General features: G+C 41.1%; 4 protein-coding genes across 11 annotated transcripts; 1 reads left to right on the top strand and 3 right to left on the bottom strand.

Moving 5' to 3' along the window:
* Positions 1-19,720: 19,720 nt before the first annotated feature.
* LOC140739796 (receptor expression-enhancing protein 6-like) lies at positions 19,721-59,780 on the bottom strand. Of its 3 annotated transcripts, none has more exons than XM_073068326.1 (7): positions 58,827-59,780; positions 46,389-46,482; positions 39,905-40,043; positions 39,502-39,670; positions 36,103-36,176; positions 31,012-31,059; positions 19,721-21,895 (listed from the first exon to the last, which is right to left on the bottom strand). In XM_073068326.1, exons 1-6 carry the CDS (start codon positions 58,939-58,941, stop codon positions 31,039-31,041), a joined length of 612 nt encoding a protein of 203 aa, XP_072924427.1. In that variant the 5' UTR covers positions 58,942-59,780; the 3' UTR covers positions 19,721-21,895; positions 31,012-31,038. The 3 variants fall into 3 exon arrangements, with proteins under 3 accessions (XP_072924427.1, XP_072924428.1, XP_072924429.1); XM_073068327.1 differs by having other exon boundaries at positions 36,119-36,176; XM_073068328.1 differs by lacking the exons at positions 31,012-31,059; positions 36,103-36,176 and having other exon boundaries at positions 58,827-59,762.
* A 1,270-nt stretch (positions 59,781-61,050) lies between these two features.
* LOC140739795 (proprotein convertase subtilisin/kexin type 4-like) lies at positions 61,051-97,972 on the top strand. 3 transcript variants are annotated; one of them, XM_073068323.1, is made up of 15 exons: positions 61,051-61,572; positions 63,134-63,238; positions 64,996-65,088; positions 69,936-70,064; positions 70,434-70,510; positions 72,214-72,299; positions 75,597-75,769; positions 76,518-76,730; positions 80,184-80,284; positions 84,651-84,754; positions 88,466-88,583; positions 90,279-90,458; positions 91,008-91,132; positions 93,600-93,719; positions 97,411-97,972. In XM_073068323.1, exons 1-15 carry the CDS (start codon positions 61,408-61,410, stop codon positions 97,950-97,952), a joined length of 2,331 nt encoding a protein of 776 aa, XP_072924424.1. In that variant the 5' UTR covers positions 61,051-61,407; the 3' UTR covers positions 97,953-97,972. The 3 variants fall into 3 exon arrangements, with proteins under 3 accessions (XP_072924424.1, XP_072924425.1, XP_072924426.1); XM_073068324.1 differs by having other exon boundaries at positions 61,052-61,258; XM_073068325.1 differs by lacking the exon at positions 61,051-61,572 and adding an exon at positions 61,592-62,521.
* A 7,544-nt stretch (positions 97,973-105,516) lies between these two features.
* On the bottom strand, positions 105,517-231,877 carry LOC140739794 (uncharacterized). 4 transcript variants are annotated; one of them, XM_073068319.1, is made up of 5 exons: positions 231,465-231,877; positions 145,125-145,267; positions 143,624-144,546; positions 113,617-113,830; positions 105,517-108,603 (listed from the first exon to the last, which is right to left on the bottom strand). In XM_073068319.1, the coding sequence occupies exons 3-5, from the start codon at positions 144,528-144,530 to the stop codon at positions 108,396-108,398; spliced, it is 1,329 nt and encodes a 442-aa protein (XP_072924420.1). In that variant the 5' UTR covers positions 144,531-144,546; positions 145,125-145,267; positions 231,465-231,877; the 3' UTR covers positions 105,517-108,395. The 4 variants fall into 4 exon arrangements, with proteins under 4 accessions (XP_072924420.1, XP_072924422.1, XP_072924423.1 ...); XM_073068321.1 differs by lacking the exon at positions 145,125-145,267; XM_073068322.1 differs by lacking the exons at positions 145,125-145,267; positions 231,465-231,877 and adding an exon at positions 192,438-192,448.
* A 7,721-nt stretch (positions 231,878-239,598) lies between these two features.
* On the bottom strand, positions 239,599-408,422 carry adamtsl5 (ADAMTS like 5). The gene is made up of 14 exons (XM_073068317.1): positions 407,899-408,422; positions 376,115-376,436; positions 375,691-375,763; positions 288,740-288,894; positions 281,288-281,348; positions 275,887-275,995; positions 273,006-273,133; positions 269,668-269,791; positions 266,554-266,637; positions 260,430-260,593; positions 255,673-255,892; positions 254,851-254,955; positions 249,040-249,111; positions 239,599-246,125 (listed from the first exon to the last, which is right to left on the bottom strand). Exons 2-14 carry the CDS (start codon positions 376,144-376,146, stop codon positions 245,818-245,820), a joined length of 1,635 nt encoding a protein of 544 aa, XP_072924418.1. The 5' UTR covers positions 376,147-376,436; positions 407,899-408,422; the 3' UTR covers positions 239,599-245,817.
* Between the last annotated feature and the right edge of the window lie 160,957 nt (positions 408,423-569,379).

The following is a 569,379-nucleotide window of genomic DNA, read 5'->3' as shown; positions in this document are numbered from 1 at the left end:
AAATATTGTGGCTTCAAGAGGCAGAACTTCCAATGTATATCCTCATATTTTGTTATGACATAGAAGGAGTCCATTCACCCATTACCTGCAATCTGGCCCAATGTGCACCCTTATTAATTTTCCATGAAGTGTATTCTCCCTGCAATCTCATTGACTCCACCCAGTTTCTGTCACCTGCATACCCCCAAGGGGAAATTCAGAATGATCAATTATCCTTCAAAATCTTTGGAACGTGCGAGAAACTCATGCTCTCCTCTCACTACCACCATCGGACAGGAGGTACAGGAGCCTTCGATCCCGCACCACCAGGATCAGTAACAGTTATTACCCTACAACTATCAGGCTCCTGAACCAACATGGATAACTTCACTCAATGCAACTCTGAACTGATTCCACAACCTATGGACTCCTTTCAAGGAGCTCGTCAACTCACATTCTCAGTATTACTTACATTTTTTATTTGCACAATTTGTCTTCTTTTGCACATTGGTTATTTGTCCGTCTTTGTTTATGTTTAGTTTTTCATAAATCCTATTTATAGAAACTTAGAAACCTACAGCACATTACAGGCCCTTCGGCCCACAATGTTGTACCGGCCATGTAACCTACTATAGAAACTGCCTTGAATTACCCTACCACTTAGCCCTCTATTTTGCTAAGCTCCATGTACCTATCTAAGATTCTTTTAAAATATCTTTTTTTAAATCTGCCTCTACCACCTTTTCTGTCAGTGCACTCCATACACCCACCAATCTCTGTGTGGAAAAACTCACCTCTGACATCCCCCTTGTACCTACTTCCAAGCACCTTAAAACTATGCTCTCTCGTGTTAGCCATTTCAGCCCTGGGGAAAAGGCCTCTGGCTATCCACACAATCAAATCCTCTCATCATCTTATACACCTATATCTTATATTTCTTTATTTTTCTGTAAAAACCCACAAGAAAATTAATCTCAAGGTATGATATGGTAACATATAAATACGTTGATAATCAATTTAATTTGACTTTGAACTAGAGCAGGTGATAGGAACTGATGAATCACTGGTGCTAAGAAGCCACAGCTCTACTCTTTGTGCCACTGGGCCTCCCAGTTGCGTTTAGAAGTGATACACATATTTATTTAGTAAGACTTAAGTACTTGGACTTTTTGCCTTTTAATTCGCTTTAAAGTTTTACCAGAACCCCCGGGGCCTTGTTCTAAAGGCTAAGCATTAACTTTAACCTAAGCCTTCTCACTGACATACACTCCCACAGAATGAGCCCATTGGCTCACCACGTCATTAAATAACGATTCATACTAATTGCCTTTTCCAATACTTAGCCTTCGATGAACGGATGCATTAAGTGGTATGTTGCCTCACTAGGTGGTAAGGTTAGAGACATTCTGACTAGGTCCGTAATATTACATATGAACGTAAGAAATAGGAGCAGGAGTCGGCCATCCGGCCTGTCGAGCCTAATCCACCATTCAATAAGATCATGGCTGATCTGGCCATGGACTCATCTTTACCTACCTGCCTTTTCCCCATAACCCTTAATTCCCCTACTATGCAAAAATCTATCCAACCTTGTCTTAAATATATTTACTGAGGTAGCCTCCACTGTTTCACTGGGCAGAGAATTCCACAGATTCACCATTCTCTGGGAAAAGCAGTTCCTCCTCATCTCCATCCTAAATCTACTCCCTGATGCACCATCAATAACTCACTCAGAGACATAAAAGCGAGGTATCGGCTTTTATTGACTGGAAGAAGGAACGAGCAGTGATTGACCACCATACTACATCCTGGAGACTGAGAGGCCGGGCTCAGACCTCCATCACCTTTATACAGGGGTCTGTGGGAGGGGCCACAGGAGCAGTCAGCAGGGAGCGTGTCCAGACAGGTATATGTAGTTCACCACACTCCCCCGAATCTTAAGGCTATGTTCCCTACTTCTATTCTCACCTACCAGTGGAAACAACTTTCCTGCCTCTATCTTATCTACCCCTTTCATAATTTTATATGTTTCTATAAGAACTCCTCATATTCTTAAGCCTGAGGTCATGGTCCTCAGTAGTTACAATGACATAGGTAGGAAGGAAGATGAGGTCCTGCAAAGTGAGTTCAGTGAGTTAGGTGCTAAATTAAAGGACAGGGTCTCCAGGGTGGTAATCTCAGGAATGCTACCAGTGCCACATGCTGGTCTGGCCGATAAAAGGAAGATAATGCAGCTTAACACATGGCTAAAGAGATGGTGAAAGAGAGGATTTCAGATTTCTGGTTCACTGTTCTCTCTTCCAGAGAAGGTGGGACAGTTTGCACCTGAACAATAGGGGGACAAATATCCTTGCAGGAAAGTTTGCTGGTGAAACTCCATGGTGTTTGAATTGAGGTGCATGTTGGTGGGAATCAGAGTGGCAGATCAGTTTACAGACAGACAGACAGACAGACATACTTTATTGATCCCGAGGGAAAATGGGTTTCCTTACAGCTGCACCAACCAAGATTAGTGAAGAAATATAGCAATATAAAACCATAAATAATTAAATAATAATAAGTTAATCATGCCAAGTGGAAATAAGTCCAGGACCAGCCTATTGGCTCAGGGTGTCTGACACTCTGAGGGAGGAGTTGTAAAGTTTGATGGCCACAGGTAGGAATGAATTCCTATGATGCTTTGTGTTACATCTCGGTGGAATGAGTCTCTGGCTGAATGTACTCCTGTGCCTAACCAGCACATTATGGAGTGGATGGGAGTCACTGTCCAAGATGGCATGCAACTTGGACAGCATCCTTTTTTCAGACACCACCGTCAGAGTGGCTGTGGGGAAAGTAGGTAATCCTGCACGCAGAGTCAGAAACCAGAGGCTGAGCATGGTGGGACTTAAATTCTGAGTTGCATATACTTCAATGCAAAGAATATTGTAGGTAAAGCAAATGGACTTAGAGGATGTTTAAGCATGGGTAATTACAACATTGTTTCCATTAGTGAGACCTGGTTGAGGGAGGTGCAGGACTGGCAGCTCAACGTTCTGGGGTTCCCTTGTTTTAGACATGATGGAGGGTACTAAAGGGTGGCATTAATCATCAGGGAAAATGTCACGGCAGAGGTCATACTAGAGGGTTCATCTACAGAGGCAATATGGGTATGACTGAAGAATAAGAAAAGTATGACCACCCTTAATGGGGGTATATTATAGACCTCCCAATAGTGGGCAGGTTTTAGAGCAGAAAATTTGTTGAGATACAGCAGACAACTGCAAGAAAAATAAGGCTGTTATAGTTATTGATCTTAATTTTCTGCATATCGACTGGACTCCCATACTGTAAACAGACTGAATGGGATAGCTAAATGTGTTCAGGAAAGTTTACTTAATCAACACATAGAGGTCCCAACTAAAGAGGGCATGATTACTGGAACTCCTCTTAGAAAATGAGACAGGGGAGAGAACAGAGATGTGTGTTTTGGAACAGTTTGGATCTAGTGATCATAATTTCATGAGTTTCAAGATAGCTATAGAGGAGGATAGGACTGATCTTCAGGTTGGGGTTCTAAATTGGAGAAAGACCAATTTTGATGATATCAGAAGAGATCTGGCGGGTATGGATTGGGATAGGTTTTTTTCTCAGGCAATAGGGATGCTTATTAAGCAGAAGGCTTTCAAAAGTGAAATACTGTGAGTACAGAATTATAGGTTCCTGTTAGAATAAAAGGTAAGGCTAACAGGTTTACGGAGCTTTGGGGTACAGGAGTCCCAATGAAAGACCTCGGACCAAAACAACAATTCTTTGTTCCCCTCCATAGATGTTACTTGACTTGCTGAGTTCCTCCAGCATTTTTTTAAGGATATATAGGTATTTGGATTGACATTAGGAATATTCAAAATGGTTTTGTGTGTGGTAGGTCATGTCTAACCAATCTTGTAGAGTATTTTGAGGAGGTTACGAGGAAGGTTGATGAAGGAAAGGCTGTGGATATTGTCTACATGGACTTCGATAAGGCCTTTGACAAAGACTCACATGGGAGGCTAGTCCAGTAGGTTGAGTTGCTTGGCAGTCCTGGATGAAGTAGTAAATCAGATTCAGCAATACAAACAGGAGAAAATCTGTAGGTGCTGGAAATTTGAGCAACACATACAGAATGCTGGAGGAACTCAGCAGGCCAGGCACTGTCTATGGAAAAAAAGTACAGTTGATGTTTCGGGCCAAAGCCCTACAGTAGGACTGGAGAAAAAAAGCTGAGGAGTAGATTTAAAAGGTGGAAGGGGAGGGGAGAACATTTACTTAGTGGGAGAATACAGAGAGTGGCAGTAGATGGTTGTCTCATTGACTGGAAGCCTGTGACCATTGTTGTGCCACAGGTTTCACTGCTGGTCGATTGTTGCTTGTCATCTATATTAATGACTTAGATGATAATGTGGTAAACTGGATCAGCAAATTTGCAGATGACACCAAGATTGCAGGCATAGTGGACAGTGAGGAAGGCTAACAAAGCTTGCAGAATTTCTTCAATCATTTGGCAAAATAGGTTAAACATGGCAGGTGAAATTTAATGTAGACAAGTGTGAAGTGTTGCACTTTGGCAGGAAAACCAGAGTGGGACTTAAACAGTGAGTGGAAGGGTGCTGAGGTGCGCAGTAGATATGGAGTACAGTGCCATAACAAGAAAATGGTGGCCCAGCCATAAAGAGAGCTTTTGGAACTCTGAGATGGAGGAAGACTAGAAGTAGAGGTTGTGGTTTAGGGTAAATAGTAATATATTTAAGGAGAACATGAGGGGAAAGTTTTTCATTTAGAGGGTGGTGCAAGTGGAAGTTGTGAACGTGGTTCCAATGCAACATTTAAGAAAAGTTTGAATCGGTATGGAAGGCTATGGTCCTGGTACAGGTAGATGGGACTAGGCAGAAAAACAAGGTGGTATGGATTAGATGGGCCAAAGTGCCTGTTTCTGTGCTGTAGTCGACTGTGACTATAAGTACTTGTCTAGATACTTCGTAAATTTTTGTTCTCTAATACTTAGTCCAACACTGATTTTACCCTCTGGCTTCACATCATCATCATCTGTGGCTTCGGAAGATTTTCTGCTGATTTCCTCCACTGTGGGTTTCGGCATGTAGACAAAGGGACGGATGACCTTCATGTAAGTAATATAAGAACCATTCCAGTCAACGGGTGCCATGCACCACAGCAGAAAGAGAGTCTGCAGAGTGAAATAACAAGACTTTTACATACACAGCAAGCCTTCAGGCATGAGCAGGACAATAGATTGAATGCATTCCACTTGGGTTTGACTTCCAGTCTAACTGAGCTCAATACAAAGTGCTGCAGTGTCCAGTAAGTCTGGGTAAGTTAAAACAGGATCGTTATCTCATCTGTATTTATAGGAAGGACCTGAGGGTGTGGTTCATACCGTCAGGAGGTGTGGTAGATTGATCTTTCACCATTTTAGTTTTAGCGTATCAAAGGGGATCTGCTGCTTGAACCCCATAAGGAAACCTTGTTGGCTTTGATCCAACTTAAAACAGCAAAGGGAAATATGCCATCTTTGTCCACTCCTAATATTCTAATACTAATGTAATATTAAAAAGAACTTCAACAGTGCACCGTGTGACTTAGTGAATGGAATAGTATAAAATAAGGGATTTTGACATAATTATTTTGTTAACTAACATAACCAGGATATCTGTGTTTGTAGCTCAATGTTAAATAGTGATCCAGTGACTTTTCAAAGGCTTCATCAGGTAAAACCCTTTCCAAGCAGTCAAGGGAAATCACTTGAATCAACATAATCTGTGACCTAAGTGCAGAATTATATCATTTGGACCTTCAACCTGGTCCACCATTCAATAACAGCTTGGCTTCATTATCTCTCTGATTATTCCTTATGACCTTCTCCACTATAGTCCAAATATTTATTTGTCTTTAAGTGTATATTAATATGCATTGAAAGAAGCTAAGGCACTGATCCCTGTACCTTCCTAATTACAACTTCCTAACCTAAAAATGACTTAACTCATTTTTCAGAAAGTTAGTTAACATTCTATCTCTGTAAATTTATATTATTACTAATTCCATGAGCTTCTATCTTGCGGAATAATGACCTGCCACTACATCCAGTGCTTGTTGGAAATCTAAATAGATTACATCGACTGACTCCCTTTATCCTCATGGCACCCAAGCATTAAGGGGAGTTGAGTTCCAAGAAAACAGTCCATATCACTATTGTATGTATAACACAAAGCTGCATTATCAGTGCCTTTTTCAAGAAATAGGAGATAAAAATAAACTCTGTGTTAATGTATTTACATTTTCCACATTGTTTTTGTATCTATATTTCAAATTCTTGGGTCATGAGTTGTGAATTCCACCAGGACAGACTTCCATTACCTAAGTGGCCATGGCATGGAGATTGGCTGTGTACTTTATGATGTAGGGCAAGGTCCCAACCTTTTTATGTTAATTCCCCTATCACTGAATGAGGGGTCTGTGGACCCCAGGATGGGAACCCCTGATGTAGAGAATATTGGCTTTTAAATAGCACAGTAAATCCTAAAAAAAAGGAATAACGAGGTATAGTTCATGGGATTATGGACCCTTCAGAAATCTGATGGCAGAGGGGAAGAATATAGGTCTTCAGGCACTTGTACCCTCCTCCCTGATGGTAGTAACGAGAAGAGAGCATGTCCCGGATGGTGACAGTCGTTAATGATTGGTGCCGCTTTCTTGAGGCACTAACTCTTAAGGATGCCCTCGGTGGTAGTGAGTGTTGTGGCTGTTACGGAGCTGGCTGAATCTATAACCCTCCGCAACCTCTTGTGATCCTGTACGTTGCATACCAGGCTGTGATGCCACCAAGCAGAATACTCTCCACTGTATGTCTACAGAATCTATCGAATTTGTGTCTAACATACATCGCAAAAAATACAGATCAACTTCCTTTAAAAAAAATTACGACTTTTAGCATCACGTTGTTCTGATCTTTATTTACACAATGAATAGTTTCATGAAAAGTTAACTAAACATTGCGCGTTTTGCTTCTGAATACAGTAGAATCAGAATCAGGTTTAATATCACCAGCATATGTTGTGAAATTTGTTAACTTAGCAGCAGCAGTTCAACGCAATGCATGATAATATAGGAAAAAAAAGAATTACAGTATCTATATCTATATGTATATTAAATGATTAAATTAAAAATAGTGCAAAAACAAAAAAAAAGAGAGATGGTGTTCATGGGATCAATGTCCATTTAGAAATCGGATGGCGGAGGGGAAGAAGCTGTTCCTGAATTGCTAAGTGTGTGCCTTCAGGCTTCTGTGCCCCTTTCCTGACAGTAACAATGAGAAGAGGGTTCTTTGATGTGATTGACTGTTCTGCCAGCTCACTGGACCCCAGCGTTGCTTTTAGATGATGACTGGCACATGCAGGCACCAACAAAGGAAAACCTTGCTACAGAACTCACTAGACTTATATCAACGTAGAACCTATGGACTCACTTACAAGGACTCTACAGCTCATGTTCTCTGTAATTATTTATTTGTTTGTTTCCATTTGGTTTTTTTTGTTCGTACTTGCACAACTTGTGTAGTTTCTCATTGATTCATTGATCTACTGTGAATGCCCACAAGAAAATGAATCTTAGGATAGTATATGTTGACATAAGGTATATGTAATTTGATAATGAATTTACTTTGAACTAAAGATGGTTGCAGGGAGATTGCTCCAAGTTCAAAGGGAGGAGCTGTTGTTTTACGGCTGACTACAACTTCCGATCTCTTGTGTGCACTATTTTATTCAGCTGAAATTAAATGAGGACCAGAAGACAGAGGTGAATGTTGTTACGTACCTTCAATTTATAAAAGGCTGGAAATGCATAGAGGAGGATGCCTGCCACACATTCAATGATAGCGAATGAGGCATAGATCACCCAATACATAAGCCACTTCAATTTTTCCTTTTTATTGGCACTTTCGATAGCTATAACTCTGAGAATAATCAAAAATCAAAGGCAGTTACAGCAATTTTGCATTTGATTATTATTTGCATAAACAATCCAGTCATAATTTAGAAAAGCTTTTTATTTTCTTCCATCACCTTTCTACTAAGGGTGCTACCTTAACAGCATGGACATGAGATAGCCATTTAGCCTCTTGCAGCATTCAATAAGATCAAGAATATCGCCAACTCCATTAGAATATATTTTCCCATAATGTAAATATTCCGGTAACAGAATCAAATTATTAAAAAATAATCTAAGGACCAGGAACTATGATGGTATTATTCTTCTCTATTGCCCTAAGTGGTGGGTAATGGTGAACTGTTATCTCAAATCACTATTTTTGCCTTGAACAACTTGTCCTTCATGCTGTTGGGTAAGGGGTTCCAGAATATAGACGAAGTAACAAACCTATGATCTAAAACATCCCCGAATTATCATTAACAGTTGAAAGTATCAATTGTGAATTTTACGAAAACTTTCAAGATGCTCACCACACTCCAAATTTTTTACCATCTGCAAACTTACCCTTCATGAGCCTGATCAATGTTATCAGATGCTTAGACCATGAGGAAGGTCATAGCAAAATTTGATTTTTCTCATTTGATACATTTATTCACATCAATATAAGATTCAGAGCTTAATCTGCATGCACAATATCTTCATGTCATCTCCAGCCCAGGCAATGTCTAGAGGACTGGCGAGTAGCTAATGTTGTTCCATTATTCAAGAAGGCAACCAAGAATAATCCAGGAAACTTTAGACTGGTGAGTTTCACGTTAGTGGTGGAAAAGTGGTACAAGAGAGAATTCTTAGGGATAGGATTTATGAACACTTGGAAAACCATGGTCTAACAAGGAGAACAGCATAGACAAGTCATGCATAAACATGCAGGACATGTTGTGTCTTACTAACTTGACTGAGTTTTCTGACGACATTACGAGATTGATTGAAGAAGGTAGAACTGTGGATATTGTCTACATGGATTTTAGTAAGGCATTTGACAAAGTCCCTCATAGGAGGCTCATCCAGAAGATTGAGATGCAAAGGTGAATTGGCTGTTTGGATTCAGAAGTGGCTTGTCAATAGAAAACAGAGGGTAGTGGTCAATGGGACTTATTCTAGCTGGAGGTCTGCGATTAGTGGTGTTCCGCAGGGGTCTGTACTGAGATCTCTTCAGTTTATGAAGTATATCAATGATCTAGATAAAAATGTAGTTAGATGGGTTAGTAAGTTTGAAAATGATATAAAGATTGGTGGTGCTGTAGATAGTGCAAAAAACTGGCAAAGATAAAAGCGGGATATAGATCAGTTGTAGATACAGGCAGAGAAATGGCAGATGGAGTTTAGCCCAGCCAAATGTGAAGTGTTGCACCCTGGGAGCATCCAAATTTAAAGAGACAGTACACTATTAAAGGCAAAACCATTAACAGTGGTGTTGAGTTCCAAGCTCATAGCTCCCTGAAAGTGGTCACACAGGTTGATAGAATAGTTCAAAAGACATACGGCATGCTTGCCTTTATTAGTCGAGGCATTTAGTTCAAAAGTCCAGGAAGTTGCAGCTTTATAAAGTTCCAGCTAGGGTGCATCTGGACTATTGCATACAGTTCTGGTCACCCCATTGTAAGAAGGACGTCGAGGCTTCACAGTGAGCACAGAAGAGGTTTACCTGGATCCTGCCTGGGTTAGAGGGCATGTGCTGTAACGGGAAGCTGGACAAATTTGGGTTACAAATAAACTGATCCCGGACTTCCAGCCAGGTAGAGGTACAGAAAACTTGTGTTGTTTTCTCTGGAGCAGCAGAGGCTGAGGGAATATCTGATAGAGGTTTATAAGATAGGCAGGATACTTGGAAGAGTGAAGGAGCAGAGGGATCTGGGGGTACATGTCCACAGATCCCTGAAAGTTGCCTCACAGGTAGATAGGGTAGTTAAGAAAGTTTATGGGGTGTTAGCTTTCATAAGTCGAGGGATAGAGTTTAAGAGACACGATGTAATGATGCAGCTCTGTAAAACTCTAGTTAGGCCACACTTGGAGTACTCCATCCAGTTCTGGTCGCCTCACTATAGGAAGGATGTGGAAGCATTGGAAAGGGTACAGAGGAGATTTACCAGGATGCTGCCTGGTTTAGAGAGTATGGATTATGATCAGAGATTAAGGGAGCTAGGGCTTTACTCTTTGGAGAGAAGGAGGATGAGAGGAGACATGATAGAGGTGTACAAGATATTAAGAGGAATAGACAGAGTGGACAGCCAGCGCCTCTTCCCCAGGGCACCACTGCTCAGTACAAGAGGACATGGCTTTAAGGTAAGGGGAGGGAAGTTCAGGGGAGATATTAGAGGAAGGTTTTTCACTCAGAGTGGTTGGTGCGTGGAATGCACTGCCTGAGTCGGTGGTGGAGGCAGATACACTAGTGAAATTTAAGAGACTACTAGACAGGTATATGGAGGAATTTAAGGTGGAGAGACAGGGTTTAAGGGTCGGCACAGTATTGTGGGCCGAATGGCCTGTACTGCGCTGTATTGTTCTATGTTCTAAGATTATGAGAGGCATAGATAGAGTAAACAGATAGCATCTTTTTTCCAGGATTGGAAGGTCTAATACCAAAGGGCATACATTTGAGGTTGGGGAAGGGTGTTAGTTTGAAGGAGATGTGAGGAGCAGGTTTCTTTTAAACGCAGAGAGTGGTCGGTGCCAGGAGTGTGCTGCCCAGGGTAGTGGTAGAGGCAGATATATTGGGGTCTTTTAAGAGTTGTTTAGATAGGCACATGAACGTGAGGGAAATGGAAGTATATAGACACCGTATAGGCATAAAGATTAATTTAGATATCCATTTGATTACTAATTTAATTGGTTTGGCATAATATTGTGGGCTGAAGGGCCTTTTCACGTGCTGTACAATTCTATGTTGTAAGTTTTATGAAAGAAAACTTCATTGGGTTTAAACTCCATGAAGTTCTATAGAACATTAAAGAAGAATACCAATGCATGCTTTGAAGCCCTAGTTATTTCATTAACAATGTGTTAGATCTTTATAATTTGTAGCATATCCAAAATATCTAGCAGGTAGGTTTGCTAGAGAGGCTCCAGTGGATTTAAACTAGATACGAGGGGGAAGGGGAACCAAAGTGTAGGAACAGATGTATGGGAGAAGGAAGAAAAAGACAGTAAAGTTCTTTGTACTGTTAGAGATAAACAGAGGAGGAGGTGGAGAATTTCTTAAATGTATTTATTTTAATGCTAGGAGCATTGTAAGAAATGTGGATGAGCTTAGAGCATGGTTTGATACCTGGAAATATGATGTTGTAGCTGTTTGTGAAACATGGTTGCAGGAGGGATGTGATTGACATCTAAATATTCCTGGATTTCGTTGCTTCAGGTGTGATAGAATTGGAGAGACAAGAGGGGGAGGTGTTGCGTTGCTTCTCAAAGAAAATATTACAGTGGTGCTCTGGCAGGATAGATTAGGGGGCTTGTCTAGGGAGGCTATTTGGGTGGAATTGAGGAATGGGAAAGGTGTAGTAACACTTATAGGGGTGTATTATAGACCACCTAATGGGGAGCGAGAATTGGAGGAACAAATTTGCAAGGAGGTAGCAGATATTTGTAGTAAGCACAGGGTTGTGATTGTGGAAGATTTTAATTTTCCACACATAGACTGGGAAGCCCATACTGTAAAAGGGCTGGATGGTTTGGAGTTTGTAAAATGTGTGCAGGATAGTTTTTTGCAGCAATACATAGAGGTACTGACTAGAGAAGGGGCAGTGTTGGATCTTCTGTTAGGGAATGAAATAGGTCAGGTGACGGAGGTATGTGTTGGGGAGCACTTTGGGTCCAGTGATCACAACGTCGTTAGTTTCAATATAATTATGGAGAAGATAGGACTGGACCCAGAGTTGGGATTTTTGATTGGAGAAAGGCTAACTTTGAGGAGATGTGAAAGGATTTAGAAGGAGTGGATTGGCACAATTTGTTTTATGGGAAGGATGTAATAGAGAAATGAAGGTAATTTAAAGGTGAAATTTTGAGGGTACAGAATCTTTATGTTCCTGTTAGGTTGAAAGGAAAGGTTAAAAGTTTGAGAGAGCCATGGTTTTCAAGGGATATTGGAAACTTTGTTAGGAAAAAGAGAGATATCTACAATAACAATAGGCAGCATGGAGTAAATGAGGTGCTCAAGGAATATAAAGAATGTAAGAAGAATCTTAAGAAAGAAATTAGAAAAGCTAAAAGAAGATATGAGGTTGCTTTGGCAAGTAAGGTGAAAATAAATATGAAGGGTTTCTACAGTTATATTAATAGCAAAAGGATAGTGAGGGATAAAATTGGTCCCTTAGAGAATCAGAGTGGACAACTATGTGTGGAGCCGAAAGAGATGGGGAGATTTTGAACAATTTCTTTTCTTCGGTATTCACTAAGGAGAAGGATATTGAATTGTGTAAGATAAGGGAAACAAGTAGGGAAGTTATGGAAACTATGACGATTAAAGAGGAGGAAGTACTGGCGCTTTTAAGGAATATAAAAGTGGATAAATCTCCGAGTCCTGACAGGATCTTCCCTAGGACCTTGAGGGAGGTTAGTGTAGAAATAGCAGGGGCTCTGACAGAAATATTTCAAATGTCATTAGAAATGGGGATGGTGCCGGAGGATTGGCATATTGCTCATGTGGTTCCATTGTTTAAAAAGGGTTCTAAGAGTAAACCTTTCAATTATAGGCCTGTCAGTTTGATGTCAGTGGTGGGAAAATTAATGGAAAGTATTCTTAGAGATGGTATATATAATTATCTGGATAGACAGGGTCTGATTAGGAACAGTCAGCATGGATTTGTGCGTGGAAGGTCATGTTTGACAAATCTTAAGTGAATTTTTTGAAGAGGTTACGAGGAAAGTTGACGAGGGTAAAGCAGTGGATGTTGTCTATATGGATTTCAGTAAGGCCTTTGACAAGGTTCCACATGGAAGGTTAGTTAGGAAGGTTCAATCGTTAGGTATGAATATTGAAGTAGTAAAATAGATTTAACAATGCCTGGATGGGAGATGCCAGAGAGTAGTGGTGGATAACTGTTTGTCAGGTTGGAGGCCAGTGACTAGTGGTGTGCCTCAGGGATCTGTACTGGGTCCAATGTTGTTTGTCATATACATTAATGATCTGGATGATGGAGTGGTAAATTGGATTAGTAAGTATGCAGATAACACTAAGGTAGGTGGCGTTGTGGATAATGAAGTAGGTTTTCAAAGCCTGCAGAGAGATTTAAGCCAGTTAGAAGAGTGGGCTGAATGATGGCAGATGGAGTTTAATGCTGATAAGTGTGAGGTGCTACATTTTGGTAGGAATAATCCAAATAGAACATACATGGTAAATGGTAGGGCTTTGAAGAATGCAGTAGAACAGAGTGATCTAGGAATAATGGTGCATAGTTCCCTGAAGGTGGAGTCTCATGTGGATAGGGTGGTGAAGAAAGCTTTTGGTATGCTGGTCTTTATAAATCAGAGCATTGAGTATAGGAGTTGGGATGTAATGTTAAAATTGTACAAGGCATTGGTAAGGCCGAATTTGGAGTATTGTGTACAGTTCTGGTCACCGAATTATAGGAAAGATGTCAACAAAATAGAGTACAGAGAAGATTTACTAGAATGTTACCTGGGTTTCAGCACCTAAGTTACAGGGAAAGGTTGAACAAGTTAGGTCTTTATTCTTTGGAGCGTAGAAGGTTGAGGGGGCACATGATAGAGGTACTTTAAAATTATGAGGGGGATAGATAGAGTTGACATGGATAGGGTTTTTCCATTGAGAGTAGGGGAGATTCAAACAAGAGGACATTAGTTGAGAGTTAGGGGGCAAAAGTTTAAGGGTAACACGAGGGGGAATTTCTTTACTCACAGAGTGGTACTGTGTGGAATGAGCTTCCAGTAGAAGTGGTAGAGGCAGGTTCGGTATTGTCATTTAAAGTAAAATTGGATAGGTATATGGACAGGAAAGGAATGGAGGGTTATGGGCTGAGTGTGGGTCAGTGGGACTAGGTGAGAGTAAGCGTTCAGCACGGACTAGAAGGGCCGAGATGGCCTGTTTCCATGCTGTAATTGTTATATTGTTATATATGAGTAAAAGTTAAAATATAGACAATCACAGCATTTTGAAAAATATTCAATGCAACCAAGGTCAATTTTATTTGACAAAAACACATTTTAGCTCTTTTCAAAAGTACAGAAAAGTATCAATCAGGATTGAAAATCAGTGGTGAATTTTATCATGCTTGTGCTGAGGTTAATTGAAACTCCACTCAGCAGTGAGCAGAAATCAAACATGAATCTATCCTGTTCAGCAACACAATAGGTGATGCATTTTAACTTAAAGGCCAAAAGCACGAAGTGACAGGATTAAATAGGGAGTTATTTGAACTTTCTATAGGCTCAGATGTGTTACCAGGAATGACTACTGATGGAAGTAAAGCTTATGGGTCACAATTGATATGAGAGATGCACTACTGACAATGGTGCAGTGATGTGAATCGCTGCCCTCTGCTGGTACTCTACAAGCAGTGTATTGTGTATGGCTGTGTGATGGGTTTGCCTGCAAGATAGGTCAGCATCGTATCTGCTTAGGAACACTCAGAAAATGCCGGAGGAACTCAGCATGTCAGGCAGCATTTATAGAAATGAACAAACAATTGACCTTTCAAGCCAAGACCCTTCTTCAGGACTGACAAAGGAGGGGAAAGAACACAGAAGCCAGAATACAAAGGTCAGTGGGCGAGGTGAAAGAGGCTAGCTGGAAGCTTATACAGTAGGTATTGACAGGTGGATGGGAAAGGTCAAGGGCTGGAGAAGAAAGAATCTGATAGGAATGAACCGTAGGAGAAAGGGAAGGAGGAGGGGACCCTGAGGGAAGTAATAGCTAGGTGAGAAGACATAAAAGGTCAGAGTGGGGAATAGAGGAAGGAGAGAGGGAATTTATTTCCCGAAAGGAGAAATCGATATCCTGTTTAGGGTTGCATAACTATTGCTTGTACCTGCTCTGTGTATTCGTTAAACCTATTGTAAATTACTGTCACTCTTATCACTTCCCACTAGGTATGAAAGAAACTGCTGTTTGCCCCTCTCCTTATTTCTATCTACCACTCTGCCTAGTTGGGTGGTAACAGGTGACCACCATTCAGTGTCTTACCACAGAGTGATCTCTGGGCTGAGAGGGGATGTGCAGCCATAGTAGTGATGGCAGCCTATGGATGTGAGTAGATAGTCCACATTTTGGGCCGAGACCCTTCTTAGGGAATGAGAAGGAAGGGGGAAGATGCCAGAATGAAAAGGTGTGGGGAGGGAGGGAAAAGAGGCTAGCTGGAAGGTGATAGGTGAAGCCAGGTGGGTTAAGAAGGAGGAATCTGATAGGACAGGAGAGTGGACCACAGAAGAAAGGGAAGGAGGAGGAGACCCAGTGGAAACAGTGAACAGGTGAGAAGAAGTAAAAGGTTAGAATGGGGAATTAAGGAATGGTGGGGAGGAATTTGAATATCAAAAGGAGAAATTGATATTCATGCCATCAGGTTGAAGGCTACCCAGGCAGAATACAAGGTGTTTCTCCTCCACCCTGAGGGTGGCCTCATCTTGGCACAAGAGAGGGCCATGGACTGGCATCTCAGAAAGGGGGTGGAAACTGGAATGAAAACGCTTGGCCACTGGTTAGTCCCATTTGTGGCGGTTAGAGTGGCGAAGCTCGATGGAGTAGTCCCCCGATGTAGAGGAGGTTTATCCTTTACATCGCTGGTGAATCTCAGTGGCCTCTGGCAGCTGGACGATGAAACAAGGGCAATAACGAAATACTTTGTCAATCATTCTTTTTCTGGTAAGTGATCATTGCAAATAGCCTGTGACTTTCCTTTAGACTTGGAGGTAATTCAATGTGGCAGAACCAAGACGAGATGAGGCAGTGGGGGGGGGGGGGGGGCATCGCCAGGTGTGTGGAAGACCAGAGGTTTGATTGATTAAAGCACTGGACCAACTTAGAAAGGTTGAGTACAGGCTGAATTGAGGCGGTGAGATCCAGGCCTCAGAGCGCACCCAAGTGACTGAACCTAATATTTGGACGATGATTCATGCACCTGACTAGAGGAAAAGGTCAGGGTGTCAGGGCCCCAAGGGCTGGGCAGGTTCACCTTTCTGCTCTGCACTGCACTGAACTAAGAGTCTGGGGCCAAACTCCCTGTGGACTTCAGTTCAGAGCACTGTTTGCTTACGTTTATCGTCTGAATGACTTGTGTTTTTTTCTTCTGCACAGTGGGTGTTTGGTCTTTCTAATGGGTTCTTTTGGGTTTCTTTGTTTTGTACCTGCCTGTTAGGGGACAAATCTCAAGGTTGTACATGTATACTTTGAAAATAAATATATTTTGAACTTGTTTCATCATTCAGTGAAATCAACACTAACTATGCTCAATTTTCTTCTCTTCTTCTTAAGCCCATCACCTATGCTGGGTCATAGGCCATCAACAGGAACTCAGTGTCCTCTATCCTGGGCTAGTCTTTCAAGTTTTCCCAGGTGTAGCCCATCTTTTTAGTGTATCCTACCTCTTGCAGGGATGAGGTCCTTGGAGCTTTCGTTGGCATTTCTGTAGTATTGTGTGTTTTTTTTAAAAAAATAGTCCCATGTCCAGCCCTCCTCTTTTCACAGTCAGGCTTGGGAGCATCCGTGGCAGAGTTATTTCTCTTCCCTGACTGGCATCTATTTCAGTGAACATTCATATTGCAATTCCTTTGTGTGAACAAGTGCTTCAAGTCTCTTCCAATGGTCTGCCTCAGATTTTTAGATTACCATTGTTTATCCTATATACTTCCACACAACACACACAAGGGGAAGTGTGGAGGAATGGATAACTACAGCTCTGTTCTTTTTATTCTTAAAAACCATAATCAGATAAGCCTTGTGCATTCCAGGACCAACATGGAGTAGCCAGAACTGTTGATAGCTCAAAGGAACTTTAATCAGAGTATTGTGTAATTGCAATTAAACTCCATCTGTATATTCCAGTCTTCTAGTTATGAATGTACAATACTGATTCTGCACACAGACTCTTAACTTCTTTGAATCAGCATTGTCCCTTGCCTTTCACCAACTAGATTGCCCTTTTGCTCTATAGTGGATGATCCCATATTTAAGTTTTTATGATATTATTCTGTATATAATACTTTTTCAGGACATTTGAGTGCATATGCTGCAAGACTAGGTAAATTGGGCACAAGCTCACACTAACCGATCTCACACTTCCTACTCTTCACCAATGATGTCAATTAATTCCTTAAATAACTTCACCATCCTAAACACCTGCCAATTAAGTAGTTCTTTCTGGTATTCTGTTACCATTTATAAAAAAGATCAGAAGCTCCTCTGGAAATTTACCATTGATAGATAGTTGACTGCCAGCTTCTAAAGTAACTTCATTCTACACCCTTGTGTATTTAAAGTACTGTGCCCACATCCACTATTGTTTCATCTAGCTCTCTGCAAGTTTTGAGGAGGTTGCAAGCACTTCACGTGAGCTGTTATACCATCTGCTCCGAGGATGAAAATTTTTAAAATCTTCATCAAAATGCAGATGTTCTTAATCACTGCGGTATCCAATAATAGTATTCAGGAAAAGAAAATTGATCTATTCCAGTTGGAAGCAAGATGGTTTCTTTGTAAGAGAACTTGTTCAATTATTTGTTTTAAATATATGACTTGGAAAACAAAGTGCAGGAGCTTACTATTCACTTCCTTGACCTTGCTCAGCCATTCAACAGGATCAAGGCTGTGCCAATCTTAACCTTACTTCCATCTTCCTACCCAATCCTCAGAAATCTGCAAACCACATAGAAGTCTTCTGTATCATTAAAATACAGAATTAATGAGCTGCTGTGGCAGAGAGTCAAAGCAAAACACAGAGCAAATGGCCTCCTTTACACTGTTATTGGTGGATTCTTCTGCTAACCCCCCAAAAGACTTGGAATCCAAAAGTTTGTCCTAGGCTTTAATACACTTAAGACTCCAACTCCAAACCTCCTTTGGTGTGATTTTCCAAATTTCTGCAACTCAGAAAAAAAATTCTCAGTTTACCCTTAATGTCCTCTAGATCCAGATTCTGTCTGCCAGTTAAAAAATCTAGGAGAAAGGAAAAATACCAGGAGAAAGCAGAGAATGGGATTGACAGGAATAAATCAGCCATTATAGAATGATGGAGCAGACTCAATGGACCAAGTGACCCATGCTCCTATGTCTTATGGTCTTCAAGAAAATTAACAAAATTAAATGCATGTATTCTTTCTTGTAAAGAAAAATTACAAGTTTTTGTTCCCTCATCCTTGTACTGTGCTGTACTATTCTATTTCTATCCTTGTAGCAAAGGCCAACATTCCATTGTCTCCAATTACGTTTTGTATCATTACAAAGTTCTCCAAGCATGCTTTTGATAGTCTGTCTGCATTTCAACAATATCTATTTTTCCTACCAGTGGATAATCTCACCATTATTCACATTCTAGTCAAATTGATGGTTTAATCCCCCCCCCCCCGATACAGTTTCCTTCTTTTCTCATCTAGTAAAATAACTTAAAAGCCCAAGCTTAGATCTTATTACATCCCTTGAGAGAAAACAAAACTAAATCCTAAAGGGATTTAATGAAATCTTGCCATTGTACTTCTTCCCCTCTTAACATATCAGATTTGCTTCTGATGGGTTAATTTACAGATTCATTATCAAGTCAAAACAATGCAATTTGTAGAGCAGTTAATCAGTAAACTTCAAATACTTATAAATATAAGTTATCAAGAAAGTGCAAAGGTTGACAACATATTTGAATAAATTAATCATTGGCATCCTTTCACAGGATTAAAATGTTAGTCCAAGTGACCCTTGGATATGCTAAAGACAATTCATCCATTTTAAGGCTCAATGTGGAAGGAAAACGCAACTGAATTTGAAGCAACAACTTATTGGTGACTTAATTTGGTGGGGGGAATAAAAACACACATCTCTCAAAAGCTGCAGACTTGGCTAGTGGGGAGGGTGGGGTGGGGGGGAGGGGTGGATGGACAGTGTGAGAGGAAGCTAGTTACTATCTTCATTTCTTAAAATGTACCTTTCCATCGAGGAAGGTAGTCCTATACTTACGAAAAGTAGGCTGGATAGAGGAAAACAATTATATTGAACAAAGGGAACAAGGATGGCCCAAATCCAAGTAGCGAACACAGGGTAAGCAAAGTGATCAAAGTGCGGACACATCGGGACACACTCAGAGGCATAGTTTTTCCTTTAGAATCCTCTGTTCAGCTCCAACTGTTACACCATCTCTTGGTGGTCAAGCATGTGTTACTAGGCTGCAGCAGGAATTAAGTGACATCACAGAAGGATTTGTGTGGTCAGAAACACGAGCCTAGCATGTGTAGGCATTCTGTGGTATCAGAAACTAGGAACTCAGAATACACAAATCAGATGAATGTTAGATGGGATAATTCTCAAGTCTGATGCAAGCAATCTGAAGCGCATCATCTTCCAAAATTTCCATTCTCTTATAATCAAGGGATTACAACTTTAAATTTAACATTACTCTTAACCCATCTTTTCTTTCTAATTTAGGACTATGGATCAGGGTTTCAGCTATATAAAGTTGCTGGTTTATCTTTTCTGCTCAACATGGATTACAGATACATCAACATCTGCAGTGTACCTCCCCCACCCTAGCACCATCAGATCAAAGTAAATGAATATATTCCAGAGTTTAAAAAAAATACTCATAATGCTTTTTTTATTGATCTTATCTTAACAAATAGTGCCTCTAACATGGAGTTATTATTCCAGTGCACATGAATTATTAAAAATTCAACCCTATATTCATCGATAGAGCAACAAAGCACTGCCTTCAAGCTCTTTCAGAAATTAGGTCTACAGAGTTCTTTGGAATCTATAATCATTAACAGCATGGAAAAAACTTAAGTGAATTGCACTTTACATTTATACATGTACATTTTTTTGCTACCCGAGGCCCACAGTTTTCTCTATTGATTCAATATCTGGAACTTAAATTTGACTGCCCTAAAATACAAAGTTGTGTTGACCAACTCGCCCCTCCCATTGTTTATCAAAAAAATGCTTTATTTATTTTAATATGACGAGAAAAATCACTGAATCAAATGCTTTTTCCAACAAATTACAGGAATGCTACAATAGTTTCCAGTCTCGGTGTGATATCAGTGCACTGTAATGATACATAGCTTGCACACACTCCCCAGTCACAAAATCATTTTGTCTGTTTCTCATCCCAGTGGAATACCAACTGGTGAGAACATTACAATAAAAATCTACATTTCCCCAATAACACAGCTTGAAGGCTCAGCAGTCTCATTAAGATTGCCTGCAAGTTAAGCAAATGCCCTGAAGAGGCACCCACTCTACAACTTCCCTTGAATTAAATGACAAACAAGAGAGAATCTACAGATGCTGGAAATCACTTGAAATAAATAACTAGTTTCTTTAAAAAAAAATATACAATATTATGACTTTAAAGTATTTTCTTATACCTCACACTCCCTGTAAAACATTATGAAGGAACTGTGTAGATACCAACACTCCTTCCAAATCACATTATTGTGGAGGCAATGCTTCTTCCAGCTACGACAGTTTGGGGTAACTGAACTTAGAGCTGATCCTAAAAGACAACTTCCATCGCCAACAAACCCACCCATCCTAGCACCAGTACTGAACAAAACCTCCCCTTGTGAAACAATGTTTTAAGTAACAATGGAGCCTAGGTTAAATGGTCTGAAGTTGGCTCAATGCATTTTCATGTTTTGTAATGGGGGGGGGGGGGGGGGAAGCAATGATGTTCATCAGCCGCTCACACTCAAACCCAAATGTTAATAAAAGGCCAGAATAAACACATAATGTCCATAACTATCCAGTCTATAAAATCCCATAACAAACAATTTTTCCAGAAATATCTATTTTTGGATCCATAGGCAAATTTTAAAAAGTAGGAACTATTTTGTTGAGTCAGTGTACAACGCAGGATATGACAGGTTTTTAAATTATCAGCATGAGTAAATACAATCACATGCAAGTTAGCTGCAGAACATCATTGAGAGTTCCTCATAATTAAATGGAGTTACTATGCACAGATTGGATGGCTAACAGTGAACCAATATCTTGGCATGTAGAACCGGATGGGAAATTACATTCAATATTTTGATCTTGGGTATTAGGTGGACCACAGGATGAATAAATCACTTGCAACACATCTACCCATTAGCTAACCAAAGTGAAACCAAGCCATTTCATCCTGTTCACTTCATATCCAATTAAAAAGGATATCTATTATCTATAGCCAGTGAAAGTGTTATTTCAAGGTACAACTCAACATTTTCAGGGTACCATGCAAAAATGAAACTATAACTATATCAGAAGTTCTTTTTCCTGACAATTGATGCTAAAATTGAGCTTGTGGAATGTTAACATTTGACAAATCTACTGCACCTCTGAGGTTAAACAAATCAACAGGCTTGTGGCAATTTTTACTGTATATTATAATGCAGTGTTTAAATCCAGTTTAGACCACAAGAGGGACCATTCTTCTCTCTATCGCTTCAAAAATATTTGAGTCTTTTGCTACAAGAATATTGTATAAAGCAAGTAGAAAATTTATTGAATTTGAAAAATAAAATGCTTGATAACGAGAGTGTCTGCTTCTGAAAGAAAAAAGTACGTTGTGTTAGATTTCAATGTCAAATCACACTTGGAAAATTTAAACATAATCTTTTCCTTTCAGACACTGTTGCTTCCATGCCAGATTTATAGCGAGTCTTCTTTTTTCTTGTGGGATTAGCTTCATCATGCAGGCAGTCAGTTTATTGTATGGTCCTCAGTTGTCCTCGTCTTTTGTCAAATGTAGCTTCAGTGCTGTAATACAAAAGAATTAATAAAATTAGAAATATCTTGAAATGTAATATGGCTGCTGTATTTGCATGTAGAGGTAGGAATAACTTGGGGGAGTTGGCTGCCATGTTATTAGTAGTTTTTTTAAAAAGGCACCAGGTGTATCTTTAATAATGGTCAACTTGTTCCATTAAAAATTGTTAAGTTGTCCCATTCCACCCAAAGTAAGTAATCAATGTATATGTCACCCTAAGATTCACTTCCTTGTAAGCATTTGCAGTGGAATAAATACAACAGAATAGATGAAAAACTACAAAGACTAACAATTAAAGAGACAAACTGAGTAAATACAAAAAATGATAAGTGGATAAATAATACTGAAAGCATGAGCTTTAGAGTACTTGAAAGCGAGCCCATAGGTTGTAAAATTTGTTCAGTGTTGAGGGGAGTGAAGTTTTCCACATTGGATCAGGAGCTTGATAGTTGAAGAGCAATAACAGTTCCTGAACCTGCTGGTGTGGAAACCAAGCAGGGCTTTGAAACAGTAACATATCTTTGTTGTGTTCTTTATACATACCGTGGGTTACTAAGAACAAACCATATTCTGCAAGAACATTTCTAGAACTTTTATTTAACAGCAAACAGCAACCACGTTTTTCACTAAACAAGCTTCTCGATCATTCCGTCAGTTCTGTGCATGCTCACAACTCAGTCCAATCACATTCTGCCATGTGACAGATGATATCACCACATCTTCCTTTCCTTAAAAAAAACAATTAGCAACATCAAAACTAATACTAATTTAACGTGTCTCTATCAGTCTCTCTGGGGGTTTATGAACACGAGTAGACCTTCTAAGTGGTTCACACAGTTCTTGTGTTTTGTTGTTATTTTCATGTTTTGTCTGGTCTGTATCAGTTAACTGAAACTCCAAAGTTGGCTCTTTCTTGAGATCTTTACGATTTCTTCTTAACAGTGCTCTTTCTTCGGTTTGGACCATGTATGATCTGGGTTGTACTTCTTCAAGTACTGTAGCTTTCTGTGTCCATGTGTTCATTTTGTCTTGTGTCCTCACTTCATCTTCTTGGTGGAGTTCAGGTAATGGACGAGAACATCTGTCAAAGTATATTTTCTGCTTTGCTTTGTGTTCATCTTTCCACTTGTTCACCTCCCTCTGTTCTTAGAAGGCTTGCATTTATTGGCAGTTCGGATCTCGAACAGCGTCCCATCAAGAGCTGAGCAGGTGAAAATCCACATTCAGGTGGAGTACTGCGATAGGCTAACAAAGCTGAATAAAAAATCACCTCCACTATCTTTTGCTTTGTGCATCAGTTTATTGATAATTCCTACCGACTTCTCAACTAATTCATTGTACTGAGGAAAAAATGGACTAGATGTTGTATGAACAAAGCCCCATTCATAAGCAAAATGTCTCATGCATTCACCATTGAATTGTGGACCATTGTCTGTGTAATCTTCATCAGGTACACCATGTCTGGAAAAAACTGATTTCATGCATATAATTACATTCTCTGCTGTTCTGCCCAAACCACACACTTCAGGATACAAGGAGTAGTAATATGTTATTAATAGATAATCTTTGTTTATCTGTTTGTAACTGACAATGCCTACCTTCTGATAAGGTCTCTGAGGACTAGAATGTGGATGCAGTGGCTCCTTAGGGTTGCTAGGTTGGTATTTAAAGCATAGTCGACAAGACACCAACTCTGCAATTTCTTGATTCATCCTGGGCCAAAACATCACTTCCTGCGCCCTTACTTTTCAATACCTAGGTGGGCTTCATGAATTTTCCCAAGCATTTCTTTTCGGAGACTTTTAGGAATTATAATTCTGCTACTTTTATACAATATCCCAGCCACAACAGAAAGTTCTGATCTGTGATTCTAATATTCTTGTACTTCTGAGGTACAGTCATGCTTATTATCTGACCATCCATCCATCATCATTTGTATTACCTGACTGAAAATTTTGTCCTTCTCAGTCTCAAGACGCAGCAGTTCCAACTTTTTAGGAGCAACAGGTACAATTTCTATGACCATCAATAAAAACCTGAGCATCAATAATGTTCCTGTGACTGTCTTTTGTTGTTGGATCCATAGCTCTGGAAAATGTGTCCGCTGTGTACATGAATTTTTCAGGTGTGTATGACACATTCAACACACATCTTTGCAATCTGATCATCATTTGCTGAATTTGCAAAGGACAGTTGCTTAAAGGCTTGTTAAACAATAATCAAAGGCTTATGATCGGTTTCAACATCAACAGATTGTCCTGACACAAACTGATGACATCTCTCACAAGCAAACACAGTACTGAGCAATTCTTTTGCAATTTGGGCATACGTTGTTTCTGGATCGGATAATCCACGGGATGCATATGCCACTGGTAGCCATTCCTGATCATGTTTTTGGAGTAATACTGCCCCTAAGCCTGCTTGAGATGCATCACATGAGATTTTGATGGGTCTCTCAGCATCATAGAATTTCAACACAGGTTCTTTGGTGAGAACTTTTCTTGAGACTTTGCCATGCCTTCTCCTGTTCACGATTCCAGCTCCATTCGTTTTTCTTTTCTGTTAGCTGCCTCAATGGAGCAAGGTGTTCCGAAAGATTGGGTATGAATTTTCCCATGTAGTTGACCATTCCCATGAACCTCTGAACATCCTTTTTACATTGTGGTCTTGGCATGTTCTCAATAGCAGAACCCTTCAATGGATCAGGATGCACACCCTCTTTGCTGATGATATCACCCACAGAGGTAAGTTCAGTCACTCCTAGCTGACATTTGTCTTTATTCAACTTCAGGTTTGCCTTGCTGTTGCCTGTAAGACTCGTCTAATATGATCCCCAAACAATAATATCATCCATGGAAGTACCTACGCCCTCAATGTGCTCATATAGCATGTGAATAGTTTTATGGTACACTTCAGGAGCTGATGCAATTCCAAACAGAAGCCTAAGAAAACGGTATCTGGCAAAAGGAGTGTTAAAGGTACACAACTTTGAACTCTGTTCATCTAGTTTAAGTTGCCAGAATCCAGAGGATGCATCTAATTTACTAGAGTACTTTGCATTAGCAAACTGTGACATAGTTTCCTCATGAGTGGGCAATTTGAAATGCTCTCTTTTAATGGCTCGATTCAAGGCTCTTGGATCTAAGCAAATCTTCAGTTATCCATTTTTCTTATCAACAATAAGCAAATTGACCCATTCAGACTGTTTATCAATTTTCGTATGACTCCTAACTGTTCCATTCTTTCAAGCTCTGTTTTCAGTTGTTCACATAATGCAAAAGTTACTTTTCCACATGGATGTACTACGGGTGGCACTGTGTCGTCAATTTTAATCGTGTGCTCACCTGGAAGACAACCTAGCCCTTTGAACAAGTCCTCATCTATGTTCCCTCTAAGCTGTGCGCGTACACACGTTTTTCAACCAGCGCACAAAGGAAATTAATGTGTGCACAAAAGGTTAGTTACCCAAAATAATGTAGTAGTTAATAATTATACTTATTGAAAATAATCTTTTAGCTAAATGTTTGTTAGCTAGTTAGTTGGTTTTTCCAAATACCACAATGCATGTCACTAATTTACGTCACCTCACTTTTCCTGTTCCGGTTTGTACAGCTACATCACAGCGGCAGCCATCAGTCAACAAGTTCGCTGTTGAGTTTTATAAATAGTCTTTGTGTTCATTTAGAAGAAAGGTTTCCTGAAGATGAGGTACAAGAATGGCCAGCTTTTGTTTTCTCCGCACTTGCAGATTGTAACTTCATATTTGGCGATGAACAAGTTAATACCTTATCGCTAAAATATCATGATTTTCTGGCTGAAAATATTGTAATAGTTAGACAGTTTAATGATTTCAAATTTTCCATGCAAGAAAAAAATCAAATCCAAACTGATTTCAAACTTTGCTCAAATGGAGGCATTTGCACTTCAGAATGAACAGTTTTGCGACCTTGAACAGTTGATGGACATTGGGGGAACCTTTCTTGCATCTAGTACTGACTGTGAGCGAGTGAATCAACTCAAAAACAAGCTGAGAAACCGTTTAGGTGAATGTTATTTGGATATGTTAATGAGAATCAAAAGCTATCAATTGGACAGAAGTTCTATTAGTCTAGACAGAGTTTACAAAGAATGGGCAAATGCCAAAGACAGGGGAGAGAGAAAATATGTTAATTTTGTTGTTATTCTGTGCAGTTTTATGCCAAATATTTTGTAAACCTACATAAACTGTGCCATGTGTGCATTCAGTGCACACATACTTTTGTCACAGGATTAAATTTTGCACATTAGATTTTTGCGCACACTGACTACTAAAAATCAAAGGGAACATTGGTCTTCATACTCTTTCATCAAGTCACTGTATTCTGACTGGGTCACTTTCCAGGAGTAAGACTCTTTTCACCAAATTGAGTCTCACAAGCAGATAAAGCCAATATTGACCGTACATTCTCAGGCATGACCACAAATGAAAGCACGTGAACCATATTTTTGTGTGATTCTTTTGCCACACATGTTCCTTTAACTGGAAAGTCTGCACCTGAATACCCAGTCACTTTTATATTTGTCTGATGTAACTTTTGTCTTGGCTTTAATGCATTAAACTCAGATTCTGCAAGAACATTTACTTGTGCTCCAGTATCCAGTTTTAACAGAATGTTTTGGTTCACTTGCAATGGCATAATCCAGTCATTCTTACTTTGTTTGTTTTCACAAAGCACATCGATATAAAACTCCTCACGCTTATTTTCAAGCCCAGCATTTACTAGTTTTATTTTGTTTTTACTTCTGCAACAGCGTGAAGAATGATTGCTCTTACCGCAGTGATTGCACTTCCCCCCCCGTATGCTGGACACATTTTAGGTCGGAGTTGCAACCCACAGCGATCACAAATTTTTTTTTTTCAGATGACATCTTGCTCTCTGTCAGTTCCATTGCCGTTTTATTGTTTTTTCCGATATGTTCACACTTTTCCACAACATCTACACAGTCGTTCTCAATAAAAAGTTCTTTAGCCTGGGACGTCATGGTTTCCGAAGCTTTTTTACATCTGGTTCTCTCAAGAGTCTCTCTCAGAGCATTATCCAGAATGCCACAAACATTTGTCTTTAATGAGAGCGTCTGTAAGCTCTGCAAACTCGCATGTTTTACTGTGGTGTCTCAACTTAGTAACAAATTGATCAATCATTTGACCAGCTCTCTGCCAACAGGTAAAGAATTGGTACTGTTCATACATCACATTGTGCTTAGGTATACAAAAGGCTTCTAACTTGTCGATTATTGCTTTTAGATTCAAATTATCTCCATTCTCAAAAGTAAAATGGTGATGTACTTCAGCTGCATCGTCCCCAGTCACGTGAAGTAGGATCGCTGCTTTTGTTTATACTGATTTATTTTCTGCTCCGATCGCTGATAAATTTCAAAACGCTGTTCAAATCTTTTCCAGTTTTCAGTTACATTTCCAGTCAGCTGAAGCATCGATGGGGTTTGCAAAACTTCCACTCTTAAAGCTGCTAGCAAACAAAGTTTGCATGTTTTTTCCCCCTCAATTATCTTCACTTCTCCCGAAACGAATTATTCTTCCAGACTGATTTCTGACACCATGCTGCGTTCTTTATACACACCATGTGTTACTAAGAACACCGTTTTTCACTAAACAAGCTTCTCAATCATTCTATCAGTTCTGCATATGCTCACAACTCGGTCCTATCACGTTCTGACATGTGACACATACCACCACAATCTTCCTTTTCTTGACCTCATTCTGCTATGGAAGTAAAGCTCCAAAGCCCATCAGTTCACATACCTACTACTGCAAAATTCAATCTCCATGTTCTGACACCAGTCGCGCTTGTAATTGTGCCAATCTTGTTGGACATCCACATCATCCCAAGCAAACTGACGCATATTTTATGGCATCCCATCAAAAGGCAATTAGATGCTTAAGTAATGAGATTATAACAACGTGGGTACTAGATATATGATCTCTACAAAATCCATACTCCAACTAAATAATTGTTGTCTCCCTTATGTATCATTGATTGGTAGATTCTCTTTCGAAGAAAGATGAGATTGTATCCACCGGAGTTTAGAAGAATTAGAAGAAAATAATTAAAAACACAAGAATCTGGAGGATTTTGCCAGAGCAGATGTGAATGTTTCTTCCTCGGGGGAACCTACAATTAGGGATTACTGTTTAAAAAATAAGTGCCAGTCTATTGAAGAAAGACAGGCAGAAGACAATTTTGTTTAAAAATAATTCTGGACTGCTGAAAATCTTTGGCACTCTGCTTCAAAAGGACAATGTGAATGTTTTTTCTTAAAAAAAACAGATATAGATCCTTAGTAAGCAAAAGGGTGAGACACGACTCTGGAGATGGGGACGCAAGGTTAAGGTCACACAAATACTAATCACAATTTTAGTAAATAGTGGAATATGTTCAAGAGGCTGAGTAGGTTATTATTGCTTCTAATTTATATGTTTATACAGATTTCATTAGAATACAGACAACTCAACGTGCCATAAATTAGCATATTTCACTGTGGGCAAGGAAACAAATCTCACACCAACACTTTTCTTTTCAGTGTTTAACCGCACCAGAGGCTGGAAATGATGAACAATAAGGAAATTATTTTTCTTTGCAGATGGGTCAACAGATTCAAGCAAATTGGAAGGAGGAATATAGACAATCCAAGGGGAAAGAGTTACTTACCATTGAAGAATGAAAATCTGGCACTCAATGCCTAAAGCTATGGAAGTGGAAACTGTCAAAGCATTTAAAATGTGTTTACCAGAGCCCTTTACTCCTATGCATTGTGGGAGCATCTTAATTGGTTGCAGTTTTTAAGCCAGCAGGACATAATTTTTCTTCAAAACCTGCATAATTGCTCACTCTACTATTGAAATGAAAGACTTAAGTTTTTCCAATATTTAATTGTTTTTTTTGCTGGTTTCTCGAGACAGAAAAGAATAATACAGCAACATGCTGGAGGAACTCAGCAGCTTGGGCAGCATCCATGGAAACGAACAGTCAACGTTTCAGGCCAAGACCCTTCATCAGGACTGGAGAGGGAGGGGGCAAGGGCCCTATAAAGAAGGTGGGGGGGGGGGGGGGGAGGGTGAGAAGAAGGTTGGTAGGTGCCAGGTGAAAACCCAGTAAGGGGAAAGATCAAGAGGTGGGGGAGGGGAAGCATGGAGGGGATAGGCAGGAAAGGTGAAGGAGGACTACAAGGGGAAAGCACTATGTGTAGTGGAAGAAGGCAGAATCATGAGAGAGGTGATAGGCAGCTGGAGGAGGAGGCAGAGTGAAACTGGGATGGGGGCAGGGAGAGGGAGGGAATTACCAGAAGTTGGAGAATTCGATGTTCATGCCAAGGGGCTGGAGTTTACCCAGACGGTAGATGAGGTGTTGCTCCTCCAGCCTGAGTTTGGCCTCATCATGGCAGTAGAGGAGGCCATGTATGGACATATCCGAATGGGAATGTGAAGCAGAGTTGAAGTGGATGGCAACCGGGAGACCCTGTCTGTTGTGGCGGACGGAGCAGAGGTGCTTGACGAAGCGGTCCAAGCACAAGTGCTACACTTGCCCCTACACCACCTCTCTTACCACCATTCAGGGGCCCCAAACAGTCCTTCCAGGTGAGGCAACACTTCACTTGAGCCTGTTGGGGTTAACTATTGCATCCGGTGCTCCTGGTGTGGCCTCTTCTACATTGGTGAGATCCAACGCAGATTGGAGGACCGCTTCGTCGAGCACCTCCGCTCCGTCCGTCAAAACACAGGATCTTCCAGTTGCCACCCACTTCAACTCTGCTTCACATTCCCATTCGGATATGTCCATACATGGCCTCCTTTACTGCGATGATGAGGCCAAACTCAGGTTGGAGGAGCAACACCTCATATACCGTCTGGGTAGTCTCCAGTCCCTTGGCATGAATATTGAATTCTCCAATTTCCGGTAATTCCCTCCCCCTCCCTTCCCCCATCCCAGTTTCACTCTGCCTCCTCCTCCAGCTGACCATCACCTCCCTCATGGTTCTGCCTCCTTCTACTATCCATAGTGCTTTCCCCTTGTATTCCTTCTTCACCTTTCCTGCCTGTCCCCTCCCCACCCCTTGATCTTTCCTCTTACTGGGTTTTCACCTGGCACCTATCGGCCTTCTCCTTCCCACCCTCCCCCCACCTTCTTTATAGGGCCCCTGCCCCCTCCCTCTTCAGACCTGATGAAAGGTCTCGGCCCGAAACATTGACTGTTCGTTTCCACGGATGCTGCCCAACCTACTGAATTCCTCCAGCGTGTTGTGCATGTTGCTTTGACCCCAGCATCTGCAGGGTATTTTGTGTTAAAGAATAATACAGGTCAAATCTCAACAAGGAATACGCCATTAAATTGTTTAAAAAAACCCCCTGGATAAATTTAAAAAAAGACAGGCGAGAGAGACCACAGATGCAGGAAGTCATGATCAACACATAAACTGGTGGAGGAAGCAGATCAGGCAGCATCTGTGGAGGAAAATGAACCATCGGCACTTTGGGCCAGGACTTGGGTCTTGGCCTGAAACGTCAGCTCTTCAGTTTCCTCCACATATTCTGCCTGATCTGCTGAGTTCCTTCAGCATTGTGCTTGGACAAGTAACAAGGCCAGAATAATGACAATCCACCTGTGGGGAAAAGTCTAGTCCTAATGTTGGATGACTTAGTATAGCAAGCACAATTGGAGTGCATGCAGAAGCAGCAAGAGCAGGCAGAACTGTGAAGTGGATTGATGAGTAAGTGTAAAAGCTTAAGGAGAATTGCACAAACACTCGCATCCAATTTCCACAATGTGCTTGGGCATATGGCCACAAGTGCAATTCATAAGGGTTAATCATTTACCAACAAACTTATGACCCATGAGGGCAAGGCTGACCAGAAACAAATGAGATGGCTAATTTGTAGAGCTTTGGAAGTCAAGCATGTTATTAACATATGAAGTTTACCAAAAAAAAACATGTTGGATAGATCGGGAAAACAATTTGAAAGCAAGTAAGTTAAAAAGTCTAAAAGTTAACAATTAAATGCTTGGCTGATACTGAACAGCAGGAAGTTTTTTTTAAGCCAAATGCAACTTACCCTCATATCAATATACCCTTCCTGCCATCAGTCTACGGACAGCTGAGTCTAATATATTAGGCAGCAGGAAGAAAGAAAAATAATTGACATTACAGATCAGAACACATGCACATCCCTTCCACTGAAGGTCCAAGAACAACTTTCGAGTAATCAAGCTAGTTAATCAGCTTTCATTTTAGCTTTTTTTGGAAAAGGCAATTATATAATGTTCAAGTGTTATACAACACAGATATCTAAACCATCACATCATTCAGCTGCTTTGCCACTTTGCGTGTTCCCTACAATTTATTTATCTACTGGATTTGCTTCAAGAGATCACAAACAAGGAAGCAGAGCTTGTCATTTCAAACAGGTGTGCAGGGTAGTGAATCTCTGAAATAGTCCGGAGAAGGAACCAGTTCATTAGATTAGTTTGTTATGTGCTGTGCTGTGTAACATGGGCAATCGTGGTCTTGGGGTGGTGGAGTAGAAAAAAACTCATCAAAATCCACAATGTGATTGAAGTACAACCTTATGGTCTCCAATTGCCCACTTCACATTACTACAATTTAAAACTTCCCTCAGCACATACACCATTCAATTAATACCAAGGCAGCTCTCAAGTTATTTCTGTGACCTGCTCTCTCACACCCATCAGATTTCGTTTTACCAAGCATCACTTGTATGTTGAAACACAGGGATGTGCGACATTTGCTACAATAGCCAGCACAACCTTGTGATGTACCTTCTTGCTGCCCACCTAAATGAGCAGCAATTTATAGCAGTCACATGATCTGCCAATCAGGAGACTTTGGGATATGCAAGTGAAAAGGTGGGCGGGGGGAGAGAAATCAAAATGACGTGAAAGAACCCCCATGAACATACAAGGACAATGTACAAACTTCATACAGAAAAGATCCATTGTCAGGATCAAATCTTGATCCCTGTAAGTTCAAAGCAGGAAAACTTAAGCAATTTTCCTTTCTTTTCCACCCCCATCATCCCCACCCACTTTGGACTGGGGTCCACTGAAACTCAGTATTTCATATATCATTTAGTGCAAGACCTCAAGAGCATAAGACACAGGAGTAGAATTAGACCATTCCGTCTGCTCCGCCATGCCATCATGGCCAATCCCAGATCCCACTCAACCACGTACACCTGCCTTTTCACCATATCCTTACCAATCAGTAACTGATCAACTTCCGCTTTAAATATACTCACGGACTTGGCCTCAACCGCAGTCTGTGGCAGAGCATTCCACAGCTTTACCACTCTCTGGCTAAAAAAATAAAAAAAATAAAAAATCCTCCTTACCTCTGTTCTAAAGGGTCACCCCCTCAATTCTGAGGCTGTGCTCTCTAGTTCTGGATACCCCCGCCATAGGATACATCCTCTTCACATCCACCCTATCTAGTCCTTTCAATGTTCGGTAGGTTTCAATGAGATATCCACGCATTCTTTAAAATTCCAAAGTACACCGAATGCTCCTCATATGTTAACCCCTTCATTCCTTGAATCATCCTCGTGAACCTCCTCTGGACTCTCTCCACTGAGAACACATCCTTTGAGATATGGACTCCGAAACTGTTGACAATACTCCCAAGTGCAGCCTGACTAGTGTCTAATAAATGCTGAGCTTTACCTCCTTTTTATATTCTATTCCCCTTGAAATAAATGCCAATATTGCATTTGCCTTCTCTACCACAGACTCAACCTGTAAATTAACCTTCTGGGAGTCTTGCATGAGGACTCCCAAGCCCCTCTGATGTTTTGAGCTTTCTCCTCATTTAGATTATGGCCCGCACCATTGTTCCTTTTACCAAAACACATTATCATACATTTCCCAACACTGTATTCCATCTGCCACTTTTTTGCCTATTCTTCCAATTTGTTCAAGTCCTGCTGCAATCTTATTGCTTCCTTCACCCATCTTCGTATCATCTGCAAACTTAGCCACAAAGCCATCAACTCCATTATCCAAACCAATGACAAACAAAGTGAAAAGTAGCGGTCCCAATACTGACCTAAGGATCACCACTAGTCACCGGCCGCCAACCAGAAAAGGCCCTGTCTCACTGTACATCAACCATTCCTCTACCCATGCCAGTATCTTCCCTGTAACACCATTTATCTTGTTAAGCAGTCTCATGTGTGGCACCTTATCAAATGCCTTCTGAAAATCCAAGTAAATGAGATCCACTGCCTCTCCTTTGTCCACCTGCTTGTTACGTCCTTGAAGAACTCCCAACAGATTTGTCAGGCAAGATTTCCTTTTACAGAAACCATGCTGACTTTGACTTATTTTATCATTAGTCTCCAAGTACCTTGAAACCACATCCTTAATGATAGACTCGAACACTTTCCCAGCCACTGAAGTTAAGCCAAATGGCCTATAATTTCCCTGCTTTTGCCTTCCTCATTTAAAAAAAAAGTGGAGTACATTTGCAATATTCCAGTCCTCTGGGACCATGCCAGAATCAAGTGATTCTTGAAAGATCATGACCAATGCATCCATTATCTCTTTAGCAACTAGTCTATCTTGCCCAGGTGACTTATCCATCTTCAGACCTTTGAGTTTGCCTAGCACTTTTTCCTTTGTAATAGCAATGGCACTCACTCCTGCTCCCTGACACTCTTGGACCTCCAGCACACTGCTAGTGTCTTCCACAGTGAAGATAGATGCAAAGTACCCATTAAATTCATCTGCCATTTCTGTTTCCTCCCCTCCCCCCATTACTACCTCACCAGAATCATTTTCCAGTGGTTCAATATCAACTCTCATCTCCCTTTTATTCCTTATATGACTGAAAAATCTTTCGGTATCCTGCTTTATATTATTGGCTAGTCTGCCCTCATATTTCATCTATTCCCTTCTTCTAGCTTTTTAGTTGCCTTTTGTTGGATTTGAAAAGCTTCCCAACCATCTAACTTCCCATTAACTTTTGCTGCCTTATTTGCCTTTTCCTTGGCTTTTATGCAGTCCTTAATTTCCCTCATCAGCCACGGTTGCTTAACCCTGCCATTTCAGAACTACTTCTGTGGGACATACCCATCTTGTGCTTTCCTTCTGGGAACAGTTCACTTCAGCCACCTCTGTTCTGCCAACATCCCCAGCTGCATCCTCCTCCAACCCACCTCAGCAAGCTGCTTTCTCATGCCTCTAAATTCCCTTATTTCCCCCATTGCGATTAAATACAATTGACTTGTGCTTCTCCCTCTCAAATTACAGTACGAATTCAATCACATCATGATCACTACCTCCCAAGTGTTCCATTACTTTAAGCTCCCTAATAAGATCTGGCTTATCAAACAACACCCAATCTAACATAGCCTTTCCCTGAGTAGGCTCAAGCACAATCTGCTCTAAAAAGGCCATCTCATAGGTACAAAACAAATTTCCCCTCTTGCGATCAGACACCGACCTGATTTTCCCAATCCCCTTACATATTGAAGTCCCCCATTACAATTGTGACATTGTCATTATTACATGCCTTTTCCAACTCCCTTTGCAGTCTCAACTGCACATCTTGGCTACTATTTGGAGGCCTATATATGATTCCTATAATGGCTTTTGTACCCTTGCAGTTTCTTAACTCTACCCACAAATATTCGACATTCTCTGACCCTGTTACCTCTTTCTAAAGATGCAACTCCAACTCTTACCAACAGAGCCACACTACCACCTATGCCTGTCTGCCCTTTCGATACAAAGTACATCCTTTGATGTTAAGCTCCCAACTATGGCCTTTTTTCAGCCATGAATCAGATGCCAATCCCTAACTGTGCCACAAGTCCGCCTACCTTATTCCAAATGCTACGTGCATTTAAATAAAGTAGCTTCAGTCCACATTCTTCACCTTTTGAATTTTGCCTGTGGTACAGTTTAACTCATTGTTCTGTATAGTAACTCTATCTTGCTGAACTTCAGCCTCAAGTAATTCTGTGCAGGTAAAATCAATAGTAATGAAAACAGGCAATACCAAACGCCTCCTAATTTTTCTTTTGAAGTTGGCTTGAAAGAAAACATTCAAAATTAAACTTTGATTATTTTTTTTAAAAAAGATCTGCAGGTTGAAGTGACATGATATTTAAAAGACAGACTTACTCAGTTTTAAAGAAATGAAATGGCATACCATGTAGTGCAAAATGGTAATCAAGTAATCTTGTAAATTTTGCTGGCAAGTGTGACTGCTCTAAAGTGACCTTTCACCTAGGAGCTAAAATCCCTCCCTCCCCCAAGTCAACATGAAAGAGCATGTCTAATGCAAGCCAAGAAATGTAAAAGATATTCAAACTAGAGTGGTGTTCTTTCCACAGGCAAATGCTAATGACCACAACACACATTACCCTTGCACATCTGGGAGTTTCATGCTCCTAACAGAAAGCTGTACACAAGGTGATGTTGTGTTCCTTTGTTTGCTGAAATCTAATTTTGTGGGACTCAGTTGATCAACACGTTATATATTAAGGACAGAGAACAAGGCAATATTCTAAAACTGCACAACATTCTCAAACAAAATCTTTGAAATACGTTTACCTATCCAAGGGGAATACAAAAATAGAGCACAAATTACAAAGAAGCTTTATAGACTGATGGCATACAGCACTAAATGAAATAGCATACTTAAAGTTTACAGTTGTGATTACAGTAAAGGGCAGGAGCTATGAAAATTCAATTTAAATTACTATTAGGGCTTGTTTGGACTAGCAGGACAGACTGGTTTATCATGACACTGTTTATTAGTGGAAGAATGAACAAGTCTCACCAGATGTAATAATTATGAGCCATAACAGAAACATTATCCCTATAATATTAGTTATAAATAGTCATCTTTGTATTAAGGGAAGAAACACTAATATGAAATTTTAAAAGGACAAAATTCAATTGCTCATTGAAGTCACCTTAAAATGAAGATTCAAGCTTTGTGAATCTTGAATCTCATTAATTTAAAGCCACCTTAAAATGAATAGGGAAAGAATTAAAATGTATACCCCAATATTTATCACAAACGTTAAAGTCCAATTCTGGTGTAATAGTTCCACTAAAAACAGATCATGATAAACCATGGATTCTGATCTAACAAGAAGCAGGCCTGCTTCATTACATACAGACACTTCAGCTAACTGTTTAGGTCTTGCATCTGGCCTTACGAGGCTCTTGCTGTTACTTAGAGTCTGCAAAACTAAAGCAAGAGAAAAATGAAAGAAACATTAATATAAACTGAAACGTATCTAAAAATCTCACGACAAACACAAGAGATTCTGCAGATACAGGGTCCTGATGAAGGGTTGTGGCCTAAAATGTCAACTGTTTATTTCCTGCTGACTTGAGTTCATCCAGTATTTTGTGCTGCTTAAATCTAATGATTTGTGCATCCTGTATATAAAGGGGTTTTTAGATCACTGCATCTCACATAGCATATAGGAGAGTTTGTTCACATGATAGGGTAAATTATATTACATGTAGATTTTTGACCTGCTGCCTGAAGGAGTTTGCTGAAGCACATGTGGAATAATTTGTCAATGATGCAAATTCCTTAAACTGCTCATTACTAGTCATTTACTTACAGCACGGAACTGGCCTTTCTGCCCTTTGAGCTGTGCACCCAGCAACACCCAATTTAACCCTAGCCTAATCATGAAACAATTTACAATGACCAATTAGCCTACCAATTGGTAGGTCTTTGGACTGTGGGAGGAAACCCATGTAGTCATGGGTGAACGTACAAGTTCCTTACGGGCAGCGGCTGGAATTGAACCCGCATCAGCTGTACTGTGAAGCATTGTGATAACCTCTACTGTGTTAATCTTCAATGCCCAACTTTTTGAAACCTTGAGCCATGATGACCAATCTGCCAGTCTCTGTACAAGGCAACATACGACACCAATGAACATGCAACAGTTCGCTTGAATTGGCAAATCATTTGTGTAACCCCAAGTAGTGATGTTGTGTGGTACAGAGACTGACAAGGTTTTTATAGGACGATAAGCATGTTACAGCTTTGACAAAGCACAACAGCTGAATCATTTCCTAGTGTTGTATCGCAGGGCCGCTTTTGAAATATTCCAGTTCATAATCTCTCGCCACTTCTAATCAGAATGCACTGGTGTGTGTGTTATCTGCACAGGCACAAGGATGCTTCTAGCCATTACTTGCAAGTAGGAATTTTAAAAATCTAAACCCGATTCAAATATTGTTAAAACAGTAGTCTTCATAATGCAGATATACAAATGTTGATAGATATATCTCAGTCCATATAGAAAACATTTCCACATCTCCCTCTTCTCTTTGAAGAAAGCTTTGAGCTGCACCTAATATCTACTTTGAGTCAGTGTCCATTATTTGACTACATAAACTGATATAATGTATTTCAGTACATCTAAATGCAAAACGTTATTGAACATTTTGAAATGGGCGTTAACTCAAGACCTTGTTTGTTTATATGTAGCAAGTTGTTGCAGCAAAGCAATAGATGCATGTCAAAACAAGCAACAAAATAGACCATATCAACTAATAGGTGAAGAAACACTAATTCACTTTTAATTCAGTATCTTTGTATACAATAGTTTATTCTACGTTGGCTGGCAATTCCCCATTTACTATTCTTTATCTAGTTTGTCCTATTGTGTGATTCATTCCAGTCAACAGCAGTATAATTTGCAATCCCAGGAAGTACAAAAGGGAACATGCCAAACTGTGCATTGCCAAATATGAAGACATTATTTTGTAATCCATTTTTAGGAAGGACTATGTCCTCACCTGCTATGTTGCAGGTTTTTTTTTTGGAAAAGCCAACTTAGAGTGTTAACTGTCAGAATAAGCACATCCATGCAAGGTGTACAGATTTGATTCCAAAAGTCACATTATCAATTTTCTTCGCGAGCATACAAAGCCTTGTATAAAATTTGTGACTGGCATTCTGTCTGTCATAAACTTGTTACTGAATTCACACTGACAGATTTCTTTTTAAATATACTGATAATATTGTGCCAAAACAAATCTCAATGTGTTGAAATTTTCAAAAATGACTCCAACTTACTGATTTAATTTTTAATAAACATTGAAAGAGTCAAGGTTGAGGTTCAAATTTGCAATATATTGGCCAATTCTCAAGCAACACACACAAAATGCTGGAAAAACTCAAGAGGTCAGGCAACATCTGTGGACAGAAATAAACTGTCAACCTTTCCGGCTGAGACTGGAAAGAGAGAAGAAACCAGGATATCCTGCCATCCCAGATTCTTGAAAGGAGAAAATTAGGAAGAGATTTGTACTTTTATATGTCCTTGGAAAGATAGGATCAAGATTTATTCAATTGTACTAAAAAATTTAATAGCCCAATGATACCAAACCGCTGTAAACACACAAATAAGATAGAGACATAGAACACCAGCTATTGGCATGTGTAATTGTATCCAAATTCAGCTGGTGCTTTAAACAAGAACTTACTGGCACAGGATACTGGGAGTAGTAGAAAGATCAATGCCATGGGTAGGCACTTAAATTATGAACAAAAGTACTCCCTGGGTTATGGACGCTCAACATGTGGACACTGGCACTTACGAAAAAGGTCTTAAAAATAAAGCTGTAATTCAAAAGTCCCCAGGACTACCTTTCCCCCACTCTCTACTTTCAGAGCCTGTTCTTTCTTAAAAGAGAACCAGTCTTGGCAAAAGATTACCTGTTGGCATATACCTAAAGTAATCAGACGCCACCATGTCTTAAGAACATAGGTTGCCAGTTTCATTGAAGGAGGTAGCTCAATAGAGTTGTTTTGGACACTGACAAGCAATTACTTCGACTAATAATTGTGTAACAATGGTCCCTTAAAGTAAAATCTACCGATACTTCAAGGCATCAAAACCACCCATTGAGTGAGAGATATTTTGATACTGTACTATTGTAACAAGGCAGGGGAAGACAAATGTTCATGTTAGTCGGCCCTCATCAAACCATTATAATTTGAGGTATAATTACTGTCAAGTTGTACATTTTCCAACTTATGGACATAACATATGGATGTCTGTAAAAACAATGCATCTGTAACCTGGAGAGGGCATGCATTTAAAACATTAAATTGCTTATTGGATTTTTTCCCCCTCTATATCAGTCAAGATACAAGTTGCATAACTTATTAGTAACTTTATTGTATATCCTACTTACATTGCATTTCAAGAGTCACCAATCAGGACAAGCCAAGATAAAGATGGGGAGTGAAGTAATAAGTAATTTTATCTGCCCATGTCAATCAGAAAATAATCAATGATTATTTGGAAATGAGCCATTAAATTTTGAAAGGATGTTTTCAAGAGATTAAGAATGGCAAAGACTATTGTTCACAGGTGTTAAAGATAAACAAATTTTTTTAAAATAGATTTTGTAACAGCAGAAGTTCTCTGCCTCATCCTAAATCCAAGTCACCTTATACACAACTTCCCTAGATATACACAAGCATGATTATGTATAATATTTGAAAGATCTTCACTTTCTGGTCAAGCTTCACTGACCTTCTCTTGTCACACATTCTGCAGCATCCAAAGCCTTGCCACCGAGGTCATTAACAACACTATCCACTCGGGCATGATGCTTGAGGAACAGAGGGCGGACAATTCGGTTATAGATGATCTGAGAACCGTTCCACATGACTGGTGCCATGCACCATAGCAGGAAAAGACACTGCAGGCAAAAAAATTCTCCAGCATTAGTTACTAACCAAAAGTTGCCTAAGTAATAGAACCAGAAAATCCATCAAATCAGAGCACGTTTTATGAAAAATACAAATCTCGAATACCAAAAATAATAGCATGTTAAAACACAAATTTCTGATGTTCCTTATGCTTAGCATAATGGTAAAGAATGCAATAGATTTGGAAGATTAAGATCAAAGATTAAAAAAATGTATATACAGACCTTGCCTACATAATAAAAAGGAAACCAATAGAGGAAGATATCCGAGAAGAATTCTACAACACTGAATATTCCATATACAACCCAATACGTCAACCACTTAGTGTCATCTTCTTTATTTACACTTTCAATAGCTTTGATTCTGAAAAAAATGTATATTTTATTAAGATTAAACAATGATTATGTTAAAATCACTATACTAATACAGTACCATCAAGTTATTTAAAAATCTAAGAGTATTTTGTTTTTCAAAATAGTAGGCATTCTATCAACTACCAAAACATCTGCCAATGGTGAAGAAAGAATAGATCATAAATTCCAATCTTTAGATGCAAAATGGATTCAGGATTGATTAACATCATTTCCAGTATACAAGTATAAAGGAGAATGGAATAATTGTTACTCCGTATCCAAAGCAGCATAGAAAAAAATGAAATAATAAATACACAATATAAATACACATAATAGCTAATGTAAATAGATTGATTGTGTGTCCATAAAGTGACACTAGGCACAGGAGTATCTGTACATAAGGTGACTCTGACAGGAAATTATAAAGTAGTGGTGGGGGGTGGATTAGTGGGTGGAAGTGTTGATCAACCTTACTGTTTGAGGACAGAAACAGATAGAGTCTGGTGGTCCTGGTGTGGATGCTATGTAGCCTCCTCCCTGATGGGAGTGGGACAAACAGTCCACAAGCATGGTGGGTAGGATCTCACACGATGTCGCTGGCTTGTTCTGGGCATCTTTCCATAAACACGCCCTTGATGCCAGGTAGTCTGGTGCTGGTGAAACCACAGTGCAGTTTCTGTACATTATTCCATATTTTGCATTATTCTTTTAAATTCTCTCTAGAACATCCAATATCTAAATTGTTTATAAAGGAACATAAACCAAAGTATCTGTTAGTCTATCCAATTTCAATGATTTTGAACATCCATTCAATTTTCAATTATGTTTCACCTCACAATGTTACCATAACCATCCTAGATAATTCATGACACATTATTAAAATTGGCAATAAAATAATTTAGCTTAGCCTATGTATAGATATTCAAAACTCTGTTTATTAATTTCATTGAACAAATAGTCAAAGGCTGATATTCAATAAAATTTACCCTTAATATTTAAATGGTACGATGTTGACTCACTACCAACATGACCTTCCTCTTTACAAGTTACATGTAACCATGTAGTGACAGCCTCAAGATGTACCATTGTCATTAACGCCCAATAAAAACAGACTGTTCCTGACTTGGAAAAATGGGAGCCACGGTCACGCTAAAGTTTGAAACATAGCTGAAATTTAGTTAGGTCTACTCAATCTGACTGAAGATCAAATTATCATACTAACTGAATGATATGCTCTGCTGAAGAGTTGCAACTAGCAATAAGAAAAAGTTTGTGACCTTGAGAGTTCGCCTCGCCATGCAACTTCTCTATTTGCAAAAATCATACTGGGCCAGATGATTAAAATGTCAGAAATTAGAATCACCTGCATTAACAGGTGGAGGTTATGCACATCAACTGTGTCAAGGTAAAATTCAACATCTAAAGTGATTACAAAAAAAGTCATGAAGTTTGTTGTTATGCAGCAGAGTTAAGTGCAATACAAAAAAAAAATCACTATAATTTACAATAATTTAAAAGAATAGTGCAAGAGAATAAAATAGTGGAAGTGTTCCTGGTTTCTTGGACCATTCTGAAATCTGATGTTGCAGAGGAAAAACTTGTTCCTAAAACACTGTGTGTGCATTTTCAGACTCCTATACCTCCTCCATGATGGTAATGCCGAGGAGAGGCACGGTGAGGGTCCCCAATGTTTTTCTTGAGACACCCCCCCTTTGAAGATGTCCTCAGTGGTGGGGAAATACAGCATGAGCCCTTGATAGAGTAGGCCAAGTCTACAACATTTTTCCTTCCTGTGCATTTGGAGCCATCATACCAGGTGGCTCCAAATACTTCAATAAGATTGAATGAGTACAGAGAATATTTCCAAGGATGCTTCCAGAACATAAAGCCCTGGGTTATAGGGAAAATTCAATAGGTTAGGATTTTATTCCCTGGAGCAAATGGGAGGTATACAAATTATGAAGGGTATAGATAGATTAAATGCTAGCATGCTCTTTCCACTGAGTTTGGGTGAGACAAGAAAAAGAGGTTGTAGATTAAGGGTGGAAGGCGAAATATTTAAAGGAAAAATGAGGGGAAACTTCTTCACTCAGAAGGTAGTGAGAGTGTGCAAAAAAAAAAACTGCTAGCAGTTTGATTTCAGCATTTAGCAGAAATTTGGATAAGTATATGGATGGGAGTGGTATGGAGGGCCATAATCCAAGTTTAGTTTAGATTGATGGGATTAGGTAGAATAATAGTTTTGCGTGGACTAGATGGGCTGAAGGGCCTGTTTCTGTGCTGTCGCACTCTGACTATGATGGAAGAACAAATGCTCCCCAGTTTTTCTATGCCGTTATTTGGTCACAGTTGGTGGTATTCAGTTGAAACGATTCATGGGGAATTGAGACCAACAGGATTAGTCTAGACTGTTTGCGTAGACTTAACAAACCAAGCAGCCACTTCATGCGCTGTAATTACTAGTTCTACAAATTAACCTATGGCTTCTAGAGGAAAAGGCAATAATAATCAGCTTGTTTCCCCATCAGCAATAAGTTGTATGTTTAAGATAAACTATAACAAGTAAAATTGAGTGAACAATTGAGAGACACTGAGAAACAACTTGTGGTTGCTAACATTGCAGCATATTACATTATGACAGAAAACTAGAGTTAAGCAAGTTTTAAAGCTTTAGATTTCCTCGTATTCTAGCAATTTACGTGATTTATTTTACATAATACCAAGTGGTCAAACTAAGGTTGACCTACTCAGTAAAGCAAGACACATCAACAGTATTTTGGCTTGTGTAGCTTCTACATGTCATAATTATTAAGGCAGGTAAAACAGGATAGAATTTGCAGCTCAAAAAAACCCTCCCTTTTTGATGGCTGTAAATAACCGTTGCAGTTGACAACATTCTAAAAGGCATATCACATAATATGAATAATTGTTAAAAATATATTGTGTGCGTATCTGTCATAAGCACAGTGTTCCAGGACATAGTTTTCTAGGGCATCCAATTCAAACTTTGGTGTGCCAAGACCCCGTTCACTAATCAGCTTATCACACTGAAGCAGAGGAATATGCCTGGCTCTACAAGATACATGAAGACACCATAGAACACTACAGCACAGTACAGGCCCTTCAGCCCTCCATGTTGTGCCGACCCATATAATCTTTAAAAAAGTACTAAACCCACACTACCCCATAACCCTCTATTTTTCTTTCATCCATGTGCCTGTCCAAGAGGCTCTCAAGTACCCCTAATGTTTTAGCCTCCACCACCATCCCTGGCAAGTCATTCCAGGCACTCACAACCCTCTGTGTAAAAAAAAACACTTACCCCTGATGTCTCCCCTAAACTTCCCTCCTTTAATTTTGTACATATGCCCTCTGGTGTTTGCACAAAGCAGAAACTCCCGTGAACCCCATATAAAAAGGGAGAAAATGAAAAAAGTGAGCCTGACATCAATAGTGGAAAGTTATTGTAAGGTATTCCAAGAGACTGGATATACGAATATTTGGATAGATAAGGACTGACGAGGGATAGTTAGGGTGGCTTTATGCATAGTAGGTTGTGTCTAATCAATCTTAAGAGTTTTTTTTGAGGAAGTTACCAGGGAAGTTGATGAAGGCAAGTGGATATTGTCTACAAGGACTTTTAGCAAGGCATTTGACAAGGTCCGCATGGGAGATTGGTCAAGGTTCAAGGTGCAGTCGCTCTGCATTCAAAACGAGGTAGTAAATTGGATTAGATATTGGCTTTGTGGGAGAAGCCAGAGAGTTGTAGTAGATGATCCACTCTGACTGGAAGCCTGTGACTAGTGGAGTGCCACAGGAATCAGTGCTGGATACATTATTGTTTGTCATTTACATCAGTGATCTGGATGATCACATGGTTAACTGGATCAGCAAATTTGCGGATGATCCCAAGATGGGGGGTGGGGTGCAGTGGACAGTGAGGAGACCATCAGAGCTTGCAATGGGATCAAGACCAGCTGGAGAAATGACAGATGAAATTTAATCCGGACAAGTGTGAGGTGTTGACTTTGGTAGGACGAACCTGGGTAGGTCTTACAGTTAAGAACGGGGCACTAAGGAATGTGCTGGAACAAAAGGATCTAGGAATACAGGCCCATAATTCATTGAAAGTATTAGCACAGCTAGAGGGTCATAAAGAAAGCTTTAGGCTCTTTGGCCTTAATAAATCAAAGTACTGTGAGCAGGAGAATGGATATTATACTGAAATTATACAAGACATTGGTGAGGCCATTGGAGTATCGTGTGCAGTTTTGGTCATTTACCTAAAGGGAAAAATGTAAACAAGATTGAAAGAGTACAGAGAAAATTTACAAGGATGTTGTTGGAACTGGAAGACCCGAGCTGTAATGAAGGATTGAACAGGTTAGGACATTATTCCTTGGAATGTAGACGATTGAGGGGGAACTTGATAGGATGTATACAAAATTATAAGGAGTAATAGACAGAGTAAGTGCAAGCAGACTTTTTCCACAAAGTTTGGGTGGGACTACAGCTAGAGGTCATGGGTTAAGGGTGAAAGGTGAAAAGTTTAGGGCAACAAGGGGGGAAAACTTCTTCACTCAGAGGGTCGTGACTGCTGAATAAGCTGCCAGTGCACACAGGCTCAATTTCAACTTTTAAGAGAAGGTTAGATAGGTACATGGATGGTAGGGGTATGAAGGATTATAGTCCTGGAGCAGCTGATTTAAATGGTTCAGTAGTGACTAGATGGGCTGAATGGCTTGTTTCTGCGCTGTATTTTTCCACGACATAGACTATCCCATTCGGCACCGCAACCTCGGAGATCCAATACAGTGGATTCTTATTAATTGAGTCATTGGTTAATCAGGACATCCACCTATTTGGAACAGCTCTTAAAGAACAAAAACAAATGGAGAAATTAGCAGGAATTCCCTTTGTGTATTTGGGACACAATACCGCTTAATTGGGACAGCAGACTGTTGCCCAAGCGTCAGTCACGTGCACTTGTGTGGCTGTTATATGTGTCTGGGTTCAAAAAGCAGTGATTGTTGTCACTGATAGTTAATGAGAAGTAAGCAGCAGGACAATTCTGAACTGTTTTGCTCACTGTGGTTTTAGGCATTCAGGCTTGGAGATACCAGAAATAATCAGGAGTGTAAATAAAATGATTTTACAACTTCAAGTTAGGAACTGCAAAAAAATCTAAAAGGTATTGGCAATTATCTTGAATGTTACAATGAAAGTGAAAATTTGGAGGATGCAATTGTCAAAAGAATTGTATGAAAATAGTCTATTATCTGCACTAGGTATTGGCACTAATTTTATTTATTTATTGGTTGTCTGTCATATCTAACAATGGCAGGGGGCCTGTGAGGGAGACTTTTTAAAGTGGAAAAGCCATTGCATTGGGGCAGTTTTACTCTTGACCTCAGAAGTCCAGGTCCAGTTGTCCAAGTAACTTTATTCATCAACAATCAAAAAGAACAGGACAGTGTACACTGAATGAATTCCTCTATCCACCACTATAAAATTGTGGCTTCTAATAGTTAGAAGGTGGTATTGTTAGTGTTATAGTATGCTTTATTTCATTTAAATGAATCATTTGTTATTCAGTTAAATGGCAGTTTGTCCTTCGTTTTAAAAAAAAATTGTTAACTATTTCTGTGAACCTTCAATTATTTGGGGCAGTTGCGTAATTGGGCCAAAATGTACTGGCCTGACGTGTCCCAATTAACTGGAATCCATTGTACCTACTTTGCTTACTCAGGGAGACAAGATACAACAGTGTTGTTAAAGGTTGCAAAATGCAGTCAGCGTGCACTTTCTACTAAGGAGATGAAGTGTCATTGAGAAGATGTTAAATATGTAAACTAGACATGGATATTACAATCCTGTATTCTTTTTAAAAAGTTCAATTTCTGTGATAATTAAAGTACAAGTCAAATTTAAGGATTTTGTTCACTTGTGAACAGGTTGCATTAAATTCCCAGTTTCAGAAATTATTTTTTGACATTTCAGTTTAATTCAGTTTAAGGTCTGGTTCAGATTTTGATGTGTTAGTAGCTTGAATAATCTTGCAAATTTTGTTTGCGACCAACAAGCTAGTTGTCTGCATTCAGAATTAGAGTCAACAATTCTGTTTGCAATTCATCAAATGTTCAACAATTGAGCTAAGAGGTACTATTGTGCAGACTAATAATGTAATGCTGCTAAAGGAAGCCTTCAACTTAAATTCTTGTATTGAAGGAAAGAATGGAATCAGGAACTACAAACCCAAGTTAATAAAAAAATACAGATTTGTATGAAGTCAAAGCATGCAGTATGTTATACAAAATGTCACAAGACAGATATTTTCCTCTAAATTCATACTCACGAAAAATAAGCTGGATACACAAAACCAATCAAATTACATATGAGAGATGCTCCATGTCCAAACACAAGATAAATTCCAAGGATCGATACTAAACCTGGAAAAGAGACATAAATATGAACAGTGAAATTACTACCAAAAGAAGCCTTCAACTAAGATTCTTTCATACTCAGTTTAGAACAGGGGCTTCAGCCCACAATACTGTACCAGTCTTTTAACCTACTCCACAATCATCTAGCACTTCCCTGTTTCATATCTCACAATCTTCCATTTTTCTTACATCCATGTGTTTATAGAAGAGCCTCTTAAGTATCCCCAAGGTATCTGACAATAAACACCACCCAGGCATTCCAGGCACTAACCCTCTGCACAAAAAAAACATACCTCAGACATCTCCCTTAAAATTCCTTCTACTCTACTCTGGTATTAGCCATTACAGCCCTAGGAAAAAGCCGCCAACTATCTGCTATGCCTCTCAATCTTATGGACACCTGGCAAGTCACCTCTCATCCTCCTTCAAAACCCTAGCAGGCTCATCTTTCCTCACAAGATGTGTACTCTAATCCAGGCAGCATCCTAGTAAATCTCCTCAGGACTTTCTTCAAAGCTTCCACATCCTTCCTATAATGAGGTGACCAGAACTGAACACAACTTTCCATGTGTGGTCTAACCAGAGTTTTACAGAGCTGTAACATTACCTCCTGGCTCTTGAACTTAATCACCTGAATAATGAAAGCCAACACACTGGATGCCTTCTTAACTACTCTGTCTAATATGGAAGTCATCTGAACTTCAGTTTAAAAAAAAATTAACCATAGCGTTAAAAAAAAATCCATTGTCAGTTCTCATGTGCATTTACGATCCCAATGATTAAGACTGTTCCGATTTCTTTCTCTTGACAAGGAAACCTCTATTGTAGTTGTCCACATCTAAGGTTACACAAGAAGTGTGCAGTTCTAAAGTCTGATTTGTCCATCACGTGCAAATCAAGCCCAAATCACATCTACCGCTGACGAAAAGGGACATTAGAATTATTTGGAACTCCTTTCACGTTAGGAGCTCAGAGATGTTTAAGCAAAATAAAATTCTGGTAAGTAGTCCCACTACTCATTTCCCAGATTATGGAATTTTATTTTAAAAAGACCATTGAGGTAGTATTAAAAAGGTGAAAAACAGAAAACAATATCGTGTTATAGTGACAGAGAAAGTGCAGTTTAGGCAGACAAGGGCCACGATGAGGTAGATCGAGAGCTCAAGAGATCATTTTTACTCATTATTTGAGAGCCTTATTACAGAGGGATGGAAGACATCCTTGAGCCTGGTCATATACTCGAGCTTTTGTGCCTTCTACTCAAAGGGAAGGGGAGAAGAGAGAATTACAGGGATAGGATGGGTCCTTAATTATGTTGGCTACTTTCCTGAGGCATTGGGGAGTACACACAACATCGATGGAGGAGGCTGGTTCTCATGACAGTCTGGGCTGTCATCACTTGTGTTCACAGCCTCACGTCGGTCAGGCAGTGCATGCAGTAAAGTGCAGGAGACAAATGAGAAAGTAAAGCCACGATTGCTTAAAAAGGTAGCAGGTGTTGGAAGATTGTTAAAGTAGTAATTAAAAAAGTGCTCCATCTATGGATACAGATGTGGGAAATGTGGAATGGTGAACCATCTCTACAAATAATGCACAACAAAGAGAACATCCCACATTCATGGGCTGACCTATACAAGGTGTGCAGGGATAGAGAGAAAGCCAGATTCAGGATGACAGTTCGAGACAATGTACTTCATGCCAAATAATAGCAATTCTATGAAATAAACACCCATCGGATGCATTTAAGCCAAGATGTTGGTGCAAGAGTAACCGAGACATTTAAACTTGACTTGGGAGCAACATAATGCTGAAGCAAGACATCAACCTTGAGAAGATACATTAAAACAATGGTCTTATAGTGTCAACTGTTGACAAACAACATGATCTTATGGTATTACAGGAAAAATATTAGCATGGATAGAAGGTTAGCTGACTGATAGGAGGCAAAGAGGGGGAATTAATGGAGCCCTTTCTGGTGGGTTGCCATTGACTAGTGGTGTTCCACAGGGTCGGTATTGCGACTGATACTTTTCATGTTATATGTGAATGACATGGATGAAGGAATTGATGGCTTTGTGCCAAGTTTGCAGATGATATGAAGGTGGAGGGGCAAGTAATGTGAGGAAGCAGGGAGTCTTGCAGAAGAACTTAGTTAGACTGTGAGAATGGGCAAAGAAGTGGCAGACGGAACGTTGTGTAGGGAAGTGCCTAGTTATGCACTTTGGTAGAAGAAATAAAAAGCGTAGACTATTTTCTAAATAGGGAGAATTTTTTTTTTTAAATATATTTTTTTAAAATCAGGAGGTATAAAGAGACTTGTCCAGGACTCCCCTAAAGGTCAACTTGCAGGTCGAGTCAATGGTAATGAAGGCAATGCAAATGTTAGCATCTATTTTGAGAGGATTAGAATACAAGAGAGAGGATGTAATACTGAGGCTTTAAGGTATTGGTCAGACTGCACTTGGAGTATTGTGAGCAGTTTTAAGCCCCTTATCTAAGACATTGTGTTAGCATTGAAGAGGGCCCAGAGGAAATTCACAAGAATGATTTCAAGAATTAAAGGGTTAACCTTCAGGGAACGTTTAATGTCTTTGGAACTGTACTCGCTGGAGTTCAGAAGAATGAGGAAGAAAATATTGAAAGGTCTGGATAGAGTGGATGTGGGGAGGATGTGTTCTTTTGGGGGTGGGGGGTGGGTAGGTGAACCTAGGACCAGAGGGCACAGCCTCAGACTAGAGGGATGTCCATGAGACGATGAGTAATTTCTTTAGCCAGAGGGTAGTGAATCTATGGTAGTTGTTGCTAGAGGTGGCTGTGGAGGTCAAATCATCAAGTATATTTAAAGTAGAGGTTGACAGGTTCTTAACTAGTCAGGGGGTCAAATGTTTTGAAGAGAAGGCAGGAAAACGGGGTTGAGGAGGATTATAAATCAGCCATGATGGAATGGCACAGCAGAGTTGATGGGCCAAATGGCCTAATTCTGCTCCCATGTCTTATGGTTTTATAAAAGGGTGGTGCGAATGTGAAACAAGCTGCCAGCAGGATTGGTGAACGTGGGTTTCATTGCAATATTTAAGAGAAATTTGGATAAATACATGGATGGGAGGGATTATGGAGGACTAAGGTTCAGATGTGAATCAATGGGACTAGGTGGAATAACAGTTCAGCATGGACTAGATGGGCCAAAGGGCCCGTTTCTGTGCTGCAGAGCTCTGAGTCTATGACTCTAAAAGGTGGTAGGAAACTATATCAGTAAGAAAGGAATAATGTGGATCACAAGACAAGCTGGTGACACTGCATCAGAAGATGGCCCAATGAACTTACAATTTCGAAAAAAGCCGCAGTGATTGATTCAAAGAGCCCAGCATTGCATGGCATGAGTGAATTACTCCACATTTCAAAAGGAGGAACTTGCAGGGTACTGTTCTCATTTTCTGAAACCACAGGGCAAAGGAGGGAAAAAAATGGGAGACATTTTCTTTTGGGGGGGGGGGGGGAAGGAGGGAGGACATTTCTATCCCTTGTGTTTTAGGATAATACTAGTCTAGATCACATTACATTAAAGAGGACTGAAGTGTTATGGAAACAAAACGGTTAGGTGTATAAATGTTCTCACAACAGCTGTGCAAGGTGTTGGTAAGGCCCCATTCAGAGTATTACACACTGTGCTGGCTGCCAAACCACAGGACATTAAACAGGAAAGGATGCAGAAAAGTTTTGTGGATGTTACCAGAGCTGGAGGGCTCAAGTTATAAGGAGAGGCTGGATAGGCTAGGACTTATTTTCCCTTGATCGTAGGAGGTTGAGGGGGTGACCTTACAGGGGTTTATAAAATTGCAAGGGTAGGAGTACCCAAAGCTAGAGGGTGGGTCAAAAGGGATGTGAGGGGCAAACCCCCCCCACAGAGGGCCAGACATTGAATAAGCTGTCACAGGCAGTGGTAGATTCAAGTTCAATTATGAAATTTCAGAGATGTTTTAAATAGTAAATGGATAGGCAAGGTTTGATTAGGGCTTCCCAGCCTGGGGCCCATAGGCCCCTCAGTGAATGCTAGGGGTCCATGACATAGAAAAGCTTGGGAGCTCCTGGTTTTGATGGATATGACCAAATACAGGGGGGAAAAAAGCCCTAGCTCAATTAGGCAACTTGGCTGACATGGTTAAGATGGGCTGAAGGACGCATTCTCCATGTTATATAGCTCAAACTCCATAATTTTAACATGACACTTCTTGATAGATAGATTTTCTAAAGGCTTCTAGTAATTTCTATAATGACAACCATTATTTACAGGCTTTTCTTATTGGAAGGCATGCAAATAAACCAGGAAATCTGGTTGATCTTAATAGGATACAGACCCTTCGAAGGAATTCATAATGGATTCTGGGCCACTGATACCAGCAGCTCTGAAATCAGGGGTTCCCAGCCTCTTTATGCCATGGGCCAATATCATTAAGGGGTCCCTGGACCCCAGGTTGGGAACCCCTGCCTTGTCATTGCCTTTAGTATAAGGGTAGGTAGAGCAATCTAACAATATGAAGAGCCACGTTTACTTCACAAGGAAGATGGTAGTTTGCTAATGGCCGGTGTACATTTTGTCCTCTCCAAAAAGGAAAGACAGCCTAGCAAGGCCTACCGCTTTCCCAATGCATGCCTAGCAGTCTAACAAGTGTAAGGTACAACAGAAAAATGAAGCTCCCAGTTGAAACAGAATTGTCCTCTAAGCACCTATAAACAGACCCAACTGAAATCTGAACCCTTGTTTAGATGGAATGTGTGGGGGACCTCAGCATTGCTGGGAGATGGACATGCGACTCAACTGAACAGCAGGAGCTGAGGTGTTGGACATTCAGGACTGGGCTAGCCACTTACAGACGGAAAAGGCCAGCACCGAACGGTCGCAAAATCAGCGGGGGTTCAGCACCTGCTTCGGAAGAGAAAACCTGAAAGCATGCTGCAAGAACGAGATGCAGTCTACACAATGGCACCAGCGAGTTCAGCAAACTTGCTTGCCTTCAGAAAATCTTCTCCACTTCTATTCAATGGCGATCTTGTTCAGAAATCAAAAGCAACTTAAAAAAATGGCAGAAGCATATGGAGCTGCTTTAGGAGTGAATTCTTGAGGGTAGGGCTTAGGCAGCTGAAGCCCGTCATAGTGAGAAAATTAAAAATTATCAATGTGGATAAGGCTGAGTTAAATACATGTAAATATCCTCCCAAGCAAGGTTGAGGGAGAGCAAGGCTAAAGCTCATGAGAGGAATGCATACATGATAAATTCAAAAGGCAATGACAAACCCTGAACTGAGTCATCCACAGAAACGTCCTCATGTTAAACACAGCAATACAATTCCACTTCATAGACCACAAGTAGTGTGTAAATATCTACAAAGCAACTTAACAGTAATAAGAAACTCACAAAAAGTCTAAAATTAGAGTCCACAGAACAACTCAGAGAATAATTTTCTTTCTCCATGTTTAAATAATTGATAAAGATGTGCATCATGCTGTACATCTGATGCACCATCAATAACTCACTCTGAGACGTAAGAAGCGAGATATCGGCTTTTATTGACCGGAAGAATGAACAACACAACATCCTGGAGAATGAGGGCCGGCCTCAGGCCTCATTCGCCTTTATACGGGGGTTTGTGGGAGGAGCCACAGGAGCAGTCAGCGGGGGTCAGTGGGAGGAGCCACAGGAGCAGTCAGCGGGGGTCAGTGGGAGGAGCCACAGGAGCAGTCAGCGGGGGTCTGTGGGAGGAGCCACAGGAGCAGTCAGCGGGGGTCTGTGGGAGGAGCCACAGGAGCAGTCAGCGGGGGTCTGTGGGAGGAGCCACAGGAGCAGTCAGCGGGGGTCTGTGGGAGGAGCCACAGGAGCAGTCAGCGGGGGTCTGTGGGAGGAGCCACAGGAGCAGTCAGCGGGGGTCTGTGGGAGGAGCCACAGGAGCAGTCAGCGGGGGTCTGTGGGAGGAGCCACAGGAGCAGTCAGCGGGGGTCTGTGGGAGGAGCCACAGGAGCAGTCAGCGGGGGTCTGTGGGAGGAGCCACAGGAGCAGTCAGCGGGGGTCTGTGGGAGGAGCCACAGGAGCAGTCAGCGGGGGTCTGTGGGAGGAGCCACAGGAGCAGTCAGCGGGGGTCTGTGGGAGGAGCCACAGGAGCAGTCAGCGGGGGTCTGTGGGAGGAGCCACAGGAGCAGTCAGCGGGGGTCTGTGGGAGGAGCCACAGGAGCAGTCAGCGGGGGTCTGTGGGAGGAGCCACAGGAGCAGTCAGCGGGGGTCTGTGGGAGGAGCCACAGGAGCAGTCAGCGGGGGTCTGTGGGAGGAGCCACAGGAGCAGTCAGCGGGGGTCAGTGGGAGGAGCCACAGGAGCAGTCAGCGGGGGTCTGTGGGAGGAGCCACAGGAGCAGTCAGTGGGGGGGGGTCTGTGGGAGGAGCCACAGGAGCAGTCAGCAGGGGTCTGTGGGAGGAGCCACAGGAGCAGTCAGCAGGGGTCTGTGGGAGGAGCCACAGGAGCAGTCAGCAGGGGTCTGTGGGAGGAGCCACAGGAGCAGTCAGCAGGGGTCTGTGGGAGGAGCCACAGGAGCAGTCAGCAGGGGTCTGTGGGAGGAGCCACAGGAGCAGTCAGCAGGGGTCTGTGGGAGGAGCCACAGGAGCAGTCAGCAGGGGTCTGTGGGAGGAGCCACAGGAGCAGTCAGCAGGGGTCTGTGGGAGGAGCCACAGGAGCTGTCAGCAGGGGTCTGTGGGAGGAGCCACAGGAGCTGTCAGCAGGGGTCTGTGGGAGGAGCCACAGGAGCAGTCAGCAGGGGTCTGTTGGGAGCAAACCACTCTGGTATATGTAGTTCACCACAACATCCTCCATCTTAGAATGGGAAAGTTTGCTTGCAATAACTGAAGATTATGCTATCAACAGTAAAATAAACAGGATTTATAACTCATTATTAGAACAAAATGTTAAGTTTCATAAATTTCTGGGGCGTTTACTTTAAAAGAGACCCATCAATAATTCTGTCAATAATTGGCAGTAGTTAGGAATTATGTCATTGTGCGAGTTATTCAGCAAAGACCTCATCTTTGTGTCAGCTTGTCTACTGCAACAGAAGACTTTGTAAGCTTGATATATTTGCCCGGTTTTGACCCATATCCTTCTAACCTCTCCTTATCGATGAACAGGTCCAAGTATCTCTTAAATGTAATTGTACCCACCTCTACCAATTTCTTTGGCAGCTTGTTCCATATATCCAACTATCCTCTGTGAAAAGCCTTCCTCTCAGATCCCATTTAAATCTTTTACCTCTCACCTTAAAATGCCATTAAACCATGCTAGTCCTTAGTTTAAATCTACACAAGGCAAAGTAGGAATATAATGCCATTAAATACAGATGTAGGACAAGTCAAGCTTCAAGCTAACATGCTTAAAACAATTACCTTCAGGAACTCTGGATTTAACAGTCCTTTGCTTTCCACCAGAAAAATATGTTGCCAAGTTAAAGTCTGTTCCCATATTTCCTTAAAAAGCTAAAAATGCACAAATTTGCAATTCCTACGCAGGTATTATCCTGAATTTCTAAAAACAGAATATTGTAGGCATATGACTGACAGTATTAACAATACCCTACAATAATTCTTTCAGCGTGAATGCTGAATATATTCAGTTGTGTTAGAGATCTTTTGCCCTTGCAAACACTATACAAGTTTAAAATGCAAATAATATACATGTCATTTTTAAACATTGTGTGAGGATGTATGGCTGAAAAAGCAAACAGGTGCTGTAGAGTTATAGTTGATAGCAAAGCAAATACTACAGGTCACAGGATCATCCTTGACTCAATTCCTTTTGAAAAAGAATGCAACCAAGAAGCAAAATAAGGTTCTTTAACTTTGAATTAACTTCTTTAACTTTGAATTAACTTCTTTAATTCTGGTTGCAGAAGCCTTTTGTTAAAGATAGAAGTTGTAAATTGTACAAATTACTTCCAAGACCCCAAATGAAAATAAAACTTTTATAGCTTTATTGGATCAGCTCTGAGGCAGTTGGGCCAAAGTGCAAGCAGTGATCCAACTACATTCATCATGGTTATCAAGTGAATAATTCAGTCAAAGAAAAGAGCAACCGCTTTTGCAAAACACCAACTTTTCCATATTTGTGTTTCAAGTTCAATGTGATATTAGCCAGGAACATTGCACTCGAGACATTGAATATTCCCTAGTAACATGCAAATGTTGCAAAGCACTAAAAGAACAAATTTGAAAATATTTACATATTTCTACTCATGGGATTATAGTTCATGTTATTACTTGATCATGCACAGAGAGAACACATAGATAAACCAGACACGACTCTTGAATCCGAATCAGGTTTAAAATCACTGACACGTTGTGGAATTTGTTGTTCTGTGGGAGCTGTACACAAAAAAACTAAATTACAATAATTACTATTAAATTAGTACAAAAATAGAGCAAAAACTGAGGTGGCCTGACCCAGTTTTCAGCTTCTCTTCCTCCGAAAAGCCTAGTGCTGGTCATATATAGGCAAATTGGCCTGTCCAACACATAGGAGCAAGTGTAAACTGGGCCTTTTTGCTGATTGTTTTTGCAGAGACCCTAACAACAGGTAGTTCTTCCTTTGAGAGAATTGGGGATTTTGCAGTCCCTTGTTTGCTGTGTTGGCTGTTAAATACGGTGGTGTAGTGGTTAGCATAACTCTTTACAGTACCAGCAGCCCAGGTTCGACTCCCACCAGTATCTATAAGTAGTTTGTACATTCTCCTCATGACTGTGTGGGTTTCCTCCAGGTGCTCCAGTTTCCTCCCATAGTCTAAAGACTATGTTAATTGCTAGGTTGCTAGGTTAATTGGTTGCTGTAAATTGTCTTGCAATTAGGCTAGGATTAAATCGGGGTTGCTGGGCAGCACAACTCGAAGAGACACAAGGGCCTAATCTGCATTGCATCTCAAGAAATAAAAAATACAACTGCCCCAGTCACTGCTGAATATATTAGAGTTATACAGCTTGGCAAAAGACCCTTCCAATCCCCAATGCCATTTTTGTTCTCACCATATTCCAATCAACCATGTATCCACCCTCCCCCAACCACCACCCATTCAACCCCATACTTAGGGTAACTTACAGTAGTTAATTAATCTTCCAACCTGCATATTTCTGAAGGATGAGAAGAAACCCAAATGATCACAGAGAGGTCAGGATTGAACTCAGATTGCTGGAGCTGAGGTAGTATTCAGTATCTACCGTAGATTATCTAGTCGTGTTACTATTGTTACAAATAGTCATTGTGAAATAAAAAGATAAGCAGACTACCAATCTGAGAGCAGTTAACTATCATTATCAGAACACAATGCTCCTAGTGTTGTGCAATACGCCAAACAGTCCATTGCTATCAGAAGTGAAACACCTATTTAAACACAGATTGAGCAGATGATGGAAATCTAGAGCAACACAGATAAAATGCGGGAGGAAGCGGGCAGATCATGCAGCATCTATAGAGGGGATGAGCCTTAATGAACTACCTCGGCCTGAAATGTCGACTGTTTATTCCTCCCCATTGATGTTGCTTGACCTGCTGAGTTATTCCAGCATTGTGTGTTTTATAACAATAGTATAGTTTATTATTTATGACTTTAAAAAAAACCTTGTATTTTGCTTATTCTTACAAGCACGTCAGTTGCCAAGAACTTGTTTCACTTTCAGCAATTTAAAGTTCAGAGATAGGTAAAGCAACCAATAAATTAATAAAGTTCCAGCTTTGAAGTTGATCTCTGGGTATGAAAAGAAAATTCCAATGTACAATTTACATTAAAACAGGAAAAGAGTTGTTAAATAAATCTCAATGGCTGAAACACTATCAAAATAAAGATTGGGTGTTTTTCATGTGGTAGATTGTCAACTTATTAATTGATCTCATTAAAATACAAACCTCTTCATTGATGCAGAATAGATAACACATCACAGATGGTTCTTACAAATTAAGGCAAGATTTTTCTTCACAGAATTGTAAGTGTTACCCATTTTCCAATTCAGCTGGTTACATCTCCAAAGTATGGAGCACACAGAAAATAAACAATTGTTCTACCACCTTCAAATCAACGTAAAATAGCAAGCCTAACCAGGAATTGCACATGGAAGCAATATCAGAAGATCTGCAAACTTCTGAGAGCAGAATTGCTGCATTGTTAAAGACTAAAAATAAGCAGATACTTGCACTGCAACAAATGAAAATTCATGGACTAAAGCATTAGCCTGAGTTACAAGGATGATTACTTTGGATTTGAAAGCGTTTTTTTTAAAGTTTGGCACAACAGAGCACTTTTCAGTCAAGGTATTAGAAATTGGTGAATTTACGGTGTGGTTAGATTGAGAAAGTTAGTGAAACATAGAAAAGGATTTTAAACAGATTGTTGAAGTGCAGACTTTTATAACAGCACTATAACAATCTTATTTTTAAAAGAAATCCCATTGAGTTCCTAGTACAATCAAATCTGATAGTAGACTCAAACAAATGTACAAAATAGTTTCATTGGCCTAAATAATCCATGTCAATTTTCATGCTCCATTGTAACTACTGAATTGGGGTGTAAAATTAACATGCAGTGAATTTTCCAGTAATTATGGCATACGTTTTGCTGCATTTCCCCCCTAGAATCTTCTTAGTTTCAGTAGCAGTGTCATGCTACTTGAATCTGCTACTTCATAGGATAAATTATTATCACGAGTTTTTAAATCATCTCTAGTCTGAGTATGAAACCACCTTGGCTGTTTTCTCCTTCGTCTTTTCTTCGTTCTGAAAACTCCTCTTTCTTTGTTCACTCTTTGCTCTTGTAACACTTAATAAAATTGCTCAACAATAACTTTTATGACTCTTTCTTGACTTCAAAAGAACACCTGGACCGCAAAAGCATTAGGATACAAAACAGAACCTTCCCCATTTTCACTTATCAATAGCCATTGATAAATTCTGCTGTTCTATTTCTGGCTTTCCCTCAAATACACCCACACATTTCTCTTCTTTAGCTTACAATGTTGGCAAATTGGGCAGTCTAATTTCTCTTTGGTTGTTTTTGCCTCTATTCCTGTATGCCTCTTAGTTTTGTTTTGCACCAAGTGAAAAATTTCCTGTATCCACTTTAAGAGCCTTATCTTAAAATCAAGTCACTCTAAAGATTCTTATGGGTTGGTGGAATGGAGACAAGTCTCTACTAAAGGAGGTGTAAGGTGCTCCTTCCATCCGTGAGCCTACAGGTCACCCTTGGGCAAGGTGAGCATCTGCTTAGCACCGCCCCCCCCCCCCCCCCCCCCCACCCACCGATCAAGGTCACTTGAAGCCATTGGAGCAGATGGTCATATGAACTTGAGCTTATCACAAGTCTTGGTTATGTGACTACAGATCAGGCTATCTCTGAAAAGCATTGATTATAGCTGGGGTTACCAGTCTTGTAAAGACACTGCCCAGGAGGAGGCAGTGGCGAACCATTTCTGTAGAAAAAAAACTTGCCAAGCATAAGCATGGTCATAAGACTATGACCATCAACATCACAGCGCAATGATTATGAAAGATTCTTATGTATTGAACCTTTTGAGGGGGCATTACCTTTGCAATATTTCCACTATACTTTTTCACTCCCCCCCATATACCCATCAATGTACTCCATACAGAGCTCCAAGCCAGAATAATGAGTTTTGCAGTCTTTTGCCAATTTTAACATAGCAGAACCTCTTTCAAATAGCAACCTAATCGGTCAGTTTGCAAGTTTCATCCTGAACAATTTGAGTCAACTTGTTCGTTCCCTAAATTAATAAAATTTGGAGACTACTCATTAAACAGTTATTGCTACAAACTAGTTAACGACCCCAGAGGAGGGACAATCCTTTCACTATTGGTCTTTTTGTAGCTTTTATCAAAAAAGTACTCGCGCACCTTATACCGATTTAAATTATTAGGTGACGATGTATTATAATTGAGAGTTAAACCATTAACACTATTCAATCTAGTGAACACTGCATTTGAAACCACAAGACCCGGTGATTTGAATGACAATTGCAGCTTCAATAAAATGCATTCTCAGTAGGCGAATCAAATTGTCCTGTTTATGGTCTCCACAAAGTACTCAAAACACAACTACTGTACCACTCTCGCGTGGACCCAACACCCAAATTATTTGAAAGGAACCGTGCTGAATCAATTATTACAACACCGTCACAGCCTCCCACTGATCTACAAAATTGTTGATAACATTGTAACAGTAGATAACTTTGTACAAAATATTTTTCTCAAGTCACATAATTATAAACACTCTTGCACTGAAGTGAAACAAAGACTATTAGCTCGCATCTGTTACCCACCTGTGACCAGGTGGTGTTTGCGCACACCCGTCGTCTTTTCAATCTTCTCTAGAATGTTGGTGAAGAAGTTCTTCTCGTCCAGAAACTTTTCCAAACGCTCACGCAAGGATGGCATTTTTTAAAAAATAAATTGGTTCAGTTTATTTTCAGCAGACCCTACGCTCCAAACAGAAATCGATTCCGTACAAAATTCCAGCCCGCTCCGCTGTTGGAAAAAACTCGTAATCCTATAGTTGCTGACTCTGGTTTTTATTTCCAATCCGTTTAACTTCAATCCGCTTCCGCCCCTATCCTCTGATTGACGTTGTAAGTACCCAATTGGAGCGACTATTCGTACCTCATCCTCTGTTTGTGTGCTAATTTATCCCCATCGCGACCGAGAAATCGAGACAGACTGCTCACTCAATAAATAGGAAGGACATTTCCTATTTTTATTTACCCCAATTTGTGCTACCATGAACAGTCTGATATCCGGTTTATTAAAATGGATTAGGGTTGCTGCGGGGGTGGGGGTGGGGGAATGAAACACTTGGACAGGTTGGAACATCTTTGTCTAGTGAGATGACCTTCCCGAGACCCTTGAAATTTATGACGGCATTTGATTGGCTGGTAGGTTAATTAAAAGCGCCTCTCCGCGCCCCTAGAAATTCATTTTGACTAGAATAGAAAATATCGAGAGAACAGGGGGTTTATGTAAAATTATGAGCGGTATGAATGGAGCAGATAGTCGGTATCTTTATTCCTAGGGTCAAAATGTTTAATGCCAGAGGACATGTATTTAAATGAGAGAGTTGAAATCGCTTTGTCAAGCACCTTCTGGCTACGTCCGGCTGAAAAAGCGACATCTCCCAGAGGTCACCCATTTTAGTTCCACTTCCCGTTCCCATTCTGACATGTCAGTCGCTGGCCTCCTCTACTGCCGCGATGAGGCCACACTCAGGTTGGAAGAGCACCACCTTGTATTCCGTCAGGGCAGCCTCCAACCTGAATGGCATAGGCCTCCTTCACCATCCCCCCATTCCCATTTCCTTCTCTCAGCTTATCACCTCCCTCTGGTGTTACCCCCCTTCCCTTTCTTTCAAGGCCTTCTGTCCTCTTACCAGATTCCCCCTTCTCCAGTCCTCTATCTCTGTCACCAGTTGACCTCCCAGCTCTTTACTTCACCCCTCTTGCTCTCCCGGTTTCACCTGTCATCTTGTACTTCTTCCTGCCCTTCCCCCCCCCAACCTTCTTACTCAGACTTCTCCTGTTTCTCGGCCCGAAACGTCGACTGTTGACTCTTTTCCATAGATGCTGCCTGGCCTGCTGAGCTCCTCCAGCATTTTTGTGTGTAAAACTTGTTTTCACACATAGTGGTTCAACAAGCGCGGTGGTGGAGGCCGGTACGATGTTTAAGAGGCTTTGGATCAATATGAGGAGAATGGAAGAAAATGAACAACAATTTTGACAGCTGAAAGCAAATTAGTTAGAAGTAGAACATACTCAGAACATTTTCTTCTCATTGTTACCTTCAGGATGGAGGTACAGAAGCATGAAGGCACACACTCAGCGATTCAGAAACTGCTTCCTTCCGTCTGTCATCCGATTCCTAAATGGACATTGAATCCATGAACACTACCTGAAAATTATTTCAGTTTTTGCACCATTTCCGCTTTAACTATTTAACATACACATATATACTTTAATTGTTTTACTTATTTCCCCCCCCAAAATGATCATGTATTGTGCTGTACTGCTGCCGCTAAGTTAACAAATTCCACATTATTAAACCTGGTATTGAACCGGATTCTGATTCTGAAACCGCCTTTCTCTCACCCTCGAATATCAGAAAATGTTATAAGTCTGGGGGGGGGGAGGTACAAAAGATGCTATGAACACTGACCAGCTGTAGAAAGAGAAACAACGTTAACGCTTCAGGTGTAGGCTCTTTGTCAGAAACAGGGCAACTGACAAAGTTATTAGGTTACTTATGTTAAAGGTGTTAGACCAATGTTATTGAAGTGCTGTGGCAGTCCCGTATCAGACATTTAAATGTGGAAAGGCTAGGGACCAATGTCAGTAAACGGAATTAGTATGGAGCCCTTGGCATGGGTCTGCAACTCTGTAACTCGTCAACCTCCAGCTCGAGTGTACCTGGCCGTGACGTCACTGACTGAGCTTCACCTGGCTGTGACGTCACATTCGCCGGGCGTGGCTGGTGACGTCACTGGCCGTCAACCGCCGAGCTGGCCCCGACTCGGGTGACCGTTGCAGCCGGTCCGGGTAGAGGTTGGGGGTCGGGCCGAAGGGCAGGTGGAACCATCGCCACTTCCCGAAGAGAAACCGCCGGGAGCGCAGTCCCCCCCTCCCCCGGGGGCGGAGTTCATTCTCTGTAACTCCTGAAACTTTATCGCGCCGGAGTGGGAAGGCGTGTTCCAGAGTATTTAATGAGTGTTAGTGTCCCTCCACCCCTCCCTCCCTTGTGCTGCCGGACACGGCCGAAGATAAAATGACGTAGTTGTCAGTAGTGAGGCGAGTGGTGGTCACAGCGGGCGGGGAATTCGCAGCCTCTTCCCCCCCTACAGCCTCTCTCCCCACCGGTATGACCCAAGGCGGCCGCCTGTTGCTGCTCGCGTTCCTCAGCCACTTCCTCGGCGGCGCCGGCGGCCGGGAGCTCTACACCAACACCTGGGCGGTGCGCATCTCCGGTGGAGCGGAGCACGCCCAGAGCATTGCCTCTAGGCACGGCTTCATTAACCTGGGACGGGTAAATGGCTCTCTAAACCGAATAGTCAGTGTGCCGGTGGTGGAGTGGCTCATCCTGCGCTCCCACCAACCCAGCAATTGTATCCTTTTATTTTGACGCCTTGCGTTTGGGTTCGACTCTTCGTCACAGAGCCAGGTTTCCAAGATGAAGGGTCTCGACCCGGACTGGTGACTGTCCATTTCCCTGCACAGATGCTGCCCGATTCGCTGAGTTCCTCTAACAACTTGAATGTTTTTTTCTCTCTCCCGCATCTTCCCCTCCCCAACTCTTCTCTGGAAAGGTTTGCACCCCAAAGTACTTTAAAAGCAAAGAAATTCACTCAAAGCTCCCGTCAACAGTGTGAAAGTCTGTGTTGATTATCTTGATTCAGGGATTCATGTTGACCAGGTCTCTAAAAATAATTTCCCTTGTTCAGAAATAGTGCCGCACATCCGACTCCACATCCCTGTCATTCGCAAAGTTACGAGCGCATCAGCCCCTGTAAATGTTTCTTTCAGAAGACAGTCCACGGGCTCCCAGCCACTGTTTTGCTTGCAGCTGTTATCTTTCAGAAACTGGATTATGTCCAGTAGTAGTTCCGTCGTTGTTAAACTATAATTTGACTTTCGGAACATCACTGTAACCTTTCTAGGGAAGAGAGACTTGGAAATTATTCATATAGTTTTTGTGTTGAATTATTTTTCAAAATGGTTTAATTATTTTGGACACTTTTTTGATGTACTATCATTGTTGCCTGGTTGGAAGTTTTCACATGTTAGCCTACTAACATCTGAAAACCGTTACTGTACTGCTGAAAGGAACACTGCTGCAGTTCTGTTTTACAACGGTGATAAATCAAAGCTAGTAAATGCAGCAAAATAATCAAGTCTTAAGTTTTTTCCAGGGTATTTGCGACAAGATATGTTGTTAGGAGCAAAGATCAAATGGCAAAGATAAAACAAACGCTATGGTAAAGTTTCCCTGGGGACGCTGTTTGCTCTTCATTTCAGTTTAGTCAAAATAAGGCTCTTGCTGGCTGGAAGGCTAAAAGTAAAATATGCTATTTCTGGATGTAATGTAAAACGATGGTGGTGTAAAATTAAGTGGAAATGTGAGCAGTGAATATGATGTGTAGTGGGGGAGTCTAGGACCAGAGGGCACAGCCTCAGAATAGAAGGACATCTCTTTAGAACAGAGATGAGGGATTTCTTTCGCCAGAGGGTGAGGTTTATTGCTACAGTTGGCTGTGAAGGCCAAGTCACCTGGTATATTTAAAGAGGACTTTGATAGGTTCTTGATTAGTAAGGACTTTAAAAGTTACTGGGTGAAGGAAGGAGAATGGGGTTAAGAGGGATAATAAATCAGCCACGGTGAAATGGTGGAGCAGACTTGATGGGCTGAATGGCGTGAATCGGCTCTTGAGTCTTAGTATGTAGGTCTGTTTCCAAAGAGTCTTGGATAATTTGATAGGAATTACAGGAATTATAACATTCGACCCAACCAGTGAGAGGAAGACCAGGTTTGATCAAGAAGTAAATGTCAGAAGTATCATTTCAACGTTGTTCTTTCTCTGATTCTAAAGATTTTTGAAGATGAGGATTATTACTACTTTAAACACAAAGCTGTGATGAAGCGATCACTCAGTCCGCACCAAATGCGACATAAGAGGCTAGAAATGGAGCCCAAGGTAAACTGCCTTGCAGTGTATATATGTAAATAGGTATAATGTACCTATTTTAGGCTTGTATCACTGAAAAATAATTGATTTCAATATTTTTTCTAGTTTTGTTATTTTATGTATATCACTCTTAATAATGTTGCTTTAAGATTCAGGGGTTAGAATGGTAACGTGTAAGTGTCGAACTTGCTCTCCCTGTGGTGTCCAGTCTCAAAACATTTCATAGCGTAGTAAAAGTTGACATGAATCCAAACTCGATGCTTTTGAGAGATGTAAAAATATTATATTTGAGTTTTATATGAATTAGAAGTCTGAAGAGAATTCCAGAGCTATGGGCCTAAGTCTGCTAATGTGGGGGATGAATACAACTAGAAATTAAGAAACAGAACCATATGAAAGTTGTACTGTAGAGAAGGTTTGAGAAAAGCAGAGGGAAAAGTTTCTTTTTAAATATTGGGTACTGAGGATAACAACTTCTAGTCTGAGGCAACAGGTTGGAAGTAGGGAAATAATTTTTGGTAAATTGTGCTTTTGGACTAGCTTGATTTTGAGGGATAGAAAGTTAGCTAAGAGGATTTTCATAGTTGAGGGATGACAACAAGGCATTTGACAGCTTTAGCAACAGTAAATAAAAACAGGCTCTATTATAGAAGTGGCACAGAGGATGAACAGTTCTATTTTATCCTGGGTTTGAGGCGAGGGTTAGGGTTGTTTGCTATCGATAAGGAGATGCTAGTTTCGGTTTTTGCAGTGTAAACGAAAGGAAACCTTTGGCTCAGCTGGGGCCCCATGTTAGACAAACAATCTTCTTGAAAAAGTATTATGAAGGCTTTTCAGTAAGAGTTTATGGTGAAGTACAGGCCCTTTGTCCCAGCTCACCCATGCTAACCAAGGTGTCTTCCTGAGCTATACCATTTTCCTGTATTTGGCTCATACCCCTCAAGCTTTCCTATCCAAATATCTGTCTAAATATCTTTCAAATGTTGTCATTGTACCCACGCTTAATACCACCACCACTTCCTTGGGCTGCTCACTGCACATACCCACTATCCTCTTGTGCAGCAAATCTTTCCCCTTGGGTCCACCTTCTTTCCTTTCTCATGTTAAACCTGTGCCCTCTAGTGTTGTACCCCTCCTTGGGAAAACACTACCAATCTGCCTTAGCAGTGTCCTTAGTGATTTTATAAACCTCCAAGGTTACCTTTTAACCTCTTTTGCTTCAGAGAAAACATTCCAACCTTATTCAGTCTCTCCTTTACAGCTCAAGCCCTCCAGTCTTGATTATACCCTCATGAATCTTCTCTGCACTCTCCAGCTTAATCACATCCTTCTTGTAGCACAGGACCAAAATTGCACACAACATGTACGATGGGATATCAAAAATGTTTTGTACAGCTGTAACATGATGTTCTGAGCCCTGTGCTCATTGTCCTTGTCGTTTGAAGGGACTGCCTTCACCATCTTGTCTATTATGTCACCACTTTCAGGGAGGTACAGTACAGACTTGTACTCCTAGGTTTCTGGTGTGCTTCTTAAATCCAGTATTGTGAAACATTGTATTTGCACACTTTGATAAAGCTTGACATCTTTATTTGTCTTTATGCTAGCCAATGTAAGTATAATTTATAGCCTGGCTTCTGTTATTTATTATTTACATTTTTTTTAATTGGAAAAGGACCTATTGAGCTATAATTCTGCTTTTCAACTATTTTGAGTATTAAGAACTTCAGTCTCTGACAGGAGAACCTTTACTACTGTCTGCTTAGGTAAAGTGGCTGCAACAGCAAGTGGTTAAAAGACGCCCGAAGCGCTCATTTTTTGTTCCATCAGATCCTTTGTATCGTAAGCAGTGGTACCTGGTAAGTTTGGGTACTTTTGGTGGGGGTGTAGAAATTAAGTGCATTTTAACTGCTCTGAATTGCTGCCCCAGTCAAAGATGCACTGAGATTAATATGAATGTGATAAAATAATTTAAGTTTATTGTGATATGACTATACATATATACAACCAAATGAAACAATGTTCCTTTGGACCACATGTGAAGTGTGCACCACGGGTAAACGGCACTATATACAGCTTGCTATCCTAATGATGAGACCTTGGTAGGGAATTCATTAGTTTCACAGACTTGGGGGAAGAAGATGTTACCCAGTCTGGTAGTCCCAGTCCTGATGCTTCTATACCACCTCCCTGATGGTGGGTCAAAGAGATTGTGGGATGGGTAGTAGGGATCCTCAGTGCCTTGGGCCCTTTATATAAAATGCTCTTGGTAAATGTCACAAATAGAGATGAAGGGAAACAACAGTGATCTTGTAGTTTTTACTATCCTCTGTAGGTCTTTGAAATCCAGTGCCTTGCAGCTTCTGTACCACACAATGATGCAGCCAGACAGGATCCCCTGGTTGGTGTTCCTGTAGAAAGTTGTTCGAATGGGGGCAGGGGCCTTGCACGCTTTCACGCTTATACTTTCAGTTTCCTCAGAAAGTAACTAATGAAGACGTGTTGTGGTTCCAGGTTAGATCATCTGTTATGCATACACCAAGAAACTTCGTGCTTTTCACTCTCCAAGACAAAGCCGTTGATCTGCAATGGAGAGTGGTTGACCTGTGCCTTACTGAAGACCACAATCATCTCTTCCGTCTTGTCCACGATGACACTCGGGTTGTTGTTCTCACACCATTTGACAAGCCTCTTTGCCTCTTGTCTGTATTCTGAATCATCGATGTTGCCAATGAGGTCAACCACTGTCATATCGTCAGAGATGATGCAGTTTGAGCTGGCTTCAGCAGCACATAAATGAGTCAGCAGCATGAACTTCAGCAGGCTAATCACACAGCCCCATGGTGTACCAGTGCTCAGCGTGATGGAGCTTGAGATATTGCTCCCAACTCGGACTGACTGGGGTCTTTTTGTCAAGAAGCCCAAGATCCAGTTACAGAGAGTGGTGTTGAGTCCCAACAACAATAGTTTACCCACCACCCTCTGAGGGATGATTGTATTAAACATAGAGCTTTAGTTGATGAACAACATTCTGGCATACAAGGCATCATTTTCTAGGTGAAATTGAATGGAGTGGAGTGCTGAGGCTTTGGCATCATCAGTGGACTGACTTGAGCGATAGAACTGGAAAAGGTCCATTGTAGCTGGAAAGTGGCAATTTTACAGGATCCATTGCCAGCCACTCAAAGGACTTTGTGATTGTTGAGGTCAGTGTCACTGAGTGTAACCATTTAGGCTAGTTACTGAGCCTCTCTTGGGCACCAGAATTATGGATGCCTTGAAGCCTTTGGAGACAATAGACTGTTGCAAAGAGATGTTACAGATCTCCATTAAGACCTCCGTACACTGGTCCCTGCAGCTTTACTTGGGTGTAGAGAGGCTAGGATCCTTCTTGCCTTGGCTGCGGTACAATACTGTTCCTTGTTTCTCAGGTTGAGAAGGAGCTTTGGTTTTTATTTATTTAGGTTTTGTATTTAAAATTGCTAGATGTACAAAGGGTTATTGTGTCCAAATGCAACTTTAATATGTGGATAAATCATGTGACTGTGATCCCAGATTTAGGAGCAGTTCTCAAAATTGGACTTGTGATTTTCTTTAATTTTAGGCCAACAGCTTCAAATGTCTTTTTCCCTTGTTCCATGCAAGTTTACCCTGCAGCATTGAAAGTTGCACTGTATGTTTTTATATATTAAGCATACATGATAGGCTTTCCAGTTCAATTTCTCACATATGGAATATTCTGAATTGTTCTTTGTATTTTAGCTTTACAGGAAGGGTGAGAGAGTAGAAGCAGCAAATTGAGAAATACAGTTTGAAAAATTCTAATGCAAACATTGATCATTGAAATACTTTGAAGACTATTTTGGTATGGGAATGTTTCTTCAATTTGCAACAACTGTTACTTTAAAGATTTCTGAGTAGCAAATGTGTGTAGTGGCATTTTGTATTATGATTTAAGCTTAATTAAACTTGGCTTCACAAGGAATTTTTTGGAATATTTCTTCTCTATTTAATGGTATTTGGATATCTGAATCTTCTTCTATTGAGTCCCGAAGGAAAAAGATGGTTTTCTACTCCCTTGATAATTCATTTTGTTGTATGTGCTGAACACACAGACATTAATACATATTGAACTTGCTTCTGAAATTCTATTCCATTATTGTCAATAGAAACAAATTTCCATTACTGCTTGGTAGGAAGAACTTTTACCAAGGTCTCAGACCTTAATTAGCTTGTTAGGGCTATGGCTTGTTCATAGTCATCATTAGGAAAGGCCAGGTGATGCAAATTTCAAAGCAATATATATACCCTGACTCCTCAAACCTTGTCCCAACAATCAGCAGCCATGGGTTCCTCTAAGCAGCTGCCTAGCACTCTGAAAATTAAAATAAATGATGTCCATAAAGCAGGAGAAGCTATTAGAAGATAGCAAAGCGTTTTCAGGTAGCCAGTTCCTCAGTTCGTAATGTAATTAAGAAATGGCAGTTAACAGGTATGTTGGAGGTCAAGTTGAGGTCTGGAAGACCAAGAAAACTTTCCGAGAGAACTGCTCGTAGGATTGCTAGAAAGGCAAATCAAAGCCCCTGTTTGACTGCAAAAGATTTAGCAGACTCTGGAGTGGTGGTGCAGTGTCCTACTGTGCAGCAACACCTGCACAAATATGACCTTCATGGAAGACTCATCAGAAGAAAACCTTTTCTGCGTCCTCACCACAAAATTCAGCATCAGAAGTTTGCAAAGGAACAGCTAAACAAGCCTGATGCATTTTGGAAACAAGTCCAATGGACTGATGAAGTTAAAATAGAACTTTTTGGCCACAATGAGCAAAGGTATGTTTGGAGAAAAAAGGGTGCAGAATTTCATGAAAAGAACACCTCTCCAACTGTTAAGCATGGGAGTGGATCGATCATGCTTTGGGCTTGTGTTGCAGCCAGTGGCACGGGGAACATTTCACTGGTAGAGGAAAGAATGTATTCAATTAAATACCAGCAAATTCTGGAAGCAAACATCACACTGTCTGGAAAAAAAAAGCTGAAGATGAAAAGGGGATGGCTTCTACAACAGGATAGTGATCCTAAACACACCTCAAAATCCACAATGGACTACCTCAAGAGGCGCAAGCTGAAGGTTTTGCCATGGCCCTCACAGTCCTCCGACCTAAACATCATTGAAAATCTGTGGATAGACCTCGAGCAGTGCATGCAAGATGGCCCAAGAATCTCACAGAACTAGAAGTCTTTTGCAAGGAAAAATGGGTGAAAATCTCCCAAATGAGAATTGAAAGACTCTTAGCTGGCTACAGAAAGCAATTACAAGCTGTGACACTTGCCAAAGGGGGTGTTACGAAGTACTGACCATGCAGGGTGCCCAAACTTTTGCTTCAGACCCTTTTCCTTTTTTGTTATTTTGAAAGTGTAAAAGATGGAAATAAAAAAGTAATCTTGCTTAAAATATTAAAGAAATGTGACATCTTTAACTATATGACTTTTGGAAATCAGGTCATCTTTTATTTGCTTAGCTATTCACAGTAACAGAAATTTTGACCGGGATGCCCAAACTTTTGCATGCCACTGTACATTTGATTACAAGTGTGCTTGGTTTTGGAGCACTTTGTGTTCCACAGGGCTGATAAGAGATGAATAGAGTTACTGAACATTTCCTATGCATCAATTTTTCTGCCTACGCCTCAAAGACAAGCTTGTATTTATTTTCTTCGCTGAAACTTCTGCTTTAAAATATCATGTGACACTATACCAAACACATTAATCATTAAAACGATCAATGGAAACTTGCCTTGTGCAACTCCAAACTAACTAACTGTAGTTCACAACAGGATTTCTGTTTGCTTTCATAAGCCATAGGAGGAAAAATAGTTTGTCACCTTCCTTGCAGACAATGAGTGAAGTGTGCTTCAAAGTTGAACATTTGCACTCAACCTGAAAGCATATTTCTTGCAGTTTAAGACTGTGGTTGCTATTTGACATAGTGCTTAGTTGATTGATAGGCTGGGCAAATCAAATGATATGCGGTTTTTGGAGACTGGTGCGATTAAAAATAATAGTTCCAGCAATATGCTTGTTCACAAAGTTGGGATATAATGATTCACTATCTTCATGTTTTTAGATGAAAAGTAATTCTTAAACAAATGAATAATGTATATTCTTGTAAGCTGAGCATCTGTTTAGCAAATTTTAATGACTTGTTATTGAAAATTAATTGACTAGAGTGAGGATATAAGGTAGTGGCCGTACTATGCAGAAGTACTGTGTTGGCTTTTAATCCTCAATGACTATAGTCAAATTTGATGAATCTATCAAAATATACAATCCCATTTGATTCTGCTGTCTCTAGCATTTGCAATATAAGAATAAAACACAATTTTGGGTGTGAAAAAATAATTTCTACACACAAACCCTTTCTGAAATGGCCACAGAGCTTTTAGGTGCGTCAGTGATATCAGTTTGATAATGATCAGGGCTTTTGAAGAAAGTGTCATATTAATGTATGTATTTGATGTGTTTTATGTGGTGATAGGTGCTTAACATTGAAAATGGAGCCTAGATTATAGTGGCCGTTAATTTTATGATGGTTTGACATTGTATATATCTTTTACATATTCAATTGATTTTAATAAATTGGTTTTTGCTTAGTTTGTATTATCTGTAGATCTTGCTTTACAGTAATCAGTTATTTATGTCTTATTTAGAACAATGAAATACCTAATGACCTAAATGTTCTGTCGGCCTGGAAGCGGGGTTATACAGGCAAGGGTGTTGTTATCACCATTCTGGATGATGGAATAGAGAAGGACCACCCGGATTTGGCTGCAAATTATGTAAGATCAAATAATAAACTTTTACAAAATCCATCTTTAGTTAATTGGACCTCTGTTAAAGGGGGGAAGGATAGTAATCACATTTTTTCATGGTATGTGACAATAATTGCAGTGCTATTGGGGGAGAAAACATTGTCCTGAAACATTTGTGTGAACAGTTTAGTGATAGCTTTGAATTTTACCTGATTTTCAGTGCTTAGGCAAAGCTAAGCTTGTTTATTCAATTACCCAGAAGGAATCACTTTAAGTTGCTTTCAAGACTGTAATAAAATGGGAGATAATCAATTGGATCATTGAAGTTGATATTTAACGTATTAGCAAAAGCAAAATTGATGTTGCCTTCTGCCATTCTCTTTGGTTTGATTGCAGGATCCTGATGCAAGCTTTGATGTAAATGACAATGACCCAGATCCTCAACCAAGATACAGCTATAATGATGAAAATCGGTGAGGTCCTTTGCATTTGTCTGCTTATTTAACTGAACTGGTAGTAAGTTCACATATAATCCAGTAGCTGCTCTGGGTTTATTATTAATTGACTGAGTGTTCATCAAATAAACAAAATCAATTGATTTTCAATGTATAGGTGTAATCATGCAGCAGGAAAACGCTATTTGGTTCTATCACATCACACTGGACATTCATCACATCTTTTAGTACTCGGCCTGAAGTTGCCTTTGCCTGGATGAATTAAAGTGCTCTTCTAAGCACTTAAATGTTGTTATCTGTTCTGCTTTCACAACACTCTCAGCAGTGAATTCCAGGGTCACTTCAGTTTAAGTGGAAAAAGGTCCCCTTGGATCCTCTCTAAATCTCATACCCCTTGCCCTAAATAGCAAACTGACCAAGATGCAGAAAGAACATGCTTTTAAATTGTATGTTATAATGTATCATGTTCACTTGAACTGATAATGAAAATTTTGTCTTAATTTAAAGATCAATCTTTAAAAGGTGGCATTTCTGCCTCTGTAGTATAAGTCCTGTAGCATGTTAGTCTAGACCAGTGGTTCCCAATTTGGGGTCCACAGATCCTTTGCTTAACCGTATTGGTCCATGCCATAAAAAAGGTTGCAAACCCTGGTCTAGACAATATCCATAAGGTGTAGCTGTTATTTGTGACAAATGGTATTTTATTAAAAGATTTGTTAACTTGAAATGCTAATCATAGAAGATACCTGAGAATATTATTTTAGTGACTATACTGAGAAACAATGATGTTGCATTAAATATGCACGGTGGAGTACAGTTTCAATTTATAATTTGTAAATCATAAATTGTTTTGCAGACAGCATCCACCAGATGGCACTAGCAGACAAATTTATCTCAATTATACAAAAAAAGTCCACTTTCCTTGAGATGTATAAAGTATTCAATAGCTTCATCTGTCGATGTTAGCAATACCTAATTACTGTTTTATGGATGCATAACAAGTAATGTTCACAAGTTGGACCTGGTAATATGGTTGTATCCCTAATGCAAAGATAGCTCTTATTTTTGGGTTGAGGAAAATACTTTTTGCGCATAAAGTCAGATCAATTAATAGTGATTTTCTGAAATATAGATAGATAGATACTTTATTCATCCCCATGAGGAAATTCAGCATTTTTTCCAATGTCCCATACACTTGTTGTAGCAAAACTAATTACATACAATACTTAACTCAGTAAAAATATGATATGCATCTAAATCACTCTCTCAAAAAGCATTAATAATAGCTTTTAAAAAGTTCTTAAGTAGTTATATATAATATATATATAATAAATGCAGAAACTTTTCTCTGTTGTTATGTCATTTGGATGGTATTCTTTCTTCAAGCTAAGTGCAATCTAAATTTATAAAATATGAGGCATTTTGTGAGAAGTTGTGAACCAAGGAACATTTTCCTAACATTGCTGCCACTGGGTAACTTCTGGGCTCCGTGGCAATCATTCTCAACTTGTCTGATGTTGTGAGCCATCTTTCTTCAGTTATGAACAGCAACTACACGTTTTCCACTATTTTTTAAAAAAAAAGTTTCAATACCATATGAGCTACAGAAGTTTGCTGATTCAGCTGCAGACAGACCACAGATTGAGAGTGATTGTACAGGTTAGATTTATGAGTTCAGGTTTATGTTACTATCACAAGTAATTATCCTATTTCTTTCACAGTCATGGGACTCGATGTGCTGGAGAAGTGGCTGCAGTAGCAAATAACATCTGTGGAGTTGGTGTAGCATTCAATGCCAAAATTGGTGGTAATATTTCCTTTCAATTAAAAACGTGACATTTTATACTGGCTCAGGCGTTCTTGTGGAATACCTGGCAATATGACTGTGTTGCTTATAAAGTTCCTGATTACCATTGAGAGTTTTGGGCCATTAATCCTGAGTCATAGGATCCTGTAAATCCTATCTTGACAATAAGGGAATTTTAAAATTAGTGATTAAATAAATCTGGAATTTGGTAATGGTAGCCGTGAAAGTTTTATTTAATAACCTGTTTATCCATTGATAGAGGAACCTGTCCTTGACCACTCTATCACATATGCAACTGAAGCTGCTTACTTTAGGGGCAGTTAGGTAATAATTGCTATAATTTCCACATCCTAAAACACCACAGTATTCTATGGAACATACACAAAATGCTGGAGGAACAGAGCAGGCCAGGCAGCATCTATGGAAAAAACTACAGTCAAAGTTTTGGGCCGAAACCCTTTGGCAGGACTGGAGAAAAAAAAGATGATTAGATTTAAAAGGTGGGGGTAGGGGAGAGAGAAACACAAGCTATTAGATGAAACCGGGTGGGGGAGGGATGGAGTAAAGAGCTGCGAAGTTAATTCGTGGAAGAGATACAGGGCTGGAAAAAGAGGAATCTAATAAGCGAAGACAGAAGGCCATGGAAAAAAGAAAAGGGAGGAGGAGCGCCAGAGAGAGGTGATGAGCAGGCAAGGAGATAAGGTGAGAGATGGGGAAAAAAGGAATGGTGAATTGGGAGGGGGCATTACTGGAAGTTCGATAAATTGATGTTCATGCCATCAAGTTGGAGGCTACCCAGACGGAATATAAGGTGTTGTGCCTCCAACGTGAGTGTGGCCTTATCATGACAGTAGAGGAGGCCATGAATTGACATATTGGAATCAGAATGAGAAGTAGAATTAAAATGGATGGCCGCTGGGAGATCCCGCTACTTTCAGGATGGGGCTTTTCATTCTAGAACGAAGATGACCTCCTTATTCAAAGAAAGGGGCTTCCCTCCCTCCACCATTAATGCAGCCCTCAACTGCATTTCTTCCATTTTACTAACTTCTGCTTTTACCCCATCCTCCCACCGCCTTACCAGGGGTAGAGTTCCCCTCGACCTCACCTACTACCCCACATCCAGCACGTAATTCTCCGGAACTTCTGCCATCTCCAACAGGTCTCACCACCAAGCACATCTTCTCCTCCCCGCTGCCCCCCCCCCCCAATTTTCTGCTTCGTGCAGGGATTGCTCCTTATGCGACTCCCTTGTCCATTCATCCTTTCCCACTGATCTCCTGGCACTTATCCTTGCAAGCAGAGCTAGTGCTACACCTGCCCCTACACAACCTCTCTTGCCACCATTCAGAGCCCTAAACAGAGTTTCCAGGTGAGGTGACAATTCACCTGCGAGTCTGTTGGGGTCATATCCAGTGTGGCCTCCTGTATACCAGTGAGATCTGAAGTAAATTGGGAGACGCCTCACCGAGCACCTGTGCTCCGTCTGCCAGAAGAAGCAGGATCTTCTAGTGGCCACTCTTTTTAATTGCACTTCCCATTCCGATATGTCAATCCATGGCCTCCTCTATAGTCACAATGATGCTACATTCAGATTGGAGGAACAATACCTTATATTCCATCTGGGTAGCCTCCAAACTGATGGCATGAACATTGATTTTGTGAACTTCCAGTAATGACCCCTCTCCCCCACACTTTACCATTCCCCATTTCCTTTTTCTTCTCTCAACTTCTTCCCTGCCCATTGCCTCCATCTGGTGCTCATCCCCCTTTCTTTCCTCTATGGCCTTCTGTCTTCTCCTATTAGGTTTCCCTTTCTCCAGCCCTGTATCTTTTTCACCAGCTCTTTACTTCATCCCTCCCCCTCCCGCTTTTCCCTATCACCTTGTTTTTCTCTGTCCCCTCCCGCCACCTTTTAAATTTACTCCACAACTTATTTCCTCTAGTCCTGCTGAAGGGTCTCGGCCAGAAACATCGACTGTACTTTTTCCCGTAGATGCAGCCTGGTCTGCTGAGTTCCTCCAGCATCTACTGATTTTCTCTTGTTACAGTATTCTATGGTCCTTTCAGCCCACACTAACTTGGTAAAAAGGAGTAAAGACTTGTAACAGGTTCAGCAAATTATGAAATTCACAGACCTTTTGTTATTTTTTTTAACAATGGAAATATTCTGATTGTTCTTAATTTTTTCGTAGTTTAGAGGTAGCAATCTGTTAATACAGTTGGCCCTCCTTATCCGCGGGGGATTGGTTCCGGGACCCCCCGCGGATACTGAAAAACACAGATGCTCAAATCCCTTTAATAAAATGGCGTAGTATTTGCATATAACCTACGCACATCCTCCTGTATACTTTAAATCATCTGTAGATTACTTATAATACCTAATACTATTTAAATGCTATGTAAATAGTTATTATGCTATTTGTTTAGGGAATAATGACAAGAAAAAAAGTCTGTCCGTGTTCAGTACAGACGCAACAATCGTGGCTCTTCTGAGAACGCTGATGCTGCCTTGGCATCGGCCGATGCTGATTCTCCCGTGATCTTTAAGTTCTTGAAGCTGTAGTGCTTTACATAGCTAGCCAGCCATCCCTAACTAGCCTTAAACTCCTTCCTCTCACTCACAACACAAATAGTGAATGAACAATGCTCAAACAATGGGTAGTACTTTTAATCATCTCTAGATTACTTATAATACCTAATACAATGGAAATGCTATGTAAGTAGTTGTTACACTGTATTGTTTAGGGAATAAGGGCGCTTTGGAGGAGGCTCAATAATAATAGGATCTGTGGAGGTTGAGGGCTGAGGACCACTTCAGCAAGCGACATGCCACTTTTCAAAAGATCTAAGATTTCTACTTTTTCGGCGAGAGGTAGCCCTTTACACTCCCTCTTAGCCTTTGAGGAATTGCTTTGACCACTTAATTGCTTTTTAGGAGCCATTTTTTCACAGAAACAAAGTAGCGACCGAATGAGACGCGAGGCGAACAATGCTCAAACAACGAGTGCTGGAGAGAGATCTTCCGGGTTTTCCCGATCCGCGGTTGGTTGAAACCGCGCATACAGAACCTGCGGATAAGGAGGGCTGACTATATTCTACTTGCCATTTGTATCAATATTGCCATCTCACTGTATCTGATAACCACCTCAACTTAGATTGATCTGTTATTTAGGAAAGACTAAATTTGCTTTAGACAGTGTGGATTTCCATATTTTGTGGTCACTGTGCCACATCCTTTTAGTTTCTCCAAATTTATATTTGTGCGTTTTATATTTTTTTGTTTTCTCTCTACAGGAGTGAGAATGCTTGATGGAGAGATCACTGATGTAGTGGAAGCCCGCTCTCTTAGCCTCAACCCTCAGCACATTCATATTTACAGTGCCAGCTGGGGCCCAGAGGACGATGGGCAGACTGTGGAAGGGCCAGCAGTATTAGCAAGTCAGGCATTCCTGAAGGGCATTACAAATGTATGTTAAATATTTTTTCAAGAAAAACGTTAATTTATTTTATTAGCACTAGTTTTGATACATGCTGTGTGGCCATTTTATTAGGTACAGGAGCGGAACCCAGTGTGGTCTTCTGCTGCTGTAGCCCATCCACCTTAAGGTTTGATGTGTGTTCAGAGATGTTCCTCTGCACATTTCTGTTGTAACAAGTGATTATTTAGGTTACTGTTGCCTTCCTGTCAGCTTGAAGCTGTCTGGCCATTCCCCTCTGACCTCCCTCATTAAAAAGGTGTTTTCGCACACAGTGCTGTCACTCATGGAATTTTCTTTAGTTTTTCTGTAAACTCTAGAAACCGTTGTGCTTGGAAATGACAGGAAACCAATTTCTGAGATACTCAGACCACCTGTACGGCACCAATAATCTTTCCACTAAGTCACTTAGATCACATTTCTCCCCTGTTCTGATGGTTGGTTTAAACAACTGAATCTCTTGATCTTGTTGGCAAGTTTTTTCATTGATTTGCTGCTACATGATTGGCTGGTTAGATATTTGCATTAAGAGTAGGTTTACTTAATAAAATGGTCACAGTTCATTTGGAAATGTGCTTATGTGAGCCAGGCAATAATGTTTTAGTGGTACAATAGTTCTGTCACTGTACTGCAAGAGTATGTTATGTGTATTAATTATTTAACTTTGCATTAAAAAGTAATTTGACCTTGCACGACTGATTAGCTGAATAACTTTGGCTGTTTATTTATTTAATCTTAGGGGCGAGGTGGTCTTGGTTCCATCTTTGTCTGGGCTTCTGGAAATGGAGGTTTCCAATATGATAACTGTAACTGTGATGGCTATACAAACAGCATCTACACATTGTCTGTGGGCAGCACGACTCAACTAGGGAATATCCCTTGGTACAGCGAGGTCTGTTCTTCAACGCTAACTACCACCTACAGCAGCGGGACCAGAAAAGAAAAGCAAATAGTAAGAAAATAAAATCATTTTACCAACTTGCTCTTATGTTTGCTGAGAACTTACTGACGTGGATCACTAGATGATAACTGATACTGTTTTGGTTCTGGGGAGTGGGGCTGTGTGTGGAAGGCAGGTCATGTGTTTTGTAGATGGAGGGTGAGTACTGAGTTGATGGAAGGATATTGGTTCAGGATGCTGAAGTTGCTGTGATTTTTTTTCCTCCAGTTTTTTTTCCCAACTTTTTTGTAGTCTTGTACTCACCCATACCATGAACTTAAATTATCCATTTTGCATTCAGCTTTTGGTAAATTGTGAAGATTGTATTCTTTACATCTGGCTTTTCATGGAGTTTTTCTTCGATCTGATGTTGAAATGCATGCGTATTAAACATTATAAAGAATGAGACTAACTTTCTTCTGTATTTGGAGAAACGTGTTTTTACTGTGCATTCTCACTCCCATTCAACAAACTCAATGATAATTCTTCCCTCTTGGATGAGGTTGTTATAACTAGGATTCAGTATACTGTGGTGCTCCGAGGGCGTGGTTGACAACTCTTCACAGCATTCTTAGTGGCCATTGCTACTTGTTGTTCTTGTTTTGGTGTACGTGTACTGTAGAATTATGGTGGGATGTTCAAGTTCTTTTATTCTAGCTCCGGATATGCAGTTTTTCATTTGTATGCTTCTGTGCCTCCTTGACTGTAACCAGGGTGTATAATAAGCACCTCCCCTTTCTGTATATGATTGAATTAGTTCTCATGAGCCATGGCACTCTTGTCTGTTATTGTGCTTGTTGCAATAAAAACGAGCTTTATTTGTCAGTCATCATGGACTGAGTGCTTGCCATGTTGGTGTAAGGAGTGAGATTAGAAATTGATGGCGAAATTGAAGAGCTACGACGTTGGAAGGAATGTCTTAAGACCTGGAAAATAAGTCGAGGGACTGAGTGATATGCTTTCCCTGCACCCCTGGGCCAGGATGCTGACCCGAAGAGGGAACCTGGGAATTGAGCATGGTGTCTTCCCAGGGCATCCTGATGGTGCGATCATACCCAGGCTCCCCAACATGGGGTACATGGCAGGATGCATCACCTACCTCCCTCACGGCCCATGCAGGGGATCTCAAATCATCGCAGACATGGGGAAGATGGGGAACGCAGTGGGCACCACCAACACTGCCAGAGAAAGAGGACCACTAATGGAGCCCTGCAATTAAGACCACAAGGTCCACCTGAAGCTCCCCAGATACAATGGCACTGGCTGTCTGGTGCCTTACCTGGCACAGTGGGTGGCGGCCCACTGAGATGGAGGTGCACCTTGTCCTGGCACTGGAGTGGAATGCCCTGTGGACCTTCCTCGACCTAACGCCGGCTGAGCATCATGACTACGTGGCTCTCGTAGTGGCGCTGGAGTGGCTTTTTGAGCAGCGGCCATTGAAGGAAGTAATGAGGGAAGAACTGGGCAGTAGGCAGTGCCGTGTGAGAGAAAGCCTGGGGGCATTCTTGGTAGATCTTCACCACTGTACTTGACGTGGCTACCCCTAGTTCCCTCCTGCAGCCCAGGAAGAGCTTGCTCTCTATGCCTTTGTAAAGGCACTGACGGTGGAGCATCTTCGGCAGCATGTTTGCCTGCCATCACCATCATCGCTGGCAGAGGTGCAGAGGGCAGAAGTAATTTTAACCCCCCAGGCATTCCGCCGCCCGAGACCTCAAGCAGCAACGGAGGACTCCTCCGTTTTCACCTCCCCAGAGAAAGAGCAAGTCCTATATGTAGACTACGTGGTGGAGGGCATCGGATGCTGTACGATTGTAGACATGGGGTCAACCATCGCCATCTGTCTGGGTGTCCTCCCCAACACAGACAAGCCATCCCTGCTTGGGTTGACAATGACGGCAGTCCAGCTGGTTATGGTCACCGGCAACTGTGCGGTGATGAGAAAGAAGAGATGGCTGCTCATTGCAGTGGGGGGTAAACACAGCAGAACACGAGGAGTGGCTAGCTGACATCTGGGACTCTTGCATCATTGGCCTGGATCTGCTGACCCAGTGCGGGGCTCGTGTGGATTTGCTAGCTAATAGAATGCATTGGTATCTGACCTCCACCTTTAGGAAACTTCCAGCAAAAGACTAGTATACTTAGAATTGTTGCTTGTGTAATGCCCTGTTAATATTTCTACTGCTAATTCTGTGGGGTATTTCATTTAGTAGTTTTCTGTGAAAACAGTGTGTCCTGCTGGTTGAATGTTTTGGTTTTGGCTGAAGATAAGTGGCTATGATGTTCACCTTGGGAATGTTGTGTCAACCAATCAGGATGGTGGAATTGGGAGAAGGTTCTAGAGAGAGATTTGTGATGGACTATGGTGGGGTTCATAGTCTTTTTGGTGGGGATGCCGAGAAGAGAAGATTGGGAGAGGTAGCTGGAGGATTTGATCCAATGAGAAGCTAGGAATCCTTCATGAGATGGAGATAAAGATGGGAAATTCTGCCAGTGACGATAATTCAGCCCCATGAGTAATGGGCATACCCAGCTTTTGAAAAATACAAGCTTCAATGTTATGTGCATATTTAGACTGGTGAACTGTAATGGCTTCTTTTATATTTTTTCTTTTCGATCTCCTAATAACTGATAAAGCTGAAGTTAGTAATATACTTTCTTTATAATTTTATGTGGTGTATGATCTGTTATTTCTTGCCGACTGATAGAGGTTTCCCCTGCTATCCGAAGGTAGAGCGTTCCTATGAAACCATTTGTAAGTTGAAATGTCGTAAAGCGAAGAAGCAATTACCATTAATTTATATGGGACAATTTTTGAGCGTTCCCAGACCCAAAAAATAACCTATCAAATCAAACCAAAGAACACACAAAGCCTAAAATAACACGAACATATAGTAAAAGCAGGGATGATATGATAAATATACAGCCTATATAAAGTAGAAATATTGTATGTATGGTGTAGTTTCACTTATCAAACTCGGGAAGGCAGCGAGCCAAAATCGATTTGGAGGAAAAAAATCGGCACATACACATATACGTACACAACTGCCCACACAAGGCTTCATGGTCAATGTAGTCTTTCTTGGGGTAAACACACGTATAAAGCGGGCGTCTTTTTTTTCCGTAAAAGCGAAAATCCTCTTTGGTTAGCAAAAACAGGTACTCATATAGATCTTTCGTAACAGTGAGCTGGCGTAAAGCGAACGTTCGAAAAATGGGGGCCACCTGTAATTGTGTATAGGTAGTATTTACACGTTCGTTCAAATTGAGGTTTCTTTAATCGGAACATCACAATGTTCCTGTTTGATCTCCAATCTTTCTTACTGCTGAGTCACATGGCTGTTAGAACCAGCTAACGAGCAGGTTTGCGTACGACCCCGTGAGGCAGCTACACCTGTAATATCTTTCCCCTTTTACATTTGTTCTCCTTTTTTCTCTCTTCCCTCACCAAATTCTCAATGGCTACAGGTTACAACAGATCTGCGGTTACGATGCACTGAAAAGCACACGGGAACGTCAGCGTCTGCGCCACTTGCTGCTGGGATCATCGCTCTTGCTCTGGAGGCGAAGTAATGTTTCTCTTTGAGTAAATACATTGACAGATTTCGTTAAGAGAATTGCTATCTTGTGTGAATAGATTTAAGCAATTTTGTTTTAATAGAGATGGTAATTAATTCATTAGAATTTACTTGTTTGTACAATTTAGCAATAGACTAATTTGCGATTTCAAAATTCAAGATTATTTAATGCCATTTCCTGAACACAACTGTAAGGAGAACAAAGTAATTTGCTGAAAAATATGCATTATTAGAAGCATTAGTTGTGTTTATTAATCTGGTTAGCTAGAAATAGTTTGGAATAATATTCCTTTTTTGAGCATCTGTGGCAGACAAATGGTATTGCTTTTGGTTTATGATGCCTGCAGCCGGGGAGTGGACTTCACTGTCAAGAGAAGCCTTTCTTGTTTATTGTTTATACAGAGGAATCTTTGCACAATGCATTAAGCTAGAATAAGGTAAAACAATAGCATTACAGAATGAAAGTGTAAAAACTACTGAAAGGGTGCAGTGCAGGTGAACAATAAAGTAAACAGTAACGAGGTAGATTGCGAGGCCAAGAATCCATCTTGTCTGTCCAAGAGTCGGATAACCGTGGAATAGAACGGCCCTCAAGCCTTGGTGGTACGTGCTTTCAGGCTTTTGAATCTTCTGCTCAGTGGAAGAGGCAAGAAAAGAGAATGTCCAGGGTTGGTGGGGTCTTTAGTTATGTTGGCTGCTTTACTGAGGCAGTGAGTAGTATGGTCCCTGGGTTGGGAACCCCTGCCATAGACTATTCTAAATGGTTTGTCAGTTTATCAGTATTGTGCTGATTTTCAAAGTTTGAAAGTGAAAATTTTTCATTGCCAGCTGTTTTGTTTCTCTGCTCCCACACTGGAAACAACTATTATTAGAATTCAGGTTATATATTGAACCTAATTTTTGGCATTTAACAAAATCTATCATATAAAACTTTGGGCTCCTATCTGCTTACTGTTTCCTTAATTCCTTCTGCACTGATAAACATCCAGTTTACCTCTGACCTCTGTGCTTCCTGAAAGTTTCCATTTCCAATTTGCGCCCCCCCCTCCCGTGATGCAGCTTTTTATTGATCTTGTTTATATGAGGAGAAATTCTTGTCTGAGCATGGCCTTCCTTCCTGATGCCTGTGCAACACCTTTTGATTACAACAGGACTTACCTGGCCAGTATCTTAATGTATGATGTGAGTTGATTTTTGTTGACTCTAGTTTTAAACAAACTGCAAAATCCTGCAACTGAACAGTGAGGACTGATATCATGGACTTTAATTATCCAGGTGCCCTAGGACAATCTGGACAATACAAACACCTATGTCAGGATGCTGTTCATCGACTATAGCTCAGCATTTAATACCATCATTCTCACAACCTTGATTGAGAAGTTACAGAATCTGGACCTCTGGACCTCCCTCTGCAGTTGGATCCTCGACTTTCTAACCAGAAGACCACAATTTATGCGGGTTGGAGATAATATCTCCTCCTCACTGACAATCAACACTGGTGCATCTTGAGGGTGTGTGCTTAGCCCACTGCTCTACTGTCTCTGTACCCACGACTGTGTGGCTAGGCATAACTCAAATACCATCTGTAAATCTGCTGATGATACAACCATTATTGGTGGAATCTCAGATGGAGATGAGAGGGTGTACAGGAGCCAGATAAACCAACTAGTGGAGTGGCGTCGCAGCAACAACCTGCCACTCAACGTCAGAAAGACGAAAGAGCTGATTGTGGACTTCAGGAAGGTTAAGCTGAAGGAACACATAACAGTTCTCATAGAGTGATCAGAGAGTGAGCAGTTTCAAGTTCCTGGATGTCAAGATCTCTGAGGACCTAACCTGGTCCCAACATATCAATGCAGCTATAAAGAGGGCAAGGCAGTGACTATACTTCATTAGGAGCTTGAAGAGATTTGGTATTTCAACAGAAACACTCAAAAACTTGTATAGATGTACTTTGGAGAGCATTCTGACAGCTACATCACGCCTGTCTGGTATTGGGTGGGGGGGGGGGGGGTTGGTGGTGTGAGGCTACTGCACAGACCAAAAGAGGCTGCGGAGGGTTGTAAATTTAATCAGCTCCATCTTGGGTACTAGCCTACAAAGTACCCATGACATCTTCAAGGAGCAGTGTCTCAGAAAGGCAGTGTCCATTATTAAGGACCTCCAGCACCCAGGGCGTGCTCTTTTCTCATTGTTACCATCAGATTGGAGGTACAGAAGCCTGAAGACACACACTCAGCGATTCAGGAACAGCTTCTGCCCCTCTGCCATCTGATTCCTAAATGGACATTGAACCATGAACAGCATCTCACTTTATAAACCTATATACTACTAAAACACTCATGCTCTGTTTGTGACCTCCAATTAGCGCAAACGGTGCATTACAATGGCACTATTTTTGGCTAAGTCAACTTAAAATGCACTAACTTACAGAATGCAGGCAAAGTTCATGGTTATATATTCGTATAAAATTGCTCACTTGCCAAAATCACAGCCCCGCTTTCACCCGAGAGCCGATGTCAGCCATGTGGAAACCGCGATGCGACATTATGACGCATGCTCATGGCCAGCCTCAGAAGCGACTCATGATACACAGAAGCGACACCAACCGGAGCAAAAGGGCAGGGCAGCTCTGTTTCTAATCACCCTCAGCATGTGCAGGATTGGGACAGATATAACTGCCACCCATTAATAAGAGATAATTAAATCTTATTGTAATGACGTACCTTGAAACACCCATCAAACCCTTTGCTGCAGTCAAAGGACAGCGGTGACTATATCATGGCCATTTAGGAGAGCGCCAACCACATCATCAAGAATAATCAGCATCCTGGAGGCTTTGGTGTTACTGCTTCGTATCTTCTCTCCAACATTAGGGTAAAAAAAATATGGTCAGCCTAATTATGCCGCGTGGAAAGAGAAGGGGGGCATTATGGTCAAGAGATGATGCCAAACGTCATTGGGAAGAGGCAAGGAGAGGGAGAGAACAAGAATCGGATGAGGCCAGGGTCGCATGACTCCAGGATCAAAGAGTCAGGACAAAAAAAGATGAGAGAAGAAGAGATAGAGGAGGAGAGACATGTATGTCTCCAGAATGACACCTGGCATAGAAGGAGGAGAGAGGAAGAGATAAAGGAACTGAGAAATTCACGTCTCCAGGATCAGAGACAAAGAACAAACAGCAGAAGAGATGAAGAGAAGGGGGTTGAAAGGGTGACGCTTCTCCAGAATGACAAAAACGGGTACAGAAGGAGGAGAGAGGAAGAGACAAAGGAGCTGAGAAATGCACGTCTCCAGGATCAGAGACAAAGACAAACAGCAGAAGAGATGAAGAGACGGGATAAAAGGGCTGGATGTCTCCAGAATGACGAGAGGCACACCCTTGTGCCTTGGCAAATCAGCCAGAAATGATGCCATCAAAAGTGTCCTTCGTTAAACGAGGAGGAGCTATATTTGCCTTGCTACGCGTCGTTCCTCTTCAATAAACTGAGGTTTTCTTCAATTTCCAAAGCAAAGCGATACCAATAGCACTTAGGGAAAATGTGACCAGAATGACTGCACTACCCTTCTCTCAAAGGGTGCCCCAACGGGTCACCCCGTTGTCTAGTATATATTTTTGTTTTTTGCATGATTTTTAATCTATTCAATGTACGTATGCTGTAATTGATTTACTTGTTATTATTTTTCTTCTATATTATGTATTGCTTTGAACTGCTGCTGCTAAGTTAACAAATTTCATGTCATGTGCAGGTGATAATAAATCTGGTTCTGATTCTAATTCATGCCACAAATCTATTTCCATTTGTTCTGTTTCCAGTCGCAATCTTGAGTTGAACCTCTTTGCTTAAGCCATTACAAGCTCTTAGCCATGATTTTTCAATGGTAATGCTAGTATCCTTCCAATTCTAGTCTATCTTGACCCTCTGCTGGAATTGTCCTTCCAGATTTATTTTTTCTGTCACTTCCCATTTTCACAATGCCAGTGGTGACCTTAAATTAAAATATATTCTTGCCTTCAACCCAAATCAAGATTAAAAAAAAATCCTTAATCACATCAGCATCAGCTCAAATGAGACTTGCTCTTGCAGGTAATGATAGATTTAGTGCTCTATCTTCTTCATGACAGCACATAAAAATCCTAAAAACTGCAGTTAATGGAAAAATCTGCAAACACTCTAGTGGCATCAGTGGGAAAAGAAACAGTTAATATTCCTAATCTGAGATCCTTTGTTACAATTGCAGTGTAAAGTACTTAATTCATTTTTCAATTTTTAAAAGCCCTGAATAAATGAAAATAGTTGCTAACATTTTGGTGTTCTAACTTTGCATAAAGTTTCTGCTTCCCTTTAACTTGTAGTCCTTCACTGACTTGGCGCGATATGCAGCATCTTGTTGTGAGGGCATCTAAACCCCTTCATTTAAAAGCAGAAGATTGGGCCAAAAATGGAGTGGGACGCAAAGGTAAGAAGGATTAGTTTGTGCTATGTATCTATAGTGGCAAAGTTGATCCACAATGAAAATAAGGTAATTGCTGCCAGCCTGTGACCCTACGGAGTTGTTATATTTGCATGACACACCCACTGCTTCAATGATTGCTTCAGAGTCAAATTCACTATTCCCTTCCTTTAAAAGCAATTAGAAAACATAGAATTAAACATTATTGAGTGTCACCTCAGTGATCAGCAAAGGTATGACCTCCGCAGTCGGAAGTTACAAACTGCTACGAAATTATCTTGAACACATGATTTATCCCCTTTGCTTTTACCCTGCCCCCACTGATGTGACTAGTTACCATATTACACATAATTAAACTCACAGTGATTGCATAGCTCCTCTGGTATCCTTAAATGGAATGAAACAAAACAAAGGAGTGTTTCTGAAAAGCAGAATGAAGCCTGTTTATAATTATGTTTTTGCAAAAAATGCTCGAGTTGATTCTCATCTTCAAGGAAGCTTCTTTGAAATGCAATATTATAAAACAAATTGCTTTGATGATAAAAGGGCTAGATTTTTTGGATTTTTCATGGTTCCAGAGGACTGGAAAATGGCAAAAGAAGGTGGCAGAAGAAAAGCAGAAATTATAGGCCAGGCAACACACAAAATGCTCAGACCAGGCAGCATCTATGGAGGAAAGAAGTTGACCGAAGGGTCTTGATCTGAAAGCTTGACTGCACTTTTTTCCATAGATGATGCCTGGTCTGCTGAGTTCCTTCAGCATTTTGTATGTGTGGCTTGGATTTCCAGCATCTGCAGATTTTCTCCTGTTTGTGGTTAAATTATAGGCCAGTTAGTCTGACCTCAGTGGTTGGGAAGATGTTGGAGTTGATAAGGATGTAGTTTTGGAGTACTTGGAAGCACATGATAAAATGGGCTGAAGTCAGCATGGTTTCGTTAAGAGCAAATCTTGCCTGGCAGATCTATTGGAATTCTTTGAAGAAACAACAAGCAGGATAGAGAAAGGAGAATTGCTGGATGTTGTGTACTATGATTTTCAGAAAGCTTTTAAGAAGGTGCCACACACAAGGCTGTTAACAAGAAAAGACCCCATGATATTACAGGAAAGATACCAGCATAGATAGAGCATTAGCAGATTGACAAGAAGCAAAGAGTGGGAATAAAGGGAGCCTTTCTGGTTGACTGCTTGTGACTAATGGTGTTCCACAGGGGTCTGTGTAGGGACCACTTCATTTTGCATTATATGTTAATGATTTGGATAATGGAATTGATGGCTTTGTGGTCAAGTTTGCGAATGACCTGAACATAGGTGGAGGGCAGAGAGACTACGGAAGGGCTTAAACAGTTTAGGAGAATGGGAAAAGAAGCGGCAGATGGAATATGGTGTTGGAAAGTGTATGGCCATGCACTTTGGTAAAAGAAGTAATACAGGTAGTCCCCGAGTTACGAACGTCCGACTTGCGGACAACTCGTACTTACGAACCGAGGAAGGAGAACGCTGTCCGCCATTTTAAGTCGGATCGCAATGCTGTCCACCATTTTAAGTCGGATCGCGACGCCGTCCACCATTTTAAGTCATTGCCGTTGACACTGTGTTGAGTGTGTAACTTTGTATTTGGCTTAAATTTTTCTTGGTAAGAATCCTCCCCCCCCCCCCGTTCTGATCGGCTAGTGGCGCAGTGAGATCAGTGCCAGGCTCGAGATTCGAGAACGGAGGTTCCCAAGTTCGATCCAGTGACTCCCGTACCATCCATGCTGGGTTGATGTCGAGCTTGCAACTCGACCTCGTTTAAAAAAAAAAAAACCCACTGCCATCTCCAGTTTAAATTCCCACGCACAGCCCCCAATTGTCGCATTTAACCTGTCTCAGTGCGGTGGACTTTCAGATCCGGGGAATTCAGTGCAGTGGTCCTTAGGACCCAGTGGAGCTCAGGACCCGCCGCCCGCAGTGTTTCTGTTCCATTGACGGGAAGCGATCGCGATTGAAAATAAAGTGGAAATAATAAAGCGTTTGGAAAGAGGTGAAACGCCATCGGTCATTGGAAAAGTGTTAGGCTACAGTCGGTCAATGATCGAAACAATTTTAAAGGATAAAGTGAGAATAATGGAGCATGTGAAAGGCCGTGCCCCGATTGAAAGCTACAATTATTACTGAGCAACGCAGTGGTTTAATTATTGGAATACATACGTTTCTTAAGTGTTTTAAATGCATAGAAAGGTAACATATATACTATATACTAAGACAAACGTTTGACTAACTGATGCTAAATAATACCACAAGTACTTGTTCCGACTTACGTACACATCCAGCTTAGATGGACTCAGGAACGGAACTCGTACGTAACTCAGGTACTGCCTGTAATGTAGACTAATTTTTTAAAAAAGAAATTAAAAATCAGTGGTGCACCGGGAGTCCTTGTGCAGGATTCCCTAAAGGTTAATTTACAGATTGAGTCGGTGTTGAAAAATGCAAATGCACTCACTTCAAGAGGACTGAAATATAAAGGCAAGGATGTAATGTGGAAGCTTTATAAGGTACTGCTGAGGCCTCACTTGGAGTATTTTGAGCAGATTTGGGCCCCTTATCTAAGAAAGGATGTCCTGAGGTTCACAAAAATAATTCTAGTATTGAAAGGCTTATCATATGAGAGGCATTTCAAAAGAATGATGTGGGATGTCATTGGAAACCCATCGAATGTTGAAAAGCCTTGATAGAGTGGATTTGGCAGAGGATGATTCCTATGGTGGGAGTGTCTAAGATCAGAGGGAACATCCTCAAAATAGAGAGATGTCCAATTAGAACCAAATGAGGAGGAATTTCTTTAGCCAGAGAGTGGTGAATGTGTGGAATTAACTGCCACAGTCGGCTGTGAGGCCAAGTCATTGGGTATATTTAAGGCAGTGATTGATAGATTTTTGATTTGTCAATGCATGAAGGGATACAAGGAGAAGGCAGGAGATTGGGGCTGAGAAGGGAATTGATTAGCCATGATGAAGTGGCCGAGCTGACTCGGTAGGGCAAATGGCCTGATTCTGCTCCTCTATCTTATGGTCTAAAGCCATGAAGTTCTTTTTGACTGTCCTGATAGAGTAATATCATTTGCAACACTTAAATGTCCAATTGCCTAAAATTCCAAGCTTGCCATCCATCCTAAAGAAATGGGCAATCTATTTTGGTATTAGCTTGAATTAGAAGTTGACATGGGTGGCAAGTTGCTTGGTTGGACTGCTGTTCTCTAGACATGCATTCAAAGCAAAAACCTCTAAAAGATATAATGAAAATGATAATGATTAGACAGTTTGGATTCATGAGCATGTTGTTTCTTGTAAAATTAACTTGTATTCTGACGTTAGCCAATTTGAGATTCCAAGATCTCACCAGGGTCAAGAATAAGATAGCTCTTGGATGTTAAGATAGACCAAAAAACCTGTGTTTCAAGGTAACTTGAGCTTTGAATTGATTCTGCTTTAGTGATCTAAAATGATTGCAACACTTTATATTTATCTTAGAAAATTTGACTTGTGAGTTTTCCTTTGACTATGTCAGTGTGATCTATTGAAAAATATTATTCTAATATAGTACAATATGTTGGGTTTATTAACTGTATTGAGGAAAACATTTTTATCACATTTTAAAATGTAAATGAAAGTAATCACATTACTTGATCTTATTACTGAACGATGTCTGATAATTTGAATTATCATAATTATTTTCAGTGAGCCACCATTATGGATATGGACTACTAGATGCTGGACTTCTGGTGGATTTAGCAACAAAATGGTTGACTGTTCATCCACAGAGGGAATGTTCCATAGAGATTATTAAATCCCCACAGTAAGCATGATAAATGAGATTGGAATTGTTGTTATATAGTATAGAATTACAGATGGCTCCGAATGTTTTACAAAGCTTGACTTCATTCTTAGATATTCATAAACTAACCAGAAATTGCCAAATAGCAATTTAAACGAATAAAATGACACAACCCGAAGTAGGTTTGTACTTTGATGGGAGAGCATCAGGCTTCACACAAAGGAACATACTATGTTGTAAGAATGAACAAGTTATTTTTAAAAAAGTACTTAATGGATTTTGAAAGTAATACATCCCCAAGTCTAAAATCCTTAACTTATAATGGACCAGTAACACAAAACCCAGTGATTATCCAAAATTGTTAAATTGGTATAAACAAGGTTTGAATAATAGTAGCATTAGGGGGGGAAAAAAACGATGTTTTTCTATTTTAAACTTTTTGAAGAGTTCCGCTTGTACTGCTGTTAATATTGTGTAGACACTCAACTGTCATTCCAGGTCATCATCTTGCAAGCAACCATTGGACAAATGACAAGTTAAATATACTTAATGTGGGGGAAAATGTTGAAGCCTTTGTATATATTATATGAAAAGGTAGCTGGCTGGGAGTGTGTTTAAAACTGTAATACAGTCTCATAGGTTTTGATTTATAGATCACAATATTGAATTATTAGAAACTTTTTGCCTCATCTTTTTGATTCTGTCTCTCTTTTTGCACCAACTAAAGCTACATTCTTAAGTCTGGGTAACATTTGACTAAAGAAATTGATTCAGTAGTGAAAAAATTTATGCATAATTATGCTTCTGGTTTAGTGGTATGGTGCTGCAGTAGTATCTACCTGGCTATATGAACCACTTGTAGCCTTACCTTGGCCACTTTAAGTAATACTTGAGTCTAATGCTCTAATTATTTCTGTTGCCACATGTAACACATCCTCAGCCATCTGTTATTTTATATAATCTATACACAACTCAAATTAAGAAAAATGAAGTGCTTGCATCTTGGAATAGCTCTAACCTCATGATGGTGTCTCAGGATTACACTGATTTTAGCCAAAAGGCCGAGAAGCGATATGGGATTACACTGAATCCCTGCTTAAGATCAATTCTCTAAAATAATTAAAAAAAAATTTCCACAAGCTTACAAATGTAGCATTTTATAGTTGGGTAAAGGGTTGATCTGCTTGCAAGGGCTAATGCGTAACATGTTCTGAATAATTGTTTGCTTCTCTCCTATGTTATTTTTAAAAGTAAATTGGTTTTAGTTTATAAATATTCAGATTACTGTATCTCCTCAATAACCATGAGATTTCCATTTGGAATTTACCTTTTCATCTTTGTATAATTAAGCTAAAAGTACTTCAGATTCACAAGTACATTAACAGTAAATCCAAGATTTGTGGAAATGGGAAGGTTTTCCTGATCCTCTTACCATGATTTGAGAAATGTTGCTAAAAATGTGCTTCCATCTTCTTAATGGGAATGAGTAGCTTAAGTAGTGGTGAATATGCACGTGCCTGTCTTCTGAATTTTTGTGGGGCATAGCATGCTTCTCCCCTATGTGTTTCCCATTTCTAATATATAATTGCCCAACAAAATTAATTTGTTTATTATACTCTTTCTCTACAAATGACAAAACACTAAAATGTGTATGTTCCGTGAAATGAAAATTTATGAGAATGTAACATGCTAATAATCCATTTTTAATCCCTCCAGGGTTATTTCTGACAAGCTTGTTATCAAGAAGTATATCAATGCATGCTTTGGAACTAAAAATTATATTCGATCTCTTGAGCATGTGGAAGCTCAAATGTCACTGAGCTACTCTAGAAGAGGTGATCTGAGGATTACTCTTATTAGTCCTAGTGGGACATCTTCCAGACTGGTTGATGTAAGGTATGTCAGTCTATGTGTTTGTTGATTTGATATTAGAACAGATGATCCAGAATGAATTGCTTAATCTTGTCACCAAGTGTTCTCTGGAAAACTTGCAATTGTCTTTTAACCTTTGGACCTTTCGTGAAATGTTTTTGCATAAATTTAGTTGAAACTTGTGCTTCAGCTTTTGTTCTGTATTAAGCATTGGGGAAGGATAGAGTCACATCAATGTCCTAACCTTGAATAGAATGTGTAGTTTGGAATCAGACTTCCAAATGCCTTGTGATCTTGGGTCCAATAATGGAAGAAATATTTCTGTTATCTGTTAATGTGCTTATTAAGTAGCAAACAGAGAGAAACAAATAGACAAAATAATTTCCCAAAGATCAACTGCCATATAGTGTTTAAAATATCAACAGAATAAGGACAACTGCATTTTACTAAGTACCTGTTGCAGAAAGTTGGGCTAATCTCTTGGCAATGATCTGTATTACTCTGAATTCCACGAGTGAGGTGGGCACATACTGAATTGGTTTTATGAATGAAGTCTTTATTTTTGCTCTGCAGACCATATGATACATCATCCAATGGGTATAGAGACTGGTCTTTCATGACTACACACTGCTGGGATGAAGATCCTAAAGGAGTTTGGACTCTTGAGATTGAAAACAAAGGAAATTCCAGAAACACTGGTAATAGTTAACTTGGTATTGTACTGAATTCTTTGAAACATATCATATTTCATGCATATTGCAATATGATTGGAAACATATTTTGAATTTACTAAGTGCTTTGACTTTAATTCTTTGTGTTGAATGAGCAGCAATTACAGCTTTCTATATTAAAAAAAAGGGGTGGGAGTGCAGGTTAAAGCAGAAAAGCCAATTTCAAAAGCATAGTAAGCCTACATTTTGAAAATGAAAATTAGTTTGTATTATGTAAATTTTTGTGTTGGTTGGGGTGGGGGTGGTGGTGCAGATCGGGCCTGTACCTGGAGTCCTTTGTAGTGCAGTTGCTTTGCTCCAGAAATGCAGTGAGGAAAGTGGACAGCTGATCTGTTTCTGATATTATTGCCCCAAACAGACATCACTGCAGTTTTCTTTTAGTACTGTTGGGATTTGGGAACTTTATTTAATGGCTGCAATGAAAAATTCTGCAACACCATTCTCAATTCAATACCAGTACAACAGCATAGATATTGTTCTTGACAATGCAGTTGGTCTTTATCCTACTAATGTTGGATTTAAATATTGAGCATTATGCTGGAGTCAGACTAATTGGGTGCGCTTTGTTACTGGTTCTCTGAAACCTGGGAGGCAAAGTCATAACTTTTCTATCTTAAGTATACACCATCCTGTGGAAAATGAGGTAAGATGGCCATTTTTGACATTTAACTACCTATTAAATTTTGTAAGATTCCTGTGAGGAGGTGAAAACTGTTACTAATTCCTTAGATTTGCAATGGTATTACAGTGACTGGCCGTTTGACTTATTGACCTATTGGAACACCTAGTAGAGTAACTGCCTTGCAGCACCAAAGACTTGGGTTCACTTTTGACCTTTGCTCTCTGGTGTTTGCATATTCTCATTGTGACCGTGTGGGCTTTCCCCTGGGTATTCTTCTTTCCTTCCACATCTGAAAGATGAGATCAGTAGATTAATTACCCACTACAATTGCCCCTAGCATGTAAAGGTTTAGTAGAATCTAGGGACAATTGAAGAAAATGTGGAGAAAATAAAAAAAAATACGTTAGTGTAAGTGGGTGGCTGATGGTCAGTGAGGGGGATATTGTCCTATTTCTGTACTGTATCTTTCTATAATTCTAAAATATTTTGAAAATTAATAGATTGTTAGGTAACTGAAAGGGGGAACTTGAATTATTTGAAACTAATGTTATCATGTAGGGTGGCTGTTGTAGTACCTGTTCTGCTATTGGAGTTATCTGAGGCAGACAAAGCCGTTTCAGTATTTCATGTATTTCTCCATATTTGTATTACCCAGATCAAAATTGTAATGCAATTATTTCAATGTGCCCAACTCTTTAAAAATCATACCTAATGAGTTAGGGTTAGTAAGTTGTGGGCATGCTGGGTTGGTGACACTTATAGAGTTACACCCAGCACATCTCGGGTTGTGTTAGTTGCTGATGCAAACAACACATTTCACTCTTCAACCAACCACAGATAGGGATCACAAAAAAACCAGAAGTTCTCTCTCTTTCTTCTTATTCCCTAAACAATACAGTGTAACAGCTATTTACGTAACATTTCCATTGTACAGGTTTCCCCCGCTATCTGAAAGTAGTGTTTTTGAGCGTTCCCAGACCCCAAAAAAATAACCTACCAAATCATACCAAATAACACATAAACCTAAAATAACACTAACATATAGTAAAAACAGGAATGATACGATAAATACACAGCCTATATAAAGTAGAAATAATGTATGTAGAATGTAGTTTCACTTATCAGCTTTCTATATAAAAAAGACAGCAAGCACACTGGAAAGTTCACGCATTTTTCTATCATACAGTTCTTTGTAAGCACTCAAAACATCCTGCAAACCTGCCCTAAACCTACGTGCCCTTTCAAAATTAAAGTCATTCTTTTGTGCAATCATGTAGCACTGTCAATCATAGCGAAGATCTCACGCAGTTCAAAGCTATGACGGCTTGATGCTGAGATGCTAAGTGTTTTGTTGAGAGCAAAGCAAACGCTGAACGCTATTTTCGCTTTTCACCACTCTCGCTGCTTGGGGTTCGTGGAAGAGCTACGATGGTTGTGTCTGTACTGAACGTGCACAGACTTTTTTCCTTTATTCCCTAAACAATACAGCAAAACAACTATTTACATAGCATTTACATTGTATTGGGTATTATAAATAATCTAGAGATGATTTAAAGTATATGGGAGGATGTGTGTAGGTTATATGCAAATACTATGCCATTTTATATAAGTGACTTGAGCATCCGCGTATTTTGGTATCCGCGGGGGGTCCCGGAACCTAACCCCCGTGGATGCGGAGGGCCGACTGTATATGTGACTGTATATGTATATGTATAAATCTTTCATTTAATTTGAGGCTTAACATTGCACTGTGAACCACAACTGTAAATTATAATGGCTGACTATAGATTATTTAAAATTTATCTTCTCCAGGATTTCTGTCTTATTTTGAGATGATTTTATATGGTACTGATGAAGACATGATGGCAAGACAAATGAAAGACACAGTAATAAGTGATTGCGTGCAATGGAATGAAGATGGACTCTGTCAAGGTAATCCAAATGTTTTACAAGTAACTTGGCATTGTTCTGAAAATGTGACAGTTGATATTAGATCTACTGCACATTTTTGGTAAAAAATTATGATAACTTTTAGTAGCAAACACATTAGGAATGCTTTTCAACCTATTTGTGTACAACTGATTCTCTTTCACTTAGCTAGGACTATTTTTAAATTGAGAGCTTGTTTAAAGGCAGTCGCTCATGAACATTCTTGTAGTTGTCCTTTTGTGAAGAGGAAATTAAGCTCTGCTGTCCAAGTTTGTTATTTGATAGCATGCCCCAGGGTTGTAACAATGCATCCCCTCATGAATTGATTACTGGCATTTTTGCAACCCACATTATTTTATCCAAAATGTCAAATGACCCTTAGTGAAATGAGGTTAAATGAGACTCTGTGAGGTAATCACTTCTGTAAGCCATTAAGGAATTTAAAATGTAGTAAATCTCAAATGTGTAATTCATTGACATGCAAAATTTGTAAAAATAAATGGCACACTACCCCTTTGTGATTAAGTGGTCTCTTCTCATTACTGAAGTTGCTTTGGTTCTGAACATAAGCTTAACCTAGATTTAGTACTTTATCTGTTTACCAGCCTTTCAATACAGCCTCAGACGACTTGTGTCCTTTGATTGCCTAGATCGGGGTGACCAACCTTTTACATTCCATGTGTCAATGTTTTCACGCACAAGTTCAGATGCGCCTTACAATTCTTGTACCCCCATTCAATTCTTGTAAAAATGTTAATACAGACATATTTAATATTTTACATGATATATTGATCTAATATAAAAACAAGATAAACATTACTTACCTTAATCAGACTTTTAACAAATACATTTTGTCTTCTTTTGATTTCTTCCTTTTTCTTAATCACATATTCTTTCCGTAACTCAGACCCAAGCACTAGCTTCAGTTTTCCTTCTATTTCAGTCTGATGTTGTGTTTTGTAGTGTCTATTAAGATCATGTCTTCTATTATGTGAGGAAGTGTTTTCATACACAATGCACAATGGTTTTCCTGACAGACCCACTATAAATAAGAGCTCAATTTCCCACTGTTCGTTAAATTCACGCTTACTATCACTTTCTGCTTTTCTTTTGCACTGTGATAGGTAACTGAATGTAAAAACAAGGCTTAATTTTCAAAAAGTGCAAAACTGCAAATGATCACAAAGGATGAACAAAGCACAACTCTGTAGCGCAGGAGTGTCAATTGTAAACTGACCGGCAAAAACCTGCGACACACCGCTGGTGCAGACGCCTGGTGCCTCAGGATCAAACATGTATTGAACAGTTATGGAACAACTGCAGAACAAAAGTCCTTCTTTCCTAGTTTGACTCATTGAACAATTTTTTTTGATTGAACACAGATTAATGTGAAAGAGATAACATTCACCAAAAGATGTGCATGAAATAATAAAATCACTAAAAATAATTGCTAAGTTTTAGATTTATTCTCAGTAAAACCCATTTCTAGCTCTAAGCTACTTGAATTCCTGTCCTCTCACAGCTACCGGACTATTCCTCTTCCCACCCCGTCTCTTGCAAAAATGCTATCCCCTTCTCACAATTCCTCCACCTCCGCCGCATCTGCTCTCAGGATGAGGCTTTTCATTCCAGGACAAAGGAGATGTCTTCCTTTTTTAAACAAAGGGGTTTCCCTTCTTCCACCATCAACTCTGCTCTCAAATGCATCTCCCATTTCCTGCACATCTGCCCGCCACCCCACTTGGGATAGGGTTCCCCTTGTCCTCACCTACCACCCCACCAGCCTCCGGGTCCAACATATAATTCTCTGTAAATTCTGCCACCTCCAACGGGATCCCACTACCAAGCACATCTTTCCCTCCCCCCCCCCCCCCCCCCCCCCCCCACTCTGCTTTCCGCAGGGTTCGCTCCCTATGCGACTCCCTTGTCCATTCGTCCTCCCATCCCTTCCCACCGATCTCCCTCCTGGCACTTATCCTTGTAAGCGGAACAATTGCTACACCTGCCCTTACACTTCCTCCCTCACCACCATTCAGGGCCCCAGTCAGTCCTTCCAGGTGAGGCGACACTTCACCTGTGAGTCAGCTGGTATGGTATACTGCATCCGGTGCTCCCGGTGTGGCCTTTTATATATTGGTGAGACCCAACGCAGACTGGGAGACCGTTTCGCTGAACACCTACGCTCTGTCCGCCAGAGAAAGCAGGATCTCCCAGTGGCCACATATTTTAATTCCAGGTCCCATTCCCATTCGGATATGTCTATGGCCTCCTCTACTGTCAAGATGAAGCCACACTCAGGTTGGAGGAACAACACCTTATATACTGGCTGGGTAGCCTCCAACCTGATGGCATGAACATTGACTTCTCTAACTTCTGTTAATGCTGCTCCTCCCCTCCTTACCTCAATCCTGATACATTTAGTTTTTTCCCCCCCTTCTTTTTTTCTCTCTTTCTGCCCATCACTCTGCCTGTTCTCCATTTCCCTCTGGTGCTCCCCTCCCCCTTTCTTTCTCCCTTGGCCTCCCGTCCAATGATCCTTTCCCTTCTCTAGCTCTGTATCCCTTTTGCCAATCACCTTTCTGGCTCTCAGCTTCACCCCACCCCCTCCGGTCTTCTCCTATCATTTCGCATTTCCCCCTCCCCCTGCTACTTTCAAATCTCATACTATCTTTCCTTTCAGTTAGTCCTGAAGAAGGGTCTCAGTCTGAAACGTCGACAGTGCTTCTCCTTATAGATGCTGCCTGGCCTGCTGTGTTCCACCAGCTTTTTGTGTGTGTTGCTTGAATTCCTGTTATAGGTTTTTTCCCCCTACAAATCGGGTTTTTGTTAACTTTTTACATGAGTAAGTTTACTTTTCTATTATTATCACTGGGGTGCAATGCGCTACTTCTAATTATCCATTGCGTCACTTTTGGCGCATGCGTCGTCCGTTGGCCATCCCTGACTTAGATGGATAGGAAAGCAAGAGCTTGATCATAACCCTGTTTCCATTTTATTCAGCCACTTCCCTCCTGGGTGAGTGTTCCCAGCAAAATTCCTTTGCTATCTCAGGATTAAATGGGATGATCCCAACCCAATGAATAATGTTAACAGAAGCACTTGAGTTACATTAAGTTGAAGTGTTACATAAGAGGAAGCTATAGCTTCATCTAGATCCTCGATGAAGCTGAGCTAAGATGTCTTTATTTTTTAAACAACACACAAATTCTCCCCATGAGAATTGTAGTTAGAGAGAGAATAGTTACAACTTTTTCTGTTTTTTTAAAATCCAATTAGTCCTACTTGATGCACAGATACAAGGTTATAGTCAGGTTTAAATATGAAAGCTTTGCAGTGATGAATAAATAGGTCCAATGTTCATGTAACTGAAACAACATCCTTTGGCTTCACAAACCAGTATTCTTTTAGAAGTATGGGAATAAGGTATCTGCAAGTATGAGGATGGCAGTTAAACAAAATGATTTATCTTGAGAACATTGTCTGTTTTTACAAGATTAAGAATAAAACTTTTAATATTCTTAACATAAAACATAATTATTTTGTTTAAGACCTAATAGTTCACAAAATAGCAGTGGGTGCTTTTAATTAATACTTGGCAATGCCATTTTTTTTTGAGTAAACCTATTGTTAAAGAAAATTTATAGGCACCTGAAAATGCAGAATATTTAACTTTCTATTACTTTTTTTTCCACAGAATGCCAGGGTACTTTTGCCATTTTTGGACACCTTTGCCTCAAGCATTGTCCACCACACTATTACAGTGTTTCAAGGACTTTAAATAAAACAGTGAATGGTGTTCACAAAAGTTTTACAGTGTTGGCCTGCGACCCTTGCAATTCATCTTGTTACTCTTGCAATGGCAGTTCTCTAAATGACTGTGTAATGTGCCCTCCGTTTTCTAATTATGATGAACATCAGCATTCTTGTTCACCTCCAAGTTATCCAAGGCGTTCTAATATGAAGGAAAGGAAAGAAAAGTATGGAATTTACAAAATGACTGTGATTGTTGTAGTCCTCATTGGTACACCCATTGCAGTGATGTGTTGTGTAATGACACTGTCGTGGTTGATGTGCCGTGTGCGTATTGGACAAGCATTTCTTGAAACAACATCAACAACTGGAGCCACAGAAACAACACAACTACAAGTATATTGTGACACTGCGGATGAGGGAACTGGAAGTAGTGAGACAGAATCCACTTATTTTCTTACACAGTTGGGTCATCAGACTCATTAAAAAAAATCTAAACATGCTGATTTGGTGGTTTTTATTTCACTAAATTGCAGAATTAGACAGCTGACCATTCACGCAGGATAATATACACAGTTCAAAAGTTAGCTTGGTCAAAGTATAGTTTCTAATGCAAATGCAGGAATGGTTACTTACACTGTGTCTGGACACCTCCATTTGCAGTATGTTTAAGTTCAAACTGGTGACTAGGGAGAAAAGCAAAATTATTAGCTAATGTACAGTTGTCCCTTGCGGCAAAGGATTCTTCTGAGTTATTTAAGCCGGTGGTGATACTGTAATGCATTATTTAGAAAGCTTCTCTGCATGGGAAAAACCAAACTGACTGCTTTGTGGTACACATCTGTTTAGTCTGCAGGAACAAACTTGAGTTACCTACTCCCTCCCACTTTAATTTCCCACCCACTTCTACTTTTGCCCATTGTGTGGCCTTCTGCAGAGTTAAGAATGGATAATGTAACCCAACTCTAACCCAATGTAAGTTTGAGAAATAGCAGACTTCCAGACTCTTACCAAATTTTAGTTAGCAATATCTTGCTTAATTGGAATTGGCCAGTTCTATTGCAGATCATATGGACTCAGTTTCTCTCTGCTTGCACAGTTTTGTTGATTAAGTATTTTGTTTAATTTAATGTACTCTAGGTTATGGAGAAGGGCAAGAGGCAAAGCCATCACCACAGGTGAGGTCATGGAGGACTGGCAAGTGCCTAATGTTTCCTTTAAGAAGGGGAATGAGGATAATCCTGCAAATTATAGGCTGGAGATTTATGTCAGTGTTCTACAGGGATCTCTACTGGAACCTCTGCTGTTTCTAATATATAGTAATCACTTGGATGAAAATATGGATGAGTGAGTTGACAAATTTCCTGATGAGACACGATTGGTGGCTTTGTGGATAATGTAGAATTCGCCAAAGGATACAATATAAATTGAATGAATGAATTGACTTTAATTCTTACATCCTTCACATATATGAGGAGTCAAAATCTTTGTTACATCTCCCTCTAAATGTGCAATCACAGTAATTTATAATAATTTATAATAAATAGAACAGTCAATGTAACATAGAAATACACTCAAATCAGTATAAGTTCATCAGTCTGATGGCCTGGTGGAAGAAGCTGTCCCGGAGCCTGTTGGTCCTGGCTTTTATGATGTGGTGCTGTTTCCTGGATTGTAGCAGCTGGAATAGATTGTGGTTGGGGTGACTCGGGTCCCCAAAGATCCTTCGGGCCCTTTTATCACACCTATCTTTGTATATGTCCTGAATCATGGGAAGTTCACAACTACAGATGCGCTGGGCTGTCCTCACCACTCTCTGCAGAATCCTGTGATTAAGGGAGGTACAGTTCCCATACCAGGCACTGATGTAGCTAGTCAAGATGCTCTCAATTGTGCCCCTGTAGAAAGTTCTTAGGATTTGGGGGCCCTTACCGACTTACTCGGGCATCTGAGGTGAAAGAGGTGCTGTTGTGTACAGACCATGTGAGGTCCTCAATGATGTGGATGCCGAGGAACTTAAAGCTGTTTACCCTCTCAATCCTCTCAATATATAAATCAGTTGCAGATGTGGCAGTTGAAGCTTAATATGTGCAAGTGTGGTTTGTTATATTTTGAGAGATTAAAGTAAAAGGAGATTGAACAGTTGACGGCAGCACCCATAAAACATTGATGTACAGAAAGATCTTGGAATACAAAGCCATAGCTCCCTGAAAGTAGCTACATAAGTTGGTAAGTTTGGTAAAGAAAGTATATGGAATGTTTATTTTTATTAGTGAAGGCATTGAGGTTAAGAGTCAGGAAGTTGTGTTCCAGCTCTATAAAACTCTGGTTATATCATGCTTGGAATATTGTGTTCAGTTCTGGTCACCCTATTCTAAGAAGGATGTGGGGGCTCAGAGGTTTGCCTGAATGCTTCCCAGATTTGGTGAGGCTGGACAAAATAAGGTTACTTTTTCTGTAGTGGCAGAGGCTGGGGTGGGGGGGTGGGGGAAGATCTGATAGATGTTTAAAGATAGGCGAGTATCTTTTCCCCGGTGCTGATGTGTATAAATACTAGAGTGCATGCATTTAAAGTGCGAGAGGGAATATGCAGCACAAGTTGATTTTTTTTAAACATAAAGAGTGGCGGAAGCCTGGAATCTGCTCCCAGTGCTGGTGGTGGAGGCAGTTTTGATAAAATAGGCCCTTGAATATGTTTTATAAACATGCAGAGATGGATATATGGACCACATACAGACAGTGGGTATTGGGTGACAGTAGCTTAATTAGTTTGGTATGACATCATGGGTGGAAACACCTCTTCCTGTGATGTTCTGTTCTCTGCATTTTGCAGCTCTTACATTATGCTTATTCCCTCCTTTAACTGCACTCATTGTTAGCTTTTTGTTTACTCTCTTGCTTAAGAACACAAAATCAGAGTACATTATGGGCAGCTATGGAAAAAAATTGCAGGACCCCTGGCAGAAATATTTGATCGTAATCAGCCATGGGTGAAGTACTGGAAGATGGTTCATGTTGTGCCTTTTATTTAAGGACTGTTGGGGGGGGGGGGGGGGGAAGATCATCGAACTGGTGAGACTAACGTCAATGGGTAGGATTCTAAGGAGGAAGATCTGCCCCCATTTGGAAAGGCAAGGACCAACGAGGAATGTCAGCATAGCTTTGTGAGTGGAAAATCGTGCCTCAAATATGATTGAGGAGGTAATCAAGAAGGTTGAAAGGGCAGTTGATGATGTCAGTGAACTTGTAGTAAGGCCTTTGACGAGGTTCTGCATGGTAGGCTAGTCTGGAATGTTGGATCACATGGGATCTAGGGTAAGCTAGCCAAATGGATACAAAATTGACTTGGTGGAAGGTGATAGTGTTGGGGGGGGGAGGGGGTGGAGAGATGGTACTGAAGAGTTGGTATCTAGATTGGAGACCTGTGACCATCAGTGGGCTACAGGGATTAGTTTTGGGCCCAATGTTGTTCGGGTCCACTTAGGAACCAGTACCTGACAACTGTTTTATTTGATGCTTTTGTTAAAAACGCTGAATTGAAATTGTTAAATAGTATTGGAATTGATTGTCTTAATACCATATCATAATTTTAAAGAGACATTGCTATCTGAACAAATGAAAAGCCTCCATCAGTAAACAGGTAGCAGAGTCAGGACTGAACTAGGGACATGAGCTGCAGATGCTGGAATCTGGAATGTAAAACGAGCAGCAAAAATCAGATGAAGGTTCTTGAGCTGAAATGTTAATTATCCATTTTTTTCCAGCATTTTTTTTTGCTTGTTCCCCCAGCAGAATCTTTCCCACTCCCAGCAGTGTTTCTGTGAGATATTAATTCCATTTTAGCAGAAATCATATTAAAATACTGCATTTTTCAATGCTAATAAAAATGCCATAAATAATTTGAAACCTTATTCATCAGGTGAAATACTTTGGAAGGATCATAATCTTGAGCAGCTACTTCCCTGTAGTTTACCCTATCATAAAAAACGGACAAAATATTGCAATTGTACACTCTTAATTAAAATCCATGGGGGAAATGGGCTTTTCTCTAGTGGTCCTCTGCAGCATTTCTGCTTTGGTAACAAATAATTGAGAAGATTTTCAAAGGCACTCTGCAATATTGGTGAATGGAATAAAAGGTTCCAAGTTATAAGTTCTATCTCACAGCTCTGTAAGAGTTAATTACAACAGACTGACAAGTTTAATAGATATCCTATTCTGCTAGTAGCACAAATAATTAATATTGGATCAGAATGAACTTGGGCAGTACATTGGTTATTGAATGTGCATGTTTTGTAGCAAACTTTCACTTGGGAGTAATGCATCAACTGTTCCATTCAAGAACAAGCAATAATAGTCCCAAAAGGTTGTTAGTGTCAGCCACAAAAACTGCAAGGTTATTTATAACTTGAGGAGCCAAAACATATTTGCATACCTCACTGACTTTACAAGGACAATAGATGGTTCATATTAAACAGAGACCACTACTCCTCATTCTTACTGTATCTCTGCTGGCAACCCACTTGTTTATTTTATTTCAAACTCAAAACTTTGTGATCAAATTACTGTAGTTGACCCGTGGTGTTCTTGTTCATTCATCATTATTTGCAATCAACCTTTGGATTTCCAGCATCTGCAGAATTTCTTGTGTTTTATCAATATGCTTGCTTTGCACTTTTGCATGGCACTTTTTGAAGACCGTTCAGTCATTGGTAGTTACAGATTAAATGGGAAATTGCAGATTAATTAATAGCAATAATTGTTGAACCTTCTAACATCACTATAGCTACTTTTATCTGTGTTGTTTTAAGCACTAAAGTTGCATTTACAGCCAAAAGCAAATGCAGAAAGAGTAGAGAAAATAAGACAGAAATGACAGATTTATGCTTAGGAGGTAGATGGCAATTTTTTTTTTCCAGATTTACCTTTGATCAAAGTGGTTATTTCATCGTTAAATTGAAGCCCATCTGGACAATTTTAAATCATACTCCTAGCAAAGATGTGCTAAAGGGTAAAATTTGACTGGGCTCTGGTGCTGTAAGTGGGACATGGTCAGCATATTATGAAACTGGCAGTCAATCTGGTGTGAACTTTGGCAGCATGAGGACCCATCAGCAGTGAGGGAGCAACTCTCAAGCAGTTGTTGTGAATATCTGAGAAAATATTCTTTCCATTTCTTTAGGTATTTAAATACAAAGCCAGATGCATTTATTTCCATTGAGTCAGGACCTGTTTGAGTATGATAAATTATTAAGATAAATACATCTTGAGACAGTATAAAAAGTATCCCTTTAACTTTGGAGGCTACGAACTGTAGCCATTAACTCTGGAGGAACAGCATTGCAGATGGCATTAGCTTTGAATTCTGTTTGTAAGGTTGCCTTCAAATCTAATATCATTTTTTAACAAAGACAAGTTTAGGCTGTTTAGCTGAGGCTTTGTAAGGCACTGGTGAGGCCTCACCTTGTGTATTGTGAACAGAAAAGATGTGCTGGCATTGGAGAGGGTCCAGAGGAGGTTCGCAAGGATGATTCCAGGAATGAAAAGGTTATCGTATGAGGAACGCTTGATGGCTCTAAGTCTGTACTCACTGGAATTCAGAAGGATGGGGGGGGGGGGGGGGGGGAGGATCTCTGAAACTTTTCAAATATTGAAAGGCCTAGACAGAGTAGATGTGGGAAGGATGTTTCACATGGTGGGAGAGTCTAGGACAAGAGGGCACAGCCTCAGGATAGAGGGGGTGTGATGCACCATCAATAACTCACGCTGAGACTTAGGAAACGAGATGTCGGCTTTTATTGACTGGAAGAATAAACAACACTACATCCTGGAGAATGAGGGAGAGCAGCAGCCCACAGTTGCCTTTATACAGGGGTCTGTGGGAGGAGCCACAGGAGCAGTCAGCAGGGTCTGTGGGAGGAGCCACAGGAGCAGTCAGACAGGTATATCTAGTTCACCACATTGTGCCCTTTTAAAACAGAGATGCGGATAAATTTCTTTAGCCAAAGGGTGGTGAATTTGTGGAATTTGTTACCACATGCAGCTGTGGAGGCCAGGTCGTCGGGTGTATTTAAGGCAGAGATTGATATGTTCTTGATTGGGCATGGCATCAAAGATTACGGGGAGAAGGCCAGGAACTGGGATTGAGGAGGGAAAAAGAAAAGGATCACCATGATTGAATGGTGGAGCAGGTTCGATGAGCCAGATGGCCTAATCCTGCTCCTATGTCTTATGGTCTTATGTGTGACTTCTGTAGGCTCTGCATCTGATGGGTTAAATGTCCTCCTTTATTGTTATACATATAGCAAGTTATACCTTGCCAAGTGATACACATTCATGTTGCAGACTGGCGTAATCTGGACTGCTTGTGTCTAAACATAGTTTCTGCAGCTAGCAACTGGAGTAACAACCTTGGAGCAAGGACATTTCTGTGAAAATGTCTTGCCATTAGACTTTTGGTGAATAATACTGTGGTGAAATAAAGCAGGAAGTACACATCAAAATTTGAAAGTGCAATTTCATTGGTACATACTCAAGTAATATGTTCATTATTATATATCTCAAATCTTACAGAACGGAAGGGCATGTGTTTCTTAGCATCTTGCAGCTCCAGCATATACTAAAATGTTTTGCAGCTAGTGAAGGAATTTTTTTAAAGAATGTCACTTTATAGTTGTGGGAAATGTGACTGCTGTCTCTTTTACAACTAGGCCCAGTTGACTGCAGTGAGCAGACAATCTGTTTTTTGATATTTGTTGAGGAATCAGTTTTACTCAGGATATCAGAAAAAAATCCTTCTTTCATTGTTACCATATAAAATCTTTTACATAACTCGAGGATGTAAATTTTATTGATTTCATTTCTTATCCACAGGACAACACCTCTTCACAATGATGATGATGAACTGCAATTTTCTCTCACAGTCCAGTGGAATATCAGATTAGATTTTCTCCAAGGCTGTAGAACATGAATTGAACGTGTAGCCTTCTGATCTAGAGGCAAGAGAGTTACCCAACAGGCCAACCAATATATCACAACACTCTGACTTCAGAAAAGCATCTGAATTTGCCAATCTCTTACTTGTCTGATAGCTAATGGCCGATCTTATTTATTTATGTTTTGGAGGATAATTTATTTTCTCCCTCAACCCCATCCCCCTGCCTTCTCCCTGTAACCTTTGATGACATTACCTATCAACTTCCACTTTAAATATACCCAATGACTGATCCTCCACAGCCATCTTTGGCAATGAATTCCACAGATTCACCATCTGGCTAAAGAAATTCTTGCTCATCACTTTTCTAAAGGGACATCTCTCTATTCAGATAATGTGCCCTCTGGTCCTGGAATCCCCTGTTATAGGAAATGTCCTTTCCACATCCACTCAATCCAGCCCTTTCAATATTCAACAGGTTGCAAAGTGACCCTCCCTCATTCTTCTAAACTCCTGTGAATATAGATTCTGAGCCATCAAATGCTCCTCATATGTTAATCCTTTCATTGCTGGGATCATTCTCATGAATCTCTTCTTGATCCTCTCCAATGCCAGCACATTCTTCCTTGGGTATGGGGCCCAAATCTGCTCACAACACACTACACTCCAAATGCGGTCTCATCAATGCCGTATAAAGCCACAACATTATATCCTTGCTTTTATGTTCTAGTCCTCTGGAAATGAATGCTAACTTTCTGACATCAGTGATTATTAAGATGTGTTAACCAATGAGTCTCACTTCATGTTTGCTCTGTCTACTGAAAGTCTCCAGTCAGAATTCAGGGAGTGCAAATTCAGCCCATGGAATGGCAGGAAATGCATTCTTCCAGCCCTGTGTCTGGTCTGGTGTCGGTTCAAGCTCAGCACCAGAAATGAAATGGTAGTGTGCAACTCCTCGTATTAAGTTCTCCGAAGAACCTGTGTGTATTCTCTCTTTCTTCCTCTAATTCTGACAAGTCTAGGCTTCGGAAACATCCCAGCACCAGGCCAGAGGCAAGAAAGAGAAACACAACGGAGAAACCCAAGTGGAGACAAATTACTTTTTCCAAGGGACCTTTGGGAGATTTAATGAACATTAATGGTTTGTCGGATATGTAGCACAATGGCATTTAAAATACATAGTGTGATTTTAGACAAAATTAAATGCAACAACTTTATTAGATATTTACAGTCCTGGAGGCTTTGGATTAGGATACATTACTAATTTACTAAATTCAGTTTATAGCTGAATCAAAGTCCCATGTAGGCAAAGATAACTAAATCCTTCATATAAAAATGGCTAATTCTATACTTATAAGTTCTAAAGTTTCTTAAGTTAAAACTAGAACTATAATAAATCACAAACAATTCACTTCTATACATACAAAAATCCTCCAAAGAAACGTAAGCCACATTTGTTATGCTACTGGCTTTATGCACATTTTATGCAAAATCAATAATTTTGGCAAACAGCCTTCTTCTTCACTTTAAAATTGAAATTTATTGCTTTGATACCCATTGTTTCATGAAGTCTTAACATTCATTTCTCCCCTGCTTTTCCTTCAGCAGCGCCTTCAGTCTTTGAAAATTCAGGTTTGGCATTCGCTAATCGCTGTCTCATATTTTTTGTTTCCCTTTCATATTTGGTGAAGTCCTATGCTCTTATTTTTGTCTCCATGTGTAAGTTTCAAGGTGAAGGTAGACCTCTGGGGACTTGGAGTGAATGAAATGTGGTGGCAACAGGAAGGTCGAAATCTGAGAAGGTTGTCTGTGTTTGACTTTGCCTGGAGGTACATGTGCTGTAAGTGACCTTATCCTCTGGAAAAGAGGCAGCTTCGTACTACAGTACATAGGAAATACTGATGAACAAACTGTTTCTGAATTCCACCATGAAACAGTTTCCTCATTATAACCAGTATGAATGCTAAATAGTGCTATGATGTCAATGTGCCTGGATTATATTATATTTGCGCATCCACCCAGCACAAAAAAAAACTTAAACCCTTGAAGTAATTGTCAAAATATTCCTTGGTAATGTGGCCGCTTGCCAAGCAGCTGAAAACTTCAGAAGCGATAGACTTACATCTTCCAAATTTATATCACTTATTCTTTATTTTAGTTTTTGTGCTAATCAGGTTCAGAGTTTAACCCCATGAGATAAACACTTAATAGGAGTAACCTTACTGATAATCAGTTAGTAGAGGGGTTCCCAACTTGGGGCCCACAGACCCCTAGCTTAATGATATTGTTACATGGCATCAAAAAAGTTTGGAAACCACTGAATTTATAACACCATCAGTCCACAGGGTAGAAATGTGACCAAGTTCAGAACATTGAGTGCTATTCTACACTAAGTGTTCCAATATTCATCAGAATAAAAACCTTCCCTTTATTAATTCAAGTATGATGGGCAATTATTTGTCGCTGTTGGAAAATCTTAATACTAGGTTATGTTGTTTTTAGTTAGAAGACAACATCTTGTCACAAATTCGGCATAGGTTCCAGATCACATTGGTTCTTTCTGGCATGCTAAACTGGAGGTTATTGAAATCATTGTATTCCTGTCAGCTAATACTTGAATTCTTATGGTGGTACATTCAATGCATTGTATTTTACAGCGATTAGAGCCCTGAGTTATCATAATCCAGTTAAGGGCTTCCTGAGTATATATGCAAAAGTAAATACTGAAAATCTCTGATGATAATCTGTGTTTAATTCTAGCCTTCCCTTTTATTGCAGTGCCCCGACCTAAACATTATAAGAATAGTGGAATTATAGAATGTCTTGATTGCTAAATCTCAACACTTTAGACTGCCATTTCACAAATCCTATATTTCATTAGGAGTTTGAGGAGATTTGGTGTGTCACCAAATATATTTGCAGATTTTTCCAGATAGAGCATTTAAACTGGGGGCATCACCACCTGGTATGGAGGGGTCACTGCACAGAAACAGAAAAAGCTGCCGTAAGTTGTAAACTCAAAGACACCTTCAAAAGGCGATGCCTGAAAAAGCCGGCATCCATCATTGAGGACCCTCGTAGCCCAGGATATGGGTGATGATCCTCTTCTCACTGGTGCCATTAAAGAGGTGACACCGGTGCCTGAAGACACACACTCAAAATTTCAGGACCAACTTCTACCCCTCTGCCATCAGATTTTTGAATGGATAATGAACTTATGAATGCTTCCTCAGTATCTTTAGCCCTCTGTTTGTACTATTTATTTAATTTTAATACATATTATTGTAATTTAATTATTTTTTGTTACTTTGTATTGCAATTTACTGCTTGTGTACAACGGCAAAGTTCAGGACATATGCCATTGCTATTAAACCTGATCCTGATTCTGAAATACTGCAGAAGATATATTTGTGGAGCTTCCTAAACAGTCCCTGAAGCAAGACTTTAGTAGTCAGAGCAGAGACTAGGAAGTTTACAAATCCCTAATTTGAAGAGAGACCTGATAATTCTGGATTAATGCAAAAGAATTGTGTGGCTAACTGTTAAGATTCATGGAACTGTCTCTTGAAGGCAATAGGAGTAACGTAATCTGGACAGCAACCCTGAATATAATCCTTAGCTTATTTGTCAGTCAGAAATATCTTTAAACAGTCAAGTGGCTCCAGCTGTCAGATGTGAAAGATGTTCAAGAAAACTGAACAAATGAGCTGTATTATACAAAAGGGGGCATTAGTGTTATGTCTAGACAGGCACAAAACTTGTAAGGACAAAGATTAATAATCTGTTCTCAGCTAAAAGTACACATCAAGAGTCCAAACTTCTGTAAGTTAAATTTTTGTTAAGATAGTCTCAAAACTGCAATCTATCTGATACTCATAATTTAAACTCCGACGAGCAATCACAAAAACTAATAGTGCTATCATTTCTCAGCACCCTTTGTAGGATTGTATTCATATAATATACTAATCTAATCTGCCATGATGTGGTGTGCATTTTCAGCCCCCGAAGCCCCACCACCTCAGTCTCGGTGGAGGAGCTCGTGTGGGTCCTCCCCTCTCAAGTGGGATGAAGTAGTGATCGAATCCCAGTTCATACAAACAGTAGCAATTGTAGGCCAGCATCGCTAAGGTTGGGAAAAATGTCAGCCCAAATCCAAATCCACGATAGGCGCTGCTCAATCCGGCCGTAATCCAATATAGCAGCCTGCAAGAAATTGCATCAGTTATAATCTACATGCAATCAGGAATTTTGACAAATTACTTGACAAGGTGTGTTTGCCAGTGCATGCGTATGGTTTTATTGCAAGGACATTGACCCCAACTTGTTATCTCGTTTGCTCCCAAGACCTTACAGACTTTCAGTATCTATGATATTTTCCTTTTGAATATGTCAGTTGCTTATGTCTGTGTACTGTATGTACGGACATGTGTGTACTCTGGGCAAATGCGTGTCAATCTGCACTTCTTTTAAGAATAATGTGCAGGCCAGTGTAGCTGATTCCTGCTCCTGGAACATTCTGAAAATTGTTACTCTCTTTAATACAACTTAGTCTGACTGGAATAAAACTGTAAGAATATAAGGCAACACAAACAAAATGCTGGAGGAACTCAGCAGGTCAGGCAGCATCTATGGAAAAGGGTAGACAGTTGACGTTTTGGGGTGAGAGCAGAACCCCTCGATGAAGGGTCTCAGCCAGAAACATAGACTGTGCTTTTTTTCCATAGATGCTGCCTGGCCTGCTGAGTTCCTCCAGAATTTTGTGTATGTTGCTTTGGCTTTTCAGCATCTGCAGATTTTCTTGGATCTGTAAGAATATAACCTGCTTTAATCTGGTGGTAGATTAGGAGGGAACAAACAGATATATTCAAAACCAAGTGACAAACAGAACATTTTTCTAACACTTGGTAAACTAGTAATTGTGTAATATAATATATTAAAGAAAATGATAATGGGAATATGGAGTGCATTACCCAGAACTTGTCAAATTTATGTCAACGATTTAGATGAAGGAATTGAGAATAGCATCAGCAAATTTGCTGATGATACTAAGCTGGGTGGCAGTGTGACATGTGATGAGGATGTTAGGAGAATTCGGGGTGACTTGGATAGGCTGGGTGAGTGGGCAGATACTTGGCAGATGACGTTTAATGTGAATAAGTGTGAGGTTATCCACTTTGGGAGTAAGAACAGGAAGGCAGATTATTATCTGAACGGTGTAGAGTTGGGTAAGGGAGAAATACAAAGAGATCTAGGAGTCCTTGTTCATCAGTCACTGAAGGTGAATGAGCAAGTGCAGCAGGCAGTGAAGAAGGCTAATGGAATGTTGGCCTTTATTACAAAGGGAATTGAGTACAAGAGCAAGGAAATCCTCTTGCATTTGTACAGGGCCCTGGTGAGACCACACCTAGAGTATTGTGTACAGTTTTGGTCTCCAGGGTTAAGGAAGGACATCCTGGCTGTAGAGGAAGTGCAGCGTAGATTCACGAGGTTAATTCCTGGGATGTCTGGACTGTCTTACGCAGAGAGGTTAGAGAGACTGGGCTTGTACACACTGGAATTAAGGAGATTGAGAGGGGATCTGATTGAAACATATAAGATTATTAAGGGATTGGGCAAGATAGAGGCAGGAAATATGTTCCAGATGCTGGGAGAGTCCAGTAGCAGAGGGCATGGTTTGAGAATAAGGGGTAGGTCATTTAGGACAGAGTTAAGGAAAAACTTCTTCTCCCAGAGAGTTGTGGGGGTCTGGAATGCACTGCCTCGGAAGGTAGTGGAGGCCAATTCTCTAGATGCTTTCAAGAAGGAGCTCAATAGTATCTTATGGATAGGGGAATCAAGGGATATGGGGACAAGGCAGGAACCGGGTATTGATAGTAGATGATCAGCCATGATCTCAAAATGGTGGTGCAGGCTCGAAGGGCCGAATGGTCTACTTCTGCATCTCTTGTCTATTGTCTAAATTCCCATCAATTAACAGCCCAGAATATTTCCACCACCTAATATGATGCAAATCACAAGTGTTATGTACTACATAACACATGTCTGGATTGGTGTAGATCCACACTAACCAGGGAAAGCAGCCTAATTGATCAGCACCTCAACCATGGTTCTGAACATTCAGGAACACAAAAAAAAAGAGGAGCAGAAATAGGTCATGTGACCTGCCATTCATTCAATACATCCGCAGCTAATCAATGCTGGCCCCAACTGCTCTTCTGTGCTATTTCTCCATTGCATTAAATCTTATAAACATTTATCTACCTCCACCTTAAGTCCTCCTGAAGATCTCGCCTTAATTCCAGAGATTCACCCCCTGTTTGAGTGAAATTGCTCTGCATCTGCAACTTACCTTGTGGTTATAACCCCTCATTTAAGACTGCCCCACTGTTAAAGCATCCCAACATTTACACTGTTGTGGCCCCTCAAGTTCTAGTATGTCTCAATACGTTCACCCCACATTCTTCTAAACTCGAATGTAGACTCAAACTTTTAGCCTTTGATAAAATTTTGATAAACTTTGATAAAATTGATAAAATTTTCCATGAGCAGAGCACCATGGTTGAAATGTTTGCCGTCTGCAATATGTACTGCAGCAACTCGAGTGAGGCTTCTTCAATAGCACCTCCAAAACTTATGACATCTACAGAATGAATGTTGCTTGTGTGTAGAAGTGCCACCACCCTCAGTTCTAATTGGATGTTTAATCACTGTTTCCTATCATTGTTCAGTCTAAGTCATGGTACTGGTCGGGACTGGTCCGTCACTGTGTAACATGGGTGTATTACTGATTGGGACAGATCCGTCACTGTGTAACGTGGGTGTATTACTGATTGGGACAGATCCGTCACTGTGTAACGCGGGTGTATGACTGATCGGAACTGGTCTGTCACTGTGCAACGCAGGTGTATTACTGATCAGGACAGTACTGTGTGAGCACCATAGCTGGTGGAATGAAATGGTTTTGTAAGGAAAATTCCCACTCCATCTCAAGGGCAATTAGAAATAGGCAATAAATGGTAGTCATTACCATGGATTTTTCATGCCTCAAATAAACAATTAAAGCAATACATAAAAGGCAAATGAATACATACTAATAAATATTTTAAAATATGGAGAATATAAGCTTGGAGTAGATAACTATTGGTTGGGTATAAGCTAAGAGGTATCCCTGTGTGGAGATTTCAAGGAATTAATTGAGAATGCACTACTATGAAAAATTCTGTCATGTTCCCTCATTGATTTTTGTGTATTTAAGAAGATTAGTAATGTGTTGGGTAAGTGTCTGTGTTTATTTCAGGTTCCCCATTAAATAGGTAGATGTGTGAGTGTTAATGCAAGGTGTCCATTAACAGGCATTATATGTGTCTGGGTGGGTTATAAAGTTCCCATTAGCAGAATCCAAATGTGCCATAATGTATTCCAGGTTCTTGCACAATGCATAAATCTGAGATTTACAGCTTGAGATAGGTAGATTTATCATAAAGCTGCAAACATTTGCAGCAATTCTAGTAAATTGATGCAGTAGAACTAAATCTATTTTGAAACTCCGTTATAGTTAATATAAAATGGTCTTATTAAGAGCAAGATTAAACAATTCAGAGTAAGAATCTGCTTGGGGATGAAATTAAAACCTGATCCAACTATAGCCAAATCCAATCTGACCCAAGTCTGCGGAAATATCTATACTTTTTTAACCTAACCCATCCCACATTGGTTCCGAAGAACTTGGGCTAGCCAGGCTCCAATGTAGTGTACTGAGCCTAAGTGCATTAGTTACAAAGAGTTGGCTCACCTGATCTGATTAGAACCCAGGAGCCTATAATTTTTTGGGAGGCATAACCTTATCTGCCTCTGATACATGGAGTCAAGTTCCATCAGTTTGGAGTCATGTTGCTAGAGCTGAATTCAGAGAATGGATGTAATCACTATCCCTAATTAATTCCAAGTGGCTCTTCTTTATGAGTGGATCAACAGAAGAGCCATATTACTATTTATAGATCTAGAGAATTGTAATGAAGCCGAAGAAATCCATTCAGCCCATTGAATCCATTAGCTCTACTGCCCCACTTTGTCCCTAAACTCTTACAAGCATATATACATTAAAACCACTCATCGATTCTGTTTCCATTTCACTTATAGGCAGCAAGTCTGAGGTCATTACAAATCTCATATCCCCATTTGTATCTCTTGCTCAGACTTTGAAATTATTCCCTGCACCATCCCTGCTGATAGAAGAGTTTCTTCTTTACTAATTGGAATGGATCCCCTCTAGTTAACTAATATTAAAGCAATCACAAACTTGTATATCTCAATGAGAAAGGAATGTCTTTAGACAGAGGGTGGTGAATCTGTGGAATTCATTGTCACAGACAGCTGTGGAAGCTGAGTCATTGGGTTCTTGATTAGTAAAGGCATTGCAGGTTACAAGGAAAAGGCTGAGAACTGGGTTGAGAGGGAAAATAATCAGTCATCGTCACAATTCCCAAGTTTCATGTAATATTATTGTGTAAGGCATTTCAGCAGAACCTATTGGATGGTGATTAGGACGGGGGTGGGGTGCGGTCTATGGCACAAGATCGAAAGAAGCTACAGAAAGTTGTAAAATTTGCTCCATCTTGGGTACCAGCCTCCATAGTATCCAAGACAGCTTCAAGGAGCAATGCCTTAAAAAGGCAGCACACATTATTAAGGACCCCCATCAAACAGGACATGCCATCTTCAGATTGTTACCATCAGAAAGGAGGTACAGAAGCTTGAAGGCACACTCTCAATGATTCAGGAACAGCTCTTCCCCTCTATCATCTGATTCCTAAATGGACATTGAACCCATGAACACTACCTCACTTTTTTTATATTATTTCTGTTTTTGCACTATTTTTAACTATTAATATATATATTTACTGTAATTGATTTATTTTTTTCTATATTATGAGATATTGCATTGTACTGCAAAGTTAACAAATTTCATGACATATGCCAATGATATTAATCCTGATTCTGATTCTAAAACCTGGTTAAAATTATTTGCACAATTCCTTGAACCTGATGGTACTTGTCTTGCTACTCTAGTTGAACTTGACTCAAAGCAAAGATAAACCCTTGAGTAAATCCTAGAATGTGTTCTCAATCACACTGGGCAGTCCACTGGGAGAACTTGGCCACCATTAACCTTAGAGAAACTCATAACGACACCAGCAGTATCATATTGGTCATCACCTTGCCACTGCAAAGAGCCCAGATAATATGGGAATGATTTTCAGGTGCTCCTGATGAAGATAGGTTGCCATAACAGCCATGTTGAGAAAGTAGATTACAAACTGTTCAATGGAATTGCCAACGTATCTCTGATGAATAAGAACAGCTCGGACATTAGTGTCCAAGGGATCGATGGCTGTAGAGCAAAGCCGGGACAGAGAACCGATGACAACACCTGGAAAAGATCAAATGAGATCAAAATCAGATAAGAAACAGCAGAAGCATGTCTGAAAATAGTTGACATTTTTGACTCAAGATACCATGCATTATAAAATGTAAGAAATCAATTAATAATCGATTTGATTGTGTCCATTGGTTGAAGATAAATTTTATTCAGATGAGGCAGAGCGATAACTTTTCAACATGGTGTGCCAATGTGAAGGGATTAAGCTAAGCTGACCATGTGTTCCAAGAAAGAAACTTGATTGACTCAGTTAACGTGGATATTATTAGCAAGGCAGCTAGTTTCATTGAGAAAGCGGCGATCAGACATCTATTACAAAGTTCAAAGTAAATGTATTATCTAAGTAAGTAGGTCACCATATACCGCCTTGAGATGAATTTTCTTGCAGTAAATTAACAGGAATTTCTTTAGCCAGGGAGTGGTGAATCTATGGAATTGGTTGCCAGAGGAGGCTGTGGAGGCCAAGTTATTGGTTGTATATAAGGCAGACATTGATAGATTCTAGATGAGCCGGGGCCAAGTCAGGAGACTGAGAGGAAACTGCAGAACCATGCTGAAATGGTGGAGCAGATTCAATGGGCTAATTCTGCTCCTATATCTTATGGTCTAAAACAAAGGAATACAATACAGCCAATGTACAAAGGAAACAAATTATGCAATCAATCAATCAATGAATAAATAAATAAATAAAGCAATTAATAAATCAATTCTGAGATCATGAGCTGTAGGTCCTTAAAAGTTAGTCCATAGGTTGCTGAATCAGTTTAGAGTTAAAGTGAGTGAGGTTATCCACACTGGTTCAGGAGCCAGAAGGTTAAAGGATAATGATTGTTCCTGAACCCATTATAGTGCATGAAGTGAAAGCACTCCCAAAATTGTGCTGGGAAGGATAAGCCTAAAATGTAATCCTGAAAGAGTGAATTATATCAGAATCAGAACGTGTGCACCTTGCAGAGGAATTTGTGTTCCACTGCTAGTGCTACCTTTGTCCCAAACAGTAGAGGCTGTGAGGTTTCTATTCTGCACATAGAAACACAAAAATACCCAGTCCTAGAAATGAAGGCGAAAATAGTATCAAGATAAATGGTTATTCTTAAGTTAACTTGCAACATGATTGGGAAAATCTATTTTTATTATAAACCTTGCCTGAGTTAGACGACAAGGGAGTCCGCTGATGTAATGTCATTTTGTAATTATTATCTTATTTTATAATTATTTCAAAGGCACCTCATTTAGCCAGTCCCAGCCTCACTGCCATTACATATATAGCAACCTAAAATCTTCATATGAGGTTAAAATATTAGTTAATTAAGCACAACAAGGATCCTGGGGCCAGATGGATTACACTGAACTCTTGAAAGGCATCTTAAATATCCATTGAGGGTCAAGGTTATCTACTACTGTCACTGTGGAATAGTTCTGATTTATTTTTGTTTTAACGGAGAAAACATTCAGAAGTTCAAGTCTTCTCAAAGTCCCGTGGGAGACGTACAGATGGTTCTCTGTTACTGAGGGAGTCAAAGTCATTGTATATTTTGTCTGAAATTATGGCTAAAGATTAGCTCTATTTGTCACATGTATTTCGAACCACACAGTGAAACTTGTCATTTTGCGTCAAATTGCTTCAGCGAGGATTGTGCTGGGGGTCGCCATGAGTGTCGCCCAGTTTCCTACACCAACATAAAATGTCCACAACTGACCAACCCTTACAAATCCGTACACCTATGGAATGTGGGAGGCAAATGGAGCACCTGGAGGAAATCCATGTGGTCACGGTGAGAATGTACAAACTCCCTACAGGCAGTGGTGGGTATCAAACCACAATCAGTGATCACCAGTTCTGTAAAGCAATTAAGCTAACCACTATGCTAGCGTGCCACCTGATGCAGTGGGTATGAAAGAGATTACTTCTGTAAGACAGTCCATTCTCAAGATTTGTGAAGGTATGTGCAATGGTAGAAAATTCTTCATAGGAACTAATGAAAGAATAGTTATTTGACCAGAAATTGGAAGTGGGAAGTCAGGAAATGGAGAAAATGTCCTGTTGTCTAGATGATTAACTTTAAATGTTAAATTAACTGTTGCGAGGTGTTTCCATAAAGTAGGAAATATGAAAAAAGGTGCTTGGAGGTAATAGGAATGAAATCTTTTCAGGAGGGAGGGACAATGAGATGGAGGGATTTCCATGTAAGGGTAAAAGGTATGTACAGAAAGAAAGGCAGTAAAAGGCAAATTAGAAAGTAAAAGATCACAGAGTGGGAGTAAAACAGAATTTCAATTATATGAAGAGAGGAATGTAGTAGGCTGAAATGGCATTACACAGTGATTTATTGGAGGAGTTAGTTAGAAATATGCAGATTAATACATGCTTTAAAGTAGCAATCATTATATGTATGTATAAAATATTTATATTACTATCTACAATTCCTGCTCAAGTACTTAAATGGAAAAATAAGTGATCATTTGCTGAAAGTGGGAGCAAAGTGGAACAGGATACATGGGGATAACATTAAGATGAAGGGAGTTGAATACATGGAAAAAAAAGAGAGGGTTTTAGAGATGAAGTAAGATGGGGGGCTCAAATGGATTATAAACATTGTCACAGGCTGGATGGAATGAATAAAGTACTTTTCTGCTATATTTTAGTTGTAAACTCTAAGTAATGCTTTGGAAAAGTGGAATTTTTTGGGAAAGATTAAGTTCTAACTCAGTTACTTCAAAACTTCATTCTGTTCATTGGAACCTGTTCCATTTCTATGTTCTTTTGTAACGATTGAAATTAATCTTTAGTTAAAATACGTACTTTTATATTCAATAAATAAATTCCTACATTGAGCCAGTGTGATTGTTCCTAATTTGGTGCATTGTGTCAAGTTTTGGCCACTACCTGCAGGAAAGATGCAAATAAGATTAAAAGAGTGCAGAGAAAATTTACAAGGACGTTGCTGGTACTTGAGGACCTGAGTTATAGGGAAAGGATGAATAGGTTAGGACAGCAGGGAGGTTTGACAGAGGTATACAAAATTATGCGGGGTATAGATAGTGTAAATTTAACCACTGAGGTTCAGTGAGACTACAACTAGAGGTCATGGATTAAGGGTGGAAGGTGAAATGTTTAAGGGGAGGATGAAGGGGAGTTTCGTCACTCAGAAAGTGGTGAGAGAGTGGAACTGGCAGCCAGTGCAGACATCGGATGTGGAGTCAATTTAAACATTTAACAGGAATTTGGATAGGTATGCGATGGGAGGGGTATGGAGGACTCTGGTTTGGGTGCAGGTCAAAGGTACTAGGCAGATTAATGGGTTGGCAGTGACTAGAAGGGCTAGTTCTGTGCTGTTGTGTTCTATGACTGATTAAGATTAAAGATCAGCTTTATTTGCCACATGCACATTGAAATGCACTATTTGCGTCAACGACCAACACAACCTGAGGATGTGCTGGAGACAGCCCGCAAGTGTAGCCATGTTTTGGCGCCAACATAGCATGCCCACAATTTGCTAATATGTACTTCTTTATTTAGAATGTGGGAGGAAACTGGAGCACCTAGAGGAAACCCACACAGTAACATGGAGAATGTCCAAACTCCTTACAGGCAGCAACAGGAATTGAACCCTGATCATTGGTGCTGTACCGTGACCGTGACACTATACACAGAAATACAGACTCAACCTGGAAGAAATTATACGGGTAGTTTTGCTGTAAAATGGTAGCTGCATTCCTAAGAAACCTTATGTTATATAAGGTTACATGAGAGCAGATCAGGCTTTGGTTGCCTTAAAGGTAATGATTTAAACAGTTTTTCCTAATTGCCATTGTGCTGTAACCTTGTTCGTTTATTAGAAGTAACGTAAAGCCTCAATGAATCAGATTGTTTCCTTTGTTAACAATTGTCATTAAAAGCAATACACGTTAGCCTTTCAACAATGTTGCTCTTCAAAAGTAATTATTTAGTCACAAGGTTAAAATTTGGATCATCTTGCACAAAGGGTAAGTTCAAAGAAAGAACATATACCACCATTTAGAAAGTCCTATTTATTGATCACCGTTGGCAAAATGATTATGAATTGAAGTTATTGCAGTTGGTTTCTCTTTCCAAACAGAAATCCCAAAAATTAACATTGGAGCCACATAAATCTTATGCTTGTTTCTAAATGTGTGTCTTCAGTGTTGTCAGATGAGCCACAGAACCTGGGGTATTTTAACCTGAAAGATGATTGAGTGTTTCCTTTAAATTTGTAGACAGAGCAACTTGATACAAGTACTTTAAACGTTATTGCAGATTGTAATTTAAACCCCCATGGGTTACTGATGGAACGATTAAAATACAATTTCAGTCTGCAATGTGTTTTTGGAATTTTCTTTCAGCATCAGTTACTGTGACAAGTCATTCTCCCTCTTAAAGATTTTCCATAGAGTTGGTGGTGGTATATTGGTCCTGGCTTCTTTCTTTTTGCCCCAGCAATAGTGGTCATGATTTCACCTGCCAAATCTCTTGTCTCTGGCATTCCCTTCTTGCCTTCTCTCAAACCACCTCTATTAGCTCCTCCCTTGACCAAGCACCCTAATATCTGTCAAAATATATTTGAATATTCTCCCATGAGGTTCCTTGTGATATTTAGCAAATTGTAGGTGCTGTTCAAATTCAGGATGTTGTTGCAATCCCTGCTTGTTCATCTCTTGGTGTTTACTTATCGAATGGAGCTTTCACATCTCAGAGATGTATCTTCAAAGTATCTGCTTGCACTGCCTTTTCTTTGAAACTGCAACACTCTAGTCCATATTTTGTATTCCTTTTACTATCTCAATATGCCGGCATATGGAAGGCCTACGTATCTGTCTGATGACATGCCCTCCAAAGCTTTTTATTGTATCTTGATACATGTAACAATAATAAACCCATACCCATTCCGAATTCAGGACCAGCTTCTTCTTCCCCTCTGCCATGTGATTTCTAAATGGACATTAAACCCATGAACACCAACTCACTTTTTAAAAAATTATTTTTGTTTTTGCACTACTGTTTTTAATTCAACTTTAATATACAGTACACGCTCTCGGAGCAGTGCTGCCAGGATAATCAAGGAGAGGACCCACCCAGCCAACACACTTTTGGTCCCACTTCCCTCCGGGAGAAGGTTCAGGAGCATGAAGATACGTCCAGCCGGATTTGGGAACAGCTTCTTTCCAACTGTGATAAGATGGCTGAACAGATCCTGACCCGGATCTGGGCCGTACCTTCCAAATATCCGGACCTGACTTGCACTACCTTACTTTCCCTTTTCTATTTTCTAATTATGATTTATAATTTAAATTTTTATTATATTTACTTTGATTTATACTTCACGGAGCGCGAAGCACAGAATCAAATATCGCTGTGATGATTGTACACTAGTATCAATTGTTTGGTGACAATAAGGTATAATAATAATAACAACAATAATATACTTATTGTGATTCTTCTTTTCCTATATTTATCATGTATTGCTTTATACTTCTGCTGCTAAGTTAACAAGTTTCATGACACCTGTCGATGATATTAAACCCGATTCTGACGTGAAGCACATTAAGTCCTTCAAGCCTATTCTGCCAGTCAATGAGATCATGGCCAATCCTTTCTCATGTAATCTAAATGTTCTACTATTTCATTACTGTTTTCAAAATTTATCAGTCTCAGTCTTGAAATTACACAAACTTGGCATCGTCCTTTGCAGGAGAGAACTTTGCATATTTGCGGGTGTCTGAGAGAAGAAATGCCAACCATGAACGGTGAACCCTCTATTCTGGGGCAATAACTCAAGTTCCAGCCTTTTGCAAGCAATGCCATCAATCCTCCTTCGAATAGTATTAGTTTCAATTAGATCACCTCATTTTCTTCTAAACTCCAATGAATATTTAGGAAAACCTTTCTTAATTTCTCCTCCGAGTAGTCCTTCCTTGTCCTATGGGTCTGTAAGACTGCTGCAAGGATAAGGAGGAAAAATGCAATGGTAAAGTTGTGAGAATTGTTTCTCCGAATCTGAAAATCATCTGTTAGTCTCTGTCAGATGAAGGGAATAACAACCTCAAACAAAAAGTGATCATGATGACTCTTGGAGGACAGAGAAAATTTACAAGGATGTTACCGGGCCTTGAGGACCTGAGTTATAGGGAAAGGTTGAATAAGTTAGGACTTTATTCACCCACAGTGTACGAGAATGAAGGCAGATTTGATAGAGGCATACAATATTCTGAGGGTTAGGGGAAATGCAAGCAAGGTTTTTTTTCCACTGACGTTGGGTGAGAATAGAACTAAAGGCCATAGGTTTTTGGGTGAAAGGTAATATATTTAAAGGGAACCTGTCATGTATTTAATATTTCGGTAATCTTGCATATATAGGTTGATTAAGCATTCTTGTTCGTTTAAATATTTCATTACGTGTTATATGTATAAATACCTGAATTGCATATGTCATCACACTACCACGTGGTACGTGTGCGCCTCGCTTAAAGTAAACTTGAAGTTAGGCTCACATTTCAAACTCCTGTGTGTTCCTTTCAGTTGGTTTAATATTTTGAAGTAACAAAGCATAACAGAACCCAAGTGGAAACTTCTTCACTCTGGGGGGTGGTGCGTGTGTGGAACGAGTTGTCAGCAGAGATGGTGGATGCAAGTTTGATTGCAACACTGAAGAGAAGTTTAGGTAAGTACATGGATGGCAGGGGTATGGAGAGCTACAGTCCAGGTGCGGGTTGATGGGACTAGGCAGAATAACAGTTCGGCTTGGATTAGATAGGCTGAAGGGCCTATTTCTGTGCTGTAGTGCTCTATGACAAGTTCTTACCTAGAAAATATGCCATACTCTGCAAAAGGCGTGCGTGTGTGTGTGTGTGTGTGTGTGTGTGTGTGTGTGTGTATATATATATATATATATATATATACATATACATATATATATATATATATACATATACATATATATATATATACATATACATATATATATATATATATATACATATATATATATATATATATGTGTGTGTGTAGCTAGAGTGTCTTAGACTTTAGCACAGTACTGGATAAAGTAACAATAAGGTTTAGGATATTTAAAAAACCACATGCTTAGAGCATTTGAATAGCTTGTGCAATGGATCTGTGATGTCATGGAACAAAAATAATGGCTTTGACTCTCTCCTTGAAATTCCTAAAACAATTAACAGATTACACCAGAGAACTAGTCTCCCACAGGGAAGAGGAAATACTGTATTTGCTGGCCTTCCATTTAGTGTCAGAAACAAGTGTAGCCTCTTATTAAATGTATTCTATTCTGTCTTTAATAGCATAGTCAGACCATACCCCTGCCATATTACTTCCTGTTTAAAGACAGCTTCAGGCAGTGTTTCAGAGCGCAGCCTCTTTTGTTAAACTGTTCCCTGTGGTTCTCCTTAAAACTGGAATCCTTCCTGCTAAATAATAGCACGAACATTTGGTAAGGTTTGTTCCCTTTCAGTTTAATGTGAAACCCAGGAAGCCTCTGTGAAATTCTTTGTTGTATCCCTTTATACCTGGACTTGCTATCATATGTATATGTCCAGTGTTCCATGATGGATGAACAGCTCGTTATTTAGATTGCCAGGCAGCATCTATGGAAAAGAGTGCAGTCGACGTTTCGGAGCGAGACCCTTCGGCAGGATGGGAGAAAAATCTGAGGAGTAGATGTAACAGGTGGGGGGAGGGAAGAGAGAAACACCAGGTGATAGGTGAAAATTGTGGTGGGAGGGATGAAGTGAAGAGCTGGGAAGTTGATTGGTGAAAGAGAGAGTGAAGGCCATGAAAGAAAGAAAAGGGGGGAGGAGCACCAGAGGAAGGCGATGGATGGGCAAGGAGATAAGGTGAGAGAGGGAAAAGGGGATGGGAAATATTGAAAGGGGGGGGGGATGGGGGGCATTACTGGAATTTCAAGAAATCGATGTTCATGCCAGCTGTTTTATTTTTCTTTTGACACTACTTTGATGTACTTCAATATGGAATAATTTAGCTGCTGGATGACACATAAAATCTTGTGAGGATTGTTGGGTTAACATGGGGTAGGATGGACGGGGGATTGGAGTGGTGAGCAGGGCAAAGGAGGTGTTGTGGAAGGGGAGCCACCAGGTAGATTAATTCACATGTGCCTCCCTAACACCCTGCTCCAGCATTGTCTTCCCAATTCCGGTTGTAACTTAAAGTAAGAAAAAAAAACTGTAAAATGCTCTGACCTCAACACGGATTGGTTGGCACCTGAAAGTAAAAATAGGTTTAAAAAGGAGTAACAAGTACACATAAAAATAAAACCAGAAAATGTTGCTTCACTCTCCACGGATGCAGGTTGACCTGCTGAATCATTTTGGCATCATTGAATAGAGTTGGAACAGAGTTATGTAGCACCAAAACAGGCCTTTCTGCCCATCTTGTCTGTGCCACCAAGTTACCGAACTAAACTAGACCAATTTGCCTATGTTTGGCTCATATTCCTCCAAACCTGATGTTCTCAGCCTTTTTTTAATGCCATGGACCTACACCATTCTACCCCTTTGACTTCAGATTTCCATTATTTGCATCGTTTTGTTCTGAATGTTTAAGTTCAAGTTTATTGTCATTCAACCATACACATATATGTAGCTAAACGAAACATCGTTCCTCTGGAGCCAAGGAACAAAATACAGTACATATAGTTACAATCCAGCACATACAATCACAAAGTAATACTAGCACAAGCCTCTGAGTGGTATGGTGTGAAGATGACATAAAGTATGAGGTGCATGTTTATTTACAGTGCTGTGCAAAAGTCTAAGGCTAGGGTACCTGAGAATTTTGCACTGTACTGCTGCCACAAAAACAGTCAAATTTCATGGCATATGGGAGTAATGACAAATAAGCCTGATTCTGCTATGGGTCTGAGAGTGGGAAGAGGGCAGGGAGAGGGGAATCATGGTTGGGAAAAAGGGGAAGGGAGAGGGGAGAGAGCAGGAAGCACCAGAAAGACATTCTGTAATGATCAATAACCTGATTGTTTGGAATCAAATGGCTTTGCCTGTTGCTTCAGGGCTGGGTGTGTCTGCACCCATGTCCGCTCCCCCACCTGGCACTCCTTCTTTGCCCTTTGTCCCACACCCCTCTCGTGCACTCCACCTCACCATCCCCAACATCCAGATTTACAACCTCGCTCTCTGCTCCATGCTGACAAATACAGGACTGCGCAAAAGACTTAGACACCCTAGTTATATATATCTGTGCCAAAGACTTTTGGACAGTACTGTACTGTAAGACAGTATAATGTTACAGGCAGTGTTATAAAAAAGCAAGCAGTTGTATAAATATGTGAAACAGCAGCAATAAAAGATGAAAAATGACCAGTGCAGGATTAGAGTGTGTCTGCGAAGGAAGGGGCAAGAGTTGGCCTTTCAAACCCTCAATCCTGCTCTGCCTTTCAGTGACGACGCAGCTGATTGGTTACCTCCAGTTTAGTCTTCTGCTTGATCCCCTTGGGCTTGGGGCCCCTAATATCCAAAATCCTACCAATGTTAATTTTGAATATGCTCAGCAACTTAGTCTCTGGACTAATCAATTATCTTCAATTTCCAATAAAATGAGTGAAGAAACTTCCTGCCAACTCAGTTCTAAATGGCAGACCCGATTACGTCCTTGTTCTAGATCCTTCACTCAAATGAAATGGCCCTTCAGCATTTTTAAAGTTTTTTTTAAAGTTCCAAAATTCTTTAAAGTTTTGTACTTTGTTCTGGTCAAGGTACATGGTCACTGGTGATGGGATGAACTTGTTCGCTTGAAAGTGTCTGAATGCTCGGTACCGTCTTTATTTACTCACAAACCCAAGAGACTCTACAGATGCTGGAAATCTTAAACGACAAACACAAAGTGGTGGGTGGAGGAACTCAGCAAGTCAGGCTGCTTCCAGGGAGAGGACTAAACAGCTGACCTTTTGGGCTGAGACCCTTCATCAGGACCGGAAAGGAGGGCAGAAGCCAGAATAAGATGGTGAGGAGAGGGGATGGGGAATAATCTAGCAGTGGATAAGTGAGACCAGGTAAGGGGGAAGGTGGTGCCCCCAGCCCCTTACCTTCCCCCTCACCTTGTCTTGCCTCTCACCTGCCAGCTTACTCAATGTTTTGTTTAGTTCAGTTACTCATAACGTTCTTAGTTGCAGTGAGCTGGTCAAAGCACCTCCCTACATCCCAATGCTAATCACTTCAAAAATTCCCCTAATTAAAGAGCAAAGTCAGCAGATTCCCTTGTCCAAACATTATAATGGTGGCTACTCAGACCACACAACCGGTGCAGAACATATTAACGATAAAGAATTTCACACATTCCACTTACTCCCAAATGTTTTTTTTTAAACTGCGATAGCTTTAAAATCAGTAAAGAAAACAGAAAATAATGAGCAGGTATCTGTAAGGAGAGAAATAAGGGGCCACTATCAGCATTCCAGTAAATGTGATTCTTTAAATCTCTGGAGTTAAGCAGTAAAGGAGAAGTCTGACTAATGTTGGTGCTACTGGAGGGTGAAGTTACGTGTCTATCCAGCTTTTCCAATCTGTTATGAAGAAACTTCAAGGTGCCATCCACAAGACCATAAGGAGCAAAATTCTATAAGTCAAAGGTTCAAAGATTGAAAGATTGATTCATTATTAAAGTGTACAACTCTAAAATTCTTCTTCTCCAGATAGCCTTGAAACCCAGAAAGAAAAAGGATGGCAGCATGATAACCAACCCCAAATCCCTCCTCCCGCACAAAACAACAAACAAAAATGGAACAGGCACATCGGCCTCCAAATCTCCCACCCTCCACACACAAAAATACGAGAAAGATCGGACGAAAAACACAGGATATAAAAGCTATAAGACTGAAAAAATATTTATAGGCCAAGTCCACATCCAAAATGCTGGAAATATTTATTTATTGAGAGACAGTGCAGAGAAGGCCCTACTGACCCTTCATGCTGTGCCAACCAGCAATCCCCTGATTTAATCCTAGCCTAATAATTTTACAATTTCTAACAGCCAAGTAACCTACCAACCATTACATCTTTGGAATGTGGGAGAAAACCAGAGCACACGGACGATCACGGGGAGAATGTATAAACTCCTTATGGGCAGTGGTGGGAATTGAACCTGGGTTGCTGTTTCTGTAAAGCTTTGTGCTAACCACTGTGCTACCATGCCATCCCAATTTCGAGGAATAAACATAAAGTGCTGGAGGAACTCAGGAGGTCAGGAAGCATCTGTGGAGAAGAATAAACAGTCAATGTTTCAGTCCAAGACCCTACACCCTTACTTTTCAGTCCTAATGAAGATGCCAGAATCAAAAGGTGGGGAAGGAAAGGGTTACAAGCTGGCAGGTGATAGGTGAAACCAGGTGAGGGGGAAGGTAGGTAGACGGGGGAGGGGGAATGAAGTAACAAGTTGGGAGGTGATAGGTGGAAGAGGTAATGGGCTGAAGAAATAAGAATTTGATAGGAGAGGAGATTAGAGTAGACCGTGGAAGGAAGGTAAGGGAGGGGCATCAGAGGTAGGTGATGGGCAAGTAAGGAGAAGAGAAGAAGAAAGAGGGGAGCCAGAATGCGAAGTGGAAAAAGAAAAAAGGGGGAGAAATTACTTTTTCAACCCATTGGGTCTGCTCTACAAATCGATTATGACTGATTTGGGGCATTGATCTTTTGGATAGTCAGAGGCTTTTTCCCAGGGCTGAAATGGCTAGCACGAGAGGACACAGTTTTAAGGTGCTTAGAAGCAGGTACAGAGGAGATGTCAGGGGTAATTCTTTTACGCAGAGAGTGGTGAGTGCGTGGAATGGGCTGCCAGTGACGGTGGTGGAGGAGGATATGATAGGGTCTTTTAAGAGACTCCTGGATAGGTACATGGAGCCTAGAATAGTAGAGGTCTATGGGTAACCCTAGGTAAAATTTCTAAGGTGAGGACATGTTCGGCACAGCTTTGTGGACCAAAGGGCCTGTATTGTGCTGTAGGGTTTCTATGTTTCTATGATTTATTTTCCCTCTCAACTCCATTTTCCTGCCTTCCCCCTATAACCTTTGATACCCTTACTATTCTGATTGCAATAGTTGGACTAAAAGCAACAGCTGAATGATGTGATGACACCACCTCACGTGTCCAGATCCTACAGCACTGAGGGTTACTGGTAGCATTTGATGTCCAGCAGAATGTGGATTCTGTGTATACTTTAGCTGTAGAGCTTGGAATGTAGATCAGCTGCCCAAATAAAGAGGCTGAAGTCTTTTGGCAGCACCCTTGCCCCTTCATAACCATCTAACCCAGCTACGACCAAGATCGTGACCAGATACTATGATGTCATCGAATGGTGGCGAGTGTTCAAGGGGGATGTTTGTTCCTCTGTTTCTGTGAGGGTTTGGCACTGACAACTGTCCCTATTTTCCTCCCTTTTGGGAGTGTCACTCCCCAGTGACCTACAGGCAAAGGAGAGAGAAGAAACAACTGCCCTGCAGTCCAGCTGTCTGCATTCCTCAGACAAGTGAATATGTACTGCTGCCTTTGTCCAGAACAAGCCTGAGTTATTGATGTGGATTGAAATACAAGCAACGCATTGTATAGAGCAGCCTGCCTGAGACTTGAGAGGAAGTGACTACCCAGCAGTGCAATAATTCTGTTTCCCTCTGTACTTTCAGTCATTCTTCACATGGACAATGAGATTGAGCAACAGTACAGGTAACCTCTGCTCTTGACTACAAATCTGCTAGTGTATAAAATTAAAAGCTGCGCCAAAACGTGACAAATCGAAACCCCAGTTTTATTTTTTTCAAAACCTTGTCGACTCATGAAGGGTCTCAGCCTGAAACGTCGACTGTTCACGCTTTTCCATAGAGACCTGTAGAGTTCCTCCAGCATTTTGTGTGTGTTGCTTGCCAGCCTGATTGAGTGTGAATTCATAAATAAAATGTACTGAATCTGAAAATCCAATTTTGTGAAAGTAACTTTCACACTTAGAAGAGTTTTCCTAACTTAGACTGAGCCTGTCTGCCACAGCAGAGCCTGACCCAACTTGAATCCAATCGTTTTATCAAACCTGCACCCACACATATAGTCAGCCGGGTGGGACTTGGGCCGAGCAAGCGGGCTCTGCACCAAACAATTGCCTCCTGGGAATCAAGTTAAAGCCATAACTCTGTCCTCTCATGTGCTTTCCAAAGTAAGTAATATCATGCCGGGTGATGAACCATTGACAGGTGCCAAAAGTGGACAAAGACCCTCTGTTAGGCTTGCTTGTAATAGGTCTAGGAAATGGCAACGCTGAATGAACTAACTCTAATAAGTGTAATTTTGGGAATCTCCAGCAAAGCCTCACTGATACCACCACCACCACCACTCAGGTTCCATATGGTCAGCTCGGGATGTGAGTGAGCAAGAAGTGACTTGGCTTCCCATGGCAAGCTATTTCTGTGGCTTTTCAAACGCCGGATCCTACTACTGGTTACAAGCTAGTTGCATCAGGTACTTTACACTCCGAAAATGAGTGCTGTCATGGCAGACTTTCTTGTGTTTATAAGTGCAACATTTCCCTGTTTTGTATGTGTTGGGGCTTAGGGCATGAGGAGGAAGGACAGAGCAGTGAATCACAATGCCTTTACAATCCTAGCATAGGGGACGTTTGATGGACCCGCTTCCCTTTTCCCACTTCCCACGGGCAGGTATTGTGTCCCTTCCTGACGTTCCTAATTTTCTGGCAACAGGTAAATAGGAGCAGGAGCACAGACGTCTGGAGTTACTCAAAAGGATTCTGACAAAGTATTTTTGCTCTATTTGAGTTTTTGGACTCAAATTGAATAAAAGAGATGTTTTAACATCTGCTCAGCAGTTCCTGAATATTTTAAATAAGTGTTTACATTCAATGCAACTAAATGAAAGAGCACCTTAAGATCTCTTAAATTTACTTTGGTTATTACTCGTAATTGGCACACAAGATGCCAGCTGGAAGTTTTTACTTGGACTGTGACTTTATTTGTCTTGAAGTTTTAATGAATTTAGTGAACTTAAATTTGATCATCCCATGTCTCCCACTCATTGTTGACATTGCTGAGATCAAAGCACTCAATTTCAGTAAAATTTTTAATATGGATCCGGGGAGGTAAAGTGAGAGCTGGCATCATCATGTCAGTAATTTATTACTAATCTGGGTGGTGGGGTGGAGATACCTCTCTACTTAAGGAGATGTAAGACGCTTCTTCCCTACACTAGCCTACAGGTCACCCTTGGGCAAGGTGTGGCACCTGCTTAGCCCCCCGATCAGGGTCATGTGAAGTCATGGTGGATGGTCGTATGAGCAGCTGGCGCATATCACAAGTTCTGGTTGTGTGACCACTGACGCCAGGCAAGCAATCTCTGAACAGCACTGATAATGGCTGGGATCAACCGTCTTGTAAAGGCACTGCCCAGAAGAAGGCAATGGCGAGCCACTTCTGTTGAAAAATTTGCCAAGAACATTCATGGTCAAAAGACCATGATTGCCCATGTCACATGACACGGCACATAGTAATGAGGATTACAAATCAGGATAATGTCAAGGGTGATCACAGCACAAATGAGGAGGCAAACCTTTCAAATGTCCCATAAAATTTGGGACATAACTGTTATTAAATAACACTGCCATTTTATAGCTGAGGGAAAGATTAGTACATCTGACAACACAGGCATATCAGACATAAAACAGTAGAGTATAACACAGGAACAGGCCTTTTGGCTCACAATGTTGTTACCAAACCAATTAAATTAGCATTAAAATTATAAGTTATTAATATTCAGCCAGTCACCTATCCTTTTAGTCATCCTGGATTTCACCTTTGCAATACTTTAAGAGAAGCATTATTGAGTGTCATTACTTCATTTGCTTACAGAAGATGCAACTTAGATTGCAGCCTGCTCCCTTTGAATGCACAACCTTCAATTTGCTTTTGAGTACAAGCATAGCTCAGAATGATCAGTTAAATTTCTTTTGCCGAGGTGAGCTGGGTAGATTTGGAAAATTTCCCTTTCCAGGTTTAAAATTGAGAATCTTTTTCAGGTCCAGACTAAGGGAAAATATTAACTTGAATTCTGTGGTCAGTGGTGAGCTGCCCCTGCTCACAGTTGATATCTGAATTAAGTTATTGCATTCCTTAAAATTCCCTGTTCAGAATTCGCTGTACAAAGCTGCCTCTCATTTCACCAGTGAGGTCTTGCCGCATGGCTGGGGCTGCTGTCTATAAATGGTATCACATGGGTGGACGAGTCACACCAAATCCAGGCCAGTGTATTGCTGAAAATCTTTCAACTGGTGTCCAAGCTAAGCACCCAGTCAAAACTGCCCAGACTCTTAATGTCAAGAATGCACAAATTATGTCAAAATATTTTTTAAATGAATTATTTTTAATATTTAAGAAAAAATTAAAATATGTAGGGGGAAAATATTAGAGGCCATGAGCTTAAGCTGGGAGCAAGAAAGCTTAAAGATAAATGGGGCATGTGGAGAGTTTTAGGTGCCTGGGCAGCTATTGATAGTGGTTGAAATAGTATTTAAGAGGCTGCTAGATAGGAACATGAATATGTAGGGATGGAGGGATATGGGTTATGCGCAGGCAGAAGGGACTTGGTTTAATTCAGCATCATGTTCTAAGTTCAAAGTACATTTATTATCAAAGTATGTGTCCATTATACAACCTTGAGATTCGACTCCTTGCAGGCAGCCACAAAACAAAGAACCCTCAAAAAAGCCCATCAAACAACCAACGCACAGAGAAAAAGAAACTTATTGTGCAAACAATAAAAGTGAGAAAATAGGTTCAGAACTACAGCCTCAGTTTAGCACGGGGCTGAGTAAACATTGCAACCTCGCCTCGCCTCTGGTTCCGTCACTCTTTTCAATCGTCCAAACATTGGGTCATTCTTCGCTCTCGGACCGCTCTGGGGCCTGAACAATGCCAGCACGATCCAGTCTGTACCCAACCTTTCCAAGTCAGCCCAGAGCCTAAATCGATCAGACATCAGGACTTTCCTCACTCGTGGGGACGCCACAACTCTGCCTCGACTCTGCTTCCACCCTGTCACTGCCTTTGCTTGCCTCGACCATGCCTTCCTGCATCTCTGCCTCCACTTTCCTCGACCATTTCTCATCTCCGCATTCACCACCACTCGCCTCTCTATTGTTAGCATTGACTGTTATTAATAAAGTATTATTGATAAGGTATTTAGTATTTTTCTTTGTTTTGAATTTTGCTGCTGGTAAGTAGTCACTGGGCATCACCAGCATCATCTTAAACCGAAGGGTCTGTTCCAGTGCTGTACTGGTTTGTTTTATGCGTAAATTTATTGAAAACAGCTTCAAACTTTGAAATCTTGACAGCATGAAGCCTGTAGCCATTCTCCTTCACTACAATTAACGAGGAACTCAGTGCTGTATCTAAATCTATAGAGGTCCTCCATGAGCTGTCAGATGGAGGACTGTGACCAGACTTCTCCACTGGTTCACACTTCCTCAAAAGTTCACTGACTTTTACATGGAAAGCAACCAACAGTTACACTTACACACTTACACACTTACACACTTTTACACACACACACACACACACACACACACACACACACACACACACACACACACACACACACACACACACACACACACACACACACACACACACACACACACACACACTCTCACTCACTCACTCACTCACTCACACTCTACTGGAGGAGATCAGCAGGTCAGGCAGCATCTACGAAAGGGAATAAACAGTTGATATTTCAGGCCGAGACACTTCATCAGGACTGGAAAGGAAGAAAGGAAAAGCCAGAATAAGGAGGAGGAGGAAGGTCATAGGGGAGAGGTAAGGTGGATGGGTGGGGAAAGTGGGGGATGAAATTAGAAGCTGAGAGGTGATGATGGGCGGAAGACTCAAAGGGCTGAGTAAGGAATCTGATAGGAGAGAACAGTGAACCATTGAAGAAAGGCCGTCTGAGGGAGGTGATGGGCAGGTGACGAGAAAGAGTAAGAAGGGAGTCAGAATGGGGAATGGAAAAAGGGGAGGGGGAAGAAATGACCAGAATTTAGAGAAATTGATGTTTATGCCATCAGCTTGGAGGCTACCCAGACCGATTATAAGGTATTGCTCCTCCATTTTGAGAGTGGCCACAAAAGCCAGTTTATCACTCTGTTGGTTGAAGAACTAGGACTGGAATTATTTTAAAAGTTTTAATGATTCATTAACTGTAAAAGCTCAATGTCAGTCATCTCTAACATAATCAAGATACAGGACATCAGACTTACCCAGGATATTATTCTGTTTGGCCTTATAAGGTGGAAGGAATGGGAGCTAAAAGGTGAAATGAGCAAGGGGATTTATCTAATGCTACTTGATGGTGCAGAGGCAGCGGATCAGGACAAAGGATGGGAGAAGAACGAACACTGTTAAACACCCCCCCAGTAAAATGTGACTCAAGTGTCACTGGCATCTTGCAGCTGTCAGTCAGAATGGCAGGAATTAAAATCCATACCATAAAATGTGCCAATCATTGACAGCAAAGTATTGAAAACCTACTCAACAAATGTGAAATACTGATTAGTTTAATGGATTTTTAAAGCATTTTCTTTCCCATTTTACAGTTTATAGCACACTGAAATTGATCAGTCATTGAGATTTATGCTTCTCTAAAGTAATAATGTTTTAGTTGTATGGAGGTGAAGGAATGAGATTTATAATCAGACCCAAGAGACACTGAACAGAAAATAAAAGAAAAGGGTGAAAATATTTGTCTCACTGTACCTGACCCTTTAGTGTCTTAACTGCCCTGTTATCTCTCTTTCCCTTGTTAGTGAGAGAGAGCGTGAGAGTGTGTGAGTGAGTGAGAGAGAGAGAGAGAGAGAGAGAGAGAGAGAGAGAGAGAGAGAGAGAAAATATGCACGTGGGATGTCAAACTATTGGGATGAACAGTAGTTCTTGATGAACTGTAGACCATGGTCTCTCTTTGCTGTTGCTTGCATGGTGGGTGCTGGGAATGCTGATGCTTTCTGCTGGAACTAGTAGGGCGAGGGTTGATGTTTTGCTGCTGCTTGTGCGTGGGAGTGGGGCAGGGAGGTTTGGGGTTCCTACGTTTTTCTCTGTCATTCATTCTTTGCGATTTTTCTTCATTTTCGAGGATGGCTGAGGAAAGTAAGAATTTCAGGTTGTCTATTGTATACATTCTCTGATATTAAATGGAACCACTGAACCAGTAGGCAGGGTATTCAGAGGTCTTTGAATACCTTGCAGTGGTTTATAATCTACTCAAGATGTTCTCATGGAACTGGAAGAGTTAAGCATATTCATGATGGATTTCTATGAAGCAGCAGCATGGTGAGACCTGATGTAAATTGGGGGACCGCTTCGTCAAGCACCTCAGCTTCATCAGCCAAAAGCGAAAATTTCTCCTTGCTAAATATTTTAACTCCGATTCTGACATGTCACTCCATGGCCTCCTCTTGTGCTAAGATGAGGCCACCCTTAGAGTGGAGGATTAACACCTTATATTCTGTCAGGGTAGCCTTCAACTTGATGGAATGAATATTGATTTCTCCTTCTGGTTAAAGAAAAAATTCCCTCACTCTCCCCTCTTCCTCGGTTCCCCACTTTGGCCTTTTACCTCTTCTCACCTGCCTGTCCCTTCCCCTTGGGCCCCCTCCTCCTTCCCTTTCTCCTATGATCCACTCTCCTCTCTGATCAGATTCCCTCTTCTCCAGCCCTTTACCTTTCCCACCCATTTGGCTTCACCTATCACCTTCCAGCTAGCCTCCTTCCCTTTCCTCCCACCTTTTCATTCTGGCATCTTCCCCCTTCCATTCCAATCCTGAAGAAAGGTCTTGGCCCTAAACGTCAACTGTTTATTCTTTTCCATCGATGCTTCCGGACCTACTGAATTCCTCCAACATTTTGTGCATGTTGCACAGAATATCATTCAGTCTGTATCTACGCAGGTTAAAAAAAATGTTAGTAAGATTAATCACCCTGGCCAGCTCTTAGAGTATAACATTATAGGTGGTATCATATCAACTGTTCTTCCAGAAACTTTACTTTTGAACACCAGGGAAACTTTATTTTTAAGGAGAGTAGAGGAAAGTACAGCTGGGGATGTCAGAGGTAGGTTTTTTTTTACATAAAGACTGATGGATACATGGAAACCCTGCCAGGGGTGGTGTTGAGTCCGGTATTTTAGGGGCATTTAAGAAACTCTTAGATAGGCATGTAGAAGATAGAAAAACAAAGGCCAATGTAGGAGAGAAGGATTAGATTGATATTAGAGTAGGTTAAAAGGTCGGCACAGCATTGTGGGCTGAAGGGCCTGCACTGAGCTGTAATGCTTTATGTTCTAATCCACTGATTCCCAACTTGGGGTCCATGGTTACCTTAGTTAATGGTAGGGGTCCATGGCATAAAAAAGGTTGGGAACCCCTGCTCTAACCAATTTGCTGGAGGGAGTCTGTGGGCTAAAGAGTATCTATGGGGAGTAATAGCAATTTTTTGAGTCACAAACCTGCATCAGGACAATTCCTTTCTACTCACGGATGCTGCTCGACTTAATGAGTTTTGCCAGTAGATTGTTTCTTGCTTCAGTACTGTGTCCAAGTCTGGTCGCCTCAATATAGGAAGGATGTGGAAGCATTGGAAAGGGTACAGAGGAGATTTACCAGGATGCTGCCTGGTTTAGAGAGTATGGATTATGATCAGAGATTAAGGGAGCTAGGGCTTTACTCTTTGGAGAGAAGGAGGATGAGAGGAGACATGATAGAGGTGTACAAGATATTAAGAGGAATAGACAGAGTGGACAGCCAGCGCCTCTTCCCCAGGGCACCACTGCTCAGTACAAGAGGACATGGCTTTAAGGTAAGGGGAGGGAAGTTCAAGGGGAATATTAGAGGAAGGTTTTTCACTCAGAGAGTGGTTGGTGCGTGGAATGCACTGCCTGAGTCAGTGGTGGAGGCAGATACACTAGTGAAGTTTAAGAGCCTACTAGACAGGTATATGGAGGAATTTAAGGTAGGGAGGCAGGGTTTGAGGATCGGCACAACATTGTGGGCCGAAGGGCCTGTACTGTGCTGTAATGTTCTATGTTTTATGTTCTATGTTCAGATTCCAGCACCTGCAGATTTTTGTGTCCACTGCCCTTCAGAGAATGAGCTTGAGATCTCTATTTCCTCTCTAAAAACCTGCTTGTGCAATACCTCTACCAAGTATCTTAAATCAAAGTCCTCCAGTTATTGACCTTGGTCATATTTTTATAGATTTCCCTTAAACCTGCCCTCATCCGCTTCTATTTCAGACAAGCCATCTCATCCAGCACTGCCAACGTCTGTCTAATGTATTGATGGAGAAACATGAAGACACTGAGATATTGCAAATGGCAAATCATGGCAACACCTTTTTTACCTCAGCCAGCTCAGCTTCAAATTCAGTCAGCTCAGTACCAAAGGAAAAACAGCGATCACTTTCAGTGTAACAATAGGAACCACTGTGATTCGCCAACTGTGATGTTCTGTCAGCCATTTAACTCAGTCAGGCTCCATCATGTATTCCCAATAAAGATGCACAATGGATTCTGGTTAATTGGGCTGTTGGTTAATTGGGGCAGCTACGTATTTGGATTAAAACTATTAAAGAATAAAAAATAATCAAGAATATAGCCAGGATTCCCTTTGTTTTTAGGGATACTGTGCCACTTAATTGGGACAGCACACTGTTACCAAACTGTTTGTAACTAGAGTCAGTCACGTCCACTTGTGCAGCCATTAGACACTACACTGTGCTTAAAGAGAAGTCCTGAAGAAGGATCTTGGTCTGAGATGTCGACTGCTGATTCATTTCCATAGATACTATCTGACCTAGTGATGGTAGTGTTCTAATTTGTTCTGTATTTCATTTAAATACAGTGCCTATAAGAAGTGTTCATCCCCCCCCCCCGAGGTTTTCGTGTTTTATTGTTTTACAACATTGAATCACAGTGGATTTAATTTGGCCTTTTTGACTCTGATCAACAGAAATAGACTCTTTTATGTCAAAGTGAAAACAGATCTCTACAAAGTGATCTAAATTTATTACAATTATTAAACACAAAATAAGTATTCACCCATTTTAAGTTAGTATTTAGTAGATGCACCTTGAGCAGCAATTACAGCCTTGAGTCTGTGTGGATAGGTCTCTATCAGCTTTGCATATCTGCAATTTTTCCCCATTCTTCTTTACAAAACTGCTCAAGCTCTGTCAGATTGCATGGGGATCATGAGTGAACAGCCCTTTTCAAGTCCAGCCACAAATTCTCAATTGGATTGAGGTCTGGACTCTGACTTGGCTACTCCAGGATATTAACTTTGTTGTTTTTAAGTGATTCCTGTGTAGTTTTGGCTTTATGCTTGGGGTCATTGTCTTCCTGGAAAACAAATCTTCTTCCAGGTTGCAGTTCACAGCATCAGGTTTTCCTCCAGGATTTCCCTGTATTTTGCTGCATTCATTTTACCCTCTACCTTCACAAGCCTTCCAGGACCTGCTGCAGTGAAGCATCCCCACAGCATGATGCAGCCACCACCACCATGCTTCACGGTAGGGATGGTGTGTTTTTGATGATGTATAGTGTTTAGTCTGATGGTCAAACATCTCAATTTTGGTTTCATCAGACCATAGAACCTTCTTCCAGCTGACTTCAGAGTCTCCCACATACCTTCTGGTAAACTCTAGCCAAGTTTCATGTGAGTTCTTTTCAACAGTGGCTTTTCTTTTGCTACTTTCCCACCTGGGCAACAGTTGTTTTATGTGCAGTCTCTCCCATCTCAGCCACTGAAGCTCGTTTCTCCTCCAGAATTGTCATAGGTTTCTCGGTGGCCTCCCTCACTAGTCCTCTTCTTGCACGGTCACTCAGTTTTTGAGGATTGCATGCTCTAGGCAGATTTCCAGTTGTGCCATGTTCTTCCCATTTCTTGAATATTTACTTAACTGTACTCCAAGGGATATTCAGTGACTTGGAAATTTTCTTATATCTATCTCCTGAATTTTGCTTTTCAATAACCTTTTCATGGAGTTGTCTTCAAGGTGTAGTTTTAGCCAGGATACTGACTCACCAGCAGCTGGACTTTCCAGATACAGGTTATAATTTAACTTAAATCAATTGAAACACCATGACTGCAGAGGGGACTCCAAAAACAGATCTGCATTTAACTAATTTTGTGACTTCTAAAACCAACAGGCTGCATCAGTGATGATCTGGTGTGTCATACTAAAGGGGGCGAATTCTTAAGCTATCAATAATTTTGTGTTTTGTATTTGTAATTAATTTAGATCACTTTGTAGAGATCTGTTTTCACTTTGACATGAAAGGGAATTATTTCTGTTGATCAATGTCAAAAAATGCCAAAATAAATCCACTGTGATTCAATGTTGTAAAACAATAAAACATGACAACTTCCGGTGGGGAGATGGTGAATACTTTTTATAGGCACCGTACAAAATTTGTTACTCAGTGACATACTAGTTTGTCTTTTTATTTACACCTTTTAAACTATTTTCATGAAACTTCAGCTAATTAGGGTAGCAGCTTAATTGGGTCAATTGTACTGGTCCCTATGTGCCCCAATTAACCAGAATGCATTGTATTCCATTGTGCAATTATATACCTTCAAGAAGAAAAATCAATCTGCAGCTCTTTATAGTTTGGGATGGTATCAAGTTGAAAGGAAAGCTATATAATTTGCAAAGATTAATGGATGGCCAGAAATGTTGTAAAGTTAAAGTTTGATTAAAACAAAAATGAAGAGGAAACAGACAAGAGTAAATTCGATGAACTTACAAAAACAATTCAGAACGTTCATAACTTCATGGAACAGAGAGCAGTTATGATGAATTGTCCCAAAAGGAATGAAACTAAGCAATTAATAATGGCAAAGATTTTTGAACAGAATGCTGGAAGAACTCAGTGGGTCAAGTGAAAGGTTTAGGTTCATATTTAGGGACAATCTCTGTATCAAGACTAAGAAGGTTGCCAGTGTATAGCAACAGGACAGGTTGGGATAGAGGCTGGTAGGTGATAGGATGATGGATGATGGGCATCACCACTAGGAAGGAGTATGAGGCTGGAGATGAGAGGCAAACCAAGGGAGAACTAGGTGGAAGGGTGAGTGTGTTTGGGAGAAGAACACCAAGGGTGTGGATTAGCTTAAAATAGAGAATTCAGTATTCATAGCAATGGGATGTAAGCTATCCAAGTGGAACATAATATGTTGCTCTTCTAGTCTGTCTTTATCCCAGACTGCTTTAGAGGCATTTGATATATTTAAGCTTGAGAGAGTCAGATCTTTGGATTATAAGGGAATCAAGGCGAACAGGAGATAGACAGGAAAGTGGAGTTCAGACTAACATCTAACCTTGGGTGACTTTACTGAATGGTAGAGCAGGCCCGTTTTAATTTTAAAATTTTATTTTAATTTAAAAAAAATTATTTAGTGATACAGCATGGTTACAGGTCATTCCAGCCCAGCAAACCTGCACCCGCCCAACTATACCCATGTGACCAATTAACTTACTAGCCCAAACGCCTTTGGAATGTGGGAGGAAACTGGAACACCCAGAGGAAACCTACATGGTAAGTGGAAGAAAGTACAAGCTCCTTATAGTCAGTAGTGGAATTGAACGTGGATCACTAGCATTGTAATAGTATTATGCTAGCCACTGTACTACCATGCTCTCCCACTTCTGTTCTTATATTCCTCTGTTCAGAGAGGTAAAAAGAAACTTGAAGCCAAAATACTGCTGCTCTGCTGATTGGGTAATAGAACACTGGAAAGTCTTGTATCTGTTTCCTAAGGTGGATGTCCAGAGACCAGTTGTAGAGCAGGAGCTGCCCTCAATGCCTTGCCATCAGAACTGCTGAAGTACATATCCTTGGTATGGTCACATTTGTGTTTGTGGGTTCTGCTGTGCGGTATTTGGCTGTCATGGTCCATACATTATGACTACCAATACCAGTCTTCAATAATGGGCTGTATTTGGGGTGTAGCTGAAGCCCACAGCTGAGCACTGAGTGAGTCCGCTACTTGCCCTGGCCCATTCCAGGCAGCTTCTCCACACCTAGCTGTGGGTGATCCTTTGCTGCAGAGAACAAAGGCCTGTGTTGGGATCCTGGTACAGCCACGGAGAGATCAGGGGTTTGAAATAGGTTCCTGTGACAGCGGAGCCTGATTAGATGTCCTCTTTTACAGGTTCAGATAGGTGTTTACCTTGTCAGTGCTTGGCCTGGAGGACTCATGAGGACTTGATATCAAAGTACATCATAAACACAAGAGATTGTAAATCCAGAGCAACACATAAAATGCTGGAGGAACTCAGCAGGTCAGACAGCATCTACGAAGGGGAATAAACAGAGAGCATTTTGGATCAAGACCCTTCATTAGGACTTTACTGGGGTGGGGGTATTGAATCACTTCCTTCCAGCTCCACTAGTTGTCTTGATGAAGTTCCTCCAGCATTTTGTGCATTGCTCACGGCACGTCATGTTGCCTAGGATTACAGTGGAGGACTCCTTAGTTGGCCTTGGGGTATTAGCTCAGACTGAGACCTCAGGGCACTGTTTCAAGATAGCTCAAGTTGGCATCTTGTTTGTAGGTTAACAGCGTTATATTCAGAACAGCCAATCAGTGATCCAAGTTCTGTTCTGAGAATCTTTCCAGGTGCAAATTTTCTGCTGTTTGTCGACTCTTGCCCAGAGTCTGGTGAATGTGGTTCAAACTCTAATCCAGAGTCTTAAACAGAGATTTACACCTCAGGGCAGTATTAAAGGAATTCTGAGGGAATAAGACACCAAACAGAGAAATTACTCTCTCAGGGGACATACAGTAAGAGATCCCATGACACTGCTCGTAGAATAAGAAATTCTCACTAAGAAATTCTTAGTAAATGTTTATCCTTCAAACAATATTTTTAGGGCAAATTACTTGCCTTTTATCACATTGTTATGTGTAGTGGATTACAAACTCCACCTTACAGGAACTTACTTTAAGAGGAATTCAATGGTTATAAAATGTTTTGGGATTTCCTGAGGTTACTAACAATGGTGTACTAAATAAGCCTTTCTTTTAAAACATCTACCTAAGGCATAACTCATTGGCTTTGAACCATTTAGAAGAGCAACACAAGTATTATAAATGCATTTTCTATTTTTAGCTTGACTACTATAGCACATTGTAAACATGAGAAAAATTTTGTTTAATTATGCAGGAGCCACGCATCTATTGACTGTCTGTATTGTGTTTTGTGTTATTCATCGCATGGGTTGCGGCATGGTAGAGGCGAAGAGTATAGTTCCGTATTCACATCTTCTCTTGGGTCAGTTTAGTCTGCTTAGAGCAGGGGGTGAGCTGGGGGAATGATACTTTTTGTTGACTGCTTAAGAACGCTAACACTTGAGAATGTTAATATTTCTAACATTCTTGAATAAGCTTAGACCACTTATTTCATTATATTGCTAGTTTTAGTTTCATTAGTTTTTAAAAAATCATTACAAGATTGTTCGTCCTTGCTGGTTTCTTAATAAAGGATTGAATGTACTTTCTTTGACTTAGAACGTCGTTATTTTGACATACTTCATAAAGCGACAACCTCCGTGCTTGGACTTCGAGCGGTTTTGGTTTGTTTTCAAGTAACTGCTACAAATTGTTTCAATCTCTGTTAATGGGTCCTTTAGTAAAGTATGTCTGGGATTGTGCAGGCATCTAAACCTTTTCCGTTAGCAGTTCATTTTTTTTGCAATGGATGAAATGGAAATCAAATTCTGAAAAAGCTCAGCAGTTGAAGACTAAAAGCCATCAGTTAATGGGAAGTTAATGGAAGCTATTGAAGATGGGGGGAAAAATATTGATGATCAGTTTCCATTCTGAGAACTCAGTTTCAGAGAAGTTGAAATCTTTGTACAGCCTCCATGTGGTTAGATACGAAGAAGAGATTGTAGAGAAGAATGAGCAGGATATGATAGATCTGAATTTGTGGCTATAAAATATGTAAAGAGCTATTGGTAGATATGCTTTATAGTGTCTGGTTATTTAAAAATGTTCATGGCAGTGATTATCAAGATGAGTGAAAATGACATGGAAACTGATCTTCAAGTTGTTGAAAGCTGCATTCAGACACAGAGAGACTCATATTGTTTTTTTCACACTTCTCACTTTTCCTAAACATGTTGACCTCTGCTGTCTTTAAGGAATTCCTCAGAGTCAAAGGTTTCTATTCCATTTCTATAGATTCTTGAGATGAGGCCTCTGAACTCTGCCAGTGTTGGGAGGCTTTTAAGAATATTTTTGAATTATTTCCACTATCTTGGTAATTTCTTGCTACAACAGGGGTATGATTAGAGTGCTTACTTTGGAAATTTTGTGATAGGCACATGTGTAATTGGTACCTTGATGCCAGGATATTAGTCTGGGAAAAAATGCTAACATTAATTTGTTTATGATTCCAGAATATTTAATAAACTCTGTGGTGGTATTGGTGCTACTGCTATAGTTTCTGTGGATAGCCCATGCTGGGTCTATACATTTCATCAGAATCCATTTTAGAGATGTTGATTGAGTGATAGATGTTACCAAGACACTGGGATAACCATACTTGCTCTTTTCAAATACAAACGTTTGTAGTACCCTGCAAATGTTTGCGTCCACTATTATTACCAGAGCTGTACTGAAATGTCAGACTGGATTATGTCTACTCAAGTTTCTCGAACAGGTCTTGAACCCACAACCTTCAACCCCAGCAACAAGAACACTATCTACTATGCCACAGTTGACATAAGACAAGACAGTGAATGTTTGATAGTCAATTAGACTCTCAATATAGGATTAAATTACACTAGACAGCTGAGTTAAGCCACATTTTAGAAACAATAGAGGTTTCTTATGTGCTTGTCAGGATGACTGAGAGTAGATGGACATCATCTGACTCCTTTTTTCTTATATTTGTGCAAGGAAAGATGCTGCTGCAATTTTGTTTTTGGTAAAATGACTGCTAACCCAAAAGAAACACACACAAACTGCTGGAGGAACTCAACAGGTCAGGCGGCATCTATAGAAAAGAACAAAGTAGCCACGGTTATAGTTAATGTTTCAGTGGTGAGACCATCGATGGCTTATTCCATTCCATAGATGCTGCTTGACCTGCTGAGTTCCTCCAGCATTTTGTATGTGTTTTTCTGGATTTCCAGCATCTGCAGAATCTTGTGCTTATGATTTACTGACCCAAGAGATCTCTATGCTCATTCACATGGGAATATTTGATGCAACAAGGTAGCATCAATTGGCTCCTTATCTTTGTTTGATGTCTGCTGTACACTCACGTCAGAAAGCTTGTAAGTACCCAGATAGCGATTCTTTAGCTTCACCACCCACCTCACACCCTCCCTCCAATGGACAGAAGATAGACAAAGAATTAAATTGTGAAATCCCTGTCACTCAGCTAATCCATGTGACATTACAATGGCAGAATAGGTCGATGTGTAGAGGTGGGAGGCCTGGAAATATTAAGCAGGGCTCTTAAAGTTTGCGGGGATCCTGGCGGGTATTTATCTCCACAAGCTGACAGGGCTTGGAGAACTCGACAGAGAAATGATGAATAGAGTTCCAGCTCTCCAAGATAAAAGGAAAATCCTACCTGACTAACCTACTGCAATTTTTTGAGGAAATTACAAACAGGGCAGACAAAGGAGATACAGTGGATGTGGTGTACTTGGATTTTCAGAAGGCCTTTGACAAGGTGCCGCACATGCGGCTGCTAAGCAGGATAAGAGTCCATGGAATTACAGGGTATTTACTAGCATAGGTGGAAAATTGGCTGGTTTGCAGAAAACAGAGAGTGGGAATAAAGGGATCCTACTCTGGAGATGGCTACCGTTTACCAGTGGAGTTCCACAGGGGTCAGTGTTGGGACTGATGCTTTTTACGATGTATATCAATGATTTGGACTATGGAATTAATGGATTTGTGGCTAAATTTGCCGATGATACGAAGATAGGTGGAGGAGGTGTGGTGTTGAGGAAACAGAGAGCCTGCAGAGAGACTTAGATAGTTTAGGGGAATAGGCAAAGAAGTGACAAATGAAATACGATGTTGGGATGTGTATAGTCATGCACTTTGGTGGAAGAAATAAATGGGCAGACTATTATTTAGATGGGGAGAGAATTCAAAATGCAGAGATGCAAATGGACTTGGGAGTCCTTGTGCAGGATACCCCAAAGGTTAACCTCCAGGTTGAGTCGGTGGTGAAGAAGGTGAATGCAATGTTGGCATTCATTTCTAGAGGTAAAGAATATAAGAGCAGGGATGTGATGTTGAGGCTCTATAAGGCACTCGTGAGACCACACTTGGAGTATTGTGTGCAGTTTTGGGCTCCTTATTTTAGAAAGGATATACTGACATTGGAGAGGCTTCAGAGAAGATTCATGAGAATGATTCCAGGAATGAAAGGGTTACTGTATGAGGAACATGTGGCAGCTCTTGGGCTGTATTCCCTGGAGTTCAGGAGAATGAGGGGGGATCTCACAGTAACATTTTGAATGTTAAAAGGCCTGAGCAAATTAGATATGGCAAAGTTATTTCCCATGGTAGGGGAGTCTAGGACAAGAGGACACAACTTCAGGATTGAAGGATGTTCATTTAGAACAGAGATGTGGAGAAATTACTTTAGTCAGAGGGTGGTAAATCTGTGGAATTTGTTGCCAAGAGTGGCTGTGGAGGCCAAGTTATTGGGTTGCATTTAAGGCAGAGATAGATTAGTTCCAGATTAGCTAGGGCATTAAAGGGTATAGGGAGAAGGCACGGGAGTGGGGATGACTGGAAGAATTGGATCAGCCTTGTTTGAATGGCAGAGCAGACTCAATGGGCTGAATGGCTGACTTCTGCTCCTATATCTTAGGGTCTTAGAATTGCTGCTTGTGGGCCTTAGAAACCAGATTGTTCCCACCACACTGGTGCTTCACCCTACCTAGGCAGACATCAAAGGTGGGCAATCATTATTCTGGTCTTTTGATAATCACCTCAAATTGAGGATATGCAGACACATAATGATCACAATAATTTTAATAACATCCACATAAAATAAATAAAATTGATTTCTTGCACATAAAATGGATTGCATCCCTCCACACAACAGAATGCTCAATGCACTGACGTTTTCTGTTGTCATGATCTCCATCATCCCTCCTCTTGGCACCAGTTCCTCTGATTTCCATCCTCTGTCCTCTCACCACCAGTCTACCTGATCTCCAACCTTCATCCCTTCCCCCTGATGTCCGGCCTCCTCTCCCTCATCATTCTGCTGCCCTGACATCAACTCCTCCCTTCCAGCCCCACCCGTCCCAGCTTCCCCCTCCAAGGCCTTTGGTAATCTTCCCAATGGGTGGAGTAGTCAGCTGCCAGCCAGGCGGTGAAGTTACAGGAGTCCAGCCAATACTAAAAGGCTCCCTACCTCTCCAAGCTGTGACAGATCATTAATGATTCCTTTTATCTTAGACATTTTCAGGATGAAGGATTTGCACTTCAGGATCCAAGGAAGAGGGATCAAACCACCTTTTTCAATCTGTCCCAAGACCCTCTGATGCAGGCTCCTCTAGAGTTAGAGCCAGCTTTATCTATACTCTGTGAAACCAGAGACATCATAGCCCAAAACAGAAGAAGGAGAAAGGTAGGCACAGGTAGACTGAATTAAACTAATATGTTTAAATAATAAGTAAGTCCTTACCGAGTAGGACCGGAATGATTGCAATTATGTTGCAGCGTAGTGTATATGTCATTCGGCTAGTTAGGTCTGGACAGGATGGGGAGTCAAAGGGCACAAATAAGTAAAGGCCATAGAGGATCCATGGTATAAAAAGCAGAGCGACAAAGACGGATGATACGGCTTTGAGATGTGAAGCAGAGCAGCACTGGCAACAGGGGCAGCACTTCCGGCCTCCACTTCCCCCAGCCGCTGCCTCCTTCTGTGAAGATTCCGCAGAGGCGTTGTGCTCAGAGTCACTGGAAATCAGTTCTATAGTCTCAGTGTCCGGCGATGGGCCCAGCAACGGCTGGTCTTCTGAAGCCTGGCTGGGGAACTTGTGCGCCTTCTCCAGCCCTGCCGTGTTCTCTACTCCTGCCTTGTTGAAGTTCTGTGGGGGAATGGTCCCAGCTTCAGCAGGCAATGACGACGCTGAAGAAGACACTTTTTCATCAGGCAAGGCAGAAGTTTCTCTGCTGATGTCTACTGACACATTGTCTGGATGCTTGCGTTTATTTTCAGTGTACGGGAAGGTGTGATTTCTCACCAGTTCTGCTTTAATCATGTTCAACCGCCCATCACTCGGTGCACTCTGCTGTTTCGTGAGCTTCTGGTGGGCTTCATTGAACTGAAGTCTTTTGCCTTTTGGGCCCGGTTCAGTGAAGTGGTCTATGTTTTCGTCAGATAGTGAATGAAGTTCTTCCACAGATGATTCTGGACTATCTGAGATGGGTGCCAATGTAATCTGGGTGTCTAGGTCCAGGAATGGCGAGAAGGAGAGGCGGCTGGGATCAATGTCCTGAAGCTGATTAATGATGTCAGTGATTGACTCCTTTACACTGTCAAATTCCTTTAGTTCATGACTATTGGCTGGTTGCCTTGGAGTAGTCATCGTTCGGGACTAACCTCTGGAAAGATACATAAGTTATGAGTAACAATGAGAAAAAAGTTACCAATGTATTATACATGCATGTGATTATATTACAAACCAAATATGTTCTCTTTCACACTTTCTGGGTGTTGCCGAGACAGACATAATTTAATTCTCATCCCTACATCAGGGCCATTTCTGGGGGCAATTATACTGAGTCACGCCATACACTGACTTTTTAAAATTCCAGGTTCATTTAACTAAGGAACATTTGCTGAGGGCTTAGGGAGAACTTACTGAGAGATCTGAATATATCTGTCACACTGAGGCAGGGTGAAAATGGTAGGGTGACACAACCATGGTTGACGAGAGACGTGGAACACTTCGTCAAGAGGAAGAAAGAAGTTTACTTAAGATTTAGGAAACAAGGATCAAAAGGCCTATAGAGAGTTACAGGGTAGCTGAAGAATGGCCTTAGGAGAGCTGGAAGTGGACATGAGAAGGTCTTGATGAATACGATTAAGGAAAACCCTATGGTTTTACGGGTATGTGAAGAACAGGAGGATGGCCATAGTTAGGATATGACCAACCAGTGATAGTAGAGGAGACATGTACCTGGAGTTGGAAGAGATAGCGGCAGTCCTTAATGAATACTTTGCTTCAGTATTCACTGCTGAGAAGGACCTTGGGTGATTGTGAGGACACTTTAAAATAGGCTTGAACATGTTGATGTTAAGAAAGAGGATGTGCTAGAACTTCTGAAAAACATTAAAGTTCAAAGTTCAAGGCAAATTTCATTATCAAAGTACATATATGTCACCATATTCAAACCTGAGGTTCATTTTCCTGTGGGCATACTCAGCAAATCTAGACAATAGTAACTATAACAGAATCAATGAGAGATCAACCAGAGTGCAGAAGACAAGAAACTGTGCAAAAGCAAATATAAATAAATGGTAATAAATAAAGAGAACATGAGATAATGAGATAAAGAGTCCTTAAAGTGAATCATAAATTGGAGGAACATTTCAAAGATGGGGCAAATGAGTGTAATTATCCCCTTTTATTCAAGAACCTGATGGTTGAGGGGTAGTAACTGTTCTTGAACCTTGTGGTGCAAGTCCTGAGGCTCTAGTACTTTCTACATGATGGCAACAGGGTAGATAAGTCCCTGGAGCCAGACAGGATATACCCCAGGTTACTAAGCAAAGCAAGAGAAAAGATTGCTGTGCCCTTGGCAATGATCTTGTGTATTCACAGGCCACAGGAGTAGTACCAGATGATTAGAGGGGGGCAAATATTATTCCTTTTTTCAAGCAAGGAGGTAGGGATAACCCTGGGAATTATAGACCAGTGAGTCTTACTTCATAGTTTATCCTCCTCCATAGATGCTGCCTGACCTGCTGAGATCCTGCAGCATTTTGTGTGTTACTTTGTAACGGAGATGTGTCCCATACATCCAATTATTCTGAAGGGGCTCAAATCAAATTTGACCATGTTAGGTTATGGAAACAGATGTGTTCTCAAATTTCGGCTTCTCTTCTGTAACGTCCTTGATGGCACCACGTACTTTTAGAACATATCGGTAGAAATTGAGATTTACACCAGTTGGAATACGAAAGCTGACTGGATTTTGTTTAGTAGAAGCAACAGCATTAAGTCACGGCAGTGTTCGGAATAAAATGGGAATATTCTCAGCAGAGAAGGTGAGTGACCGCAAATGATCCTGAAATGTAACCACTTTCCCCTGTTCTGACTTCCTACGTTTTAATTACTTTAAATTATTCTATTTCCAATGGGGATATCACTTGCTGTCTAGCATGCAGCTAAGGGTTCAAATAAAGACTCAAGTTCCTACATCCTGGTGTATGTTTTCTAATACTACCTACACTGCGTTCTTGAACCAAGCAGGAAAAGCATGCTGCTTAAAGGCTTGTAATAAAAGTGTCAACTTCAGACAAATGTTAGGAGCAAGGTTCATGATCAAAAGGAATTGCTAGTTTTTCACATCTGTACGTTTAGTTTTTTGTGCAGCTCCTGAAGCTATCTGCATCAGAGGGGTCCCTTGTTTCTCACCGTGCGTGGGGTTGGTTGAAATCCACTCGCTGCGTGAGCTTGCTGTGGCACGACAACCCGCAGCCAGAGAGCTCTGCGTTGCGCCGCCAGCTGAAACCCAAACTTTGCTCAGCAGGAAAGAGAACGCGGCTATATTCAGAACCACTGCCCAGACATTTTAATGTCAGGAGATCGTGGGCTCTTTCTTCTTCGCATGTGGAATGCGCAAGTCTAGTATTAATGCCAAAACCCCAAACGAGCCCAAACAGATCGGCTTGCTGAACCATTCTGGGGGAAGTTAAAAGCCAATCACAATGTTGCGTCTGGAGTCGCATGAAGGGCATATTTCCTCCCCTTGAGGGCATTAGGAATATAGATGTGTGTTTTTTTTTACAAAGAAACTAACACTAGCACTTAATTCCAAATTTATTTAATTACTTGAAATTAAAGCATTAGCTGCTGTGGTGAGATTTGAACTTATTTCCCCAGATCAATAGCCCAGGTAAGAATGATAAATTTCCCTTCTCTAATGCACATTAGTGAGCCAGATGGCTTGTTGAAATGACAGTCCAGTGGGTTAATGACCACCATCACTAATACTTACCTCTTGTTACAAATTTGTTTGATTGCTTGAATTTAAACTTCCCAGCTGCTGTAGTGGGACTGAAGTGTTTGTCTCTATATTAATACACTAACAACAATTAACCACTATGCTCCCACACCTCAGATATAACAGCTGTGTAATGGCAAGTTCTGAAGCAATGGAACAATTTGACAACACTGAAGATATAGTACATGCTCTCACAATGGGAGTTAAAACTGCTCAAGACTTCACCAGCAGCAGCTGACCCGCCATCAAGGACTTGTATAAAGAAAGATGCTGGAAAAAGGCCAGAAGTATCATGAAGGACCCCACCCACCATGCTCACGGTTTGTTCGTCCTACTCCCATCAGGGTAGGGGCTACGTAGTAGCCATGCTTGGACCACTAGACTCAATAAAAAGTTACTTCACTCAAGCTGTCAGGCTCGTCAACACCTCCACTCATTAACCCACCCACCATTTCTTTATCATTTCCTATCAGAGTCACCTTATGTACAGATACTCCTTTACCTAGCATTACCTATGTATCTACGATCAGTCTATGTATATAAACTAATCTTATATTGATTGTGTTTTCTTTTTGGCATGGTAGCATAGTGGTTAGTACAGTGCTTTACAGTTCCAGCAATCTGGGTTCAATTCCAGCAGCTGCCTGTAAGGAGTGTGTACGTTCTCCCCATGACTGTGTGGTTTCCCTCCATGGTCCAAAGACGTATCGGTTGGTAGGTTAATTAGTTATTGTAAATTGTCCCATGATCGTGCTAGGGTTAAATCAGGGGTTTGCTGGGCGGCTTATTCTGCATTGTATCTCAATAAATAAATAGTGTTTTTTTTGTGTTTATGCTGCATCAGTTTTGGGGTAGCGGTCATTTTGTTCTCGTTTACAGTTGTGTACCAATGAATGACAATAAATGATCTTGAATTTTGAATCTTGAATCTTGAATGTGAGCTGGCCTCAGTAATGAGGCCTGAACAGATTAGATATGGCAAAGTTATTTCCCACGGTAGGGGAGTCTAGGACAAGAGGGCAGGACTTCAGTATTGAAGGACGTTCATTTAGAACTGAGATGCAGAGAAATTACTTTAGTCAGAGGGTGGTAAATCTGTGGAATTTATTGCCACGAGCGGCTGTGGAGGCCAAGTCATTGGGTGCATTTAAGGCACAGATAGTTAGGTTCTTAATTAGCCAGGGCATCAAAGGGTATGGGGAGAAGGCAGGGGAGTGGGGATGACTGGAAGAATTGGATCAGCCCATGATTGAATGGCAGAGCAGACTCGATGGGCTAAATGGCCTACTTGTGTTCCTATACCTTATGGTGTTATGGTCTTAATGTGGGAAATATCGCAGGTAGAAGGGAGAGATCGATGGAGTTGGCACAGAGTAACACAGAATCTACTGGAAGACCTTAGTGTGTCCAGCAGCATGAGTGGGAGGTAAGAAATTCTTTACATTTCAGGCCAAATCCCTGGGTCAAGATTGAGCGTGGAAAAGTGAGATTGCCACCATAGAAAGAAAGGGTGCTCCTGAGGTGATCGGTGGACTGAGGAGGGGTGTAAGGTGGTGGGCAGGTCTTGGCAGGTAGGGGACATAAGCAAGGGTGGAGTTGGAAGATCGCGGCAGATGAATGATAGATGGAGGCAGACAACGAGAAAGAGAAAAAAGAGAAAAAAAACAGATGGAGAGAAGTTGGGAGAGGGGGACTGTGACAGAGGGAGACAGCTGCTGGAGAGAAATGAGAATGGGAACCATGAGAGGAGAAGGGCAAGTTGAATGAAAGAACCAGATGGAAAGTGGAGGGCAGGGGGGGGACCAATGTGTGAACGGATGAGGCTGCTATAGAGAGAAAAGGTGCTTTCCTGCATCAGAAATCCAAAAACAATTTCAGTTTTTGCTCAATAAACATTTTAAAAAAATTCCTTGATTGCAATTGAACTTAACGCCATGCAGTCACCAGATTAAGAGTTACACGCATGCCAGGCGAAGTAAGATTCCAATTTCAGAAAAATTAGAAGCAGGAGGATTTTATAACAGTCCAGTGGCTACTAATGCTAACTTTTCAAAAATATATATATTAACAGAACTTACATTCATTAATTGATTATCCCTGATCATTCTAGATCATCCATTCAATAATATGACTACTATGCTACAATATTTAAGGGCTGTTATAATGCACAGTATTAAGATATTGTTATCATGCATTATACAAATGGTGGTTGTCTGTAAGGAGATGAATCTAAAGGTTATATAAGTATGTATACTTATATAATACATGTACTTCAAACTTTATGTGGGGTCATAGGTTGAATGGGAGTGTAGTTTCACAGTGAGCGATGGGGATAGTACAGTGTCAGTGGATCATCTGTTTGTTTGAAATTGACTAATTTATTTTTTCTTCCTGCTCCCTAAACCTTAATTTTCCTGCTGGTGAGAGAAGATGGATGATCAGGAAGTTGTGACCCCTCGAAGTCCTCTGATTAAAATGTTTACAACTCCCCTAATGGGTGTTTGGCTTTCTGAAAAAGATTTTGAAAGGTTGTGATACGATTCTGCTGCTGAGGTCAAAGAAAACAAAGAGACCTCTGTGAGTTTCCAAGAGGGAGGAAGGATGACCTATATTTTTGTTCATCCACTAATGTAGGAACCAGCTGCTATTCCAGAGCTGACTAACTGAGAGAGTTCTTTGCGTAACATACTGTGAGATGTTGCTTTGCTCTTGTTGAGCAGTCTGCTTAGATAACCAACGGTCAGCGTCAACTGAGAGTTAAATACCGGACCCTGTCTTCTGGTAGTCCTGAAACTCTAAACATTACAGCCCATTGTTTGTCCCAAATATGAAGTTGTTTCACGACACCTTTACTGAAGAGTGTTGGTTCCAACAAGAGCTTTCCCAACCATCACTGTGAGTTCTCAAAGCCCAAGAAATCGTGCGTGCCTTTAATTTTTAAACCTCTTTATACTGAAACTAAATAGATTTTTTTGAACTGAAGAAGGAATCTAGGGACAAATATTTATTTATTTATTGTGGTAGAGTGTGGAATAGGCCCTTCCAGCCCTTTGAGCCGCACTGCCCAGTAATCCCCCAGTTTAATGCCAGCCGAATTTACAATGACCACTTAACCTACCAACCAGTATGCCCTTGGACTGTGGGAGAAACCCAGAGCACCCGAAGAAAACGCACACAGTCACGCAGAGAACGTGCACACTCCTTACAGGCGGCAGCAGGAATCATATTCTCAGCGTGCCCTTACCACATGATGTGGTAACAAGATGATAAGAAATAGGAGTAGAATTAGGCCATTTGGCCCATCGAGTTTGGTCTGCCACTCAGTCATGCCTGCTTTAATTTTCCTTTCAACCCCATTCTCCTGCATTGAATTCTACTTCTGAAATTTGATTGCACTCATACCTAGGACAGCAGATTTCAGAGTTCAATATAAATACTTGACATCTTGAGTTTAGCATATATAACAAAGAATAAAGTTCTACCCTATGCTTCTTGCCTGACATTAGCAATGTGCTTCCTCGGATTAAGGCCATTTCTAAATTTGCACTGTAATATCATGTTCGAGTATCACAGTATCTTACAACACAAGAGCTGGTCCATTCAGCTGTTGAGCTTCTGCCAATTCTTTTGAAAAGCTTTCTCATTTTAATTCTACCTTCTCCTCTTTCCCCATAAGCATTCCCTTTCTTTCAAGATTCAGTATTAAATTTCAGGATATTGACCATGTCCCGGATGTAGGTGTGGTATTTGTCAGACAGCAATATATCATTTAGGTTTCCATTTAGGTTGGGATCCTTGGAACCTGGCAGAGGTATGCTAGCCTGGATGTGAAATTGTACATTCAGTGGCAATTTTATTAGGTACACCTGCTTATTAATGCAAATTAATAATTCCCTTTTGCCGCCAGTGTGGGATGACAAGTCAATCGGGGACCCTGAGGACTTGTGGAAACTGTGTGGTGGTTTCTTTCGAACTTATAGTCTTTTAATATCTTTGGACTATTTTTACTGTGCCCATGGTCTTTTTTTTAAATCAATTATGCTATTGTTTGCACTGTTGTAACTATATGTTGTAACTATGTGGTTTTGTGTAGGTCTTGTAGCTTTAGTTTTTGGTCTTGTTTTGTCTGGTGGATTTGGAGCTCCTTTCCGGGGAACGCGCTAAGATGGTAACACGATATTAATACACAGCAGCCTCTCCGGACTCTGGATTGGGGATTGCCAAATGTTATGTGGATTTTCTGGTGTAGTCTGTTTTGTCATGTGTTTTTGTGATATCATTCTGGAGGGACGTTGTCTCATTTTTTAACTGCATTGCATTTGTGGTTTTTAAATGACAATAAACTGAATCTGAATCTGAATCTGAAATACCTCATCAGCCGGTCATGTGGCAGTAATCCAAGGTACAAAAGCATGCAGACATGGTCAAGAAGTTCATGTGTTGTTCAGACCAAACATCAGAATGGGAAAGAAATGTGATCTAGGTGACTTTAGCAGTGGAGTTATTACTGGTGCCAGACAGGGTGGTTTGAGTATCTCAGAAACTGCTGATCTCCTGGGATTTTCATGCGCAACTGTCCCTAGAGTTTACAGAATATAGAAAGAAAATAAAACAGCATCCGGTGAGCAGTAGTGTTGTGGGCAAAAACACCTCATTAGTGAGGGAGGTCAGAGGAGAATGGCCAGACTGATTTCAGCAAAGGTAATATGGTGAGCATTGGGTCCATGATGACAGATGAGAGAAGCTCGTTTAGCTCAACAGCCGATTTTATTGCGACAAGCACAAAAACAGACTGGGCGCTAAGATCCACGGAGAGAACCCACTAAGTCACATACATGTTTTGCATTGAAGATGGCACAACTTCAAGACATTCCAAAGCTGTTGTTGGAACGTAGGAAATGATGCAGCTAACTCACGCACAACAAGATTCCACAGACAGTTGATCTGTTCTGGTGAAATAAATACCAAAACCAGAATTGAGTTGTGGAGCTAGAACTCCTCAGCATTTACGGTGGAAAATCTGTGCACAAAATTTGCATCAGGCTAGATATATTGAAGCTTCCTCCTCTCTGCTATCAGAGTTCTGAACGGTCCATGAATCCACGAATGGTACTACGCTAATTTGCTCTCTTTTTGCACTATGTATTTTCAATATACAAAGTTTGTATATTCTTAATGTAACTTATAGTGATTTTATGTATTGCACAGTACTGTTGCCACAAAAACTACAAATTTCATGGCAAGTGTCAATGATAATAAACCTGATCCTGATTCTGAAACTCACAAGGCTAGATTAATGTTGTTGAGGATAATCTTGTCTCTTTTCATTCTGAAGAAGCTTCTGGTAGATCTACTGCATTGATTGCCTCTCTTAAGAGTTTCTGAATCTGTCTCGGCCACCACCCACCACTCTCTGTGTAAAAAATACCCTCTGACACCCCTGCTATACTTTTCTCCAATCACCATAAAATTTTGCCCCCTTGTATTCAGCACCATCATCATCATGTGCCGTGTTGTATGACATAGGCGATCATTGTCCATGACCATGATTGTGCTTGGCAAATTTTTCTACAGAAGTGGTTTGCCATTGCCTTCTTCTGGGCAGTGTCTTTACAAGATGGGTGACCCCAGCCATTGTCAATACTCTTCAGAGATTGTCTGCCTGGGATCAGTGGCAGCGTAACCAGGACTTGTGATATGCACCAGCTGTTCATATGGCCATCCACCACCTAACTCCCATGACTTCACGTGATCCTGATTAGGGGCTAAGTACCTTGCGCAGGGGTGACCTGCAAGCTGGCTGAGGGAAGGAGTACCTTACACGTGCTTTGATAGAGACGTATCTCCACTCAGCCAGCCACCCCTTGTATTAGCCTCACAAAATGCCTCTGGCTATTCAGTCAGACTGTGCTCCTATTATCTTGTACACTTCTATCAAGTTACCTCTCACACTCCTTCCTTCCAAAGCAGAAAACCCAAGCTCACTCAACATATCCTCTCTCATCCAGGCAGCATCCTGGTAAATTTCCTCTGCGCCCTCTCTGAAGTTTCCACGTCATTCCTATAATGTGGCAACCAGAATTGAACACAAAGCTCTAAGTTAAGAAGGGATAATGTTGGTTCAGAGAGTAACAACTGGAAAATCCAGACAGTACTTGAAAGGGTGAGCAGCAAGCTCATTTGATACACATTGAAAGCTTCAGCTACTCTAGAGACTGTGTGTTGTGTGTGTGTGGGAAGTTTCATTGTGGGAAGGCTGTGTAAGGACTGTGCACGGTAATGGTCTAAGATAGTGCTGGCAGTGAACCAGTTTCTGAAGTTGAAAGAAAAACAGGTTTCTCTGCATAATGAAATGGTTTGCCCTTTTACACAGAACCCTTTCTTTGTTAGCTGTTTATTCAGTGCAAACAACGCTGTGAAAAATAACTGCAACAGAAAAGTAAAATAGGCCGGTGGAAATTGACTGCTGAACCCTTGCCCACACACGTGGTGGAGATTGGACTCAGTCTGTTGGTAGACAGCTTTGAGGCATAAAAGGAGACTTGTTCACATAATGTGTCTGATCTGTAGCCTCTGGCTTTGTGCCAACACACAGTAGTGTAATGCCAGTGTATTCTGCTCTTCCACCCTTGCAGGCACATATTGACAATCTCCACACTCCATATGGGATAAATAGAGAATATTCCAAACTAGAACCAATGCTTATTTGGTATAAACTGTTTAGGCAACAGAGTAACAATACTAATATGAAATTTGCTGCTCATTATACACAATTACTAAATTTGTCTTCCAAGAGTACTATACAATAGGCAGTCATACAAACTTTACCCTGTTCAAACCTGACTAGAAGTTCAAAATGGCTCCAATTACATTGAGCATCATGTACCAGCATGCATTTAACTCAGACATCAATAAATGTTATGTTTACCCTTTAAAAATACTCTCTGCCCTCCAGAATGGCCTCCCCAATCCTTCCTTCTGTACCATGAGCTCATTGAACATCTGCTTACAGCGTCCAATTGACCAGTATTGGGGTGCCCACTGATCTACACCAGCTCCATGTGATGCAATTTCATTGTATTAAAAATCTGACCTTTGTTCTCAGATTACATCAAGACCCATGCACTTTAGTCACTAAATCAATCGTACTGCACAGCACAGATCTTTTAACCTACTCCAAGGTCAATCTAACCTTCCTCTTCCACATAGCCCTCCATTCTTCTTTCATCCATGTGCCTAAGAAGATCTTACATCTCCCTAATGTATCTGCCTCTACAATCACCCCTGGCAGTGTGTTCCAGGCATCCACTACTTACTGTTGAAAACTTACCTTTGACATCCCCTACCAATACTTTCCCGTAAAATCATGCCCCCTCGTATTAGCCATTTCTGCCCTGGGAAAATGGTCTTCATTTGTCCACTCAATCTATGCTTCTTATAATCTTATACTTCTCTATCAAGTCACTTCTCATCCTCTTTTGCTCAAAGAGTAAAGTCCTAGTTTGCTCTATCCTTCAATTCAATGTACTTCTGTAATTCATCTAGATGCAATCTAGATTACCTCTAGGAGGTCATGACTTTTAACCTCCAAAGGGCTAAACTTTGTGTGGTCATCAACTCCAAATGCACTCCATCTCTCATGCTACTTAAGTGAATTGGGATCTACTAGCTCACTACCCCCAAAGAAAGTAAGGACTGCAAGGAGGTTTGGGCATCAAACATTAGTTATTCAAAATAATTCTGGCTTGCTGAGAGCCAGTGGTAGCCCTCTTCTTCACTTAAGTGCCCAAAGGACAATTGATAGCCCTTTATTCAGTATATTCGAGACAGTGTGGAAGTTTGTTAAGTATTTGGAAAATCAAGATGAATTAGGGTAGAAAATGATGTATGATCCTATTGAATGTTTTAATAACCTGAATAGCACTTTATGTTTTCATATCTGACTGGCATTCCTGCTATAAACAATTACAAATTTTCTAAAAAAATGGGGCAGGTTGATGGGACTAGGCACAGACTAGATGGGCTGATGGGCCTGTTTCTATGCTAAAGTACTCTATGACTCTATAGCTGCACTTCTGACACCTCCACTAACATTGCACTGAGGTGGATTCTGAAATAGCGAATTCAGATCCTGCACTGTGACCTGCAGACAGAAAGTAAAAGAAGGAGACCAGAATTCAAATTTTAGCTGAATTAGTCATGTGATTTTAATTTATTTGAATGAACTATAGAAGAAAGAGAGCCATTCAGGCTCTCTTCATCATGACCTGCTGGCAGTCACTCATCTAGGAAACTATTCTCCTTGTTGGTGCCCAGACATTGGCTTTGGGGAAGAGAGTGAAGTACATCTTAGTTTCCAGCGGTCAGAACAGGAAGGCTGAAGGACTTCATCTTTGCTGTTCCATGAAACGGAGGTCCATTATAGACCTTGGTTAAGCACCAAATTCCTGGAATTTAGCCAGCCTCCCTTGTGGTTCAGGGATACATTGGATTTATGTCCAGTCCAGCTAATGGATACACAAGCCCATTGTAGTATCCAGACCAGAGGCAAGCCAGAGACTGATAAATGAAGTGTCAGTTGCATCAAAAGCCAGACCAATGACTGAGGAATGTCACCCTTTTTCATCAATTGAAATGTAACTGATGCAATGAAACTTGTCTTCACAGAGTCATAGAACACTACAGCACAGAAACAGGCTGTTCAGCCCATCTAGTCTGGCCAAACTATTAATCATTCACCGACCTGCATCTGGACTATATCCCTCCCATCCATGTACTAATCCAAATTTCTCTTAAATTTTGAAATCAAACCCACATCCACCATTTCCACAGGCAGCTTGCTCCACATTCTCACCATCCCTCCAAGTGAAGAAGCTCTCCTTCAGATTTCCCTTAAATGTTTCACCTTTCACCCTTAACCCATGACCTTAAGCTGTAGTCTCACCCAACCTCAGTGGAAAAAAATGCCTACGTTCATTTACCTTATCTATACCCCTCATAATTTATATAACCTCTATCAAATTTTCCCTCATTCTCCTATGCTCCAAGGAATAAAGTCCCAAACTCTTCAGCCTATAACTCAGGACCTCAAAGACCCTGAAAAATCCTTGTAAATTTTCTCTGCACTCCCTTAATATTGTTTCTAAAAACGTTATTGATATATTTCCTGCATGTTGTTGACCAGACCAGAACTGCGTACAAAATTCCAAACTAGGCCTTAGCAACATCTTATGAAACTTCAGCACAACATCTCAACTTTGATTTATGTACTCAGTACTTTGATTTATGCAGGCCAATGTGCCAAAGCTCTCTTTATGACTCTATCTACCCCTGGTGTCAAGTTCAGCGAGGCACTCACACCATCATCACCGAAAATCACCTGAGAAATGCCTGCCCCAATGCAGAAGTTTGTCAGCATGAACTAGCACTGCATGGGGTTCAAACCCACACCAGAGGCATGTGTGCATTGAAGAAATGCCAACGATTTATCTATATGATTGATGGAAAATCTCCAAAGAAATACATACAGTCCCACTTCAGAAGGTTTATTGAAGAGGGGGGAGAAGGTTTAACATCTTTGCTGGCATTAGCTATTTAGACTGAGGTTGCTCAGAGAGTGCTTGTGAAACTCGTGATGCATCAGCGTTACCTTCTATTCTGGGATTCACAGTTACATTCTAGATATACCAGGGTGGCTGAAGCAATGTTCTTATGTGCAATGCTTACTGCAATCAATGGACTGGTTCATATACCATTCTGTATGCATTTCAACGATTAATTCACAAACAGTATGCACAGTCAACTCCAAATCAACAGCAGTCTGACCTGAACACGTTCCGTAACCACACGGAGAATTTCAGCATCTAACCCACTTCCCATTCACTCCTACTGTGCTTGGTCCAAGCATAATATTAACCCAGAATATCCTGATGCAGACATTGAGTGCTGTATTAGATTATCCTACGCTAAGTCAAACACTATTATCACAAGCAGGCTAAAATTCAACACGAGGAAATTACCAGCAGGTTTCAAAGCCAGCACAATCTTCTTGTTAAGTGTTTGGACTAAGAGTTAATAGAATAATTTGGCAGGTCATGACACACAAAAACATCCAGATTGGAGCACTTTGGAGATGGTGATATGTTAGGGTTGATATCAACAATCAAAAAGAGAGAGACCGATAACATACCCACTGGAAAAGACTGAAAGCATAAGTTAATTCACTAGACAATAATTTAATAATGCAAATTATTGAACCGGAGATCAAGTTTAAATTCTATTATCTGAGCCGTGCAAATTAAAGTTATGCAGTAAATCTTGGATTGGAAAGTAACAGTGATCGTGAAATTATCAGATCTATGTAGAAGCTATGCTGGGTTTATTGATGTCTACTTATTTATTTATTGAGATACAACATGGAGTAGGCCCTTCTGGCCCTTCGAGCCGCACTGCCCAGCAATCCCTGATTTAACCCCCCGCCTAATCATGAGTCAATATACAATGACCAATTAAACTACCATGAGGAAATCTGCAGATGCTGGAAATTCAAGCAACACACGCAAAATGCTGGTGGAACGCAGCAGGCCAGGCAGCATCTACAGGGAGACGTACTGTCGACGTTTCGGTCCTTCGTCAGGACGTCGACAATGCTTCACCAGCATTTTGTGAATTAAACTATCAGCTGGTATGGCCTTGGACTCTGGGAGGAAACTGGAGCACCCAGAGGAAACCCACACAGTCACAGGAGGAATGTACAAACTCCTTACAGGCAGTAGCAGGAATTGAACCTGGGTTACTGATACTGTAAAGCAGGGGTGTCAAACTCATTTTAGGTCACGGGCCGGATTCAGCAAAATGCAGCTTCATGCGGGCCGGATCAGTCGGACGCGTGCGAACGCAGCTTTCGTTTCCTCCGTTTTTTCAGCCTGCTCTCATGTGTCTCAGTCTCTGCTATAACTACAAAGTTTTTCACTTTACAAATTCCGTTTCTTATGAAGAAGACTGCTGAGCAAGACTGCCAAATAAACACTAAAAACCCTGAAAACCTGGTACCTGAATAAACTCAGCATTAGCCATATCATATGCCATAGGCACTTCGATTACTGGGGCCAGCTTTAATAGTAATTAGATATTATCTCGCGGGCCAAAGATAATTCCACCGCGGGCCTTGAGTTTGACATATATGCTGTAAAGCATTGTGCTAACCACTACACTACTGTACAGCCTTTTATGTGGCCTCTTTTATTAAAGGATATCTGCTATTCCTGCTCAGTCTGATGTATAGTTATCTCTGGATCCACTGGATTTCAAACTGCTCTCAAAAATGTGATTAATTTACAAGGCAGCTTGGAATGGACAACAAATGTTGGTTGTGCCAGCAACACCCACCTCACAAGAACACGTATCTTTAGTATGAAACACTAAGAAAGGTTGAAAGAAGGCACTTTCAAATCTCTTACTATCTTTTCTTTCCATTAGTCCTGATGAAGGGTCTCGGCCCGAAACGTCGACTGTACTTCTTCCTATAGATGCTGCCTGGCCTGCTGCGTTCCACCAGTATTTTGTGCGTGTTGCTTGAAAGATTGAGATTAGCTTTACTTGTCATGTGTACAGTACTGTGCAAAAGTCTTTGGCACCCTAGATTTTTTAATATAAGTTTGTTTTGGACATTTGTTTTTTGTTTTCTGCATTAGCATGTCAGTAGAAAAGAGCAAATTTCAGATATCCAAACATCCATTAAAAAATTATATGGTATAGAGTTTTTTTTATTTTGTTAAAGGAAGTAACATATTAAGTAACAGACTACTTAAATTAAAAATTGATTACTGTGTAGGTCTATAGTCCAGTGCCTGATTAAACAAAGATAACAAACAGGATGCTAATAGCTAATGACGTAATGAGTTGAATGAACTAAACTGAAACAGAAATGTGTGAAGAAGGAATCAAGTAGAGTGAAGGAAAACCAAATTAAAAGGTGAGGGTGTGACAGATGTGGCAGTTTAATCTTCAAATCATCAAGTCTGCCACCATGGCAAGAGTGAGCATAGCAACAGGACACAGTGTTGTCATTCTGCATCAGCAAGATCTCTCCCAAGCAGAAATTTCACCACAGACAGGACTTTCAAGATGTGCTGTCCAAACTCTTCTGAAGAAGCAGAAAGAAACAGACAAGGTTGAGGACCAGAAACACAATGGTTGGCCACAGAAACTCAGTGCAGCAGATGACAGGTACAGTAAACTGACGTCCCTTCTAAATCGGAAGAAGTCCAGCACTGTTATCAACTCTGAGCTTACAGAAACCACTGGAACCCAAGTGCACACCTCTACAGTAAGAAGTCTTGTCAGAGTGGTCTTCATGGAAGAGTTGATGCCATAAAGCCATTCCTCCAAAGTGGAATCAAAACCAAGAGACTCACCTACACACAAAAACACAGGGACTGGGGTGCTGAACAATGGCAGTAAGTGCTCTGGACTGACAAGTCAAGATTTGAAATGTTTCTTTCAAACAGGAGGTAGTTTGTCAGTAGAAGAGCTGGAAAACACTAAATGGTTGAGTGCCTGCAGTCAACAGTGAAGCATGGCAGGGGTTCCATGTAGTAGGTTTGGAGCTGCATTTCCACAAATGGAGTTGGTGATCTGGTCAGAATTAATGGGATCCTCAATGCTGAGAGTTTCAAGCAGATTCTCAACCATCAGGTAATACCATCGGGGAGGTCCTTGATCAGTGCCATTTTCATTCTGCAGCAGAGCAATTACCCTAAGCACACAGCCAAGATCATAAAGAACTCTCTTCCAAAGAACAAGGAGTTCTGCAAAAGATGGTATGGCCTTCCAGATCCCCAATTTCAATATCATCAAGGATGTCTGGGATTACCTGGAGAGACAGAAGCAAATGAGACAGCCCAGGTCTGCAGAAGAACTGTGACAAAGTCTCCAAGATGCTTGGAACAACCTACCAGCTGATTTTCTTATAAAACTGCACAACAGTATACCCAAGATAACTGATCGCTTTAAAGGCAAAGGGTAGTCACACCAGGTATTGATTTGTTGTATTTTTTTTACTGTTTACTACTCTTTAAAGTAAACTCCTTAATATTCAGAAACTTTATTTCATTTTTTTAAAGTGTCTTTGCTTTACAGAATTTCTTTTTACATTTACCTAACACTGCACATTGAAACATATAGTGCAATACAGAGCTTACATTAAATCAGACCACCAAGAACTGTGCTGGGGGCAACTCACAGGTATCACTACACTTCTGCTCACAACTTATAACCCTAAGGTTAGGTTATGTCCTTGGAAGGCGGGAGGAAACCAAAGCTATGCTGTCATGGGGATAACATACAAGCTGCTTTCAGGCAGCGGTGGGAATCGAACCCTGATTGGTCTTCGTAGGTGCTGTAAAATGATTGTGCTAACTGCTACGCTACTGTGCTGCCCTGGATTTTTAGACCAATAATGAGGAACATCACTCTGAACCTGACAAACTTGCACATGATAAACTATGACACTAAATTAACAGGAGTGAACAGAATCTGTTCTCATCTGATTAGACTGAGTGCACGTTGCACAAAACAAGCAAATTCTTCAATTCCACGGCCTCAGTAAGGAACCTGCTCAAAGGGAACAGGGGAAAATTAGAGTGAAATTGCAGCGTGCTGCTGAATTTTTGGATCTGTGCCATCTTCAACGGAAGACTCCCTGCTAGAAAACATGAACTCAATGAATTCACCATGCATGACAGGAACTTTCCCTTCTGCTGAATCTATTTGTCCTGGCAAATTATCCTGAGATCTGTGTGGCAGAGGGCTACTGAGAGCAAACAGCCTGCAGATCCTGCCTTAAGTCGGTTGAACTTGGCAGGAACAAAGACTGGGCTTCTATAAGTGTAAAGAGAGAGGGGAGCTTTCTAATTTGGTGTTCTTGCTCCTGATCACTGCACACAAAGTACAGCACGGAAACACAAGTGCGGGTGCTGGCTGAGGACTGCAGGTCAAACCTGGCCTGAAAGATGGTGGGGGTCGGGGCGGTGGGTGCCGGAAATTCTAAAGCCAAGTCCAAACTAAAAACAGAAAATGCTGGGGACAAGGAGATCAGGCAGCATCTGCGGACAGAGAAACAGAATCAATGTTTCAGGTCGATGGCTTTTTGATAGAACTGGAGAAAAATAGAAATTTATTCACTCACTGGCCACTTTATTAGGTACCTCTTGCGTCTAATAATTTGCCACTGAGTGTATGCTTGTGGTGTTCTGCTGCTGTAGCCCATCCACTTCAAGGTTCAACACGTGTGTTTTGTACACCACTGTTGTAACGCTTAGTTATCTGAGTTATTGTCACCTTCCTATCAGCTTGAACGAGCCTGGCTATTCTTTCCCGACCTCTCTCATTAATAAAACATTTTCACCCACAGAACTGATACTCACTGGATGTTTTTCTTTTTGCGTTTTGCACCATACTCTAAACTTTAGAGACTGTCGGTGCATGAAAATCGCTGGAGGTTAGCAGTTCCTGAGATACTCAAGCCACCCCATCTGGCACCAACTTTATGGTCAAAGTCACTTAGAACACATTTCTTCCCCATTCTGATATTTGGTCTGAACTTCTTCTTCTTCCTTTGACTTTCAATGGTGGTTGACAACCCAACTTAAGGTGCATTACTGCTACCAACTAGATTGGAGTATGGTGTAAAGAATTGGGGGAAGAACAACCCTTACTACTTATTTAATCAAATGAAAGGTAAATTACCCCAAAAATCCCTATAAATTGTAAGTAGTAAAAGATGATAATGTGAATTAAATTGAAGTTACTCCCATAATTTAACCAAGTTTTTGAATGAAAGCTATCAACATTCAAAGATTGTAATGAAGCCTGCATTTGATCTCTTTCAACCTTAGCACTGTAATAGTATAGGTTTAACTGGTTCATAATGACGACAGAACCTATGGAACTCAGAGCCTCTTGACCACACCTGCATGCTTTTATGCAATGTGTTGCCGCCACATGATTGGCTGATTAGATATTTGCATCAATAAGCAGGCGTACCTAATAAAGTGGCCATTGAGTGTAATTGCTTACGGAGAAAGTGGGATCAGGGGAACAGAGAGAATAAGAGGGAAGACTCTTTACTAAGTATAACTTAGGTGTAAGAGCAAAACTGCCATGTAAATTGGAACTTTGCTAGTAGACCTGTTAACAAGCGACTGCTCTGCTTAATCAGAACTGAAGGAGACAGGTTTCAGTAAATGTGTGGTAGCAGCTTGCTGTTCTTTGTACCATGTAGCAGTGAATAGCTGGCACTGTAAAATCTGTGCACACTTAGTGAGAATCTACCAGACTCCACGTTATTTAACACATCAATGCGATCTGTCAGATCAATTACTGTACACCTTTCTGGTGTGTTAACCAACTCCCCCCAACTAAAAACAGAAGCCAGATGTTTATCAGATGGATTTCTTACATGAAGTCACCAGGTCCGGACTTCTCTACCATTAGGGCTCCAGTGACTCTTAGACAGCTCGTCACCAGAGTCCTGAAATAGACAATCTATTCTGAGCTCTTTTGTGGGAAGAGATTGCCAGGCAGACAGAGAAATGTACCCAAGGATGTGCCTAGAACCATTTTGAAGTAACCTCCCAGCAGACTGCTGGGAGTATCTGACCCACAATTGCTCAGAGTAGGGAAGAAGTGTTGGGCCTGGTATTGAGAACCTTCGGGCCCATGCACTGCAAGCACACGGACACCCTGTTTAGGTGGAAAAGGGAATACGTCACCTCATAACCTGCCCGGATGCCTGTGCCAATTTCTATGCCTTGCCTCATATGTGGAAGGGGTGGCAGTGTCTGTGGTGGCCTCTTCCACCAACTCAGAAAGACAAAAATCAGAACGCAAGCAAGTCGACCTCAATCCCAAGGAAGAAGAAGACAAAGAAGTGAATTCACTGCTGAATTTAGTCATTTCTGTAGCTGACCTATTTTAGCTGCTGAGCAGAAGTTAACTCTTCCATTGAATGAACTAAAAATAAGGTGGTGTTTCAGCTGAGCTGCTGACTGGAAGATGCTACCTTTGCAGGATTTCTGAGTCTAGTAAGATATGAATGTGATTTTGTGTTCTGTGCTCTCGGTACCTGCTGCCTATTTCCCCTCCTTGACAGAGTCAACATATATTCCCTCTGATGCCTCTTCGCCTATCCTTTCTCCCATGGTCCACACTCTCCTCTCCTATCTGATTCCATCTTCTTCAGCCCCTTACCTCTTCCACCTATCACCACCAAGCGTCTCAATACATCCCACCCACCTTCCCACTCATCTGGTTTCATCTGTCACCTGCCAGCTGTACTCCCCCCCCCCGACCTTCTTATTCTGTCTTCCTCCCCCTTCCTTTCCAGTCCTGATGAAGGATCCCAGCCCTTTATTCATCGACTCTTTACTCCTTTTCATAGATGCTGCCTGGCCTGCCGAGTTCCTCCAGCATTTTGTGTTTGCTCCTCTGGATTTCCAGCATCTCTTGTGTTTACAAAACGGGTTATATGTTTGCTTTAAACCTTTCAGAATCTTATTCCTGAATGAATCTTGAACAGAGAAACAAACATGATTTAGTGTCAGATTGGCTCGTTTTTGCAGACAACTGTTGTCATTTCTATAAAACGTTTCTATACATGTATAGGAAAGGTTCAGGTGGATATGGACAAAATGCTTATAAGGTTCTAGCTTACATGGGCATCTTTCACAGCATGAACAGGTTGAGCTGAAGGCCAGTTTCACTCCAAGACACTGCCTTTGCAGGATATGGTGACATGGTCATTAATTTACTAAGCCAGAAAGCAAAAACCTAGATTTTTGAAGTGAATTTGAAACTCACCACAGCAGCTGGAGAATTTAAATTCCAATAGTTAAGTATGCCTAACTGGATCGTAACTGGGCACCATGGTAGCACAGAGGTCAGCGCGGCACTATTACAGCTCAGGGCGTTCTGGAGTTTGGAGTTCAAATGCAGCGCTGTTCTGTAAGGAGTCTCTGTAAGTCATCTCATGGAATGAGTGGGTTCTTCTGGGTGCTCCAGTTTCCTCCCACAATCCAAAGACCGGGTAGGTTAGTTGGTCATTGTAAATCGTCACGTGATTAGGTCAGGGTTAATTGGGGCTCTAGGGTTGCTGGGGCAGCAAGTGGGGCCTACTCCACGATGTATCACTAAATAAAATAAATTGTCGCCCCAAGATCAGCCCTGCCTCCAACCACCCCGAGCTTAATCTTTGCAATACACTTGCTCTACCTTTGATGCGTTCTTTAAAAGTCTAACGCTCTGATAGAGTTAAAGTAGTCTGGCCTAATATTTCATTTTTGCCAAGGTGCAGAGTTGTATCTGAGTGCACAAGCACCTTGGGCTGTTTCACATGAACTTGATCATACAAATATACACAATCATGAGATTTTGCAGATGCTGGAAATCCAAAGTATCACACACAACATGCTGGAGGAACTCAGCAGGTCAGGCAGCATCTGTGGAAATGAATGAACAGTCTGTGTTTCGGGTGCTGATGCTGACTGCTGAGTTCCTACAGCACATTGTGTCTGATACGAATACACAATTCTGGTTTTGAAGTCTGGACTACAAGGCCATCATTAGGCCCAGTGATGATTCTTCAGTCATGACGTTTCCCCTTTAGGTTCTCCGAGAGTACTATTGGTGCAATGTTGTTGTTCCTTTCTGCCCCTTGTGGCATATCGGGTGGCAACCTTGCCATTTCTTTAGCATTCGTCTGTTTTTTCACGAGGCCGAGTTGCTAGATTGACACTCAACCTAGCACTGATGAAAAGTGTGCAAGGAGCCATCCGGATTCGAACCCGGGACCATTTGCCTTAAAGTCCAGTGCTGATGCCACTATACCAACATTATAGTCGTTATACCTTTTCCCAGCAGGATCAACACACGTGAGCGTCGTCCAGCACAGATCGCTAAATCTTGTCCAGTTTGCCAGCTACAGCTCGTATGCATGGACGAGAAGGGAACTCACTACACTGCACAATCATACAAGCTCTTCTCATTCCTACCACCAGGAATGAGGTACAGGCGCCTGAAAATCCACATTCAACATTTTAGGAAGAACTTCTTCCCCTCCGACTTCAGACTTCTGAACGGTCCACAAACACTACCTCATTACTCCTCTTTCACATTATTTATTTATTTTAGTAACTTATAGTAATTTCCACATCTTGTACCGTACTACTGCGCTAAACAACAAATTTCACAACATACGTCAGTGATAATAAACTTGATTCTGTCTCCGATTCAGTTTGCACCACGTGTCATCTCTCATGTCAGCAGTTGAGTGTGTTGTAGGGGAGAGAAACTGGGGCACTATGACCACGCAATGCCCTCTTTGAGCCAACACTTATGTAAGTAAAATGTACAGTATTATGTGAAGTTAGGAACCTCAAATACCCATCCCTCTGAATGGACATTGAACCCATGAACACTACGTCACAACTTTTTGATTTCTATTTTTGCACTGCTTATTTAATTTAACTATTTATGCTTTTATATATATATTTATACTATTTATATGTTTTACTATATAGACATACTGTAATTCACAGTTTTTCCCCCCTATTATTACGTATTGCATTGTTCTGCTGCCGCAAAGACAACAAATTTCACAACATATGCCGGTCATATTAAACCTGATTCTGATTTTGATTCTCTTCCAAAGTTGACAAATGGAAAGTCTTGTATAAGGTTCTGTGTGTGAATGTTTAAAGTTTCCAGATTTTATTATGACATAGGAGGCCATTTGGCCCATCAAGTCTGGTCTGTTCACAGAGGAATCCCTCTCCTTCAATAATTAGCTCATACTCCACAAATTGTTAATAATTCTCCCCAAACTCTACACACTAGGGGCAATTTAGAACAGTCAATTAACCAGTATGTGTTCTTGACATCTGGGAGGAATATGGAGCATCTGCATCTGGATGAAATCCATGCATCCATTGGGGGGAAATATGTAAACTTGACACAGACAAGATTAAACTCTGTGAGGAAGCTGCTGTACCTGCCTCACTACCATACCACTTATAGTTGTAGAAGTTTAAACCAACTGGGTGTAAACTTCCCTTTCATACACTCTTTTGAGAAAAAGTCAGTCTATACATTAACACTTCTACATCTGTCTTCTCAACAGTTCAATGACTGGGTATCCTGTGGCAAGTGACTCAGCTGCAACAGGCTTGTGACCAAACACACATCGCCTGCCTGGATGAATTCAACACTCAAACAGCTCAACAACGTTTAGGATAAGGCAACAAAACCCTAGCAAATGCACAAAATGTTCACCCTCCTTGACTGACATACCTTGAGCTTCAGAAGTTACAAAATACTGTTGTTTCTTCAACAGCATTTCCTAATTCATGACCTCTGTTGTTAGGACAAGGGCAACAGGCAAATTAACACAGCCACTTGCAAATGTTCCCACCATCATGATCTGGAAGTATTGTTCTGTTCTTTCATTGTTACTGGGTCAAACTCCTGCACATTCTTACCCAAAAGCATTCTTAGATGACCTTCAGAACACTGAGAATTGGTACTCAAGAACTTCAATGCCACCCTGTCAGGGGAGGACAGCGGTGCGAAATAGTAAACCAGCCCTGCCAACAAAGGTATATTCCACAGAGGGAAGGAAGACAGGACTGTGCCCCTAACTCATGGAAATCTGTGGTTTCTGAGCTCGAATCTGGTTTGTAGCTTGTCAATTGAGTGCTCGGTGCCGTCGACTGGCTTCCTTAGTTAGTAAACCAGTTAGTAACCAGTTAGTAAACCAGTTAGTAACCAGTTAGCTAATAAAATTGTTATTGCCAAGGAATAATACAAGTTGCACCTATCTTTCAAGGCTCTCTTTAACTGTTGTTAGTGGGGAGTTTTTCATAGAGGGTCATATTACTAGGCATGGTTATACTGTATTTGCAAACCTCTTTATACCAGAACGTCATCATCATTATGTGCTGTGTTGTATGACGAGGGCAATCCTGGTCCTTGACTATGATTGTTCTTGGCAAATTTTTTCTACAAAACTTGCTTGCCATTGCCTTCTTCTGAGCAGTATCTTTACAAAATGGGTGACCCCAGCCATTGTCAATACTCTTCAGAGATTGTTTGCTGGTGTCAGTGGTTGCACAACCAGGGCTTGGAGATGTGCTCCAGCTGCTCATACAACCATCCACCACCTGCTCCCATGCCTTCATGTGACCCTGATTGGGGGGCTAAGCAGGTAATACGCTTGCTCAAGAGTGAACTGCAGGCTAGAGGAGGGAAGAAGTGCCTGCCACCTCCATTGGTAGAGACGTATCTCCACCCCACCACCAACCATAACAGTACAGTATCCTTAAAATATTGAAAGCTACTTCACACTCTGATGCAAATGACACATTCCACTGTACGTTTCAATGGTTCAATATCTATGTTACAAATAAAGCTGCTCTTTAACACTGGGAAAATCTCACATCAGATAGCCAGGTCTTGCCCAACTTTGAGAAAGAGCACACTGACAACTTGTTTATGTATTGGATAATGTAGGTAAATATGTCAGCCCAGTGGAAAGCGTTGACCTAAGTCAGCAGATCCAGCTTTTGTTGGTCTTGGCTGAGGGAGCATCATTGTCCGAAGGCACAGTGGGAACTTTATATTCCTTCGCATCGCCTTGAACCGCACGCAGTCAGTGTCATCTGAACAGTTTACTTATTTTTATTTAGAAATACGGCACTATAACAGGCCCTTCTGGCCCGATGAATCCACAACAACAACGTGATCAATTAACCTCCTAACCCGTCTGGCTTTGGAATGCGGGAGGAAAGCGGAGCTCCCGGAGAAATCCAAGTGGTCATGGGGAGGGCGTACAAACTCTTTACAGACAGCGGTGGGAATTGAACTGGGACTGCTGGCACTGTGATGGCGTTATGCTACTGGGCTGCCCTCAACAGATTGTGCCTCTGTTGATGCCAAACTCTCTTAGTACCGATAGGAATGTTAGACTACATTAAATGCTCAGTGTACCTGGGTCCCAAATCCACATCCTTCTGACCCAAAAATCAGAGAATCAGCAGTCAGGAATAATTGATATTTTCCGTAGGAGGTCGTAAAATCTCCACATAGAGTAATTTTATGTTATATGCATAGCTGTTAAATATGGCACGTTTTAGTGGTGTTTTGTACATTGAAGCTTAACATGTATTGAATAGCTCAATACTTGCTAAAATATGCATTCTGTAGTTTAACACACTTTTATCATGATGTGATTACTTGTGTTCTATTCCAAGAAAGCAGCATGCTCTGTTTAACAAGTAGAATCAATAACTAGGTTTAGATTGAACTAGTGTAAAGAAATCGAGACCGACTTACTGAATGGGAAGGAAACTGCCACACGCTTTCAGTTAGTCTCCATCAGCTCCTGGAGGTTAACAGTGACACACAGTACTTGCTTGTAACAAGAAAATGCGAGGAAAGTATCAAGCGTGACGAGTCCACAGTTAAACTCAACCCCCTCACCGGCTGAGGTCCAATCACATTCTCCCTGAGCTCACCAATCAGCAGCCAGCTCTTTCTCTCACATAAAGGCATTAAGCAGCCAATTGACACAAGCCAAACCCTCGCACAGACTTCAGACTCCTTTAGAAACCTGAAAGTGAGGACTGTACACTGATTCAAACAGTACAGATTTCAGAGGATGTGTAAGTAGATTCTGGTCCTCTTAAATACATTCCCATGATCCCATTCTCTTCCACACACTCAACATTTAACCCTAAGGAGGATTCCAGTAAATAAAAACTTTGAACAGTTTGTTTAAACTTAATTTCTCTGATTATGATGAATTAATCATTTATTTATCATCGTTATAAAGTATCTTCTAATGCTCATGGCCATTGTTTTTACACAGAACCATCTGTCAGTGGTTGTGCCCTTGTCCTGAGTCAGAACGTTATTTTCTCTTACTTAGCGTGTAACTCACTCTGACACTCCTGTGATTAATGATGAACTTGTATAAACCATGTGGCAGGCCCCTTGGGAGCACTGCATCCAGTCCTGCTTAGCGTGCTTCAGGAAGCAAGCGAGGATCCCTCTCCAAGATTTACAAGGATTGTTCCACCGATGAGTAATTTCACATGCTAGATTAGACTGGAGAATCTGGTGTTTTTTCCCTTTGCAGCACGAGTGGAGATTTGAAAGAAAAGTTATCAGGTCCTAATGGCATGCATTTAAGATGAGAGTGGGTAAGTTCAAAGGTGATGTGAGGGCAAGTTTTTTTCTTACCCAGAGAGTTGTGGGTGCTTGGAGTGCGCTTCCCGTCGTGGAGGCAGAGGCAGATACATTAGGGACATTTAAGAGACGTGTAGACAGGTACATGAATGTGAGGGAAATGGAGGGATAAAGACATTGTGTAGGCAGAAGGGATAGTTGGCCATTTGGTGACTAAATTAATTGGTTTGGTGTAGTGTTGTGGGCTGCAGGACCTGCTCCTATGTTGCATGCTCTCTATGTTCTATCATGCCTGGTTTAGATAGGTTAGACAGAAGTAAGCTGCTCCCCTTGGTGGAGGGGTCAAAGAGCAGGATGCAGATTTGCAATCCACACAAAGCGTTCACAGGGGAAGGCGAGAAAAACCTTTTGATGCAGAGAGGGATCATGGTCTAATTTACCGGCTACAGAGGAAATTGAAGTGGAACCAATCACGGTTGTCAAATGACATTTGGACAGACATATTCGGGATAGTAGGGCACAGCAAACGAATCCACATCTACAGAGATCCAGGTTGAATCCTGACATCTGGTGCTGCCTGTGTGGAGTTTGCACCTTCTCCCTGTGACTGCATGGATTTCCCCGTTTGCTTCAGTTTCCTTCCACATCGTGGAAGCTGGTCAGTGTCAACTGCAGTCAGGTGGTTGGTAAGAGAACTGTGATGCAGAGGAACGGTGTGTATGAGCGAATAGCTTACAGTAAAATAAGTGATGGGATGGGACTAATGGGATTAAGAGCTAGCATGGACAGAATGGGCTGAATGGCCTCTTTCTAGGTCATTAAGAACAAAGATCAGAATAGTGCAACACAGTAAAAGACCTTTTGTCCCACAATGTCTGTACTGATCATGATGATAAATTAGATTAAACCTATCTGCCTGCAAATGATCAATTTCCCTTTATTTTCTGCGTGGTTTGCATATAAATTTAAAAACACCACGACAGCTAATATGCGTCAGCATAATAATATAATTCATGTAAGTGGCAGAAACTTCCCTTCTTTACTTTGTTTTTTCATCCAAAATTCATCCCGTTATTTCTCTCCTATAGACAACCAAAGCAAAAACATTTTGTGCTGATTTGCATGGAAATTAAAACAAACTTTCTACGTAGCAATTACTGATCAGCCAGGTTTGTTCTGGCTTGCTTTAAACCTTCTCCTTCCATACCTGTGAATTCCTGATTACTCCAACTGCTTCACGCCTTTTGGTATTGTCTGGATCTCCAAAAGTTTGCTGTAGTTATCTGTCTCAATGCTTCTTAAATGCCACTATAGTGACAGTTACCATTATCATCCCTGGTGACATGTTCCAAGCATCTACTGCTCTCTATGTAAAAACACCCTGCACACTTCCTTTACCAGGAGTTTCTAGCTGGAGTCTATGGATCCCATGGTTAATGGTAGGGGTCTGTGGCATAAAAAAGGGTTGGGAACCCCAGCTTTCGACTCTCTCCCTCTCATCTTATAGCTCTACACATTGGTATTTGACATTCTACCTTGGGGAAGAAGCTTAGGATATTAATCTACACTCTCATCATTTTATAAACCTCTATCAGGTCTCTCCTCAGCCTCCCACACTTCAGAGAAAACAACCTAAGCTTGTCTGACCCTAACACTCTCTATCTCCAAGAGGACCACGATCTTCTCATAGGGTTTGGAGGCTTGCATGCCTCAATGGCCCAGAGAGCTATGTTGGCTGGAGTCGGAGCTTTATGCTTTGGCTCTGGGTAGAGTCACCTTTGCCAAACAAGTCAAAGGGTTGAGGCCAGACGAAGAGTGGTCCACTGGTCCTCCAGATTCAGGAGTTCAGCTTAAGGCCAACAACCCTGACTGGTCAAACAAAACTGTTACGGAAATAGCAATGAAGAATCTTTCTACATCTGAGTGCGATGGCATTCCTGAGTCTCCGCCCAGGACTTGCATGACTGATAGTAGTGAAAACTGAGCTACTGACATGATGAAGGAAGGCCTTGACATTGCCAGAAATGGAGAACCTTCATTGCTGACCTAACTGCTGGTGGAGTAACAGGCAGTAGGATAGGAACACTCTCTAAGCCACAGAATACTCTGATCATGATTACTCTAACCAAAATTTTATACTGTTGCAATATGACTTCCTGAATCTTATACTCAATGCGTAAGAGTGAGGAAGACAATGATGAATACAAGCATGCCATCTGCCATCTACATATGTTGCCAGTTACAAGGTGATTTATACTTGGACCCCAAGATCCTTCTGTGCATTGATGCTCCTTACGGTTCTGCCATTTACTGTTTACTTCCCCCCTATAGTTGACCTCCATAAATGTAGGACCTCACACTTGCCCAGATTGAACTCTATCTTAAACAAGAGAAATTCTGCAGATGTCGGAAATCCAAGACAATGCACACAAAATGCTGGAGGAACTCAATAGGTCAAGCAGCATCTATGGAAATGAATAAACAGTTGGCATTTCAGGCTGAAACATTCCTTCAGGACTGGGAAAGAGGGGGGAAGATGCCAGAATAAAAAAGTGGGGAGAGGGGGTTAGAGGAAGGAGGATAGTTAGAAGGTGACTGGTGAAGCCAGGAGGGTAGGAAAGACAAAGGGCTAGAGAGGGGAAAAATCTGATAAGAGAGGAGAGTGGACCATAGGATAAAAGGAAGGAGGAGGAGACCCAGGGAGAGGTGATAAGCAGGTGTGAAAAGGTAAGGGGCCAAAGTGGGGAATAGAAGAAGAAAGGTGGGGGAGGGAGTTATTTTACCAGAAGGAGAAATCAATATTCATGCCATCAGGTTGGAAGCTACCCGGACGGAATAAAAGGTGCTGCTCCTTTATCCTGAGGGGGGCCTCATCATGGCACAAGCGGAGGCCATGACTGATTTGTCAGAACAGGAATGTGAATCAGAATTAAAATGTTTGGACACTGGGAAATTCTGCTTTTGGCGGATGGAACGAAGGTGCTCAATCAGACATTTCTCTGCCCATATATGTAATTGAGAAACATCCAGCTGTATCTTTTGACAACATTTTTTCACCATCCACATCTCCAACAATTTTTGTGTCACCTGCAAGTTTACCTATATGTTCATCAACTTTTTCATTTAAGAATTATATTTATATATTACAGACAAATGATGCCCTAGACCAGATGCTTGGGGTACAGTACTGATCAGAGATCTCCAGTCAGAATAACACCCCTCCTACCTTTTATCTTCTGTGTCTCAGAAAATTTTGAATCCGATCTACTAGGTTGCATGGAGCCTATGCAACGTAATCTTCTGGACGAGCCTCCCATGAGGGACCTTGTCAGCCTTATTAAAAGGCTGTGGACACAATCTACTGCCCTGCCCTTATCAATCATCTTTGTCACCTCTTCAAAAAGCTCCATCAAGTTTAAAAACATGACTTCCCTGCACAAAGTTATGCTGACTATCCCTAACAAGCCCATGTTTTTCCAAATACATGTAAATCCTATCTCTAATAATCCTTTTCATTAGTTACCTTATCACTAACACAAGGCCTACTGGCCTATGACTCCCTACATTATCCCTATTACCTTTCCTAGCTTTCAGGAACAGCTTCCTCCCCTCTGCCATCTGATGTCTAAATGGACATTGAACACTACCTCACTTTTTAAATATTTCTGTTTTTGCACTACCATTTTTAATTTAACTAGTTAATATACAGTACATATATACTTACTGTAATTCATTTTAAAAATATATTTATCATGTATTGCTTCGTACTGCTGCCACTAAGTTAACAAATTTCATAACATCTGCTGGTGGTATTAAAACTGATTCTGAAACGAAGGAACAACATTGGCTACTCTCCAGTCCTCTGGGACCTCATGTGCGGCTAGAGAGGATACAAAGATTTTACTCAAGGGTCCTGTCTGACTTCAGCTTCCTAAATCTTACAAATGCTTTCTTTTTCTTTTTGACTGAATTGCTCATCATCTCTCGTCATCCAGGTTTTCTGAACCTTGTTGTTCTTGTCTTTTCTCTGTATTGGAACATGTAAGTCCTGAATTCTGATCATCTGGTCCTTAAACAACTCCCATATGTCAGACGTGGACATATGTAATATCAGCTCCTCCTCATCTCTTCTGTCTTTGCCTTTCCCTCAGTTTAGTACTTACCCCTGAGGTACAGATATATTCCTATTCATAACAATCTTAAAATTCATGGAGTTGTGTTCACTGTTCCCAAAATGCCCCCCCCCCCCCATTGAAACTCCATCACCTGGTCCAGATCACTTACCAATACAAGTTCTAGCTTGGACCATCTGCATACTGTTTCAACAGATCCTCATGGATACAGCTAACAAATTCTGCCTCTTGCACTAAGAAAGTCTCAGTTAATATTGGGGGAGATAAAGTCTCATGCTTAAACAAAACTGTGCTTTCACATCTTTCCATAATATGCCTACATATCTCTTCCTTTCGCTCATGGTTACTGGGAGGCTGCTGGTATAGTGGCATCCACACCAGACTTCAGGGTCAAATCCGGCCAGCTCCTTGCACGTTTTTCATCTGTGCTGGGTTGAGCATTGCTCTGGTAACTCGGCCTCGTAGAAAAAAACGGACAAAAATGCTAAAGAAACGGCAAGGTTGCCACCCGATGCTCCACATGGAAAGGAGCGACACCCTATCAGGTGAGGTGATTGCATCATTTCTGTTTTTGATCTCTATCTGTATTACCTGTGAATGAGACCTCCGGTATGTTCTCTCCGATTTCAAATGTGACAGTAATACAACTTCCCCACCACTTTTGCATCCCTCTCTATCATGTCTGAAACACTGAAACCCTGAACACTAAGCATACAGTCTTGTCCCTCTTTCAATCAAGTCTCTGCAATGGCTACAACATCATAGTTCCATGTACTGATCCAGCTCTCAGATAATCTGCCTTACCCATAATATTCCTAGCATTGAAGTAACACACTTTGGTCTATCAGACCCACCATTTCATGAGGACACTCTTTGGTTGCCCCTGGTTACTGACAATAATTTCAATGAAGCTAGGTGTTCTGTACAGAGAGATTCTATATTGGGAACTTTATGTAATTCCCTTTCCGTTGAATTTTTCAGGCCCAAACTTTGGATTTTTATGAAGTTCAGACTGTCCTCATTGTTGGGAAAAATATTGCACTGTCTGTAACTTTCAGCCCACACAGAACCTTGCTGCTGTTGTCCTCGTCCACATTCATGCCCAGGTCCTGCTTATGCTGACTCCACTGGCATTCACTGACCTCCAAACCCCCTGTGCCCATGTTTTAGTCAATCAATTGTCTTGCCTTTGTGAGCAACAGTAGAATAATGGCTAATCTACTATTCTTGCATGCAAGTGCTTGAGATTGATCTGGAGATTTGGGTTTAAATCTTACAATAAGTGGGAAACTAATGAACCTGGAATTAAAAAGCTGGTATGACACTCTTTGGGAAATGGCGGGGTTGTCTGAAAATTCTTTTTGGTCTCAGATCCCCATTAGGAATCAGCTTTCACCAACTAGACCTGGCCCATATGTGGCTTGAGACCCACAGTAATCTGCTTGCTGTGTCCTCCATCAAAGGCGTCCAGTCTGCTAACAATTAGGGATGAGCAATAAACGCAGGCTTAGCCACCCACGTCCTGTGGATGAATAAATAGTCTCTGAAATCTCTGCCCGTCCAGGAATCCTCAAAAACCGCTCACCCTTTCAGCAGACTTTTGGGCATGTTCCATCTGGCAGGCGTACCATCGAACTGATTAGGTCTCATTCTCCTGAATTCGTTCTCAAGTCTACCTTATCCTTTCCATTAAAAAAAAACCGTGATTTTGACCAGAATTACTACTCTCTCTTTCCCTGCTTCTGTGCTCATTTTCTCTGTGAGGTGGCTCAGGCCATTTTTCGACAGCTCTATATAAATGCATCACTTATTCTGGTGCTGCTAAGGGAGGCACGCAGCAGAGGAAAAATGTTCATTAACACTCATCCCCTGTCTGAAAATAGATTTCATACATTTTCCAAACACCTTTCCTTCAAATATCCTTTCCTTAGCCTCCCTGCTGCAGCGCAATTATCAGACGTGACTGCCACATTAATATCTGGAGTGGAGTTCTAAGACCAGAACCTGGAACTAAAAGTAATCTTGAACCAGGCAGAAACAGGACAGGGTTAGACGGGAAGAGAGATTTTGGGCTGGAATGAGGATAAAAACAGGAGAGCAACTAAACCATGGTCGGCGCAGGTTTAGTTACTGGGCAGACAGCTAGTGGTTCTGGCCCATTAATCCAGAGACCAGAGTTTGAATACTGCCATTGCAGCTGGGGAATTTAAATTCAGGTCAGTAGAAACAGCAGCTGGTCTCATTAAGAGTGACCATGCATCTACCAGACTGTCATTAAATTCATCTCTCGCTAATATCTTTCAAAGACGGAAGTCAGCCATCCTTGCCCAGGCAGGTCAATTAATAATTCCAGATCCAAGAATGTGTTTGAGTTGTACCTGCCTGCTCAGCAGCTGGGACTGGACGATAAATGCCAACATCATCAGCAGTGTCAACAACATGTCAAGGAACAGTGGCTAAAAAGCATCTAATTCAATCCACATTGCACGGCGAGAAGCACCCCTCTGATCTGAGGCACAAGGGATTCTGCAGATAATCTAAATCCAGAGCAGGACACATAAAATGCTGGAGGAACTCAGCAGGTCAGGCAGCATCTATGGGCAGGAATAATGAACGGACATTTCAGACTGAGACCCTTCATTAGGATTGATGAAAGGTCTCGGACCGAATGTCAGTACTTTATTCCTTTCCATCGATGCTGCCTGACCTGCTGAGTTCCTCCAGCATTTTGCGTGCGTTACTCTGATCTGAGAATCACTCCCATGGCTTGGGTTCTTGTGAGAAGAATGGGAGAACCATCAGCGGACAACAGAAAACAATTGGTATAAAATATAACCCAACCACCTTGATACAGTCACCACAAAAGATTGCCAGCAGCTATACTTCATTAGAAGTTGAGGAGATCTGGTATGTCACCAAAGACTCTTGCATTTCCTCAAATGAACCGTGGAGACTATCCTGACTGCATCACAGTCTGGTATGGAGGCACCCATGCATGAGGTCTAAAGAAGCTTCAGAGAGCTGTAGACCCAGCCAGCTCAATCATGGGCAAAAGCCTCCCTACCATCAAGGACATCTACCAAAGACGATGCCTCAAGACGGCAGCATCCATCATTAAGGATGCTCATCACACATGCCATGCCCACTTCTCATGACTATAAGATCAATGTTTTAGGAGCCGCGTCTTCCCCTTTGCCATCAGACTTCTGAATTTTCCATGAATCCATGAACAATACTTCACTATTATTCTTTTGCATTATTCATTGTTATTAGTGTAACTTACGGTAATTTATTATATTTGCACTGTTCTGCTGCCACGAAACAAATTGCACGACTTACGTCAGCGACAACAAACCTAATTCTGATTCTAAAATGCAATGCATGACAACCATTAATTAGCTATTAATTAGAAAAGCTTCATAAGAATTGCTTGTAGAGCTTTGCTTTATAATATTCAATGCTAGAATGAAGGAAGAATTCTGTTCTACTGTCATGTGAAATGATATAAATGGTTTCAGTGGCTTAAATGCTTCTCCCATAAAGGACTTGAAAATATATCTATCTATCTATATACAGTGGATTCTGATTAATTAGTCAATTGGTTAATTGGGCCAGCTGCTTATCTGGGACAACTCTTAAAGAACAAAAACAAATCGAGAAAATAGCTGGAATCTCCTTTGTTTATTTGGGACACTATGCTGCTCAATTGGGACAGGAGAATGTTGCTGAACTGTTTCTAACTAGCATTAGTCGCATGAACTTGTGTGGCCATTAGACTACACTATGCTTAGAGCAAACAGTTTTAAAATAGGGTCATTTTGAGCGTCATTGTGCTCAAAAGCAGTGATTTTCGTCACTGATAGTTGGTGAGAATTAAGCAGTTAAGACATTTTAGAGTTGTTTTTCTCACTGTGGTATCAAGCGTTCAGGATAAAGATTTCAGAAATGACCAGGAGTGAAAACAAAACTATTTCACTCCTTCAATAAGTTAAAACCTACATAGAATTTGAAGATATCAACAATCATCTTGAATGTTACAATGAAAATGAAGATTGGACAATGCCACCATGGAAAGCATTGTATGAAGGCAGCCCATATTCTACATTCGGACTCTGCACTAATTTTGTCCATTTACAGTCAATCGAAAGAACTCAGCATTGTGCGGACTGTTGATCGTTACCCAACAATGACAGTGAAAGCCGTGTGGAAAAGATTTTAAAATGAGAAAGCCACTGCACTGAGGCATTTCCACTCTCTCGATCTCAGAATTCCAGGCCCAGTGCTACGAGCGGTCGTCACAGCCTGGGGTCTTCCTTGGTTGCGGGTGGATGACGATGACTTCTTCTGTGCCTTGTCACACCCTTCGCTCTCCACAGAGCTCTGCAGAACCAGCTTCCTTGTCATTGGATCTCACTGTAGACCTCATCCGCCCAGTCCACCGGAGCTGACTTCGTGTTCTAGGACAGCCATGTCCGTATTTCACTATGGCGCCCTCACTACCCTCAGCTGGTTTAGCCTGCCTGCCAAAGAGGTGTACTGGGGTGTGGTTACTGTCACTTGCAGACAGAGCCACAGGGAGAGCCGAGCGTCTGGTGAGAGAACTGCCCCAGGATGGACATGTCACGCTCCTTCCCCAGAGGTGCTACCGCTTCCTGGATAGCAGCACTCTGGATTAATTCCTCCATCGATAACTATTAGGAACTAATACACTGTTTAATGGTACTGTAGTAGCATTGGTAGTGTTCCAGTTTGTTATGTATTTTATTTAAATACGTAATTTATTACTCAGTTAAATATATGGCGTTTTGTCTTTTTTATATCTTTTTAATTATTTATTGAATTTGTTTAAATCTTACATCTGTTCCATAACTTGAGTGAGTAAAAATCTTTGTGTTGTGACTCCATTGCAATGTACTGTGTATTTAAAAGTCTAATGGCATGTAGAAAGAAGCTGTCCCGCAGCCTGTTGGTCCTGGGTTTAATGCTGTGGTACTATCTGCCAGACAGAAGCAGCTGGAACAGTTTGTGGTTGGGCTGACTGGTGTCCCCAATGATTTTCCAGGCCTTCTTTATGCACCTGCTGCTGTAAATGTCCTTAGCGGAGGGAAGTTCACATCCACAGATGTGCTGTGCTGCCCGTAGCACTCTCCGCAGTGCGCAGCGATCAAGGCTGATACATTTCCTATACAGGCAGTGATACAGCCAGTCAGGATGCTCTCAATGCTGCCCCTGTAGAAGGCATGTAACTTGGGCTAATTGGGCAGCTGCTTAATTGGGCCAAAATGAACTGGACTGAAGAGGAAGGGAGAAGATGCCAGAACGTATATATTCGGTGCTGAATAATGGTCTCAGCCCAAAATGTTGACTGCTTATTCGTTCTATAGATGCTGCCTGACCTGCTGAACTCCTCCAGTATTTTCTGTGTGTTGCTATATATATGTGTACAGATGTGTACATTATTGGATTCCCTTAAATTGGGACATGCCGGGACCAGTACATTTTGGCCCAATTAAGCAGCTGCCCAATTAGCCCAAGTTACATGCCTTCTACAGGGGCAGCATTGAGAGCATCCTGACTGGCTGTATCGCTGCCTGGTATAGGAAATGTATCAGCCTTTATCGCTGCGCACTGCGGAGAGTGCTACGGGCAGCACGGCACATCTGTGGATGTGAACTTCCCTCCGCTGAGGACATTTACAGCAGCAGGTGCATCTTCTGGCATCTTCTCCCTTCCTCTTCAGTCCTGAAGAAGGGTCTTGGCCTGAAATGACGACTGTTTATTCATATCTATATCTGTAGATAGATAGATATATTATTTATCTATCTATATATACATATACAGTTGACATTTCGGGCCAAGACTCTTCTTCAATACTGAAGAGGAAGGGAGAAGATGCCAGAACATATATACTCAGTCCTGAAGAAGGGCCTTGGCCTGAAATGTTGTTTGCGAGAAACAGAGAGAGATAGGAACAGAGGAGACAGAGAGAAGGAGAAGGAGAGGAGAAAGAAAAGAGGAAGGAGAGAAGGAGAACGGGGAGAAGGGGGAGAAGGGGAGAAGGAGAGAATGAGAAGGAGAGAAGGAGAAGGAGAGAGAAAGAGAAAGAGAGATTAGCAAATATAAAATTCATTAAGGTTTATGTTCATAGTTTAACAAGCTTAGATTTCTGCTATTAGGAAAGTACTTTGAGGAAATGTTTGGTGTTGAAAGGTTTGTTTACATTAATAATAAAATAGACAGTATTATGGGGACAAATGGGGTAGTGGATGTATTGAAAAGGATGATACTGTCTTTCACCTCTAGCCTCCAACCTTTCTTTGCTGCAATCTATTTCTATAAGCTTCTCCAGCACCACTGATCACAAAGGATTTTTATGTAGCCCCCACTTCCTTCGTACCACCATTAAGACCTTGCATTCATCATCTGCATTCCCTTGTATCTCTGAAGCTCTGGGAGTCTGTCCCTAAGGACAGCAGTTAGATATTCTGCCATCAGTTCCAGTGACCCAGCTGTGAACCTGAGCTCGAATGAGGCTTATACAACCACGAGAGTTGCCACTGGGAGCTCCAGTTTCTTTCCACATCTTAAAGATGAGCTGGTAAATTAACTGACTGCTGCAACTTACCTCTTGTGGCAGGTAATTGGCAAAAGAAAGCAAAAGGGGCCTTGTTGGATATGTGAGAAAGAATAAAAAGCAGAAATGCAGGAAGAATGGGATCAAGGTATGCTGTTTGGCAACTGGTGCTGAAATAAGTAAGAATAAGTAAGTAATCCTCTTTCTTTCCTTTAACACTAATACTTTGACCAAGCTTTTGCCCCCCACTTTCTTAATATCCTTGTCTTCAGCTTAGTGACAATTTCAGTCTGAATTCTGTGAAACATTCTCCTTTTCCAAGCCGTTTCTTGACATGAGGATGACTTGGCTCCTCTCCAGTTGAAGATCTGCAGGTGGGACATGTGATGCTTTATGGGATGGGAGTGCTGTGGTGTTTGGGATGTTCTTCACTTAATGCTAAGTTCGTTTGGCCTCTGTGTGCTCCCAGTATGCAGATTGAAGCTGCTCAGTGTCTCCCTGGATATTTCGTCTCCATTTCAAGAAATTACAGGCCAGAAATTCCCACAATTGGAGAGGACCTTTCTTCTCCCAAGAAGGGTTTGAGAACATCCTTGGTACATTTTGTCTGTCTCTCTGGAAATCACTACTCATAGGAATCTGTGCTAGAGTGCATGCTTCCAGAGTCTGGTGTAAGCAAAGTCATTTTATCAAAGCCTAGGTAGCAGATAATCCAATGGAGGAACTCTATGGCTCCCTGAATTCTTTCAGAAGATTGTTTGTTGCTCCAAATTCCAGCATTTACACTCACTTGTGTCTTTACCAAACCCTGGCACTGGTATTAATACTTGCGTATCTAATTCTTCCTAAGCACCAACTCTGCTCATCTCTCCATTCCACCTCCTCCTCACATTATCTTTACTCTCATCCAAGTTTTGGAATCTTTCTACCTCTCACTTCTATTCTTCTGATATTCAGGTTAGCCATTAAGTCTGGTACCTCTTCTTAAAACATCAGAATTTATTTTTAAACACAAGAAAGCCTGGAGATGCTCTAGATCCAAAGCAACACACACAAAATGCTGGAGGAACTCAGCACGTCTGGCATCATCCGTGGAAATGAATAAACAGTCATTTGGGGCAGAGATCCTTCTTCAGGACTGGAAAGGAAGGGGGACGACACCAGAAAAAAAAAAGTGGGATTGGGGGAGAGGAAGGAAGATAGCCGGAAGGTGATAGGTGAAGCCAGGTGGGTGGGAAAGGTCAAGGGCTGGAGAAGAAGGGATCTGATAGGAGACCATAGGAGAAAAGGAGGGAGGAAGGGACCCAGGAGCAAGTGATAGGCAGGTAAGACAAGGTAAAAGGTAAGAGTGGGGAATAGAGGTGGGGGTGGTAAGATTTATTTGTTGAAGAACACTTTTTTTCTGTTTTTGTTGCTGTCTTCTCTTATAATTGCCTCCGGTTTCTCTCTGCTGGTCTATTTATAAATCCTGAAATACTGCTTTGGGTCAAAGAATGAGAAAACCTAAGTTTATGCAAAGCCCATCCTTGTTGAATGAGGCCAAGGCTAATCTCAGCCATGTTTAGGTGAAACAGTCCTTAGGAACGTTCAGTGTACAGTATCTGCCTTTCCAAAACTGCCTGGCGAAAGAACACATGCGGAAGCCGTTGTAGGGAAACGTCAGATCTTAAAGTGTCAAACACTTAAACCCTCTTTACGAGCAATTATTATCAATCCTGGAACTCCTGTAATTTGAATCCTGGGATAACTTTATACTGCTCACAATTGGATTCTTGTGAACGTACCTCTGCCACAATATCTGAATGATGGGAGTTTGCATCATAAGGAGGATAAAGAAATTCGGCATGTCACTGTTGACTCTTACCAGTTTTTATCAATGCACCACAGAAAGCAGTCTGGATGCATAATTACTTGGTATGGCATTTGTCCTGCCCATGACTGCAGGAGACTATAGAGAGTTGTGAACACAGGAACCTATAGAGAGTTGTGAACACAGGAACCTATAGAGAGTTGTGACCACAGGAACCTATAGAGAGTTGTGAACACAGGAACCTATAGAGAGTTGTGACCACAAGAACCTATAGAGAGTTGTGACCACAGGAACCTATAGAGAGTTGTGAACACAGGAACCTATAGAGAGTTGTGACCACAGGAACTTATAGAGAGTTGTGAACACAGGAACCTATAGAGAGTTGTGAACACAGGAACCTATAGAGAGTTGTGACCACAGGAACCAGCCTCCCCTCTATGACTCTGTAGTTCTTTACCTCACTAAAGCAGCCAGCATCATCAAAGACCCCACCCAGCCTGGGCATTTTTTCTTCCTGCCCCCATCAGGAAGAAGATACAAATGCCTTAAAGTACATACCAGCTGGCTCAAGGACAGCTTCTCTCACACTGCTATCAAACCCTTGAGTGGACCACTTGTATGATAAGATGGACTTGGCCTTACAATCTACCTCGTTATGATCATGCACTTTATCGTTTACCTGTGCTGCATTTTTTCAGTAGCTTTTAGATTTTATTCCGGGCATTGTTATTGTTTTACCTTATTCTAGCTCAATGCACTGTGGATTGGTTTGATCTGTATGAACAATATGCAAGACAAGCTCTTCGCTGTATCTTGGCACATGTGCCAATAACAAACCAATACCAATACTGACAAGGACACTTATCCAGAACTGTCTTTTAAGGAAACCTCATTAAGACTCACTTTCTATTCTGAATTGACAATAACATTCTGTAAATCCAAGAATATTTCCTGACCCAAGCAGTAAATTGACATGAGGCAACAAAGAGGGTATTGTTTGCAGTGATTGGTACTGGTTCAGTATGGGTGAAACCCAGTTATGCTGTGAACAATTGCAATTACCTCCATTCAAAAGCAGAAAAGGAGCCTCATTAGTTGTTATCCGAGCATTACAGTCTGAATTATTACAGAGCAGAGGCCACCTCACAGCAGTTTCCCGAAGTACAGCCCAGTCAATTGCTTAACGTTTACAGGGTTAATGACAACCTATACACTTGACCCTGTCTTGTAAGAGTCCATTCTAGATATTCATTGAGACTTAATCACTGAAGCTCAAGTTACAGTGGAGTTAATTAATTACCTAAGGGTGAACACAATGCACAGATTTAATGAACTCTTAGCTCCTATAATCAATTCATCTCCAGCTTGGTAATAATATCGGTGTAAGTTTTTACATTCATTTTGCGGAGAGTAACAAGAACTCAAAGTTCAAGAGTTTATTTTGAAGAACAGCCTGGGCAGTCTGGCATTTCATCAGGACTGTATTGCAGTGTTGGCCTAGAATTTACGGGTAATTCACAGGAGTGGGTCTTGAGTGTAGAATCATTGACATAGCTGTAAAAGTGCCAGCTGATGGGCAACAGCAACTATCAGTCATTCAGTGCTCGGCCGCAATGGAAGAACATGGAAGACTGCAGATGCTGGAACGTGGAACTCATTGGGTTGAGTCGTATCAATGGGGGGGGGGGGGGGGGGAGACGGAGAGAAGAAATTGATATTTCGGGTCGAAACACCATATCCGGACACTGCAGAATGTTTATTCCTCTAGCTCACATTAGATTCTTGTGCTACCATGTCCCATGTGTCCTTGAGGCCTCTTGTTTGTTCAGCTCTTCGAACACAATTCCCTTTCATTAATGGCTTCATTGCCATTTCTTTCTCCTTTGATTCTGCCTTGAGTTTCCTGTCCCAGTCTCTCCCTCACTTGCATGGCATCTTAGAGAATTTGGAAATATCTCTGCTTTATTCCATTCATAGAACCTCAGAATCACCAAAGCAGAACATTGAATTCACTGAGGTAGGTCCTTGTAGAATAGTTTGTTCATTCCTATTCCGTCTATTCTATCCCCTCAGTCCTGCAAACTATATTCCCTCAAGCACTATGTATTTCCATTTTGAAAACTTATTTACACTTTACTGTATTAACTTTCACCTTTCTATTCTTACAATCCATCTACACCTGGAGGCTACGTTTTTAGGTGCCTCCTGTAGCTAATGAAATGGGCACTGAGTGTACATTCTTGGTCTTCTGCTGCTGTAGCCCATCCACATCGATGTCCAATGTGTTGTGCAATCAGGGGTGCTCTTCTGCATACCACTGTCATAACGCATGGTTACTTTAGTTACTGTCACCTTTCTGTCATTTAGAACCAGTCTTGCCATTCCTCTTTGAACTCCCCCATTGACAGGGCATTTGCACCATTCTCTGTAAACTCTAGAGATTGCTGAATGTGAACATCCCAGGAGATCAGCAATTTCTAAGATACTCAAACCTCCCCATCTGGCACCAACAATCAATCCATGGTGAAAGTCACTTAGATCACATTTCCCCCCATTCTGATGCTTGGTCTGAAAAACAACTGAACCTCTTGACCATGTCTGCATCCTTTTTTGCTGCCAAATAATTGGCTGAGTGTACAGGTACTGTACAGTATACAGGTTTACCTAATAAAATGACCTCTGAGTCTATATCCCCTTCCAGTCATCCCCAAGTGTTTAACACAGCACCAAGATTATCTCTAGCAAATTTTGTAATTTTCCCATCTCTGTTCAGAGCTATATCATTATTATATACCTAAGAAAGCAATGGTTCTGGTCAACACCACTGCCTTCCATTCTTCAGTGGAACATGGTTTATGCATTCTGTCCTTGAGAATATCCTTGCTGGACTATCTTCTTGAATCCATGGACCTCAGTTTAGCTCACTGTGTAAGGTGTGAGGTCTAAATGCAGATGTTCCTAATTCTGTTCCTGATTATTCCCATGTTAACAGTTCTTAACGCGTGAAGTAGCAGAAAAATATGTGACAAATTTCCAACCTTCCACAGCAGGTTTCACCTCTGTAACTTGCTAATCATTTGAGATCCACATCATTATTGTTTGTCCTAGCACCCACTTATGAGGTGATTAGAAAAGGGTATTGGAAGCTCTTGCAGTCAGTCACCTTGAAGGGAGTTCAGTTTAAAACGGATGGTCGTTGCCTCAAGAGCCATGAGGTAATGTTGAGACTCTATAGAACCCCGGTTAGACCAAATGGGAATATTGCCTTCAGTTCTGTTTGCCTCATTATAGGAAGGATTCAAAAGCTTAGGAGAGGGTGCAGAGAAGATTTACCAGAGTGCTGCCTGGACTGTGGGTGGCAGAGTGGAAATACGTCTCCACCAAAAGAAGTGTAAGGCTCTCCTTTCTTCCGCTAGCCTATAGGACACCCTTGGGAAAGGTGCAGCACCTGCTTGGCAACCCCGATCAGGGTCACGTGAAGTCATGGAAGCAGCTGGTACATATCATATCCAGGTTATGCGATCACCGGTGTCAGGCAGATGATCTCTGAAGAGTATTGATAATGGCTGGGGTCACCCATCTTGTGGAGTCACTTGTTACATACCAGCAACAATAGATCACAAATGAGTCAGGTTTTAATGTTAAAACCACTATCTTTATTAGTATCTACTCAAAATATAGAAACTTAGGTAGGTAGGTAGGTACTTTATTGTCACCAAACAATTGATACTAGAGCGTACAATCATCACAGTGATATTTGATTCTGTGCTTCGCACTCCCTGGAGTACAAATCGAAGTATATATAACAAAAATTTAAATTATAAATCATAATTAGAAAATAGAAAAGGGAAAGTACGGTAGTGCAAGTCAGGTCCGGATATTTGGAAGGTACGGCCCAGATCCGGGTCAGGATCCGTTCAGCAGTCTTATCACAGTTGGAAAGAAGCTGTTCCCAAATCTGGTCGTATGAGTCTTCAAGCTCCTGAACCTTCTCCCGGAGGGAAGAGGGACAGAAAGTGTGTTGGCTGGGTGGGTCGTGTCCATGATTATCCTGGCAACACTGCTCCGACAACGTGCGGTGTAAAGTGAGTCCAAGGATGGAAGATCGATTTGTGTGATGTGCTGGACTGTGTTCATGATCTTCTGCAGTTTCTTCCAGTCTTGGATAGGACAACTTCCATACCAGGTTGTGATGCACCCTAGAAGAATGCTTTCTACGGTGCACCTATAAAAATTAGTGAGGGTTTTAGGGGACAGGCCAAATTTCTTCAGCTTTCTCAGGAAGTAAAGGTGCTGGTGGGCCTTCTTGGCAGTGGACTCTGGTTGGTTAGACCAAGTCAGGTCATTTGTGATATTCACCCCAAGGAACTTATAGCTTTTGACCTGTTCCACCTGCGCACCACCGATATAGATGGGGTCATGCGGTCCGCTACTCCTTCTGAAGTCAACAGCCAATTCCTTCGTCTTGCTGACGTTGAGAGATTGGTTATTGTCTTCGCACCATGCCACCAGGTTCTTAATTTCCTCTCTGTACTCAGATACATCATTACCCAAGATACGGCCTACAACTGTGGTGTCATCAGCAAACTTATATATTGAGTTCGATGGAAACTTGGCTACACAATCATGGGTGTACAGTGAGTACAGCAAGGGGCTGAGTACACAGCCTTGAGGGGCACCGGTGCTCAGAGTGATTGTAGAGGAGAACTTGTCTCCTATTTTTACAGCCTGGGTCCTGTCTGTGAGGAAGTTGAAGATCCAGCTGCAGATCTGAGTGCTGAGACCCAGGTTCCGGAGCTTAGGAATCAGTTTATTTGGAATGATGGTATTAAAGGCAGAACTGTAGTCAATGAAAAGGAGTTAAGTGTGTGTGTGTGTGTGTGTGTGTGTGTGTGTGTGCGTGCGTGCGTGCGTGCGTGCGTGCCTCCACAGAATAAATGAGTGAGGGGAGAGATTTGTAAATCCACGTTAGAATGTAGAGAGAAGGCGGTTACGAAATAACAGTCGTCGAAGAGCTTATCCGTCGAGTCGTTCCAAAGTCCACATCGAAATATCACCAGGTGACAGTCACGACATATCCTTTCTTTCAAGTGGTTACCATATAACACACCCGAATCCAGGTAAGGGTTAACAACAGTGGTGCCACAGGATATTCCAACAAAAATCCACATACGGATTATACGAAGTGACAGTCACACATCCAATGCACGGTGTGCCATTAATCAACCCAAAACTTTGGCATGGGGAAGTAACAAACTTTACCCATTGGTGTAGCGAGCGGTTCCTGCTCGCAGTCCAAAGCCTTTCTCTCTCTCTCTCTCTCCCCCCTTACAACTGAACATCCCAGCAGTCCGTCACAGCTTGTTATACTGATATCATAGTCCTGCCTCATCCAAGCGTCTCTTAAAGTGACAGTCCACAGTGAACAGAATCTGTGGTCAAGTAATACACTGCCCAGAAGAAGGCAATGGCAATCCACTTCTGTAGATAAAATTGCCAAGAACAACCATGGTCATGAGACCATGATCAGCCCCATCTCGCGACACGGTACATAGTAATGGTAATGGTGATGATGATGAAGATGATGATGCCTACATTAGAGGGCATGTCTAATGAAGGTGGGTTGAGCTAAGAAACATAGGAGTTATATATCCCCATAACTCTTTACATTAGATTTTCTTGCCATTGATGGGAATGCCTTGATCAGAGGTGGGTGCATGCTACTGTGAGTCAGTACAGGCCAGTACAGATCAGTGTGGATCAATATGGGCCTGTGTAGATTGGTGTGGGTTAGTACGGGCCCATCTAGATTGGCATGGGTCAGTATGAATGAGTACAGATTGGTGTGGACTAGTTTGGGTCAGTACCGGCCATTATGGATTGCTGTGGATCAGTACGGGCTAGCCTAGATTGGTGTGGATCAGTACAGACCGGTACAGATCAGTGTGGATCAGTACGGGTCAGTACGGATTGGCGTCAATCAGTACGGGCCAGTACCGATCGGTGTGGATCAGTACGGGTCAGTACCGATCGGCGTCGATCAGTACGGGCCAGTACCGATCGGCGTGGATCAGTACGGGTCAGTACGGATCGGCATTGATCAGTACGGGCCAGTACCGATCGGCGTGGATCAGTACGGGCCAGTACCGATCGGCGTGGATCAGTACGGGTCAGTACGGATTGGCGTCGATCAGTACGGGCCAGTACTGATTGGTGTGGATTAATTCGTGTAAATACAGTTCACTGTAGATCAGTACGGGCCAGTACGGATCGGCGTGGATCAGTATGGGCTGTGGTGATATCACGTATCAGATGTCAGAACGTGATTGGACAGAGTTCGGAGCATGCGCAGAAATTAAAGTATGATCAAGAAGCTTGTATGGTTAAAATGTGGTTGCTGTTGCTGTTAAATAAAAGTTCTAGTTACGTTCTTCCAGAATATGTTTCTTTATGAGTAACCCACGGTACATATAAAGAACACAACATGGTGTCAGAAGTCGGTTTGGAAGAATAATACGTTCGCTAAACACAGGAGAAGTGAAGATAATCAAAAAAAAAAGAGCGCAAACCATTTTAGTGTTTGCTAACAGCTTCACAAATGGAAGGGTTGCAACCTCCGAAAACACTTCAGCTGACTGGGAGCGTAACTGAAAACTGGAGAAGATTTAAACAGCGATTTGAAATTTATTTATTGGCAATCGGAGCAGAAAATAAAATGGAAAAAAACAAAATTAGCGATTCTACTTCACGTAATATGGAATGATGCAATTGAGGTATATCATCATCTTACTTTTGAGAATGGAGATAATTTGAATCTAAAAGCGATAATCAACAAGTTTGAAGCAGTTTGTATACCGAAGCACAATGTGACGCATGAACAGTACAGATACTTTACATGTAAGCAGAAAACTGATCAAATGATTGATCAATTTGTTACTGAGTTGAGACACCACAGTAAAGCATGCGAGTTTGCAGAGCTTACAGACCGTCTCATTAAAGACAGAATCGTTTGTGGCATTCTGGATAATGGTTTGAGAGAAAGATTCTTTAGAGAACCAGGCGTAAATTTGGAAAAAGTTTTGATTCTCTACAAAGCTTCGGAAACCGTAAAATTGCAGGCTAAAGAGCTTTTTATTGAGAACTGCAGCGTGCATGCTGTGAATAACCGCGAACATGTTAGAAAAAATAATGAAGCAGCAACGAAACCGACTGAGAGCAAGACGTCATCTGAAAGAAAAAAACTTTGTGATCGCTGTGGGCGGGAGCACCAACCTAAAAAGAGTCCAGTGTACGGAAAAATGTGCAATCACTGTGGTAAGAGTAATCATTTTTCATGCTGTTGCAGAAGTAGAAAGGAAATAAAACACGTAAATGCAGTGCTTGAAAATGAACGTGAGGGGTTTTATATTGATGTGCTTTGTGAAAACAAAGAAAGTAACAACGACTGGACTATTCCATTGGAAGTGAACCAAAACATTATTCTGTTTAAACTGGATACTGGAGCACAAGTAAATGTTCTTGCAGAACCTGAGTTTAATGCATTAAAGCCAAGACCAAAGTTACATCAGACAAATATAAAAGTGACTGGGTATTCAGATGCAGACATTCCAGTTAAAGGAACATGTGTGGCAAAAGTATAACACAAAAATATTCTGCACACGCTTTCATTTGTGGTGGTGCAAAAGAATGTATAGTCAATATTGGGTTTCTCTTCCTGTGAGAGACTGAATTTGGTGAAAAGAGTCTTAGTCCTGGACAGTGACACAGAGTCAGAATACAGTGACTTGATGAAAGAGCAAGAGAGAACAAAATTTGATTCCAATGGAGCAAAAGTAAAAGAAGTCATAAAGAAAAATCCCAGACCCATCCCTTTGTTACCAGCATCTGACAAAGCATTGCCACTAAAATCAAACTTACAATACGGACCTGAAGCCAAAGAGTAACAAGAATCAGGATCCAATTGAAGAAACAAAAGCACAAGTGAAGGAACTGAGAAGTTTTATTGAAATGATGAAGTCTCAGTATAAAAAAGAGATTACACAGTTAACGAATGAATTGTGATTTCTTCTCAAAGACTCAAGAAAGAGCCAATTTCAGTTTCCATTAACTGATGCAGACCAGACAAAACATGAAAATAACAATGAAACACAAGAACTGTGTGAACCACTTAGAAGGTCGACTCGTGTTTGTAAACCCCCAGAGAGACTGATAGAGACCTGTTAAATTATGCATTTGTTATGATCTATGTTGCTAATTGTTTTCTTTTTAAGGAAAGGAAGATGTGATATCAAGTATCACGTGTCAGAATATGATTGGACCGAGTTCGAAGCATGTGCAGAAATGAAAGAATAATCTAGAAACTTGTATAGTTGCTGTTGCCATTAAATAAAAGTTTTAGTTATGTTCTTCCAGAATGTGTTTCTTTATGAGTAACCCACGGTACGTGTAAAGAACACAACACGGGCTAGTATGGATCGGCGTGGATCAGTATGAGCCCGTGTAGATTGGTATGGATCAGTACAGGCCAGTACAGATCGATCGGTGTAACTGTAATTGGCCAGTACATGAATCAGTAAGAGTGGCCAAGATAATCAGTAGAAATGGGTAAAATTAACAAGGTTAGGAATATCACTGTATGGGTAAGAAATTTAAGTTACTTCATTCCTGGTCTTGAAGAGGTAATGCTTAAACAGAGATGCTGTCTGCTCTTTCGGGTGGATATAACTGATTCCTTGGCACAATATTGAAGAACAGTGGATTCTGATAATCACACTTCAGCCCCCATCACTAATTGAGATTATTTGGTCATAATCAGGTTGTCATTGGTGGGACAGCATTTCTTTTATAACATCACACAAAATGCTGGAGTAACTCAGCACATCAGGCAGCTTCTATTGGAGGGGAATAACAAGTCGGCTTTTGGGGTCTGTCTCCAAAACATTGTCTGTTTATTACCCTTCATTAACGCTGCTTGACTTGCTGAGTTCCTTTGTGGGTGTTGCCCAAGATGTCCAACACCTGTAGAATCTCTTGTTCTACATAACATCAGGTCCGACATTTCAACAGAGCTGAAGAGCTTTCTGGGACATCCTGTATGGGCAAAAGGTATCACATCTTTCTGCACTGTGCCCTTCTGGGCTGTCCCTGCAATGTTACAGGGGAATAACCTGACTGCAAATAACATTGAGTCGTAACAAGCAAAATGTGAGACAGTAACTGCAGCCAGAGACAGAAATGTAGGTGTCACTTTGCTGTCATCTGGTGCACAAAGAAAGCCATTACATTCTAATCTATTGTGACACATTTAACAATTGTATTTTATCAAGCATCACGTCAGAGGTTCAAACAGTGAATTATTAAACAATTAATTTAGTCTTTGTCAATGTTTGAGGGTGCAATTTTGGTTCTGATTTTTGGAAAACTATTTCTCCACAACAGAAAGACATACCCATATGGCATCTGACAGAACCTCAGGCCAATTTAGGATGCTTGAAACAGTCATCAAGGTAATAAAGAAAACTTAAGGAAGAGTTGGAATTCAGGAGGTGTGGGAGGACCTTTCATTAGGAGAAGCTGTTACTTGAGGAGGGAGAGGGGTCACTCAGAGGAGAGTAGTTAGTCACTTGAGGAGAGAAAGCATTACTAGGAGGAGGAGAGCTGTCACCTGAGAGGGGAGGGAACTGTCACTCAAGTTGAGAGCTAGAATTATTGCTCAAGGAGTGAGCTATGATGGGGTGCCTCTGTTACTCCAGGACGGGTAAGGTTCGAGCTGGATTTAGGAATCCCATTAAGCACAAGAGTAATGATGGGGGTCAACCTCTATCACCTCAGTAGCAAACCCCCCTATTTCTGGAAGGATGATTTACAAACTGGCCTGCTCGGCTAGTCTAGTAAATGGAACACCTCAAGAATTCCAACACGGTCCCTGAAGTGCTGATTCTATAGGACTGACAGTCCTGAGGTTTAGCATCTGGAAACACAAGTTTAAATTCCTCCATAACATTCGTCTGGAATCAGTAATGACACAGATGAAATGATCAAAATTTTCATTACCGGTACTATATTGAGACGCAGCCCTTCGAGCCACGTTGACCAGTAACCCCCAATTTAACCTTAGCCTAATCACGGGACAATTTACGATGACCAATTAGCCTACCAGCTAGTATGTCTTTGGACTGTGGGTGGGAGGAGGTCAGAGTACCTGAGGAAACCCATGCAGTCAAGGGGGGGGCGGGGGGGGGGGGGGAAACATACAAACTCACTACAGGCCGCGGTGGGAATTGAACCCAGGTCACTGGCACTGTAAAGCGTTGTGCTAAAAACTACGCTACCCTGCAGCCCTAAATTTCCACAATCTTACCAAAATTCTTCAGGGAAAGTAACTAGCTGCCTCTGCTCCGTCTGGCCTTTGTTATCCCACACATCAAAAACAATATGACTGAACTATACTACGATATGCTCAGTTTAAAGGAAAATAGAATTGAGCGTTAAATACTGAACTTACCAGTGGCACCCACGGGATAAATAAATAAAAGGAAAGTCTGCTTATCCATGATCTGTTTTGATGCAGCCTCGGTGATGAACATTCTTGATGTTTCCACTAAATTTTCACCCACAGCAGAACAAGTATCAGAGCATCACATCAGCAGTTTATTGTGATTTGTTTGCACAAATTCAAAATTCTGATGGGTATCACAGAATGTGAAAGCCTCAGCCAAAACAAAATAAAAATCTTGTGGGTAATTCCATATTAAACCATTGGGTGACGCTATTGCCTTAAAAATACAATGGGCTTAATTGACACGATTCGGTTTTTGACATCAGTAACAAAGTGCTGGAAATACTCAGCGGGTCGGACTGCATTTGAGGGAGGAGAACCAGAGTCAATGCTTCAGACTGCGATCCCTCATCAGTACTGAAAAAAAAGGAGACGGGGAAACTTGTAAAGTCGCAGCGAAGGTGTGGGAGGTGGGGGTGTCTCTGATAGGGGAACGTAGTTGACGGGAAGATGGCTCTGTCAGGGTAAAATCAGGGTGTCCATAGCGATAAGGTTATCTGGTCACTGAGTGAAGGGGAGAAGTTAAGAGTGTGAGAACATAGTTAAAAGTACAACATTGTGAAAGTTTCCAGAGAAGTAGAAATTGCTCTATAGTGGTTAGCACAGTAGTATTACAGCACCAGCGACCTGGGTTGTATTCCCACTCCTGTCTCTAAGAGTTTGTACATTCTCCTCATGACTGCATGGGTTTCCTCCCACATCCCAAGGTAGGTTAACTGGTCACATGGGGATGATTACACACCATTATAGGTGAAGGACCTGGACTGAGTAGTGCTGTTCTGTGTTAAATGCTTTATATTCTGACGCTGTCTGTGTTGAGGAGTCTCAGTGATTTGTATGTGAACATAATGGCTTCCTCCCATATCCCATTAATGTTAATTTGTTAATTGATTACTGTATCTTGCTCCTGACCTAGGTTGGAGACTCCAGGTACAATTGATGGGCAGGTGAGAGAGAATACATTATTGGAATAGGCACACAAAATTGCTGGAGGAACTCAACAAGCCAGGCAGTTTCCATAGAAAAGAATAAATAGTCGACATTTCAGGCGGACACTGTTCTTCAGATGCAGGTTTCAAGTCAAGTCAAGTCACTTTTATTGTCATTTCAACCATAACTGCTGGTACAGTACATAGTAACAATGAGACAATGTTTTCTCAGGACCATGGTGTTACATGACACAATACAAAAACTAGACTGAACTACGTAACAAACAACACAGAGAAAGCTACACTAAACTACAGACCTACCCAGGACTGCATAAAATGCACAAAACAGTGCAGGCATTACAATAAATAATAAACAGGACAATAGGGCAGTAAGGTGTCAGTCCAGGCTCTGGGTATTGAGGAGTCTGATAGCTTGGGGGAAGAAACTGTTACATAGTCTGGTTGTGAGAGCTCGAATGCTTCGGAGCCTTTTCCCAGGCGGCAGGAGGGAGAAGAGTTTGTATGAGGGGTGCGTGGGGTCCTTCATAATGCTGTTTGCTTCGCGGATGCAGCGTGTAGTGTAAATGTCTGTAATGGCGGGAAGAGAGACCCCGACGATCTTCTCAGCTGACCTCACTATCCGCTGTAGGGCCTTGCGATCCCAGACTGTGCAGTTTCCGAACCAGGCAGTGATGCAGCTGCCTGGTTCCAGCATCTGCAGGTTTTCTCTTGTTTGTGATATGGAGTAGGTATGGGAATGGGATTGCTCTGAGAGCTAGTTTGGACATGATGAAGCGAGCGGCTTCCTCCTGTGAAGTTCTCAGCCCCCTATCTGAGAAAGGACGTACTTACGTTGGCGAGGGTTTAAAGGAGGTTCACAAAAATGATTCTGGGAGTGAAAGGGTTATCATATGAGGAGCGTTTGATGCCTTTGGTCTCTACTCACTGGAATTCGGAAGAACGAGGGGGGATCTCATTGAAATCTATCCGATATTGAAAGGCCTTGATAGAGTGGATATAGAGAGGATTTTACCTATGGTGAGCGAGTCACAGATCGGCGGACACATCTTCAGAGTGGAGGGACGTCCATTTAGAATGGAAATGAGTAGGATTTTCTTTAGCCAGAGAGTGGTGAATCTGTGGAATTTGTTGCCACAGGCGACTGTGGCGGCCAAGTCACTGAGTATATGTAAGGCAGAGGTTGATAGATTCTTGATTAGTCAGGACATGAAGGGAGACAGGGAGAGGCGGGAGACTGGGACTGAGGGGGAAGTGGATCAGCCACGATGAAATGGCGGAGCAGACTCGAGGGGTCGGATGGCCGAATACCGTTCCTTTGATTTATGCTTCAAGGAAATAAAACAAAAACCAGCTTTGAAGAAGGTCATTGTCTGGTGAGGGGAAAAAAAAACAGTACTTTGTTCTTTGCTTATTCCTGTCTCCAGTCTCCTCTCTATGGACGTTCCCTGTTCTGCCAACAATTTCCAGCAATCTCTCACTTGATTCCCTGACCCAGAGCTGTCACACGGGTGTCTGCTGGGCATATTAGAAAGCCTGCCTCTGAACAGCAGCTCGCACAATGTCCTAGATTCTTAAGCAAGTCAAAAGCAGTGAGTGTTCTGCCGGTTGGCGGAGGGTTGATATGTGCTAAGGGCAGAGAAAACTGCTCGGATCACTTCAGACATCAGCTCACAGGATGTCCCAGATTCATAAGCAGGTCAGATGTGGTGAGTGTGTTGATTGTCTGTTGCTGCAGGGTTTTTTTTTTGCGCGAAGGGGATAGGAATACTGTTTGAATCATCTCAGATGAAATCACTGCAGGATTAACCCCTCGCAAGCCTCCATCCATCCAGTTCAGAGCAGCCCAGCTAATCCATCAGATGAGTAGCTGGCAGATGCACTCCAGTCCCTCATCGAAGTCTCTTCTAGACCTGTCACCTGCATTCACCCTGTTGGCATCAATTTCCTTCTTTTAACTGTAGAGAGTAAAGGCAAGTCTGTTTATAGGACAATCCCAGCATCTTAGCAATCAGTCTGGTGAACCTTCATTGCACCCTCTCTATCATATTTGTCATTCGAGTTCTTGAAGAACATATTTAAAAAAAAATTAATTTCTCCGTGGGCATTCCCTGGATTAGAGAGTATTATAAGAAGAGCAACACACATAAAATGCTGAAGGAACTCAGCAGGTCAGGCAGCATCTACAGAGGGGAATAAACAGTTGATGCTTAGGGTTGAGATTCTTCATCAGGATCCATCAAAGTGTGGACTGTTTATTCCTCTCCGTTGATGCTGCCTGACCTGCTGAGCGCCTCCAGTATTTTGTATGTGTTGCTCTGGGGATAACTCTACTCAGCTTCACTTGCCACATCAGTGAAATGGTCCCACATCTATGGTCTCCCTTTCAAGGACTCTTCATCTCATGTTCTTGATGTTTAGTTATTATTATTTCTTTTTTTTACATTTGCACAAAGCGTTGTCTTTTGTACACTGGTTGAACACCCAAGTTAGTGCAATTTTTCATTGATGTTATTATGGATTGATTAAGTATGCTCACAACGAAATTAAACTCAGGGTTGAACATGGTGACGTATATGTACTTTGATAGTAAATTTACTTTTAACTTTGAATTTCCAGCATCTGAACAATCTTTTCTAGTCAAGAGATCATACAATTATAAGATAGGAGCAGAATGCTGGTTTTTCTTTTATTTCCTTGCAGCATAAAACACTCGGCCCTTCAAGTCTACTCTCCCATTTCATCATGGTTGATCCATTTTCCCTCTCAGCCCCAGTTTGCTGCTTTCTCCCCATATTCCTTCATGTCCTGACTAATCAAGGACCCATCACCTCTGCCTTAAATGTACCCAATGACGTGGCCTCCACAACCACCTGTGGAATGGGAGGTTGGCCAGACCTGGATTGCTTTCTCTGGAGTGCCAGAGGCTGAGGGGAGACTTCATAAAATACATAAATTATGTGAGGCATGGATAGGGAAGGTAGCTGGGGGAATACCTATAGTGGAGAGTATATTGACTGGCTGATTACAGCTTGGTATTACACCAATGCCCTTTATTGGAAAACATACAACAAGTAGTGGATACGGCCCAGTCCATCACCGATAAAGCCCCTTCCACCATGGAGAACATCTACATGAAGCATTGTCACAGGAAAGCAGCATCCATCATCAGAGGCTCTCACCACCCAGGACATGCTCTCTTCTTGGTGCTCCCATCAGGAAGAAGGTACAGGAGCATTTGGACTCACACCACCAGGCTCAGGAACAGTTATTATCTCTCAACCAGCTGGCTGGTGAACCAAAGGGGATAACTTCACTTGCCCCATCACTGAAGTGTTCACGTAGTCGACGAATAGACTCACTTTCAAGGAGTATTGCTCTCATGTTCTTGATAATTATTGCTTATTTATTTATTATTATTATAACTTTCCTTTTGTATCTGTATAGCTTGTCTTTTGAAAATTGGTTGAATACAGATGTTAATGCAGCCTTTCATTGATTCTATAATGGTTATTATCCTATTATGGATTTATTGAGTATGTTCATGAGAAAGTTAATTTCAGGGGTGGACATGATAATGTTTGATAATAAATTTACTTTGAACTTTGCACTTATGTCCAAAAACCTGACAGGGCATTCCATGTACCCATAACTCTCTGTTTAAAGATCTTACCTTGGACTTTACCCTATACTTTCCTCCAATCACCTGAAAATTCATGGTGTTTATATTAGCCATTGCTGTCCTTGGAAAATGTCGCTGGCTTTCCACTTCATCTATGCCTCTTATCATCTTGTACACCTCTGTCAAGTCACGTCTCACCCTCCTTTCTCCAAAGAGGGAATCCCTAGTTCACTCAACCTATATTCAGAATGCAGCATCCTAGTAATCCATCTAGGAGCCTCTGAAATGCTTCACGGTACTTGCCCCCATTGCACCCCTAGCAGTGTATTCCATGAATCCACAACTCTAAAATACTTGCCCTACATCTCATTTGAACGTCACCCCGCTCACCTTAAACCCGTGCATTCTAAACGTTAAAGTATTGATTATAAAAGACAATGGATTTAATTTCAGAAGATCTCAAGATACAAATGTCACACATTTTACACATTCATCAGTAGATAGATTCCAGTTAAAGCCTTTCTCCGCCTTATTATCTACTCTGGATCTCAGGACTTTTGATGGGTTGTATATGGTAACATACATGTACTTTGATAATAAATTTACTTTGGATTTTGAATGCCCAGCATCTGCAGAATCTTTTGTAGTCATAAGATGAGGTTGGACAAACGTAGATTGCTTTCTCAGGAGTTTCTCAGGAGAGACTTCATAAGAGTACATACATTATGACAAGTGTAGATAAGGCAGATAGCTGGGGGGGCGAGAAATATCAAATACTAGGTGGAATTGCTTCAAAGTGAGAGGGGAAATTTGAGAGAGTAGTAGGTGCCTGGAATGTGCGGCCAGGGGAGGTGGTAGAAGTAGATAGGATCACAATGTTTATGAGGTGTTTAGACAGACACATTCAGACAGTATGATGGAGGCATTTAAGATGCTCTTAAATATTTAACTATGGATCGTTGGAATAATGAAATACATAGTTGTATTCCACTTGAAAAAATTACATACAATCTAAGAAATGGATATGATATATTTTTGAAAATTTGGTTCCCATACTTACAAAAGATAGGATTAAATACATAGGTCCTTTGAAGATAAAATTATAAAGTAATTGGGAAAAGTAAAAATAAATATTAAAATTATTTTGAACCCCATGGAGCATGTGGGGATCCTCCAGTATCCAGGCAATCTTTCTCTTCTTTCTTTCTTTTTTTTTCTTTAGACAAGGCTTAAGGGGGGGGGGGGAGGGTTAAGGGGAGGGGGGAGGGTTAATATTATTTTTCTTACTATTTTATCATCACATTTATTCTTTGTAATTTTCTAAAATTTAATAAATAAATAATAATTTTTTAAAAAAGATGCTCTTAGATGAATTACCAGGAGATGCTGTATTATAACTATAGGTTGAGTGAACTAGGGATTTTCTTCTGAAGTAAAGGAGGAAGAGAGGTGACTTGACAGATGTACAAGATGACAAGAGACATAGATGGAGTGGACAGCCAGTGACTTTTTCCCCATTAACAGTCAGGGATTAGAAGGATAAAGACCCCACATGCAGGGGTTCAGCAGCACTGGAGCTTCTTAAACTCTTTCTGTGCACTGAAAACATAAATTTCTATGTTCATAAACAGAAAAGGTCCTGAAAAAGGATCTCGGCCCAAAACGTCAACTGTTTATTCACTTCCATGGATTCTGCCTGACTTGTTGAGTTCCTTCAGCATTTTGTGCATATTCCTTCAGATTTCCAGCATCTACAGACTTACCTTGTGTTTATAAACTTCTAATGTCTATAATCCGGCAAAGATTGATTCTCTGGCAGAGGAGTTGTGAAGCAGAGGACACAGACTTAAGATAATTGGTAAAAGAGTAAGATGGAAGAGAAGAGAATTTTCTCATTTGTTTCAGTCTAGCATGGGTTGATTGAAATAAATGCAACTGGAACTTTTAAAAGGGAATCGCAGGAAGACTCAAAGGAAGCAAAATAATATAACTGATTGACAAACCTCCCAAGAATTATCTTGATTGTCCCCCTTACCCAGTGATTCTCTCATGTCTCCAGGTCTACTATAACTTTCTCACCCTGCAATTCTCTCCCTTAACTTCAATCTACTTATCTGCTTCCCCCAATCCCTTGTCTGCATTGGAGTAAAGGCCTCTGTCCTACCATGCAAGATACCTAGGTCATTGGACAAAATGCACAATGGAGGACAATTGCCTAGGAGCCTTGTACAAAATGACTTACATTTTTTGGGGTGTTTAAGTGTCCTTGGTCATCAGGAATGGTGAAACATGCCTTTGAGTGTATAAACCATCAGATGGGTACTTGTGGGCTGGGACACAGATTGAGGCATCTTCCTGCAAGCACCTGGAACCTCATGGAAGAGGACAGTGAAGCTTTGACATGGCAGGGAGCTGCCTGGTATTCAGAAATTCGTGAGGCTGTAGTCCTAGAGGTGGTGGGCGAGGTGCAGGTGGCCGACATACTCTGGCCCATCAAATGCAAGTTCTACTGGCATAGAGACAAATGTTTTCCTGGACATCCTGACTTGCAACAACTTGTTAAAAATCCCTCGTGGTTTTTTTTTAATGTCTGTTTCTCACAAGTCCTTGATATTGAGTGCAATGAAGGCACACATCAATTCCTGGGATGGGGACTGCAGTTATTACCTGAACACAAGAAACAGGAGCCGGAGTCGGCCAACTGGTCCAACAAGCCTGCTCCACCATTCAATAAGATCTTGGCTGATCTGGCTGTGGACTCAGCAATACCTATTTCACCTGCCTTTTCTCCGTAACCCTTAATTCCTCTATAATGCAAAAATCTGTCTGTGTCTAAAATAAATTTAATGAGGTAGCCTTTACTGCTACACTAGGCAGAGAATACCACAGATTCACTACTCTGGGAAAAGCAGTTCTTCCTTAGCTTTGTCCTCAATATACTCCCCGGAATCTCGAGGCTATGTCCCTTAGTTACAGACTCATCTACCAGAGGAAGCAACTTTCCTGCCTCTATCTTATCACTTTCATAAATTTTATATATTTCTACAAGATTCCTTCTCATTCTTCTGAATACCAGCAAGTGTAAACCCAGGTGACTCAATTTCCCCTGACAGGCTATCTTCCTCATCTGTGGAATCAATGCAGTGAACCTTCTTCTGCAGTGCCTCCAAAGCCAATATATTTTTCCTCAAGTACTGCACATAGTACTCATTATCCCATATAGTTGTAGCACAACTATATGCTCCAAATCCCTCGAGCAATGAAGGCCAATGTTCTGATAAAGGGTCTTAGCCCAAAATATCAACTATTCACTCTTTCCCATAGACGCTGCCTGGCCTTATAAGCTCCCCTGTTGTTTTGCGTGTGTTGCTATGGATTTCCAGCATCTGCAGATTCTCTCATCCGACTCATATTCTACTTGTCTGCTTGATAACCTTTTTGCACCTGCGAACTTTTGTGATTCATGTACAATCACTTCCAAGCCCCTGAGCACAACAGTATGCTGCAACATTTTACCATTTAAATAATAATCAGATCTATTTTTCTTCCAAAACTTACATTTACCAACATTGTACTCCATCTAACAAACACCTTAGGAGATATGAAGCTGATGAAGCCTATTCTCTCTAGAATTTAGAAAACAGAGATGCATTGACAGATTCCTAATTCTTACAGGGTTTAACAGAGTAAATGCAGTGATAATATTTCTTTAGAGTGTGGCGTATAGAATCAGGGGCACTGTCTCAAAACAAGTTGGCTGTACACGTGAGATAAATATCTTTACCACAGCAAAGAAAATCTTTTGGAATGCTCTACACCAAAGGGCAGTGAAGGCTCATTTTTAGAGTTAATATCCAAAATTTATTTCTTAAATTAAGAGAATTAAGTAAAATAAGGCAAGTAATGTTTAAAATTGAACAGGATTCCGTGGACCAGTGAAAGAAGTGTAAAGGGGTGAATGGACTACTTAGAGATTGACAATTAACTATGGTGTGGTGATTAATTTTCGGAAATTATCTTTTTAAAGGTAATAGATGCCACTTTTCTCCCCGCACCCAGTTTCCAGCAGTCAGGTCCAAGCTGACTGGCAAAATTTCCTGACTGCAAGCTTAAAAAATAAGCCAAGGAGAGTAAATTTACACATCTTGGTACCTGAGCAAGCATTTGAACTACAGTGTCAGATAAGCAATTTAGCAATCCTAGTCGTAAACCTCCCAGGGAACAAGCAACACTGAAACCCTTCAGTAACCTCGGTGAGATCAACTCAGATCCCATCCTTTCATATTAAAGCAGACACGATCAAGGTATCTTCCAGGAAATGACAGAGCCTGCCTGGTCCCGTCACGTTACTGATGAATGAAAGCTGTCTTTAAATTTATTAATAGAGTTACTAGCGACCTGCAGATGCAGGAATCTGCACCAAAATTTTAAAAAATGGCTGGAGGATCTCCAGCAACATCTATGGAGGGAGACGCGCAGTCTTGTCTGGCCAGGTGAAGGAATTTGACCTAAAATGTTGCCTGTCTGCCTCTCTCTCTAATGATGCGGCCAGACCCACTGAGTTCTTCCAGCAGTCTGCCTTTTGCTTTTACTCACCCAGGGTGTCACCAGCCCGAGTCCAAAGATGCTTGTCCAAAGTCAACTGAATGGAAAATATGAAGCAAGTTTGACTTACTGCCTTTTCGATTTTGTTTTGCAATGTTGCGGCATGTTTTACAATAACTTAGAAGTTAGTTTAAAGGAAGTTCAAGTTTAATTGTCATTCACCCATAAGTGAATACCCATGAATATAGCCAAACGAAACTGTGTTCCTCCAGGGCCAAGGTGCTAAACACAGTACTAACAGTCATACACAGTACAAGGCACAGACAGCACATATAAGACAGCAGTAAACACGATCAGAGAGAAAAAAAACACTTTCTCTATTTATCTATCCCAAGAGCCTGAGTGACATGACCTGTAAATTGATGGTGCATGGGTGTAGAACAAGCAGCTCTCAGCAGACTGCAGGTGAATGTACACACGGACGCACGCAATCCAGCTTGTCCTTCCACTGATTGAACACTGGAGGGCAGCACCGATGGGAAGGGCCAGCCCTCAACCCAGCATGGGCGCCATGCTACACTGCTTCCGTGTCTCCTCTCCTGGAATGCTGCAACAGGCAAGTCCACAGCTTGAGGCCTAGTACTCGGTATAAACGAGGCCAGGCAGCTCCTCCATCATCTAGTCTTGGCAGTAAACAAGGGGAACAGACTTTGCAGTATTTTACATTACCAACGTCCGAAAGGATCTTGCGATTGCAAGAGAAACATCCAAGGCAATCGCTCACTGTTAAAAATGCACACATTCTTCACACACCACCTCAGATGCCTTTCTGTAGCAGGCAGTCACATGGTCTGCACCGTCCAGCCCATCCGCCAACGGACAGCTCACTGATGTGCTAGACCTGCAGTACTTGAAATTCTTACTGTCCGGCATTGTCTTGCGATTGCAAAATTAATGTTTTTAAAAAATACAAAAAAAACCCACTTTTGGTTGGCCCTGGAGAGACTGGTGCATCCTAATGGAAAGTGGAAACAGAAGGAGAGTGTATATATTAGCAGACAGTATGGGTGAAATGTTTTTTATGCATCTGTACTGGAGCTGATGCTTTTCACGTGTGGCTGTTTCACAACCATTAGGATGCAGGGAGCTTGCAGCTATTGGCAGGAGTGAGGAGAGAACATCTTAAAACAGTGTGCGAAACATGAGGCCATTGTACATTTGGCTGTTTTCAATCAGATGCGGACAGTTTGGCTGTGCTTAATCCAGATGTGGACAGTGCTCCTGACTTAATTAACTCAAAGTCAGTGGAGACGATTGTTTAACCCAGTGTGTGCAATTCATGAACGGAAATGATACAGAGTCGGTTGCTTGCTCCCGTAATAGTTGAATGAAGCTTTCCCTTTACTCTAGAAGGGAAGAGATGGCGACCACTATAGGAATTTCTTCACGATCTCATGGGCTAAGTGCACTCTATCAGAGAATGTTGGCTTCAAACCGCACTTCTGAAATTTACCGTCGCTGACTTCAATGGAAGAAGTTTCAGAAGTAGAGTGCCATGTGCAGATTAATTCACTACATGCAGATTTCTACTCCAAAACATTTTACAAATCATTAACAGTCAGATTCCACTACGTCACCTCCACCCATGACGTTCTAGCCTCTGTCACTAATTCCACTCATCTATCAGTGCTCTTCGACTGGATCTAATATTGCTTTCTAGCTCTTGCTCCACTCTTCCCTTCAATGCTTTATACAGGCTATGTCCCGTCTACATTTAGATCCAAGTGAAGAGTCTTGGCTTGAAATGCCGACTTCATTTCTCTCCACAGAATCTAGCTGACTTTCTGAGCTTATTTAGCATAGTGTTTGCTGCTCCAGATTTTAGAACCTGTGGTCTAACACATGCACAAAATTCTGGAGGAATTCAGCAGATCAGGCAGCATCTATGGAGGGGAGTAAATAGTCCATATTACCCTCCTTAGATACTTCCTGAGCTGCTGAGTTTCTCCAGAATTTTGTGTGTTACTCTGGCTTTCCAACATCTGCAGAATTTCTTGCATTTAGAATCAGCAGTCTCCTGTGCCTACACTGCTCAAATAGTAGGTTTAACATCATGATTGTAAAAGCTTATGGATTCTGGAAAAATATTGACTTGTTTTTGTTGAATGCTATCTTATATATAAATTTTTTTTAATGGTCTAACATACACATGACTCCAGACTACACTCTATAGAATTTTTTAATTCCAGTGCCCATGAATTAAATGGTTTGCTAAACCATTTCAGAGGGCGCTTAAGAGTCAAACTCATTATTCTGGGCTTGGTGTCATTTAGATTGAAAAACAGCAGATTTCCTTTACCAAAGGGCATGAGTGAACCAAAAATGTTTTTCTGACAGCAATCCACTTGATCTGTGGTCAGGAACAGAACTTTTTGATTCCTGATTTATTTAATTCAATTTAAATTCCCAGCAGCTATGGCAGGTTTTGAACTCATTTGATGAGATTATTTAACAGGCTTCTGGATTACTAATCTGATGACATAATCATAACACTGTACTTCCCTTGTATGAGAGAACACTGCTTTCATTTTGGAGCATATTAAACAGGTTAAGGCCCATATTAAAACCAAAGGATAAAGATATCACACAGGGGCAGTTCTATTTTTGAACTAATTTTTTCCATATATAAAAATAATGAATTCAAACCAAGATCCTGATATCCTTGGGCAACTGAGGGACTGAGGGATTTTGATATGATCCATACATCCTCCGCTTTAGTTAGTTCTTAAGCAAGGAGCCTTGCGGCTCTGTTCTATATAGCTGGAATATAATAAAATAATTGTATTTCATCTCGGAACCCAAGGAAAGATAAGAAGCTTTTTTTTGTTTAAGAACACCGTAAAATGGTTTCCATTCACTGAAAAGATGGAATAGAAAATACAACATAACTTTCAAAACAGAAATGAATATATAGAGTCATAGAGAAGTACAGCACAGAAATAACCTCTTCAACCCATCTAGTCCATGCCAAAACCAGTTAAACTGCTTACTTCTATCGACCTGTGCCGGAACCATAGCCCTCTGTATCTCTACTATCCATGTACCTATCCAAACTTTTCTTTCAATATTTTTATCAGTTTCTACATAGAAGAATACAGAGTACAAGATATATAAGTCAAAAAAAGATATAATACCAAATACATTATATTTGAATCACACTTGCAATCTCATTACCCTATATGCATGTAAATTAAATCGTAATATTGAAATGTGATAATTTTATTATACAAAAAGAAGAATCTAAGCCCACTGCCAAGATTGAAGCTGTTTGGTAAAAAAAAAGGAAAAAACAATCCTTATCAAATAGTGAAATATGTTATTAGCCAACATCTGTACTTTAACAGTAAATCAAAGGTTTTGAAAATAGTTCAAAAATGGTCCCCACAATGTTTGAAAGTCCTGACTAGATTCAGAAATTGAACAACGGATCTTCTCTAAATTTAAGCACGACATAACATCCCGTAACCATTGAGCATGAGTAGGCGGAACGACATCCTTCCATTTAAGCAGGAGTGCCTTCCTAGCTATAAGAGAAATAAAAGCCAAGATGTACAAATCAGGTGTCTCCAAAATAATATTTTTTTCCTCCAACAATACTGAATAAGGTAGTCAAAGGGTTAGGCTTAAAATTTACTTTGAAAAGTACAGAGAAAGTTTGAAATACTTCCTTCCAGTATTTTTCAAGGCTCGGATATGCCCAAAACATATGAATTAGTGAAGCTTCTCCATTGTTACATCTATCACAATAGGGAGATATATCTGAATAAAAACGAGGTAGTTTACCTTTGGTCATGTGAGCCCTATGGACCTTGTTAAATTGTAGGAGGGAGTGGCGAGCACATAACAATGAAGTGTTAACCAATTTAAAAATTTCATTCCAAGTTTCCTCAGAAATTAAAGTCTGTAAATCTTGTTCCCAAAGATTTTTAATTTTGTCTGAAGGAGCATTTCTCATTCCCAGGAACATGCCATAAATATTGGACATTGAACCATTATGAAAAGGTTTCAAATTAGAAATTACATCTAATAAGTTCTTATCAGGACTTTTAGGAAGTGTATATAATTGAGATCGCAGAAAGTCTCTAATTTGTAGACATGGAAAAAAGTGGGTTTTTGGTAAGCTATATTTAGCTGACAATTGCTCAAATGAAAAGAGACTTCCTCCAACAAACAAATCCTGCTCTTAAATGTTGAAATTGCTGGCAGCTCATTCTACACCCTCACAACCCTCTGAGCGAAGAAGTTTCCGCTCATGTTCCCCTTAAACTTCACCTTTCATCCTTAACCCATGACCTCTGGTTGTAGTCCCATCCAAACTCAATGGAAAAGCCTACTTGCATTTATCCTATACACCCCTCATCATCTTGTACACCTCTATCAAGTCTCCTGTCAATCTTCTACTTTCTAATAATACAATAAACTAGCAAGGTTATGGAGAAGGTATGTGGTAGAAAAACTGGTCAACAACTCTTCCAGACACTGCTCAGACATGATGAACCCCCCCCCCTTCCCTGTTATAAGATTCTGCAGAACTATATTTTCATGACTGTTGTGTACTCTGAGAAATTAAACTACTTTTCACATCACATATCACCCTCTTTCCAGTTTCACTTCCTTTACTACAGAGGAGTGGGAACAATTTTCACAGCAAGTGGGACATGTGCAAGTGGCAAAAAAGCATTTTAAAATGGCTTGCACCTTGCCTCCTGCGCAGCCTGATATCCGAATAGTCTCCTTAACTACTCCTCTGAAAAGAAATGATTACAATTTCACACTGGACTTCTGAAAAACATGCTGTAAAACATTTGTCTGCCAGATTTTCATCCAGCCATGAGCTAGTGTTGGCCGTGATATCATACACCACAGAAGATCTGGCTGTATTAATGAAATAATTTGATATGCGCTGCCTCACAACCTTTAACTATGAATTTTCCGCTGCAACAGTTTCTTGCTTAACTGTTGGCAAACTCTCTGCATTGTGGTTCCCTTAGATGTTGGTGTTCACAGTAATCCAGGTTTCCTTGTAGAAGCAACACAAAAAAGTTAGCAAGTGGATACAACAAAAAGCCCTGCAAGCAAATGTATTAAATTTATTGCAAAGAGAAATACAAGAGAGGAAATCGACTTTGATAGAACCACACCTGACGTATCATGTAGAGCTTTGGTCTCCTTAAAGAAGAGAATAGTCCACTCAGAGGCATGTCCAAGAGAATTAATTTCTGGGAGAAGAGGGTTCTCCTTTGAAGAAAGATTGAATACACTGGAGGAAAAAAGCAGCAATCTTATGGATGCTTCTTTAGGGTTTGACACAGGAGATGGTTTTAGGATGTTTCTCCTGGTAGGAGAATCTAGAATCATCGGGCTTTAGAAACAATTTGGATAGCTTCAGTGCACTTTCATAAACCGGTACCAATCAATTCACAGCAGATATAGAAGCCTTAGGTTCCTGTCCATCATGGCATGGTATGGAAATACTAATGCCTAGAAATGGAAAAGATACCACCAGGTTCAGGAACAGTAACTACCCTACAACCATCAGTCTCCTGAAGTGGATAACTTCTCAGCTCAACGGTGAATCGACTTCACAACCTGCAGATTTATTTTCAATGAGCACAGTACCCCACTTGGAGTACTGTTCTCAGTTCTGGTCGCCTCACTACAGGAAGGATGTGGAAACCATAGATAGATTGCAGAGGAGATTTACGAGGATGTTGCCTGGATTGGGGAGCTTGCCTTATGAGAATAGGTTGAGTGAACTCAGCCTTTTCTCCTTGGAGCGAAGGAAGATGAGAAATGACCTGATAGAGGTGAATAAGATGACGAGAGGCATTGATCATGTGGATAGTCAGAGGCTTTTTCCCTGGGATGAAATGGCTAACATAAGAAGGCACAGTTTGAAGGTGCTTGGATGTAGGTACAGAGATGTCAGGGGTAAGTTTTTTTACTCAGAGAGTGGTGAGTGCGTGGAATGGGCTGCCAGCGACTGTGGATATAAGGTCTTTTAAGAGACTCCTGGATAGGTACATGGAGCTTAGCAAAATAGAGGGCTATGGGTAACCCTAGGTAATTTCTAAATTAAGGACATGTTTGGCACAGCATTGTGGGCTGAAGGGCCTGTATTGTGCTGTAGGTTTTCTATGATTCTATAACTCATGTTCTCAGTATTATGTATGATTTGTTTGTTAATCTTTATGTATAGTTTTTCACAAATTCTATTGTATTTCTTTATTTTTCTGTGAATGCCTGCAAAAAAATGAAGCTCAGGTAGAAAATAGTGACATATGTACTTCCAATTTCTCATCCAGGCGGTGTACGATGTGTTTCCAAGCCCATCAAACCTGCACACATGGGGCAAAGCAGAGTCATCAGCGTGCCCACTGTGTTCCAAGTGAGGAACCCTGGAGCACATCCTCAGCAGCTGCACAAGGGCACTTGGTGAGGGATGGTACCGATGGAAGTATGATCAGGTCCTGAAGATAATCTCTGAAGCCATTAGCGCAGGAGTGGAGTGGGCGAAGCGGTCCCGACCCTCCAAGCAGACCATTGCCTTTGTCAGAGCTGGGGAGCAGCCAATACCCACCAAAAGAACATTGGCAGGTATCCTGACCTCTGCAAGAGACTGGCAGCTGTTGGCGGACATCGAAAGGCAGCTGAGGTTCCCCGACCATATCGTAGCCACCACCCTGCGACCAGACATCGTCCTTGTATCTGAGTCTACGAAGCAGGTGGTGATGCTGGAGCTGACAGTTCCATGGGAAGATCACTTGGAAGAGGCCTTTGAAAGGAAGCTATCAAAGTACGCAGGACTGGTCAGCAACTGCCAGCAGGCTGGATGGAGAGCGAGGTATCTCCCAGTGGAAGTTGGTTGTAGGGGATTCGCAGTCCATTCCTTAGTCAGAGCCTACAGCAATTTGGGCATCGAGGGAGAGAGGAAGAGGAGAGCCATCTGCAGTACCACCGATGCAGCAGAGAGGGCCTCAAGGTGGCTGTGGCTCAAGAGAGGGGAGCCATGGAGTCATATGTAGCTAGCCATCTGGACACAAGCTGGGGTCTGATCGGCCCCGGCTGGGTCACCTGGAGAAGGGTGTATGATGTTGAAAGACCTGAAACACCCAATGATTCCAGGAACATCACTGATGATGTGTCCAGAGGCATCAGTAGATGTATGCACACAGCGATAATAAATTTACTTTAACTTTGAACTAGGGCTAGACCATTCAAGATTAGAACTGCCGTGTATTTAATATTTCAGTAATATTATAGATATCAAAACACAAAAATACAACTGCAGATGCTGCGGATGAAAGAATACGTACACAACGCTGGAAGAACTCAGCAGGTCAGGCAGCATCCGTGAGAAAAGAGTAGCCAACGTTTCGGGCCAAGACCCTTCATCAGGAATGGGGGGGGAAGAAATGTTGGCTACTCTTTTCTCACGGATGCTGCCTGACCTGTTGAGTTCTTCCAGCGTTGTGTATGTATATTATAGATATATAGTTTGATTAAACATTCTTTGTTGTTTAAATAATTCATTACGGGTTAATTGTAAAAGTATGGGAATGGTATACATCATTACACCACCACATCATATGTACACTCCTCGCTTAAAGTAAAAAGCAAAGTTAAGACACACATTCCTGGCTCTATGTTTCCTTACAATTAGTTTTTTTGTTGTTTTTGAGTTACAAAACATACCAAGGGTCCAGAGCTCCCTCTCCCTCTCTGGGAATTCTTTACACCAGAGAATGTAATAAGGGCTGTGATAGGTAGATTCTTGGACTTCAGGTTAAAGATCAGCTTGGCCATGATTATACTGAATGGCAGGACAGACTCATGGTAAGTGATCAACTTCTGCTCTAGTTTCTTGTGTTTTGAGTTCCATTCCAGAGATCTGCAGTCTGGACGGATCCTTCAGTTTGTAATTCCATCATCACTGAAACTGCTATCCTGTAGATCCGATATTAAGCCTTTAGTTACTTTCTCAGGTGCTTGCAGAAATCTCAGCGGAACCGTTTTGAAGTAGTAAAGGAAAGTTCTCATCATGCTTTGGCCAAGATTTGTCCCTCAGCCTCTGTCACCAACCTTCATTTGATCTCACTTTAACAGCTGTTCCTTGCGGTGAAAAGAGAGAGAAAATTTCTATAGTCATTAATTTGAAGAAATGCTTCCTCGCATTTCCCGTTAGGACCTTAGTTCTCATGTTTAAGGGAATTTGTGCTTGTTGTGAACTCTACAAGGGTCAATTACTCTCACTTTCACCCAGCAGTTCCTTTGATCATCTAAAAATCTCAATTGCATTGGTCCTTTTTCTCTCCATTCCTGAAAATACAAGCCCAACTTGTATAACTTGTTAGAAATTGACACCTGTAGTCCCTTTTCAATAATTTCTGTCAGCAGAAACAAAATTAGATAAGCAGCTGCTTCTGTAACATGTGATACTGTTATTGTATGAACCTTCCACTCCAGTGCATGCCTTGCACGAGATGTACTAGTTCAGTGCAGCCTAGACCGAACACAAGACCTAGCTTGCCATCAATGAGCTATAGTCAGCAAAGGCGTTTGTTAAACATTTCCAACATCTGCAGCTGTTTTGATTTCCATGTGCTGCTAGTTTTGATTTTCTGAACTTTCTTTGATATCTGAGATGCCGTGACACCTTCTTTCAGAGGTGAGAGTGACCCAATCGTGAATTAGCTCTGCCTTTGGATTGGGGGAGGATTTAAAGCAAATACTCCAAAAACTGTTGAAGAACAGGAGGTCAACAACAAATAAGTAAAGGCATATTCAATTGGCTTACATTGACCTGCTATTTACTATGATTACATGGATGAATCAAAAAGATGAGACTATTCAACCCATCAAATATGTTAGTTCTGAACCTTCTAGTTACTCCACAATCTCCCCTGTAATCTGTTCTCCTAACAATTGCCCTCCCCTTCCCCCTCCTCCACGCAAGATTTTTCTATTCTACTGCACATGCTCAGAGCAACTTAAAATGGCCAATTTATCTATTCAATACACATGGCTTTGCAATGTGCAGGGAAACTGGGTAAAGCCCATATGGTCCCAGAGAGAACATGCAATTTCCTCACAGAAAGCACTGCAGGTCAAGACTAAACTTGGTCTCTGGCACTGAGGCAGCAGCTCTACTAATGGCAGCACAGTACCACTATTCAGAGAAGAAACAGTGGTTTGAATTTATAGAGGTTTCTCTAAAGTAGGTTTAGTGAAGGCCTAAGCACAGATGGTCTATTTGATTTGAGATACAGCACGGAACAGGCCCTTAGGTCCTTTGAGCAGTGCTGCCCCGCAATCCCCCAACTTAATCCCAGCCAAATCACAGCACAATTTACAATGACCAATTAACCTACCAATCAGCAGACCTTTGGACCATGGGAGGGAGGGGGAGCATACAAACTCCTTATAGGCAGTGGCAGGATTTGAACCCGGATCACCTGTACTGTAAAGCGTTGTGTTAACCGTGCTACCGTACCACTGGTTCAGTAGGAATTATTACTTAAAAGTGTGTGCAAGTGTGAAGTATTCTGGGATTGGAATTTGGAAGATGCATTATCAGTATCCTCTGTTAAACAGTATTTGTAGATCAACACCTTGAAACTTAGCAGAGCAGACTCGATGGGTCAAATGGCCTGTCTGCTCCCATTTTATGTTCTTACGGTCTAAAGGAAAATGAAACATAATTGAGGAAAGAAATGATTTCAGAGGAAGAACTGCTGGTAACTGCAAGGTGCAAATTTAATTGGACAAAGGGCCGGAAACAAACTGGGGACGAACGTAACAAATTGTCATGATTTCGAATGTAGTGCTGCAAGTGCTCTGAATGACTAACTTTCGAAAAGAACTAGGCAAATACCTGAAGGGGTAAAATCTCCAGAGATCTGCTGAAACTGCCTTAGGGAACTGACTAAATCATAGGGAGGTGACCTTCATTTGAAGGTTATTCACCTTCACCAGGACTTCCAGACGCCAATTGCTAACATCCCTCCGAGGAAATTGTTTTGTTAAAGTTGAAGATGGTAGAACTGCCACCTATTGACCTGGGAAGGAAATCAGCTGAGTGCCTGCAGTTAGAGAGAACCAGAGTAATGGAAAGGCATTCATATTGGCCAGACTTGATAAGGCACTTTCAAAAGTAGTGCATTGGTATCTTAATTATTCACTGAACATAAACAATGCAGGTGATGCAACAAAGAATCCAATTGTAGTTTGCGCATGGCACAAAAATGGGCAGTGCAGCAGGAAGCAGGAAATTGCAAAGAAATAATGGAATGGGCATTTAAAAACAGCTTGAATGCCTTTCATGCAGTTCTCCACACAAAAAGGCCTGAAAGAGTTGACTTTCTAGAGATATCCCATGAGGTTCCTGCACCATTTGAGACTTCTCCACATGGGATTTTCTACAGAAGGTGAATTGGTGCAGGCTGGTCATGGGCAAAGTGAGTCGATGCAGAGAGCTGGGTCCAGCACGTTTGACGTCATTATATCCCATTTTGCTGTTATAGCAGATGAGCAAACATTACTGAATGATTATTCACAAACCAAGGAGGTCCAAATCAATCCTTGAGTTCAACCTGGGCCAAAGTGGGTGAAACTGTTCCAGGAAGTTATCAGCCAGGATGTTTCCCCTGGATTATCGTTCAGTGACTTGCTGGTTACAGAGTAAGGCCTGACCATTAGGGAACACGAGGGGAACATGTACCAATGAATGTGCCATTGTTTTAGGGAGAGCAATATGAACCTGGACAGCTTATTCCAGAAGTGAGAGTGATCGTCCTCTTCTGTTCATTATCACGTGATTGGCATCTCTTTTGTGTGATCATTGTTATAACTTTAGCTGTCCTCTGCCATTTCTTAGGGAAATATCACCATTTTGAATCCAAGGACCTCCAAAGATAAATTACTGATGGGCTGGGTTTGTGGCAGACTTGTGGAAGAAAGCCGAATTCTTCATTACTTATTTCCACAACATTTGGCTGATCATAATATTTCCATTGTTCTTTGTTGCTTCGAAATTAACCTGAGAAATTCTTAACATACCAACATCATATTTTATGTATCTTCTTTCAAAATGCTCCATCTCATAGGCGCCAGCCCAGTCTTTGAGTAAATTGCAATGTCTCCAGCCAATACAACAGAATACAAAAGTCTTGTTTCTGTTTAACTCTTTGGGTTTTCTAAAGTCTTAGGTTTTGGACAAACAGAGTCCCATACAAGTACAGAGAATTAACTTTACAAAATTGAGGCAATAATTTACAAAAGACTAGAAACACAATGATATCATTGTCATGATTAAATCACTATAATGTATTAATCTAGTTTTAATGAGAGCATGACAAGGTTGGTCAAAGTTGGGCTGTTTTCTCTGGACAGGCTGAGGCTGAGGGGAGATCTGATAAAGGCTTATAAGATAATGAGAGGCATAGAGAGAGTAGATAGACAGCATCTTTTTCCCAGGGTTGAAATGTCTAATACCAGAGGGCATGCATTTAAGGCAAGAGGGTTTAATTTCAAAGGAGACGTGAAGGACAATTAAAAAAGTCAGTGCTGAGTGCCTGCAATCAAACCCTTTCATCAGGCTGAGAGGTGACACTGAGCAAAGAGATCCCATTTGATTCATTTCTTTCTTATATTCATGTCTTTGCATTTCTGCTACAATCCTTGCACATAATCTCTGCACCTTCTTTTAGTGCCTCTATATTCTATTTATATTATGTAAACAAGGATTGTATGCAGTACATTAAGTGTGATGCAACCAAGGTTTAATCAGAGTTCATCATACTTTGCCAACTTTTCAATTTTATCCTTCTGGAAATAAAACCCAGAGGTTGATTGGCCTTCTTTTGGGCCTTGTAGACTTTGAAGCCTGCTCCACCATTCATGATGGATCTGTACTGCATTCAATTTACCTGCATTAAATCCATTTTCCTTATTTAATCAAAATTCATCAGTCTCAGCTGAAAATAGTCCCATTATTCAAGACTTCTTGAAAATCATTGCACCCCAATTTCACTTTCAAGGCCCTAAATTTAAGTTTGGAATAACTTAACCATATACTTTGAAAGTAAATCTGCCCTCTGTCATCATTGCCCATTGTAAGCAATGAATTTACAATGTAGTAACTTTGCATTTCTGAAATACAATTCCATTTAAGTCAATAGAGCAGAACTCCAGAAGCAAGGATCAATTTCCAGATAGTCCCACTTTCCACAATTTGTACACTTGACAGATGACAAATTTTTACTTCAGTTTCTTAGCCCCTGCCCAATGGATAATCGCTCAATTAAAAAAAATATACTGAAGGGAATATGAGCCAAATTTTGTGATTTGCAGTATATCCTTCATAATTTAGTTGATAACATTCTGATGAATCAGAGATGCACCTCCCACACGTTGGTCCTGAGGTGAGTGAATCTGCCCTGAACACATTGCTACTGAAAGGGCCTGATCAAAACTTCAAAGAAGTGTCACCTTCTTTGCCTTGCAATACATCCTCTGGAGATAAAGACAAAGATTTCATTAGCTTTTTGATGATGATTCATGGACAATATCATTAGAAATACAGACCCGAGGACATCTTCAAATTGCTTGCAATGTCTCCATAGCAACTGGAATAATTTTTGTTATGTGCAAACCTTGATGGAAACCCCCTCTTGACAGGTTTATCCCCTTAGGATATTGCCTTTACATTTTTATATTACATCAAATTTAGTAAGAAACCCTCCTATGCTGGAGGGTTCTGATGAACTGGATTGTGGGCTATTGATTAGTGTTCTGCTAGAAGCCTTACTGGTTGCTGTTGGTATGCAGAGACTGACTATTACTTTTATTGAAGAATAAATGAGGCATCTTACACTGCAATTTGCAAACTAAAATTATTGGTTTTTTTTGTTTGTACTACAGAATTTAAAATCATTTGAAAATTATAATCCCTGATGGAACAATGTGAAACTGAGCTAGATGGCCAAGGTAAAAGATCTGATATGATCGCATATGGAGATTTGATTCACGTGTCAAAAATAGCACTCTTCATTTATAAGAGGTGCCTGCATTGAGGATTCTTACTAGTTTCTAAGCAGTGATCTTGTCTGAAAACCGGATTGTGAAACCATATCTTGCCTGGGACTTTACTTAGAGTCTGGAAAAATGGGGTGGGGGAGATCTCTTGAAACCTATGGAATATTGAAAAGTTTAGAGTTGATGTGGAGAGGATGTTTTCTATAGTGAGGGAGTCTAGAACCAGAGGGTACAACCTCAGAATAGAAGGACATCCTTTTAGAACAGAGATGAGGAGGAATTTATTCAGCCAGAGAGTGGTGAATCTGTGGAATTCATTGCCGCAGGTGGCTGTGGCGGCCAAGACGTTGGGTATATTTAAAGCAGAACCTGATAGGTTCTTGATTAGTAAGGGTGGCGAAGGTTACAGAGAGAAGGGTGGATAATGGGGTTGAGAAGGATGATAAAACAGCTGTACTGGAATGGCAAAACAGACTTGATGGTTCAAATGCCCTCATGCAATTGGTTTTGGTCACTGACATTATATATGTCAGTAAGCTGGCCATCCCTTCCATCTCATGATTTCAATGGAACCAAATGTCCAAGGACAAGTACATCATGTGTACAGCTCTAGTGACCAAATATTAGCTTCTCACTAAATTGTCTCTTTCGAAAGATTAACTTCCATAGTTCTGTGAAATACAGGAACAGCTGTGACCATTGGTGTTACAGTTTCAGGAGCCTAATATAATACTTTGCTTAATATTATCATGCCAATATTAACAATTTTCATTTATGTAGCATTTTTTTTGATACTTTAGGTATAGTGGTTGTAAGTGAACAGTAGAGAACCAAATAATTATTGTTTGCATAATACGATTTTCACTCACACCAAAATTAACTTGTGACAGGAAACTACACTGCAACCTTGATGGACAGCCTCAATGGATTTAAGGGCTTATCACACTTCAACCAACACACAGCACTAGTGTTGGTCAGCAGGTCAGGCAGCATCTATGGAGAGCATTAAACAGTTGACGTTTCAGATCAAAACCTGAAGAGGCTCAGTCCAAACCATCTAAAGTTTATACCCCTCCATAAATGCTGACTTGCTGAATCCCTCCAGCATGTTGTTTGTATTTCTGAAGATTTCCAGCTTTTACTCAATCACTCAAGTGATTTTTATTTGTGTTTGTGGAAGAAACACCTTTCTGATGTTTTGGGACCTTACTTCAGTCTCTACAACAGGGGTTCCCAACCTTTATTATGCCATGGACCAATACCATTAAGCAAGGGGTCTGTGGATCCCAGGTTGGGAACATCTACTCTACTAGTACACCCTTTCCATATCCACAGTGTGTCTATAATTTGCAGGGTGTGTATCATGTAACATTTACCCGCTGAGATAGTCGTTCAATGACAATTTAAAGTGGATCAGACACCTCAGCAAGACACACACACTCAACTATCTGAAGAACCTTCTGAGACTCCTACCTTACCTAGAGCTTTTGATGTATTTGTGGGCCAGCGTTGTCCAAGGCAGATGTCACAGTGATATGTGACAACCTGTGGGAAGGTCTTAGATAATGGTCTCTTTCATGGACGCTTTGAATTCCTAGCTACAGGATCTTTCCTATCAGCGGATCTCTGAAACATCTTACAATTTTCTGCAGAGGGGTCATGAAGAAATGTTTTTATCTATTTGATTTGAATGAAGGACTTAGGCTATTGGGGTTCTCCAGCATTGACCCTAGTCTTGTGTCTATAATAAGTAATACACGACACCTTGCTTAACAAACTCAGACCTGTGCACAAGGTACAAATAATTTGCTGGGGGAGCTCAACAGTTCCAGCAGCATCTAAGAGGGGAAAGGTTGAATTGGGGCAGCAGGGCTCAGGCCCGAGAGCGTATCGAAGCAGCAGAGCCTGGGTCCGAGAGCAAGGAAACGCCCAAGGTTTGGACGATTTGAGTGCTAAGCCAAATTGAAAAGATCATGGAGTCGGGGCAGGATGTGAGGGGCAGGCCGGTTCATCTCTCTGCTCCACGAGGTTTACTCATCACTGCATCAACCAGAGGCTGAGTCCTGGAACTAACAGGGTTCTGAATTGGCAGTGGAACCACTTCTATGTACTTCAATTTTGCTTATTTTTACTGTTTACACGATTTGTTTTTCCTCTCTGCATGTTATGTCTTGACGGTCGTCTTTTGTTTTAATGGGTTTTATTGGGTTTCTTTGTTTTGTAGCTGCCTGTAAGGAGACAAATTCCAAGGTTGTATACTTCGATAATAAATTAACTTTGAACTTAGAAGCTGTTGACAGTTTGGACTGAAGCCATCCTTCAGGAATGAAGGGTTTTGATACAAAACATTGACAATCCCTCTTCCCCTCCCCACAGATGCCGCTCGACTTGCTGTGTTCTATTATAGTAAGGTTTTGACCTGAAACATCAGCAGTCACTCCTCCCTACCCTGCACAAGATTATTTTCTGTTTAGATCTCCACAGTACAGCTGAAAGTAGTGGTTTGTAGATCACAATGACACATCCTGTGAGATCATGTGCTTATATTTCAATTTTGCTAGAGAAAGAGCAGGCTGAGTCAAAAAACACTGGAACTAGAAATTGGGGAAACATTCAGAAAACCAGGCAACGTCTGCAGGCTGGGAAACAGATTTAACATTTCACTTTGAAGACCCTTCCTTTGAACTAACAGAGAAAATGAGTTAGTTTGGAGAGAATTTTTCTGATAAGGTGAGGCCAGAGTTGGCATAAAGATAACCTGTAGATAAAGGCATTCAGTGGATATGCTAATGAGGGCAGTTGGTAAAAAATATGAAGAAAGGAACATAAATATTATGAAATGAAGGCAAGGCAGTGAAAGGGGAACAACAGAAAGGAACACAGAGCCCACAAATTACAGAGCTTTACGCCTGTGGTCTTGCAATGTTTACTTGGCTTTGTGATGAACTGAGGCTGTTGCCTGTTCCAGCTGCAGTGATGCCTGGCTTTGTGTTTTTTGTAAAACTTCAGTTCTAAAGCTTTTCTAAAGCTTTCATCACTTTGTGCAATTTGTTCTCTCTCTCTCCCCCCCCCCCTCTCTCTCTCTCTCTCTCGTTTGAATGTCTTATTTTTTCTAAAAATGGATTCTTCTGAGATTTGTTTGTTTTGTGACTGCCTGTAAGGAGATCAATTTCAAGGTTTTATAATAAATGTACTTTGAACTTTAAGCTAGAGGATATGCCCAGGAACACAGACACAGATATCCTACAGATGCTGAAAATCTTGAGTAACACAGAAAAAATACAGGAGTAACTCAGCATGTCAGGCAGCATCTATAGAGGGAAATGAACTGTTAACATTCCAGGCCAAGACCCTTCCTCAAAACTGATAGATGCCACCTGGTCTGCTGTGTTCTATCAGCATCGTGTGTGAAATGCCCAGGATGTCAAGTTTTAAGAGAGACAAAGAGACATAATATTACAACAGGATGACTTACAGCAGAAATAACCAGTTTAGATACTGAAAAAGCAAGTTACCCATTGTTGACGAACTTGACATTGAGTTTTGAAATGTGTTCAGGCAGAAGCCAAGGTTTCGTTCCTCAAGCTTATGTTGGCCATTGATATTACAGTGATGGGGACCACGCACAGATAGGTCAGAGTGGGAATATAATGGAGAATTAAAGCAGCAAGCAACTAGAAATTCAGGATTGTCCCTGTGATTTATGCAGCTGTTCCACAAAGTGCTACCCAATCAATCTTTGTTTTTTGCCAGGAATGGAGAAGACTACACTTTAAACACCAAGTGCGGAAGTGTACATGAAGCCATGCTTCACCTGAAGGACTATTTGGGCCCTTCATTGGTAGGAAGGGAACAGATAAAATGGATGAAAACATGGAAAAGCATTGTGAGCAAAGGAATAGTTAATGGAGACTGTAAAGTGGACCAGGGAGGCTCCCCAGCACAATCCCCAGTGATCTGATTTGATGCTATCAACACATTTTGCTCGATGTTTCAATGTAGATATGACAAAAGCTAATCTATTTATAAAGGGAACAGTGTCTTTAGAATGCTGAAGAAACAGGAACGTGGTGTAATTTTGATGAAGATAGCAGAAAATATTAAGCACTATGATCCATTAAATGCAGAGGCTAGTGAAATGGAAAATAATTCCCAGGGAAATCTTATCCTTGCACTGTGCAGGAAGGTGAAAGAAATGCAGGAAGTAGATGAAATACAGTCAAATATAAATTGATTAAATGAAATGTGTACTGACATGGTAGTTTACTACAAATGGAGATTACATTCTGGGTAGAGATTCATATGAAGTTGATAGCATCACTCAGATTATGATGATTGAGATGACTGTTCAGGTAGAGGGTGAAAGGTTTGGGTGTAGCGGAGAATGGGTAGGAGGAAAGGTGTTTTCGACACATGCAATGTAATCCCATAAGATGTGATCCCCCAATTCTAAAGAGGTTTGGAACCAATTGTAAATAGGTCTTAAGTTTCAAAAAAATCCTGCCACATTTATCTACTTCCATTCCATTTTGTCTTCCATTCTGAAATGTTTCTTGTTCCTTGCTAATTTCTTTTCTACAAGTTATCAGATGATCTTTGCAATGTTCAGCATTCCTCACTTTCTGACTCTTAAAGGTAATCTGTCCAGAGACAGTGAAATCCAAGACTTGTAATTAAACCTCTAACTCCTCTTCTGCTGTTCTCCTGCTCTTGTGAACAAATTTCCACCTGAAACATCAGGGTGCCAGCATGCAGGATCCTCAACTGAACCTTATTTACACCCCTGCTTGTACAATATGTGAACTCATCCCATGTGGGAGTGGCTAACTGTGTGGCATAGGATTAGTTCAGTTCAGTTTATTGTCATTTAGAAACCACAAATGCAATGCAGTTAAAAAATGAGACAACGTTCTCCAGTATGATATCACAAAAGTACACGACAAAACAGACTACACCAGAAAATCCCAAATCTAGAGTCCGGAGAGGCTGCTGCGTATTAATATCACACTACCATCTTAGCGCGTTCCCCAGAAAGGAGCTCCAATTCCACCAGACAAAACAAGACTACCCAGACACACCAAGTCAAGAGACCAACTCTACCACCCAACAAGCCAAAAACTAAAGCCACAAGACCTACACAAGACCTACACAAGACTATATAGTTATAGTTAACATATAGTTACAACAGTGCAGACAATACCATAATTGATAAAAAAATAGTTCAAAAATGTTAAAAGACTATAAGTTCGAAAGAAACCACCACAACACTTAACTACCACTACACTACACAAGTCCTTCTCACGATGAAAAACTTATGAAAAGTCCTCACTAAGAGCATCAATGAGGATCAATGAATGTAGATCGTGGACTTCATGGAAGAAGGTCTTCATTGAGCTGTGTCTTGTTCTGCTTGTTAAATAAGAATAATCCCACTAAATGTTTTTTCCTCTTGTTTCCAACTGAGGAAACTCATTGTGCTCGATATAAAGGGCTGCTAAAAATATCACAGCTTTCTGGTGATTTGGGACTTTTGAACAATTTTGAAAGTTAAAATTGCAGTGTACACTGAATATAACAGGAGTTTGATTTTTTTTGCCTTCTTATGTTCCTATTGATTTTAGTGTCAGGTTATAAGATCAGTACACTAAAAAAAGTGGAACGAATGGGTCCATTGAGTTGCACATGTTCCTTGTACTTGACAAGAACTCTGTAGCTTCCACCAATATGGTTTTCAGCTTCCACTCCACGGGGATTTGTGAATTTTATAATATTGCTTGAAAGAATCTTCATGTCATCTCAATTCCAAACAGGAGAATATGTTCCTTGATTTATTGGGTTTTGACATGATCCTAACATGAACAAAGGAATGCAGCTAGAATTCCAGTGGGTTCACAACATAAAACTAGACTCCATTTCCAGTTCAATTATCATTCAACCATAAACGAATACAGTCAAACAAGACAGCGTTACTCCGGGGCCAAGGTGCAAAAATACAGCACTAACAGTCACATACAGAACAAGGTACATATAGCACATATACAGTAAGATAGCAAGCACATACAAGATATCAGTAAAATACAGTCCAAAGTAGTCCAAGAGTCCAAGTCCATAAATGTTGCAGAAATCTGCAGTAGAACACAGTACAGCTTGTCTTCTGCTGAGTGAAAACTTGGGGGCAGCACTGAGTCCAGCTTGGATGCCGGGCCACATGGTCTCCAGTGGAGCACTCTAGTCCAAAAGCTCTCTCCTGGGCAGCTGTAAACTGACGACACCACAGCCTGAGGCCTGGTCCTTGCTATGACCAATGCCACGCAGCTCCCCCGCCGTCTGGCAATAAACTAGTGAATCGGACTTGCAGTATTCCACATTAACAATGCCCAAAAGGATCTTTCGATTACGGGAAAAGCGACTAGGATGATAATTCGCTGTTAGGATGCACATTGCCTTCACACACCTAGCTCTTCTCTGACACAGGCAACAGTGTGATCCTCACCATGCCCAGCTCCTTCAGTTTCTCTGCCAATAAACATCTCGCTGATGGGACAGACCAGCAGTACTTCAAGCTCTTAATGTCCAGCATTGTCTTTCAATGATATAAAATACATTTAAAAAAGACGACAGCATCTTTGGTTGACCCTGTGGAAGCTGATGTGACTGAGTGTGTCGCCATCTTACTTATGCTTTTTCCCACCTTACATCATCCAATCCTACCTACACTTTCTCACATCTGGCTTCTTTTAAATAACATTGTCCTATATTTAGTAGATTTTAATTGAATAAAAAAGCTTTACTCGCTATTTTGGCAAATTTGAGTTAGTGATTGGCAGGATGAGAGATGGTGATGGTCAGCACAGACTTAATGGGCTGAAGGGCCTGTTTCAATGTTGTCTTCCCCTTTGACTATTACACTAACCAACAGAAGAATTATAATGGATGTGGTAAATGTTTGTGTAGTATTAAATTCAAGGTTGTTTTATTCTCCAAGTTTGCTAATCAGACAGATGTCTTATTTAGAGTACAAGATAAGGGTTTAGGAATTCCATAGCTTTTTAACGTTCAGATAAGATATGGTTAAAAAAAAGTCTTGCATTATGTATATTCGTTAACTAACTGAAGCTGGGTAGGCCCCATTTCTTCACTCTCCCAACAGCCTTTGGAAAAGTTCCAGTGCGCTGCATGTCTGTGTGATGAAGGTAGTCACATTTGGTTGCTGGGGATTGAGTTCCACAGCTTAGACCAAACACTTCGTGATTTTAGCCTACCCCAAATCAATTTCAGAGCTATCAACATGGCTTTGAAATGCAGCTATTGTTGTAATGCAGCAGATGTAGCAATGGGGAAAGTAAAGAGAATTCTGAACCATTGATTCAAATCTACCCACTCCCCCTTCTCTCTTTTTCAATTCCCAATTCTTGTTCTCCTCTCACTCCTTCTTCTCATTTGTCCATCAACTTCCTCTGGTGCCTCTCCTCCTTCCCTTTTTCCCCATGGTCCACTGTCCTCCCCTATTAGATTCCTTCTTCTTCAGCCCTTTACCTCTTCTACCCATCACCTCCCAGCTTCCAACTTCAACCCAATCTCCCACCCACCCGCCTTCCCCCTCACCTGGCTTCACCTATCACCTGTCAGCTTGTATTCTTTTCCCTCTGCCTTCCCCACCTTCTTATTTGGCTTCAGCCCCCCTTCTTTTCCCGGTCTGATGAAGGGTCGCAGCCCAAGACATTGACTGCTTATTCCCCTCCGTAGATGCTGCCTGACTTCTGTTGAGTTCCCTCAACACTTTCTGTGTGTTGCTCAAATACGAATCTCACCCTAGCAGATGGGGAGTTTAAAGTCAAGTAATTAAATAAAGCTGGAAGCAAAATTAATCTCAGCAATGGAAACACTGAAAATAAGTGAATTGCTGGTTCATTAATGCTCTTCTGTGTAGGAGATCTATGAACCTTACCTTGTGTATATGTGACTCCAAACCTACCAAAACAGTAGACTCTGACTGTATCTTCACTTCTGAGGATTTACAAGAGGGATTAAGCATTGTCAGAGACATCCATATCTGATAGATGAATTTTTTAATAAGCAATTTATGCAAAGAAAGCTCCCTGAAAATGTGTTGTGATAATGAACAGATGGTCTGATTTGGTGCTAGATTTTGGGATTGAGTATTGGCCAACACACTGGGCATTTTTCCACAGCTCTTTAAAGTGTGGCTGCGGTGTCTCTTACAACCATCTAAGGGTGGAGCTGAGTCCTCACTTCTAACGTCTTTTCCAAAAGTTGCAACCTCTGCTATTCGGATTTAGATTTATCACTTGTATGTCGAAAAATACAGTGAAATTGTGTCATTTGTGTTATCAGCCAACACACCCAAGGACGTGCTGTGACTAGTCTGCAAGTGTCATAGCACGCACACCATGCTTGGCAAAGCAACACAGAATGCAACAAAGTAGGAGCTACCAAGCACTGCAACAGAAAAGCAAGCCTAGTTCCTCCCAATGCACCCCCCCTCCACCCTCACTCATACACAGTCCTCTAACCACAGGGCAGGCCATCTTCTTCGGCCTCCTGTGGAGTCATGGATTCACAGACACCAGGCCTGACTTCCCACAGCGAACTCGGAAATTCGCAGATCCAGGCTTCCGTCACCGGGCCAAGACTTCTGGACCTCTGAATGACCCTTCGGGATTTGATCTGGACCTCCGATCGACCCTTCAGGCCTCGATCTTGGTATTGACCCAAGGCTCACAGATAACCATGAAGTAGGACCCTGGATCAGGGCCCCATCGCCAAGCCTCGAACGTCGGACGCGCTGACGAAGGGATCCTGAAAACTAGGCCTCGAACTCTGGTCTCTCACTATCATGTTAGAGTAGCAGTCTAGATTTTGGCTCTTTAGTTTCTGGACTGTGGCTTAAATGGACGACCTTCTGACTGAAAGGTAGAATGCTGTCCATTAAGTCGCGCTTGACCCAGATGTGTAGATCTAGAGAGGTGAAAACTTCTGTAGTTTTGAGACCATGGGAAGGAATGTGGACATGGAAAAGAGGGAGAGTCAGCAGGGAATATTTCCCGTTTGACGTGCAGTTTGTTTCAAATACACAAACGGCCAGCTGGGATTAACTTGCAGCTTGATTTAAGACACACATGTCCCAGTCAAACACTTTGCATCAGCTTAGATGGACATTGTTACAGATGTGGCCTCTTCCTGTCAAGTGTCCTGGGGTTTAGTATGTTCTCTTTCCTGGTGTGTGATTGGTCAAATGATTCACAATCTGATTTTAGGTTGCAGCTCGAGGTCTGGGAAGACTCAGCTGGCTGATCCACTGTCCTGCATTTAGCAGTAAAGATCATTCCTGAAAACCACCTGCACCACAACTCCATCTATGTGTTGACATTTTATCCAGAATTAAATTGCATCGTCGAGGTTAGAAGAGCATTATAACTGGCTCTGGGGAGATCAGGTGCAACCAGTTAATTACAAAAGGATGCCTGTCCCAAAGACCAGCAAGTCTATCTTCATTGTTCTGACTTCTCTTCCCCTTCCTTTCCAGTCCCGATGAAGGGCCTCAGCCCGAAACGTCGACTCTATTTTCTCCCGTCGCTGCTGCCCAGTTCCTCCAGCATTTTGTGTGTGCTACTCTAGATCTCCAGCACCTCCTGTGTTTATCCACATTGTCACCTGCACATACGAAACCTTTGTTGTGGAGGGCCAAAGTATGAAAGCAGATGGTCAGGTTCCAAAGTCCTGGCCCGGAATTTGTGAAGCTCAGCGTTCTTAGCCATTACTGTACAAATTTAAAATCAAATTCTTCCAAACGCACAGTAGTGCCATAGAAGCGTACACCCTTTTTGCCCGCCATGCTGACCGTGATCCCTGCCAATGCTACTCCCACTTGCCCACGTTAGGCTCATATCCCATGGTACCTTTTCTATCCAAGTACCTGTCCAAACACTTTTTAGCCATCGTAATTGTACCCACTTCCACACCTCCAGCAGCTCAAATAGATTTTGCACTAAACTTAATGTAACTTTATTTTATGTCTTTCACCACTGCACAATCCAGATTTCATGACATACGTCAGTGATATTAAACCCGATTCTGATATTCATCATTCTCTTTGAAAACCTTACTCTTCCACAATTGAAGCTTTCGTAGAACTACAAGCAACAAACAATCTGCTAGAGGCATACAGGCAGTCAAGCAGCATCTGTGGGGCAGAAGGGATCATTGATACTTTAGGTCAAGTGTACATCTGGACTGATCACAAACAGAACATCTGCAGATGCTGGAAATCCAAGCAGCACATACTAAATGCTGGAGGAACTCAGCAGGCCGGGCAGCACCTATGGAAAAGAGTGAACAGTCGACATTTCAGGCCGAGACCCTTCATCCGACTGGAGAGAGAAAAAAAGATGAGGTTAGAGTAAGAAGTTAGTGGGAGGGGAGGAAGAAATACAAGGTGATAGGTGAAACCAGGTGGGGGAGGGGTGGGGTGGGGGAAGAGGTTGAAGGGGTGAAGTAAAGAGCTGGGAAGTCAATTGGTGAAAAATATAAAGGGCTGGAGAAGGGGAAATCTGATAGGAGATTTCCCTATCAGGCTATGGAAGAAAGGGAAGGGAGAGGAGCACCAGAGGGAGGTGATGGGTAGTTAAGCAGATAAGGAGAGAGAGGGATATGGGAATGTGGAATGGTGAAAAAGTGGGGAGGGGGGCAGCCCATTACTGTAAGTTAAAAAAAAATTGATGTTAACACCATCAGGTTGGTGGCTACTCAAACAGAATATAAAGTGTTGCTGCTCCAACATGAGTATGGCCTCATCGCGCTTGGGAATGGGAAGTAGAATTAAAATTGGTGGCCACTATTGGGAGATCCCGCTTTTTCTGGCCGATGGAGCGTACACAAGTGTTCGGCAAGGCCGTCTCTCAATCTACGTTGGGTCTTACCGGTAGAGAGGAGACCACACCTGAAGCACTGGATGTAGTAGGTGACCCCACCATACTCACAGATGAAGTGTCGCCTCACCTGGAAGGACTATATGGGGCCCTGAGTGGTAGTGAGTGAGGCGGTTTAGGGGCAGGTGTAGCACTTGTTCTGCTTGCAAGGGTAAGTGTCAGGAAGGAGATCAGTGGGGAGGGATGAGTGGACAAGGGAATTGCCTGGGGAGCAACCTCTGCGAAAAGCAGAAAATGGGCAGCAAGTGGGGGGGGGGGGGGGGAAAGGGGATTGAAAGATGTGTTTAGTGGTGGGATCCTGTTGGAGATGGTGGAAGTTAAGGAGAATTACGTGCTGGGTGCAGAGGCTTGTGGGTGGTAGGTGAGGACACACTCAGGTGGGAGTAGCAACACCTTACATTCCACCTGGGTAGCTTCCAACCTGATGGCATGAACATCGATTTCGCAAACTTCCTGTAATAGCCCCTCCCCTCCTTCAGCATTTCCCATTCCCTCCTCTCACCTCATCTCCTTACCTGCCCATCAGTTCCCTGTGGTGCTCCTCCCCCTTCCCTTTCTTCCATGGCCTGCTGTCCTCTCCCATCAAGCTCCCCCTTCTCCAGCCCCTTATCTTTTTCACCAATCAACCTCCCAGCTCTTTACTCCACCCCTCCTCGTTTCACCTATCACTTTCACAAACAAGAGAAAATCTGCAGATAACACACACAAAATGCTGGAGGAGCTCAGCAGGCCATCAGCACTTATGGAAAAATAGTACGGTCAATGTTTTGGGCCGAGACCCTTCGGCAGGACTGCGGTTTGTATTTATTCCTCGCCTCTCCCCATCTTCTTACTCTGACCTCATCTTTATCCCCCCTCCCGTCCTGATGAAGCGTCTCAGCCCGAAACATTGACTGTTTACTTTTCTCCCCCATAGATGCTGCCTGGCCTGCTGAGTTCCTCCAGCGTTTTGTGTGTGTCATCAGCACTGATGCAGGGTTTTGATCTGAAACATCAGCAGTCTACTTCCCTCCACTGATGCTGACCCACCTGTTGAGTTTTCTCCGGCTGAGCTTTGCTGCAGATCCCATCATCTGCAGTCTTGTGTTTTCAGAGAACCACAAAGGCCAGTGGCATAATTTGTCTTCCTGCTCTGTCTGAGCCTATACTTTTTTGTGTCTCGTGAGCCAAAAAAGCCTTTGTCCACCGATACTTCCTAGTATCCTGTTTTTCTATTCTATCTACCAAAGAGAATGTCCACACATTTTCCCCACAATATACCCCATCTGATACCCTATCATGCACCTGCCTAATCTGGCCATATCCCTCTACAGATCACTGCATCCTCCCCGATGGCTTGATCTCAGATATAATTCTTGGACTTTTATTTATTGAGGTACAGTGTAGAGCAGGCCATTCCAGGGTACGTTGTTGGGCTGTGGGAGGTAAACTGGAGCATCCGAGTAAACCCACGCGGTAACAGGGAGAATGTAAAAACTCCTTCCAGACAGTGATGGGAATTGAACCCTGGTCACTGGTACTGTAAAATGTTGTGCTAACCACTACACTACCATGCCACCCCATATTACAATCTATCCTTTAAATCCATTAGTGAAATAAATGACAAACAGTTAACGGCCTCATGAGACACTCCACTAATTAGTGTCTGCACAAATATTTCCTGTACCTTTAATTTTATGTTTTTGCTTAGTACTTTATTAATTGATAATTTTCAAAAGTATAATTAATAATTTTCAAAACTAAGATATACTACATCTCTAAACTTGCCCTTTCCCATGATGGTTCTTACAAACCTCTCAAATTTATCAAACAAGATTTTTCTTTCCAAGAATATTGCTGAATTCTACCTAACCAATTATTTTCTATGTGCCCATTTGAAACATCCTTAACTGTGACTCTGAGTTTTACTGATAATAGTTTTCAGAATAATTCATTCTTGAACTGTTATTTTATTAAATATTAAAGGCTAGCTTTATTTGTCACGTGCACATTGAAACATGCAGTAAAATTGTATGTCAACAACTACAGTCTGAGGCAGTGCTGGGGACAGCCTGCAAGTGCTCCAGTGCCAACATAGAACATCCATAACTTGCTCACCCTCACCTGCGAGTCTGTGGAATGCGGGAGGAAACCCGAGCACTCAGAGGAAACCCACGCGGTAACAGGACGATCATGCAAACTCCTTACAGCTGTCACTATGAAGTTTTATGTTAACTGCTACACTACCAAACCACCCACCTCCTTTCCAAAATAGCTTTATATCACTTGCTCCTTCTCGTCTACTGTATTGGAACCGTTCAAGCAGCAAGGAAACTTCGGGAGGTCGTCAGTAATGCATCCCCTGTCCTTGCAGCCGGCTCTGTAGGATCCTGGGATAGCAGTTTTCATGCCTAAGGGATTTATCTGACTTTAGTCCCCTTAATTCCCCTGTAGCTTTATGATATGAATTACTTCATTCTACACTGTCTTCCCATTTCTGCTTCTTATTAATGCTCCTGCAGTGAAACAAACATTTGCTTAATAATTCACAGAATCTGTATGTTCCCCATTGTACTTTTTCCTGTCATTGAACACATTCATGTTTGTTGCTCCTTCCATTTTACATTGTTGTATATTTTTGGTTTTATAGATGATATTTTCCCCTCCATGTCGGTTTTTAGGTCAAATATCGCCTTTTCCTCGAAATCTCTTAATCCTCACGGTAACTAGTCTTCCCGGCAACATTACATGCTGCTGCTTTTAATTTAATACAATCTTTAACCTCCTTAGTTTTCCAAAGATAGCTAAAAATATTGGTATCTGTTTCCTGGATGATGGAAGCGGACAAGCAGAGTGATCTCAGTGTCCTACATTCCACAGCACATGGATTTCACACAGTTTCTGCTGAGACACATTAGTTTTGGTTACGAAACAATGATAGCTTCAAGGTCATTCCTCTGCAGAAGGGCAGAGACAGAGCCGACATTAAAAAAAAGCATTGACAATCTCAGGCAGAATCAGAGGTCATTCCGAAACGCTCACCATTCTCAGTGATTTATTTAAAATAGGGGCAAATTATTTACGAACTACAACTTATGTGAGTGTACAAGAATTGAAATTGCGAATATACACTCAGTTGTCAATTTTTATTTGGTACACCCGCTCGTTAATGCATACATCTAAATCAGTGAATCACATGGCAGCAACTTAATGCATTAAAGCATGCAGACATGGTCAAGAGGGTCAGTTGTTGCTCAGACCAAACATTAGAATGAGAAAGAAATGTGATCTAAGCGACTTTAACTGTGGAATGGTTGTTGGTGCCAGATGAAGTGGTTTGAGTATCTCAGAAACTGCTGATCTCCTGGGATTTTCAAGCACATCATTTTCCGGGGTTTTCAGAGGACGGTGTGAGAAACAACAAAAAATACCCAGTGAGCAGCAGTTCTGTGGGAGAAAATGTCCTGTTAATGAGAAAGGTCTGAGAAGAATGGACAGATGGGTCCAAGTTGACAGAAGGTGACAGTAATTCAAATAACCCTGCATCAGAGCAGTGGTGTACAGAAGGGTGCCTCTGAACACACAACACATCAAACTTTGAAGTGGATGAGCTACAGCAGCGGAAGGCCATGAACAAATGCTCAGTGGCCAATTTAGTAGGTACAGGAGATACCTAATAAAGTGGCCTCAGAGTGTGTAGCCCAATAATCTCATAAAAATCACTTGAGATCGTCTCAGAACAATTATATCTTGGGATATACTGATTCAAATTTAGCATGGAGCCATGGGAAAAAGTACAGCACAGAAACTGGCCCTTCAGCCCATCTAGTCCATGCTAAACCATTTAAAACAGCCAATTCCCATTGACCTGCACTGGGACCTTCGCCCTCCATACCCATATCATCCATGCACCCATAGTGCTCAGGCTCCCCTGTCATGCATCGACTTACAATGGATGACAGGAAAGCATGCAGACTACTATGGCTACTGCTAATGACAATAAAATTGCAATTATATACCAAGGTCAGCCACTCCACAGGTAGAACAATTTCTTTTCAAGTTTTCAGTTTGCAAGCAGTATTTGTAGTCTATATGTAAACCTACTGGTCCATCTTCCCACTCAGTCCACATTACAAGCCCTGGCCATAGCTGCATACCCAGTCCATATTCTGGACATTAATTCGTAGAGTTACAGCGTACTGCTGTATGGAAACAGGCTTTCCAGTCCACACATTCCATGCAGCCTGATCTTCTGCTGTACAGATGGGTGCACTAACAATATTTAAAAGGCATTTGGACAGGTTCCTGGATAGAAAAGGCTTGGAGGTATAGGGGCCAAACACAGTTAAATGGAATACGCTCAGTTAGCCATCTCGGATTGCATGGATAAATTGGGCCCATTTTTGTTCCGTATGCCTCTATGACTCTAGGACAACAGCTTCACTTTCCTGAAGAACATTAATGAATAATTTTTAAATGTTTAAAACAACATGCCATTTCTCTCTATAGCTACCAACACGGTTACCTGATTTTTAAAATATTCTAGACTTACTTAATTTCCTTAGTTTAAAGATCCAGCTTCAGTGGTGGGATTCAAAAATCACTTTTCTATGTTAGTGGTCCAGGCCTCTGCATACTAGTTTAGTACTTTAAGTAGTAAACTACTTTAACCATAGGGAGAAGTAAAGACTGTTGATGAAGAGGTTGAGTGTTGCTGGTTTTTAGGAACGCCAACCGTAGTTTTCTAGGCCGAGGTTGCTGTCGAACCACCCTGCCTCACTGGATCCCTGTCAAGTTTCTCTTTTGGTTCCCATTAACTTCAGGTTCACCACACTGCTTGCCAGCTACTCTTGATACATCTCTAGCATTTAGAGTTTTGCACTTACTCATCAGCTGCTTATGTTCCAGGAGAAAAAGCCCCAGCACTTCCTTATAACTCAAGAAATATCCTCCTGAACAATCAAATCCTATAGTGACAGTAGAAGGATTAGAACTCCCATTGGGCATTTGGCAACACATCTGAGAAACTCGTACTATACATGAGATACTTAATAGCTGAGCTTTGGCACTCAATCACTGAAAATCAATTCAACAGGACTGAATTTCAGAAGAGGTGTTAAACATATGGCCACATGTCCCTTACATGTTGAAATAATGCAACTAATGATGAATTTCTACTCCATTATTTTCCAAATCCGCTTTGACAAGATTAATTGAGCTGAAAATGCTTTGGGATCTATAATAGGTGATACTTCGGTACACAATTGCTGAAGATGGAATGATTTGCACAATACAGTGAAATTAACAGTACCGTTGTATTGTGTATACCCTGTTCTCTGTGACACTGGAATAAAACACACCGTGTTGATAGATTGCCTTAAAAGAGTTTCCATCCACATTTTTAGACATTGCCGATTGTGGTCCAAACTATAAAGATTTATGTCGGAAATTAACACAAAGAGATTTTAGAAGTAAAACTGAAATAGAGAAAATTAATCTTTGATTTGCTACAGAGCTAAGCCTCACAGGAATTTAAATGTGGCTCAGCCTTAGCTTTGCAAGAAATCACAAGTTGCAGCTTTTGGAAAACAGAAAGACAGCAACACTAAAATAAAATTACATACAGAATGTGAAGCAGATGCTCATTTTGACAGCACATACAGTACCATACACATTCTATTATTTTACATGTTGGTCTATAACTGAAACTTACAGAAAGATATCTCTTGTAAATAGGCAATAAAAGATAAAAGAAAGGCTGAAGGCTACAGCTCACATGATTTAACAAGTTATTCCTAAATAATTCAAAAGCCAAAATTAAGTTAAAAAGGCATACCTTTTTCCTATCCCTTGATGTTTTAGCTCTGATTTGGTTTCTGCTCAGAGTCCTGACATTTCTTCTCTGCAGGTAGACACACCTGGCACACTCATACTGGTGCACCTACAATTAGGATCCTGAAGGCAATCCCATTAATTGGCAAACCATCCTACCTATTGATGAGGATAAAGACTCGATTGCTGGAAAATAACTGAGATGAGTTTCACGCTTTTAAAAGACATTGTTTCCTTTAAAGAATTTATGTTTGTTAGTTTGCTGAGTCCTGCTCTTCCCACAGAGATATGAGAAAATTAACAAGCTCCAGCAGAACAGCCGTAAATCCAATAATTACTTCTCAACAATTGTTCTGAAGTTTGGACATTTTATATAGACTGGTTTTAGTTTCCAGTGTAAAGAACTAGCGAACTCAATCTTCCACAGCACTGAAATTTGGGAGTAAATTTGTCACTGCCAATGCTATAATTTGTAATTCATTTGCATATCACCATGGAATTGCTAAGTAACATAAAGAGGCCTAATCTGAATATGAATAAGGCTGCTTTAACCTTTTGAGTGCTCAATGTGACTTGAGGATTTCAGAAGTGAGTAATCTTTGCGTAACTGCAATCTGTTTAAAATAAAGACCTTCATTGTACTCTGTCAATTTCAGAAAGTTGATTGGAAGTAATACACATTACAAAATAACCTCACAAATACAGAGGCTTGTTTCAATTCAAAGGGTCATAATTACAGGTTGCAGAAATGTGTTATTAAGTCTTCACTGATGGAAGTGTAAGCAAGAGAATGCGCAGAAAGCCATAGCAACGACAATACTATATCCTTGCTTTCTTTTAATTTACACTGTCTGAGAATGACTGTATGACTGAATCCTTATCGAGGGAGAGTTACAAAGTGAGGGGAGGGGAAGGAGTACAAGCTGGAAGGTGGTAGGTGAAGCCAGGTGAGGGGGAAGGTGGTAGGTGAGACAATATGAGAAGCTGGGAAGGGATAGGTGGATGAATCAGCCCTCATTAGGGGATCAGAGGTGGAGAGGGTCAGGAACTTTAAATTCCTTGGTGTTATCATATCAGGGGATCTTTTCTGGGACCATCACATAAGTGCTATTTCAAAGAATCAGAATCAGATTTAATATCGGGCATATGTCGTGAAATTTGTTAACTTTACTGCAGCAGTACAATGAAATACAAGATAAATAAATACAGAGATAAAAAGAGTTACATTAAGTAGTTATATGTCTATTAAATAGTTAAGTTAAAATGAGTAGTGCAAAAATAACAGAAATAAAAAAAGTAGTGAGGTAGTGTTCATGGGTTCAATGTCCATTTAGTAATCAGATGGCAGAGAGGAAGAAGCTACTACTGAATCACTGAGAGTGTGCCTTTAGGCTTCTGTACCTCCTTCCGGCTGGTGGCGCAATGAGATCAGCTCCGGACTCCGGAGCGAAGGTTCCCGAGTTCGAATCCAAGTCGGGCCACCCTCGAGAATGCTTTCCATCCGTGCCGGGTTGAGTGTCGAGCTAGCCACTTGGCCTCATAAAAAATACAAGGGTTGAGTCAGGAACGCTCATAACGTGACCCAGTTAATCCTGACATCACGTGCCAGACAAGAATGGCAGACTGTCTGGTGCAACGCGCTTTAAAAAAAAACCTCCTTCCTGATGGTAACTATGAGAAGAGGGCATGTCCTGGGTGGTGCGGTTCATTAATGATGGATGCCGCCTTCCTAAGGCACTGTTCCTTGAAGATGTCTTGGGTGATACTAAGGCTGGTACCCATGATGGAGTTTACTAATAGCTGATTAGGAAGTAAAGGCAGCACCTCTACTCTAGAAGCTTGCACGGATTTGGCATGTCACCTAAAACTTAAAAGTTCAAAGTAAATTTATTATCAAAGTACATATATGTCACCATATACAACCTTGTGATTCATTTTTTGTGGGCAATTACAAGAAGCACTATCGGATCAACAGAAGGCCACACAGCAAACAGGACAGACAAACAAACCAATATGCAAAAAAAAGCAAATACAGACAGAAAGAGAGAAAATAATAATAACAATAGTAATAATAATAATAATAAAATATTGAGAACATGAGATGAAGAGTCTTTGAAAGTGAGTCTATAGTTCAGTGGGAACGGTTCAGTGATGGGGTGAGTGAAAGTAAGTGAAATTATCCACTCTGGTTCAAGGCTTTGGCAAACCTCTATAGATGCACAGTGAAGAGTATCCTGACCGGTTGCATCACAACCTGGTCTGGAAGCACCAATGTCCAAGAATGGGAAAAGCCAACAAGCCAAACAACAACAGTCCATCACAGGAAAAGCTCTACCCACCACTGAGCACATCTACAAGGAACCCTGTCACAATAAATGAGCATGAAAGACCTCCACTATCCAGGCCATGCTCTCTGTTTGCTGCTGCCATCAAGAAGGAAGCACAGGAGCCTTAGACCTCACACAACCAGGTTCAGGAAAAGTTATTACCTGTAACTATCAGGCTCCTGAACCAGTGTGAATACTTTCACTCAACTCAACATTGAACTGATCACTGAACACAACCAATGCACTCAGTTTCATTGACTACAATTCATGAGTAATACTCAGTATTACTTATCACTTACTGCCTGTATTGCCACTGGCATTTAGGACAGCAATGAAGATCCTCCATCTCTGATGGTGTTCAGGGCTTGCTTCATCAAGTCTGTATCTTCCTCTCGGTTTTCAGTACTGTCAGTCATGCAAGTCCTGGGAGAAGACTCAGGAACACTATTACACTCAGATATAAAAGGATTCTTCCTTGCCGTTTCCATAACAATTTTGTCTTACCAGTCAGGGTTGTTAGCCCTGAGCTGAATCCCCGAACCTGGAGGATTGGTGGACCACTCTTAGTCTGGCCTCTACCCTTTGACCTGTTTGGCATGGTTGACCCTACCAAGACCCAAAGCATAATGCCCTGACTCCAGTCAATAAGCCTCCAAAGCACAAGGTTGTGGTCCTCTTGGAGGGTGGTTTCAGTTCTATTTATTTATTTTTCCTTCCTCTCGAGCCCTTTATCTTTTCTACCCACCTGGTTTCATCTATCACCTTCTAGCTGTTCACCTTACCCTCCCCTCACCTTATTATTCTGGTGTCTTCCTCCTTCCTTTCCGGTCCTAATGAAGGGTCTCGGCCCAAAAAGTTGACTATTTATTCATTTCCATATTTGCTGCCGTGCTTGATGAGTTCCTCTATTTTGAGTGTGCAGAATTTCTGGTGTTTATGATTTACTTTTTTTGTATTTCAACAGATGAGGCGATTACAAATAAGATGACGAGTACGCTGCATGGTCCCAGGATTACTTATTTACTTATTATTGTTGTTTTCTTTGTATTTCTACAGATGTGGTGATTGGAAATATGATGATGAGACATTGTGGGGAGTGGAGGGAGATGCAAAGCATCTGAGTGAAGCAGAAGGAATGGATGTAGCACACTCGGTTTGTCAGATTCATTTTGAGGTCTTCATATACCAAAGCTGCTGCTACATTGGACAAAGCACAAAAAGCAGAGTGAGGGAAACCCGTGTAAAATGGGGTCTGGCATTAAACAGCTTCAAGAGAAAATAAAAGATAGGAGATGGGACGATGTACAGAGTGGTGGGTGACTTAAAATATCTGCACTAAGTTGCACATTTTGTCATGATGTAAATGTGCCACAGACAAGTGTGCAGAATGCCTGAAATCGTCTTCCTCTGACAGCTGCTCAGCAAGGCAGAATTCAAATCTCTCTCTAGCTGGAGGGGTGCTGGGATGTAAAAAGGCATCTTTGCGTCTTGCCACCTCCTTGTGCTCCATCTGCTAGAAGAACTGATTTTCACTGAGATCGGGTTCACGAGTTGATGTTAGCCTTTGAGTACCTCTGGCCTTTCTTAATGTGAAAATATATTCAGCGTGATTTAGCAAACCTGGTATTAGTTCACTGTCAGGATATAGGCATTGAATGTAAATGAAGCACTTTTATAGCTCATTCTTAACTGCTCTGGGGAGGGTGGTAAGGCATTATTTTTACCACTGTCTGGCTTGCTAGATTAACATTATGGGACCATAATGGGCAAATCAAATATGAAGTTTGCATTAGACACATATAAGGCCTGAAATTATCAATTTTGAAAAAGAAAAAAAACTGATAAAGGATATCCACAAAGCTCAATCCTGGATATTATTACTGTTATTTTTCCACTGATAAAACTCTACGACTGCAACAAATGTCAACAGTGCCCAATTTACATTCTCCATTCATTTTGCCTTCAAAATGTTGCATATGGTTTCAAATGGCTGCACGGGAACTCTGACCAGTCCCATTCATTTTCAGGGCATGCTGGCCAGTACTGTGACAGGGGCGTGAAAGGCTGGGATTGGATTCGCTCCAAAGACAAAGGGCACTTTCAGAAGTAGGCTCAGTACAAATACTTAAACCTGACAAGTGGAAGGCATTTGCAAGTGAAGTAAAGAGATTTCAGAATCAGGTTTAATATCACGGGCATTAGCTGAGAAATTTCTTAATTTAGCGGCAGCAATACAATGCAAACATGATAATATTGAAAAAATAATTAAGTAATCAATTACATATGCATATGAAATAGTTAAATTAAAAATATTGCAAAAATAGAATTAATAGATAAAAGTGAGGTGGTTTTCACAGGTTCAATGTCCATTTAGGAATTGAATGGCAAAGGGGAAGAAGCAGTTCTTAATTGCTGAGTGTGTGGCTTCAGGCTTTGGTACTTCCTGATAGCAACAGTGAGAACAGGACATGTCCTGGGTGATGGGGGTCCTTAATAATGGATGCTGCCTTACTACAGAAGCTAGTACCCAAGATGGAGCTGACTTATTTTACAACATTCTGTATCTTCTTTTGATTGTGTGCAGTATCCCCCACCCCCACCCCATACCAGATAGTGATGCAGCCAGTCAGAATGCTCTCCATGGTACATCTATAGAAGTTTCTGAGTGCTTTAGGTGACAAACCAAATCTCCTCAAACTCCTAATGAAGTATAGTCACTGTCTTGCCTTCTTTATAGCTGCATCGATATGTTGGGACCAGGTTAGATCCTCAGAGATCTTGACACCCAGGGACTTGCTTGCTCTCTCCACTTCTGATAATTGGCTCGTGTTCCCTGGTCCTACCCTTCCTGAAGTCCACAATCAGCTCTTTGGTCTTACAGGCATTGAGTGCAAGGTTGTTGCTGTGACATCACTCAACTAGCTGGTATATTTCGCTTCTGTACATTCTCTCATCTACATCTCTGCCATTGAGATTGTGCCTGCCGTGGATCTATTGTGATGATAGGCAAACTACAGTGGATCCAGGTCATTGCTGAGGCAGGAGTTGATTCTAGTTATGACCAACTGCTCAAAGCATTTCATCACCATAAATGTGAGTGCTACTGGATGATAGATATTAAGACAGGTCACACTACTTTTCTTGAGCACTAGCATAATTGTTGCCCTTTTGAAGCAGGTGGGAACTTCTGCCCATAGCAGTGAGAGGCTGAAAATGTCCTTGAATACTCCTGCCAGTTGGTTGGCACAAATTTTCGGAGCCTCACCAGGTACTCCATCGGGGCCTGTTGCCTTGTGAGGATTCACCCTCCTGAAAGACAGCTTGACTTTGGCCTCCAAGACAGAGGTTACAAGGTCACCGGGTGCAATAGGGATCTTCACAGCTGTAGTTATATTCTCCCTTTCAAAGCAAGCATATAGGGCATTGAGCTCACCTGGTAGTGAAGCATTGCAGCCATTTATGCCATTGGGTTTCGCTTTGTTAGAGGTATTGGCCAGAGTTGACGTGCATCCAATGTCGCCTCCAACCTTGCTCAGAATTGTTTCTTTGCTCTTGAAATAGCCCTCTGCAAGTCATACCTTGTTTTCTTGTGTGGACCTGGGTCATCAGACAAATGGCACATATCTAGCCCACAGCAGATGATGGACATTCCTGGTTCATCCATGGCTTTTGGTTTGGGAACGTACAGCAAGCTTTCATAGGCTCACAATCATCGACACAGGTTTTAATGAGCTCAGTATCAACTGCGACATTGGCATCCAGATTTGAAGATGCAACTTTGAGTTCAGTCCAGTCCACCAGACCAAACTTGAATCACTGAAGGACGTTCATCCACTATGTTAGGGCTTGAATGCTGTCACCGCTTACAAAGTGAAACCAGGTGACGCAGGTGACAACAAGGCTTCACTCCCAGATGAGCTCAATACCTTTTTTGTTAACTTTGATGATTAACACATGGAGACACTTTCACAAACTCCCACAGCTCCTGATGACCCTGTGATTTCAGTCTTTGAGGACGGTGTGAGAGCATCTTTCAGGAGGGTGAATCCATGTAAAGCATTCGGCCCAGAATGGGTACCTGGCCAAAGGCTAAAGAACTGTGCTGCTCAACTGGCTGGATGGGTCACCGATATCTTTAACCTCTCACTTCGACAGTCTGAGATACTCGCCTGCTTCAATTATACTGGTGCCTGTGAAGAGTGCTGTAACCTGCCTCAATGACTCTAGTCCAGCAACATTAACATCCAAAAAGGTGAAGTGCTTGGTAATGAGAGATTGGTGATGAAACAGATGAGCTCCTGCCCGAGAAGTGACTTAGACCTGCTCCAATTTGCCTACTGTCACAACAAGTCAACTGCAGTTGTTGTTTCAATAGCACTGCACGCAACTGTGGAACATCTGGTCTGTGAAGATGCATACTTCAGGAAGCTCTTCATTGACAAAGTTGATTCTATTGTGTTTCTTGTACTTTCTGCACATGACTACAAGAAAGGGAATCTCAGGGTTGTATATGGTGACATAAATGCACTTTGATAATAAACTTACAGTGAAATCTGCACTTTAAACTTTAAAGTGTGAATGATGGAGCCTGATGAGCAGCCTAACATCTACTGGCATTGCCTATGTTCTCACAGGCATGGCCCTCACTTTTGGGGAAATGCAGAGAGCCACCGATCTGAGTTCAGATGACTAAGTGCAAGTGAGGTTTGGTTCAGCAAATAAATGGCTATCAGGGAGTCTCAGCTCCAGTGACAATATTGCACATGAAGCTCATGTTGCTGAGTCATTTTACAGCTCACAACATAGCGACCAGGAACGAAACCCAAAGGAAAAAATAAAACAGTCATTGTCAACTCCAGGCACAAAATAAGCAGGTTACAAGATGATGCATTATAATAGTAGTGCAATCACTCAGGATATTCACCCGAGGGGTTATTGCCCTAATGGAGAATACCTGTGTGTGACTTTGTTTAACGTGGGGAGGCTGATGCCTGGGCAGCCACCACAAGGTCCTTGACAGATCGGGCTCAAGGTCCAGTGGCATGAAATGCAAGACAGCTGGGGACTCTTCACTACTGCAGCCTTCCTCTGCATTCACTGTCAATGTGCTGTGTCATCATCTTCCACCAGCTCCACCACTGAGGTTTTGGCTGGATCGCTCTTTGTCTGGAACTCCCTCTAGACCTTACCACTCCAGATGATGCTACTGGGGGATTAAGATCCAGATTGCTTTGCTCTCTGGATTTCAGAAACTCACGTGCCCCTCCACCACGACAAGGTGACGATCCTTGCGGTATGATAGACGAAACAAACAGAGTTATACTAACCAGTGAAGAGCTGAAATTGCTGCTCTGTCCCGCTGCGCAGAAAAACTCTTTGAAGAAGCTGTGCTCTTAATCTCATGCATCAGCTCTGTTGTGTTAAAAAAATTGAAAAGCAATGGTGTATTCTCTTGCCGTTTATTCTGGTAGGACAGTCAACATCATGACAGGTCTGCTTGCATAAGCACATCTCCCTGTCAGGAGAGAGTTATATATATTCTCAACATGGACTAAAACAGGAGGTATCATTGTGATCGTTTTGGTTTGTGCTCCTCAAAGTTCTAAACTCAAAGGAAAATCTTAAGCCTTATCTAATATAGATAGCTACGGATATTCCCAATAAAAGGAGGTTGTACTGTAACCACCTACTTTTCAAAGGCTAGATCACTTTCCTGTTTATCCTCCTTAGTGTTTTTTAGTGGCCAATGCTCACTATTTGAGAACTGGGTCCCCCCACTCCCTACTAAAGAGGAAATACTTCCAGCTAATGTAGTTTAATCATAGTCCATTTATTTTTAGTGAAACACATTTAAATGTAGACAAAATTCTTAAAACACATTTTGAACTCACACAGGATTTCTATCTTGTAAATGATTTCCAAATTACAAGTGATTTCTAAAACACAAAGGATTTCCAAAACACAGGCATAATTTCCATATGCTAAAAGACATACCAACAAGTTGCAGATGAACGAGTTATCCGTAGCACAAGTCGAAGGCAGAGGAATGGATTATTCCCATCTTGTTTTTCCTGTAATTCTTCTTGTTGCTCCTTGACCATTCCTAACAAGCCTGACTCCTCTCCTATATTTATTCTATTTTTCTACTTGATGACTTCACACGCATGTGATTTTTTTTTTAATAGATACTTTTTTCTTTCTAATTCACACAGATGGTCTAAGAGCTTCTGGGTTCAGAGATCCCAAATTAACAAAAACTAATGCTGTGAGGGTTCACTCTCTGATTACTCAAATCTCCCAACTATTAATAGATGAGCTACTTGATGTGCTATGTGATAGTATCAGTCTGGTCTGCAAGCTTCCTTGAACTAAACAACTTAGCCTAAGTCTGGTTTGATGCAGGCTCAGTTAACATAACCCCATTTTCTTCCACTGCATTTCTTGGGCAGTCAGCCCTGTACTGTGGGGCAGCATCCCATGCTTCAAAGATTGTGCTGTTTGTTTGCAAAGCTGTCACTTTAACTTCAGTTTGATTATTGCTTGCAATTTACATTAAGAACTGAACACTGGTACTTGTTATGGCAGAAATTTGAACAAGGAGTAATAGTTGGGAGCTTAACCTACTCACAAACAACTCTTTGACCCCTGGAAGAGTCAGCTGTTGTGTTAGAAAGCTGAGCTTGGCAAAAAACTGTATTCCCCCCCCCCCCCCCACACACACACAACTCGGCCCTGGATAGTGAACATCCATCACATTGCACACTGTTAATAATGCTATTAAGAATTATAGTGGGATCTTGATCAGCTGGGTAAGTGGGCTATGAAGTGTCAAATAAAATTTAGTTCATATAGGTGTGAGGTGTTTGGGAAGTCAAGCCAGTGTGGGATCCTCACAGGAAACACTGGTGGAACAGAGGCACTTAGGAGCACAAATACATACTGTAGTTCCTTGGAAGTGGTGTCACAGTTAGACAGGGTGCTGAGGAGGGTTTTTTTTTTCATTCAGGCAATTGATTATGGAGGCGAGGATGTTATGTTGCAGTTACACTGGATGTTGTTGAGGGTGCATTCAGTTTTGTCATCCTGCTTTTAGAAAGATGCTGTTTAGCTGGTAAGAGTGCAGAAAAGATTTACATGGATAACTGAGTTATCGGGAGCATTTGGACAGGTAGGACTTCATTTTTTTGTAGATTAGGAGACTGAGGAGTGACCTTACATAAGAACATAAAATCATGAGGGGCATAGATGGAGTAAATATGTTCAGTCTTTACCCAAGGTTTGGGAAATCAAGAACTAGGTCATGTTTAAGGTGAGCGGGGAATGATTTAATAGGAGCCTGAGGGGTAATTTTATCACATGGAGGCAGTACATACAGTATGTGGAACAAGCTGCCAGAGGAAGTAGTTGAAGCAGGTACAATAACCATTGGTCAGCTACATGGTTAGGAAAGATTGAGGAGGTACAATAACAATATTTAAAAGAGATTTGGACAGCTACCTGGAGGGATGTGAGTCAAATGCAGACAAGTGGGGCTAGCTTAGATGGCCACCATGGTTGGTATGGACGTTGGGCTGAAAGACCTATTTTGTGCTATATGATTCTATCACTAATTGAAATAGTTTTTTTGCTTATTATTCTTATGAAAATTCCAAAAATACTTCTGAATCACTCACTATTAACACTCACATGATGGTCTTTTGGGTTTACAGTAGGGATTCCCAAACTTTTTTATGCCATGGATCAAGGAATCTTTATTCTGCACCCCACTCCTCATTCTACCACTACATTGAGCAACATGGTAGAATTAGTGTGTGAAGTTAGTGTGAAGCTTTACAGTGCCAGCAATCAGAAGAAGATCGAGATTCAATTTCCATTGCTATCTGTAAGGAGTTTGTAGATTCTTCCTGAAACTGCATAGGTTTCCTCACACATTTCAAAAATTTCAGAGTTTGTAAGTAGTAGGCATGCTATGTTGGTGCTGGAAGCAAGTCGACGCCTGCAGCAGTCCCTAGCGCATCTTTGGACCGTGTTGGTCATTGCCACAAATGGTGCATTTCACTATATATTTAGCAAATAAAGCTAATCTTATCTTAAATCTTAATCCTCATGTCTTGGAATTTATCCCAGAGTACATTAAGCAAACATAATATTTCATGTGTAGCTTATGATTTGATTAAGTGAACTGCTACATCTTGTTTATAGGATCTATGGTACATTAATGCTTTCACCCAACATCACAAAGATTGATAAATTATTTGATTTTACTGCTTTTGTGGAAGCTCCTGTACACAAACGGTCCACTGAGCGTACTATCCTATAGCACTTCAAAAGTGTGTGGATTTTCTGAAACTATCTATATAAATGCAAGTTTTAATAGAAAATACTGTACTATTCCTCAGCCTACTACCCAAACTATTGCCATTTTTATTTACACATGTTGAATATCCAACAATTACTTCAAAAAGGATACTGTATATTTTAATGAATCATCTGTTATTATTGGCAGCTTAGATAGTTTTATATATTTTCACTGAGAGCTAAAAATATTCCTCATTAATCTCTATACATGGAATTAATTGATGTTAGATTACAGCATTGTGTTAATAAATGAAATCCACTGATAAGAGCCTGCAGAGATTCTCGCAGAAATGAGTCGGAAGCTAAAATATTCCCAAGGGAAGTAATATTTCAATGAGAAAAGCTGAACGACTTCAAATGATTTGTGGATGGATGTTGTCATGAAGAAACTATAATCTTCTGATTTGGGTTCACTGGATGGATGTTAACTCTCTCTGTCTCGCGAACGTTTAACGCCCCACCTTAAAATGCTGCAGAACAAATAGCATCATGTTACCTTGGCACAGAAAGAAGTGCAAATGTTGAAAGAGACTTATGGCAGTAACAGTAGAGTGCATCAATGTATGTTTCTTTCAGAGAATCTGGTTGGTTCGGAATCCTTTTTTGATTGTTTTACTTTAAATGCACATTCCTCTTATAGAGACCACAATGAATGCAGTTCCTTCATATTTTCCAAACCACCCTTGGAAGGAGAAATTCATCCTTAGTTACATTACAAGCACTAAATCTCATACGATTCAGGATGAATCCTACACTGACATCAATGGAACAGAACTTCAGAAGTTCAACATGAACTGTAAGTGCATGGTTATTGTACAAGCCCAAGGTCAAATTTCTTGCTGTTATTTTGATCTTATCATTATTTAGTCCTAAATTCATAGACACAGTGAGGTTAAATGATGCTGGGACACATCATCAGTGATGTTACCTGGAGTCATTGGGTGTTTCGGGTCTTTCAACATCAGACACTCTCACCCAAGCATCCCAGCCACAGTAGATCAGACCCTGGCTTGTGTTCCAGCAACATTGGTCCATGAGTCACACCTCTTGATGCATAGCCATTTGGAGGTTTGCTAGGCAGCCTCTGTGATGGTCCTAGAGGCTCTTTTCTTTGCAGGCCTTGTAATGCTAAGGAGAGAGTAGGATCTGCTCAGTGAGCAGTTAAGCAAAATCTCTACAGCCCACCTATATAGGCTCTGATCATGCCCTCCACCCCTGTCACTGGCACTGCTCTACCAGCTCCTGGTATCTGGCTTTCTTACGTTCAAGCGCCTCCTCAATCCAGTCTTCCCAAGGAACTGTCAGTTCTAGCATGACCACCTGCTTCAAGGTTCCGGCCAGAACGACCGTGTCAGGCCTCAGGGATGATGATGCAATGAAGTCGGGGAATTTTAGTTGTTTGCCAAGAATGAGTTTCAGTTGCCAGTCAGACACTATGGTGAGCAAGCCAGCTCGTGATCTGGGCTGAGACCTTGGTTTGTCTTCAGCTTTGAAGAAGATTTTGTGCTTTCTGGGTTGGCAGTGGTGCTTTCTGTTATTAATGGCCAAGGAGATACTTTCTGTTACTGCCTTATTAATTCAAATCAAATTAAACCAATGTATGCGATATTCTCAAATTCTTTAAGTCAAACTTGTCAAACTAAGTCAAAAACTCAAACTTGATCAAGGAGATCACAGTAGAGAGTGTACAAACAGAGCAGAGGGAACTCAAAACAACTCAAGATTTGAGAGTTAATGTCTCATGAGATTTGCCTTGACACCAATCAAACCTGTTAACTTTCGGATCAGATTTCTGACAGCTCATAGAATAAAAAACAAATGCTAACTTCCTCTTGCAGTGATATAGGACAGAGTAGAACATAGAAATGGATTGAGCTTGGCTCAGCTGCTTAGACTATATGTGGGGAAAAATTAGTAAAGGAGTAGTGCAAATGAGTGATTGATAGCCAACATGGATTCAGCAGGCTGAAGGGCCTGTTTGCTTGCCATATAACCTTATGACTCTTATTTTCTCAAGAACAATATATGAAGGTCTTACACACCCAACCTTTATTAGAAGTTGAAGTTCAGCTGTAGAATTTTGCTACATAGAGTCCTTGGTGTAAATAGAGATCTCCTCCCATCATCAGGAACTAATCAAGATTGTCAGGTGGTGTTCACCAGGTCACTTTAGATGCTTCTCTAGATATATCAATAAACTTGACGCCCTTTGTTATTTCTTCAATCATTCTTTTCCACTTATCTGCCAGCATTCACCTGGTTTACACACCTTTTTTCAAGTTAAAACTCAATCTCTGAGCCATTGAATTATTAATGTTATCTTTGCTGTCCTATTTATTCTTTCCTTTTAAATAGCACAATATTTTTCATATACTTTGTTCTAAAGCTCTTCATATCCTCGCTGTTCCTTGGCAGTCATTGTTCTCTGTTTCCATCAACCCCCTTGCACAACTCACACATAAGCACAAGACTCACCTGCTTTGCCAAGCCCTGAATGTATCCAATTCTGGTTAAGAATTAAATACTTTATGAAGAAACATAAATAATTACTAAATAAGTATTTTCTACAGTTGCCACAAATTATTTCTTTCATGGTTATTTTAATTCACAACTTTTGAATCCCTTGTTAAGTTTCCATTAGAGACATGCATAGATGCAGGTCTTTGATTTTGTTGTGAAAGATACGTTATATAAAATAATAGAATCTGTTTAGTACTTTCATAGTCCTTGTTTGTAGATGATATCAAATATGTCTTCAATAGGTGAATATACATGAAAAACAGAGGTGAAATGATTGAAGATAATTAATATCTGACAATTTTAATATCAGAGTGAACAACAAAATGTTTTCTTAAAAGTCTTTGATGCTTAGATACGTAAAGTACCATGAAAAGTGATGAGCCTCATTTTACTAGTGAGACAGAGAATACATGAACTTAAATAGTTGTAATAAGGGGATTGGACCAGGCATACAATTCATCACCCAAAATTCAGAATATGCCAGGTATTCTGTTGACCAGTGATATTTAAAGAAAATACCGAAAAGCTGTCCAAAGATAGAAGCATCTTTCAGAGATTGGACGTGTTGAATACCTGGGGTGCAACAATTAAGTGCATTAATTTGAGATTCAACAATGTTACTGTTGTTGTGCTCCCTTGAATATATAGCTTCTGCCATTACAGACAATCTGCTGGGCTGCTGAGTTCTTCCAGCAATTTGTGTGTGTTGCCCTGGATTTCCAGCATCTGCAGAATCTCATGTGATTATAGACAATCTTGTGTGTAATGGTGCAAAGGTTCATCATAGAGAACATTCCTGGTGTCAGAACATGTTCAGAATTAACAGTATATCAACTTCAAAAGTTGTCTGTCTGCTCCTTCCAATGTGAAGACTTGCTTTGTTTCACTTCAGTTGGGCCAGGATAAGGCAGCTATAATAACTCATTTCTAATAATTCAGTGCAACACATTTTTGCCTTGGCCCATAGAAACATCATCGCATAACATCCTCCAGTGACTGCTATTGTTGATTTAGGAAGTGATGCATAACATAGGCTTCGAATGGCTGGTTAAATGTATTTGATGAAATTATATAGTTTCCTTACACAGTGTCGAGAACTCTTTTCATATATAAGCATTGGGTTTTAAATTCCTTGTCATGGCAAACATTCCCTTAGGAGTACCGTTGGCAGTACTTGTCCATGTCTCGCATCAGCATGTCTTCCCTGGGCTGCCAAAGTCTCACAAAGCTGTTGTGTTCCAGAAGGATTCGGTTCAGTGTCTGCTCAAAGTTCACGTGTCTCCTTGCCATCATGATGTACTCTCGCTTCTCTAGAATGTAAGGACAGTCACATGTGTTTGGCACCCAGACATATTCTCTGTGAACTATTGGGTACTGGTTCTTGTATGTTTCCTTGACTTGTACATCGTATCGAGTCTCTGAACCCACAATCTTCTTCCCAAGGATTTTTCCACGAAAAACTGTTAAGAAAGAGCCACAGAATCATTGAATCCATGATGAATAATTCCATCAGGCTCATTCATCCAGACTTTTCCCACTGTCTTGCAAATTACTTACCCTCAATTGCCCATTTGATTCCCTTTGGAAAGCTTCCACTGGCAGGTCATAACCGCACACGTCATTAAAAAAACCATCACCTTCTCTTGTGCCAGTTTCTCAAGACTTTAACATTGGGTGCCCTGGTCCTTACGTTATCTACTGATTGGAACTCTTCTCTTTAAATACGTCCATGTCTTTCAAACCTCCCCTCAATCTTCACTGCACCAAGGAGAACATCCTCAGCCTCACTAGTTTTACCTTGAAAACTGGCTGAAAATAGTCATTGTAACCAATTTAGTAAAGCTTCTCAGCATCCTTCTTAAAATATGGTGATCAGTCATGGAAACCCCAGCTAACTCTTTTCTATTGGTTGAGTATTACTTCACTGCTTCTGTATGTTGTGTCTCTATTTATGAAGCTAGGGTCCAAACATGCTTGACTAGCCACTCTATCAACATCCCCTACTTTCACAGAATAAGGTAGATGATGTTTTATAAACATGGTAATCTTTCACATCTTTTCACAAATCAAGGTATTGAGTACAGGAGATAGGATGTTATGTTGGTATTGTTTAAGACATTGGTGAGACCTTATTTGGAATTTTGTGTGTAGTTTTGGTCACCTACCTACAGGAAAGATTTAAATAGCTTTGAAAGAGTACAAAGAAAATTTACGAGGATGATGCCAGGTCTGGAGGACATGCATTATAAAGAAAGATAGAATAGGTTATAATTTTATTCCTTAAAATGTAGAAGATTGAGAGGAGATTTTAAAGAGTTATACAAAATTATGAGGGGTATAGATAGGGTAAATGCAGGCAGGCTATTCCACTGAGGTTGGGCGGGACTACAACTGGAGGTCATGGGTTAAAGGTGAAAGGTGAAAAGTTAAAGGGGAACATGAGGAGATACAGCTTCACTCAGATGGTCATGAGATTGTGGAATGAGTTACCAGCACAAATAGTGCATGCAAGCTCATTTTCAACATTTAAGAGGACTTTGGATAGGTACATGGATGATAGGGGTTTGGAGGGCTGTGGTTCCAGGTGCAGGTTGATGGGAGTAGGCAGTTTAAGTGGTTTTGGTGTGGACTAGATGGGCTGAAGGGCCTGTTTCTGAGCTGTACTTTTTTATAATTCTATATTCCTTTCCTCATTCCTTTGCCAGAAAAACAAGCCTCTGCTTAATTTGGGAAGAAAGGTACAGATACATAATCATCATTATCTTTATGTGCTGTGTTGTATGATCATGGTCCTATGACCATAATTGTTCATCGCAAATTTTTTCTGCAGAAGTGGCTTGCCATTGGCTTTTTCAAAGCAGTGTCTTTACAGAACGGCCATTATCAATTCTCTTCAGAGATTCTCTGCATGGCGTCAGTGGTTGCATAACCAGTACTTGTGATAAGCACTAGCTGTCCATATGACTATGCTTGTACATAGCTCCTTGAAGATGATGAAGCAGGTGAAGAATGTATTTGGCAAATCAGTTAAAATAGCAGGTACAGGAGTTGAATATGTTGATAAGACCACCTTTGGTCTGATTACTCTGCTGTAGGAAGGAGGCGGTAAAATGGAGAGGGTGTAAAAAAGAGATTTACGAGGATGTTACTGAGATTGGAGGGCTTAGTTATAAGGAGAGGCTGGAATCCCCTTGTGTTATGCATTTTTAAGTAAAAGATTCAAGGTTCAAAGGAGAATAAATTTATTTAAATTTATTTAATTTTGCCAGTCAATATCCAACATATAATGATTAAATAATACCCTGGTCAATTCTTTTCTTTGTACTTATATAAAGACATCAAGACTGAACACCTACTCCCTGAGCCGAGAATGGGACAAGCCAGATTTGATTGAGGGTCTTTCATACAATGTCTGGCTCTTAGAGGCCTTCAGTAATCCACTTAGTCTATAAGACATGGGAGCAGAATTAGGCCATTCGCTGTATTGAGTCTGCTGTGCCATGGCTGATTTATTATCCCTCTCAGCCCCATTCTCCTGCATTTTCCTTGTAACCTTTAATACCCAAACTAATCAAGAACCCATCAACTTTATTCACCATATGCATTGACAGATATTAGGGGTTTGTTGTAGTGTACTGGACAGAGTATGACATGCAACAAAAAAGTACAACATTCAACAATTAGAAAGAATAGATAAAAGATAAATTGAGAGGTTAAGCATGGTACTATCGATCTCCACTTTAAATATAGCCAATGACTTGGCATCCACAGCTGTCTGTGGCAATAAATTCCACAGGTTCACCACCCTCTAGCTAAAGAAAATCCTTCTTATCTCAGTTCTGAGGAGATGTCCTTCTATTTTGAAACTGTGCCCTCTGCTCTTAGGCTCTCCCTCTATTAGAAACAACATCTCCAGGTCCACTCTATCAAGCCCTTACATTATTTGGTATGATTAATGAGACTCCACCCCCCCCCCATTCTTCTAAACTCTACTGTGTACAGACCCAGAATCATCAAACACTTGCTCATTTTGCCACTTTGTATCCAACTTGCATAATTCTAAGGGACGAAGAAAAGCAACTCGCTGCTCCTGCACTACAACAGGACTGCCTGTGCAAAAGAGGGGAGGGCACACTTAAGGGAAAAGTATTGTGGTGGAACTCTGCACTCCATTCCTCCTTTGAACAAGAGTTCTTCTTAAGATGTGTGAATTCATTAAATACTGCTGAACTTTGCATAAAAGAAAAAGACAATTAGTAATTCTTCGATTTCATCTCACATTAGTACCCTTTCTCAGCACGAGTCCAGAAAATAATTTATATATCATATAATTAGGTCGCGTTACTTTTAAAGTAATGACTTATTAAGTCTTACCAAAATCTTTCTGGCAGTACTGTTGAATCCTTTGAGATTTTCCTTTTGATTTCTTACATCTTCTACAGTAACCTAGATCAAATACGAACAGCAATTACCTCCATGAATCAGATCTGTTTGCCTTAGTGTTGTCCTATACTTTGGTTAGTACCAACAATATTAAAGGAACTTTTGCTCAGGCACTCAACAATTAAAACTTTGTCCCTGCTGCCTAAAAGAGGAGAGAAAGATTATTACACTGTCCGAAAGCTGAGATTGCTTGCGCAAAGGTTTTCCTTGATAGATGGAGAAAGACGAGGATATACACTCAGTGGCCTGTTTATTGGGTACAGGATTGGAACCTACTGTGATCTTCTGCTGCTGTAGCCCATCCACTTCAAGGTTCAGCGTATTGTGTGTTCAGAGATGCTTTTCTGCATACCATTATTGTAACAACGTAGTTATTTGAGTTACTGTCGCCTTCCTGTCAGCTTGAACCAATCTGACCATTCTCCTTTGAACTCTCATTAGCAAGGCATTCTCACCCACATTACTGCCACTCATTGGATGCTTTTTTTTGGGTTTTTTTGCAGTATTCTCTGTAAACGTTAGAGACTATTGTGGGTGAAATCCCAGGACATCAAGAGTTTCTGAGATGCTCAAACCACCCCGTCTGAACTAACCACAAACAAGAGAAAGTCTGCAGATGCTGGAAATCCAAGCAGCACACATAAAATGCTGGAGGATCGCAGCAGTCCAGGCAGCATCTATGGAAAAAAGTACAGTTGATATCTCAGGCTGAGACCCTTCGGCAGGACCTGTACTTTTTTTCCATAGATGCTGCCAGGCCTGATGAGTTCCTCCAGCATTTTGTGTGCGTGTTGCTCCATCTTAACTAGCAATCATTCCACAGTCAAAGCCACTTAGATCATATTTCTTCCCCATTCTGATATTTGGTCTGAACAACAACTGAACCTCCGTGTTTTGACTGTTCACATGAGCATATTACTGCTGATGAGATTTTATCAGTTTACTCTGCTTCACTAACACCTGGTTCCATAGATTGCATCACTTTCATATCAGGAACGGTACCTTTCTGATTAAACAGCACTATTTCTGCATGGGTTATGTTTCTCTTAACAAACACAAATATGCATGGCTGTTGTATTTTTACCCTTTACACAAATGCAACTCTGCCTCCTGCTTCTATTGGATTGTCAAGGAGGAGTATTGGGATGGGGTGGCTTAGTTTAAAAACAAAATGGCTGCTTTAGAACTGGGATTGCACTTGTACTGTAGTCACTTAACTACACACAGCTAAATAAGATGTTCCATGTTTACTTATTTCTTACAATAATAAATCACAGTTAAGCCACTATATAAGTACAAAACTACTGTACAATTAAAGGCAGGGCAAAGAGGAGATGGGCAGGGGCAAACAGGGGCATGAATATCTGCACTATTGATAATAATCCCTTAACAACACAGAGAAAGTGAGATTACATACACATAATATGCTTTCTCTATATTGTTGACGACATCTATGCATGTGCCTCTAACAGCTGGCAAATTTAAAGACTATGCACACCCTATCAGAAACCTAATTAATTTAATGAATAATGAAAAAGCTATTAAGTCATTGAAAATTGATTTTGTAGGGTTCACTGAATCATTTATTGTTATAAACGAGCTTGCTAATCTTTTCATAGTAATACAGGGAGACTGCTGGTCCTTCACATTTACACATTCATTGGTCATAGCCGTTCTTTAGCATTCTGATCCCAATTTGTGTCCTTTCTTTGCAGGGGAAATTCCTGGATTCAATGGGTCCACAGGGAGCAACACAGGAACAGAATGAAAACTCCCCCCCAGCATCCAGGACATCTTGGAGGAGCGGTAGCTCAAGAAGGCAGCATCCATCATTAAGGATGCCCCATCAACAGTACACGCCTTCTTCTGATTGCTACCATTATGGAGGAGGTACAGCAGCCTAAAGGCACACACTCAATGATTCAGGAACAGCTTCTTTCCCACTGTCCTCAGATCCCTGAATGGATATTGAACCCATGAACACTTCCTCACTATTTCTTTTTCTCTTTTTGCACTACATATTTAATTTAAATTTACACGTACTTCAGTTCCACAATTTACAGCTTTTAAATTATGTATTGCAATGTACCACTGCTGCATAACAACAAATTTCACAACACATGCCAGTGATATTTAATATAATTCTGATTCTAATTTTCTTTTCCAAATAACAATGATCCTCCCCTTTACATATATCCAGTGTCAGCAATCATGGTCATCTGTAGCAGTACCCTTCACATTCCCACATCAAAGAAGCCATTGTAAATCCCTTCATTGGAGGGGAAATGTCTGTGTGAAATTTCTTTGAGTTATTTTAATTAACACATTCAATAGGAAAATGTTAACGTGTTTTGTGATTAATATCACACAATGTGATTTCATGAGATTTTCTAACTTGCTTCCTCACTAAATATGCATCATCTCTCAAACACAGGTAGCACTTTTGAGGTAATGTAAAAATGAAATATTAGCAAATCCTTTTCCAGACTTCTCCCTAACTATGGATTGTTGATCATTAAAGTTTCATCCTGAGTGGACTCATTAGGACTGTGGATAAAGAGGCTGAAGGCTACAGAAGGATTGTGATTCCCATGCTGAATATGAGGCAAGACATTCTTTTAATGTTCATTGCATTTTGATGCTTATTTTTGAAACCAAGATAAGTGAAAAGCAGATCAGTTGGGACTTCCTTCTGAGTTTTCTTTAATCACTGCTAACAACCATTAACCTGTCCAAGGGGAATGGGATTGACTCACTGATTTTTGAAAATAGCATTCCATTCAATCCTAACCTCTTCCATTCTGGCCTTTTGAGCATTCTGCATTCTAATCACTTCATCGTGAACAGCCGTGCAATCAGACGGGAGGGGACTGATCTCTGAACTTCCTTCTTGAAGCCTTTCTGCTTCACGAGCTCACTTTCCTCTGTAACATTCTCCTTAAAATTTACCTCTTTGTTCCAAGTCAACAGGACTAATAATTCTTCATGTGATTGAGTATGAATTTGGTTTGTAAATATTACTGTGAAGTGGCTTGAGATATTTAGTACCGTGCTATGGATGCTGCGTGAATATAAAATGTCATTGTCTCATGGCTGCCATTGGGAAGGAGGTACAAAAGCCTTCATTCCCACACCACCAAGTCCAGGAACAGTTACTACTCTACAACCATCAAGCCCCTAAACAAGTATGAATAATCCTAACTCTGAACTGATTCCACAATCTATGGACTCACTTTCAAGGACTCTACAACTCATGCTCTCGGTATTATTTATTTATCTACCTATTTTTAAACACAACGATAAGATCAAATACATAATGTCATCTCCCTAGTCACTCCATCCACCCCTTCCAGATTAATATCCCACTGATACATGGTGCAGATTGATATTGTGACAGAGCACAGAAAGGATGAGAGTAAATAGACTGGATTCACATCTCCCAGATCATGGTGGATTCTCATTGGGTCAACTGAAAGAAGATCCAATTAACTGATGTTTGAAATATTGCAGAATATCGGTAGCTCGGGTTGCCTATTTGGAAGTTTGGTTGGACGCTGAGCCTGGCAAAATGCTTGCAGACGTTTTGACTCCAATCGAAAAGCCATTATCAGTGTGCAGTTGAGGGGATCTCCTCAGAATGCCAGCTCATATACTCCTCCGAGGTCCAAAAGAATATTGATCAGACATTGTGATCTGGTTGGCTGGTTCAAAACACTGTGAATGGTTTAGCAGTAGATTGGGTAGCTTCAATGGAGGTCCATTGGAAGTATCCAGATCCTGAGATTACTAGCGATTCATTGATTGTTGACATTGCTGTTTCTCTTTTCTCTAAAGGTTCATATATCAGATCTATGTCAATGTGGTTGTTGATTGATCCTTCTGTAGAGAACCATACTTCAAGAATTTCTTGCTCTTTTCTTTTTCTTGTTTGAGTCAAGAGTCTAGCTGTGGTCCAGTTGAAATGGTGTCCTTCATCTTCATGAGCTGATACTACGAAGAGTGGGTTGTGCCTTCTGCTGACTAGCTGATGCTCAGGTAGCTGGTCAATAGCTTTCTTACTGTTTGAACAACGTAGTACTTGTTGCAGTCACTACACTGGATTTTGTAGATACCATTTGTTCTATCAGTCACATTTTGTTGTGTTTTGAGTTTTGATAGGTTACTGTTGGTTTGTGAGCAACTGTGATGTTGTGTTCCTGAAGCAGGTTTGATGTCATTTCCGAGACGTTCTTTATATAGGACAATACAATTAATTTATTTATTGTTTGTGTAGTTTGTATATTTGGGTTTCTGACCTTGAGGTACCTTCTGATGAAGCTTTTTGGATATCTGTTCTGTTAAAAGGTTTTGAAGAGGAACTTTGCTTCTTCCAGTTTTGTGACTGTGGTGTGGCAATGGGACTCAATCCTTTTGACTAAGGTCTTACCGCAGCATTGTTTGTGACATTTCAGGTGATTACTATTAAAGTTCAGAATTTGATCGGTGTGTGTTGCTTTGCTGTAGACTGACATCTGTAATTGACCCGTGTTAGTTCTGTTGACAAGAACATCCAAGAATGTGAGCTGGCTTTCCTCTTCAATTTCCTTTCTGAATTTGATGTCATTAAAGACATTATTTAGCAAGTTCTTCAAGATCTTTCAACAGAACAGATATCCAAGGAGTTTCATCTGAAGGTACCTCAAGGTCAAGGTCAGGTTGTGAAAGATTTCAGTTGCAACCATTAGTATGAGTCTGTCACAAAATATCAAAAACTTTTGTTCCATTAGGGTCTAAATGCATTGTCACAGCAACGTGAAGGGAAGTGGATGAGAATGAAGATGTAAAAATGGATTTAGCTGGATCCATGACATTATACACCCTGCAAGCGCCTTGATTTTCCTGTCCATTGACTACAAAGGACGTTGCCTGGTGAGTATAGCAGATGGATGATCTGAGATCATGCAAACACAAGGAGATCTGCAAATTCTGGAAATTCAAGCAACATGCACAAAATGCTGGTAGAATGCAGGTCAGGCAGCATCTATAGGAAGAAGTACAGTCGACGTTTTGGGCCGAGACCCTTCGTCAGGATTCTATTTGTGGTTGAGCACCCATTTTCTACATTGTTGAGGATGAAGTCACCATCACCATGCCCTCTCCACTCCCCTCACCCTCCATAATATTTCTCTATCTACTGGAGAGAAGCATCAAACACACAGAGCTCATTTTCGACCCTGTCAAAGTTAATTTCACCATCATTGTGTCCACCCATGATGTACAGTATCCATCTATAAATAGCTGGGGAGAGGCATCAATAGTGCAAAGGCTACCCATGGGCAGAACTTTTTGTGTTGAGATCCAAGTACTTAATAGTGTGATGTCTCAAACATTATAAACTGCAATCTGCTTCAGAAATGCAGATGATAAAGTGATTACCAGGACCCTTGACGGTGAGACGCTTTGGTAATTCCTGGTGAATCTGATCAATGAAGACATTTCTACTCGGTTCTGTAGCAGGAGAATAACGAACTAGGTCTTATCTTTGAATTATTACCTAGTGTGTATAGAGATCTCAGGATATATTTCTGCTGTATTTACAAGATATGTACAAACACTGATAGCCAGTATTGCTTCTTCATCAACAAGTCTGGGTACCTCCTGCAACAAACTACATCCCCATCCATGGGTGTAATTTCCTGGGTGTTATACTCAAGGCCTTGCTGCTGGGCCTGGTTTTCCAGTGCTTCTGGCACTTGTACTTACTGGGCTGATGGTGGGTGGGCTTCGTCTCATGCCTTGGCAACACATTATGAAACTGGCTGTCTTGATGAGGCCGAACTGGTGGTCGTGCTGTGGGGTAAATCCAGCCTGGAGAGGGGTGTGAAGGGAAAGGAGATATAAATGTGTGTTTAGATCAGTGACATCAAAACTGAAGTGCTTAGTCACAACCTGTAACTGTTTAAGAAATTAGAAGAGCATAAACAGAAATGGGATGAGGTCAGAGAGGGAATGAAGGGCACAAATGGGATCATGGATAGAAACAGGATCAGGAGTAGAAGTGGAATGAGGGTTAGAAGCAGGACGAGGGGTTGGCCATACAGCCTTTTATGCCTCCTCTGCACTCAGTAATAAAAAAATGAAATTGTTGGGAATGCTCAGCAGGTCAGGCAACAGTTGTGAAAAGAGAAAACTGGGGCTCAGATTTAACCAGCTCTTCTGACTTCCACAGAGTTTGGAATTCTGTCCGTCTTGACCTCAGTCTTCAATTACTCCAACTCCATGGTTTCCTGGGTAAAGAATTCCAAAGATTTGTTGCCTCTGAGAGAAGAAACTCCTGCTCATCTCTGAGTTAAATGATGATGAAAATATCCTCTCTAGTTCCAGATTCCTCTTGCAAGGGAAACAACTCTGTCATACCTCATAGACCCATTTGTTAAAAGATGTCCCTACTTTTTCAGCATAGTTTATTTACAATGTCCAATCTCTAGAATAACTACAAATTCCTAAATGGAAATTGATTAGTTCTACAAAGGGAAAGTTACAACAGAACAATGGTGTTACCTTAAGTAAAAACTGTCGACCTACCTGGGTAGAGAGCTGGCTTTCTGGGGGTGGTGGTGGTAGCGGTTGTGGAGACTGTAGTGCTGGTTTGTGCCCAGGGCAGATAACTCAAAGGAATGTCAGCCTCTATCACAGCGGTCTCCGGTTGTCTCAGTGGACTATGGCCACCTTGGTAACGCCCGTAGCGTTCTTTAGGAAGCCAATACTCGTATTCAATCCCCGAGTTTGCCTCTCGCAAGAGAACCTGCAACACAAATTGAACTTTTGATGTTCTATTGTCAGCACTGATGACCTGATCTAATTGTGTTGACATATATTAGCATATTTCTTATTTTTGTTTTAGAGATACTGCATGGTAATTAGCCATTCTGTCCTAAGAAGTCCACACCACCCTATTACACCCATGTGACCAATTAACCTACTAACCCGTACGTCTTTGGAATGTGGGAGGAAATTGTAGCACCCGGAGAGAACATATAAGCTCCTTAGGGACATCGGTGGAATTGAACCCGGGTCGCTGGCATTATAACATCTATCTCGCTAAATATGCAGTTATTTTTATCTGAGTTCATTTCATTCACCTGTTACTTAATCAATGACTTATGAGTAATTCAAGAACACCATCAAATTCCAGATGTACAAATTTAATGCAAATCAAAAGATTTACATTCATATAGCGTCTATTAGTAACCACAAGATGCCTCAAAGTGCTCTATGTCCTTTCTGAAGCACAGTCATTGCAAAGAAGTGAATAAAGGAGACAATTTGCTCATTGCAAACTGAACACGAGACACTGTAGAATCATGGAACATGATTTGATTTTGTTGTTAGGCGATAAAAGTGGCCTGAAAAATCTCCACACTTTCATCACCAATAATAATATAGAATCATTTATATCTGCCTGAGCAACAAGATGGGTTGTTGGCTAATCACCTTATCCAAGAAAATATATTTTCAGCAGGACTATACCCCTTAGAATGGCAAATTAAAAATTTGTGCATGCACCTTTAGAATGTGATTTGAATCCCAAAATGTGACTTGAAGACAAGATTATTACCACATCCAGCAATAAATATTGCATGGTATGATTTTATATTTCTTTTTTCCTCACACCAGTTTGTCCAACATATTTTTATTATTCCCGTATAGCTTCAGTCCGATCTGTTTGGATTTGATTTGCAGGTAATAAGTTTGTCTCTCAAGGGTGGGCAATAGAGTATGTAGAAATCCATCGCTGTCTGGTGTGGGGGGTGGGGGGGGCACTGCACTGGATTGAAAGAAACCGCGGAAGGCCGAAACCTCAGTCAGCTCTATCATGAGCACCAGCCTCCGCAGCATCCAGGACATCATCAAGGAGCAATGCTCAAAAAGGCGGCATCCATCATTAAGGACCCCATCACCCAGGATGTGCTCCCTTCTCACTGTTACCATCAGGAAAGAGGGAGAGAGGGAGAGGAGCCTGAAGACACACACTCAACGATTGAGGAACAGCTTCTTGCCCTCGGCCATTAGATTTTTGAATGGAAATTGAACCCATGAACTCTACCTCACTACTTTTGTTTTTGCATTAATTATTTAGCTATTTTATATATATGTATATATATATATATATATTTACTTTAAGTCACAAGATTTTATTATCATGTGTTGCAATGTAGTGCTGCCACATAGCAACAAATTTCACGACATATGGCGTTGATATTAAACCGGATTCTGATTTTGATTCTGAATCTTAGGTAGGAAAATTTAAAAAGAATATTCTTCAATCCCTTCGTGGGTCTGCAAGTAGTCAGGGAGGTTTGTGTCAGATAAGAAATTTTCTAGTTAAACTCTTTGTATCGTAGGCAAACAAGCCTGAAAGCAGGAAATGCTTGCATAATGCAGGGATTACAAGAACCACAGGATATGATCTGATATGTTCTCAACTATTCAACAGTGGAAACTGCAAGCAGTTTCAAGCTTCTGGGAGTGCACATCACACACAACCTCTTAGGGTCCCAGAATGTATCCTACACAGTCAAGAAAGCTCACCAACACCTCTACTTTCTGAGGAGGCACAAGAGAGCCGGACTTTGTACATCTATGTTCATGTCATTCTACAGATGTGCAGAAGAGAGCATCCTATCAGGCTGCATCACCACTTGGTATGGAAGCTGCACTGTGGTGGATAGGAAGGCTATACAACAGGTCGTCAAAACTGCCCAACACATCACTGGCATCAGTCTGCTCACCATCAAGGACATGTATACAGAAAAGTGCTGGAAAAGGGCCACTAACATCATGAAGGAGCCCACACCCTTGCTCACAGACAGTTTGTCCATCAGGAAAGAGGTTATGTAGCATCCACGCCAGGACCACCAGGTACAAAAATCAGTTACTTTTCCCAAGCAGTAAGACTGATCAACAGCTCCACTCACTAATTCCACCACTACCTTATTATTTCCTCTCAGTTGCCTAGTGTCACTTTATAGACACACATTCAATCTACGTGTATAAGCTACCTTCTGTATTTATATTTATTGTGTGTTTGTTTATTATTATTATTGTGTTATTTATCTTTTCTGTTTTTTTTTTTCATGCTGCATCGGATCCGGAGTAACAATTAGTTTGTTCTCCTTGCACTTCTGTGCAGGAAATGGCAACTGAGTGAAATCACACTGCAGTAACACTTAAAGTTCAATGATCCTACCCTCGAGAATTTGCTGCTGCTGGACTAGCAGATTTTCCACATGAATGGATGGTTTTTGGTATTAATATTCCAATACATTTTAAAATCACTGTTTTTAGATGTTAGACTGTAGCGCAACACATTTCCCTGACTCAGTGGGAGGAGGGTGCAGGAAGCTGGGTTTCAGAATTTTGAAGAAAACATGGGATCTGGAGTCCTGGAGAGTGGAAAAGGAAGGTGGGAACCAGGCCACTGGCAAGTGGGAAGAAAGTGCTGGAGTAAACACCTTGTGAGCCAGAAGCTGAACCATCCAGAGATGAATCTATTAGCAGATTGATGGAGTTTTACTGTTCAATTATTTGAAGAACTATTTATGCTTCTCTACAAAAATAGTAAGAATACATGTATGCTTTTTATTGTGCAGCGTAGATTTACCCCAGTCAGTGAGAAAATTGGGAGGTGGCTCACACTGCAGCGGTATGCAAGAAAAGAGGAAGTGACTCTGCTGTGTGCTTTGATCAGACACAGAGGGATACTAGACTTCACCAGGTGAAGATTAATGTAAAAACGAGGTTTAAAAAATCACTCCAGTCCTCCTATAGTTTAAACATCATTGTTACATAAAATGTGAATGGCTTGGTCTTTTCCTCAGAATCTACTCCATAAAGTTCATCACTTAAGATTATATTCAGTTGGGAAGAACTCCAGTGAGGAGCTATAAGTCACTTAACCATAAGCTCTTCCTACACAGAAGCATACATGGTTTTGTTACAGATGATTTTCAGACCGATATATTTAGGTTAAAGTGGATCTGTTAAATCTCCATGGAATTGTTCTCTTCAGAGTAGTGATGGATATGGGGAGATATTAAAGAGTTGCTTATAATTATGAGGTAAATATAGTGAAACTGATCCAATGATAGGAAGGTAAATGCCAGAACATTCAAACATAATTGGCACATGAACTATATGGAAAAAAAGCAGAACTTTTTATGAGAGAAAATTACCATGAACTGCACTGAACATAAATTGATAATGAAGGTAATAACCTTCAAAAGTTTACTGTGTCCTTCTCTAAAGAATGAAAATTTTACAACATTGAGGAGAAAGAGCAATTAGAAAGCTCTTTCAAAGAGCTGGCACTAGCATAATGGGCCAAATGGTCTCCTTCTGTTCCATATAATTCAATGATACAGAAAGATAAGACACAGATAAGTCTAGTGAAAGCTTAGGCTATTTATTTTTAGTTACAAGACATACACATTCTTTATACAGGTGTGTGTGATTTTGTTACAAATTGTGAACAGAGGGCATGAATACTGCTAGAAAGTTTGAGGAATTACTGACTAAATATGATTTAATAAATGATGTTTGTCTGAGAAACTGTCTGTCTTTTACCTATTGGAATGGAATTGGTTTATTGCCAAATATTTTACTTTATAGAGAATATTGAATCCAAGTAATCATGGCAGGCTGAATTTTTTTTCTATTATATTGCGGACAACTGTAAAAGGATAATGTCAGAACTTTTGCCAAGTTGAGGAGGTGTCTTAGTGGATTTAAAAGTGGCTTGACAACCATTCAGTCAACCACCATGCAACCATAAAAAAGATCTGCCACACTTCCATATACAAACAATCACCATCTTTAATGAAAATAAGGCAAATTGCTGCAGGAACTTGGTGGGTCAGATACCAACTATAGAAGGAAATGGACAGGTAACATTTCAGATCAACCGTCCATTTCGCTCTACATATGGTGCCTGAACCGCTGAGTTCCTCTGACAGTATTATTTTTGCAGTATCTGCTGTCTCTTATTTCTCCAATCAAGCCATTCATTTCACCATTGTGATGCATTTCTGTTATTTTGTGAAATGTGAACGTCACCAGGCAGACCTGTTTTCATTATCAACCCCTAACTGCCCATTGCCTGAGAATACAGTTAAGAGTCAATCACATTGGTGGTTTTGTGGACAGGTAAAGACTAGACAAAGTAACGGCAGGAAATTTCTTTCCCTGAAGAACTACAGTGAATTGGATGGGTATCAGTAGGGCCTTAGCAAGTCATTTGTACACACAAACAATCAGTAAAAGTTTTACATAAAGACTTGTACCATCAAATGGAGATCTTCTGCTGTTGGTCCTGCAGCCTCAATGGATTCATGATTGCCAGCTGAACGTTTGTATTGGATCTTGGTACCAGCAATTTCATATTCCCCGGGCCAGTCAATGACCCAGTTCCCATTAATCACATAACGATTCTTGCCATTTATTAATGCTGTAGACAAAATTATAATCAGAATGTAATTGTCCATTGTCAATGAATCAAAAGTACAACATCACATCATGACAGAACTATTGTATTCCGAAGTAGAATATGGCCATTCCAGTCCTAATGAAGGGCCCCAGCCTGAAATGTTGACCCTTTATTCCTTTCCGTAGGTGCTGTCTGACCTGCTGAATTCCTTGAGAATCTTATGTGTGTTATTCTGGGTTTTCAGCATTTGAACACTCTCTTCCATTTTTAATTCATGCAGTGACATAAGCCAGGGTGGAAATGGTCCATTATTCTATTTCTTTCTATAGTAAATAAAGTTTCAATTGCTTGGCATTGAAATAAATAATTTTACTTCATCTAATTTTTGCATCAACATTATTAATGATTTTCACTTTGTCCTTCCATTTCATCAAAGTTCAAAGTAAATTTATTATCAAGGTACATACTGTATACAACCCTGAGATTCATTTTCTTGTGGGCATACTCAATGTACCATAACCATAATAGAATCAATGAAAGACCACTCCAACAGGGCAGATAACCAGTGTGCAAAAGACAATTGTACAAATAAAAAAACACACACAGAATAAGTGAACAACACCAAAATATGCTGAATTAAAAGAGGAAATTGAAAGACTATGGAACATGAAAAGGGTATATTGCCCCAATAGTAATATCTACAATTAGTATCATCCCAAAGGCACTACACAATAGTATTAAACAATTAGGCCTACACAGCAATATTTATGTAAGTCTGCAGAAAGCCACAAAACGAAACACCAGTACAATAGTCCAAAAGGTCCTAGCAATTGAGAAATGAGTGTGCTTGGCTATGTCCATACCTCAGGTTTTACCAGCTTGAGCTGCAAAATGAATGAACAAATAATAAATAAACAAACAAACAAATAAATAAATATTGAGAACATGAGGTATCGACATTTGCAATTTGAAAGTCCTATACATATTTCCTAAATATACTTTAAACAATGGAAAATGCACTTAACCTCCAACATAGCCATAAAGGTCCAAATTCCAGTGACAAGCTCACATCAAACGCTTTTCCCATTTGCTGCTACTTGATTGTTCTACTTACTCAGTCTACTAAGCTAAAACATGAACCAGAATGTAATTCAGGGAAAACACTACTGGTAATGTATTACCGAGGAATTAAGAACAACTAATTGATCACAACCACCTGTGACACCTGTCAAGTTCATTAAGTAACCTTAAGGGAAAATAGTCTCTTAGGCTCTGGAATTGCTAGAAATTTCTCAGTCCACATTGGGCAATCAGATCTTGTGCATACGGAAATGCTGGCTTGGATTTTGAAGCTGTAATGAGGTGAACCAAGAGTGTTCACTGTCACTACTTTGTAAAGCTGAGAACAATTTGGTGTTTGGAAAATGGTGTGAGTGTTTCAGTCTTTCTCCAGAGGCCATGCCTTCTCCAACACAATCAAGGAAAATTATTTGATTTTAATTTTTTTTTAGGTATTTGTGAACTAATCCCACAAATCCCAAAATATAAAATCCCTGAAAATCTCACAGTTCCTTACAAAAAGGAAGAATCTGATGAACTTTCAAGCAGCTGAGCTCTTCTCTGGAATCCACACTGCTTAGTAATTTATGTCAGTCAGCTCTCTAATATACACACAGCAGCCTCTTTATTCCGGCAGCTAGAAGTTTGACTTAATAATCATATATATCTCAAAACCACTAATCAGTGCTTCCTGATCTGTAGTTGGTGGTCTGATGCTCCGTGTTGCTCTCAAACCTAAAGGTCGTAAACTCAATTCACAGGGCTGCTTCATTCCCAAGCTTGTTTATATTAATGTTGCTAATATTTAGTGTAGCGATGCCAAGTATTTTGTCCCTGAGGAAGTAAAGTTCATTTCCTGTTGCAGATGTAACGTCGCTTCTGAAACAAATTTAAAGATAAAGATTTACAGAGAAAGGTTGAACAAGTTAGTTCTTTATTCTTTGGAGCATAGAAGGTTGATGGGGGACTTGATAGAGGTATTTAAAATTATGAGGGGGATAGATAGAGTTGACGTGGATAGGCTTTTTCCATTGAGAGTAGGGGAGATTCAAACAAGAGGACATGAGTTGAGAGTTAAGGGGCAGAAGTTTAGGGGTAACACGAGGGGGATCTTCTTTACTCAGAGAGTGGTAGCTGTGTGGAACGAGCTTCCAGTAGAAGTGGAAGAGGCAGGTTCGATTTTGTCATTTAAAAAAAAATTGGATAAGTATATGGACAGGAAAGGAATGGAGGGTTATGGGCTGAGTGCAGGTAGGTGGGACTAGGTGAAAGTAAGTGTTCGGCACGGACTAGAAGGGCTGAGATGGCCTGTTTCTGTGTTGTAATTGTTATATGGTTATGTCACATTACCCTTGGCTGCAAATAATATTCTTAATGCATGATCACATGGTCTCCACAATGGTCTGGATCACTGATCAGTCTTAAAAAATGAATTTAATCAGTTGGTCTGGTCACTATATGGTAGCAAGGATGTTACTGTGCTGCAGGGGTGTAGAGGAGATTCACCAGGATGTTGACTTGACTGGAATATGTCATGAATTAGAAGAAACTAGAGGAGGTTGAGATGTGATAAAAGTTATTCAAAAATTATTAAAAGGAAGAATTTTATTCTCCTTGGTGGGAGTGTTTAAAATAAGAGGGCATACTCCCTGGAGTGTAGGAGAATGAGAGGGAATTTGTTAGGAATATATAAAATTATGAGGGGCACAGATAGAGTAAATCCAAGCAACACACATGCAAAATACTGGAGAAACTCAGCAGGCCAGGCAGCATCTATGGAAAAGAGTACAGTCGACGTTTTGGGTCGAGACCCTTCATCAGGACTGGGAAAATAAGATGAGGAGTCAGAGTAAGAAAGTGAGGGGAAGGGAGATAGAACCACAAGGTGATAGGTGAAACCGGGAGGGGGTGGGGGAGGCAGGGTGAAGTATAGAGCTGGGAAGTTGGTTGGTGAAAGGGATTCAGGGCTGGAGAAGGGGAAGTTTGATAGGAGAGGACAGATGGCCATGGAAGAAAGAAAAGGGGGAGGAGCACCAGAGAGAAGTAATTGGCAAATAAGGAGATCAGGTGAGAGAAGAAAGTGCGAATGGGAAATGGTGAAGGTTGGGGCCATTACCGGAAGTTCGAGGAATATTGATGTTTATGCCATCAGGTTGGAGGGTCAATGCAAGCAGGCTTTTCCCACTGAGGTTGGGTTAGACTAGAACTAGAGGTCATAGATAAAGGGTGAAAGGTGAAATATTTCAGAGGAACTTCTTCACTCAGAGGGTGGTGGAGTTTGCAATGAACTGCCAGCTGAAGTGGTGGATGCAAGTCAGATTGCAACAGCTAAGAGATATTGCTATAAGTACATGAATAGGAGGGGTAATGGGGATGGAGTGGGTCAATGGGACTAGACAGAATAAAAGATCACCTCAGGCAAAGTGGGCCAAAGGGGCTGTTTCTGTGCTGTATTACTCTATGATTCTATATAAAAGGTGAGAGGTAGATGGTCCACCGGGATTTTAGTGGGAATAGTTTCAGATAGAGAATGGTTAGAATGTGGAAGAAGCTGCCTGAGGAGAAGGTGGAGGTGGCTTCTCTGATAATAAGAAGCATCATCTGGGAAAGTGGAACTAGATTATGTAAGGACCATGGTCAGCATGGACATATTCTGTGCTGTACCACTCTATGGCTGTAAAATAACAATCTGCTCCATACAAGCGGTTACCAGGACTGTCGAAAGGGTGTTTGAAGATAGGGAAGGATATTGGAAGAGGGAAGGCCAAGCAAGGAAAATCTAAGTGTGGGTAGCTGAAAGCTTCTGCGTTACTGGTTTGAAATGTGAGATCCATTCATTGGAAAGCAATATAGTGTGGCTGGATATGGTCATGAAGCAGAGAGGATGAAAATGTGAAGGTATTTGGGAATGAAGTAGATTTGTAATCAATGGAGTTGTGGTACAGGGTAGACCATAAGATCATAAGAGCAGTATTAGGCCATTTGGCCAATCAAGTCTTCTCTGGTCTTCAACCTCATTCTCCTTCCTTCTCCCCGTAACCTTTGAAGTTCTTGCTAATCTATAAGTTATCAACCTCTGCTTTAAATGTACCCAATGACTTGGCTTCCACAGCTGTCTGTGGCAATGAATTCCACAGATTCACCACCCTCTGGCTAAAGAAATTCCTCCTCATCTCTGTTCTAAAGGGACGTCCTGATATTTTGAGGCTGTGCTCTTTGGCAGGTTGGTAATGACAAGGCAGATAAGTGAACGTAACCTACAGCAAGAAACCACTGAAATTGTGACTCTCTGAAGACTCATGAAAAAATATTTGGGGAGGGGAGTGTTATTTTTGGTCTCCAGTGCTGAATGTGGGGTATTCTGGATTGTGTATTGATCCAAAGATTCAGCAGCATCTAGGGATCCTGTCAAAACTCACTTTTTCAAAAGTTCACGCATTGGATATGGATGTTACCTGTGAGGCCTATTCCACCTTGTTCAACAGCTTGCTTATATGAGGGGCCAATTAAAAGTTACAAGGCTTAGAGGGGATCTGCTGAAGACTTTCTCACCAAAGGATGTTTGGAAACAGGAATGTACAGCCAGAGGGGATGGGGAATGTTGAGAGTCTCCCAACATTTCAGAAGTACTGAGACAAGCATTTGAAACTCCATGGCATAGAAGGCTATGAGCCAAGTGCTGGAAGAATTATAAAGGAGTTTACAGTTTACAGATACCAATGCTTACAGTTTACGGATCCTGTCTGTAGTTACTATTGTGTAGATTTGCTAAGTATGCCTACAGAGAAAAAATCTCGGAGTTTGTTGTTTGCAGTGACATGTATGTACCCTGATAATAAATTTTACTTTGAACTTTGAATACTTGAATGCAGTGTGCTGATGGGCCAGGTTCTGAGCTCTTTGACTATGTGTTAAGCACATTGGTAGATAAGTGGTTATATGTTACCACATTGGGTGAAGAAAACAGATTTCCTTCCCTGAAGACACATGAATCAAACTGGCTTTTCTGTCAGTCCAATGATCACTGTTACTAACACAAGATTTTCACTTCATTGTTTATTGATGTGAAATTAAATTTCCTCAGGTGAAGATACATCTACACCAAAGGAGATGTAAGGTACTCCTTCCCTCTGCTAGCCTGCTAGCCTGTAGGTCACCCTTGGGCAAGGTGTAGCACCCCATTCAGGGTCACGTGAAGTCATGGGAGCAGGTGGTGGATGGTCGTATGAGCAACTGGTGCATATCACAAGTTCCAGTGCTGCAACCACTGACACCAGGCAGACAATCTCTGAAGAGTATTGATAATGGCTGGGGTCACCTGTCTTGTAAAGACACTGCTCAGAAGAAGACAATGGCAAACCACTTCTGTAGAAAAGTTTGCCAAGAACAATCATGGTCATGGATAGAGCAAAAAAAAAGCAGATTAAAGAGAAATGGAAGACCATGATTGCCCACGTCATATGACATTGCACATAATGATGATGATGTCATAACAGGTCTAAACTTGCATTTCTTAGTCAATAACGAAGGCCCTTGGCACTGGCGCAGTAACAACCACTGTGTCATCTATAACCCTTCCTAATAGCATCAGGTCTGGCTTAGTGTCCAATTACACCTCTTGTCTCATCACACATTTCTGAAGTGCCTAGGGCTTTTTTTTCTCCTTGTCAGTTCATCACTGGGACAACAGAGCTGAGTTCTACAATGGACATCAGCAAGCACTCGCAGAGTTATCTCGTGGCTGACAGCAGAATCCCTGACTGCTTCTTCCTCACCTAACCAAACTTACCTGAGCTAATTGCAACATTGGAATTAAAGGTTGGATGAATCCAGTTAACTTAAAACAGGGGAATTGTGAGCTAGCTTAAAATATATTACTGCAAAAGCCTTTGAACACTTTTAACTTCTGAGGTTTGACTTACCAAGGTAATTCCTGCTGTTATCTGTAACTTTGATGTTCGTGGCTCCCGCAGGGATCACTGTCACATTATTGTAACCAAAGTAACCTACGATTAGTTAAACAAAATACATATTAACTCCATGACACAAACTATCACTGAAAGTTCTGAAGTCACCGTACATTATGCATTGTTTTGGAGATTTGAAATTTTGGTTTATCCAGAAAAGTGCAGTCAGTGAGTGACAGAGCACTCAGGTGTTAGACATGCATTTTTGGGAATGGACTTTAAACCATCTAAGTAATAAAAAAAAAATCCTGGAAATTCCTGCTGGGCTGTCTTATTATAGAATCAAAGCTATTGGAAAAGGCATAACCCCCAGATGCCACAACCAAAAATCCATTGATTAGAACCCTTGAAAGAAAAGTTTTGCATTTTCATAGCACAAGTTATGACCCAAGTATAACTCATTAGTGCTGTGATAGAAGTTTTCAAGTGCATTTACTACTATATTGTAAGAAACACAGCATACGTTCCTACAACTACCAAGAAACAAAATTATCTTTCTTTAATGTTACTTTAGAGATGGATACATCGCTGTAGTTGTTCCAACAAGCAGCATAAAATCTTTCATACACACCCAATAGAACAGAAAGGATTTCATTGTAACATCTGATCCCATACAATGGCACCACATTGGAGGACCAGACTAGATTTTAGCACTGAATTTGATCTCGTACCTTTTTGTTGCAGAAGCAAGTATATTGTTCAATGAATCATAATTAACACGAGGAATGGGCTGCCGGCAGCGGTGGTCGAGGTGGATAAGATAGGGTCTTTTAAAAGACTTTTGGATAGGTACATGGAGCTTAGAAAAATAGAGGGCTATAGGTAAGCCTAGTAATTTCTAAGGTAGGGATGTATTCGGCACAACTTTGTGGGCCGAAGGGCCTATATTGTGCTGTAGGTTTTCTATGTTTCTATGTAACACAATGCAGTAGGGATATAAAACCATGGAAAAGGACTACAGATACTAACAGAGCCAGAAGATGCTATAAATATCTAAATTGTCCTTTGTAAGATCACCTAGTCTAATTTCATCGTCGTTAGAAAATAGTGGTAGAACATTTGGCTTTTCAATCCTGCTCCACCATTCTACATGACCATAACTGATCATCCACACCAGTACTATTCCTGCCTTCTCTCCATATTGCTGAATCCTGTTAACATTAAGTAATATATCTACCTCTTTCTTAAACATATTAAATGACTCTGCTTTCTGTGGTAGAAGATTCACCACTGTCTGGGTGAAGAAACTTCTCCTGATATTGGTTTAGATGGCACCCCCCATATCCTGAAGCTACAGCCCCTTGTTCTGCATTCTCCTATCATTAGGAGCTTCTTTCTATAGCTAGTCTGCCCTGATCTGACTCTAAAATATTTCCTTTATTTCAAATACTTCCCCTTTCTTTTGGTACAGTATCTCTGCTTCAGTCATTCTCTGCAGCTAACATTCCATTTTCCAACCTTCTGTCCAAGGACAAACAACTTCTCTCCGCATTGATTTTAAATTTGTTAGGTTGAGACTCAAACAGAGGAAATTTGTCTTCACCTCTTTTACCCTAAGAAAGCCCTTTATGTTAATGTACCTTTCTATATAAACTCATAACTTGCTTCTTTCCATTGCAGAACACATTAATTGGTTTTTGTACCTTTTTATAAGGAAAAAATATCAATTGTGCAAATGGTTTTAGATATCCTTGTTAAGAGAAATGGTATTTGATAGAGAAAGCTAAAAGTATCAAAGCACTCATGAAAGCTGTGCAGACCAACTCACTGGGTGTATTTAAGGTAGAGATTGACAGGTTCTCATTTGGTAAGGGGATTAAGGATTATAGGGAGAAGGCAGGAGATTTGCATTAAATAAAATCAGACATAATTGAATGACAGAACAGACTCAATGGGCCGAATGGCTTAATTCTGTTCCTATATGTTAGGGTTTGTCCAGTGGGCTGCACATGAGTGAGATGAGGTGAAGACTCAGCTTTGAGCGTCTTGAAATTGGAGGATCCGTGATTGTAGTTTCTCAAAGTGAAGATGGTGTAGCTAAATATCTTATTTTAGGATAGTTCCATTTTGGACAACATGCTGTATTTATTTAATACATGAAATCCAAAATTTGCTTTTACATATTTCCCTTAACATGTCATTAAGTAGAAGGTTTGGTTTTAAATCAATGGGCAGTGGATTAGAGGGGACTTAAAAATGAATAAATGTATTTCATCTAAAAGTGATGGTGGCCCAGAACTCACTGACTGGAAGTGTGACGGAGACAGAAATCCTCACCACATTTACGATGTACCCAGTTGAACACATAAAGATCTGTAGCCCAAGAGCTGAGAAATGGAATTAATCTTAAGTCCAATTATAGCTGGCAAAGACATGGGCAAAATGGCCACCTTCTGTGGTGTAACTTTCTTTGTTAGTAGTAACAAACAGAATTTCACTTATATTAATCTGAGGGGTAGAAATTTGCCTTTATGGTTTTATGCTTAATGGGTCCTTATCAGGAACTGAATTAACCAATTGCCATGCTTAGTGCAGGTAACTAGGGATCGATTTCTCTCCCCATGAGATATCAAGAACTTTACCTACTGGATGTAACTCTCAAATGATTTGTGAAGAGTTATGGAAAGAGCCAATCATATATTATTTAAAATAAAGCAGGAGTATCTTTCCTAATTTTTTAAATGCTATTTGCATTGGGAAAAGTGAAACAAGCTGAGGTAATTATAATGATCAGCTAACAGCCAAGTTATAATAATGAAAATCTGGTGTATTATCATCGATAGAGAAAGACCAACAATGCACAATTGGCATTATCAGTAGGCTACGGCACTTGGGCTGTGTCCACAATAATGATACAACTGTCTGCCTCTGTGCTCTCTGTGGATGTGCATCTCCAGCAGCTTTTCTGTTTTTGCCAAGCTCAGAGGCATGGCCACTATTACTCTCCTGCCTCTTGAGCTGCTGTGCACTGCTCTTGTGATTGCGGGCTGCTGGCACGGACAGGAATTCTGATTCATGGTTTAGTCAAGGCACAAGGCATTCACCCATCGAGAATGTCAGGGCAATCACCAGAAGAGGGGAATGCTGAATGGTAGACTCTCCGGACCAGGGCACATGAGTTGTTCCGTCCACCGCACACCCCGCAGACATCCATTCTGACATCCGAGCCGAGGATATTGTCACAGCCTACTTTCTGAAAAGCACAAGAGAGGGGTAAAATAAACAAGGAAACACATCGGATGATTCAGCTCAGCAATTCTGTGTGCTTACCATCAGAAAAATTCTTGTATTAAACTCTAGAGCTGCTGAGGAGGGAATTGTACACATCTCAGTTACTCATAAGGGCTTGTTCCACATTTTTAAAATTTACATATTGATATTCATCATAGAGTAGGCCCTCCCAACCCTTGGAGCCACGCTACCCAGCAATCCTTTGATTTAACCCTAAGCACAGGACAATTTACAATGACCAATTAACCTACCAACCAGTACATCTTTGGACAGTGGGAGGAAACTGGAGCACCTGGAGGAAACACATGAGGTCACGGGCAGAACGAACAAACTTCTAATAGGCAGCAGCGGGAATGGAACCCAGGTCGCTGGTATTGTACAGCATTGGGCTAACCACTGTGCTACGATACCACCCTTTTGTGCAGAAAGTTCACAAGCAAGAAACAGCTTTCCCCTCAAACATTTCACTGTAAAGGCTCTTGTTTATCTTTTTCTCAGGTCTCCACAGTGATTAAAAAGTGCAAGGCACAGACTTATAAACACAAAAGCTTCTACAGATTCTGGAATTCTTGGGCAAAACACACAAAGTGCTGGAGGAATTCAGCAGGTCAGGCAGCTTTGATGGAAAGATGGAAAGAAACTCACAGCTGACATTTCAGGCCAAGACCCTTCAAGGCCCAAAACATTGACTGTCCATTGATGTTGCCTGACCTACTGAGACCGAGATGTAGTTTAATTCCCCTTCCTTTGTATTTATAGGGTCTTTTGCAGTGAGAAACAGATGCCCCTTTGAGTCTCTGGATTCTGGAAGTATAAAGATAATCTAACCAATGGCAGAAATTGAAAAATCCACTTCAGCATCTCCCTAATGGCCCAGCTGAAGTGCAATGGTCTTGCCTTGACCCAGGTCAAACAAAATATTTTCCATTCGGAGTATAACAAGCGAGGACGGGTGGAGTGATGTTGGGTGTCAGTCGGTAGGACACTTCAGTTAACCTATGCACTTTCAGGAAAGAACAGTTTTAATCCTGGAATGCTCAATAAATTGACAGTGCTAGCTCTTACGGTCAAGTTGTATGTTGATATGCTGTCCAGGCTTATGTTTAGAGAATTGAGTGGACAGGATGGAACATGAACTTTAAAACTTTATAGCACAACAAGAACACACACAGATGTATACTGGAAACATAGCGTAACAATCCTTTAAGAGACAGTTTAGCATCAAAATATACGGGACTTTTTCATCATGTCGAGTGGAAGACTTTTTTTTGCAGCTAATAAAATATTTCTATTTGGAAATGCTAAACATTGGCAGATAAGTGCATCACTTGAGAAGGGAGTAACAAACAGAATTTCACATATATTAATCTCTAATCGACTTACTTTACAAATGTAGTTCAGAGTCAAGTAGTTTGGGTTTCATAGTAATGCAAAGCTAGCATGTGCACGAGGTTTCATACTAATTTCAACTCATGTAAAGTGACTACCTCTCTGGGACGTCTCGCTTGGGTCTCAAGTTCATTTCTGTTTCTATAATCAGGTAGTATTCACTCTCAACTTTGTGGAACAATTTACCACTGACAACACATTTCCTTCAATAGAGGTTCTCAACCTGGGGTCCATGGACCCCTTGCTTAATAGGTGTTGGTCCATAGCATAAAAAAGATTCAGAACCCCTGCTACAAGTCTAAAATATTAACTTTGAAATGAAGCTTGTGGTTTTATGTATTACCTATATCAGCATCTGCATTCTTCCTTCACAAAACAAAGCACCGTTTAAGCAGATATTAAGTCCCACACTTGTTCAATATTTTTGTTGTATCAGTGAATACACATTGAGTTCCACTTATAGAGGGAGTACATTGAAAAGGGTGTGTTCAAAAAGGTCAGTGCTACACACCCTGACATCACCGTACTTCCTCTATAAGGGGAACTAGTATAAACAAATGGACAGAGTGAGCATGGGACTGTCTTTGTTGCTGGCTATTGCTAACTTCTGCATGGAGGACTTTGAGGAGAGGGCTCGGAGTTCATCACCCTTACACCCCATATGCCTCTTCAGATACATCAATGACACATTTATAGTGTGGCCTCCTGGACCCCAGACACTCCAACAGCTCCACGACCATTTTGAACAGCATACACCCAAACATTCAATTTACAGTGGAGATGGAGTAGAAAGGCTGCCTCCTGTTCCTGGACATTCTAATACGACAGAAACCAGACGGAAGCCTTGGTCATGGTGTCCTTTGGAAACCCACTCACATGGAACTATACCTCAACAATTATAAACCAATTCCAATACCAGTCCATGAACATGCAGAGAATGGAGGGATACAGACCTAATGTATCAGAAAGGATTAGTTCAGTTAGGCATTTAATTTTTCCCATCCAGCACAACACCATGAGCCAAAGGGTCTATCCATATATTGTAATGTTCAATTGACATTTTACATTATGATTGAAAGTTATTACTGGGCTCCCCAACTGAACCTCCAAAACCCCACCTCACTGTACAGGCAGGAGCTGGACCTGATACTGTTGAGTGTTTCCACGATGACATTGCATTCAGCAACACTTTTAGATAGGCAGATTGTGGCAAGAGATGCCAGTAGAAGTGATTGAGGCAGGTTCGATTTCAACATTTAAGAGAAGTTTGGATAAGTACGTGTGTGGGAGGTTTTGTAAAGGCTATGGTCCAGGTGCAGGTTGCTGGGACTAGGCAGTATGATAGTTTTGCATGGACTCAATGGGCCGAAGGGCCGGTTTCTTTGCTTAAGTGCTGTAAGACTCTGAAAACAAAAGTGTTGCGCATAGAGGAATAAACTGTTGCAATGTATGGAAATGTTGCATTCTAACTCTGGCCCTAGCAACAATGCTAAATTAGGATTGTAATGGACCTTAGGGAAGGTAAGGTACAAGCCCAACTTTCTTGAGCATGAGTCACCATTGATAAAATAGGAACTGGACCAAGGCAGTCATCACTTTGCATCTGCTCCGCTATCCAATAAGATCTTTCATCTCAGTCTCCCCTTCCTGCAGTAACCCAAATCCATTGGTTTCATTAATACCTAAAAATATAAACAATTCTTCCTTGAATATGCTTAATTAAGACAGACAGCAGTGCATTCTAAAGGCTGGGTTTAGTTCTTATTAATGCCTGAGATATGACTTACCAGACACTGTCCACTGATGCACATATCCGATGAGTTTGGGCTGCATTTTGTCCCGTCTAGAACAAAACCAAATCTGTAGTAAAAGTTCTTCCCTTTGGCCAGGCAGTTGAGATCACATTGGTTGGGAGCTAGAGGAGACAGCAGATTCAAAGATTAAACTCCTATTAAGTCTCCAGGGTATGAGCAGAACCCTGGGCCAAATCCACGTGAAGCAATTATGAGTCAGTGATAGTACTGAGTAAGAAGAGACTGTCGTTATGTTAAATAGCATTCAAAGAGTTAAATTACTTGGTCAAAGGTCACTACTGAATGCTTTACAATCCTCCCACTAGAACAAATAGTAACTCCCTCTGATGTAGCATCTTTAACTGTGCAAAAAGACTCCATGATGCTTCACAGATGAGAAAAATAATTTGATACCAAGCTAAAGAAATGCATAGAAATTATAAAATTCAAGGAGGAAAGGTAGATAAAGAGGCAAGAAGTTACTGAAGTGAATTCCTGAGCTTAAAACCTTGGCAGCTGAAGGCATGGCTGTTAATTTGAGTTGATTCAGCATCAGAAGAATGCCAATATCTCCGAATCCTCGAAATTCATGCACAATAGAGGCCATTCAGATTATTATGTGAGTGCCAGCCAAAAGTGGATCTCATTAGTTCAAAACAACAGATTCTGCTGATGCTGGAAATCCAGAGCAACACACACACACACACACACACACACACACACACACACACACACAATGCTGGAGGAACTCAACAGGTCAGGCAGCTTCTATGGAGAGGAATAAACAGTTGACGTTTTGGGTCGAGACCCTTCTTCAGAACTGGAAAGGAAGGGGTCAAAAGCCAGAATAAGAAGGGGGGGAGGGGAAACAGTACAAGCTGGAAGGTGATAGGTGAAGCCTGGTGAGGGGGATGGTAGGTGGGTGAGGGAAGAGGGCAATGAAGTGAGAAGCTGAGAGGTGATAGGTGGAAAAAGGTAAGAAATTGTTAAATTCCATGAAATGGCTTAAAATCCATTTACTTGCTGAGTTGTATACCCTGTTGAATTTGGCTAGTAGTGTGATAAGATTTCCTCATTGATCCTTTGCTCTTCTCATGAGGTAATTGTATGAAGCAACACTGTAAATATGTCTGCAACTACTTCCTTTGCCCTGTATTTCTTAGAACATTGAAACATTGTAGAATAATGAGTTTACAATCCTGATGGACACAGTGGAGTCCCACTGGAGAAAGATTGTTACTCCAAATGGCACAGCTGTAGTTTAGGCAAGCCTTTAGGGACAGTATATCTGCTAGTTTCTGATTTGAATATTCTGTGTTGATTTCTGCCTGGTAATTTAACCCAGATTTAGTTCATGACATTTTAGCCATGAGTTATTTTATTCGTATGTACAGTTGCAGTTGTAATTTCATTTTATTTGTGCACTAACTAGGTTTAAAGGGCCTCTGTGCATTGTGTTAAGTGTGCAGACCAATCAGTCCATCAAATCAGTTCTCCCATGCAGAGAGATTGGCATTAATCTGCAAACTAAATCCATCATCCCGGCTCCATGCTGTTTGAAAGCCTGGTTTAGCAAAATCTATTAACTTCAGAATTAAGATTCTCAATTGAATGGTCATCAATTGTCCCATTTCTAGCACCCATTATGTGTGGATGTGTCTCACAATTTCCACTTGAACTGATTTTAGTGTTGCATCTCCTAGTTCTACAAAGTTCAATGTAAATTTTATTATCAAACTACATATATGTCACCAGAGACAACCCTGAGATTCATTTTCTTGTGGGCATACTCAGCAAATATATAGAATAGTAGCTATAACAGGATCAATGAGAGATCATCCAGAGTGCAGAAGAGAAGAAACTGTGTGAATGTAAATATAAATAAATAGCAATAAATAATAAGAACATGAGATAATGAGGTAAAGAGTCCTTAAAGTGAGATCATTGGTTGTGGGAACATCTCAATGAGGGGCAAGTGAGTGTAGTTATCCCCTTTTATTCAAGAGCCTGATGATTGAGTGGTAGTAACTGTTCTTGAACCTGATGGCATGAGTCCTGAGGTTCTTGTACCTTCTACCTGATGGCAGTGGTGCAAAGAGTGCATAGCCTGGGTGGTGTGGATCTCTGAAGATGGATTCTGCCTGTGGATCTACCTGTGGATCTACCTGTGGATCTCTGAAGATGGATTCTGCTTTCCGAAAACAATGTTTCATGTAGATGTGCTTGGTGGCTGGGAAGGCTTTACCCTTTGATGTACTGGGCCAAACTCACTACCTTTAGTAGGATTTTCTATTCAGAGGCATTGGTGTTTCCATTCCAGAACGTGATACACTCTCCACTATACATCTATAGAAGTTTGTCAAGGTTTTAGATGTCATGCCGAATCTCTGCAGGCTCTTAAGGAAGGAGAGGCACCATGCTTCCTTCACAGCTGAATCTAACTGAAAAAGTATTGTTTGTTATCTTTTAATTCCATTCCAAATCTGATAAGCCTTGAACTATTGTGCCTTATCCTTGAATATACCAAAATGTACAGGTTTAATTTGATAAGGATTTCTCATAATTCATCCTTTTGAGATCTGCTAAATTTTGGTTGATCCTCATAGCATACCTTCCAAAAGCAATGCATCACATCAAAGGATAACACAGTCAATTCAATGGGCACATCAGGATTTAGGTCCAAGTTTCTGAACTCCCATTATCCTGATAACACGTATCTTCAGCCTCAGCTTATCTGAGAAATGCTCAACTTCCTGTCCTGATCAAGGTGCAAGACAAGGTGGAGTCGTACCAACTGAAATGGATCTTCAGCTCAGGACATGAGGATGTCAGTGATATCACCACTTTGTACCTGTGCAGAGCGTTTCACACTTACCCCCGTAGAATGGAAGCCACTGTTGAATCACCATGTTGCCCTGGATTGGCTTGTTGTTATAAATTGAACACTGAAACTTCCGGAAATCGGTGGACCCTGGAGGGCACGCCTGTGAAAGAAAATTGCCAATGTCTAAGTCAGCAATGTGTAAACAACCTGGAGCTGGTCACAGAGAATAATGTTTTTAACTTGTATCTGACAGTCTGTTCACTAGCATAATGGTTTGCTTATTAAGACTAGGGAACGTTGATCCTCAGATAGCACAAGAATTTAAATTCAAGGAAAGAAGTAAACTTGAAACTGGATAAAGCTGGTCTCGGAGAGAGCCACCATAAGACTAAAACCCTATCTGATTTCTTTTTAGGAATGAAATCTACTCTCTTGCAATGTTTGAGCGGTTTGTGAACCCAGACCCATTTGATGTTAAATTGCACTTTGAAAATGCCGAATCCTTAAGTTCAGGGGACAATTAGAATGGATCGTTAAACTTGTGCAACATGCAGACCCCGTGAACAAACTGGTATTTATGGAGCACCTGTAAATGTAGGGAAATGCACTTAAATTGGAGGAATGAAAGAAAATCAAATGAGGAGAAACAAAGAGGTAAATATGAGGCTGGTTGATTAACTGGGGTTTAGCTATAGTGTTAAAGAGAACTGAAACAGGAATGGTTAAAGCAAAGCATTTCTAAGATTGGTGGGAACAGTAGGTTAGCGGGTAGTGTCGCCGTCTTACTGTGCCAGCAAATTGGATTCAACTCTGCCACTGTCAGTAAATAGTTTATATGTTCTCTGCATGATCATATGGGTTTCCTATGGATGCCGCTTGTCAGTAAGGAGATCATACGTTCTCCCCCTGAGTTCTCAGGTTACATCCCACGTTACAAAGATGTACGGGGTAGTCTGTGATTTGGTCAGATGGGTGTAATTGGGTGACCCTGGCTCATTAGGCTGGAAGAGTATGTTATTATTCAGTATTTCTAAATAAAAATAGAAATAAAAAAATGAAATAAATTGTGGCCAATGATTGGACAAAGTTTTCGTTGGTACATCATGACATAGTTCATTCCCAACTACTTTCCAAAATCACTCAATAATGTCAAACACAAACAAGATGTTTCATTCAATAAGGTGTAGTGGCAGGTAGCCAAAGCAAGCCAACAGATAACAGAAATAATAACCATTCCAATACAGTTTTAGCAAAAGCCTTTTGTCTTTTTGTTTGCTAACTAATGCATAATGATCTGATACAGTTTTACATGCAGAAACATTGCTATCAACCACTTAACATTCCACCCACAGATGAAGGATTGGATACAAATAGCTGAATGCCTAGAAGTTAGCCCCTATCTCTCATTGCTATTTTGATATTGGCTACCTATTTATTAAAGGGATTTAAAATTAATCTTTACATTGAGACTGAGGACCATATTTAATTTTCTGAGTACATATACGAAATGCTGGTGGAACTCAGGAGGTCAGGCAGCATCTATGGAAAGGAATAAACATTCAACGTTTTGGGCCAAGACCTTTCATCGGGACTGGAAAGGAAGGGAGAAGTGGGGGGTGGTGTGGTGAAGGAGGACACAGTAGAAGGTGATAGATGAAGGAGGGGAAGACAGGTGGGTGGGAGAGGGGAGATGAAGTGAGAAGCTGGGAGGTGATGGGTGGAAAAGGTAAAGGTGCTGAAGAAGGAATCTGATACGATGTTACCTTGGATTTTCAGCACCTGCAGAATCTCTTTTGCTTCCCCTTTTGTTGCACAGTTGGCACAGTTTAACTGTAGTATTGTAAGAATAGGAGGGCATTGATCAATGTTACAGTGTAATTTTCACTCCTTTCCCATATAATCGTATTGGCAATATACCTGCTCAATGTCACTGGGTTGCTAGATCTCTATGCGTGGCAGCTAAGGACCACCTTGTATAGTTTTCGGCTGTGTCACGTGGTAATTTTGTTGGTGGAAAATCTGTTTTTATGGTAGGCAAATTCAATATCACCAACCAGCTGGTCTAAAGGGCTCGAGACATAGAAGACAGTGGAGGGTGAACCAGGACAGAGCAAGAGGGCAATTAAACAACTAATACGCAATACTAATCAGCCGCAGGCAGGGCAGCCGGACTGGAAGTGAACCATGGAAGGTGAAGAGGCGCAGGATGATGAACCAGGTAGGAGAGTGTTAGAAATGAAGAGGAATTTCTTTAGTGGTGATTCTGCAGAATTTCTTGCCAAAGGTGGCTGTGGAGGTCAGGTCACTGGACGCGTTTAAGGTGGAGCTTGATAGATTCTTGACTAGTTAGGATGTGAAAGGTTATGGGGAGAAGGCAGGAGAAGGGGGTTGAGAGGGAAATGGATCAAACATGATGAAATTGGGTAGAACAGCCTAATTCTGCTCCTATGTCTTTTGGTGTTATGTTCTGGAGTAAACATGGGAAATTTGGAGCAGAAGCAACAGGGTGAAGAGAGTTGTGAAAGGGAGAAGGCCAAGTGTGGCCAAAGCAGTTCTGGAAGGAAGATGGCAGTCAGGAGGTCAAGTGGGCGTGAAAGAAAAAGAGCAGAATGGCGCTGAAGCAGATGTGAAAGGGTGTTGGCCTAGTGGGCCATGTAGGGAGTGGCAGAGCAAAGAGGCAAGAGGAATAGGCTGCAGAGTAACCAGAAGTGGACCGCGGAAAGTGAAGAGGTACACAGTCTCTGGATGGATGGGGAGAGGGGAGCATAAGTAGTCTGAGTGAAGTGAGAGTGGATGAGATGCTGGCGACAGGGGAGGTGGACTGATCTGGAGTGAAAATGGGAAACTGGGTGCAGACCCCTGGTTGGCTGGAACTTCAGTAGACATGACGGAAGGTTGTAGCTCGAACTGACGTGAAAAGGAGAATGTAGTTTGGAGCTGAATCGGACCAGGAAGGGTGTTTGCCTGGTGGGCTGGGGAGGGTGAAGCAGGGATAGGAATGAACAGAGTGAGGGGGCAACTAAGCATTGAGTGTGCAACAGGAATTGGCTGTAGAGTGACTACAAGTGGACCCTGGAAAGTGGAGGCTAGGGTGAAGTGTGAAGTTTGAAAAGACGGAGTGGAGTTAAAGTGAACTTTGATGGTACTGAGGCAAAAAGTTGATTCGGAGTGGAAATGGCAAAATATGCAGGTCCCAACAGGCTGCGCCGTAGAGGACCTGAAAGGGCCGAGCATGTAGGGTAAACTACAGTACTGTACAAAAGTCTTAGGTACATATATACAGCTAGGGTGCCTAAGATTTTTGCAGAGTCCTGTACTTGTCAACGTAGAGCGGAGAGCGCGTTTGTAAATCTGGTGGGAGCAAAGCATGTTGGGAATGGTGAGGGTGGAGCATCATGGAAGGAGTGTGGGACAGGTGGCAAAGAAGGAGCACCTGGGTGGGGAGAGTGGTTAGTGAGTGTGGACACACCCAACCCTGAGACACCAGGCAAGATCATTTGATTCCAAACAATTGGTTTATTGATCATTACAGAATGTCTCTCTGGTGCTTCCTGCTCCCTCCCCTCTCCCTTCCCCTTTTTCCCAACCATGATTCCCCTCTCCCTGTTCCCTTCCCTCTCTCAGTCCACAATAGAGACCCGTGTCGGAATCAGGTTTATCATCACTCACATGTGTCATGACATTTGTTGTTTTTTGTGGCAGCAGTATAGTGCAATTATAAATTACAATAGTAGTGTGCAAAAGTCTTAGGTACTCTTGTTATATATATATGTGCCTAAGACTTTTGCACAGTACTGTAGAAGCAAAGATTGACGAAGTGAAGGGGCAATTAAACATATAGTATAGCATGCAAAGCAATCAGCCAAGGGTGAAGTTGGGTGAATGGAAGTGGACTGGACAATATGAAAGTGGAGTGAAGAAGGCAGGGTGAAGCATAAACCAATGCAGGCAAATGGGATTGGTGTAGAAAAAGACAAGGCCAACATAGACATGTCAATCTGAAAAGCCCTGTTTCCATACTGTATGACACCACGACTTTGAAGTGAAGGAGGAAGACACAAAAGCAATGTCAGAGGAATTGAGAGTTCAAGGAGGGATGGGAGTTGCAAAGATATTAAGTGTTGAATCATGGAGGGTTTTAAGTATGCAAACCTTATGAAGATTGAGTAATCATGGGTAACAATGGTGATGGGCGAAGGATTGTAAGAACGGATATGACTTGACTAGAAGAGGTCTGGAGAGAAGTTTTTTTCTAATGTTAATAGTGAATGGAATTTAAGAAGCTGCTTGGAGCAGTGTTTAAATGGTCACGTCCAGAATTGACAAAGATTATGCTATTTGTAGCAGCAGATGATCTAAACAGGAGATGGAGATAAGTGGAATTATGGATACTGAAGCTTAGGTCCGCATTGTAAAGGATGGTCAAGTAATGTAAAATCTAGTACAGTGAGGTACTGTGATTGAGATGGAAGATTCAGTTAATGAGAAAGGAATGGCAATTGGGATGTGGTTCAGTGATGCTCCCCCAAAGTTACCACTTGCCTCAAATTTGATGCTGCTCAGGCAAGCTAACCAAACAATGAAGGGATTGACAGAGGTGGTAAAGTGGTAGAATGAGTGTTGTCAGAGTTTACACTCAATGTCCACTTTATTAAGTGCACCTGCACACCTGCTCACCTGCTCGTTAATGCAAATATCTAATCAGCCAATCATATGGCAGCAACTCAATGCATAAAAGCATGCAGACATGGTCAAGAGGTTCAGTTGTTATTCAAACCTAACATCAGAATGGGGAAGAAATGTGATCTAAGTAATTTTGACTAGGAATGATTTGGTGTCAGATTTAGTTTAAGTATCTTAGGAAATACCAATCTCCTGGGATTTTCACACACAACAGTCTCTATAGAGAATGGCGAGAAAAACAAAAAAGTCTAGTGAGCTGCTGTTCTGTGGGTGAAAATACCTTGTTAATGACAGAGGTCAGAGGACAATGGTCAGACTGTTTTAAGCTGACAAGGAGGTGACAATAACTTAAATAACCACGTGTTAATACAGTGGTGTGCAGAAGGCTGGATAGGCTACAGCAGTAGAAGGCTACACCTGGTTCCACTCCAGTACCTAACTAAGTGGCCACTGGGTGTATATCTTTAATATTGCCATGGTCAGTGTGTATGGGAGGGTTGAGAGTAGATTCTTGTCATCTCTGGAAGTTATGATACGAAAATTAGAAAATACCTAATTTCTCGGGATAAGCAGTTATGAATGAAGAGGACAGATGAAGTGAAAGTTGAAATAGAGCTGAACAAATGATAGAGGAAGAATAGAAACATAGGGATGAAAAGTTTGTCAAGAATGCTTGAAATGAACAAATCAATAATTGAGACAAATGAATCAGAGAGAGTCCATTTGAAAAAACTTTTGGTGCTAAATTTATTCTGAGAAATATATTCACCTGAACATTGCATACTCTGTATTGTCTCTGATCTCCTTGACAGTCTTCTGCATTGACATATCTGAAAATTGAAAACAAACTTATTGTGGATCTTATCAATTCCCTGAAAGAACAATCATAAATCTGCAACAAAGCCAAACTTCCAGTTATTGGAGCAACACACACAAAATGCTGAAGGAATTCAGCAGGTCTGGCAGCATCTATGGAAGTGATAGATAGTCAATGTTTCGGGCTGAGACCCTTCTTCAGGAATGAGGAATTTCCAGCTATTGGGTTGTCTCCTGTCAAATTCTCTCACGAAAGTCTTCTCACCATCTACTAAAATTTGACAGTCATCCATGTAATAATATATTAGAAAAGGGGACCAACTATTTGGTCCATGAGTTTTTTTTAAAAAAAAACTGCCTTAAAGGAAAGGAGATAGGGAGATGGCCAAGTTTTCAGACAGAATTCCAGAGTTTAGTGCTTTGGCAGCTGAAGACAAGGCAGCAGGCAATGGAATAAAGAAAGTCAAGAATGCGGAGGAGGCCAGATTGGAGTAATGTCAAGATCTTGAAGGGTCACGAGACTAGGGAGGCGACAAAGAAAGGAAACACACAAAGCCTCCAGTGTGGTAGTGGCTGGATAATCATCTTAAAATTCATTCTGGATTGATAGTGTTTTAGAATCCTAACTTAAAATTTCATTCTTGGAAAATTTGCCACAAAACAGGCAATATATGCTATAGTATAGCAATATGGATCAGATATGATGGTTCGTTACTGTTATAGAAGATCAGTCTACCTGTCATTACCCCTTTAAGAATCTTTTGATAATTCTAGGATCAGTTGAATTGAGGATTATCCTTCTGGTTATACATTTCTCTCCAAACATTCATAAAGAATTACAAGGAATTATTTTTGCAGATGTTATTTGAAGGAAATGATATGCACAGTTTGAATTCGCAAAACATTTTTAATACCAGTCACTAATCATGGAAATCACCATTGGGAATTCCTCTGGGGAGTAACAAAGTAGGTAATTTAGATTGATTCTTCAGCCTATATTTCCGTTATATAAAACATTTTAAGCCCAGTTTAACACAAAAGCTGTGGACCTTGTCTCTGACTGTATTATATAGAAACACAGGAGACTGGAAAATGCCCTAAATGTGTCTGGGCTGATGCAGTAAAACTTTGAGGATTTTTTTCCCCCAATTTCCATGTAGTTGAAACTACGTGGACACCATAAACACAAGAAATTCTGCAGATGCTGGAAATCCAAGGTAACACACACAAAATACTGAGGAATGCAGCAGGTCAGGGAACATCCATGGAAACGAACAAACAGTCGATGTTTCCGGCCGAGACGCTTCTTCAGAACTGGAAAGGAAGGGGGAAGATGCTAGAATAAAAAGGGTGGGAAGAGGGGAAGGAGGCTAGCTGGAAGATGATAGATGAAGCCAGGTGGTTGGGAAAGGTAAAGGGCTAGAGACAAAGGAATCTGATAGGAGAGGAGAGTGGACCATAGGAGGAAGGGAAGAAGGAGGGGCACCAGGGACAGATGATAGGCAGGCGAAGAGAGGTAAGAGGTCAGAATTGGCAATAGAGGAAGAGGGGAGGGGAAGGAATATTTATTTTTACTGGAAGAAGAAATTGAAATTCACACCATCAGGTTGGAGACTACCCAGATGGAATATAAGGTGTTGCTCCTCCATCCGAGGGTGCCTCATCTTGGCACAAGAGGAGACCATGGATCAACATGTCAGAACAGGAGTGGGAATTGGAAGTAAAATGTTTGGCCACTGGGAACTTCCACTACTTCTCACCATTTACGATGGGTCTCAACAATGTAGAGGAGGCCACATCAGGAGCACTGGATACAATAGACGACCCCCAGCATATTTGCAGAACACTATCCTTTTAACTTCATTGAAAAGTACCTGGAGCTGGAAGACTGGGTAATCATGGTGACTCTTCCCCTCCAAACTGTGGCTAACAATTGCACCTTAAGAACAGGGAGATCAACATGGACCATTGTTTAAATAACCAGGGCCAGTAATCTGTAACAGGTTTCTTACTATGCGTTCCATTCTCTCCACCACCAGCACACTGGAGCTCATCCAGGCTTGTTCTGATATTGTCTCCTATTCCCACAACTTCAACCCCCTTGAAGGGTCACAGTGTCTGGCACGTGGGAATAGCAATATTTAATGGGTTCCCTTCCAAATCCCATACCATGTCAGCTTCCCTCACTTACATTGACTCTGTCTATATTTCTCACTGCCTTGGTAAAGAATATATGAAATAGGAGCAGGAGTTGGCCGTCTGACCCATCCAGCTTGCTCCACCATTCAACAAGATCATGGGTGATCTGGCTGTGGACTCAGCTCCACCTCACTGCCATTTTCCTATAACCCTTAATTCTCCTGTTATGTGAAAATCAATATAACTGTGTCTTAACTGTATTTAATGAGGTAGCCTCTATTGTTTCCCCAGGGAGAGATTTCTACAGAATCTCTATTCCTTGGGAAAAGCACTCTCTCCTCATCTCTGTCCTAAATCTTAAATCTAAATCCCTCCACATCTTGAGGCTATGGTCCCTAGTTCTGGTCTCACTTACCAGTGGAAGCAATTATTATGCCTCAATGTTGTCTAACCCTTTCATAATTTTATGTTTCTATAAGATTCCCCCTCATTCTCCTGAATTCCACTGAGTATGGTCCCAGGTGACTCAATCTCTCCCCCCAGATTAAAACATCTCCTCTCCAGAATCAACCTGGAGAACCTTCTCTGCACTGCCTCCAGAGCCAGTAGATCTTTTCTCAAGTAAGGAGACCAGAACTTGATGCAGTACTCCAGATGTTGCCTCACCAGTATGTTATACAGTTGCAGAATAACCTCCCTATTCCTCAGTTTAACTCCTTTAGCAATGAAGGCCAACTTTCCATTTGCCTTCTTGTACCTCTAAAACAACCTTCTGTGATTTACGCACATGGACATGTATGTCCCTCTGCACAACAGCATGCTGCAAACTTTCACTTTTTAAATAATAAGCTGATTTCCTATTTTTTTCCTCCAATGTGGATGACCTTGCATTGACCAATTTTGTACTCTATCTGCCAGACCCTTGCCCACTCACTAAACCTATCTATATCTTCCTGCAGACTCTCCGCATCTTCTGCATTTCCACTCAGTTGACAGGGAGAAAGTAAAGCCTGATGTAGCAGTACTTCAGTGGAGTAAAGCAAATTACAATGGTATGAGAGAGGAGTTGGCCAAAGTAAATTGGAAGGAGATGCTGGCAGGGATGATAGCAGAGCGACAATGACTTGTGTTTCTGGGAAAAATGAGGAAGGGGGAGGATAGATGTATTCCAAAAATAAAGAAATACTCAAATGGTAAAATAGTACAACTGTGGCTGACAAGGGAAGACAAAGCTAATGTAAAAGCAAAAGACAGGGCAAACAACAAAGCAAAAATTAGTGGGAAGACAGAGGACTGGGAAGCTCTTAAAACCTTACAGAGAGCAATGAGAAGAATCATTAGGAGGGAAAAGATGAAATATGAAAGCCAGTTAATAAACATTATCAAAATGGATAGTAAAAGCTTTTTCCAAGTATGTAAAAAATAAAAGAGAGTTGAGAGTAGATATAGGACCACTAGAAAATGAGGCCAGAGAGATAATAATGGGAGACATGGCAATGGCAAATGAATCAAATGAGTATTTGGCATCAGTCTTCCCTCTGGAAGACACTAGCAATGTGCCAGATGTTGAAGGGTGTCAGGGAAGAGAAGTAAGTACAGTTACTATTACAAGGGAGAAAGTGCTCAAAAAGCTGAAAGACCTAAGGGTATATAATCAGCTGGACCAGAGAAACTGCACCCTAGGGTTCAGAAAGAGGTAGTGGTAGAGATTGTGGAGGCATTAGTAATGATCTTTCAAATATTATTGGAATCTAATATGGTTCTGGAGGACTGGAAAACTGCAAATGTCACTCCACTCTTTAAGAACAGAGGAAGGCAGCAGAAAGGTGGTTGGGAAGACCTCAGTGGTTGGGAAGATGTTGGAGTCAATTGTTAAGAACAAGGTGATAGAAATCTTGGTGACACAAGACAAGAAAAAGTCAATATGGTTTCCATAAGGGAAAATCTTGCCTGATGAACCTGTTGGAATTCTTTGAGGAGATTGCATGTAGGATAGATAAAGGGGATGCAGTGGATGTTGTATATTCAGACTTTCAGAAGACATTTGACAAGGTGCCACACATGAAGCTGTTTACCCAGTTAAGAGCCCATGGTATTACAGGAAAGTTACTAACATGGTTAGAGCATTGGTTGATTGGTAGGAGGCAGCAAGTGGGAATAAAAGGATCTTTTTCTGGTTGCCTGCCAGTGATTAGTGGTGTTCAGCAGGGGTCAGTGTTGGGACTGCTTCTATTTATGCTGTGTGTCAATGATTTAGATGATGGAATAGATGGCTTTGTTGCCAAGTTTGCAGATGATATGGAGATTGGTGGAGGGGCAGGTAGTGTTGAGGAAACAGGTAGGTTGCAGAAGGATTTAGACAGATTAGGAGAATGGGCAAGAGAGTGGCAAATGAAATACAATGTTGGAAAATGCATGGTCATGCACTTTGGTAGTAGAAATAAATGTGCAGACTATTTTCTAAATATGGCAAAACTTCAAAAATCTGAGATGCAAAGCGACTTGGGAGTCCTTGTGCAGAACACCCTAAAGGTTAACTTGCAGGTAGAGTTGGTGGTGAGGAAGTCAAATGCAATATTAGCATTCATTTCAAGAGGTTTAGAATACAAGAGTAGGGATGTGACGCTGAGGTTTTATAAGTCATTGGTGAGGCCTCACCTTGAGTATTGTGAACAGTTTTGGGCTCCTCACCTAGGAAAAGCTGTGCTGGCATTCGAAAGGGTTCAGAGGAGGTTCACAAGGATGATTCCGGGAATGAAAGGGTTATCATTTGAGGAATGTTTGATGGCTCTGGGTCTGTATTCACCAGAACTTAGAAAGATGAGTGGGGATATCATTGAAACCTCTTGAATGTTGAAAGGCTGAGACAGAGTAGATGTGGAAAGGATGTTTCCAATGGTAGGGGAGTCTAGGACAAGAGGGCACAGCTTCAGGATAGAGGGGCATCCATTTAAACAGTGATATAGAGAAATTGCTTTAGCCAGAGGGTGATAAAATTGTGGGATTTATTACCACAGGCAGCTGTGGAGGCCAGGTCATTGGGTGTATTTAAGGCAGAGATTGGAGGTTCTTGATTGAACATGGCATCAAAGGTTATGGGGAGTGGGGCTGAGGAGGGGGAAAATAGGATCAGCAATGATTGAATGGCAGAGCAGACTTGATGGGCCAAATGGCCTAATTCTGCTTCTATGTCTTATGTCCTTAATTAGGCATCTAAAAACAAATTTAAGATAAGCTGCAATTAATCCCCTCTTCCAAATTGTTAAAGCAGTCAAGCACCACAATCACCCCAGACGTTGTCTCTTCTCACTCCTACAATTGGACAGATGAATCAAAAGCCTGAAAGCACATGCCACCAGGTTCAAGGAGAGCTTCTATCCTACCGATGTAGGCATAGTACGATAAGATAAACTCTTGACCGCACAATCTACCTCGTAACGTCCTTACACCTCATCTACCTGCACTGCACTTTCTTTGCATTCTGTTATTGCTATCCTTCGTATATGCACTGTGGTATTGAATTGGTCTCAATGAATGGTGGGCAGGATACTTTCTCACTATAGCTCAGCGTTGTTCTCCTTTGTACTGCCTTAATGCACTGATGCAATCAAATTATTTGTACGGATGTCAAATAAAGCAGTTTTTCCCTGTGCCTTGGAAGCTGAAAATGTACAATTAGAACCACAAGCAGAAAGTAAAGAATTTTCTTTTAATCTAAACGTTGTTCAGATTTGAGTCTCATTTTATTGTAATGGATAAGAAGGGAAATGTTAAAAGATATGGGGAAAACAACAATGAATTTACATTAAAGAAGATAGGTTTGGTGGTTTTGCCATCAGTGAAATATTGTTTAGTCTCATGTAGGTTCTAATTTTGTTAATTCCAAAGCAATTTTCTTGAATTTTGAAGATTAATGGGTGATTGAGAATAATAAAAGATTTGGCAAAATTAATGCAGAGGGACCATTTCCTGTGGTGTAGGGATCCAGAGTGAAGCATACAATCTCAGAGCAAAAAGCTGGGTCATCAAGGAGTGAAATTACAGAGTTCAAGTTCTATAAGTACAGAGAAATTCAGAATTCTCTGACTCTTTAGTGATGTTTTATTTTTGCATTTTTTTCTTTATAAAATATATTCTCTGATTTTAATCAAAATCATAATTAGGTTGTTTCTGTCTTACATACATCCAATTCAAAAATTAATCAATTAATCTAAACGCAATCCTTCCCTCTATATTTTTTATTTATTTCTAATATCTAATATTGTGAGTCATTTTGATTTGGTAAAAATTTGTTACTTCATTGAGACAAAGTAGTAATACTTTTATTAGAATAATTCCCGCAATCTACAGGATAAAATTGTCTTTGCCCACATTTCCATTAACGTAGTAGATAATTTTAACCACCAGATGTCAATAAAGTGAGTTACGACTATGCAGTAATTAGACCATAAGACACAGGAGCAGAAATAAGCCATTTGGCTCATCAAATCTGCTCTGATATTCGATCATGGCTGATTTATTTTCCCTCTCAATCCCATTCTCCTGCCTTTCCCTCATTATATTTGATGCCACTGCCAATCAAGAAACTATCAACTTCTGCTTTAAATATATCCAGTGATTTCGCCTCCACAGCTGTAAGCGGTAAGAAATTCCTCAGTGATGCACCATCAATAACTCTCTGAGACGTGAGGTGAGATATCGGCTTTTATTGACTGGAAGAAGGAACAAGCAGTAGTTGACCACCATACTACATCCTGGAGACTGAGGGCAGGGCTCAGGCCTCAATCGCCTTTATACCGGCGTCTGTGGGAGGGGCCACAGGAGCAGTCAGTGGGGGTGGGGTGGGGGCGTGTCCAGACAGGTATATGTAGTTCACCACGCTCAGATTCACCACTCTCTGGTTAAAGAAATTCCGGCTCATCTCTATTCAAAAGGGACATCCTTCTATTCTGAGGCTGTGCCCTGTGGTCCTAGACTCTCCCACTACTGGAAACATCCTCTCCATGTCCACCTTATTTAGGCCTGAGAATATTCAATAGATATTCACTGAGATTTCCTCCACTAACTCCAGTGAGCGATCAAATGCTCCTCATACATTAACCCTTTCATTCCTGGTATAATCCTTGCGAACTTCCTCTGGACCCTCTTCAAGGCTCACAATGGGATGCTTTTGCAGCCAATCTAATGTGGAAAATACCAGCATTGTTGATTTCCAATGTAGTAGCAAGAGATGTGCACAATACATATGGAAGTACTGGGCACTTACCTCAGGCAACGCCTGATCCGGAAAGATGCTCCCCCTCCACAAGTGCCGGAACAAACACTCCAACTGCTCCACCCTGACCATTCACCAATCCACACCTGTCGCCGTTGTCGGGGCCTGTTTATCCACTGGGATCTTCTTAGCTTCTGATTTGCAGCCTACTTGTAGAAATAAACATTAATGACATTGAGCAGTCAATCACTGTGCCCAACACAATGTTTCCAAATCCTTTACCACAGGATGGAGTTGCCACAAAGCGCGTGCCCTTTTAAGGTGTAGGAATAGTTTTAGGAAAGAGAAAGGTGTAGCCAGGTCGTCTTGACCTTTTCTTTTGCACCTAGATTTAGATGGTGATTAAATTGCAGTAGACTATTCACTCTAATGTACCAATGTGCAAGGGCTATTCACTAGTTTCCACACCTCTAACCTTCCAACACAGACTTCAATATTTATACTGTTTGAATTACAGATCAAATTCCAGTCTTACAGTGGAATCTGCTTCCACTGTTCTACAAGGCAATGTTTTCTGAGTATATTCCAATTCACTGCATAAAGAAAATCTCAACCTTCTGGGAGTTATAAAAACCAAAGATTTCTTGTCACAGCAGTCAAATTAAATTTGATATTGAAGTATGTATATGTTACATATACTACCTGAGATTCATTTCCCAGCAGACACAGGAGAATAGAACACAATAGACTTTGTGAAAAACTAGACATAAAGCAAGACTGACAAACGACCAATGTGTAAAAGAAGACAATTTGTGCAAATACAAAAGTACACACATAGACATGCACACACACTAGATATTCTGGCAAAATTGAATAAAGTATATTTTTGGCCCAATTATGCAGCTGCCTAATTGGTCGAAGTTTCTTTGAAATAGTTATAAAACAAACAAACTACTATTTTAGACATAGTTATAAAAAAGGCATAAAACAGACAAACTACTATTTAATTGAATAGAATCAGGCTCTCATGACCAGACTATATAACAGTTTCTTCCCCCAAGCTATCAGACTCCTCAATATCCAGAGCCTGGACTGACACCTTACTGTCCTATTGTCTTGCTTATTATTTATTGTAATGCCTGCACTGTGTTGTGCACTTTATGCAGTCCTGGGTAGGTCTGTAGTCTAATGTAGTTTTTTCTGTGTTGTTTTTTACGTAGTTCAGTCTAGTTTTTCTACTGTGTCATGTAACACCATGGTCCTGAAAAAACATTGTCTCATTTTTACTATGTACAAGCAGTTATGGTTGAAATGACAATAAAAGTGACTTGTCTTGACTAAATTGTTTATTTAAATGAAATACAGGACAATATCAATACTACTACAGTACTGTAAATCTGTCTAGTCATTTTTAATAGTTATCGGAGGAGTTTAGCATATGTTGCTGCATTCTTTTGTTTGACTATAAATGAACAAAATCTGTGCAGACACCTAGTGAAGATAATAGACTACCTTCATACAATGCTATCCACAACAGCATCCTCCGAATCTTAATTTCTATTGTAACATTTGAGATGATTATCAATACCTTCAAGTTCTTTGTAGTTCCTAACTTGCTGAAGTAGTGAAATGATTTGATTTTCATTCACAACCATATCTGGCATCTCCAAGCCCGAATGCTTGAAACTGCAGTGAGCAAAACAGTTACCGTAGTTCTGAATTGTCTTATTTCTTATTTCTCGCTAACTATCAGTGACAAAATTTACTGCTTTTTGAACACAAGCACATACAACAGCCACTATTTAAAAACGACTTGCTCTAAGCATGGTGTAGTGTCCAACGGCCACACAAGTGTTTGCATCTGATGCTAATTAGAAACTGTTTGGCAACAGTCCCCTGTTCCAATTAAGTGGCATAGTGTCCCAAATAAATGAAGGGAATCCCTGCTATTTTCTCAATTAGTTTTCATTTTATAAGAGTCGCAGTGGATTTCAGTAGTATAATATATATTCTGGTGCTATAATGTATCATATATAATATTACGCATTCACTGGCCACTATATTAGGTACACCCGTACACCTACTCATCAATGCAAATATCTAATCATCCAATTGTGTGGCAGCAACTCAATGCATAAAAACCCGCAGACATGGTCAAGAGGTTCAGTCCAAACATCTGAATGGGGACTTTGATCATGGAATGATTGTTGGTGTCAGAAAGAGTGGTTTCATTATCTCAGAAACCACTGATCTCCTGGGATTTTCACACAAAACAGTTCCTAGAGTTTACAGAGGAATGTTGTAGAAGATAAGAAAAAACATGCAGTCAGAGATAGTTCTATGGGTAAAGACACCTTGATACTGAGAACATGAGTTGTAAAGTCCCTGAAAGCTTGTAGAATCAGTTCAGAGTAGACCTAAGTGAAGTTATCCACGTCGGTGCAGAAGTATAGCACTTTGGTTGTGACAACCACTGAATACCTTCACACAACAATTCTACATCAATCCTATTTTATTGGTCCAACATTCTCATTGACTCGTCCGAGATTCTATTTCACTGCTACACTCAACCTGCACAGGAGGGGCAATTCGCATTGGCAATGAACCCAGCAGCACAATTGCCTTTAGAACATGGGAGGAGCTGGATTATCCACGAGAACGTACAGCTCCACACAGGCACACTGGAGGCTAGAACTGAACTAAATTCAGTTGAACAGTGAGACGACGGTTGTACTAGCTGTGCCACTATTGCGAATGAAGGTTTCAATAGGCTTGTGAGTGGTGAAAGTAGCTGGTTCTTGAATGGAAAGGATATAGGATCAGAACCTCAGGTCAGGGTCAAATCATAATCTAGTTAACACGGAAAGATTATCTCCTAACGTTTCTAAGTTTTAGGAGTATAACTAGTATTGGAGACTCATTTAACAAGTTAGATTTAAATAAGGATATCTATGGTCCTTTTTTCCCTTCCCAGAGATCTCATGCCTTGATGTCTTACCTGCATGCACATAAGGAGACATGAAGGCTGACTCAGAAGAAAGAAACCAGCATCTTACTGACGTGATTTGAATTCTCATGAACTGAACCTCCCCAGTATCCTGGAATTGCTTTTCTCTTAAGTTATATGAAACAGATCTTTAACATGCTATATCGCACTTTGTGATGATAACAAGCTTTTAACACCAGGCATCAATAAAATATGACACAAGTACCTACCACATACACCGACAAGGGGGCAAAACAGAAGTAGATTAAATACATTAAAATTGCAATTACCTTCCCAACTACATTTCTGGTAAAATGCCCACATCAGGTTCATTTCTTTCCCTTATCAATTCAGACTGTCAAGTAATCTTTTCAATGTCACAGATAACTGCTAGGCTTCTGAAACTGCTCATACTTCACAGAAAATTTCCATACATCAGATCTGGCCCGGTTGCTTCTGCTCTGCAGCCTTCTCTACCATGAGGGCCTTGTGATGAAACTACGCTTGTAACGTTGTTGGTGAGTTTGTAAACAAAGCTGTCTGTCTGCTCTCTCAGGCTGATGTAAAGAATCCATACAACATTTTGATGAAGATGTTCAGTGCTATATCCAGGCCTGAAGGCACATGCCACCAAGCTGAAGGGCAGCTTCCATTCTGCACTTATATGATTATGGGATGAATCCCTTGCACATTAAAATGGACCCTTGGCCTCACAAACAACCTCCTTGTGATCTTACCCGTTATCGTCTACCTGCGCTGCACTTTCTCTGGAACTCTAATACTCTATTCTGCCATGCACTACTTCCATATACTGTTGTAATGAATTGATCTGTATGAACCATATGCAAGGCATTCTTTTCACTATTCTTCAATGCACGTGGCAATAATAAACCAACTCGTCATGTGCAGTTTGGTGGTTGGGTGGAGATACGTCTCTCCCAATGGAGGCGCAAGGTGCTCCTTCCCTCTGCTAGCCTGCAGGTCACGCTTGTGCAAGGTGCAGTGCCTGCTCAGCCCCTCGATCAGGGTCACATGGGAGCTGGTGGTGGATGGTCATATGAGCAGCTGGTGCTCATCACAAGACCTGGTTATGCAACCACTGCCGCCGGGCAGAAAGTCTCTGGAGAATATTGATAATGGCTGTGGTCACCCATTTTGTAAAGACACTGCCCAGAAAAAGGCAAAACCAAACCACTTCTGTGGAAAAATTTGCCAAGAACAACCATGGTCATGGAAAGACCTTGATCACCTATGTCATACGACATGGCACATAATGAACAAATGATTGTGTGCAGGCTGCAATGGCAATTTACTACAGCAGTTCAAAAGTTCTCATTGAAATTCCAGGTATAAATTCTCAAGTGTGGATCAACTAGGGTACACGGGCATAGACCTTTTTAATATCTAATTATGCTTACATCATTTGATAGAGTTTTTGATAAGGTAATAGAGAAGGTTGATGAGGGAACTATTATTGATGTAGTGTATTTAGACTCCCATAAAGCAGTTAATAAAGATCTGCATAATACAAGTAATCAAAAATAATCCTAGGGAACAAAAGTTGTTGTTGCATCTGGATAGGAATTTAGCCAAGAGTGATCTGTTGCTTTTGGTCTGGAAGGGCCAGAATTAGGAGCACTATTTTTTTATTAATGGGGTTAATGACTTAGACTTAAAGGAACATAGCACAATTTCCAAATTTTCAGACAGCATTGAACATAGAAGCAGTGTAGAAGCACTGCGAACTGTAATTGACTTCTACTGGAAATGGATAGGTTGGTGGAATGGGCAGACACTTGGCAGATTACATTTAACATAAAAAACATGAAGTGAAAGAAGAACAAGGGTAAATGAAATAAACCAGAGGACACTGTTCCAAAAAGGTAAAGGAAAAAGATATCTAGGGGATATATACGCATATGCTCCGCAAGTAACAGGTCACACACCTGTACATACATACACACACACACACACACACACACACACACACACACACACACACACACACACACACACACACACACACACACACACACACACACACACACACACACACACACACACACACTAAAAAGAGCATGATGGATTTTATAAACCTCCCATTAGATGCCGATAATACAAGAGTAAGGAAATAATAATGAACCATTTTAAAACATATGTTTGGCCAGAACCGGAGTACTGTGTTCAGTTCCTGGCATCATATTTTAAGAGGGATGTCAATACCTTAGAGATTTACTAGTATGATTCCAGGAATGGGGGACTTCAGCTTTATGAATAGAACTGTGAAAAACGCATTTGCAAGGACACCTGATAGAGTAATTTAAAATCACAAAGGGGTTCAGATTTAACACAGAGATAAACTGTTCCCATTCGTTGAATAGTCAATGACCAGAGTATATGGAGTTAAGCTGACAAGAGTGCACCGAATGCAATGATGTAGTAATGCATTATTGCAATAATGCAGTAACTTCACACTCCACAACTCACAAACACACTCTCATCCTGTACTAGTCAACTTTCACCTTTTATGCTGCTCTTTCACGTTTATTATAATCATACCTGCAACTTTATACTGCCTTACATATAAATTCACCTCTCACTCTATGTTATCCTGTCAATCATCAGGCCATGCCCCCCAGGCACTTGGGCTGATATTATTTTGTGACTATATGTGCTGGATCGCAACAGTATAGAGTCATAGAATACTAAAGCACAGAAACAGTAGATTAGTACTAATCTGCCCAGTCCCATCGACCTGCATCCAGGCCATAGCCCTCAATAAACCTCCCAACTATGTACTTATCAAAGTTTCTCTTAAATGTTGAAACTGAACCCACATCCACCACTTCCGCTGGCAGTTCATCCCACACTCTCACCACACTCTGAATGAAAATGTTCTCCCCCATGTTCCCCTGAAACGCTTCACCTTTCATTCGTAACCCATGACCTCTAGTTCTACTCTCATTCAACCTCAGTGGAACAAGCCGGCTTGCATTTACCCTATTTGTGCCCCTCATAATTTTGTATACCCCTATCAAATCCCCCCTACTTTCTTCTATGTGTGTGTGTGTGTGTGTGTGTGTGCGCACGCCCTTAACTCCTGGTGGAGTCGTCGGGGCACCGTCATGACAAGCTTTTTACACCGATCTTTTTGGTGATTGCTCATCATACGGCGTGCCTTGGGCATCTGAAACCTGGCAGACCCCATCCCTCTCCAGGTTGGATTCGAAGTCCGAAGTCCGGCATTGATGCCACTACGCCACCAGCCGGCCAGGGAATAAAGCCCTAACCAATCCTTATTTATCAATCCAAATCCAAACCAATCAACCAATCCAAAGTTTCCTTATAACTCAGGCCCTCAAGTCCTGGCAACATCCTTGTAAATTTTCTCTGCACTCTTTCAATCTTATTCATATCTTCCCTGCAGGTAGGCGACCAGAACTGCACACAATACTCCAAATTAGGCCTCACCAATGTCTTATACAACTTCAACCTAACATCCCAACTCTTGTACTCAATACTTTGATTTATTAAGGCCAATGGACCAAACCTGTGGCGCCAGTATGTGTTGTGTGTGATTATATGTACTGTGTTTTCCACCTTGACCCCAGAGGACTGATGTTTTATTTTGCTGTATAGATGTGTATGGTGAAAACTTAAACTTGAATGTGAAATGAATAGAATTGAAGGTACAGTGTGAGGATGGGTGGTGGAGGCAGATTCAGTTGTACAGTTCAAAAGGCAGATGGAGAGGAAAAAGGATGGTATGATCCTGGGATAATGGCAGTGAAGTGGGTTGAGTTGAACAGCATAAGCCCTATAAAACTTAGAGAGTTGTATAACGTCACGAGGGTCATAGATAGCGTGAATGTGCTCAGTCTTTTTCTCAGGGTTTGGGAATCAAGAACGAGAAGGCAAAGGTTTAAGGCAAGAGGGGAAAGATTTAATGGGAACCTGAGGACAACAATTTTGCTTTTATCCAGAGAGTGGCATGTATGTATGTGGAATGAGCTGTCAGATGAAGTTGTTGAGGCTGGTGCAATAACAACTTTTAAAAGCCAGTTCAACAGGTACATGGATAAGAAAGGTTGAGAAGGTTATAGGCAAATGTGACTAGCTTGGATCAGGATTCTTGGCCAGCAGGGACCAGCTGGGCTGAAGGGCTTGCTTCCATGCTGTATGACTCTCTAACCCTATGGGTTTAATGGCCATCGTCCATACCGTAATCCTTCTGTGACGTTGCAGCTTTGTCCATTATCACGTAGGCTGCAGAGAGAAAAAGATAAATGCACAAAAAGAGAAAGAGGGAGCGAGAGAAATGAAGATGAGGAGCGATGAAGGAAAACACATCAGATCACCTTCTATAGCTGACAGGCCAGAAACAGTTTGATGGTTTTGGGCATGTTTATGTTCCAGTTGGCATGGGTGACCTCAAATATCTGGCCTGTGGCTATAAATCCCATACCTAGATCTTCCTGGTGTTGACAGATCTACGTTTTAAAAGAATGAGCCCTGAAGGCAAATAAACAGATGTGCCAAACTTGGGGAATAATTCCTACAAGGGCGAGTATAATTCCTAGAGTAATTCCTTCAAGTCACAGTATGAAGCAATTTTAAGCTATGGTTCGAATGTGATTGACACCAATCCTGAGAAACACACAAAGCGCTGGAGAGACTCAGGAGGTCAGGCAGAAACTTTGGAGGGAAATGGACAGTCAATGTTTCAGGCTGAGAACACCCATCAGATCCTAACAGGTGCCTGAGACTAACCTGGGGTGAATTTTCTCCCCTGTGGCACATTTTGAACTCAATTCTAATTTAAAAGGTTGCGGCTCAGGTCTAATTCTAAGGACTTAACCACAAAAAAAAATCTAAGCTGATGCTCCAATGCACCATGGAGGGAAGACTGTACCATCACAAGATCATCTTTTGGCTGGGATATTAATGCAGACCCCTCGCCTCCTGCCTGGTGAAGTAATGGAACCCATGCAGCTAATACAAGGAAGAGAATTGAAGTTACCTCTCAATCAGAGTATGCTCTGATCAAGCACTCTACTACACTAATCCTACACTAAGCCAATTTTATTCTTCCTACATTCTTATCAACTCTTCCCAGATTCTTCACATTGGGGCAATTTAGAGTGGCCAATTAGCCTACCAGATCTGTGGATGGCACAGCAGCTAGTACTGGTGCTTTCCTAGGTTTATCCTGACCTCCAGTGCGGTCTATGTAGAGTCTGTGCATTCTCCTTGCGGCCATGTGGATTTCTCCTAAATGTTCTCATTTCCTCCCACCCGTCAACGTTCAGGGTAATTTGTTAATGTAAATTCCTCCTAGCGTAGGTAGGAGTCTTGCCCCTCTTTGCAAGAAATACCAGCTAGTTGAGTGGTGCCACAGCAACAACCTGGCACTCAGTGTCCATCAGGTGAAAGAGCTGATTGTGGACTTCAGAAAGAGAAGGACCGGGGATCACGAACCAATCCTCACAGAGGGATCAGAAATGGAGAGAGTGAGCAATTTCAAGTTCCTGGGTGTCCAGATCTCTGAGGATCTAACCTGGTCCCAACATATTGATGCAGCTAAAAAGAAAGCAAGACAGTGGCTATATTTCATTAGGAGTTTCAGGAGATTTGGTTTGTCACCTAAGACACTCAAAAACTTCTACAGATGTTCCGTGGAGAATACTTGGCAGGCTGCATCACTGTCTGGTATGGGGGAGGGGGGGGGGGGGCTGCTGCGCAGGATCAAAAGAAGCTACTGAAAGTTGAAAAATTAGTCAACTCCATCTTGGGTACAAGCCTCCGTAGTATCCAACACACCTTCAAGGAGCGGTGCCTCAGAAAGGCAGTGTCCATTATTAAGGATTCTCATCACTCAGGACATGCCCTCTTCACATTGTTACCATCAGGCAGGAGGTACAGAAGCCTGAAGCACACGCTCAGCGATTCAGGAACAGCTTCTTCCCCTCTGTCATCCGATTCCTAAATGGATAGTGAACCCATGAACACTACCCTATTTATTATTTATATTTTTGCACTATTTTAAATTTAACTATATAATATACCGCTGTGAGAAGGACGTGGGGGACCACTCACAGAATCTTTCCTCCAAGACAACCACTTTGAAAAAAAACAAGTGGTTGCCGAGGCTCTGGCAGAGTGTGGCACATAAAAAGAAAGGTTATATACACACACACACACACTCACACAGACACACACACACACACTCACACAGACACACTCACACAGACACACACACACTCACACACACTCACACAGACACACACACACAGACACACACACACACAGACACACTCACACAGACACACACACACACACACACTCACACAGACACACACACACACACAAACACACACACACACACACAAACACACACACACACACACACACACACTCACACAGACACACACACACACACACACAAACACACACACACACACACAAACACACACACTCACACAGACACACACACACACAACACACACACGCACACACACACACAAACACACACACACACAAACACACACACACTCACAGACACACACACACACACTCACACAGACAGACACACAAACACACACACACTCACAGACACACACACACACAAACACACACACACTCACACAGACACACACACACACAGACACACACACTCACACACACACAGACACACAAACACACACACACACTCACAGACACACACACACACAAACACACACACACTCACACAGACACACACACACACAAACAAACACACTCACACAGACACACACACACACACACACACTCACACAGACACACACACTCACACAGACACAGACACACAAACACACACACACTCACACACACACACACTCACACAGACACAGACACACAAACACACACACACTCACAGACACACACACACTCACACAGACACACACACACACTCTCACAGACACAGACACACACACACTCACAGACACACACACACACACACAAACACAGACACACACACACACAAACACACACAAACACACACACACACACACAGACACACACACACACAGACACACTCACACAGACACACACACACACACACAAACACACAGACACACACACTCACACAGACACAGACACACAAACACACACACACTCACAGACACACACACACACAAACACACACACACTCACACAGACACACACACACACACACAGACACACACACTCACACACACACAGACACACAAACACACACACACACTCACAGACACACACACACAAACACACACACACTCACACAGACACACACACACACAAACACACTCACACAGACACACACACACACACTCACACAGACACACACACTCACACAGACACAGACACACAAACACACACACTCACAGACACACACACACTCACACAGACACACACACACACTCTCACAGACACAGACACACACACACTCACAGACACACACATACACACACACTCACACAGACACACACACTCACAGACACACACACACACAAACACACACGCACTCACACAGACACACACACACACACACACTCACACAGACACACACACACACTCACACACACACTCACACACACACACACACATATATTAATACTTATTGTAATTATTTATGTTTTTTATAGTTTCATGTATTGCGTTGTACTGCTGCCGCTAAGTTAACAAATTTCACAATATATACAGGTGATATTAAACCTGATTTTGATTCTCATGTTCTTAGTATTATATTTTTATTTGCAAAACTTGTCCTATTTTGCAAATTGTCAGTCTTGAGGATGGAAGAGTGAAAATAAGACTAGTGGAGATGGATGTTTGATGGCTTGTGTAGACTGTGACATTTTCTAAACATTTCCATTTCACCAATTTGAATATTACCCTTTAAAAGGAATTAGATAGTTCTCCTGGTCTTCTTTAAGCTCTGGTGGTGGTAATTGGAACTGAAATACTTCATGAGGAATATAACTCCTCTGCAGTGGGATGAGTGGAGATAGGAGGGAAAGGAGTAACATTAATTGTCCATTTGGCCCCAAGAGGCTGCTCCAATATTCAACAACTTCAAGAATGATCACACACTCTAACACATTCCTGCCCAGTACCTATATTGCTCATTCCCTTGTGTCTTTAATATAGTCATCTGCAGCCCTTTGAATTCCAAAAATTCATGGCCCTCTGAATGAGGAGAAAAAGATACTGAATTCTGATGATGGGAACACAAGTGCTTTGTTCCATGATCTTGAAGAGGTGGGGAGCATTTACCCTGACAAGGTCAATCTAATGAGGTACAAGTTTCACATGACCTTTAATGAGCTGAATTCAATGTTTGAACTTTGAACTATGATTCCATAGTTCTCCCTTTCCTTCATACCTGCCAATCTATGTCAAGCAGCTGTGGGCCGTTCATCCACTGATTATTGTTGGGCAGTCTCCATGCTGGGCAACACCGTGGTTTCTACTCTCAAGTGCCAACCTGCTCTGTGCAAAATAACCACAATGATCGGAACCATTGTAACTTTCTATCATGAAGCACCAAAAGCTATGAGTAAAGTAGTGAGTAAACCTCATGCAATTCTAATGGGATCCATAAAAACAAACCATCGTAATCCTGTTTCGCCTGAAGCTAATTATTCTTTTCTCTGGATAGACAGGGTTCATGCTTTGTAGGTTTCTGACTGTTCTACCACTATCCCCACAGGGCTGGTTGTTTATATTTTGCATTGTAACTTGCAGTCAGCTGCTAACTTCAGAGCCGAGCTTGCTTGCTGGGAAAATAGGAAGGCAAGACAAGAGAAGCTTTATCAAGTGGGGCTGGCCAGACCAGTGGAATCCTGAGGCTAGGATACTGAAATAAAATGACCTCGGTGAGAAAGTTAGTTACTTTGTACTTGTGTGGTATCCAGTACCAAATAAGGGGGTATTATCATGGGACGGTAAATTGGTGGATGTCTATCCCAATCAATCTCATAATATTTTCTTCTCAGGATGTTGGCAACTTTGGATGGGCTGTATGCAATTCCCATTCGTCGATGGGAAATTGGTGTAGAGGCCTTTATACTCTCTACAGCTGAATAGCTCACTGGGTTATTAAGAACTGCATTGAAACTCAGACAGACTGGAGCAGTTAAAGGTCGCAGCGATCACATGAAAATTTTATCCCCCCATTGTTCATCCCCTTCCCACCTATGTTCATGACGCTTCTCACACTTTGAATTTTTTCAATGATTTTAAGTTCCCTGGCCCCCAACACCTTATTTTCACCATTGACGTCCAGTCCCTATACTCCACCATCATACTCCAGACAAAACCAGTTCCCCTCTATCACCACTCTCCTCCATCTAGCGGAATTAGTCCTTATTCTCAATAATTTCTCCTTTGGCTCCTCCCACTTCCTCCAAACCAAGGGTGTAGCCATGGGCACCCATATGGGTCCCAGCTATGCCTGCCTTTTTGTTGGCTTTGTGGAACAGTCCATGTTCCAAGTCTATACGGGTATCCGTCCCCATCTTTTCCTTTGCTACATCGACGACTGCATTGGCGCTGCCTCTAGCACGCATGCTGAGCTCGTTGACTTCATTAACTTTGCCTCCAACTTTCACCCTGCCCTCAAATTTACCTGGTTCATTTCTGACACCTCCCTCCCCTTTCTTGATCTTTCTGTCTCCATCCCTGGAGACAGCTTATCTACTGATATCTGCTAAAAGCCTACTGATTCTCACAGCTACCTGGACTATTCCTCTTCCCACCCTGTCTCTTGCAAAAATGCTATCCCTTTCTCGCAATTCCTCCATCTCCGCCACATCTGCTCTCAGGATGAGGCTTTTCATTCCAGGCCGAAGGAGATGTCTTCCTTTTTTAAAGAAAGGCTTCCCTTCCTCCACCATCAACTCTGCTCTCAAACGCATCTCTCCCATTTCCCGCACATCTGCTCTCACCCCATCCACCCGCCACCCCACTAGGGATAGGGTTCCCCTTGTCCTTACCTACCACCCCACCAGCCTCCGGGTCCAACATATAATTCTCTGTAACTTCCGCCACCTTCAACGGGATCCCACTACCAAGCACATCTTTCCCTCCCCCCCCCCCCTTTCTGCTTTCCACAGGGATCGCTCCCTTTGCGACTCCCTTGTCCACTCGTCCCCCTCCCATCCCTTCCCACCGATCTCCCTCTCAGCACTTATCCTTATAAGCCAAACAAGTGCTACACCTGCCCTTACACTTCCTCCCTCGCAACCATTCAGGGCCCCAGACAGTCCTTGCAGGTGAGGCGACACTTCACCTGTGAGTCGGCTGGTGTGGTATACTGCGTCTGGTGCTCCCGGCGCGGCCTTTTATATATTGGTGAGATCCGATGCAGGCTGGGAGACCGTTTCACTGAACACCTACACTCTGTCCACCAGAGAAAGCAGGATCTCCCAGTGGCCACACATTTTAATTCCACGTCCCATTCCCATTCTGATATGTCTACCCATGGCCTCCTCTACTGTCAAGATGAAGCCATACTCAAGTTGGAGGAAAAACACCTTATATTCCGTTTGCGTAGCCTCCAACCTGATGGCATGAACATTGATTTCTCTAACTTCCGTTAATGCCCCTCCTCCCCTTCTTACCCCATCCCTTATTTATTTGTTTATTTCGCCCCCTTTTTTTCCTCTCTTCCCTTTTCTTCCTCTCTCTGCCCCTCTCACAATCACTCCTTGCCTGTTCTCCACCTCCCTCTAGTGCTCCCCCCCTTTCTTTCTCCCTAGGCCTCCCGTCCCATGATCCTTCCCCTTCTCCAGCTCTGTATCACTTTTGCCAACCACCTTTTCAGTTCTTAGCTTCACCCCTCCCCCTCCTGTCTTCTCCTATCATTTTGGATTCCCCCTTCCCCCTCCTACTTTCAAATCTTTTACTATCTTTTCTTTCAGTTAGTCCTGACGAAGGGTCTCGGCCCGAAACGTCGACTGTACTTCTTCCTATAGATGCTGCCTGACCTGCTGCGTTCCACCAGCATTTTGTGTGTGTTGCTTGAATTTCCAGCATCTGCAGAACAATAACTTTGTTCTCGTTTGCCTTGATCTTGGCTCTTTATTTTTAACACATATACAAAATACTGGAGAAACTCAGCAGCTCAGGCATCATCTGTGGAAAGGAACAGACAGTTCTTTTACTGGAGATTGTATAGTCGCAGTATTGAGGAAGTTTCTTACAATGTTCCAAATTGTATATGGGATGAAATTCATTTCTAAAGGGATTAGGGCTTCTTATAAAGTTTTATAAGTGGGACAAAATTAATTTTAAAAAGGACTTCCGCATAGTCTTTCACTTTAAGGGATTTTACCTATTTTTTTTCCAATGATAGTTTTCACAATGTAGAAAAATGCTGTGGATCTCTTATATTTAGCAAGATCCACAAACCAAAATTAGAGTAGAATTACACAAAGATGCTGGAACAATTCAGCAAGTCAGGCAGCACCTACAGAGGGTAATAAACAGTAAAGTTTGTGCCAAAACATTGACCCTGTTCCCCTCAATAGATGCTGCCTGACCTGCTGAGTTGCTCCAGCTTTTTATGTGTGTTGCTGAAGATTTCCAGCATCTGCAGAATCTCCTCTGTTTAGTTTAGAATCAGACAATTTTGTTTCAGTAATGTTGGTTATAAAATAAATAGTTTACAGGACATCAAAGCACCCTTTCCCATTTTTCTTCAAAATAGAATCATGGATTCCTGATAGTACCTCCTGTGAAAAGTACCACCTCCGGTAGAGCAGCATTCCCTGAACAGTAGTAGGGCCAAACACACAGACTTCTGAATGAGAGGCAAGCAGGTCATGTACCGAGTGACAGCCAAAATGCCTGCTAATTGTGTGCTCGCAGGGGCAGAACCTGCTTCATTGTCAAAAGCTTGGTCATAAAGTATCAAGTGACTGAAATTGACATTCAGATTAGGTCATAGTGGTATTTGAATTCACAAATATGCTGTTTTATCAAATATCTTGATCCAAATATTTCTCCCAGATGTTTTTATATGGACAAAGGAGAGAGTTTCTTCCTCTTATATTTTCCTCAAGCCCTCTTTAAAATAGACATACCCAGAATTCTAGTTGCACAATTAAATCTTAGCAGGGATGGTCAAGGGTACTTTAATAGGATCATAAAAGCATCATCTTGCACGGTGGATTTGATTCCGTTTCTTGAGGGCTGGTATGTTGGAAGTGATAATCAAGACTTTACTGGCAGGCGGGAAAGAAAATAACAGCCTTGGTCACTAAAGTTGCCTGACCTGCTGAGTGTTTCCAGCATTTTCTTCTCTTTTTTTTTTTTTACAGATTTCTGCCAACTGCAACTGTTTGGTTTTCAGGGGAAATAAGGGAGTGGGCCAGCTGGAACAGGCATGGGCAGAGGTCAAGAGACTGGCTGGAGCAGAGTGATAGGGTTAGGAGGGCCTCCTGAATATAGGAGGGTTGAAGAGTGTGGTATTGGGGGGGATTTAATGCATGTCCCCAGGATGTAGTTAATCTTTTCATCTTCCTGCAGCCCCTTAGATCAGATTTGGAAGTAAATAAACATAGATTTCCTACTCCTTCTCCCCTGTACTGCTAAATATCTGTTTCCTTCAATCTTCAACAGGTCTAAGGATTTAAGGTCCCCAGCAAGGTTCCAAAAGGAGAGTTATGTGGGGAAATGATGTTATTTCATTTTATTGCCGTGGAATTTGTCTAAGTGATGCACACATGACACCTGGTCAAATTTTCTGAAGCAATGCGGAGTGACCTGGAAACTGCTGGAAGAATGAATTTATTAATTTTTGTATTTCTCAAACAAAAACAGCATTATGAAACATTAAAAATCCAGAAAATCTTAGAAATGCTTAACAGGGCAAGCAGCTTCATAATGAAAGGTCATCGATTTAAAATGTTAACTCTGACTCATACGCCTTCCATGTACCTCCTGCATTTTCCACCTTTTACTTCAGATATCAATTTCAAGGTCAATTTATTGTCATTCAACCATACTCATGTATGAAACAACCTTCCTCTGGGATCAAGGAGCAAAAGTGATAGATATAGTCACATACCGCACATATAATTACAATCCAGCACAAAATGGTCACAAAGCAATATTAGCTCAAGTCCCTTAGAGGTAAGTCTCTGTTCTTTGCTTGAACTGGAGAAAGGTGGATGGGGAATGGCTGGTGAACAGCGGGGAACAGAAAGCAATTTCTATGAAAAGAAAATCAGGAACACAAGAAAGACTGCAGAAGCTGTAAATCAAAAGCAATACACAAAATGCTGGAGGAACTCAGCAGCTCAGGCAACACTTTATGGAAATGAGTAAAGAGTTGACGTTTCAGGCTGAGACCCTTCTTCTGGACTGGAAAGGAAGGGGGAAGATGCCAGAATAAAAAAGGTGGTGGGGGAGGGGAAGGAGGATAGCTAGAAGGTGATAGAAGAAGCCAAGTGGGTAGGAAAGATAAAGGTCTGGAGAGGAAGGAATTTGATAGGAGAGGAGAGTGGATCTTGGGAGAAAGGGAAGGAAGATGGGACCCCAGGGGAGGTAATAGGCAGGCAAGAAGAGGTCAGAGGTCAGAGCTGGGAATAGAAGAAGAGGGGAGGGAGAAGGAATTTCTTTTTTACCGGAAGGAGAAATCAATCTTCATGCCATCAGGTTGGAGGCTTTGCAGACAGAATAAGGTGTTGCTCCTTCACCCTGAGGGTGGCCTCATCTTTGCACAAGAGGAAGCCATGGACTGACATGTTGGAATAGGAATGGGAATGGGAATTAAAATGTTTGACTGACATGTCAGGACAGGAATGGGAATCAATTGTATGAGGAAAACTCGAAGAGTTTAAATTAATGGTTAAGGTGTGAATATAGCAGGACTGGAGGAATAAAGAGAGCAGGAGAGTGCAAGGCACTCAGTATCAGTAATGCACGAATACAGCATTGAATGATTGTAATCAAGCATTAGTATCATAAGAATTAAATCACAGTGGCTTGATATACACTCAGTGGCCATTTTATTAGCTACTCCCTTTAGCTAATAAAGTGGCCAGTGACTGTATGTTCATGGACTTCTGCTGCTGTAGCCCATCCACCTCAAGGCTCAATGTGGTGTGTATCCAGAGATGCTCTTCTGCACACCACTGTTGTAGCACATGGGTTATTTGAGTTAATGTCACCTTCCTGTCAGCTTGAACCAGTCTGGCCATTCTCCTCTGACCCCTCTCTTATTAACAAGCCATTTTCCCCACAGAACTGCCACTCGCTGGATGCCTTTTTGTTTCTCACACCATTCTCTGTAAATTCTAGAGACTGGTGTGTGTGAAAATCCCAGGATATCAGCAGTATTTGAGATACTCAAACCTCCCTGTCTGGCACCAACTATCATTCCACAGTCAAAGTCACTTAGATCATACTTCTTCCCATTCTGATGTTTGGTATGACCAATAACTGAATCGCTTCACAATGTCTGCAAGCTTTTAATGAATTGAGTTGCTGCCACATGATTGGCTGATTAGATATTTGCATTAAAAATCAGGTGTACTGTTGTATCTAATAAAGTGGCTTTTCAGTATAGCCATGAAGTGAACTAAGTTTTCCTATTATTATAATAAAATATCTTCCTCAGTTTACACTTAGAAAGCTAAATCCCTATTTAGGGAATGGGAATTGTTATTTTAAGATGGGAGAGTGAGTGATAACTGAATAACTTCCCCAATCCCACCTCTCACAATGTTGAAGCTCAGAACTTCTGTGAACTTTGCAGAACTTCAGCCGAAACTTCTGTGTTCACAGTTCGAACTAGGTCACAACTGGTAACACTGCGACTACTGAATTAGTTTTGACCTCAAAACTGACTTAGTGGTAACAATGCTACCAACTGTGACCTAGTTTAAAATTGGTTTTAAATTTATTACTGATTAAAAATACTGGCTGCCGTGACTGGAAATCATATTCCGCAAGATTGCTGAAGAAAAATCTGGGAAACAAATCCAACCACACACTCTGGCATACATCTGATCTCTGTCCTATATAAGGACGTTGTTGCTTCTTTTCTTGGAATAGAAGGATACAACTTAAGCCTTTCAGATCTGTGCTTGTCATTCATTAAGACCATGTCTCCTCTGTGCTGTAACTCAACGTCAAATTTCAGAGTAAATTTTGATCAAGGCATATATATAGTATGTCACCATTTATTACCTTGAGATACATTTTCTTGTAGAACTAAGGAATACAATAAAATCAATGAAAAACTACACACAGAGACTGACAACCAACCAACATACAAAAGAAGACAAGAAATGCAAATACAAAAAAATGAAACAAAGGTTCATTTATTATCAAAGTGTACTACTCTGAAATCCTTCTTTTCCAGATAGCCACGAAACCGAGAAAGAAAAGAACAACAGCACGATCATCAATCCCCAGATCCATCCTCCCCGAACAAAAAAACAAACAAAAACGGAACGGGAGCATCGACACCCAAACCCCCCCTGCCCCGCAAAATAAACAAGTAAGATTGGGCAAAAAACCCAGAATATAAAAAATATAAAACTTTGAAAGAGTCCATCATCCAAGTCCATATTCAAAACACAGTAAGCCTGGGTAATATTCTCCAAGCACAGTGGCAGCCTCTCTCTTCTACGGCAGCAGTGTGATCCCACCAGCGATCTCACTAGCGATCAAAAAGCAGTCTCCTGTCTCCAGCAGCAAAGCAATCTCACCAGTGATAAAAATGCAGGATGCTGGCACTCACCTTTACCATTTCCCTTACCGCTTTAATCGGCAAACAATGGAAGCTTTAATTGGCGAAATGGAGCCGAACATTGGCTTGCACCCTGTACAAAAGCCTTCATGCCACAAGGTTCGCGCACACTGCCTCTGCCTCCCAGAATCCCCTTGGAGACTACAGAGCACTGAAACACCCAAACAATCTCCAAACCACAAATCACAGGCTCCAACAGTTCCAGAACCACGTTCAAGATGAAAAACAAATGTAAAAGACATAAAAGAAGATGCCAACCGTAGGAACATTGTACGCAGGCGTAACTTGACTGGAAGCCCTTCAACCATTCAAGAAATAATAATAATAAGTAGATAAATAATAATGAGGACATGCATTGTAGAGTCCTTGAAAGTGAGTCATAGGTCGTGGAATATGTTCAGAGTTGAGGTGACTGAAGTTATCCACGCTGGTTCAGGAGCCTGATGGTTGAGGGGTAATAACTGTTCCTGAACCTGGTGGTGTGGGACCTAAGGCTTATGTACTTCTTTATTGATGGCAGCTGGGAGAGGAGAGCATGCCCTGGATGGGGTCCTTGGTGATAGATGCTGCTTTCCTGAGGCAGCACTCCTTATAGATACTCTCAGTGGTGGGGAGGGGTTTTCTTATAATAACTCGAGCTTGCACTCCTTTCTATTCATCTCTCTTTTGATGCTCCAGTCCACTTGCCACCTCTGGCCACCCTATACTCTTCACCACTCCCCTCAAGTAAACTCACTCCAATGATTTCTTTAAGTCGGATTGTTCTTTCCCAATGAATCTCTCTGAACCAAGAGGGAGCACACTGGTACAACTGGTAGAGCCACTACCCTATGGTACTGGAGACCCAAAACATTCCTGATCTCTGGTGCTTTCTGCACAGAGTTTCCTTGTTCTTCCTGTCACTGTGTGATTTTCCCCTAGGGCTCCAGTTTTACCCCACATCCCAAAGTCGCGCAGGCTGGTAGGTTAATTCATCATCGTCAATATCATCATGTGCCATGTCATATGACATAGGCAATCATAGTCTTGACCGCCAATGTTCCTGGCAAATTTTTCCACAGAAGTGGTTTGCCATTGTTTTCTTCTGACCAGTGTCTTTAAAAGACGAGTGGTCTCAGCCATTATCAATACTCTTCAGAGATTGTCTGCCTGGTGTCAGTGGTTGGATGATCATAACTTATGATATGCAACAGCTGTGTACACAACCATCCAACGCCTGCTTCCATGGCTTCATGTGACCCAGATAATGGGGGAGAGGGGTTGCTAAACAGGTAGTACACCTTGCCCAAGGAAAACCTGCAGGCCTCCAGAGGGAAGAGATGCCTTCCACCTCTTTTGGTAGAGATATATCTCCACCCTGCCACCCTGGTAGGTTAAATGGCCATTCTAAATTGCCTTTGTTAACGTAGTTGAGTGGTAGAATCAGGGAAGAGTTGATAATCATGTAGGAAGCATAAAAAAATAATGTTGGATTAGTGCACGGTCAGTGAGCTGAAGGACCTGTTTCTGTGCAGTCTGTCTCTCCTGTCTGTCACTTTCAATGCTAAATCTCTACCCAGTCCATTACTCAAGATACAAGATATCCCTTGTCTATTGATCCCTGTATGGTCCATCCTTCACTATACGTATGCCTTCCACTACCTTCCTCTGTGGGGGAGTCTAAGACTGGAGAACGTAGCCTCAGAATGGAGGAATTTTCTTTTAGAATGGGGATGAGGAGGAATTTCTTAAGTCAGAGAGTGTGGTGAATCTGTGGAATTTGTCGGCATAGGCGGCTGTGGAGACCAAGTCACTGAGTATATTTAAGGCAGAGGTTGATAGATTGTTGATTAGTCAGGACATGATGGGAGACAGAGCATGCCCCCTACCACACCTCTGGCATTACTTCTCTGCCATCTGTCTCACACACCTCCCATGGTGATCCACACTCACCATTCCTAACATCCTTTGCTTCTTCCAGATTTAGAAACTTGCTCTCTGCTCCACATTGACAAATACAGTACTATGCAAAAGTCTTAGGCACCTAATGGGTGCTCACCTCCTTCCCCTTCCCACTACCTCTCCCTCATTTCCTTCCCCTTCCCACTACCTCTCCCTTATCTCCCTTCCCCTTCACTCTACCTCTCCCTCACCTCCTTCCCCTTCACTCTCACCTCCTTCCCCTTCACTCTACCTCTCCCTCACCTCCTTCCCCTTCACTCTACCTCTCCCTCACCTCCTTCCCCTTCACTCTACCTCTCCCTCACCTCCTTCCCCTTCACTCTCACCTCCTTCCCCTTCCCACTATATGTGCCTAAGACCTTTGAAAAGTGTTGTATCTCTCCATGATCTTCACCACTCACTGTGTATTCTCACTATCCCTGGTCCCTGCTCCCTGGTCATTTACTCTAAATCCATCCTTCACTCCTTAAGCAGTGTCTCTTTCCTGCCTGTCATTCTCCCTCACTCCTGTCCAGTGTACTCTCTCAATCTTGTCCATCACTCACTGTAGTCTTGCACACCACTCCTTATGTGGTCTCACTAACATGCCAGTCCATTCTGCCTGCTTTTCTCTGTCTACGTCTTATAAGTTCAAACGTTAAGTCCTATTATTCTTTCCATTACTTGCTGTTTGGTCTTTCCTTGTACACATGAGGAAATCCTCTGAACTGTAGCAGTAGGGAGTTTTAATTGTTGCTGTTATCGAACTGCATGAGGAATGTACTTAAAATAGCATGCTTGAGTATTAGATCAAAGTAAATTTATTATTGAAGTACCATATACAGCCTGAGATTAGTTTTCCTGCAGGCATTCGCAGTAGAACAAAGAAATACAATAGAATCGATGAAAAGCTACACATAAAGACTGACAACCAATGTGCAAAAGACAAACTGTGCAAATACCAAAAAAGGTAATTAAATAATACAAGGAGCCATACAAGTTTTTCATCATAAATCACTGAAATTCAGAGTTCAGCCTCCCCTGCACCCTTGCAAACTGCAGCTGCATTTATGCGGAACAGTTTACTGAGGGCAACGGACTGCGGCACCTTATTACTGGAACACTGACTTCCAAAACCCTGATTGTGACATGTACTGTAAATTTAAATGGAATGCCATCTGGCGAGGAACAGTTCCTTTGTAATAAAACTGACAACGTGCTTCATTTGCAATTGGGAAGAGCAGAGTTACAGTAAATGAAATAAATGGTTAAGATGAAGATATTAGCCGACGAGCTAAAGAAATAAAGAGACCAAGAACGTGTAAGACACCTGACATCCTAGATGCAGCAAAGCTGTGCTAAATTATTCTAATTCAGAATTAGCTCATTATGGAAATTCCATCTCACTTCCTTAGTGTTAGTCTGGTGGTCTGAATTCCTGTGTTTTACAGACAGACGCTGCACCAGCACACATTATGGTAAAAGAAGCTGCTAGTCCCTTTTTTCCCTTGCTCTACAATGTTAGCGGCATTCGTGAGAGCATGCTAGCAATGTTAGCGGCATTAGTGAGAGCATGCATATTCCCCATATCGTAATACTGTACTAACTGATGTTGGTTCACAAAACTTGGTCAGGGGATTTGGAATTATACTTCCAAGTTAGAGAGAAAAATTCCCCTCGCTGCCTGTAAGGAGTCTGTACCTTCTCCCCCTGAAGACGTGCGTTTCTTCTGGGTTTCCTCCCACAGTCTAAAGCCATACCAGTTGGTAGGTTAATTGGTCATTGTAAATTGTCCTGTGATTAGGCTAGGTTTAAATCAGGGGATACTGGGTGGCGTGGCTTGAAGGATCGAAAGGGCCTACTCCCTGCTGTATCTTGATAAATAAATAAATATGATTCAGTGATAATTTCACTGGTTGCAACATCTAGGACTAGGAGAGGTGGTCTAAATATTACAGACAGGTGTAAAATCAAGAAGCAGTTCTGAACGAAGTATAAATTTGGACCATCCTTCCAATTGATATTAGATTGATTATTAGGTAGCTTTAAATAATGATGAGTGATAGAAGTTACTATTATAGGTTATTAGTGATTATGGGAAAAAGATAGTGTATAAAGCAGCATCCATCATGAAAGACTTCAACCATTCAGGCCATGCTGTCTTCTTGCTGCTGCCATCAGGAAAGAGGTACGTCCCAGACTGAAGTCCACAGACCCCTTGGCTAATGGTAAGGGTCCATGGCATAAAAAAAGCTTGGGTCCCTGAGGTCCAGGAGTCTTAGGTCCCACATCACCAGGTTCAGGAACAGTTATTCAATCATCACAGGCATGGATAACTTTAGTCACCTCAACACTGAACTAATTCCACACCCTCTGACTCATTTTCAATGTCTCTACAACTCATGTTCTCAGTATTATTTACTTGTTTATTTATTTATTTTTATTTACAGAGTTTGTCTTCTTTTGTACATTGGTTGTCAGTCTTTGTGTGTAGTTTTTCATTGATTCTATTGTATTTCATTGTTCTACTGTGAATGGCTGCAAGGAAATGAATCTCAGATAGTACATGTTGACATATACGTGCATACTTTGATAATAAGTTTTCCTTGAACTACTGAACTTCAAAAAAGTAATCATACTAACAGCAATAGACAGGAAAATGCAATCATATTGTATATGACAATGGTAACAAACGACATTGACAATGGGAACATTGATTAGTGACTCATTTTGGCTTATTTTCCTTTCAAATCTATGATCAGGCATGAATATAGAAGGGAGATTGAAAATCTGGCTGAGTGGTGCCGTGACAACCTCTCGGTCCATGTCAGCAAAACCAAAGAGCTGATTACCGACTATAGGAGGAGGAAATCAGAGGTCCACGATCCAGTCTTCATCAGGGGTTCAGAGGTGGAGAGAATTCTTGGGATTATCATATCAGAGGATCGATCCTGGGTTTAGCACGTAGGAGCCATTACGAAGAATGCACCGTAGCGCTTGTAATTTATTAGAAGTTTGTGCAGATTTGGCATATCATCTAAAACTTTGACAAACTTCTATAGATGTGCGGCGGAGAACACACTGACTGGTTGCATCACAGCCTGGTCTGGAAACATTAATGCCCTTGAATTTAATCACTGCAGGAAGGAGCAAGAGACTCCTTTCTTTGAGGAAAGACAGTCCAAAGTATTTTCAAAAAGAATGTAAATGATCCCTGCGCTTCTTAATTCCAGGATAAAAGTTTAATAAACAGTCTCCCTATAGATAATACTTGCCATGGGAACAGAACTTATCTCAGTTTTGAAGGAATGCATGCTTAGCGGCCTGAGATCTTGAACTGGATTTGGGCCATGAATTAAGCGACCAAAGACAAACTGCCTGGCAAGGTGTTTAGTGCTGCAGCTTTGCATAGTAATAGCCAGTGAGTGAGAAGTGATAAATAGCATGTGCAGTAGGTGGAGAACAAGAAATAATGTGTTTATATGTCTTTGCTGTTCTGGGCTAGTAACCCCACCCCCACCTTCCCCCCACCAAGAAGCATGTCAATTTGTACATATTCAGTCACCCTGCGTAAATATTTTCATGTTCCATTTCCTCCATTGTTTGTATTCACGGAAAATGGCAGTGATCTGCCAAGGCCTAGTGGAACGGGAAGATGAGGAGGCTGATTGTAACCGTGCATAATGGGTGTGTGAACCCACAGGCACAGTTGGACAACGTGCACCCAAGCAGGTAGAAGTGCCTGGGAATTAATCTACCTGTTCTGATTCAGGAGCTAGAAGTTTACGCAGACATCGCCCTCCTAGGTTATATGAGGTTGAAATATTTTATGCCTGAACAAATCAAACAAATCCCCTCCCTCCCATTGAGAAGTCATTGTTCAATGCATGTTTTTCATTGCCAAGGGAACGTATCTAAGGAGAACATTGTACGTAACTGCTTTTTGCTAGTAGATTATAAACCAATATACATTCAGTGGCCACTTTATTAGGTGCACCTGCTCGTTAAAGGAAATATCTAATTAGCCAAGCTTGTGGCAGGAATACACTGCATAAAAGCATGCTGACATGATCAAGAAGTTCAGTCGTTGTTCAGCCCAGACATCAGAATGGGGAAGAAATGTGATCTACGTGACTGTCGCCATGGAATGATTGTTGGTGCCAGACAGGGTGGTTTGAGTATCTCAGAAACTGCTGATCTCCTGGGATTTTCACACACAACGGCCTCTAGAGTTTAGAGACAGGGGTAGGGAAGCCAAAAAAAAATTCAGCGAACAGCAGTTCTGTGGGTGAAACACCTTATTAATGAGAGAGGTCAGAGGAGCATGGCCAGACAGGTTCAAGTTGACAGGAAGATGACAATAACTCAAACAACCATGTGTTACGACAATGGTGTGCAGAAGAGCATCTCTGAATGCAGAACACTTTGAACCTTGAAGTGGATGGGTTACAGCAGCAGAAGACCACGAACAGACACTCAGTGGCCACGTTACTAGGTACAGGAGGCATCCAATAAAGTGGCCAATGAGTGTATACAGTGTATGCTTTGAATAAAGCACGCATCCTCACGGGTGTTACAGTTAACAATTAATCCAGTTAAAATCTTAGAGCAAATTGGCCTTCAAAGAAATCCACAGGGCAACAAATCTGAGCAGGAGCAGAAACTCAATGTTAAGAGGAATTAGACACTTGTGTTCGTGTGGTCCCTTTGGATCTGACTGATTTACAAAGGTTGTTTGAGTTTAAGCTTGTTACAAGTACACTTCTACCTGAGAGGTATGAAGAAGAACGCATTGTAATTATACTGTGCCTTTTAAGCCTGAAGATATCGCAAAGATAATTCAGAATATTTGAAGTGCTGCTGTAAGGAGTCATAGGAACGTTAACACAGTTACTATCCTGCTGTGTTTTCATAGCCCTGCTGCTATCTAGAAGAGTTTCTCTTACCAAGACTCTCCTGGGCGGGGGAGGGTGTGTGCGTGTGTTACTTTTTACGTTGTGTTTTATAGGATTGCTTTTGTATCTATATTTACTGTGTTTATTTTTTGTTTATTTTTTATTGTGTTCTTCATGCTTTTTTATGCTGCATTGGATCCGGACTAACAATTACTTTGCTCTTCTTTACGCGTGTTGTACTGAAAAACGAGAGTGAACCATCTTGAATCCTGCTTATTGGAAGACTCCAAATTAGCAATGTGATAAAGAACAGATAATTGTACTTAAAAAGATGGTGCCTGAGGGTAATACTATGGAGAGCATCATGTATAATGCTGTAAACATCAATTGTTTCCTCTGATTTTGGAGGGTTTGTGGAGTGGAGTGTGGAGGAGTCCTTGAGATGTCAAGTATGATGACAGCCATGATCCCTAGATTGAAGCCTTTCTAAAGGAATAAGGATCTGTGATGAAAGAAAAAGTAGGACGTGAAATAAATTTGTAAACAAAATTGCAAGAATTACTCAGCAAGTCAGGCAGCATCTGTGCAGAAAGAATGAAAACAGGGCTGACATTTCAGGTCAAAAGCCTTTCAACAGAAACAAGAGAGTCTGCAAATGCTGGATATCCAGAGCAACACATACAAAATGCTGGAGAAACTCAACCTGTCAAGCAGTATCTATGGAGAAGAATAAGCAGTCAACGTTTTGGTGCAAAACCCTTCATCATGACTGGAAAGGAAGGGGGGAGGAATAAGCTAGTGGAGGTGGGGGTAGGAGTACAAACTGGCAGCTGATAGGTGAAGCTAAGTGAGGGGGGAGTTGGGTGGGTGGAGCAGGCGGGATGACATGAGAAGTTGGGAGGTGATAGGTGGAAAAGGTACGCAGCTGAAGTAAAAGGAATCTGATAGGAGAGGAAAGTGGACCATGGGAGAAAGGGAAGGGGGAGGGGCACCAGATGGAGAAAGGCAGGTGAAGAGAAGCAAATGCTAAGAAGAGAGAGTGGGGGATGAAAAAAGAGAGAAGGGGAGGGGATAGTGATTACTGGAAAGTTAGTCAATTCAATGTTCATGCTGTCGGGTTGGAGGCTACCCAGACAGAATATGAAGAGTACAAAAAAGCTGGATGAACTCAGCAGGTTGGGCGGCATCCATTGAAAGGAGCAGTCAACTTTTCGGGTCGGGTCAGGTCGAAGGGTCCCGACCCGAAATGTTGACTGCTCCTTTCAACGGATGCTGCCCGACCTGCTGAGTTCATCCAACTCTTTTGTACGTCTTGATTTGACCACAGCATCTGCAGCGTACTTTGTGTTTCAAATATGAAGTGTTGATCCTTTAACCGGAGAGTGGCCTCATCGAAGTAGTAGACATCAAATCTGAGAAAAGACAAGATATAAACAGATATTGAAAGAACAAAATGGATAAAGATAGAGGTTGCTGGAAGAAGATGGTGATGAGAGGCAAGTGGTTAGTGTAGGGGAGGTTTGAAGAAAGAAATTCCAAACAAAAATATTGTGAAATATTGAAATCTCAAATAAAATGTCTGCTGAAGCTGATTTTCTGAAATTGACCTCAATTCAGAATGACCTCAACTGTCTCAAGGGCTGTATTATGTCAGTTGAAAGTTAATTAAGCTATATCTTCGGCTTCATTGGGATAGTGTAAGTGATCAAACGGGGCTCAGAGTGGGAGTAGACAGAGAAAAGAGCGACATTTAAATATTTAACAAATGCTGTATCCCTTTCAGGAGATTGTACTGCTAGTAAAAACTCTTATGAAACTGGATAGATAACTTAGCACAATGAACTCCAGGATAGTGATGATAACCTCCATGGCTTTAATCAAACTCTGCTTTGGTGTCTTTTACACCCACACAAAAGGGCCTTGGCTACTACCTGATCTGAAAGAGTCCACCTCTGAAAACATGGCACTCACTCAGTATCACAGCAGAACATCGGACTGAGTCCTATAGGAGGGAGATTGAAAATCTGGTTGAGGAATGCTACAACAAAAACAACCTTTCATTTAATGGCAGCAAAACCAAAGAGTTGATTGTTGACTACAGGAAGAAGAAATTGGGGGTCCATGAGCCAATGCTTATTAGTGGATATGTTCCTTGTGGCTGCGTTCCTTATAGATGTGATCCGTGTACATCTATAGTGGATCAGAGGTGGAGTGACTTTAAAGTAACTTTAAACTTCTGGATGTTATCATATTAGAGGATGCATCCTGGGACCTGCACATAAATGCCATTTTAAAGAAGGCACCGCAGTGCCACTACTCTCTTAGAAGTTTGCGAGATTTGGCAGGTCATCTAAAATTTAGACAAAGTACTATAGATGTACATTGATCACATCTACAGGAAGTGCAGCCACAAGAAAGCTGCATCCATCATCAAGGACCCCCGTCATGCAATCCATGCTATCTTCTCACTGTTGCCATTGGGGAGGTGGTACAGCAGCCTTCGGTCCCACACCACCAGGTTCAGGAACAGTTATCACCCTTCAACCTTCAGGCTCCTGAACCAGCGTGGGTAACTACACTCACCTCAAAACTGAACTGATTCCTCAACCTATGGACTCACTTTCAAGGGTCACTCTATAACTCATGTTCACAGTCTTATTTATTTACTATTTATCTATTAGTATTATATGTTTTTTTATTTTCACAACATGTCTTCTTTTGCACATTGGTTGGTTGTCAATGTTTGTTTATGTGCAGCTTTTCATTGATTCTATTGTATTTCTTTGTTCTACTGTGAATATCCACAGGAAAATTAATCTCAGGATAGTTTATGGTGACATTCCCCTTGGGTCAGTTCCTTCCCACCTATATCCACGACACTTGTCATGCCCTCGATCTTCTCAGTATCTTTCAATTCCCTGGCCCGGACCACCTCATCTTCACCATGGGTGTTCAGTCATTATACACTTCTATCCCCCATCAGGAAGGCCTCAAAGCCCTCTGCTTCTTTTTTGACAGAAATACCAACCACTACCCTTCTCGATCTGGCGGAACTGGTCCTCATGTTGAACAATTTTCCCTTTGTCTCCTTCCACTTTCTCCAAACCTGAGGGGAAGCCACAGGCATTTGCATGGTCCCAAGCTATGCCTGCCTCTTTGCTGTGGAGAACAGTCTATGTTTGAAGTCTTCCCTGATAAAGCTCTCCAACTCTTCCTCTACTACACTGATGATTGCATTGGGGCTGCTTCATGCACCAATGCTAAGATCATCAATTTAATCAATTTTCCCTCTAACTTCTACCCTGACCTTAAGTTCACTTGGGTCATCTCTGACTTCACCTTCTCCTTTCTTGAGCTCTCTGTCTCCATCTTTGGAGACAAACTGTCAACTGAGATCTTTTATAAACCTACTGATTCCCATAGTTATCTGGACTATACCTCTTCCCAACCTATCTCAGTTTCATTGTCTCCACCACATCTGTTCTCAGGATGTGACTTTCCATTCCACTCCTTCTTTAAAGGACAGGATTTCCCTCCCACTACTATTGATGCTTCCCTCACTCAATCTCCTCCATTTCCTGTGGATCTATATTCACCCCATCTTCCCACCATTGTAGTAGTGATAGAGTCCCTCTTGTCCTTACCTAGCACTCCATCAGCCTCCACATCCAACACATTATGCTCCGCAACTTCTGCCATCTGCAAAAGGATCCTACCACTAAACATATCTTTACCACCACCACTTTCTCCACTTTCCGTAGGGATCACTCCCTCTGCAGTTCCTCTATCCATTTGTCCCTCACCCCTAATCTCCCTCCAGGCACCTATCCCTACAGGCAGCCTATGTGCTACACTTGTCCGTACACCTCCTCGCTCACCTCCATTCAAGGTCCCAAACTGTCCCTCCAGGCGAGGCAATAGTTCACCTGTGAACCTGTTGTGATCGTCTATTGTGTCCAGTGCCTCCAATATGGCTTCCTCTACATTGGTAAGACCTGTCGTAAATTGGGGTCCGCTTTGTTAAGCACTTACGCACCACCCTCCACAAATGAGACTCATCAGTGGCCAAATATTTTAATTCTGATTCTCATTCCCATTCTGGAATGTTGATCCATGGCCTCCTCTTCTGCTAAGATGAGGCCACACTCAGGGTTTTGGATCAACACCGTATATTCTGTCTGGGTAGCCTCCAACCTGATGGTATGAATATTGATTTCTCCTTCTGGTGAACAAAATATCCCCAACCCCCCCTCCTCTAATTGCCACTTTGACCTTTTACTTCTCAGGTGTCTTATTACTTCCCCTTGAGTCACTTCTTCCTTCCCTTTCTCCTATTGTCCACTCTCCTTTCCTATCAGATTCTTTCTTCTCCAGCCCTTGGCCTTTCCCACCCATCAGGCTTCACCTATCACTTTTCAGCCATCCTCTTTCCCCTACCCCACCTTTTTATTCTGGTATCATCCCCCTTCCTTCTCAGTCCTGAAGAAGGGTCTCAGCCCAAAATGTCGACTGTTTGCTCTTTTCCATAGATAATGCCTGACCTGCTGAGTTCCTCCAGCACTTCGTGTGCATTGCTTTGGATTTCCCGTATCTGCAGATTTTCTTGTGCTTGTCATAACAAATAAAACAAAAAGTACAAACGGAAAAGAAAGTGGCCAATCTCGCTCTTCTTCTCTTTGAATGTGTACACACAGCTTAAAGCTGGAACTCCTTTTGACCAAATCGGCACTCAAAGAAGCCACAATAATGTTTGGCATGGAAACAGAAATATCTTAAATTGGCAACTGAGGCAGATGCCAAAGCATGTTGTTCCGCTGAACAGTTGTACATAGTGTTCTACTCCCTGGGATTATTAATCCTTATTGCTCAAAATTCATCAATAGAAAGTTACTATAGATGTAACTCTTGCTTCAGCTAGTGGATTAATATAGGGGCTGAGAGCCCCCCGGCCCGGCCAAACTTAAGAAATCTCACTTGGGTGGATGCTGCGCGATGCGTCCCCTGTTCCAATTTAGCACCCTGAAATAACAAACAGTACACAATATGCGATTAAACGATTAAGCTGGTTTGACTATATGAGAAATGAAAAAGGGCTCAATCTTATGAAACAGTCTACTGCGCAATGTTGGAGCTCACTGATAAGCTGATCGTCCACCATTGACCTTCTCCGATCGTCGCTGGCCTTCGGACCCTCGCTCCAAGTTCACTCTGTCCAGTGGTCTACCAACTCTCTCCATTCGCGTCGTTTCTTCTCATCTCTCCCGGCAAAAAACCATGAAAATCTCTCTTCTGGACTCACAAGAAAGAACAACAGCATTCCAAACCCTGTTATCTCTGCTACCATTACATTATCAGCGAAACCTTACAGCATGTTACATAGAGATATCATCATCTTCATTATGTGCCTGTGTCATGTTGATCTGGGTGATCATGGTCTTTCCATGACCGTGACTACTCTTGTCAAACTTTTCTCCAAAAGTGGTTTGCCATTGCCTTCATCTGGGCAGTGTCTTTACAAGGCAGGTGACCCCAGCCATTATCAATACTCTTCAGAGATTTGTCGCCTGGTGTCAGTGGTGGCATAACCAGGACTTGTCATGTGCACAAGGTCACCCACCACCTGCTCCCATGGCTTCATTGGGGGGGGGGGGGGGGTTAAGCAGATACTACACCTTGCCCAAGGGTGACCTGCAGGCTAGCAGAGGGAAGGAACACCTTACACCTCCTCTGGTAGGGAAGTATCTCCATCCTGCCACCTATGATAGAAATATACTGCGCATAAACAGGTTCTTCATCCCACCGAGACACGTCAACAAACTACCACGTTCATCCTCATTTTTACTTTCCCTACATTCTCACCAACACTCATTCTTCCCTACTGTATTTTGGCATATGTGCCAATAGTAAACCAACACCAAAGCAAATGAGCAGGAACAATTTACGGTGACCACGCTGTCAAAAGGAGAAAGTGAAAACTGCAGATACACAACACGTGAAGTCACGACTGAACGCAGCTATCTGGTGCTTCAAGGCAGGACTCTAGCAGCAAAAGCACTCCACAATCCAGAGACATAGGCAGAATTCAATGAATACCTGGTGCTATATCAAACACATAGTGCATGGGACAATGGTAGAGTTTCCGCCCCCAAACTCTTCACCCACAATACCTTGACCAGAAGCTTTAAAGCCAATGACAGAGGACCCAAGATATGTCAACAAGTGAACGGCTCATCTGCTTTTTATAATTCCTGGGATACGTGGTAGTACAGACCAGAATTCTTCCCCTTCAGTGTGTTAACTTTAAAATGAAACATATGTCAAAAATACCACAACTGGATATTGTTAAAAGCTGACTGTTAAATAATTGTTTTAGTGCCCAAGCAATTCATGGATGGTTGGTAAATAAAGCAATTTTCATAATTCATCAACAATTAACTGAATATACTGTTACATACATTAGTGCTACAATATTGCCTGTTATAATGAGAAATTAAGTTCACTAATTCTGAAGGACTTATAATGTATAATAAATAGACTGTATTGGTCCAAAACAGACTGTTGTTTATTGAATGTTGATATTCTTGGAACAAACTGGAAAAACAATTAATGACACTCCAGAAATGTCAGATGCTCCAAGATTCAAGTGGTTTACATTAGATCAGGGATTCCCAGCCTTTTTTATGCCATGGACCCCTACCCCATTAGGCAATGGGTCCATGGACCCCAGATTGGGAAGCCCTGCACTAGATTATTGCAATGGAAAGAAAGATGTATTTGTATGGCTCAAGTTATTCTAACACACTGGCAAGGCTTTGTTTGTAAACAAATATAAAATAGAAGTTTGTATTTCATTAACACACACAAAATGCTGGAGGAACTCAGCAGGCCAGGCAGCATCTATGGAAAAGTGTAAGCAGTCGACGTTCTGGGCCGAGACCCATTTGAGTCCTAATGAATGGTTTCGGCCCGAAACATCAACTGTACTCTTCTTCACAGATGCTGCCTGATTTGCTGAGTTCCTCCAGCATTTTGTGTGTGTTGCTCGGATTTCCAGCGTCTGTAGATATTCTCTTGTCTGTGAGTTAATGTTTTATGTTTGCTACCTTTATGTAGAGCACCATCACCATAATGGTTTTCTGGTAAACAAAAATTAGGATTTTTTTTAAAGAAGTAATAGGAAGAAGCCACCCAACACATTACAGTCTGCATTTTCCACATCCAGCTCGTCAGGTCAAAGCTGGTGTATGGAATGTGTTGCTCTTCATTTCCAGAGGATGAAATCATTACTCATTAGGTCAGTATTCAATGCCCTCAAGTTGAGTAGCTTTCAGTGTCCACTTTATTTGGTACACCTGCTCATTAATGCAAATATCTAATCAGCCAATCATGTGGCAGCAACTCAATGCATAAAAGCATGCAGACATGGTCATGAGGTTCAGTTGTTGCTCAGACCAAACATCAGAATGGGAAAGAAATGTGATTTAAGTGACTGACTGTGGAATGATTGTGGGTCACTGATGAGGTAGTTTATCTAAAAAACTGCTCATCTCCTGGGATTTTCACACACAACAGTCTCTAGAGTTTACAGAGAATGGTGCAAGAGAGAAAGACGGTCAGTGAGCAGCAGTTCTGTAAGTGAAAATACCTTGTTAATGAGAGAGGTCAGTGGAGAATGGCCAACTGGTTCAAGCTGACAGGAAGGTGACGGTAACTCAAATAATCATACATTACAACTGTGGTGTGCAGAATAGCATCCCTGAATGCACAATACATTGAACCTTGAAATGGATGGGACACAGTCCCTGAACATATACTCAGTGGCCACTTTATAAGGTACAGGAAGTTTTCAATAAAGTGGCCATGGTGTGTATATTTGCAAGTCTTGAGTGACTGGCTCAAAGACCTTCACAATCTTGCTCGTTCCCTGAGGCATGTGACAGGATGGGTCTTACATTCGACATTTGCAAGACAAATGACATCTACCATCCTACCCCAATATACATGTTTGCCCTCTCAAAAAAAAAAGGTTCATGTGAAACTCTGGAAAATACAGACTCTCCCCAAAGGTCAGAAGCCATCTCCCAGCAAAGACAGATATTGATGATAAAATCCATGGTGTTCCCCACATCAGACCAAGAAAAAGAATATTTGAAGACTGAGACCTCATGATTTACGAGGCAGCAGAGATGGTTGTCCAGCTGTGTTTCTGCTACATGGGCTCCTTATAAAACATAGAACTGCACTGCACAGTACGGGTTTTTTGGCTCACAGTGTTGTACTGGCCAATATAAACCTACTCCATGATCCATCTAACCCTTTCCTCCTATATAGCCCATACTGCTCCATTTTTATTTCATCCATGTGCCTGCCTACCATCCCTAATGTATCTGCCTCTACCACCACATCTGGCTGTGCAGTCCACACACTTACTGCTCTCTGTGCAAAAAACAAGTCTATCTCTGACATTTCTCCTACACCTTCCTGCACTCACCTTAAAGGGTGTCTTCTCATATTAGTCAATGCTGCCCTAGGTGATTGCAATATGCTCCATTACAGAAATGGAGTGCAAACATTCAGGATTGCATATTGGGATAATCTGTTTTGTCTTTAATATGGGTTGAGCTTCATTCATCCAAGCAAAAGAAGAGTATTCTAAGAAAACCAAGGTGGTACGCCTGAACTATTGGCGCCCTGTCAGACTTACCTCAATTATAAACAAATGCTTTGAAAGTCTGGTTAAGGACTACATGCTACCACCCACACTGGACCCTCTACAATTTGCCTACTGACGAAACCGGTCTACCGACGACGCCATAGCCACAGCACTACACACCATCCTCACTCACCTGGAGAAGAGGGATGCATACATTAGAATGCTGTTCCTGGACTACAGTTCGGCATTCAATACCATAATCCCCTCCAGACTTGACAGGAAACTCAGATCTCGGCCGGCACCCCACCTTGTGCATCTGGATCCTAGACTTCCTATTGGATCGCCAACAGGTGGTAAGGATGGGCTCCCTCACTTCTGCCCCTCTGACCATTGACACAGGTGACCCCCCCCCCCCCCCCAGGGTTGTGATTGAGTCCCCTTCTCTACTCACTTTAATCGGCCTTATTTCTAGCAGTGATGAGACAGCTCACAGAGGAGAGGTTAGCACCCTGGTACAGTGGTGCCAGGATAATAACCTCTCTCGCAATGTCCAAAAAACAAAAGCACTCATTGTGGATTACAGGCGGAACGGAAACTGGCTCGCCCTGATCAACATCAACGGGAGGGTGAGTAGTTTCAAGTTCCTCAGAATGCACATCACCGATGATCTCACTTGGACTATACACTCCGACTTTGTGGCTAAAAAAGCACAATAGCGTCTCTTCCAACTCAGGTGAATGAAGAAGTTCGGCATGGGCCCCTAAATCCTCAAGACCTTCTACAAGGGCACCATTGAGTGCATACTAACTTCATGTATTACTCCTGCCTGGCACAGGAACTGCACCAACCTTGATCGCTGGGCACTGGAGAGAGTGGTGCCGACAGCCCAACTCATCTGCGGATGTGAACTTCCCACCATTGAGGACATTGGGGCAGAAAGAAGGCCTGGAAGATCATCGGGGACACCAGCCACCCCAACCATAAACTGTTTCAGCTACTTCCATCTGGAAAATGCTACCACAGCATTAAAGCCAGGACCGACAGGCTATGGGACAGCTTCTTTCTACAAGCCATTAAACTTTTAAATTCACCTGTCTGTACATTGCAACTGAGTCATAACACGAAGATTTTTACTCCCTCATGTTGTGGGATGGATGTAAGATTTAAATAAATTCTAATTCTATTACATTATGCTGTAATCCTACACCTTTATATAATTGAAAAACTTTTGGGAATCAAGAAGTGAGTGACTCGCTGGAGGATATAAAGCATCTAAACCGTATTTATGTGGTTGATGACTGGTGACCCTCAGTATCTTGATGGATATCAACAGTAGGGCAGGGCTGAAAGAATAAAAGGATACCTGGAATAGCAGGAAACTCTAGCAACAGAAATATCCCCCCTATCCATGGAAATTCCTCCAGCTTTATAACTGAGATATCTAGGCTGCTCCAAATGTGTTACCTCAGACATCTCTGATGTATAATACTCCATCACTGATGGGTTTGTTTAAGCTCTGGTACTAATTCCCAAACCTTTCCACCTCTTTAAAGCCTTTCCCAGAGTAGGCTTTTAGTTATCTGTAGCAGCATCTCATTTTGTTGTTCTGTGTTAACTTTTGTTTCTTGATGTTCTTGTAACCCTTTTTTTTGGCCATTTAGCAAGCCTATCAAATGAATATGAGTTGTTTGTGTTTTTTCATGTCATCAGTGTTTGAAACCACCACAGAGCCAAGGAATTCCTTGTGAAATGAGTCACCTTACACTTACTTTATTGTTGGGTAATTTGTCCCTCGCAAAATCCCATCTATGAAGTTAGAGATAAAGATAATCCGTTTGGTGATAAATATTAGATAGTGATCTGGGTGAATGCCAATAGTCCTCAGTTTGTACTATGTGATTTTTTTTTCATTACATATAAACATTTTAGTTGAGTCTTCAGTGAATTTAATCTTAAAGGCAGCATTGTTAAAACAACATTCCCTCTGTACTAAACTGCAGAGTCTTCCAATCCAGGAACAAATGGACAGAAGAAAGTGACAATAGGAAAGGTGTATCTTTGACCCGTGACACTACATGTCCCAATAATCAGCTGTTGCTTCAATTAAGTTCTGTGCTCTCAGCAAATATCATCCTCATAAGTGAACAAAGGCTAATTTCTCCCACATGAAATGAGGGGACTGAAATTCATTGGCTCTGTGGTGGCTTCAGACACTGATGACATAAAAAAAATGAGAACAACTTGCATTGCTAAGTGGCTATATCCTGTAGTATAGTGTAATGTTAAATCTTAGGTATTTTCCTGCTAGAGTTGTCAATTCTGGTTGGATATACTCCCAAATGTTTCATTGTGTGATTCCTTACAGCTAACCAACGGCCCCTCACTATTGTACCAACGGCCTTCTTCCACCATATACAGTTGAACTTGTTGATTACATGCAGAAGAGGTGGAAACAGAATCTCTGAGCCTTTTTCAAAAGAACCGGGGAGAGAGAGAGAGAATAATACGCGGGCTGTTGGAGAAATGGGACCGATGAGATTGCTGAAGTAAAAAACCAACATAAACTAAATAACAACACACACAAAATGCTGGTGGAACACAGCAGGCTAGGCAGCATCTACAGGGAGAAGAGCTGTCGACGTTTCGGGCCGAGACCCTTCGTCAGGACTAAATAAGTTGCATTTTCTAAACAGGATAGATTGTGCAGATGCTGGAAATCCAGAGCAACACACACAAAACGTTGGAGGAACTCAGCGGCATCTATGGAGGGACATTTCAGATCAAGACCGCTCCTCAGGATTGTACGTTGATTTTCTCTGTTGTAGAAATCTAATGCCTGAACAATTCTCAACATTTAGTGAGACAGTAACTCAAACCATATATATTATTTATCTTATTAACAAGCAAAACTATTTTTTTTTATATATACAAATGGCGTTCTTATTTTTCCTTCGCTGGAGCAGTCAGTGTTTTAAATTACTGAAGACATCAAGGAAAATTTGAAGGCCCCCAAATTGTTTAATCTGATGGATTTTACTGAGCACTCAATTCGAACAAGAAGCCCTCTCTCGTAGGAAAACTGGTTCAATGTAGTAGTATGATATTTACTACTGAGGGGTAGAAATAGATGGGAGGACCGAAGACAAAGCAGAACGCTAGCCCCGTGGCATCCTCCAGAAGGTGCAGCGCCATGTTCCTCACTCCTGCCAACTGAAAGGGAGGCACTAATTAAGCCCAGTAGTTCTCATAGATGTTTTTTTTCAATAAGGAATAAAGCTACTTATAAGTCAGAAAATTGACTTACGAACAAAGCTACTGACAATGTCTACTAATTGGGCTAGTGTCTGTTCAGCCATCCTCTGTGGAGGATGTGGTCACAGTCTGAGGGGAAAGATTACATTGCATAATTGCCTGACTGAGCAGGATAATCTCCAAAAGCTGAAATATCCCTGCAGATACACTTCAGACTTCAGAGCTAATTTTCCTTTGCAGCTTTACTGTGACATTTGTTTCCACACTTGAGTAAATACCTGATGCAAAGACTGGACTTGAATGAAACAGGGACACAGAATATAAAAGTACCAAATCTTTAAAAATCAGCCAGCAGCCCACAGTCTGAGCCGTGACTCACTTCCCAGCTAAAACCTGTCTCCTTTTCATCGGCTTTTGAAAAGAGGTGCACTGTCATCACATAACCATTAAAAAGTAAGGGAGGAAATAATCTGGAAGCCCGACTGACGCATTGGAAGCACTTCTAAAAAGAAACCCGCTTAAGTAAAACCTTTGAGACGAGTTTAAATTCTCAGAATATAGAACTCTATTCAGAAGAGAATAACAGCTCAGAACAATAACAAAGTCTTCAAGGTGCATTTCTGACACTCCAAGGTCTTTCAGTCGAATCTATATTTAAGACTGTGATGAATTAAATGTCACTGCATTTACGTGTTTCCGCGGCCTGCGCATGTTGCAGGAAAACATTAGAATGAATCATGGTACATATTGCGACCTGCTTAGCGATACCAATGAATACATTTCAGCTGGCTGCAGTACAGCCCAGACAACAGACAGCTGGCCTCATCTCCAGTTCTGAGAAAATAATTAGTTTCACAGAAGGACAATCTTCCACAACATTGGAACCGTCCCAGTCACCTGCTGAATGCTGAATTATGGAACAATTTGAAAAGCTTTACTTTATCTGCTAATGGGATAGTTGTCACAATATATTTTCCCTTTGTGATAACAACCAAGGCACAGATTACCTCAGTTTGTTTGATTTGCATATGTAACTGGATCAAAGATTAAATAGTTCATGACATAATGCCAAAGAGGGAGAGTTTAGCTCTTACACAATTCTGTGTGGGTTGTATTAAAAGCCATTCTTGGTAAAGCCAGATTATATACAGTATCACACACAACAGATTCATGATTAGAAAGAGCTTCAAAGGTTACTTGGAGAAAGCAGGAGAAGGAAGTTGAGAAGGATGATAAATCAGCTGTGATGGAATGGCAGAGCAGCCTTAACAGGGTAAATGACCTGATTCTGCTCCCATGTCTTATGGACTAAAGTGCAGGAGGAACTCAGCAAGTCAGGCAGCATCCACAGAGAGGAGGAAAGTGTTGATGCTTTGGGCCGAGACTTTTCATCAGGCACGAAACATACACTATTGTTTCCTCTGTGTAGAAGGCTGCCTGACTTGCTGATTTCCTCCAGCATTTTGTGTGTGTTAGGGCTCAAGATTTCCAGCATCTGTAGAATCTTTTGTATTTATGGGCCGATTATTTATTATTGATCAACCTATTTGTTAACATTTTTTGCCCAACCTATTTTCAGCTCCAGTATTAAGCTTCACTACTGTTAACACATCCAAGAATGATCTTTATTGCAAAGAAAATGCTGACACAGCCTGATTATGCTGAATCATTGAAGATACTTGCTTTATTGATTGTGCAAATAAGTCAAGGACAGAAACACGAACTGTAAAAGCAACTTGTAAGAAGCAGCACAATATTGTGTGACCACATTTGCTAGAATTGCTGATTAGAAATATTCCCTTCCGTAAATTTCTTTAAACTTTGCACTTAATAAAAAGAATATTTGCAAAAAGACTACAGGCTGCATATTTGCGTTGAGTTACCTATGTTGGGGTCAGGGACATCCCAGCCAATAGCAATTAAACAAAAATGTTAATACTGCTACAAATCAGAAAGTAAAACAAAAAAAAATTACAAGTAAATATAGGATTAGCCAGCATGTCCTTTGTTATGGCAACGTACATATATTCATATGTGGTCATTCAACTTTCTTGTTGATTTAAACAAGGAAGAATTTTGGACACAGAGCACAAAATTCAGCCACTGTTGAATAACTGAATGCAGCACAAGTGACTGAGGAAGAAATTTGACCCCACTACATCCCTGCAGATTCTGATTGACCTGCAACACACTTGCAACACGAGGGCAGCCTTGGTAAACATTCACAACCCAAATGGAATTTGTCGGGATTTGACTTTCAAAGAAGTATAGCTGCCTCTCTCTTTCTTCTTCAAACTCTTTAAAAATGGCCTGAGTAACAATGTGAAATTAATTGATTCATCAAATCCATCTGTTACTTCATATCCTTGAGGATAGGAAATAAACTACCCTTATCCCTTCGGCCCTGTATATGACTCCAGGACCACCAACTTTACTGATTTTTGGCTGCCAGGATTAATTAAAGTCCTCCTTACTAACATCTGGGGATTTGTGCCGAAGTTGGGAGAGCTGTCCCACAGACTAGTCAAACAACAGCATGACATGGTTGTACGGCAAAATCATACCTTACAGTTAACATTCCGGCCTCCAGCATCGCCATTCCTGGGTATGCACTGTCTCACTGGCAAGACAGACCTAGCAGAGATGGTGGCACGGTGGTATACAGTGGAGAGGAAGTTGCCCTGGCAACTCCCAACATCGACTCTGGACCCCATGAGGTTTCATGGCCCCAGGTTAAACATAGGCAAGGAAACCTCCTGCTGATTACCATGTATCGTCCTCCTTCAGCTGATGAATCAGTACTTCTCCATGTTGAGCAGCACTTGCAGGAGGTATTGAGGGTGGCAAGGGCACAATGTACTCTGGGTGGGGGACTCCAATGTCCATCACCAAGAGTGGCTCAGTAGTATCACCACAGACCGAGCTGGTCGTGTCCTACTGGACGTAGCTACTAGAGTGGGACTACAGCAGGTGGTGAGGGAACTATTAAGAGGGAAAAACACACCTGACCTCATTCTCACCAACCTGCCTGTCGTGGAAGCATCTGTCCATGACAGCATTGGTAGAAGTGACCGTCGCACAGCACTTGTGGAGACTAAATCCTGTCTTCACATTGAAGAAACCTTCCACTGCATTGTGTGGCACTACCACCATGCTAAATGGGACAGACTTCGAACAGATCTAGCAGCCCAAGACGGGGCATCTATGAGGTCCTGTGGGCCATCAGCAGCAGCAGAACTGTACACAACCACCACCAGGCCAGGGGATTCAACCCTGGTTCAATGACGTGTGCAGGAGGGCGTGCCGAGAACAGCACCAGCCATACCTCAGTGTGAGGCATCACAGGACTACTTGCATGCCGAACACTAAAAGCAGCAAGTAATAGACAGAACTAAGTGGTCCCACAACCAATGGATCAGATCTCAGCTCTGTAGTCCTGCCACATCCAGCTGTGAATGGTGGTGGACAATCAAACAACTCACTGGAGGAGGGGGCTCCCCATCCTCAGTGATAGAGAAGCCCAGCACACCTGTGCAGGAGATAAGGCCGAGGCATTCGCAACAACCTTCAGTCTGAAGTGCTGAGTAGATGATCCAGCTTGGCCTCCTCCAAAAGTCCTCAGCATCCCAAATGTCAATTTGCAGCCAATCCATTTCATTCCACATGATATCAAGAAATAGCTCAAAGCACTGGATACTGTGAAGACAATGGGCCCAGACAAAATCCGGACAATAGCCCTGAAGACTTGTGCTGCAGAACTTGCTGCGCCACTAGCCAAGCGATTCCAGTACAGCTACAACACCGGCATCTACTCAGCAATAACCTGCTTACGGATGCCCAGTTTGAGTTCCATCAAGGCCACTCAGCTCCTGACATCACTTCCTTGGTCCAAGCATGGACCAAAGTGCTAAATACCCGAAGTGAGGTGAGAGTGATTGCCCTCAACATCAAGGCAACATTTAGCTGAGTATGGCATCAAGGTGGCCTTGGTAAAATGGGAATTAGGGGGAAAACCCTCCACTAGTTGGTATCATATCTGACACAAAGGAAGATAGTTGTGGTGGTTGGAGGTCAGTCATCTCATCCTCAGTACATCACAGCTGGAATTCCTCAGGGAAGTGACCTAAGGCCAACCATCAGCTGCTTCATCAATGACCTTCCTTCCATCACCATTTGTGACTCCTCAGATAGTGAAGCAGTTCATACCTGAATGCAGCAGGACCTGGACGATATCCAGGCTTGGGCTGACAAGTGACAAGTAACATTCGAACCAGGCAATGACCATGTCCAACTAAAGAGGTTTTAACCATCGTCCCATGACATTCAGTGGCATCACCATCACTGAATCCCCTACTATCAACATCCTGGGGGTTACTATTGACAGGATACTGAAATAGTCTAGCTGTGTAAACACCGTGGCTAACAGAGCATGTCAAAGGTTAAGAATCCTGTGGCATTTAACTCACCTCCTGATTCCCCAAAGCCTGTCCACCATCTACAAGACTCAGTTCAGGAGTGTAATGGAATACTCGCCACTCGCCTGGATGAGTGCAGCTCCATCAACACTCAAGAAGCTTGACACCATCCAGTACAAGGCAGGCCACTTGATTGGTACCCCTTCCACAATCATCCAATCCCTCCACCATCGACAAACAGCATTGTGTACTATCTACAAGATGCACTGCAACAACACATCAAAGTTCCCAAGGCAGCACCTTCCAGACCCACGACCACTACCAGCTAGGATGAGAACAGCAGATACCTGGGAAGACCACCACTTGGAAATCCCCTTCCAAGTCACTCACCATCCTGACTTGGAAACATATCGCGGTTCCTTCAAAATCATGGAATTGTGCTTGGTCAAAATTATGGAGTTCCTCCCTAACAGCACTGTGGGCGTACAACACATCTGGGACCGCAGCGGTTCCAGAAGGCAGCCTATCACCACCTTAATAAGGGCAACTAGGGATGGGCAATAAATGCTGGCTTAGCTGGTGATGCCCACATCCTGTAATTGAATAAATTTTAAAAAGTTAAGAGATGGACGATAAACTCTGACATTGCCAGTGACATCAATATCACATGGATGAGTAAATTTACAAAAGATGTCCTCTGGTATTAGCCATTGTTGCCCTGGGAAAAACAGCACTGGCTTTCCACTCTCCCTATGCCTCTTATAATCTTATACACATCTATCAAGCCACTGCTCTTCCTCCTTCACTCCAAAACACTCTAGCTTTTTCCACTAATGGATCAATTTGTTCATCTGATGAGGAATATACAAGTCAGGAATATCCACGATCTGAATCCCAAAGTTCTCTGATCCCAATCTTATTTAGTAAAAGGGATAAGCATATTTGTCTTTCGTGGTTTCTGGCTTGTGGAGAGAGTTGGAAAGAAGCCTTATTACACTGGCCAGCTGGAATAAGTGCCTAGAAAAGAATTGAGGTCTGATTTGAGCTTGTATTTCTGCTGATCCAGACTGAATGTTATAGAACAACTCAGTGTAAAGGCTCACACCTGGGCAATGGTCATCTTACAAGGTACCTGTGAAAATTATACAGTCTTGACATGCGAAGGAGAAGGGGACAACCATGCATAACTTAAAATTAAACCTATATATAGCAGCTCACATGAACTCCTACAATCATTCGCTTTTAATTGGGGTCTCATAGTGTTGTCATTAAATAACCTGGCTAGCAATCAGAATGGTTATTCACTGATCTGAAGACACGAGTTCAAATCCAACTATGGCAGCTGGGAATATTTATTTCAGGTAATTAAATAACAAAATCCTTTTTAAAGAAAGGTAGACTTAGAATAAAATATAAATGCTTGATTGATGTAAAAACCCGTCTGGTTCAAAAATATTATTTTAGGAAAGGAATTTACAGTCTTTATCCATTACAGTATACCATATATGCAGGTTCAAACCCAGCAATAGGATTTGCACTTGACTACTCTTTTGGATGTTTAAGAGAAAAGTTCAAAGTAAATTTTATTATCAAAGTATAGATACGTCACCATATATGATCCTGAGATTCATTTTCCTGCGAACATTCTCAGCAATTCTATAGAATAGTAACTATAACAGGATAAATGAAAGATCAACTACAGTGTAGAAGACAACAAAACGTGCAAATGCAAATATAAATAAATAGCAATAAACAATGAGAACATGAGATAACAAGATAAAGACTCCTTAAAATTAGATAATTGGCTATGGGAACATCACAATGGATGGGCAAGTGAGTGTAGTTATTCCCTTTGTTTAAGAGCCAGATGGCGGGGGCAGGGGAGGCGGGTAGTAACTGTTCTTGAACCTGGTGGTGCGAGTCCTGAGACTCTTGTACTTTCTACCTGAAGGCAGCAGCAAGAAAAGTGCATGGACTGGGTGGTGGGGATCTCTGATGATGATGATGATGCTGTCCTATGACAGAGTTTCATACAGATGTGCTCAGTGGTGGGAAGGTCTTTACCCTGTGATGGACTGGGCCATATCCACTACTTTTTGTGGGATTTTCTGTTCAAATACATTGGTGCTTCCATACCAGGCTGTGGTGCGTCCAGTCAGTTACCTCTCCGCTGCACACCTTTATAAGTTTGTCAAAGTTCTGGATGTCATGCTATATCTCATGCCTGATGTTTCAGCCAGGACTATATTGCAATAAAGTGGCCACAGTAACTGGACTCAGCAAGAGGAAATTGAAGTTAACTTTGTGAGGAAACACCAGGGGTTCACTTTGGCACGAGATTCCAGCCTGTCTCAGCAGGCTGTTATTTTATGGGAAGCTGTTGGGAAGAGAGAGTTTAATCTGTTTATTTCTCTTAACAATGCTCCTGATTTCAGAGAATACTGCAGTGAGCTGGTTATCTTTTACATTATTTAATTTTGCAACGTAACAGTAATTTTTATGTTCTACACTGTATTGTGCAAGACATAAAAATTACTATAAGTTACAAAAATAAACATTTTTTCCTGCTACAATACAACGAATTTCATGACATATGTCAGTGATAATAAAACCAATTCTGATTCTGAAACAAACAAGAGAAAATCTGCAGCTGCTGGAAATCCAAGCAACATACACAAAATGCTGGAGGAACTCAGCAGGCCAGGCAGCATCTGTGGAATAAAGTACAGTCAACGTTTCTGGGTTGAGTCCCTTCGGATCAGCAAACAGGTTGTTTCAAACCACTTCTCCAATAAATAATCTACACATATGTGGCGCCGCAGGAACTTCAAAGGATAAAAAAATTAACACTGAGCCAAATATTCTGATGTCATTCTGAATTTCCAGGAATTTTAAGAAGAGGAACAAAGTGCAATGGTTGAGGGAGGGAATTCCAGAATTTGTGGCAAAATCAACAGTTGGACAAACAGTGACAGATGTAAAGAAGATCCGTCTTTTGGGATAAATAGTTTTTAGATAGTTCACAACTCACAGAAGGAACTGGGTGCGTAGGAGTTGGGTACATATTAAATATTTTCTTTTCAATTATCTCCACTCTATTCTAAACACCGGCAGGCAATCTCGTCAGGGAAAATTTTCATTCAGAAATCTTTTGTGCAAAACAGTATTAGCACAAATCCCTGGATAGTATGGCCTGAAGATTGATGATGCATAGGGTATCGGCCTGGAGCCATGTTTCTGCAAGAACAAGCACACAACAGTTCCTCAGCTCATGCTGAGTCAGCCATAGATGAAGATATTGCAGCTTCTCTTCCAGGGAGTGAATATTGGAGTGTAGCATTAAATTAGAAACCCTGTAAGCAGTTCCTATCTAAGTATCTGTTGTTGGATCTTTGTTACTATTGTGGGTTTAAAGAAAGCGAATGGGCTCAGGCTGAGGGACTTGAGTCAGGCTGTCAGGCTGGGAGAGTTGGGTTGAGCCACTGGGCGGAGGGATTCGAGTCAGGATATTGGGCCGTAGGGCTGCAGGAGGAGATGGATTGGATTCAGAAGAGCTGACCTGGGTGGAGACCATGCTGATGCCTGCTACTCAGAGGCACTGGAGTTGGTGCCTTCGAGTTGGTGTGAAGGTGATGTGTAGTGAAACTGTGAGTGACTGTTTTGGACATTTCTTTCCAATTGCAAGACCCCACTGGACATTGATTGCTGCAGACCTGTTTCCTTTGCTCAGTGGTGGTACAGGTGATAAGGCAGTAGTGTCGTCCTGGTTGTAGTGAAGACTAGACCTCAAGCTGCAGACTTGCCTTGTAGCTTGGCATCCATGCTTGGTTAGGGGTAGATGTGGCCTCTTCCATCGGTGCTGCCCTCCAGTATTGGATCAGTGGAATTACAGACTGGACTGCTGGGAACCATCAGTTTGTGGGACTTGATATTCAGCATCAGGGACTTGTGTTGTCTTATGTGCCTATGTTCTTTTTTTTGGTTCTTTTTTCCTCTTTCTCACTATTTTGAATGCACGTGCATGTTTTTTGCACCTTGGCCCCAGAGGAACAATATCTTGTTCAGCTGTATCGTGTATGGTTTGAACGACGATTAAACTTGATTTGATTTGATACTAGGGTACTTCAGAAGTCAAGAATGAGGCATAACACAATGCTCACGATGGTTTTATTAAATTTTGCAAGAATGGAAAATGAACAAGATAGAGGAGCCAAGAGAAAAAAAGAAATAAAGGAAAAAGAGCTCATGGTTGTCTCAAACTTAGACAAGATACTAAACAAATTCCAGTGATAACAATTAACCTACAAAATAGCCAGATTCAAGCACTGTGATACCTGTGGCTGAAAACTAAGTAGTTTGCAGAAAAATATAGAAACAACTGTATTACTGGAAAATTCTATAAACATGTAACTGTTTAGAGGTGATTATATTAAATTATAAGCAAGCATAGGAAAGTTGAACTATAAGGAAAATAATAATTCTACACCCCCAATCTGATTTTGTCTAATTGTCTCTTAAGTACTTTAATTGTATTTGCTTCTTCCTGTTCCTCTGGCATCTCGATCCAGATAACCACTACTCTTCTGTGTGAAAAAACCAACACCTCAGATTAACTTGTACTCTCTAGTTCAACACTTCTCTGCCCTGGGAAAATGCCTATTTTATGAGCCTCTGTAAGGTCACCCCCAGCCTCCATCTGGCACACTGGGATGCCGTTTCTGGCCTTCCCCCCTGAACACTGGGGGGGGGGCACTCCTTCCAACAATCCCTTTAAAATCAATGGGGCCCCATTTCCAGGGTTCACTTAAACTCACAAGGGATCCATTTCCAGTACTCCTTTTAAAACCCACTAGGGTCTCAATTCTCATACTCCTTTTAAACATGAGCCACTAACCTATTTCCCAGTCTACTTTTAAACCATTTTTACATTCGCTGCAGTCTCATTTCATGTGGTCCCTTTAAACTCACTGGTATTCCACTCGCTATGCTCACTTTAAAAGAAACAATTCCACTAAAAAGCTTATTATACCGCTGTGTGAAATCCGAAAAAAACATTATGTTAGTGGTATACTAGTAGAATAACATTCAATTGTCTAGAAAACCTGCTAGTCCCTCATGTTACTGAGGGTGCCGGATTGTCAGAGTTCTACACAATTAGTCGCTCTAACATAATACACAAAATGCTGGAGGAACTCAGCAGGTCAGGCAGCGTCTATGTTAGTGAATAAAAAGTCGACGTTTTGGGCCGAGAACCTTCTTCAGGACTAGAAAGGAAGACACCGGAATAAAAAGGTGTGGGGAGGGAAGGTGGATAGCTAGGAGGTTCAGGTGAAGCCAGGGAAAGAAAACGGGCTGGAGAAGAAGGGATCTGAACAGACAGGAGAGTGCACCGTAGAAGAAAGGAAAGGAGGAGGGCAGCCAGGGAGAGGTGGATAAATAAAAGATGATCATGTTCAGAGATGATCCTAACTTTTTAAACAGAGTTTGTTTATTTAGGGATACAACATGCTAACAGGCCTTTCCGGTCCAATGAGTCAGCACTGGCTTATTACATCCATGTGACCAATTAAGCTACTAACCTGTACATCTTTGGAATGTGGAAGGAAATTAGAGCACCTGATGGAAACCCATGTGGGCACAGGGAGGGCATACAAACTCGTTTATGGATTTGATTGTGGGTCACTGGCACTCTAATAGTGATACGCTACCGTGCCACCCTCTTTAGACAACAGTTTAGGAAGGAGGCTGGAATAAAACTCTGAAAGGGATAGGCAGAGGGATTTCACGTAAAAATGGAATACTTCAACAGCTGAACAGATAGAAAGCCATACAAAGAGTTTGAAAGACACATATAAAGGAGAGACAGTGGAGACCCAAGGAGAAAGAAACAGAAACAGAGAGAGACAGGAAGAGATCAGCAGAGAGATGGTAACAATTGTGAAAGGAGAAGGAAAGAGATGGAAGCCGAAAGAAATTCGTTGGGAGTAACATACAGACACATGTCACAGGTGGCTCAAAGTTCAAAGTAAATCTATTATCGAAGTACATATATGTCACCATATACTGTACTATTCTGAAATTCATTTTGGTGCAGGCGTTCACAGTAGAACGAGTACAATAGAATCAATGAAAAACTACATACACAGACCGACAATCAATGTGCAAAAGAAGACAATCTGTGTAAACACAAATAATAAATAAATAACACTGAGAACATGAGTCATAGAGTCCTTGAAAGTGGCTCCATACATTATGGAATCAGTTCAGTGTTGAGGTGAGTGAAGTTAGGCCCTCTGGTTCAGGAGGATTGAAGGGTAATAACTGTTCCTGAATAGTGGTGTGGAACCCAAGGCTCCTCTACCTACTTCTAGCATCAAAAAGAGAGCACAGCCTGGATGGTGGTGGTCCTTGATGATGGGCGTTGCTTTCTTGTGGCAGCAAGAAACAATCTGACAATGAAATAGGTTTAGTCGTTCTTTGTATTCTCCTCCCACAATACATTCACACTGTTACCAATGGAACTAATTATCAGCTTACAACTAAATGTAATGACCAATTCTGAAACAATGTTATGACTAACCAAGGTTTTTTTTTACTCAATGTTTCAGCCAATTTAAGAGACTTGCAAACATCAGTTTACAAAGTGGGGAGTTTACAGTAAGGGACCTTGTTGACTGTATTTTCTCGTCTAGTGCTGATTGGGCATTGACCTTGCTAACTAACACAAAAACAAAGCCAAAATGATTAAAACCAGCCAACTGGACTGTTCTTCTCTCTGATTGTTACATTAAAAAATGACACACTGCTTGAAGACATGCTACTAAATCCTTCCAGCATGGAAACAATTATGTCATAAGAAAAATTATCCTCTTATATCACACGCCTGGGAGTAGAATTTGCCTCACACGTGTGGTTGCAATTACACAAATACACATTGAGTGCTTTATATTACTAAATGCTAGTGTGCCTGCAGTTGACAGTAACTATGGTTGTTTGTGGATTTTGCCAAATAAAGCTATTTAAAAAGAATCCCTTAACTTTGTGCCAAAATTCAGCATAGCTTTTTCTTATTTTTGTCATAATCTTCTCTATTTCTTTTTCTCAATACAAGATTATATTTTCCCAGGATCTATTTGTCGTCCATTGATACCAGTTCTGCTCTCTCTTAAAATGACATCTTTCGAAAATTCTACGGTTCACATTTTAACCCGCAGTAAACATTATTCATCCATTATCCCTGTGTTTTATTTTGATATTCTCATCCACATTTTCAAATGCCTGCAGGGTCTTATCCTCTCTGCTAGTTCTACAGCTTTCTGAGATTTCTATAAATCTTTATCAATGGCTCACTCATTCTTGTCTCTAGTGTATCTCCAAATATAATCGTTCTACCACCAGCAAATGTCAAACCCCTAAGCTCTGGATCTTTCCTCCTCAACTGATTGCACTTGGAGTACTGAGAGCAGTTTTGGGCACCATATCTAAAAAAATGTTCTGGCATTGGAGAGGGTCTAGAAGACGTTCATGAGAATGATCCTGGGAATGAAAGGGTTAACGTGTGAGCAGCTCTGGGTCTATACTCACTGGAGTTTAGAAAAATGTGAGGGGGATTTCATGGAAACCTATCAAACATTGAAAGGCGTAGATAGAATGGATATGGAGGGGAGGTTTCCTATAGTGAGTGAATCCAGATCCATAGGGCACAGTCTCAGAATACAAGGCCATCCCTTTAGAATAGAGATGAGGAGGAATTTATTTAGCCAGAATGTTGTGAATCTGGAATTCATTGCCACAGATGGCTGGGGAGACATAGAAACAGAAACATAGAACCAAAGAAAACCTACAGCACAATACAGGCCCTTTGGCCCACAAAGCTGTGCCGAACATGTCCCTACCTTAGAAATTACTAGGCTTACACATAGCCCTCTATTTTCCTAAGCTCCATGTACTTATCTAAAAGTCTCTTAAAAAACCCTATTGTATCCACCTCCACCACCGTTGCCGGCAGCCCATTCCATGCACTCATCACCCTGAGTAAAAAACTTGCCCGACATCTCCTCTGTACCTACTCCCCAGCACCTTAAACCTGTGCCCTCTTGAGGCAACCATTTCAGCCCTGGGAAAAAGCCTCTGGCTATCCAGGTCATTGGGTATATTTAAAGCAGAAGTTACTAGTTTCTTGATTAGTAAGGGTGTCAACAGTTATGGGTGAAGGCAGGAAAATGGGGGTTGAAAGGGATAATAAATCAGCCATACCAGAATGGTGGAGCAGTCTTGATGGACCAAATGGCATAATTCTGCTCCTCTTTCTTATGGTCTTACGATCTAAACCCATCTGCTTCTGTCTCTTTAGATGGCTCTTAAAACTCTACTCTCAGACCAAGCATTTTCTCATCTGCCCATTAGGTCTTTATGTGGGTGGCATCAATTTTAGTTTGATAGCTTTCTTATGTTTCTTGGATTGTTCTGCTATGTTAGGGATGATGTATAAATGGAAGAGATTTGTGATGGTTTTGTGGACCTGCCAATAGGCTATTTTCATTTTTAATCCTAATCCTTCTTTCGTAAATCAATGCGGTCAATTGGAATGTTAGTCTTTCACCCACCACACCATTCCCAACTTAATTGTGGAATAAAATCAAGAAGGCTGGAAACCAGTATTGTTTTCAATCACAAACACTAGAGATTCTGCTGATGCTGGAAATCCAGGATAACACACACAAAATGCTCGAGGAACTCAGCAGGTCAGACAGCATCTATGGAGGAGAATAAGCAGTTGACGTTTCGGTCTGAGATCCTTCACCAGTATTGTTGACAGCACCATTTGCAGAAGGAATTATCGCTTCTTTAATATATTTACAAAACAAAACCACTGGATTCAATTTTTTATAAGTCGTAAATCTACATTTTAGGGCAGCAGTTAGTCAGCTACCCCTAGACATCAAATATGATGAGATATTCCTGAAAATAAAAAGGGAAATTGCAGAATCTGTAACAAAACCAGAAAAAACCTCAGTAGTTCAGACAGCATCTGTGGTAAGAGATAACGTCAACATTGCTGACCGATAATCCTTCATCAGAAATATTCCTCTTTAAGATACTGTTGCACCTGCATACAAACACCTTTATGAGTAACTAAGCTTTGAAATGTATAAATATGGGAGTATTTATTACATATTACATATTGACTCAGCTGTCCTGTCCACTGAGGGACAGATACGGGGAAAATGGATGGGATAGACTCTACCATAATGTTCTGATGAACTGCTAGATTTTATTTTGTTAGCCTAAAAATAAGCAGTAGTTTATTGCTGCAGATCCTCAAGAGCATGGGAGACTATATGTCTACAAAATAATATTAGCCCTGATGAATGGTCTCAAGCTGAAACTGTTAATTCTCCTCCATAGATGCTGCCGGACTTTTGAGTTCCTTCAGCATTTTGTGCATGTTCCTCAAGATTTCCATCATCTGAAGAATGAGAGGGGACTTGATAGAGGTCTACAAGATTATGAGAGGCATAGATAGGGTGGATAGTCAGTACCTGTTTCCCAGGGCATCAATAGCAAACACCAGAGGGCATATGTACAAAATTAAGGGAGAGAAGTTTAAGGGAGACATCAGGGGTAAGTTTTTTTACACACAGAGGGTTGTGAGTGCCTGGAATGACTTGCCAGGGATGGTGGTGGAGGCTAAAACATTAGGGGTATTTAAGAGCCTCTTGGACAGGCACATGGATGAAAGAAAAATGGAGGGTTATGGGGTAGTGTGGGTTTAGTACTTTTTTTAAAGGATTATATGGGTCCGCACAACATGGAGGGCTGAAGGGCCTGTACTGTGCTGTAATGTTCTATGGTTCTATGGTTCTAATCTCCTGTGCTTAATATTAGTGTTACTTTTACTGATGACCAGAAGGTGGTATCAACCTCTTGGCTTGTACCATCTTTGGCCAGTCTTGGAAGATGCTACTTTCACTGATAGTCAAATCAACATAGTCTTACAAATGATGGAATATTGCACATCAGGTTTAAATAGTCTAGAACCACTTCCTGAAATAAACACATGTATTAATTAGTCTTATTAATAATCTAACCCACAACTGTGATAAAACTTGAAGTACTTCCAAGACAATGAAGCACTTTGAACGTCCCAGCAGGGACACGAGGGAAGCAATATAAATGTGTGCTTTTTCTTTCTTTCTCCATTCAGTCTTGAAGAGCAGTTTCATTTGTTGGTAAGGTGATGGCAAATACAGAACGTGTTAGGATCAGAGTGCTTACACTATTGAAAACAAATATGGGGAGGATGTTTTGATGAGGTTGCCCACCAACTAAAATTTAGATGTATAAGCTATGGGAAGTCCAATAAGTATTAATCATAAATGCTGCTTTCCATTAGAAAGTTCAGAGTTCAAAGTACATTTGTGTAGCAAAGTAGGTAAGAATTTGTCTTCCCCACTTCAGTCACAAAACAGGAAGAGCCATGGAAACAGTCCACCCAAAGAAAAACATCAAACCACCCTCCGCTCCCCGCACAAAAAATATGCAAATGACAACAAAAAACCCTGCAAAAAAAAAGATGAAAACACAAAAATCAAAAGGCGTATTTCAGTACAGTTCAGCTCAACGTCCATTATCTACAGGCTGTCCCCATTTAAGAATCGCTCAAAAGTTGTAAGAAAAAAGAGCATCCAGAACTAGAACATGTCATAAACCTGAGCGGCCAAGAATGGTGAAAGTGTTAGGAAGCCATGGCAAAAGCCATTTCATCCGGCTGTTTGGAGGATTTAAGATGTTAAAGGTTGCACAAACTTCACAGGCGTATTTTTGTTGCCCAACTTATCTCTTTGGTGGCAAGTTGTGGAATTTGTTAAAATATAATCTGCCACACTCATGAATCAACAGAGAATGTAATAATAAACAAAGTCTCTTATCTCTGAGCCAGGTGGGATGGACAGTATTAATCTTTTGTTAATAGTGTTGTGATAGGCAGAGCCAACAATGAAATGTGTACTCAGTAGGGAAGAACAGTCAGAAATTAGCTTTGGTCTCAGCCCCAGTACAGGTGGTGGGCTGAGGTCAAAGCTTAAGTCTGGCCACCAAAACACCCATCAAATCAGAGAAGCAAAACAAACCTGTTTCTATTACACAAACACAGGTTAAAATAAACCTCGGGTTATTAAGCAAAACATGTTTATTGCTAGAAGATCTGGAAACAAATTACTGGAACATGCCAGTGTGAAATTTAGAACTGATGTCATGCTTGATATGACTGTTAATTTCTGACTCCAAGGGTAGTCATAGCTGAAGGGTGGTGGTGGGGACGAGCTCCCACTGCTAAACAAATGCTCTTCATGGTGTGCGTCTCACACAGCCTCTGACAACCAAGTCCAACTCCTGGCCTTCACGTGTGGCATAGTTCTTATGCCCGGCGGAGCTGTTCTCACTGACAGGAGAAGGGGCAAAAGTGGGCCACTGGCACCTTAAAACCAGTTGCTCCGGGCAGATGGGGCTCGTTAACCATGGATGGTAGCTCATCTAGGAGAGGGAAAACTCCAATTTCAAACCTCTGCTGCCTTGCAGCTATACCCGCTCACGGGAAAGGCTTTGGGAGTAAACGCTGAGGAAAAATCTGGAGTCGGAGTCCCGAAGGCGGCTGACTGCTGTACCCAGCACCAGCACGGCAACTCCTGCGATGCTGCTGGTACCAAACTGTATCGACTTTTGTTGTTCCTTTGGACCTGTCATCAGCATGGAGAGGGGGGTCCCACTGCATGGGCAACAGACGGATCTCTATAACAACTCTGCCCTGGCTTGCGCCCAGGAGAAGCCACTCCCAGTGACTACCAGAGGTGCAGTACCCATGGTCGACCACGACTGACGGAGGCCTCACAATAATTTCTAAAATGGAAGGTATGCTAATAAAGTGGCCAGTTTTTAGGCACAGGAGTGGAACCCAGTGTGGTCTTCTGCTGCTGTAGCCCATCCACTTCAAGTTCGATGTGTCGTGCATTCAGAGATGCTCTTCTGCATACCACTGTTGTAATGAGTTACCATTACCCTTCTGCCTGCTTGAACTAGTCTGGCCACTCTCCTCTGACTTCTCTCATTGATAAGGCACTTTTCCTCACAGAACTGCCACTCACTGGATGATTTTTTTGCTTCTTGCACCATTCTCTGTAAACTCTAGAGACGGTTGTGGGGGGAAATCCCGGGAGATCAGCAGTTTCTGAGATACTCAAACCACCCCATCTGGCACCAACAATCATTCCACAGTCAAAGTCCCTTAGATTACATTTCTTCCCCATTCTGATGCTTGGTCTGGACAATAACTGAATATCTTGACCACAGAGTATATCCCTATTACATACCCCTGTGATACGACAACACACTGTGATAGCCAATGGGTGCAAAATACACACACGTAGATATTCAATGAAATATAACTGAAGTGACTTTTCTTATGCGTCAATGATTTTTGTCCTTTCCAATCATCAATTAAATTGTGCATTAGAAACCAGTATTAATAATCATTCTGGTATATGCAATTAGTTGTATTACCTTCAATGCATGATAGAGAAAACCATGCTTTTTGGAACAACACATTGTTTTAACTCTATGAAAGATTTTTATTTTTATTGAGATACAGTAAGGAGTAGGCCCTTTCGCGACTTCAAGATGCGCTGTCTAGCAACCCTAGATTTAACCCTAGCCTAATCTTGGGGCAATTTACAATAAACAATTAACCTACCAACTGGTACATCTTTGGACCATGGGAGGAAACCCACATGGTCGTGGGGAGAACATAAACGCTCCTGACAAGACAGTGGCGAGAATTGAACCTGGGTCACTGAAACTGTAAAGCGTTGTGCTAACCACTATGCTACCGTGCCGCCCTATGATAATACTGTAATAATAAATGCTTCCTCTACGTGTTATACAACTCTTAATGCTCTTTCCTAATATTCTCTACAAATAAAAGCAGAAACAGGGTTGTGGAGAAGGAGAGAGATTTACAGGTTGGCATGATATTAAAGCTTGCGCTTCAGAAAGCAATTGAAAAGATACTAGTAAAATTTGCAATTTGATTTCAAGTGGTATAGACCAAGAGACAAGAAGCCCATATAAATCTTTAGTGAGACCTTAATTTATATACTTGTAGTCTTCATGCTACAGAGAGATATAGATTTTAGTGGATGTAAAATACAATTTAATATTTATGTTCCTAGCTATTACATTGTAAAAAAAAACAAAATTGGGCTTTTATGACTAAAACTATGCAGCATATAAACAAAAGTATATAATCGTCTTAAATGATAGAATACTACAGACAGACCATTCCAAATATCTGAATGTCTGCAGCAAGAGAATATTAATGAGATGAAATGCAAGAAATTTGGAATGTTAGGCAGGAAAATATTCTTCAAGAAGCAAGAATTGAAGCAATGGAACTTGTGTCCTAGACTAAAGGTACAACTATGTCAATATTCGAGATTAGATTAGAATAAGTAAGCAGTTAAAAAGGGGATAAAGGGATATGGGAACAGGGTGGGTGAATGTTATTTACTCAGGTGAAGGTTAGGTAAATATAAAAGAAGGTTGACTGGGCAAAATAGTCCTGTGTGATTCAATGTTCGTTTCCATTATACCTGTCAACATTTAATATCCTTCTCCACCTTTCCAGCTCTTTCATAATCTTGTACCACGCTGCCGTTCCATTTTCCTGATGTCTCACATCTCTATTCATGTTTCTGCATTTCACCATTGTTGCTCATCCGCATTGCTGGTCTCTCACGTTGCCCACTGATCATCTCTACCTGACCATTTCTCTCCTTTCTTTTAGAAACCACTTCAAAACATCTTCAACCGTGCTTAAGGACCCCCACCACCCAGAACATGCCCGCTTCTCATTGCTACCGTTGGGAAGGAGGTACAGAAGCCTGAAGGCACACTTGGCAATTCAGGAACAGCTTCTTCCCCTTGGCACTCCAATTTCTAAATGGACTTTCAACCCATGAACACTACCTCACTACTTTTTTCTTTCTGCTTTTTTAAACTACTTAGTTTAACTTATAATGTGATTATTTTATTTTCCTATATACAGTATTTATTTATCATGCATTGCATTGTACTGCTGCAGTAAAGTTAGCAAATTTCATGGCATATGCCGGTGATATTAAACATAATTCTGATTCTGTTACCTCCGCATCCTGGATGCCCCTTTTCTTCACCTTTCCCTCTAGAGCATTTCCTCTTTAAAAATTCTCAAGACATCTATGTGCACAATAAGTACCAGGTACGAAAGGAAATTTTCACTCTTGGTGAACACAATAACTTGAGAGTATTCCATTATATGATTTTTCTGTAAGAACTATATTATGCATTTGATGCCTCTTTCAACATTATTGTCCTGATTTACCAGTCAGAGCCAATAAGCAGCATGCACTAACGTATACCTACTGATTATCACTGCACAATTATACTTAATTGCACAATTGTACAATTACTCCACTTGTAATCTGAGGCGCATTGCATGAGAGCTCGTTATGATTAGGAAACCATTTCACATACACTGGGAACTGTGCAAACTGTCCTTGGAGACTTGCCTTATCTAGTCTGTGGCTAGGAATTTTGACACGTTATCCTGTCAGTTACTCCCTGCTAAGTGTTCAGTCCCACGTCAGTCCCATCCTCCACATCCCCAACACCTCATTGTCAATATTGCTCCCTAATCCCAGACTTGAGTAGGGAACATCTCCAACACTCTTTTCCAACGCACTGAATCTGGAGTACACTGTGTCTCCATTCCCTCATCACCTGATCATATCTTTGACCCCTACTACACTTCTAACATCTAGATAGATCAAATGCTGTGACTCCTGAAGTTGTTGCACATGCACACAACAGCTTAGTTGAGTGCTCCTGTGTCTCTGAGACTTCCTTCCTGCTTTAACCCTTGATTTACCATCCTTTCAACCATGTATCTCTAAATATTTCATCCTCAAATCTCTCAATGTCCTGATATCACCCTGTAGTTCCTAGTCAGAAATCTCCTTACTCAATTCACCTCTACTCCTTGACTGCTCCTTCAACCAAATCTGATTCCCATAAACCACAACCTACCTTTTGCCTCCAAATGGCCTTGTAATAGCCAAACCTGCAATGGATAGGCCAGTGTGCATGTTTGTGTGAAAAGACCTTTCTGTGGACAGGGTGCCGATATGCTAAGCAATCAAGGTCTGCACAGTGTTATTGTTTAATGTGCCTTTCTTGGGTTCTAAGCAGTTCTAAATTCTAAGAAGTTCTAAAAAGACTTCTTAGGGACAGCAGAGCAGTGTAGCAGTGAATGCTATGCTATTACAGAACCAGCAATTTGAGAGTTTGTATATTCTTCCTGTGACCACATGGGTTTCCTCCCACATTCCAATGATGTACAGGTTAGTATGTTAATTGGTCACATGGATGTAACTGGGCAGTGTGGTCTTGTTGAGCCAAAAGGGTCCGTTACAGTGCTCTATCTCCAAATAAAAATAAATAAAAAATGAAATAAAATTCCTGGATCCAATATTGAATTCAGTCTTGAATGTACAGAAAGTGTAAGAGAGAGAAAGGGAAAGAGAGAGAAAGAAAGAAAGAAAGAGAAAGAGAGAGCGAGATAAATAGAGAGAGCAAAAGAAAGAGAAAGAGAAAGGAAGACAGAAAGCAGAGAGAGAGAAAGAGAAATAGAAAGAGTAAAGGAAAGAGAAAAAGAGAAAGAAAGGCAGAAAGCAGAGAGAGAAAGAGAAATAGAAAGAGTAAAGGAAAGAGAGAAAGAGAAAGAAAGACAGAAAGCAGAGAGAGAAAGAGAAATAGAAAGAGAAAAGCAAAGAGAGAAAGAAAGAATGACTGAAAGCGAAAGAGAAATAGAAAGAGAAAGAGAATTAGAAAGAGAAAGCGAAAGTTGGTTCGTAGCAATTAAGATTTTTGTTTGTGCTAGAAAGGCATTTACACCTGTGTGGACAAGCCCTAACATTTTCTGACATATGTTAATCACGTCTGAACCCTAAGTTCACAGCCTTGAATTAATCCCAATGCAGTCTTTTAAATAATATGGTGACAATGAGCTGCTGCAGGAGCAGGGTAAAACCTTCCTGACTCCCATGTTTTCACAGTGACCCCATCAGCTTCACCACCTACCACAAGGACTGAGGAGCTTTCCCCTCCCTTCTTTCCCTTTCCCCATTCCCTGTGCCATTACTTTTATTTTAAGCTTCTGACCATCTCCTCACCCCTCTGCTCGTTGCTACAATGCTTGATATTTTCTGGTTTTATTTCTTGCTATTGGCAGTTTTGTGAAGTTGTTATATAACATTGCAAAGGGAAGAAAGGAAAACAGAGGGCGGCAGTATTTTTCCATTTTAAATGATAATCTTCATTTTCACTAACCTGAACTTCAAAGTACGTTTCAAATATTCAAAGTACATTTATTATCAAAGCATGTGTGCAGTGTACAACTCTGAGATCTGTCTTTGCACGGCCACGAAACAGAAACATACTATGAAAGAAAAACATCAAACCCACAACACACAAAACAAAAGAACAAATTGTGTAAACAGCAAAAAAACAAGCAGGAAACACAAAATACGAAATACCAACTCATAAAGACATTGAAAGAGTGTTTGTGAATCCACAGGCAACTCCATGTAGTCAATACAAAGGAAAATACTTCAATAAAATTAATTGACTCTTCCCCACCTACCCAAGAAAAAGTGATGAATAAGCTCAATTTGCTGGTTCTGACCAGTTATTATATAATATAGTTGTCGCAGGCATATGTGCACTCAGTGGCCACTTTATTAGGCACACCTACTTGTTAATGCAAATCAGCCAATCACGTGGCAGCAACTCAATGCATAAAAGCATGCAGACGTGGTCAAGAGGTTGAGCTATTGTTCAGACCAAACAGCAGAATGGGGAAGAAATGTGATGTAAGTGACTGACTGTGGAATGATTGTTAGTGCTTTGGAGCAAGAGCACTACACGAGGTTATTTTTACCCTCAGCCATTAGGCTCTATAATGAGTCAACCTATAGTCCGGGATGTGATGACCCCCTTCTGTTAGGCTGTTTGTGGTAACTTTTTTTTTATTCTTTCTGCTTCTCTTCTAATATTTATGTATGTGAGTCATGATAAACTGGAATCTGATATGGGCCTCTGTTGTGGACTGAGAGTGGGAAGGGGGTAGGGAGAAGGCAATTGAGGGTTATGGGGAAAAGCAAGTAGGTGGAGATGATTTAATGCTCAAATCAGCTATGATCTTATTGAATGGTGGAGCAGGCTTGATGGGCCAGATGGCCTTCCTCCTGCTCCTATTTCTTATGTTCTTATATCTGTGCACTTGTAATGCGACTATGACACTGTAATTTCCTTTGGGATCAATAAAGTATCTATCTATCTAGATTGGGGGGGGGGGTGGTTTGTCTCTCTCAGGAACTACTGTTCTCCTGGGATTTTCACATGCAACAGTCTTTAGACTTTACAGAGAATGATGCAAAAAACAAAAAAAAAAATCTCGAGTGCCAGTACTGTGGTTGAAAATGCCTTGTTAAGGAAAGAGGTCAGAGAATGGCCAGACTGGTTTTTGCTGACAGTAACTTAAATAACCACACGTAAAAACAATGAGCAGAAGAACATCTCAGAACATACAACATGTTGGACCTTGAAGTGAATGAACTACAGCGGTAGAAGACCACGAACATCCACTCACCGGCCACTTTATTCTGTACAGGAGGTACCTAATAAAGTGGCCACAGAGTGTCTAATTCACATGGAAAGCACATTTTAAGGTAGTGCCTCACCAGCAGCATTGAAGTATGCTGTAAGGGGGTCAGAGAAGGCAGGATTTCCAGCATTCATCTGGGATTAAAAAATGTGCTGGCTGTAAATAATGACAATGAAATCATTTCTCGCATCTGTGTATCTGCAAATAATCTGTTAAAGCATTTCTACAAAATGTAATGTAAACAATATTTAAACAAATGAACACCATTGTGTGGAATGAACCATCTGAATGCAGCTATTTAAAGAAACATAATACTATGTCATAGTCATCTATACATTGTATACAAATTAAAGGGTTTGAGAACAAAAGGTCAATTTGCTTTAAGAGTGTATTTTATATAATTGGACCTGCAGTGTAATATCTTCACTTTGGAGCAGTCCTGTCCAGTGAAACTCATTTTAAAACTGAACTATTGCAAATATTATTCTCTTGTCGTCCAGCAAAACTCACTAAGGGTAGCGTAGTGATTAGCACGACACTTCACAGTACCAGTAACCTGGGTTCAATTCTCACAACTGCCTGTAAGGAGCTTGTACGTTCTCCCCGTGACCACATGGGTTTCCTTCAGGTGCTCTAGTTTCCTCCCACAGTTCAAAGACGTACTGGTTGGTAGGTTAATCGGTCATTGTAAATTGTCCTGTAATTAGACCAGGGTTAAATTGGGGATTTCTGGGTGGCATGGCTCGAAGGGGCAGGAAGGCCTATTCCGCATTGGATCTCAATAAAATAAAATAATTCTCATATTGCAGACAGGAAGTTTTTCCCTGTACATATCTAATGTTCTGATGGGAATTATGCTACTCGCAAGTGGAACAGAAAATGAATCTGATCCAAATCTCAAACAAGAGAAAAGCAACACACACAAAATGCTGGAGGAACTCAGCAGGCCAGGCAGCATCTATGGAAAAATGCGCAACTGACGTTTTGGGCCGAGATCCTGACAAAAAAGTCTCAGCCCAAAATATCAACGTACTTTTTTCCCATAGATGCTGCCTGGCCTGCTGAGTTCCTCCAGCATCTTGTGTGTGGCTAATCCAAATCTATCAGTTTTTGTATGGTCTGTCCTGTTGGCCATGTGATATGAATACCAGTTCTTGTATTTCCGGACTATAATGTCCAAATGGGAGTTGCACTCATTTCAGCAAATCTAGTTTTGGGCAATGGTATGATGGGCAGCAGTTAGTGCTGATACTTCAGAGTCCAGCAAAGCCTGTTCATGGGTGCTGTGGGTAGAGTTTGCACATTCACATTCTCTTCGTAACCATGCAGTTCTCCCAGTTGCTCTGGTGATTCCTCAAAACACACTGAGAGGTGAATTTCATCTCGTGTTGGTGGATGGAAGGCTAGTATTGGGAAAATGAATGGGCCCACGGAACAAACTACAGGGAAATAAGTGCTGGAATGGGACTGATGGAAGTGCTTTGGGTGCTGGCATAGATTTGATGGGATAGGTATCTTCCTTTTGTGTGTTGTAACAAGGTATAAAATTACTTTTAAATTATACATTGCATCATAGATGCAATTGTACTAACCATTTATGTCTTAAATGTGCTCCAGATAGGAAGTCTAACTAAAGCTCTAAAGACAGTTTTGGGCAAAGAGAGAATATATACGGAACTTAACTGAGTTCCTTCCATAAACACTCAACCATTGTTGTGTATTTAATATTTAAGTATTATTTGAGTAATCTTGAATATGTATATAGTTTGATTAAGCATTCTTGTTTATTTAAATAATTCATTATGGGTTTTACAACTCAAGTTCTCAGTATTACTTATTTATTATTAATATATTTTTAATTTGCACAGTTTGTCTCCTTTTGCACATCGATTGCCAGATTTTGCATGTGTGTCGTTTTTCATTGATTCTGTTGTATTTCTTTGTTCTACTGTGAATGCCCACAAGGGAATGAATTTCAAGATACTATATGGTTACATATATGTACATTGATAATAAATTTATTTTGAACTTTCAGCATCGTGTCAGCCAGTAGATTAGAAATGTCATGAGTTAGTTGATCAAAATGTCTACAGTATAGCAAACAATGTCCACTAATTTGACCAACACCTATTTAAAGAGCAGAAACTCTCCTGAATAATTTCTCTAAAGAGTGAAGAATATCTATATGCAAATTGTGCATAAAATCAGTCTCAGCATTTTGTAGTCACCAAGCATGATTGGCAACAGAGTATGCCAATCACCTTCACTCAACTGGCTGGTAGCATCGTCACAATATGCATTACTGGGCAGAAAGAGTTCAGCTGAAATCAGCATATTGAATGATGTAACATAAGAGGTCCTGCAGTTGCTGGAAATCTTGAGCAACAGAAACAAATTGCTGAATGAACTCAACAAATTGGGCAGTACCTATGGAGGGAATAAACAGTCGCCATTTCAGGTTGAGATCCTTCATCAGGACTCTGATGAAGACTCTATTAACAAGCATGTTGAACTGGATGCAATTTATGAACCTAAGATCAGGATCGAGGGGTGAGCCACGGACACCTGAAAAACCAGTGCACACAACGACTGATAACTAGGGATATGGGCCAGCGGAGATCACTTACAATCCAGTTCGTCAGGACCCAGTGGAGACTAGCAGTCAGCATGACAGCCAACCAATTAGAACAACAACAAAGCCGACTGATGTGAATGTGAGCTCTCCACAGAAACAAATCACAATTGCGCACTGATAATGTCACCTCGACTGGTGACAAAACATTTGTGATTTAAACTCCAGGCTCAGCCAACAGCCCTACAAACAAGATGTAACACTTCATTTTGTAATTTTCAATGATTAGGCTGAGCAGAACAAATGTCATATTTCCAAGTTTGCTGAGACTAAACAGAGTGATATTCTGAGCATGGGAGCAGATATAGAGAAGCTTCACCAGGACACGAACAAGCTAAATAGGCAAGAATACAGCAATGAGCATATAATGTGGAGAGCATAAGGCTATGCACTTTGGTACACAAAACTGAAAATAAGGTTTTTTTTATTTAGATGCTGGGAGTTTGTTGATGCTCAGTGACACAGATGTGGTGATACACAAACGATTGAAAGCTGAAACACAGATGCCTCAAATAATTAAGGTCAGTAGCATATTAACCATTATGACATTAGGGATATGAATCTCACGGCAGTTAGTGGGTTTACCTAATATCAATGTAGTTGCTAATGAGAGAGTGCAGTGAAGATTCAGTAGATGATGGATTTCAGGAGTGAGGCAACACCCACAAAATGCTGGAGGAACTCAGCAGGTCAGGCAGCATCTATGGAGAGGAGTAAGGAGTTGACATTTCAGGCTGGAATCCTTTATCAGAATTTTCTTGTTTATGAGTGAGGCAAGATTTTTTTCTCTCTGCGTTGCAGACATTTATTGCCCATCCCTAATTATCACAGAGATTGTGATTATGAGCTTCTTGAACAGCTTACACTCCTTCTAGTGAATATATTCCCCCAGTACTATGCAGGCACTGAACTGACTTATTCCTACTTATGGAACTGAATATATTCCCACTGTGCTATATGGTCACTGAACTGCTTTTGTAACCTACAGACTCATTTTCAAGACTCTACAACTCATGTTCTCAATATTTATAACTTACTTATTTATTAGTATTATTTTCTTTTTTGTATTTCCATACTTTGGCATCTTTTGCACACTATTTGTTTGTCTTTGTATGTGTGCCTTTTTCCATTGATTCTATTATGCTTCTTTGCATTTACTGTGAGTGACTGCTAGAAAATGGATCTCATAGTATATGCTGCCATATACAATATGTACTTTGATAACTTTACTTTGAACTTCATAGGGAGTTTCAAGATTTAGATACAGTGAAGATAAAGCGCTAGTGATAGATTTACAGGATTAGATGGTGCATGACCTCCAGGAGAATCTGGAGATTCACGTGATTTCCACTACACCCAAAGCCTGTGCAGTTTTTGGTGTTGGAGGCTGTAGATCAGTGCGGTGCTGTGAGATTAGCCTGATATTTTGCAGTGCGTACCATCAACAGTGTTCATACACTTCTGATGCAGGTAATGATTATAACGGTTGATAGGCTGCTAATCAAATGCTTTGCCTTGGAAAGCATTGGGCTTCTTGTGAGTTTCTGGTGCTGCACTCATCCAGGGAGGTGGAGATTATTCCATCATTCCTACTGCTTTGCATCTTCTGGATGCTGGAAAGGCCCTCAGATGTTCGAAGGTGAATCAATAACCATTGGGAGGTGCGGTAGCGTAGCAGTTAGTGCAATGCTTTACAATGCCAGCTGTAAATCATGGTGCAATTCCCCTTGCTGTCTATAAGGCAGAATCTCATGTGTACCTACGTTCTCCCCATGACTGTGTGGATTTCTTCCAGGTGCTTTGGTAACCTTGCACATTCCAAAGACGTACAGTTAGGATTAATGACTGATTAGCGAGTTGTGACCATGCTACATTGACACTTTTTTTGTTATTGAGTTACACACTGCCCATCAATCCCCTGATTTGAATCTTAGCCTAATAACAGGATAAGTTACAATGACCAATTAACCTACCAACCAGCATGTCTTTGGACTGTGGGAGGAAACCGGAGCACCCAGAGGAAACCCATGCGAACACGGAGAGAACATATAAACTCCTTACAGGCAGAGTTGAGAATTGAACCCAGGTCACCTGTATTATAAAGTGTTGTGATAACCAGTACACTACTGTGCCACGTACGGGCTGCCCAGTATAGTCTTCACTGATCTGATTTGAAATCTGATGATGTATTTCTCTGTATGTTTCGATATACATATGGCATATAAAGCTAATCTTCTACTCAATACACACTTTTTCAGTTGCTCCTGTAAGCACAATGAGTTTCCAGTCAATGGTGTACTTCCATGGATGATAATGCTAAGGACAATCAAGGGTAGATGGTAAGACTCACTTTTGTTTGAGATGGTAATTCACTGGCACTAATCTCAGAAGCAGAATCAGGTTTATTATCACCGGCATGTGATGTGAAATTTGTTAACTTTGCAGCAGCTGTTCAATGCAATACATAATCTAGCAGAGAGAGAAAAAATTATAAGTAAAATAAAAAAATAATAATAATAAGTAGACAAGTAAATCAATTACATATATTGAATAGATTTAAAAATGTGTAAAAACAGAAATAATGTATATTAAAAAAAAGTGTGGTAGTGCCAAAGATTCAATGTCCATTTAGGAATCAGATGGCAGAAGGGAAGAAGTTGTTCCTAAATCGCTGAGTGTGTGTCTTCAGGCTACTGTACCTCCTACTTGATGGTAACAGTGAGAAAAGGGCATGTCCTGGGTGCTGGGGGTCCTTAATAACGGATGCTGCCTTTCTGAGACACCACTCCCTAAAGATGTCCTGGGTACTTTGTAGGCTAGTACACAAGATGGAGCTGGCTAGATTTACAACCTTCTGCAGCTCCTTTCAGTCCTGTGCAGTAACCCCTCCATACCAGACAGTGAGGTAACCTGTCAGAATGCTCTACAATATAGAGCATTATACAATATACAATATAGAAGTACATTGTATAGAAGTATTGTATATTCTATACAATATAGAAGTTTTTGAGTGTATTTGTTGGCATGCCAAATCTCTTCAAACTTCTAATAAAGTATAGCTGTTATCTTGCCTTCTTTCTAACTACATCGATACGTTGGGACCAGGTTATATCCTCAGAGATCTTGACACCCAGGAACTTGAAGCTGCTCACTCTCTCCACTTCTGATCCCTCTATGAGGATTGGTATGTGTTTCTTCATTTTACCCTTCTTGAAGTCCACAATCAGCTCTTATGTCTGACTGACTTTGAGTGCTAGGTTGTTGCTGTGGCACCACTCCACTAGTTGGCATATCTCACTCCTGCATGCCCTCTCATCACCACCTGAGATTCTACCAACAATGGTTGTATCATCAGCAAATTTTTAGGTGGTATTTGAGCTATGCCTAGCCACACAGTCACATGTATATAGAGAATAGAGCAGTGGGCTAAGCACATACCCCTGAGGTGCGCCAGTGTTGATCATCAACGAGGATATGTTATCACCAATCTGCACAGATTATGGTCTTCTGGTTAGGAAGTCGAGGATCCAATTACAGAGGGAGGTACAGAGGCCCAGGTTCTGCAACTTCTCAATCAGAATTGTGGGAATGATGGTATTAAATGCTGAGCTATAGTCGATAGACAGCATCCTGACGTAGGTGTTTGTGTTGTCCAGGTGGTCTAAAGCCGTGTGGAGAGCCACTGAGATTGCATCTGCTGTGACCTATTGTGGCGATAGGGAAATTGCAATGTGTCCAGGTCCTTGCTGAGGCAGGAGTTGACTCTAGTCATGACCAACCTCTCAAAGCATTTCATCACTGTCGATGTGAGTGCCACCAGGCAATAGTCATTAAGGCAGTTCACATTATTCTTCTTAGGCATTGGTATAATTATTGCCTTTTTGCACAAATCTTGCACAAATGTTGTTTGCCACTGATCAGCTCAGTGAATGCTGTAAAGTTCTTTCTACATGCACACATGAGGTGCTTTATTAGCTGAGGAGTTGTTGAGGATTGCACAGTCAATGAACATCCTTGCTCCCAATCTTATGAAACGATTGCTTAATGTAATTTGCAGAATACAAGTGTAAAGGAGAATGAAATAATTGTTACTCCAGGTCTGATGTAGCATGAAACAACGCAATAAGGTATAGAACACAATAATTTAAAAAACACAGTAAATATAAATATACACAAATTGGCAGTAAACTCTGTCCATAAACTGACCCTAGACACTGGATTTTCTGCACATGAGGTGACTGAGAGGAAATAATAAGGTAGTGGTGGTTGGGGGTGTGGTGGGGTGGGTCAGTGGGTGGAAGTGTTGATCAGCCTTACTGCTTGGGGAAAATAACAGTTTGGAGTCTGGTGGTCCTGGTGTGGATGCTATGTAGCCTCTTCCATGATGGGAGTGGGACAGATAGTCAATGCCCAGGATGATTGGGTGGGATCCTGCAAGATGTTACCTGCCCTTTTCTGGCACCTTTCAAGTCCTAGATGGCTGGTGCCAGTGTTGCCTTGGGCAGTTTTACCTACCCGTTGTAGAGCATCCCTGTCTGTCGCAGTGCAGTTTCTGCATCACGCAGACATGCCGCACATTAAGATGCTTTCTACTGCATGTCAGTAATGTGATGTGAGTATAGGTGTGCATAGTTCAGCCTCCTCAGAAAGTAGAGGCATTGATGAGCTTTCCTGATTGTGTAGAATGTGTTCTGGGACCATGAGAGTTTGTGCAAGATGTGCACTGCCAGGAGTTTGGAAACTGCTTACAATTTCCACTGCTGTGCCGCTGGTGCGAGTTCTCCTGAAGCCAATAACCATCCCCTTTGCCTTGCTGACACTGAGGGAGAAGATATTTGCCTGGCACCAAGCCTTGAGCTCTTCCACATCCTTTCTGTAGGGCGTGAAGGAAACAGACAAAGATGGCTGCCCCAGGACACTGCCCTAAGGAACACTTGCAGTGATGGAATGAGGACTGAACAATTGAACCACAGCACTTCCATCTTGCAACATATGTCTGTAACCGCTTTGTTGCCTTTTTTCTCTAGTTTTACCAGGGCAGTCTTTCACATGCTCTCAGTCATATGCTCTCTTGGTGTCAAAGGCAGTCACTGTCACCTTACTTCTAGAATTCAGCTCTTCATTCCATGCTTGGACAGAGGCTATGAGGAGGACTGGAGACTCATGAACCCGGTGAATTCATGGGCATTGCTGACGTGTATTTTAATAACACTGTCAGTAACAGTTACCATCCCTTTGGAAGTTGCAAATAGGGTGGTAATTAGCCAGATTGGAATTGTCCTGCTTTCTATGAACTGAGTATAAAAGAGCACATTTCCACATTGTCTGCTTAATGCCAATGTTACCACTGCACTGGAATAACCTGGCTAGAGTTGCAGCTAGCTCAGCAGCGCAGGGTTGAGTTGATCAGGTTAGTATTCTCTGGCGTCCAAAAGAATTCGAGGCAATTGAGTTGATATTTACAAAATTAATTCGGAGCTTGGCAGGCTCGAAGTAGATCCAATGTTGTGAGACCCAGGACCAGTTTCAGAATGTGGAGCAGGTTTTTATGACCAAGGCAAGAACATTAATCTTATAGTAAATTCTCTACTGTACAGACAACTGGGATGTTAATTAGTGAATTCATTCAAAACAGATATTAATAGGGTTCTGCAACACAAGTGATTCTGCAGATCCTGGAAATATTGAGCAACACGCACAAAATACCGTAGGAACTCAACTAGTCAGGCAGCATCTTTGGAGGGGAATAAATGGTCACTGACATGGGCTGAGACATGGAGGGCCCTGATGATGTCACTTTGCCCGAAACATCAACTGTTTATTCCTAACCATAGATGCTGTCTGACCCGCAGAGTTCATCCAGCATTGCTGTGAGTACTGCTCTTGATGACATTCTGGATACCAAGGGAATCAGGTGATGTGGGAAGCAGCCAACCTCAATGAATATTGGAACAGGTTCATAGATCAGATGATATACCCCTTCACACATGGATACTGAAAGATCCGGACAGAGTGGACATAGCCACAAGACCATAAGATATAGGAGCAGAAGTAGGCCATTTGGCCCAATGGGTCTGCTCTGTCATTCAATAATGGGTTGATCCAATTTTACCAGTCATCCCCACTCCCCTGCCTTCTCCCCATACCCTTTGATGCCCTGGCTAATCAAGAACCTATCCATCTCGGCCTTAAATGCACCCAATGAATTGGTCTCCACAGCCGCTCGTGGCAACAAATTCCACAGATTTACTACACTCTTACTGAAGTAATTTCTCCGCATCTGTTCTAAATGGACGTCCTTCAATCCTGAGGTTGTGCCCTCTTGTCCTAGACTCCCCTACTATGGGAAATAACTTTGCCATATCTAATCTGTTCAGGCCTTTTAACATTGGGAATGTTTCTATAAGATCCCCCTCCCCCCCCCTTTCTCCTGAATTCCAGGGAAGACAGCCCAAGAGCTACCAGATGTTCCTCATAGGGTAACCCTTTCATTCCTGGAATCATTCTAGTGAATCTTCCTTGAACCCTCTCCAATGTCAGTATATCCTTTCTAAAATAAGGAGCCCAAAACTGCACAAAATACTCCAAGTGTGGTCTCACGAGTGCCTTATAGAGCCTCAACATCACATCCCTGCTCTTATATTCTATACCTCTAGAAATGAATGCCAACATTGCATTCGCCTTTTTCACAACTGACTCAACCTGGAGGTTAACCTTTAGGGTATCCTGCACAAGGACTCCCAAGTCCCTTTGCATCTCTGCATTTTGAATTCTCTATCGAAATAATAGTCTGCCCATTTATTTCTTCCACCAAAGTGCATGACCATACACTTTCCAACATTGTTTTTCATTTGCCACTTCTTTGCCCATTCCCCTAAACTATTTAAGTCTCTCTGCAGGCTCTCTGTTTTCTCAACACTACCCGCTCCTCCACCTATCTTTGTATCATTGGCAAATTTAGCCACAAATCTATTAATACCATAGTTCAAATCATTGACATACATTGTGAAAAGCAGCAGTACCAACACTGACCCCTGTGGAACTCCATTGGTAACTGGCAGCCAACCGGAATAGGATCCCTTTATTCCCGCTCTCTGTTTTCTGCCGATCAGCCAATACTCCACCCATGCTAGTAACTCCCCTGTAATTCCACGGGCTCTTATCTTGCTAAGCAGCCTCATGTACAGCACCTTGCCAAAGGCCTTCTGAAAATCCAAGTACACCACATCTACTACATCTCCTTTGTCTACCCTTCTTGTAATTTCCTCAAAAAATTGCAGTAGGTTAGTCAGGCAGGATTTTCCTTTCAAGAAACCATGCTGGTTTTGGCCTATTCTGTCATGTGCCTCCAGGTATTCCATAATCTCATCCCTAACAATCAATTCCAACAATTTCCCAACCACTGATGACAGGCTAACAGCTCTATAGTTTCTTATGTGCTGCCTCCCGCCCTTCTTAAATAGCGGAGTAACATTTGCAATTTTCCAGTCAGCCGATACAATACCAGAGTCTATCGATTCTTGAAAGATCATTGTTAATGCCTCCGCAATCTCTCCAGCTACTTTCTTTAGAACCCGAGGGTGCATTCCATCACATCCTGGAGACTAAACCACCCTCAAGCCATTAAGCATCGTCAGCAACTTCTCAGGCAAACAAGAAGAAATCTGCAGGTGCTGGAAATTCAAGCAACACACACAAAATGCTGGTGGAACGCAGCATCTATAGGGAGAAGCACCGTCAACGTTTCGGGCCGAGACGTCGACAGTGCTTTTCCCTTTAGATGCTGCCTGGCCTGCTGCATTCCACCAGCATTTTGTGTGTGTTGCTCAGCAATTTCTCTGTTATAATTTTCATTACTCATACTTCACTTCCCTGACGTGCTTGAATGTCCGCTATACTGCAGAGGCCTTCCACTCTGAAGACTGATACATTCAGATGCATTCAGTTCCTCCGCCACCTTTGCATCTCTCATTACAGTATCTCCACTGTCATTTTCTGTTGGTCCTTTATCTACCCTCAACTCTCTTTTACCGTTTATATAATTAAAAAAAACTTCCACACATTGAGAAAATATTTCTATTAGTGGAGAGTTTTAGGAATTGAGAAAATGGCTTTAGAATAAAAAAGGGTTTCCTTTAACATGGAAATGAGAAAGAACTTTTTTTGGCCAGAGTATGGTGCATCGGTGGAATTTGTTGACTGAGGGAAGACATTGGGTGTATTTAAGGCAGAGACTACTAGGTTCTTGATTGGTAAAAGGGCTAAAGTTTAAGGCTAAAAGGTGGGAAATGGGATTGTAAAAGAAAAATGCCATGATTGAATGGTAGAGCAAACCCAATGGGCCAAGTGGCAACATTATGCTTCGATATCATGCGGTTGTATTTCTTAAGTTCCTCAACATAAGGATGCTGTATTACTCCTGTATAGTGAAGATCATGAAACATAGAATTGGGGTCAGATACTAAAAAATTCTGTTCATCTACTAGAGTAAATTGAGTAGGAATTCAAGTACACAATTTTAATTCTCATTTAACTGTAATTTACCTCACCAAATAAACATCATAGCATGTTAATCTGATGTCTTTATTATCAACTGACTGTCACTGCAAATTTATAGACTGATGTACTTTGGCTGAATTGGTTGGTTATAATTATTTTTGCCAGTTTTCCTCCATGGAACACTGTTTTAAAAAATAAAAATTAGCCTCACTAAAGCCAGCCTGCTTCAAATCAACTTTTGGTTTGAGTGCTGTTATTATCTTGATTAAAATAAATACACACTAAAAAAAAATGAAAACGCCCAACTGCAATTTGCTTTGAGGCAAACATATTTTTCCTGTTTTATTACTGGCACCTGTCCCACACCAACAGCTCTCTATACTGCTGCTCATCAGCAAACTCCTTAAAACATCATCCACTGTCATGAGCTATAAGAACTATTTGCTGCAGTAAAAAAAAGGAGTTTAATTTGAACAAAATCTCAGAAAATTCCAATTAATCATCAAACGGGTTTCGATATATCGAGATTATAATTCAGTACAGGTATTTAATGCAAATTGTATTTTACGTTGAGCATGATTTAAGGTAGTGTCAGAGTTCCTTAGGTATCTGAAGTGATATTTTGAATGATTATTGAAGAGTTAAAATTTTTTGTAATTTACAATTAGGAATCAGAGGTGACTCTCAGGTGTGATCTTAATGAGAAGGAAGGTGGAAATGGAAACTGAATTTTGTGATTTGATATACAATAAATAAACTTAAGTATCAATAGTTGTTTGCAGCATGGGCTCGTGCAAGCTAAGTGTGATGCACATTTTAGTTTACAGGAGTAGATGAGATAGAGAACGAGGCTGATACGAGGGTCTAATTTAACCCATGACGAAGTAAGGAGGGAAAAGGCTATTCCCGACAAGATGCACAAAATAATGAGGGGAAAGTATAGAGGAGCACTGGCCTCAGGATCCATCATCTGGGAATTCATTCATCTAATCCAAGAAATTTTAAACAAAGCTCAAAACTTTTAACCTCTAAGCATTAACAATATTAAAGGAGTTACAGAGGGCACCTAAACATTTAGAGTGAAAAACATGGCGATAATTAAAAACCACTAGGATTTATATTAGTAGGTATCTATGATGAATTTAAAGAATTGAGGAATTGAATCATTGTTAAGGCAATCTTGGAGCTGTAACTGTTCAGACTGTGTGTAACGTCAATGGAGAGGCATTCAGGAAATCAAAATATTTTAGTGACAATTCCATCCTTACTGAGCACATTATTAACACAGAATGCTTGAGGAACTCAGCAGGCTAGGCAGCATATATAGCAAAGAGCAAACAGTCACAGTTTTGGGCTGAGACTCTGCATCAGGGCTGGGGAAATAAAAGATGAAAAGTTAGAGGAAGAAGGTGGAGGGCAGGCGTGGAAGAAGTACAAGGTGGTAGGTGATAGGTAAAATCGGGAAAAGGGTGAAAGGTGAAGTAGGGAGCTGGGAAACTGATAGGTGAAAAAGATAGAGGGCTGGAGAAGGGGGAATCTGATAGCAAAGGGTAGAAGACCATGAAAGAAAGGGAAGAGCACCAGAGGGAGGTGATGGGCAGGTAAAGAGACGAGGTGGGAATGCGAAGGGGGTCAATTACCAGAAATTCGAGAAATTGATGTTCATGCCATCAGGTTGGAGGTGGACTTCGAAGACACAATCTTCTGATTTCATTACAAGTCTGGTAGACGTGGAAAAGTTGCTACAGCACAGTGGAGAGACTACTCAGCTTATTAAACATGTATCTGTTCCTTGAAGGAGGCATTCAATTAAACCCAATCCCCATTTTCTTTGCTCAAAACCCTAAAAATCTCTGGAGATGAGAGACTGCAGTGTCACGAGCAAAAGAGGTGCTTCCTGACTCATTGTATTCCTCCAGCACTTTGAGTTTTTGGCTCTAAATATCCTACAGAATGTACAATATTCAATATTGAATTTGTTAACATCACCCTTTCTACAGTTCATTCCACATCGACGCCCAGGATTGCACCTGGGGGTCAATCAGAAGTCTGGAAGTCATTGCCTGGTTGCCGAATCCTGTAGACTGGAGACCCAGAGGACTGTCCGTGTATGTGGGCAGGAGGGAGAGTGAGACAGAGCGGAAAGGACCATGCTATGCTGCTGCTGGAGTGCGTGGGGTAACACTTGCGGGCTGCACCCAACACATCCTTCGGTGCGTTGGTTGTTAATGCGGATGACACATTTCACTGTATGATTCGATGTGCTCATGGTAAATAAATCTGATTCTGATCATAACAACTGGGATTGTTCCCTCTCGGCTGCGTGGGTGCAGAACCGTGTAGTGACTGCAATGCTCTTGCACATGTCTCACGTCTCTATAAATTTTCTGATGATACAACTATTGTTGGTAGAATCTCACATGGAGACGAGAGGGCATACAGGAGCGAGATAAGCCAACTACTGGAGTGGTGTCGCAGCAACAACTTTGCCCTCAACTTCAATAAGACGAAAGAGCTGATTGTGGAGTTCAGGAAGGGTAAGACGAAGGAACACATACAAATCCTCATAGAGAGATCAGAAGTAGAGAGAGTGAGCAGCTTCAAGTTCCTGGATGTCAAGATCTCCGAGGACCTAACCTGGTCCCAACATATCGATGCCATTATAAAGAAGGCAAGACAGTGACTATACTTCATTCGGAGTTTGAAGAGATTTGCTATGTCAACAAATACATTCAAAAACGTCTATAGATGTACTGAGGAGAGCATTCTGACAGGCTGCATCACTGTCTGGTATGGGGGGGCTACTGCACAAAACCAAAAGAAGCTGTAGAGGGTTGTAAATTTAGTCAGCTCCATCTTGGGTACTAGCCTACAAAGTACCCAGGACATCTTCAAGGAGCGGTGTCTCAGAAAGGCAGCGTCCATTAATAAGGACCTCCAGCACCCAGGGCATGTCCTTTTCTCACTGTTACCATCAGGTAGGAGGTACAGAAGCCTGAAGGCACACACTCAGCGATTCAGGAACAGCTTCTTCCCCTCTGTCATTCGGTTCCTAAATGGACATTAAACCTGTGAACATTACCTCACTTTTTTAATATATATAATTTCTGTTTTATGCACTATTTTTAATCTATTCAATATATGTCTACTGTAATTGTTTTACATATTTATCTATTATTATTGTGATTTTTTTTCCCTTCTTCTATATTATGTATTGCATTGAACAGCTGCTGCTAAGTTAACAAATTTTCCGTCGCATGCCAGTGATAATAAACCTGATTCAGATCCTGTTCTGTTTCTGACATAGCCTTTGTTGCTGTGCAGCTGGAGTTTTCTTGACATTGAAACATTTAAATTGCCACCCAGTTTTCAGGCCGTGTAAAAATTTCCTTCTCAGAGCAACGGTTGGCCTGCACAGCTGTATAAAAATTAGAGGGAAAGTTGAACAACTTGCTATACATAAAGCAAGCATAACCTATTAAAAGTTTCTTAAGAGTTAATAGAACACTGCCCCTTTAAATATAGGGACTGCAAAGTTGATGAAAACTTGAAATTATTAATTACATTAATGTTTGTTCTGGCACCCAATGGATCTAAAAATATCCTTAGCTCCCGGCTGCTTAAGCCTTAGTAAGTGTGAACATTTGAAATAATTACGAAATTATAGCTACCCTTGAAAGTGCAGCACTTTCAAAGAATTCCAGCAGACTTGTCAGGTAAGATTTCCATTTAAGTAAACCATGCTAACTTTGGCTTATTTTATCATGTCCTTCCAAGTATCCTGAAACCTCATCCTTAAGAATGGACTCCAACTTAAGTCAGTCTAACTGGCCTATAATTTCTGATCTTTTGCCTCCCTCCCTTCTTAAAGAGTGGAGTGACATTTGCAATTTTACTGCCCTGAAGGGTCTCAGCCTGAAATGTCGACTGTTTATTCATTTCCACAGATGCTGCTTGACCTGCTGTGCTCCTCCAGCGTTTTGTGTGTGTTGCTTTGGATTTCCAGCATCTGCAGAATCTCTTATGTTTATCATTCCGAAACGTAGTGATTCCCTTCCCCCAGGGCAGTTGTGAATTTATTCCACTCCAAGCAGTTATCTGGAAATTCTGAAGAACCCAAACAAAATAGTTCACTATGCCAATATACTTGTAACAGTAAATAACTAAAGGAAGTGAGTTAAAGGATTACATAGCAAACCTCCGTCATCCACTGCTCAGTAGCAACAGAAATGGGCAGTTCACTGCAACAGAGCCAACGTGCACCTCAGTATTTACTCAAAGGAATAAGCCTTTATAGTAGTTAGCCCAATGCTATTACAGCTCGGGGTACTGTATCACTAAATAATAAATAATGAAGGGCTGCTGCTACACAGACTCGAGATGCTTTAATTTATCACCCATGACTACCCACTTACTATGATCCACAGAAAAAGTGAATTTACTATAAAAATACAGTACTGTGCAAAATTCTGAGGCACACATATATATTGTAGCTAGGGTGCCCAAGATTTTTGCACAGTATCGTAGTAATTTTATGTATTGCACTGCACTGCTACCACAAAAAAAAAAAAAAATTTCATAACACATGTGAGTGATGATAAATAATCGTATTGTCTAACTGCAAACAAAGTGCACTCGTCATATGCTAGCTAGAATCTGTTGGGAAGGGAGAGGGGAGGGAGCAGGAAGCACCAGAGGAACCTTCTGTAATGATAAGTAAGCCAATTGTTTGGAATCAAAGGACTGGGACTGGAGTCTCAGGGCTGGGTGTGTTTGCACCCGCACCACCTACGGCCCTGACACCCCTTCTCACACGCCTCCCGTCGTGTTCCACTCACTATATACATGCGCGCAAGACTTCTGCACAGTACTGTATTTGTCAACATGGAGGAGAGAATGAGTTTGTAAATCCGGCAGGAGCAAAAGATGTTGAGAATGGCAAGCGTGGAGTGCCGTAAGAGGGGTGTGGTTCAGGTGGTAGAGAAGTTCTGGGGGGGCGGGGGGAGAGGTATCGTGTCTGCAGCCACACCCAGCCTGAGACACCAGCAATGGTCATTTGACTCCAAATAATTGGTTTATTGATCATTATAGAATATCTCTTTGGTGGTTCCCACTCCCTCCCTTCTCGCTTCCCCTTTTCCCAACCATGGTTCCCCTCTCTATGTCCCCTTCCCACTCTCAGTCCACAATGGAAACCTATATCAGAATCAGGATTGTCATCACTCACAGTACTGTGCAAAAGACTCATATATATATACCGAACCAGCAATCTGATGTTATAAAATTTAACGAGACGTCCTCATCTATTCACCTGTTTCTTTGGATACTTGTTACATTGACATTGAGGCTGTAGCCTTGTTTTCTCAATGACATGTAAATACAGTGGATTCTGGTTAGTTGTGACACATTGGGATCAGTGCAGTTTGACCATATTATGTGGAAGATCTCTTTGCCGAAGTTTCATGGAAATAGTTAAAAAGGTATAAGTAAGCCAAACTGCCACTTCACTGAGTAACAAATTATGTATTTAAATGAATACAAAACAAATTAAAACACTTTCACTACTACTACAGTACAATAAAACTGTGTATAAGTTCCTAATAGTAATTGATGGCGAAATTCAGCTTAGGCTGCCGTGTATTTTGATTGACTGTAAATGAACAAAATCATTGCAGATACTGAGTGTAGATAATGAACTACCTTTATACAATCCTATCTATGATTGCATCCTCCTAATCTTCATATCCATTGTAACATTCAAGATGATTGCCGATACCTTCAGATTCTTCAGAGTTCCTAACTTGTTGAAGTTGTGAAATTATTTCAATTACACTCCCAGTTGCTTCCAGCATCTCCAAGCCTGAATGCTTGAAACCTCAGTGAGCAAAACAGCTCTGAATTGTCTTATTGTATTTATTGTCTTATTGTCTTATTGTATTTCTCGCCAACTATCGGTGACAAGATCACTGCTTTTTGAACACGAGCATGTGCAACTGACACTGTTTGGTCTAAGCAAAGTATAATGTCAACTGCAAAGCAAGTGCACACGTATGCTAGCTAGAATCTGTTGGGTAAAAAGTCTTCTGCCCCAATTAAGCGGCTTAGTGTCCCAAATAAATGAAGGGAATCCCAACTATTTTCTCGATCAGTTTTTGTTCTTGTCAGAGTTGATCCAAATAAGCGGCTGTCCCAGTTTATCAAAATCCACTGTACATAAAAATACTAAGCATTGAAAAGATTTGGGGGATTAATAATCCCAGTTGGAGACAAGCTCAAAATTAATAATCAGGCTTAAACTGCTATTAATTTATCAATCTCACATGGGATCACAGTATGCTTATATTCTAAGTCAAATTAAGGACATGAAGTTATGGCTAAGATTTCAAACAGGGCACAAGGGAAGTTTTAAACTTCTTTTCATCTGTATTGTATGTGGCCTGAAAACTGTTGTAAAAAGTTTCTTAAAGGACTTTTGTCTGTGGTAATAATAAAAAAAAAACATGGTAAGTTTACGAAAAGTACTTGCATCAACATTTAAAAATTTGTGTATTTTTTGAATTTGGAAGATCAAGGGTCAATTTAGTGGAAATTTTCATGATAGTAAGGAGAAGTAGTAGGGATAGATTGTGAACAAGTATGATATTTTCATTGGACTAGGAGTGTAAGTCAAGAGATCAATCTGAACATTATAGCCAGGCTTTTGTAGAAATCAGGTCAGACAATACACTCAGTATATTGTGTGCAAGTTTTTGGTCTTCTGCTGCTGTAGCCCATCCACTTCAAGGTTTGACAGATGCCCTTCTGCACACCACTGTTATAACACGTGGTTACTTGCATTACTGTCACCTTCCTATCAGCTTGAACGATTCTGGCCACTTTCCTCTGACCTCTCTCATTAACAAGGAGCTTTAGCCCTCAGAACTGCCAATCACTGATTTTTTTTTTGTTTTTCACTCTCTGTAAACTCTAGAGACTGTTATGCATGAAAGTCATAGGAGATCAGCAGTTTCTAAGAAACTCTAGTCACCCTGTCTGACACCAACAATCAATCCACAGTCAAAGTCACTTAAATCATACTTCTTCCCCGTTTGGCTGTTTGGTCTGAACAACAACTGAACCCCTTGATTATGTTTGCACGCTTTTATGCAATGGGTTGCTGCCACGTGATTGGCTGATTAGATATTTGCATGAATATGCAAGTGTGCCAATGCAATAATAAAGTAGCCAGTGAGTGCATTTCTGTAAGTGTGTTAAAACTTGAGAACTGCCTTATACAAATGACATTTACTAGATCAATGATATTATTGGATAGAGTGAAAAGGTGGGTACATGGAGTTAGGCCAGAGATCTGCCTTCATTCTATTGAAGTTCAGTGACTAGTTGGACTCCTCCCATTCCCAATGGACATAGAAGGCTAGTTTTCTATCTCTTAGTTTAGCTCTGCTGCCGCTGTCAACAAAGAGAAGTGATGTGCCAAGGTCAATATTTATCTCTCAGTTAAGTTTCTTAAAAAAATCTAGTCTTGGTCAAATGTTTGTTTGTGGAAGCCTCCGGTACTTAAATTAGCCGTTGTTTTTTGTACTTTACAATGATGACTGAACTTCAAAGGTTACCTGATAGGCATATATAAAATTAGGAGAGGCATAAATAGGATAGATTTTCAGAGTCTTTTTCTGGTGTGGAAATGCCAAATATTTGAGGAAAAAGGTTTAAGGTGAGAGGGGAAAATTTAAAAGATAATTACGAGGCAAGTGTGTTGTTTTTAATTACACAGAGAGTGGCAGCTGCTTGGAATATGCTGCCGGAATAATGGCAGAAGCAAATAAGTTGCCTAAGTTTTTAAGGGGCATTTAGACAGACACAAGCATATGTAGGGGATAGAAGGATACAGATCAGACACAGGGAATTGGGATTAGTTTAGATTGGCATCATGGTCAGAATGGACAAGATGGGCTGAAGGGCCTGTTCTTTTCCTGGAGGCACACACTCAGTGATTCAGGAACAACTTCTTCCCCTCTGTCCTCTGATTTCTGAATGGATATTGAACCCATGAACACTACCTCATTACTTTTAAAATTTATTTTTGATTTTCATTACTTATTTTAACTTAACTATTTAATATATATATATACTTACTGTAATTCAGTTTTTTTTTCATATTGTCATGTACCGCATTGTACTGCAGCTGTAAGGTTAACAGATTTCACAATATAAGCCTGATTCTGATTCTGATTCTGATACTCCGTTCAATGTATTTCATTAGTGGTAAAGCACTTTCAGACATTCCAAGAGAGACATGAGAAACTTATTATAAGTAGATTATTGTGAGAACATACCACCAAGCTTATAAGGATAAATAAAGACTAGCTTTATTTATCACATGTATATCAAAACATACAGTGAGATGTATTGTTTGCGTCAAATCAAATCAGTGAGAATTGTGGTCCAGACAGCCAGCAAGTGTTGGCACACCTCTGGTGCTGACATAGGTTTGTGGGCATGCTAACTATGCATCTTTGTAATGTGGGAGGAAACCCAAGCAATCATGGGGAAGATCATTACAAACTCCTTATGGATAGCGGAGGGAATCAAACCCCGATCTTACCGCCGGCACTGTAAAGCGATAGGCTAACCAGTACGCTACTGTGCCAACCGCATCATCAGCTTAGTAATTTCCTCACCTTTCATTCCTGGAAATTTATCACTGTTCATCTCCACTTTGAGTGTACAATCATGGAGTCCTACAGCAGAGAAACAAGCTCTTCGACTCACATTGCCCATGCCCCCTGTTGTACCTATCCATGCTAAATCCAATTACCTTCTTAGAATTGTCACACTCTGCACCTTGACAACCCAGATTTTTGTCAAGATGTCTCTTAAATATCATGGGACTATCTGCCACCCATCACCACAGCAGGCAGCACAGTCCAGACTCCAACCAGCCTCTGTGAGAGAGAAAAAAATTCCCATACATTTCTTCTCTAAACTGCTTACCTCATTATCATTTAACCTACACTCTTTAATCTCCGACACAATTCCCTGCAAACCCATCACCAGCTCGGGGAAAAGAGTTTTACGGTTTACCCTAATTATTCTTCCCATAAATTTTATATTCCTCTATCAGGTTATCCCTTTGTGTTCTCAGCTCCAAGGACAATAAACCCAGCCTGTCCAGTCTCTTCTTATCATTGAAATGGTCCAACCCAGGCACCATCCGGAAGAATCTCCTCTGTGCCCTCTCCAAAGCAATCATATCCTTGATGTGCAGCTTAACCAGCAGTTCAAGACGTTAGCTCACCACCACCATCTCATGAGCTATAAGGATGGCCAATAAATGTTGGTTTAGTTAGGAAAATATCCAGATTATGTTACCCTATAACTTTGTGCACTGAAGTAAAAACAAACTAAAGAGATGGTGCGCGAAGCTGTTATTCAGTTATTTTCATTGCCCCTGAAATTGTTCATGTAACATGGGCAAGCATTGAAATGCACCAGATTTAAAGTTAAGTAGTAATCTCCTAATTTAAACGGAGCAACACATATAAGAGCATAAGGCTTAGGCCATTTGACCCATCCTGTCTGTTCTGCCATTCTGTCATGGCGGATTCTTTATCCCTCTCAACACCATTCTCCTGCCTTCTCCCAGAAACCTTTAACACCCTGACTAAACACGAAACTATCAAACTCCACTTTAAAAATACCCAATGACTCGGCCTCCAAAGCCACTTGTAGCAACAAATTCCACAGATACACCACCCTTTGGCTAAAATATTCCTCCTCATCTCTGTTCTAAAGGGACATCTTTGTATTCTGGTGCTGTGCCCTTTGGTCCTAGACTTCTCCACTATAAGTAACATCTCTCCATGTCTACTCTATTTAGGCCTTTCAATATTTGGTAGGTTTCAATTAGGTCCCCTAACATTCTTCTAAACTCTAATGAGTACAGGCCCACAGCTGTCAAACACTCCTCATATATTAACTCTTTAGTTCCTAGGATTATTCTTGTGAACCTGCTCTGGACTCTTTCTAATGCCAGCACATATGGAGCCCAAAACTGCTAACAATACTCTAAGTGTAGCGTGACCAATGCTTTATAAAACCTTGGTATTACATCCTTACTTTTATTCTCTAGTTCTCTCGACAAGAATGCTAACATTGCATTTGCCTTCCTTACTACTAACTCAAACTGTAAGATAACGTTTAGGGAATCATGCACGAGGACGCCCAAGTCCCTTTGTATCTCTAATTTCTGGATCGCTCCGACTTCAGAAAATAGTCCACATCTCTCCACACTCTGAGTGTGAGCCGGCATGTAAACAATGTAGTGTTTTTAGCAGATCCAAGAACAAGCCACTGTTTAAAAAAATCAGAAAGCCATACTAATGAAGATCATTTGAAGGCATACAATGCACGATGCCTGATCCAAATTGGTTTGTGGTAAGATATTAATAATTGCTAATTTGCTGTAAAAGTGTTAGTTTCACACTTTCTCCATGTAAAAACCTGTTCATCTCATTTTATCTTAGCAGGTTAAATAAGCATTTCAATGGTGGAGGAGCACTGGGCAGCCATGAGACTCTTCCCTGTAGACTGCAAATAATCTTTGATCAGAAAGCGGGAGTGAATTCTAATTTTCAGTGACAGAGACTCCCACAGAGGGAACATTGTTCGTATGTGAACTGTGGCCATGGCTGACAGAAGGCAATTTAACTGCTGGGACCTGCAAATCTGAGATCTGATCCTAATTTGATATTGATGCCCATACATTTTCAACAAGGGTCTTCAACCAAAGGGGATAACTTCACTCAACTTCACTTGCCCCATCATTAAAATGTTCCCACAACTAATGGACTCACTTTCAAGGACTCTTCATCTCATGTTCTTGATATTATTTATTTATTTTTATTAGTTCTTTATATTTGTATTTGCATTTTGAATTGAATTGAATTGATTTTATTACTTCCTTCAAATTCATGAGGAGTAAAAGTCTTTATGTTATGTCTCCATTCACATCTACAGATGTGCTGGGCTGTCTGCACCACTTTCTTCAGAGTTTTGCAGTTGAAGGAAGTACAGTTCCCAAACCAGGCTGTGATGCAGCCAGTCAGGATGCTCTCAATTGTGCCCCTACAGAAAGTTCTTAAAATTTGGGGAGCCATACCAAACTTCTTCAACCGTCTGAGGTGAAAGAGGCACAGTTGTGCCTTTTTCACCACATAGCCAGCATGTACAGACCATGTGAGATCCTCGGTGATTTTTTTGCTGAGGAACTTAAAGTGGTTCACCCTCTCAACCCCAGATCTATTTATCTTCTATAGGGGTTGGCCTGCCTCCATTCCTTCTGTAGTCCACAATCAGCTCCTTTGTTTTTGCGACATTGAGGGAGAGGTTGTTTTCTTGACTCCACTATGTCAGGGTGATGACTTCTTCGTTGTAGGCTGCCTTGTTATTATTTGAGATGAGGCCAGTCAGTGTAGTGTTATCAGCAAATTTAATTAGCAGATTGGAGTTGTGGGTGGCGACACAGTCATAGGTGTACATAGAGTAAAGGAGAGGGTTAAGGACACAGCCCTGAGGGGCACCTGTGTTGAGGGTCAGAGGGCAGAAGTGAAGGAGCCCACTCTTACCACCTGCTGGTGATCTGACAGGAAGTCCAGGATCCAGCTACACAAGGCAGGGTGAAGGCCGAGGTCTCTGAGCTTCTTGTCGAGCCTGGAGGGAATTATGGTGTTGAATGCTGAGCTGTGGTCCAAGAACGGCATTCTCACATAAGCATCCCTCTCTCTGCACTCTGTTGGAAGCCCCAAGTTGGGCAGTCTTTCATTGTTTCTGTTACAGTTATTATACCATTGATTTATAGAGTATGACCAGAAGAAAATAGATCTCAGGGTTGTACCACAAACACGAGGAAATCTGAGCAACACACACAAAATGCAGGAGGAACTCAGCAGGTCAGATGGCATTTATGGAAAAGGATAAACAGTTGACGTAAACACTCCTGAGGAAGGGTCACGGCCCGAAATGGTGACTGTATTCTCAGTTGGTTTGAATTACCTGTAACAACTTTAACTTTTATTTACATAGCACTTTTGACATACAGAGGTCATAATGTATATCAAAATTCGAAGTCAGGTTGTGTAAAGACAAACACTTGTCCAACCATTTGATTGTTAGGTCTGCAGCCAAATACAATAAAGAATAGATGCTGAATATCTGAAATGAAAACAGAATACTGTATATTGGAAAGACTTGGTAGGTCAAGCAGCATCTTTGGAGAGCGGATAGGGTCGCTATTATGTGTTTATCACTTATCATGAAGAAAAAACATTCTCTCCCATCCCATTCTATTACAATCATCTATTCTGAGTTCTAATGGCAGGTCATTGACCTGGACTTTAATTCAGGCTCTCTCCTCACAGATGCTACCTGACAATGAATATTTTCAGTATTTTCTGATGTTATACGTATTACTAGCCTATTTCCAATCATGGTAAATATGGGGAGAAATATGAGATGAAGAAATATGACCTCCCTCTTCCCCTTTTTTAATGATCCACTGTTCTCTCCTATCCAATTCCTTCTTCTTCAGCCCTTTACCCTTTTCACCCGTCTCCCCCCCCCCCCATCCACTCATCCACTAACCCATCTTCCCCCTTACCTGGTTTCACCTATCACCTGCCAGCCACACCCTCCATACCCCCTTCTTATTCTGGCATATTGCCCTCTCCTTTCCAGTCCTGATGAAAGACCTTGGCCCAACATGTCAAATATTTATGCCCCTTCATAGATGGAGTTCCTCCAGCAGTTTGTGTGTGTGTGTGTGTGTGTGTGTTACTCTCGATTCCCATATAACTCTCATGTGCTTATGAGATAGGTCAATAACCTGGAAAATGGGAAATCATTACCCATAGATTGGGAGCTGCCTGTTGACGAAGGCAGACATTGATGATGCAATTCACTGTGGCAGTACAGTTACTGGTCAAACAAATCTGGTGCTTGAAGATCACGTCACACAGAAGGTACTGAAGGAAAAAAGACTGTTAGGTTAGGGGTAACAGCTTCTTCTCCCAGGCTGTGAGACTCCTGAAAACAATGCTACTACCCAGTATACATTATCTTTGACAGTGCCAGTAGCAGGGATACTGTGATATATATTTAAGTATCTACATCCACATATATATCTACATATATACTATGTCATATCTACATCTACAGATTACTTCTTTATCTGTTAATATTATTGTATTACTGTTATTTAATATTCTGTATGTGACATATGCACTGTGTTCTGCACCTTGGTCCCTGGGGAATGCTGTTTCGTTTAGTCATATACAGTCGGCCCTCCTTATCCGCAGGTTCCACATGTGCAGATTTAACCAACCGCGGATCGGGAAAACCCGGAAGTTCTCCCTCCAGCACTCATTGTTTGAGCATGTGCAGTCTATTTTTTTCTTGTCGTTATTCCCTAAACAATACAGTATAACAATCTACATAGCACTTACTTTGTATTAGGTACTATAAGTAATCTAGAGATGATTTAAAAGTACAGGCAGTCCCCGGGTTCTGTTCCTGAATCCACCTTTAAGTCGGATTTGAAGTCAGAACAGGTACATCCGGTATAATTTAGCGTCAGTTAGTCAAACATTTGCCTTAGTATATAGTATACATTTTGCCTTTCTATGCATATAACACTTAAGAAATGCATGTATTTCAATAATTAAACCACTGCATTGCTTAGTAATAATTGTAGCTTTCATTGGTGCAGGGCCTTTCACATGCTCCATTAAAGTTGTTCTGATCATTGACCAACTGTAACCTAACGCTTTTCCAATGACCGATGGCATTTCACCTCTTTCTGATCGCTTTATTACTTCCACTTTATTTTCAATCGTGATCGTGCTTACTTTCATGAACAGAAACACTGCGGATTCAGAGCTGCGCCGGGTCCTAAAGTCCATCGCACTGAGACAGGTAAAATAAGGTCCAGGGTTCTGCTGGGTCCTAAAGACCACTGCACTGGACAGGTTAAATAAGGGACTTGAGCATCCGTGTTTTTTGGTATCCGCGGGGGGTCCTGGAACCAATCCGCCATGGATAAGGAGGGCCGACTGTACATGCTTACAGCAGAATGACAATAAACTTGAACTTGCCTGGCCCAAAACACATGGTCTATTGGAGAACAGTGATTCATGACTTCCTACAGACTGCCAACATCTCAAAGCATGGGAAAATACCAGCAAAGCTACCTTCAAACTCACTCAGATAAGTAAGTCAACATCAGTAAATCAACACTTCTCCCAGGTCAATGGCTCCAGCATCTAGACCACAGGTATACTTGGGAGGTCGGATGGGGTGGGGGGGGGGGGGGGGGGGAGGGGAGATCGGCATGGCAGGCAACTGCAGATGTAGGGCTAACACCAAGATTCATGATTTTTTATTGTCGTTTATCAGTACACCAGTATAAAAAAGATTGAAATGATTATTAATCATAAAAATGCATAAAAACTCAATAAATAAAAATATAAAAGCAATCCTATAAAACATAACAGCCACAGACATCCCACCTCTCCCAGAAGTTCCGGGAGTCTCCTGCATATTGATAACGGCTCCCTGACGCCCACAAATTATATACAATATCCCGGAAATCGATTTTTTAAGAGAGCGAGCAAACGAGAGGGAGGGAGAGGGGGAGCGGGGGAAGAGAGAGACAGAGAGCATCCTGATTGGTCTCTCTTTATGCTAAGTAGACCTATCAGTTTCTCTGTGGGCAGGCTTTACAGTCGACTTCTCTCTCTTTCATTGTCTATCAGGTCAGTTCAGTGTCCTGCAGCACCATGGCAGAGTGTTCCAAAAAAAAAGAAAATATAAAACGTTCTTCACCCCAGACTACACTAAAGTATACCCCTGCCTAATAGTGGTTTAAAATAATGACAATGTTGTTTGCTGCACCGTTTGCAACAGTGACTTTTCTATTGACCATGGTGGGTTAAATGACTGAGTTGAGATGAGTTTAACAGATGCCATTCATTCATTCATTAGCATAGCTAACGTTATTTAAACTAGCTGGCTAGCTTCTAAGGAGCTACTCTATTGATGTCCTACGTGATGAGGCCAAACTCCCTGCAGACTTGCTTGAAGTTGTAATAGAATAAAAAAAATCGACTCTATGATAATATAATAGTGAATCTTGTGAATTTGACGTCTTGCAAAATTAACAAATTCATTGACAGGGACTGCTATGAGGTTGAGACTTCCAGCAAAATGCTCAAATCTGCCAAGCAAGCCACATCACAGTACAAGGAAAGTTTGCAAAAGAAATAGAAAAACTATTTGCTAATTTAGCTATTAGCATTGAGACTGCCAACAAAATACTCAACAAGGAATGTGTGTGTGTGTGTGTGTGTGTGTGTGTGTGTGTGTGTGTGTGTGTGTGTGTGTGTGTGTGTGTGTGTGTGTGTGCAAATAGCTTCAATATGTTATCAAATAAATTGTTGTGTTCTTTCATGATCAACTGTCCTGTATACATACACCCTTGGAGATCGACGGAGGGGGTCGATATGGGGTTGCAGGGGGCGGGGGTGGTGGTGCTACCTCCCTGAAATGAGTTTTTGCAGGGTGGGATGTCTGCAAACACTATTCAGAGTTCTGCCACAGGAAAAGGATTAATAGGCAGATGGGGGGGGGGGGGCAACAGAGTAAGGCAACATGCCCTCTGATTCCTGGCTAGCTCTGGCCCATGACTCCTCTCGGTGAAGAAAGTGTACTGTGTGAAGGCATTGACACACGAAGGTTAAAGTCTGTGCAAGTGATGGAAGGAGCAGGGCGCCTCAGAAACGATGGTCCCGGGCAGTCGGGCACGTCTTTCGTGGAAGAACACGCGTTTCATTAGCTGGCTCACAAACTCAACGGAAGCCATTCATTCTCCATCCCGAGAAGACATCTGTACAAACGCAGGCGGCTCAGACTCACTGACTGTAGACCACATTTCAAGCTCATGTTAGACATATTTCCTCTGTGACAAACGATACCGACAGGGACCGGTAACAGTGAAAGAGGTAGCCAGTTCATCTTAATTTTAACAACAGTTTCACTTCACGGAAAGGTAACAATGCACAATAAAAACGCACGTGGTAATTAAATTCGCCCATTAAACGCAGGCGAAAGTTGAGGTCTTGGTTTTCACCGGTTAAGTTCTTATTGCCACTCACCTGAGCCCCGTGGAGTGCGCTACATCCCAGTACCAACCCTGCCAGCAGCCAGGATTTCCAGCAACGCCTTCTCCTGCGGGCGTTTGATAGGGGGGTGCGGCGTGTTAAAAAAAAAAGACACGAAGGCGATAAGTGACTAAAGAATTAATAAAATCCCCCTCCCTGTTATCCCAAACCCCACTGCCCAAAAGAAGCAGAATTCAGCATATAATTCATTCCAATTAAACAATGTGGATTAATAAGATCTTGTGCTGTTCAACGTTACCAGAACGGATTGCATTACGTGATAAGAAAAGATGCCTGAAGCGGCACGTGCACGGCGTTACACAAATTCAAAGGGCTAAGCTTGCAATCCGTTTAATCAAAATAATAGATCCGTTTCTACTTGGAGCGGAACCGAGCGCTTTAAGCACAGTGAACATACCAGGAAGATAAACGCAGCATGCTTGGTCCCATCGGTAACGATCTCAGAGTGAGAACTTATCTTGGACTGTCATCTCGTCGTTTCAGGTTTGTCAAATCTTCAGCGCCGATCGTCTGCAGCATTGACAGCTCCCAAACTTGTAAAGGTGACCAAGACTTCCCAAAATCCAGCTGCTCCGTACTGTCGACAGCACTGGATTTGCAATATTCACTTGAGTTCTATGCAGCCAGTCTTGTCTTTCTGGTTTGAAGCTTTGCGTGATTCAACGTGGTTCTTTAATAAATTCACTCCCACTTCCCAACGATTATTGGTCGCTCAACATCTTTTAAAAAAATTCACCACAGTTCCATACTTATTAAAAATCCTTCACGTTCCTCATAAATTTTCTTTTCCTTTGAAATCCAAACATGTGTTTTACTAGTCACTTATACAGACAATTTTAACTAACACACACACACAGGTAGGTGAGTGATCGTTGCTAGGTCTATTAATTGGAAAATCCTAACCATCTGTGTGCTGAAATCGTCGGGAATGGCGTGAAGTTTTGAAGTTCCCTGCAGCTCAAAATCTCTAGAAGGGAAGAGTTTCTCTTTTCCGGGTGTCTCATGTGTGTATCAATGCTTGTAAAATAGTAAGTCACGCTCTGAGAAGTGCAATACATATTCATGAACGGGGCGTGTTTTTGTTTAAAGGCACAGCATTCGATTTGGGAGCATCGATGTAGTTGCACTGTTTTGATCAATAATGACATGCAGAAAAAATTTACCAGGATGTTGCCAGGACTTGAGAACCTGAACTATAGAGAAAGGTTGAAAAGGTTAGGACTTTATCCCCCGGAGCAAGGGAGAATGAAGGGAGATTGGATAGAGGTATGCAAAACTATGAGGGATATAGATAGGGTGAATGCAGGCAGGCTTTTTCCACTGAGGTAGTGTGAGTCTAGAACTAGAGGCCACAGGTTAAGGGTGAAAGGAGAAATGTTTAAGGGGACCACGAGGCGACTAGCTTCAAGATTCAAGATTCAAGATTATTTAATATAGTTTCTTGTACGCAAGTGTATGAAGAACAAGATGATTGTTACTCTGGATCCAAAGCAGCCCAAAAAAAACTTACAAAAGATTAAGAACATAATAATAATATTTAAATACACAGTGAATATAAATACATTCATATAAATACACAGTAAATATAAATACGTAAGATAGCTTGGATGTCTGCAGAGAATGATTGTATGTCCATAAAGTAGATAAGGTGACCGATGGGAAATAGTAGAGTTAGGTGGGCAGAAGGGACTGTTTCTGTCTTGTACTATTTATTCTATGACTTTCTGACTACTATTGAGAAAGGGTTGATTATCTGCCAAGTGAAAAACTTTTGTCCACATACCATCTATGCCATCTAGACAGATCATTCCATACACTCGAAACTGTTAAAGTGGAGAGTTGTCATATTTAGACCTCACCATGGTCAATCAAGGCCAATATATTTCCTAGCCAGGATAGTGTGAGACTTCAAAATTCAAAGTAAATTTATTACTGAAGTACTTTTGTGTCACCATATACTACCATGAGATTCATTTTCTTGCAGACATTCACAGCAGAACAAAGAAGTACAATAGAATGGATGAAAAATCTCCACAAACAAAGCCTGACAAATAACAAGTGTGCAAAAGAAGACAAATTGTGCAAATATGCAAAGAAAAATAAATAAATAATACTGAGAACATGAGTTATAGAGTTTATGAAAATGAGCCCACAGGTTGTGTTCAGTGATCAATTCAGTGTTGAGGTGAGTGAAGTTATCCACGCTGGTTCAGGAGCTTGATGGTTGAAGGGTAATAACTCTTCCTTAACCTGGTGGTGTGGGACCTAAGGCTGCTGGACCTCCTGAGTCCTGACGAAGGGTCTCAGGCTGAAACCTTGACTGTACTCTTTTCCATAGATGCTGCCTGGCCTGCTGAGCTCCCCCAGCATTTTGTGTGTGTTGCTTGGATTTCCAGCGTCTGCAGATTTTCTCGTTTGTGATTGTACCTCTTTTGTGCTGGCAGCAGCGAGAAGAGAACGTGTCCTAGATGGTGAGGGTCTTTGATGATGGACACAGCATTCCTGCTTCAGCGATCTTTGTAGATGCACTCAATGGTGCGGAGGGCTTTACCTCTGATTAACTTGGAGGAGAAGCAGCAGCTGACTGGAAATAAAACTTGCAGCAAAAGTTATGGAGGTCTGGGAGGTGTTGCACAAGCGTCTTTGTATGGCATATACTTCACTGGATAGGACAGTAACCCGAAGAATGAGAATGCTAGACAGGGATTGACAAAGCAAATTAAAACAAATACCATTGAGTTTTTCTGCACTGACTGTGTGGGAAGTGGGAACAATGTTAAATTCACCTGGATTACAGATGGTGGCACGGGAATGCTCGAGGCATGTATCTGAGATCTTGCAGGTCTGGGAATCTGCAGGCGTAGGTGCAGGCTGATCTGTGGTACGGTTATTTGTGGGTGCAAGTGGGGGATCCTTTGCTCAGTTAGCATACAAAATGCTGGAGAATCAACATCTGCAGAGAGGAATAAACGGTGGACGTTTTGGGCCGAGACCCTTCATCAGGATCGCATCTGTGGAATTGCCTGTGGTTGGACAGTTGTGAGGATCTGTGAGTGTGGGTGTGGCAGGTTCGAACTATAAGTATGGGGATATGTAGAGTTAAATTGGGCATCGTTAGGTATAATGAGAATCTATAGGTTCAAGCCAGGACTTTTTTTTCTTAAGGTTTGCTCTGTATAAGTATGAGGATATGTGGGCATAGTTCTGTGGATCTGTGTTATGAATATAGTGGTATGTGAATACACACTGACTGGTGACTAATACCAGCCTGTATATTTATCATTAGCTATGGGAACCTGAAATGGGGGAGTGTGTGACAAACAATAAATTATTAGGTGAATCATTAGATCCTTGCAGCACTGAAGCCCAGTCAATACACTTTTGCTTGCATTAAATTTACATTATTCATGGTCAAATGTGAAGGTCCTAAAGCTATGGAAAAAGCTGTGTTTAGAACTGTGGCTTTATGAGTGGATGAATCCTAAATCAGGACTCCATGATCTATTCCTGTTAGTAAACTTGAGGGATTTATATACAAATTAATGGAACCTTGGATATAAACTTTATACGTTGTTCCCATACTTTATGGCATGTTTCTATTGAAGACTACAACCCAAATTACACTTCGGTAACTGCTGCTAGTGTTTATGTGGTGTGTCCATTTGTTACGTCTGTAGTCTAGACTGCATTAAGTGATTGATTTATGCGATGGTCATGAAGGTCTGGGTCCAAACTCCCTGGTGGTCCAGGTGACATTTGTAATTAAGATCTTTATTTCTTGGACAATGAGTTTTGGAAACCTAGGAGGAAAGAGGTAGGAAGGTGAGAAGGGACAGACACAGAGAGGAAAAGAGAAGGAAGGTGTGACATTAATCGGACACATTTTCTTGATCTTTCAGGAGGTCAGAGCCTGCGTCTGCTGGGGGTGGGGGGGTGGGGAGGTGGGGGTGGTGTAGTCTGAGTCGGATGAGACAAAGTTTTATTTCCCTTGTTCATATGGAAAATTCTCATCTCCTTGCATCCTTCATTATCTTTCAATTGTTTCCCCACGACATTTAAAATCAGAGTTGGGGAATCCTAATTAGACCCAAAAGTAGATCTTCATTATTCCTAGATACCACAAGATGGAAAAAATATACCCAAATACAGACTCCCCTGAATTAAACGTACTTGTTGTTTTCTTTCTGTAAAGTATGCTTCCACAGACTCCACAGATAATCTTTCACTGACTTGACTGTGTGACTCTGTGCTGGTGAGCTTAAGTACTAAATGTCAGCTGTGAATTCAGGACGGGGGTTATGGAGCTGAAGTAAGAAATTACAGCTAAACCCTGTTTATCTGCGAGGACAATGTTAATTTAATTACTGTTCCAGCAGGGGGCACTCTAGAGCCAATCAGCATCCGATTTCTCTCCCTAATTAGAGTTAATTCTAACACCCCTGTGTACTGACCCCATCTATGGTAATTAACTCAGGACCAGACCAGGATCGCATTTTGCTTCTTCATTGTTTATATGTGCCAGCCACTCATTAGGATCATTTTCCAATTTTAACCAACATTTCTCATAGTTTTACAAATCTTTCCAGCTTCAGATTGCTGGTAAGTAAACTCATTCTTGCCTGGTTATGCATTTTGCATTCTTTGTTTTCAAAGTTACATAGAACATATAAGCAAATAGTGTTGTTGCCTCATTGCTCAGTGAACTAGATTAGATCCTGACCTCTGGCACTGTGTGTGTGTGTGTCAATATAGCCCATACCAAACTCTTAAACCCTTTACTGAACCTTTTACTTCATTGATCAGGCCATCACCAATCCTAAAACTTCCTCTTCTGCACAGAAAGATAGCTGTGGTTCAAAGTGGCAGCTCACCACCATGTTCTCAAAGCAATTAGGGGTCGGCAATAAATTCTGTCCTTAGCAAAGATAAAGATTTTCTAAAGATGAAAGATTGGCTTTATTTGTCTCTTGTACATCAAAACATACAGTGAAAAACATACAGCAGAATTTCCCGGGTGGCCAAGCCTTTTAATTCTGATTCCCATTCCCATTCTGATGTTGGTCCATGGCCTCCTCTTGTGTAAGAAAAAACTTTTCCTCTCCCTTCCCCTCTTCTTCTATTCCCCACTCTGGCCTCTTACCTCTTCTCACCTACCTATCACCTCCCTCGTCTCCCTTCCTTTTCTCCTATGGTCCATTCTCCTCTCCTATCCAATTCCTTTCTCTCCAGTCCTATATCTTTCCCACCCCTGTGGCTTCATCTATCACTTTCTAGCTGACCTCCTATCATTCTTCCCACCTTTTTATTCTGGCATCTTTCCCATTCCTTTCCAGTCTGGAAGAAGGGTCTCAGCCTGAAACATTGACATTCAATTCCATAGACCAGGGGTGTCAAACTCATTTTAGGTCACGGGCCGGATTGAGCAAAATGCAGCTTCATGCGGGCCGGATCAGTCGGACGCGTGCGAACGCAGCTTTCGTTGCCTCCGTTTTTTCAGCCTGCTCTCATGTGTCTCAGTCTCTGCTATAACTACAAAGTGTTTCACTTTACAAATTCCGTTTCTTATGAAGAAGACTGCCGAATAAACACTAAAAACCCTGAAAACCTGGTACATGAATAAACTCAGCATTAGCCATATCAGACGCCATAGGCGCTTCGATTACTGGGGCCAGCTTTAATAGTAATTAGATATTATCTCGCGGGCCAAAGATAATTCCACCGCGGGCCAAATCCGGCCCGCGGGCCTTGAGTTTGACATATATGCCATAGACAAAGCCTGACCTGATCAGTTACAGTGAAATGCGTTGTTTTGAGTCAACGACCAACACAGTTCGACGTGCTGGGGGCGGCTCGCAAGTATCACCACACTTCCGGCACCAATATTGCATGCCCACAATTTACTGACTCTAAACTGTACGTCTTTGGAATGTGGGAGGAAACCGGAGCACCCAGAGGAAAGCCACACCATCACAGGGAGCACGTACAAACTCCTTAGAGACAGCGGCAGGATTCAAACCCCAATTGCAGATCTCTGGTGCTTAAAATGTTAATCTAGCTGCTACGATATTCAGATCCCAAAAAGTGAAGATACAAAAATATATAGGGTGGGAAATGGAGGAAACAAAATCGTGCTTATATTGGAACGTGATCAACTGGGATAGGGAAGAGGAAAAATACTTCTGGATTCCTCTGGAGGTGGTTGTTGTTGTAGGAATATACCAGCAGCCCTTGAGCAAGTATAGGCTCAGGGAAGGATCTGCTCACACACAACAGGGCATAAATCCATATAACTATAAAATAAGGAATTACAAAATGGGTGACCCATAGTCTCTTCATGGTCTGACAAATTAGAGGCAATTTGTCATAGACCCCATCTAATTTACTTTATTTTATTTGGAGATACAATATGGAACAGGCCCTTCCGGCCCAATGAGCTGCACCACGTAGCAACCCCACCTATTTAACACTAGCCTAATCGCAGGACAATTTACAATGACCAATTGACCTACTAACCGTGTTGGACTGTGAGAGGAAACTGAAGCACCTGGAGATACCCACATGGCCACAGGGAGAATGTATAAACTTCTTATAAAGGGCATCAGAATTCAACTCAGAACTGCAGAGTACACCGAACTGTAATAGCGTCACGCTAGCCGTATACTGCCATGGCACCCAAGGGGAGTCTTTCAGTAGTAGTTCAAAGTAAATTTATTATTAAAGTAGCTATTTGTCACCAAATACTGAGATTCATTTTCTTGTCGACATTCATAGTGGAACAACAATGTAGAATAGAACCGAAGTTACACATAAAGACTGACAAGCAACCGCTGTTAAAAGAAGTCAAACTGTGCAAATGCAAAGATAAATAGACAAGTAACTAAATAATACTAAGAACGTGAGTTTCAGAGACCTTGAAAATGAGTCCATAGACTGTGTTCAGTGATCAGTTCAGTGCTGTAGTGAGTAAAGATGTCCCTGTTGGTTCACCCTGATAGTTGAGTGTAATAACTGTCCTTGAACTTGGTGGTATGGGACCTAAGGCTCTCACACTTTCTTTCTGATGGAGAACATAGCTTAGATAGTGAGGGTCTTTGATGATAGAACATCATCAAGTCAGTTATCTGCCAGGAGTATGGCGTGGGTTAAGTACACTAGTGTTTCAAATGATGAAAGGGTGAAAGATGAGGTAAATATAAGAGAGATGAGAAATTTCATGGAATAGATGGATTTTTCACTCTATTTCATTTGAATAAACATAAAAATAAATCATTTAATGCCACTCACGAAATGTGTGCCAAGAAACATCATTTCTATTTTAGAAATTCTTATTCATCTAAAATAATGACAATAGGAATTTTTTTCCAATTATGTGTCTTCTGGCAGCTAAGAATCTTATTCTGGGAAATAGGTTTTACTTTTTCAGGAAAACAGTACTACCAAAAAAAAAAAATTTGGAGTGAATCCAGCACAGATTTAGCTCCACAGTGACATTGAGATCCAGATTGTGAAACCGATGTCTCGACAGTAAGGTGTGGCAATGAGATTTTACCTGTATCACTTCAATGCATTTTTATCTGGTCAGGAAGAGACCAGCTCCACACAAAATTTGTCCACTGGCCCTATTTGTGTATTAGCAATCTAGCCAATCAGATACTGGCACAGTTGCTCGTCACTAACCAATACTGAGGGGGATTAAGGAGTTGAGCCATGAGTATTAATGGGCCATACACTCAGTTGCCACTTTATTAGGTACAACTATCAAATATCTAATCAGCCAATCATGTGGCAGCAACTCAATGCATAAATGTATGAAGTTATGTTCAAGAGGTTCAGTTGTTGTTCTGACCAAACATCAGAATGGGGAAGAAATATGCTGTGAGTGACTTTGACCGTGCAATGATTGTTGGTGCCAGATGGGGTGGTTTGAGTATCTCAGAAACAACTGATCTCCTGGGATTTTGATGCACGACAGTCCCTAGAGTTTACAGAGGATGGTGCAAGAAACAACTAAACACCCAGTGAGTGGCAGTTCTGTGGGTAAAAACACCTTGTTAATGAGAGAGGTCAGAGGAAAATGGCCAGACTGGTTCAAGCTGACAGGAAAGCAATGGTAACTCAAATAACGACATGTTTCAATAGTGGTGTGTAAAAGAGCATCTCTGAATACATAACATGATGAACCTTGAAATGGATGGATTCCATGAACGTACACTCTTTGGTATTTGGTATACAAGAGATACCTAATAATGTGGGCACTGAGTGTAGTTGCAATTGAATCCACTGCGTAAAGGATTAGTGAACAATATTGAATAGTGATTGGGCAGACGAGTTAACTGCTTGAGTTGATGTGCTGTCTAGGTTGCCACATGTTATTTTTTATTTTCACACTGAATTATAAATGGTTTCCCAGCAACAGCCACTGAGATTACTTAGGCATCTAAACTATAGTGGGGACTACAAACAACCTTTGAGAGCAGGGACCCTGGACAAGTGTAGCAATAAAGTTTTACAGCTGTTCTATAATTGGAGGTTTGAACGAAAGGATGTTTAAAATAGAAATATCAAAGAGTCATTTGGAGTGTTCTCGGGGATGGGGCGGGGAGAAACTGAAATTGACTAAATGCTGAACGCAGTCATTGCCAGAAGTTTTGTGTATAGGCAGCCTTGCTAAAAAAAAACAAGTTTACCTGATTTCGATAATGCTATTGAAACAGCCAATACAGTCATTACAAAAGTTCATGTAGATTTGTGATTACTGATAGCAGGGGAAATATCATTTCCTTCTACTAAGCAATGAGCTCTCAGTATATACTAAGTTCAGACATATAGGTTCTTCTACGACATCAAAGTGCATCAATGAAATGGATCTGGGGTAACAACAGAATTACTGTCAATACATTTACTTGAGAGTTCAATCTAATATAACTATATCGAGCATTTATTGATCTGTATTGTCTAGAAGTACATTGTAAACAGGCTCACTTTCAGAGACTCAACAACTCATGCTCTCAGTATTATTTACTCATAGATATATTTTTATCTGTGCGATTTGTCTTTTTTTACACAGTCAGTCTTCATTTGTATATAGTTTTTCATAAATGCTATTGTATAATCTTTGTTTTTCTGTAAATGCACACAAAAAATGAATCTCAAGATAGGATATGTTGACATGTAGGTACTTTGATAATAAATTTACTTTGACTTTGAAAAGGAGCACTGAAGAAGAAGGTGATCCAATTCTTTCAGCTTAAAATAGATTAACATCAGTTAACAGCTTATCTAAATAACTTTTGACTATAATCTAATATGCATTAGACTGTATTAAATGAAAACAGTTATGAAAGCATCATTGTCTTTGTACATGATTAAACTTGGTACACTCACCTAGTGTTGTAATGTGAACAAAGACACCAGAGAGGCACAGCTGGTAGATATGAAGTAATCCTTTATTGGACAAAATGATAAATAGCAGGCATCGTATTGAGACTCTTTCAGAGGACGGAGTCTGTTTGACCCAATATTATATGATATTTTATATGCTAAAGATCAATGGATGTTTCTATATTTACAACTACAAGGCTTCCTTTGAGTTACGTATAACTTTCACACCTCCTTCTTCGCACATACACTTCAGACACCCAAGATAAATGTTCATCCGCATTGTCTGGTTTTTAATTAACTGTTGTTCATAGCTCCAGACCTATTGTCCAGAGCTGTATTTTAAATTTAATCTGCAGTCCACGTTCAGGTCTAAAGGTTGGTTGCTGATGTTAGTATTTTGCTGCACACCCTAAAGTCCAGAAAATGCCCTAACACAGAGGTGACAGTAGAAGCAGCAATTGAAGGATTAAGGAAAGGAAAAGATTTTAAATTAATGACAGTGTTAGAGCCATCAGGTCACTGAGCGAGTAAGAGACAGAGCGGTGGAACCTAGTGAAGTAGGCCACGCCTGCTTGTATCAGAAATCATGTCAGAAATGTCCCTGTCGATCAATTATTATGCCAAGGACATAGCTGAAGTAAAACATGATGAGCAACATAATCCTGACATTAAAATATTATCATCTCTTATTCTAACTTCATCATCCAAAAATCTCAGAGAATTAGCGAGTTGTTCCTCACTGCTGGGAACATATTCAGGGATAACGTTAAAGGCAGGATACAATGGAGGAGCTCAAACCCACAAAGGAACCAGTCAACAAACTAGACCTGAAAAGAATCTGTATAATGGTGAAAATTGTTTACACACTTTTTTAAACATAGAAAGCACACACACACACACACACACACACACACACACACACACACACACACACACACACACACACACACACACACACACACACACACACACACACACACACACACACACACACACACACACACACACACACACAAATATGTCAGCACTGAATGTGGTCATTTCATGATAGTTGTTAGGAGTTCCAGTAAACACCTTTACTCTAGTTCCTGCATCCTGTAACTATTCTTGTTAAGTAAAGGTTATCAGAACTTCTGCAGTTATCAAGGTCCATCTTTGGGTAGATTAAATCTAAATATAAATACATTAAATTAAAGGGGGTGACACAGTAGGGTAGCGGTTAAGGTAATGCTATTATAGAACCAGCTGTAAGTTTGGGGTTCACTGTCTGTAGGGAGTTTGTATGTTCTCCGTCCATGACTGTGTGGGTTTCCTGTTGGCAGTGGAAGCATGGTGACCTTTGTGGACTCCCCAGGATAATCCTCAACTGAATTGGTTTGACACAAAATATGCATTTCACTGTGTACGTACATGTTTCAATGTACAGTGCATGTAACACATAAAGCAAATCTTATTTTTACCTTTTAGTTTCATGGGTGCTCACACCAACTCTGACTGAGGGTAGATACAGGAGCCGTGCCAAATTGTAGTGGGAAATGACATAATTCTCCTGAAGGTAAACTTTAATCACCTGCTTCACCCTGAGGGCACTTAATAGTATTGAGCATGAAGACATGCAGACTTCATTGTGTTGTACTTTATGCCACATAATCTTGCAAATTGAAGACAGGTGCTGGAATAAAAGTCAGCACAAAGACCCAAAGGCTGGGACAATAAGGTGGAGATGGAACACAGTTGGAGTAGAAGGCATCTTCACTTCTCGCTCTCACAGTAAAGCAGTCAGCAAAAATCAAAGACCGCTCCTACCCCAGACATTCCTTCTTCTTCCATCTTCCTTCAGCCAGAAGATATATAACCCTGAAAGTACATACAACTCTATGCTTGGGTCATGGGTTAAGGATGAAAGGTGAAATGTTTAAGGAGAGCATGAGGGGAGACTTCTTCACTCAGAGGGTTGTGAGAGTGTGGAATGAGCTGCCAGTGCAAATGGTGCATGTGAGCTTGATTTCAACATTTAAGAGAAGTTTGGATAGGTACGTGGACAGTAGGGGTATAGAGGGCTATGGTCCGGGTGCATGGGAGTAGGCAGTCAAAATAATTCTGTGCGGACTCGATGGGCTGAAGGGCCTGTTTCTGTGCTGTACTTTTCTATGACTCTAACCAGACTCAAATTTAGTTTCTTTCCTACTATTAATTAACTTCCTTGTATGATTATTTGGACTCTTGACCTCCCAATCTACCTCGTTATAATCTTGCACTTTATTGTCTGCACTGCGCTTTTGCTGTAGCTGTTACACTTTATTTTGCATTCCGTTATTATCTTACCTTGTTTTATCTCAATGTACTGGGTAATAAATTGATCTGTATGCAAGGCAAGCTTTTCACTCTGTCTTGGCACGTGTGACAATAATAAACCAATTCAAATTCTAGGAGAATCAAAGAATGCCGACTGTCTAAGTCATGGTCTGGTACTCGAACTCACATGCATAGTAATGTAAGAAACTGCAGCAAGAAGTGGTCATTATCTCCCCACCAATTATATCATCCACAGGAAACAATGTCTCAGGAAGGTGGCATAAAGTCCAACGCTGTTTCATTTAGCTGTATACATGTCTGTGGTTGAATGACAATTAAACTTGAACTTGATCAAGGATCCCACCATCTGCAACATTCTCTCTTCTTGCAGCTACCATTGGGCTGCAAGTACAAATGCCTGAAGTCCCAAAGCACCTGGTTAAGGAACAGATAGAACAGGATAGACCAAAACATCATTGTCATCACTCAAGACAATGAGATTCCTTGGGAAGAAGCTGCTGTTTGATCTTACTGTCTTGGCGGAGGTGTTTCTGTATCTCTTATAGGGGACTGAGCAGTGTTCAGGACTGGATAGGTATTCAATGATGATGCAAACGTGCCGTAGGCATTGAGAGTTGTAGATTGTCTCCAGACCTGGTTGTTGAGTTCCAGTGATACGGTGAGCTGACCTAATCACCCATTGGAATGCTTTGTGACCTACCTTGCTGCGGATAGAGTACTGTCATTCTGTATGTCAGTATGCTCTCTATCACACATTGAATAAAAGTTGGTCAGCAATTTTTGGGGTAGATAAGCTCTGTTTAAGCCCCTCAGGTAATATAGTTACCGTTGTGCCTTCCCCACTATCAAGGTTGTGTTGACGGACCAAGAGAGACTTTCCTACAACCATTAGGTTCTTGAACCTATATAAACCTAGACCTACATCAGCAAGAGAGCGCCATGGTCCATCTCTTTCTCCACCATGAACATTTCTTCAATTCTGTTTTTGTTTTTTTTGTACCAAGGTCTTGTTTTCTTCACAGATATTTTTCATGTTATGGTATAATTCTATGCATAACTTACCCTGTATATATAATTTATATTCTGTGTTTTGTACCTTTGTTTATGATTGGTATTGGTATTGGTCTATTATTGTCAAATTTACCAAGATACAGTGAAAAGCTTATTTTGCATATGGTTTATTCAAATCAAGTTATTACACAGTGCATGAGCTGGCGTAAGGTAAAACAATAACATTGCAGAATAAAGTGTAAAAGCTACTAAAAAAGTGCAGTACGGGTAAGCAATAAAGTGCAAAATCATAAGGATGAAGATTGTGAGGCCAAGAATTCATCTTATCACACAAGAGTCTGATAACAGTGGAATAGAAACTGTCCTATAACCTGGTAGTTCATGTTTTTAAGCTTATAGATTTTTTTTGCTGCAAGCTGGGTATTTCATTGTTCAAAACCTTACTGTATGTGTACACATGACAGTAAAATCAACTTCCTGTTCAACGTGCACATGTTTGTCTCCCAGCCCAACAGAAAAAGGTGGGCATATTGCCAGGGCTGTTTGGGATACCCAGATAGAGAAACACTCCACTGAAGGAGGCTGTTTGGACATCATCTCATGTGAAATCAAGTCACCCTCTCCACACTCCAATTATACGACTAAAATAGTACACCAGTAATCAGACCGGGAGACAAGATGACAAATAATAGTCCCTTCTGTATCGATCCATCAGTATTGATTATAACACATGACTGAATGAATCCTTGATCCAGGTACTTAATTGGTATTTACAATAGATCTGTGCTTTCTAATCATTGGTAACTGATCAAGAGCTCTAACCTTCTCACTAAACAGACTTTCCTTGTTGGATTGCCACTGTGTCGGCTTAAACTGCACAGACAAAATGTATATCATAATTTTTTTTATCAGAATGGCATGCCTTGTATAGGGAGATAGTTTTGCACATTGGTTGTTTGTCAGTCTTTGTGTGTAGCTTTTCATTGATTCTATTGTATTTCTTTGTTAATCCTGTGAACATCTGAAAGAAAATGAATCTCAGGGCAGAATATGGTCAAATATGCATACTCTGGTAATAATTTTACTTTGTACTTTGAACTAAGGAACACCATGCTTGTTCAATGATAAAGATGGAAGTTCAAGTGAGGTTTATTTAAAGCCATTGTATCAAATGACAATTTTAATTGATGAAGTTTTACATGGAACTACGGCACCATGTATTCTCAGCAAATAGATATGATCTATGTTATTGTCATGTTTTGGCAGATGAACTGAATTAGTATTTTGCATCACTCTTCACTGTGGAAGACATTGGACACCTTTCCAGTTCACTTAGCGCTCGAATCGATCCACTGATGATGAAATAGTCTTTACCCTCTACTCTGTCCTGTCCCACCTGGAAAATGGGGTCTCATATGCCAGGAAACTGTCCTTGCTGGGTGTCAACATCTCTCTCTGCAACTAGATCCTGGACTTAACAGCAAGGCCTTAGTCAGTCCATGTCGGCAGCATCGTCTCTAGCCCCATTAGCTGAGCACTAGAGCTCCCCTGGGCTGTGTGCTCAGCCCGCTGCTGGTCACACTTCAGTGTTGCACAATTCAGCTCAAACCATGTCATCAAGTTTGTAGATGACACAACAGTGGTTGGCTTCCTCAACAGCAGTGAGCACATTGGAGTACGTCGGAGTACAGAGAGGAAGTGGAGCCGGTAGACTGGTGTGAGACGAACAACCTAAGTCTGAACGTGGAGAAGACCAAGAAAATCAGTTTAGACTTCAGGAAGGTGCAAATGAATGCATGGCTTCTCCATAGAGAGAGTTGTGCACTAAGTTCCTGGGAGTTCACATCACAGATGACCTCACCTGGTACCTTAATATCACCTCCCTGAACAAGAAGGCACAGCAGCACCTCCACTTCCTAAATAGACTGAGTCAAACAAGGGCTCCCCCCGCCCCGCTTCTTCTGCAACCACTTCTTTTTATGTTGTACATTAATGATGATGGATCTGATGGTTTAGTGACCAGGTTTGCAGACAATATGAAGATAGATGGAAGGGCAGGTAATGTCGAGGAAACAGAGAGTCTGCAGAAGGAACTAGGCAGATTAGGAGAGTGGGAAAGAAGTGGCAGATGGAATACAGTTTTGTGAAGTATGTGGCCATGCACTTTGGTAGACGGAATAAAAGTGTAAACTATTTTCTAAGTGGGAAGAAAATGAAAAATATCTGAAGTGCAAAGGGATTTGGGAGTCATCATGCAGGACCCTCTAAAGTTGCAGGTTGAGTCGCTGATGAGGAAGGCAAATTCAATGTTAGCATTCATTTTAGGAAGACTAGAATATAAAAAAACAGGATGTAATGCTGAGGCCTTATAAGGCACTGGTGAGGGCTCACTTGGAGTATTGTGAGCAGTTTTATGCCCCTGATCTAAGAAAGGATGTGTTGACACTGGAGAGGGTTCAAAGGAGATTCACAAAAATGATTCTGGGAATGCAAGGCTTATCATATGAAGAGCATTTGATGACTCTGGGCCTGTACTTGCTAGAATTTAGAAGAAGAATAATAAGGATCTCACTAAAACTAATTGAATGTGGAAAGGTCACGATAGAATGAATGTGGAGAGGATGTTTCCTATTTTGGGAGAGTCCAGGATTAGAGGACATAACCTCAAAATAGGGGGAAGCCCATTTAGAACGAAGATGAGGAGGAAATTCTTTAGCTAGAGGATGGTGTATCTGTTGAATTTGTTGCCACAGGTGGCTGTGGAGGACAGAACATTGCGTGTACTTAAGGCAGAGTGTGATTAGTTCTTAAGTCATGGTCTGAACAATTACGGGGAGAAGGCAGTAGAATGGGGTTGAGAGGGAAAGAGATCAGCCATGATCATATGACGGAGCACTCTCGATGGGCTGAATGGTCTAATTCTCTCCTATCTCTTTTAGCCTTATGGTCTTCGTTTTCCTGCACAAGTACTCACTTCTAGCTAAAGCTCTCATACGCCTTCCTGTTTTCAATCCTGCACATGCAGGGGTCTCCTCATTAACAACAAAACGGAGCATAGATTCATCCTGCCACAGGGCCCTCACAGGAGTCTTTGCCTTTAAGCTTTCCTCTATAAATATTGCAAAAATTAAAGTAAACAGGAGAGAAAATTCCCAAGTTGGTAGTCAACAGCATCTTGAAGGTCAATCTTAGTCACTGCCGGAATTACACAAGAACCTTAGCATCCGTTAAACTATTACACAGTGATAAGCATGACTCTAACAAGAAAATCCTTTTTATTTGAAAAGCATTTCTCATTGGCTCATAGCAATCAAAGTAGAATTGAAAAGCATAGCATTAGCAAATTCAGAAGGAGAGGCATCACAGACCATTAAACTGCTCAGTTTCCTGTAATTGAAGGTTTGACTTCTGTGAGGGGGTTGGTGAGTTGTTGAAGCAAGTAGGGTGAAGCAAGTTGAGTGAGGGTGAGAGCTGAATAGAAGAGGGTGGGTGGAGGGAGTGTGGATAGAGTAAGGAGTTGTAGGAATTACTGTGAGTTGTGTGTGTTGGTGGGGTGGTGTTGGGATAGAACAATACTGAGTGAAGGAGAGGTAGAACAAGAGGTCATTTCTTCTTCTCTGGTGTGTAACCAACCCTGAGCAATCTTGAGAGGACATGGCATTTATTTTTGCATTCCTATATTTCACAGAGATTTTTGTCCTGCTGGTTGCCCAGTTTTTTTTTGGATCCATAGGCTTTTTTCCCCTTGGAATATACACTCAAAGATAACTTAATTAGTTATCTTCTGTATCTAATAAAGTGGCCACTGTGTGTAGGTTCATGATCTTTTGCTGCTGTAGTCCATCCACTTCGAGGTTCAACATGTTGTGCATTCAGAGGTGCTCTTCGGCACACCACTGTTGTAACGTGTGGTTATTTGAGTTACTGTTGCCTTCCTGTCAGCTTGAACCACTCTGGCATTTCTCCTCTGACCTCTCTCATTAACAAGGCGTTTTCACCCACAGAGCTGCTGCTCGCTAGATGTTATTTTTTCTCGCACCATTGTCTGTTGTGTGTGAAATCCCGGGAGATCAGCAGTTTGAGATACTCAGACCACCCATCTGGCACCAACAATTATTCCATGGCCAATGTCACTTAGATCATATTGATTCCCCATTCGGATGTTTGCTCTGAACAGCATCTGAACCTTTTGATCACGTCTGCATGTTTGTATGTATTGAGTTGTATGTACTGGCTGATTAGATATTTGCAATAATAAGCAGGTATACAACAACACCTTATAAAGTTGTCACTGAGTATCCCTCATTGACCAAGGTATTTAAATCACTTTAAATAAATCTGGGAGTTTTGTCTCTCTCTGTACTCTCTCTCCTGTCTGGCTGCTGTTTATCTGCCATGGAAGTGTGGTTTTGAAGGGCTGACTCATTCTCAGACTGTTGTGCAGTAAAGTTCCAGAAGAATTGTTATTCTGACTCTATCCTTTACACCCTTCCTGGGTGTAAAATGTTTAAACCCTGTTCAGATTTCATTTTGGCCAACTTTGCCTTTTTTTCCCCAGGGCTATCAATAGTTTAATTCAACATTAAAATTGCATGAAATTATACTGTATCTCACAAAATGATGATTTCTAACCAGTTTCTAGGGAGTTTTCTAAATGTTCATATTCCAGGTGCTTTGGTTTCCTCCTGCAATCTAAAGACACATCGGTTAGTAGGTTAATTGGTTGCCTGGGTATAATTGGAGTGTGTGGGCACATAGGGCCAGAAGGGCCTGTTACTATTTCATTATGCTTAATCTTGCTTAATTACATCGCTTCAAGATTGTATATTTTGCTAGTTGCTGAAAAAGGATCAAATACATTTCTTCAACTTTTGAAACATTATTACTGGATTGATTGGAGGGGGCATCGTACAGGGATAACAACCCATGCTAGGTCACCAGCAGTGGTATCGGTTTGTTAGACTAGCCACTACAGGTCAGCTTAACAACCCAGTATGGCCATAATTACTAAACTACTTCATTATTAATATTTATTTTAAATTACAGAATTCAGTTTCCCTGTTGCTTTTTTGGAATTATGTACATGTCTTTGGGTCATTAGTATAGACCCCTGGATTACTAATTTGATTAAAATAAATGCTGGTGTTACTGCCTAGAAAAGCGACTTGATTTTCTCCATCACCACGTTCATGCTCAAATGTTGAAGAACTCTACCATTTAGCTTCCATGGTAGCTGGTCTTAGCATTACACTCCAAATTCCCTGATTTTTTTTTTAGTATTAACTGTTAGTGTCCAATGACGTTTGGAATTATGGGCAAGAGAGCTTTATGCTTTTGTTTTCATTTTTTTATGCTTTTATTTTTCTAAGTCTTCCCTTCCAATGTAAGTCTGAGAAAGTTTGAGCTATCCAAGTTCATCTTTTAATTTCCTTTGAGCAATCAATCAAATAAATCCTCAGGGAAACAAGAGTACCATCTACATTCATGTAATTTTATTTTTAAGACAATGAGGAAAAGGTGGTTTTAATGAAAGCCATATGTTTGTGCTTGAAGATGACAATATTTCCATCTTATTCAAGGGATGGCACATTCTCAGATTGAACTCGTTTCTCTTGAATGTTAACCATCTCCTGATTTGCTCAGCATAGTGTGAGAATGTATTGAAGAGCCAGTAAGAATCCCACAGATTTGATCAACATAGATTTAATTATGAGAAAGAACTAGTAGAGTTCAGTCTGTAGACTGTTCTGAATTAAGATTTTTATAACTGGGTGACTGATATCAAAGTTAAGCAGTACAGAAATGATACAAAGGTGAGGAAACCATCAAGTGGTATTTTGTTAAAGTAGAAGGTTTCAGCTTTAATGACATTTGTGCTGAGTTAGTTTATTTTAGTTGCAATAACAAGTGGAATGTCATGAGCATTGACCTCATAGGGTCAGTCTTGACTTTGTTGTCTTTCTTAATTAAATAGCTTGCCAAGTGTGTAGGATCATATGGAAAATGGCCACATGGACGAGCTATGGGAAGATATTGGCAGAGCTTTACCACAACAATGTTACCGGTCCAAGACTGGAACAGAAAACATTGGAAGCAAAACAGATCTTGTGTAATTTAACAGCTAAATAAAACTCCCACATTGAGTGAAACTCTCTCAGATGATGTTGGCAGGATACATGATGTCTCGGTAAACTGGATAAATGTATCCACTTTCTTACCCTATCGATTTAATGACCTTAAAATTTTAAATAAAATATTTAATAGAGAATTAGTTTCATTCAGCGCCAACATAGCATGCCCATAAAGTAAGGTCTACAGGCAGGAAAATAGTAAGGTGAAGGTCATACAGCATTGTGCAAAAGTCATGAGCGTGCATATATATAGCTAGGGTGCCTAAGACCTTTGCACAGTACTGTATTTGTCAACATAGAGCAGAGAACGAGTTTGTAGATCTGGTGGGAGCAAAGAATGTTGGGAATCATGAGGATGGAGCACCACAGGAGGGGTGTAGGACAGATGGCAGAGAAGGTGTGCCAGGGCGGGGGGGGGGTGGGGGGGGTGGTGTGGGTGTAGACACTCCCAGCCCCGAGACGCCAGGCAAGGCCATTTGATTCCAGACAATTGAACATTACAGAATGTCTCTTTGGTTCTTCTTACTCCCTTTCCTTTCCTTCCCTATTTTCCCAAACCATGACTTTCCTCTCCCTGCACCCTTTCCACTCTCAGTCCATGATAGAGACCATATCAGAATAGGTTTATCAGCACTCACAAACGTCATGAAATTTGTTTTTTTCAGCAACAGCAGTACAGTGCAATATGTAAAATTACTACAGTACTGTGCAAACCCCTTAGGCATCCTAGCTACTGTACATATATGTGCCCAAGAGTTTAGCACAGTACTGTATTAGTTGTGATCTTCCTGAGAGATGGAGCAGGGTTCTGGGGCTGGCTCGATTGCTCCATTCCTATTTCTCATTCTGATGACCTCCTTTCATTTATGGGCCTATTCAAAATTGGCACAAACCATTGAATCCTCACCAATAATTTGGGTGTCTTCAAAGAAGCAGGGAAGGTAGCTTCCTTTCTTTCTGGAGGGTGGTGGGGATTACTGACTGCGCTTTCCTCTCCTGGGGAGCCCACTGTAGTTCACACTTTATCCCGTCACTCGGCGGAACTGTGATGTTCCCACTCTAATCTATGAGTGCCACTTGAAGTGAATGCTATCCCAAGTCAACTTTAGCACTTCATGCATCAGTTTCCATTCAGAAACACTGCTCTAAGTGTTCCTGCGTGGTAGAGATAGTGGCTTAAATGTAGGCCCTGTATACCTTGTGAGCTACAGGCACACCACTGCATTTCTAACCCAATGCATTTTAATAATAAACCAAAGAACGACACATAGATGGTTGTGAATCCAATTCAACTGTAGCAACTGAACTCTTTATTCACGAATCAACAAGCAATCTTCAGAGTGGCTGTGGCTGATTTTATTTTTAACTCTCCATCAGGTATTATAAACAAGTGTTATCGAAGGGATGTGGCAGTTCACCAGCGGGAGGGTAAGGGGGCAGGGGGAAACAGACCACCTCCAGTAACCATCTAAAAGCATGTAAACAATGTGAGGGCTGCAAGTGTGATTGCACTTAATTTTCCACCCATCTCACCCTCTCCTTCCTCCAGCATTGGTATGGACATCTTCATCTGTCTCTTCAAAACTGGACGGATTTCAATCCCTCTTCCTTGTCAGTGGAACTGGCTCAGATTTTGTACAAGGTTACCTTTAGTGATAGATCATTGCACCATCAGTTTCCTTCAGGTAGGTAAGGCATCAAGGTTGTTTTGCGGCTCAGTGACAGATTTACTGAGAGACAAATAGGTCTACTTGAGCAGCAAGACCTTATCAACCTTGGCTTTCATTTCAAAAGCCCATAAACACTGATTTGTTGGGTTTGATGACATGAAGATGGATCGTTCTGCTTTATAGCTTGGTCAAAAGAATGATAGAACCAGGAGTTAGTCTACGAGCAGTAAAAATGCCATGTGAGATAAGCCAGACCAAAACTATTAATCCTTCTTCCCAGTAAAAAAAATACTCATTTGTGATTATGTAATTTTTCAAACCTGTGAGTTTGCTATCAAGAGTATAAAGAAAAATAAACACAGTTTATTATTATTAATAGTTTAATCTTCTGCTTCAAGCATTCTTTCTAAATGGGGAAATAGATTCAGTGATAAAGGGTGTAGAAAATTAAAATCTGAGTGTTCTAACATCCTCTGAGGCATGTAACTAATTGCTGGGAAAATGAAAACCTTGCAGCAGAGTAACACTCGTCTTTAAATAGTAATGGTAGATTTCGAAACATTAGGGACTTTTAAGAGATGTGAGGGAAATGGAAGTATGTGAACATTAGGTAGGTAGAAGAGATTAGTTTAGTTTGCTATATGATTACAAATTTAATTGGTTTGACACAGTGTTGGGGGCCAAAAGGCCTGTTCTTGTTCTATGTTCTAAATACACCAATATTTGGCACTCTGGAGTGCAGGGCTACCACTGTGAGCTTGATCCTGGCATCAGTTTGGCGTTGTAGTTGCATCTCACTTCTGAGTCAGTGTTGTAGGCGCAGGTCCTTTTTCAGGACTTGATCATAAAGTCCAGGCTAACAGTTCAGTGCAGTGCTATATTGTTCAAGGGAATGTCTTTTGGTAAGACGTTAAAACTGAGCTTCCAAATGCATGCTCAGGTCAAAATGAAAGCTGCAACCACTATTCGATGATGATCAGGGGAATTATCCTTAAATTCTGACCAACATTAATTCCTTAAATGTACACCACCAAGAATAAACAAATAACTTCCTTGTTGAAGTTCTCTGTGTGGAAATTGCTTGTAACATTTTCTGAAGAGTGCACTTCAAAAACAAGTCATTGGCTTTGAAATATGCAGATACACAATACATCTTGGAATTGTAATTGGGTTATACACATACTTTGATTACTTTGCACTATTAGTGTGGCAGAGCATTAGGGCCTATAACAATAACTTTCTCTAGGGTAGTGGCGATAGCTGGTAAGTTAAGTTAATAAGTGCACCACTAAACAGAAGTGGTATAGACATTTCTGTGAGCCTTCTCCAAGACAAGCGCCCATTTTGGGGAAGTTCGTCACACAAAACGTAACAATATATGTACACTCAGAGCATACTGAGTGAATATTCATCATAGTCATAGTGTCTGAGTGCATGCTGTTGTCAAAGCCAAAGTGAATTTATCATCACAGTATGTATAGGTCTCCAGAAGATTAATTTTCTTGCAGGCATTTACAAGAGAAAAGAAATAAAGGAATTTGTGAAAAATTACACGTGAAGACGGATAAACAACCAATAAGCAAAAGACAACTTGCGCAAAAACATATTTATCAATATATATGTAGCCCATCCACTTCAAGGTTCAATGTCAAACACGAGGAAATCTGCAGATGCTGGAAATTCAAGCAACACACACAAAATGCTGGTGGAACACTTCAGGCCAGGCAGCATCAATAGGGAGAAGCGCTGTCGACATTTCGGGCCGAGATCCTTCGTCAGGACTAACTGAAAGGAAAGATAGTAAGAGATTCGAAAATAGGAGGGGGAGGGGAAATGTGAAGTGATAGAAGACCAGAGGGGGTGCGGTGAAGCTGAGAGTCAGAAAGGTGATTGGCAAAAGGGATACAGAGCCAGAAAAGGGAAAGGATCATGGGATGGGAGGCCTAGGGAGAAAGAAAGGGGGAGGGGAGCATCAGAAGGAGATGAAGAACAGGCAGAGTGATGGGCAGAGAGAGAAAGAAAAAAAAAGGGTTGGGAAAAAAAAAACTAAAGATATCAGGGATGGGGTAAGGAGGGGAGGAGGGGCATTAACGAAAGTTAGAGAAGTCAATGTTCATGCCATCAGGTTGGAGGCTACCCAGCCAGTATATAAGGTGTTGTTCCTCCAACCTGAGCATGGCTTCATCTTGACAGTAGAGGAGCCCATGGATAGTCATATCAGAATGGGAATGGGACGTGGAATTAAAATGTGTGGCCACTGGGAGATCCTGCTTTCTCTGGCGGACAGAGCATAGGTGTTCAGCGAAACGGTCTCCCAGTCTGCGTCGGGTCTCGCCAATATATAAAAGGCCACACCGGGAGCACCGGACGCAGTATACCACACCAGCCGACTCACAGGTGAAGTGTCGCCTCACCTGGAAGGACTGTCTGGGGCCCTGAATGGTGGTGAGGGAGGAAGTATAAGAACACCTACGCTCTGTCTGCCAGGGAAAGCCCACCATTCAGGGCCCCAGTCAGTCCTTCCAGGTGAGGGTGTCCCTGTGGCCTAACATTTTAATTCCACGTCCCATTCCCATTCTGATATGTCTATTTATGGTCTCCTCTACTGTCAAGAAGAAGCCACACTCAGGTTGGAGGAACAACACCTTATATATCGGCTGGGTAGCCTCCAACCTGATCACATGAACATTGACTTCTCTAACTTTCGTTAATGCCACTCCTCCCCTTCTTTTCCCCATCCCTGATATATTTAGTTTTTTTTCTCCTCCCTTTTTTTTCTTTCTCTCTCTGCCCATCACTCTGCCTGTTCTCCATCTCCTTCTGATGCTCCCCTCCCCCTTTCTTTCTCCCTAGGCCTCCCACCCCATGATCCTTTCCCTTCTCCAGCTCTGTATCCCTTTTGCCAATAACCTTTCTGGCTCTCAGCGTCACCCCACCCCCCTCCGGTCTTCTCCTATCATTTCGCATTTTCCTCTCTCCCTCCTGCTTTCAAATCTCTTACTATCTTTCCTTTCAGTTAGTCCTGACGAAGGGTCTCGGCCCGAAACGTCGACAGCGCTTCTCCCTATAGATGCTGCCTGGCCTGCTGTGTTCCACCAGCATTTTGTGTGTGTTGCTCAAGGTTCAATGTGTTGTGGCTCTTTTGCATACCATTGTTGTAACATGTCAGCTTGAGCCAGTCTGGCCATTCTCCTCTGATCCCTCTTATTAACAAGATGTTTTCACCCACAGAACTGCTACTCACTGGATTTATTTTATTTTATTTTTTGTCTTTTGCAACATTCTCTGTAAACTCTAGAGACTGTTGTGCTTGAAAAGCCCTGGAAGTCATCAGTTTCTGAAACACTCAAACCACCCCATCTGGCACCTACAACTATTCCATGGCCAATGTCGCTTTCTGACGCTTGTCCTGAACAACAACTGAACCTCTTGACCATGTCTGCATGCTTTTATACATTGAGCTACTGCCACATGATTGGCTGATTAGATATTTACGTTAATGAGAAGGTGTACAGGTATACCTAATAAAGCAGCCACTGAGTGGATAATGTAGAGAGCAGTTGGTTACGTGATACATCTCTTAAGGAGCTACTGATTCAACATACGTAACAGCCTACCTTGGTCTTTCGATCAACCTCATCTAGATTATAAAACAATAAAAGTTTTGCAGACTCAAATGTAAAACCGATTATGGCAAATCAGTAACTAATGTTATTTTGCAACTAAAGTCAAATGTAGAAAGAGTTGCTGGCTGGTTGTTACTTTTAGTATATAACAAATCCACAACAGTATTTTTCCTACTAATTTTATTATTAATATCTACCATCACCCTTCAGTTTGGTAAGGTGCATGTTTTGCATTAATTACATTCAGAAAGGTTATTTTGCACAGCTGTGATACAGATGCACTTCCACCCATTTCACACTTCTTGCTACTTAATATCACCAGCTACAGGTCCATTAAAACACATCTCAATTATATGTGAACATGACTTCAAGGTTGGCATTTCCAGTATTTCATGTTCCTAATTGTCTCTTGAACTAAATGACTTGCTTCATCATTTGAAAAGAAAGTTACTTCAGCATGAAACCATTTTATTAATCTCCTAATGAGTGTTGACAGACAGCACTATAATACAGACTGTTCAGTATAGTTGGTACTAAACAGGATATCTCAGTCAGGAGAGAGCTTTAACCATTGTAGGAGATGGAACACTTCCTTTTTTTATGCATTTGTGGGATGTCGGCATTGCCAGCTAAGCCAGCATTTATCACCAGTTGCCCTCGAGAAAGTGGTGATGAGCAGCCTTCTTGAACCGCTGCAGTCCCACAGTGCTGTAAGGGAGGGAATCCCATGATTTTGACCCAGCAACGATGAAGGAATGGCGATATGTTTCCAAGTCAGGATGTTGAGTGACTTGGAGGGGGATTTCCAAGTGGTGGTGTTCCCAGACATCTACTGTTATCGTCCTTCTAGATGGTTGTGGTCGCGGGTCTGGAAGGTGCTGCTTTAGGAACTCTGACGTGTTGTTGCAGTACATCTTGTAGATAGTACACATTGTTGCAACTATTTGTCGATGGTGGAGGGATTGGATGCTTGTGGAAGGGGTACCAGTCAAGTGGGCTGTCTCGTACTGGATGGTGTCAAGTTTCTTGAGTGTTGATAGAGCTGCACTCATCCTGTGGACATAGTTTTGGGGATGGACTTCAGGGCCAATTGTACAAACACCACAGTTTGAGTTTTATTTGATCTTTGCTTGAATTAACCTGGCTAAGAGGTCTAGTGTCAATATTAGTCAATGTCACTCTGACATTAGAATGCACTTGTAAAACGTGCTCAGGGATATTCAATATATTTGTGTCACATCAATTTTAACACAGGAATGAGACGATTTTTATCTACAGGTTAGTACATCTATTCCGGGTGCTGGGATAAAGATAAGTCTCTACCAAAGGAGGTATCAGGCGCTCCTTCCTTCTGCTAACCTGCAGGTCACCCTTGGGCAAGGTGCAGTTTCTGCTTAGCCCCCAATTAGAGTTATGTGAAGCCATGGGATCAGGTGGTGGATGGTCATATGAGCAGCTGGTGCATATCACAAGTCCTGGTTATACGACCACTGACGCCAGTCAGGCAATCTCTGAAGGGTATTGAAAATGTCTGGAGTCACCATCTCATAAAGACACTGTGCAGAAGAAGGCAACAGCAAACCACTTCTGTAGAAAAAATTCTAAGAATAATCATGGTCAAGACCATGATCACCTACGTCTAATGACATTGCACATAATGATGATGATGAGTACATCTATTAATTTGTCCATGATTCCAATGAGTCTGCAATGGTAACTTGTAAATATCATTGTGGATAAGAGCACTTGTTGTCTAGTCTTGTTGATATGGGATAAGTTGAAATAGTTTTCCACCCAAGAGCAAGATATTTTGAAATGTGCCTGGAAAGTAGCCGAAAATGAGAAGTAATTTATTTACTTCTGGTGGAATGTTCTGTCCTTCTTGATAAAAATGAACTAAGAGTTGGATTGGTCAAACGATTCATTTGAGTAAACACTCAGCACTGTCAACTGGAAATTCTCAGTACTGTATATATATATATAAAACAATGGATTGAAATGGAAGATCTTACAAGTTTAATATATGCCTCATAGTATTTTCTCCTCAAATTTAATAGGCAATGTGAACTAAGAACTTTAAGGAAGATTAATTTTATACTACGAGGCTCATTTTCCTCCCAGACTGTTATCAAATTATATCATCAGCATTCACTGTTTCAAAAAAGTCTCAGAAAAGCAAGATCTTGTAGTAAACAGAAATCCTCTTGAATAATTTGGAACATCTGCAGAAAGCACAGGGCCAAAAATTATCTTGGCATCCAAGAACAGGCCTGCCAATTAGTTTAACAACCTGCTTCTATCAATAACGATGTATAAACAAACAGGAATTGTGTTTACTTGATCTCAACCACTGTTCAGCAGGAACAGAGATCAATCACCAGCTCTTCCTCCATAAACTGCATGGCATGGTTTGTATTGCTAATTGTAACATCTTTATCTTTATATGTTTAGATATTTGGTCATTATCTTAAGCCAGTTGAGCCTACTCCTAGTGATCTGAAATAAAAACAAAAGATTCTGGAAATACTCAGTGAGACAGGCTAGGGGTGTGGTCAGAGCTACGCCTGAGTATCCCTCTGCCATAATGTCCTTAGAACCTGCATCCAGTGTAGAAGTTAGCAAGGCATCCGTTCTGTGCTTCTTTCAGAGGGACTGTATGGGATGGTGCAGACAGGTTGGTAATCATACCCCTGGGGACGTGGGAACACAGGAGGGCACCTTCAGGACTTTAAAGGTCAGCTCACTGTCACAGGACAGCGAAGCAACCCGGCAAAAAAACCATAAGACATACAATATGAGCAGAATTAAGCCAGTCAACATATCGAGTCTGCTGCACCAATCCATCATGGCTGATCCATGGCTTGGCCTCCGCAACCACCTGTGGTAAAGAATTCCACAGATTCACTACCCTCTGGCTAAAGAAACTCCTCCTTATCTGCATTCTACATTGACGTCCCTCTATTCTGAGGCTGTGCCCTCTAGTCCTAGACTCCCCCACTACAGGAAGCATCTTACATCCACGCTATCTAGAACTTTCAATATTCGATAGATTTCAATGAGATTCCCCTCATTCTTCCAAATTCCCACTAGGTCAGGCCCAGAGCGATCAACTGTTCCTCATATGATGACTCTTTTATTCCTGGATCATTCCAGTGGACCTCCTTTGAAACATCTCCAATGTCTGCACATCCTTTCTTAGATAAGGGTTCCAAAGCTGCTTACAGTACTCCAAAAGGCCTCACCAGTGCCTTATAAAGCTCCAGCATTACGTCCTTTCTTTTATATTCTAGTCCTCTCGAAATGAATGCCAACATTGCATTTGCCTTCCTTACCACTGTCTCGATATGCAAATTAATCTTTAGGGTATCCTGCCTGCGGACTTGCAACGCCCCTTGCATCTCAGGTTTCTGAATTTTCTCCGTTTAGAAAATAGTTTATGCTTTTTTTTTCCTTCTGCCAAAGCACATGACCATACCACTTTGTGATGCTGCATTCCCTCTGCCATTTCTTTGCTCGTTCTCCCAACCTGTCCAAGTCCTTTTGTGGTCTCTCTACTTCCTCAACACTACATGTCCGTCCACCTGTCTTCATAATGTTTGAACACACGGCCACAAAGCCATCTATTCCATCATCCAGATCGCTGACGTACAACGTAAAAAGCTGTCCCGACACCGATCCCTGCAGAACACCACTAGTCAACACCACTAAGCAGGTGGGATAGCAATTAATTAAGCCGTCTTACCCAAGGATGGCAGCACCTGCAGTATTTGACCCTGCCCACATTCCTTGCTCAAACACTACCCACTACAGAGCATTGCACAAAGGCTATGCAAGAGGAGTTGTCAGTTTCCCTCTGATGTAGCCAGCAGGGACCTCCTCTGTAGAAGAAATGGTCTGAAGAGTAGGACAAACTCAGTCCAATGCCTTGGTAGTGTAAGAAATGTTTTCTCACAAAATTGTCCTCTCCTCTGTACCCTTGACTATTTGACAGGCCTATTTGTGGAAGCCAAAATAATTTCTGAGTTCTATCCTTTTTCCAGATCTTCCAGAATTTTCCAGAATATTTATTTACTGTAGTCTTTTCTTCATTGATTAAAGAGGCTGTGAAGATTGCTGGCACATTGGGGGAACAGGCTGGGAGAAAGCAGTTTGCTTAGCCACCCTGGGGAAAACCAGTGCTCAGACAGATTAGACTGGCATCTACTTACATTTATATTTTTAAAAAATTTCTTTTCTCATGCCCGGTGGAGATCCGGGAAAAAAGATATTATGCAGAGAGTGCAACAGATTAGAGCCACATAGGCAACTGTAACATCTTTTAACGTCCCAAAGGTATAATGAAAGATGATGGCATTTGAGGGAACATGGTGTTCTTTATTGCTATCTGACCAAAGCTGGACTCTATCATTATCCATGGATGTAGGGTTGATGGCTCAATGCCTCAGGTCATACGTAGAGTCATGGCTCTTCTAATAACAGAGAATAACCAGCTGCCTTTGGGAGACTTCGGCGTAGAGTCTTTCAGAACGGGAGCCTTCGTCCCTCCACGAAGGTCGCCGTATACCAAGCGGTCTGTGTCACCACCCTCTGTTATAGCTGTGAAGCTTGGGTAACCTACAGCCGCCACATCAAGACCTTGGAGCGCTTCCACATGAGCTGCCTCCAGCACATCCTGGGACTCACCTGGCATGAGCGGGTGCCTCGCACTGGGATACTTGTAAAGACCAGCTGCAGAAATATTGAGGCCATGATCGCCAGACACCAGCTGCATGCCCTCTTCTCATCGCTACCATCAGGGAAGAGGTACAGAAGCCTGAAGGCACACATTCAGTGATTCAGGAAAAAGCTTCTTCCCCTCTGCCACCCAATTTATGAATTGACATTGAACTCGTGAACACTACCTCGCTAAATGTTTTTCTCTTTTTTTGCACTTCTTACTTAACTTTGTAAATATAAATATACTTATAGTAATTTACAGTATTTTTATTATTATGTATTGCAACGCACTGCTGCTGCATTACAACAAACTTCATGACATATGCCAGAGATATTAAACCTGATTCTGAGATGTGAGAGAGTGTGTGACATCCATAGGAAGCCATGTAGTTACTGAGGAAAAGTAAAAACCTGGTGCCCAGAGCCTCACCCAGTGACACAAACTGCTATACCACTGTGCCAGTGGAGGAGCCTAGGTAGAGCTGAATTCTGAAGGATGAGGGCATTCTTACTCAGAAAACCTTGCAGCCAGAATACAGCCTGATCAATATTGCAGGCATCCTCTTGGGCCATCTGAAATTACCAAACACCGTATTGCTATCTTCATAGATGCTGACTCTGAAGGTACTGAAGCCAGATATTTTCATGTTGATGCTTTACTTCTAATACCGAAATGTGCAGTAAGACATGGATATTCTGTATTCTGCTGTATATTCTGGTGGAATTCAACTCTTCAAATGCTTAATCACAGTCCTTTTCTCCATCATCTGCTAGAAACCACATGAAGATTAGAAAGGATGTAATTAAGACCAATTGGTTAATTTTTACTCTAAAGCACCTTGGATATTCAAGCTAGGTAAAAAATACATTGGCACATTATATTTGATGGAAGTGTAGACATGGGAATTAATTGATAGGTTTGTAAAGTGGAAGCAAGCAATGCTCCTATCAACAAGCATGTTCTAACTAAGTTTGTGTTTAAGTTGTTGGAGGGTGGATCTGATAGCTTCAGAAGAATTGTGGAAGTTGGTCTCCAAAACTGAATTCCTTCATGTGAGAGCTGGACCTGTTTGTGGTTGGGGCAGATAATAATTCAATGTATGCAGAAGACACTTCTAGGAAACTTAGGACTTCCTATACAAAATGGAGTGGAAAGGTATTTCCCAGATATTTTCCACTGAGGTAAGCTGTTCTCTTCATTTTCTTAGATTATATTTTTAAATTCAATTTTAGGATCAGGGATTCACAGTCATTTTTTTCTTTTGCTCAGCTGAGACACATCTAAGGATGCACTGGGACACAGTGATGTAACTTGGGGTCATTGGGCTTTCAACATCAGACACCCCTGTCGAGGTGACTCAGCCAGGTCTGATCGGGTCCCAGCAGCATTGGTCCGCAGGTCACACCTCTTCATCCGTAGCCCCCGGAGGCTCGCTCAGCAGCCCCTGTGATTGTCCTGATGGCTCATTTCTTTGCAGCCCTCATAACGCCAAGGAGGGAGTAGGTTCTGCACAGTGTGCGGCCGACAAAACCTTGACATTTGACCTCTGTAGAAAGTAGTCCCACAGTGCTATTGGGAAAGTGCAAGGAATTAGGACCAGCGTAACTGAAGGATGAGATGGTGAGTGGAACTCCAGCTGCTGATATTTCCTTGCAACTACAGCCGCTGCTCTTCTTAGTGGTAGAGGCGGTGAGTTTGGGAGGTCCTGACAGAATAGCCTGGGCAAGCAACTGCAGGGTATTTTGCAAACAGCAACCACAGTACACCAATGCTGCAGAAAATGAATGCTTAGATGGGTTATGTACAGTATTTGTTTTGTTTGCATGAGGTATTTCAAATGCAGGCTACAGCCCAGGTGAACCAATGGTTTTATTTGTTCATAGCTCCATAGCGTATGACTGAAAGTGTCATCAGAAAATAAAGATCAATTTAATGATTAGCTTTATTTGTCACAGGTACATCAGAACATACAGTGAAGTGAATAGGTTGTGTCAACAACCAATGCAGTCCGAGATGTGCTGGGGGCAGCCCACAAGTGTCACCATGCTGCTGGTACTGACATGGCATGTTTTATTAACCTTAGTGTTTTGGAACGTGGGTGCTCCACTATTGTCTGTAAGGAGTTTGCATGTTCTCCCCAGGACTGTGGAAGTTGAACCCTGATCTTACAACTGGTGCTGGAAAGTGTTGTACTAACTGTTATGCTACTGTGCCTTCCATACTTGACAAGCACTCAGTGGGTTTGGCTAAAATACAGCATCCGACTCTCTTGATTTACAATTTAATGTCCTTCAAACACTAGTCAATACATTCAGCAAACATTGACCTGAAACTTTCAGACTCCACCTGGCAACAGCTGACTATTATGGTTGTTTTTCTGACACACTCCTAACCAAAAGTACACGAATAATTGAGATGCATGACTTTAGAATAGTACAAAATTCTGTTTTAATTTGTCTTAATTTTGCCCCAAAAGCACAATAAACAAGAGACAGACATTTCAACATTGTCACTTTTGCCAATGCAGTCCTCCACCAGATCTGTTTTTAAAAAAATCAACCTTGATTTAGTGCTCACTTTCTGGAATGAAATCTCACAATCTCAAAGAAAACACTCAGCTCGATTAGACATGTAGTGGCCAAGCAGCAACTCCACGTAAAGAAAACATATTTGACTTGTTAGGTAAGAAGAAGACGAATCATTCTGTATTTTGCCTGACCTACAGGCGCTGAAAGGGTGAAGTTCAGGGCAGTCCCCTAGCAAGGGTATATGATTAACACCTCATTTAGTTGATCTCATTGGGAGTGCTGTATATAGTACTTCATTTTCTTTTACTTACAGCGAGGCTACTTAATGCTGGAACATCCCAAGCAAAACAATCAAAAGAAGAAATGTATCTGATCTGAGGCTTTTAAACAAGGGTTGACTGAAGTTAAAAGAAAACAAACACTGTTAACATTGTTAACTCGTCAGACATTCAAGAAGTTTGATCATGGCAGATTTTACCAAGTGACATATTGCCAAGGAAATGCTAACGGAAAGCTACAGAAATGCTGTACAGTACTGTTGCCTGAGGAATGTCTGATTCATTACTGAATCACCAGCTCATGAAACTGAACAGGACTGTACTTGTGATTGGGGCCCTCTGTCTGTCAAAGCAAATACATTATCTTGTCAACGTACACATACTTGGCAGGGATTCAGCTTTAAACCCATATTGCAGCACACAATATACATAATTAAAAAACATCTTCAATTAAAAAGATACATTTAATTAAAGAGACACATTGAATTAATAAGACAGATATGAATTAATTTAATGATCTTACCTTAAATAAGCAGATCATTCATCTGATTAAATGGGTCACCTATTTATATATGACACTTCTTGCAGTATTTTTTTAAAGTTGCTCCAACTTTTATTGAGTGAATGTCAGGTTGGAAGAATTATTACATGAGGGTCAGCACTTGATATATTGGTGAAATATAAACTTGTCAGGTATTTTTTAACATGGAGAAATTTTCAGTCCAGACAAAGGATGCACCATAGCATTGTGCAACATCCAATTCAATTAAAGCCAGGGCTTTACACACAGCATCAACCGAAAGTCCAGCCTTCAGGGCAAAGAGCAGAGGATTGGATTCAGTCGAGAAATAAGCGAAGGAAAAGTGGGAGGAAGGGAAGAAGGAATGGAGGCAGAAAGGGCAATGTGAATGGTAGAAGGAGAAGGGCCTGAGGAGAGCCAAATGGAAGACTCCATTGCAAGAAGAGAAATACACTCTGTGGTCACTTTATTAAGTACACCTTTACATCTGTTCATTAATGTAATTATCTAATCATCCAATCATATGGCAGCAACTCAATGCATAAAACAGACATCCCACTTCTCCCGGATAGTGATAGCAGCTCCCTGATGCCTGCAAGTTATATACAATATCCCGGAAATAATTTTTTTTGAGAGGGGAGAGGGGGCATCCTGATTGGTCTCTCTTCATGCCAAGTAGACCTATCAGTTTTCTCTGTGGGCGGGCTTTACAGTCAACCTCAAAAACAATGACAGTGTTGCTTGCTGCACTGTTTGCAACAGTGACTTTTCTATTGCCCGTGGTGGGTTAAAATGTTGAAGTGAGTTTAACAGGTGTCATTCATTCATTAGCATAGCTAATATTATTTAAACTAGCTGGCTAGCTGCTAAGGAGCTACTCTATCGATGTTCTACGTGATGAGGCCAAACTCCCTGTAGGCTTGCTTAAAGTTGTAAAAGAATTTAAAAAAAAGACTCCATGATAATATAATATACGTACATATTTTAATGTCACATTTTCTGCATATACCCAACTTGGTTTAATCACTAAACAAAGTATTACATACACACTTGGAGGTTGACCAAGGGAGGGGGTTGATATGGGGTTGCGGGGGGGGGGGGGGGTGCTACCTCCCTGAAATGGTGGTCTTACCTCCCTGAAATGAGTTTTTGCAGAGTGGGATGTCTGATAAAAGAATGAAGATATGGTCAAGAGGTTCCGTTCTTCAGATCAAACATGAGAGTGAGGAAGAAATGTGATCTAAGTGACTTTGGCCAAGGAATTATTGTTGTGCTAGTGGGTTGGTATCTCAGAAACTGCTGATGTCCTGGACTTTCATGTACAACGGTATCTACAGCAGGGGTTTCCAACCTGGGGTCCATTGACCCCTCAATTAATGATAGGATTCCATGGCATTAAAAAATTTGGGAAACCCTGTTCTAAAGTTTACAGAGAATGGTGCAAAAACACAAAAGCATTAACGTATTGCAGTTCTGTGGGTGAAAATGCCTTATTAATGAGGGAGGCCAGAGGAGAATGGCCAGACAGATTCAAGCTGACAGGAAGGTAACAGTAACTCAAATTTCCATGTGTTACAACAGACGTGTACAGAGGAGCACCTCTAAATGCTCAATAAACCAGAACTTGTAGTGGGCGGGATACAGCAGCAGATGACCAGGAACATGCACTCAGTGACCACCGCTTCAGGTACAGGAAGTACCTAATAAAGTGGCCATTGAGTGTACAGTAGAGAAGGGAGAGAGATGGATGAACCATAGGGGAAAAGGGTGATTTTAGGATGAAATTCATTCTGGTGGACAAGAGGCAAACCAGCTCAGCCCAAAGTAAAGGAGGAGTTTTGCAAGAGAGAAATGTGCTTTTATCAAGAATGATCAGGGCTAATTGCCTCATGGACATAAAGACAAGAGCAGTCACGATGGGAAACAGCTTCTTCCCTTAGGCTATTGGGCTTCTGAACTCTGTGCCACATTGCATGTAAATGTCACCAGGTATATATCCATATATCCATAACTGCTATATATCCATTTTACTTCATCATTATCAATGTGTACTTCATCTGTAGATTTAATTCTTACTTTCCTCAGTTACATGTGTGCTACTGTTCTTTACACCCTGATCCGGAGAAACGTCTTGTTCAATGGTATACATGTAAACTTGACAATAAACTTGACTTGAGTTGATGGAGTCTGGGAAAACAATGATGACTAAATCCTGGGGTTAGATGAGGAAGAGAACTGAAAAATGCTTCATCTGTGGGAAGTCCTGGGCAGAGAGAATCTCAACAAAATGAAAACCAGGTTGAAAAAGGCATCGTTAAACTGTAAAGTATGTTGAGAGGGGAGAGGGGGCTTCGGGGTTTTAACATTTCTCTGTCGTTCATTTGTTTGGGGTTCTTCTGTTTTTCACGGATGTGTACAAGGACACGTATTTCGGGATGTATGTTGTATACATTCTCTGATCATAAACACAACTATTTGAACCATTTGAAGATTTATGAAGACACTGGCATGACTTGAGGGCCTGTGGTAGATTGTGACTTTACTCCTTGGAATGTAGGAGATTGAGGGGTGACATTATAGAAGAGTTTACAGTCTCATGCGGTTAGACAGGGTGAGTGCACAGTCTTTGTCCTAGGGAAAAATTAAAAACTTGAAGGCAGAGGTTTAAGGTGAAAGGGGAAAATTATAAAGGGATTTGTGGGATAACTTCTTCATGCAGAGGGTGGTGCATATATGTGCTAAGCTGCCAGAGGAAGAGACAATGTGCAACATTTAAAAGACATTTGGATAAGCATATGGATAGGAGGGGTTTAGAGGAATATGGGCCAAATGCAGGCAGATTTTACTAGTTTAGTAGGCACCATGATTGGCATGAACAAGATGGGCCAAAGAGCCTGTTTCTTTGCTGTATGACTATCAATTTATTCCACCACAGGTGGATGACCTACCTTGCTGGCACAGATGAGAATCAAGGCATACTATAAGTTATAGTAAGTCACAGTTCTTGGATTGTTTTATTCAAACATGTTCTGATACTTGGGATAATGTCTTCTAGTTTGTCATTTTTCAATACTAGTCCCCATAAGACAAATACTGAAAAAAAAACATAAATATCTTTTAGTGTTCATGTTTTGCTTTGGCAAAGAATTTCTTTTTGTACTGTATGTGAAGTACATACCTGGGGTAGAAATTCATCCTCTGATCCACGTGTTCAATGCACGATGTAGTAATCTGAGCGTGGATGACATTTGACTTCACTGAACCCAACAGAGCTAAATTTCAGAAGAACTCTGCTGTAGGAAAGACATTATTAAGCTGGAAAGAGTGCAGAAAAGATCTACAAACTGAATTATAAGGCAAGATTGGACAGGCTCAGAGTTTACTCATTGGAAGTTAGGAGACTGAGAGGTGTATAAAACCACAAGGGACAGAGGTAGGATGAATGAACTTAATCTTTTTCCGAGGGTTAGAGAATCAAGAACTAGAGGGTATAGGTTTAAGGTGAGAAGGGAAAGATCTTATAGGAACTTGAGGGGCAACTATTTTATATGAAGGCTAGTGTTTATGTGGAATGAGCTGCCAGAGGAAGTGGTTGAGGCAGTTAAAATATTGACTTTTAAAGGACCGTTTGTTATTATTTATGTATATTTTGACCCTTGCGGGTTGTGTGTTATGTACTGAACGTAATGTGGTAAATTATTCTGGGTAGGTGACCTACAAGTAAAATAAACAGCTGCACATTTGTTCCTCACCTCTCCGCCTCTCCTGAGTTTTTCACGGCCACCCTGTTTACCAGTGCCACAAACATAACAACTGGAGATAAGGCAACAAGTCGTCACGAGACATTTATTATTTTGTTCCCTTCGGCAAGAAAAGTCCGTGTGCAAAGCTGGTGGTGTACCACTGCATAATGTGCGTGAGCAAAAATAAGATGCCGTACACCATGAGAAAATGGCTGCAGGAAGCCTGGGGAGTGCAGCATCTGTGGCAAGAGAACGAGAACAGGATGGTTAAATAAAACAAATCAGAGAGGGAGAGGGAGATGGATAAGATTAGTTAACTTTTCTGGAACATGACTGTGTTTGAAAATGGTGACAATGTTTGGAAATATGGGGCCTATGAGGAAACAGTAGATAAATGGAGTTCATATACAGAAAGATTTGAATATTTTGCACTGGCAAATCAAATTTCAGATGATAATTGTGTCCAACTTCTTTGACTGTGATGGGTGCAAAATGACCACTAGTGAATTAAACCTTTGATTATTGCAGAGAGGGTTAAATTTCATAAAAAGAGTCAAAAGGAAGGTGTCTATTTCTTAGTTTATGGCAATGTTAATTGCCTCAAGCCCAGCACACATCTCATGGTCTATCAGAAACAGTAATCTCGACCCTCCTGCATGCATCTGAACTTAGACTAACTTCCACCAACACCAATCTACTAATATTACCACTACAAGGTGGTCCAGATCCACTGGCAAGATAAACGGACCAAAGTCCCTTCTAGGTCAAAATCCCATCATTGAAGCTCTGTTTGCATCCAGCTGGCTCCAAAGGGCAAAGTGCCTCAGAATAGGGGCAGAATGGTAGTGTAGCAGAGTGGTTAGCACAATACTGTATAGTGCCAGCAGTAAAATGGAACGGGGTTCCATTTCCACCACCGTCCATATGGAGTTTGTACGTTGTTCTCATGACCATGTGGACTTCCGCCAGCTACTTGTGTTTCCTCCTGCTTTATAAAGAATGAAGTGGATTATGAAAGAATGATGATAGTTATCAAAGAAAGAGTGAGCTATGCACATGCAATATTAGCATCAAAAACATGGCGACACCTGTGGGATGCCCCTAAGACATCCTCAGATGTGTTGGTTGTTGACACAAATGACCCGTTTCGCTATATGTTTGGATGTACAGTATATATATGTGATAATTAAAGCTAATCTCCCTAATCTCTCTCTCCCTCTCTCTAGATATTCAATATTCAAGAATATTTAACATAATCTCTCATACACAAAGTGTAAAGGAAAACGAAGTAATTGTTATTCCAATCTGATGCAGCACACAAAAATACACAATAAGATAAAGAACATAATTATAAAAACACAATAAATATAAATACATAAGATTGCTTATATACATAGATTGATTGTAAAGTTTTGTCCATAAAGTGTCACTAAGCACAGGAGTGTCTGTACATAAAGTGACTCTGACAGGAAATGATAAAGTAGAGGTGGGTAGTGCGGAAGGGTTGGTTAGTGGTTGGAGGAGTTGATCAGCCCTACTGCTTGGACAAAATAAATGCTTTTCTATTCAGTAGTCCTGGCTTGGATGCTGCATAGCCTCCTCCCCGATGGGATTGGGACAAACAGCACGTGAACAGGGTGTGTGGGATCCTTCATGATGTTACTTGCCTTTATTGATGGCAGATAGATTGGTGCCGGTGACAGTTTTGACTGTCCATTGTAGAACCTTCTTTTCTGTCATCGCGCAGTTTCCACACTATGTAGTGATGCAGAATGTAAAGAGGGGTGTGCACCGTGTGAGTTCTCCTGAAGTCAATAACCATTTCCTTCATCTTGTTGATGATGAGGAAGAGGTTATTTAATCTACAGAATAGGCCCTTCTAGCCCTTCGAGCCGTGCTGGCCAGCATTTCCCAATTTAACCCTATCCCAAACATGGGACAATTTAAAACGACTAATTCACTGACTAACTTGTAAGTCTTTGGACTGCGGGAGGAGACAGGAGGACCCAGAGAAAATCCACGTGTTCCTCAGAGAGGACATACAGACTCCTCACCGATGATGTCAGCATTGAACTCTGAATTCTGACGCCCTGAGGTGTAATAGTGTCACGCCAACCGCCATGCTGGTGTGGCACCCCACGTCTGACACTAAGCCTCGGACTCTTCCGCATATCTCTGCAGGCGTCTCATTGTCGTTGGTGATGAGTCCCACCACTGTTGAGTCATCGGTGACCTTGACGATGTGATTACTCGGGTGTCTGGCCCTGCATTCGTGTGCACAGCAATGGGCTCAGCACACAGCCCTGGGGCACCGGTGTTGAGGATGATGGGGAAAGTGGAGCAGTTGTGTATCTGAGGTCTGTTCGTTAGGAAGTCCCACACCCAGTTGCATAGTGGTGTATTTAGACTGCAGAGTAGGAGTTTGTTCACCAAGCGAGGATATAGTGCTGAATGCTGGACTGAAATCCAGAAATAGCATTTTCACATAAGTGCCTTTATTTTAAAAGGTGTCAGGGCCAGGTGCATGACAGATGCTACATCATCTATTGTAAGCATATTGGTGAGTGTCTAGTGTGTCAGAAAATGGGGTTTTTGATGTGTGCCATTACCAGCCGTTCAAAGCACTTCATGATGATTGCTATCGAACTGGAGTGAAAGCAAGTCATCTTCTAAAATGAGACACTGCGAGACTTCCAGTGACGCCATGATTCAGTATTGACCTGCCTCACATCCCCTCCCACGAAACTCGAAGAATATTAGCTGTTAAGTTACTTTTGACCATCTATATGAAAGGTATTTTTGCTATGTAAAGAGTAGAAGAACACGCGTATGGCATCTCGGACTTCAAAACACACTGGAAAACGAGAAGTACAAAGAGAAAGCAAAGACAAAAAGATACAGCTAGCGCCAGAACAGGCCGAAGCTAGCAAAGATGAGGAGGAGGAAGATATGTCTGTGATACTATGTGAGTTGAAGGAACTGAGAAAAGAAAATCAAGAGTGATTTTCAGACACCAAGGCATCCCTATCTAGACTGGAGACCTCGGTGACAGACCTAAAGGAAATGACTGGACCTACTTGAGAAGAAATCTCCTGAATGTGAGTCCAGAATTAGTGTTAACAAGGACACACGGTTCTGGCATGAGAGAGCCCTTAAATACCTGTTGAAGCGAGAAGCTGCTCTCACCGCGGCTCGCGATGATCTCCAGAACCGCTTACGAAGAAATAACCTAAGAATCTATCAAATACCTGAGGGTAGTGAGAAAGGAGACATGGTGAGGTTTGTCAAACAGTTAATTAAAACGACGCTTCGGCTACCAGAGGACTTAAATATACACATTGAGAGAGCCCATCGATCTCTGATCAGAGAGCCGGTGCCCTCTGCACCACCGTGCTCCGTCATTGTGCGCTTCTTGGACTATACAGTAAAAAAGGCAGTACTGCGTCAAGCATGGGCTCAAAAACAAATTATGTTTCAAGGCAGAGTCATCTGTTTTGATCAGGACTACTCTCCTGAGGTCCAGGAAAGAAGAGCAAAAGTCCACACCATGATCAAACAGCTAAAGGAGAAAGGCGTGCAAGCAAGTTGTCGCTTCCCAGCGCAGCTGAGAACAAACCTGGATGCTGGAGCAAAGACCTTTCCTTCCCTGATTGTAGCTTTACCTACACTGAACAACTTGGGCATCTCCGTGCCCATGAGTGGGAGGGAGAAGCTGGAGCAGCGACTCATCAGCGAGGTATGGCAGGTGCAGCGGAGGGGGGGAGGGAGAGAGGAGGAGGGAGTGCTGCACTGTTGGAGGCAGACAAGAACTTTCCTGACATAAGAAGAGGATGATTACATTTTTTCTTTCAAAGAAGGAGCTATTATGAACGATGTCTTCTTTGGACTGATTAATGATTTCTGGGTGTGAGTAATATTTAACTGTCTTCGCCAACATGTACAGCTATTTGCCAGCGTAACTGACATACTTTGATATACAATGCAGTTTCATGGAGGGGAGGGCGAGTTAAATTCTGTTAAGCAGACAGAAAAGGAAAAGAAATCACCAAGGGAAGGCAACAACTCAACCAGGGGGATATGCTTTCTCTGTGGTTTGTAGCTATGACAGCACTGTGTGCGTGTTTCCCAGAGAGAAGCAGGTGTCATTACTCTCTGCCTAATTATTATCAGGGGCTGGTCTTGATAAGAGAAAAAGCAGTTATAATAATTTGTTTTATCAGGAATTTTAAAAGAACATCTGGGTTTCTGGAAGTCTTGTTTGGTTTTGTTGTGTTTTGTGGGTTATATTCTTTTGTAAATAGTTCTCTAGGCATTGGCAGGTCATCACAATTTTTTCAGTTATTATACTATAAAAATGCTGGGTTTGGGTGAAGCTGGGAGGGGTGGTGATGTAATAAGAGAGATATTGTATCATGGCCACTTTGAACATAATTAGTTATAATATTAATGGAATTAATCACCCCATTAAAAGGAAAAAATATTGGCTCAGTTGAAAAAACTTAATTGCTCTATAGCTCTAATACAAGAAACACATTTAGGAGACATGGAACACAAAAATTAAGAAGGGAGTGGGTAGATCAAGTCTATTACAATATGTTAAACTTATTAATTAATTGAGGAGAGATGTTGAACATTGGGAGATGCTTCCTTTATCACTAATAGGTAGAGTAGAAGTGATCAGGATGAATATTTTGCCCAGGTTTCTTTTTCTAATCAGTGCTCTACCAATAATAATTCTTATATCTATTTCTAAAATGTTGGATAGACTCATCAGTAGGATTATATGGCAGAAAAAGAGGCCCAGGGTGAGACTAGAAGTGTTATACTCAAATAAAAAACAAGGAGGTTTAGCTTTACCTCATTTAAAGACCTATTATGGGGCTGCCCAATTAAGAGCAATTGTGTCATGGATCAGAGAAGATGTGGATTCAAGATGGGTTCACATAGAGCAAAATTCAATTGGTGGGTTATCTTTAGTAGCTCTTCCCTTTTTAAATCCAAATGTGTAGAAGAATGTTGAGATTCAGAATGAATGGGTTAACTACACATTGAAAGTATGGGATAGGATTAGGAAAAAAATTAGATCTTCCAAGGACTATATCAAGGGCAACCAGAATTGCATTCATTTCAGATTTTATTCCAGAAGACTGGATTCTGGTTTTAACAGGTGGGCGCAAAGAAACCTGGTTCTTGTGGACCAAATGTTTGATGGTGAGGCACTCAAATCTTTCTCCCAACTTCAAACTGAATTCGACCTTGTATCAAATGACTTTTATAGATACCTCCAAATTAGACATTACCTTACATCACACAAAGAATGGAACAATCTTAAAATATGGCCAAGTAACTTGGAAAAATTTTGGATAGAGATTATCATGGGTAGGATGCAATCCCAGAAAATTGTATCTTGTATATATAAAAAAATACACCTGGATACAATGGATAACACTTTGAATGTTAAGCATAAGTGGGAATTGGAGGTAAATACCATAACAGAAGAGGAAGAGTGGGAGAGGTCTTGGGAGACATGGCATAAATGCTTGAATGGTCCAAATTGGAGGGAATTTGCTTAGAAAATAAGTATGAGGTACTTTAAACCCCCATTAGTAATATCACAATAAGCTGAAAAAACAGTAGACTTTGCTGGAGAGACTGTGGCCTAGTGGGAGATTTTGTACATATATTCTGGGACTGTCCCAAATTAAGGGAATTTTGGTGCAAGGTCATTGAGGAAATAAGAAGGATTTTAGATATAAGTATACCCTTTGAACCTGGTCGTTTAATTTTAGGCAACCTCCTACAATCTGCGTTAGTGAAGAATGAACTATACATGTTAAGAGTCTTGATTCTGATTGCTCACAAAATGATAACTTTCAACCGGCTTAAATCTCACCCACCCATTTTGGAACAATGGATACAGAGACTGAAAGAAGTGAACTGTATGGAAAATATCACTGCAAGTTTACAGCTGAAATGGACTCTGGAAAGACGGAACTCTGTTACAGTGAAAGGCCCATACAGGGACCTGGTAAAATGTACAACTTGAGTTGATTTACTGAGGACTATGATTTTATTTCAAATAGATGTAAATCTACATTGACGGGTGATGTAAAGTATGTAGATCATGTGTATGTTTGTGTTTGCATGTAACTGTATGTATGTGCTCTTTTTTTCTTCTTTCTCTTGCTCCTACTCTCTTCTACCCCTGGTATTGTTAAAATAGGTATTTACCACTGTGCAGTGAACTGTGGACTGATAGCAGATGCTTGTTTGTAGATACGTGTTTGTTCAATAAAGTTTTAAAAAAATGAGATACTGTTTAAGAAGATGGGACAAAACATTTCTCTTATTTTTAAATCCTGTGAGCCTATTTAAATGCAGATAGACTTGAATTAAGTACATGAATATTTGCTATCTTGTATTACTAGAAGGTGTACTGAAGATAGTACTGAGATGTCAAGTTATGCTGTAGCCCCACTTAATCCTCCTAGAACACCATGTGAAACAATGTAAGGATTTATAGAATAATAAGTCTAATTTAAATTACATGAATATTCCTTTCATTGTTGTTTCTGTTCTTGTATCAGTTAAGAGAATGACTAGTACTAAATGGAGTGGTCCATCTGTCTGTCATGAGTCATGATATAATAGGCATGGATGTAGGGTCAGGGTTAGATCTGTGCACCTCCTATGATTACACAGTAGCTATCAACTCAAAGTCTGATTTTGGATTTCCTCTCCATTCACTGAGCATGCCTGGAGGAAGATTCAGAGGCCAAAACCCACTGATTTACAGTATAAGTGGAATCCATGCCATTAAATCAAAGACTTGCTTATAAAACCCAAAGCATTGCACTTTAATTTTATATAGATGCTGCAGACTGTAACATCAAAACAGTGAGCTGTTGGTCTTCTCTCTTGCTGTGGCAGGAGTGTGTGTGTGTGTGTGTGTGTGTGTGTGTGTGTGTGTGTGTGTGTGTGTGTGTGTGTGTGTGTGTGTGTGTGTGTGTGTGTGTGTGTGTGTGTGTGTGTGTGTGTGTGTGTGTGTGAGAGAGAGAGAGAGATACACACACACACACACACACAGACTGTGGCATATCGAGCCTATTTGGATGAACAGTGTTTTTTGATAGACTCCAGATCATGGTCCTTTCAGTGCTTTGCTATTGGTTGCATGATGGGTGGTGGGTGGGGGGGGTGATCCTTTTCCTGAAGCAGGTAGGGGGACAGGGAGGGGGGATGGTTGGTGCTTTGCTGCTGCTTGTGCGTGGGAGGGGGAGTGAGGCTTGAGGTTCTAATGTTTTCCTGTCTTCCATTCTTTGGGAGTTTTCTTCCATTTCATGGGTGTCTGTGAAGAGTAAGAATTTCAGGTTATATACTGTTTACATTCTCTGATATTAAATGAAACCACTGAATCGTTATTAAATATGGAAATACTTTGATGTAAATGAGGACTAATCAAATATTAGAAGAAATAGTTTATAAAAATTTTAAGGCTGTCTCCTCAAATGTTAACTTCTCCTTAATTTCCATGTCTCCATTACAGAACCCTTTCCACATCCTTCACCTTAAGATGACATCATTTTTTCAGTATTCCCTCTAATTTTTTTTCCACGGAGGGGGTTTAATTTTTAATTAATATAGTTGGAAAAGAGATGTCTCACTTGAAGGGGGAAGTGTTGAAAACTGTGGAAGAGTAACTAATAACTGGAAGAGAGACTTCAGGAGAAATTTCTTTATCCAGTGAATGCTATGGATGTAGAATCACTTGTTGCTTGAGTGCTTTAGGGACGTCAGATCCATGCACTTAAGGCATATATATCAAACTCAAGGCCCACGGGCCAAATCCGGCCCGCGAGATAATATCTAATTACTATTAAAGCTGGCCCCAGTAATCGAAGCGCCTATGGCGTATGATATGGCTAATGCTGAGTTTATTCAGGTACCAGGTTTTCAGGGTTTTTAGTGTTTATTCGGCAGTCTTGCTCGGCAGTCTTCTTCATAAGAAACGGAATTTGTAAAGTGAAACACTTTGTAGTTATAGCAGAGACTGAGACACATGAGAGCAGGCTGAAAAAAAGGAGGCAACGAAAGCTGCGTTCGCAAGCGTCCGACTGATCCGGCCCGCATGAAGCTGCATTTTGCTCAATTTGGCCCATGACCTAAAATGAGTTTGACACCCCTGACTTAAGGAGAAGCTCAATAAGTCCATGAGGGTGGATGGAATAAAAAGTTAGGTTGGTAGAGTTAAATGAAAACGACAGGAAGACGCCTCCATGGAACATTAACACTAGTTGTCCCAAACAAAGCGTTTCCACACTGTGAATTTAATCTTTTTTCCCTATTTGTAAAGAATTGAAAGCACAGATAACAAATAAAGTACATTTTTCCCTCCATCAGTGTTTTCCCTCCAATGAGAGGCAACACTAATATGTCAGAAAAGGAGAAAATGCCAACAAGAAACATTAATCTTTGTTCATTTTTTTAAAAAAAGCTTAGAATGGGAACTATTCAAGAGGGAGTGTATAGCAAGTGTGTGGGAGATTACAAGGAAAGAAGGAATCAATATAAATAGATAGAATGGCTGAACAGACAAGGCACAATAATAAATGTAAATACTTAGAAGGAGGATGGAATTTTTTACTGGATAACTGTTATGGACCTGTTAAATTAAATGGGACATTTGAGATTTATGTTAGATCACTGGATCAGGGATAATTATTCATAAACCAGGCCTGTCAGCAGGATCAATTACACTAAAGTTTCTCTATCATTGCATCCAGCTGCTTTATACGTTATTTAAAGCTTTTCACCACCTTTTTTCCATTTGTCTTGTAAGTTAACATGTTGAAGAACTTTGTGATATTAATATCAGTAATTTGAAGAGTTCATTCAATTAAATGAAATAATGAAGGGAAGCAGCTTCTTAATAGTAAGTGCAGCAGGATTACGGTAAATTATTTACACCGTCCTGTACCTCCATCTTCATTTCTTCTCTTCTCTTCTCTTCATCTTCACCTATCTTCATTTCCTCCAATAAGAGGTTGCTTGACATGTGCCACTATGACAGATCTTTTCATCATTGTATCATTTCTTTTCAAATATCGTAAGACGCCTTGGGTGTGTTCCTATTTTAAAAGCAGGCGAGAGACACAAGCGGAGTTGTTGTTGCTGCTGCAGATTCCAACTCAGATGTAAGGAGTTTATACGTTCTCCACATGACCGCGTAGGTTTCTTCCAGGTGATCCCGTTTCCTCCCACATTCCAAAGGTGTACCAGTTAGTAGGTAAGTTGGTCATTGTAAACTGTCCTGTGTTTAGGCTTGGATTAAATCCGGGATTCCTGGGCGGTGCAGCTCGAAGGGCCTATTCTGTGCTGTATGAGGCAGTAAGTGGCAACCACCTTTTAATTCCCCAAACAAGTGAATACTTCCAATGCTTGACAAAGATTTCATCAATTAATTTGAACATATGAGGCATCATTCTGCGACATAACCTGATTTTAGTTACTGTCAGACACAGATTCCATCACAGGTTACTATGCTGAATGCTTTCTCTTCTAGCTCAGGAGTACTGAAGCTAGTTGTATATCTGCCAACACGGCTAGCTGAGACTGGCCAGAACAGAACTTGGACCAGTGACCTCTGGGTGCGTACTGCCAAGTTAGACTTTGAGTTGTGCTTCTATTAAAGGAAGTTGAATTCATGGCCATCAATCATTTTAAAAGATATTAATCTAGCAACATAATTGGTTAGCTATAAATGACAGAGAAAATAAGACATCTGTTGGTAATGTATCTGAAACTGAGAGAACATGGAGTTTTGTGCTTCGAAAGCAATAGGATTTACTTTACTACTGGTGGGAGATTCACCGAAAGGAAGAATGTATTGGAAATTTCATATCATCCTTAGTCTATCTTTCAGTCTTTTGCCATTCTTATTAAAATAGGCTTTCTATGTGTTCCAGTAGCATTGAGTAACATAAGGAGATGGGTAGGTCAACAACAAGATTAAAATGAAGTTTATTATTGAACTGGTTTGAGTAGGATCACTTGTGTGAGGGAAATTCTGAATTCAAAGTGAGATGGAAGGGAAAATGCAGTACTCACCCCATCTGGATGATTTCTAAATATTACTAGATGTAGCCCCAGCTACTAGGAAATTGTGAGCAGTTTTGAGCCCCATAACTAAGGAAGGATGTGCTGGCATTGGAGAGGGTACGGAGGAGGTTTACAAGAATGATCCTGGGAACGAAAGCATTAACATATGAGGAACATTATGAAAACACAAAATGCTGGCAGAACTCAGCAGGCCCACCCCGTGTGCTAAAACAAACAGCACAAACAGCAACAAGAAAGAATGAATGAAAACACGGAATGCAAAACACAAAAACAAAAGAGTCCATATTCAGTTCAGCTCAGTGTTTTCTGCAGGCTGCACCAATTCAAAGTCACCCAAGATAGCAGACTTGCTGGGCTGAATGGCTTACCATGTGTGTTATGGAGATTTAGCTTAAATTCTGCTTTTCACAGGCACCCATCGTTTTGGTTCTTTAAGGAGCTGCATGGTTCATCTTCATTCTGGTGCCATCACATGAGCTCCACAATATTAATACATTTTCTTTAACCAGGTAATGACTAAATCAGCAAAAACTTCAAGGTAAATATAGACTCTCCCTAACAACCTGCTTGTTGAATTTAGTCAGAAGTTCATATTTGATGGGTGTAATACTTATGTAATGAAAATTATAGCTTTAGCTAATTTTCACACAATAAGCCGCCTCAGGGGAATTATTAGGAAGCAGAAGGAGAAACTGGGAAATATGTTCCAAAAGCAAGCTCATGAAGCTAATAAACTATTCAATTTGATTTTAAAAGTGTGTGGTTTTAGAAAGAAAGCATTATAGTTCACAACAGAGCTGATAATATTCTGGTATGTACAATATACACTACTGTTTGTCTTATGTTGTGTTGGCGCGTGGCCTAGTGGGCAAGGCATCAGACTAGTAACCTGAAGGTCACTGGTTCGAGCCTCAGCTGAGGCAGCATGTTTGTGTCCTTGAGCAAGGCACTTAACAACACATTGCTCTGCGACATCACCGGTGCCAAGCTGCATGGGTCCTAGTGCCCTTCTCTTGGACAACATCGGTGGCATGGAAAGGGGAAGGCCTGCAGTTTGGGCAACTGCCAGTCTCCCATACAACCCTGCCTAGGCCTGCACCCTGGAAAAACCTTCCAAGGTGCAAATCCATGGTCTCATGAGACTGACGGATGCCTATTATTGTCTTATGTTAAAAGATAAACCATGACCTTTAACATTTCTGCCTGAGACTGCAAGTTGTGAATACAGCTCTGGCCCTGTTGACAATTTACACTGCCTTGGAAAAGCCCACCAGTATAATCAAAGACCCCAGCCACAGAGCATTCCCTTTTCTCCCCCTTTACATTTGGGCAGAAGGTAGAAAAATGTAAAAAAGGTACACCGGCAGGCTGAAAAACAGTTCTATCTCACTGTGATAAAACTCCTGGACGGATCACTTGTATGTTAATGTTTTATGTTCTTTTATATCATTTGTATGTGATTTATTTATAATGATGATAATAATGATGTACAAAATGAACTCTTGACCTCACAATTTACCTCATCGTGACCTTTGCCCCCTTATTATCTACCTGCACTGCACTTTCTCTGTAACTGTAGCACTATATTCTGCATACTGTTGTTGGTTTTCCCTTGTACTGCATTGACATACTTATGTTTTGTCATGACCTGAATGAATGGCTTGCAAAGCTAGTTTCTCACTGTTTCTCAGTACATGTGACAATAATAAACCAATTCTAAATCCAGCTCCAATAACCAGCAGAACATCCTTATGGGTTCAAGTAGCTGAATCCTGCTGATACTTCTTATTTTCTTGTTTATTTTGTCATTGTATTTAATGTGTGGGACAAGGTCAAACCTCTGGAATATATTTTATTATTTGTTAATTTATTTGCGGTAATATTACTTCATCTGTTGTGTGTGAGTTATATATACTGTGTTGTGCACCTTAGCCTGGCCCATCGAGTCTGCTCCGCCATTTCATCATGGCTGATCCACTTCCCTCTCAGCCCCAATCTCCTGCTTTCTCCCTCTATCCCTTCATGTCCTGACTAATCAAGAATCTATCAATCTCTACCTTAAGTGTACCCAATGACTTGGCCTTCACAGTCATCTGTGGCAATGGATTCAGCCTCATCAGGATAAAGAAATTCCTCCTCATCTCTATTCTAAATAGACATCTCTCTATTCTGAAGCTGTGTCCTCTGGTCTTAGACTCCCCCACAATAGGAAACACCTCCTCCACATCTATTCTGTTGAGGCCTTTCAACTTTTGGTAGGTTTCAATGAGATCCCCCCTCATTCTTCTGAATTCCCATGAGTACAGGCACAGAGCCATCAAATGCTCCTTATATGATAAGCCTTCCAATCCAAGAATTATTTTCAAGAACCTCCTTTGAATCCTCTCCAATGTCCACGCATCCTTCCTTAGATAAGGGGCCCACAAAACTGCTCCCAATACTCCAAGTAAGGCCTCACCAGTGCATTATAAAGCATCGATATTACACCCTTGCTTTTATATTCCAGCCCTCCTGAAATTAATACTAACATTCCTATACGGTTGAATGACAATAAACTTGAACTTGTTCAGGACCATCACACATATCCCACCTGAACAATACACCACTGACACGTCTTATGTGCAGAATTTCCCGTGAGATTCAAAACAAGACAGAACAGTTAAAGTGTGGCCAGTTCACCTCCGAGAGGACCACAACCTTGTCTTAGAGTTTGGAGTCTTGCGTTCTTCAGTGACCTGGAGAGCTATGTGCACTGGAGTCATTGCGCTTTGTCTCTTGGTAAGGTCACCCATGCCAGACAGGTCAAAAGGTAGAGTGGTCCTCCAGTTCTCCAGATTCAGGGGTTCAGCTCAGGGCTAACAACCCTGACTGGTAAAACAAAACTGTTACAGAAACAGCAATGAAAAATTCTTCTCCATCTGAGTGTGATGGTATTTCTGAGTCTCCAGCTGAGGCTTGTATGACTGACAGTAATGAAAATTGAAAGGAAACTACTGATATGATAAAGGAGCCATAAACACCATCAGAGATGTAGGACTGATGCACCATCAATAACTCTCGGAGACGGAAGGCGAACGATAGGCTTTTATTAGCTGCAAGAGACCACCACCCAACATCCTGGAACTGAGGGAGGAGCAGTGCCTCCAATTGCCTTTATACAGGGGGCTGTGGGAGGAGCCACAGGAGCAGTCAGCAGAGGGGCGTGTCCAGACAGGTATATGTAGTTCACCACAAGGACCTTCATTGCCACCCTAAATGCCAGTGGCATAATGGGCAGTAAGTAAGTAGAGCCATGAAGAAAGGCTCCAATTCACAACAGAAGTTAATAACCCCTCAATTACATCTAAGTAATACTTCAACTTTCTACCTGCAAATTTGCTTTTCTTTCCAGACACAGTTTAATCTGTATGGCTGCATCTTTTTTAAACAGCTTGTAGATGGACCATGACAATTTAAAATTGACTTCAGTTAGCTATGCTTACTGTAAGAGAGAATAGTTCTCCGGACTGAACCTATTTTCAAGGAAGTGGGCACTTGGCCCTTGTTTCTCAGCTATCTACAGGTGGCAGGTGACTTTCCATGTTCTCATGTACTAATTTCCTTTAATATGGTGGACAGATGGTGAGAAGAAAGAAAGCAAGTACAAAGCTACAGAGAACTCTCATTTCTCCTGGACACCCAGAATGCTTTAAAACTAATTGTAATGTCCTGGAAAAGATTTGACTACTAATGTTGTAAGGTTCTTCGTGTAATCTGCAGTCTGAACATCGAACTGCTTGCTGTGAGTTTGTGTCCATTTTATCTACGGTTTGAGTTCAGCCACGCCATATTGCTCGTTGTCTACATTCCGCCTTCCAGACGCAGTCCCAATGCTGCATGGGACATCAAACACACTACAATCGCGACACTCCAGACTCAACACCCCAATACGTTCACTGTAGAGTTCAACCATATTCTCTCTTGTGGTATCGTGAGGCTTCAACTCTACCTACCTTCAATCAGTTTGTCAAGCGTAATACAAGAGAAACTAAAACACTCCATCACTTGTATGCAAATATTAAAGATGCATACAGCTCCACAGCTCTCCCCCCACTTGGAAGATCAGATCACAACCTGGTTCACCTCATGCCCCTGTATAAGTCCAAAGTACAGCAACAGCTAGCTACGACTAAGATAGTAAAGAAATGGTGTCCAGAGGCCATTGAGGCCTTGAAGGGCTGATTTGAGGATACTGACTTGAATGTGCTTTGTGAAACATAGGGAATGACAGACTTACAGACTTACTGATTGCCTCACTGGCTACATCAGCTTCTGTGTGGATACTGTATTACTATCAAGGACTGTTCACTGCTTCCCTAACAACAAACCATGGGTCACCAGTGATCCAAAGGCTCTCCTCAACCACAAAAAGAGAGCCTTTAGAGCAGGAGACAGGGAGGGATTGAAACATATGTAGAGGGAGCTAAAGGAGAAGATCAAGGTGGCTAAAGAGGAATACAGGAGAGAGCTGGAGAACAAGCAAGAGAAAATCTGCAGATGCTGGAAGTCCAAGCAACACACGCAAAATGCTGGAGGAACTCAGAAGGCCAGGCAGCATGTCTTGCTGAAGGGTCTCGGTCAGAAATTCTATAGATGCTGCCTGGCCTACTGAGTTCCTCCAGCATTTTGTGTGTGTTAGCTGGAGAACAGGCTTGGGTAGAACAGCACAAAGGAGGTATGGAGAGGCATGAAGAACATCACTGGCTTCAATCAGCCTAGCTGTAGAGCCCTGGAATGCAGCTGTGACTGGGTTAATGAGTTAAACCAATTCCTCAATAGGTCTGACAATTGCCTTCCTGTTCACACCCCCCTCAGCACACCAGTCCAGATGCAGAGACACCCAATGCTCCCTCAGCACCAATGCCTCCCCTCCTCCCTCCTCTCCCCTCCAGTTCCACACGTGGATGAACAACACAAGCTACCACTGCCTACGTCCCCTCTTTCCCCTGCACCTACCATCCACACCTCCACATACCAATGGCTATTGTCCCAATCTTCACCACTCCCAGCCCCCACTTTCCATCACCTCCCCAGTCATTATGGACTATCTGGCAGGTGAGAAGGGCTCTGGGGAAATACAGCAAAGCGTTGGGACCACATGGGACGAACCCCAGGGTCCTGAAGGAGTGTGCTGAGCAGCCACGTGGAGTTCTCTAGCACATTTTCAATCAGAGTCTCAGCTTGGAAAGGATCCCAGTTGTGTGGAAAACATCATGTGTGGTCCCAGTACCCAAGAAAGGCCAGCTGAAAGACTTGAAAGACTACCGTCCTGTGGCGCTGACCTCACACATCATGAAGACCCTAGAGGGGCTGGTCCTGACTCACCTCCGACCCCTGGTCAGATCAGCCCTCGATCCTCTGCAGTTTGCTATTGGAGTCGGCGATGGTGTCGTCTACCTGTTGAATGGAGCCTACTCTCACTTGACTAAGCAGGGCAGCACGGTGGGGATCATGTTTTTTGATTTCTCAAGTGCCTTCAATACCATACATAGAACCATAGAACATAGAACATTACAGCACAGAAACAGGCCTTTTGGCCCTTCTTGGCTGCGCCAAACCATTTTTCTGCCTAGTCCCACTGACCTGCACCTAGATGATATCCCTCCGTACTCCTCTCATCCATGTACCTGTCCAAGTTTTTCTTAAGTGTTAAAAGTGAGCCTTCATTCACCAATTCAACTGGCAGCTCATTCCACACTCCCACCACTCTCTGTGTGAAGAAGCTCCCCCTAACGTTCCGTTTAAACTTTTCACTTTTCATCCTTAACCCATGTCCTCTGGTTTTTTCTCCACTAGCCTCAGTAGAAAAAGCCTGTTTGCATTCACTCTATCTATACCCATCATAACTGGCACGTGGCACAGGTAGCAATCCTGAGATTACTGCCCTTGAGGTCCTGCTTTTTAACTTCCTACCAAGCTCTCTGTACTCATTCTTCAGGACCACCTCACTCTTCCTTCCTACATCATTGGTACCGATGTGTACCATGACATCTGGCTGCTCACCCTCCCACTTCAGAATGCTGTGCACGCGATCAGAGACCCTGGCACCCGGGAGCAACAAACCATGTGGGAGTCTCTGTCACGACCACAGAACCTCCTGTCTGTACCTCCAACTATCGAGTCTCCTATCACTACCGCTCTCCTCTTCTTCCACCTTCCCTTCTGCACAGCAGCCCTTTTTGCAGGGGGAAAATCTCCACTGAATGCAGATTGGCACTTCCATTGTGTCCCGGCATAGTATATGCTGCTTCAGAGCTGTGTGTCAGAGATGGCTGTTAGAGAGGGGTTAACTTGCCACGTCTCGAGAGGTGCCCAGTAAAAAGGGGTTTCACAATAAAACAATCATTCTGCTGCAGGAAATCCAGCAACGAACTAGCGCATAGCAAGAAATATGATCCCGATTCCTTTACTAATTGAAGAAGAGTCAAACAGCAAGCTCAGAATCTGATCATAAAACACACATTTTCACCAATACTACACTAATCCCATTTTATTTTCTCCATGCTCTCACTAACAATGTCCAGATTTAACCATTCTCTACACACTAGGAGAAGCTAATTGTTACCAAATTTTACCAATTATTGAACTGTGATGTGGGAGAAAACCGGAGCACCTGGAGGACACCCATGTGTCATTAATCATAATCGGAGAGTCATAGAAAAGTATAGCACAGAAACAGTCCCTTTAGCCCATCCAGTCCATGCCGAACCATATAAACTTCCTATTCCCATCAACCTGTACCAGGACCATATCCCTCCACACCCTTACCATCCATATACTTATCCAAACTTTTCTTAAATGTTGAAATTGAGCTTGCATGCACCATTTGTGCTGGCAGCTCATTCCACACTCTCACAGCCTTCTAAGTGAAGAAGTTTCCTCTTTAAAGTTCTCCTTAAACTTTTCACCTTTTACATTTAGCCCATGAGCTCTCGTTGTAGTCCCACCCAACCTCAGTGGAAAAAGGCCTTCTTGCATTTACCCTATCTGTATCCCTCATAATTTTGTATACCTCTATCAAATCTCTCTACAATCTTCTATCTTAACCTTTTCAATCTTTCCTGTGGTCACAGGAGAGCATGAAAACTCCACACAGACAGCACTGCATCTCAGGATTGAACCCTTGTTGCTAGAGCTGAGAGCAGTAACTCAACCAGCTGTGTCACCACATTACAATGAGTTTGTTGAGGATATGACATAACCAGAACATCCTGTAAAATTTTCCCAGTATTCTTTGAAGTCATATCATGTAGGTGGTGGTAGAGGCAGATACATTAGGGAAATTTAAAAGGCTTTCTGATAGCCACATAGATGAAAGAAAAGTGGAGGGTTATTTTCACTTAGAGATTCACTATGGTAATAGGCACATCTGCCCAGTGAGCCTGTGTCACCCATGTCACCAATTAACACATCATTGGAAAGTGGGAGGAAAATGGAACACCCAGAGTAAACCCACGCGGTCATGGGGAGAACATACAAACTCCTTACAGGCGGAAGTGGGAATTGAACCCAGGTTGCTGGCACTGCAGTTGTGTTACATTAACTGCTACGCTGGCAGAGTTGCTTCCTCTCAGCACCAGCAGTTACCAATTAGCGATATACTAACTGCTCTGCCCATGTTGGAGGGCAGAGATAGATTGATCTTGGGATAGGTTAGAAGGTTGGCACATCATTCCGAGCGGAAGGGCTTGTATTGAGATGTACCATTCTATGTTCCATATCCCATGTTTTCTTTGATATCCAGGGAAAAGGTGGCTTCACTTTGAATGTTCATTCTGCAGTACAGCACCAATTCACACTGACGGAACAGCCTGGATTACATGCTTATGTTTCTAGCACAAGGTTTGAGCCTACAATTTTCCCAATTCATTTAAGTACAGCACTGCTGACTCACGACTTCCATTTTGGGAAGCAGAACAACATAACATTATGTACAATAATTTCCATTTTGAGAGAGAGAACTAACCTAGCCAGTTCTTTGCAAATGCTTGCCAATGTAATAACTCACCTAATAATGTCTGGGCACGTTAACTTGTGCAGCATGTGTTTGGAGAACATTTTGAAAAAAAGCAGTTGTGTACTACCTGTAATGATCTTGACTGTCAGTGATGAAACCCTTTGACCTTTAAAGGAAACTTAATAATCGCGGAGGGTTGTGTAACAGATTTGATTTCACCATGTCAGCTGCATTTCCCTGTTGTGACACTTTGCTTCTGTTCAGAGCAAGGAAGAGGGACAAACAAGGTAGGTTTTCTCAGCTTTGGCAGTGGAAAGCAGAATAATTTCACATAGATTCGCAATGGTCTGTTCGTTAGAAAAAGATAATATCTCAAAGGTCAATGAATTTAAACAACATTTTCATTAGATCATGGGTTCCCAACCTAGGGTACACAGACCCTTTACTTAATGGTATTGGTTCATGGCATTGGAAAGGCTGGGAACCACTGCACTGGATGATAGATAACACCATTTAGTACAAGTTCAAGTTCAAAGGACATTTATTATCGAAGTACTGTGTACAACATTGAGATTAATCTCTTTACAAATAGCCCCAAAAGAAAGAAATGCAATAGAACCCATTAAAAACCATGGGGTGGCATGGTAGCTAGTGGTTAGCACAATGCTTTATAGTACCAGTGATCCAGGTTCATTTCCCACTGCTGCCTGTAAGGAGTTTGCATGTTCTCCCTGTGGCTGTGTGGGTTTCCTCCGGGTGCTTTGGTTTCCAAAGACAAACTGGTTGGTCAGTCAGTTGGTGATTGTAAATTGTCCCATGCTAGGGTAAAAGTGGGAGACTGCTGTCTCAAAGAGCTGGAAAGGCCACACTGCACTGTATCTCAATCAATCAATAAACAGACAAAAGACTGTCAAACAGTCAAATGTACAGAAAACAAAACAAATTGTGCAAAAAAAAAACAGAAGCAAATAACATTCAGAACTGAAGTTCTACTGTACCCGTGCTATTACTTTTATATACAGTAAGATCCCAACTTTAACGTAATATGCTGTGTATGTCCTGGCACATTGATAAATTGCTACTGTGGACCTTAGTTATCCGACTTTAGCAAATAACAAGCCTTTTTACTGTACAGCCATAAAATGCAAAAAGATGTACTCAGCAGGGGAGTGGACCCTTTAATTAAAATCCTTTCACGGATGCAGAAAAAATCTTTGAACTTGCTCTAAGAAAGATTTCTGTGGAGCATTGGGCCAAATAATACATTAGATTATACAATTCTTTGAATTTTGAGTATATGCAACGAGGTTTTGCCGAGTGCTAACATGCAGGCCTTCATTGCCAAATCATAAATTTCTCAATATTGATCCAGATTCAAGTTTATTTATCATATGTACATCGCAACATACAGTGAAATGCATTCTTTGTGTTAACAACCAACGCTCCCGAGAATGTGCTGTGGGCAGCCCGTAAGTGTTGCCACCCATTCTGGCGCCAACACAACGTAACCACAATGTTAGGCAGAACAACACCGAACACAAGAACTTAAACAGCAGCAGCAAAGTAAATCCCCTTCCACCCTCCCGCCTACACACATGCACAATCCTTTAACTCCAGGACAGGCCTCCAGCTTCCTGCAGACACGGACTAGCACCTATTGGGCTTCAACTTCCCCGGCATACGCGCAGAAGCTCGCAGACTCGGCTCCAGCCAAGGGGCCTAGACTCCTAGACTTCTGATTCGACCCTCGGGCCTTGATCCTTGGCATCGATCCCGGGACAAGCCAATCACCAGACACTGGGCCTCAAACTCCAGTCTTGTCGATTCCTGAACCCAGGGGATAAGCGGAATTCGTTCTTCTTGGCTGCATGGAACTCCAACTCCGGAACCTGCTGACTCCATGCTGGTAATAGTTAATAATCCTTGTAATGTATGGTATACAAGTGACACAACTGCACATATGTAGTCTAGCCATAGGTACTGAAATAAACAGGATGCATTTGTTTCAGGGGTTCTCTGTTATCCACTATATTCCTAAGATAAAATGCAGTTATCAGTATAGTACAACTCTCTTCCATTTGCCAAGAAAGGTCACTGTTCCTTCTGTTTATTTGATCCTTCTTTATTGCCTACCCATGATTTAAATGGCAAACAATGCCTCGGTGACATACAGTGTCAGCCTTGTCTCAATAGTAGCATTCCTGTTCCTAATTTAGATGATAGTTGGTTTAGCCCCCTTCTCCTTTCAAAAGACAAGTGGCCTGACATTTTGTGCAAAGCTGAGGGGAGTGCTGCTCTCTAAAAGGTAATTCATCTTTGATTAAACATTAAACTAAAGCTCTGTTTGAATTCTGATATGATGTGAAAAGCATAGTGATCCAACAGGAGGTGAGTTGTTCTGTCACCTTAGCCAGTGTATATCTCTGAATCAGCTTCATTTAATCTGAATATTTGGCTGTTTATTGAAGGACATCAACTGAACTGGCATGGATAATTTCACTCTTGTTAACACTGAAGTAATTCCACGACCTATGGACTCACTTTGAAGGACTCTGCAATTCATGTTCTCAGCATTATTTATTAATTTATTGAATGAATGAATTAATTGATTGCACAGTTTGTCTTCTTTTGCACATAGGTTGTTTATCAGTCTTTGTTTGAGTGTAGTATTTCATTGATTCTTTTATATTTCTTTGTTTAATTGTGAGTACCTGCAATAAAATGAATCTCAAGGGTATATGGTGTCATATACTTACTTTGATAATAAACTTACTTTGAGCTTTAAACTTTGACATATCTATAAAAAATCCGGTGGCTGCATTTTTTACAAGAGCTGAACACTCTTCAGTGGCACATCATTCATTGTAAAGAGTCTGGGTGGGGATGTAATGCAAACTGGAGGCATCTGATACTTACCTCATATGCTATGCAGCTGGAAGTAAGAAGAAAAAAATTAAATCAGCTGCAGGCCATACAACTCTGCGACTATAGTTGTCCACACCATCAGGTCATGGTTCATCTCTACCTGATTTTTGAACAGGATTTTTAGCAGGAACCAGTGGAATCCTGATCATTACTCATTGCTCTGAGCAGGAAACCTTTACATGGGCTGAAAATTGGACACACTTTAATAAAACATAATGTAAAAGAAAATTTCAGCTGTGTGGCAACAAGGGCTATGTGCATGGCAGCATTTCAGTTCAGTGTGCAGCTGCACACCCATGGAGCTTAGAGGGAACATTGCCCATCATATCCATGCCAATCTTTCCGTCCATCTACCCTAATCCAATTTCTCTGTATTAGTTCTATGTCCTCCTATCCCTTGCCTGTCTAAATGTCTCTGATTCCACCAGCTCCTCTGGCAGTGATTTCTAGATATTAACAACTCTCTGTATAATAAAACATTCATCCTCAAATTTCCTTTAAAGCCTTCATCACACTTTGAACCTATGTAGTTTTGTTTTTGATATCCTACTATACAGAAAAGATTTTGATTATCTTCCATAATTATGTCGTGAAATTTCTTGTCTTTGTGGCAGCAGTAAAATGCAATACATAATAATAGGAAAAAAAATGAATTACGTAAATATATATATATATATAAAACAGGCCAATAAGCAGGAGAATAGGGTTGAGAGGGATAATAAACCGGCCGTGATGGAATGGTGGAGCAGTCTCAATTGGCCAAATTTAATTATATATTATATACTGTGTGCGTATGTGTGTGTGTATATACATATATATATACACACACACATACACAGTATATAATATATTATTAGTCCAATTATATATATATATAATAGTTCAATTAAATAAGTAGTGCAAAAAAAAACAGTGTTCATTGGTTCAATGTCCATTTAGAAATCTAAGGGAGGAAGCTGTTCCTGAATCATTGAGTGTGTGCCTTTAGGCTCCTGTACCTCCTCCCTGATGGTGGCAATAAGAACAGGGCATGTCCTGGTTAATGGGAGTTCTTAATAAAGATGTTGCCTTTTTGAGGCATTGCTCCTTGAAGATGCGCTGGATACCATGGAGGCTAGTAACCAAGATGGAAGTGACCTCTGCAGCTTATTTCATTCCTGACCAAACAAATCATTTATTTAGTGTACCAATGATTATGGCACATTAATCAATATTATGCCTATGGTTTAATAATCAAGTAGCATTTTCATTTACAAAATTGACTCTAAAATTAATAAATATTAAAGTGCAGTGCAAATTGATCTCTTCATATCGTGGACTACTTTTAAAATAAAGAAGTTTTACCTACTTCAGCAAAACTTTGATAATTTACTACACTCAAGTGGTGTCATACGGGCAAGTTTTCTAAACTATTGGATTTTGCAATCTTAATTCTTTTTTTCTGATGTTAAATAGTGTTGTAACAACTGCTGCAGTAAACTAGGGAAATTGGAAGGGAACTCAGGAACTGAATCCCTGGTGAGTGGGAAGTGAGTGCATGGACATCACCTTGTACTCACTGGAGTTTAGGGATGAAGAGGAACTTCTTTAACCAGAGAGTAGAGAATCTGAGGAATTCATTGCCACAGCTGGGAGGTCAAGTCATTGGGTATATTTAAAGTGGAGGGTAATAAGCTTTTGAAAATTAGGTGTCAAAGGTTATGGGGAGAAAGCAGGAGAATAGGCTTGAGAGGGATATTAAACCAGCCATGATGGAATGGCGGGGCAGTCTCAGTTTGTCAAATTGGCCTAATTCTGTTCCTATGCTCTTGTGACCCCATGCACCCCTCATACAGTCTCTTCTCCCTCCTTCCATCTGGGAAAAGGCTCCGAAGCATTCGGGCTCTCACGACCAGACTATGTAACAGTTCCTTCCCCCAAGCTATCAGACTTCTCAATACCCAGAGCCTGGACTGACACCTTGCCCTATTGTCCTGTTTATTATTTATTGTGATGCCTGCACTGTTTTGTGCACTTTACGCAGTCCTGTGTAGGTCTGTAGTCTAGTGTAGCTTTCTCTGTGTTGTTTTTTTACGTAGTTCAGTTTAGCTTTTGTACTGTGTCATGTAACACCATGGCCCTGAAAAACATTGTCTCATTTTTACTATGCACTGTACCAGCAGTTATGGTCGAAATGACAATAAAAGTGACTTGACTTGACTTGAATCTGACACTGAACCATTACCATTTCTGAATAGTCAGATAAGGAGTTACTGGATATTATTGTGCTTGTTTGTCAATGGATACCATAACCTACTGTTAAAACTTTGCTGTTCGGTTGTCTGACATTTTTAAAAATCTTTGGTATAGTATTTTATCCTTTGTCATACTCTAATCTGGTTATTAATTAATGAGGTAGTCTGGCTCAGAATGTGGGACAGGGAGCTTATCTGATAGTGCTTTAATGTGAAGTTGCAAGGGTTGCAACGTTATAGAATGCAGCAATGGAACTTCAGAGATTGGTAAAATTTTGCAGCACAGTTTCTGTGTTAACCACATCCGTTGTTCAAATCCATTCATGTTACCATACACACTTAAAGTTCAAAGTTCCATTTACAACCATGAGATTCATTTTCTTATAGGCATACTCAATAGATCCATAATAATAAATGAATCAATCACAGACTGCACCAATTGGGTAGACCACTAATGTGCAAAAGACTACAAATTGTGCAAATACTTGTACAAAAATTAATAATAAGAAGAAATAAGAAATAAATATTGAGAACATGAGATGTAGTGTTCTTGAAAGTGAATCCATGGGTTGTGGGAACCTTTTAGTGATGGGGCAATTGAATTTATCCCCGTCAGTTCAAGAGCCTGATGGTTGAGGAGTTCCTGAACCTGGTGGCGTGGGTCCTGAAGCTCCTGTACTTTCTTCCCAATATCAGCAGAGAGAACAGAGCATGGGGGTGCCTGATGATGGATGCTGCATTCCTGCGACAACACTCTGTGTAGATGTGCTCAATGATGGGGAGGGCTTTACCTGTGATGAACTTGGCATTATCCACCTCTTTTTGTAGCATTGCCTATTCAAAGCTGTGATTCCATACCAGACTATGATGCAACCAGTCAATATACTCTCCACTACACATCTATAGAAGTTTGTCAAAGTTTTAGATGTCTTGTCGAATCTTCAAAAACTCTTAAGGAAGTAGAGGCACTGCTGCGCTTTCTTCATAATTGCACTTACGTGTTGGGCCCAGGACAGGGCCACTGAAATGATAACACTGAAGAAATTAAAGTTGTTCACACTCTCATATCATTGCATCGTCTAACATTTATCTATAGTTATTTAAAAGAATGATTCCGTCTGACTTTCTTCTGTCACTAATAGTTTTCTTAATACTCTCACATTCACTAGCATTTATTTTATTCTAATCTTTAAGTCAAGAGTATTTCCTTATTATGCAAAGGAGGTGCCAGAAGTTTTTGCCAGAAGTTTGGGTGACTTCTTTGAGTTAATTTGTGAAACAATTTAAACCTTCTGTTCTCATGCCTTTTTTTCCTTTTTCAAAGAGGTTGGGAGCCTGTTGGAATCCATGTTCTACAGCGGCACTCAAGCTACGTTCTTCATGGATGGTGGGTTCTCACACTTCTGAACTTGCCGAGTGGCCAATGCTTTGGGGTCTCCAGAAGCAGCTTGGAAGATGCGTGCCTTCGGAGTGCGGCCCTGAGGACAACTTGATTCCCTGCCGATGTCATCAACTGAAGTGTTGCAAGAGATCGGAACATCGAGACAGCAGATGCAGCTCTCAGAGGACCCTGCACTCAAGCGATCTCTCTCTCTCTCCCTCTCTTGATGGGGAGAGAGAGAGTCTGCTGATTATCGAGTCAATGTTGCAGACTCTAACATTGAAACAGCGAGCTGTTAGCCTCTCCTCTCGCTGTGGAAAGAACGATATCTGCCTCTCCCCTGTTAGTGAGAGTGAGGGCCTGTTGAGATATTGAAGTGTTGGGATGGACAGCAGTTTTTGATGGTCTCTGGGGGCTTGCTATGGCTGCATGGTGGGTGGGGGGGGGGCTGATGCTTTTTGATGGAACAAGTGGGTAGAGGGTTGATGCTTCGCTACTGCCTGTGCGTGGGAGCGGGATGGGGGATTTGTGGGTTCTAATTTTTGTGCTGTCATTCATTCTTTTGTTTCTCTCCATTTCATGGATGGCTGCTAAGAGCATAGACCTCAGGTTTCATAATATATGCATTCTCTGATATTAAATTGAACCATTGAGAATTGGCTGAGAAAAGAAAAAAATACTGAAACATTTGAAATTTACAGGAACTACCATGGATTAACATTCATAGAACCATACAGAACTACAGCTCCGAAACAGGCGCTTTTGTGCCTCTAGTCCACACTGGCCTGCTTTTCTCCTTTGTTACATCGACCTGCACCTGGATCATTGCCCTCCATACCTCTCCCATGCATGAACATATCCAAACTTCTCTCAACTGTTACAATTCAACCCGCGCCTACCACTCCCGCTGGAAGCTTGCTCCATGCTTGTATGATGCTCAGAGTGAAGATGTTCCCCCTCAGGTTCCCCTTAAACGTTTCTCCTTTCACCTTGAACCTATGACCTCTAGTTGATATATTTCTTCATAAATAATTCCTATAGGACAGTCAGCCAAGTACGTTCATTTATTTTAGATTATATTTAATTGGATAGCCAATAATATACAAAATAAAAATCTACATTGTTTCTCATTCTAGTTCCACTCTTGGAACCCGCAGAGCAGACCAGAGCCAAAGGCAGCAGATGTTGAGGTTTAGATGGGAGGCAGCTGGCAAAAGATCCTTTCTTTCTGAACGTTTCTATTTATACTCTGTCAAAAAGAAGTTCCTCTATAATTGCTTGTTCCATGAATGAGATATCCATCAATGCACATATGAACACAGAGAAACTCAGGTGGCTACCAGAGGGGATTGGCAAAATGACTGATGTCTCCATGTGGGAAAATGAATTTGACTGATGACTTATTCATGTGCGTTTTGATTGCTCTTTTATTCTTTCTTATATCCACTTTAATTTTTGACTGCAGTGGAAATTCCATACAAATGCACTCAGTGGCCACTTTATTATGTTCATCTGTACACCTGCTCATTAATGCAAATATCTAATCAGCCAATCACTCTCAAGGACTCTTCATCTCATGCTCTCAATATTTATTGCTTATCTGTTTGTTATTATCATTTCTTTCTTCTTGTATTTGCACAGCTTGATGCCTTCTGCACTTTGGTTGAACACCCAAGTTGGGCGGTCTTCATTGGCTCTATCGTGGTTATCATTCTGTAGATTTATTGAGTATGTCCACAAGAAAAGGAATCTCAGGGTCAGCAAGATATATGCACTTTGAGAATAAATTTACTTTGAACTTTTAACTGAGGACCTATATAATTGTCATAAAACATATTCGCCTTGCTGTAGCCCAGTTTGGTGTCTCTATGTCTCAATGTATTCCTCTGGCATATTTTTTGTTGATACTAACTACATTCCATAATTCCTGAGAATGAGATGGAGGGCATTCAGCCCATCAAACCTATGCCATTCACAGAACACTCCCACTCCTCAACACAGAGTGTTCTCTGCATACTCCATGCATTTATAGCATACGACTTGCACCGAGCAAACCACACGTCTTTGGGATGAAATCAGAACATCTAGGAGTAGCCCACCAGGTCACATGGAGAACATGCAAGCTCCACAGAGACGGCACTTGAAGTCTGAACTGAACTCAGGCTGCAAAGTTATTAGCTGCACCATTGTGCTGCCCTAAATATCAACAAGATCAACTCAACAGGTCTAATATAATAGCGCACCATCACCGGTGCTTTGCAGGATTGTTATCAAGCAACCATGACACTTAAGGATCTCTTAGATCAAGTGAACCAAAACTTTAATGGGGAGTTAAATTTCAAGGAGAAAAACAGTGATTAACAAGAAGAGGTGAAAAGAGGGGATCCCAGAGATTCAAGCCAAAGCAACAATAGGTACAGCCATCAATAGTGGACCAGCGAAATTCTGGCATGGTATAGCGCAGAAATAATATTTCTAATGCAGTGCCACAGCCCTAGGTCTTCCTTCTGTGCTGTATGTTTCTTGATTGTAATAGAAACAGATCAGCAGTTATTGAGAAGACTAAATGCAGATCAGGTGATTGCTTTGTTTGACTGTTGGTGGCCCTCCAGCAAGACTTTCAACTTCTGACCTGGGGTAATTCTTGTTGGAAGAAGTGCCTTTGAGAGACACTATGATTCTATCATTATCAATTCCTTTTAGTATCAGGAATGTGACAAAAATATAATGACTTCACAAATGTTGAAAGCTGGATTGTGGGTGTGTTTTACTCAATGTTAACAGAGCCTAATCAATAACATAATGATACAGTCATGTGACTTAAAAGATGGCATAGTCAGAGCATGCAATCATATCTTAAAAAGCTTATACCCCTTAGAAAACTTACATCTTCTTCTACCATTCACTTTATTATAGAACTTCACTTATATACGCTTTGCCATTCTTCCCTTTTTGTGGAAAGTTTTAATTGCTAACTTTTCTAAAAAAAAAGTCAAAGTAAATTTATTCTGAAAGTACATACATGTCACCATGTACAACTGAGATTTCTTTTCTTGTGGGCATACTCGATAAATCCATAGTAGAATAATAACCACATTAGAATCAGTGAAAGATTACACCAACTTGTGTGTTCAATCAGTGTGCAAAGACAACAAACAGCAAATATAAAGAGAAAGAAATAATAATAATAATAATAATAAGTAAACAATAAATATCAAGAACATAAGATGAAGAGTCCTTGAAAATGAGCTCTTCGGTTGTGGGCCTAAAGGTTTCATTAGCTCTGATTCTCTGTCTACAGGCATCACTTGACCTGCTGAGTATTCCAATATTTCACTTGCTTGATCGTTAGATTGTATATACAGTCTGGAAAATCTAATTGTTTTGCCAAATTTGCTACCACATTTTATGCCATTTGTTTTATTATAGTTTGCTGCACTACAAACTTGTTTTGAATAATGGAAAGTGTCTGTAAGCCAGTCGCACTGAAAATACTCGCTCCAGCCATTCGCATTGCTGCCATTTCTTTGCCTTTGACATTGCTAGTTCTGGTGCTACAAAAGAGTTCTTTGCCTTCATAAGAGTCCATTGGTCTGCTTCAACAACAGTTGCATTATTTAACTAGAAATAATGATATCGAGTCAAAAGATTAAACAAAACATCCGCATAAAACTTGGGACTGAATCATGTCTGTGTTTCTGATGCTGTATTCTTAAGCCTGAAGGTCTTGGTTTGCCTTGTGTGACATCAGAGAACAATGTCTCATATTTTGGAATCTGTTTGTTCATCAATCAGTTCAAGTAATTCACTTATCTACTGAGACAGACAAACTTTTACTACATCATCATTGTTTTTGTACCTCATCATCCCTTTCCAATTTAACGCAGACTATTTGTACAATCTCTTTTTAATTAAAAATAATAGTGATGCATTTGCTTCTATGGCAGGGAGCATTAAAATCTTAGAAGTAAAAGATTTAAATCCCTGGATATTTAGAGATCAGCTTAAACTTAATTATATGATTGAATGGTTGATCCCTGTAAATTCTGGAAAATGAGACATTCCTGCACTCATGTACAGCTGGATGTTTTATATCACTTTGCAATGGCACATATCCAAAGTACAAAATACAAAACTATTGATTATAAGAACAGGAGAATATTATTTAGTACAACCATCTTGTTCTAGTATTCAATGGATATGTTACTGAGTTGTGATTTGATTCAAAATAAATGTTTTTAACATAGAACAGAGAACATAGAGCAGTAACAGGACTTTTGGCCCATTGTTTCTGTGTCAAACACAATGCCAAATTAAACTAAATCTCTTCTGCCTGCACATGACCCATTTCATTCCATCTCTGTATATTCACATGTCAAGCTAAAAGCCACTTATACTGTATGTCACCATCAAATCTGTGCCACTACTACCCCACACAGTCCATTCCAGGCCTCTGCCAATCTGTGTGTGTAAAAGAAAAACTACCTTGCACACCTCCTTTAAACTCTCCCCGTCTCACTTTAAATACATGCACAATATTTAACATCTCTACCTTTTGGAGAAAAGATTCTGACTGACTACCCTAAATCTCTGCCTCTCATAATTTTATAACGTTCTGTCAGGCTCCCCCTCAGTCTCGAACACTCCAGAGCAAACAACCCAAGTTTGTTCAGCCTCTGCGATTTAAAATTAAAAAGTGATCTAGAATCAATTGGCATCTGAGGAAGCGTGACTGTGACTGCAGGAATGTTTTCTAAATCTCGTCCTAGGAGTCATGGAATCATTGAATCTAGGTTTGTACTCCAGAATGTTGTTGGTTAAATTCAGTCTCATCTTTAGCCCTTAACCTACTTGAGAAATGAACTTAAGTTATGAAAACATCAGCTTCACATTGACATTTTAAAATTCAGGCAGTTTTGCTGTTGTCTTGAAATCAGTGCCAGTATATCCCTGGGAACTGCAGTTTGTCTCGGCATGAACTAGGCACAGTTTCCCTCTGGGAGCCTGGCTCCTAGCATCCTAGTGAGAGCCAGCATGGTGTAGTGGCTAGGCAGCTGAATACACTCCCAGAAGGCTTTGGATGCAGGAAGAATCCGCCTCAGACTCTCTTGCTGTCAGAGTTGTCAATGCAACAGATGGAGAAAGTCTATCTGAAGTTACCCACGGTCAGTAAAGCTTGGGACAGTTACAAAATCAAGTGTTAAAACCAACATTCGTGTATTGGAAAAAAACAACTACAACTAACTTAAATAAATAATGTTACCAAGTTATTCAGATTTCTTCAGACAGCTGCTGTCTCCCGTTCGTTTGATTAGGACAGGCTCAGCTGGCAGATGTTCCACTGGCAGAGGTGGGAAGCCCTGAGGAGTCCATCTAGCAGAGGAGCATAGGCAGCCACGATTGGTAGAAGCACAGAAAACAGAACTTGCAACAGTACAGCACAGGAACAGGCCCTTGGCCCATGATACTGGTGATGAAAACTTAAACTGCATATCATGTATCCCTGTGTTTCCTGCCTGCTTATGTGCCTGTCTAATTAACTCTTAAGCATTACCATCATATCTCGTTTCTTTATCAATCTTTTTATTAATTAAAAAAAGTACATATATACAAACAAGAGGAGAATTATCTCAAATATCTATATCGATAACAATTCACATAAAAGGTAAAATAAACATTATCAAGATCATACATAGTATTAATCCAATAGTATATAATAAAAAATAAGATAATTACTTCTCCTCTTATCATTCCATGAAAAGAAAAAAAAAGAAACTTTTATAATTTTAATATACATGAAAAATACCCCACTACTCTCTATAAACAAAAAACCCCCAAAAAGAGTGAAAAAAAGGGACTGGGCAGCCCATACTGAGAGTAAAAGCAAGTAAGAAGAGAAACTTTCTGATCAAATCCAAAGTTTCAAGAAAGTAACTGGAAGAGCAATAAATCAAACCATATGAAAATATTGAATAAAAGGTCTCCTGGTTTCTTCAAATTTAAAGAATGTATCAAATGTCCGACTTCTTATGTTCTCTAAACTTAGACAGGACATAATGGAGGTACATCATATCTTCTTCCATCATTTCTCCTGCTACTGTTTCAGGCAGATAACTCTCTCTGTATAAAGAAAATTGCTTTGGAAACCTCCTTTAAATTGTACAAGGCATTGGTAAGGCCAAATTTGGAATATTGCGTACAGTTCTGGTCACCGAATTATAGGAAAGATATCAATAAATTAGAGAGAGTGCAGAGACGATTTACTAGGATGTTACCTGGGTTTCAGCACTTAAGTTACAGAGAAAGGTTGAACAAGTTAGGTCTCTATTCATTGGAGCGTAGAAGGTTGAGGGGGGATTTGATCGAGGTATTTAAAATGTTGAGAGGGATAGATAGAGTTGACGTGAATAGGCTGTTTCCATTGAGAGTAGGGGAAATTCAAACGAGAGGACGTGATTTGAGAGTTAGGGGGCAAAAGTTTAAGGGAAACACGAGGGGGTATTTCTTTACTCAGAGAGTGATAGCTGTGTGGAATGAGCTTCCTGTAGAAGTAGTAGAGGCCAGTTCAGTTGTGTCATTTAAGGTAAAATTGGATAGGTATATGGACAGGAAAGGAGTGGAGGGTTATGGGCTGAGTGCGGGTAGGTGGGACTAGGTGAGATTAAGAGTTCGGCACGGACTAGGAGGGCCGGAATGGCCTGTTTCCATGCTGTGATTGTTATATGTTATATGGTTATATGGTTAAATTTCATCTTCTCACTTTAAATCTATGCCCTCTCCTATTTGATGTTTCTAATATGGGTGAAAAACTCTAAATATCTACCCTACTTATGTCTCATGGAAGGAGATATTGGGGATTATGACTAAAAGGTTACTGGAAAATAAAGTTCAGGAAAGGCAATGAAAACTATAAATAAAAGAAAAGATAGCTCTCGCAAATTGCTGGAGGAAATCAGCAGGTTAGGCAACATCTATGGAGAAGGGAATAAACAGTCGATGTTTCAGGGTGAGACCTTTCATCAGGACTGGAAAAGAACAGGGAAGAAACCAGAAAAAGAAGGTGAGGCTCAGTGGAGGGAGTACAAGCTGGCAGGTGATAGGTGAAGCCAGGTGAGGGGGAAGGTGGGTGGTGGGGTACTGGGAATGAAGTGAGAAGCTGGGAGACGATAGGCAATGAAGAAGAAGGAATCTGATAAAAGAGAATAAAAGATAGCTATCTTATTTAAACAGGCTACAAACTCTGCTAAAAAACACCAGAAAACATATTTCAGTCAAGTTTGTGAAGTTGGTGCACCAGATGTCATTCAGTAAGTTTAGCCCCAACTGCACTCTGTAACTTACTTGAATTACAGCTTTGCATTATGAAAGCATCAGCCTCTCACTGATCCTTCTAAATCTAGGCATCCAGCAAACAACGGTAGCTAATTCTCAAAGACCCCAGATTCCTTTATGGCATAAATAGTATGCCAAAGCTGAATTAAGTAGTAATGTCAAAGCTAACCTTACTCTGCTCTTCATTATCATAATTATTGCGTATTAGTTGTTTACAAAAGAAATGCTTATAGTAAATTTTGTTCTATTTCTTAAAAATACACCAATGTAAACTAGCTACCAATAAACCAGAAACAAATAAATTTCTGCTCCAGTGAGTGGTGGGTATAGATGAAAGGAATGAAGAAGAAACAGAAGGGTATATGAGCAAACACGAGGAAATCTGCAGATGCTGGAAATTCAAGCAACACACACAAAATGCTGGTGGAACGCAGCAGGCCAGGCATCATCTATAGGAAGAAGCACTGTCGACGTTATGGGCCGAGACCCTTCGTCAGGACTAACTGAAATAAAAGATAGTAAGAGATTTGAAAGTAGGAGGGGGAGGGGGAGATCCAAAATGATAGGAAAAGACCAGAGGGAGTGGGGTGAAGCCAAGAGCTGGAAAGGTGATTGGCAAAAGGGATACAGAGCTGGAGAAGGAAAAGGATCATAGGACGGGAGGCCTAGGGAGAAAGAATGGGGGAGGGGAGCACCAGAGGGAGATGGAGAACAGGCAAAGAGTGATGGGCAGAGAGAGAAAAAAAAGGAGGGGGGGAACAGTCCATGTTCCAAGCCTATATGGGTATCCGTCCCCCTCTTTTCCTTCGCTACATCGACGACTGCATTGGCAATGCCTCCTACATGCATGCTGAGCTCATTGACTTCATTAACTTTGCCTCCAACTTTCACCCTGCCCTCAAATTTACCTGGTCCCTTTCTGAAACCTCACTCCCCTTTCTTGATCTTTCTGTCTCCATCTCTGGAGAGGACTTATCTACTGATATCTACTATAAGCCTACTGATTCTCACAGCTACCTGGACTATTACTCTTCCCACCATGTCTCTTGCAAAAATGCCATCCCCTTCTCACAATTCCTCCGTCTCCGCCACATCTGCTCTCAGGATGAGGCTTTTCATTCCAGGACGAAGGAGATGTCTTCCTTTTTTAAACAAAGGGGCTTCCCTTCGTCCACCATCAACTCTGCTCTCAAACGCATCTCTCCCATTTCCTGCACATCTGCCCTCACCCCATCCACCCGCCACCCCACTCGGGATAGGGTTCCCCTTCTCACCCCATCCCTGATTTATTTATTTCTCCCCCCCTTTTTTTATCTCTCTCTGCCCATCACTCTTTGCCTGTTCTCCATCTCCCTCTGGTGCTCCCCTCCCCCGTTCTTTCTCCCTAGGCCTCCCATCCCATGATCCTTCCTCTTCTCCAGCTCTGTATCCCTTTTGCCAATCACCTTTCCAGCTCTTTGCATCACCCCACCCCCTCCGGTCTCCTCCTATCATTTCGCATTTCCCCCTCCCCCTCCTACTTTCAAATCTCTTATTATCTTTTATTTCAGTTAGTCCTGATGAAGGGTCTCGGCCCGAAACGTTGACAGTGCTTCTTCCTATAGATGTTGCCTGGCCTGCTGTGTTCCACCAGCATTTTGTGTGTGTTGCTGGTATATGAGCAAGCAAGCTTAAAGAAGGAAGATTTAAGTAAGACCTTTCACACACTCAGTGTCTTCCAGAGCACTTTACAGTGAATGAACTGTTTCAAAATTTGGTCATTGCTGTAACATAGCTACCTCTTTGGCACACACCAAACTTCCAGTTTTTTATTTATTGACGTACAGTACAGAGTAGGCTTTCTGGCCCTTTGAAACTGGAGACTTGGAGGAAACCCACGCGGTCATGGGGAGAATGTCCAAAATCGTTACAAGCAGTAGTGGGAATTGAACCTGGGTCACTTGTACTGTAAAGTATTGTGCTAACAAATAACCTGTCCTTATAATATTGACTGAGGCATAGATATTGGTTTAAAGGCAACTTAGATGTTCTTCTTCAAGATCGTGCTGTTGTGTCTAATGCATTTACGATACCTCCAAGAACAAATGAATCTTGTTTTGACATCATCAGGGAAACAAGGCAAAGCTCCTTTAGTCTTTCACTTGAATGCACAAGTCTCTAAAGTTCAAAGTTCAAAGTAAATTATATTATCAAAGTACAAATATGTCATCATATACAACCACGTGGGCATACTCAATAAGTCTAGAATGATATCATAAAACTGTTCTATATTCTAAAGAGATAGTAGGAGAAGTTCAGAAAATATTAAAGGAAAAGAATGAGCAAACTTAAGGGACATTTTTCGGGAAGTAACACATGATGCTATTTACCCCGCAAACACGGGGAAATCTGTGGATGCTGGAAATTCAAGCAACACACACAAAATGCAGCAGGCCAGGCTTTACCCCCTACGTAAGGATGTGTATATTTGATTTGCCATCTGATTGCCTTAAGGTGAAGGGAGAAGGGTTGTCAGAGCCTGGGATTTGGGGTATGGGTGCTGAGTGGAAGCTTTTCTTTTCCGCAATCCAATCCTTCCTCAATAATACATATATGCACACGTAAACACCAGCATACCCTCTGTCATCCAAACACATGCCCATACAGACAGACACATGCATGCTCTCTTTTTTTAATAAATAAAAAAAAGCTGTATTTCAAAATGGCATAAATTCATACCTCTTTGATCCCTATTCTTGATTAGATCAAATTCCCATCATCATTTTGCTTTTCTTGTTCAACTAAGGACAGAGCTAAAAAGCTAAGCCAACTTATGGACCCACCTTCGTCAAACATTCTCCATGCTTTTTTAAAATCAATAGACAAAGTAATATTTCAAACATTTCATTTGCAATATACTGGAGTGAAAGAAATCTTGGTTTTCCCACATACAATTTATTTGATTAATCCATAGTTACATATAACTTTTTCCACATCTAGTCAGATGAAATAACCTTTACTCACGACTGAATCCTCATCGAGTTTAGCAGTCACAACTCATTTTATTTTCACTTCTCCATTTTCTTTCATCCACAAATATGTTAGAGTCCAATATTCATACTCATCTGTTGTGAAATATTATGCACTCTCTCCACTTCCAGGCACTGTGGGAACTGAGCCAGGTCTGTCTACTTCCCAGGCAGAGTAGACCCCCTGTAGTCTTGAGTAGTATCAACTTTGGAAGGAGACATTGTACCCGGCAGCATGGCAGACTGAAGAAGGAAGCAACGACATTGCTGCTATGAACTGACCAGACAAGAGAGAATTGGGAGCTCAGAGAGAACAAACCACTGAAATGTTAATGATTTCCCCTGAAGTTTAGCTTGAAATCAATCCAAACAGGGAAGGGATTTCATCCAGATAAACCTACCCCTACTCACAAATGGATTACACCCCAAACTGAATCAACTACCAGGAAAGTTTCTTAAACTTCATCCTTTAGCATGACTCTATGGAAGTTTTACAAATGAAAATGCTGTTTAGTTAACATACAAGATAGGCACCTTTTAGCAAACATTTAAATATATGTGCCAAAAAATTGGATATGTGTACAAGTTGAAAGTTCAAAGTAGAATTTATTATCAAAGTATTTATATGTTACCATATACGACCTTGAGATTCATTTTCTTGCAGACATTTACCAGGAAATAAGAACAGATTATAGAATTTATTAATAAAATCTATAAACAAAGACTGACAAACAACCAATATGCAAAGGTAGACAAATTATACAAATATAAAGAATAATACTCAGAATAATGAGTTGTATAGCGTCCCTGAAAGTGAGTCTGTAGGTTGTAGAATTAGTTCAGAGTTATGGTGGTTAGTGAAGTTATCTATGACAGTTTTGGATCCGGGATCCTCACCAGAGTTTACATACCACCAGCGGCAGACTCTAATCAAACGCGTGAGATACTGAATAATGCCATCTCCAAACAAGAGACAATCCATCCCAGAGCAATTCAAATCATAGTCAGGGACTTCAGCCAGGCTTGTTTGAAGACATCCTTGCCCAATTACCATCAGCATATAATCTGTAACACCAGAGGTCCCGTACACACTAGACGGCTGTTATACTAAAATAAGGAATGCTGCCATTCCATGCTCAGACTGCATTACAGGAAATCTGATCACTTGGCTGCCCTTCTCCTCCTGCATACAGGCAGAGGCTAAAGAGAAAGCTCCTAAGGTTAGTACAACAAAGAGGTGGTCTCAGGAGGCAGAGGAGTGGCTACGGGATTGCTTTGAATCAGTGGACTGGGCCATGTTCAAGGACTCATCTGTGGATCTGAATGAATACACCATGGTTGTCACAGACTTTATAAAAATAGCTGTAGACGAGTGTGTCCCCACACAATCGTTCAGTCTTCCTCAGCCAGTAATCCTGGATGAACCATGAGATGCACAATTTGCTGAGGGCAGGATCAGAGGCAATCAATTCTGGTCACAAAGAAAGTTACATGAGGTCCAAATACAATCTCTGGAAAGCAAAGTGGCAATTCTGGACCAAACCTGAATCAAAGAAGGATGCTCAACAGCTGTTGCAGGGCTTGAAAACTATCACCTCTTATAAAGTAAAATCAAACAACATAGGTGACAACAGGGTTTTGCTTCCAGATGAGATCAATGCCTTCAATGCTCAGCTTGACCATCAAAACATGGGGGAACCATCACAAGCTCCCATAGCCCTCGAAGATCCTGTGATTTCAATCCTTTAGGATGAAGTACAAGTAGCCTTCAGGATTATGAACCCATGAAAAGCATCCAGCCCAGACAGGGTTCCTGGCTAAGTACTAAATATGTGTGCTGATCAACTGACAGTATTCACTGGGAGATCTTTAGTCTCTTGCTTCAGCAAGCTGAAGTGTCCACCTGCTCTAAGCAGACTTCACTTATACCAGTGTCTAAGAAGAAGGTGATAACCTGCCTCTATAACTATCATCCAGTAGCACTTGCATTCACAGTGATGAATGCTTTGAGAGGATGGTGATGTAAGATATCAATTCCTGCCAGAGAGGCAACTTGGATCTGCTCCAATTTGCCTACCAGTGCAACAGGTCCACAGTAGATGCCATCTCATTGGCTCTTCACTCAGCTCTGGAACATCGGGGCAGCTAAGATGCATACATCAGGATGCGCTTTATCGACTACAGCTTGGCATTCAATACCATCATCCCCTCAAAACTAATCAGTAAGTTTCAAGGTCTTGGCCTCAATACCACTCTGTGCAATTGGATGCTTGAGTTCCTCACTTGCAGACCCCAGTCAGTTCAGATTGGCAACAACATCTCCTCCACAAGTTCCATCAGTACAGCTTCACCACAAGGATATATGCTTAGCCCTTGCTCTATTTGCTCTACACTTATGACTATGCGGCTAAGCACAGCTCCAATGCTAAATTCAAGTTTGCTGATGACACTATGCTCATAGGCTGCAACAAAAGTGGTGATGAATCAGCGTATATCAGAGGAATTGAAAATCTGGTTGAGTGGTGCCACAACAACAACCTCTTACTCAATGTTGGTAAGACCAAGGAGCTGATTATTGACTTCAGGAGGAGAACACCAGAAGTCCGTCAGCCAGTCCTTTTTGGAGGATTAGAGGTGGAGAGGGTTAGTTACTTCAAATTCCTCAGTGTTACCATTTTGGAGGACTTGTTCTGGGCCCAGCATGTAAGTGCTACTATGAAGAAAGCATGGCAGTGCCTGTACTTCCTCAGAAGATTTGACATGTCATCTGAAACTTCTACAGATGTGTGGTGGAAAGTATATTAACTGGCTGCATCATATCCTGGTATGGAAATACCAATGCCCTTGAACAGGAAATCTAACAAAAGTAATGGATACGGCTATTACGGTCCATCATGTGTAAAGCCTTCCCCACTATTGAGGACATCTACATGGAGCATTGTCGCAGGACAAAAACATTCATCATTAAGGACCCCCACCATCCAGGCCATGCTCTCGTCTTACTGCTGCCATCAAGAAGAATGTATAAGAGCCTCAGGACTCAAACCACCAGGTTCAGGAACAGTTATTACCCCTCAATCATCAGGCTCTTGAAGCAAAGGGGATAACTTCACTCAACTTCACTTGCCTTATTACTGAAATTTTCCCACATCCTACAGACTCACTTTCAAGGACTCTTTATCTCACGTTCTTGATATTTATTGCTTATTTATTTATTATTATAATTTTTTTCATTTTGTATTTGCACAGTTTGTTGAATTTTGCACACCGGTTGAACACCCAAGTTGGTGCGGTCTTTCATTGATTCCATTATGGTTATCATTCAGTTATGGATTTACCCACAAGAAAATGGTTTTCAGGGCTGTATGAGGTTACATTTATGTACTTTAATAATAATTTTACTTTGAACTTTGATGGTTGTAGGGTATTAACTCTGAACCTGGTGTTGTGGGACCTAACATTTCTGTATCCCCTGCCTGATTGTGACAGATACAATAATTTTCCCATGTTAGTATGCTTTCTTTTTCTTTTTCAATCTTTTTATTAAGTTTTTCAAAAGTAAATACATAATAATCATAGCAGTATAAAGGGAGTGGGATTACATTGTTGGTAATTAACATATGAAAAAAAAGCTATAAATAGCACCAATATAATTGACCTCTTAAACCCTTGATACCCAAAATAGAAAAAAAATAAAAAAAGATGGAAAAAAAACCCCAAATTGAAATAGAAAAAAAACTAAACTAAACTAACCAAACTAAAACAAAACTGAACAAAGCTGGGCTTTTCAATTATATCAAATAAAATCTTTAATGTCGTTAACTCCACTCCTCTACTCAAGTCAATAAATAAAATAAAGGAATCGGAAGAGGTCAGATTACGTTCTATGGAAGTGTTGAATAAAAGGCCTCCAAGTTTCCTCAAATTTAACCGAGAGGTCAAATGCACCACTTTTAATTTTTTCTAAATTTAAACAAGATATGGTTTGGGAGAACCATTGAGATGTGGTTGGAGGATTAATCTCTTTCCAGTTCAATAGAATAGATCTTCTAGCCATTAAGGTAGCAAATGCAATCATCCATCGAACTGGAGAGGGCAAATCAATCATTGGTAAGCCAAAAATTGCAGTAATTGGATGAGGTTGTAAATCCATATGTAAAATTGTAGAGAATATATCAAAAATATATTTCCAAAACTTTTCCAAAAGAGGGCAAGACCAAAAGATATGAGTCAAAGAGGCTACCTCAGAATGACATCTATCACAGATCGGATTTATATAAGAATAAAATCGAGCTAACTTATCTTTGGACATATATTAGTATGCTTTGGTGAACATTTCAAGATCTAACAGCGCTTCTTGGGAAATTGGTTCACACACTTCCCTATAAGCTGACATTTTAAATCAAAAATTGCGCACTGAATGACGTGTAGGTTACACTGTACACAGTTACTTCACTGAGAAAGAATTTGAGCTCTTGTGGGCAACACAACATTTGTTCTTCACTCCCAGAGCAACTAAAAGCACATTACACAGGGGTAAGGGATGAGATGGCAATTTCAGGACCTGCTCTGTAACATCAGTTTCTTGCATACGGTACCTCCCTGCCTCAGTGCCCTATTTATTATTAGCAGTATGAAAAATTAATCTGTGATTCTGCTTTCACTTATCAGAGAGTTTACTTTCAAATCTGTTGTGATCTTCAAGCTGTGATCATTGACATCTTGATCAGACAGCACCTCTTAAGGCATGGAGCTACTTTGTACATTGAATCTAGATCAGAGTCGGGTTTATTATCACTGACATAAGTAGTCAGATTTTGTTGTTTGGTTATGGCAGTACAGTGCAATACATAACACTGTAAGTTACAGTAAGAATTATACAGTATATGTACATAAATAGATAAGTATGTTAAAACTTATATAAGTATGTAAATAAGTAGTGCAAAGGAAAGAAAAATAGTTGGGTAGAGTTCATTGTCCATTCAAGAATCTGATGGTGGAGGAAAGATGCCGCTCTTAAAATAGTGAGTGTGTGTCTTCAGGCTCCTGAACCTCCTCTATAATAGCAGTAACGAGAAGAGGGCATGTCCAGGGTGGTGGGGTTTCTTAATGAATGCCACCTTTTTGAGGCATTGCCTTTCGTTGATGTCCTCAACTGGTGGGTAGGCTAGTGCCCGTGATGGAGCTGGCTGAGGTTACAGCCCTCTGCAGCTTCTCCCAATCCTGTGTAGTGTCTCCTCCATTCCAGATGGTGATTGAAGTCGGTCAGGTCAGACATTCAGGTGGTGGATGCCCAGACACCCAGGAGAGAGCCAGGCTTCTGCAAGCCAATCATTTCCTGCCCCCCCCCCCCCCCCAGCCCATGATTTCCCTCAGGGCTATGGTACTCTTATCTGCCACTGTACTGGAGCTGCCATTGAAGAAGTTCTTCAGGTGTTGGCTTACTTCACAATGAGAATAGAAAGGACTCAGAGGTTCTGTTGTAGCACACGTCTGAGTGCTAAATGTCATAGTACTACTTTTTGTGCAATTTTTTTGCCTGATTTCACAAAATCTTTCTGGAGATTCACGTGGACATTATTGCCATATGCAGCTCCTGTTTGGTACACTTTACTCAATTCTAGTCAAAATATTTCACAAAATTTAATTCAAAATGACTACAGCAAAACAATCAGTCAGTGGTGGTGTGAAGAACTTCCAAATTTATTTTCATTTATTTAATACTGGCTTACTCACAGAGATGGAGGACCTTCATTGCTGCTGTAAACGCCAGTGGCATAACAGGTAGTAAATAACTACTTCTCAATTGTGCTCAATTAAAATGTTCTCTTTTGAAATAATCCTATTTCACATTATCAATAAAACCACATTATGCTACCATTCTCTTAAACATATCATGGGGTTGCAACTTCCAGATCAAGTGGTTGGGAGCATTTCTTTCAGGTTTCCACTTGAAAAGAGAACACTTGTTTTAAAAACTCGGCAGCAACTGAAGGTTGGGGTGGGTGGAGTAATTTGCAACTTCACAGAAAAAAAAATCATGGAAGTTGATTTAGTGTTTGTGCAAAAGAACTTACTCTTCTTCTGTAATGGAGGATGGCCTGTTTCTACTGAGGTTCTGGGGGTTCTGAAATGACCCAGTGGTGAGAACTGCAGGCCATTGCACATAAGGGTAGGAAATGCCTGAGAGAATGGGTGAGTGAAGAAGCTGTACTGAACAACCCTGTAGTGATTCAATGCAGAGTTTACTTCCGATCATCAATTTGCTAGTATCTCTAAACAAATTGTACACCTTCCCAAAGTAATGGACTTTTGAGCATAATTGCCAACCATACCCAAAGTGGGAATACACATCCAAAGAGATTTCTGATACTTAAATAGAAACTAGTCACTTGTAGAACATATCAAGTTCAACTGAGATAATTTGAATGATCACCTGGTGTCTGACTCTGACCACTGCACATGAACTTCTGATAAGTTTGGCAGATATTGACCTCACGTCTGACTTTTTATCTGAGGCTGACAGGTTAAACCCTCTCAGATGTGCTTTGAGAAGCTCTGAGGAGCCAATGCTTGAATCGCTCCCTGGTTTTCTCAACACTGACTGTTGTCTATCAGCTAATTACTCAGAGCAGTAAATGCTCAGAGACTTAGAAGTGTTTAATACCCCTGTTCATTGTAATTAACGCACTGGTTCATCTATTTGTGTTAACATTTTGTCTGTGTTATTTTAAGGTAGTCATTTTAAACAAAAGACGATTTGAAACTGCAGGGGCATCACCATGGTTGGAAGTTAAGGTGAATGCGTTGTCCAGGACAGTCAATGTGAGCCTCAGGGTGGAAGTAAAGAGGAGATTACCACCTACAACTTCTTGAGAATGTATATTAGAAAATTATACAGTCCCAGCTTCTGAATTTCCATCCATCACTTTAATACTTGGAAAATCCAAGGTTAGAGGGAATTTTTGGTGAGGGGGGTATATTTTCCCAGTTTCATGTTCCGGACATGAAAGGAGCCTGGAAACAGTAATGACCCCTGTAACCCCTAGAAAGTGAGCTTCTGACATTAACTGGGCAAAAAAATATCAAGGAAAGTAGATAGCATTTGCTATTTTATAAATGTATTCAGAGAGGCACGTGGTTTTAATTAAGAGTAAGTCGTACTTGAACCATCTAACAAAGGAGGACGTCTATCCAAACATGTTCTGGATTATATCTTACTCTTTCTCTGTATTTCAAAGACATGATCTTGGAGCTCTTTCCGCTGTCTTAAGCGTATCAGTGAAGCTTTTATATACCAAACATCTGCTCACATCAGGTTTCATCAATGGTCACAGAATTGAAGAACACAATGTCTGATTCTTCCCTTGACTGACACAGCCGGGAAGTGACAGATTCGTTTGAGTTGTATGGCTGGGTGTGCGCATGAATGAAAATTGGAGATAAAGAGAAGTGTAGGCCAGCAGAGTAGAGGTAGCATTTCTTTGAGTGCTTTAAGGGACTCAGAATCTTGCCGACAATAAACTAATTTTATTTAAAAGGAAACTAAAGTTTGATATTTATTTTATTATTTTTAATTTATTTAGTTACAGTATGCAATAGGCCCTTCCAGCCCTTCGAGCCATGCCACCCAGTAACTCCCAATTTAATCCTAGCCTAATCATGAGACAATCTACAATGACCAATTAACTCACCAACCGGTACCTCCTTGTACTGTGGGAGGAAACCGGAGAAACCCACGCGGTCACGGGGAGAACGTACAAAACTTCCACAGGCAGCTGTGGGAATTGAACCCGGATCGCCTGTACTGTAAGGCGTTGTGCCAGCCACTACACTACCATGCCGTCCATGTTGGGCACGTAATTGATGAGCTGACAGGGATAAAGCTTGTCCAGGTCCATCCTTATTGTTGGACCTTGAAACAGTCCGTCACCGAGGTTGACCATTATTGTCCACGTTATCAAAGCTCCTTGACGATGGTGAATTGCAACCACGACCTGAGATACTACATATCTCATGTGTGTGAAATCCATTTGTGTAAAGATCCTCTGTTATGCTATTAAAAGGTCAAGGCCTCCACTATGTTGATGGAGAAAATAACTTAAAAGCAAAGCTTTAAGTGTTTCCGACTAGCATGCAGCACCATGTTATGTCAATGTTTTTGCATGTGTGATAATAATTGACTTCAGGAGGATGTAGTCAGACTGGTGAAATGACCATAAGACCACAGGACCATAGATAATGGGCAGTAATAACATCTGATATTGAATGCAGAAAAGGCAAAGTGTGGAATTTCAGATGGAGGGTCATGGTCATTTATTTCCTAACCTTTAGCCCATGATTTTTGTGCCAGTCATGATGTCAATCCCAACTAATCCTACTGCCTGCATATAGTCTATATCACTTCATTCACTGCTCTTTCACGTGCCTGTCTAGAGGAATGATTATAAACCCCACAACTTCAGACAGAGAAAGGTTCAAGGGTTCATTTTATTATCAGAGCATGTACGCAGTGTACAACTCTAAATTTGTCTTCTCAAGATAGCCACAAAAACAAAGAAAAACTATGGAAGTCATCGAAAGGAAGACATTAACCCCCACACAAAAAAAAAAGAAAAAGAAATAAAAGCTCACAAACCACAAATCCCCAAACCCCGCCCTTGCAGAAAAACTAACAGGTCACCCACACAGAAAAAACAGCAGCTAGAACTTCAAGCCCCAAACCCCCAACCCCCTCCCTCACACAAAAACTAACGTATCGCCCACCTGGAAAACGGCATCAAGGGCATCAAACCTCAAACCCCCAACATGGCAATCAGCAGCAAGAGAAATTGACCAGAGAAATTTAAATTTAAGTAATTGAATAATCTGGAATCAAAAACAAAAAGTAGTATTGTATCTGTAATGAAAACCATTAAACTGTCTGATTTCATACTTTCCGTCGAGCTAGTGAGGCAACAATCTGACATAATGGTTATCACAGATTCACGCTTCTTAGCAAATATCCTGAACTCCCTGTCGTAATGGAGACAAGGGAAATTGCAGATACTGAAATCTGGAGCAACAAAGAATCTGGTGAGGAACTGAGCAAACACGAGGAAATCTGCAGATGCTGGAAATTCAAACAACAACACACACAAAATGCTGGTGAGGAACTCAGCGGGTTGAACAGAATTTGTGGGATTTTGACTTGCATCATCCTACAGATGCTGCTCAACCTGCTGAGTTCCTCCAGCAGATTGTCCATTCCTCCCATCATAATTCCTGGGGACTTCCTGCCTAGCAGCCTGAGGGACCCACCAGAGCTGATGGTGCAGTGCTATATATTCAAGAGGGTGGTTTAAAAATCTTCAATACTATTTCCAGACCCCCTGAGCAAATAAACTTTACTTCCTGTCCTCCTCCAGTTGATAAATCAGTATTGATCAAAACATTAACGAAACAGTTTTGTTAATGTGATGTGGGAATGGGTTCAATGTCTATCACCAACCGTGCCTAGGTAGCTCGATTGTTGGCCAACCCCCACTTCTCTGTCAATTCTGTTCTTCCAACATTTTCTTCAACCTCTCCCGGTCTCTACAACTTAAGAAGCGATTTACAGTGACCAATTAACCTACCTGTTAGATACGCAGGCTATGACCAGAAAAATGTCTGGAGTTGCCCTGTACAGGTTAACGTTAGGTAATGTTAGGTGCGTCAAAAATTACACTTACAAAATTAGTGAGAGTAGTGAAAAACTGCCAATATTTACAAAAAGTTATCTACCAGAAAACACAATAATACTTCTGCAATTATACTTGTCTGGTGTGAACTCCTGGCTGTCCCGATTCTCCATCCTACTGAGGGTAAACAGCTTTATTTCAGGCACTACCATCTTTAATTACCAACACAGTTAACTTAAGACTGCACATGAATTAGAATATGATGTATCCAATAATGTAGTTACAACTAGATTACAAAATAAATGAAAGTATCTACCTTAAATAGAGTATATAAGCAACATATAGGCATTTACACATCCTTATTATTAAAATAATGTGCTGTATATGGTGGGAAAGGTACCATAAAGCCAACCTGTATGCATGAGCTCGGTTTAGGACTTGTTATGAGAATAAACCAGGGAAGATATTGAAGTACATACACTCAGCACGACAACAGAATGACAAGGCAACGTTCATGTCTGTGAGTGTATGTGTTTAAATGCACGTGTGTAAGGAATGTGTGTACTGAGTGCTCCCCATCAGTTTGGTCTCTCCACCTCTTCCTCTCCCTGCAGTATAAACACATTTCAGTTCTGCGTTATCCCAGTTCTGATTAAAAGCTGTCAATGTGAAACGTTTACGCTGTTTCTCTTTCTGCAGATGCTGACTGAAGTGCATGATCTTTTCTATTTGAATAACACTGGTGTCACACAAATACAAACAATGGCCATGTTGAACACGAGAGTCCATCAGCACTGACTGACGTTCAGTGGTGTTGCCATTACCCAGGCCCCTGCCGTTGCTGTAGTCCAATTCCTTGGTTCTAGGTGCACTGAGTAACTCACTTCTTGACTCTCCTAACTGCTGATGAGAACACTACCACCTGCAGGTTCCCACTGAAGCTGCAAACCATCTTCACTTGTGAATTCATTGCTGTTCCTTCATCTGGCAGGTCTGGGACAAATCTTTAAAGTTCAAAGTCCAAAGTTAGTCTATTATTGACGTATGCATATGTCGCCATATATCACCTCGAGATTTATTTTCTTGAAGACACTTACGGCAGAATAAAGAAATACAGTAGAATCAATGAAAAACTGCACAAAGACTGACAAACAACCAATTGGCCAAGACCATAATTTGTGCAAATACTAAAAAATGATAAATATACAAGCAAACAAATGAATAATACTGAGAATGTGAGTTGCAGAAAGCAAACTAATAGGCTGTGGAATCAGTTCAGCATTGAGCTGAGTGAAGTAACGCACGCTAGTTCAGGAGCCTGATGGCTGAGGAAAATAACTATTCTTGAATCTGATGGTGTGGGATCTAAGGCTACTCTTCCTGATGGCAGCAGTGAGAAGAGACCACGGGCTGGATGGTGGGGGTCCTTGATGATGGATGCTGTTTTCTTGTGACAGTGCTCCTTGTAGATGTGCTCAGTGGCGAGGAGGGATTTTCCTGTGATGGACTGGGCTGCATCCATCACTTTTTGTAGGCTTTTCCATTCTTGGTTTCCATTCCAGGCCATGACGCAACCAGTCATCCACTGTGGATCTATAGAAGCTTGTCAAAGTTTTAGATGCCATGCCAAACCTGCAAAAGCTTCTAAGTAAGTGACCCAGTATGTGCAGGACTCTCCTCACAGAATCATGGAAACATGCAGCATAGAAACAGGCCCTTTTGGCCAGCCTTGCCCACTTTGTGATGCTCATCTACATTAATTACATTTGCCCACAAGTACTTTCCTCCCCAGCTATATAGGACCCTGGTCAGACCCCACTTGGAGTACTGTGCTCAGTTCTGGTCGCCTCACTACAGGAAGGATGTGGAAGCCATTGAAAGGGTGCAGAGGAGAGTTACAAGGATGTTGCCTGGATTGGGGAGCATGCCTTATGAAAACAGGTTGAGCGAACTCAGCCTTTTCTCGTTGGAGCGACTGAGAATGAGAGGTGACCTGATAGAGGTGTATAAGATGATGAGAGGCATTGATCGTGTGGATAGTCAGAGGTTTTTTCCCAGTGCTTTAATGGTTGCCACAAGAGGACACATGTTTAAGGTGCTGGGCAGTAGGTACAGAGGAGATGTCAGGGGTAAGTTTTTTACTCAGAGAGTGGTGAGTGCATGGAATGGGCTGCTGGCAATGGTGGTGGAGGTGGATACGATAGGGTCTTTTAAGAGACTTTTGGATAGGTACATGGAGCTTAGAAAAATAGAGGGCTATGGGTAAGCCTAGTAACTTCTAGGGTAGGGACATGTACGGCACAACTTTGTGGGCCGAATGGCCTGTATTATGCTGTAGGTTTTCTATGTTTCTATGTATCTTATGAAGTAAATATCAACAGTAGTTTAAATCCTAAATATTTCAGATTGGTCAGACATTAAGACATAAACCTAAATTTTCATAAGATGTTGAAAATACTTAACTGCTCAGGCAGCATCTGTGGAGGGAGAAACAGGACTAAAATTTCATGTTGACCTTTTATTATCAGAAATGTAATCAATCAAGATGAGATATGAAAGAGACTGTGTTTGAAGTCCAGGCGTTTGGAAACCCTTGAGGCAATAGAGCAGGAGTTCGTACCCCTTTCCATGTCACGGACCCCTACCATTAACATAGGGGTCCATGGACCCCAGGTTGGGAACCCCTGCAATTGAGTGCTCAGTGCCCATCAACATCTGAAGTGCTAAAATGGCTTTTACATGTCTTTGGCTCATTTCTAATGTCTTCCTGCATACTTCCCTGTGGACTTTTGGGTTCATTGGCCTTCCAACAAAACAAACATGCTGAATATGATGAGATGTCCTCTGCAGCAATCCTTATCTGCTAGAAAAACAGCCTACAAGGAAACATCTGTTCGTTTGCATTATTTCAAGTTCCTCGGCAAAACATCTAATAGATGTGTAACTAAAAATCATGAACGTAACGGTAGTGTTTACATGCAGAATGCTGAAAAGTGTTGTGCAAGAGATCGCTAGTGGGTGGTTCAACAGCTGCAGTTTATGACATGGATGTGAAAAAATGTACTTGATATCTTGAAAGAAAGCCTCAAAAATAGATAAGGCACACTTCTCCTGCTTCATGTTCTTTTTGTCCTTTTGTGAGTTGTTTTTTTGTTTATTTATTGGGTGTACAGGAGCATGAAAAAGGGTTCCTTTTGTTCCTCTGCAGGCTGGTATATTTGATCACTGATTTGGTAACGTTTGGCAGAGGCGTCTGCTTAGTAATTCACGCTATGGGTTGGATGTGATCCTCCGGGTTGGCTGGTCAGAGTTTCATTGGACAGTTGCCAGTCCTCTGTTGCCCTGAATTCTCCATGGGTTAAGAGGCAAGAGTCAAGATTGTTTATTCTCACTTTTCAGTGCACGAATGTAAAGGAGAACAAAATAATTGCTATTCCAAATCCGTTGCAGCATAAAAAAACCACAATAAGCATAAAGAAATCAATCAAAAAACACAAAAATATAAACATAAAAGCAATTCTATAAAATGCAGTGTACAAGTTATGTACATATACTAATTGCACACAGAGTGACGCCAGATGATGTGTATCATCTTCATCATTATGTTCAGTATCGTATGACGTATGGTGTCATGGCCATGATTGCTATTGGAATTTTTTTCTACAGAAATGGTTTGCCATTGCTTTCTTCTGGGCAGTGTCTTTGCAAGACGGGTGACTCCCAGCCATTATCAACACTCTTCAGAGATTATCTGCCTGGCGTCAGTGGTTGCTTCACCAGGACTTGTGACTTGCACCGGCTCTTCATACGACTATCCTCCGCCTGCTCCCATCATTCATGTGACCCTGATTGTGGGGCTAAGCAAGTGGGCTACACTTTGCCCAAGAGTGACCTGCAGGCTAGTGGAGAGAAGGGGCACCTTATACCTCCTTTAGTAAAGGCGTATCTCCACCCCACCGCCCTAGGTAATGTGTATATAGGGGTGATCGCGGAGGTGGGGGGGGGGGGGGGGTTGCAGGAAGATTAAAAGGTGTAAGTGTTATCAGCCTGATGGCTTGAGTGAAATAACTGTTATTGCATCCTGATGCAAGTAAACAAAGAAATTTAAGAAAACACTTACAGGAGGATTTTAAAAAAGAGGATCTTGCTACCTCATTTCCTCATGCTGTATTTCTGCATTTAGTATTTTTTATTAAATGCAAAAAATGGAAATGTAAACTCTTCTGGCTGACTGGATGGGGGGGGGGGGCGGTGGTCAGCCAAAATTGAGAGGTCACACTGCGAAGTCAATCAGAATTAGCAGCTATTGAACGCTTCTCATGTCCAACACCTGGATGTTCAGTCCAGACGTGTTTGTGTATGAATTATGATCCCGTCAATTTTCACTCCTATTCCAAATTTCATCTGGGTCACTGAATAATGTGAGTGATAGTTGACCTGTTCCACGTTTCCTCTGGGCATTTAAAGTTCAGCCACTGGAATTAACTAACTGCTGACTTCTCTGGTTTGTGTAGTTGCTGTTCATTGGTAGACCTTGATTTTCTGTGTTCTTCAGCTAAAAGATAGGACTTTTGACAATTGAACTGGAGGAGTGCAAATGATAATTTCTTATAGCCAGCATCTGGAACCTCCCAATTCAGGACATGAGGGAGTAGTAGCTAGGGTAGGTATTAAAGTTCAAGGGTGTGCCTGAAGTTTGAAATTTATGAAACATTTATTGCTGGACCTTCAATGTTATTTCTCTAGAGAAGAAAAGCTTTGAGAAATGTTGCTGTTTGATTGAAGACACCAGAAAGAAGTATTGGTAGTTATAAAGCAGCCTCTTTATTTGACAAAGTAAGGTACAGCAGACCTCAGATGGAAGCCTTTAAGAGGGAATAGGTCTGCCTGACCCAGCTATACACAGCATTTTATGTGTTAAAGATCAAAGTAAAAATTAGGACAATTCGAACAAAACCAATGCTTTCTTTGAACCATATGTAACAGATTCAAATGCTTGGATCTTCCCACTATCACACTCAAAATAAGTGTTAATTACTGTTGTATCCATGCAATGGAATATTGATTAGATTTGTGCATATGTAGACAATTAGCTAAGGGCCTGTTTCCTGGTCTGTCTGGTCTAAATTTTTATTGTTCTGAGCTGCATTTAAATTTAATCTTCAATGCATGTTCAAAATGGCCCAAGTGCTCCAGTTCCCTCCCACCATCCAAAGACATACTGGTTGATAGGTTAATTAGTCATTGTAAATTGTCCTGTTGTTAGGCTAGGATTAAATTGGGGGTTGCTGGGTGGCGCAGCTCAAAGGGCCTACTCCATGCTATACCTTACTAACTAAATAAATTGATTGATAGATAGACAAATAAAGAAAGAAAGAAAGTGAATGTATAAACTTTTTGCCTGGGGAAGCGGAATCAAAAACTAAAGGGCATAGCTTTAAAGTGAGAGGGAAAAGATTTTAAAAGGACCTGTGGGGGGGTGGGGGGGGGGCAATTTCTTCATGTAGATGGTCGTGAGTACCTGGAACAAGCTGCCTGAGGAAATGGTTGAGGCAGGTACAATAACAACATCTAAAAGCTACTTGGACAGATATATGGATAGGAAAGGTTTAAAACAGGGGTTCCCAATCTTTTTTTATGGCATGGAACATCCCCCATTTAACGGAGGGGTCCAGGGAACCCAGGTTGGGAACACTTGGTTTAGAAGGATATAGGCCAAATGGGACTAGCATAGATGTGCATTCTTCACATCATGGATGAGTTGGGATGAAGGGCCATTTCTCCAGCGCTGTATTAATCTATGGTTCTTTGACCTCGGTGAAGACTAAACACAGAGATCTCATTCCAGTGGTTGGAAGATCTGAGGCAAAGGATGAGCAGAACTCACTGCATAAATTTAACACACACATAAGCATACATTGGAAACACATGGACTCCAAGTACCACACAGATGTGTTCTGGACTGTGGTGCATCACAGCACAGAAAACAGAGCCCCTGTGCTCAGGGCCATTGTAGATGCTGCGTAATGACGAGGCCCGTGGTGAATATGGGTTCTGTACATAGTGAACACTGAAGCTTTCCATAATCCAAAACAAGCAGCAGAGAACTATGACATAAATAACACATTCTACCAACATGTTAACATAGATTTACACTCTATGGCTACTTTATTAGTTACCACCTCTACCTAATAAAGTGACCGCTGAGAGTAAGTTTGTTGTCTTCTTCTGCTGTAGGCCATCCACAACATGTTGTGTGTTCAAAGACACTCATCTGCAAACCACTGTTGTTGTGCGTTGTTACTTAGTTAATGTCACCTTCCTGTCAACTTGAAACATTCCGGCCATTCTTCTCTAACCTCTCTCTTTAACGACGTATTTTCACCCACAGATGTACCGCTCACTGGATGTCTTTTTGGTTTTTTTTCACCATTCTCTCAAAGCAATGGTCCACAAACAGTCTACGTGAAGCCTAAGATGTAGGCCTAAAAACAAAACCTATTCCCGATAAAGCCTGATGATTAGGCCTAAAAGTACCAATTAAATCTATAAAACTAGATCTTGTTAATTTATTTGAGAATGGGGACTCGTACACATCCAGATACAAGAGAACTCTGAAAACTGCACAAAGTAGAGAAGATATGTCTCCTTTGAAGACACATCCATTCCCTTACATTCCCCCTACAGATCCCACCAAGGCAGACTAGCTCAAGGGATATTTCACCTCATCCCACAGGTAGATGTACAGCAATATGGTTCTCCAGGACAACCACTCCCCAAGGAGGTCAGGAAAAAACCTTCCCTACCAGGTCCTCCTCCCTCTCCCCGCCAGGCTCCCCACCACCCTCCAATATTCAGCCGTACCCCTAACCATAACCAGCACATCCTTCTATCCTTCTATAGGTGCGCGCGCACACACACACACACACACACACACACACACACACACACACACACACACACACACACACACACACACACACACACACACACACACACACACACACACACACACACACACACACACACCAGCATCTCTCCACACATGGCCCCACCAGAACCCCCGTCTCTCTCCCTGCCAGGCCCCAAAGCTAATATGTGGTCGTTGTTGTGATGCAGGGAACCTGACAGCCAAGTAGTCATGTGATAATCATTTCTGGAGTTGGTTGCGGGTCATCAGTGGCCAGAATATGAGATGAAACTCTCCTTCAAAATGGTACCATGAAACCTTTCATATTGTGGTGAACTAGATATACCTGTCTGACTGCTCCTGTGGCTCCTCCCACAGACCCCTGTATAAAGGCGACTGTGGGCTGCTGCTCTCCCTCATTTTCCCCAGGATGTAGTGTTGTTTATTCTTCCAGTCAATAAAAGCCGATATCTCGTTTCCTAAGTCTCAGCGTGAGTTATTGATGGTGCATCACATATCCAATGACCATTTAGAGGGGGCCTGAGTTTAACACTTCATCTAAAAGGCAGCACCTACCATAGTGCAGAGGTACTGAGTGAGGCATGCCACTCAAAAATAAACCTTGGTTCTTAGGTAAGAATGTTAATGATTGAAGTACCGGTGACCCTCATTCTGAGTTGGGTGTTGGTGGTCACTTCAATTTTCCCGTGGTGGGATTTGTCAAATGCTGTGTGCAGTGGTGTTCTTTTCCCCTCACATCCAAAGGCAATGCATTCACTTCATCTACTTCAGTAAGACTGAAAGGTGTTTATTTCAGATTGGAACCAAAACTTTGGGCCACTCTGTTGTAACCATTGGCAATCAGCCAATTAACTATCAGGCATATTACTTATGAACTAAGTTAGGGAATAACTCATTTAGACTAACATTTTCTGGGTCACTGGTCATGTCTGGAAGTGAATTAAACAGATAAGAATGCATAAAGAATACTTGCCTTTATTAGTCAGACATAAGTACAAAAGTAGGGAGGACATGTTGAAACTGCATAAAATTCTGGAACCAGAGTAATGTGTACAGTTCCTGTCACCATGATATGGGAATGATGCGATTGAGCAAGAAGAGATTCAGAGGAGATTTACAAGGCTGTTGCCAGTATAGGGAATTATATCGATCGGGAGAATCTGAACGTGACCAGGTTGGTTCCTTTGGAACAATGGGGACAAAGTAGAAATTTAACAGAAGGTTAGTAAGCAGGGGCATGCACATAAATTATTTGTTAGAAGGTTTATTAAACTGGGGAAAATTGCTTGGACTTAATGCTTGGCAGGGTCTGGAACTCAGTTCCTGAAGGTGTGGTGGAGACAGATACCTCCTACATTTTAAAAAGCATCCGGGTGACCTCTTGGAGAGTTGTGGCCTCAGGACTAACGACAAAGATCTAGGAAGCGGGACTATCTCAAAATCTAATATTGGCTAACATTGACATGATGGACCAAATCGCCTCCTTCTGTGCTATAAACATCTGTGGTTTCTTTGTTTCCTTGTCCAGTGAAGCGGATAAATCAAGGTAATATTATGCTTGCAAATGGCAGTGTAGTAGCATCAGCACCAGACTTTGAGGCAAGTGGTCCCAGGTTCGAATCTAGCTGGCTCCTTACACGCTTTCCATCCGTACTGGGTTGAGTGTCAAGCTAGCAACTCAGCCTCATAAAAAACAGACAAAATGATTTAAAAAATGGCAAAGTTATTGATGTGGTGAAGGGTAAAAAAATCCTTGACCTTTCATTAAAAAGAAATTAATGGTCAGCCAAGAAAGTTCAAAGTTCAAAGATCGAAGTAAATTTATTATAAATTTGTTATCGATGTGTATGTTAGCATAGAGAGATTAATTTTTCTGAGCATTCACAGTAGAACAAAAAATACAATAGAATCATTGAAAAACAACACACAGACAAGACTGATAAACAGCCAATGCGCAAAAGAGGACAAACTGAACAAATACAAAAAAACACAACTAATAAAAATCCATAAATAGTAATTAAATAAATGCATACACCAATATATAAGAACTGAACAAAATTGTCATCAGTTTGGCTTGAGATCCCTTTCAGGTCTTTAATTTTTGACACAACTGTTGGCCTTGTGCCAAGCAGATCATCAGGAGTGGAAATTTTCATTTCGTGTATGTCACTCCCTCATCTGTTGTGGTTTTTGCTCCTGTCTTCACAGACTGTACATAGAATCACAGTGCCAGAGAAATTTATGGCATTAAAGGAGAACACTCAGACCAAACCGGCTAAAATCAATCTAACCTCACTTCCCAGCTGCTTCCCTTCAACCACTCAGTTCTTGAACCAACATAATCTGCACAAAGTTCTAAGATCAAAGTAAAATTATTATCAAAATACATATATGTCACCATATAGAACCCTGTTCTTGAGACCATACTCAATAAACCCATGGAATAATAACCATAACAGAATTAAAGAAAGACCGCACCAACTTGAGCATTCAACCACCATGCAAAAGACAACAAACTGTGCAAATACAAAAAAAATCTTTAAAATAAATAAATAAATAAATAAACAATAAATAGCGAGAGCATGAGATGAAGTGTCCTTGAAAGTGAGTCCACAGGTTGTGGAAACATTTCAGTGATGGGGCAAGTGAAGTTACCCCCTCTGGTTGAAGAGTCTGACGGTTGAGGGGTACTAAATGATCCTGAACCTGGTCGTGTGAGTCCTGAGGCTCCTGCATCTTCATCCTGATGACAGCAGTGAGAAGAAAGCATGGCCTGGGTGGTGGGGGACCCTGATGAAGGATGCTGCTTTCTTGTCTTTTGTGTAGACGTGCTCAGTTGTGGGGAGGGCTTTACTGAAGATGGATTGGGCCATATCCACTACTTTTTGCAGGATTTTCCTTTCAAATGAATTGATGTTACCATACCAGGCTGCGATGCAGCCATTGCACTGCACTGCATTGCCTACACTGCACCATACATCTATAGAAATTTGTCAAAGTTTTAACCCTAGCCTAATCACAGGAAAATCTACAATGACCAATTAACCCCCTAATCAGCACATCTTTGGAACATGGGAGGAAACCAGAGAACCTGAAGGAAACCCATGAGTTTATAGGAAGTAACGTACAAACCTCTTACAGACGACAGCGGAATTGAACTCCAAACTCTGACGCTGAGGTTGCAATAGCACTGCGCAAACCACTACGCCACCGTGGCACCCATTGCTGCCACATGATTGGCTGATTGAATATTTTCATTAATGAGCAGGTGTACCTAATAAAATGGCCACTGAAAGTATATTTATAGCTTTGCTTTTAACGCCACTCACTGGTTACACCACCTCCCAGCATCAATATACTATCCACCAACACCTCTGCCCAGTTCCTTCAAACCAATAGTTAATATTGTCAGCTATAAAGGTATTAATTTTACTTGAAGGATTGTTATTTTCATGGATTACCCCATATCATACAAGGTTTTCCTATGGTTGCAGACAGAGATAACTATAAGAGTCTACACATTGCACTGCATAATTTCTGTGTCTGCACAATGCAGAGCAAAAATTGGGATGAATTTGGAGATCAGATGACAGCATATGTGAACTGGAACATTGCAGCCACACTCCACTCCACGAACCACTTGCGTATGACACCCCATGCATTTGATGCCATTGGCCTGACTGAAAAGATATGAATCATAGATTCACAGTCCTACAGGCTGAAGACAGGTCCTTCAGCCTACCTGATATACTTTAACCATCGAACACTCATTTTCACTAACACCATTTTATTATTGATATTTTTTAATTCTCCCTATATTCTAATCAACTCTCACATGATTCTACCTCTCACCTACACACTAGGGTCAATTTAGGGTGGCCAATTAACCTACCAATCAACACATTTTTTGGCAATATGGGAGGAGATTGGTGTACCCACAGGAAACCCATGCAGCCACTGGGAGGACATGCAAACTCCACACAGACAGCAACGGAGCTGTTGCTGAATCCTGGTCTCTGGTGCTGAGGGGCAGAAGCTCTTCTAGCTACACAACAATGCCACCACCAAGTGGTTATAAATGACCTGTTTATGTTATTTTAAATACTATTAATATTTTAGAGTTTTTGTCACTTAAATACACATTTAGAAAAATATATTTTGAATATATTTTAAAATTATTTTAATCCTCTTAATTAATAATAAACATCTCTAATCTGTTGGGTTGGGGGCTGTGCAACATCCATTGTCTGTAAGTTAGTCACAGCCTGTGGACCACTACACCTCAGGGTGACCACAGTTTCCAGCTCTGGGACTTGATTTGTCCTGTAGGGCCACAGGAAATTATTGTGGCCAGGATAGTGGCATAATTGTCGATGTCGGAAGCAACAGAGCAGATTGCTGAGCCTCTGGCAATGATATTTGCATCAGCAATATAGATTCGAGAGGTTCCAGAGGATTGGAGGTTTGCAGATGTTGTTCCCTTATTCAGGAGAAAGAATAGAGATAGCCCAGGAAATTATAGACCAGTGAGTCTTACTTCAGTGGTTGGTAGTTTGATGGAGAAGATCCTGAGAGGCAGGATTTTTGAACTTCTGGAGAGGCATAATATCATTAGCAATAGTCAGCATGGCTTTGTCAAAAGCAGGTCGTGCCTTACAAGGCTGATTGAATTTTTTGAGGAAGTGACTGAACACGTTGATGAAAGTAGAGCAGTAGATGTAGTGTTTATGGATTTCAGCAAAGGCATTTGATAAGCTACCCCATGCCTGGCTTATCAACAAAGTAAGGAGGCATGGGATCCGAGGGGACATTGCTTTGTCGATCCAGAACTGGCTTGCACACAGAAGTCAAAGAGTGGTTGTAGATGGGTCATATTCTGCATGGAGGTTGGTGACCAGTGGAGTGCCTCAGGGATCTGTTCTAGGGACCCTTTTCTCCATGATTTTTATAAATAACTTGGTTGAAGAAGTGGAGGGATGGGTTAATAAATTTGCTGATGACACAATGGTGGTTGTGGATAGTGTGGAGGGCTGTCAGAAGTTACAGCGGGACATTGATAGATACAAAACTGGGCTGAGAAGTGGCAGAGGGAGTTCAACCCAGATAAGTGTGAAGTGGTTCATCTTGAAAGGTCAAATATGATGGCAGAATATAGTATTAATGGTAAGACTCTTGGCAGTGTGGAGGATCAGAGGGATCGTGGGGTCCGAGTCCATAGGACACTCAAAGCTGCAGCGAAGGTTGACTCCGTGGTTAAGAAGACATAGGGGACATTTGCCTTCATCAACTGTGGGATTGAGTTCAAGAGCCAAGAGGTAATGTTACAGCTATATAGGACCCTGGTCAGACCCCACTTGGGGAACTGTGCTCAGTTCTGATCACCTCACTACAGGAAGGATGTGGAAACTATAGAAAGGGTTCAGAGGAGATTTACAAGGATGTTGCCTGGATAGGGGAGCATGCCTTATGAGAATAGGTTGAGTAAACTTTGCCTTTTCTCCTTCGGCGATGGTGGACGAGAGGTGACCTGTCAGAGATGTATAAGATGATGAGAGGCATTGATCGTGTGCATAGTCAGAGGCTTTTTCCCAATGTTGAAATGACAAAAATGAGAGGACACAATTTTAAGGTGCTCAGAATTATGTACAGAGCAGATGTCAGGGGTAAGTTTTTTATGTAGAGAGTGGTGAGTGCGTGGAATGGGCTTTCAGCAATGGTGGTGGAGGCGGATACGATAGGGCCTTTTAAGAGACTCCTGGATAGGTACATGGAGCTTAGAAAAACTAGAGGGCTATGGGTAACCCGAGGTAATTTCTAAAGTAAGTACATGTTCGGCACAGCATTGTGGGCAAAAGGGCCTGTATTGTATTGTAGGTTTTTCTATGTTTCTCTGTTTCAAAAAACTGAACACAAGAACAGGCCAAATCCATCTGGCCTAACTTATCTATGTTACATAGACATAATTTTAAAATGAATTATTAATATCCCATTGATGTATAATCAATCAGCATTCTACACATCTAAATCTAATTATGTACTTTATTCAGCATACCTTTAAAGTACAAATTGTGATCCACCATAAGCCTTATTTTCCCATTGTTTTATCAGATGCTCTGCTCCACTTGGCATAACACATTTCATTCTCGCTTGATCTAGGACATAGATTAAAAGATGAAAGAGCTTCCATCATCATTGGTGTTAACATTTAAATCTTTGATAACAGTTTTGAAGAGCCAACATCTCTAAAATCTTTTCCTTCAACAGCCTGAATTGAAGGTTTTGCATATTCTACCCCATTTATCAAATCCAAGAGGTCAACAATGAGCTGGGAGTCTTGGCTTGTCCTACCAAACTATTTCCTCAATAACTGATATTATCCCACAGACCAGATAGTTAAAGATTCAAGACAATATACTTAAGTTTAAAATTCAAAGTCAATTTTATTATTAAGGTACATACAGTACATGTCACCATAGACAACACTGAGATTCATTTTTCTGTGGACATACTAAGCAAATCTATAGAATAGTAACTATAACACGATCAATGAAAGATGGCCAATTGTACAAATGCAAATATAAATAAATAGCAGCTAATAACGAGAACAGGGGATAAGAGGTAAAGAGTCCTTAAAATGAGATCATTGGTTCTGGGAACATTTTAATTATCAGGTAAGTGAGTGTGGTTAACCTAATGGTTAAGGGGTAGTAATTGTTTAGAACCTGGTCATGTGAGTCATGTCATTTTACCTAACGGCAGGAGCTAGAAGAGAGCATGATCTGGGTAGTGGGGATCTTGGATGAATCAATTATATTAAGCATAAAAATTGAATTGTAAATGTATGCTGTCATAAATATATGCATAAGCTCAGAATGTTGTATACTGTCAAGTAGCTAAATTATCAGTATTGAGTTAATAGTAGCAGCTTCAGATCTATTATCTATCTACCAACTAGTTGTAAATCACTTCATGCATTCTCTACATTGCTTGGCATGGATCTAATTGCAGACACAAAAGTCTGCGGTTGCTGAGATCTGGAGCAAAAAATATAAAAGCAAGATGCTGGAGGAACTCAGTGAGTCGGGCATCATCTGCTGAAAGAAATGGACATTTGATATTTTGGATTGAGGCCCTCGAGGACTGAAAAATGGAGGGAGAAAGCCAGGTTGAGCAAAAGCTGGCAGGTGAGGAGGGATGATGGGCAGATGGAAGAGGGGAAAGGCTGAAGATGATGGAATCTGATAGGAAAGGAGGGTGGGTTATGACATCAAGTGTGGGAGCTGGGCAAGGCAGATGGGGAAGGTGGGAGGAGTGTGTGTATGATAAGCAGATAGAAAGTGTGGGAAAGGGGAAAAACAAAATGATGGGGGTTGAGACAAATGTAAGAGGAATTGCATTGATCATGAGGAAAGAGAAAAAGATCTACATGTGTTTCTTTCCTCACATATGCAAGGAATGGAGTGTCATCTTGCATTAAACTTGAGAGAAGAACAATGGATGTTGTGCAAACCCACAGATTGTCCATAGTTTACAGTTATTACCTAATTTATGCAAGTTTCTTTCTGCATTTTTACACGTATGACAAGGATTTAAATAAACAAACAACAGAAAATCTGTAGATGCTGGCAATCCAAAGCAGCACATAGAAAATGCTGGAGAAATTCAGGAGGCCAGGCAGCATCTGGGAAAAGATTACCATCGACGTCTCGGGCTGAGTCTCAGGAATAAAGCTTGCATCTCAAAGCGGAAATGGAACTCGGAGTGGGCTTTCACTGAACACAGGGTTCTTCCATTTTTCTCCCATCTTAGCATCACTGCCATTATGTGGCATTGGATGAAAGTGAAGCAAAGGAGACATTTTTTTCTTTGATGCTTCATGACACCCGCCACAGATTAGAGTAGTACACATAGTGAGCAATGGACTGTACCTAGTTCAGCCCAGAGCACAGAGATGCAAATGTGCAAAGTAATATTTATTGTTTAATTAGCGATACTGCATGGTAGTAGGCCTTTCAGGCACAATGAGCCAGTGCCGCCTAAAATAAACCTACTAGCCCGTACCCTTTTAGAATGTGGGAGGAAACCCCATCATTTTAATGTTCCCACACCCAATGGATTCACTTTCAAGGACTCTTCATTTCGTGTTCTCAATATTATTGTTTATTAATTTATTATTATTATTTCTTTCTTTTTGTATTTGCATAGTTTGTTGTCTTTTGGACATAGTTGAACACCCAATTTGGTGCAGTCTTTCTTGATTCTGTATTGGTTGTTACTCTACAGATTTATTGAGTGTGCCCACATTAAATGAAACTCAGGATTGCATATCGTGACATATATATATACTTCGATAATAAATTTACTTTGAACTCTGAAACCTGAGCACCCGGAGGAAATCCACACAGTGAGAGGGAGAACGCTCACTCTCCTGACAGAGCAGCAGAACTGAAACTAGGTTGCTGACGCCGCAATACTGTTACGCTACTGCATCTCCCAGTTTTTGTTCAGGGCCAACCCTTATGATGCATGGGATGCATTCCTTCAGTTCACCCAAGGAAGAGCAAGGACAGCTCCTTTTTTCCACTCAATCTCTCTTCTCGTTCTTTGTGAGTACATGCAGTTGACTTCTCAACGTCCCAGCAAAGGGTTTCAGCTTGAGTCGCCGGCTGCTCATTTTCCTCCTTAGGTATAGTGTGACCAGCTGAGTTCCAGGAACACTTAGTGTGTTGCCCTAGATTGCAGCATCTGCAGCCTCTTATGTGATAACTTCTTTAATTTGCTCACTGAGGCTGAAGCCATGTCTTGCTCCAGCTGCTCCGGGATTCATGTCTTCAGGCTCTACGATGTTTACTCCATCCTCGCAGAACTGAGGTTGAGACTGTAGCTTGCTCCAGACTTTGTATCTGAAGACTCACTTTCATTCTACATGCTGTTTGCTTACGTTTATTGATTGCATGATTTTTATTTTCTCTCTGCACCTTGGGTGTTTGACAGTCTTTTTTTAATGGGTTCGTTTGGGTTTCTTTGTTTGGTGACTGCCTGTAAGGAGATGAATCTGAAGGTTGTATGACGTATACATATGTTAATAATAAATATACTTTGAACTTAATCATGGCCGTGCTTTAATTAGATACTAGGAAGTGGCATGGATAGGGTTAATAGCATGCAAGATACATGGATGGGGTATAGGTTTAAGATGAATTTTGAAGGTGATTTGAGGGGACAGTTTTTTTTCACAAAGGGAAGAGTTGATATGACGAACAACATGCCAGAAAAAGTGGTGGGAATCAGATATAATCATTATGCTTAAGAGATGGCACAATAGTGTCGTGGTTAGCACAATGTTTTTCAGCCAAGGTGAGTTGAGTTCAATTCTCGCTGTCCAGTAAGGAGCTTGTACGTTCTCCTCATGACCGCGAGGGCTTCCTCCAGGTGCTCTAGTTTCCTCCCACAGTCCAAAAAATTGGTCATTGTAAATTGTCCCTTAATTAGGGATTAAAGCTGGGTGTTGCTGGGTAGTGTGGCTCAAAGTGTCAGAAGGATCTATTTCATTTAAGCAAGAGTGCCCTCCAAGCTATAAGAGACATAAAAGCCAAAATGTGCAGATCAGGTGTCTCCAAAATAATATCTTTTCCTCCAACAATACCGAATAGGGTAGTCAAAGGGTTAGGCTTAAAATTTACTTTGAAAAGTACAGAGAAATACTTCCTTCCAGTAATTTTCAAAACTCGGACATGTCCAAAACATATCAATTAGTGAAGCTTCTCCGTTGTTACATCTATCACAATAGGGAGATATATCCGAATAAAAATGAGATGGCTTATCCTTGGTCATGTGGGCCCTATGGACCACTTTAAATTGTAGGAGGGAGTGGCGGGCACATAACGATGAAGTGTTAACCAATTTAAAATTTTCATTCCAAGTTCCCTCAGAAATTGAGGTTGTCATTCTGCCTACTCACACTCAATGGTTACGTGTTGTTATGTCTTGCTTAAATTTGGAGAAGATTCATTGTTCAATTTCTGAATCTAGTCAGGACTTTCAAACATTGTGGGGACTATTTATGAACTATTTTCAAAACCTTTGATTTACTGTTAAAGTACAGATGTTGGCTAATAACATATTTCACTGTATGATAAGGATTTTTTTTCCTTTTTTCTTTATCAAACATCTTCGATCTTGGCAGCGGGCTTAGATTCTTTTTTTTGTATAATAAAATCATCACATTTCAATATTATGATTTAATTTAATCTACACAAATATAGGGTAATGAGATTGCAAGTGTGATTCAAATATAATGTATTTGGTATTATTTTATCTTTTTTGACTTATACTATATATCTTCTTGTACTCTGTATTCTTTTATGTAGAAATTAATAAAAACATTGAAAAAGGAAGAAGGACCTATTTCAAAGATTTCAAAGGTACATTTAATGTTAAAGAAATATATACAATATACATCCTGAAATTCCTTTTCTTTGCAAACATTCTCAAAAGCAGAGGAGTGCTCCAAATAATGAACGACAGTTAAATGTTAGAACCCCAAAGTCCCCCCAGCTCCCCCCAAATATAAGCAGCAGCAAAGCGATAACCCCCCCCCCCACACTCCTGCCAGCAAAAAAGCATCAGTGCTCCCCTCTGAGCACTCAAGTGTGCAGCAAAGCATCAATAAAGACACAGCCTTGCAGTACCCCAAAGACTACTCGTTCACCCGGTAATTCGACATACCACAGGCTCTCTCTCTCTCAGACCCAGAACTTGGGTCTCTGGGCACGCAACCAGCAGCCAGCTTGCAGCTTTTGATCTCCCACGACACACCAATTTCTTGTGGCAGCACCGACCTTGAGTCCGCCTGTCTCCAGAGACACGAAACCCCAGAACCCTCAGGGTGGGCTAGTCTTCTAGGTCACGTCCTTGGCACATCGAATAGCGGCCAGTCGTGAGACCCCAAGAGCAGGTCCCATTCCCACAAAGAACCGAAGTCAGCGTGTAACTTAGGGTCTTCAAGAACCCTGAAAGGGAAACTTAGAGACATTAAAGATAGAAATAGAGCTGTTTCCGAGATGCAAGCAAAGGAGTCGCCATTAGGCGCCATCATCCTCCTAAGCTCGATAAACAAACAAATAAATAAATATACATACCCATACTTAAACAGAGAATGCATAGATGGATTTGGACCGAGTATGGGCAAACAAATTCTGTTTGGAAAAGTAAAAGGGTTGGCACTGATGTGATGGGCCAAAGGGCCCATTTCAGTGATTTCACAACTCCATGACTTTATAACTATATGAATCAATCTGCAGTGTAGTGTAGTGATTTGTAGTGATAATAAATAGCTATTCCCATCTGGTTCATCTTAATACAAATGTGTTCATATTAGCTGTTTGGCTGGTTAATTATTCAGGTGAAAACTTAAATAAATTATTCAGAAGATGGTGTCAGTTGGACAAGACAAATCAGAGGTGTGTTCTGTTGAGGGTCTAGCTCCTGGAGTTTCCAAGTGTGTAATGTAACTAATGATATGCAGAGTTAAAAGATTGGTAGTAATAGTTGTACAAATTTATTATGCGGATGGATAAACAGAGCATGATTTTTACTTATGATATGCCTATTATAACATATAATTATAATTATAACACAACATGCATATTATAACGTTTCTTTTTCCCTGTTCACAGCTGAGGAATCTTCAATGTTACAAACCTACACTTAAAAATATCAAATCTTATTATGACAGATTTATTGCAATCACTACATCGTTTGAAATGAAAAGACTGATGTAGTCTTAAGTTTAGTTACACTCTACTTTCTTTTTAATACCCTTTTATTGCATGGTCCAAAACTTCCATACAACGATTACTCAAGAATGAGGAAAGCTCTGAAGGCTGTTTTGTCTGCGGACTGAAGCCAAACGTAAGATAATATGCATTGAGTATGAAGGTGAGATATCCTGACTGGATACAAGCAGACTTGGCATGCCTACGATCAGATTAACAGAGCACAGGGGAGCATACCCTGGTCTTCCATCAACATATTTACAATAAAGTCAACACCCCACAAGTAAAAGACAGTTGCACATCCTTCATCTGGCTGTGGCTGACAGCTTTGTTTTAGAAGCCAGTGCAATAATATGTTCAAACTCTAGGGACAAAAACATAGAATCATCTCCTTTATGCACTAGATCCTCGAGGGTATACAGCACTAATTACCATTTTATTGAAAATTAACCAGCTGATACATCAAATGCAATAGGAAAGAAGGGTCCCCTCGAAATTTTAAACCAGCGAACATGTTTTGAAGCTGAATAGCTATCATGAATCATAAGCTGATGGGCAGGATCAAGTTGACAGATTTGTTGGACACCTCAAGTTGCTGTGCATGGCTCAGCTTGCCTCAGGTTGCCACACACATGTGGCCATTGTGGAAGCTTGAGACAGGCTGGAGTCAGATGCTGATGCATTAGCTTTGAGCCCATTCATGAGTACTGACATGATCCAGAGACCAATCATTTACCTTCTCACCGGGCCTCTCAGTCTGAAGCTGGAGAGGCGACACGACTCCATTCAAATGAATGTAGTCACTGCCCTGTGGCAAAAAGTAAATGCGTGTAGTTATTTTACTTTATTTTAATGTTAATTAGTATATTAAGCTATTTCCAATTACATTATTGTCTATTTTAATAATTTCTCTTGCTTTTATCCCTGAACACTTTAAAATCCTGTTACATTCACCAAATGTTACGCAGAAGCAGTTTTGTAGATTTGGTAAGTGGGTCAAAAAACAGTGATTGTGGGTAAACACTTTAACTGATTATTTACAAGCAGAGAAACACTCAACCAAAGATATAAGTCAAATAATTACTTACCTAAGCATCCCCTAAGTTGCAAAACTATGACGCTAGATATTCAATAACACATCTAACTCAAACAGGTACTTAGTTAAGTCTCTCCAAGTTACACAACTACAATAGTACACATTCAACAAACAGGTACTTATCTAGGTCTGTATGCGTGCCGTTCTATTTGTTGTACGTTTTTGGAATGGTTCTTCAGCCCTGCCGCAACCCAGTTTGACAGGGAGCCCCTAGCTAAAAGAGGCAGTGTGTCTCATACTATTATTACATCCCTGTTCTGACATACTATTCTAAAATTGAATTGAATGATCTTTATTGTCATTATACACAGGTACAATGAAACTCTGCTTAGCTTCCTCTGTTTAGCCAATGGGAGAGAGCTGCCGCATCCTGTGACCGGGTCCATCGGTGACTGGCATGGCAGAAGTGGCTTTCAACCAGCCGATGGTGGGTAGGCTGGTGCCAGTGATGTGATGGGCAGTTTTGACCACCTGTTGTAGAGCCCTCCTGTCCAGTGCAATGCAGATTCTGTACCAGGAAAAGTCATGCAGTTTGTTTGGATGCTCTCAACTGCACATTTGTAGAATGACCTGAGCGTGGATGTGCAAAGTTCAGCTCTCTTCAGCCTCCTCAGAAAGCAGAGGCATTGGTTTTGAAAGAAGATCAATGTCTTTGAAGTTCTTAAGGATGTACTTTTTCTTTCTTCATTTTAATCAAATTCTACTGTCAAAGCTCATCACAACCAATTTAAATTCCTCAAAAACACAAAGTGCTGCAGGAACTCAGCAGGTGAGACAAGATCTATGGATATGGATAAACTGCCGACGTTTCAAGCCCAGGCCCCTCATCAGGACTGGTACGGAATGTGAAAGGCACCAGAGTGAAAAGGAGAGGGGAGGGGAAGGAGGATAGCTAGAAGGTGATATGTGAAACCAGGTGAGTGGGAAAGGTATAGGGCTGGAGAGGAAGGAATCTGATAGGAGAGGAGAATGGACCGTAGAAGAAAAGGAAGGAGGAGGGACCCAGAGGGAAGTGACAGGCTGTTGGGAAGAGAAAAAAGGTTAAAGTGAGGAATAGGAGATGAGGGAAATGTTTATTTTACCGATGGGAGAACCGATATTCATGCCATCAGGTTGGAGGCTACCCTGGCAAAATATAATGTCTTGCTCCTCCACCCTAAGGGTGGCCTTATCTTGGCACAAGAGGAGGCCATGGACCAACATGTCAGAACGGGAATGGGAATTGGAGTTAAAATGCTTGGCCAGCCGTAAGTTCCACTTTTGGTGAACGGAACAAAGGTGCTCGAAGAAGTGGTCCCACAGATTCATGATGTTAGGGCTAAATCCTGATTTTATTTATGATGCCCAGATCACAAAAATGAACAAAAAATTATGTTGACATATTACCCTCGGTGCAAATTATTAGTATGCTCTGTACTTCTTTGTAAATTTAGTTTGATGCGATACTTATTTCTGAAATTAAGCCTAGGAATTTAGCCTCAATTATCTTTCTCTGTGCACATTCTTAATAACACGGCAGTGTCAAAGCCTTAATCTGATTCACTTAATCAAATACATCGCATCACTTATAACAGTGGCAAGGATACTTTTAGAAATAAGTAAGGTATTAGAAATGAGAAAGTTAATGAAATTTAATTCATTTATAAATGGAGACCAAAGCCCTTTGCAATAATTGCAAAGTGGTTAGAAACGATGTTGATAGGGTTAATAAGGAACAATTGCATCAAACAGAAACCATAAATTTAGGAGTATCGTCTAAAAAACGAGTACTTTTTATGTGAAGGACTGTTTGCATGGGCACTAGCCTCCCCAGCATCCAGGATATTTTCAAGGAGTGATGCCTGAAAAAGGCAGTGTCCATCGTTAAGAACCCCCATTGGCCAGGACGTCCCCCCTCTCAGTGTTTCCGTCTGGGTCAAGGTATAGGAATCTAAAACCACACACTCAACGATTCATCATTTGGTTCTTCCCCTCTGCCATCAGATTTCTGAATGGGCGTTGAAGGCATGAGCACTACCTCATTACTTTTCTCTTTTTGCACTACTGATCTGATTGAACTTTTTAATATATGTTTACTTCTTACTGTAATTTACAGATTTATTGTTATGTATTGCAATATCCGTCGTCATGGCTATCCCTCGAGGTTGAGGATGGTGATCTTCATTCTGTTTCCACAGAGCGAAGACGCCTGTGCGTGTATTCGTTTAACGTGTTGCACTCCATGAGTGCAACATCAATACCTCACAAATCAACCAACTGATTCCAGTGGCATGGAAACCACGACGACGGGAGCTGATGGATTTGTCGCAGCCTTCATCCGCCTTCACAGCCGTTGAGTTCGAAGTAACTTCGTCCGCCTGTTCCACCGTTGAGGTCTTGGTTGGATTGTTCTTTGTCAGGGACCTCACCCTCGACCTTACCGCCATGGGTGACCCTACCAGGAGCATAGCTCCAGACGGCATCGCTCTCGGTATCTCAGGACCGCACAAGCTTCTCCTCCATGACAATCCAGGGAGAATATTGCAATGTACTGTTGCCACATAACAATACATTTAATGGCATAAACCAGTGACATTAAACCTGATTCTGATTCTGTTAAGACATGAAAATTTCTGCCAGAAGCTTGCAAGTGACAGAAAATCCAAAAGAGGTGTTTAAAGCAGATAGATAGTCTATATGTACTAGATACAAAGAATGATATTCTCAAATCACTCTTTGAGATAACTAGTGCAGGTATGATAAACAGATTATCTCTCTGTCTAAACTGTATTGATATAACCTTCAAACGTAATTTTACCCATTTTCAGTTTACAGTTTAAAGGAACACATCTCAGCGATCCAATTTCTGCTTCAGTTTTTCTCATCTTTCTTTATTAAACATCAATGGCTGTCGTTACTTGTTCAGTCCTTCCATCTTGCAACCTAGACGTTATTTTGCTTCCTTAATGTGTTAACGCCAAGGTTTTTTTTTGCCTAATTTTTTCTGTAGCCATTCTTTCTTTCTAATATGCGCCCTTCGTCAGTCTAAAAATTCTCTAACGATCTATTGCTGCAAAATGTGGACTCTCCAATTACTTGGATGAATGGATATCCAGGTAACGTTCACTGTAGGTATGACGGCTAAGGTGGAGCTGGAGATGATCCCAGTGGAGGGTCCCGCTTCTGTCATGTGGATGTGCTGTGGACAGCTATGACTGGAAATGGGGAAACAAAATGGTAAATAGTGGATACCAGGAACACTCAACGGAGAAAAGTGCATGTCAGACATACTCTATCTTTGCAGAAAATTTCTGATGCTGCACAGCATTGTCCTCAAGTTGATACTGGCAGCCAGCACTTCCACTGAAAGCGCCCACAAGGGGTTGGGGCAGATATGACTCTTAGACTGACATTGGGGTCAGGATGGACAGTAGGGCATCTAAGCATCTTCAGATTTGGATTCATTTATTTATCTTATGTACATACAGTGAAATGTGGTCATTTGCATTGATATCCAACACAACCTGAAAGATGTGCTGGGGGCAGCCCGTAATTGTTGCTACATATTCCAGTGCCAAAATAGCCCATGCTCCCAATTCTCAGCAGAACATCATGAAACTGAAAACAATCAGCAACAAAACAACAACAGCCAAACAAGTCTCTCTCCTCCCTCCCACACACCCACTCACATAAACAGAGAGGACCTCTCTGTTTGACTGGCCCCTGGGCCTCCAATCTTCATTGGACTTGCAGACAATGGGCCTATGACTTCCCCAATGGGTTCTCAGACAGTAGACTAGCACTTCAGCCATCTTTTTGGCCATTGTGAACTTTTAAAGGAATTAGATCTCAAAACCCTTCTTAACCAGGATTCTGTGGAATCTTAGGCTTCCGCGAGAGGTCGCTGGAGGTTCAGCAAGAGATTGGGATTTAAAAAGTAAACATTGTTTTTTGAACTTTGTGCAATGCGCGATGCTGGCCCCCGCATTGGTGGGTCGTGACCGAGCAGCCCCGTTAGCAATCTCGTTAGAGGTCTCTCAGCCCTGTAAGGCTGTGCACAATAGGACTGTGTTTATGTAGTTGAGTCCATTTTCAGTTTTTGACACGAGATAGGGGAGGCAGTTGATAATTGGTAAGCACTGTATTGCATGGTGGGAAGAACAGCAGGTTAATGAGGAGCATGAAGTACGTTTTCCAAACATTGAACAGACCTGTCCGACTTGGGCTGTGACATCTGGAATTATCTCTCTGGAATTACCTCTCCCCCAACTTCCCTTTACATGCTTCATTTCCCTATTTATTAGCCCCCATGTTTTACAGACATGTCTGATGGCCAGTTGAGATGGAAGAGAAGGTTTCTAGGCCCAGGCCTACAGACAATTTTGATAAGATGAATGATGAAGATTTACAGATTTCTGAGTCATTGCAACAACCGTCACAAAAAAGTCCTTCTTTACAATGAAAGCTACTTATCAGTGGATTTTACATGTTCTGGTGATCCAAGTCCTCCTATTCCTATATGCCTGTTCTGTGGCAAACAATTTACAAGTGCAGCAATGGCTCCAGCAAAATTAAAAAGACACTTAACTACAAACCACAGCCATATGACACATAAAAGTGCTGATTATTTTAAACGGCTATTGGAATTACAAACAGAGTAAAGCTTTTGTTAATGAAGTCACAGTCAGTAAAATATTTCAGGAAGCAAGTTCTTTAGTAGCAGAACTTATTACTCAGAAAAGGAAAAGTCACACAGCTGATGAGAACCAAATAATGCCAGCATGTAAAATTATAGTGAGTAAAATGATTGGACAAGATGCAGTACAAGAAATTGAGAAGGTTTCACTCTCAAACATTATGAGAAGTTGACATATTGATGGCATATCACATGTTTTGTGTGATAAACTGAAAAGCAACAGTTGTTCTATCCAGGTTGATAAGTCAACAGATTTCACCAATAAATGTCACATTCTAGCATTTGTAAGATTTGTAAGTGATGGTGAAAATTTCTGTTGCAAAGAGCAAGCAAGGGCCAAGATATATTTAATGTTTTGTCTTCATATCTGGAAACAAAGGGACTGTTTTGGAGGAACTGTGTTGGCATCTGTACTGATGGTGCCCTGTCAATGGTTGACTCCATGAGAAGTTTCGTTTCTCTTGTAAAAAAAGGAAAATGCAGACGTTGACACAACACACTACTTTCATCACAGAGAGGTGCAGATGTCAAAAACTCTTGAAAATGAAATGAAAAAACATTCTGGATGATGCTACAAAAATGGTTAACTTTATTAAACAAAGTCCAGTCACTCAAGAATGTTTTAAAAAAAACTGAGTGAAGACCTGGACGAAGAACACACTGACCTCCTGTTACATACATAAATCCAGTGACTTGGCAGAGGAAGATTCTCAACAAGGTGTTTGAGCTGAAAGGTGAATTGCAGGAGTACTTCCAAGAAAATAGTAGACCAGATATTGTTGAGTGCTTTGAAGATGAAGAATGGCTGCAGAAACTAGTCTACTTAGCTGACATTTTTCATCATATGAACCAGTTGAACAAGTCTCTGCAAGGCCCTGGAGAAAATGTGTTGACTTCATGCAACAAAATTCTTGGATTTAAAAGGAAACTGAATATTTGGAAAAATCATTTTGCAAAAGGAAATCTTGACATATTTCCACTGCTGCTTAGGCTTGAGGGTGAGAAAGGATATCAGAAAGTCTCGAATCTTATTGAAAACTACCTAGAAGATCTGCAGAACAAAATTGAACAGAGTTTTTCCATCCTTTCAACATAAGTGTATGACTGGGTGAAGAAAGAAAGAGATTCATGTCAAGAAAGGTAAGCTAAGCTTAGATACCTGTTTTTTTCAAGAAGGGTTGACTTAAAATTTATTCTCTACTCAAAAGAGCATTGACAATTATTTTTGGATTATTATATCTACAACTTACTGATGACGCTAACGTACCGTGAGCTGCAGATTTAAAACATTTTTATGCAGGGATTCTCTGAGACCCGAAAATTATTCCAAGGGTTCCTCTAGGGCAAAAAGACTAAGAAAGGCTGCCTTGGAGTTTAAATTCTGAGGGTACAAGTCACAACATATGCCAAAATGTTTCTATCAGAGGGAGAATCTTGAGCATGCAATAAACTTCATGACCTCCAGAATAACTCCAGCACTTTAGGGACATTAATGGTGATGGACTAACAGACATTTTTGAACTTCTTGATGTTATTTCTAATAATACTCCAGTAATTAATTTTTTGAAGATGTTAAATATTATAATGCATTTCCCAGTGTATCAGGTGGAAACCAGGGCTCCAGCAAGTAGGGTCTTGGAGTAGTTATAAAATAAGGGAGCAGTCATTTAAAATGGTAATGTTTAAGATTTTTTTTCTTGCAGAGTGTGATGAAGTTCTGGAATTTTCCACCCTGGAGGCTGAAGAAGGTAAATCACTGGTGATATTTGAAGAAAAAAAAAATAGGGTATGAAGATTGAGAAATTGAGAGCTCTGGGGAAGTGGCACAGATATGGAAATATGTGGCTGAGGTTGCCCATGATCATATGGAATGGTAGGACAGGTTTGAGGGGCCAAGGGGTTTACTCCTGTTCCAATTTTCTTTCATTCTTCTGTTTTTTTTACTATTCATGAGAGGGCAATGGTTAAACAGACCACGTGAAAGCCATAAACCACATCCACAAATGACCCTGTCTTAAAAGGCTGTGCTAGAATGCCCAATGCCTTTGACTGCATCAGGAGGTGGACTTCAATGATGACCCGGAGCCTAAGGATGATCAATGCATACTTCAGGATTTTGCTAAGTCCAACTTTATACCCACCAATAAAGAGATACAATGCTTGGATGTTAGGAGGAAACTGCAATTGAACACAACCCATTAGGTCAATGAGAAAAGGTAGGGAGATTAAGACAGGTTGAGAAAAGTGGGCAGTGCGGTAGGAAATTAAATAGGGCAGGAAAATGGGGATCATGAAATAAAAAGTCACCACAGTTTTGTGAGAGGAAATAGGGAGGAATCACTGTTTTGTAGGTTTTGTAGGTTAATCTGCTGTTGTAGGTTAATTCCAAACAGATGGTTGCTAGGCAACATTAAGCCTGATTATCAGCATTGCAGCCTTGCATTCTGAATGTCAAACATATAACAGCCTCACTATTTACAGAATTACACCGGGAGACTTCACAGCAATCCCTATGTCAAACAGATAATTATTAAAAAATCAGGATGGATCTTAGTTCTTCGCTTATATCACGTTTCTTGATATGGGTGAAGAACTAAGATCCATCATGATTGAAGTACACATGTATTTGATATAACCAAAAATTCAGATTCGCTGATAAGGTCTGGTATATTTGAATGAGTCTCTCCATTAGAAAATCTTCGTAGCATTGCTAAGTTAGTTTTAGAATTCCAACATTGTTCCTTGTTTCTTGTTTATAATGATTAGAAAGTTCTGTATAAATCATAAAAGGAATTTGTTCACTTTAATTTGAAGGATTGCAATCTGATTTATGTGGCTTGATGAGGAAGGGCTAATGTTTTTTGAGATGTGATGGAATTGCTGAGGCTGACTACTTCATGACAAAGAACTTGGGGGTGGCATGGTAGCCTAGCGGTTAAGATAACACTATTACAATGCCGATGACCCAGGTTTGATTGCTACTACTGCCTGTAGGGAGTTTGTGCATTCTCTCCATGGCTGCACAGGCTCCGCTTTCCTCCTACATCCCAAAGACATACATGTTAGGAGGATAATTGATCACATGGGCATGATTGGCTCATTGGGCCAGAAGGGTCTGTTTCTGTGCTGTGTGTATCTCTAAACAAAATAAATAAATAACTTGGTCTAGTCTGGTCTCAGTATGTTGGAGACGTTCACAAGAACCATTTTTAGGGATTTTAAGTTCAGTTGAAGGAACCTTACGCAAAAACAGAAATTTCTGGAAGCAGTCATGAAATTACGAAGCATCTGTCAAGAATGCCCTGACCATGCTTTTCTGGCATTGAACTTAAGGATATGGCAAGTGTGAGGCATTTAAACAAAAAGGGATTGAAGATCATGCAGGATTGGAGGTGGTGGTGGTGGGGGGGGCGTGAGAACACAAAGATAAAACACACTATGACCATGTGCAGTGGGAAATAAATGGAAGGGAATGTGGAATCATGTGAACAAGAATAGACACTTGAAACCTGTACTGCCAATTAAATTAATCTTGTACAGTCTATTATTTCAAGTTCCATTAAGCAGCCCAGTTCTTACAGACAAAACAACTGTATGTTAAAATATTCAGTTGAAAAACTATCATAAAATATATTCCAAATACCATAATAGTTTGTCTATGAGCGGTAGTCTTCCCCCTCCCCAGTCTTAAATAACTGAGGGCTCTGATTTTCATTTCTACCTCTTTGCTTTGAAAATTTCCACTTGATATATTAGTTTCTATTTTAAATCCTGCCTGCCTATTCCTGCTATCATCTTCATCACCTCAACTGTATAGTGACTTAAGCTTACAGATTCTATGGAATAAAAGTATATTCTGTAGAAGCTGTCCTCATATTCACCTCAACAACACACACAAAATGCTGGTGGAACACAGCAGGCTAGGCAGCATCTATAGGGAGAAGCGTTGTCGACGTTTCGGGCCAAGACCCTTTGTCAGGACTAACCGAAAGGAAAGATCGTAAGAGATTTGAAAGTAGTGGGGGGAGGGGGAAATGCGAAATGATAGGAGAAGGCTGGAGGGGGTGGGATGAAGCTAAGAGCTGGAAAGGTGATTGGCGAAAGTGATACAGAGCTGGAGAAGGGAAAGGATCATGGGACGGGAGGACTCAGAAGAAAGAAAGGAGGTGGGGGGAGCACCAGAGGGAGATGGAGAACAGGCAAACAACTAAATATGTCAGGGATAGGGTAAGAAGGGGAGGAGGGGCATTAACGGAAGTTAGAGAAGTCAATGTTCATGCCATCAGGTTGGAGGCTACCCAGCCGGTATATAAGGTTTTGTTCCTCCAACCTGAGTTTGGATTCATTTTGACAATAGAAGAGGCCATGGATAGACATATCAGAATGGGAATGGGACGTGGAATTAAAATGTGTGGCCACTGGGAGATCCTGCTTTTTCTGGCGGACCGAGCGTAAGTATTCACCTCCTTGAGTTGCTGACTGGTGAATGATTAGGGAAGAAGCCAAAACGTGAAGTGAGATTCACTTGATAGCAGAATGAGACGTAATGAGAAAAATCAAATCAAAAGACACGGACAATATACCGAGGACGTATGAGAAAGTTTATCAAAATGGGACATACGAGAAACAAAAGTAGAGTTGGTTTCAGTTGCCTTTCAGATTGGTAGAAGAATAAAATCAAACTGTACAAACAAGCTGGAGGAACTCAGCAGGTCGGGCAGCATCCGTGGAAATGAGCAGTCAACGTTTCGGGCTGAGACCCTTCATCAGATCTTGGCCGGAAACTTTAGGGTTAACTTGCTACATGAAGTAAGTTACAGCCTCAAATGTCTTTTAGTCTGGCACTTCCATTAATAAGTTCAATAAAGCCTGAGATAAATGCAACCAGGTTGCTGTAAAAGTGTGAAAAATGGAAATTATGTTCATTTCATAGTCTGAATGACTATTGACCCAAGCAGGGAAGCTCTGCATGAACAGAAGTCCTTCTCATTAACTGAGCAAAAGGAGCTGAAATATATATTGTATAGATGTAAACAACTGGTAGATTGCCCAATAAAAATTTTATGGTCATTAAAAAAAAACTTCTTCAGAATACCATGTACACTTACGAAAGGTAAATTATATTTAATGTTTCGGTTGTACGAATTGCTATTGAACCATGCAAAAATCACGTTTCAAAATATATTACTTGATTTTTAAATATAATTTATAAACCTCTGGCAATTATAATTTGCTATAACTTATTCATATCTGTATATTGTACAAACTTATTATTCAGATGATTTATTCTTTAAACAGATAACAACATTCATACATTGGCATTGAAAGTCAAACATGAAACATGATGATGTTGCTAATTACTGTGTGATACAAACGATTGTAATGAGAACAATGGAAAAGTCGAACCAAATGGGGCTCTTTTCTCTGGAAATAAGAAGGATTTGAAGACAGACGCAAAGGACACAGAACAGTACAGCACAGAAGCATGAAGGCACGTGCTCAACGATTCAGGAACACCTTCCCTTCTACCATTCAATTTCTGAATGAATATTGAACCCTTGGACACTACTTCACTAATTTTTATTCCTATTTTTGCATTACTTATTTAATTTAACTATTTAATATTTATATTTAGTGTAATTCAGTTTTTTTCTCTGTTTTTATGTTTGCTTTGTATCTCTGCTGCAGAGTCAACATATTTCATGACTTGTGCTGGTGATATTAAACCTGATTCTGAATCTGATTCAGGAACAGGCCCTTCAGCCCACAATATCTGCACTGAACATATTGCCAAATTAAACAGAACTCCTCTGCCTGTACATGGTCCATATTCCCCCTTTCCCTGCACGTTTATGTGTCTATGTGCAGTACATATATATAGCTAGGTTACCTAAGACAATTGCATGGTAATGTAGTAATTTCACACTATACTGCACTATCAGAATCAGAATCAGAATCAGACTTTAATCGCCAAGTACCTATGCACATACAAGGAATTTACTTCCGGCAAATGTTGTCTCTCTGCTCATAACAATAATAATGATAAATATAAATGAAAATATAGATTATACATACAGGTAGTGCAATCCAAGTAATAGTTAGCCGACAGTTAACTGGCAGTTAACTGTTCAGCAAAGTGACCGCAGTAAGGAAAAAACTTCTCCAGTGCCTATTAGTCTTAGTCTGGAGGGATCTGAAGCGCCTACCAGACGGAAGCAGATCAAACAGTCTGTGCGCAGGATGGGAGGAGTCCTTTATGATGTTCCCCGCCCTCTTCTTCAACCTGGAAGAGTACAGGTCCACAAAAGAGGGCAGGGAGGCTCCAATGATGCGCTTGGCAGTCCTCACTGTGCGCTGTAGTCTGGTTCTATCCTGCTTGGTGGCGGCTCCAAACCACACAATGATGGAGGTGCACAGGACAGACTCAATGACTGCAGTGTAGAACTGCAGCAGCAATTCCTGAGGCAGACCGTATTTCCTCAAGAGCCGCAGGAAATACATCCGCTGCTGGGCTTTCTTCAGGATGGAGCTGATGTTCAGCTATACTGCTGCACAATAAAATATTCATGATATAGGTGAGCGATGATAAGCCTAATTCTGATATTTGTCTATTCTGGACTGAGAGTGGGAAGGGGGCAGGGAGAGGGAAATCATAGTGAGGAAAGGGGGAAGGGAGAGGGGAAGGAGCAGGAAGCACCAGAGAGACATTCTGTAATAGAATTTAGAAATCTACAGCACATTACAGGCCCTTCAGCCCACAATGTTGTGCCAACCATGGAAATGACTGGAGAAACTGCCTAGTATTTCCCTAGCGCATAGCCCTCTATTTTTCTAAGCTCCATGTTCCTATCTAAGAAGCTCTTAAAAGACCCTATCATCTGCCTCCACCATCATCACCAGAAGTGCATTCCACGCACCCACCACTCTCTCTGTGAAAAACTTACCCCTGACATCCCCTCTCTACCTACTTCCAAGCACCTTAAAACTATGCCCTCTCATGTTAGCCATTTCAACCCTGGGGAAAAGCCTCTGACTATCCACACGATTAATGCCGCTCATCATCTTCTACACCTCTCATCCTCCATCGCTTCAAGGAGAAGGCCAAGTTCACTCAGCCTATTCTCATAAGGCATGTTCCCCAATCCTGGCAACATTTTTGTAAGTCTCCTCAGCTCTCTCTCTATAGTATCCACATCCTTCTTGTAGTGAGGTGACCAGAACTGAACACAGTATTCCAAGTGGAGTCTGACCAGGGTCTTATATTGCTGAAACGTTACCTCATGGCTCTTGAACTCAATCCCATGGTTGATGAAGGTCATCACAACATATGCCTTCTTAACAACACTGTCAGCCTGCGCAGTAGCTTTGAGTGTCCTATGTACACAGATCCCAAGATCTCTCAGATCCTCCACACTGCCAGGAGTCTTACCATAAATATTATATTCTGCCATCATATTTGACTTACCAAAATGAACTACTTCACACTTATCTGGGTTGAAGTCCATCTGCCACTTCTCAGCCCAGTTTTGCATCCTATCAATGTCCTGTTGTAACCTCTGACAATCCTCCAGACTATTCACAACACCCCCAACCTTGGTGTTGTCAGCAAACTTACTAACCGATCCTTCTACTTCTTCATCCAAGTCATTTGTAAAAATCACAAAGAGGAGAGGGTCCCAGAACAGATCCCTATGGAACATCACTGGTTAGCGACCTCCATGCAGAAAAGAAAACACCTACAACCACCCTTTGCCTTCTGTGGTCAAGCCAATTCTGGATCCACAAAGCCCGGTCTCCTTGGATTCCATGCCTCCTTAATTTCTGAAGGAGCCTTGCATGGGGAACCATATCAAATGCCTTACTGAAATCCATATACACAACATCCACTGCTCTACCTTCATCAATGTGTTTTATTACATCCTCAAAGAATTCAGTCAGGCTCGTAAGACACGATCTGCCCTTGACAGAGCCATGCTGACTATCCCTAATCAGATCATGTCTCTCCAAATGCTCATAAATCCTGTCTCTCAGGATCTTCTCCAACAACTTGCCACCACTGAAGTCAGACTCGCTGGTCTATAATTTTCTGGGGTATCTTTACTCCCTTTCTTGAACAAGGGAACAACATTTACAACCGTCCAATCATCTGGTACTTCTCCCGTCCCTATTGATGACGCAAAGATCATTGCAAGAGGCTCAGCAATCTCCTCCCTTGCTTCCCACAGTAGCCTGGGGTACATCTCATCCGGTCCCGATGACTTACCTAACTTAATGCTTTTCAAAAGCTCCAGCTCATCTTCTTTCTTAATGTCCAGAGGCTCAAGTGTTTCAGTCCACTGTAAGTCATCCCCACAATTGCCAGGGTCTTTTTCCCTGGTGAGTGCTGAAGCAAAGTATTCATTAAGTACCTCTGCTACCTCCTCTGACCCCATACACATGTTTCCACTATCATACCTGATTGGTCCTATTTTCACATGGCTCAACTTTTGCTCTTCACATGCTTGTAGAATGCCTTGGGGTTTTCCTTTATCCTGCTCACCAAGGTCTTCTCAGGGCTGCTTCTGGCTCTCCTAATTCCATTCTTAAACTCCTTTCTTGTAATTTTCTAGAGCTCTAACAATACCTAGTTTCTTGAACCTTTCGTAAGCTTTTCTTTTCTTCCTAACTAGATTTTCTACATCCTTTGTTCACCACGGTTCTTTAACCCTACCATCCTTTCCCTGCCTCAATGGAACATACCTATGCAGAACTCCATGCAAATGTTCCCTGAACATTTGCCACATGTTAGTTGTGCATTTCCCTGAGAATATCTGCTCCCAATTTATGATCTCAAGTTCCTGCCTAATAACATCAGATTTCCCCCTACCCCAATTAAACGTCTTCCCAAATTGTCTGCTCCTATCCCTCTCCAGCACTATGGTGAAGGAGATAGTTGTGGTCACTACCTCCAAAATGCTCTCCCATCGAGAGATCTGACACCTGATCAGGTTCATTTCCTAATACCAGATCAAGTACAGCCACTCCTCTAGCTGGCTTATCTACATATTGCATTTGTTTGTATTTGACTATTTTGGCTGGAAGGTCCTTTTCCTGCACTGTATCTCTAAATAAAAATAGGTAGTCATAACTGTAAAATGGTGAGGAATATTTCAATGGGACTTCAGAAGAAATTTCTTTTAAGTGACAATGTGAACCTTGTTTTCTCAAGGATTTAATGAGATAAATGACTTAAGCATATTCAAAGGGAAACTGGAAATATGAAATGACAAAAGGAATAATGGATTCACTAACAGGATCAGAAAGAAGGAAATGCTTCCATTTCTGTACCATCTTTCAGAACCTCAGCTCATCCAAAAGTGTATTCTTCTTCAGCCCCATCACCCTTACTTGGGCATAGGCTTCTGAGAGCAGCTTGCCAGAGTCCTCTGTCTTGGGCTGGTCTGTAGGTGGTTCTGAACAATAGAAGATTGGTCAGCCCTGTGGCCTCCGCAGGCGTTCAGTTTTCACCATGCGATTTCACACGTCATAAGCGCAGATCTTCCCTCTTCCAGGGATAAGGTCTTTGAAGCTTCTGTTAACGTTTCTATAGCCCTGGGTTTTTATGAGATGGGGTTGCCAGCCCCATGCCCAGCCCTCCTCCTTTTGCAGCTGGCCTTTAAATCAGTCGTGTCGGAAGTGTATTATGGCCAATTATTTACCTCAATGTGTGGTCACTGCTACAATGTAGGAGAGACAACGGTAGATTAGATACTGTGGAATGAGAGAAACTTAGATCGAAAGGAATACTGCTTGCACTCAGCCATTCAAATGGAAGTCTGGGACCTCCCAACAAATTGCTGGGCTTTAATCTGCCATCTTGTCCTACTGTTCACACATATCATTCAGCAGTGGGACTTTGCATCTCTAGAAATCCCCAGCATTGCTCTGGGCAATCACCATTCAGATTTCAGTGGCATTAACAGATTTAGGACACAAAAGGTAAAAGTTACTTCCAAAAGGTAATTAGGGGACATTTATCAGGGGATAAGGTGAGTTTGATCTGGCTCATTATAGCTAAACTTTCAATAACTGTGAAGGTTAATATACTGATGTCAATACGGAACCAAGTTCTTACATGGATGGTGCCTGTGTATAGCGGTCCTTTGGTCAACATCTTCTAGATAGATTATGAAACCATATATTTCACTTGTTTTATGTCTTTCACATTTGTTTTTCATCTTGAATATGGTTCTGGAACTGTTGGAGCCAGTGGTTTGCAGTTTGGAGATCGTTTGGGTGTCTCAGCGCTCTGCAGTCTCCAAGAGGATTCCGGGAGGCAGAGGCAATATGACAAACCTCATGGCGAGAAGACTGCAGGGTATGTGGCGATGTTCAACTCCTCTTTGCTGATTAAAGCTTCCATTGTTCGCTGATTAAAGTGATGAGGGAGATTGAAACATCAGGCAAATGTGGAAGGTGAGCGCTGGCTGCCTGCCTTTTGATTGCTGGTGAGATTACTTTACTGCCAGAGAGAGGAGACTGCCTTTTGATCACTGGTGGGATCGCTCTGCTACAGAGAGGGGAGACTGCCTTTTGATCACTGGTGGGATTGCTCTGCTACAGAGAGGGGAGACTGCCTTTTGATCACTGGTGGGATCGCTCTGCTACGGAGAGGGGAGACTGCCTTTTGATCTCTGGTGGACTCACTCTGCTACAGAGAGGGGAGACTGCTTTTTCATCGCTGGCGCGATTGCTCTGCTGCCACAGAGAAAAAGGCCTGCCACTGTGTCCGGAGAAAGTAAACCAGGTTTTCCATGTTTCTGGATGGGGACTTGGGCTGTAGACTTACAGTCTTATAGTTTTTTATATTCTGTTTTTCTCAACTGAAATTCTAATTTTTTTGTGTGCGGGGAGGTGGGGTTTGGGGTCGATGATTGTGCTGTCATTCTCTTCTTTCTTGGTTTCATGGTTAACTGGAGAAGAAGAATTTCTGAATTGTATACTTTGTTAATAAATGGAACACTTGAACTGTTTTTTTTTGTGCCTTACACAAATGGGGATCACACAGCTATTATAAATAAGATGAAGAAAATTCACCTCACCAAAACAAGGCACAATTCAAATCACAAATGCAACATCGTCTCCATTTCCCTCCATCGATGCTGCCAGACCTGCTGAGTTTCTCCTGCGTTTTATTGTTGTTGCAGCATTATTTTAATACATTTGGGGAGTTTCTAGTAGTGCTGTATTATCCACATCTGGATGTTCATAGAAATACAATTGAAAAGTGAGCAGTGACTGGTTCAGCCTGTCTTTGTGCAGTGTAACTGAATTCTGTCAAACAGAAACAGAAATTGATATAATCTCAGATTGGGCTCATGAGAAAGCACCATTTTTAGTCTCCAAGTGTTCTATTTATAGAGCAGCCCAGATTTGAGCTTAATTAAATAGGGGAATTTATAACTTCATGTCTGTGTTCATTAATATTGTTAAGCACCAGCTTTGGGCTCTATATGAAATGGCTATTGTTTTGCAATGAAGATTTTGGGAATCATATCAATGGAAATACAGTGGTTTCTGGTTAACTGGGCCTTTGGTTAATCAGAACAGCCACTTATTTGGGACAACTCTGAAAGAACGAAAACTAAACGAGAAAATTGGGACATTACGCTGCTTAACTGGGGCAGAATACTTGCTGAACAGTTTCTAACTAGCGTCAGTGGTCGTTAGACACTACACAGAGCTTAGAGTGAAATTTTTAAGTACAGTCAGTTGTGCGTGTTTTTGTTCAAAAAACAGTGATAGCTGTCACAGATAGCTGGCAAGAAAAAAGCAGTAAGACAATTCAAAACTGTTTTGCTTACTGGCTTGAGAATGCCAGTAATGGCTGGAAGTGAAAATGAATGATTCTATTTGGAAAGTTAGGAACCACGAAGAAATTGAAGACATCTACAATCATCTTGAATGTTACAGTGAAAATGAAGATTTAGAGGATGCAGTCGGCAAAAGCATTGTAAGAAAGTGGTCCATTATCCTTGCTGATTTTGTTGATTAACAGTACAGTCAATTAAAAGAACGTGGCAGTACACACTGGGTGAATTCCTCTGTTGATACTTATTAGGAACTAATAGACAGTTTAATGGTACTGTAATAGTATAGATAGTATTTTAATCTGTTTTGATTTAATTTAACTACCTAATTTGTTACTCGGTTATATGGTAGTTTGCCTTTTTTATACTTTGTTAACTACCTTCATGAATCTTTGGCTAACTGGGGTAGCTGCTTCATCGGGCCAAAACTTTAAGGAAAAACTTCTTCTCCCAGAGAGTTGTGGGGGTCTGGAATGCACTGCCTTGGAAGGTAGTGGAGGCCAATTCTCTGGATGCTTTCAAGAAAGAGCTAGATAGGTATCTTATGGATAGGGGAATCAAGGGATATGGGGACAAGGCAGAAACCGGGTATTTATAGTAGATGATCAGCCATGATCTCAAAATGGCGGTGCAGGCTCGAAGGGCTGAATGGTCTACTTCTGCACCTATTGTCTATTGTCTATAAAATGTACTGGTCCCAATGTGTCCCAATTAACCAGAATCTATTCTATAAATAAATATTGCTTTAATCAACAACTTTTGGTATTATGACCTCCATACTTAAAATGCATTTAGGTGTTAATAACTATTTTATAGATACTGTGTTCTTCTGATGGCTCAATGTCTAATTTTGAATGCAGAAGTTATCATGAAATTGACTACTACTCTGTGCAGTTCACACAAGCTCGTGCAATCTAAACGTAAGTGCTCACTTCAGAAAATAAGTTCCACAAAGATGACATTAAAGTAAAAGTTTTATTTATTTTAGGAGCTGAAATCCATGCAAAACTATGGCATAGATTTGTAGATTGAGATTGTTTTGATAATAATGGAAGAATTAAATAGTTGTTAATTTCTAATATGTGAATGCCATCTTTGCAAACAGTAAACCAGATTACATTATGCTGTGTAATGTGACGTTACTCCTTTCTGCGTTATAATTTCAGGTGTCACCCACACTGTCTAAAGAATTTTTTTTTCTAATGAAACAAATCATCCAGTCATTATATCATTATGTGTGAGAGTTTTCTACGTTTAAATTGGGTGCCACAAGTTCTACATTATAAGTGTGACTACATTTTAAAAGGTGTTTCATTGCCTGAAATTATGACAGGTACTATAGAAATGCAAAGCATTTAGGATGAGCAGGGTCAGATGTTGAACTTGCTTGGGAAAAGAGTTTCACTTACCAAGCACAAGAAAATCTGCAGATGCTGGAAATCTAAGAGCAAGCACAAAAAGCTGGAGGAGCTCAGCAGGCCAGACACCATCTTGGTCCCTGAAGGGTCTGGGCCCGAAACATCAATTGTTAACTCTTTTCCACAGATGGTGCCTGGCCTGCTGAGTTCCTCCAGCATTTTGTGTGTGTTATTTGCCAAAACCTGGTTGTAAAGACCTGGTTGTCATTCATTTAACCTGGCCGCTTAAACTCTCCATCTGGTGTATGAGTTTCCAGTGAGAACTGTCCTAGACTTTAAAAACTGCTCTAGCAGGTGCCTCAAGGAGTTAAGAATATACAGACGAAGAAATGACTTATGCAGGGACCAAGGTAAGTAATTAGTGCTGGCAGAGCAATCGTAAGTTACATCCAATAAAGCAATCACAGGTGAGCTCTGGAAACAAGTCAGTTCTTGACAAGGGTGATGAGTACGAAACATGAGACAGCAAAGGAATTAAAGACCATAGCCCCTGGTATTCAAGACTTTATGTAATTATACAAAAAAGAAAGAACTAGCATTTATAAAGAAGATTATTACCTCCCTAAAATACCCTGAAGCTCATCAGATCCAATGAACTAGTTTTACAGTGCACCACATTTTGCTATACAAATACTTGATATAACTTCATATGGTAAGATCCCACAGTTCATTAATGATATAAATTACCAGTAAGCATGCTTCTGGTCAGAAAGTGAAATGTAGGTCAGGACGTCTGGAGAAATGGCTGTGCTTCTCAGATTAGTAGACAGAGATCATTTATACCCATCTGAACAGATAAGTACTACTTCAGAAACATTTCTAACCTTGCAACTCTACACCCGTATTGCACAGGAATGTCAATGCAATTTTTGTGATGAAGATTTGCAATAGAGATAGAACACATAACCAGCTGGCCGCTAATGGAATCTATGCTTCCAACAGCAACTCATCTCAATAGGTTTCAGTGGGTCAATAGGTACAGTTAATGTCAGAGAAATGTATACAATATACATCCTGAAATTCTTTTTCTTCACCAACATCCACAAAAACAGAGGAGTGCCCCAAAGAATGAATGACAGTTAAATGCTAGAACTCACAAGCAGCAACAAGGTCACGACCCACCCTCCCCCACCGAGCACTCAAGTGTGTAACAAAGCGTCCATAAAGACACAGACTTGCAGTACCCCAAAGACTACTCGTTCACCCGGTATTCGACATACCACAGGCTCTCTCTCCTTAATAAGGAAAAAGAGGTGTCCCTATTTCACAGCGAGAGGGGAGACATAACAAAACAACTCACAGATTTCTGGTGTTAGAAGTCCGTTGTATTGCTTTTTCTGAGCTTTGTTTCGCCGGGCACAGAGCCAACAGCAAGCCCGCTGCTTCCGACCTTCCTTGTTTTCCTGTGATGCATCAGTCACTGTCGGCAGTGGCAGTGAATCTGCCCACCTCCAGAGCCATGAAAATACAGCACGCTGAAGGTGTGCTAGTCTTCTAGGCCATGTCCTTGGCATATCGAAAAGCAGCCGGTCGTGAGGCCTTGACAGCAGGTCCCATTCCCGCAAAGAAACGACGACAGAGTGTAACTCCAAGTCAAGGTCTTCAAAAGAACCTTGAAAGGGAAAAACAGAAGATTCAAAGATAGAAATAAAGCTGTTTCCAAAGATGCAAGCAAAGGAGTTGCCGTTTAGCGCCATCATCACTCAGCTCAGCTCTCCAACTCTAAACCATGTGCACGTTTAAGATCTCCAGCAAATTAAAACTGGAGCGCCACAGTAGTACAGTGGTTAGTGTGACACTATTACAGCTCCAGGCATTGGAGTTCAGAGTTCAATTCCGGTGCCATCTGTAAAGAGTTTGCATGTTTTCCCCATGACCATGTGAGTTTTCTCCAGGTGCTCCTGTTTCCTCACACAGTCGGAAGACATACCAGTTAGTAGGTTAATTGGTCATTGTAAAGTTGTCCTGTCATTAGGCTAGCGTTAAATAGGTGGGTTGCTGGGCAGCAAAGCATGTTGGGATGGAAGGGTCTAATCAATGCTCGAACTCTAAATAAAACAAATAAATAAAATTTAGAATTTACTTCTGGCTATTAAGACCATTACTTTCTTTCAACCATCTGCAAGTTTCCTATCAAAATCATTACTACCTCTGAAGAAGTTACTGGAGTTAAAATATTGGTTTCAAAACTGAATAACATATGTTAATGAACCTCTTCTTGTTATTTTAACAGAGTCAATCAAAATTAAACAGATTAACACCATAATTAAAGTATCAGCTAGAATAATCTTCCATAAGACTATTTTGTGTTCTCTGCTAAGATTAAACAAACATAATTTACAATCCCATGCTAAGGTGGGGGTGGGGGAGAAGACGCATTTTTATTTATTAATTAACCAGCCTTTAAATGAAAAGGATTAACTACACTTGCTGGCCCCATCATCAAGATAATCTCACAACCAATGATCACACTTTAAGGACTCTTCATCTCATCTCATGCTCTTGTTATTTATTGCTATTTATTTATATTTGCATTTGCACTGTTTGATGTCTTCTGCACTCTGGTTGATCTTTCATTGATCCTGTTATAGTTACTATTCTATAGATTTGCTGAGTATGCCCACAGGAAAATGAATCGTAGGGTTGTATATGGTGACAGATAAATAGTTTGATGATAATAATTACTTTAAACTTCGAACTTTGACCAACAGATTGTAATTGTCAGTAATGATTCTTTTCCCCTTCCTGATAAAGTACCTACAGACACCAGCAAACCACCTTTTGCACTTGTATATATTACATAGTTGATTTTTCTTAAAATTTGTTGAATGCTTTTGTTTGCCGGTTTCATGAATAGCGGGAATCACAAAACATTTGTTGATATTCAGTGGAAGTTATTTCAGATAATAGTTACAAATCAGTGCCTTGGCAAAGCGTATTGGATCAGATGGTGGAAGATTCAATTGCAGTGCGTAATCTGAGTTTTCATCAAGCTGTGCCTTTGGACAAGGCAGCTTCGTCATTGCAATCAGCCTAAGTGGTTCTTGGTAAGTTAGAGACCGCCACTGTGCCACAGAAAACAAGCAGCAGCTGCGAAAGGAGAGAATGAGAAACCAAAAGACCCAACCACTAACCACAGCCACCACTGCACCAGGACACGTGGAACCCCGACTGGCCTCTCCAGCTGCTCGAGGACCCACCATCACACTCACCTCGAACGATCGCATTACTAAGTTATAGTGACAGGCGGGAGTACGGAGTACTGCACAATCCTCTCCTCTCTTCCACTTCTCCAGCCAGAAGCTTCTGAGCATTACAGCAGCAACAATTCTTGCTTCCAGATATATTGTGTCTTTCACAGGACACACCAAATTAGTCCATGTAAAATGAGGATAGAATGTGTCACACATCCGGGGAGGCACAAGAATGGGTGAAGGAAGTGGATGTTCAGCAGCTGCTGCTGCTGCCTCACATTTTCAATGACCAGGTTCAATACTCACCCTGGGTGTAGGTCACCCTCCTTCTGTGACTGGGAGAGTATATCGGGAGTAAACCAGGATAGCAGGAGATATAAGTACCACATACTGGCAGACGTGCAGTTTAAACTACCACCATTGTCAGTGTCTACACTGAAGATTGAAGAATCTGTCCCTGTGCTGTGTGGTTTTATGTTCAGAGTTGATATGAACTGAAACCCAGCATCTGATATCATGATAGAGACTGAATCCATAAGTAACATCAAAACGTTGTCGATAGGGACGTGAATACAGCCAAAGGGGTGGCTATTTTGCTACCGTAATGACCTCTTGCGTAGGGAGGTACAGTATTGAGCAAAAGACTTAGGCACATATGCTGTATATCACGACGGTGCCTAAGACTTTTGCACAGTACTGTAGTAATTTTGTGTATTGTACTGTACTGCTGCAACAGTACAGTATATGTGATATGTGTCTCTATTGTGGACTGAGAGAGGGAAGGGAGCAAGAAGAGGGGAATCGTAGTTGGGAAAGGGGGAAGGGAGAGGAGAGGAAGTGGGAAGCACCAGAGAGACATTCTGTAATGATCAATAAACCAATGACCTTGCTTGGTGTCTCAGGGCTGGGTGTGTCTGTACCTGCACCACTCCCTGTCCTGTCACTCCTTCTCGGCCACCTGCACCACGTCCCTCCTGCGGCGCTCCAAACTGACCCTTTCCAACATCCGTTGCTCCTGCCAGATTACAAACTCGCTCTCCGCTCTATGTTGACAAGTACAGTACTGTGCAAATGGTTTAGACACCTTGTCTATACATATGTGCCTAAGACTTCTGCACAGTACTGTAGCTGAACAAGCTGGTGGAGTGTACATTAGGATGATAGGTTACAAAACAATTCTGGGGAAATGTGACAAACAAGTTTACTGGTGAGAATTATGATTTCCTAACGGAGAAGAAAGATGGAGAGCTTCACAAGAGAATCCCAGATTTAGACAGTTGTTGACTAACTCAGCAACAATAATTAAATCTCTACTGAACTCCTTCTTATGCTTCACCAAACAAAAATTGTGATATCCTTAATCTCGCCTGTTAGAAAGCAGCCAACTCTACAAACATTGCAGTTGAACCTTGAACCTACTGACTCTGCACTTTGCAAGGACACTGGTTTCACTCATTAGACCATTAGGGAGGCTTACACTCCCACTAGTTTTATATTAATTGGCTCAGTTTCCCAGCTAAAACTGAATTTGCTTTTGTTTAAGCGACTACCGGTACTATTATTTGGCTCAGAGACATCTGTCAATAAATGTTACCAATCTTTGTGGAAACTCACTTTATTTCATTTATCAGGTTCAGGGATCACCAGCAATGAAAAACAGAGACGATCCTCAAATAATACCTGGGAACATCTGTTGTGATTTTAATAAGTTCCACGAATGAGCATGCGGAGAACCAATGTTACGCTTTTCACTTCATTTCACAACTGTGCTGTCTTCTGTATTTATTGAATAGAAACATAGCATCAAAGTCAGCCATCTGGCCCATCATGGGTTTGCAAACTCTTTGAGAGAACTGGTGCAGTTCAGATCACCTCTTTGATTATATCCAAATTCTTATGTCATCCTTTTAATGTTATTTATGGATTTAATCTCTATCTTGACTTAGGTGGTGGGTTTCAGGTTATATCAGCTCATAGAACACTGAAGAGCACAGACCCACAATATCTTTGCTGAAAATGGTGCAATTTTAATCTGGTCCACATCCCTCCATTCTCTGCCTGTTCAGGTGTCTGTCTAAATGCCTGTTAAACTTTGCTCTCATACCTGCATCCACCACTTGTGCTAGCAGCATGTTGCAGGCACGTACTGCTTTCTATGGTGACACCTCTTTTCCCCTTTATTAGGGAGCGAGCCTGTGGCAAGTCCATTTGTTGGGTGAACGATTAGTTTGTGTTGTACTGCAGATTATGGTCTTTCTTGGGGGCTTTGCTATTGCTTGCTTGGTGGGTGGAGGGTGCTGATGCTTTTTTGTGGAAGTGGGAGGAGATGGGGGAGGGTCATTGCTTTGCTGCTGCTTGTGTGTGGGAGGGCCAGTGGGGGTCTTCGGGTTTCTGACATTTTTAGTGTCATTCATTCTTTGGGGCACTCTTCTATGTTCATGGATGTCTGCAAAGAAAAGAAATTTCAGGATGTATATTATAGACATTACTCTGATATTAAATGGAACTATTGAACTATCTATAAAACTTGACATGCAAATCTTTTTTAATCATTACCCACTGTCAGCTTAAAGCTATGCCCTCTAGTAATTGATGGCTCCATCCCAGGAAAAGGACTATCTACGCTGTCTACTTCAGTCATGATTTATTTTCTTCTATCAGGTCATTCCTCAGTCTCTAACACTCCAGAGAAAACTATCTGAGTTACAAGACCATAAGATATAGGAGTAGGATTAAGCCATTTGGCCCATCGAGTCTGCCCTGCCATTTCATCATGGTTGATCCATTTCCCTCAGCACCAGTTTCCTGCCTTCATCCCATATAACTTCACACCCTGTCTAATCAAGAATCTATCAACCTCTCCCTCAAATATTCCCAATGACTTGGTCTCCACAGCAACCTGTGGCAACGAATTCCACAGATTCACCACTCTCTAGCTAAAGAAATGCCTCCTCATCTCTGTTCTAAATGGACAGTCCCTTTATTCTGAGGTTGTGCCCCTTGGTCTAAGACTCCCCACCAAAGGAAACATCCTCTGCACATCCCTTCTACCGAGGAATTTCAATATTTGATGGGTTTCAATGATCCCCCCCCCCCCAATTCTTCTGTATTCCAGTGAGTACAGGCTCAGAGCCATCAAATGTTCCTCATATAATAACCTCTCAATCCGAATCTTTTTCGTGAACCTCCTTTGAGGCTCACGAAAATGAGGTTTAACCAACCTTTCCTTGTAGCTAATGCTCTCTAATCCAAGCCATATCCTTGCAAACCTTCTCTGCATCCTCTCCACAGCCTCCACGTTCTTCTTGTAATGTTGTAATGACCTGAAGGCACACAAAATACCAAATGCAACCTAACCAAAGTATTTCTTACAGCTGCATGACTTCCTAACTTATACACTCAACAGACTAAATGCTTTTTATCTGTTTAGTTATTTATTGTGATACAGTGTGTAATAAGCCCTTCTGCCCCTTTGAACCATTTCACCTAGCAACCTCCGATTTAGCCCTAGCCTAATCATGGGACAATTTACAATGCACAATTAACCTACCAACCCGTAACATTGTTGGACAGACAGCGGTGGGGACTTGAATCCAGGTTGCTGGTACTGTAAAGCATTGTGCTAACCAACTACGCTAACGTACCGCCCCACGATGAAAGTAGGTATGCTGGGAAACCATCTTATCTACTTGTGTTGTCATTTTCAGGGAGCTATGGTCTAGCACCACAAGACTCTCCTGTATACTAATGCTCCTAAGGGACCAGTTACTGTATACTTTCCTCTTAAATTTGACTATTCAAAGTGTAATACCTTACATTTGTCTGAATTAAACCCTATCTGCCATTTCTCTGCCCACAGTTTCAGATGATCTACACTTTGCTGAATCCTTTTGACAACCTTCCTCCCTAAGTACAACTCTACCAATGTTTGTGTCTGCTGTAGGTTTACTCATCAATCCACCTTCATTTCCATATATCTGTGTCCATCAATGGAGGTCCCAATACAGTTCGTTACAGGACACCACTAGTCACAGATCCCCAGTCAGAATAACACCCTCCACTACTATCATCTGCCTTCTAAGGCCAAGCCAATTTTGAATCTAATTTATCAAATCTCCATGGATCCCTTGTGGCTTAATCTTATGGATTAGTCTACCTTGAGGGCCTACGTTAAAAGCTTGTTTAAATGGTTAACAAATGTTCTCCACATCTGTCCTCTTGATCTTTAGCTCGTGACGTATCAAATCCTACATCACTTTTGTTCCACTGCTCTAATACAAGGCGAGACAGATTCGTGCTGGGATAGATCAAAAAGTAATGTGACTTGCGAAGAGAAATCAATGTGATTGAACAAGGTCTTTTGTTTGTAGCAATTGTTTGGCTGACTATCTGTTTTGAACCTTTGTGCCACACTCTTGAGATCGCAACAGATTGTTCTCTAAGCACATTTAGCTTTCACAAAAATAGAACAGTTTAAGTTGCTTGATGGTGTCTGACTTCATCCTGGAAATGGTTTCTTGATAAGTATAGGCATATTGAAGTTTTCCGAATGCTGCCAAGGACAGGTCAAGACCTTATGGAAACAAATAACTCAATGCTGGCGGGTAGCTGGTTAGTGAGTGCTGTTAACTTTTAAGAGGAATTGATGCCAATTTATTCCAGTTCTTTTACAGCTAATGCTTGTGAATACACACCAGTCTTAACAAAACATGCCTTTTTTTAGAAATGTAATTGCATCCCACAATAATTCATGATATTTACTATCAAGTCTAAAAAGCACTGAATAAATACCCTGTGGATACATCAAACCCATAATTACTGAGATATTTGTTTCCCATTTCATATCATGTCACTTTAGCATTGATAAGAATCATTATAACATAAGGAGGAAAGTATTTATAATTCATAAAATGATGGGCATTTTTCCTAAAGATTTAAAAATATCAACATTTGGGTTAGTTTAGGTTAATTCAACACAGCACAAAAATCGGAACAGTTTTAGATATTCATGAGGAATAAATAAAACTGCGCAACACGATGTACTAACTCAAATGATTTAAGTCGGTTATTAAAATTGTATTGACTAAGGATTGTGGTGAAATGGCTTAGCACACTATCATTTTGCATTCAGAGTTCAGATTTGAAATGAAACCCAAATTCATGACATGTGAATCTCCTTTTAATCTTTACTGCTAAGCTTGGATGTAAAATAAATTTGACAACTTGCAACACATTTCCTGACAAGAAACATAATAAGTGGTATAGCATATAAAAGTGGTTCAGTTCAGAACTAAATTAATGGACATTTCAGGGAACGTACATCAATATGGAGGTAATTTTATATTTACGGTCAAGTGTACATTGCTCACGAATAATTTCTAATTTTACTTTGCAATCTTGTTCTCTCTTCTAAAAATAAGTGTCTTTATAAACGTAGTGCAGCTCTTTGGGGAGTGATTTCAATGTTGACCTTCCTTCACATTCTCAGGAAAGGACAACCAGCAGTTAATATCACAAACCACCCGATCCTGCAGGCCAAAAGGGCATAAAATGTACAGACAGTCCTGATGAACGGGGTTGGCCTGAAATGTCTCTCCATAGATGCTGCCTGACCTGCTGAGATCCACCAGCATTTTGTGTGTGCTGCAGCCACTTTTACTGTGCTCACTTCAAAATTCAAAATTGTTTAATGTCATTTCCAATACATAAAAGTAAAGAAGAACAAAATTGTTACTCTGGATCCGATGCAGCATGATAAAAAAAATTAAGATAAAGAGTACAATAGTAAAATTATGCAATAAACATAAATACATAAAATAGCTTATATACATTGATTGTACATCCATAAGGTGATGCTAGACACAGGAGTGTCTGTACACAAGGTCTCTGACAGGAAATGATAAAGTCGTGGTGGTGGGTTGGTGGGAGGACTTGTTGATCAGACTTACTGAGAAAAGTTACTTAGAAAAGTAACTGTTTTTAAGTCTGGAGGCCCTGGACTGGATGTTACATATTCTCAACTATGCTGAGAGTGGGACAAACAGTCCATGAGCAGGGTGAGTTGGATTCTTCATAATGATACTGGGCCTTTTCCAACTCCTTTCTGTATTTACGTCCTTAACGGCAGGTAGACATTGTACTGCACTGTGCTTAGTCAATTAGCATTTAAACATTTAGTTTGATTAGTGTTGTATCTCTAGGGCTGAGACCCACATTTTGTCATGTGTAATTCAGTCACCCTGACCTTCCTGATCCTGAATTCCTCCCTAGATTTGCCATTCACAGCTCCTTAGCCACACCTTCCACTTCTGCTCTGCCTTATCATACCTGGACCAGCAACCTCACTCACTTATGGCTCTCACACTCCAACACAGAGGCCCCAGGCCTCTGTTAATACAGAAAATGTTCCATGTCCTAAACCGTTTCTGACACCTGACTAAGACACATCCACATCCATATTTGCCAGCGATACTAGCCGTGATAGAGTTTTGCTTTTCTAGTTTCTAAGTCTCTGGCATTCATTAACCATTAAAATTAAGGGAAGTTTCCACAGAGTTTGTGTGAAACTAGAACTGAAGGTCATGGGTTAAGTGTGAAAGGCGAAATGTTTAAGGGAACCTGAGAGGGAATATTTTTACCATCAGATGGTGGTGCAAGTGCAGAACGATCTGCCTGTGAAAATGGTGGATGTGGGTTAAATTTCAGCATATAAAAGAAATCTGGATAATACCAGGATAGGAGTGGTCTGAGTGGCTATGTTCTGGCTGCAGGTTGATGAGACTGGGCAGGATAATACTTCGGCATGGACTATATGGCCAAGAGCCCTGTTTCTGTGCTGCAGGGCTCTATGACTCTATAAGCAATACAAACATTTAAAATAAAACTAAGATTCATTTAAATAAAATATAGATGAAAACAATGCTTAAATCAGTAGTAAGTAATAGTCAGGGCAACATTACTGGGAGGAAAATCTCCAAACTCACCTTTACAGTCTCCTGGTCTCAATGTCTATGTTACATCTAATCTGGTGCAGGAATTTCTCAAGCACTTGGGTTGGGATAAGGACCACCATTGGTCCTATGGGGAACCCAGTGGTGAAGGAACTCACAGGCTCCCCCATTGGCCTGTGCATGGGAATTGCATTGGGTGGGATAGACCAGACTGCCAAATTGTGCTATACCATCATCCTGCAGGCAAGCAGATTTCAGCTTTTGCAAGTATAGCTTTATTATTCTGAGAACGTGACCAAAACATCAGATGAGCATTTAAAAATTAATGAAAAAGACCACAGAATGACAGGGTATAAGAGGATGGGTTGCTCAGGAGTAACCTAATTCGACTCACTCTCTGCTCTTGCTCCTCAACCCTGCAAAATGCACTGCTTCAAACACTTATCTAATATCATTTTAAAAATGATGACTGAAACAGCCCTCATCTCCTTTGGGCAGTGCATCTATAGACCTCTGTACAGATAACTTTTTCTTGCTGTTTTATACTGCCGTCATTTAAGACCATCTCCTTTAATATCGACTTGCCTCATTTTTTTTAAAACAAATCCAGGTCAACAACATATATCAAAATGAGTGATGGTACTAACATTGATCCACGAGGCGACCTCTGTATTCTCCTCCATTGTCAAGATCAATAATTCAGTATTTACTCTGCCTTTATAACCCACCGTGTACGTTCCCTAGGTATCCATCTGCCCCAGCCAGCATCCATTATTAACTTCATTGCATTATCTGGTTCCTTACTCTGAAAAAACCATTTTCAGATGCCTTTTATTCCTTATAGCTTGATTTACAAGAAATCCGTTCAATGAAGAAAAATGACGAAGAGCTACATTCCCAGAGACAAGTTAGTCAATTCTATGTCAATTTTCAAGTTTGGCCAGTTGAAATTGTTTGATGTTTGGATCAGGACTGTGGCTTCTTTTGAGGAGGATTTGTGGTTGTCCAAGTGAATACATTAAACTGAAAGTGCTCTTCTGATTCTGCCTTCACTCTAGGTGCTAACATTGTTCAAAAGAGCCTTTAGCTGAATTGCCAGTGTCCCCACCTGTTGAATGCAGTGGCCCTTTAAGAATTATTCATGTGACTGATGTAGGGTCAACTGATTGCTGTATATGTTCTGTCCACTGTTACTGCTTACAGTCAACTGGGGACCATCTTCTCAGAGAAGTGTGCCCATTCAGTGTTCACTGGTTGCTATGGTACTCACCCAACCGCACCAGCCTCCGGGGTTTAGATGCTCTGATTCTCTAGAGTATGGATAGCTAGCGTGGTCCCTTTAAAGACTCTTGCCCTCTCCACTATGGCGGCCATGTTTTGGCACCAAAATATGGATATTCAAAGTGGTCAGTCATCAGCTCAACTTTGGTTCAGTCTGTGATTATGTTTAGGACTCCTGACTCATTTGGATTCCAGTCAGTTTTTCATCTAGCGTCTTTAGTCAAGAACCCTGTTCTTGCCTCAGTCTTGAAATCGTATCTTGATTCTAGTCTCAGGTACTCTAGCACTTGGGTCCTACCATCCTCATCTAGGCCTCTCATCACAACAGTGATAGGATAATGTGGCTCAACCTTCAGATTATTAGATGTTCTACTAATGGCACTCTGCTGGCTATATTCCATGGGTGTACTGTTCGATAATCTCCACCTCCCAATATAAAAACTCAAATTAAATTACTCTATTGTAAGAGATACTACCTTTCACTTAAGAAGTTAAACCAAGCTGGTAGTACCATTTCACTGAGACCATGGCAGACTTTAGCAGCATTTCACCCTTACTCCACTACAGCAGATCCGGATTTATTAGACATGTGTCTAATACGTGGGATTTACCATATGCGGAAAAATGGTTTCACTTTTGTGAAATATAAGGACACAGTGTAACAAGGTACCATTTTTCGACAACACATGAAAGTCTGCAGATCCTGGAAATCCAATGCAAGACTGAAAACACTGGAGAAACTCAGCAGATCAGGCAGCATCTATGGAAAAGAGTGAACAGTGGTTGTTTCGGGCCAAGAACTGAAGAAAGTCGTCGGCCTGAAACATCCACTCTTTATTCTTTTCCATAAATGCTGCCTAACCTGCTACATTCCTCCAGCATTTTGTGTGTGTTACTATTTTTTAAGATGTTCCCTAAAAAATTAATTTTACAATCTCTCTATATATCGTGCAACTCAGAAACACAACACTGCGCTTTACAAGCAAATGTTTTTAAATGTTATAATAGTTTATTTATTTGGCAAGTTAATATTGGGAAAGTCTGAAGACAATCAAACCATCTAATGTTAACTACACCTACATTTTTTTCAGCAGATTTCCCCAACCTTTAATTCCTTTCATTTAGTTAGAGCATGATATGGGCACTCTTCCTAAATAAACACATGTACTCTACAATTCAGGGTTAAAGCGACATTACTTCATTGTGGTATCATTAAAATTGGATTATGTTGTATTAAACTAGATTTTCCTCATCTCCTCAGGAATTATTTGCTTCCATGGAACTCCCATCAACCAAGACCATCCATAAATCTTCTTCAGTAAAAGTTTTGAATTTAATTTTCAAAGAATTATACACAAAATGCTGGAGGAACTAAGCATGACAGAAGAAGGATCTTGGCCCGAGGTGTTGACAGTTTATTTGTTTCCATGGACGCTGCCTGACCTGCTGAACTCCTCCAGCGTTTGTTTATGTTGCTTTGGATTTCCAGCATCTGCAGAATTTCATACATTTATGAATTGGATGAAATATTCCTCATGTTTGATTTAGTACCACTGATAAATTCTCTCTCAGCATGCTCATGTATGGAATCATCTAAGGAATTAACAAACCATCCAACCATAACGTTGAAAAAAATATGTATTTTCTCTACAGCAGCATTTAACTGAATTATCGAACATGCCACAATATCAAGAGTGTTCTACAGGGCATCCAAAAAAGTTAAAAGTTTTTCTTACAAACTTCCTTGAAAAATCTTTATTAAGGAATCTTGTGCATGTTTACTCTTTTATCAATTTCTAACTCTATCTTAAAACTTCTATTCATGTGTTTTTTCTTTAGATTATTGATGGTCACCTGTTTTAAACATTCAGGTATACAAGATTTTCTTTTGTGTATGAGGAATGTACTCAGTGTAACGAGGAAATTACATTGCAGTACCATAAGACCACAAGGCATTGTTGGAACAGAATTAGGCCGTTTAGTCCATCGAGCATTAGAGTCCTACAACTCTTTTAATGTAGTGTAAAATTCAAAAGCATTTCACAGGTTGTTTGCAAATAAAATCTGAGATTGAGCTACATAACAAGATGCATTAAGATTAGTGTTAGAATGGGTCACCTACTTAGTGTATGGTAGGAGACTAAATGATCAAAGAGATCTAAGACAAATTCAAGAGGGAAAAAATGTGGAGAGGTTTAGGGAAGGAATTCCAAAGCTGGAGATGGAAAGATTAAAAGTGGAGATATGCACAAGACCATCATTGCTGAAACACAGTCATCACAGAGAGAGGAGTGAGATCATGTCGGCAGCAGTAGGTGGGAAAAGATCAGGATAATTTCCTTAACTTTTTAGGTTGGGTGTTGTGCAGATATTCACTCAAAACAGAAACTCCCATCATCATTCTTCCATTTCCTAATAGTCCTTGTGTATTCAGACCTGAACTGCTGTCCACCACTACACTCTTATTTATTGTTATCACCATTTGCTTTAACACTGAGCTTTTGGCCATTAATCTGATCATTCTAGGACTGTCCTATTTGCATGACAAGGCCCTCAGGATAAAATCTGCCTGGAATTGATTGTTTCTTCCACCTACCAAGTTTGATTGAGTTTCTCTGCAAAGGACCAAGATAGGTGGTTTAACCTGGAGTTACATTAAGCTTAATGCATGTGTATATTGTGAGGTCTAACATTCATTTCTTGACTCTCAGTCAAGGCTGATTGTAGCTGATGGTTCTACAATAATAAACACTAGCTGCACAGTGAGCAGTGACTTCTTCCCTCATCCATTTTAAAATTTCAAAACACAATTGAACCAGCATTTGTCTGAGGATGCCTGGGGCTTAATATCCACCTACAAGAACAGAAAGGAGAATCAATGGGAAAGATTGAAAAGCCCATAAAGAAGCAAAATTTCATCCATTAAGTAGACTCACTTAGGAATTCATAAATAATCGGATGACATCTAAGGTAGAGACTGCTTGTTCTAGTTTTCTTAAAATGCAGGCAAAGGAACTGAGTATCAGAATCAGGTTTATTATCACTAATATATGTTGTGAAATCTGTTGTTTCATGGCAGCAGTACAGTGCAGTAAAATACTATAAATTGCATTTTTTTTAAAAATATATAAAGTGCAAAAGGAGGTAGTGTTCATGGATTTATTGTCCATTCAGAAATCCGATGGCGGAAGGGAGGAAGCTGTTCAGAAGCAAAAAAAAATAGAATAAACACGGAGCTTGTCTCAGCAGTGGAGCTGAAACCAGGTGATTCAGGCATCTTTTCCTCCCATCCAAAGTTCTGCTTTGTGATCCTTCTTCACCTTCCACAGTTTTTGCAATTATTTTATTTTAAGTGTTTTTTTTAAGAATTCTTTGCCCTGACAAGGATTTGGCTATCTCAGACACTGTTGCTCTTTACAGAATATGATGTGTGCTGAATGTGCTGATACTTTCCTTCCGATGGCTCCTAAGTTGTTTAGATAGTGACAGCTGGAGCACACCCGTGCACTAGCTGAAATCCAATTAAGAACAGCAAATACTTTTTCTTCTTTGACCCGTGTCACCACAAAGCCTCGTCCAATCTGCCTCACTGCATTCATTCCGTCTACACGCTGATTCTGTGGGATTCAACACTTCTTTCCCAATGATCCACAGAGATCCCAGAGGATACTAAGTCATCTTTGAAATTTCCTAAATATGCTCAGCAGTCTGAAATCTTTCTAGACCTCAAACAATCTTCAGATAGTGCAGTCCTCAATAACATGTGTTTTTGCACTCTTCTGGCTTGCTCAAGCTACCCTAGCCTTTTTGTAATAGTTACATTCCCCAGGAATAACACATCAGCAAGAATTAACATCTTCACATGTGTCTCTGTGCAATAATAATAAGAATAAATTTAGTCTAGCACCTTTCATGCATTAAGATGCAAGCTTAAAGTGCTTCACATACATTGTAAATATAAATCAATATAATCATAAAAATATGAGATGATAAAAACCATATGTAAGGATAAACATTATATAGAATAAAGTATAATCAAATATACCAATAATTTTATACAGCCATGTAACATAAGAAGCTTTTTAGCCTTTTGATGTGTTTGAAAGTGTTGTCGCTGTCTCTGACTCTCAGACTGATGAAGTGCTTGTCTCATGAATATGATTTTCATTTTTAGTTCACTGTTTCTTAGTTTTTCAGGGTCTATCTTTCAACAGTCCAAAGACCTGGAATGCTTTGCTGATTCAATAATGAGTTCAGTATCAAGATCTACATTGGTGGTAGCAGCCGAGCCTTGGTAACAAAAATAGTCAATAAAATTTGTTTGCATGGAATACTTGGTGCGCGATAACCATCTTGCTCAAGCTGACTGCCAGAAAAATGTTTCTACATGAGTCTGAGAACTTGTCAACAACACGAAGAAGTGGAGCAATGCCACAAACCAGTAGACCCGCACAAAGAATTGCTTTTCATTCTATGCAAAAAGTCAACAGATCATGTGTATTGTCTACGACATATTGGGCACTGCATATTATCAGATGTGGTACATATACCTCAAGTAACATTAAATGATCAGAAAACCAGCTAATCATTTTAAAATAGGATTACGTTTTACAGAGATATTGGGTTCCAAAAAGCTTTGGTGGATTTTGTCAATTAATTCAATCCTACAACCATTAGGCTCTGGAACCAGTGTGGATAATTTCAATCACCTCAACTCTGAACTAATTTCACAACCTACAGACTCGCTTCCAAAGACTCCACAACTCATGCTTTCAGTATTATTTTTTATATTATTATTTGCCCAATTTGTCTCCTTTTGGACGTAGGTTCTTTGTCAGACTTTATCTAGGCAGAGTTCTCATCAAATTCTTTTGCATTTCTTTACTTCCCTGTAAATGTGTTCAAGAAAATGATTCTCAAGGTGGTAAAATGGTGGCATATATTGTATGTAGTTTGACGATAAATTTACTTTGATTTTGACTAAGACCCCAAACTTCTGAATCCAAATAGCTTTGACCATTTTTGCCTGCTGACATCCAAATAAAACACCTTTTATATTTGGAGAGCTATTATTATTGATAGCATAAGCAGAGGATATTCACATGGTGGCCTGAAATTCCTCTACTAAGTTAATAAATCTTGTTTATTTTAATGGATTCATACCAGAACAAAAATAGTTTTCAATGGAATATTTTACAAGTACATCAATCACTCATCCACTAATTTTAACAACAATAATTTTAGCAACAATAATTTCTAGCTGCTGTCTGAGTACAAGTGATAAGGACTGGACTATTTCTACACTCAGTATCACTTTATGGTGCCTCAGTATATGTTTGTGGTCTTCTGCTGCTGTAACCAATCTATTTCAAGTTTCATACTGTTGTGCATTCAGAGAAGCTCTTCTGCACTCCACAGTTATAATGCGTGGTTATTTGAGTTAAGTTTGAACCAGTCTGGAAATTCTGCTCACTGGATCTTTATTTTTTTGTTTCTCGCACCATTCTCTGTAAACTCTAGGGACTGCTGAGTGTGAAAAATCCTCAGAGATCAGCAGTTTCTGAGTACCCAAAACATCCGTCTGGTGCCAACAATCACTCCACGGTCAATGTCACTTAGATCACATTTCTTCCCCATTCTGATGTTTGGTCAGAACAACAACTGAACCTCTTGTCCATGTCTGCATGCTTTTATGCATTGACTTGTTGCCACATGATTGGCTGATTAGATATTTGCATTAACGAGCAGTTGTACTGATCCACCTAATAAAGAGATATCTGAGTATATTTTACAAGCACATTAATCACTCAGCAGCTAACGTTAGCAAAAATTGTTTCTGTCTGCTGTCTGAATGCAACTGATAAGATTACCTGACTACTTCTTGGTCTGTACATTGCTGTAAGCCTCCAATTGAATTTCATCATCTGTTTCATAGGCATTAGACGATATTACTTGTGAAGTTCTTGCAAATTCAGCAGCTCCTGAGTGGCACATGTTGAAACTAATCTTGCAAAATCTCTCCTTGAATACATTACACCAGTAATGTATTTCATCTTCCTGCCCAGAATAAATGTCATAATCCTGGAGCAATGCTACAGCATGCTTGGTGTAATCTCATGGAATGTCTCACCAGCTTTTAGCAAATTTATACATGGATAATTATAGAATGGAAAATGCACATTGTTGGAGATAAAGGAAACACCTGTCAGTGTTTCATGGAAACAGTCCACTAGCATTTTATTATGTGTAGACACGAAACTTCCTACTAACCATCTGAATAATGTAGATTCAAAACTGGGAATGTTTTATTAAACTCAGTCATTCTCTTAACGAATGTGTAATCATCAAATCAGATGCAACTTTCTGAAAGTGCCATACCATTCTTTCAGTTTCCTACTTATCAGTAGGAATCTTTCAAAATAATAACAATCATTACTTATCCATTAGTACCTTAACTAATACTAGTAATGTTAGTTAAGCATTACTTTCTTGTGATATATTCTGTCTTTATCACATGGTCCATCTTCATATGTATTCTTATCAAATCTTTTAGCAAACATTCTAGTATATTTCCTATTGCATGCTAGCTGACCCACATTAGTTCCTATTCAACACCCCATCCAAAGTATTCTGTTCACTGTTGAACATTTTTACATGGTTACCATGACTCTGTTGCCTTCTTCCTGGTTTTGAGTATCAATGATATGCACATCAGAGGTTTACCTCTCATTGCATTGGGTGAAAGTTATGGTCTATCCCTTCTGATTTATCTTAATGTGCTACCTGTGGCACCATTGCTTCTCTTTTCAAATGGTCCAAGTTTAAATCCCTCTCCAAAGATGAACACAAAAGTTGCAGTGCAGTACTAAGGACCTTGGAGATAATGTTCTTCAGATAAGACATTTTGCTTGTCTCACTAAGGCACCTTTTGCTCTCATGGGTGCGAACGAAAGATGCCGTGACATTACTTTGAAGGGAAGATGGATTTAAGTCTCCAGAGGAACATATATCCCTCACTTAATGATATTAACATAGGTTATCACATTACTCAAAAGAAATGACCAGAGGCTATAGATCATCGGCCTGAAACATTAAGTCTTTCTCCCATTCTCCGTGCACGCTTCATAAACTTTTGAGTAATTCTACCATTTCTGTTCAGTTGTTGCAACAATGTTTAGGGGAGCTAATTGTATACAGTTTCTGTTTCAGTATTTATTAAGAACAGTTTTTATGCTATATTGTGTACATCGCACCAATGGCTATTCTCTGGTACTCTTCATTTACAGTAGCTGTAAAATGCCTTGAGATGGTTTGAGGTTACTTTACAAATATACTTTTTCACAAAGTCATTTTTCCTTTGACTTGAAGCTCAGTCTTGACCTCTACTTTTGCCTCTTCATTAATTTCATCAATGAAAATAGAGGCAAAGTTCCTGATCAATACCCTTGTGATTAATGAAGTGTGAGTTTTATTTTGCTTTGGTTCATGTCAAACCACTAAAACTGTATTTTCATTAGTACTTTATTCCACGTGGTTCCTAACCACAATAATACAGAATCTGAGGCCACAAACCAGCCACGCCCGGGATCCGCTTCAGTTTGCGTATAAGGAGAAGGTGGGAGTGGAGGATGCTATCACGTATTTGCTGCACAAATCACTCTCTCACCTAGATGGGGTCAGTTGTGCTGTGAGGATTACATTCCTTGACTTCTCTAGTGCCTTTAACACCATCCAGCCCAAGATCTTAAAGCACAAACTAACGGAGATGGGAGTAGACTCTCACATGGTGGATTGGATAGTGGACTACTTGACAGATAGACCTCAGTATGTGCGGTTGGGAGACTGTAGGTCTGACACAGTGGTCAGCAGCACAGGAGCGCCACAGGGAACCGTACTCTCTCCGGTCCTGTTCACCCTGTACACATCTGACTTCCAATATAACTCAGAGTCCTGCCATGTGCAGAAGTTCGCTGATGACACGGCCATAGTGGGGTGTGTCAGGAATGGACAGGAGGAGGAGTATAGGAAACTGATACAGGACTTTGTGATATGGTGCAACTCAAACTACCTGCGTCTCAATGTCACCAAGACCAAGGAGATGGTGGTGGACTTTAGGAGATCTAGGCCTCATATGGAGCCAGTGATCATTAATGGAGAATGTGTGGAGCAGGTTAAGACATACAAGTATCTGGGAGTACAGTTGGACGAGAAGCTAGACTGGACTGCCAACACAGATGCCTTGTGCAGGAAGGCACAGAGTCGACTGTACTTCCTTAGAAGGTTGGCGTCATTCAATGTCTGCAGTGAGATGCTGAAGATGTTCTATAGGTCAGTTGTTGAGAGCGCCCTCTTCTTTGTGGTGGCGTGTTGGGGAGGAAGCATTAAGAAGAAGGACGCCTCACGTCTTAATAAGCTGATAAGGAAGGCGGGCTCTGTCGTGGGCAAAGTACTGGAGAGTTTAACATCGGTAGCTGAGCGAAGGGCGCTGAGTAGGCTACGGTCAATTATGGAAAACCCTGAACATCCTCTACATAGCACCATCCAGAGACAGAGAAGCAGTTTCAGCGACAGGTTACTGTCGATGCAATGCTCCTCAGACAGGATGAAGAGGTCAATACTCCCCAATGCCATTAGACTTTACAATTCAACTGCCAGGACTTAAGAACTTTTTTAAAGCTAGTATTAATGCTTTTTGAGTTAGTGATTTAGATGCATATCATATTATTACTGAGTTAAGTATTGTATGTAATGAGTTTTTGCTACAACAAGTGTATGGGACATTGGAAAAAATGTTGAATTTCCCCATGGGGATGAATAAAGTATCTATCTATCTATCTATCTATCTATCTATCTATCTATCTATCTAACCAGTTAAAGTATATGATTTCCTCTCTTATCATCTTGATTACATATAGTTTCAGACTCCAAGTTATTCTCAAACCTTGTATATCTGTGGCATTTCATTCTTGGTAAATTTCAAATGGAATATATTTCTTCTGAATTCCATTGGACGGTTTTTGTCTACTGCTGAGTTCCCTTATCAGCTTTTAATCACCTCTCTACATTACTCCACTTATCGTCAAACATTTCCCCTTTAGATTTGCTTAATACAATCTATTATAGGTATGTAGTTCATAAATATATTGCATGTTGGTACAGCAAGTTATAAGGAAAGTTAACAGAAAATTATTATCTATGGTTGAGGAAGTGAATACTCGACAATAATATTCAACAACAATAAGGTTGGAAAGTTTAGACCATACCTAGAACACTCTGTATACAATTAATCTCCTTACTTGAGGATGTTAATGTGTTGGAAACTGTTCAAGAAAGACTTACTAAAGTAATATCTGAAATTGGTGATTTGCCATCTGAGAATAGGTTGAATATTAGACATATTAGTTGGGACTTTAGAGGAGTGAGAGAGGACTTCACTGAAACTTAAAAGATCCTGACAGGGACTGATAGGATAGATGTGCACAGGAAGTTTCCTCTTGTTGAAGAGTCAAGAACATAGGACACTGCTTACAAAATAAGGGGTTGCATATTTAATCAGAGGTGAGAGGAAGCTTTTCCTCTGAAGGTCCTGAGAATTTTTACCTTTTTTTTCTAAAAGGAGATGGAAGCAGCATTTTGATTATTTTTTAAGATGGAGATGGATAGATTCTTGATAAACAAGAGAATGTGAGTTTATCACTCATTTCAGATATTACTTTAGTAAGTCTTCTCTTACTATCTTTCCTTTCAGTTAGTCCTGACGAAGGGTCTTGGCCCGAAACGTCGACAGCGCTTCTCCCTATAGATGCTGCCTGGCCTGTTGTGTTCCACCAGCATCTTGTGTGTGAATGTGAGTTTATGATGGGTAGGCAATATTTCAGAGATGAGGTTACAATCAGAGCATAAAATGGCAGAACATGAGTGTGCTCATGCCAAAGCGTGGCAACTCTTTACAAGCTGCTCTCAGCAGACCTATTCATTACATCAATTATATTTGTTCTACTACTTTAAAACTAAATTCTATATAAGAATTAGTAATCCTGTTCTTTTAAATCTGTTTAGAGATGTGGCAATTTAGCAACCTCCTGGAACAGGTGGTACACTGTCCCGATTCCTAGACCCCAAAGGGCAAAACCAATGAAGTCTTAGACAGTTGCAGCTCCTCAGAGTCTGACAGAACTAAGTGCCTGTTCACGCAGAGGCCTGACTCTAATGAAGGCCCCACACAACAGATATATTTGCTGTATTGGCTAAGCAGCCAACATTATTCTCTTGTTTATCCAGAATCTATCCACCTTCATCATAAAAATAATCAAAATGCTGCTTCAGAAAAACAGTTAAAAACTCTCAAGTTCCTTCAGAGGAAAGCTTCACCTCAACTCTGTCTTAAATATGCAAGTATAACAATTTAATGGTTCAATTTGGCAGGGGGATCAAGAAGGCCACTGGCCCTCGAAAGTTATGAATGTAGTAGGGTAAGAATCTTGCATAAAACTTCCTTATAGGACCCTGCTAAACTATTGTGGACAATTTAGGAACTAAATTGGAGAATCTTAGAGGGATATAGAGAAAATTTATTTTGACTTTTTCAATGGAGACATTTATCTTGAGAAAATGCTACAGAAAAGTTAGTGATTTACTTAAGTTACATTATTTTAATATTTTAAAACTTTGCAATTTTAAGGAGCTGTTAGATAATTTTTGCAAAACAAATCACTTAAATAATTTTAGTTGGCTATCAGAGATATGTTAAGACCCATCCAAAGACCCTGGATAGGGGTGTGTCTCTGTAAGGGGAAGGGGAAAGGGATTGGTGGGACTGTCTCTGGACTCAACTGATGAGACCTTCTCAAAGATAGATCCCAGTTTATTTCTTATATACCTCACATACACGGAAACTCATTCAACCTTCCAAATTCAGAGCAGGTACTAAGGGCAGTGCTTTCAGACTGTGGGATAGATCCACAATAGATTTGAGAGATATATCTCAAAGTTAATTTCTATAGTTCTGAACATTTTTTTGCATTATGAAATTAATGACAAATATTCCATCCTGGAAAATACCGACTTCATGTTAATACAGAAGTTTAAGTGGCTACTTCCAGGACTGAGACACTCCAACTCAATATTGTGTCACATTCATATGGATAACGCTATTCCCCATGTGTTACTCCTTCTGGAATACTGAAGGGAAAATTAGACATGGTACTCTGGAAATAAGCATACTCTGACATTGCGATTTCAAGCTTGTATTCTCAGCATAGTGCTGGACTGAGATCCCTATTGGGCCACTACCATCCCAAATTCCCCACTGCATTGAGAAAATCTCCTATTTTCTTGCATTTGCACTCCACTATTCCCAGGAATCCAGATCCCAAATTCTGATCTCCAAACACTTGCCCACACTGACCATCTATCACCAATGACGCCCCCACCCCCGATGTCTCTCTTGCCCTCATATGGCTCCAGTACGTTCTAGCCACTGCATGTGTAAACATTGCCCTGAGACCGTCATAGATTTAAGATCCGGAATACGGCCTTGAAGCATAAACACACATCCGTGAAGAAAACTTGCAGCATCTATTCAGTTACAAGTGACATTTTGGGACTCTGATGCAACTGAAGTAGAGAACTGGAGGTGGAGGATGTTGGGGTTACAAAGGAGTAATTGGTGGCCCAGTTCTATGCTCTTCTAGTACATTCTTTTGACTGCACAAGAATATCCAGTCTTCATTTTCACTAGTGACATGTCCCAAACAAGGGGAGATTGGTATAAGAAGGCCTTTCCCACAGTAGGAAGCCAAATGCAGAATTTGGAAGGGCATTCCTTACACAACATGGTCAGAATGTGCTGCGTGGAAAACAAAGGGTTAAATGTCGACTCATAAGAGGATGGGCTTGTTGCTTCCATGACTTGGAGGATGTGGAGCAGGCAACAAGGGTAGAAGTTTGCAACATCTGAACATAGGCAGAGACCACATAGCTCTTCCCAATTTGAAGTGATCTCTAGACAGAGATCGGTAGACTTAGTGTTACCCGGAGCCCATGTTATGGAGACTAAAAAATTCTGCTGGGACAAGTAATTCTGGAAATTCTTGATTGCAATGCAGTCATAATGTACATAGCAAAAGCGCATATTACATTATTACCTAGAATTTGTCCAGGACTCGCAATCAATCAGTCACAATTTGTTGGATGGAAAGTGTATGTACCATCAGTTTAAGCAGCTGTACTCAATTAGTCCTAATTGGAGACAGATGACTGACACTAATAAGTCAATAAATGGAAAAACTGAATCAGACAAGTACTTTTTGTGTACATTTACATAGGAAATCCATTCTTTCTTTCCGATTTGCATATTCAGTAAATGAGAAACCATTCTCCAGGCAAATATTGGAACAGGAGCAAAATGCTCTGTCAAGTTGCTATCAACGTTCAATTAAACCATAATAGATTTTCACCTCAATTCCATTCGCATCTTGCACTTTGAATTTTTTTCAGCAGTTCTTGAAGCGTATTCTACAGTACTGTGAAAAAGTCTTTGGTGCATGTATATAGCTGGGGTGTCTAAGACTTTTGCTTAGTATTATAGTAATTTTATGTATTGCACCGAACTGCTGCCACAAAATAAAAACAACTTTCATGACACATGTGAGTGCTGATAAACCTGACTCTGATATGGGTCTCTATTGTGGGCTGAGAATGGGGAGGCAGCAGGGAGAGGGGAATCATGGGTTCTAAAATGGGAAGGGAGAGGGGAGGGAGTGGCGGGAAGCACCAGGGAGATATTTTGTAATGACCAATAATCCAATTAATTGGAATCAAATGACCTTGCCTGGTGTCTCAGGGCTGGGTGTGTCTGCACCCGCGCCAACTCCACCCCTGGCACTCCTTCTCTGCCACCTGTCCACCCTCACCATTCCAAACTTCCTTTGCTCCTGTCAGATTTACAAACTTGCTCCCTGCTCCACTTCTCTACTGACAAATGCAGAACTGAGCAAAAGTCTTAGGCACCCTAGCCTAAGACTTTTGCACGATACTGTATGTTCTATGGTCAATATGCTTGATCTATATCATTGAAATGTAACTAACATGTCTACTAATTCTTTAGATATTCACAGGAGCTTCATTTTTTTCCAGAGCTCTGCCACTTTGTGAACCTTTTTTGCACCTCCTCCAAAGCTAGTATATCTTTCTCCAAGTAAGAAGAGCAGAAACGCGCACAATACGGCAGGTGTGGCCTTATCAGTGCCATGTGCAGTTGCAGCATAACTTCCTGGTTCGTAACTTCAAACTCGTTAGAAATGAAAGCTGAAATGCCATTTGCCTTCTTGATAACCTGCTGTACCTTCAAGCCATCCCTTTTGCAATTCATGCCTAAACACTCCCAAATCCCTCAGCACAAGAGCATGCTGCAATCTTTCATCATTTAAATGATAATCTGATCTCATTTTTTTGTTTTAAAGTGGATGCTCTCACATTTACCAACTTTGTACTCTAACTGCCAGATCCTTGCCCTCTCATCCGATCTATCTATATCTCCCTGTAGACTCTCTGCACAACTTGCTTTTCCACTTGATTTAGTGTCATCAGCAAATGTAGATATGCTACACTTAGTCCCCCTTCCAAATTGTTGATGCATATAGTGAACCCCTGTGGTACTCCTCTCACCACTGACTGCCAACTAGTGAAACACACAGGTATCCCAACTCTCTGCCTTCTATTAGTTAATCAGTCCTCTAACTATACTAATTCATTGCCCCTAACTCCATGCACCCTCATCCTATGGATAAGTCTATTATGTGGCACCTAATCAAATGCCTTCTGGAAATCCAAGTATACAACATCTACCTGTTCTTCTCTATCCACTGCTCTCATTGCATCCTCAACAATCTCAGGTAATTTTGTCAAACAGGACGTGCCCTTCATGAATCCATGCTGTGTCTGCCTGATGGAACCACTTCTATCCAGATGTCTCACTATTTCTTTCTTAATGATAACTTCAAACATTTTCCTAGCTGAGCTAAATGGCCTACATTTACCTGTCTTTTGCCTACATCCTTTTTGTAAACAGATACATGATATTTGCAGTTTTCCAATCTGCTAGCAGTGTCCAGAGAATTTTGGTAAATTATCACAAGTGCATCTACTATAACTTCCACCATTTCCTTCACTACCCTGGGATGCATCCCATCAGGACCAGGGGCCTTGTCTACCTTTAGGCTCACAAGTTTGGTCATCAGGGCCACTTTAGTGACAGTCCTCACCTCCCATTGCACTCATGACATCTCCTTTTGGTGCGAGGAAGATTTCTTCATTCAAATGGTGGTGAAGAAATTTATAAATTTCCTGTCGCAGGAGACTTAGAGGCTAATAACAAGGAATAAACTTCTAAGTGAGAAGGGCACTAAAGGGGTATGGAGATGAAGAAAAATGTGATATTTGAGATAGAATGTTAGCCATGATCAAATGATCCAATTTCGTACTCCTGTTTTCTATGCTTCTATGTCTACAGATGTCTTGTATTTTGCTGTCAGTTTTCACCCTGTTTTCTCTTTCATGTGGCCCATCTTCATTTCTGTGGCCTATCTCCATCACAGGTGAAATTTTACTAACTACCATCCACCACACATGCACTCACACTCACCAATATTGATGATACCTCCTTCTTCCCTATTTCATGCCCACCATTAGCTCCAAGGAGACTCCATGCAGCCTCCTCTACATTGCTGAGACCCATCGTAAATTGGTGGGGCCGCCTCATTGAGCATCCACCAAAAGTGGAACGTCCTGGTTGCTAAACGTTTTAATACCCATTCCGACATGTCGGTCCATGGCTCCTCTTGGGCCAAGATCAGGCCACGCTGTCTGTCTGGGAAGCCTTCAACCTCATGTTATGAATATTAATTCCTCTGCTCTTCCTCTATCCTCTGGGATTTTACCTCCTCTTACTGGCCTATCACTTCCTCCTTGTCCCTTTCTCTTTCTTTTTTTTCCTGTGGTTCATTCTCCTCTCCTGTCAGATTCCTTCTTCTCCAGCCCTTTATCTTTTCCACCCACCTGGCTTCAGCTATCACCTTCTAGTTAGCCTCCTTCCTTCCCCTCCCCCACCTTTTTTATTCTGGCATCTTCCCTCTTCATTTCCAGTCTTGAAGAAGGTTCTCAGCCCAAAATGTTGACTGTTTATTCATTTCCATAAATGCTGCAGAGTTCCTCCAGCACTTTAATGTGTTGCATTAACACCAAGATGTCTTCCTTTTCCTTAATCATGATTTCTCCACATCAGTAGTTAATAAAACTTCTGTCCTCACCCCTGTTACTGCCACCCAGAACAAACATTGGTTTTCCGTGGTCCTCATCTTTCACTTCAAATAGTTCCATATTCAATGAATTATCCTGGGCCATCTTCATCATCTTCATTGTAACACTTCCACCACTCATAGTTTTGCTTTCTCTCATATTACAGCTTTTTCAAGAGACCTTCTCTTCACCACTCCCCAGTTAATTCTTCCATCTCACCAGCACCCACACCCATTCATGATGTCATACCCTACAATTACAGCAGGTACAGTATCTGCTCTTCTCGTCAAAATGGTACCTGCATACAGCATTCCTTCGGTCAACAGCTTCTTGATAGATCATGAAACGATATAATTCACCTCTTTTATGGTGTTTATGTTTGTTTTTTTTAAAATCTTGAATGTGGTTCTGGAACTGTTGGAGCCGGTGGTTTGCAGTTTGGAGATCGTTTGGGTGTTTCAGCGCTCTGCAGTCTCCGAGAGGATTCCGGGAAGCAGAGGCAGTGTGCATGAACAACATGGCAAGAAGACTGTGGGACGGGGCGCAAGTCAATGTTTGACTCTATTTCGCTGTTTAAAGCTTCCATTGTTCGCTGATTAAAGTGCCAATTGAGATTGAAACATCTAGATGAAAGCAGAAGGTGAGCGTCAACTGCCTGCCTTTTGACTGCTGATGGGATCGCTCTACTACCAGAGAGGGGAGACTGCCTTCTGATCGCTGGTGGGATCGCTCTGTTGCTGGAGAGGGAGACTGCCTTCTGATCACTGGTGGGATCGCTCTGCTACTGGAGAGGGAGACTGCCTTCTGATCACTGGTGGGATCACTCTGCTACTGGAGAGGGAGACTGCCTTCTGATCACTGGTGGGATTGTACTGCGAACGAAGAGGGGAGATCGTCTTTTGATCACTGGTGGGATCGCTCTGCTGCTGGAGAGGGAGACTGCCTTCTGATCACTGGTGGGATTGTACTGCGAACGAAGAGGGGAGATCGTCTTTTGATCACTGGTGGGATCGCTCTGCTGCTGGAGAGGGAGACTGCCTTCTGATCACTGGTGGGATTGTATTGCGAACGAAGAGGGGAGATTGTCTTCTGATCACTGGTGGGATTGCTCTGCTGCCGGAGAGGGAAAGGCCTACTGCTGTGCCCAAAGAATGGTACCCAGGTTTTCTTTTCCTGTGTTTTAGATCTGGACTTGGACTATAGACTTTTTTTCAGTCTTATTGTTCTTTATATTCTGTGCTTTTCACCCGATCTTTCTTGTTTTTTTGTGTGCGGGGGAGGGAGATTTGGGGGTCAATGTACCTGTTCCGTTTCTGTTCTTTTTTTTGTGCGGGAGGAGGGATTTGGGATTTATGATAATAAATGAACCTTTGAACCTTTTCTTCCACCTTTTCTCTTATAATCAACCACAGATCCAAACACTCTTTCCAGATTCAGTTCTACTTCCTTCAATGAATTATTTGCCACCTTCAGTAAAGGGTTTTGTGCCGTTAGGTCTACACTTTCCTTATCTTAGTCAACAGCAGCCCTGAAGTCCCTAATAGCGTAAAAGCTAGAGGAGGAGAACGGCTCATTGGGAGTGCAATTGAGATGATGGGAATGTGAGAGAAGTCTTGACAAAACTTTATAAATCAATTGCCCTCTCTCAGTCAGCACCATCTCCATTTCTGTCATTTAGTTCCTCATTGGTTTCCCTCTAGTTGGGGCATTCTCTGTCACGGTGCACACTCACAGGACTGGACCCAAGAGCGAAGGAACTGCAGATTCTCTCTGTCACGGTGGTCGCTGGCACTGACTCAATCCAGGACCGGAGGAGGGCAGCCTCAGACACGCTAGGCACTGGCAATGACTGGACCCAGAAGTGGAGAAACGGCGGACTCCCCATGAGGACAGGGAAACAAGAAGTTAGGCATAGGAATACCAGCAGAGGGATGACCAAGCAACACCACGAGACAAATCATTCTGCCCAACGCACAGTAGGACTCTGCTAACAGAGTGCAATGTAAGTCCTCCTGAAATAACCATAAAATCTGGGAAACACATTCACAATTAACTAGACAAGATTAAACTGAAAGCACCTGGATCCAACAATGAGTAAATACCAGTGCACGAGAAAACCTGAAGCCAATGCTCTCTGGCAAGCCGCAAAGGCCCACAGGGCCCATGACAACCCCATTCTCTTCACTGCAAATAAAAAACATAAAAGATTTTAAGTTTTCTCGGTTCTGATGTAAAATCATTGACTTGAAGCATTATTTCAACTTCTCCCCCCACAGATTCTCCCAGACCTGCTGAATATTCCTACAATTTTATGTTATTAATTTTGATAGATGTTAGTTTACTTTTTTGATTTTATATTCTAACCTTAATTATTATCTTTGGAGGTAAATGAAGCTAATTTTTCAAAAACATTTTTGCAATGCCCTGACATATTTTTAGTTATGTTATTCTGGGCAAGAGTGTTTATCTTTTTTGTCAATGGTTGTTATGAATCTGACTTAAATTGGCCCTGTTTGCCAGGACTGCTTTGAAGGCAGTGCAAGAGTTTTTCAGAAAAAAAATGGTTGGTTGCCATGGTGCTAAACACAGCAGCTTTCTAATCCAGCAATCTAACTAGCTAAAGGTCAGAAATTACAGTGTCTTCTGTGAATCTTCATTTTATTTCATTCCTGGGTCCAGCAATTTGAAACTGACAACCGCCTCTTCTGTCATCTTTGTCGATAATCTTTACCTCTGGATAGGCATAATGTCCCAGTCTCTTTGGGGAGAAATTTCAATGGATTTTGCAGTTGTAAGAGTGGTTAAACTGTCAGCGTGTACATTCATTACACCTCAAAACTGATGGAAATCTCTGGAGACAGCGAGACAGGAAACCCGGAGGCTGCTGTTCTTGTGATCACGTAGTACGGAAACTGTGGTTACTATTCCCTCCTCCCTCCCCCACCACCATCACATGCACAGCTTTGCAGGTTTCCCAACTGTAAACATGGAAATCAGTGACCCGTTTAAAGCTTCTGGTTGAAATTAACAATCCCACAGGTAAAACAGCTCCCTAAAATACTGCACCAGTCTTAACTGGTGTGAGGGATGACAATGGGTATTCCATCATGGCTGTCTGCATGATATGCAAGCCAGGGCAGTATGATATAGAGAGAAAGCTGTTACCCATACCGCAGGCTCCCCCTCTCCATGCAGGGGATGTATCCAAAAGACTGGCAGAGGCCATTGCAGTTTGGCACCAGCAGCTACCCATCAGCGTTTAAGGGGCTCGTAACCTGCCTTTGCTCCTTCCTCTGTCAGTAGAAACATTCTTGAATATGTTGAGATACTCTGCTGAATAGGCTCTTCCAGCCCTTCAGGACATGCCGCCAGCAATCCCTAGTGTATTCACGGGAGAATTTGCAATGACCAATTGGCTACTTTTGACCCATGGGAGGGAACTGAAGAATCCAGATAAGACCCACGATCATGGGGAGAACATACAAACTGCCTGCAGGGAGCAGTGGGAAATGAACCGGGGCCACTGGCACTGTAAGGTGTGCTAATCTCCACTAGGCTTAGTAGCTAAGTGACACGTGAGGGTCAGGAGCCGGACTTGGTTGTCAGAGGCGATTTGAGATGCACGTCATTGAGAGCATTTAACAGGTGGTAGAATCTTATCCCCACTACCTCCACTGGCTATGACAACCTTAAAGAACCTTAAATGGTGTATCAAGCCACTATTACACCTTTGACAGCTACGAAGAGCCTGGTACTGTGCTGTTTCTTAAAATAAAAATTAATGATATTTCTGCTTCTGCCCAAATCTTTTGTGCATGCACCAGGCTTAACTGACTTCTCTTTAAACTTGCTGAACCGTAAGTTAAACTTTACACTTCTTACTTCCTAGTTTGGTGTCTCTGAGAATCCATCAGTGGGATCGACTATTCTATCGACATGAGGATCAGAATCAGGTTTCATATCACCGCCATGTGTCATGAAATTTGTTAACTTTGCAGCAGCAGCACAATGTAATACATGATAAATATAGAAAAAAAATGAATTACAGTGTGTATAAATATGTATATTAAATTGTTAAATTATAATAAGTAGTGCAAAAACAGAAATAAAAGAAAGGAGTGAGGTAGTGTTCATGGGATCAATGTCCATTTGGGAATCAGATGGCAGAGGGGAAGAAGCTGTTCCTGAACTGCTGAGTGTGTGCCTTCAGGCTTCTGTACCTCCTCCCTGATGATAACAATGAGAAGAGTGCATGTCCTCAGTGGTGGGAGTCTTTAATGATGAACGCCACCTTTCTGAGGCTCTTTGAAGATGTCTTGGATACTCTGGAGGCTAGTACCCATGATGGAGCTGACTAATTTTGCCACTCTCTACAGTTAACTTTGATCCTGTGCTGGCAGAACTGTTGCTGAATGCCAGAGATCCCCTTGAAATTGAAGCCTGATGCTTGGAAAGGTGACACCTCTGATCAAGGCTACTGCATGTTTGCCAGCAGCACTTTTATGAATAGCAGCAAGTATTGTCTCTTTACTAAGCAAACACAAGGAAGTCTGCAGATGCTGGAAATTCAAGCAACACACACAAAATGCTGATAGAACGCAGCAGGCCAGGCAGCATCTATAGAAAGAAGCACTGCCGATTTTTCGGGCCGAGACCCTTTGTCAGGACTAGTCTAGTCCTGACGAAGGGTCTCAGCCCGAAACGTCGACAGCACTTCTCTCTATAGATGCTGCCTGGCCTGCTGCGTTCCACCAGCATTTTGTGTGTGTTGTCTCTTTACTATTGCCCACAGAGCAGGCTCCCCATCTCCACACAGCTGATGAGTCCAAAGGACCAGATCGAAAAATAAAAAATTCAAACTGTGGACACTACAGAAAACTGAAGAGAAGGACATTAAGTTAGGAATGTACACAACTTTTATCTACTTTCTAAATTCTCTGTATTAATTCCATTATGGTTCATTTTGTTTCACTAAGATAATCAATAATTATGTTTACAGATACTTAATTTTATACAGTCCTTCAATCCAGCAAGTTATTAATCGCAAGACCCTGCAGCGGATAGTGAGGTCAGCTGAGAAGAACATCGGGGTCTCTCTTCCTGCCATCATGGACATTTACACTACATGCTGCATCTGCAAAGGAAACAGTATTATGAAGGACCCCATGCATCCCTCATACAATCTCTTCTCCCTCCTGCCATCTGGGAAAAGGCTCTAAAGCATTCGGGCTCTCACGACCAGACAATGTAACAGTTTCTTCCCCCAAGCTATCAGACTCCTCAATACCCGAAGCCTGGACTGACACCTTGCCCTACTGTCCTGTTTATTATTTATTGTAAATGCCTGCACTTTTTTTTTGTGCTCTTTATGCAGTCCTGTGTAGGTCTGTAGTCTAGTGTAGCTTTCTCTGTGTTGTTTTTTATTACGTAGTTCAGTCTAGTTTTTTGTACTGTGTCATGTAACACCATGGTCCTGAAAAACGTTGTCTCATTTTTACTATGCACTGTACCAACAGTTATGGTCGAAATGACAATAAAAGTGACTTGACTTGACTTGACTAACAGGGTATCCAGTCATACCAAAATTAGGGAATACTCTGGAAAATGGTGGCATTCCACTTTAAGCCCTCTCCATTCCTTTACTGTTGGTCATGGATATTCAGACTCCTCACAGACAATTTAATGTGTAGACAAATGTGGAAACTACTGTGTTAAAAATGAGGTACAATAAACACTATTTTAGTGTCACGGAGCATTGCAGCATGGATACAGGTCCTTTGGCCCAATGAGTCCTTGCTGATTGTGGTGCCCATCCAACTAGCCCCACTTCCCTGCATTTGATTTATATCTCTTTAAAACCCTGCCCCACCATGTGCCCATCCAAGTTCTTCTTAGAATGATACCATCGACCTGCCTCAACCACTTCCCCTGGCAGCTTGTTCCATATACTCACCACATTCTGTTCAGGAAAAAAACTGCCCTTCAATTATCCTTACCATCTTTCTCCATTCACCCTAAATCTATGCCCACTACCTTTAGTTTTCCCTACCCTGGGGAAAAGACTGCTACCATCCAAGTTATCCATACCTCTCAGAATTTTAAACATTTCTAAGTGTTGCCCCTTGTTCCAAGGAATAAAGACCTGGTCTGTCAACCTCTCCCTGTAACTTAGGCTGTTTAGTCTCAGCAACATTCTAGTAAATCTTTCCTACGCTCCTTGCAGTTGAACCACATTTTTTTCAATAACAGGATGACCAAAGCAGTACACAGTGAAGTGTGGCCTTACTGACGGCTTACTCATTTGCAATATAATGTCCCAATTCCTATACTCAGTGCCCTGACTGATGAAGGCCAGCGTGCTAGAAGACTTTTTCACAACCTGGTCTACCTGTAATGCTGCTTTCAATAAACTATGCTCTTGTTCTCCTAGGCCCCCTGTTCCAGTACACTCCCTAGTTCATAATATAAGTGTAGTATTAAACCAGCTACTCTGTTTGGATGATAATAGTGGATTGAAACTTCTTGATTCTTACTAGGGGAATATTTTTATCAGATTGTGTCTTGCAACTATCATTAAGGTCCCTCGCTAACCAGGGTATGCCTTCTTCTCGTTTTCATCATCAGGGAAGAAGTACAGGAGCCTGAAGATACACATTCAACATTTTAGGAATGGCTTCCTCCCCTCTGCCATCATATTTCTGAATGTCCATAAACTCATGACCATTACCTCATATGTTCAATTTTGCTCAATTTACCTATCTATCTGCTTGCTCATTCATGTTTTTTCCTGTAATGTAATTAAAAAAAATATTGCACTGCACAACTGCCACAAACAACGGTTTTTCCACAACTTATGTCAGTGATAATAAACCAGATTCTGATTCTGATTCTAATTTCAGGTCTGATTTGGAAGGCAACACTGCTGACTTTTTCAATTGAACTAGAATACGTTTTGAATACAGTACAGTGATTTTGCAGTTGAGTGTTAAGCATGATGGATCCATGACAGTATTCCAAACTGATTCCCACCACCAAGCACATCTTCCCTTCCCACCCACTTTCTGCTTTCTGCAGGGATCATAAGACCGTAAGATATAGGAGCAGAAGTAGGCCATTCGGCCCATCGAGTCTGCTCTGCCATTCAATCATGGGCTAATCCAATTCTTCCAGTCGTCCCCACTCCCCTGCCTTCTCCCCATACCCTTTGATGTGGGAAAGGACTGACTTAACTCTCACAGCAGTATGTCGAACTGATGAGCGGTCTCTAAATCCAGAAAATTACCTGCTGCCCCCTGAGCCTACAAAATCCTCTACCTGCCTCAAGTTCTTACCCCAGGTGAATTCTGCCTTCAGCACAAAACCAGAATCCGTGGGATTGGGTGTAGTAGCTGCCACCATCAGTCCTCCCAACACTGGACAGTCTTAGCAGTTCCCCAGGTGGCTGCAGCTTTGGACATTCGGCCCACAGGTGACCTGCTTCCCCGCAGTAAGAGCAGCAACCTTGGCTCCAACGCTGGGATCTCCCATCAGCGGAGAGTTCAGTGCAACCAACCTGCATGGGTTTGACTGGAACTTGAGCAGGTGATGGGATGATCATGGCCCAAGGTTGGGGAGTGGAACTGCAGTGCTTAGGGACTGGGCTCTGACCAGGTCCCTTCGACCTCCTGAATTGGCCCCACTTTCGCTCTGCCAGATGATTTTCGAGACGCCTGGACTGGTTGATGAGAACCTCTAAGCTCTCTGCTGGCTCTCCCAAGGCGAGGGCATCCTCCAGTTCGCCTTGAAATCTGTGGTGGTATAGCACGAGCACGGCCTCCTGTTCCAACCGCTCTCCTGGGCCAAGGTCCGAAATTCGATTGCGTAGTCAGCCGCTGACCTTCTCTTTGGTCGAATACTCACCAGGCAGTCTGAGGCTCGGCTGGCTCTGGCGGAGGGTGATGAAACACCTTCCTCACGGCGGCCATGAACTCTGACCTACGTGCCCAAGGTGCGGTGGATCGGGCCAGGCTGCCTCCAGTCAGGAGAGAGATACTGAAGGCCACTTTCCTGTGCTCTGAAGGGAACCAGGGCAGCTGAAGTTCATATACTAATGAACATTGAACGAGGAAGTCGCAGCAAGAGCAAAGAATCTTTGTAGATGTACTGGCTCCGGTGTGGGACAGACAGATTCTCCCAAACAACTATGGCTTCCTCCTTGAAAAAGTTGACCAATGGCTACCTAGAGGTGCTGAATCTCCAGGCTCTGTCTGGAAATAGCTTTGCTGCGGCTGATCACAGCGGACGATAGACTCTGATACCCTGCTGGATGCATGTTAGCTCATTTGTGCTGTGACAAGAGTCCTTGACAAGGACGGCTTGGACCCAAATGCTGGTGTATCTAGAGCTGGGATCAAGACATGGTCTCATGGGATCAAGAAATTCAGCACAAAATTAACACCAGACAAAATCACTGGTAGGCTTACTATAGAGCACTGAACCTATGTTCAGGCGTTCATTAAATAGACAATTCTTGGCGCCCTAAACATGATTATCAATTAACGGTAATGTCCTAAGCCCTTAAATAGGTCATGCCTGCTATCCGTACTTGGGAGAGTTCGAACATTTACACCTCCGAAGCTGGCATGGTTGGGAGTGTCTCATAACACACCGATTCTCATTCTCAAGAAGTAACGATTTTCAGATGAGATAAAAGATTTCCAAACCAAATGGAAATTCCTAAAGCAAGCTTAATTATATTTTCATCAACCCTAACTCCTACAAAACATTCACCAATCCACAGCCACAATATAGACATTTCTGTAGTAAAGGACTAATTGTCACAGCTTTATCACAATCTGGCTGTTAACAGCTGAGGGGGGAAGGAGAGGGAACTGATAAAGACTGATACAAATGATCAATAGGTTCAAAGGCTACAGGAAAGAATACAGTTTGTAATAAACCCTGCATAGAGAATTTGTTTATCAGATTTGGAGGTTGCAAGGTTAGCACTGCTGAGAACCAAACAAGGCTCAAGTCTTTTGCTTCTCAGTCTTGGATTAACAACTGCACTAGTCTACAAACATATATAATGAGGCCAGAAATCAATATCTCCTGGCCTTTGTGCACTTCATCCATCTAACTCTCCTTGATTATATTTTAAAAATAAATGCACGTTTCTCTGAAAAGGAGCAATTGTAGTTTAATTAATCGCATACAATCCAGAAAATAAAAGAAGCTTATAGCTTTCTGTATCAGGTGGTCTCAAGAATAGGGTTTACCCAACCAATTAAAATTATTTTCTCTCTTTAATAATTGAACACTAATTTGAAGCATATTTTAAAGGTGCTAATTTCTGAGACTCACAATTATCTTTATAAATAATTCATCATAACAAGTTTGTCGCAATGCTTTTCCTCCATACAAACCTCCTCCCATTCTGATCAGCATTTGCCTCTATTCCCTTTTCTTCATATACTCACCGCTATTTCCAGTAAAAACTAATATTTTTGTATTTTCTACTCCAGTGGTGGTGGGCTCAACTTATTCTCTGGGAAAGAAATTTCCTACTGAATGCAGATATTTCTATGTCTTCTAATTAATCTTTTTTTATCTTAATTGTGTTTTGGAAACTATTGGAGCCTGTGACTTACAATTTGGAGTCTGATCGAGTGTTCTAACGCTCTGCTGTCGCTAGGATTCCAGGAGACATAATACAAGTTCATTTTATTATCGAAGTATGTATGCAGAATACTACTCTGAGATTTGTCTTCTCCACATAGCCACGAACTGCCTCGAGGAGAAGACCTAGCAGGACCATGACTGACTCCATTTCTCGCTGATCAAAGCGCTAAGAAAGATTGAAACATCAAGACGAATGCGGAGGAGGCTGGGTCGGCAGTCGCTCTCCATGCAGGCCGTGGGTGCTCAATACTGATAGAGGATGTTTTCAGAATTCTGAGATTTATGTGATTATTAGAGTGGACTGTAGTTTATATTGATCTCCTTCAGTTCTCTGCATTTTCTTTCGTTTGCCAATTGGCGCGTCGGGGGTTTGATGTCCTTGTGGACGATATGTTAGTTTTTGTGCAAGGAAGGAGTTGGGGATTTCGGATCTGATGTTCTCGTTGGTGCTTTACCATGTGGGGAATCTGTTAGTTTTTTTGTGCGCGAAATAGGGGGTTTGATGTTATTGTTGCTGTTTTCCCCCTTGTGAGCGATAGGGTAGTTTTTTTGTGAGAGAAGGGATTTGGGGGTTTGGGGTTTCATGTTCTAGCTGTCATTTTCTGCTTAGTTTTTGTGTGAGGGAAGTGTGGGGGTAGGGTTTGGGGTTTGCGAGTTTTTGTTACTTATTCTTTTTTGTGCAAGGGTGGCATGGTTGCTACCTTTTCTTTCAATAACCTCCATGGTTTGTCTGTACTTCATGGCTATCTGGAGAAGACGAATCTCAGAGTTGTATTCTGCATACATACTTTGATAATAAAATAAACTTTTAAACTTTTGAACCTTTAATATCATTACTTATTGTCTTCCCCTAAGAGGCTTTGGTCACAAATCACCCTCTAAACTGTTCCTTCAACTACACCATCAGCCTTTGCATCCAGCGCATAATTCTCTGAAACTTCTGCTACCTTCAACAGGATACCCCCCCCCCCCCCAACTTTCTGCCTTCCGCACGGATCGCTCCCTGTATGACTCCCTGATCTATTCATCCCTTCCCACTGATCTCCCTCCTGGCACTTATCCTTGCAAGCAGAACAAGTGATACACCTGCCCCTATATCTCCTCCCTCACTACCATTCAGGGCCCTAAACAGTCCTTCCAGGTGAAGCAACACTTCACCTGTGAGTCTGTTGGGGTTATATACTGTTTTCGGTGCTCCCAGTGTGGTCTTCTGTAGATCAGTGAGACCCGACGTAGATTGGGAGACTACTTTGCTGAGCACCTACACTCCGTCCTACAGAAAATGTGGGATCTCCTAGTAGCCACCCATTTTAATTTCACTTCCCATTCCCATTCCGACATGTCCATCCATGGCCTCCTCCACTGTTGTGATGAGGCCACACTTAGGCTGGAGGAACAACACCTTATATTCCGTTTGGGTAGCCTCCAACCTAATGGCACGAGCATCAATTTCTCGAACTACTGGCAATGTCCCCCAACCCCACTCCATTTCCTATCCCCTTTTCCCTCTCTAACCTTATCTCCTTGCCCACCCATCGGCTCCCTCTGGTGGTCCTTCCTTCTTTTTCTTTCTTCCATGGCCTTCTGTCTCTTCACCAATTAACTTCCCATCTTTTTTATGTCATCCCTCCCCCTCCAGATTTCATCTATCAACTGGTGGCTCCTCACCCCTCTGCCCATCTTTTAATCAGCTTTTTTTTCCTCTCCAGCCCTGCCACAGGGTTTCTGCCCAAAATGTCGACTGTACTTTATTCCTGGCCTGCTGAGAACCTCCATCATTTTGTGTGTGTTCCATTGAATATGGGCTTAGTTTCCTCAAACGGAAATATATGTAATTTGGATGAGAACATGATTAATAAGTTTGCAGGCTACACAAAAAATGGTGCTATCATAGATAATGAAAAAGGTTGCTTGAAGATGCAGTGCAATATAGATCAGCTGGAAAGTTGGGCAGAGCAGTGGCAGATGGAGATTAATCAGAAATATGTTAGGTGCTTTAGGAGATCATATTCGTTGGGACGTATAGAGTCATGGCAAGGACATTAGGTATGCTGATGTACAGAGAGACCTTGGGGTGAAAGTCTATTGCTCCTTGCTTGTGGTGACAGAGGTGGTATTAAGGGTAGAGATAAGGTCATCTGTTATACTTCCCTTCATAGGCTGGGACATTGACTTTAAGAATCGGAATGTCATGGGCCAGATTAAACTGGCTCCACTACACTACCCTATCCAACATAGCACCTTACACCTCACAACAAAAAACTCCATAAATGTACCTCTCCCAGCCCTACATATACATCCGCAATTCCTACTCTGAAACTTAATCCTAAGGTCCAAGGGGGCACACTACCCTACTAACCCGAGGCGCACCCCGATTAGCCCTGGCCACACCCCCACAAACCCACAGCCACTACACTACCCTATCCACCAGAGACCTACACGCTCACCACACAAGGCTACACAACCTGATCTCTCCCAACCCAACATACACTGTACATCCACTAGCCCTACCCTCAAACCTAATCCTAAGGCCCAAGTGGGTACACACTCCCACTAACCCTGGCCACACCCCCACAAACCCGATGACGTGTGTAAGGCGGGGCATATTGCAGTTAGGTTGTTGTGTACAGTTCTGATTACCATATTACAGGAAGATGTGATAGCAAATGAGAGAGTGCAGAAGAGATTCACCAGAGTTACAAGGAGATATTGGGTAGGCAGGGTTTAGTGTTACTGGAACATCAGAGGCTGAGGGTTGACCCTCAGAAGTTTATAAGTTTATGAGTGGCATAAGCAGGAGAGAGAATTTTTTTCCCAGGGTAGTGGAGTCTAGAACTAGAAGGCACAGGTTTAAGGTGAGTGGGAAGAAGTTTAAAGGAGAATTGAGGGTTAGGTAAAATATTGGTCTAATGTAGTCAAATAGGATTTGCATAGATGGGTGCCACAATAGTCACAGATGAGGTGGGCCATGAAAATATTCTTATTCTCTATGATTTTATAATTCAACGAACATTGCTGACTATCCAAGAAGCTCAGAAAAGTTTACTTAGGCCCTTCTTCAGCTGAGTTTTGAAATGAGCAGGATACTCTCTTGTTAGGAGACATTCTCTGCCTTCATGTGAGCACCGCTGTTTGTAGAATTGCCAGGAATTTAAAAATAAAATTTAAATTTTTTGTTTTTTTTTGGCTGCTCTGTGATTCCCTTATTTAGAGTTTTAGCGATATTGTAATGAATGGCCTGGGCAGGTGTCCAACAAACTCCTGATTACATTTCTATTGAAAGTATGAAGGAGTTCATTGTTTATATTCAGGTATACCATAAGAGGAAAGACTCAAATTATGTAAATTGACACTTCAGTAAAACTGTTGAGAAGGAGCTGATGTACTGTCTTTTTTATTGTGGAAGAAAAATGACTTTAGAGATCAGACTTGAAGCAACGATACCTTTATTCAGCGTGATATGATGGAGACCTTGCAACAGAGTGCAAGGCTCTAGGTTACAGACTGTTTTTGGCATATATTTATATTTCTAAACAGGCGAATATACGTGACCACTGGCATGCAAGTTATTCTGTTACTCAAGCAGATATACGTAACCAGGAGCAAATAGGTACACATGATATTTTTAATCATAGAACAGACAAAAACTAACTCATATGAATGTAAGTTGCTCTTTTCTGCATTCGGTGCTGCATCCTGATTATGAAAGGCTACCTGCTGTAAGTCTAAGTTTAGGACATTGGGTTACAGAAGTTCATTAGGTTACAAAGCTCAGACAGGAAAATGCAAGTTACAAAGTAGTTACTTGGCTCATTAACCCTTTTGCTGACTCTTCTTCCACATTTATTCACTAAAAAAGGAAAGAAAAATGGAGTCCTACATGGGATAGAAGCATTAGAGTAGGTTAAAAGGAGAGCACAACATCATGGGCCAAAAGGCCTGTACTGTGTTGTACTGTTCTATGTTCTTACATTTCCATAGAATCTTTTGTATTCCCTTCAGTCCCAATGCAGCAACTTAAGTTATTTTCAAGTGGATGTGGATAGATAGATGGATAGATAGATAGATAGATAGATAGATAGATAGATAGATAGATAGATAGATAGATAGATAGATAGATAGATAGATAGATAGATACTTTATTCATCCCCATGGGGAAATTCAACATTTTTTCCAATGTCCCATACACCTATTGTAGCAAAACTAATTACATACAATACTTAACTCAGTAAAAATATGATATGCATCTAAAATCACCCTCTCAAAAAGCATTAATAATAGCTTTTAAAAAGTTCTTAAGTAGTTTACTTAAATACATTGAGTCCTAAGCCCGGCACTTTAACATATCTTACTCCTGGCGGTTGAATTGTAAAGCCGAATGGCATTGGGGAGTATTGATCTCTTCATCCTGTCTGAGGAGCATTGCATCGATGGCAACCTGTCACTGAAACTGCTTCTCTGTCTCTGGATGGTGCTATGTAGAGGATGTTTAGGGTTTTCCATAATTGACCGTAGCCTACTCAGCGCCCTTCGCTCTGCTACCGATGTTATACTCTCCAGTGCTTTGCCCACGACAGAGCCCGCCTTCCTTACCAGCTTATTAAGACGTGAGGCGTCCCTCTTCTTAATGCTGCCTCCCCAACACGCCACCATAAAGAAGAGGGCGCTCTCCACAACTGACCTATAGTGGGGGAGTCCAGGATCAGAGGGCACAGTCTCTGAATAAGAGAATGGCCCTTTAGAACAGAGATGAGAAGGAATTTCTTTAGCCAAAGGGTGGTAAATCTGTGGGCCTCATTGCCACTAACAGCTATGGAGAGCCAGTTATTGGGTATATTTGAAACGGGTTTGATAGGTTCTAGATTAGTAAGAGCATGAAAGGTTACTGGGAGAAGGCAGAAGAACGAGGTTGGGAAGGATAACAAATCAACCATGCTGGAATGCTGGAGTAGACTCAATGGAATGAATGGCCTAACGCTGCTCCTATGTTTTATGGTCTTAAAGTGAATGTGGTAAAAGAAGAAAAAAAGACATCAGGCTGTGCTCCAGCAAACAGCATGGTGATATGATTACAGTGTCCTTTTAATAAATGCAGGAGCATGGCCTCCAGGAATAAGTCTCCTATTCTTATGTGTATTCCAAGACAATCTTACCTGTCCACCTGGGAGATTAGATGGGGCCTTATCTATAACTTGTCTCTAACAATAAAGCACTCCTTTAGGACGTTGAAGCTTCCTGAGGTGGAATTGAATCCACAATCTTCTGACTCAGAAGGTTGCTAATTGGGTTACAACTGACCATCAGTAAGCAGCTTGGAACTAATAATACAAACCTTGTGTGCCTCATTTGGCATGGTGAGACTCCCATTTATTGTAACTAGTGCTTTCATACTTCAGCTAGTTTTCAGACGTCAGGGTCATTCTCTCAACCAGTGGGGAAGACAGATAAGCGTAGCTGAGGAGACATTAATGACAGGGTGTGATCAATGGATTATGTGGTGTGATCTGGTGTAATGAGAAATAAAGATTACAGTAAATTCCATTTTAATTTTGATAGGCGCTATCCACTATTAATACAGCTTTCGAGAGAGGGACAAATGGAGAAGGATTTAGAACATAGAAATCTGCAGCACATTGTATGCCCTTCAGACCACAAAGTCGTGCCAAACATGTAACCTACTCTAGAAACTGCCTAGAAATACCCTACCGCATTGCTCTCTATTTTTCTGATCTCCATGTACCTTAAAAGCCTCTATTGTATCCGTCTCCACCACTATCACCGGCAGTGCATTCCACACATCCACCACTCTCTGTGTGAAAAACTTACCCCTGATATCTCCTCTTTACCTACTTCCAAGCACCTTAAAACTATGCCTCCCTGTGTTAGCCATTTCAGCCCTGGGAAAAAGCCTCTGACTATCCCCATATTCAATGCCTCTCATCATCTTATACAGCTCTATCAGGTCACCTCCCATCCTCCGTCACTCCAAGGAGAAAAGGCCAAGTTCACTCAACCTATTCTCATAAGGCACACTTTCCAATCCTTGTAAATCTCCTCTGCACTCTCTCTATAGTGTCCACATCCTGTAGTGAGGCAACCAGAACTGAACACAATACTCCAAGTGGGGTCTGACCAAGGTCTTATATAGCTGTAACATTACCTCATGACTCTTGAACTCAATCCCATGGTTGATGAAGGCCATTACAGCATATGCCTTCTTAACAACACAGTCAACCTGTGCAGCAGTTTTGAATGTCCTATGGACACTGAGCCCAAGATCTTTCTAATCCTCCACAATGCCAAGAGTCTTACCATTAATATTATATTATGGCTTCAAATTTGACCTACTGAAATGAGCCACTTCACATTTATCTGGATTGAAGTTCATCTGCCACTTTTCAGCCCAGTTCTGCACCCTATCGATGTTGCGCTGAAACCTTTGACAACCTTCCAGACTATCCACAACAACACCAACTTTTGTGTCATCAGCAAACTTACTAGCCCACCCTCTACTTTCTCATCCAGGTCATTTGTAAAAATCACAAAGAGGACGGGTCCCACAACAAACACGAGGAAATCTGCAGATGCTGGAAATTCAAACAACACACACAAAATGCTGGTGGAATTAAAATGTGTGGCCACCGGGAGATCCTGCTTTCTCTGGCGGACCGAGCGTAAGTGTTCAGCAAAACTGTCTTCCAGTCTGCGTCGGGTCTCACCAATATATAAAAGGCCACACCTGGAGCACCGGACGCAGTATACCACACCAGCCGACTCACAGGTGAAGTGTCGCCTCACCTGGAAGGACTGTCTGCGGCCCTGAATAGTGGTGAGGGAGGAAATGTAAGGGCAGGTGTAGCACTTGTTCTGCTTACAAGGGTAAGTGCCAGGAGGGAGATCGGTGGGAAGGGATGGGGGGGACGAGTGGACAAGGGAGTCGCGTAGGGAGCGATCCCTGCAGAAAGCAGAAAGACGAGGGAGGGAAAGATGTGCTTGGCAGTGGGATCCCGTTGGAGGAGGCAGAAGTTATGGAGAATTATACGTTGGACCTGGAGGCTGGTGGGGTGGTAGGTGAGGACAAGGGAAACCCTATCCCGAGTGGGGTGGCGGGCGGATGGGGTGAGGGCAGATGTGTGGGAAATGGGAGAGATCATGCCATCAGGTTGGAAGCTACCCAGCTGGTATATAAGGTGTTGTTCCTCCAACCTGAGTTTGGATTCATTTTGACAGTAGAAGAGGCCATGGATAGACATATCAGACGCTCGGTCTGCCAGAGAAAGCAGGATCGCCCAGTGGCCACACGTTTTAATTCCACGTCTCATTCCCATTCTGATATGTCTATCCATGGCCTCCTTTACTGTCAAAATGAATCCACACTCAGGTTGGAGGAACAACACCTTATATACCGGCTGGGTAGCCTCCAACCTAATGGCATGAACATTGACTTCTCTAATTTCCATTAATGCCCCTCCTTCCCTTCTTACCCCATCCCTGACATATTTAGTTGGTTTTTTTTGGGTTTTTTTTCTCTCTCTGCCCATCACCTTGCCTGTTCTCCATCTCCCTCTGGTGCTTCCCCCCCCACTTTCTTTCTCCCGAGGCCTCCTGTCCCATGATACTTTCCCTTCTCCAGCTCTGTATCACTTTCGCCAATCACCTTTCCAGCTCTTAGCTTCATCCCACCCCCTCCGGTCTTCTCCTATCATTTCGCATTTCCCCCTCCCCCCACTACTTTCAAATCTCTTAGTATCTCTCCTTTCAGTTAGTCCTGACGAAGGGTCTCGGCCCGAAGCGTCGACAGTGCTTCTCCTTATAGATGCTGCCTGGCCTGCTGTGTTCCACCAGCATTTTGTGGGTCCCACAACAGATCCTTATGGAACACGACTGGTCACTGCCCTTCCGACAGAAAACAAAGCTCCCACAACCACCCTTTGCCTTCTGTGGGGCAAGCCAATTCTGGATCCACAAAGCAAGGTCTCTTTGGATCCCAAACCTCCTTACACAGGGATTGCTCTGGGAAGGCTAAAGATTTTTTTTTAAAGTTCAGCTTTATTTGTCGCATGTATATTGAAACATACAGTGAAATGTGCCATTTGTACTGCAGGCAGCCTGCAAATATGCTTCAGGCACCAACATAGCAAGCCCACAACTCACTAACCCTACATGTATAGAACTGTGTAAAAGTCTTATGCGTACTAGCTATATATATCTGATATATATATGTGCCTAAGACTTTTGCACAGTACTGTATGTCTTTGGAACGTGGCAGGAAGCTGGAGCACCTGGAGGAAACCTGTGCAGTCACAGAGACCTCACAGGCTCTTTACAGATAGCAGTGGAGATCAACCTCGATCTTACAGCTGGCTTGCTGTAAGGCATTGCACTAATTGCTACTCTACCGTGCCATTCCAAAACTGCTTGTAAATATTCCTGGAGGATGCTGTCCTGTTCCAACCAATTGAACAGTCATTTTGCATCTCTGACCTTGCTATTACCAATAAAAGAAGAAATAAAATACAAAAGTACAAGTAGTGCTGTAAAGACTCACAGTCTTGCTCTGTCGTTGCATTAGAGTGTAACTGATCTTTCCTTGGCCTCAGATTTACTGTCCTGTTTCTCATAATATTGGTCAAATATCTAGCCAACCAAGCCCTGAATATACTCAATAACTCACTGTCCATAACTCCACAGTGTTATGATTGTCTGAGAAAAGCAATTCATCCTCAGCTCTCATAAATAGGCAATCTCTTATTCAAAGATAATTTCCCTTGGGTTTGGAGTCGCTGCGAGAAATATTCTCAAAGATTCCATCTAATTGACATATTCCATCTATGTTCCAGTAAGATCATCCCTTATTCTAAACTCCAGTGACTGTAGGATCCATCTGATTAACATTCACTCATATGTCAATGACTTTATCTGATAATCTTCTCAGAAATCATTCCAATGCAAGCATTATTGCATGTTAAATTGTACACTTTGTACAATCTCATCTATACCCTATACAACTGCAGCAGGACTTCCCCACTCTTATACTCCATGTCCTTTGCAATAAAAGTCAGAATTCCATTTGTATCCCCCTTAGCTTTTTCCAAAGTTTAAAGTAAATTTATTATCAAAGTACATATACAACCCTGAGATTCATTTTCTTGTGGGCATACTCAATAAATCCATTACAGAATAATAGCCATAATAGAATCAATGAAGGACCGCACTAACTTTGGCATTCAGCCTGTGAGCAATAGACAACAAACTGTGCAAATACAAAAAGAAAGAAATAATTATAATAAACAAATAAACAATAAATATTGAGATCATGAGATGAAGGGTCCATGAAAGTGAGCCCTAAGGTTGTGGGAACCTTTCAATGATGGGGCGAGTGAATTTATACTTGATGGTTATACACGTGTTGATTTTGTGTTCCATATACAAGAACCTCTATCGCAGGGGTTCCAAACCATTTTTTTATGCCATGGACCCCAGGTTGTGAACCCCTGCTCCATAGTCTCTCAACTTTAAATAACATTCCACTTTTCTAATTCTTCCAGCTTAAGTTGATAACATCACAATTGTATACACAAAGTACGCTGCAGTTGCAGGCAATCGCCCAAATGTTTCATTATTGCTTGGCCCAACTAGGCATACACTTCTGAAACTCCATCAAACCATGCTGGAGTAGAGGTCATTAATCTGAAATCCATCTGATTTTTTATGATATTGGTCACAGTGACAATCACAATTATAGTTTTCTCTGATTATATGGGATACCTTCATTCTGAATGCTGTGGTATACTAGTGAGAAACACATTAAACTTTGCTCTTAAATTATTTTGCCTGTTGACTTACAGTTACTGGCCATTTTTTTTAAGGTACACCTATACACCTGTTCATTAATGCAAATATTTACTCAGCCAGTCACGAGGCAGCAACTCAATGCACAAAGCAAGAAGACATGGTCAAGAGGTTCAATCGTTGTTCAGATCAGACTTCAGAATGGGGAAGAAATGTGATCTAAGTGACTTTTACCATGGAATTATTGTTGGTGTCAAAAAGGGTGCTTTGAGTATTTCATAAACAGCTGAGGATATTTTAGGATTTTCACATACAACAGTCTCTAGAGTTTACAGAGAATGGTGCAAAAAAAAACAAACATCTAGTGAGCAGCAGTTCTGTGGGCAAAATCGCCTTGTCAATAAAAGAGGTCAGAGGAGAATGGCCAGATAAGTTCAAACTGACAGGAAGGGGACAGTCACTCAAATAACCACATTTTACAACAGAGGTGTGCAGAAGAGTAGGCCTACATAAAATTTCAAAAGTTGTGGGGACCTTTTCTTTCATACTTTCATACTTAATACTTTCATAACTCCTCTTTAGATTAAATTTATTCTTTTTAATCCCTTACTTAGTTTTTTTTTCTCTCTGTAAGTTTTATGGTTTCTTTTTGATGGAAATTATATTATAGTTTTGGTAGTAGGCATTATTATTCTTTTTTTATTTATAATTACAGTTTTATGGGGTCGAACGCTCCGATTACTTTTTTTTACATATTGTAATGGCTGTCCTGAGTTTCATAGTGGGAGGGTGGGGAGGATACTAACTGTATATGATTTTATTCTGGGTGCTGTTTCCTTATTGTTATGAATTATATAACTGATATGCTTATTTTTGCATTTTATTCATCTTCACTTTGTTGTTAGTTTTTTTGTTTGTAGTTGGTTTGTAGAAATGCATATAAAAATTAATTTAAAAAAGAGTAGCCCTGAATGCACAACACACTGACCCTTGAATCTGATGGGCTACAGCAGCAGAAGACCACGAGCATATACTCAGTGGCTACTTTATTAGCTACCGGAAGTAAATCAGGAGCAGGAGTAGGTCATTTGGCCCGTTGAAGCTAAGAAGATTATAAATTATCTGATTTATGCCTCAACTATATATTCCTGTCCAATTGCTATAATCTTTCAGCCCCTTGTATGTCAAGAATGCATCAACGTGTGCCTTAAAAAAAACTCTTGCTCCCAAAACTCTTTGAGAGACGGGGATCCAAAGACTCTTAAATGAATTTAAGTGACCAAAAATGTCCCTGCTTCAATTTATCTGAAGCACTGGAACTTGCACCTCAATACCTCAACACCTAAACACACTTCAAAATCCACAATGGACTACATCAAGAGGCGCAAGCTGAAGGTTTTGCCATGGCCCTCACAGTCCCCCAACCTAAACATCATCGAAAATCTGTGGATAGACCTCAAAAGGGCAGTGCATGCAAGACAGCCCAAGAATCTCACAGAACTAGAAGCCTTTTGCAAGGAAGAATGGGCAAAAATCCCCCAAACAAGAATTGAACGATTCTTAGCTGACAGAAAACGTTTTCAAGCAGTGATACTTACCGAAGGGGGTGTTACTGAGTACTGACCATGCAGGGTGCCCAAACTTTTGCTTCGGGCCCTTTTCCTTTTTTGTTATTTTGAAACTGTAAAAGATGGAAATGAAAAAGTAATCTTGCTTAAAATATTAAAGAAATGTGTCATTTTTAACTTTATGCCTTTTGGAAATCATCTTTTACTTACTTAGCTATTCACAGTAACAGAAATTTTGACCAGGGGCATCCAAACACTTGCATGCCACTATACAAACTCCTTACAGGGAGTGGTGGGAATTGAACCCAGGTCACTAGCCCTGTAAAGTGTTACACTAACTGCTATACTGCCTATAATGTTCCTTCTAACGTTTGAGAGAGGGGAAGAGATATCTGGACATGTGCAGAATTATTTTAGTAAAAACTGTCAGAGATGTAAAATGGCAAGTCAACTCTCTGCTGTACATTTTACATCACGTCAGGGCCTAGGCAAGCTGAATATTCAAGAAAAATTCTAATATTTCCATCTGATATGTACAGTTTATGACAGTAGATGGCAGTGTTGTCTTGTGTAATACCATAAATTCACAGATCCCAATACCAGTCTCCAGGAAGCACTGTCTCTGTCTCAGCAGGGACTGACAGGAAATGAATCAAAAATGTTCTTAAACTTCCTTGAAAAAGTGTAACATTCCCATCAATTCGCAGGAACCTCTGGCAACTGAGCGCTCCCAATGGACTGCCTAGGATGGTATTGAGAATCATGAATCCATTTGTCATCAAGAGTGCAGAAGTCCAGGGTAAAAATGGCAGAAAGAGTGTAAAACCTCCCAAAATTACCCCCTCATGGATCCCATCAAAAACTACCATCCTACCTGCCACAGTGTCTATGGGTACCAAACTAGCCTCAACAGCCACCTCAGTACTCAAAGGATGGAATAGAAACAAATTATCTTCAACTCTGAGGACTGCTAAAAAGTACAGAGTTCCATTTTCTATTAACTTGCTGTATCTGCATGTAAATTTTGTGTTCCATACATGAGAACACTGAGATCCCTCTATTGTCTCTCAGTTTATATGATATTTCACTTTTCTATCCTTTCGACTTATGTGGATGAGAATTCCATCGACAAACTCCCAAATGTTTTGCTACTGGAAGTAACCCGTTCATGATATTCAGTGGTACCAGACCTAGATTTTATATTTAATACAAAGGTGCTACAGAAGGGTTACAACTTCCAAATTTTAAGAATTATTATAAAGCAAATCAGCTTAGATTTATTGCATCTTTTTTTGATGAAGAAAAACCGGCATGGATTAGAATAGAATTAGATAAGATAGGAGAAAACATACCAGAAGATTTTATATATAAATGGGAATCCAAATGGATACGGGAAAAAAAAGAATCTCCTATATTAAGACACTTGATTGATTTATGGAATAAGGTAAATATGGACGATAAGATAAAGAAATCTTTATTAGCAAAAAGAACTTTAATTCAAAATAGGCTTATTCCTTTTACAATGGATAATAAACTTTTACATAATTGGTTCCAAAAGGGGATTAAATATATAGGTGATTGTTTTGAAGGAGGTATATTGATGTCGTTTGATCAATTAAAAAATAAATATAAAATATCAAATAACACTCTTTTCTGTTATTTTCAATTAAAAGCCTATTTACGAGAAAAGCTGGGTCAAACAATGTTGATACCAAAACCTAGTGAAATAGAAATATTAATTCAGAAAGGAAAAATTAAAAAATTTACATCTTGTATGTATAATTTGATTCAAAAACAGACAACTAAATCAGGAATTCATAAATCAAGACAAAAATGGGAATCTGATCTGAATGTTAAAATTGATGGAAAAAACTGGTCAAGATTATGTTCTGATAGTATGAGAAATACAATAAATGTTCAACTTAGATTAATACAATATAATTTTTTACATCAATTATATATAACACCACAGAAAATAAATAGATTAAATTCAAATATGTCTGACCAATGTTTTCGATGTAATCAAGAAATTGGTATTTTTTTACATTCTACTTGGTCTTGTTTTAAAATTCAACCATTTTGGATAAATTTAAGACTTTTATTGGAACAAATTACTGGAGTACAACTCCCACATAGTCCACTATTATTTTTATTAGGAGACATTGAAGGGACAATACTGAAACTTAAATTGAATAAGTATCAGAAAAAATTTATAAAAATTGCATTGGCAGTAGCCAAAAAAGTTATCGCAGTTACTTGGAAATCTGATTTATATTTAACTATGGATCGTTGGAATAATGAAATACATAGTTGTATTCCACTTGAAAAAATTACGTATAATCTAAGAAATGAATATAATATATTTTTGAAAATTTGGTTCCCATACTTACAAAAGATAGGATTAAATACATAGGTCCTTTGAAGATAAAATTATAAAGTAATTGGGGAAAGTAAAAGTAAATATCAAAATTATTTTGAACTCCATGGAGCATGTGGGGATCCTCCGATATCCAGGCAATCTTTCTCTTCTTTCCTTTTTTTCTTTCTTTAGATAAGGGTTAAGGGGAGGGGGGAGGATTAATATTATTTTTCTTACTATTTTATCATCACATTTATTCTTTGTAATTTCTAAAATCTAATAAATAAATAATGATTAAAAAAAAGGTGCTACAGAGTACTGGGAAAGCTATGATAGTACAAAGTAATTTTACCAATGATAACAAATGGAGCACTCCTGATTAGAAAGCATTGTCAATATTATTACATTTTATAACTTCAAAACATTGAACTAATTCAAAGGAACACACAGGAGTTCAAAATGCATGTCTAACTTTGTGTTTATTTTAAATGAGATGCATAAATATCACATGGTAATGTGGTGATGAATGAAATTCATGTATTTATGTATGTATATATAAATAATACGTAATGGATTATTTAATCAAACACAAATGCTTAATCAACCTATATATATATAAGATCACTCAAATATAACTGAAGTATTAAGTACACAACAAATATGACTAATATAATCCTGGGCACTCGATTCCACTTCTCTTCACCATATTCATTTATTTGGTCATCTGAATGCTATGAATCAGAAGTACTGGAAAAAGCTCTTCACTTGATGAATAAATACTTGATCAAGACACTAGGACTGGTTAGGTGCCAGCAGATTGAGATTTCCAGGAAGGTTCATTTCCATTTCATAATTAGCCAGTGAGGTGCCTTATAGATAAAAGTTCTGGCAGCCTGTTAGGGCAGAGAGGTTCAGCACTCATTACTGTTGCGTCTCTGCACAACTACATATCCATTAAATAAAAGCACATACGTGGGAGATGGCTTGAACTGGTGTATTCACGTTGTAGTGAGAGAGAGAGAACAATGTGCATGCGTAGACAGCAGATCAATATATCGGGGGGGGGTCATTGCTCAAAAAAGAAATAGATCCATATACTACACTTCCTCCCCCTTTAGATTAATACAACATAAAACTGTATAAAACAACAATTTCCCTTTCATTAACCCATATTTCAAAGAAACATTCTTTCACAATAACAGTCCATAACTCACTTCACAATTCTAAAGGTTCAATTCTTTGCGTGGTGCGCTGTTTCTTTCAGGGTAACGCCTCTGGACCTGAGAGTGGCATTAGGTTTGATAGGCCTCTTGTCTAAGACAAAATTCTTGGTTTCCAGAGTCACATTGCTGCCAGTGGCATGATCATCTCTGAGAGGAAAGTCTGGTGGCTGTAATGTGTCCGTCTTGTTAGATGCATTCGACTCAGGCGTGTTCTTCAGTTGAGTACCCAGTATCTGGTCCACGTGACATCTCCATTTCTGATCTCCAACGTCCACTGTGTACTTCAGTGGTCCAGTTCTTGTAGCTATCCTACTGTGTGTCCACTTGTCTTCTCAGTAATCAAGCACAAAGACTTCCTGTCAATCTTGAAGCTCCTTGCTGCTTCACTTGGCAACTGTTTATTCTGCACTTCCCTCCATAGATCTGGTTTCAGGAGGTCTAGCTGAGATCTTAGACTTTTGTTCACGAACAACATTGCAGACGTTTGATTTGTCGTTGCATGAACAGAGATCCAATACACAAGAAGGAAGTTGTCCACCTTGTGCTGTAGAGAAATGTTCTCCTTGTCCAGCATGTAAGTGGACTTTTTGAAGGTTTGGATAAACCTTTCAGCTAACCTATTCGTTGCTGGGTGGCGAGGAGCTGACTTGAGACAATGTCATTTTTCTTCATGAACAGTCAGAATTCTTCTGACGTAAATTGTGGTCTATTGTCACTCACAATTTGTTCTGGTAGTCTTCAGAGCAGAGACAGTCTTTTCTGAGGTGGCTGACTTCATTGGTATAACCTCTGGCCAATCCGAATGAGCATCCACACCAATCAGAAACATGGAGTCCATGAATGGCCCTGGAAAGACAATTTGTTCTCTTTGCCATGGTGATGACAGCCACTCCCGCAGGTGTAGCAATGCCATCCTGAACAGCTTTTGACCAAGTCTTCGATCTGTTTATCTATTTCCTTCTCAAACACCTTCTCATTAACATTAAGCAGCTGTGCCCATCTCTGGTTAGTGCTACCATTTGGGCTGCCGTTGCCTGCTGATGTCACACTGTGAGCTTTGATGGAGTGCCAGTCTAGTTGGATTTTTCTCAACCATTCATGTCTGAAAGGTGCTGGCCCTCCAATTTTGAAAACATAAAGCTCTAACTGTTGTGTTTGGCCTCCATATGTCACATTTACTTTCAGTTTGCCTTTGGGAGACCCTTTAGCATCACTGAGAGAGAGTGAGGGAGATGGAGGGAGAGAGAGGGAGGGAAAGAGAGAGGAAATGAGAGAGGGAGAGAGAGAGATTGCAGAGGAATAGAAAAGTGAAGGTGATGGAATATCGATCTGTTATATCTTTCACAAACTATTTCTGTCAGTTGAAGCTGAAAATAATTAAATATTGAAAGAGTCAATGACTTGGGGGTCATACTATCTTCTGGTTAATGCCCATAGGTTCCTCAAAATTGCAACGCAAGTTGAAAGGGTGATTAATAGGCATATGGTGTTTTGGCTTGCATTCATTAGGGGTTTGAGTTTATGAGCCGCGAAGTAACGCTGCCATTCTTTCCTAAGATTACGTGATAGCACCCATAAAATGCTGAAGGAACTCAGCAGGTCCGGAAACATCACTGGAGAGAAATACAGACATTTTGACCTTGCCCAAAACATCGGCTGTTTATTCCCCTCTACGGTTGCTGCCTGTCCTGTTGAGTTGCTCCAGCATTTTATATGTGTTGCTTTGGATTTCAAGCCCACGTTCCTGGCAAGGGGTCCCTAACATCCGGCAACAATGAAGTCATCAGATAGGCTGAGCATCCCAGACTGAAAAATCCTCACCCACAGCAAAGCACAGAGTAAATTATATTCATTTTACCTTGCATTTTAGATAGTTAAACAAAGCATATTTTAAAGATCAAAATAAACACAAGAGATTAACACAAAAATAAGTTCTAGAAGTAAATTTTGGTAAAATAAGACTCAGGATTCAAGATTCAATTTTATTTATCATATGCACATTATATCAGAGTGAATTACGCCTCTTGTGTTATCAACAAGCCCAGGGATTGTGCTGGGAGCAGCCACATATTCCAGTACCAACGGAGTGTGCCCATATTGTTCAGCAGAAAAACACAGAACACAACAAGCAACAAAACAACAACAGCAAAACAAACCCCGTTCCTCCCTTGCACTCACCCACCTACCTGCACGGATACACATCCCTCATCCCCACGGTCTGATCATTGAACATTAGGCCTCAAATCCTAGACTCACTTCAGCATCGATCCCAAGAATGCCGACCACCCAACACTAGGCCTCGATCTCTGGTCTCATCGATTCACGTACCCAGGTGGTCAACTAAAGCACGGAATTCTGTAAATGCATTTGAGGGAAAGAAAATCTGTACATTAAGTGAGAGAAATTACTAAGCAATTATTATGCCACAGCACACTATTAAAATTCACTCAAACCTGATAAAAAGTGTAACACTTTAAGTGATTACAACAGGAGCATATCCATGAATAGTTTCATTAGTTCTCTGATATTGCCATTTATACTGGAAACAAATTCTTTGGCACACACCAGAGAGGAGTGTATCAATGACAGTAGCTCCAGAAAATTCACAATTTTAACTATATTTGTATGCTTTAATTGGTAATCTCTCTGTCCTCCATATAGAAATCTAAGTTAGGCACTAATAGATAGATACTTTACTGATCCCAAAGGAAATTACAATGCCACAGTAGCATTACAAGTGTACAGATATACAAATATAAGGAGTAAGAAAGAATAGAATATGAGTTACCTCAAACAGTCTAACAGGAGGGTGTCATCACCCCCCCCCACCCCCCACCCCCCCGGCTACAGGTTGACTCATTATAGAGCCTAATGGCTGAGGGTAAGAATGACCTCATATAGTGCTCCTCTGTTCAGCCAAGGTGGCATGCAGAGGGTGAGAAGCATTGCCCAGAATTGCCAGAATATCCCCTGGGGTCCTTTGTTCTACCACAGTTTCCAGTGTGCCTAGTGCGTCCAGCCTTTCTAATCAGTTTATTGAGCCTGTTGGCATCACCCGTGTTGATGCCATTGCCCCAGCACACCACCGCATGGAAGACTGTACTGGCAACAACAGGATGATATAACATGTGAAGGAGAGGCCTACATATTCCAAAGGACCTCAGTCTCCTCAGGAACTAGAGGCGACTCTGGTTCTTCATGTACACAACCTCTGTGCTGGTGCTCCACTCAAGTCTGCCATCGAGGTGCACTCCCAGGTACTTGTAGATCTGCACCACATCCATGTCGTCACCATCAATGGTAACAGGGAGCAGTGCAGGTTTAGTTTTCCTAAAGTCCATCATCATCTCCTTGGATAGAGAATTCCAAAAATCCACTTACTCACTGGGTGAAGAAATGTCATCTGAAAAGAAGAGGAAAAATATTTTGAGATGGTGACACACAGGGTTACAAATAAGGTTGAAAAAGTGCAGAGAAGATTTACAAGGATGCTGCTGGGACTCAAGGACTTGAGTTATAAAGGAAGATTGAATAATTAGGATTTTATTCCTTGGAATGTAGAAGATTGAGGGGTGGTTTGATGGAACTATACAAGATTATGTGTGGTAAATGCAAACAGGCTTTTTCCACTGAGGTTGGGTGGAACTACAACTAGAAGCCATGGGTTAAGGGTGAAAGGTAACATGTTTAAGGGGAACATGAGGGGAACCTTCTTCACTCAGAGGGTCATCAGAATGTGGAGTGAGCTGCCCTCGCAAGTGGTGCATGTTATTTCAACTTTAGAGAGAGTTGGATAAGTACATAGATGGTAGGGGTATGGTGGGCCATGGGGCCAGTGCATGTCGACGGGAGTAGGCAGTTTAGTGGTTCTAGATGGCCCAAAGGGCCTGTTTCTGTGCTGTACTTTTCTATGACTCTATTGCAAGCCAAGCAAACCAGGAAGAGGAAGGCCGTGTATTGAATCGGTTAACCCGGGTTCAGTTCTGCCGTGTCTGTAAGGAGTTTGCACATACTCCCCGAGAGAGTGTGGGTTTCCTCCAGGTACTCCAGTCTCCTCCCACAGTCCAAAGATGTACGGGTTAATTGGTCACATGGTGTAATTGGGAAGCCTGGGCTCTTTGGGCTGGAAAGCCCTGATACAATGCTGCACCTCTAATTAAGATAATGTAAGATCATAAGATTGTGAAATCTTGCACCTCATGTTGATAACATGTTAGTGTTCTTCAACTAACCTGTAGTCAAAATAACATAGAAGGGGATTTACGATCTGAGCAGGGAGGACGAGTTGGATGATTACTGCCATACTTTTGGCTCAGACTGGCATCTTGCAACAAATTTTACTGTCAAAGCTTTAATAACTTTTGGCTACTTTATAGATTCAACAACGGGAATCTTTCCAACTGTTATTTATATTCTGAAAGCAATGACAGATATCAGAAAGCTAATCGAAGAACTAGTGTTTTGTAAGGCAAGGGCCCATATTTGAACATGAGGAGATAGACAGACAGACAGACAGACATACCTTATTGATCCCGAGGGAAATTGGGTTTCGTTACAGCCGCACCAACCAAGAATAGTGAAGAAATATTGCAATATAAAACCATAAATAATTAAATAAAAATGTTAATCATGCCAAGTGGAAATAAGTCCAGGACCAGCCTATTGGCTCAGGGTGTCTGACACTCTGAAAGAGAAGTTGCTCCAAGTCTCATTATCTCCTATAGATGTATTCAAATACTTGAGCTGTAAAAACATAGCATATAGAGATTAAATTGACTGAGTAGTTTCTGTGTATTAGCTCATTTAACACTAACCACTTATCCAAAAATAGGGATTAGTGATTTTGAGATTGACAAATTCTGAAGTCATTTTGGCTGAACAGGTAACAATCATCTCTTTAAGTCAGAATATGACATTAAGTATCGCCTGATTGAAAAGAATCCAGCATAGCTGTCATATTTTCATTGTAATCTGAAGAACTTCAGAGCATTTTTCTCCGTAATCAATGTTACGTAAGTATAGGTTGCTGAAATACTCTGATTTATTGACACTAATTCATTCAAGTGATATACAGACAGGGTGGTTTGAGTGTCTCAGAAACCGCTGATCTCTGGAGGTTCACGCACAACTGCCTCTAGAGTTTACAGAGAATGATGCAAAAAACAAAGAAAGATCCAGTGAACAATAGTTCTATAGGCGAAAACGCCTTGTTAATAGGAGAGTTCATCGGAGAATGGCCAGACTGGATCAAGCTGACAGGAAGGAGACAGTGACTCAAATAACCCCGCATTCTAACAGTGGTGTGCAGAAGCGCATCAGTGAACAAGCAACGTGTCAAACCTCGAAGTGGATGGGCTACAGCAGCAGAAGGTCACAAACATATCATGGTCTCATCGGCTAATTTGTTCATAGAAGGAATTAGAACAGAATCTGGACACACAGTCATGAGAGTACAGGGAGTAGAGTAGAGGATTGAGGGCGCAACCTTGTGGAGCACCCAGTATTTAGAATAATTGTAGCAGGGGTGTCCCTATCCTTGCCGATAGTGGTCTGTTGGTCAGAAAGTCAAGCATCCAGTTGCAGATGGAGGCATTGACTCCCAGGATCTGGAGTTTGGTGATGTGTTTGCTCGGAGTAATAGTATTGAAGGCAGAGCTGTGACCGAGGTTATGCCCTAAGGTAGAGTTTACTGAAGCAGCTCATTTTCATCCACGTTCTGAAGTCATGCTGAAGGCTAGAGGCTATTGTAAATTAACTCCATTGTAAGTGAGTGGTAGAAGATGCCGAAGCGAGTTCAATGGGCATTCGAAAGAGAATGGGTTACAGAAAAGTAAGAGGGGAATGGCTGGAATTGGAATATATTGTCACATGCACTAAGATTCAGTGTACTAAGATACAGATTCTGATCATTTCATACATAAGTGCATCGAGGAAATAAAAAGGAATACAGATGTAGAACATGGTGTTACAGTTACGGAGACAGTGCAGTTCAGGTAGACCGAGAAAGCACAAGGGCCACCATGCGGTAGACTCATTGGGGTCCATTTAAGGGCCTGATAACAGTGGAAAAGAAAGTACCCATGAACCTGTGGTACGTTCACTCCAGCTTTTGCAGCATCTGCCGGGCAGGAGTGTGGAGAAGACAGAATGACTGAGGTGTGAAGGGTTCTTGATTATGTTGGCTGCTTTCCCAAGGCGGCCAAAGTGGGTTTGCTGGGCTTTCTGTTAGAACCAGCACAGAAAGAGGCTAATTAGCTATTGAGTGTGTAGTAAGGAAATACATTAATACAAATTACTAATGTATGCACGGTCGGTCGGTCACCAGTGGTGTGCCTCAGGGGCCCCTACTGTTCGTGATTTTTATAAATGACCTGACTGAAGAAGTGGAGGAATGGGTTAGTAAGTTTGCTGATGACACAAAGGTTATGGATAGTGTGGAGGGCTGTCAGAGGTTACAGCAGGACACTGATTGGATGCAAAACTGGGCTGAGAAGTGGCAGATGGAGTTCAACCCAGATAAGTGTGAGGTGGGTCATTTTGGTAGGTTAAATATGATGGCAGAATATAGTATTAATGGTAAGACTCTTGGCAGTGTGGAAGATCAGAAGGATCTTGGGGTCCAAGTCCATAAGACACTCAAAGCTGCTGTGCACATTGACTCTGTGGTTAAGAAAGCATATGGTGCATTGGCCTTCTTCAATCATAGGATTGAGTTTAGGAGCCGAGAGGTAATGTTGCAGCTATATAGGACCCTGTTCAGACCCCACTTGGAGTACTGAGCTCAGTTCTGGTCACTTCACTATAGGAAAGATGTGGAAACCATAGAAAGGGTGCTGAGGAGATTTACAAGGATGTTGCCTGGATTGGGGACCATGTCTTACGAGAATAGGTTGAGTGAGCTCGGCATTTTTTCCTTGAAGCGACAGAGGATGAGTGGTGACCTGATAGAAGTATATAAGATCATAAAAGGCATTGATCGTGTGGATAGTCAGAGGCTTTTTCCCAGGGCTGAAATGGCTAATACGAGAGGGCACAGTTTTAAGGTGCTTGGAAGTAGGTACAGAGGAGATGTCAGGGGTAGTTTGTTTGTTTTTTTTTACGCAGAAAGTGGTGAGTGCGTGGAATGGGCAGCCGGCGACTGTGGTGGAGGCAGATGCAATTGGGTCTTTTAAGAGACTCCTGGACAGGTACATGGAGCTCAGAAAAATAGAGGGCTATGGGTAACACTAGGTAATTTCTCAGGTAAGGATATGTTCGGCACAGCTTCGTGGGCCGAAGGGCTGGTATTGTGCTATAGGTTTTCTGTGTTTCTATGTTTCTAAATTATGAAAAGGTATCACTTACTTCTCATGGTATGTCAGAACAAAAACTTCTATTTTATGAGTTGGCTCTTGACATGGTCATTTGGCTACCAAGAGAAAGCAACAAGATGTATGTAAGAGCTTTCAGAATTAATCCAAGGAAAACACATCGTTCATTTGGAGTACACCAACCTATAAATATCTGAAAGGGCAAATATGAAACTGAATCAATATTCCCTGTATGTGAAGCCAAGTTTCAATGAACAGGTTCTTAACACCAATGACTTACATATATTCCATTTACTTTTTGTATAATGATGTATTCTTTTAGATAGAAGGGGCAAAACTAATTGAAAAAATAACTACTGAGATTAAGGTAGTTTCAATTTTCATCTTTAAAAGGATTACTTGTTACTTACCCAGTTATTTTGCTTCAGAGGTTATCAGCATGAAGGAACCCGTACAAGTGGAATTCTTAGGTTCTAAGTTACATTTTATGTCAAGCTTTTAAATGTGATCTGCAGAGGTATTTGTTGACGCAAATCACTTCCTCCTTTTCACAATAAATATTCATTGTGAAATCAGTTAAAATTTCACTGCAAATATTTAATTATTAAACCATTATTCCTGAAGCTTCATTGTTAAGTGAATAGATTTTTTTTCCACAGGAGAACAGATTTCCAAACCTGTATTACGTTTTCAGTGGATCATTGTACAAACCAAAATATTCACCTATTCATAGTTTGCATCTCTCATAGCCCAAAAAATTTGATTTAATAAAATTTGTGATCTTAGTAAAAGATTCTTGGTATACGCTTGAAACACAGGAGAAAACATGTTTTAAAAACCTGAAATTGCCCTGTCTCCATGGTTACCTTTCCACCTCCTACCTGGAATTATGATTCAAAGTTCAAAGTTTAAAGTAAAATTTAATACATGTCATACATGTCACCACATATAACCCAGAGATTCTTTTTCTGTGGGCATTCTTAGCATATCTATAGAACAGTAATTGTACACAGAATCTGTAAACTGTGATATCAGGAACTATAGACTGTAAACAAACTGTGCAAATGCAGGTAATAAATAAATAGTGATAAATTATGACCACGAAATAACAAGGTAAAAGAGTCCTTGAAAGAGTATAGATATCTCCTTTTATTCAAGACCCTGATCATTGAGGGGTAGCAACTGTTCTTGTACCTGGTGGTGCGAGTCCTGAGGCACTTGTACCTTCTGTCTGAAGGCAGCAGCGAGGAAAGAGCATGGCCTGGGTAGTGAGGATCTTTGATGAGGAATGCTGCTTTTCTATGGCAACATTTCATGTAGATACGCTCAATGGTTGGGAGGGAATTATCTGAAATGTACTGGGCCAAATCCACTACCTTTTAGAGGATTTTCCACTCATAATCATTGGTGTTCCCATATCAGGCTGTAGTGCAGCCAGTTAACACATTTTCTACCGCACACCTATAGAAGATTGCCAAGGGATTTGATGACATATCATTGGGAAATCAGAAGCAGTGCTACTAAAACTGTAAGCACGTGTTTAAGTTCAACTGCAATGTTTGTGAAGATCAGTTTGAACTCCTGTAAACAGAAGATTTTGAAACCCTCAATAACCCATCGATTACCATCACCTATGGAGAATTGGTCTGAGATTTTAAAAAATCAAGTTTCCAGTTTAGGAAAATGAAAATGAAAACAGTGCAGATGCCCAGCAGGAGCCAGTCTCAAAAGCCAGTAAGAATGTGAAGTAATTCCAGGCCCTTGTTCTAACACAATAAATCTTCTACAGCAGATAATTGAAGGGCCCTCCTACTCTGAGATGGGTTGAACGTGTAATATTTCTGCTTAATGTGCTTGAAAGAACAGCATATGGGAGAAGAAATGCCAAAAATGTTTCAAATTCAATCCCCACTTCAGGATTTCATGCACTATCTAATACAGATCTCTAGAGTTACACCAATGAAGTACATTATTCAGGACGTTTGACTGATGTCCTATGATTTGCGGTCAGGCACAACTCCAAGGACCACAGTGTTTCTCCACATCCTGCTAACAATCTCCCACCCACCATTCCCCCACTGGTTTTGCTTCCCACCCCACCGAAACTGCAAGAAGCTGGAAGTGTCCACTGACCACATTTACATGGACCACTGCCACAAGAAAGCAGCATCAAATACACCATGCTCTCTTCTCACTACTACCATCATGCAGAAGGTACAGAAGCCAAAGGTCCCACACCACCAGGTTCAGGAATAGTTATTACCCTACAACCATCAAACTCCTGAACTGGCATGTGTAACTTCACTCACCACAACTCTGAATTAAGAGCTACAGTCTCACTTCCAAGGTCTGTACATCTGAATGAATGAATGATCTTTATTATTGTCATTATACATAGGAACAATGAAACTCTGTTTGGTTTCCTCTCAGGTAATTAAATAAAGTGGTAGATAAAAACAAGATAGTAACAGAAAAACAATATTAAATAGATAAGTAGCAGAAAATAAGTTGCAGCCGCACCAGAATATCACAGTAATGCACAAAGTGCCGTTAGTGCAAGTATTTGAGTCCTTGTGTGTGCTCACAGTTTCAGTCGTTGTTCTGTGGGAGTGGTGTGATGGAGGCCACAGCTCTGGGGTAGAAGCTGTTCCTCAGTCTATTTGTTCTGGCTTTTAGATAGATAGATAGATACTTTATTCATCCCCATGGGGAAATTCAACTTTTTTTCCAATGTCCCATACACTTGTTGTAGCAAAACTAATAACATACAATACTTAACTCAGTAAAAAATATGATATGCATCTAAATCACTATCTCAAAAAGCATTAATAATAGCTTTTAAAAAGTTCTTAAGTCCTGGCGGTTGAATTGTAAAGCCTAATGGCATTGGGGAGTATTGACCTCTTCATCCTGTCTGAGGAGCATTGCATCGATAGTAACCTGTCGCTGAAACTGCTTCTCTGTCTCTGAACCTTTTGCTGGACGGAAGTGGGTCAAACAGGGAGTGGCTGGGGTGTGTGGCGTCTCTGGTTAAGCTGATTGCTTTCCTCCTGAGTCTGCTGGAATAGATGGTGTCCAATCCTGGGAGCTCCATCCTGACAATTCGCTGGGCCGCCTTCATCAAGTGTTGCAGGTCTTGACACTCAGCAGCTGTGCAGCTGGCATACCACACTGTGGCGCTGTTGGTCAGGATGGTTTCAATTGTGCTTCTGTAGAAGTTAAGCAACAGCTTTTGTGGGCTTTTTTGAGAAAACAGCTTTTTTCTCATGTTCTATTATTATTTTCTAGTATTCTAGTATCATGTTCTAGTATTATTTTTTTATTTGACCAATCTATCTTCTTTTGCAACACGCACAAAATGCTGGTGGAACGCAGCAGGCCAGGCAGCATCTATAGGGAGAAACACTGTCGACGTTTCGAGCCGAGAGCCCTTCTTGGCCTGAAACGTCAATAGTGTTTCTCCCTATAGATGCTGCCTGGCCTGCTGCGTTCCACCAGCATTTTGTGTGTGTTGCTTGAATTTCCAACATCTGCAGATTTCCTCGTGTTTGCTTTATCTTCTTTTGCACATTGGTTATTTCTAAGTCTTTGTTTATGTATAGTCCTTTTGTAAATCCTATTGTATTTCTTTATTGTCCTGTAAATGGATGCAAAAACTGATAGTATATGGTGCCATCTACATACTTTAATAATGCATTTACTTTGAGCTTTGAACTTAAAACTATTAACCTTATTGCACTTAACGAATGGGTGTTCAGCGCCATCTACCAGCCTCTCGCTCATGGCTGGCCAAGGAAGATGTCTGCGTGTGATGGTCTCTCTCTTGTCCTCTCACTGACTACTCCCAGAGGAAGGTCTCTGCATTCAGGTGATCTCTCTCCCTCTCCTTGTTGCTCAATGCTGCTGGAGGATTGTGCCAGGGTCTAGATCTTGGGCAAGGTTTAACTGGCACGATTTGAGCAACGAACACTGTAGTTCACATCATGATGTGTCTCTGGTTTCTGGTCACTCCTTTTTCACTTTGTTGATCGGGGTGGCCTGCAGATAAAGAAATGACACAGCGCTAGATTAAACTTGAGCTGAATATGCCTGGACTTTTTTAATTTTGTGTTTTATATTCTGTGATTTTTGCTCTTTTTTTTTCTCTGTGTGATTTGTATTTTTTTTGCGCTGGGTTGACGTTTTTTCTTTGATTGAATTCCATGGTTTTCTCTGTTTCATGCTGTCTGTGAGTAAATGAATCTCAGGGTCTTTGGGAAGATGAATGCATACATACTTTGCTAATATATGTACTTTGAATCTTAATGAGTTCTTACTGTGACAATGATTTGACTCCTTTTCCTTAAGGACAACAGTCAATTTTTTTAAAACAAGAAGCTTTAATAAGACAGGTAAATATAAAATATTCTTATTTATTCCTTTGAACTAATTTCAAGCATGGAGTGGAACTCTACAAACCACTGGAAGTGGTAAACAAGATTACTTCAACATTTAATTATGTATTGTATCTAGCTTAAAGAGGGAATAAAATGAAAAGGCAGGTTTCAAAAATTTCTTGGCAGGTCTGTGTGGCACTGTTGGTATCCATTTTATGTTAACTGCTTTGGGCTTCACTTTAGTCCCCACTTATTGAAGACAGTCCCAGGCATTTCCTGGCTCTGATGGTCTTGGATGGAGTAAGGATGTTTCTGACCAGTTGGTAGCTTATATTATGTAGATCATGCATCAATTTTAATTACAAATTTGAATGATGATAGAAAGCCTCCATTCTTTTGTATTCATGGTTTGACCGTCTGCCAAGTCAATGGGCCAAACTGCTAAGAAACCAGCCAACCATTGAGTGCACTGCCAGCAGAACCCACCTGCTCACCCACACTGTACCTGCCTCTGACACAGAAGGCTGAACAAGCTGAGGCCAGTCATCCCAGCGGTGGGTGGACTCAGATTTGTACATCAGACTCAAGCAGTTTGCCTTTGATGAACCGCACCACGCTCACTCCAGAACAGATTATGGGTACCGAAAGCTTGCTTCTGTCAAATGAGTTTTAATTGCATTATGATCAGAGATTAAGGGCTTTACTCTCTGGAGAGAAGGAGGATGAGAGGAGACACGATAGATATTAAGAGGAATAGATAGAGTGGACAGCCAGTGCCTCTTCCCCAGGGCACCATTGCTCAGTACAAGAGGACATGGCTTTAAGGTAAGGGGAGGGAAGTTCAAGGGGGATATTAGAGGAAGGTTTTTTCACTCAGAGAGTGGTTGGTGCGTGGAATGCACTGCCTGAGTCACTGGTGGAGGCAGATACACTAGTGAAGTTTAAGAGACTACTAGACAGGTATATGGAGGAATTTAAGGTGGGGGGTTTATATGGGAGGCAGGGTTTAAGGGTCGGCATTGTGGACCGAAGGGCCTGTACCGTGCTGTATAGTTCTATGTTCTATGTAATTGCATATCTTTATATTGTGTTGAATTGCAATATTAAAAAAAGTTTGAATTAAAACTTAATGATGTCAACAAATAATCAAAAGCTTTAAAATGCTTAAGCATTTGCCTTTCTTCATGAGATCAATAATTCCATTCAGATCAATTGGGTCACAGTTCAAAGTTAATTTACTATCAAAGTACATGTATGTCACCATCTTCTACCTTGAGATAAGTTTTTTTTGCAAGTATTTACAGGAAAATGAAGAAATACAACAATATAATTTAAGAAAATCTGTAAATAACTAAGTGGCAAACATCCAATATGCAAAAGAAAACAAATTTTACAAATAATAAAAGAGGAAGTAAATAATACTGAGTTGTAGAATCTTTGAAGGTCACTCTTTAGGCTGTGGAATCAGTTCAGCGTAGAGGTGAGTGAAGTTGCTGACACTGGTTCATAGTTGTTAGGTGATAACAATTCCTGAACCTGGTAGTGTGGGACCTATGACTCCTGTATTTCCTGCCTTATGGTAGTAATGAGAAGAGAATATAACCTGCATGGTGTGGGTCGTTGATGACAGATGCTGCCCTCTTATGACACCACCTTCACCGGTTATACACCTGCATGCCCCAGCATGAAGCAGATGGGCCACTAGTGAAGCCCCTGTATCCTCTCTTCAGCACATCAGCTCAGCTGAGGGTCCTGATGAAGAGTCTTGGCTCGAAACGTCGACTGTTTATTCCTCTCCATGGACACTGCCTGATCTGCAGAGTTCCTCATCTATGCATATTGAGCTCAGTCGATAACCTTGCGATGCGGAAGAAAGTCAAGCAGATCTGATACTAACTTAGGCCAGTGAGCTTATTGAAAGGCAGAGGAGGCGGGATAGGCCAAATGGCATGTTCCTGCTGCTTGTTCTTCATGCCCTCATTATACACAAGCCAAAGCACAGCTAATAGTTCCCTACGGAGCTGGCAGCTGGCAGATCAGTTCATTCCAAAGGAAGGAAAAATTCAGGAAAGATGTTTAAGGAACAAACAAAGTAACGTTGTACATTTTGACTCACCACTGACAGCCAAAATTACCTCTAGTTTGTAGGTAGACAAATTTGGAAAAGATTGCTATTTAACTGGCTAGAAACCAGATTCAAAAGATCTTTTCTTTTTCAGCCAATTAAATGATTTTGTGATAAGCCAACTTTTAAATGTCTCTGCCTGAGCAAAACAGACTAGGCATGACTCAGTATACACTGTGCCCAGTCCCTGGGAGAAGAGAAGACTTGGCTACAATGCAGAGGTTCAACTAAAACCACAAGGTCTGTAATGCATTCCATTTAAATTGAGAATCCATGGGGACAGAATTTGCTATAAATCTGAGTTGCCCAAATGCCATAATCGACACTTCTTTTAATCACCTGAAGATCACTTTGTTACAGCCGGGTGAGGGGATTTTGCTAAACTTCGCTTAGCAATTATTTCTTTGCATGTTCCCACACCACATGCTTTTTCCAACTCAGGTCATTAGATTCTGACAGGATTAAAGTCTGACCTGTGGCCTCTGCACAGTAAATGAGAGATATATACTCAGTGGCCACTTTATTAGGTACGTTCGGTAACTAACAAAGCAGCCACTGAGTGCGTGTTCATGGTCTTCTGTTGCTGTAGCCCATCGTCTTCAGAGTTTGACATGTTATGTGTTCAAAGATTCTCTTTTGCACACCACTGTTGTAATGTGTGCGTGTTTGAGTTACTGTTGCCTTCCTGTCAGCTTGAACTAGTCTGCACAATTAGTCTGCTGAGTAGGCTACGGTCAATTATGGAAAACTCTGAACATCCTCTACATAGCACCATCCAGAGACAGGTTACTATCGATGCAATGCTCCTCAGACAGGATGAAGAGGTCAATACTCCCCAATGCCATTAGGCTTTACAATTCAACCGCCAGGACTTAAGAACTTTTTAAAAGCTATTATTAATGCTTTTTGAGATAGTGATTTAGAAGCATATCATATTTTTTACTGAGTTAAGTATTGTATGTAATTAGTTTTGCTACAACAAGTGGAAAAAAAGTTGAATTTCCCCATGGGGATGAATAAAGTATCTATCTATCTATCTATCTATCTAATTTCCTTTGTACCGCTCTCATTAACAAGGAATTTTCAGCCATAGAACTCCTGCTTACTGGGTCTTCTTTTCTTGGTTTTTGCAGTATTCTCTGTAAACTCTAGAGACCGTTGAGTAAGAAAATCCCAGGATATCAGTGGTTACTGAGATACTCAAACCACCCCACCTGGCACCAACAATCATTCCACAGACAAACTCACTTAGATTAAATTCCCACTTCCCCATTCTGATGTTTGGCCTGAAGAACAAACTGAATCACTTGACCATGTCTGCATGCTTTTATGCATTGAGTTGCTGTCACATAATCGTCTGACTAGATACTTCCATTAACAAGCAGCTGTATACGTGTACCTAATAAAGTGGCCACAGAGTCTATTTGTCAAAGGTGAGCTGTAGATCTAAAGGAAAACTGGACACCTTTAAAGCTTTGTGGAGAATTTCAAAAGTCTGCATGCTTGCCAAAAATACAAAATCTTAATAAATCCTGAAGGGGAATGAAGGAGTTGGATGATGTGTTTTCAATGACTTTGATCTAATACACAATGGAATGTTTCAAGGCAGAATACAAAGCATTCTATTCATTTTTTAGCTATATAATGTTGTCTGGTCATTTGCCTTTCCAAATCTCTGAAATCAAAAACATATAACAAAGTCTCAGAGAGATAAATCCAATCTACCAGGATTATTGTATCCAGCTGCTCAGCATCTGATTGCCAATATATTAACAGTAAGTATTGACTGAACCTCAATGGGATCATTCTGCATGATTTTTTCCACACCAGTGCTTGTCCTATGTTAACCTATTTTTTTTCTTTAATTTTCTGCTGCAAGGTTATTTTACTATAGACGTATCACGCTGGGTACACTCAGAAGGTTCCGCAGAATATGCAAAGGGAAAACTAATGTTCTAGGTTGAAGACCTTTTGTCAAAATTCTGAACTGCAAAGAAATAATCACTGCAGAACTTCAGTAGAATCCACCTCTGCTGTAAGGGGCATTGTTCATTGGAGCGATTGGAAGTAGGTTTATAGCAATTGCTATCCCTGAGGAATCCAGATTTAAACAGCATGCACAAGAAGCATTGCTGTGTCCATTTAACCTATAAGCACAGCAGTGCCTCTACTTCCTTGGGAAGTTGCGGAGCTTCAGTATGACATCTAAAACTTTGACAAACTTCTAGAACTGTGTCGTGGAGAGTATATTGGCAGGCTGATATGGAAACACCAATGCCCTTGAACAGAAAATACTACAAAAAGTAGTGAATATCGATCACAGGTAAAGCCCTCCCAACCACTGAGCATATTCATGTGAAACACTGGCACAGGAAAGCGGCATCCCATCATCAGGTACCTTCTAGTGACATATATGCACTTTGATAAGAAATTTGCTTTGAACTTCGATCTTTAACCTGTGTGTGTGATGAGTACGTTTTCTGAAAAAGGATCTTCAACACACAATGGTAACTGGCTCTCTCTCAACCCACTCTCTGCCCTCCGAGTGTACTACCAACATTTTGTTTTTTCAGATTTCCAGCATCTGCAATTTCCTTTTTATGAAAGTACGATCTGCGTATTGAATAATATAGATAGATAGATAGATAGATAGATAGATACTTTATTCATCCCCATGGGGAAATTCAACATTTTTTCCAATGTCCCATACACTTGTTGTAGCAAAACTAATTACATACATACTTAACTTAGTAAAAATATGATATGCATCTAAATCACTCTCTCAAAAAGCATTAATAATAGCTTTTAAAAAGTTCTTAAGTAGTTTACTTAAATACATTGAGTCCTAAGCCCGGCACTTTAACATATCTTACTCCTGGCGGTTGAATTGTAAAGCCTAATGGCATTGGGGAGTATTGACCTCTTCATCCTGTCTGAGGAGCATTGCATCGATAGCAACCTGTCGCTGAAACTGCTTCTCTGTCTCTGGATGGTGCTATGTAGAGGATGTTCAGGGTTTTCCATAATTGACCGTAGCCTACTCAGCGCCCTTCGCTCAGCTACCGATGTTATACTCTCCAGTACTTTGCCCACGACAGAGCCCGCCTTCCTTACCAGCTTATTAAGACGTGAGGCGTCCCTCTTCTTAATGCTGCCTCCCCAACACGTCACCACAAAGAAGAGGGCGCTCTCCACAACTGACCTATAGAACATCTTCAGCATCTCACTACAGACGTTGAATGACGCCAACCTTCTAAGGAAGTACAGTCGACTCTGTGCCTTCCTGCACAAGGCATCTGTGTTGGCAGTCCAGTCTAGCTTCTCGTCTAACTGTACTCCCAGATACTTGTAGGTCTTAACCTGCTCCACACATTCTCCATTAATGATCACTGGCTCCATATGAGGCCTAGATCTCCTAAAGTCCACCACCATCTCCTTGGTCTTGGTGATATTGAGACGCAGGTAGTTTGAGTTGCACCATATCACAAAGTCCTGTATCAGTTTCCTATACTCCTCCTCCTGTCCATTCCTGACACACCCCACTATGGCCAATATAACCAGTGACGTTATTTAAAAGCTGGGAAACTGAGGGCTTTGAGAATTTGGTGTTGAAAACAGGACAAATATGGGTCATTTTAGCTGGAATCATATTGAATGACAGAGCAGACCAGAGGGATGTAATGACTTATTCCTGTGTCTGCTTTCTCCTGTGTTCTTGTAAAACTACATGAGTGAAGCAATATTGGCAATACTAAGAGACAGTTTTTGTATAATGCATTTGCCGTCATCCCGACAACGAAACCATCGGTAAATCAGATGATTGCTTGGCAGAACACCTCAATTTATTGTTCAACATTTTCCAGAGCTTCTAGTTGACCATCACTTTAAATCGTACACTGGTCTTGCTGCTCAGCCTCAAGTATGAAATTCATCCAAATGTCAAGAACTGAGGGTGAGGCTGTGGGCCTGCTCCAGCTGCTCCAGGCTTTGTGTCTATGGACTTACTTGCTTGCCAAATGCTATCACCTGATTTTATTGCATGATTTGTATTTTTTTCTGTGCATTGCGTATTTGTTAGTCTTTTTTTAATGGGTTATTTCATGTTTCTTGTTTTGTGGCTGCCTATAAGGAGACAAATCACAAGGTTATATAATTTATACATACTTGATAATAAATGTACTTTGAAGAAAAAACATTTCAGGATGTATATTGTATACATTTCTCTGGACATTAAATTGGACCTTTGAACCTTTGAACTCCAGCTTATCTTTTGACTGGGTGATTCCAGACTCAACACCAAGTCCCACTAATTCAGGTCATAACTCCTGCACTCACTCATACCGCTAGACAGCAGGGATTGGCAGTGACTCCATTACTGCAATTGTCACTTCTAAGACTCTGCTTTGCTCTGGTACCACCCTTATTTGTCTTGTTCCAGGATTGGAGTGAATTGGATTATTGATGGGGAGCTCAAATCCCACCATGACAGCTGGGAATATTAACAAACTCAAGTAGTTAAAAAGACCGGAATTATAGTAATGGAAACCATGAGTCAGTGGTGGACTGTGTGATTCTGTTCCCACTAATTAGATACCCTCTGAAATAGCCTGATACATTGCTCAGTCAGTGATGTACAATGAATACCAGCTTAACTAACGATACCCACATCTCATAATAAATATAAAAGTTAAGTGAAGAAAACATTGCCACTTTCTTTCATTTCTTCACCCCCATCTATTTGTTTAAAATCTGAAATATATCTATCATTTTCCACTTCTGTTGAAAGGTCACAACCCAAAATGTTAACTCATTCTGAGCCGCTCTGCTGCCTAGCATGCTGAGTGTTTATTTATTTTTACATTTAAGTTTGAGGTCTATCTTGAAATGTAAACAAGTTGTGAATTCCAAGTTCTGGGAATATGACACACATGACTGCCATTTAGTGGAGTCATCTTATCAAACAATTCCATAATAGGACCTCATTCCACCTCAGAATCAGAATTGGTTTTATTATAAGATACAGGAGCAGAAGTAGGCCATTTGGCCCATCAAGTCTGCTCTGGAAAATGACATATACCATGACATTTTGTGGCAGCAGTACAGTGAAAGACATATGTGTCCAGACAAAATCTCGGCAATAGCCCTGAAGACTTGTGCTCCAGAACTTGCCGCACCACTAGCCAAGCTATTCCAGTACATCGGCATCTACCCAGCAGTGTGGAAAATTGTCCAGATATGTACACAAGAAACAGGGCAGGTCCAACTCAACCAATTCCTGCCCTATCAGCCTACTCTCAATCATCAAAGAGGTCATTAACAGTGCTATCATGCAGCACCTACTCGGCAATAACTTGCTTACAGATGCCCAGTTTGGGTTCCATCAAGACCACTCAGCTCCTGACCTCATCACTTCCTTGGTCCAAACATGGATCAAAGAGCTAAATACCAGAGGTGAAGTGAGAGGGATAACCTTTGACATCAAGGCAGCATTTGACCAAGTATGGCACCAAGGTGCCCTAGCTAAAATAGAGTCAATGGGAATTAGGGGGGAAAGCCCTTCGCTGGTTAGAATCCTACCTGACACAAAGGAAGATAGTCTGTTCAGGATATGCTCTCTTCTCAGTGTTGTCATCAGGAAGCCTCAGGTCTCACACCACCAGGTTCAGGACTAGTTACTATCTTTCAACCATCGGGCTTTTGAACCAAAGTGCGATAACATCAATTAACTTCACTTGTCCCATCATTGAAATGTTCCCACAACCAATGGACTCTTTTTCAAGGACTCTAAATCTCCTGCCCTTGAGATTTATTTATTATTTCCTCTTTTTGTATTTGCAGTTTGTTGTCTTCTGCACCCTGGTTGAACAACCTAGTCAGGCAGTATTTCATTCATTCTGTTATGGTTATTATTCTATAGGTATATTATGCCCACAAGAAATAAATCTCAAGTGGTGACATATATGTATGTACTTTGATAATAAAATTTGCTTTGAACTTGGAAGAGCATAAGTGGCAGTGATGAGCAAGCTACCCAAGGTGGGTTCCCTGCATCAAATTGGAATCTAGTCAGGCTGTTATCTTTAACTAACAGTAAAGTTGGCTCGCAAGCTCACAGACCATGCAAGCAAATGAGAAATTCCATGAAGTGCCATCCAGAATGCATTGCACACCATCAGACCAGTATATACATTGCCAGTCCTCTGTATATCAAATGTTAGACACGTAGGGGTGGAAGGAACCTTGCAGATTCGATGCATCTCTCAATTTGCATTACAGCTTCTGTAGGTTGAAATCAAATTGAGGTACTACTTGATCTAATCTCCAAGCAGACATTTAAATCAGGGAAAACACTATTACTGCAATCCTTTTATTTTGAACATGAGGGGGAACTTCTTCACTCAGAGGGTGGTGAGAGTGTGGAAAGGACAGCCAGAAGTGTCAGATGAAGGTTCAACTTCAATATTTTTAGGAGAAGTTTGGATGTACATAGATGGGGAGGGGTATGGAGGGCTATTGTTCAAGTGCTGGCCAATGGGTCTAGGCAGAATAATAGTTCAGCATGGACTAGTTGGGCCAAATAGCCAAAATATTTGCTGAAGTCTAGGGCTCTATTTAATGATTTAACCAAAGTAAATACAAGAATATCAAAATCCATTTATCAATGCACTTCACTAATAATATTTATTTATTCAACTTTTCAGCTAGTGTTTTGTTGCATGATCACCATTTGGTTAAACTGTCTATTTAGTAATCAGCTCTTAAACATACAGTAGAGAAATATGAAGACTATTCTGTCCATTGACCCACCTCAGCCTTTTGTTTAGCTGGGTTATAAATCCAAATTATCTTTGAAAATGAAACATTTCCTACTTCCTTTTCTGAAGTTACAGTATCTGCTGGGAGAGGAACACCAATAGCTTTCCCAATGGGTGAGATTTATGGTAACCTGGATTCAATTCCCACCACTTCCTGAAAGGAACTTGCACATTCTCTCCACGACTGTGTGGGTTTCCTTCCACAGTCGAAACACATTGTTGATAGGTTAATTGTTCATCGTAAATTGTCCTGTAATTAGGCTGGGATTAAATCAGGGAACTGATAGGTAGCATGGCTTGAAGTGTCAGAGGAGTCTTCTACATTGTATCTCAATTTAAAAAAAAACAATGAACAGCAGGAGCAGGAGGGGAGCACTTTCCTTCACGTCACACCCACCTCTGACAAGTAGACATCAGAGCACTATTTCTCAATGGTGATTTGAAGCCAGAGCTGAAGTTAAACTTACCTGGCCCAGTGCATTGGGACTAATTTTACTGCTCTGGCAGCTGGCCAGGCCAATCAAGTAGTTTATGAAAATCACACCAGAAAATCTTGTGTTCCGAATGGCTCCACAGCCAGTGAAGGAACTCTGTGTAAAACTTTACTACCAATGGCTACTCAAGAGAATCTAATCATACCTCATCACCTTCAATATTCTGCAGTAACGGTACAGTCCATCATCTATTCACCCTTGTTATTGAATGTGTAGCACTGTTCTCCTCCAACCTCTAGGAGGCCTCAGTTTGTCACTGTTTCAACATGTTGGATAACATGCAAATTTAAAGAAAGTGAATAAACAGCCTAATGATCGATACTTGGCCTCCTCTATTTTGTATTTAAGATATAAAATGATCTTTATCACCTCGATGACAGCTGTCATGTATGGATACCACAATCAGTGGTTTCAGCAGCAAATAAAACATTAGGTTTATGGCTAAAGTCCTGATTCATTAATTCAGGAATCCATTTACTTGTCTGCTTTGAGAGCCTTTAATTATTAAAACAAGCAATATTCCAGATGGCTTTTCATTATCGGAAAATCAAATCCTTGAACTCTGACTTTAGTCACAGTTTCCACTTTCTTGTGTCTAATTTACAGCCAGACAAAGGTCTGCAGTCCTAAAAAGATTTGAACTTTTATAATGACTTACTCGTAATTTAGTCAAAATGATGAGTTAGGAAGCTTGGGAAACAAAACAAAAATAAACTTGTGTCACTTTCATTTTATTGCCTCTGCTCCTCAGTCTTTCATTGCCAAACACCACATCAGTAAGAAAAGGGATAAGATATACTGATCACCCTTCATGGCTTTTATCTCTCCTGGTCTTACGAGTTTCACAATCAGGTTTATTTACTGATATACTTCTTGAAATTTACCAGGTTTGTTGTTTTGCGGTAGCAGTACAATGCAATACCATAAAAATAACTACAAGTTACAATAAGAAATGTATAATAAATTAGTGCAAAAAGAGATTAAAATAGTAAGGTAGTACTCATGGGTTCATGGGCTGTTCTGAAATCTGCTGGTGGAGAGGAAGAGCAAATTGAGAGATAACAGCATTCTGATTTTCTTTGGAGTTAGAAGTGGATCACTTCAGAATGAGATAGAGGGAGAGTCATAGTTGTCTTTTGTTTCTGACGATGACATTTGTCTGTGCCGCTCATCCATTATGCGACTGCATGGTGGAAAACCTGTGCAGGAGGAGCTCCATAGTGCAAAAACCTTTGCGCTGGGGCAGTTCCACTCTCTCCGACTCAAAAATCTTGGTCCAATGGCAAGAAAAATTGAAATGTCTGTAGACGTCCACGGGTGCAATGGATAGACATGATGCCTTCTGTGCCTTTTCATGCCCTTTGCTCTTCGCAAAGCGTTGCAGCACCGCCTTCTTGGCCATTGGACCTTGTAGTTGATCTCATCCACTCAGTCCACTGGAACTGGCTTTGCATGCTGGGGTATGCATATCCCTATGGTACTGGGCTTGGAGGTTCCCGGCTACCCTCACCTGGTCTAGCCCACCTGTCAAAGCACTGTACCAGGGTGTAGCCACTGTCATGGTTACTTGGAGCCACAGGTGAGAACTGAGTGGCAAATGAAGACCAAAGGCAGATGAGTTGCCCTGGGCAGGGCATGACAAACCTGCCACCAGAGGTGCTACCCCTCCCTGGAGACCCCATACACCTATAGCGACCTCCTGTCCAAGACATTAATACCAATTGAGCTGCCTTCCTGAGCTAATCACATTTACCCGCATTTGCTCCATGTCCTTCTAAAAATTTTCCTATCCAATGATGGCCCAACGAATAGAAGTCTATCCTGGTGGAGACTTGGCCCAAACCAGATTCAGGATCTTCTCAGATAGCCCACTTTAAGCCACTGAAAGCTTGTGTCTGTCTCACTGAGAGAGAGCAGGACTGCCAAGCATATCACTTCTGATGAGATTTGAAACAATAGTCCCATCTGCTCACCCAGAAGGAGAAAAGATCCCATGCCAATCCTTTCAACGAAGATCAGGAGATTTAACTGCAGCCAATAATCATTGTTTAACTTAATTAAAACAGATTGATAGTGGGAGATTATGTGCAAATTGCATGCTAAGTCAAACTATACAACAGCAATTATACATCAAAATCAACAGCAGGCAGCATGGGCCGCTGATAATGCAAATGAATGTTACTGAAATGGCATCCAGCCAAGCATTGTACATCTACACATGTTGGCTCCTCCATGCATTGGCTTGGCAATCACAGCAAACCAAAAAGGAAGAACTGAGAAATGCCCAAAATAATTAGATTTGTGATACACTAAAAAAATGATGCTACCTAACTTACACTCAGTAGTCACTTTATGAGGTACCTCTGTACGGTTGTGGTCTTCTGCTGCTGTAACCCATCCACTTCAAGGTTTGATGTGTTGACCTCTCCCATGAATAAGCCATTTTCACACACAGAACTGCCACTCACTGGAGGTTTTTTTTAAATTTTGACACCATTCTCTGCAAAATGCTAGAAACTGTAATGCACGATAATCCCAGGAGATCAGAACATCCTGGGATGCTCAAACCAGCATCAGCAATAATTTCATTGTCAAGTCACTTAAATCACATTTCTTCCCCATTCTACTGTTTGGTCCGAACAACAATTGAACCTCTTGACCATGCCTGCATGCTGTTATAGATTGAGTTGTTACCACATGATTAGTTGATTAGATATTTGCATTAACAAGCAGGTGTACAGGTGTACCTAATAAAGTGGCCACTGAGTGTATAATAAGATTACATGTCCTTAAAGCAATGTGTTGCTTTGCACACAGGCCAGCCATACAAATAACCTCTATGCTAATTGCGTAGATCTTCTCTCAGTTTGACCTCTTACCCTTCTCCTTTGTTT

The sequence above is a fragment of the Hemitrygon akajei genome, chromosome 16 (assembly GCF_048418815.1).
Source record: "Hemitrygon akajei chromosome 16, sHemAka1.3, whole genome shotgun sequence".
Classification (NCBI taxonomy): Eukaryota; Metazoa; Chordata; class Chondrichthyes; order Myliobatiformes; family Dasyatidae; genus Hemitrygon; species Hemitrygon akajei.
Note: the sequence above shows the minus strand (reverse complement) of the source record. Positions and strands in the feature narration are given on the sequence as shown.

What these genes read in the sequence shown, in the direction of transcription:
- LOC140739796 (XM_073068326.1), bottom strand. Translation starts at nt 58,941, where the DNA reads ATGCCATCCTTGCGTGAGCGTTTGGAAAAGTTTCTGGACGAGAAGAAC. An exon ending in CTTTTTATTATGTAGGCAAG is followed by an intron (nt 39,671 to 39,904) that starts GTCTGTATATAC and finishes TTTTGCCTGCAG; the next exon opens with TGTCTTTTCCTGCTATGGTG. An exon ending in AGAATGTGTGACAAGAGAAG is followed by an intron (nt 36,177 to 39,501) that starts GTCAGTGAAGCT and finishes CTCTTGCTTTAG; the next exon opens with TTTTGCAGACTCTAAGTAAC.
- LOC140739795 (XM_073068323.1), top strand. Translation starts at nt 61,408, where the DNA reads ATGACCCAAGGCGGCCGCCTGTTGCTGCTCGCGTTCCTCAGCCACTTC. An exon ending in ATCGTAAGCAGTGGTACCTG is followed by an intron (nt 65,089 to 69,935) that starts GTAAGTTTGGGT and finishes TGTCTTATTTAG; the next exon opens with AACAATGAAATACCTAATGA. An exon ending in AGGAAATTCCAGAAACACTG is followed by an intron (nt 91,133 to 93,599) that starts GTAATAGTTAAC and finishes TATCTTCTCCAG; the next exon opens with GATTTCTGTCTTATTTTGAG.
- LOC140739794 (XM_073068319.1), bottom strand. Translation starts at nt 144,530, where the DNA reads ATGACTACTCCAAGGCAACCAGCCAATAGTCATGAACTAAAGGAATTT. An exon ending in AATCATTCCGGTCCTACTCG is followed by an intron (nt 113,831 to 143,623) that starts GTAAGGACTTAC and finishes GATCTTTTCCAG; the next exon opens with GTGTTGTCATCGGTTCTCTG. An exon ending in GGGCTCTTTGCAGTGGCAAG is followed by an intron (nt 108,604 to 113,616) that starts GTGATGACCAAT and finishes AATTTCTTGCAG; the next exon opens with GCTGCTATATTGGATTACGG.
- adamtsl5 (XM_073068317.1), bottom strand. Translation starts at nt 376,146, where the DNA reads ATGGGACCAAGCATGCTGCGTTTATCTTCCTG. An exon ending in GTGGCTTCCATTCTACGGGG is followed by an intron (nt 273,134 to 275,886) that starts GTAAGTGTGAAA and finishes TGTCTCCTCTAG; the next exon opens with CTCCCAACCAATGTGATCTC. An exon ending in TTCAGCATTCCCCTCTTCTG is followed by an intron (nt 266,638 to 269,667) that starts GTGATTGCCCTG and finishes AACTAATCGTAG; the next exon opens with GTTACTTTGGTTACAATAAT.